This window comes from Gigantopelta aegis, chromosome 5, assembly GCF_016097555.1.
Source record: "Gigantopelta aegis isolate Gae_Host chromosome 5, Gae_host_genome, whole genome shotgun sequence".
Taxonomy (NCBI): domain Eukaryota; kingdom Metazoa; phylum Mollusca; class Gastropoda; order Neomphalida; family Peltospiridae; genus Gigantopelta; species Gigantopelta aegis.
Genome location: NC_054703.1, coordinates 40,290,864 through 40,783,363, shown reverse-complemented (window position 1 = coordinate 40,783,363; position 492,500 = coordinate 40,290,864). Strand labels below are relative to the sequence as shown.

Sequence of the window (492,500 nt, the reverse complement as noted above, 5' to 3'; positions counted from 1 at the left end):
ATTAATAATATGACACATTTATGTCTATGTGTCCCACATTATTAAAACAAAACAAAGATTAAAATTCTAATATCTTTATAAAACACAACTGTCCATCATAGCCCGGCCAAATGCCAGCCAAGTGTGATGAATGCAGGGTCTTTGACAACTCTATAAAAAGTCAACATGTTGTCATGCCACGATCAGAAGAGATCAGGCCCTTTCTCAGGGCCCTACGGGCAACCTAGGGCGACACCCCGCAGCACCAAGAAGGTCATAATAAAGAGCTACTCTCGGATTACTAAAAGGCAAAACCTATTAGCTCTCTTCAATTTTTCAATTAGAACGACCATCAAAATTGCGCCAAATTTCCTTCCTGTAAACGTGCACCTCTTTCTCTTTGATATAATCCTACGGGACCTTCAGAATTCCATAGCACCAATTACACCCCTCCTGACACCAACGTTTGGACTGCTGGTGCTCCCTTGCACTTGCCAGTGCAGGCGTCCCTTCTCTTACCCCCCCCCCCCCCCCACACCTCCTTTCCTGTCCTGGACAGAGAGATCCCTTCAGTTCAGTTCAGTTCATCATGTGTGAATGGGTTTCAGCACGCTAATCCTGAGATCGACCATAGGAACGAGGAGTATAATGAGGAGGACCACGAGGAGTAGTATAATGAGCCACCACGAGGAGTATAATGAGGACCACGAGGTTACGAGGACCACGAGGAGGATATGAGGAGGACTCACCACTGAGGAGTAGTATAGCTGAGGAGGACCACGAGGAGGAGTATAATGAGGAGGACCATGAGGAGTATAATGAGGAGGACCACGAGGAGGAGTATAATGAGGAGGACCACGAGGAGGAGTATAATGAGGAGGACCACGAGGAGTATAATGAGGACCACGAGGAGTATAATGAGGAGGACCACGAGGAGTATAATGGAATGACCACGAGTCATGAGGAGACCACGAGGAGGAGTATAATGAGGACCACGAGGAGTATAATGAGGAGGACCACGAGGAGTATAATGAGGAGGACCACGAGGAGTATAATGAGGACCACGAGGAGTATAATGAGGAGGACCACGAGGAGTATAATGAGGAGGAATATAATGAGGACCAAGAGGGAGTATCATGATGAGGACCACGAGGAGGAGTATAATGAGGAGGACCACGAGGAGTATAATGAGGAGGACCACGAGGAGTATAATGAGACCGGTGGAAAATCATGAGATTTGAGGAGGACCATTGAGGAGTACCATGAGGAGTATAATGAGGAGGACCACGGAGGAGTATAATGAGGACCAAGAGGAGTATAATGATGACTGAGGATTATCTGAGGAGGACCATGAGGAGTATGGATTGAGGAGGAGTATAATGAGGAGGACCACGAGGAGTATAATGAGGAGGACCACGAGGAGTATAATGAGGAGGACATAATGAGGAGGACCACGAGGAGTATAATGAGGAGGAGGACCATGAGGAGTATAATGAGGAGGACCACTGGGAGGGGATAATGAGGACACCACGAGGAGTATAATGATGACCACGAGGAGGATTATAATGAGGAGGACCACGAGGAGTATAATGAGGATTTGTATAATCGTTGTTGAGGAGGAGTATAATGAGGAGGACCACGAGAGTATAATGAGGACCACGGAAGAGTATAATGAGGAGGACCACGAGGAGGAGGTGAGGACCACGAGGAATCATGGAGGAGGAGTATAATTTCGTTATAATGAGGAGGACCACGAGGAGGAGTATAATGAGGAGGACCACGGAGTATAATGAGGAGGACCACGAGGAGGAGTATAATGAGGAGGACCATCGAGGAGTTATAATGAGGAGGACCATGAGGAGGTATAATGGGACCACGAGGATAATGAGGAGACCACGAGGAGAGTATAATGGAAGGACCACGAGGAGTATAATGAGGAGGACCACGAGGAGTATAATGAGGAGGACCACGAGGAGGTATAATGAGGAAGGGGACGAGGAGGAGTATAATGAGAAGGACCATGAGGAGATATAATGAGGAGGACCACGAGGAGTATAATGAGGAGACCACGAGTTTTCGTATAATGAGGAGGACCACGAGGAGTATAATGAGGAGGACCATGAGGAGGAGTATAATGAGAAGGACCACGAGGAGAGTATAATGAGGAGGACCACGAGGAGTATAATGGAGGAGGACCACGAGGAGGTAGTATAATGAGGACGAGGACGATGACGAGGAGTATAATGAGAATGACCACGAGGAGGAGTATAGACCGGTGGAAATATGAGGACCACGAGGAGTATAATGAGGAGGACCACGAGGAGGGGAATGAGGAGGACCACGAGGAGAGTATAATGAGAAGGACCACGAGAGTATAATGAGGAGGACCACTATAATGAGGAGACACGAGGAGGACCATGGATTTGTATAAGGAGGAGGACCACGAGGAGGAGTATAATGAGGAGGACCACGAGGAGTATAATGAGAAGTCAAACTGTCACCATGAGGACCGGAGGAAAATAATGAGGAGGACCACGTTGTTGGAGTATAATGATGACCACGAGGAGTATAATGAGGAGACCACGAGGACTATAATGAGGAGACCACGAGGAGGAGTATAATGAGGAGGACCATGACGAGGAGTATAATGAGGAGGACCACGAGGAGTATAATGATAATGAGGAGGACCACATTTTCCAGACCGGTGGAAATATGATGAGGACCACGAGTTGTTGGTAGGAGTATAATGAGGAGAAGACCACAGGAGAGTATAATGAGGAGGACCACGAGGAGAGGAGGACCACGAGGATATAATGAGGAGGACCATTTTCCAGGAGGACCATGAGGAGGAATAATGAGGAGGACCACGAGGAGGAGTATAATGAGAGGACCACGAGGAGTATTTCCACGAGGACCACGAGGACCAGAGAAGGACCATGAGGAGTGTATAATGACCACGAGGAGTATAATGAGGAACACGTATAATGAGGAGGACCACGAGGAGTATAATGATGAGGACCACGAGGAGTATAATGAGGAGGACCACGAGGAGGAGTATAATGAGGAGGACCAGGAGGAGTATAATGAGGAGGAGAGGATAATGATGGAGGACAACGAGGAGTATATGAGGAGACCACGAGGAGTATAATGAGGACCACGAGGAGGAGGAGGACGAGGAGGAGTATAATGAGGAGGACCACGAGGAGTATAATGAGGAGGACCACGAGGAGTATAATGAGACACGAGGAGTAAATGATGGATTTGGACCATGAGGAGGTAATGAGGAGGACCATGAGGAGGAGTATAATGAGGAGGACCACGAGGAGTATAATGAGGAGGACCATGAGGAGTATATGAGGAGGACCACGAGGAGTATAATGAGGAGGACCACGAGGAGTATAATGAGGAGGACCACGAGGAGGATAATATAGGATGAGGAGGAGGACGAGGAGGAGTATAATGAGGAGGACCACGAGGAGGATAATGAGGACCACGAGGAGGAGTATAATGAGGAGGACCATGAGGAGGAGTATAATGAGGAGGACCACGAGGAGGAGTATAATGAGGACCATGAGGAGGAGTATAATGAGGAGGACCACGAGGAGTATAATGAGGAGGACCACGAGGAGTATAATGAGGAGGACCACGAGGAGTATAATGAGGAGGACCACGAGGAGGAGTATAATGAGGAGGACCACGAGGAGTATAATGAGGAGGACCACGAGAGGAGTATAATGAGGACCACGAAGGAGTATAATGAGGAGGACCAGAGGAGGATATATGAGGAAACGAGGAGTATAATGGGAGGACCACGAGGACCACTGTATAATGAGGAGGACCACGAGGAGTATAATGGAATGAGGAGGATTTTCCAGAGGAGTATAATGAGGAGGACCACGAGGAGTATAATGAGGAGGACGAGGGAGTATAATGAGGACCACGAGGAGTATAATGAATGACCACGAGGAGTATAATGAGGAGGACCACGAGGAGGATTTCGAAGGACCATAATGAGGAGGACCACGAGGAGTATGATGAGGAGGACCATGAGAGGACCACGAGGATAATGATGAGGACCACACAAGAGAAGTATAATGAGGACCATGACCACGAGGAGGAGTATAATGAGGAGGACCACGAGGAGTATAATGAGGAGGACCATGAGGAGTATAATGAGGAGGACCAAACTGTCATTTTCCACGGAGTATAATGAGGAGAAGGAATCACGAGGAGAGAGTATAATGAGGAGGACCACGAGGAGAGTATAATGAGGAGGACCACGAGGAGTATAATGATGAGGACCACGAGGAAAAGTATAATGAGGAGGACCACGAGGAGTATAATGAGGAGGACCACGAGGAGTATATAAATGAGGAGGACCATGAGGAGGAGTATAATGACCACGGAGGACCATGAGGAGGAGAGGAGTATAATGAGGAGGACCATGAGGAGGAGTATAATGAGGAGGACCACGAGGAGTATAATGAGGATGACCAACTGTATAATGAGGAGGACCATAATCATGGAGGAGGTTTTCACGAGGAGGAGTATAATGAGGAGGACCACGAGGAGTATAATGAGGAGGACCACGAGGAGTATAATGAGCAGACCACGAGAAAATATATGAGGAGGACCACGAGGAGGTAATGTATAACCACGAGGAGGACCACGAGAGAGTATAATGAGGAGGACCACGAGGAGTATAATGAGGACCACGGAGGAGTATAATGAGGAGGACCATGAGGAGGAGTATAATGAGGAGGACCACGAGGAGGAGTATAATGAGGAGGACCACGAGGAGGAGTATAATGAGGAGGACCACGAGGAGGAGTATAATGAGGAGGACCACTGTCAGAGACCGGTGGAAAATAATGAGGAGGAGGTTTATGAGGAGGACCACCATGAGGAATAATGAGGAGGACCACGAGAGAGTATAATGGAATGAGGAGGAACATGAGGAGGAGTATAAGGAGGACCACCATCATGGAGGAGTATAATGAGGAGGACCACGAGGAGGGGAATGAGGAGGACCACGAGGAGTATAATGAGGACCACGAAGTATAATGAGGAGGACCGAGGAGGAGTATAATGAGGAGGACCACGAGGAATATAATGAGGAGGACCACGAGGAGGAGTATAATGAGGAGGACCACGAGGAGTATAATGAGGAGGACCACGAGGAGTATAATGAGGAGGACCACGAGGAGTATAATGAGGACCACGACGAGGAGTATAATGAGGAGGACCACGAGGAGGGGACACGGAGAGTATAATGAGGAGGACCACGAGGAGTATAATGAGGAGGACCACGAGGAGTATAATGATGGACCACGAGGTTGTATAATGGGAGGACCACGAGGAGGATATAGGAGGACCATGAGGAGTATAATGAGGAGGACCACGAGGAGTATAATGAGGAGGACCACGAGGAGTATAATGGTTTTCCACGAGGAGTATAATGAGGAAGGGGACGACGAGGAGTATAATGAGGACCACGAGGAGTATAATGAGGAGGACCACGAGGAGTATAATGAGGAGGACCACGAGGAGTATAATGAGGAGGACCACGAGGAGTATAATGAGGAGGACCACGAGGAATATAATGAGGAGGACCACGAGGAGTATAATGAGGAGGACCACGAGGAGGTAGTGAGGAGGAGGACCACGAGTATAATGAGAGGATAATGAGGATTTTGAGACCACGAGGAAATAATGATGAGGATGAGGAGTATAATGAGTTGGACCATGAGGGGTATGAGGAGTATAATGAGGAGGACCACGAGGAGTATAATGAGGAGGACCACGAGGAGTATAATGAGGACCAAGAGGAGGAGTATCATGATGAGGACCACGAGGAGGAGCATTATGAGGAGGACCATGAGAAGGAGTATAATGAGAAGGACTACTAGGAGTATAATGAGGAGGACCATGAGGAGTATAATGATGACCACGAGGAATATAATGAGGAGGACCATGAGGAGTATGAGGAGGACCATGAGGAGGAGTATAATGAGGAGGACCACGAGGAGTATAATGAGGAGGACCACGAGGAGTATAATGAGGATATAATGAGGAGGACCACGAGGAGTATAATGAGACCACTGGAAGTATAATGAGATTTGAGGAGTATGAGGAGGACCACGAGGAGGAGTATAATGAGGAGGACCACGAGGAGTATAATGAGGAGGACCACGAGGAGTATAATGAGGACCAAGAGGAGGAGTATCATGATGAGGACCACGAGGAGGAGCATTATGAGGAGGACCATGAGGAGTATAATGAGGAGGACCACGAGGAGTATAATGAGGACCACCAACTGTCAGTATAATGAGGACCACCATGAGGAAGTATAATGAGGAGGACCACGAGGAGTTGTTGACCACGAGGAGTATAATGAGGAGGACCATGAGGAGAGAGTATAATGAGGAGGACCATGAGGAGTATAATGAGGAGGACCACGAGGAGTATAATCATGAGGAGGAGGAGTATAATGAGGACGAGGGATATAATGAGGGAGGAACACACGAGGAGTATAATGAGAAGGACCACGAAGAATATAATGAGGAGGACCACGAGGAGTATAATGAGGAGGACCACGAGGAATATAATGAGGAGGACCACGAGGAGGGGTATATGAGGAGGACCACGAGGAGAGTATAATGAGGAGGACCACGAGGAGTATAATGAGGAGGACCATGAGGAGGAGTATTCGTTGAGGAGTACCACGAGGAAGAAGTATACACGGAGGAGTATAATGATGACCACGAGGAGTATAATGAGGACCACGAGGAGTATAATGAGGAGGACCACGAGGAGGAGTATAATGAGGAGGACCACGAGGAGAGTATAATGAGGAGGACCACGAGGAGTATAATGAGGAGGACCACGAGGAATAATGATGAGAGGACCACGAGGAGTATAATAGAGGAAGGAGGACCACGAGGAGTATAATGAGGAGGACCACGAGGAGTATAATGAGAGGACCACGAGGACCACGAGGAGTATATGGATGAGGACCACGAGGAGGTATAATGAGGAGGACCACGAGGAGTATAATGAGAATAATGAGGACCAAGGAGTATAATGAGGAGGACCACGAGGAGTATATGGATGAGGACCACGAGGAATAATGAGGAGGACCACGAGGAGTATATGAGTATAATGAGGACCACGAGGAGTATAATGAGGACCACCACGAGGAGTATAATGAGGAGGACCACGAGGAGTATAATGAGGAGGACCACGAGGAGTATAATGATGAGGAGTATAATGAGGAGAATGTCAGGAAGGACCATGAGGAGGACCATGAGGAGGAATAATGAGGAGGACCACGAGGAGTATAATGAGGAGGACCACGAGGAGTATAATGAGGAGGACCATGAGGAGGAGTACCATGAGGAGTATCCACGACCACGAGGAGTATGGATGAGGAGGACCATGAGGAGTAGTATAATGAGGAGGACCACGAGGAGTATAATGAGGAGGACCAAATAGGAGTATAATGAGACCACGGAGGAGTATAATGAGGAGAACACGAGGAAGGTACTGGGACCACGAGGAGTATAATGAGGACCATGAGGAGAGTATAATGAGAGGACCACGAGGAGTATAATGAGGAGGACCACGAGGAGTATAATGAGACCACGTTTTCGAGTATAATGAGGAGGACCACGAGGAGGATAATGAGGACCACGAGGAGTATAATGAGGAGGACCACGAGGAGTATAAGGAGGAGGACCATGAGGAGGAGTATAATGAGGAGGACCACGAGGAGTATAATGAGGAGGACCACGAGGAGTATAATGAGGAGGACCAAAGGAGTATAATGAGGAGGACCACGAGGAAAATAATGAGGATGAGGAGGACCAATGAGGAGTACCACGAGGAGTATAATGAGGACCACGAGGAGTATAATGAGGAGGACCACGAGGAGTATAATGATGAGGACCACGAGGAGGTGGAAAATAATGAGGAGGACCATGAGGAGGTTAATGAGGAGGTACGAGGATAATGAGGAGGACCATGAGGAGTATAATGAGGAGGACTATAATGAGGAGGAGGAGTATAATGAGGAGGACCACGAGGAAGTATAATGAGGGACCACGAGGAGTAGGGGACACGAGGAGTATAATGAGAGAGTCCACGAGGAGTATAATGAGGAGGACCACGAGGAATATAATGAGGAGGACCACGAGGAGTATAATGAGGAGGACCACGAGGAGAAGGAGGACCACGAGGAGTATAATGAGGAGGACCACGAGGAGTATAATGAGGAGGACCACGAGGAAAATAATGGAGGAGGACCACGAGGAGTATAATGAGGAGGACCACGAGGAGAGTATAATGAGGACCACCAGGAGGAGTATAATGAGGAGGACCACGAGGAGTATAATGAGAGGACCACGAGGAGTATAATGAGGAGGACCACGAGGAGTATAATGAGGAGGACCACCATGAGGAGTATAATGAGAGGAGGACCACGAGGAGTATAATGAGGACCACGAGGAGGAGTATAATGAGGAAATGATGACCACGAGGAGTATAATGAGGAGGAGGACCACGAGGAGTATAATGAGGAGGACCACGAGGAGGAGGACCACGAGGAGTATAATGAGGAGGACCACGAGGAGGGGAAGGTGAGGACCACGAGGAGGAGTATAATGAGGAGGACCACCAGGAGGTGGATAATGAGGAGGACCATGAGGAGTATACTGAGGAGGACCACGAGGAGTATAATGAGGAGGACACGAACTGTATAATGAGGACCACGAGGAGTATAATGAGGAGGACCACGAGGAGGGTATAATGGGGAGGAGGACGAGGAGTATAATGAGGAGGACCACGAGGAGGATAATGAGGACCACGAGGAATAATGAGGAGGACCATTTAGGAGTATAATGAGGAGGAGGAGCATTATGAGGACCATTGGAGTATAATGTGAGGACGGCACGAGGAGTATAATAATGAGGAGGACCACGAGGAGATAATGTATGACCATGAGGAGTATACGACCACGAGGAGTATAATGAGGAGTATACTGATGTCTGAGGAGGACCACGAGGAGTATAATGAGGAGGACCACGAGGAGTATAATGAGCGATCCTCGTCTGTTTACGATTGATTCTCGTCTGTTTAAGATCGATTCTCGTCTGTGGGCCCATTGGGCTAGTTCTTGTTCTAGCTAACTGGTACATGTAACAGTAAAACAACAAAAAGGATCAACTACTAATTTGTCACCTGTGTTGGGGGGGGGGGGGGGTATCCTATAGAAGTTTTGTGACGGGGGGGGGGGGGCGGTTTCGTATATGTGATGCTATAAATGGTACTCTTGTTTGTGTATACAAAGTAGATTCTTCTGCGAAACAATATCTCTCTCCATCCCTACTCCCCCTTTCTCACTCCCTCTCTGTCTCCTCTCCCTCCCTCCCTCTCTGTCTCCTCTGCCCGTTCCTCTCCCTCCATCTCCCACTTTCTCACTCCCTCTCCGTCTCCTCTCCCTCTGTCTCCACCTTTCTTCCTCCCTCTTTGTCTCCTCTCCCTCCATTTCCACCTTTTTCCCTCCCTCTCTGTCTCCTCTCCCTCCATCTCCCCCTTTCTCCCTCACTCTCTGTCTCCACCTTTCTCCCTCCCTCTCTGTCTCCTCTCCCTCCATCTCCCCCTCTCTGTCTCCTCTCCCTCCATCTCCCTTCCTCTCTCTCTCCCTCCTCTCCCTCCATCTCCCCATTCTCCCTCCCTCTTTGTCTTCTTTCCATCTCCCCCTTTCTCCCTCCCTCTCTCCTCTCCCTCCATCTCCCCCTTTCTCCCTCCCTCTCTAACTGTCTCCTCTCCCTCCCTCTCTGTCTCCTCTCCCTCCCTCTCCCCCTCTCTGTCTCCTCTCCCTCCATCTCCCCTTTCTCCCTTCCTCTCTCTCTCTCTCCCTCCTCTCCCTCCATCTCCCCATTCTCCCTCCCTCTCTGTCGTCTTTCCATCTCCCCCTTTCTACCCCCCTCTCTCCTCTCCCTCCATCTCCCCCTTTCTCCCTCCCTCTCTAGCTGTCTCCTCTCCCTCCCTCTCTCGCTGTCTCCTATCCCTCCATCTCCCCCTTTCTCCCTCCCTCTCTGTCTCCCCTCCCCCTTTATCCCTACCTCTCTATCTGTCTCCTCTCCCTCCATCTTTCTGTCTCCTCTCCCTCCATCTCCCCCTTTCTCCCTCCCTATCTGTCTGTCCCTCCATATCCCCCTTTTTCCCTCTCTCTTTTGCCTCCCTCCATCTCCCCCTTTCTCCTTCCCTCTGTACTTTCTCTACTCTCTCTCCTCACCCCCCTCCATTTCTCCTTTCACTCTGTCTCTGTGTGTGTCTCTCTCTGTGTGTGTGTGTGTCTCTCTCTCTCTCTCTCTCTCTCTCTCTCTCTCTCTCTCTCTCTCTCTCTCTCTCTCTCTCTCTCTCTCTCTCTCTCTCTCTCTCTCTCTCTCTCTCTCTCATTTCTCTCTCTCTGTAATAACTAAACTCAAAATAACCATATAGGTATTAAATATGAAAAGGTCCTAGTTTACAATGCACTGATGTGTCATTAAACATTTTAATCTAATTTTCCTTTCCAGCTTGGAAAGAACTGAACAGAACCAAGAGATTGCAAACCGTTTGAAAAAACTCAAACAAGAGGAAGTTGGACTTTTCTTGGTCTTGCTACATTCAACGGTTGACCTTCTAAATGCGGGAAACTGGTTACCAAAAGGGGTTCTTTGGTCTGGTTGTTTTTCGCCCACCAAATCGGGGCTCTTTGGAATGGTTTCATCCGTAATCCTGCTGTATAAAATATGGCCTAGCAGAGAGAAAAAACTTCTGTAGATGTTTAATTCTACACCTATGACCGGGACAGAAAGCCCAGTGGTAAAGTGGTAAAGCACCTGTCTGATGTGAGGTCAGGCTGGGATCAATCCCTATCGGTGGGCCCATTGGGCTATTTTCTCATTCCAATTAGGACACCACAATGGGTATATCAAAGGTCGTGGTATGTGCTATCCTGTGTCTGTGGGATGGTGCATTTAACATATTCCTTGCTACTAATGGAAAAATGTAGCAGGTTTCTTTTTTAAGATTATATATATGGTATTAGCAAGTGTTCCACTTCCAGTAGTCGATTAATAAATCAATGTGCTCTAGTGGTGTCTTTAAACAAAACAAACTTTTTCCCACAGTAATGTTGTATAGAGCCGGGTGGTATTAAAATTTGAGGTTTGGTATCAGTATGTTTTGAGTGATTTACCTCGGTATTTGGTGTTGACACTGTATTTTCGGTATACTTGGTGATGTACCTCGGTATCTGTACGGTATTTGGTATTGACACTGTATTTTCGGTATACTTGGTGATGTACCTCGGTATCTGTACGGTATTTGGTATTGACACTGTATTTTCGGTATACTTGGCTTTAAATTCATGCTTGAGTCAACGTTCACCCACTAATTCCATCTAAATAAAATTAAATTACATACACAAGCCTCTTGTCTGATCTATACGCAAGCCATGTTGCGTTTGTCAGATATATTGTGAGTGCTAAATTCCATATACAAAGCTCTTGTCTGATTTATACGCAAGCCATGTTGCGTTTGTCAGATATATTGTGAGTGCTAAATTCCATATACAAAGCTCTTTAATGATTTTTTTAAAAGGACCATAAAAACATCCGGTTTTGAGGGAATTGCGGTTTTGAGGGAATTGTGGTTACAGAGGGTCTGGTTTTGAGAGGATTTACTGTAGTAGGAAATCAAATGAACTTTGACCTGTGCAAATACTAGAATAATCAGAAAGACCTTTAAATGGACATACCCTCACTTTTTAAACACTAAGGTATATTTTTGACTATTTTAGCCGTTGTTAATAACTGAAATCATACTTTACATAGATTTTATGTTTTAGATTATCAATTTCCGTACATTCGCAGTGTTTTTGGTCATTCTGGTATTTTTAATATCACAAAATGCATTTATTATATTTTTAAAACACACGTGTGTCTGAGAAGTAACAGTTATGGAGTAGAGTTTTAGTCTATTTTTAGAGGGTATTTTACTATTTCAAAGTCACCGACTCATGTTTCACTCAGTTGTAACTTTATCCAAATGTGTTACATGTTTGTAGATTAAATCAATCTAATTAAAATTAGCTCCACTATTACATGTGGATCTAACAGCAGCCGTTGGAGCTCAAGTCCAGTTGACCTTTCATTCGACCAATCAAAACCTTACTTGCAAAATCATGCCAGTGATTTGAAAACATGGAAGATCATGAATGGATTCAAGGCGACCTTTGACATCTTGTGCCCATTTGTCATTACGATCATTACAAACTTTCTCAAATGATGATGATAACTAGTTTAACGTGCCCATATACCACTAGGGTTTCCAACACGCCCATCCCGAGTCCGACCTCCGATAAGATCGGTGGCCTGACTCGGGATGGGGGGGGGGGGGGGGGGGGGTTGAAACTGGGCAGAAATTTGAAAATAGCAATTAGTAAAGAAGTTAATAGATAAAATAAAAAAAATAAAAAGGTTACAAGCCAAAAATAAAAAAGAATTGACTGCTCGGCCGAATATTTATATAATTTGGAGCATTTTAGAAGGACAGTCCAAAATTAAATAAGAGAAAGAAGAGAGGATCGGACTATTTAATAATATTAAAAAAAAAAAAAAAGTAATTTCGACATAAAATTTTGAACGCAGATCTAAAAGTTTAAAGTCCGATCGATATGTCCACGCGAGTGGCCTCGTTAAGGCCATTTGGGTGCACAGCATCTACGGGGAGGTGATGTTGTTCCTCTCCTCAAAGTGAGGCACCAGTTTCCTGTAGCTGTGGGTGCTAAGGCAGTGGACCATCTGTGGGTACTGGGCGCCGGTGACGATCTTCATGATTCTGTGGATGGTGTTGTTATCCATGTCATGGCTGAGGAATCCCTGTCGGTAAAGATCATCCCGGCGCGACGTCACTACTATAGCTTCCACTCCCCGTAGTTTGACTGTGTGGATGGCGACCTGGTGGCCATCGGGAAACGTCTTGAAGTTTTCCTCGTAGCCTGGCAGTCTGTCGGGGTCCGTGACGTCTTCCACCAAGTACTTAGAGTACTGGCCTTTGATCTTCCGCGCTGCCACTCTCCAGTCACCCGAAGAGGAAGTAGAAGGCCGCGTCTTGGCTGGTTGGTCCCCCGGGGGGGTCACGGCCTTCCTCTTAACAGCCCCAACATCCAGAGTCGCCGTCGCGGAGTCCCCCGTGGGTGGGGGTCTCGACGCAGACAAACGAGAACAGGTGACGCTGGTCGCGGTGCACTGGTTGGCTGCTCCACTTCCCGCATCTGAACAGTCGGTCCGGCTGGTTGGCGAGTCGCCTCCCGTCGATCCGTCCGGTTTGGTCGTGGTGGGGGCGGCGATGCAGACGGGACCGCCACTGGCGGTTGAGCCGCCAGCTTTGTCCCCGCCTGAGCCGCCCCTGGCGCACGTTTCCTCTTCCTAGTTCCCTTCCTCTTGGCTGTAGCCGCGTCGCCATACACCAAGGTCACGGTTGCCCGTGACCCGGTGTACGCGACGCGGTACTCTAACAGCGATCCATAACTAGCGATCAATCCCCCCAGGTGGGGGGGTAGGTCGAGAGCGCACGAAATAACGTCCAACTTCATCGCTGGTCAAGTTGAGAGTCCTTCTCAATTGATGTCTGAAATTCTGAAAAGAATTTGAAAACATTCGGGATTATGCCAAGGGTGTATGAAATGATTCGGGTGAATTACGAAGTATGCCGGAAACTAATTTCAATATAAAATTTTATATAAAATTTGTTTCAAGACATAAAAAACCCTGTGATGGTATAGCCATAAAATCTGTTTATACTAGTATACAATACAGAGTTTATTACTGCAGTTTTCCCCTATTGCATAAATATGTCGCCCGATATTTTTAGAATTTGTATGCACCCAAATAACACTATAAAAGGTGAAGTGTAATTGGTCGATATTTAAATTGTTATTTATAGATGAAATGTCACCTGGACATGGGAGTCCATGCAATGCTGTTAGATCTACTGGCAGACCCAGTAGAGCTAATTTTAATCAGATTGTAGATTAAATAAACTGGGTGTTAATTTTCACAGGTTGAAAATAGGGTCTGTCCTTTTAATACACAGTATTATTTTGTACATTGCTATGAAATACATGTATATAGATCTATAAAAACCATCAAGTGATATTCGATGAAAAGTTATATTTTCACTGTATTTTACAATGAAAATAGAAACTAGAAATCATATATATGTTGTTGTTTTTTTGTAAACACATTTATGATTCAATTACCTCCTGTACATTTAATTATTGAGGCCAGTGTCCAAACAAAAATTGCAAGCTTAATAAATAGCTGGTAACAACCTTTCGGCAAGGTAGTAACTACCGCGTTTCGAGCTAGTATGTGGAACCTTTTTACAACCTTGCTGCAAGCTTGCGACGAGCTTCCCACAAGCTTGCGACGAGCTTGCGGGAAGCTTGTTGCAACCTTGCCGTAAGCTTGCGACGAGCTTCCCGCAAGCTTGTTCAGTTTAAGCTAGTATTTGGAACCTTTTTACAATCTTGCTGCAAGCTTCCCGCATGCTTGCGACGATCTACCTACAAGCTTGCATCAGTGGCAGCCATCTTGCATCTTGTATAATTCTTTAAAAAAACAACAATGGTTTTAAAGTGAAAAACATGAACAGTTAAAACAAAAAGATAGGTGCTACATGTTGTCAGATACTTAGGCTACAAAATTAGTTTACCTGTCTGATAGACATGTTCCATTTATGTGGGATAGTCTTGACTAAACTAATATGCTAAAAAGCTCCTGGTCCTATATTCTTCTTCTTCTTCTTGTTTTAGGTTATATTCCTCCACTATCTGGAGATCCACACTGTGGTGTAAAGTCATTTGTTTGTTTCTTCTTGGGTTTTTTTCTCCTGTTCCACCAAGCAGGATTCAACCAAACTTGGTCCAAATGATCCTCTTATAGACCTGACCAAGTGTTGTTATTTTTCAGGCCAATAAAAATTCCAAGATGGCCGCCCTGGCCTCTGAATAACTGAGACATTTTTAACTTTTACTCAAGTTCCACCATGCAAATTTAAACCATATGTATTCCTAATGATCCTCTCATGGCCCTGACCAAGTTTGTAATTTTTTCGGGCAGATTTAAAATCAAGATCGCTGCCCTGGCCTCTGATTGACAGAGATATTTTTTTGCTTCTTTTCAAGGTCCACCAGGCAGGTTTTAATAAAACTTAGTCCAAATGATTCTCTCATGACTTACTAAGTGTTGTTATTTTTGTGGCTGATTCAGAATCCAAGATGGCCACCCTGCCCTCTGATTGGCTCAGACATTTTCAACATCTTCTCAAATTCCACCAGGCTAATTTCAACCAAACATGACCCATGTCATCCTCTCATGGCCATGCATATGTTATTATTTTGGGGGCCAATTGAAAATCTAATTATTACAAGATCATTCTGTTTTAACCATATTGTATTATCATTCGTATGTATTAATATTAATTTTGTTTTAATTATTATTGTAAATACTATCTAAATCTGTAACATGTATGTTTGGTTGTTTAGCCACTGTTCCCACTGAATTTGATAAATCATATGAGAAGTTATGAATTAAAAAAAAATAACCATGTAAATGATTTGGACTTAGCTTTTTCTCCACAAGTGTAGACATGCTTTCACAGTTGAAGATATACATGCAGCAAGCTTGCAAAATGAAAACATGCTTGCGGGAAGCTTGCACAGTTGAAGATATGCTTGCAGCAAGCTTGCAAAAATGAAAACATGCTTGCGGGAAGCTTGCACAGTTGAACATATGCATGCAGCAAGCTTGCGCATGCTTTCACAAATGAAAACATGCATGCAGCAAGCTTGCAGAAATACTGACTACCTTACGCGAGCTAAATGTTAGCTTGCAAATAGCTTGCATTGCTTGTACTACCTTGTAACAAGGTTGTAACTACCTTGCAACAACCTAGCCGCAAGCATGCATTTTTGTTTGGGATATTTAACAAAAAGTAATTTAATTATTGAGGCCAGTGTCGCTTCATTGTTTGTTTAGTTTGGTGATTACCAGTGCATCGGAACATATTGAACAAAAAGTAATTTAATTATTGAACCTATTAAAGGTACAGACCCTCGTTTCAGCCCGTGAAAATGGACACCAAGTCTAGTTAATCTATAAACACACATTTAGATACGGTTATAACAGAGAGAAGCCAAAGTGTGTGATGTTTAAACGGGGAAATGCCGTCTATAAACACACATTTAGATACGGTTATAACAGAGAGAAGCCAAAGTGTGTGATGTTTAAACGGGGAAATGCCGTCTATAAACACACATTTAGATACGGTTATAACAGAGAGAAGCCAAAGTGTGTGATGTTTAAACGGGGAAATGCCGTCTAAAAACACACATTTAGATACGGTTATAACAGAGAGAAGCCAAAGTGTGTGATGCTTAAACGGGGAAATGCCGTCTAAAAACACACATTTAGATACGGTTATAACAGAGAGAAGCCCAAGTGTGTGATGCTTAAACGGGGAAATGCCGTCTATAAACACACATTTAGATACGGTTATAACAGAGAGAAGCCAAAGTGTGTGATGCTTAAACGGGGAAATGCCGTCTAAAAACACACATTTAGATACAGTTATAACAGAGAGAAGCCAAAGTGTGTGATGCTTAAACGGGGAAATGCCGTCTAAAAACACACATTTAGATACGGTTATAACAGAGAGAAGCCAAAGTGTGTGATGCTTAAACGGGGAAATGCCGTCTAAAAACACACATTTAGATACGGTTATAACAGAGAGAAGCCAAAGTGTGTGATGCTTAAACGGGGAAATGCCGTCTATAAACACACATTTAGATACGGTTATAACAGAGAGAAGCCCAAGTGTGTGATGCTTAAACGGGGAAATGCCGTCTAAAAACACACATTTAGATACGGTTATAACAGAGAGAAGCCAAAGTGTGTGATGCTTAAACGGGGAAATGCCGTCTAAAAACACACATTTAGATACGGTTATAACAGAGAGAAGCCAAAGTGTGTGATGCTTAAACGGGGAAATGCCGTCTAAAAACACACATTTAGATACGGTTATAACAGAGAGAAGCCAAAGTGTGTGATGCTTAAACGGGGAAATGCCGTCTAAAAACACACATTTAGATACGGTTATAACAGAGAGAAGCCAAAGTGTGTGATGCTTAAACGGGGAAATGCCGTCTATAAACACACATTTAGATACGGTTATAACAGAGAGAAGCCAATGTGTGTGATGCTTAAACGGGGAAATACCGTCTAAAAACACACATTTAGATACGGTTATAACAGAGAGAAGCCCAAGTGTGTGATGCTTAAACGGGGAAATGCCGTCTAAAAACACACATTTAGATACGGGTTATAACAGAGAGAAGCCAAAGTGTGTGATGTTTAAACGGGGAAATGCCGTCTAAAAACGCACATTTAGATACGGTTATAACAGAGAGAAGCCAAAGTGTGTGATGTTTAAACGGGGAAATGCCGTCTAAAAACACACATTTAGATACGGTTATAACAGAGAGAAGCCAAAGTGTGTGATGTTTAAACGGGGAAATGCCGTCTAAAAACACACATTTAGAAACGGTTATAACAGAGAGAAGCCCAAGTGTGTGATGCTTAAACGGGGAAATACCGTCTAAAAACACACATTTAGATACGGTTATAACAGAGAGAAGCCAAAGTGTGTGATGCTTAAACGGGGAAATACTGTCTAAAAACACACATTTAGATACGGGTTATAACAGAGAAGCCAAAGTGTGATGTTTAAACGGGGAAATACCGTCTATAAAAACACATTTAGATACGGTTATAACTATAAACACACATTTAGATACGGTTATAACAGAGAGAAGCCCAAGTGTGTGATGTTTAAACGGGGAAATACCGTCTAAAAACACACATTTAGATACGGTTATAACAGAGAAAAGCCAAAGTGTGTGTTGTTTAAACGGGGAAATCCGTCTAAAAACACACATTTAGATACGGTTATAACAGAGAAGCCAAAGTGTGTGATGTTTAAACAGGGAAATACCGTCTAAAAATAACTCGAGCTTGTCTCGATAACCATTACTTCTCTGACGACTGTACGTTTTTAGAATTGTGAAAATTGCATTTTAGGGTATTATGTATATGCGGTGCAATTACGATAAAATATCAAAAACTGATGTATGTATGTATCTGGCGCGGATCCAAGATTTTAAAAATAGATAGGGCCCAAAAGCCGTTCTTATTTTTAAAAATAGAATTTAAAGGCCCCCATCCATTTAGAAAAATCCTGGATCCGCGCCTGATACGTATGTACGTACGCACGTACATACGTTATATCGGTATATAAACATGGCTCCTAATTTTGCTATTTGGCTCCTAGACAGAAAAGTTGACGTAGAGGGCTGGAGAGGGATGCATTTTCCATCGTACGATTGACAACACAAACTGTAAGATTTCATTGATTGCTACTCAATCGGCTGTTCTCGTATGAGGCACTCTGCTGTTCTCGTATGAAGTACTTGTATCGTGTGGTGTCGCCTTTAGATATTTATCACACGGTTCTGTGTGACGTCAGCGTCCATAAGAATTATGGATAATTTAAAAGATTGTTTTCTATGCTTGTGGGCTAAATTTGTTTAATGTGTTTGAGACTTACGTTTTAAAAAAAAAAAATCTTCATTTAATTCACGCATCTCCTTACCTTCTTTATATCCGTGTCCCTGACCGAGTTTGGTTTGAGTGCCTCCATCCCCCCCCCCTCTCTCTTCCTCCCCCCCCCGTCCCGTCTATGGGTCTCTATTTCTCTCCCCAGGCCCGTACGCAGGGGGAGGCGTACGCACCCCCACCCCACCCCCATAGTCTGCCGAGATCCGTCCCAGAATGCAGGAAAATGCATCTCCTGTATTCTAGATTTAAAACATTTTCGGGGGGGGGGGGGGCATGCCCCCGGACCCCCCTAGTAACTTCGGCCGTCGATTACGCACCCCCCCCCCCTTCTCCGTCTCTCTATCTCTCGCTCTCTCCAGTTTGTATCCTCTCTCTCTCGTTTTTTTCCCGTTATATTATCAGGAAGTTATGTTTTATTGGTGAACTAAGAATGATAATGGATAATTAATCCAATGAAATATAATTATTAGATTTTACTTAATAATCGTTGATAATTCGTTGATTACTGGAATCATGCTAGTATGTGAGTATTGTTCGTCACCTTGTTAAAGGACATTTCTGTCGTTAATAAAGTTGTATTTCATGCAGGGCCGGATTTGACCTTGGAGACGGGGGGGGGGGGGGGCACTTCAGGTTCGGGGGCCCCTCAACATAGAAATTAAATTACAAGACAAAAAAAAACCCAACTAATTTTATAATTATTAAATTATTAAAGTCCTTAGTCTGGGGACCCTCTGGCAAGGGGGCCCGTGGCAATCCGGCACTGATTTAATGTACACGTATATTTTGTATTGAAGATATTTTTGTAACATAAATACAACCTATTGTGTTTCTACTTCTGTTTATTCTTTTGATGGGTCGTATGGCGTTGTCCGAACGTCCGTCCGTCCGTCCGTCCGTAAACATTTCGTTTCCGGGGCTAATCTTCCTTATCAATCCATACTGGATCATCAGACCGTACGGGCTTCGATTTCTGTAGGGGGTCAGGCTGGCTTTTGCCCGAATAAAATGAAGATGCCCGAATCTGGATAACAGCATTTATTCATAATTAGCATTACTACCAAACGGCTATGAAGGGTTGCAAACGAATCACTACATGGTAAAAAGGTCTCAGGTTAGCACATTTGCCCGAATATCTGTATTATTTTTGCTCGAGGTCTGTCCGGGGTTTGCTGCATTGTAAGATGTTTCCGACTAATAAAATCTTTTTAACGTCTAAAAATACGCATTAAATATATTTTCTTGTTTAGAATATCAGTGTCTGTATATTTAATGTGTTTCTGATCGTCTTAATATCTGTAAGAAGCCCAAACTGGATTTTCTTTTCAAATAATAAAAATAAATTAGGAAATAAAATGAAATTTATCCTAGTACAAATACTAGAACGATCAGAAACACTTTTAACATACAGCCACTAATATTTTATGCAGAAAAATATACTTGATATGTAATTTTACAGTCGCTAACAAGTCTTTGTTAGTCGATAACATCTTAAAAACTGCAGCAAACTCGAGAATGTCCCTTTAACTATATTTGCTGTACTATAATAGTAATAAGAATTGTGGTTTAGTCGTAGAATTACGTTTACGTGCAAAACTAGGTTTGCGATGTTTTGTGAAATTGGGCTCTGATGCGCGGTCAGTCTGAGATCAGTTCCCATCGGTGGACGCATTAGGCTATTTCTCGTTCCAGCTAGTGCACCACGACTGTCCCTTTAAGGCTAGTAGATAATGGGATCGCCACCCGGTACCGGCTCCCACACAGGGTTCGTACGCGTTTTGGAAAGTCTTGGAAAGTTTTGGAAATTCGTCACAGTGTTTTCCAGGACCTTAAAAGTTTTGGAAAATCAGGTTTTGTTACCTTGGCTATGGAAAAGTTATGGAAAATTATGTCCTTGCCGTAAATAAAATTGTATGAAAGACTGGTTTGTTTCACCAATATTTAGCCCCGATCCAACGCCCCATTTTAGCCAATATAATGAGGTGCCGTTATAGCCTAGCCAACGAAAATGGTTCCGTTTTGGTAGTGGTTCAGTTTTAGCTAGCCCGAGTAATCTGACTGTAAGAGAGCTAGACGGACATTTGGACATAAATACGCTCTCATTACAGTCAGAGACCAAGCTATGTATTTTTTTTGGCAATTCCCGACAACCAAAAAGTTGGCAAAGATTTCCGCTCTAATACCACAACAATCCTATGTTTGACGTCAAATATCTTTACATCGATCATTTTCGAGTTGATTGATTAAAAGAAATTCAGATATTAATCACTAATACACACACTACAGAAAGAAACCCGACAGCACTCACATTCAGCTAAGCTTCGGCAAACTCCGGACAGCAGAATTCTAAGTTCGCCGACCTATATCGTGACGATGCGTCACATGATCGCCCGCTCAGCCATTCCGTCTTCCAGGGGCCGTCTCAAAACGACAAGTGCCCGACAGTCACCAAAAAAAGTTTGTTTTGTGTAATGACACCACTACAGCACATTGATTCATCAATCAACGGCTATTGGATGTCAAATATTTGGTAATTTTATCACTGTGTTAGAGAGGAAACCATTGGCCAACTCTTCCATGTTGTAACGTCGCTTGGTATGAGATGGCCCCTGTAACTGTTGCACAAGGCGGAATCGCCCAGTGGGCGATCACGTGATCTACGTCACGAAATAGGTCACCGAGCTTTGTAATTCTTGCGACGGAGTGTCACGAAGCGTAGCTGAATGTGGGTGTTGTCGGATTTCTTTCTGTAGTATGTGTATTAGTGATTAATATGTGGATCAGTTAACTCGAAAATGTTCGATGTAAAGGTATTTGACGTCAAACATAGGATTGTTGTGGTATTATAGCGGAAATCTTTGCCAACTTTTTGGTTGTCGGGAATTGCCAAAAAAATACATAGCTTGGTCTCTGACTGTAATGAGAGTGTATTTATGTCCAAATGTCCGTCTAGCTCTCTTACAGTCAGATTACTCGGGCTACGTTTTAGCCTGATCCCGAAAGATTAACTCAGGCTATCTGCGCTTGCGCTTGCGCAGATCGTCCCGAGTGAGGTGCCGTTATAGCCTAGCCAACGAAAATGGTTCCGTTTTGGTAGTGGTTCCGTTTTAGCCTGATCCCGAAAGATTAACTCAGGCTATCTGTGCTTGCGCTTGCGCAGATCATCACGAGTTTGCCGCGAGTTTGATGTATCTATGATTTAAATTACCATTGCACCTATTGACTCCATTTAAAATGCCCGGAAAGTGTCATGTCCACTCCAAGAATAAAACTGCATTTTAAAACGCCAAAATAAATTACATTAATTTTTTTATTACTAGTAATCCTACATGTATACCACGCAGCTTAGTCAAGGAAAAAGTTTTAACTCTGACAAACATGTCTAAAAACTGCAAAAAACACTTTGTTGTGATTGAGTTTGCTTGGAAATGGTTTTGGAAATTTGGATTTGTGGGCTATGGAAAGTTTTGGAAAAGTTATGGAAATTTTAACAGCCCAAAGTGTACGAACCCTGCCCACCATGAGCGAGTTTTATGACTGGGATACGAACCCACTACCTACCAGTGTTGAGTCGAAACCCTCCGTGCTTAAGCAATTTTTTTTCACAGTTTATTTTCCGGGGAGTGTGACTCGACCCCTTCACACACACACACACACACACACACACACACACACATCCACCCATAAAATGTCTAGACCTCACTCCTGCTAAAATTCCTGTAATCACTTCACCACCGGGTTGGGGTTAGGACGTAGACCAGTGGTAAAGCGGTCGGGTTGGGGTTAGGACGTAGACCAGTTCCGTTCTATTAGAGACTTAACAAACTTTCTTAGCTCTGTACCTTTGCTACCAGGACCCAGTGGGCGATGAACAACGGCTAAGGTTTGTCTTGTTTAACGATACCACTTCACTACATTGATTTATTAATCATCGGCTATTGGATGTTGACTATACCACTTCACCACATTGATTTATTAATCATCGGCTATTGGATGTTTAACGATACCACTTCACCACATTGATTTATTAATCATCGGCTATTGGATGTTGACTATACCACTTCACCACATTGATGTATTAATCATCGGCTATTGGATGTTTAACGATACCACTTCACCACATTGATGTATTAATCATCGGCTATTGGATGTTTAACGATACCACTTCACCACATTGATGTATTAATCATCGGCTATTGGATGTTTAACGATACCACTTCACCACATTGATGTATTAATCATCGGCTATTGGATGTTTAACGATACCACTTCACCACATTGATGTATTAATCATCGGCTATTGGATGTTTAACGATACCACTTCACCACATTGATGTATTAATCATCGGCTATTGGATGTTTAACGATACCACTTCACCACATTGATGTATTAATCATCGGCTATTGGATGTTTAACGATACCACTTCACCACATTGATTTATTAATCATCGGCTATTGGATGTTTAACGATACCACTTCACCACATTGATTTATTAATCATCGGCTATTGGATGTTTAACGATACCACTTCACCACATTGATGTATTAATCATCGGCTATTGGATGTCAAACATTTGGTCATTATGACTCGTAGATCTTTTTATATGCACTTTCCCATAGACAGGAAATCGCATACCTTTTTTTTTTTTTTTCGTTTCAGGTAACTCCCGAACATGTCGGGTACCCCATTTATTTTTCAAAAACCTACCTATTTACATTAAACCAGGTCTCCTTGAAGTGTTAATAAAAATATATACATGAAGGTATACGTGCTTGTATTACATATATATATACATTTTAATTAGTGCATGTGGTTATTCTTGTAATCTTTAATTTGTTTAGTGTATAGCCTAGTGATGTGTATCTACAAAAGTCATACCTGGTTATCGGACCTGGCCCCCAAAGCTACAAGCCGGGGGGGTCCAGATCTATTTTACTACATTTTTTGTGCATTTGCCAGTTATTCTCATAACTGATATGTAATGTCGAAGGCGTCATTGCACTTGGCAATGACCCCTCCGAGACACCAGTGTTTCAGGAATGTTTCTTTTCTGTTTGGCCGCTCTAAGGCGGCGAAATATTCAGCTTCAACCCTTGAATATACTAAGTGTTTAAACATTGCCATTTCATTACATGGCTTATCTCCCTCTAATAATTTACGTGTTGTCCAAATTACCCTTATGACTTTACTCCACAGAAAGATTCCTAGTTTCGATGCATTGTCTCCAGGCTTATGTTTTATGCCAAAAATCATGGCGTACGGGTTCAACCGGAAATTATTGGCCAAAATTTTCCTAAAGATCGGTTGTAATTGTTTAATAAATATTTTTGTTTTCTAAAGGCGTGCAAGACTGAGTCCACTTCGTTACACACAAGGCATTCCGGAGTGGGCTCAATCTTCCAATCGTATAGATGTTTTCTCACTGCAATTACGTTTCTTATCATTTTATAAATTAAATCATAATCTAGATTTTCGATGTAACCGGAATTTAGTGTTTTCCAAATGTTTTGCCAATTTATGGTTTCATTAAAAGTTGTTTCCCGCCTGGTCTTAAACGATGCATCTTTGTAAGTTCTAGATAACAAGGCTGTGTAAATGTCTTTTGTCTTCGCGTCTGTTACGTCCTTTTTCGTATCACCTACGTTGATGCGGAAGATGGCGTCTAAGTCACCATCATATGGGGCTTCGTTCCGTAAAGTCCATAGTAACGTCAACGGGAAATTGTCTTGTTGTATGTCTTTTAATTGGCGATAAAATGCCGCACTAGTTGAGCAACCAGTGAAGTCCAGAAAGTCGTTCGTACCCAAGTCCCAAATATCTTTGACTAAATTTAGTCCTTCGCTACGTAAATTATTGTGTAATTTCTTAGATATAGTTGGGTTGTCATGTAAAGGTTCATATATGATTTGCTGATAACTGTCGGTGTCCCTTGTCAGGTCAAGGTCATTCCATATTAATAAAATTTCCTTGTAGATACTCGGCATTGAGACGAAATTTACTTTATTATTTATGATTTTACATTTTAGTATATGTCTTTCAGTGTTTAAGTTTTTGTAAAGGCCTAAAAAGTGAACAGCTAAAGCTTTCCAATTTCCCTCCCCCTGTAAACTTAGAAGTCTACTTACAAATTTAATGCGTTGCACTTTAATTTTCAGCCGAATATTTACTACCCCCAACCCACCTAATTCCTTAGGTAGTTGAATTTGTTCCTTTGCTATAAAATGTTTTCTATAACTCCAAATAAAATCAAAAATCATTTTATCAATTTGTTTGGCATATTTTTCCGGAAGTTCCAAAACGTTAGATAAGTACCAAATGCCACTCGTTGCAAGGGAGTTTACTGCAACTACTTTACCATGTAAAGTTAAATTTCGATTACTCCAAATGTTTAAGATAGTTTTAATTTTTTGGATTTTAGGTTCCCAGTTATCAGCTGAGACGTCAACATTTCCAAAATGAAAGCCCAAAATTTTAATTTTTTCATTAGTCCATCTTATATCAAGCGGGGTGTCCTTCTCATACCTAACTTTACCCATTAGGAAACCATTAGTTTTCTGAAGATTGACTTTAGCTCCTGATGCACGTTCATAAATATTAAGGATTTTGAATAGTTGCTCTGCAGAGTCAAAGTCAGCTAAGGTTGCGTTACCGTCATCCGAATACCCTACCCACTTACTAACGAAGCCATCAGGTAAAGTGATCCCAATAATTTTTGAGTCCTCCCGAACAGCTTCGGCCAAAGTTTCCGCCACCATAATATATAAAACTGTGCTGATCGGGCATCCCTGTCTAATACCCCTGGAAAGATTAAAATAATTGGAAACGTGTCCATTTACTTTAACGGCGGATTGTATATCTGTATAGCAAGTTTTTATCATTTTAATGAAGTTAGGTCCGAAATTGAATCTTTTAAGTACTTTAAATAAGAAATCCCACTCCACCCTATCATAAGCTTTTGTTTGATCTAAGGATAAAATTAATCCCGGTAATTCATTACGATTAACATATTCTATTAAGTCTCTTATCAATGATGCTCCGTCATGTATTGATCTGCCTTTCACTGAACATTTCTGATTGGGGTGGATTATTTTTGGTAGAGTGTCTCTAATTCTACTAGCCAAAATTTTTGTAATAATTTTGTAATCACAGTTAAGTAAGGAAATAGGTCGCCAGTTTTTTAGAAGTTGTTTTTCGTTGCCTTTCCAAATTAAAACAATGACACCACGGCGCATGGTAAAAGTTAATTTTTCTTGTCTAAAGGCATCATTAATTACTTCTACCAGATCATTACCAATTAAGCCTAAAAAGTTTCGGTAGAATTCGGCAGTCAATCCATCACATCCAGGCGATTTATCATTGGCAAAGGAGCTAATAGCTGATGAAACGTCAAGAGTTATCTCCCCTTCACAGGCGTCTCGGTCTTCGTCATCTAGAGTCTTTGTCATTTTATTTAAAAGAAAATCTTGAGCCGAAACGTCAGTCTTTTCCGATGTATATAAAGTTTTATAAAAGTTTGCGGTTTCTTTTAGAATTTCATTTGGTGTTTCAATTACTTTGCCATCATCAGTTATTAAAGAATTCATAAATTTTTTGTTAGCTTTTAGTTTTTCTAAGTTTACAAAATAAGACGTGCATCTTTCGCCTTGTTCAATTTCGTCTACTTTGGCCCTAATTCTAGCACCCTGTAATTGTAATTGTTCATAACTTTTAAATTTATTCTGTACATTAATTAATTCTGAATAATCATCTAACTGTCCTCGTTCGTCAAGTTGCGTCAAGAAAATTTCATCTTGTTTTAAGTTATATATATAAGTTCTTTCCGTCCTACGTTTTTGTTTACAATAATCAGTTGTTAAATTCTTTATTTTAGTTTTACCCATATCCCACCATAATAATAGATCAGAGTAATTTCCCTTTTTTGTTTTCCAAGTTACCCAAAAATCATTTATTAAGTTTACGTAATTTCTATCTTTTAACACACTATTGTTAAGAGCCCACAATCCCGGTCCTTTATTCTTTTTGTCGAATGTAAAGTCAGCCCACACAAGCTTGTGATCAGTATAAAGACACTGCGTCACTCCAGCTTCTTTCAGGCCAGTAAGAAACTGCCCTGAGATTAGAATGCGATCAATGCGAGAGTATGTTTTGTATGCTTTACTATGATATGTGTACGAGGTCCTATCTGGGTATATGTATCTGTATGCATCATGTAGTGAGTGCTCAGTCATGATATTATTTAGTTGTGTAACCCCTACAGTGCTCCTGAGCTCCTGCTTCTTGGAGCCTGTCCGGTCTAGCGTAACGTCGTCTATACAATTAAAATCGCCGCAGAGAACACGGCTTGTCACGGTTCGTCGGTCATCTGTCAAAATAAAGTAATTAACACAGCTTGCAATGAACTCAGCCCTATGGCATGGATTCACCGGGACATACATATTAATTATGTTGAATGTTTGACAATTAATTTGGCACAGTAAACTTAAAACTCGCCCTTCTGTATCTTTATTTATTTTAGTTATTTTAATATCTAGATCCTTTCTGAATAAAATTGCAACCCCCCATTTACGCCCGACATTACACGAATTAATAAAATACGTCCCATCAGAATCTTTAAGTAATTCTTTTATATTATCTTTATCATTAAAATGAGTTTCTTGTAAGCAAATTATATCTATTTTCTCAGTATTTAGTAATTTAAAAATTAAACCCCGCTTTGTACTATTATTTACAAAGCCGTTTACGTTTAATGTGCCAATTTTCAAGTGTGTGCTGTTAACTGCCAGCAATTTAACATATAAGAACTAAAGAAAAATGAATAAAAATGAACTTGTGAATAATTAAATGAAAACAACAACACGAACAAAATTAAACAGTGTCTATGCGTGGCTAGACTTGTCTTGGACCCTGGACACACCAAGTCTCTAGCTCGCCCTGGCCCAACTGGCCTCAGGGTGGGGTGGTGGCCTGATTCTCTGTGTTGATGTTGTAGCCTGAAAAGATAGATCTTGCATAGCACTGTGAAAGTCAGACAAGAATTTTGAGTCAAAAATATGCACATAGCACGAAACACACATAGGGCTGCAAACGTCTGACATACGTTGTAAGTCACGATGCAATTACACACACAAAGGGAGTGAGCACTTCTCAAAACGAAACACACAAAGGTACAAACAAGCACAGACAAATGAGGTTTGTTAGCCGTTTCAGTCACAGGGGGGTGGGGGTGGTCAACCATGGTTAAACAGTTCCCACACATGTATAGAGTACATAAAGCACACACAAATAGGGTGCAAACACAAAACATGATTTTATATACACGGAACACGGTTTTAGAAAGCACAAATCCTTGGAAGAACACAGAACGACGCACATAGAAACACAGGAGCTCATCTCCACACAAAAACACTTGAGAACACAACGAGTGAGCAGTTTTCACCACAAGACACACGAAAGAATAAGCAAGCACAAACAAATAAGGCTTGTTAGCCGTTTTAGTCACAGGGGGTGGGGGTGGTCAAACTTAGTTAAACAGTTCCCACACCTGTATAACGTACATAAAACATACATAAATAGGGTACAAGCACAAAACATGGTTTTATATACACAGAAAACGATTTTAGAACGCACAGATTCTTGGGATAACACAGAAACACGCACATAGAAACACAGAAGGTCATCTCCACACGAAAAAGCTTGGGGACACTTGAACACAGTTGTTATCACACAGAAAACACAACACACAATTGAACACAACGAAAACAAAGAATAATTATTGCCTGGCCGCTGAGCGGATGGGTTAGGGTAGTCCGGGGGCGGGTCCGTTCCGTTATCCGGGGCAAGGTTTGAGGAGTGATCAGTCTCATTGTCGGGGGCCGTTCCGGGTTGTGATGGGTTGGGGTAGAGGAGAGTGTCGCATACCACGGCCTTTGACCAGCTGCACTGGTTGTAACGAGAAAAAACCCAGTCAGCTAAACGGATCCACAGACGTTTGTGTATTAACTGTACGTGACTCGGTGCACGAGGGACAGACGTGTGTGTGTTAACTGTACATGACTGAGTGCACGAGGAACAGACGTTTGTGTGTTAACTGTACATGACTGAGTGCGCGAGGGACAGACGTTTGTGTGTTAAGCAATAGAACTGTATATTTGTTCTTCCACAAATTAATTGGCGTAATTGTATTTTGTTCTTAAAACTTTATTATTAATTCATGTGCAAAAAACAATCAAATTGTACCAATATCCGCTATGATTGTAATTCTACAATGTGGAAGAATCCCCCGACAACGCGCGCGTGTGTGTGTGTGTGTGTGCGTTCGTTCGTTCGTTTGCGTACGGGCACACGCGAACGCGCGCGTGTGTGTGTTGATAGCCGTAACCAAACAAAACAAAAAAACCCACAAAAAATACCCACAAGAATTTTAGCTTGTCAACATTTACGGTCTATGGAGATCAAAGACACCTTCATAATTTGAGTTTTGAAATTGTACCATTTCGAAAGATAAACACGTCCTTGGTGTTTGCGAGAATGGCCGCATGGAGACTAAACATACTGGCAGAAGAGACTAACACTGAACACTGTGTAAGAATCGCTTGGTCCAGAAGCGCCATTTCGAACCCTTCGCAAGCCTGACTCCACTTCCGCTGTCTGTCAATGTGCAGGATAATTCCGCCGCTGTCGAGTTGCCTCCCTTTATAATACTCTTTCGACATTTTCCTCACTTCGAGCGAATCTGTGGCTATAAACACGCGACTCGAGTTTGTGACGTACTTGTCAAGAAACTTCCATAAATGTTTGACAGTCGCTTGGGAGTTGATGGATTTCGCGTCGTTTGGAATGGTCTTGCTCTGTCTGAGTCGCACATGCGCACAGAGCAGATCTCCACCGGAAGTCAGTGACATGAGATTGTCCACGTGCTCCTCGAAATGCGCGGAATACTTCATCAACATGTTCAACGCGGTCCTGAAAGCTTTATTTCTTCCAGCGGCCACCCATTTGGGGAGGTGTTTTGAAAACACGGGGTTTTTAACAATTGCCCAGAAATAGTCAATGTTTGTATGCAGGTAAACTACATCTTGAGGAAAGCGTTTATTGAAATCTAGTGTCGGCAGATTATAAAGGTGTTTATTGCGATCCATTCCATAAAGGTGGATTCTGTCCAGGCCTTTCAAGTCTCGTTTCTTTACGATCCAGTTGACCTGGTTTGGGATGTAAAACTGTTTGAGGTCACACGGGCTGGTCATATTGATTCCAAACGTTCTGTTTGTGACGATAGCAAGAAGGAAAACAGACATCATCCCCTTCTGTCGATCTCCCCATCCACCGCAGGTTGATGTCTCGTCACACTGGTATATCAAATAGCGCCTCTTGCCACCTTGGTGGACCGTACGTTTTACTCCTTCACCTCTATACACCTTTACTTCCTTGCCATTTGCTTCACCTTTCCCATCATTTTCATAAACATCATCCTTCCCATCATTTGCATGGACCTTATCTTTCTTATAATTTTTATAGTTGCTATCTTTCTTGTCACCATCATAAACCTTATTTCTCTTGCCATCTTCATAAACAGTATTTTTCCCATCGTTTTTGTAGACGGTAACTTTCGTGCTACGGCCACTTTCATTGGCCTTGTCTTTCTTTCCACTTACATCTTTTTTCTCATTGTTCAATACGCTATCTTTCCTGTGACTTTCATAGACATTATCTTTCTTTCCACCTTTGTAAATTGCATCTTTCTCAGAATTCCTCTTCGTGCTGTCTGCATCTTTCCCAGAATTCCTCTTCGTGCTGTCTGCATCTTTCCCAGAATTCCTCTTCGTGCTGTCTGCATCTTTCCCAGAATTCCTCTTCGTGCTGTCTGCATCTTTCTGAGATTTCGGTTTCCGATGGTTCATGGATTTTCTGTCAAGTGGCGGCAAGCTCGCTGCATTCCGATTCTTTTCGAGGTTGTCAAATAATATAACAGGTTGATGTGATATTCCTTTACTTTTGCGTTCGTTGCACTCGCGGTTAGAAAACAATAGGCAACTGGAGGTCAGATTGGTTAACCTTTCGCTCCACAAAATCAAGACCATTGTAACTAAGCAACAAGCTGCAGTGATGGCATAGAAATAACACGCTCTCATTCTGCACTGAAAACATAAAAATAAAAGATGAAACAAAACAGCTGTTAGTACAATCAGTGATTCAAGGGTGTGTAGGTGGGGGGGGGGGGGGGCGTAGCCCAGTGGTAAAGCGCTCGCTTGAAGCGCTGTCGGTTTGGGATCGATCCCCGTCGGTGGGCCCATGGTATGTGCTATCCTGTCTGACTGGAATGGTGCATATAAAAGACCCCTTGATACTAATGGAAATAATGTAGTGGGTTTTCTCTCTTAGACTATATGTCAGAATTACCAAATGTTTGACATCCAATAGCCGATGATTAATAATACCTAACATTTTAATTGTTTCTTGTTTGTCGTAATAATAGTAATAATAATAAATAGTAATAATGGTAATAATAATGGTAATAATAATAATAGTAATAGTAATAATAATAGTAATAATAATAAATAATAATAATAGTAATAATAGTAATAATAGTAATAGTAATACTATTGTTTATATATCTAGTCATGACAAATGTTCTGAGTGTAAAATCAGATACAAATTCTCCTGTCTATTAACAAGCCCACAATTTGAAACCTTACCATGATAACAGGGAACCACTGTCTGATTATTTAGGGTTCTCAATTGTAACATTCCATTAGGATTGTGTGTTTACAAAATATTAGTTTAAAACAAACAAAAAAAAGAAAGAAAGATGTAAATAACTTCCTTTAGAAACTTAACGTAATGAATGACCAGGTCATGTGACAAATGACACTGCTTCAACCTAAACTGTTTAAGGAAGTTATAAGGATATCAGAGGATATCAGACACACACTCGTACACACACACACACAGAGAGAGGGAGAGAGAGAGACGCACACAGAGAGAGACAGACACACACTTGTACACACACACACACAGAGAGAGAGAGAGAGAGAGAGAGAGAGAGAGAGAGAGAGAGAGAGAGAGAGAGAGAGAGAGAGAGACGCACACAGAGAGAGACAGACACACACTTGTACACACACACACAGAGAGAGAGAGAGAGACGCACACACACTCGTACACACGCACACAGAGAGAGAGAGACTCAGAGAGACGGACAGACACACACACATACACTCGCAGAGATGGACACACACAGAGAAAGACAGAGAGACAGACACACACACAGAGACATAGATAGAGACAGACAGACACGCACACAGAGAGAGAGAGAGAGAGAGAAAGAAATGTTTTATTTAACGACGCACTCGACACATTTTATTTACGGTTATATGGCGTCAGACATATGGTTAAGGACCACACAGATTTTGAGAGGAAACCCGCTGTCGCCACTACATGGGCTACTCTTCCGATTTGCAGCAAGGGATCTTTTATTTGCACTTCCCACAGGCAGGATAGCACAAACCATGGCCTTTGTTGAACCAGTTATGGATCACTGGTCGGTGCAAGTGGTTTACACCTACCCATTGAGCCTTGCGGAGCACTCACTCAGGGTTTGGAGTTGGTATCTGGATTAAAAATCCCATGCCTCGACTGGGATCCGAACCCAGTACCTACCAGCCTGTAGACCGATGGCCTGCCACGACGTCACCGAGGCCGGTACACAGAGAGAGAGAAAGAAGTGTTTTATTTAACGACGCACTCAACACATTTTATTTACGGTTATATGGCGTCAAACATATGGTTATGGACCACACAGATTTTGAGAGGAAACCCGCTGTCGCCACTACATGGGCTACTCTTCCGATTAGCAGCAAGGGATCTTTTACTTGCACTTCCCACAGGCAGGATAGCACAAACCATGGCCTTTGTTGAACCAGTTATAGATCACTGGTCGGTGCAAGTGGTTTACACCTACCCATTGAGCCTTGCGTAGCACTCACTCGGGGTTTGGAGTTGGTATCTGGATTAAAAATCCCATGCCTCGACTGGGATCCGAACCCAGTACCTGTCAGCCTGTAGACCGATGGCCTGCCACGTCGCCACCGAGGCCGGTACACAGAGAGAGAGACACACACACACAGGGAAAGACAGAGACAGACAGACACACACACATAGAGAGAGACAGACACACACAGAGAGGGATGGAGAGACAGACACACACAAACACTCACACACAGAGAGAGACAGACACACACACACACACACACAGAGACAGAGACTGAGAGACTCACCCACAGAGAGAAAGAGAGGGGGTAGATAGAGACAGACACACACACGCAGAGAGAGAGAAGAGATAAAGACAGACACACACACGGAGAGAGAGAGAGACACACACGCAAACAGAGAGGGGAGAGAGAGACAGACACACACACGCACACAGAGAGAGAGAGAGAAATCTTTCATTTATCGACGCACTCAACACATTTTATTTACGGTTATATGGCGTCAGACATATGGTTAAAGAGACAGACCCTAGTTTCAACCCATGAAAATTAACACTAAGTTTAGTTAATCTACAAACCTGTAACACATTTCGATAAAGTTACAATTGAGAGAAACATGTTAGAAACCGCGCTAATAGTAAAAATATGCCATAGTGTTTAAAAACTAGGGTATGTCCCTTTAAGGACCACACAGATATCGAGAGGAAACCCAGTCTTGGCACTTCATGGGCTACTCTTTTCGATTAGCAGCAAGGGATCTTTTATATGCATCATCCTACAGACATGGGAGTACATACCACGGCCTTTGATATACCAGTCGTGGTGCACTGGCTGGTACGAGAGAGACAGGGACAGACAGAGAAGGGGCAGTGTGGAGAGAGGGGAATATAGATAGGGAGAGAGATAGTTTTGTTTGTTTTGTTTAACGACACCACTAGAGCACATTGATTATTAATCATCGACTATCGGATGTCAACCATGTGGTAATTATAGTCATCAAAGGAAACCCGCTAACTTTGTCCATCAGCAGCAAGGGATCTTTTATATGCAACGGGTCCACCTACGGGGATCGATTCTAGACCGACCGCGCACCAAGCGAGCGCTTTACTGCTGGGCTACGTTCCGCTCGTGAGAGATAAAGACGGACAGAGGCATTCACACACAAACACATACACACAGAGACAGACAGACAGACGGTCTACGTTATAAGGATCATGTTAATTGGGTACCAGTATTTAGTAGTTATTAAAATTGTCCTTACATATTTTTCGCAAGCATCTCATGCGAGCAAACCGGCCTCGGTGGCGTCGTGGTAGGCCATCGGTCTACAGGCTGGTAGGTACTGGATTCGGATCCCAGTCGAGGCATGGGATTTTTAATCCAGATACCGACTCCAAACCCTGAGTGAGTGCTCCGCAAGGCTCAATGGGTAGGTGTAAACCACTTGCACCGACCAGTGATCCATAACTGGTTCAACAAAGGCCATGGTTTGTGCTATCCTGCCTGTGGGAAGCGCAAATAAAAGATCCCTTGCTGCTAATCGGAAGAGTAGCCCATGTGGTGGAATCAGTACAAATAGTTAAAAGTTTCTTTTATTTAATGACACCACCTTTGCTGCCAGGACCCAATGGGCGATGAACAACAGCTACAGTTTGTTTTGTTTAACGATACCACTGGAGCACATTGATTTATTAATCATCGGTTATTGGATGTCAAACATTTGGTAATTCTGACATTAGTCTTAGAGAGGAAACCCGCTACATTTTCCATTAGTAGCAAGGGATCTTTTCTATGCACCATGCGACAGACAGGATAGCACATGCCACGGCCTTTGATATACTAGTCATGGTGCACTTGATGGAACGAGAATTAGCCCAAATGGGTCCACCGACGGGGATCGATCCCAGATCGACCGCACATCGAGTGAGCACTCTACCACTGGGCAACTTCCCGAATGGTCCTTATAATTCAAATCCTTCTTATGTTCCTATAATTCAAATCCTTCTTATGTTCCTATAATTCAAATCCTTCTTATGTTCCCATAATTCAAATCCTTCTTATGTTCCTATAATTCTAATCCTTGTGTTCCTATAATTCTAATCCTTATGTTCCTATAATTCAAATCCTTCTTATGTTCCTATAATTCAAATCCTTCTTATGTTCCTATAATTCTAATCCTTATGTTCCTATAATTCTAATCCTTATGTTCCTATAATTCTAATCCTTCTTATGTTCCTATAATTCAAATCCTTCTTATGTTCCTATAATTCTAATCCTTATGTTCCTATAATTCTAATCCTTATGTTCCTATAATTCAAATCCTTCTTATGTTCCTATAATTCAAATCCTTCTTATGTTCCTATAATTCTAATCCTTATGTTCCTATAATTCTAATCCTTATGTTCCTATAATTCTAATCCTTCTTATGTTCCTATAATTCTAATCCTTGTGTTCCTATAATTCTAATCGATTGTGTAATCCGATTATTACCGATGATCGAAGATGAAATTCAAACAGATTCCCAAACTTTCTCTCTCTTTCTCTTTGTGTCTGTGTCTGTGTCTGTGTCTGTGTCTGTGTGTGTCTCTCTCTCTCTCTCTCTCTCTCTCTCTCTCTCTCTCTCTCTCTCTCTCTCTCTCTCTCTCTCTCTCTCTCTCTCTCTCTCTCTCTCTCTCTCTCTCTCTCTCTCTAATGAGTAATGGCCTAACTAGCCCACCGACGGGGATTGATCCTAGACTGACCGCGCATCGAGCGAGCGCTTTACCAGTGGTCTACTCCCCGACCCCGTCTAATTGTTATGCACCTAGCAACAATATCTATATCTGCGAGATTACCTATAGTCATGAAGATAACTATTCTACACGATCTGACAATCTCACACGCTGCATTATAGGGAAATATGTGACAAGTATGACAGTCAAAAATACAAAAAAATAAAACTGTCATACAATTTTTTTTTAAACGTTTGGTATTTTATAAGTAAGGGCGGGACGTAGCCCAGTGGTAAGGCGCTCCCATGCTTGATGCGCGATCGGTCTGGGATCGATCCCCGTCGGTGGATCCATTGGGCTATTTCTCGTCACAGTCAGTGCACCACGACTGGTATATCAAAGGTCGTGGTATTTGCTATCCTGTCTGTGAGATGGTGCATATAAAAGATCCCTTGCTACTAATGGAAAAATGTAGCGGGTTTCCTCTCTGTGACTCAAACTTACCATATGTTTGACATCAAATAGCCGATGATTAATAAATCAATGTCCTCTAGTGGTGTCGTTAAACACAACAAACTTCTTCTTCTATTAAAGATTAGATCAAAACTTTATTTAATAATTCTTTATCTAGGGTAATGGAAAATGGGTTTTTGTCTGAACCATTTTATTTAAAAAGGGGATGCAGACAAGGGGACCCACTGTCGCCATATATGTTTATTATATGCGCTGAAATTCTGGCAATTCTTATTAGAAATTGTACATCAATTAAAGGTATAACTATAGATGGAGAAGAATATTTAATATCCCAATATGTGGATGATATCAGTTTCAATTCTTGATGGATCACTCTTAATAGTACGGTAAGAGGTCTAGATGATTATGCTCATATGTCAGGCTTAAGAATAAATTATTCAAAATCAATGACCATCTGGATTTCTTACACATCCGTCGGTGAGGACACCATGCGTTATTTTTGGTACCACGTGGTTGTTTACACATGTACGTGTGTTAAACATTTCAACACATACGACTGGCTGCTCCTAGGTGATGATATGGTCACCACTGCCATACATCCAATGAAAATCAACACGATGGAAATCGATTACATTGTGACGTATAGTTAACCTGACAAACATGGGTCTGTGACGAGTAAGTTAGCTACAAGTGATACGGCTGTAAAGAAAGAAAGAAATGTTTTATTTAACGACGCACTCAACACATTTTATTTACGGTTATATGGCGTCAGACATATGGTTAAGGACCACACAGATTTTGAGAGAAAAACCCGTTGTCGCCACTACATGGGCTACTCTTTCCGATTAGCAGTAAGGGATCTTTTATTTGCGCTTCCCTCAGGCAGGGTAGCACAAACCATGGCCTTGTTGAACCAGTTATGGATCACTGGTCGGTGTAAGTGGTTTACACCTACTCATTGAGCCTTGTGGAGCACTCAATCAGGGTTTGGAGTCGGTATCTGGATTAAAAATCCCATGCCTCGACTGGGATCCGAACCCAGTACCTACCAGCCTGTTGACCGATGGCCTAACCACGACGCCGCCGAGGCCGGTGATACGGCTGTAAATAACTTTGTCGAAAAAGATGTTAAAATTTCCTTAAAACCTGGTTTTTGAGGATATGTAAGAAATATAATAATACGAGTACATCCGTGTCCGTTAGATTTAGATACCATTTACCTCACACTGTCAGATAAATATTATAATGAAATTCAAGATGGCCACCGTGTCCGTTAGATTTAGATACCATTTACCTCACACTGTGAGATAAATATTATAATGAAATTCAAGATGGCCACCGTGTCCGTTAGATTTAGATACCATTTACCTCACACTGTGAGATAAATATTACAATGAAATTCAAGATGGCCACCGTGTCCGTTAGATTTAGATACCATTTACCTCACACTGTGAGATAAATATTATAATGAAATTCAAGATGGCCACCGTGTCCGTTAGATTTAGATACCATTTACCTCACACTGTGAGATAAATATTACAATGAAATTCAAGATGGCCACCGTGTCCGTTAGATTTAGATACCATTTACCTCACAATATGAGATAAATATTATAATGAAATTCAAGATGGCCACCGTACCCGTTAGATTTAGATACCATTTACCTCATAATATGAGATAAATATTTATAATGAAATTCAAGATGGCCATCATGAACCAACTAAAATAGGAAATGTAATATCTTGGCTTCTAACTGGGATACATTCACGATATTAGTGACTATTGCAATGCTTTCTATATGACATGATTGATATATGATTAGTCTGCAATGTTTTAAGAAGTCAAATTTACATAAAATTAGCATAAACACAGAAATGACCAATGTATTAAAAACTCTAGATTGTTTAAATAATTGTGGGATGGGAATTCCATTTATGTTGGTTCCATATAATATTACAAAAAGTAACTGTTAGAACTATGTTTTCCTCGTTTCATTTGACAGTAATGGAACCAACTTGTCATAACGTTGTAATGCAATGGAAATATCTTGATATTTAAAGGACAAGTAATATCAGCCGGCAACATTTCTTCAGCACCCTCAAATTATTTAAGATCAAATGACTTGCCACTTGAGGCACAAAATGCGTCAAGTGTAGTACAATGAAACAGCCATTTTCAGAAAGTTCTTAGATATGTCCGTGTTTGTGTTGATTATGTTTAGTTAAAGTGCACTGATTACAGAACAGTTACCACTTCTTCTAGAGTGGTAGTTTTAGTCACAGAATCTCACTTTCACTATTCTTAAAAAATGTTTTACGAATTTATGAGATCCAATGCTCCAAAGACATAATACAGAACACTATATTGATGGATTTTAATGGCATTTATTAACAAATATTACATAGATATTCTGAACGTTCTACTATACAGGTATAAATCAACAACAAAGATTACAAATCACAAATAAACAGGGTTTTTTGTACTCTTCGTCGATGACATTACATCACGTACTACCCCCCGATAGTCACCTATCATGTTGCAGTCCCATTTCCATTGATATATTTTTCCATACTTGATATATCTTGGTGAAATCTTTCGCCGTGTTCTTCATTGATGTCACTCATATTTTCACTGAAGAAATTAAGGTGAGAATGGAGGAAATGCAATTTCAAAAACATCTGGCATCCAAGCTTTTCATAAGTCTTTATCAACTTTTCTATTAACTCTTCGTAATTCCTACTTTTGTTATTCCCAAGGAAATTTTCAACCACTTCTCTAAACGACCTCCAAGCGTTTCTTTCCTATGATGTCATTTTTTCCTTTAAATGCTTCTGACTGAAGCATCTTGCGAACATCTGGTCCGGTTAAAATACCACCTTCGATTTTTGCTTTTGACAGATGTGGAAATATGTTGGAAATATGTTGGAAATGTATTTGGAAGCTTCGCCTTGTTTGTTCAGTGCCTGTGTTCCTGGAATAAAGTGTTCTCTTTGAGGCTAGTGTTTTTTGCAGTAGTGTTGAGATGTAGCGCGACTGTCCCACAGGCAAAGAAAGCAAGAATGTTTTGTATAGTCTCCTAGAAGTCCTTTTAAGAAGCTAATCATTTTGAAATCGCCACAGACTTGCCATTTGTACCTGTTGTAGTCTATAGTTTGCAGAAGAAATTTTACATTTTCATAGTTTTCCTTTATATGTACAGAGTGCTCAATTGGTGTTGATGGATTCTGATTCCCAATATTCAGAAGAACACATTTGAGACTTCGTGAGGAACTGTCTATGAAGAAACGCCAATCGTTTGTTTCGTGACCAATACCCAGTTCTTGAAACAAGTTCTCAACGTCATTACAGAAAAATAAATCATCTTGTCTTTTCCTAGCAGCTGTAGTTCGACAACTGTTGTCCAAAAGGTTTCACTCCATCAGTCTTGATGTTAGAAGTTCTGCATTAGACTTCGTCATCCCGAGATCTCGAATCAAATCATCCAGTTCCTACTAGTTTGGAAAGTGTGGTTGCTTCTTTTCTTCGCCAGTATGACCAACGTAAGATTCTTCAGATTCAGATTCAAACTTTTCACCTTCACTCTCCAAATCTTAGCAGGTGGTCTCGGGACAGATAGTTATTCAGAGTGTGGAACTGGAGCAATAGATGATGGTATATATGAATATGTGATATCAAGTCGATTTTTCGTTTTCTTGAATCTTGTAATGTCCACCATACAGAAGTAGCAGTCATTCACATGGTTCTGTGGTTCTCTCCGTGTTCGGGGTATGGCAAAGGGCATCGAGGGGCGGTCACCTCGCATCCATCCCTCCAAATTCGATCGACATGTACCACAAACTACGTGTAGAGCCCATGATTTGTCTTGATCCCCAATCTTCATGCCAAAGTATAATTCATAAGCTTGTGCAAATTTCGTAGATACTTTGATTCCATGCTTTACCTGCCTTGGACCAATGTAGAATCCACAAACATAACAAAATGAATCGCCAGAATGTAAGCAGCTTCGCGATGAAGACATTGTGCACCTGAAAAATACTAAGTTGAGCTATGCACGTATAGGCCTACATATACACCATCTGGAACATTCTAGAAAGCATTGGAACATTCTAGACAGCACTGGAACATTTCAGAAAGTACTGAAACATTCTAGAAAGAACTAAAACATAGCAGCCATTGGAAGATTCTAGAAAGTACCAAAACATTCTAGAAAGCATCAGTTCCTAAAAGGTACTGGGATATTCGGTTCTTGGAATTTCAATGCTTAAAACTGAATGGAAAATGTAAAAATATCAACATAATAAAATCTTTTGTTAAATTGTGTAATACATCTTTAAAGACATTTTACGTAATCCTGTATAATATATAGGAGGAATTTAGGGTGGTTTTCTACAAGGTTTACGTTTACGTGCAAAACTAGGTTTACGATGTTTTCTGAAATTGGGCTCTCATGCGCGGTCAGTCTGAGATCAATTCCCATCGGTGGACGCATTAGGCTATTTCTCGTTCCATCCAGTGCACCACGACTGTTCCTTTAAGGCTAGTAGATAATGGGATCACCACCCGGTACCGGCTCCCATCATGAGCGAGTTTTGTGATTGTGATACGAACCCAGTATTAAGTCGAAACCCTCCATGCCGAAGCAAAGTTTCTATTTTTATTTGTATTTTCCAGGAAGTGTGACTCGACCCTTTCTCTCTCTCTCTCTCACACACACACACACACCACACACACACCACACACACACACCACACACACACACCACACACCACACACACACACATACACACACACACACCACACACACAGAGAGAGACCCCACTCTTGCTAAAATTCCTGTAATCACTTCACCACCGGGTTGGGGTTAACAAAAGTTAAAAGTTGGGGGGTTTTAACGACGCCACTAGAGCACATTGATTTTTTATCTTATCATCGGCTATTGGACGTCAAACATATGGCCATTCTGACACTGTTTTTTTTTTTAGAGGAAACTCGTTGTCGCCACGTGCTACTCTGTTACGACAGGCAGCAAGGGATCTCTTATTTGCGCTTCCCACAGGCAGGATAGCACAAACCATGGCCTTTGTTGAACCAGTTATGGATCACTGGTCGGTGCAAGTGATTTACACCTACTTATTGAGCCTTGCAGGGCACTCAATCAGGGTTTGGAGTCGGTATCTGGATTAAAAATCCTATGCCTCGATTGGGATCTGAGTGCACGAGGGACAGGCATTTGTGTGTTAACTGTACATGACTGAGTGCACGAGGGACAGACGTTTGTGTATTAACTGTACATGACTGAGTGCACGAGGGGCAGACGTGTGTGTGTTAACTGTACGTGACTGAGTGCACGAGGGACAGACGTTTGTGTATTAACTGTACATGACTGAGTGCACGAGGGACAGACGTTTGTGTATTAACTGTACATGACTGAGTGCACGAGGGACAGACGTTTGACGTTTGTGTGTTAACTGTACATGACTCAGTGCACGAGGGACAGACGTTTGTGTGGTAACTGTACATGACTCAGTGCACGAGGGACAGACGTTTGTGTATTAACTGTACATGACTGAGTGCACGAGGGGCAGACGTGTGTGTGTTAACTGTACGTGACTGAGTGCACGAGGGACAGACGTTTGTGTATTAACTGTACATGACTGAGTGCACGAGGGACAGACGTTTGTGTATTAACTGTACATGACTGAGTGCACGAGGGACAGACGTTTGACGTTTGTGTGTTAACTGTACATGACTCAGTGCACGAGGGACAGACGTTTGTGTGGTAACTGTACATGACTCAGTGCACGAGGGACAGACGTTTGTGTATTAACTGTACATGACTGAGTGCACGAGGGACAGACGTTTGTGTGTTAACTGTACATGACTGAGTGCACGAGGGACAGACGTTTGTGTGTTAACTGTACATGACTGAGTGCACGAGGGACAGACGTTTGTGTATTAACTGTACATTTGTTCTTCCACATATTAATTGGTGCAATTGTATTTTGTTCTTAAAAGTTTATTATTAATTCATGTGCAAAAAAACAATAATCAAATTGTACCAATATCAGATATTAATTTCACAATGTGTAAGAACCGCCCGACAACGCATGCGTCTGGTGTGTGTGTGTGTGTGTGTGTGTGTGTGTGCGTGCTCGCGCGAGCGTTCGTTTGCATAATGCGTATGTGTGTGTCTGTTGATAGCCTTAAAATTAAAGAAAAACCACAAGAATTTTAGCTTGTGAACATTTACGGTCTATGGAGATCAAACACACCTTCATACTTTGAGTTTTGAAACTGTACCATTTTGAAAGATAAACACGTCCTTGGTGTTTGACAGCATGGCCGCACGTTGACTAAACATACTGGCAGAAGAGACTAACACTGAACACTGTGTGAGAATCGCTTGGTCCAGAAGCGCCATTTCGAACCCTTCGCAAGCCTGACTCCACTTCCGCTGTCTGTCAATGTGCAGGATAATTCCGCCGCTGTCGAGTTGCCTCCCTTTATAATACTCTTTCGACATTTTCCTCACTTCAAGCGAATCTGTGGCTATAAACACGCGACTCGAGTTTGTGACGTACTTATCAAGAAACTTCCACAAATGTTTGACAGTCGCTGGAGAGTTGATGGATTTCGCGTCGTTTGGAATGGTTGGGTTCCGTCTCAGTCGCACATGCGCACAGAGCAGATCTCCACCGGAAGTCAGTGACATGAGGTTGTCCACGTGCTCCTCGAAATGCGCGGTGTACTTCATCATCATGTTCCACGCGGTCCTGAAAGCTTTATTTCTTCCGTAGGCCACCCATTTGGGGAGGTGTTTTGAAAACACGGGGTTTTTAACAATTGCCCAGAAATAGTCAATGTTTGTATGTAGGTAAACTACATCTTGAGGAAAGCGTTTATTGAAATCTAGTGTCGGCAGATTATAAAGGTTTTTATTCCGATCCATTCCATAAACGTGGATTTTGGACAGGGCTTTCAAGTCTCGTTTCTTTACGATCCAGTTGACCTGGTTTGGGATGTAGAACAGTTTGAGGTCACACGGGCTGGTCATATTGATTCCAAACATTCTGTTTGTGACGATAGCAAGAAGGAAAACAGACACCATTCCCCTCTGTCGATCTCCCCATCCGCCGCAGGTTGACGTCTCGTCACACTGGTATATCAAATAGCGCCTCTTGCCACCTTGGTGGACCGTACGTTTTACTCCATCACCTCTATACACCTTTACTTCCTTGCCCTTCTCTTCACCTTTCCCATCATTTGAACGGACCTTATCCTTTGTGCCATTTACATAGACCTTATCTTTCTTATCATTTTCATAAACATCATCCTTCCCATCATTTGCACGGACCTTATCCTTTGTGCCATTTACATAGACCTTATCTTTCTTATCATTTTCATAAACATCATCCTTCTGATCATTTGCACGGACCTTATCTTTTGTGCCATTTATATAGACCTTATCTTTCTTATCATTTTCATAAACATCATCCTTCCCATCATTTGCACGGACCTTATCCTTTGTGCCATTTACATAGACCTTATCTTTCTTATCATTTTCATAAGCATCATCCTTCCCATCATTTGCACGGACCTTATCTTTTGTGCCATTTATATAGACCTTATCTTTCTTATCATTTTCATAAACATCATCCTTCCCATCATTTGCATGGACTTTATCTTTCGTGCCATGGTTCTTATCATTTTCATAGTTGCTATCTTTCTTGTCACCATCATAAACCTTATTTTTCTTGCCATTTTCATCAACATTATTTTTTCCATCGTTTATATAGACGGTAACTTTCGTGCTACGTCCATAGGTGTTATCTTTCTTGCCACTTCCATTGGCCTTGTCTTTCTTTCCACTTACATCTTTTTTCTCATTGTTCAATACGCTATCTTTCCTGTGACTTTCATAGACATTATCTTCCTTTCCACCTTTGTAAATTGCATCTTTCTCAGAATTCCTCTTCGTGCTGTCTGCATCTTTCCCAGAATTCCTCTTCGTGCTGTCTGCATCTTTCTCAGAATTCCTATTCGTGCTGTCTGCATCTTTCCCAGAATTCCTCTTCGTGCTGTCTGCATCTTTCTCAGAATTCCTATTCGTGCTGTCTGCATCTTTCCCAGAATTCCTCTTCGTGCTGTCTGCATCTTTCTGAGATTTCGTTTTCTGATGGTTCATGGATTTTCTGTTAAGTGGCGGCAAGCTCGCTGCATTCCGATTCGTTTCGAGATTGTCAAATAATATAACAGGTTCATGTGATATTCCTTTACTTTTGCGTTCGTTGCATTCGCGGTTAGAAAAGAATAGGCAACTGGAGGTCAGATTGGTTAACTTTTCGCTCCACAAAATCAAGACCATTGTAACTAAGCAACAAGCTGCAGTGATGGCATAGAAATAACACGTTCTCATTCTGCACTGAAAACAAAAATAAATAAAAGATGAAACAAAACAGCCGTTAGTACAATCAGTGATTCAAGGTGTGTGTGGGGGGGGGGGGGGGGGCGTAGCCCAGTGGTAAAGCACTCGCTTGAAGCGCTGTTGGTTTGGGATCGATCCCCGTCGGTGGGCCCAGTGGGCTATTTCTTGTTCCAGCCAGTGCACCACTACTGGTATCAATGGCCACGGTAAGTGCTATCCTGTCTGACTGTGGGATGGTGCATATAAAAGACCCCATGCTACTAATGGAAATAATGTAGTGGGTTTCCTCTCTAAGACTATATGTCAGAATTACAAAATGTTTGACATCCAATAGCCGATGATTAATAAATCAATATGCTCTTGTGGTGTCGTTAAACAAAATAAACTTTGATTGAAGGGGGTTTAGAAACGTGGCCCCCATATTGAGTAGGATTGAAACGGAAACAAAACAACCTTTAATTGATTTAGAAACAGAAAATAAAAGGATCTGTAACACAGGATGCATTTAATTCACAAAAAATTATCGCACCATAAACTTAAAGGTTTGTTATGTTTAACGGCACCACTAGAGCACGTTTTGCTGTCCTCCAACAGAAAATTAACAACGTTACTCATACAGACAATCGTCAAATTGTGTAAGGAATATCTCGCAGATTTAGAAACGTGCATGATACATCAAAATGCAGCTGGTATCGGCACTCTCATAATTTGATGTTACAAATAAAAAAATGCATTTGAAGGTAATCAGTAACTGTTCAGTCTAAATGTATGTTCAGATTTATTATATATACAGGCCTCACGTGAGGTCAAAATCATAGAGCAAAGTCACTTCTCTTTCAAAGGTTTGAGAGGGCTAAGTTTTTAACAGGAGGGAGATTTGAATGTATAATCTAAAATAATAAAATAGGCAAAAAGAAGTTATATTAACCCAGTACCATCAAACATGCCAGAAACCTGAGTAGTCAAAAGCGACCGCGTAAGACAAGTGACCGCTGAATACAAGTGGCCGCGTAAGACAAGTGACCGCTGAATACAAGCGGCCGCGTAAGACAAGTGACCGCTGAATACAAGCGGCCGCGTAAGACAAGTGACTGCTGAATACAAGCGGCCGCGTAAGACAAGTGACCGCTGAATACAAGCGGCCGCGTAAGACAAGTGACCGCTGAATAGCGACCGCGTAAGACAAGTGACCGCTGAATACAAGCGGCCGCGTAAGACAAGTGACCGCTGAATACAAGCGGCCGCGTAAGACAAGTGACCGCTGAATACAAGTGACCGCGTAAGACAAGTGACCGCTGAATACAAGAGACCGCGTAAGACAAGTGACCGCTGAATACAAGCGGCCGCGTAAGACAAGTGACCGCTGAATACAAGCGACCGCGTAAGACAAGTGACCGCTGAATACAAGCGGCCACGTAAGACAAGTGACCGCTGAATACAAGCGGCCGCGTAAGACAAGTGACCGCTGAATACAAGCGACCGCGTAAGACAAGTGACCGCTGAATACATGCGGCCGCGTAAGACAAGTGACCGCTGAATAGCGACCGCGTAAGACAAGTGACCGCTGAATACAAGCGGCTGCGTAAGGCAAGTGACCGCTGAATACAAGCGGCCGCGTAAGACAAGTGACCGCTGAATACAAGCGGCCGCGTAAGACAAGTGACCGCTGAATACAAGCGGCCGCGTAAGACAAGTGACCGCTGAATACAAGCGGCCGCGTAAGACAAGTGACCGCTGAATACAAGCGACCGCGTAAGACAAGTGACCGCTGAATACAAGCGGCCGCGTAAGACAAGTGACCGCTGAATACAAGCGGCCGCGTAAGACAAGTGACCGCTGAATACAAGCGGCCGCGTAAGACAAGTGACCGCTGAATACAAGCGGCCGCGTAAGACAAGTGACCGCTGAATACAAGCGACCGCGTAAGACAAGTGACCGCTGAATACAAGCGGCCGCGTAAGACAAGTGACCGCTGAATACAAGCGGCCGCGTAAGACAAGTGACCGCTGAATACAAGTGACCGCGTAAGACAAGTGACCGCTGAATACAAGTGCAACTTGTATGGTCCATATTGCTCTACTATACTACATGCGATTTTAATTATAGCTTAACAATATCGGCGTACATGTTAAAGTCACTCTCCACCATTGCGATTTTAATTATAGCTTAACAATATCGGCGTACATGTTAAAGTCACTCTCCACCATTGCGATTTTAATTATAGCTTAACAATATCGGCGTACATGTTAAAGTCACTCTCCACCATTGCGCTGCACTGTTGTATATACGTATATATATTCATTTATAGGTTCAACCCTGTTTTTATGCCATTAAGCTGTAAAGCTAAACGCAATAAAGAACTAACTTGTTTGGGTTTTTCTCTTTTCTTTTACCGTCTGAAATGCTAATTGATGGATGTGTGCTCTTCAGTTTTCTAAAAGAAATTAACCTGTCTCACATGTCGCCTTCTTTAGAAATAATAAAATGTAATTACAACGTACTATTATCCTGTTCAATTATTTAGACCCAAAGTTTTTTGCAAATGTTACGTTTATTTCCTATTCGATATTTGTTTTCTTTGCATTTACATGAAAACAAACCCAAACCCCGACAGGTTTTATATACAAATCATCATATAAAATGCACGAAGTTGACTTAATTCCACTTTTTAAAAATCTCTGTGTCTTTTGAATGCACGTTATTTCTCCTATAAATAACTAAGGTCATTTGCATATCAAAACATTGGGATCTGAGGCTACGTGAAGGCCATTATAGCTTGTTTCACTAAATCAAGGTTATTATTGTTTTGCAGTGTGTAACAGCATTGTCTAATCTTTCCGTTAAACATAGATGTAAACAAACAGAACATGTAACCCTTTCTTGTAGGTGCATTACATTTAATAAATTTAGCTAATGTATTATGTATTTTTATTTTATTATATCAATTATATATTAGCATACCATACCTAACCTAACACAACTGAGGTGTAGCACAGTAATAAACACAAATCACCTCACACACCGCAGGAATGTACTTTCCAAATTTATAAATAAATTTAATGCAGGGCCGGACCCAGAAGACCGGGTGGGGGGGGGGGGGGTGTTAAAATGTCAAAGGCCACCAACATCAAATAATAATACAAATGTTATTTAATTTGCCTCTAAATTGGGAACTCATACGTATATATATATATATAGTATTTAGGGTGGTGCTAGGGGCTGGGGTTTGGGGGTTGGGTGTTACATTTGTAATGCGAAAAACCAAAGGGCTGTTGTTCGGACTCGTATGGGTTCAACCACTTTTTCATCCCGCAGACACAGCCCTGAATGTTCAAAATACGATATCATTATTTCGATCTATAACTGCACGTGCTATTGTAGCAATGTGTAAACCATGTAAAATACAAGTTAGGTAGGGTATATAAATTCACTGAAAATGTATTAGTCGACATTCTTGTTATTGTTATTTGAGGAAAAATATGGGTAAATCGAAAAACACTTCAGTTGATGTAAAATCGTGTATTAAGAACGTTTTCGATTATTTTGAAGATGAATATCAGCGCGGTAGACCTAGGTATGCTTCTTATCGAATTGTCGATCGAGTTGCCGCTGCACTTAAAGTTTCGGTTATAACAGCAAAAAGAACTGTGAAAAATCTAAGCTCTACGAATCCAAGCACAGAAATCACTGTTAAAAAACGCGACCGAAAACTCATCGATTTATTTGATAAAGATGTTATTAGACGAGTATACAGATTTTATAGAGAGGGCGAATTACCTACATTACATAAGATTAACGTGGCTTTAAGGGAGGAATGTGGAATCAACATATCCATATCTACTTTACGAAGAACACTTCATGACCTCGATTGTAAATACCAACATATGTCTACAACCGGAAAAGTGATTTTTTGGACGCCAATATATCAGACAGGAGACTGTCCTATCTCCATGAAATATCCAGTTTACGAGAACAGGGGTATTTAATAGTGTATCAAGATGAGACCTGGGTGAATGTCAACCACACAACATCCCACCACTGGACAGATATCACCCGGGCACAAGTACCGCCAATCACCTGCCGAAATCAGACGCTGCTGATCGAGTTCCTAAACTCTGTTCGGTGACTGGGAAGGGAAAAAGACTTATTATTTGTCATGCTGACTGTGATAGATGGCTGTGAATTGATCTTTGAGGCTACAAAAACAGACGGAGACTATCATGGTGAGATGAATCATGAAAATTTCATCAACTGGTTTGAAGAACAACTTATGCCTTCTCTACCAGAACCTTCTGTTATCGTCATGGATAACGCAAGCTACCACAACAAATTAACTGAGATTACACGATGTCCTGCACTAAACGCTAAAAAGGAAGAAATTCAGTCGTGGCTACGAAGCAAAAATATACCTTTTGAGAGTAACATGACAAAGCCAGTTCTTTATGAACTTGTGAAAAGTAACAAATGTGCAAAGCAATTTGTTACTGATGATATTGCTGAACGCCATGGGCACTTGTGTCTAAGATTGCCGCCAAGACATTCTTAACTCAATCCGATAGAACTGATCTGGAGTCAAGTCAAAGGGCACATAGCTCGTCATAATGATGGTAAAATGACCACGGTGCGAAGAGAACTTGCACATGCATTGAACTCTGTCACACCTACACACTTCTCTGACGCAGTTAAACATGTAATAAAGATCGAAGAAGATTTTAGAAAACAAAATAGTTTTATAAGAAATAAAATACCCCGTGTGATAGTCCCCCTTAACGAAGATAGTGATGAAGAAATTAGTTCGTCGACTGATTAAGTTATTTCTCCATACCCATCAGGAGTATTACTTCAATGTATGCATGAACTCTTTAACACCAAAAACTATTTATTTCCATATCATTCACTATCAAACAACCTAACAACCTATAAACTAATCGACTAGAAATGCATATAGACTACACATACATACGAGAGAAATGTTTATTTAACGACACACTCAACGCATTTGATATACGTTTATGTGGCGTCAGACAAAACCGTTAAGGAGCATTATGACAGTGAGAAAGAAACTCGCTACCGCCACATGGGCCACTGTTTCCGATAAGCAATTTTGATAAGCAATAAGGGACGTTTTATATGCACCATCCCATAGACAGGATAGCACATACCACAACCTTTATACATCAGTTGTGGTGCACAGGCTGGAACTAGACACAACCCAATGGGTCCACCATGTGGGATCGATCAGTCGACCTACCATGAGCGAACGCTTTACCTCTGAGCTACGAGCCGCTCCATATACAAAAGAAGCCTTAAGTGGGGTTGGGGTTGTGCAGAGGGTCACACCTCCACCAATCGCATGCATACCATATTCTTCTCTCTCTCTCTCTATAACCATATAACCATAGATTAAAATATGTTGAGTGCGTCGTTACATAAATGACGTCTCTCTCTCTCTCTCTCTCTCTCTCTCTCTCTCTCTCTCTCTCTCTCTCTCTCTCTCTCTCTCTCTCTCTCTCTCTCTTTTCAGCGCGCGCGCTTGTGTATCTGACAATATAATTATAATATTTGATACATATTTTTTTTTCAAACTGAGGTTTTGTCACTTGAACCTGAATCCGCGCCTGCTTTATGTTTACAGATATTTTTTTAAATATAGGTCATACTACGATTTGTGCGGATAGGACGATAGAACCGAACATTAGTTTGAAACGCACTATATAATGATGCTTTTGATATGCAAATGACCTTAGTTATTTATAGGAGAAATAACGTGCATTCAAAAGACACAGAGATTTTTAAAAAGTGGAATTAAGTCAACTTCGTGCATTTTATATGATGATTTGTATATACAACCTGTCGGGGTTTGGGTTTGTTTTCATGTAAATGCAAAGAAAACAAATATCGAATAGGAAATAAACGTAACATTTGCAAAAAACTTTGGGTCTAAATAATTGAACAGGATAATAATTGATGGATGTGTGCTCTTCAGTTTTCTAAAAGAAATTAACCTGTCTCACATGTCGCCTTCTCTAGAAATAATAAAATGTAATTACAACGTACTAATGTAGACGTTTGGAATTCATTCGCTCAAAAGTTTGTCTTCTTTTTTCATTTAATTACTGCACCATGCAGAGTATCGTCCTTGTGGGTTAATCTGCCAATGGTAAGTTTAATTACTGCACCATGCAGAGTATCGTCCTTGTGGGTTAATCTGCCAATGGTAAGTTTAGATCACCCAGAGGCAATTAGATGCATTCCAGTCGGATTTCTTAATTGATGCACAAAGGAGATGGCGGACTGAATGGGTGCTAGTACCCGTCAAGGTGTGAAGATCGTTTATTTGTTGGACTTTGTCAACAGCGACAATAATTTTTTATATAGAATTTACAGTGGCCGCTAGGACAGGTTTGCCTGTATCATTAGATTTTATAAATCCGACATCTTTGTTTGTATGTTGAATGTATTCGTTATGAGAAAGTCTGCGTGAAGCTAGTTAATCATGTCTTCAAGGTGTACTGCTCGCAACAAAGTTGTTTTCAGTGTAATTTCCAGTGGAGCATGACCCAACCTGCCAAAAAAAAAACATTCGCTCGTAGTAGTACACACCCGTGTACAATTTGCAGCACACATGCCTGACAAGAGAAGTAAGGTTATACGCTTCAACAGTCAGTACTTTTAGTGCCAGACACGGATGTTGTCCGAGATAGACCGCCTATCTGTGAGCCTGTCGCATGATTTTGTGGCGACAGTGTCACTTCGAACTCTTAATTATTAACACTTAACACTAAATATTATCTATGAATGGATGTTCTACAAGTTGGGCGGGACGTAGCCCAGTGGTAGAGCGCTCGCCTGATGCGCGATCGATCTGGTACAGCGCTCGGCTGATGCACGATCGATCTGGGCTCATAGGGTTATTACTCCTTCCAGCCAGTTCTCCATAACTAATATTTCAATTTTTTTTTTCAAAAAATCTCTTTTTAAAAATTATTTTGTTTGGTTTTATGATTGAATTCCAAATCATCATTTACAAGTCATACCTGCCTGCACATTGCAGAATCGAACAGAACATGTTTACACCCAGGCCGTTATGCAACGGCGTAAAAGGAACATACATATTCTGAGTTTGACAAGATGGTTAACAGGAGGGTACAAATAATAGGTATACATTGCTTGGTACATATATGGAGACAAATACAAAAACTACATAGTATTAACTTCTAAAGATATGTGTATTAACAATATAAATACATGATATTACATTACAGAGATATGTGTATTAACAATATAAATACATGATATTACATTATATAGAGATATGTGTAATAACAATATAAATACATGATATTACATTACAGAGATATGTGTAATAACAATATAAATACATGATATTACATTATAGAGATATGTGTATTAACAATATAGATACATTCCGTGATGTAACAGAGTAGAGATATATTGTAAAATATAATTATTCAGAATATTTCAGTTTCAACTGTGTACTTTACATTTCTTGATATTATAATATATAGATATCAATATTTAGTGCATTTAAATTTTTATAAACGTGTAAGATTAGATGTAAAAAAAAATAAAGTTTCATAAATTAACACTAAAGACGTAAAATAATGTAATATGATTTAAAATATATCAAGTATAGTTGTATGTTGACCTTTAGTTTCATTAACTGGTTAATGAATTGTAATTTTGGTTGTTGTTGGATACTGTTGTTGTTATAGGCGTTTAAATACTTGAAAACTTATTTTCACGAATTTAGCTAAATGTTTTAGGTGTGCTTATTCTTTTACTACTCATGAGTTCTCTCAATTTATATATATTTTGTCGGATATAATAATATGGACGTAAATAAGTAAATAAATAATGAAATTCGTCTCCTATATAGTTTTCATCGCAAATAGTACAAAGTCTATCTTCTAATTGAACTGTACTCTAACGTCCAGTCTCAACAGGTAAATAATGGTTAGAAGTCGTAAATTTTATCATAACGGTCCATAATTTTCAGGAATAATATTAAGACAATTTTCAAAAATTAGTTGCTCTTTGAAATATTCGTAGGTTTTACCTCTCGATGACTCTGAAATATTATTTTTCCATGTTTGTAAATACTGGTCGTTTTGTCTTATGCTAATTTGTTGTTAGCCATTTTACAGATGGAAAGGTTTGTGATAGCCATATATTACTCATTCCTAGGTGATCTAAAATAATTTTAACAGCAGCAATCCAGTTATAGTTAGTTCCATCATTGATTTGTATAATAATAGAGATAGTTTAGATTGTTTCCCTGAGATAACTCGTGCCGAATAACAAATTAATCGTTTGTGGATAGTCAACTCGACTGGAATTCTACGAAGTTCACTCTATAACATGAAAAATGAAGTCGGATTTTTTACAGGAAGAATATGTCTAATAAAACTGATTTGTACAGAGTTATAGATGTCGTTGTTTTCGAATACCCATATTTTACTACCATATAATAATATTGGTAGAACCATCGAGTCAAACATTTTGAGTTTACACTCTATTGATAGATGACGATCTTTTGCTTTTGCCAGAACGAAGTACATAGCCTTTGTCGGAATACGTAGCCTTTTGTCGGAATACGTAGCCTTTGTCGCCTGTTGTTTTGGTCTAATCTTAGTATTTTAAAAGTTATTTGCTTTGGTAAAAGTGGCACATACACAGCTGGGGAGCAGGAAGGTTGTGTTTTGTGGCCTCTGATAATCATGTTCCATCTAAGTTCATCATTGCGTCTACTAAACCTTTTTTTAATCACCGAGCCAGTAGAAAGTGTATTTATAAGTTGTGTTTATGTATTTTTGTTGTTTGAAGATTCCTATTCATATCAGTGGTGGGTTTTTTTTCAACAAGTCTTCCCGTCCGCCAGTTTGAACTTCGTTATTTTGTAATCCCCTGTTTTCTAAATTTAACTAGTGTTATTACTCTGTTGTACTAAAGCAGCCCATACACGATCAATTATAAAAATGTACAATATTATTGATCATTAGTGTGTGATATTGAAGCAAGTTTTTGACTGTCACAATATATTGACAGAATCAAACATCGGTAGATATTTATTGAAGGTTTCTCAATACTAGTGTGTCGTTGATGGCACTTTGTCAAATTATTGCACACTATTTCATTCTGAAGCCAGTCATCTAAGGATAAACATGTCCAGGCAGAAAAAAGAAAAGGAGAGAAAATTTCTTCTTCTTTATAAATATAACATCAATAAAATTATCAATCCACTGTCTGCTTTATTTCTTTTATTTTTATTAAAATATATATTAACTTTGAATTATGTTTTCTTGCTATATTTACTGGCCTTTTTTTTTTTCAAAAGCATTTTCTCATATTTACTTATTGATGTCATCATTAATGCAAAATTAGACAACTTAGTATTTTTATGAATATAATGTTAATTATTTAATAATGATTTATTATTACATCCATACGAAGAAAATATCGATAATACGCCTGCTAATTTGTTCTAAGTTCCTTAAGCAGTTGAACATGGCCAAACTTTTTTCTCTGCACTAACCATTGTTTGGACCATGGTTTTCTTTTTTATGTTTTAGCTTATCAAAAGCAAAGACAATAGCTTAGAGCAATGGCTAGAGGACAAATGACTTAAAATATTGTGTAAATAACTGCGTCGTTGGTGGCCAATAAATATTCATCAATAATATTGTATCAATATTATTGTTAATTAAATTGATCGTGTATGGGCTGCTTTAGGTTAGTATTATGCCGGTGACAGACTACCTCGTCAGTGGCGCGCAACTTCAACGTAGCAAGGCCTAGCTCGGCTGCAATTTAAGCTGGTTGGTGACAGACGATATCCAGGTTATAGCGTAGAGAAGCGCCCATCTGTCGCCTATGATTTAAAATTTCTAAGGGATGAGATGGAAATGATACCACCAACCCAACCACCCCACTTCTACCCCCTGAATCCGCCTATGGTACAATAATTGTTCAATGTTGCTTACTGCAAACCTCGATTATTTGCTGTCGTGCATGTGCAGAGCCAGCATAGTGTGGCGTAGAGCGTAAACATCGCTCGGAAAGTGATCAAAACGTGCATCCTAGCCACGTCACGCCTCGCTTAGTCTGTCACTGCCAATGTATATGCATAGAAACCGATTACTGACGACATACGCGCCGCTACTGCTACGCGTCGCTGACGTGGTGGCCTGTCACTGCCAATGTATATGCATAGAAACCGATTACTGGCGACATACGCGCCGCTACTGCTACGCGTCGCTGACGTGGTGGCCTGTCACTGCCAATGTATATGCATAGAAACCGATTACTGACGACATACGCGCCGCTACTGCTACGCGTCGCTGACGTGGTGGCCTGTCACTGCCAATGTATATGCATAGAAACCGATTACTGACGACATACGCGCCGCTACTGCTACGCGTCGCTGACGTGGTGGCCTGTCACTGCCAATGTATATGCATAGAAACCGATTACCGGCGACATACGCGCCGCTACTGCTACGCGTCGCTGACGTGGTGGCCTGTCACTGCCAATGTATATGCATAGAAACCGATTACCGGCGACATACGCGCCGCTACTGCTACGCGTCGCTGACGTGGTGGCCTGTCACTGCCAATGTATATGCATAGAAACCGATTACCGGCGACATACACGCCGCTACTGCTACGCGTCGCTGACGTGGTGGCCTGTCACTGCCAATGTATATTCATAGAAACCGATTACCGGCGACATACGCGCCGCTACTGCTACGCGTCGCTGACGTGGTGGCCTGTCACTGCCAATGTATATGCATAGAAACCGATTACCGGCGACATACACGCCGCTACTGGTACGCGTCGCTGACGTGGTGGCCTGTCACTGCCAATGTATATGCATAGAAACCGATTACTGATGACATACGCGCCGCTACTGCTACGCGTCGCTGACGTGGTGGCCTATCACCGGCATTCGTAGTGCCAGATACTGATTAACTAACTTTTGATACAGCCCTGTATTTCACTATAGTTTATTAAATTAGAACTAATATTTCCACGTATCCCACACGTAAACAATGTTTCAGGCTACCGATTTTAACAAGGCCATTATCAACTTGAGCATCACTGTTAATAGGCCCTACTTCTGCTCAGAGCCCGCTATCGCCACTTCATGGGCTACTCTTTTCGATTAGCAGCAAGGGATCTTTTATGTGCACCATCCCACAGACAGAGTAGTACATACCACAGCCTTTGATATGCCAGTCTCTATATTTGTGTGGTCCTTAACCATATGTCTGACGCCATATAACCGTAAAATAATGTGTTGAGTGCGTTGTTAAATAAAACATTTCTTTCTTTCTTTCTATTATGGAGGCTTCCGAGTTGGCCTGCGGGACACTGAACAATCATTTAGGTTTTAACATCATTAGTGACTCTACCAACAACAGAAACATCTTGAGAGGAAACCCGCTGTCGCCACTACATGGGTTACTCTTTCCGATTAGCAGCAAGGGATCTTTTATTTGCGCTTCCCACAGGCAGGATAGCACAAACCATGGCCTTTGTTGAACCAGTTATGGATCACTGGTCGGTGCAAGTGGTTTACACCTACCCATTGAGCCTTGCGGAGCACTCACTCAGGGTTTGGAGTCGGTATCTGGATTAAAAATCCCATGCCTCGACTGGGATTCGAACCCAGTACCTACCAGCCTGTATAGACTACAGATGCAGATTAGGGCTTCTACTGAGTTGACTGTGGAGTGTGGATTGTTTGTAATGCAAGGGAACCTTGTCGGGTATATCATCTAAACTGCGCACCCATTTCTCTTTAGCCTAATCCTACGGGATATTCCAAATTCCATAGCACCATACCACCTTCCGCCTGTTACCGGCTACGGTCGGACTGCTGGTGCTCCCTTGCACCTGCCAGTGCAGGCGGCCCCTCCTCCAACCCAATTCACCCCACCCCTTTCCTGTCCTGGACGAAGGAGCCGGTCGAGGCCGGTACCTGTGCCCAGGACAGGCGTGCGCTACAACAGCTTGCTCTGAATGTGAACGTTAAACAATTTGGTCTTGGTCTTGGTCTTGCCGGGTATCGCCTGCTTAGTTAGAACTTTAAAATGTTTAGCCATGAATTAATATACTTCTGCTCTCATAGACAGAACGTACTAGTATGCGATTTGTTTTAATCTATTGTTTACTATTATCTAGGATTTCTGTGATTTGGGAATTGGGAAATTGTTTAACGTGCATATTCAGAGTAAGCTGTTGTAGCGCACGCCTGTCCTGGGCACAAGTACCGGCATCAGCCGGTTCCTCCGTCCAGGGCAGGAAAGGGTTGGAGTGGGTGAAGGAGGGACCGCTTGCACTGACAGGTGCAAGGGAGCACCAGCAGTCCAACCGTAGTCGGTAACAGGCGGGGGGTGGTATAGTATGGTGCTATGTAATTTGGAATATCCCGTGGGATTAAGCCAAAGGGAAATGGGTGCGCATGAGCTCTAAAGAATAAAAGGTACGTATAGGTTTGGAATTTAGTAGGCCGAGAGTAGCTCGTTAGTTATTCTGTGCTTTGGGGCTGCTAGGAATATATATACTTCTACTTCAAATCTCGTACACCAGTGTCATCGCGTAAGTATGTGATTTGTGTTAACCTGTTGTTGACCGTGATCGGGTGATCACTATGCTTTGGAGCTGAAAGGACGGGCAAACACAGCACAACTAACAGAACTAACAAGCTACATATAGAGGCAGATGGGAAAATGTATCACAAAACAATCGAATATGTCCGCTGTGTAAAAATTACGACATCGGAGATGGGTTTCATTATATATTTACAATCCATGACGTTTTGCCCCAAGGCAATTCGCCCCCAGTTTGACTTGTTCGCCCCCAACCTTTAGTCAGTTCGCACCCAACTCCCAATTATTTGTTACTTTTAAACAATTATTTTATTGTTTCTTTAGAGGCATGTTAAAGTGTGTCTGTGTGTGTGTGTGTGTGTGTGTGTGTGTGTGTGTGTGTGTGTGTGTGTGTGTGTGTGTGTCTGTGTGTTTCTTTTCTTTGACTGGAGGGATTGTTGTTTTTCTACGATTTGGACGGATCCTGAGTCAGTCTTGACACCGATGATATAATCACAAGCCACAAAGATTTGGATCAAAATACACCAGGGGCGAAACAACCCGGATAAAGGGTGAAATGTCCCTACTGGGGGATGACACGACCCGGGGTAAAAATGGATACGGGTGAAATGACTCGGGTGCGAAATTGTTTTGGGGCGAAACGACCTGGATTCATTTTATTCAAACAATTAAACTGTACCCAAAACAACAAACTATTAGTAAGAATAAAATATACTTCAAGACTAACGTACCTGCTTTTGAGAAATATTCCTGTTACGGTACACACGTTTTGTATTGCGACAGCTTACTTCCCAAGTATTCGATTACGTTCTGCGCATGCCAAACGGGTAAATAGTGAGGTGTCGCCCCGACAGTCGGCGTAGTCTGCTCCGGTTAAGCGATTGCACTGTTTACAACAAAAATCATTTCGTTGAATAGGCCATGCGTGTCACCATTGTCAACAATGGGGGCACGGCGTAAGTAAGTGCCGCAACCACAAAAACATGAGCGAAGTTTATGCAACTCGCCCTGCACCAGGGCCCCGTTCCACGAAGCGATCGTAGCCCTAAGATCAACTTAAGTGCATACGGTAGCTATGCGTTTAAGGTAACCTTAGGGCTAAGATCGTTTCGTGGAACGAGGCCCAGGCCTATAGCTGTGCCTCCCAAAAGCTGCTAAAAAAACTAGATATAATTCAAAATCAAGCACTAAGAATAATAGCTACAGAGTACCAAATAACACTTATGGTAAAAGCTTAGAAGTAGAATTTAACATTATGCCATTAGAATATCGTCGTAAATTTCAACCACTTAAAGGTAGGGTCAACTCAAACAAGAGCCTTATGCGTTAGAAAGATGCATACACGAACCACCAACACATACTGACACTTTAAAGGTAGGGTCAACTCAAACAAAAGCCTTATGTGTTAGAAAGATGCATACACGAACCACCAACACATACTGACACTTTAAAGGTAGGGTCAACTCAAACAAGAGCCTTGTGTTGGAAAGATGCATACACGAACCACCAACACATACTGACACTTTAAAGGTAGGGTCAACTCAAACAAGAGCCTTATGTGTTGGAAAGATGCATACACGAACCACCAACACATACTGACACTTTAAAGGTAGGGTCAACTCAAACAAGAGCCTTATGTGTTGGAAAGATGCATACACGAACCACCAACACATACTGACACTTTAAAGGTAGGGTCAACTCAAACAAAAGCCTTATGTGTTAGATAGATGCATACACGAACCACCAACACATACTGACACTTTAAAGGTAGGGTCAACTCAAACAAGAGCCTTATGTGTTGGAAAGATGCATACACGAACCACCAACACATACTGACACTTTAAAGGTAGGGTCAACTCAAACAAGAGCCTTATGTGTTAGAAAGATGCATACACGAACCACCAACACATACTGACACTTTAAAGGTAGGGTCAACTCAAACAAGAGCCTTGTGTTGGAAAGATGCATACACGAACCACCAACACATACTGCCACTTTAAAGGTAGGGTCAACTCAAACAAGAGCTGTATGCGTTAGAAAGATGTATACACGAACCACCAACACATACTGACACTTTAAAGGTAGGGTCAACTCAAACATGAGCTTTGTGTTGGAAAGATGCATACACGAACCACCAACACATACTGACACTTTAAAGGTAGGGTCAACTCAAACAAGAGCCTTATGTGTTGGAAAGATGCATACCCGGACCACCAACACATACTGACATTTTAACAAATGAAAAACGCGTAATTTTAGAGAATAAAAAAAACATGATTATTCCTGCTAACTGGGGGCAGCCATTTTGTTTCGGTTTTTTGACGTCCGGTGGTATAGCTTGGGGCGAAGTGACGTCAGCTCCGTCCATCTTCTCTATGCACAGTGTAAACAAACGTTCTAATTTACGACAAGGCGCTTCGCTTTCATCAACCTGACTTGTAAAACAACATAAATGACTTGATAGTATAATAAACTATTTAACTAAATATATTTCAGGTTACATCAATAGAACGAAATGGAGTTATAGTATTTTTCTTTTTTAAAAAATCCAAAGAAAAAATGCATACTATTAGGCCTATTGGTAGGGCACGTTCAAGCAAAAACTACCACTCACGATACCCAAGTGATACTTTTGTTTTCTTTGGGACAACGTAATTGGTCAGTTTTGTGATTTTAGATGGGAAAGTCTACTTAATCAAGGGTTTTACAGAATTACTTACAGTAATAAAGCAGGATGGCTGATAATGTCCATTAGGATTTGAGGGGTGTCCGCGTGTTTATCACACAATAACCATTCAGTATATTGGTAGTTTTGTGATTTTAGATGGGAAAGTCTATTTAATCAAAAGGGGTTTACAGAATTACTTACAGTGATAAAGCAGGACGGCTGACAATGTCCATTACGAATTTATGAGTGGCCGCTTAGAGGCATGTTTATATTAATCATCTTTATTAATAGCTTGTTTTATTAATCACCGGCTATTGGATGTCAATCAGAGGAAACCTTCTATATTTTTCCTAATGCAGCAAGGGATCTTTAAATGTACTTTCTCACAGACAGGAAAACACATACCACGGCCTTTGACCAGTTGTGGTGCACTAGTTGGAACGGGAAAAAAACAATCAGTTGAATGGATCCACCGAGGTGGTTCGATCCTGCGACGCAAGCACCTCAAGCGAGCACTCATCCGACTGGGCTAAATCCCGCCCCTTTGTTGACATCCAATAGCCGATGATTAATAAATCAATGTGCTCTAGTGGTGTCGTTAATAACCATCTCTCGTTTTGTATAACGACACAGGGCCCTATAGGAACTGGGAGATGGAGTTCGAAAATGTACGTGTTTTTCCTCGCTACTCTATATAAATAAAGATACAAATGTGGACTGCGCCCGCCCCCTCCCACCCCCGCCACACGCACTAAAGATTACCCCCGCTCATCCCCCCACACAAACACGCAGATAATCTTTTTAAGGGCCTGCGACACCACTAGAACACATTGATTTATTAATTATCGGCGACTGGATTTCAAACGTTTGGCAATTCTGACATGCAGTTTTAGAGAGAAAACCCTGTACGCTGGTCCATTCGTAACAAGGGATATTTTATATACACCATCCCACAGACAAGATAACACATACCACGGCCTTTGATAAACCAGTCGTGGTGTACTAGTGCAGGGCGCACATTAAGTCATATTTTTTTTAATGTGCAGGGCGAGTTGCTTCCCTCTATTTAGCAAATTTAAAATGGCTGGAACATGTTTTATGTTGTTGTTGGAAGATTTATTTTGTTAATAACGATGCAAGTACTTCAACCAGGATTTAATGAGTACGGTAGATTATACCGTTGTGGTTTGTGTGTCCATTTGTTGCTCTACTTCGGTTGAGAAACGGTTGAAACATGGTGCCACAAGTTTTGAATACCAGCTATATATAAGGTATGTAACAATATTAGGACGTAGAAAGAACCACACTTTCTACGTCCATTCGGACTAGTGGTGTACTGGTTGGATCGAGATCGATCCCAATTACCGTAGCACAATTAAACTACACCCAAAACATTAAACTATTAGAAGAGATCAAATACATGTCTTGACTAACGTACCTGCTTTCGTGAACCACACTTTCTACGTCCATTCGGACTAGTGGTGTACTGGTTGGATCGAGATCGATCCCAATTACCGTAACACAATTAAACTACACCCAAAACATTAAACTATTAGAAGAGATCAAATACATGTCTTGACTAACGTACCTGCTTTCGTGAACCACACTTTCTACGTCCATTCGGACTAGTGGTGTACTGGTTGGATCGAGATCGATCCCAATTACCGTAGCACAATTAAACTACACCCAAACCATTAAACTATTAGAAGAGATCAAATACATGTCTTGACTAACGTACCTGCTTTCGTGAAATATGTCTGTTGCGATAACCCACAGGCACTTGACACAAATCAATAGGCCTTATTAGGAAATGTTTTATTTAACGACGCACTCAACACATTTTATTTACGGTTATATGGCGTCAAACATATGGTTAAGAAGCATACATATATTGAGAGGGGAAACCCGCTGTTGAAATACTCTTTTTCGATTAGCAGCAAGGGATCTTTTATATGTATCATCCCACAGACAGGATAGCACATACCACGGCCTTTGATATACCAGTCGTGGTGCACTGGCTGGAACGAGAAATAAGCCAGTGGGCCCACCGATGGGGATCGATCCCAAAACGACCGCGCATCAAGCGAGTGCTTTACTACTGGGCTAGTCTCGCCCCCTGATAGGCCCCATTAGGCATATACATGAATAACATTCAACTTGATATATTTTCACAATGTTTTGCTTATACTCTCTTTATGCACGACGATTTTATTGTTATTTAACGAGTATTTACATATATCAAAAATTGTCACAGAGACGTATCTAACATTTCCGACAGTTATAATTTTATTATATATTAATTTTTTATTTGTTTTACGATCCCTTCCATACTACCCCCAAAATTCTATTGGCATTCCGCCTCATGTCATTGCCCCCCCCCACCCCCCACCCCCCAATGGATTTTCTGGATCCGCCACTGGTCATGTATTAAAACAGTAAACTCAAATACTGTGGAAATGTATAATTCAACACTATACACAAAATTTACTTTTGTATACTCTATCTACAAATATACTCTTCAAAAGAAGAAACGCAAAACCACATTGTCGTAACATTTGGAGAATTGATTTAATTATTGAATGGTGAGTCCGATAATTACCAAATGTTGGAGGATTGTTCACAGTTCACTCTAGTCCATTGTGAGTAAGTGATAGGACACACCACCAAGGTCAAGGTCATCTGGAGTCAATACCGGGTGTGGCCTCCGCGTGTGTTGACAACTGCCTGGCACCGCCTGCCCATTGAAGCAACCAGAGTACGGATGACGTCCCGGGGGATGGTGGCCCACTCGGCCTGCAAGGCTGCTGCCAGCTCGGGCAGGGTCTGGGGCTGTGGTTGTCGCTGTCGGAGGCGTCGGTCCAACTCGTCCCATAGATGCTCAATTGGGTTCAAATCCGGTGATATCGATGGCCAAGGAAGGACATTAACGTTGTTGTTCTGTAGGAAAGCCGTTGTGAGACGTGCTGTGTGAGGCCTGGCGTTGTCATGTTGGAACACTGCGTTGGCGTTGGCCATAACTGGAACGATGTGTGGCCGGAGGATCTGGTCAATGTAGCCCTGTGCATTCAGGTTGCCCTGCACGTGGACCAGGTCAGTTCTGCCACTGTGTGAGATGGCTGCCCACACCATGACACTACCCCCGCCGAATCTGTCCACTTCCTGCACGCAGTTTGCCGCATAACGTTCACCACGACGCCTATACACGCGACATCTTCCATCATGACGTCGGAGCAGAAATCGGGACTCGTCACTGAACCACACCTGTCTCCATCGCAGTTGAGGCCATTGTCGATGAATCTGGCACCACTGCAGTCGGAGTCGACGGTGTTGTGGTGTTAAGATGACACCTCGAACTGGACGTCTGGCACGAATTCCTACCTCACGTAGGCGGTTCCGTACGGTCTGGTCGGATATCCTGCGCAAACCTGGTATTGCTGCGGCTGTGGAGGTGGCAGTAGTCAATCGTTCCCGAAGGTGGCGTACCCGGATGTAGCGGTCCTGCCCGGGGGGTAGTGACCCGTGGTCGACCGGATCTAGGGAGGTCACGTGTTGATCCATGTTGCTGGTAACGGTCCCACAGTCTGGAGATGGTGCTTGGGGACACATGGAATGCCCTGGCAACGGCCGTTCTGGATTCGCCTGCGTCTAGTCGGCCGATGGCATTGTTTCTCTGCGGTTCACTGAGACGTGGCATGTCCTGGATTGTCAACTGTCGGCCAGATACAGAGGCCAGGCAAGCGAACACCCTGCACTTTTATACTGTCGGTGTTCATGTTGCACGTGCAGACAACGCACGTGCAGTGGTGACATGGTTTGCACGTGGCTGCGTTTTTGCGAATATTCACATTTTGGAACTTTATTGTACAGTAGCTGCGTTTTATCGAATGTAACCGTGGGAATGTGTTTAGGACATGCAATGACCTTATATTCACAAAGCATGAACCGGTAGGAAACATAAAATCGGAGTTATAACCCATTTGTACCTTTTTGCGTTTCTTTTTTTGAAGAGTATATATCACACTGAGTTATCAATATACAACGACGTTGTGTCAAGTGCCTGTGCGATAAGCAATACAAATACGTTTCGTATTCCGACAGCTTAGTCAAATACTAGATTACGTTATGTACACGACGTGTCCAGGCACACCACACAGGTAGGATATTAACGACGCGAGACTATCAAGCCGGGGTGGGGGTGGGGGGGGGGGGGGGGAGTGGGGGAACAGAGAGTGTACGAGGGTATACCTCCTTGGAAACTGTTTAAAACGATGTCCAGAGGTCAGGGTTTCTGCCAGAGGGTAAAATGGATATGGCGCCTAACCCAAAAATGTTTGCTGATTTTTTTTTAAAAACTTAATCTTATGACAAAATTAATTAATCTTATCATCACTGTATGATTTTCTTAACCCTAACCCTAAACATAACCCATTTTCTTTCTGGGGGAGGACCCCCATACCCCCTGTTGACTGTGGTTGCATTCAATTCCATAGCGCCATACACCAAAAATGTCTTTCTGGCAGAAACACTGGAGGCGTAGCGTGGTTTGAAATTTGGGAGGGGGAGGGGGGGGGGGGGGGGTCTGAGCCTAGCGGACCCGTTTGTCTATATATTTCTTGAATGCCTATCATATTATATGAATGGCCTAATATTACACCGTAAAACAAATGTTTTAGCTTCAGCGGGGTGGTTGCCTGGTTCATTCCGACCCTACGACCCCCCCCCCCCACCCGGTCTACGCCCCTGATGTCCTAAAGTGTACTTTCCTGCATTCTAAAAGAATTAATTCATTATGACAAATTCTGGTGTTTGTTTTTCTTTAATGACACCAGTAGAGCACATTGATTAATTAATCATCGGCTATTGGAGGTCAAACATTTGGTAAACTAAAGTTTGTTTTATTTAACGACGCCACTAGAGCAGATTGATTTTTTATCTTATCATCGGCTATTAGACGTTAAACATATGGTCATTCTGACACTGTTTTTAGAGGAAACCCGCTGTCGTCACATAGGCTACTCTTTTACGACAGGCAGCAAGGGATCTTTTATTTGCGCTTCCCATAGATCCGCTTCTGTTCATGTAACCCGAGGTGGCTTTATACGTCACCGCCCACTCTTGTTGGCGAGTAGTTGACTCGCCCACTCCTGTTTCTGTTGAAACCTAATCCTCATTCAATATTTGCCAGTGAAGTCAGTGTGCTTTTAACACAGTTCATATTAAATTGTTGTGCGCGTTCGTTCAATATTTGCCAGTGAAGTCAGTGTGCTTTTAACACAGTTCATATTAAATTGTTGTGCGCGTTCGTTCAATATTTGCCAGTGAAGTCAGTCTGGTTTTAACACAGTTCATATTAAATTGTTGTGCGCGTTCGTTCAACGCTTTTTCGTTTACAATGCATCGACTTAATAAAAAATAAAATTCCGTTTCGCACGAGGTCGACAATCACGTAGTATGGATGAAATTTTAGTCTAGCTCTCTTACAGTCCGAGTTCTAGACGGACATTTGGGTAATTGATAGGGCTAACAACCGTACTTTATTGTTTACTCTTCAGTAACGTTCTAGTGGTCACTGAGCAAGGAATGTATACTGGTCTAAAATCAATATAGCGAGTCTCAGATAGAGTCGGTTTATCCCAGTAGCACATGTAGCACGTGTTGTCCTTACTACATTAGGCACCCACTTAAAACAGTTGATCATTCATAAACATTTGGGAGTTGATAGACAAACCTTTCCTTTATGTCATTTTTTTATCCCTTCCCCTCTTTTCCTTTGTTTTCTCGAATGTAAGCTCGTTTCATCTATCCTTCTTGACCCTCAGATCATTTTAAATACATACATACACACATGGATGCCTCAGTAGCTCAAAAGGTATCGTGGCAAGTCTGCAAAATTGCGGGCGATTCGGTGCCATAGGTTCGAGTCCCAGCAACGACACGGGACAATTTGTGACGCCACAAAGGATTTAGTTATCCCCTGCGCCAGTGCGTTAATATCTATGTATGTAACAGTCAACCTCGACATACATACAATATATAGATATTCATACATTAATACGTACGTACATACATACATACATACATACAGTATATGAATATGGTTGTGCAATGTATGACAACAAATGTAATTAATATAACTCATATATATCACATATTGCAATATATATATATATATATATATATATATATATATATATATATATATATATATATATAATATGAAATATCATAAACCCTTTACCTTACCGTTATACATGTACACACAATTATATTATAATTTTATTATTGTTGTATATTGTAAGACGATCATTCAAGGCACCCCATCCTTGATATTGTCAGTGATCTGGGGTAATAAAAGTTTATATATATATATATATATATATATATATATATATATATATATATATATATATATATATAAAAGAAGAAGAACAAAAAAAAAATTGTAGTACGTGCTACGGGCCCCGTGGTGATGTGCACATTTATTTTCCCCAGGTCATTTCCCCCTCTCCCCGAGCTCGGAGGGGGTTGCAAAATATATATCCTAGGAAGGGAGTCCCGCTGTTGTTTGTGCTACAGGCTCCGCGGATCCTTAAACCGTGCTCTGGTCTCAAACACAAATATAAAGTATAATATTAAAATTTGTTTACTTTAACAACGCCACTGGAACACATTGATTTTATTAACCATCGGTTATTCGGATGCCAAACATTAGGTAATTTTGACATAAACCGACCGCTCACCAAGCCCGCCCCAACGTATAATATTAGGCTTTGGACCACACGAAATGAACTCCAAGGTCGAAAACATCGTCAAAATGTGACAAAGAAAGAAAGAAATGTTTTATTTACCGACGCACTCAACACATTTTATTTACGGTTATATGGCGTCAGACATATGGTTAAGGACCAAACAGATTTTGAGAGGAAACCCGCTGTCGCCACTACATGGGCTACTCTTCCGATTAGCAGCAAGGGGTCTTTTATTTGTGCTTCCCACAGGCAGGATAGCACAAACCATGGCCTTTGTTGAACCAGTTATGGATCACTGGTCGGTGCAAGTGGTTTACACCTACCCATTGAGCCTTGCGGAGCACTCACTCAGGATTTGGAGTCGGTATCTGGATTAAAAATCCCATGCCTCGACTGGGATCCAAACCCAGTACCTACCAGCCTGTAGACCGATGGCCTGACCATGACGCCACCGAGGCCGGTAAAAACATTTGGTAATTCTGACACGTAGTCATCAGAAGAAAACCGCTACATTTTCCCTAATTCAGCAAGGGATCTTTTATATGCACTTTACCACAGACAGGAAAGCACATACCACAGCCTTTGACCTGTTGTGGTGCACTGGTTGGAACGAGAAAACCCCCAATCAGTTGAATGGATCCAACGAGGTGATTCGTGCCCCAATGCTGGTATGAGTGCAACGTTCTTTGATGTATTGTTTCACGATGTATATATAAAACAAATAATACAAGTCAATGTACTGAATGTATAAACACCAGAGTTATGTTACATATTCCAAAATAGTTGGTTACAATGAAGGAAATGTTTTATTTTACGACGTACTCAACACATTTTATTTACGGTTATATGGCGTCAGACATATGGTTAAGGAGCACACAGATATTGAGTGAGGAAACCCACTGTCGCTACTTCATGGGCTACTCTTTTCGATTAGCAGCAAGGGATCTTTTATATGCACCATCCCACAGACAGAATAGTACATACCACAGCCTTTGTTACACCAGTTGTGGGTCACTGGCTGGAACGATGGTTACAATGAACAACTATATGATGTAATTTTCCGGGGGGGGGGGGGGGGGGGGGGGTCCGTCCAAACACCTCTAGAATGAATATAGGAAACACTATGTAGGAGTCAATTCAGACTGGTATATCAAAGGCCGTGGTACGTGCTATACTGTCTGTAGCATGGTGCATATAAAAGATCCCTTGCTACTAATGGAAAAATGTAGCGAGGTTCCTCTTTAAGACTATACGTCAAAATTAGCAAATGTTTGATATTCAAGCATATAATAAATCGGTGTGCTCTAGTGGTGTGTGTAAACCAATGAAAATAAAATAAATAAATAAAAAACAGAAACAATAGGCACGTGAATATATTTGGGAGGGGGCGGTGGACTGGTCCCCACCTTAGATCCGTTTCTGTTCATGTAACCCGAGTACTGTGAGTGTACAGGTGGCTTTATACGTCACTCTTGTTGGCGAGTAGTTGACTCGCCCACTCCTGTTTTTGTTGAAACCTGTGACGGACCATGCTCTTATCTTTTTCGCTTGTGGCGATGTTAATTGTTTCAGAGGGCCGTGTGCGGCTTTGTTACGTAATACCTCCGCGCGACCGTACCCCCTATTACACACCCAGACTAGGTGTGGAGGCCATGTGGCCAGTAGTTATGTAATACCTCCGCAAGTTCTGTTTTACGACCTTGTATTCCTAGCGGAATGGCGACAGCTAGTCTGACCATTCTAAAAAAAAATCCCGTCTTGGTCGCTGTGGAAAAATCACATGATAGGGGGAGTACCGAGATGTGTCCCCCGGATATTTTGTAATAAATAGCTAGGATTTTAGATATATCGGGGAGAAAGATTTGGAAGGCTCTCGGGGAACGTGTCCTTCAGGACTGGTAAATATATTTTTCTGCTCTGTTGTATAACCTTGATGTGATTGATGTGACTTTAAATATTTTAATACTGTATTATACCAATATTATTTAGACAGTGTTTCCGGTAATCTGACGAAGTAAATTGTAGGCTTCACTGTTCTAAAATTATTCAAGCTTAACCAGTCATCCTAGAGGACCTAGGTAAACTGTAGGTTATTGACTTTATTGTGATAGGTACCAGTATTAATTCTGTATTACAAGGTTACTGAATGAGTAGTTAAGGGTTAATTAAAAATTAACCAGTTAGGAATAGAGTTGTAATTCCTTTATTAATTAAGTTCCCCTGGCAGCGTTTCTCAATTATCACACGTGTGTGTGTTGTATCACGGTGAAGTGATTAGAATATTGTGTAAACTAGACACCTAGTGATTAACTAATTAAGTGATTAGTTCCGGGTTGTTATTATTATTGTTGTTGTAAGTAATTAACTGCGGCAAATATATTTGTCAGCGTAAGGTTAATACAGATTCCAAAGTGTATTGTGTTTTGTTGTGTTTTCTAGTGAACTAAACCTGCTATATATATATATATATATATATATATATATATATATATATATATATATAAGATCGTATCTCTGATTATACCTAGAGCCGAGCCACTCGGGTATTGGACTGCCCGATACAGAGAGATCTAATAGATATACAGTTTGGAGAGATATTTGGATAATCGTGTTTTATTCAGTTACGTGTATTATAGGATCCCCGTGACAAAACCTAATCCTCATTCAATATTTGCCAGTGAAGTCAGTGTGCTTTTAACACAGATCATATTAAATTGTTGTGCGCGTTCGTTCAATATTTGCCAGTGAAGTCAGTGTGGTTTTAACACAGTTCATATTAAAATTGTTGTGCGCGTCCGTTCAATATTTTCCAGTGTAGTTAGTGTGGTTTTAACACAGTTCATATTAAATTGTTGTGCGCTTTCGTTCAATATTTTCCAGTGAAGTTAGTGTGGTTTTAACACAGTTCATATTTAGTTACGTGTATTATAGGATCCCCGTGACAAAACCTAATCCTCATTCAATATTTGCCAGTGAAGTCAGTGTGCTTTTAACACAGTTCATATTAAACTGTTGTCCGCGTTCTTTCAATAGTATAATAATCGCGATACTAGCCAAGCAATCGTTTATTTGCACTACCTGTCATGTTGTGTGTTCAGCCAGCAGCTATCGGTAAAAGTATTTCAAGTACAGCTAGTGTCACGGTGCCTTTTCGATGAAGCGTAACGTCTACCAGACCAGTTTCCAATGAAACCAGGGGCGAGGTACTCCGCTATCATTACTTCGGCAAGGTCTTCTGCATCACAGGAGTAATTTCTAATAAATCCTTTCACTCTAATATTTTGTTATATAACACATTGATGAAATGTTTAAGTTTGCAGTTAACAAAATAATATGGTAACAGGTCGTTTCGCTCTTATTACTAGTTCACCCGAGTCGTTTTGAACAGGGTTGATTCGTATCTCTAATCGAGTCGTTTCGCCCCATGTTTCGATTCGCAATAATTTTTATTTTGTTAATGAAGTACATTTATTCATTGATTTGTCCTATATCCATTGATTTTTAGATGTCACACATTGCGTGTTTATATTTACAGATAAAAATAATATAATTTTGTTTATTTCCAGTATCATTTACTCAAGCCATATACATGAAATACGTACAGGCCTTGGATAATATACAGACAATGTATTCACATTAATAATTAATTTATGAACAGTCCCACTGCATACTACTGATGGTAGTACTAAACCAAATAACTTCCGGCTGGGTCAAAGTGCGAGGTGCAGCGAACTTTTGATAGAGAAGTGAACACCACAAGTCCTGTGATTGGTTATAAATGTGAGTGTGTTGGTTGTAAAAAATAATAGTTTCATCTGGGTAAAATAAATGTGCAATTTTATTTCATCTAGTACCAATGTGTCAGGTAGCCTTGTGCTTGAAACATGTATGGGGTACCTGTAAAAAAATGTGAGTGTGTTGGTTGTAAAAAATAATAGTTTCATCTGGGTAAAATAAATGTGCAATTTTATTTCATCTAGTACCAATGTGTCAGGTAGCCTTGTGCTTGAAACATGTATGGGGTACCTGTAAAAAAAAGTACTCGAATTTTGTGCGAAACTAGGGTAGTCATAGACGCTACCCGTTATCTCAGAAACGAGCAGCTTGACCCCCATTTTTTTCTGATTCACTTTAAGTGTAAGGGGTGGTAGTATTTATATCCGTGGCGTTTATGTCGGTTGATACGTTGCAGGTAGGAGTTTTAGCCACATATGTTACTATTGTCGTCTATGGGATTTGATTTGGTAGTATACACCCTGATGTGCTGTGGTTTCTTATTAAATATACTACATACCCAGCTGAGGTTAAACGACTCGATCAACTGTATATATATATATATATATATATATATATATATATATATATATATATATATATATAATATAATATGAAATATCATAAACCCTTTACCGTACCGTTATACATGTACACACAATTATATTATAATTTTATTATTGTTGTATATTGTAAGACGATGATTCAAGGCACCCCAACCTTGATATTATCAGTGATCTGGGGTAATAAAAGTTTTTATATATATATATATATATATATATATATATATATATATATATATATATATATATATATATATATATAAATATATATAAAAGAAGCAGAAATTTAAAAAAACAAACATGTAGTACGTGCTACGGGCCCCGTGGTGATGTGCACATTTATTTTCCCCAGGTCATTTCCCCCTCTCCCCGAGCTCGGAGGGGGTTGCAAAATATATATCCTAGGAAGGGAGTCCCGCTGTTATTTGTGCTACAGGCTCCGCGGATCCTTAAACCGGCTCTGGTCTCAAACACAAATATAAAGTATAATATTAAAGTTTGTTTAGTTTAACAACGCCACTAGAGCACATTGATTTTATTAATCATCGGTTATTTGGATGCCAAACATTAGGTAATTTTGACATAAACCGACCGCTCACCAAGCCCGCCCCAAAATATAATATTAGGCTTTGGGCCACACGAAATGAACTCCAAGGTCGAAAACTTCGTCAAAATGTGACAATTGTTTTGACAATGTTACCTTTTTTATTTCGAGGCAACAGGAAACAAATCACCTTGTTCGTGGCCAGACAGAAGATCTTCACAGTTTGCTCATTGTGTTTATAGGGATGTTCGCCGTGACGTCACGAAAAATCACGTGACTGGACTGGTTGGCAAGATAGTACTTCCGCATGGCCGATTGATTCCTTTGTTATTATTTTATCTGGTAATCTCGTTGGAAGCAAAATGGTTGTATCTTGTTGTGTGATCGATTGCACAAGCAGATTCGACAAGGATAACCCAAGCAGCTTTTTTCGCATCCCAAATAAACCAGAACCCCGAAGAAAGCTTTGGATTACAGCCATAATGCGCATGTCTATCGTCGGACGTCAACAATGGGAACCTTCAGATTACGATCGCGTTTGTTATCGTCACTTCATAACAGGTAAATTAATTGCCTACTTTCAATTTATAACATGAACAATGAACACGTTAAGGAGATATAGGTGCAAGTTAATATCACCGCCAGTACCCTCCCAACCCTTCTTGAATTGTTTTATTTTTTTTATTAAAAAAAAAAATAAAAAACCCCCCACAACTTCGGGCACAACTTTTCCCAACTTAACACATTAATTAAAAATATGATCTGAGATTAGTTTTCAAGAAACATCTCATTAGTTTTCGTTTTATTATTATTTATGTCCCCAAGATGGTATTGCTATCTCCCACAACTAATATTTTTTTACTTCCCAAACTTCCAGTAAAAACAGATCATTTAAAAATAATTATCACTCCATGACAAGAATAAGCCCTGACTACTCTGTGAACATGGGCTACAAGGACACTAAACCAAGTGGGGATCTGCGCCATGCTAGGCACCTTCGATTGGAGGGCAGAGAATCCGGGAAAGGCAAGAAACAAGCAGCTTCTGCATTACTGGATTTGTCAAACACGGAAAATATATTTGAGACACAAGCTGAAGGTACACAATCATTTATTTGCATATGTACATGTTTTATATTTTGGACATAATCTTTGCGAAATATTAATGTATCGTACAAATACATACAAATCAGGTGTAATGTGAATCAAAAATCTTAATACATGTACATCGTGATAATATGTAAAAGTTGGAATAACTAACCCTTAGAGGCTTTTGTATTAGTCTGGTAAATTATTATGGACACTTCAAATTAACACTTAGTAAAATGATAATACATTTGTGAGTAAGTAACATGTATATAGTTCATTTATTAACAAAATGGTGAAAATGTAGAATAATATACAATGTATAATAGGTATTTTGAGGTGTATTTTAGGATTTGCATAATACTGAAGTATTACTTTTATCAATCCCTTAACATACATTTCTTTTTTCAGAATTGCAGCCACATGTCGACATACACAGTGGCTGTATTAAAAAAATTGCTGCCCTGCGAATAGAAAACCAGCAGCTATATGAAGAGTTAGGGAGACTTCAAACAGAGAATGCGATTTTAAAACAGAATGAAAGTCGACTGAGTTTTGAGGAGCAGATGACATCCAGTGATCAAAGAATTCAGTTTTATACAGGTCTACAGTCAAAAGCTCTATTTGTATGGCTGCTGTCATTTTGCTTCCTGGCACTTCCAGCGTGCAAAGTTCTAAGCCCAACATGTGTAATGATGTGTATAATAATGAAACTTAGGTTGAATCTCCAGCACCAGGACTTGGCGTATAGGTTCAGTGTGTCTGTGACCACAATATCCAACATTCTTAACCAGGGACTGCCAAAATTAGCAGAAAAACTTTCATTTCTGATTCAGTGGCCTGATAAAGACAGTCTGATAAGAAACATGCCTAATGTTATTAAAATAACCTGCCCAAAATGTGTGAGCATCATTGATTGTTTTGAAGTTTTTATTCAGAGACCCGGTCAACTTACAGGTAGGGCTCAAACATGGTCAAATTATAAACATAACACCATTAAATTTCTTGTGTCTATAACACCAACGGGGGCAATTTCTTATGTATCACGGGCTTTTGGTGGTAGAACATTGGATAAAGTTATTACTCAGAGAAGTGGTTATTTGGATAAATTGGAATATGGGGATCAAGTTTTAGCAGACAGAGGATTTCTGATAGCAGAAGATTTAGCAAACCGTAATGCAACACTAGTAATACCAGCCTTCACTAGGGGAAAGTCACAACTTAGTGCCAGAGAGGTTGAGCAGACCAGAAAAATAGCAAATGTGCGGATACATGTGGAACGAGCCATTGAAAGACTGAAAAACTGTAATATTTTGAGTAGCAGCACGAGTTTATACATGGTTCCACATGCAGACAGCATAGTCACAATCTGTTCAGCATTATGTAATTTACAACCAAAACTTCTTTCTTAGGTTTTTACCTGTATTATGCTTTCAAATGGTACATATTGTAATTCTCCTTTTTAGTTGCATGAAATGAGACTAAATAAATGTAACTTAAACAGAAAAAGAATATATTGCATTTTTTAAAATATAAATTAAATAAATAGTTTGGCATATTTCATTTGCTATTGTTATGATTTAGTCACAGCTGGCACAAAACCACTTTCGCCTAGGCTTTCTGTGAATGTTCACACACTTGTAGTGGAACCACTGGTAGGGACAGTCGTCATTGTCACATTTAATCATCCTACCATATTCCAGTTCGGAACAGATTGTGGTCTGACACCATGTCTGATCACCATTGTCAACTTGCTTAATGCTTGATGTAGATACAGTCCGGTTTTCAAGTTCGCAAGTAACCAATTCATTTATTATGAAATTCTTTACAAATTGCTCAAATTTTGTAATCATGCTTTGACAAATGTCTACATCAATGGATAATCTTACGATGACCATACTTGGAGCCGGTTTACACTTAAGGAAAACAACAAAGTCACAATACTGGCATTCAGCAATATACATCTGAAGCTGCACTTGACTGTAAAACCTATGATTTCTTTTAAGGTGCAGCGAGGTGTCTAGACAAAAGTCCTTATCGGTTGTTGCTGCATCCTGCACAGTCTTGTCCCTGTGTTTGAAAGGACATTTAATTTCCAACGTACCTTTACCGCAACACTGACAATTGATCATGCCGTCGGGACTAGCTCCAAGAAATGGGTGATCAGTGTTAATAATAAAGCCTGATGCATTACAATGGAAATTGACATGTGACCCAGTCTGGTGTTTAATATAGTCTATTCTACATTCTTCCTCGTGGCCAATTCCCCACTTCACTGCCTCTTTTTTGGATAAATCATAGGTTGAATAACCGACAATACGTTTTACGAGATTATCTGGGGATGTTCTCTCTTTCTACGGGTCAAAATATCATGCGCTTTAGATGCAGTAACCCTGCCTTTTCTATGCTGGAACCAAAGGGGACTGATAGCTTGATTTTTGGTTGCCATTTCCAGATTGATAGCTTGCTGCTTAGTAATCATGTAGGAATTAAAGGTATTGTTTTCTGAAGTTGGTTCACTGAAACTTGTTAGCAATTTAGGGTATTTTGCAGTTTGGGGATTCTGATCAATAGGGGGATTTTTATCTGTTAGACCGGGTATGGAGACTGATGTGAAAAAAGAAGCATTTGGGACTAGGGAAAACAACTTGTGTAGCTCTTCGGAAGGTGGTAAAGCTGCAGATCTACTTGCTTGAACTGTCTGGATCTCCTTTGTCCTCTTGCCTTTAATGTCGTGAAATATGTCAGTGATTGTTGTCGGAATTACCTGAAAATAAATGACCCACAAAGACATGAGGAATACATTGTAAATCCAATATCAAAGAAAACAAACAATACTATATTTTAACCAAATACTACAATATACCTTAACAACATAGTTTGTAAAATGCCTGGGGCCTACCAGATATATGACCCAGCAAACACTAATGTAAAGGTTGTAAGCCCAGTGGACTATCATATGCTATAGTTCATGGTAAAAGCATAACATGTTGCTAGGCTATAACATTTCAGATACATTGCAGCCCTCGGGCAATCAATCAAATATAAAATATCCAACCCTGAAAGTTTCTGCTCAAATTACCTCTTTTCGGAAAGTACTATTCCACTGACAGGCCTGACTAGTTGAGCTGGTTTGAGTCATGCCCATCTTGACACCCATCTCAATCTTAAACAAGAGTGCTCCAACATGGCTGCACACTTCACCTAAGCTAAAATACAATAAGAAAATATATGTAAAACCTTGTTTGTTCGCATACTAATAACACTTTTGATATATGTATATGCTACATAAAAATGTATACCTATTATTATATCAGTTTATATGGAACAAAATTTTCAGAGGAAAGATACAAATCATATTTATTTTTAAAAAAGCAAGACTCATTTTATCCATTTAGGAATGAAAGTTTAACAAAAGAATAAAATTTTTAATGAACTTTTACTATAATTTAAAAAAATACCATAAAACAATGTTGACAATAAATGTACTACATGTAATATTAAGTGATTTATGTATACATTATCATTGCTGTAAATATCTTATGTGGTCTATAGTGTTGTGTAACCCTGTTAATTTTGTTAATAAAATATTCAGAACACATATATGATTTCTATGGTATTTAGACAACAAAGATCATACCCGGCCATACAGGTACAATGTGTACAGTAAACTTTGCCACTGTTTTTCTCCAAGTAAACCCATGGGTCATGGGGCTTGTCTCTCGCTCTCTGTGAAGGAGTCACCTTTGCTTTCATTGCCATGAATGGGCATTTGTCGTCCACTGGATTCGACAGCACAACCTGCACATGCCCACTAACAACATACCTATAAAAAGAATTATATATATAACGATTAAATGGATATACGTTAAATGAAAACATAAAATTAAATACAATATTTGCAAACCAAGAACTTTTCAAGATCAGAGCCATTTTTGATACTTCAACTTATAGTTTATTGTTTAGAATATTCAGTTTCGCGCCCCCCCCCCCCCACCCCCCCCCCAAAAAAAAAACATGTTTTAATAATTCTCAAAACGCACATGCTGTTGGTATTTGAAGTTGGCTGCTAGATTTAGTCATAGGTTAGTACAATGTGTGTGTGTTGGGGGGGGGGGGGGGAGGGCGCATAGAAGATCACTAACTACTAATGGAATAATGGAGCGGGTTTCCTCTCTAAGACTATATGCCACAATTAACAAATGTTTGCCATCCAATAGCATTTGATTAATAAAGCTCTAGTGGATTTGTTATACAAACTTTTTGGGGGCGGGATGTAGTCCAGTGGTAAAGCACTCGCTTGATGCGCGGTCGGTCTCAGATCAATCCCCGTCGATGGGACCATTGGGCTCTTTCTCGTTCAAGCCAGTGCACCACGGCTGGTATATCACACGCCATGGAATGTGCTATCCTGTCTGTGAGATGGTGCATATAAAAGATCACAAGCTACTAATGGCAAACTGCAGCGGGGTTCCTCTCTAAGACTATAATATTGTTATTATTATTATATGCTACAATTATCAAATGTTTGACATCTAATAACCGATGATTAATAAATCAATGTGCTCTAGTGGTTTCGATAAACAAAACTTTTTTCTCTCTCTTTTTTTTTTTTTTTTTTTTTTTTTGATTCAGTATTAAGTAGCCACTTGCATACATCAAGTTAATCGTGCACGTGCTTTTTGTGTTAGAGAGAGAGTACCTTTTTAACGTGTTCATATACCACGGAGATTTCCAACACGCCCGTCTCGGGCTTAACCTCTGACGTCGCCAGTGACTAAGTCCGGACCAGGAGGTGGGTGGGCAGGTAAGTTTGAAGTGGGCGGAATTTGGAATAGCAATTTAGTAGTAGGTCAAAATGAATAGCTGATCCATTCTAACATGTCTGGCAAACAAAGTTAAAGTCCAAAAATAAAATTAGAGTGCTCGGCCGAAAAGATTTTAAGGTGATTTGAGCAATTTAGACGGGCATCCAAAAATAAAGTGCGTCAGACTGTTTACAAAAAAATAAACATAAAATTTTGAAGGGCGGACAAAACGTTTAAAGTCCGACTAAACCCTTACCTGGAGGTGAAGGTTCTTGAAAGGTTGGAGGTGAAGGTTCTTGAAAGGTTGGAGGCGAAGGTCCTTGAAAGGTTGGAGGTGAAGGTTCTTAAAAGGTTGGAGGTGAAGGTTCTTGAAAGGTTGGAGGTGAAGGTTCTTGAAAGGTTGGAGGCGAAGGTCCTTGAAAGGTTGGAGGTGAAGGTTCTTGAAAGGTTGGAGGCGAAGGTTCTTGAAAGGTTGGCGGCGGAACTCATGGCATGGTGGTGGAGTGATCGACTCGGTACTTCGGGAAGAAGTGGACGAGGAATTCCGGAATTCCGGATATGGGTTAAAAATTCCGGATTTTTTGGAAAATTCCGGAAAATTGGTCGCCCTGGGTCCAAGTAGCACTGACTGTATCTTTTGTTGGGTTATCATATTCAAAGGATATGACAACATGTGTAGCACTGACTGTATCTTTTGTTGGGTTATCATAGTTAAAGGATATGACAACATGTGTAGCACTGACTGTATCTTTTGTTGGGTTATCTTAGTCAAAGGATATGACAACATGTGTAGCACTGACTGTATCTTTTGTTGGGTTATCATATTCAAAGGATATGACAACATGTGTAGCACTGACTGTATCTTTTGTTGGGTTATCATATTCAAAGGATATGACAACATGTGTAGCACTGACTGTATCTTTTGTTGGGTTATCTTATTCAAAGGATATGAGAACATGTGTAGAAATTTAACAAACAAAAAAGTTTGTTTGTTTAAAGACTCTACTAGAGCACTTTAATTAATCATCGGCTGTTGGATGTCAAACATTTGGTAATTCTGACACGTAGTCATCAGAGAAAAGTCGCTTCATTTTTCCTAATGCAGCACGGGATGTTTTGTACGCACTTTCCCACAGACAGGAAAGCACATACCACGGTCTTTGACCAGTTGTGGTGCACTGGTTGGAAAATATAACCAAGTATTTTTGAAAATCTGACATTTAAAAAAGTGTATAATTTCTTTTGACATACAATATTCACATTCAGTGTACACACATGCACACAGAAATTATACATCGTGGAAAAAGTGCATTTAAAAACTGTCATAATTAATTTTACTTGCAGAAGTAAAGTAAAGTGTGTTTTGTTTAACGACACCACTAGCGCACATTGATTTATTAATCATCGGCTATTGGATCTGGTAATTCTGACATATAGTCTTAGAGAGGAAACCCGCTACATATTTCCATTAGTGGCAAATGATATTGTATGTGCGCCATCCCACAGACAGGATAACACATGAGATTGTATGTGCGCCATCCCACAGACAGGATAACACATGTCAGTCGTGGTGCACTGGTTACAACGAAATATAACCCAACGGGCTCACCGACGGGGATCGATCCTATAACCGACCGCGATTCAAGCCAGCGCTTTACCACTGAGCTACGCTCGCCCCCTTTACTTGTAGAATGCAGGAGTGGGACGTAGCCCAGTGGTGAAGCGTCCACCTGATGCGCGGTCGGTTTGGGATCGATCCCCGACAGTGGGTCCATTGCGCTATTTCTCTTTTCTACCAGTGCACCACGGCTAGTATATCAAAGGCCGTGGTGTGTGTTATCCAGTCTGTGGGATGGTGCATATAAAAGATCCCATGCTACTAATGGAAAAAGTAGCGGGTTTCTTCTCTATAAGACTGTAATGTCAGAGTTACCAAATGTTCGACATCCAATAGTGTAAGAAGCCTATCGTAACGCGTGTAAGACAAAACCATGCAGTCGATCATGTACCTTGTTTAAAAACAGACACGATTCATCTCCTTCTTTTACAAAGTCGTGTATGGAGAAGAAATCTGATCTTGACCAAACTGTGTCCAGTATGAAATTATCATGGTCACGAAGAAATCGTTCTTGCGTGAAGACATACATTAAAGATAAAGTTTGTTTTCTTTAAAGGGACATTCCTGAGTTTGCTGCATTGTAAAATGTTTCCGACTAATAAAACAGTTCTACGATTAAACTTATATATTAAATATATTTTCTTGTTTAGAATATCAGTGTCTGTATATTCAATGTGTTTCTGGTCGTCTTAATATTTGTAAGAAGCCCAAACTGGATTTGGTCTTCAAATAATTACAAACGTACGAAATAATTTTTTTTACAAATCTTTCAACGTCTAAAAATACGCATTAAATATGTTATCTTGTTTAGAATATCAGTGTCTGTATATTCAATGTGTTTCTAGTCGTCTTAATATTTGTAAGAAGCCCAAACTGGATTTGGTCTTCAAATAATTACAAACGTACGAAATAAATTTTTTTACAAATCTTTCAACGTCTAAAAATACGCATTAAATATGTTATCTTGTTTAGAATATCAGTGTCTGTATATTCAATGTGTTTCTAGTCGTCTTAATATTTGTAAGAAGCCCAAACTGGATTTTGTCTTCAAAAACGTTTGTACGTAGGACAAAAAGAGATATTTTAGGAAATAAAATAAAATTTAACTTAGTACAAATATTAGAACGATCAGAAACACGTTTAATATACATCCATTAATATTTTATGCAAAAAAAATATATTTGATATCTAATTACAATCGTTAAAAGGTTTCTTGTAGTCGATAACAAGCTAAAAAATGCAGCAAACTGAGGAATGTCCTTTTAACAACACCACTGCACTCGAGGAATGTCCCTTTAACAACACCACTGCACTCTATAGCACATTGATTTATTACTCATCAGCTACTGCATGTCAAACATTTGGGGGCCGAATTTACGAATCCAGTTTCAGACTCACACGCGTGTAATTACATACATTTACTATGCTTAATAGTTTGTTTTGTTTAACGACACCACTAGAGCACATCGATTAATTAATCATTGGCTATTGGTAATTCTGACTCGTAGTCATCAGAGGAAACCCGCTACATTTTTTTCTAATGTAGCAAGGGATCTTTTATATGCAATTTTCCACAGACAGTAAAACACATACCACAGCCTTTGTCTAGTTGTGGTGTACTGCTTGGAACCCAATCAGCCGAATGGATCCACTGAGAAGGTTCGATCCTGCGACCCAAGCGTCTCAAGCGAGCACACGACCGACTGAGCTAAATCCCGCCCCTTACTCTGCTTGAACACCCACGTTTAAGACAAACAGGCTTCTTAACTTCAAGCCCAGTGGTAATTCTAACATATCGGGCCGAAGTTACGATGCCTGTTTATGTCTTACACACGTCTAACTACATACATTCAAGCCCAGTGGTAATTCTGACATGTCGGGCCGAAGTTACGATGCCTGTTTATGTCTTACACACGTCTAACTACATACATTCAAGCCCAGTGGTAATTCTGACATATCGGGCCGAAGTTACGAAGACTGTTTATGTCTTACACACGTCTAACTACATACATTCAAGCCTGGGTAATTCTGACATATCGGGCCGAAGTTACGATGCCTGTTTATGTCTTACGCACGTCTAACTACAGACATTCAAGCCCAGTGGTAATTCTGACATATCGGGCCGAAGTTACGATGCCTGTTTATGTCTTACACACGTCTAACTACATACATTCAAGCCCAGTGGTAATTCTGACATACATTCAAGCCCAGTGGTAATTCTGACATATCGGGCCGAAGTTACGAAGACTGTTCATGTCTTACACACGTCTAACTACATACATTCAAGCCTGGGTAATTCTGACATATCGGGCCGAAGTTACGATGCCTGTTTATGTCTTACACACGTCTAACTACATACATTCAAGCCCAGTGGTAATTCTGACATACATTCAAGCCCAGTGGTAATTCTGACATATCGGGCCGAAGTTACGAAGACTGTTCATGTCTTACACACGTCTAACTACATACATTCAAGCCTGGGTAATTCTGACATCGGGCCGAAGTCGGGCCGAAGTTACGATGCCGAAGTTACGAAGACTGTTTATGTCTTACACACGTCAAACTACATACACTCAAGCCTGGGTAATTCTGACATATCGGGCCGAAGTTACGATGCCTGTTTATGTCTTACACACGTCTAACTACATACATTCAAGCCCAGTGGTAATTCTGACATATCGGGCCGAAGTTACGATGCCTGTTTATGTCTTACACACGTCTAACTACATACATTCAAGCCCAGTGGTAATTCTGACATATCGGGCCGAAGTTACGAAGACTCTTTATGTCTTACACACGTCTAACTACATACATTCAAGCCTGGGTAATTCTGACATATCGGGCCGAAGTTACGATGCCTGTTTATGTCTTACACACGTCTAACTACAGACATTCAAGCCCAGTGGTAATTCTGACATATCGGGCCGAAGTTACGAAGACTGTTTATGTCTTACACACGTCTAACTACATACATTCAAGCCCAGTGGTAATTCTGACATATCGGGCCGAAGTTACGATGCCTGTTTATGTCTTACACACGTCTAACTACAGACATTCAAGCCCAGTGGTAATTCTGACATATCGGGCCGAAGTTACGAAGCCTGTTTATGTCTTACACACGTCTAACTACATACATTCAAGCCCAGTGGTAATTCTGACATATCGGGCCGAAGTTACGATGCCTCTTTATGTCTTACACACGTCTAACTACAGACATTCAAGCCCAGTGGTAATTCTGACATATCGGGCCGAAGTTACGAAGACTGTTTATGTCTTACACACGTCTAACTACAGACATTCAAGCCCAGTGGTAATTCTGACATATCGGGCCGAAGTTACGAAGCCTGTTTATGTCTTACACACGTCTAACTACAGACATTCAAGCTCAGTGGTAATTCTGACATATCTGGCCGAAGCTACGATGCCTGTTTATGTCTTACACACGTCTAACTACAGACATTCAAGCCCAGTGGTAATTCTGACATATCGGGCCGAAGTTACGAAGACTGTTTATGTCTTACACACGTCTAACTACAGACATTCAAGCCCAGTGGTAATTCTGACATATCGGGCCGAAGTTACGAAGCCTCTTTATGTCTTACACACGTCTAACTACATACATTCAAGCCCAGTGGTAATTCTGACATATCGGGCCGAAGTTACGAAGACTGTTTATGTCTTACACACGTCTAACTACAGACATTCAAGCCCAGTGGTAATTCTGACATATCGGGCCGAAGTTACGAAGACTGTTTATGTCTTACACACGTCTAACTACAGACATTCAAGCCCAGTGGTAATTCTGACATATCGGGCCGAAGTTACGAAGCCTGTTTATGTCTTACACACGTCTAACTACATACATGCAAGCCCAGTGGTAATTCTGACATATCGGGCCGAAGTTACGATGCCTCTTTATGTCTTACACACGTCTAACTACAGACATTCAAGCCCAGTGGTAATTCTGACATATCGGGCCGAAGTTACGAAGACTGTTTATGTCTTACACACGTCTAACTACATACATTCAAGCCTGGGTAATTCTGACATATCGGGCCGAAGTTACGAAGACTGTTTATGTCTTACACACGTCTAACTACATACATTCAAGCCCAGTGGTAATTCTGACATATCGGGCCGAAGTTACGAAGACTGTTTATGTCTTACACACGTCTAACTACAGACATTCAAGCCCAGTGGTAATTCTGACATATCGGGCCGAAGTTACGAAGACTGTTTATGTCTTACACACGTCTAACTACAGACATTCAAGCCCAGTGGTAATTCTGACATATCGGGCCGAAGTTACGAAGCCTGTTTATGTCTTACACACGTCTAACTACATACATGCAAGCCCAGTGGTAATTCTGACATATCGGGCCGAAGTTACGATGCCTCTTTATGTCTTACACACGTCTAACTACAGACATTCAAGCCCAGTGGTAATTCTGACATATCGGGCCGAAGTTACGAAGACTGTTTATGTCTTACACACGTCTAACTACATACATTCAAGCCTGGGTAATTCTGACATATCGGGCCGAAGTTACGAAGACTGTTTATGTCTTACACACGTCTAACTACAGACATTCAAGCCCAGTGGTAATTCTGACATATCGGGCCGAAGTTACGAAGCCTGTTTATGTCTTACACACGTCCAACTACAGACATTCAAGCTCAGTGGTAATTCTGACATATCGGGCCGAAGCTACGATGCCTGTTTATGTCTTACACACGTCTAACTACAGACATTCAAGCCCAGTGGTAATTCTGACATATCGGGCCGAAGTTACGAAGACTGTTTATGTCTTACACACGTCTAACTACAGACATTCAAGCCCAGTGGTAATTCTGACATATCGGGCCGAAGTTACGAAGCCTCTTTATGTCTTACACACGTCTAACTACATACATTCAAACCCAGTGGTAATTCTGACATATCGGGCCGAAGTTACGAAGACTGTTTATGTCTTACACACGTCTAACTACAGACATTCAAGAGGAATGACGTGATGAGCGAGAATGTCATCGCGGTAACGTTGAGCATTTAAATTGCCATCAATGACGACTAGTGGTGAACGATAACCATGGGCAATGGCTGCCCAGACCATGACAGAACCCCCACCCCCGAAACGATCTCGTTCAAGAACACAACAGTCAGCATAGCGATCATTTCTCCTACGGTAGACGCGCACCCTGCCATCACCACGTTGTAAAGAAAATCTGGATTCATCCGAAAAAAGAACGGTATTTCAGCGTCGCCGTATCAAACGAGTGTGTACACGTGCCCAATTAAGACGATTTAGACGATGACGTTGCGTTAAAACGCATCCGACGTAAGGACGTCGTGCATGTAAACCGTTCTCCCGCAGACGATTACGAACAGTTTGCCCACTGATTCGGTTATTATGAAGCCCAGGTGTGTTAGCAGCAGTAGCAGTGGCAGTTTGGAATCGATTGCGCAAATGCGTGTTCATGATATAGCGGTCTTGACCACGCGTTGTAACACGCGGACGTCCACGACGTGGCAAGTCGTTGGTGCTTCCTGTCATTCGAAATCTTACGCGAAGATTTCGTATCGCTCGACTACAACTCCCAACATGCCTTGCAACGTCGTCTGTCGACATGCCAGCATCAAGCATGCCAATCGCTCGTTCGCGTAAATTATTGGGTATTCTTGGCATACTAAAAATGCTACAATGTAAAAAACGTTATTTTTTTTACAAATTTCGAAGCGTTTTCGTTCACTTGACAACAGTGTCAGTAAGACAAATAAAATAAATTGACCGAATACTACACGGGACATGTCGAACCATGCATGCACGTGCAAATTGAATTTCACGTTGTCGACGATTAACAGTGCAAAAATAATCGATAAAATTCATGAATCCTGATAATACAGCTCAAGGCTAATACTACCTATATAATTTCATTACACAATGAATTCTTTAACACAACAAATACTATATGTACAAATCGGAAGTTTCTTTTTTTGTTCAGTATATATTAATTTCCATCCCCCTTCAAACCTCCCACAAAGTTCCCTTGGCATACAGCCTCATGTCATTGCCCCCCCCCCCCCCCAACACACACACACACACACACACACACACACCATGGATTTCTGGATCTGAGAGAGAGAGAGAGAGAGAGAGAGAGAGAGAGAGAGAGAGAGAGAGAGAGAGAGAGAGAGAGGGTGGAGAAGAGGGGGAGGGGGATATAGGGAGAGATAAGGGGGTGGGAGAGAGACGGAAGAGGGAAGGACAGACATAGCTAAAACTTTGTTTTGTTTAACGACACCACTGGAGCACATTGATTTATTAATCATCGGCTATTGGATGTCAAATATTTGGTAATTGTGACGTAGTACAATGGGTCCACCAACTGGGATCGATCCTAGACCGACCGCGCTACGTCTCGCGCTGACAGACAGACAGACAGACAGAGCGACAGACCGTGAAGCAGTCAACGTAGCATGGACTCGTATATATAATGTAGTTTCAAACAACATGACATAACAGCCTTTGATGCACCAGAAAGGGGATTGGGGGTCGAACCCCTAGCTCAAGTCATCTCCAGCCCTCCCCTTATTGATATTGATATGTAGGGGAAGTACAGCGCAGACACGTTTCGCATAGAGACGTCGGGTTTATTCGTGTAGAGTGGTAAAGTGTTTGCTTGATGCGCGGTCGGTCTGGGATCGATCCCCGTCGGTGGGCTCATTGGGCTATTTCTCGCTCCAGTCAGTGCACCACGACTGGTATATCAAAGGCCGTGGTATGTGTCTGTGGGGTGATGCATACAAAAGATCCATTGCTGCTAATCGAAAAGAGTAGCCCATGAAGTGGCGACAGCGGGTTTCCTCTCTTACTATCTGTGTGGTCCTTAATCATATGTCCGACGCCATATAACCGTACATAAAAATGTGTTGAGTGCGTCGTTAAATAAAACATTTCCTTTCTTCTTGTAGCGTTTGTACTGGTTAACATGATGGAAGTTTAATGTCACGACTGGACTCGAAAATAATCAAACTAAAACTGTGACATCTCATTTAGGAAACAATGTGTATTTTAGACACAATAGCTTGCGATCATTTGGTTGTCGACGATTGCCAAAGCATTACATAGAGTTTCCTCTAGCCTTCCCCTACATATCAACATCAATAAACGGGGAGGGGGGGGGGAGAGGGGGGGGGGCTGGAGGTAACTCGAGCTATCGAACCCCTTGCTCCAAGCAATTTCATTTAGAGTGAACTAATCCAAGATCTCCACCGCGTGGGACTGATCCTAGGACCATATGCATGCCAGTATGTATACACTGCCGATAGGCCTTCCTCGGGGTCTACGAGAGCTACATGCCGACCCAAGGCAGCACATTCCCAGCATTAATGAACTGAGGGGACGGGATTTAGCTCAGTTGGTTGACTGCTCGCTTCAGGTTCTTGCGTCGCAGGATCGAACCACCTCGGTGGATCCATTCAGTTGATTTGGGTTTTTCTCGTTCCATCTAGTGCACCACATCTGGACAAAGGCCGTGGTATGTGCTTTCCTGTCTGTGGAGAAAGTGCATATAAAAGATCCCTTGCTGCATTTAGAAAAATGTAGCGGGTTTCCTCTGATGACTACGGGTGAGAATTACCAAATGTTTCACATCCAATAGCTGATGATTAATTAATCAATGTGCTCTAGTGATGTCGTTAAACAAACAAATTAACTTTTAATGAGATGAGACTAGCAGTGTGAAATAATTATTTTAGCAGGTTCACTGTTACATCTAATGTCTTTTTTCGTTCGATTAAAAACATATTTTATTGTATATACAAAAGAATCGGGCACAAGTTTAATTGGCTGTTCTGGCATTTGGGTAAAAATACATTGTATGCGAAATAAAACAACAATAAAGTAGAGTGCATTTGAGAACAAACAAGTGGTGTTATATCGTTCTTAGTAAAGAACACGAAAAATATTAGAATGTTTGTACCGGCCTCGGTGGTGTCGTGGTTAAGTCATCAGACATACGGCTGGTAGGTACAGGGTTTGCAGCCCGGTACCGGCTCCCAGACAGATTGAGTTTTAATGACTCAACGGGTAGGTGTAAGACCACTACATCCTCTTCTTACTAACAACTAACAAACTAACCCCTAACTTACTGTCCTGGACAGACAGCCCAGATAGCTGAGGTGTGTGTGCCCAGGACAGCGTGTTTGAACCGTATAGGATATAAGCACGAAAATCAGTTAAAAGGAAAGAATGTTTATGTAGAGCTAACTCATTGGTAGGAGGAATTTGCAAAGAGAGGAACCGCTGGGGTTTCCCCGCATGAGGGCGCTGTAATACGGGATGCCCCATTAACGTTTGAACGGTGCAAGAAAGTAGTCTTTTTGTATCAAATTTTGATTCAAATCTCTCTGTACGATGTAATAACAATTATTTTATTTTATTGTAGATTTATGATAGGGTGTCATAAGTCCAATAATAGGTTTATGACAGTTGACATTTAGTAGTTATGGTCAATTCTTTGAGAAGTTCATAATAATTTCGGTATGAGTTCGACCCGTACCCAGGGCCATAGTTAGGATTTGTGTGTGTGTGTGTGTGTGTGGGGGGGGGGGGGGGGGCAACTGAGTAGTTAATAGTCTAAAACTCCTTAAACGGTTAAGAAGAGAATTTTCTTTAAGTTTCTATATTTTCCGGATCCCCCCCCTCTCCCCCGCACTAGCAACGGCCCTGGTAACCCCCCCCCCCCCCCCCTTCAATGGTTAGGGTAGTTTTAGGGATAGGGTTAGACTTTAGAGCCATTGATATAGATGGGTACGGGTCAAACTTTCTATTCTACTAGCACAGACCAAAAATTAACTAGTAGGGACCGATGGCGAATGAATTTTTAAATGTAAACTTCCATGTTTAATAATTTGTAATGCACGTACGTTTCCATTGACAGGACAGCACATATCGCAGGCTTCATGGACTAGTCCGTTGTGACATTTACTTTTAACAACTGCTGATACTGACTAATGTAACATACACATTTACTACATGTACATGCATATAGGGCCAGACCTAACTATCAACAGCCATGGTATGTACTATCCTGTCTGTGGGACAGTGTATAGAGAATACTAAATGAATTCCCATGTGAGACCGTTTACATTACAACAAGTGTATTTTTAATCGTACATCACGAGTGAAAGCGAGTGATGTACGATTAAAAACACACGTTATATTATAAACTGTCTCACATGAGAACAGGTATAGTATTTTATATATTACACTGCACATCAATGAACAAAAATTGCACAGAATGACTTGAAAAATAACTAAGCAAGACATGAAAATGCACGGATTAAAGACTGAGAAAATGACGTTGCTTACCAAATGACGTCATTTAACAAAATGAAGTCATGTTGTGGCTGCTTGTTTTACCTATTTATCAATGAAACTTTCCATTCCCACACCACACATCTATCAATGATGTTTACATCAACAGTAGTTTAAACATTCAAGGCTAAACTAAATTATTAAAATATATATTTTGTTAAATTATGCTTCAAATAGTAATTATAAGAATTGACAGGAAGTATTTTTCCAATTTAAAAATATGAATCAAAAGAACCATGTGCACACTTTCTGCAAAACATCTGTGCAGAGTTGTACTGTGTGACACTGTGATCAGAGGTCATGACCTCTTAAAAGACTTATTCCACAGTGTGAAGAGACGATAAATATCACATGGGTATCTCTTCCACTGCGGTGTAATAAAGATAAATATCACATGGGTATCTCTTCCACTGCGGTGTAATAAAGATAAATATCACATGGGTATCTCTTCCACTGCGGTGTAATAAAGATAAATATCACATGGGTATCTCTTCCACTGCGGTGTAATAAAGATAAATATCACATGGGTATCTCTTCCACTGCGGTGTAATAAAGATAAATATCACTTGGGTATCTCTTCCACTGCGGTGTAATAAAGATAAATATCACTTGGGTATCTCTTCCACGGCGGTGTAATAAAGATAAATATCACTTGGGTATCTCTTCCACGGCGGTGTAATAAAGATAAATATCACATGGGTATCTCTTCCACGGCGGTGTAATAAAGATAAATATCACTTGGGTATCTCTTCCACTGCGGTGTAATAAAGATAAATATCACTTGGGTATCTCTTCCACTGTGGTGTAATAAAGATAAATATCACTTGGGTATCTCTTCCACTGCGGTGTAATAAAGATAAATATCACATGGGTATCTCTTCCACTGCGGTGTAATAAAGATAAATATCACATGGGTATCTCTTCCACTGCGGTGTAATAAAGATAAATATCACATGGGTATCTCTTCCACTGTGGTGTAATAAAGATAAATATCACATGGGTATCTCTTCCACTGTGGTGTAATAAATGTAAAAGATCCCTTGCTACTAATGGAAAAAATTGTAGATTTCCACTCTTAAGAGTATATGTGTACAATGTCAAAATTACCAAACGACTGACATCCAGTAACCGATAATTAATAAATCACTGTGCTCTAGTGGTGTCATTAAACAAAATAAACTTTTAACTTTTCAGCTGCATTATTATATTATTGGTGTAAATGTAGTAAGTCGTATGGACAGTAGAAAATACCAAAATGGGTTTATGGTGGTAAACATTCATTATATAAGAATACGAATTACTATAATTTTAAAGGGACAGACCCTAGTTTCAACCTGTGAAAATTAACAATAAGTTTATTTAATCTACAAACCTGTAACACATTTGGATAACGTTACAATTGATTGAAACATGAGTCTGTGACTTTAAAATGATGAAATACCCTCTAAAAATAGACTTAACACTCGACTCTATAACTGTTACTTCTCAGATGCACATGCTTTTTAAAAAATATGAGAAATGCATTTTGTGATATTAAAAACACCAGGACGACCAAAAGCACTTCGATTGTATGGAAATTGATAATCTAAACAATAAAATCTAAGTAAAGTATGAGTTCAGTTATGAAAAACAGCTACAATAGTAAAAAATATGCCTTAGTGTTTAAAAACTAGGGTTTGTCAGTTTAATAAAACGAAATAACAAAAGTGTTTTATCGTTATGCTTTTTTAACTTGTTTTATTATATTTTCAGATTGAATGTTGACGAAAATCGGCTCAAGTTTTGTGTGGCGACTGACAACCTTGCAGCATCGCCTGATACAAAGACAGACAAGAGGGATGGCCGTCGAGATGGGAAATCTGAAGTTTTTGGGGTAAGTGGCATTAAATTGTTAAAAGTCGTGTTTACTTAAGCACATTTTGGCCAGATGTCGGACCAGTATTTATGTCCATTATTCCCAATAACTCTGTTTTCCTGACCAGAATATTTTTTTGGAAATGAACTATGATTCATATCCAATATTTCATGATTTTCATTGTTGATAACACGATCAAATTTTATTATCAAATTAGCTGTCACAATCGGCTTTCGATCCCTGAAAATGACTGTGACGTGCCGCCATTATTGTCAAGCGAAAACACTTGCTGAAAACCACTTTTTCAACTCAAAATTCCCAGGTATTTTCCATTGAAAAAAACAAAACAAAATAAGGCTATATATTATAAAGTAATATATTTTCAGTTGATATATCATTTTATCATATAATATCTTACATTTTCAGTGCAGTCAAAGTATGTGATATTTTTCAGATCACATGCTTTGAGAATTTGATAACTTTGCAAATTAGATGTAAATTAGTCGATGTCTCGGCACTAGGTTTATTGACATTTAAGCAAACATACTTGGGTGACACTCCATGATTGACGTATGCATTCATAGTCATCAAATAAAAACATTTCAATGGCAATTTGACACTGAAAGCTGTCCAGCGTTCAGAAAACAAAAAACGTTAGGCATAACTTTATTTTGATGTAAGGACATCCAAAATAACGTCATTTGAGTTTGATGTCATTTCCATTCAAAAATACACCGCGCCACATATTCTTACGTCATTTGAATATCTAGTAATGGCGGACTGGAATTAAAGTTGCATGTACAGTTTACAAAAACACGTTGTATTAAGCTTGAGCTTATATGATAAAGAGATTATTACCCTCTTGAAAATTTCCGTATCGTCAATATCATATATTAGGAATAAAAATAATGTATTATGCTCGCCAAAGGCTCGCATAATACAATTTTTATTCCTAATATATGATATTGATGATACCGAAAAACACTGGTAATAACCTCTATATATTCAGTGAGTGCCATATGCAAAACGGTGAGAAATATGAATTGATGAATGCACTGTATACAGTGTACAGTATGTCGACTGGCGTGAAATATGAATTGATGAATGCACTGTATACAGTGTACAGTATGTCGACTGGCGTGAAATATGAATTGATGAATGCACTGTATACAGTGTACAGTATGTCGACTGGCGTGACTTTTTGCCTGCAGTAGTCAGAAGGTTAATTTGTAATTATAATCATTGAGAAATCTGTTGGCAATATTTTAATATAACTGCATCAAACTCAGGATAGTACCTTTAATTTATTTGTAATAAATAAGTACATGTACAAATTAATGGATTCCACATGCAGTCTTTGCATTACTAAAATTTTATGTTGCAACTCTGCATAAACAAATGTTTTCCTGAGAATCTGGTAAAACAAAATACAAACGCATATAGGAAATAGCAGACCTTCCTTTTTGAATATAGAGATACAATTCAATTTCTAACTGTGATGTTACAGGGCATGAATGTAAGAAATTGTCACCAACAGCAATTAAAATATATATATATATATATATATATATATATATATATATATATATATATATATTGCTGTGAGTGAAACGGCCCACCAGTGTCAATTCTGATCCTGCCAATTAATTGGCTCTTTTTTGACATTGACTTTTGCAGCAAATAAACATGATTGAGAACAGTGTTGAACAAGTGTTTGAGAAAGTTACTAGCCCTCACAGAAGCTTTGGTTAGTGTCCTATGTGTTGTAGTAATACAGTTTAATTTATTTGTAATACAGTTGATAATTTTCATTTAGCCCAGACCAAAACTTCACTAGCCGGGACTGTGGGCTAGTGGATTTGTCGAAATTTACAGAGAGAATAATACATGAGGGGCCGTTAAGAGAGGTTATTTTGCTGTATGCAGTACACGTCTTTTGTGTAGAGAATAATACATTAGTGGCCGCTAAGATACAATTTATTTCACAATGAGCTGTTTGAAAATGTATCTAACGAGCAAAAGTGAGTTTGATACGTTTTTAAACAAAGAGTTGTGAGAGAAATGGTATCTAACGGACACGAATGTATTATTCTATTTCTTACATATCCTCAAAAACCAGGTTGTAAGCAAATTTTAACATCTTTTTCAACTAAAACTATAGTAAAAGTGATTTACAGCTGTTGCACTTGTTCCTGATTTACACATCACAGACACATATTTGTCAGGTTAACCACATCACAGTCTAATCGATTTGCATCACGTTGGTTTTTTATTGGATATATGGCATTGGTGATCTGATCATCACCTAGGAGCAGCCAATCGTATGTCTTAATACATGTACATGTGTTAACAAGTATGTGTGATCATGAATAACACATGGTGTTCTCTCCAAGGGCTGTGTAAGAAGAACAAATATTATAATGATATATTGTTAACTACTGGCAGATATTGGTGATCTGGTCATCACCTAGGAACAGCCAATCGTATGTCTTAATACATGTACATGTGTTAACAAGTATGTGTGATCATGAATAACACATGGTGTTCTCTCCAAGGGCTGTGTAAGAAGAACAAATATTATAATGATATATTGTTAACTACTGGCAGATATTGGTGATCTGGTCATCACCTAGGAACAGCCAATCGTATGTCTTAATACATGTACATGTGTTAACAAGTATGTGTGATCATGAATAACACATGGTGTTCTCTCCAAGGGCTGTGTAAGAAGAACAAATATTATAATGATATATTGTTAACTACTGGCAGATATTGGTGATCTGGTCATCACCTAGGAACAGCCAATCGTATATCTTAATACATGTACATGTGTTAACAAGTATGTGTGATCATGAATAACACATGGTGTTCTCTCCAAGGGCTGTGTAAGAAGAACAAATATTATAATGATATATTGTTAACTACTGGCAGATATTGGTGATCTGGTCATCACCTAGGAACAGCCAATCGTATGTCTTAATACATGTACATGTGTTAACAAGTATGTGTGATCATGAATAACACATGGTGTTCTCTCCAAGGGCTGTGTAAGAAGAACAAATATTATAATGATATATTGTTAACTACTGGCAGATATTGGTGATCTGGTCATCACCTAGGAGCAGCCAATCGTATGTCTTAATACATGTACATGTGTTAACAAGTATGTGTAATCATGAATAACACATGGTGTTCTCTCCAAGGGCTGTGTAAGAAGAACAAATATTATAATGATATATTGTTAACTACTGGCAGATATTGGTGATCTGGTCATCACCTAGGAACAGCCAATCGTATGTCTTAATACATGTACATGTGTTAACAAGTATGTGTAATCATGAATAACACATGGTGTTCTCTCCAAGGGCTGTGTAAGAAGAACAAATATTATAATGATATATTGTTAACTACTGGCAGATATTGGTGATCTGGTCATCACCTAGGAACAGCCAATCGTATGTCTTAATACATGTACATGTGTTAACAAGTATGTGTAATCATGAATAACACATGGTGTTCTCTCCAAGGGCTGTGTAAGAAGAACAAATATTATAATGATATATTGTTAACTACTGGCAGATATTGGTGATCTGGTCATCACCTAGGAACAGCCAATCGTATGTCTTAATACATGTACATGTGTTAACAAGTATGTGTAATCATGAATAACACATGGTGTTCTCTCCAAGGGCTGTGTAAGAAGAACAAATATTATAATGATATATTGTTAACTACTGGCAGATATTGGTGATCTGGTCATCACCTAGGAACAGCCAATCGTATGTCTTAATACATGTACATGTGTTAACAAGTATGTGTGATCATGAATAACACATGGTGTTCTCTCCAAGGGCTGTGTAAGAAGAACAAATATTATAATGATATATTGTTAACTACTGGCAGATATTGAATATGAGTGGTGTCATCATTATGCAGTTATATGTAGTTGCAATGACTTGTCACATGCGATCGAATCATACTGCGAGAACACCAAAATCGGAATGTCTTTAGTCTTACAGGGTCTTTGTAAGGCTGTCTTTCTGTCTGTCAATCTTCCCCACATAGCCCCGTGGTACAGCGCTCGCTTGATGCATGGTCGGTCTAGGATCTATCCCCGTCGGTGGATTCATTGGGCTATTTCTCGTTCCTTCCAGTGTTCCACAACTGGTGTACCAAAGGCTGTGGTATGTACTATCCTGTCTGGGATGGTGCATATAAAAGATCCCTTGCTGCTAATCGAAAAGAGTAGTCCACGAAGTGGCAACAGCGGGTTTCCTAACGCAATATCTGTGTGGTCCTTAACCATATGTCTGACGCCATATAACCGTAAATAAAATGTGTTGAGTGTGTCGTTACATAAAACCCTTCCTTCCTTCATAGAGAAAAAAGTTTAAATTTATTAGTCATTTATTCAAGGTACATAACTGATAAAACAGACTTTATCCACGTTTGACAGAGTTATGGCCCTTTAACTTAGGAGATTTGTGTGGCCTAGTAAGGGACATGTATTACTTCATCAGTACTCTCAGAATGTTTGTTGGTTTTACATAGCACCACCACCACACCCCCCCCCCCCCCCCCACCCCCCTGCCTGCTACCGACTTGGTCGGGCTGCTGGTGCTCCCTTGCACCTGCCAGTGCAGGCGGTCCCTCCTCTCTCTCTCCCCCCCCCCCACCTTTCCTGTCAAGGCCGGCTCTTGTGCCCATGACAGGCGTGCGCTACAACAGCTAGTTCTGAATGTGCACGTAAAACCCTATGACCTGACCTGATTTTACAACCCTATAATACATTTAAACATACATGTCGTAGTAAAAGAAATTATTTGATATAAATTTTACTGGTCACATACGTGTACATTTATAAATACAGTCATGTAGATGTAAATATAATCAGGGTCTGAAAAAAACCGTGAAGTGGATTGTCTATGTTCGAAATACTTTGGGAAAATCTATATACTATTCAGTTTAAACGCATACGGTAATTAATTTAATATACTGGTCGAATACTGGGGTCACTGCCCTACCAGTTTATTATTATGTGTAGAAAAATACCCAGAATTAATTGGTTTGTTGGTGAGACTTCACAAAATAAATGTCTTTAATTCATAATTTATCCTCTTTTTTTTCTTTATTTAACATTGACATTTTGTTGTAAGTCCTGATTTGTGGATTGGAGTCGTTTCTTTCGTTCAGCTGTGTGTTAGATCCAAGAGTTATGCTTATATCTGGCATCACACGTGTGTGACAAATGTTTCTAGAATGAATTAATATAAATAAAATATTATTTCTTAATGTAAGTCGATATATCACAGTTTTTATGTCTACATCTGAGACACATTTCGCGTATTAAATAGAATGCATAGATGACACATGACATAGGTGACTATTGATGGATGGATGGATGGATGGGCAGATGGATGGGTGGATGGATGATACAGGATATGGGTCACTATTGATGGATGGGACGATGGATCATTGGATGGATGGATCAATAAATGGATGGCCAGATGGATAGATCAATAAATGGATGGGCAGATGGATGGATCAATAAATGGATGGTCAGATGGATGGATCAATAAATGAATGGGCAGATGGATGGATCAATAAATGGATGGGCAGATGGATGGATCTATAAATGAATGGACAGATGGATGGATCAATAAATGGATGGGCAGATGGATGGATGGATCTATAAATGAATGGACAGATGGATGGATCAATATATGGATGGGCAGATGGATGGATCAATAAATGGATGGGCAGATGGACAGATCTATAAATGGATGGGCAGATGGATGGATCAATATATGGATGGGCAGATGGATGGATCAATAAATGGATGGGCAGATGGATGGATCAATAAATAGATGGGCAGATGGGTAGATCAACAAATGGATGGGCAGATGGATAGATCAATAAATGGATGGACGGATGGATGGATCAATAAATGGATGGCCAGATGGATAGATCAATAAATGGATGGGCAGATGGATGGATCAATAAATGGATGGTCAGATGGATGGATCAATAAATGAATGGGCAGATGGATGGATCAATAAATGGATGGGCAGATGGATGGATCTATAAATGAATGGACAGATGGATGGATCAATAAATGGATGGGCAGATGGATGGATGGATCTATAAATGAATGGACAGATGGATGGATCAATATATGGATGGGCAGATGGATGGATCAATAAATGGATGGGCAGATGGACAGATCTATAAATGGATGGGCAGATGGATGGATCAATATATGGATGGGCAGATGGATGGATCAATAAATGGATGGGCAGATGGATGGATCAATAAATGGATGGGCAGATGGGTAGATCAACAAATGGATGGGCAGATGGATAGATCAATAAATGGATGGACGGATGGATGGATCAATAAATGGATGGGCAGATGGACAGATCTATAAATGGATGGGCAGATGGATGGATCAATATATGGATGGGCAGATGGATGGATCAATAAATGGATGGGCAGATGGATGGATCAATAAATGGATGGGCAGATGGGTAGATCAACAAATGGATGGGCAGATGGATAGATCAATAAATGGATGGACCGATGGATGGATCAATAAATGGATGGGCAGATGGATGGATCTGTTAAAGGGGAAATATATTGATGCCATGATGTGTGTTTGTTCTTTCACCTAGCAGTAGGGCATCCTTTATAGAAATATATTGATGCCATGATGTATGTTTGTTCTTGCAACTAGTAGTAGGGCATCCTTTATGGAAATATATTGATGCCATGATGTGTGTTTGTTCTTGCACCTAGCAGTAGGGCATCCTTTATGGAAATATATTGATGCCATGATATGTGTTTGTTCTTGCATACAGCAGTAGGGCATCCTTTATAGAAATATATTGATGCCATGATGTGTGTTTGTTCTTGCAACTAGCAGTAGGGCATCCTTTATAGAAATATATTGATGCCATGATGTGTGTTTGTTCTTGCACCTAGCAGTAGGGCATCCTTTATAGAAATATATTGATGCCATGATGTGTGTTTGTTCTTGCACCTAGCAGTAGGGCATCCTTTATAGAAATATATTGATGCCATGATGTGTGTTTGTTCTTGTATATAGCAGTAGGGCATCCTTTATAGAAATATATTGATGCCATGATGTGTGTTTGTTCTTGCATACAGCAGTAGGGCATCCTTTATGGAAATATATTGATGCCATGATGTGTGTTTGTTCTTGCACCTAGCAGTAGGGCATACTTTATGGAAATATATTGATGCCATGATGTGTGTTTGTTCTTGCACCTAGCAGTAGGGCATCCTTTATAGAAATATATTGATGCCATGATGTGTGTTTGTTCTTGCATACAGCAGTAGGGCATCCTTTATGGAAATATATTGATGCCATGATGTGTGTTTGTTCTTGCACCTAGCAGTAGGGCATCCTTTATGGAAATATATTGATGCCATGATGTGTGTTTGTTCTTGCACCTAGCAGTAGGGCATCCTTTATAGAAATATATTGATGCCATGATTTGTGTTTGTTCTTGTATATAGCAGTAGGGCATCCTTTATAGAAATATATTGATGCCATGATGTGTGTTTGTTCTTGCACCTAGCAGTAGGGCATCCTTTATAGAAATATATTGATGCCATGATGTGTGTTTGTTCTTGTATATAGCAGTAGGGCATCCTTTATAGAAATATATTGATGCCATGATGTGTTTGTTCTTGCATACAGCAGTAGGGCATCCTTTATAGAAATATATTGATGCCATGATGTGTGTTTGTTCTTGCACCTAGCAGTAGGGCATCATCCTTTATAGAAACATATTGATGCCATGATGTGTGTTTGTTCTTGCATACAGCAGTAGGGCATCCTTTATAGAAATATATTGATGCCATGATGTGTGTTTGTTCTTGCGCCTAGCAGTAGGGCGTCCTTTATAGAAATATATTGATGCCATGATGTGTGTTTGTTCTTGCACCTAGCAGTAGGGCATCCTTTATGGAAATATATTGATGCCATGATGTGTGTTTGTTCTTGCATACAGCAGAAGGGCGTCCTTTATAGAAATATATTGATGCCATGATGTTTGTTTGTTCTTGCACCTAGCAGAAGGGCGTCCTTTATAGAAATATATTGATGCCATGATGTGTGTTTGTTCTTGCACCTAGCAGAAGGGCGTCCTTTATAGAAATATATTGATGCCATGATGTGTGTTTGTTCTTGCACCTAGCAGAAGGGCGTCCTTTATAGAAATATATTGATGCCATGATGTGTGTTTGTTCTTGCACCTAGCAGTAGGGCATCATCCTTTATAGAAATATATTGATGCCATGATGTGTGTTTGTTCTTGCATACAGCAGTAGGGCATCCTTTATAGAAATATATTGATGCCATGATGTGTTTGTTCTTGCATACAGCAGTAGGGCATCCTTTATAGAAATATATTGATGCCATGATATGTGTTTGTTCTTGCAACTAGCAGTAGGGCATCCTTTATAGAAATATATTGATGCCATGATGTGTGTTTGTTCTTGCACCTAGCAGAAGGGCATCCTTTATAGAAATATATTGATGCCATGATATGTGTTTGTTCTTGCAACTAGCAGTAGGGCATCCTTTATAGAAATATATTGATGCCATGATGTGTGTTTGTTCTTGCACCTAGCAGTAGGGCATCCTTTATAGAAATATATTGATGCCATGATGTGTGTTTGTTCTTGCATACAGCAGTAGGGCATCCTTTATGGAAATATATTGATGCCATGATGTGTGTTTGTTCTTGCACCTAGCAGTAGGGCATCCTTTATGGAAATATATTGATGCCATGATGTGTGTTTGTTCTTGCACCTAGCAGTAGGGCATCCTTTATAGAAATATATTGATGCCATGATTTGTGTTTGTTCTTGTATATAGCAGTAGGGCATCCTTTATAGAAATATATTGATGCCATGATGTGTGTTTGTTCTTGCACCTAGCAGTAGGGCATCCTTTATAGAAATATATTGATGCCATGATGTGTGTTTGTTCTTGCATACAGCAGAAGGGCGTCCTTTATAGAAATATATTGATGCCATGATGTGTGTTTGTTCTTGTATATAGCAGTAGGGCATCCTTTATAGAAATATATTGATGCCATGATGTGTTTGTTCTTGCATACAGCAGTAGGGCATCCTTTATAGAAATATATTGATGCCATGATGTGTGTTTGTTCTTGCAACTAGCAGAAGGGCGTCCTTTATAGAAATATATTGATGCCATGATGTGTGTTTGTTCTTGCAACTAGCAGTAGGGCATCCTTTATAGAAATATATTGATGCCATGATGTGTGTTTGTTCTTGCATACAGCAGTAGGGCATCCTTTATAGAAATATATTGATGCCATGATGTGTGTTTGTTCTTGCAACTAGCAGTAGGGCATCCTTTATAGAAATATATTGATGCCATGATGTGTGTTTGTTCTTGTATATAGCAGTAGGGCATCCTTTATAGAAATATATTGATGCCATGATGTGTGTTTGTTCTTGCATACAGCAGTAGGGCATCCTTTATGGAAATATATTGATGCCATGATGTGTGTTTGTTCTTGCACCTAGCAGTAGGGCATCCTTTATGGAAATATATTGATGCCATGATGTGTGTTTGTTCTTGCGCCTAGCAGTAGGGCGTCCTTTATAGAAATATATTGATGCCATGATGTGTGTTTGTTCTTGCACCTAGCAGTAGGGCATCCTTTATGGAAATATATTGATGCCATGATGTGTGTTTGTTCTTGCATACAGCAGAAGGGCGTTCTTTATAGAAATATATTGATGCCATGATGTTTGTTTGTTCTTGCACCTAGCAGAAGGGCGTCCTTTATAGAAATATATTGATGCCATGATGTGTGTTTGTTCTTGCACCTAGCAGAAGGGCATCCTTTATAGAAATATATTGATGCCATGATGTGTGTTTGTTCTTGCACCTAGCAGAAGGGCGTCCTTTATAGAAATATATTGATGCCATGATGTGTGTTTGTTCTTGCACCTAGCAGAAGGGCGTCCTTTATAGAAATATATTGATGCCATGATGTGTGTTTGTTCTTGCACCTAGCAGAAGGGCGTCCTTTATAGAAATATATTGATGCCATGATGTGTGTTTGTTCTTGCACCTAGCAGAAGGGCATCCTTTATAGAAATATATTGATGCCATGATGTGTGTTTGTTCTTGCACCTAGCAGTAGGGCATCATCCTTTATAGAAATATATTGATGCCATGATGTGTGTTTGTTCTTGCATACAGCAGTAGGGCATCCTTTATAGAAATATATTGATGCCATGATGTGTTTGTTCTTGCATACAGCAGTAGGGCATCCTTTATAGAAATATATTGATGCCATGATGTGTGTTTGTTCTTGCACCTAGCAGTAGGGCATCCTTTATGGAAATATATTGATGCCATGATGTGTGTTTGTTCTTGCATACAGCAGAAGGGCGTCCTTTATAGAAATATATTGATGCCATGATGTTTGTTTGTTCTTGCACCTAGCAGAAGGGCGTCCTTTATAGAAATATATTGATGCCATGATGTGTGTTTGTTCTTGCACCTAGCAGAAGGGCGTCCTTTATAGAAATATATTGATGCCATGATGTGTGTTTGTTCTTGCACCTAGCAGAAGGGCGTCCTTTATAGAAATATATTGATGCCATGATGTGTGTTTGTTCTTGCACCTAGCAGAAGGGCGTCCTTTATAGAAATATATTGATGCCATGATGTGTGTTTGTTCTTGCACCTAGCAGAAGGGCGTCCTTTATAGAAATATATTGATGCCATGATGTGTGTTTGTTCTTGCACCTAGCAGAAGGGCATCCTTTATAGAAATATATTGATGCCATGATGTATGTTTGTTCTTGCACCTAGCAGTAGGGCATCCTTTATAGAAATATATTGATGCCATGATGTGTGTTTGTTCTTGCACCTAGCAGTAGGGCATCATCCTTTATAGAAATATATTGATGCCATGATGTGTGTTTGTTCTTGCATACAGCAGTAGGGCATCCTTTATAGAAATATATTGATGCCATGATGTGTTTGTTCTTGCATACAGCAGTAGGGCATCCTTTATAGAAATATATTGATGCCATGATGTGTGTTTGTTCTTGCACCTAGCAGAAGGGCATCCTTTATAGAAATATATTGATGCCATGATGTGTGTTTGTTCTTGCACCTAGCAGAAGGGCATCCTTTATAGAAATATATTGATGCCATGATGTGTGTTTGTTCTTGCACCTAGCAGAAGGGCATCCTTTATAGAAATATATTGATGCCATGATGTGTGTTTGTTCTTGCACCTAGCAGTAGGGCATCCTTTATAGAAATGGAGAATACTATATGAATGGCCATTTGACAACTTTTATCTTATGAGTTAGTTAAATGGGGGGGGGGGGGGTATTGGGACTTATAGTTAGTGGTAAAGGGCTCACCTGATGCGCGGTCGATCTAGGATCAATCCTCGTCAGTGGGCCCATTGGGCTATTTTCCATTCAAGCCAGTGAACTAAGACTTGTATATCAAAGTATCGGCCATATCCTGTCTAGTCTGGGGGATGGTGCATATAAAAGATCCCATGATGACTGGTATATCAAAGGATGTGGTATGTACTATCCTGTCTATGGGATGGTGCATATAAAAGATCCCTTGCTGCTAATCGAAAAGAATAGCCCATGAAGTGTGGTCCTTAACCATATGTCTGATACCATATATAACCGTAAATACAATGTGTTCCATATAACCGTAAATACAATGTGTTCCATATAACTGTAAATACAATGTGTTCCATATAACTGTAAATACAATGTATTCCATATAACCGTAAATACAATGTGTTCCATATAACCGTAAATATACTACTCAAAAGAATTTAAGGGTCAGACGATATTTTCGACATTATTTTCTGAATGTCAATTATATTAGCTAGACCATAATGTCACGAATTGTATTGTTCCATTTTGACGAAAGTGGGTCTAAGCAACCCATAAATGAATTAAAATCCACTGTCATTGACACTGTCGACTAGTTCTAATGGCGAAAACATGCTTACATTTGCACGTAAATTAGGGCGAAAGCGAAAGGTCTGCTAAGTGCCCATAACTTGCTTTTTCACAAAGCGCTTCTTTTGCACGCTTTGCACGTGTATTCCATGTTCCCAATGCTGAATTTCCGTATAATTGGAGCTTGCGTTCGTGTACGGTGCACACTCCAAATTCGACAATGGTACGACTTCAACTAACTATCGAAGATCGAGGAAGGGCTATTGCTTGGCTTCAGGATGGCAAAAGAAATGTTGCTCTGAGACTTGGTGTCAGTCAGAGTGTCCATTGGCCGACTGTGGCAACGGTACCAAGCAACGAATTCTGTTCGAAATCGTCCACGTTCGGGAAGACCCCGAAACACTACAAATAGAGAGGACCGCTACATCACCAATATGGCTCTACGTCAACGCACAACCACTGCACGCCGATTACGTGACAATCTGCGGACTGTGACTGGAACTCGAGTGTCTGATCAAACCATACGCAATCGTTTGAGAGCCAATAATCTACGCTGCCGTCGCCAGGCTGTTCGACCACCACTCCTACCACGTCACAGAACGGCCAGACGTCACTGGTGCACACTTCATCTGCGGTGGCAACGTGTTCAGTGGGGTCGAGTGATGTTCACTGATGAGTCCAGGTTTAGTCTCCAGTTCAACGACGGTCGGGTTCGTGTCTACAGACGTCCTGGGGAGCACTTCGCTGACGTTAATGTTAGACAACGTCACCGGTTCGGTGGTGGCAGCGTCATGGTGTGGGGCGGCATCTTTATCCACCACAGGACCCCCCTCTATGTGGTGGATGGCAATCTGAATGGAATCCGCTATCTGAATGAGATTATCCGGCCGTTGGTTCTCCCAGGCCTTCAGCAGATTGGCGGCGGGGCAGTTCTGCAGGATGACAATGCCAGACCCCACCGCGCCAGGGTGGTAAAGGACTTTCTCAGACAACAAGGTATCGCCAGGATGGATTGGCCAGCATATTCGCCTAACTTGGCCCCAATAGAGCACGCCTGGGACGAATTAGGCAGGAGAGTTCGGGATAACCATGCCCCTCCGGCCAACCTTCATGATCTGGGTCAACTTCTTATGGCAGAGTGGCAGGCCATTCCCCAAGAGTTGTTCAGACGTCTGCTCAACAGCACGAGGCAATGATGTGTCGAGTGTATTCACGCCAGGGGTGGATTCACACACTATTAAATGAATGTTCTAATGTGTAAAATCCATGTTTGACAACCTTCAACTTTGACAGCATGTCATGTGACTTTCTTGTATACAGTGACATTTATTTGTGTTTTTTTGTAAATATGGAACAATAAATTAAATTTTTGGTGTAGTTTACATCATCAATCTAATACACTCTGAAACTTATTTGGTTATAAATTTTTGACCCTTAAATTCTTTTGAGTAGTACAATGTGTTCCGTATAACCCGTAAATACAATGTGTTCCATATAACCGTAAATACAATGTGTTCCATATAACTGTAAATACAATGTGTTGAGTGCTTCGTTAAATAAACTATTTCCTTCCTTTATTGGTGCATATAAAACATCTCTACTACTAATGGAAAAATGTCCAAATTACCAAATGTTTGATCTCCAATAGCCGACGATTAATAAATCAATGTGCTCTAGTGGTGTCATTAAACAAAACAATTTGTTTAATATATACAGAATACTATATGAGTAGTCATTAGAGGCCATTAGTTTATACTTATTTTCTTGCTTATATCCACTTAAGGTTCAAGCACACTGTCCTGGGCACACACCTCAGTTCTCTAGACTGTCTGTCCAGAAGATAGGATTAATGATAGTTAATAACCTCACACCTACCCACTGAGTCATTAAAACGTTCTCTGGGTTGGAGCAGGAACCGGGATGTGAACCCTGTACCTACCAGCCTCACATGTCCGATGGTTTAACCACTGCGCCATCAAGGCTGGTTGACACTATTTATTTTAAGAGTTGTTTCAAATACAGAATACATACTATGTGAGTGGCTGGTGTACACATACAGGTAAATACAATTTTTCTCTCATCCTTCTAACAGTATTTATCCAGCAATCACTGTATTCATTGGCAAGATATGATGACTAGATAAATTTCTATATTTTCTGCCATTGACCAAAAATATAGGTCACACGACATAAGCCCGACTCGACTCAAGTATTTCAGAGTAGATTTTCAATAAACATACTCTTTAAATCATTTGTTGCAGTACAGTAAATACAAATAACTTTTAGTTTTGCGATAACAACACAAAACTTATATATTTATTTATGAATTAGAGTTTAGAAACACTTTTTTAATGTGTCAGAATGTAGCTAGCGTCTTACAAATAATGACGTCATGTATCTTGTATGATGTCATACGGCAAAAGCCTTGCTAGGTTGAAAATACTCTATTTGCATACCCAAAAATGGAATAAATAATGATTTTCCCAATATTCTGGTAGGATTGTAGGATAAAAGAAATAACTGGTTACTGTCTTAAGATATCGGCGTTATCCTGTGAAGGTGGAATGACGAATGCAGCTCGCAGGATAAAGTTATTCCCTATATAAATACAGAAAAGACAGGTGTTAAATTGCACTCATTTTCAGATTTTCTGTTGGCAAAACAAAATGATTAACAGTTTCAGTTTCTTGTCAGATAAACGGTTAAAGAATTTTTTTTTTTTTTTTTTATATATTCTCTGCCTTTTTGATTTGAGAAATAAGATATTGTTTTGTGTGCCACATTCAGTAAATTTTAATAATACATGATATATACTGATGGAAAGAAATAAGGGAACACATCGAATTGTAGAGCAAATTGAATTCACACCTAGCGTAGTAATGTCTGTATTTCATACCAAGTTGTAATTTGGGAGAAATAAGGGAACACATCGAATTGTAGACCAAGTTGAATTCACAACTAGCGTAGTAATGTCTGTATTTCATACCAAGTTGTAATTTGGGAGAAATAAGGGAACACATCGAATTGTGGACCAAGTTGAATTCACACCTAGCGTAGTAATGTCTGTATTTCATACCAAGTTGTAATTTGGGAGAAATAAGGGAACACATCGAATTGTAGAGCAAATTGAATTCACACCTAGCGTAGTAATGTCTGTATTTCATACCAAGTTGTAATTTGGGAGAAATAAGGGAACACATCGAATTGTAGACCAAGTTGAATTCACAACTAGCGTAGTAATGTCTGTATTTCATACAAAGTTGTAATTTGGGAGAAATAAGGGAACACATCGAATTGTAGACCACAATTGAATTCACACCTAGCGTAGTAATGTCTGTATTTCATACCAAGTTGTAATTTGGGAGAAATAAGGGAACACATCGAATTGTAGACCAAGTTGAATTCACAACTAGCGTAGTAATGTCTGTATTTCATACCAAGTTGTAATTTGGGAGAAATAAGGGAACACATCGAATTGTAGACCAAGTTGAATTCACACCTAGCGTAGTAATGTCTGTATTTCATACCAAGTTGTAATTTGGGAGAAATAAGGGAACACATCGAATTGTAGAGCAAATTGAATTCACACCTAGCGTAGTAATGTCTGTATTTCATACCAAGTTGTAATTTGGGAGAAATAAGGGAACACATCGAATTGTAGACCACAATTGAATTCACACCTAGCGTAGTAATGTCTGTATTTCATACCAAGTTGTAATTTGGGAGAAATAAGGGAACACATCGAATTGTAGACCAAGTTGAATTCACACCTAGCGTAGTAATGTCTGTATTTCATACCAAGTTGTAATTTGGGAGAAATAAGGGAACACATCGAATTGTGGACCAAGTTGAATTCACACCTAGCGTAGTAATGTCTGTATTTCATACCAAGTTGTAATTTGGGAGAAATAAGGGAACACATCGAATTGTAGAGCAAATTGAATTCACACCTAGCGTAGTAATGTCTGTATTTCATACCAAGTTGTAATTTGGGAGAAATAAGGGAACACATCGAATTGTAGAGCAAATTGAATTCACACCTAGCGTAGTAATGTCTGTATTTCATACAAAGTTGTAATTTGGGAGAAATAAGGGAACACATCGAATTGTAGACCAAGTTGAATTCACAACTAGCGTAGTAATGTCTGTATTTCATACCAAGTTGTAATTTGGGAGAAATAAGGGAACACATCGAATTGTGGACCAAGTTGAATTCACACCTAGCGTAGTAATGTCTGTATTTCATACCAAGTTGTAATTTGGGAGAAATAAGGGAACACATCGAATTGTAGAGCAAATTGAATTCACACCTAGCGTAGTAATGTCTGTATTTCATACCAAGTTGTAATTTGGGAGAAATAAGGGAACACATCGAATTGTAGACCAAGTTGAATTCACAACTAGCGTAGTAATGTCTGTATTTCATACAAAGTTGTAATTTGGGAGAAATAAGGGAACACATCGAATTGTAGACCACAATTGAATTCACACCTAGCGTAGTAATGTCTGTATTTCATACCAAGTTGTAATTTGGGAGAAATAAGGGAACACATCGAATTGTAGACCAAGTTGAATTCACAACTAGCGTAGTAATGTCTGTATTTCATACCAAGTTGTAATTTGGGAGAAATAAGGGAACACATCGAATTGTGGACCAAGTTGAATTCACACCTAGCGTAGTAATGTCTGTATTTCATACCAAGTTGTAATTTGGGAGAAATAAGGGAACACATCGAATTGTAGAGCAAATTGAATTCACACCTAGCGTAGTAATGTCTGTATTTCATACAAAGTTGTAATTTGGGAGAAATAAGGGAACACATCGAATTGTAGACCAAGTTGAATTCACACCTAGCGTAGTAATGTCTGTATTTCATACCAAGTTGTAATTTGGGAGAAATAAGGGAACACATCGAATTGTAGAGCAAATTGAATTCACACCTAGCGTAGTAATGTCTGTATTTCATACCAAGTTGTAATTTGGGAGAAATAAGGGAACACATCGAATTGTAGACCACAATGAATTCACACCTAGCGTAGTAATGTCTGTATTTCATACCAAGTTGTAATTTGGGAGAAATAAGGGAACACATCGAATTGTAGACCAAATTGAATTCACACCTAGCGTAGTAATGTCTGTATTTCATACCAAGTTGTAATTTGGGAGAAATAAGGGAACACATCGAATTGTAGAGCAAATTGAATTCACACCTAGCGTAGTAATGTCTGTATTTCATACCAAGTTGTAATTTGGGAGAAATAAGGGAACACATCGAATTGTAGACCAAATTGAATTCACACCTAGCGTAGTAATGTCTGTATTTCATACCAAGTTGTAATTTGGGAGAAATAAGGGAACACATCGAATTGTAGACCAAATTGAATTCACACCTAGCGTAGTAATGTCTGTATTTCATACCAAGTTGTAATTTGGGAGAAATAAGGGAACACATCGAATTGTAGACCAAATTGAATTCACACCTAGCGTAGTAATGTCTGTATTTCATACCAAGTTGTAATTTGGGAGAAATAAGGGAACACATCGAATTGTAGACCAAATTGAATTCACACCTAGCGTAGTAATGTCTGTATTTCATACCAAGTTGTAATTTGGGAGAAATAAGGGAACACATCGAATTGTAGACCACAATTGAATTCACACCTAGCGTAGTAATGTCTGTATTTCATACCAAGTTGTAATTTGGGAGAAATAAGGGAACACATCGAATTGTAGACCAAGTTGAATTCACACCTAGCGTAGTAATGTCTGTATTTCATACCAAGTTGTAATTTGGGAGAAATAAGGGAACACATCGAATTGTAGACCAAGTTGAATTCACACCTAGCGTAGTAATGTCTGTATTTCATACCAAGTTGTAATTTGGGAGAAATAAGGGAACACATCGAATTGTAGAGCAAATTGAATTCACACCTAGCGTAGTAATGTCTGTATTTCATACAAAGTTGTAATTTGGGAGAAATAAGGGAACACATCGAATTGTAGACCAAGTTGAATTCACACCTAGCGTAGTAATGTCTGTATTTCATACCAAGTTGTAATTTGGGAGAAATAAGGGAACACATCGAATTGTAGACCACAATTGAATTCACACCTAGCGTAGTAATGTCTGTATTTCATACCAAGTTGTAATTTGGGAGAAATAAGGGAACACATCGAATTGTAGACCACAATTGAATTCACACCTAGCGTAGTAATGTCTGTATTTCATACCAAGTTGTAATTTGGGAGAAATAAGGGAACACATCGAATTGTAGAGCAAATTGAATTCACACCTAGCGTAGTAATGTCTGTATTTCATACCAAGTTGTAATTTGGGAGAAATAAGGGAACACATCGAATTGTAGAGCAAATTGAATTCACACCTAGCGTAGTAATGTCTGTATTTCATACCAAGTTGTAATTTGGGAGAAATAAGGGAACACATCGAATTGTAGACCACAATTGAATTCACACCTAGCGTAGTAATGTCTGTATTTCATACCAAGTTGTAATTTGGGAGAAATAAGGGAACACATCGAATTGTGGACCAAGTTGAATTCACACCTAGCGTAGTAATGTCTGTATTTCATACCAAGTTGTAATTTGGGAGAAATAAGGGAACACATCGAATTGTAGAGCAAATTGAATTCACACCTAGCGTAGTAATGTCTGTATTTCATACAAAGTTGTAATTTGGGAGAAATAAGGGAACACATCGAATTGTAGACCAAGTTGAATTCACAACTAGCATAGTAATGTCTGTATTTCATACCAAGTTGTAATTTGGGAGAAATAAGGGAACACATCGAATTGTAGACCACAATTGAATTCACACCTAGCGTAGTAATGTCTGTATTTCATACCAAGTTGTAATTTGGGAGAAGTAAGGGAACACATCGAATTGTAGACCAAGTTGAATTCACAACTAGCGTAGTAATGTCTGTATTTCATACCAAGTTGTAATTTGGGAGAAATAAGGGAACACATCGAATTGTGGACCAAGTTGAATTCACACCTAGCGTAGTAATGTCTGTATTTCATACCAAGTTGTAATTTGGGAGAAATAAGGGAACACATCGAATTGTAGAGCAAATTGAATTCACACCTAGCGTAGTAATGTCTGTATTTCATACAAATTTGTAATTTGGGAGAAATAAGGGAACACATCGAATTGTAGACCAAGTTGAATTCACACCTAGCGTAGTAATGTCTGTATTTCATACCAAGTTGTAATTTGGGAGAAATAAGGGAACACATCGAATTGTAGACCACAATTGAATTCACACCTAGCGTAGTAATGTCTGTATTTCATACCAAGTTGTAATTTGGGAGAAATAAGGGAACACATCGAATTGTAGACCACAATTGAATTCACACCTAGCGTAGTAATGTCTGTATTTCATACCAAGTTGTAATTTGGGAGAAATAAGGGAACACATCGAATTGTAGAGCAAATTGAATTCACACCTAGCGTAGTAATGTCTGTATTTCATACCAAGTTGTAATTTGGGAGAAATAAGGGAACACATCGAATTGTAGACCACAATTGAATTCACACCTAGCGTAGTAATGTCTGTATTTCATAGCAAGTTGTAATTTGGGAGAAATAAGGGAACACATCGAATTGTAGAGCAAATTGAATTCACACCTAGTGTAGTAATGTCTGTATTTCATACCAAGTTGTAATTTGGGAGAAATAAGGGAACATATCGAATTGTAGACCACAATTGAATTCACACCTAGCGTAGTAATGTCTGTATTTCATACCAAGTTGTAATTTGGGAGAAATAAGGGAACACATCAAATTGTAGAGCAAATTGAATTCACACCTAGCGTAGTAATGTCTGTATTTCATACCAAGTTGTAATTTGGGAGAAATAAGGGAACACATCAAATTGTAGAGCAAATTGAATTCACACCTAGCGTAGTAATGTCTGTATTTCATACCAAGTTGTAATTTGGGAGAAATAAGGGAACACATCGAATTGTAGAGCAAATTGAATTCACACCTAGCCTAGTAATGTCTGTATTTCATACCAAGTTGTAATTTGGGAGAAATAAGGGAACACATCGAATTGTAGAGCAAATTGAATTCACAACTAGCGTAGTAATGTCTGTATTTCATACCAAGTTGTAATATGGGAGAAATAAAGGAACACATCGAATTGTAGACCAAATTGAATTCACAACTAGCGTAGTAATGTCTGTATTTCATACAAAGTTGTAATGTGGGATTGAATGTCTGTAGTGTTGAATGTGCTGCCTATATGTTCCCAGTCAACGTCTGACAATATGAATTGATTTTTGATGCAGTGCGGTGTTGTATACTTTAACATGCTCATATACCACGACTGTTTCGAGCATGTCCGCCCCAGGGTTCAGTCTCTGGGAGGTCAGGGACCCAATCTGGGGTAGATCACAATGTCAGTGTGCGTGCGTAATACTTTAACATGCTCATATACCACGATGGTTTCGAGCATGTCCGCCCCAGGGTTCGGTCTCTGGGAGGTCAGGGACCCAATCCGGGGCAGATCACAATGTCAGTGTGCGTGTGTAATACTTTAACATGCTCATATACCAGGATGGTTTCGAGCATGTCCGCCCCAGGGTTCGGTCTCTGGGAGTCAGGGACCCAATCCGGGGCAGATTTGATGCAGTCATTATTTCTTGTTGCTGTCTGTGTGATCCTTTATTTCTTTCCATCAGTACATTACAGAAACCCAACTTGAAAGCCTGTGATACGTCTTATAGATGCGTCATTACTTATTCAGTACACGTTTATCAAACAGTGCAGCTATAGTTAGTGGTATACGATACGATCATGTACTTGCCAATGCTTGTTTTTATAAACAGCGCAGCTGTAGTTAGTGGTACAAGATCATGTACTTGCCAATGCTGGTTTCTATAAACAAAAAAGAAAGAAAGAAGTGTTTTATTTAACGACGCACTCAACACATTTTATTTTGAGAGGAAAACCCGCTGTCGCCACTACATGGGCTACTCTTCCGATTTGCGCTTCCCACAGGCAGGATAGCACAAACCATGGCCTTTGTTGAACCAGTTATGGATCACTGGTTGGTGCAAGTGGTTTACACCTACCCATTGAGCCTTGCGGAGCACTCACTCAGGGTTTGGAGTCGGTATCTGGATTAAAAATCCCATGCCTCGACTGGGATCCGAACCCAGTACCTACCAGCCTGTAGACCGATGGCCTGCCACGACGCCACCGAGGCCGGTATTTCTATAAACAGTGCAGCTGTAGTTAGTGGTACAAGATCATGTACTTGCCAATGCTTGTTTGTATAAACATTGCAGCTATAGTTAGTGGTACAAGATCATGTACTTGCCAATGCTTGTTTTTATAAACATTGCAGCTTAAGTTAGTGGTATACGATCATGTACTTGCCAATGCTTGTTTGTATAAACAGTGCAGCTATAGTTAGTGGTACAAGATCATGTACTTGCCAATGCTTGTTTTTATAAACATTGCAGCTATAGTTAGTGGTACAAGATCATGTACTTGCCAATGCTTGTTTCTATAAACAGTGCAGCTATAGTTAGTGGTACAAGATCATGTACTTGCCAATGCTTGTTTCTATAAACAGTGCAACTATAGTTAGTGGTAAACGATCATGTACTTGCCAATGCTTATTTTTATAAACAGTGCAGCTATAGTTAATGGTATACGATCATGTACTTGCCAATGCTAGTTTTTATAAACAGTGATAGAGGGGGAGGTGGGGTGGAATTCCATCTCGAAGTTATAGTCAGTGGCGTAGCGTGGGCGGGGCCACCGGGGCGGTTGCCCTGGAATGCAAAATTCTGGACTGGTGGAAGGGACTCGGGGAGTGCTAACGGTCCACTGGTTAAGGGCTACAATACTTGCCTTGCCCCGGGCGCTGGCAACCCACGCTACACCACTGGTTATACTCAATCATCCTTTTACGAAAGATTTGTCTAGTTAGACCATGGTTATTGTGGCCGTTGAGTGACGGGTTTAATGATTGAGGGCAAGGGCGTCACCATGTTTGCGAAGAAGTTTTATAATTTAATTTCAGCACACATTTCGCCTTTCTTCGTAGTCTGAATTGGACCGTAGGAAATGTGTGGTTTTTTACAATTTATTGGGTCCGCCTTGGACTACTTGCTTCGATTAGCCTATATGGGGAAACATGTCGGGAATACTAATTCATTAAGATGACGAATTGCTGCGGTACCCCTCCTCGAAATTTTAAGTGCCCTGGAAAAAATTAAATGTTTAGCAGGTGAATACAATGCATTTATTGGTTTTTAGTGGGGAATGTAGGCCCTAATGTCTTGCTTAGCTTGATAATTAGCATGTAGATAATATATATACGTTGATGAAGTTTTGCTTGGCCATGATGTTATAGGTGAAAGAAAGAAATGTTTTATTTAACGACACACTCAACACATTTTAATTTACTGTTATATGGCGTCAGACAAATGGTTAAGAACCACACAGATATTGAGAGAGGAAACCTGCTGTCGCCACTTCATGGGCTACTCTTTTCGATTAGCAGCAAGGGATCTTTTATTGCACCATCCCACAGACAGGGTAGTACATACCACGGCCTTTGATGTACCAGTCATGGTGCACTGGCTGGAACGAGAAATAGCCCAATGGGCCCACTGACGGGGATCGATCCCAAACCGACCGCGCATCAAGCGAGCGCTGTACCACTGGGCTATGAATTTTATAGGTGACAGGTTGGTATTATGAAGCAACAAGTAGGCCTAGTTACGGGTTGGGGGGGGGGGGAGCGCTGTACCACTGGGTTATGGATTTTATAGGTGACGGGTTGGTATTATGAAGCAACAAGTTGGCCTAGTTGCGGGTTGGGGGGGGGGGGAGCGCTGTACCACTGGGCTATGGATTTTATAGGTGACGGGTTGGTGTTATGAAGCAACAAGTAGGCCTAGTTGGGGGGGGGGGGGGGGGGGGGAGAGCTGTACCACTGGGCTATGGATTTTATAGGTGACGGGTTGGTGTTATGAAGGAACAAGTAGGCCTGGGGGGGGGGGAGAGCTGTACCACTGGGCTATGGATTTTACAGGTGACGGGTTGGTGTTATGAAGCAACAAGTAGGCCTGGGGGGGGGGGGGGGGGAGCGCTGTACCACTGGGCTATGGATTTTATAGGTGACGGGTTGGTGTTATGAAGGAACAAGTAGGCCTGGGGGAGGGGGAGAGCTGTACCACTGGGCTATGGATTTTACAGGTGACGGGGTGTTATGAAGCAACAAGTAGGCCTGGGGGGGGGGGGGAGAGCTGTACCACTGGGCTATGGATTTTATAGGTGACGGGTTGGTGTTATGAAGGAACAAGTAGGCCTGGGGGAGGGGGAGAGCTGTACCACTGGGCTATGGATTTTACAGGTGACGGGTTGGTGTTATGAAGCAACAAGTAGGCCTGGGGGGGGGGGAGAGCTGTACCACTGGGCTATGGATTTTATAGGTGACGGGTTGGTGTTATGAAGGAACAAGTAGGCCTGGGGGAGGGGGAGAGCTGTACCACTGGGCTATGGATTTTACAGGTGACGGGTTGGTGTTATGAAGGAACAAGTAGGCCTGGGGGGGGGGGGAGAGCTGTACCACTGGGCTATGGATTTTATAGGTGACGGGTTGGTGTTATGAAGCAACAAGTAGGCCTGGGGGGGGGGGAGAGCTGTACCACTGGGCTATGGATTTTATAGGTGACGGGTTGGTGTTATGAAGGAACAAGTAGGCCTGGGGGGGGGGTGAGAGCTGTACCACTGGGCTATGGATTTTATAGGTGACGGGTTGGTGTTATGAAGGAACAAGTAGGCCTGGGGGAGGGGGAGAGCTGTACCACTGGGCTATGGATTTTATAGGTGACGGGTTGGTGTTATGAAGCAACAAGTAGGCCTAGTTGTGGGGGGGGGGGGGGGGGGGGGAGAGCTGTACCACTGGGCTATGGATTTTACAGGTGACGGGTTGGTGTTATGAAGCAACAAGTAGGCCTAGTTGTGGGGCGGTGGGGAGAGAAGTTTACTTTTCAAGACGGTTACACGGCCCACAAAGTATATTTGAAAATTGGTGCAGGGATGGGACGAATGTCTCAATGAAAATACATACATTTATGGGACCAAACCTTTGAGGGATGTGGGGGGAGGGAGGGGGGGGCATGCTTCCCCGAGAACATTTTGAATATCAGGTGTTAAATTACGTCCATCTGAACAGAGTAACGGGGAAAAGTGGGTGGTGTGCCGTGACCTCTGCACCGCCCTGCTACGCAGCCCTTGTTAAATAAGTGTCCCTTTTAACGCTGCTAACTCTCTCCCTCAATACTGCAGATCTGTGCCCCTTTTTAAATGTTGCAGCTGATTAGTAATGGAATGGAAAATAAAGCGAAACTATTTAATAATATTTAATTTTAGTTTGTTTGGGTTTTTGTTTTAAATAAAATAATAATTTTATTTTTACAGATTTATATTGTAACTTTATTACTAATGTTAGTGAAAGTGTTACTTTCTAAAGCAATGTTCTAATTTACTTCCTGCTGAACTCTATGTGACTTGTAGAGGTGTAACTTTATTACTAATGTTAGTGAAAGTGTTACTTTCTAAAGCAATGCTCTAATTTACTTCCTGCTGAACTCTATGTGACTTGTAGAGGTGTAACTTTATTACTAATGTTAGTGAAAGTGTTACTTTCTAAAGCAATGTTCTAATTTACTTCCTGCTGAACTCTATGTGACTTGTAGAGGTGTAACTTTATTACTAATGTTAGTGAAAGTGTTACTTTCTAAAGCAATGTTCTAATTTACTTCCTGCTGAACTCTATGTGACTTGTAGAGGTGTAACTTTATTACTAATGTTAGTGAAAGTGTTACTTTCTAAAGCAATGTTCTAATTTACTTCCTGCTACACTCTATGTGACTTGTAGAGGTGTAACTTTATTACTAATGTTAGTGAAAGTGTTACTTTCTAAAGCAATGTTCTAATTTACTTCCTGCTGCACTGTATGTGACTTGTAGAGGTGTAACTTTATTACTAATGTTAGTGAAAGTGTTACTTTCTAAAGCAATGTTCTAATTTACTTCCTGCTGAACTCTATGTGACTTGTAGAGGTGTAACTTTATTACTAATGTTAGTGAATGTGTTACTTTCTAAAGCAATGTTCTAATTTACTTCCTGTTGAACTCTATGTGACTTGTAGAGGTGTAACTTTATTACTAATGTTAGTGAAAGTGTTACTTTCTAAAGCAATGTTCTAATTTACTTCCTGCTGAACTCTATGTGACTTGTAGAGGTGTAACTTTATTACTAATGTTAGTGAAAGTGTTACTTTCTAAAGCAATGTTCTAATTTACTTCCTGCTACACTCTATGTGACTTGTAGAGGTGTAACTTTATTACTAATGTTAGTGAAAGTGTTACTTTCTAAAGCAATGTTCTAATTTACTTCCTGCTACACTCTATGTGACTTGTAGAGGTGTAACTTTATTACTAATGTTAGTGAAAGTGTTACTTTCTAAAGCAATGTTCTAATTTACTTCCTGCTGAACTCTATGTGACTTGTAGAGGTGTAACTTTATTACTAATGTTAGTGAAAGTGTTACTTTCTAAAGCAATGTTCTAATTTACTTCCTGCTGAACTCTATGTGACTTGTAGAGGTGTAACTTTCTTCGTATAGACGGGTTTATTGGCCAGTGACGTTTTCAATGCATTTTCAGTATTTATTACCTTTTAGTACATTTTCTGAAAGCAAAACCAATATGTTGGATAATTCCACCTCATTTAAAGATTGTAGATTCATATCAAAGTTGGTGGAAGTGTGTAAATCATTAAACACGTAAATAATAAAGCATGTATATACCGTATACGCAAATATTTTCGAGGCTGAAATAATTCGCGATCGGGCCTTCATTTTATATTTTCGCGAGGAATTATTTTCGCAACTCTGTCCCCGATAATAAAATCAAAATTACCCAAATATTGCATTTGCCAAACCTCTTTAAATGACGATTTCATGCATACACTTGGACATGTTCATCATACTGTCAGTGGGACGTCAGTGTTGTATACTAGTATGTATGTCTGATAGACATGTTATCGATGGGACATGCACATGCAATATAGAATGTTAAAAAATGCACATCAACTATCAGAAGAAATAACTTTTAATTATTAATGATTAATGCACAAATTTCCATTCAGCGTTACAAAAAAAACAAAAAACAAAACAAACAAACCTGAGAGTAGGTACCGACCGTAACAACACACTTACATCCAGTTGTCTGTCACTTCGATCAAATCCACGTGACCATGCGGGCTTACACAACTATGTGACCTTGCCCGTAATTTGGCGGTAAAAACAAAGTGCAATTGGTATTCATTTAACAGGCACCTCTGATTGCTTGGTTCTGATATGAGGCGGGCGTGAATTCGCATTACAAGTGTAGAGATAAGAATATATATATTATAATGTAAATAATGTAAATATTTTGAACGTAAACATATATACACATCCATAGCCGCCGTCGACAGAACGGTTTACTGTGTTTCAGCGGTACTAGTTGTATTCTTGACTACAGGCCAAAAACGCTCTGTAATCCCTGCTTTATGAAACCCAGTCACTACGTGATGAGGATTGTCAACGACATGCTGAAACGCTTTCATGAGCCATATTGTGCAGAGGGGTTTTACCACGCTGGTATTCATGTTGACCTGGACAGGTCTTTTACCTTGGCTCCATACCAATTAATGAACTCTTCTTTCATTACTCCCTTCATGGGTTTATTGACAGAAAGATCCATTGGCTGTACTTTATCAGTGCAGTTTACAGGAACTTGAACTGGTAAAATTCCATTTCTGTCCAAATGTTCCTTACAAGTGTCAGTCCACTGGGCCCTGAAAACATCAAACAAGCAGACCATTTTTTGGTCTTCCTGTAGGCCAAGTTCCTTGGTCACCTTTTTCCTGTACGGAATCAAGACATTATCAAAGTAGGAAATCATCGACGCCTCGTTGGACCAGTGTTTAGCGTTATGAGTGATATGCCAGTCCTCAGGCCACTTCACTCCCTCGGGCAGTTTTGGATGACATCTATCAGTTAATCCATCAAAGATTACCTGTGCAGGTAGAAATGGTCCACTTGCAGCACTAGCTAAGACTGCAGTTATTTCACGCTTGTCATCTAATCCAGTGATAGGGACATTATGAGCGCCTGTCACTTCCATGGTGTAGTTACCGATTGGGATGTAATGAATCCCTGTCTGGTCCCAATTAACAACAAGTTCTTTGGGGATGTTATGTTCATGGACCACCTTTTCCAGTTGACTTAGCATTCGTTCTTTAAGAGCTGGGAAGTCAGCTGGATCTTTCCCTTTACTTGTGGTACCCCTTCGTTTGCTCCACCCTAGTCGCTCAAGGAACTTGTTTGCCCAGTCCTTCTGCAGACTTAAATCTCCACCATTCTTTGCGAGTTTCTCGGGACACTTGTTCTCAACAATTCCAGTGGCAATAGCAATAACTATACTGGCATTGACGGTACCACCAGCCACTCTTAGAGATTTGAGACACTCTACCAAATCATCCTCTATGTCACCCAGAAGGGTCTTTCTCCCACTCTTGGGTGGTGGTGGAGCACTGCCCTCCTGTTCAGTGATTGATTGCTCGGGTGTAATGGTTCCATCAGCTAAACATTTCTCATAATGCTTCTTGAACTGTTGATTCGTTTATTGGAAACCCCATAGAAGCACTATACTTCCTCACTGCCGATGCCGTTACATTACAGCTTGCAAACCGACCGATCCTAATCTTATCACTGTCTGCATAGTGTTTATAACTGCCACGTTTTCTGGACAACATTACAGCTTGCAAACCGACCGATCCTAATCTTATCACTGTCTGCATAGTGTTTATAACTGCCACGTTTTCTGGACAACATTACAGCTTGCAAACCGACCGATCCTAATTTTATCACTGTCTGCATAGTGTTTATAACTGCCACGTTTTCTGGACAACATTACAGCTTGCAAACCGACCGATCCTAATGTTATCACTGTCTGCATAGTGTTTATAACTGCCACGTTTTCTGGACAACATTACAGCTTGCAAACCGACCGATCCTAATCTTATCACTGTCTGCATAGTGTTTATAACTGCCACGTTTTCTGGACAACATTACAGCTTGCAAACCAGCCAATCCTAATGTTATCACTTTCTGCATAGTGTTTATAACTGCCACGTTTTCTGGACAACATTACAGCTTGCAAACCAGCCAATCCTAATGTTATCACTGTCTGCATAGTGTTTATAACTGCCACGTTTTCTGGACAACATTACAGCTTGCAAACCGACCGATCCTAATCTTATCACTGTCTGCATATAGTGTTTATAACTGCCACGTTTTCTGGACAACATTACAGCTTGCAAACCAGCCAATCCTAATGTTATCACTGTTACTGCATAGTGTTTATAACTGCATAGTGTTTATAACCACGTTTTCTGGACAACATTACAGCTTGCAAACCAGCCAATCCTAATGTTATCACTGTCTGCATAGTGTTTATAACTGCCACGTTTTCTGGACAACATTACAGCTTGCAAACCGACCGATCCTAATCTTATCATTGTCTGCATAGTGTTTATAACTGCCACGTTTTCTGGACAACATTACAGCTTGCAAACCAGCCAATCCTAATGTTATCACTGTCTGCATAGTGTTTATAACTGCCACGTTTTCTGGACAACATTACAGCTTGCAAACCGACCGATCCTAATGTTATCACTGTCTGCATAGTGTTTATAACTGCCACGTTTTCTGGACAACATTACAGCTTGCAAACCAGCTAATCCTAATGTTATCACTGTCTGCATAGTGTTTATAACTGCCACGTTTTCTGGACAACATTACAGCTTGCAAACCGACCGATCCTAATGTTATCACTGTCTGCATAGTGTTTATAACTGCCACGTTTTCTGGACAACATTACAGCTTGCAAACCGACCGATCCTAATGTTATCACTGTCTGCATAGTGTTTATAACTGCCACGTTTTCTGGACAACATTTTATCCATTGTTTCATCAACATGCCAATTCACGGAAATAGACAGCGATGCAGAAAGTCTCTGGGTTTCTACAACTGGACGACCATCCTTTCTCTTGAAATAATTAAGAATGGACATTTTGGTAAACTCAAAATTCGTTCTGGAGTACACTTCAGCTGATCGTTCAATATTAAAATAACATTTGAGAAATCTGTCAAATTCTTTCATCATATAGATCGTCAATGGGACTAGCCACATAGCAATATACCAGTAGGGGTGGGAGGTCTTTAAATTATATATGGAAGGCACAGTATTTTGGTGAATTGCTACGTCGCAGAAAAAGTGGTGCGCAGGGGCGTGAAGGTGGAATTTACTCTTACATGCAGATGATTTTTAGTAAATGGTTTACGGTACTAAACAAAGAAAGAAAGAATAAATGTGTGTATTTTTAATAGAACTGGTTACAATTTACTTGAAACCTCTTTCAAAACACAAGTAACATCACCCATATACAGTTTATTTATAATGTGAATACTGTCATGCTACAGTGTACTAAAGTAAGTGTCAAAGATGCACTCTTGTTATTGTCTATGACGCAACACCATTGTTTTGCGAGACCTACTTTCTAAGTAGCCATGTCTTAACGTAACACAATGTTCTGTATTTATAAACTGATGTGTGATGTACCCTAATGTCTTTTGCATCCATGCAAATTATGCCAAATCGGAAATAAGTTAGTGCGTAATTAAATTCGCGGTACTAGCAACGTGTTCACGATTTTCGCGGTATATTTTATTCGCGAAAATATTTGCGTATACGGTAGTGTATATACACATGAATACAAAAGCATAACAAATAATTTAAACTTATGCAAGAAAATATATTTAACTTTAAAACAGTATTTTAGCCTCAACGGACGTGGGGCCTGGGTATCAGATGACCCCCTCCCCCAGCCTATGCTCCTGTTTTGTTTGTACTTTAAAACAGTATTTTAGCCTCAACGGACGTGGGGCCTGGGTATCAGATGACCCCCTCCCCCAGCCTATGCTCCTGTTTTGTTTGTACTTTAAAACAGTATTTTAGCCTCAACGGACGTGGGGCCTGGGTATCAGATGACCCCCTCCCCCAGCCTATGCTCCTGTTTTGTTTGTACTTTAAAACAGTATTTTAGCCTCAACGGACGTGGGGCCTGGGTATCAGATGACCCCCTCCCCCAGCCTATGCTCCTGTTTTGTTTGTACTTTAAAACAGTATTTTAGCCTCAACGGACGTGGGGCCTGGGTATCAGATGACCCCCTCCCCCAGCCTATGCTCCTGTTTTGTTTGTACTTTAAAACAGTATTTTAGCCTCAACGGACGTGGGGCCTGGGTATCAGATGACCCCCTCCCCCAGCCTATGCTCCTGTTTTGTTTGTACTTTAAAACAGTATTTTAGCCTCAACGGACGTGGGGCCTGGGTATCAGATGACCCCCTCCCCAGCCTATGCTCCTGTTTTGTTTGTACTTTAAAACAGTATTTTAGCCTCAACGGACGTGGGGCCTGGGTATCAGATGACCCCCTCCCCCAGCCTATGCTCCTGTTTTGTTTGTACTTTAAAACAGTATTTTAGCCTCAACGGACGTGGGGCCTGGGTATCAGATGACCTCCTCCCCCAATAACCGCACAACACCAACAGTCATTACACGTAAACAAAAGTTAATATCAACGTCACTTTGCGATAGAAAAACACAAGACAAATCTGCACATGAAATTGTTTCATTTTTTAAAAAGAAGTTATAATAAAGATATATACACAGTTTTTGTTGATTCAATACTTTTTTTTAGTTTTAGCGGACAATTTCCAATAGTATGTATACATGTATTCCTATGCTTATTTACAGAACATGGTTGACGGTAAGAACGAAATAAATTATTTTTTAGTGTTTTAAGGTACACTTCTTGTACTGTTTGTAATTATAAGAATTGTTTCTCATTTTTTAGGAATTTATCGATGTATAAAAGTCACAAATGTAGTATAAAATCGCTTCGCTACGCTACGTGATTTTATACCATTTGTGACTTTTATACATCGATAAATTACTAAAAAATGAGAAACAATTCTTATATAAAAAGTTTTAAAAATAAAATAACAAGACAGCAATATTTGGCAGTGTGAACTGCGCCCAACTTCAACCCCATGTGATCACATCGGCCTCTGGAATAGCCCAGAGCTAATAATAGTAACAGCTAAACGTTGATATCTAGATCTAAGGTCATTCTTTCTTCTTTTTTTAATTGTACACCACGTTTTCTACAAACGTACATAACTGAAATATTTTTCTATATTTTAAGATGCATTTAGTAAAGTTTCACTCAATAACCATCAAACTTATTTACACTTGTGTTTGTTTAATTTATTCGCTATGCTTTTGTTATCGGTGTGTATAGGTGCTTTATTATTTATGTTTTTAATCATTCACAGATTTTCACCGACATTGATATGAATATACAATCTTTAAATGAGGTTGAATTATCCGAGAGACTGGTTTTGCTTTTACAAATGCACACAGATGCAGTGCCGTCACATATTATTGTTGTGTGAATTTCACTCCCTTAATGGCGGCCGTACGGTTACACCATCTATCGACAACGTCATAAACTGCTGGGCGACAATCGGAAAAAAACGTCGATAGGTTAGAAAGCATTAAGACGTTTCTTCAGAAATAACAAGGGGTGGAGCAAAGCAGAGCCTGTTATTATTTCTGAAGAAACGCCTTAAACCTTCTAACCGATATAGGTTCATAACTGGATATGGGCGGGTCAAGTGTCATTGCGTGTTCGCACCAGTTGTTTTGACGTCATTCATACAGCTTGTTGATGATGTCTGGCCAATTTTGTTGAAGTATATTTGGTCATGTGACTTGTTATTAAGACAACTTTTTTGGTGTATGTTCACGATTAAGGCGATCGAAATGCTGATATCCGATTGTTGAATCGGAGAGAAACCGAGGAAATGCCATCTAAAACCATTCAGCAATCGCTAAAATTTAGGTCGGACAAACCCGTGGTCTAACTATGGGATACACCACGGGTGAAATCAAAGGGACCGACACCAGGGTTAGGTCAGACACGCCCGTGGTTTAACTATGGGATACACCATGGGTGATATCAAAGGGACCGACACCAGGGTTAGGTCAGACACGCCTGTGGTCTAACTATGGGATACACCACGGGTGAAATCAAAGGGACCGACACCAGGGTTAGGTCAGACACGCCCGTGGTCTAACTATGGGATACACCACGGGTGAAATCAAAGGGACCGACACCAGGGTTAGGTCAGACACGCCCGTGGTTTAACTATGGGATACACCATGGGTGATATCAAAGGGACCGACACCAGGGTCAGGTCAGACACGCCTGTGGTCTAACTATGGGATACACCACGGGTGAAATCAATGGGACCGACACCAGGGTTAGGTCATATACGCCCGTGGTCTAACTATGGGATACACCACGGGTGAAATCAAAGGGACCGACACCAGGGTTAGGTCATACACGCCTGTGGTCTAACTATGGGATACACCACAGGTGAAATCAAAGGGACCGACACCAGGGTTAGGTCAGACACGCCTGTGGTTTAACTATGGGATACACCACGGGTGAAATCAAAGGGACCGACACCAGGGTTAGGTCAGACACGCCTGTGGTCTAACTATGGGATACACCACGGGTGATATCAAAGGGACCGACACCAGGGTTAGGTCATATACGCCCGTGGTCTAACTATGGGATACACCACGGGTGAAATCAAAGGGACCGACACCAGGGTCAGGTCAGACACGCCTGTGGTCTAACTATGGGATACACCACGGGTGAAATCAAAGGGACCGACACCAGGGTTAGGTCAGACACGCCTGTGGTTTAACTATGGGATACACCACGGGTGATATCAAAGGGACCGACACCAGGGTTAGGTCAGACACGCCTGTGGTCTAACTATGGGATACACCACGGGTGAAATCAAAGGGACCGACACCAGGGTTAGGTCAGACACGCCTGTGGTCTAACTATGGGATACACCACGGGTGATATCAAAGGGACCGACACCAGGGTTAGGTCAGACACGCCTGTGGTCTAACTATGGGATACACCACGGGTGAAATCAAAGGGACCGACACCAGGGTTAGGTCAGACACGCCTGTGGTTTAACTATGGGATACACCACGGGTGATATCAAAGTGACCGACACCAGGGTTAGGTCAGACACGCCTGTGGTCTAACTATGGGATACACCACGGGTGAAATCAAAGGGACCAACACCAGGGTTAGGTCAGACACGCCCGTGGTCTAACTATGGGATACACCACGGGTGAAATCAAAGGGACCAACACCAGGGTTAGGTGAGACACGCCCGTGGTCTAACTATGGGATACACCACGGGTGAAATCAAAGGGACCGACACCAAAGCGTACGTGGTCTAACTATGGGATACACCACGGGTGATATCAAAGGGACCGACACCAAAGCGTACGTGGTCTAACTATGGGATACACTGCGGGTGACACCAAAGCGTGGTACAAATCTTGTTAAGTTCTGGCCTTGTTCTTTAAAAGGTCAGGATATAGCTCAGTTGGTTTAGTGCTCGCTTGAGGTGCTTGCATTGCAGGATCAAACCACCTCAGTGGATCCGTTGAACTGATTTGTTTTTTTCCATTGCAACCACAACTGGTCAACGGCCGTGGTAGGTACGATGTATGTGCTATCCTGTCTGTGGGAAAGTGCGTATAAAAGATCCCTTGCTGCATTAGGAAAAATGTAGCGGGTTTCCTCTGATGACTATGTATGCATGTCAGAATTACCAACATTTTGACATCCAGTAGCTGATGATTAATAAATCAATGTGCTCTTCTGGTGTTGGGAAACAAAACATTTTCTTTCTTTTTATACTAGGCCGTATTATTGTGGAGATAATAAATATATATTTATACCAGGCCGTGTTGTTGTGGAGATAATAAATATATATTTATACTCGGCCGTGTTGTTGTGGAGATAATAAATATATATTTATACTCGGCCGTATTGTTGTGGAGATAATAAATATATATTTATACCAGGCCGTGTTGTTGTGGAGATAATAAATATATGTTTATACCAGGCCGTGTTGTTGTGGAGATAATAAATATATGTTTATACCAGGCCGTGTTGTTGTGGAGATAATAAATATATGTTTATACCAGGCCGTGTTGTTGTGGAGATAATAAATATATGTTTATACCAGGCCGTGTTGTTGTGGAGATAATAAATATATGTTTATACCAGGCCGTGTTGTTGTGGAGATAATAAATATATGTTTATACCAGGCCGTGTTGTTGTGGAGATAATAAATATATGTTTATACCAGGCCGTGTTGTTGTGGAGATAATAAATATATGTTTATACCAGGCCGTGTTGTTGTGGAGATAATAAATATATATTTATACCAGGCCGTGTTGTTGTGGAGATAATAAATATATGTTTATACCAGGCCGTGTTGTTGTGGAGATAATAAATATATATTTATACCAGGCCGTGTTGTTGTGGAGATAATAAATATATGTTTATACCAGGCCGTGTTGTTGTGGAGATAATAAATATATATTTATACCAGGCCGTGTTGTTGTGGAGATAATAAATATATATTTATACCAGGCCGTGTTGTTGTGGAGATAATAAATATATATTTATACCAGGCCGTGTTGTTGTGGAGATAATAAATATATGTTTATACCAGGCCGTGTTGTTGTGGAGATAATAAATATATATTTATACCAGGCCGTGTTGTTGTGGAGATAATAAATATATATTTATACCAGGCCGTGTTGTTGTGGAGATAATAAATATATATTTATACCAGGCCGTGTTGTTGTGGAGATAATAAATATATGTTTATACCAGGCCGTGTTGTTGTGGAGATAATAAATATATATTTATACCAGGCCGTGTTGTTGTGGAGATAATAAATATATTTTTTTTTTTAATAAATAAAATAAAAATTAATTTTGGCTTTATTTGTATTTCATGTCCCTTTATAATATTTTTTTAATATAGTTGTTGGGGTTGGGGGGTGGGGGTGGGTGGGTGGGTAAGAATTGTTTTTTTCCAGTAGAAACAAATTCAGTTATGACATACAACTGTATATATAATCATCCAGTCATGTTTTGTCATTCAAATACCTCTCTACATATACACAGCTCTTGTCCTGTCTCATTTACTGCATAAATATTACATTAAGCCATGGAATCCCTGGGCCTCCGTAACATTAAACCATGCAAATCCCCAGGTTGAAAATCCTTTCTCTTTACACTCAGAGGCTCCATCTGGTGGTGAAGAGTAAAGTGACCAGTCTGCTATGTTTCTGCTCTGTGGGCACCGAATTAATTGCATTTCCTAAGATGTTGTCACTTAGTTCGCCTGTAGGGGAATCATGTTTTGTCAGTGGCTTTACGTCGTTTTTTTTTTAATGGTAAATTATTTTATAGAGAGAGAGAGTGAGAGAAGAGTGAGAGAGAGAGAGAGAGAGAGAGAGAGAGAGAGAGAGAGAGAGAGAGGGGAGGGAGGGAGACAGAAGACATACAGAGAGAAACAGACAGACACAGAGAGAGAGAGAGAGAGAGAGAGCGAGGAGGGAGGGAGGGAGGGAAAGAGAGGGAGGGAGGGAAAGAGAGGGAGGGAGGGAGGGAAAAAGAGAGAGAGGAGGTTATTACCAGTGTTTTTCGGTATTGTCAATATATATTAGGAATAAAAATTGTATTATGCAAGCCTCTGGCGATACTGAAACATACGAAGGTAATAATCTCTTTATCATATAATCTCAAGCTTAATACAACGTGTTTTTGTAAACTGTACACACAGCTTAATTCCAGTCCGCCATTACTAGATATTCAAATGATGTAAGAATATGTGACGTGGGTTGTTTTTTTAAAAATGTAAATGACGTCAAACTCGAATGAAGTCATTTTGGATGTTTTCTTAACGTCAAAATAAACTAATGCAGAACATTTTGTGTTTTCTTAACGCTGGACAGCTTTCAGTGAATGCATATGTCTGTTATGGCATGTCACCTTAGTACGTTTGCTTATATGTCAATAAACTTAGTTCTGTGATCTCGATTAATTTACAAAAAAAAGAGTTTTTATACAAATCTGTACTTGTTGCTTATTTGTTTTACTGTTTTGCCATACAAGAGAAATAAGTCTTCAGGTATGGAAATTTGATAAACCGGACACTTAGGAAAAACTATACTGTCCAGATTATTGAGGTCTCACTGTATGTAGAGGATACTCCCCTCGTGTCTTGTGATATCATAATTTATCAGCACTCGTTGATAAAAGTATGAAATCCGAGCCTTGCCGAGGATTTTATACTTTTATCAACGAGTGCTGATAAATTATGATATCACAAGACACGAGGGGGTGTATTCTTTTTATCCTCCATTATCATTCTTTTCATTTGCGACAGTTGTAAACAATGTCAGTAATGTGAGTTGAATGTCAGCGGTAGACTCGTTAACTAGCAGAACGGCAGTGGCGTGACATCACTGATGGTAGGTTTAGCGCTGAAACAAGCACAGTGACGTAACAAAACATTGTCTTGCGATTAAAATTTGACCAATCAAGATTATAAGAAGTGGAGATATCGCAGGAGATATCGCAAATTATAGTGCCAGCGATATCTCCCACAAAAGCCTTTAATGGATGATAAATACATTTATTTATATTGACTCCAAACCAGACCTGTCGGCCCTCCCGGATTCCACGGGAGTCTCCCGGTATTTGATCAAATCTCACGTCTGCTGCACAGGAGACAATTTCTCCTGTTAAATGACATTTTTGTAAGCATAAAAAAAAATCGATCCCGTTTTGCCAAAATAACATACAGGAAGTAACTAATTCTCATTAGGAAAATTTTGACTACTTTCGGTTTCCGAGAATGTAACAGACCGAATTGTCCCGACTGTTTAACCTTTGCCGAAGTAGGACTTGTGGGATATTTATATTGTTAAAAAAGTACATGAGTTTATATAAAATGACGTGTTATTATAATGTTTGGTGACCAAAAAAGTTTATGGTAAGCAAGACTTTTCATTTTGTAAAAGTCTTGTTTCATTTCTACAAATGTATAAATATATGACAAACATCTTTTTTGTTGTTGATTTAGATATGTGTCAAAATGGATAAGTTTAGGCCTCGATTTGCCAGTTCTGGTAATCATCTCTCGTTATAAAGACTTGGTACAATTTTACAAAGAGACTTTCCATAGATTTTTTTCCTGTGGCATTTTCGATTTTTGTACTGGCCTGATTTGTGCAGACAAAATAATAACTGTTATAAGAAATATTTACACATGTGAAACGTCACCTTACTGTAGGTTATCACAGGACAAAATAATCACTCAGAGACATACAGTGTCTAAGAGGTCCACATTTACATATGCAGTCAGTGTTTCTGCCAGAAAGTTTTTTGGGGTATGGCGCTGCCCAAACAAAAATTGCAAGCTTAATAAATAGCTGGTAACAACCTTGCGGCAAGGTAGTAACTACCGCGTTTCGAGCTAGTATTTGGAACCTTTTTACAACCTTGCCGCAAGCTTGCGACGAGCTTCTTGCAACCTTGCAACGAGCTTCTTGCAACCTTGCGACGAGCTTCTTGCAACCTTTCCACAAGCTAGTTGCATGCTTGCGATGAGCTTCCTGCAAGCTTATTCAGTTGAAGCTAGTATTTGGAACCTTTTTACAACCTTGCTGCAAGCTTGCGACGAGCTTCCTGCAAGCTTGCGACGAGCTTGCGGGAAGCTTGTTGCAACCTTGCCGCAAGCTTGCGACGAGCTTCCCGCAAGCTTGCGACAAGCTTCCCGCAAGCTTGTTCAGTTTAAGCTTGTATTTGGAACCTTTTTACAACCTTGCTGCAAGCTTGCTACGAGCTTCCCGCATGCTTGCGACGAGCTTCCCGCAAGCTTGCGACAAGCTTCCCGCAAGCTTGTTCAGTTTAAGCTTGTATTTGGAACCTTTTTACAACCTTGCTGCAAGCTTGCTACGAGCTTCCCGCATGCTTGCGACGAGCTTCCCGCAAGCTTGCGACGAGCTACCCGCACGCTTCCGACGAGCTTCCTGCAAGCTTGGAATTGAAAATCCAATTATTACAAGATGATTCTGTTTTAACCATATTGTATTATCATTCGTATGTATTAATATTAATTTTGTTTTAATTATTATTGTAAATACTATCTAAATCTGTAACATGTATGTTTGGTTGTTTAGCCACTGTTCCCACTGAATTTGATAAATCATATGAGAAGTTATGAATTAAAAAAAAACAAACAATGAAAATGATTTGGACTTAGCTTTTTCTCCACAAGTGTAGACATGCTAAAATTTCACAGTTGAAGATATACATGCAGCAAGCTTACAAAAATGAAAACATGCTTGCGGGAAGCTTGCACAGTTGAAGATATGCATGCAGCAAGCTTGCGCAATGAAAACATGCTTGCGGGAAGCTTGCACAGTTGAAGATATGCTTGCAGCAAGCTAGCAAAAATGAAAACATGCTTGCGGGAAGCTGCACAGTTGAAGATATGCATGCAGCAAGCTTGCGCATGCTTTCACAAATGAAAACATGCATGCGGCAAGCTTGCAGAAATACTGACTACCTTATGCGAGCTAAATGTTAGCTTGCAAATAGCTTGCATTGCTTGTACTACCTTGTAACAACCTTGTAACTACCTTGTAACTACCTTGTAACTACCTTGTAACAACCTTGTAACAACCTTGTAACAACCTTGCAACTACCTTGTAACAACCTTGTAACAACCTTGTAACAACCTTGCAACTACCTTGCAACTACCTTGCAACTACCTTGTAACAACCTTGTAACAACCTTGTAACTACCTTGTAACTACCTTGTAACAACCTTGCAACAACCTTGCAACAACCTTGCAACAACCTTGCAACAACCTTGTAACTACCTTGTAACAACCTTGTAACAACCTTGTAACTACCTTGCAACTACCTTGCAACTACCTTGCAACTACCTTGCAACAACCTTGCAACAACCTTGCAACAACCTTGCAACTACCTTGCAACAACCTTGCAACAACCTTGCAACAACCTTGCAACAACCTTGCAACAACCTTGCAACAACCTTGTAACTACCTTGTAACAACCTTGTAACTACCTTGTAACAACCTTGCAACAACCTTGCAACAACCTTGCAACAACCTTGCAACAACCTTGCAACAACCTTGCAACAACCTTGCAACTACCTTGCAACTACCTTGCAACAACCTTGCAACAACCTTGCAACAACCTTGCAACTACCTTGCAACTACCTTGCAACTACCTTGCAACTACCTTGCAACTACCTTGCAACTACCTTGCAACAACCTTGCAACTACCTTGCAACAACCTTGCAACAACCTTGCAACTACCTTGCAACTACCTTGCAACAACCTTGTAACTACCTTGTAACAACCTTGTAACTAACTACCTTGTAACTACCTTGTAACAACCTTGTAACTACCTTGTAACAACCTTGTAACAACCTTGCAACTACCTTGCAACTACCTTGTAACAACCTTGCAACAACCTTGCAACAACATTGCAACTACCTTGCAACAACCTTGCAACTACCTTGCAACAACCTTGCAACAACCTTGCAACTACCTTGCAACTACCTTGGAACAACCTTGTAACAACCTTGTAACAACCTTGTAACTACCTTGCGACTACCTTGCGACTACCTTGCGACTACCTTGCGACTACCTTGCGACAACCTTGCGACTACCTTGCGACTACCTTGCGACAACCTTGCGACAACCTTGCGACTACCTTGCGACTACCTTGCGACAACCTTGCGACTACCTTGCGACTACCTTGCGACAACCTTGCGACAACCTTGCGACTACCTTGCGACTACCTTGCAACTACCTTGCAACTACCTTGCAACTACCTTGGAACTACCTTGTAACTACCTTGCAACTACCTTGCAACTACCTTGCAACTACCTTGCAACAACCTTGCAACTACCTTGCAACTACCTTGCAACTACCTTGCAACTACCTTGCAACTACCTTGCAACAAGCTTGTAACTACCTTGTAACTACCTTGCAACTACCTTGCAACTACCTTGCAACTACCTTGCAACTACCTTGTAACAAGCTTGTAACTACCTTGTAACTACCTTGTAACAAGCTTGTAACTACCTTGCAACTACCTTGTAACTACCTTGTAACTACCTTGTAACTACCTTGTAACAACCTAGCCGCAAGCATGCATTTTTGTTTGGCTGTGGAAGTGGTTTAACAATATTTAGTTGCAGATCCGGTTCAAACATGCTTCACTGTCAAGGTTTCCGCCAGAGGGTAAAATGGGTGAGGTGCCATACCCAAATTATTATTTTTAAGTTGATCTTTTGACAAAATTAATGACTCTTTATCATTACTGTATGATTTTTCTTAACCCTAACCCTAAACCTAACCCATTTTTTAATGGGGGAGGCCCCCCCATACCCACTATTCATTCAGCATACACACTGTAAATATTCATTTTCATAGCGCCATACCCAAAAATGTCTTTCTGGCAGAAACACTGACTATATATATATATATATATATATATACTGTAAATTAACAGGGCCAAAATGCATGCATACAAATCGCTCAAAACGAAACTCAAGTCGGGGCATTTATCGGCCTGCATTATCCTCCAGATTACATTGAAATTGATTTTCTAAAAGAGTACATGCACTAAACCATGAAAGAAAACACAAACAAAACAGTTATAATAAGTATTGTCAATTTATCGATCCATCACTTTCACAATTTTATGGTTGGCTTATTCCATTGGCAGTGCATGATCTGTTGTTCCCTCTTTATTCTGATCTGGTAGCATATGGCCATCATCATGCATGTACGAGTAGTAGCATGTAGCCATCATCGTGCATGTACGAGTAGTAGCATGTAGCCATCATCATGCATGTACGAGTAGTAGCATGTAGCCATCATCGTGCATGTACGAGTAGTAGCATGTAGCCATCATCATGCATGTACGAGTAGTAGCATGTAGCCATCATCGTGCATGTACGAGTAGTAGCATGTAGCCATCATCATGCATGTACGAGTAGTAGCATGTAGCCATCATCGTGCATGTACGAGTAGTAGCATGTAGCCATCATCGTGCATGTACGAGTAGTAGCATGTAGCCATCATCGTGCATGTACGAGTAGTAGCATGTAGCCATCATCGTGCATGTACGAGTAGTAGCATGTAGCCATCATCGTGCATGTACGAGTAGTAGCATGAAGCCATCATCATGCATGTACGAGTAGTAGCATGTAGCCAGCTCGCATTTCTAGCATTACGGGATAGGACGTAGCTCAGTGGTAAATCACTCGCTTGATGTACGCTCAGTCTGGGATCGATCCCAGTCGGTGGGCCCATTGGGCTATTTCTCGTTCCATTCGGTGCTCCACAACTGGTATATCAATGGCTGTGGTATGTACTATTCTGTCTGTGGTATGTACTATCCTGTCTGTGGTATGTGCTATCCTGTCTATGGTCTGTGCTATCCTGTCTGTGGTATGTGCTATCCTGTCTGGTATGTGCTATCCTGTCTGTGGTATATGCTATCCTGTCTGTGGTATGTGCTATCCTGTCTGTGGTATGTACTATCCTGTCTGTGGTATGTACTATCCTGTCTATGGACTTACACTGGAACAAATTTTGGTTTAGCCAAAAATGTAGAGTACTTGTTTTAAAATAATTGAAATGTGGTTAATTCAAGGAATATTTTATTAGCCAAAGTCTAAATTTTGTAGCCATTTTGTATAAAAAAAATAGCAGTTAGCTAATTCGTCAATGTATATGGTGAACCCTGCTATCCTGTCTATGACTGGTATATCAAAGGTCGTGGTATGTACTATCCTGTCTGTGGAATGGTGCATATATATAAAAGATCTCTTGGTGCTAATCGAAAAGAGTAGCCTATGAAGTGGCAACAGTGGGTTTCCTCTCTCAATATCTGTGTGATCCTTAACCATATGTCCGACACCATATAACCGTAAATAAAACGTGTTGGGTGAGTCATTAAATAACCCTTTTCCTCAATATTTCTTTCCCGTATATCTTTCTATGAGTATATTTTCGTTAATTGTGCTAATTAAAAATCTTCCATGCTAGGTATTGTTCTCTCTAGCTTTGTCCGCGATCTCATTTCCTATTGTCATGAATAAAACTACTTTGACATTCCAGCCAGTGAGAATGTTAAAGTCATTAATGATGATTAAATTTATACTCGGTAGATTTTACTGCTGAATTAAACTTTCATTAGTGAATGTCAACAGGGACAAAGGATTGCAAATATTTCATTTCCATATGCACCTTGAGATTTGTGGTGTTCAGTAGTAATAATAATAATAATAATAATAATATATTAAGGAACATTAAAAACATATTATTAAACAATGAAATAACATCTGTTGTTAATAAATAAAAAATGTGACAAAATTCAATATGGCTGTCATATATTTATTAATTATGGTCTCTGATTGGAACAAAGGGTTAAAGTTAAAGTTTTTTTTGTTTAACGACACCACTAGAGCACACTGATATATTAATCATCCGCTATTGGAATTGAATTGAACTGTTTGTTTTGTTTAACGACACCACTAGAGCACATTGATATATTAATCATCCGCTATTGGAATTGAATTGAACTGTTTGTTTTGTTTAACGACACCACTAGAGCACACTGATATATTAATCATCCGCTATTGGAATTGAATTGAACTGTTTGTTTTGTTTAACGACACCACTAGAGCACATTGATATATTAATCATCCGCTATTGGAATTGAATTGAACTGTTTGTTTTGTTTAACGACACCACTAGAGCACACTGATATATTAATCATCCGCTATTGGAATTGAATTGAACTGTTTGTTTTGTTTAACGACACCACTGGAGCACATTGATTTATTAATCATTGGCAATTGAATGTCAAACATTTGGTAATTTTGACATAGTCTTAGAGAAGAAACCTGCTACATTTTTCCATTAATAACAAGGGATCTTTTATGTTCACCATATGCATCCCACAGACAGGATAGCACATACCACAGTCTTTGATATACCAGTTGTGGTGCACTGGCTGGAATGAGAAATAGCCCAATGGGCCCACCGACGGGGATCGATCTCAAACCAACCGTGCATCTAGAGAGCGCTGTTCTACTGGGCTATGTCCTTCCTTTGGAACTAAACGATTACAAATATGTGATATGTGTAATAGTAATAATGGTGTCGTTAAACAAACTAAACTTTTAACTTTCAAGCCCTGATGATAGCATTAGCTATATGTTAAGTGTTTCTATAAGTCCATCTCTCACAAGCTATTAGTCTTAAATCAGTGAAACTTGGTTTATAGTTATATATACAGTCAGTGCTCGAGAAAGTGTTCGACCCATCGGGTAGTTCGACCTAACCAAGGGGTGGGATGTAGCCCAGTGGTAAAGCGCTCGCTCGATGCAGGGTTGGTTTGGGATCGATCCCCGTCGGTAGGCCCATTGGGCTATTTCTTGTTCCAGCCAGTGCACCACAATTGGTATACCAAAGGCCATGGTATGTGCTATCCTGTCTATAGGACGGTGCATATAAAAGATCCCTTGCTGCTATTCGAAAAGAGTAGCCCATGAAGTGGCGACAGCGGGTTTCCTCTCTCAATATCTGCATATAACCGTAAATAAAATGTGTTGAGTGTGTCGTTAAATAAAACATTTCTTTCTTTCTCTCAATATCTGTGTGGTTCTTAAACCATATGTCCGACGCCATATAACCGTAAATAAAATGTGTTGAGTGCGTCGTTAAATAAAACATTTCTTTCTTTCCCTCAATATCTGTGTGGTTCTTAAACCATATGTCCGACGCCATATAACCGTAAATAAAATGTGTTGAGTGCGTCGTTAATTAAAACATTTCTTTCTTTCCCTCAATATCTGTGTGGTTCTTAAACCATATGTCCGACGCCATATAACCGTAAATAAATGTGTTGAGTGTGTCGTTAAATAAAACATTTCTTTCTTTCTCTCAATATCTGTGTGGTTCTTAAACCATATGTCCGACGCCATATAACCGTAAATAAAATGTGTTGAGTGTGTCGTTAAATAAAACATTTCTTTCTTTCCCTCAATATCTGTGTGGTTCTTAAACCATATGTCCGACGCCATATAACCGTAAATAAAATGTGTTGAGTGTGTCGTTAAATAAAACATTTCTTTCTTTCTCTCAATATCTGTGTGGTTCTTAAACCATATGTCCGACGCCATATAACCGTAAATAAAATGTGTTGAGTGCGTCGTTAAATAAAACATTTCTTTCTTTCCCTCAATATCTGTGTGGTTCTTAAACCATATGTCCGACGCCATATAACCGTAAATAAAATGTGTTGAGTGCGTCGTTAAATAAAACATTTCTTTCTTTCCCTCAATATCTGTGTGGTTCTTAAACCATATGTCCGACGCCATATAACCGTAAATAAATGTGTTGAGTGCGTCGTTAAATAAAACATTTCTTTCTTTCTCTCAATATCTGTGTGGTTCTTAAACCATATGTCCGACGCCATATAACCGTAAATAAAATGTGTTGAGTGTGTCGTTAAATAAAACATTTCTTTCTTTCCCTCAATATCTGTGTGGTTCTTAAACCATATGTCCGACGCCATATAACCGTAAATAAAATGTGTTGAGTGTGTCGTTAAATAAAACATTTCTTTCTTTCTCTCAATATCTGTGTGGTTCTTAAACCATATGTCCGACGCCATATAACCGTAAATAAAATGTGTTGAGTGCGTCGTTAAATAAAACATTTCTTTCTTTCCCTCAATATCTGTGTGGTTCTTAAACCATATGTCCGACGCCATATAACCGTAAATAAAATGTGTTGAGTGTGTCGTTAAATAAAACATTTCTTTCTTTCTCTCAATATCTGTGTGGTTCTTAAACCATATGTCCGACGCCATATAACCGTAAATAAAATGTGTTGAGTGTGTCGTTAAATAAAACATTTCTTTCTTTCCCTCAATATCTGTGTGGTTCTTAAACCATATGTCCGACGCCATATAACCGTAAATAAAATGTGTTGAGTGTGTCGTTAAATAAAACATTTCTTTCTTTCTCTCAATATCTGTGTGGTTCTTAAACCATATGTCCGACGCCATATAACCGTAAATAAAATGTGTTGAGTGTGTCGTTAAATAAAACATTTCTTTCTTTCTCTCAATATCTGTGTGGTTCTTAAACCATATGTCCGACGCCATATAACCGTAAATAAAATGTGTTGAGTGTGTCGTTAAATAAAACATTTCTTTCTTTCTCTCAATATCTGTGTGGTTCTTAAACCATATGTCCGACGCCATATAACCGTAAATAAAATGTGTTGAGTGTGTCGTTAAATAAAACATTTCTTTCTTTCTCTCAATATCTGTGTGGTTCTTAAACCATATGTCCGACGCCATATAACCGTAAATAAAATGTGTTGAGTGTGTCGTTAAATAAAACATTTCTTTCTTTCTCTCAATATCTGTGTGGTTCTTAAACCATATGTCCGACGCCATATAACCGTAAATAAAATGTGTTGAGTGTGTCGTTAAATAAAACATTTCTTTCTTTCTCTCAATATCTGTGTGGTTCTTAAACCATATGTCCGACGCCATATAACCGTAAATAAAATGTGTTGAGTGTGTCGTTAAATAAAACATTTCTTTCTTTCTCTCAATATCTGTGTGGTTCTTAAACCATATGTCCGACGCCATATAACCGTAAATAAAATGTGTTGAGTGTGTCGTTAAATAAAACATTTCTTTCTTTCTCTCAATATCTGTGTGGTTCTTAAACCATATGTCCGACGCCATATAACCGTAAATAAAATGTGTTGAGTGTGTCGTTAAATAAAACATGTCTTTCTTTCTCTCAATATCTGTGTGGTTCTTAAACCATATGTCCGACGCCATATAACCGTAAATAAAATGTGTTGAGTGTGTCGTTAAATAAAACATTTCTTTCTTTCCCTCAATATCTGTGTGGTTCTTAAACCATATGTCCGACGCCATATAACCGTAAATAAAATGTGTTGAGTGTGTCGTTAAATAAAACATTTCTTTCTTTCTCTCAATATCTGTGTGGTTCTTAAACCATATGTCCGACGCCATATAACCGTAAATAAAATGTGTTGAGTGTGTCGTTAAATAAAACATTTCTTTCTTTCTCTCAATATCTGTGTGGTTCTTAAACCATATGTCCGACGCCATATAACCGTAAATAAAATGTGTTGAGTGTGTCGTTAAATAAAACATTTCTTTCTTTCCCTCAATATCTGTGTGGTTCTTAAACCATATGTCCGACGCCATATAACCGTAAATAAAATGTGTTGAGTGTGTCGTTAAATAAAACATTTCTTTCTTTCTCTCAATATCTGTGTGGTTCTTAAACCATATGTCCGACGCCATATAACCGTAAATAAAATGTGTTGAGTGTGTCGTTAAATAAAACATTTCTTTCTTTCTCTCAATATCTGTGTGGTTCTTAAACCATATGTCCGACGCCATATAACCGTAAATAAAATGTGTTGAGTGTGTCGTTAAATAAAACATTTCTTTCTTTCCCTCAATATCTGTGTGGTTCTTAAACCATATGTCCGACGCCATATAACCGTAAATAAAATGTGTTGAGTGTGTCGTTAAATAAAACATTTCTTTCTTTCTCTCAATATCTGTGTGGTTCTTAAACCATATGTCCGACGCCATATAACCGTAAATAAAATGTGTTGAGTGTGTCGTTAAATAAAACATTTCTTTCTTTCCCTCAATATCTGTGTGGTTCTTAAACCATATGTCCGACGCCATATAACCGTAAATAAAATGTGTTGAGTGTGTCGTTAAATAAAACATTTCTTTCTTTCTCTCAATATCTGTGTGGTTCTTAAACCATATGTCCGACGCCATATAACCGTAAATAAAATGTGTTGAGTGTGTCGTTAAATAAAACATGTCTTTCTTTCTCTCAATATCTGTGTGGTTCTTAAACCATATGTCCGACGCCATATAACCGTAAATAAAATGTGTTGAGTGTGTCGTTAAATAAAACATTTCTTTCTTTCCTCAATATCTGTGTGGTTCTTAAACCATATGTCCGACGCCATATAACCGTAAATAAAATGTGTTGAGTGTGTCGTTAAATAAAACATTTCTTTCTTTCTCTCAATATCTGTGTGGTTCTTAAACCATATGTCCGACACCATATAACCGTAAATAAAATGTGTTGAGTGTGTCGTTAAATAAAACATTTCTTTCTTTCTCTCAATAACTGTGTGGTTCTTAAACCATATGTCCGACGCCATATAACCGTAAATAAAATGTGTTGAGTGTGTCGTTAAATAAAACATGTCTTTCTTTCCCTCAATATCTGTGTGGTTCTTAAACCATATGTCCGACGCCATATAACCGTAAATAAAATGTGTTGAGTGTGTCGTTAAATAAAACATGTCCTTCCTTCGACCTAACCATTCAGTTAACATCGTGTAAGTGGAAGTTGGGACTTTGTTTCTCGTTTGAGCGTTGCGGTGTATTCAACCCTCCCGAGTTTGAGCGTTGCGGTGTATTCGACCCTCCCGAGTTTGAGCGTTGCGGTGTATTCGACCCTCCCGAGTTTGAGCGTTGCGGTGTATTCGACCCTCCCGAGTTTGAGCGTTGCGGTGTATTCGACCCTCCCGAGTTTGAGCGTTGCGGTGTATTCGACCCTCCCGAGTTTGAGCGTTGCGGTGTATTCGACCCTCCCGAGTTTGAGCGTTGCGGTGTATTCGACCCTCCCGAGTTTGAGCGTTGCGGTGTATTCGACCCTCCCGAGTTTGAGCGTTGCGGTGTATTCGACCCTCCCGAGTTTGAGCGTTGCGGTGTATTCGACCCTCCCGAGTTTGAGCGTTGCGGTGTATTCGACCCTCCCGAGTTTGAGCGTTGCGGTGTATTCGACCCTCCCGAGTTTGAGCGTTGCGGTGTATTCAACCCTCCCGAGTTTGAGCGTTTAAAGGTTTTAATGCATGACACTTTAATACATTCATGACAGAGAAGACATTGAATTCTTTGAAATGACTGCCATTATGCACGACACTTGAAAACGTTCATGACAGAGAAGACATTGAATTCTTTGAAATGACTGCCATTATGCACGACACTGAATACATTCATGACAGAGAAGAATTGAATTCTTTGAAATTGCCATTAATGCATGACACTTTAATACATTCATGACAGAGAAGACATTGAATTCTTTGAAATGACTGCCATTATGCACGACACTTGAAAACGTTCATGACAGAGAAGACATTGAATTCTTTGAAATGACTGCCATTATGCACGACACTGAATACATTCATGACAGAGAAGACATTGAATTCTTTGAAATGACTGCCATTATGCACGACACTGAATACGTTCATGACAGAGAAGACATTGAATTCTTTGAAATGACTGCCATTATGCACGACACTGAATACGTTCATGACAGAGAAGACATTGAATTCTTTGAAATGACTGCCATTATGCACGACACTTGAATATGTTCAGATATTGAATTCTTTTAAATTCTTTTTTAATTCTGTCATACTGATTACGTTTGTATTTTGCATTTAGTAAATTACATTATAATTTAATGTGACGCAAGAAAAGGGTAAAATGTTTTTGTGTTTTATTCCATTTTCATCTTCAAAGAGAATATTTGCAATATTTTTAAACAATTATATCTTTGATAAAGATTAAAATATCCAGAATTTTCTTTTATATGGTGTAACGTCTTTGTGTTGTAAGCTGAATTATTGAACAGTTGACATTTCATACCAATTAGTAATTGTATCAAACCTTTCAAGAGGAAGGATGATTTTAGGCTGAACAGTAAAAAATAAGACAAAAAGAAAATGGTGGAAAATAGAAACAATAACAAAGGAATTAGAGAGACTAAAAGGCTAAAGGCTAAAAAGGACTTTACGTGCACATTCAGAGCAAGCTGTTGTAGCGCACGCCTATACTGGGCACAGGGACCGGTCTTGGCCGGATCTCTCTGTCCAGGACAGGAAAAAGGTGGGGTGGGGGGGGTTAAAGAAGGGACGTCTGCACTGGCAATTGCAAGGGAGCACCAGCAGTCCAAGTATTGGTGGCAGGCGGAGAGAGGTTTGGTGCTATGGAATTTTGAATGTCCTGTAGGATTAAGCCAAAGAGAAAGAGGTGCGCGTTTACATGAGGGAGATTTAGCGCAATTTTGATGGTCGTTCTAATTGGAAAGTGAGGAGAGCTAATAGGTTTTGCTTTTAGTAATCCGAGAGTAGCTCTTTATTATGACCTGTTTGGTGCTGCGGGGTGTCGCCCTAGGTTGCCAGTAGGGCCCTGAGAAAGGGCCTGATCTCTTCTGATCGTGGCATGACAACCCGGGGCTTTAGAGAGAAGAAGAAGAAGAAAGTTATACCTGTTAAGTGTGGGACGTGCTCGCTTGATGCACGGTCAGTCAGTGAGCCCATTGGGCTATTTCTCATTCCAGTCAGTGCTCCACAACTGGTATAACAAAGGCCGTGGTATGTACTATCCTGTCTGTGGGATGGTGCATATAAAAGATCCCTTGCTACTAATGGAAAAATGTAGTGGGTTTCCTCTCTGAAACTATATGTCATGATGACCAAATCCAACAGTCGATGATTAATAAATCAATGTGCTCTAGTGGTGTTACAAAAAAAAAAAAATTCAGCAGGAAGGATGATTTTAGGCTGAACAGCAAAAGACAAGATAAAAGAAAATGGTGGAAAATAGAAACAGTAACAAAGGAATTAGAGAGACAGAAGAAGAAATGTATTACTGTGGCATCACACGATTGTTCTAACTGTAGATGATTTACCCACCGCCGTGGTGTCTGGTTAAGCCATAGTACTACAGGCTGGTAGGTACAGGGTTTGCAGCCTGGTACTGGCTCCCACCCAGAGCAAGTTCTTACGGGCTCAATGTGTAGGTGTAAGGCCACTACACCCTCTTCTCTCTCACTAACCACTAACCAACTAACAACCTACCCACTATCCTGAACACACAGCTCAGATAGCTGAGGTGTGTGTCCAGGACAGCGTGCTTGAACCTTAATTGGATATAAGCACGAAAATAAGTTGAAAAGAAATGTAGATGATTGATCAAGAATCTACTCCACTGTGAATCACTGTCTGGCATTGAAATAAGCAATATGTTAGTTTAACACCACCACCACCACGACCTAGGATCGATCCCCGTCAGTGGACCCATTGGGCTATTTCTCATTCCAACCAGTGCTCCATAACTGGTGTAACAAAGGCTGTGGTATGTACTATCCTGTCTGGAGAATTGATCCCCATCAGTGGACCCATTGGGCTATTTCTCGTTCCAACCAGTGCTCCATATCTGGTGTAACAAAGGCTGTGGTATGTACTATCCTGTCTGTGGGGAATCGATCCCTGTTGATGCACCCATTGAGCTATTTCTCGTTTCAGCCAGTGCTCCACACCTGGTGTAACAAAGGCTGTGGTATGTACTATTCTGTCTGTGGGATGCTGCATATGAAAGATCCCTTGCTGCTAATCGAAAAGAGTTGCCCATGAAGTGGCAACAGCGGGTTTCTTCTCTCAATATCTGTTTGGTCCATAACCATACGTCTGACGCCATATAACTGTAAATAAAATGTGTTGAGTGTGTCATTAAATAAAACGTTTCCTTCCTTCCTTTCACTACCATAGTCCAAATGAACCTCGCATCAAACGAGCACTCTACCACTGAGCTATGCCCTGCCCCTTCAGTGGGTGTGTAAAAAATAAAACTGTTTATGACTGTAAAAGTATAAACCGAAAATGATAGTATAATTTCATTATGACAGCAGGTTTCCTTGTTTTTATGAAATGTAACAAAAAGCATTTCGCGCGTTATTTTGCCGTTTACATGACGTCGCCCAATGTTAATATCAACTCAAACAATAGAAGCCATGTGGTCATGCAAGACAAATTTATTCTGCATGGGCTGACGTCATGGAATATACCTGTCTTGCTTGGCTAGGGATGGGAAAATGTAATATACTGAATAGCCAGATAAATGAAAATGAGTGTTAGGATTAATTTGCAAGTAAAATAGGTTTACTTAATTACAAATGCTGAATCAACTGCACATCTGGCTTTACCATTGAGCTATGTCTCACCTACAAAAACAAATAGAAATGAAATTAAACCAAACATTAGATTTATATTCTGCCGCCCACGTTCATTCATGTGGGTAGTCGTTCATTCATGTGGGTAGTCGTCAGCGGTTTTAATCGTGAAATCTGACACACACATGTAAGCCTAATATTGATGAAATCAGTGATGTGTTCTTCTAACTGTAAATCACCTAAAAAAAGTAAAGTTTGTTTTATTTAACGACGCCACTAGAGCACATTGATTTTTTATCTTATCATCGGTTATTGAATGTCAAACATATGGTCATTCTGACACTGTTTTTTAGAGGAAACCCACTGTTGCCACATAGGCTACTCTTTTATGACAGGCAGCAAGGGATCTTTTATTTGCGCTTCCCACAGGCAGGATAGCACAAAACATGGCCTTTGTTGAACCAGTTATGGATCACTGGTCGGTGTAAGTGGTTTACACCTACCCAATGAGCCTTGCCGAACACTCATTCAGGGTTTGGAGTTGGTATCTGCATTAAAAATCCCATGCCTCGACTGGGATCTGAACCCAGTACCTACCAGCCTGTAGACTGATGGCCTAACCACGATGCCACTGAGGCCGGTTGTAAATCACCTGTGCAGTACAGTAATATTAGGTCTCAAATCTGTTTTTAGTTTTCACCACCTGATCCACAGCTATCTGGGCTGTCTGTCCAGGACAGTGGGTTAGTTGTTAGTTGGTTAGTGGTTAGTGGTTAGTGAGAGAGAAGAGGGTATAGCGACCTTACACCTACCCATTGAGCCCTTAAGAACTCGCTCTGGGTAGGAACCGGTACCTGGCTGCGAACCCTGTACCTACCAGCCTATATGACTTAACCAGGACACCACCAAGGCCGGTTCTAAAATTGTTTTTGTCCCTTATTGTTTTTTGTGGGGGGTTTTCCTTTAATAAACATGGGTTCCAATTATTTATTATTTTTCTGCGCTTCCCCACCCACCCCTATTTTTTTTTTTTAATTTGTTAAATGAAGTGCCATCTAACTACTAGACAGAAAAGTTGACATAGAGGGCTGGGTGTTGTTAAACATTAATTCACACATTTACCATCATGGTCTTTGATATGCCTGTTGTGGACCACTGGTTGGAATGGGAAAAACCTCAAGTCCCTTGACTGATCGTGCTGTGATCCATCAGACATTGAGAATCAGTGTCACACTTAGTGAGAACCAGTATATCACACCTAGTGAGAATCAGTATATCGCACATAGTGAGAATCAATGTCACATTTAGTGAGAATCAATGTCACATTTAGTGAGAATCAATGTCACACTTAGTGAGAATCATTATATCACACCTAGTGAGAATCAAACGAAAGTAAGAAAGAAATGTTTAATAAAACGACGCACTCAACACATTTTATTTGCAGTTATATGGCATCAGACATGTGGTTAAGGACCACACAGATATTGAGAGAGAAAACCTGCTGTCACCACTTCATGGGCTACTCTTCTATTAGCAGCAAGGGATCTTTTATATGCACCATCCCACAGACAGGATAACACATACCATGGCCTTTGATGTACCAGTCGTAGTGCACTGGCTGGAGCGAGAAATAGCCCAATGGGCCCACTGATGGGGATCGATCCCAAACTGACCGTGCATGAAGCAAGCACTTTGCGACTGGGTTACGTCCCCCCCCATGAAAGTGACTGATTGAAATGGATAAGTGAAGTTTAAAATGTACTACGTTTGCTCAAACATACTGCAACATTTTTATTTTGTTTTACATGCAGCACCTCTGTATAAATGAGGTGTCCTTAAAACCAGACATTTTACTTGGTTCAACGGGTGTCCAGTTTAAAGAGGGTTCACTGTATCTCCAGACTGCACATAGAAACATACAGCAAGGATTACATGGACATGATTGAAGGATATATTGTTATTGCGTGAAATTAATACCTGTTCTAATCTGTTTGATTATTCTTGATTTAATCTGACACGCTGCACAATTTGTGGCCATTGTGAATTAATCTACACACATTTCATGTATCTAGGTGATAAAACCTAGAAAAAGTCTCAAATATGAAACACTATAGCAATAAATGCATTTGGGATTTCCTTTATAACCAAATCATTTCTTTCTTAGTTTTTATTTTCTTTTTTTTCTTTCTTTCTTTTCTTTTCTTTTTTTTTAATCTTTTTTTTCTCTTTCTTTCTTTTTTGTTTGTTTTGAAGTTTGCAATACAAAATAAATTGTAACATATGAAGTCCTTGTAGACAAAGATCCATCCTGAATTAATACAATAAAACCCCTCTAATCTGGACACCCACAGAATCAAGTAAAACCATCAGTTTTAAAGAGGTGTCCAGTATAAAAAGGTTATGTTCCGTACTAATATTTAAATAATTATTTATAAAAAATGAACTATGACAAATGTCTGGTTTTAAGGGAATTTCAGTTTACAGGGAAAATATTACAAAGTGGATATACAATACCAATGTTTCTGCCTGAAATAATTTTTGGGTATGCATGGCACTATGGAATTGAAAGCATCCAGAGTCAGCAGGGGATATATGGGGTGGGGGGGGGGGGAGTGTACTAAGATTAAGTTAAGATTAAGAAAATCATACCATAATGATAAGAATAATTAATTTTATCAAAAGGTTAACTTTAAAAAATGCAGAAAGCCTGAATACTACTGGTTCAGGAGAATGTATCAATACACTCCAGACATCACACTAAACAAAATGGCTGCATCCAGTTAGCAGGAATAATTATGTTTTTATAATAATTATAAATTATGTGTTTTTGATTTATTAAACTGTCAGTATGTGTTGGTGGTCCAGTTACTTATCTTTTCAACACACAGGACTTTGACACATGTGTTTGAGCTGATTGTTATTTTTAAAAATCTAAAAGGTACATGTACACAATGTATGGCCTTCATGAAATCTTACAAGTCATGTAGTGTGTGCATGGCCTTTAGGAAATCTTACAAGTCGGGTAGTGCGTGCATGGCCTTCAAGAAATCTTACAAGTCATGTAGTGTGTGCATGGCCTTTAGGAAATCTTACAAGTCATGTAGTGTGTGCATGGCCTTCAAGAAATCTGACAAGTCATGTAGTGTGTGCATGGCATTTAGGAAATCTTACAAGTCGGGTAGTGCGTGCATGGCCTTCAAGAAATCTTACAAGTCATGTAGTGTGTGCATGGCCTTTAGGAAATCTTACAAGTCAGACAGTGTGTGCATGGCCTTTAGGAAATCTTACAAGTCGGGGAGTGTGTGCATGGCTTTTAAGAAATCTTCAAGAAACATTTGTTTTCAAAATATTGATTAGTGATTTTTCTAGTCAATTGAAAATTATAAGCAAGTACTATTTAATGTTTTGAAATTGTGTAGTGAAGCTTGAGTAGCGAATCATGGTACGATACTGAACAAAATGTTGCTTGATCTTACAAGTTGGTCATTGAGTGCATGGCCTTTAAAAAATCTTACAAGTCTGGCAGTGCGTGTATGGCCTTTAAGAAATCTTACAAGTTGGGCAGTGTGTGCATGGCCAATCTAATTAAAATTAGCTCCACTATTACATGTGGATCTAAAGACAGCCAGTTGGAGCTCATGTCCACCAATCAAAACCTTACTTGCAGAATCCTGCCAGTGATTTAAAATGGCCTTTAAGAACTCTTTCAAGTTGGGCAGTGTGTGCATGGCCTTTAAGAAATCTTACAAGTCGGGCAGTGTGTGCATGGCCTTTAAGAAATCTTACAAGTCGGGCAGTGTGTACATGGCCGTTAGGAAATCTTACAAATCAGTCAGTGCTTGTTTGGCTTCACTAATAAGCTAAAGTAGATATATATCTAATGGAAGGAGGTTATTAATTCTAATGTTTGATTGTTCCTTGTTCTGATATTTATATACAGTGAAACCCCTCTTAAGCGGACACCCACTGGACCAAGGAAGGAAATGTTTTATTTAATGATGCACTCAAAACGTTATATTTACGATTATATGGTGCATATAAGAGCTGCCTTGCTGCTAATCGAAAAGAGTAGCCCATGAAGTGGCAACAGCGGGTTTCCTCTCTCAGTATCTGTGTGGTCCTTAACCATATGTCTAATGCCATATAACATATAACCGTAAATAAAATGTGTTGAGTGCATCATTAAATAAAACATTACTTAATTTTTGCATTTACCGTATTTCGACACCCAATTATAGCTGATATATTTTTCATGCTGGAGTGTCATTAAACATTCATTCATTCATTCTTTCTTTCTTTCTTTCTTTCTTTCATTCTTTCATTCATTCATTCATTCATTCATTCATTCATTCATTCATTCATTCATTCATCCATTCATTCATTCTCTCATTCTCTCATTCTCTTCTTTAAAATTTGGGCACAACTGATGTGCACTTGGTCTGGGATCAATCCCCATTACGGGGCCCATTAGGCTATTTCTCATTCCAGCCAGTGCATTTTATATGCACCATCCCATAGACAGGGTAGTACATACCATGGCCTTTGATATACCAGTCATGATGCACCGTCTGGAACGAAAAATAGCCCAATGGGCCCACCGACGGGAATCAATCCCAGACCGACCGCGTATTTAGCGAACACTTTACCACTGGGTTACATGTCCCCCCCCCCCCCCACCCCACCCGTTTTCCTCTCTATATAAGACTAGATGTCAATGGTAAAAAAAAGCAAAGTTTAACTTAAATTTTCTTTTAAATATTTGTTTGATGTCACAAAGTCATAAAAATATTGAGGTGCTTGTGTCACAGGATCAAACCACCTCGGTGGATCCATTCAACTGATTGATTTTTTTTTTGTTCCAACCAGTGCACCACAACTTGTCAAAAGCTGTGGTATGTGCTTTCCTGTCTGTTGGATAGTGTATATAAAAGACCCCTTGCTGCTAATCAAAACGTGTATCAGGTTTACTATCTAAGACTAGATATAAAAATTACATCCAATAGCCAATGATTAATAAATCAATGTGCTCTAGTAGTGTCGTTAAACAAAACAAACTTTAGCTTTTTACTTTTCTTTTAAATATGTTTGGTTGACATCACTATAAGTCATACAAATATTGAGGTGCTTGCGTTGCCGGATCAAACCACCTTGGTGGATTTTTTCTTGTTCCAACCAGTGCACCACAGCTGGTCAAAGGCCATGGTATGTGCTTTCCTGTCTGTGGGAAATTGCATATAAAAGATCCCTTGCTACTGATACAAAAATGGAGCGGGTTTCCTCTGATGACTACGTTTTAGAATTACCAAATGTTTGACATCCATAAAAATTACATCCAATAGCCAGTGATTAATAAATCAATGTGCTCTAGTGGTGTCGTTAAACAAAACAATATTTAGCTTTTAACTTTTCTTTTAAATATCTGTTTGACATCACAAAGTCATAAAAATATTAGTATTTATTTGTCTGTAAATTAGTTTATGATCAGTCTGATTCACTGAAATAGGAAACTGCTAATACCAGACACAATAGCAATGACCTTGACATTTTCTGATTATTTGTGGATAAAGGAACATATATTTCTGGTCCAGCTCTTGTAGGGTTGATCTTAAAGTGAAATTATCCAGTAAATGGAACAGACTTATTAAAGGTTAACTTTACAATAAAGTAAATTTAAAACCAGACAAAAAATATAAATCTTTTGTCAAGTTGTATAGTCAGATGTTAGGAGATGACGTTATAGGTATATTTTCATTTCACTTAAAGGTTATTTCAATTTATAGAAATTTATAGAAAAGTTTGCTTTTTCGTTAAAATGAAAAAGGTACAGTATGTTTTGTTTAACGACACCACTAGAGCACATTGATTTATTAATCGTTAGCTATTGGCTGTCAAACATTATGGGGCTTGCGTCTCAGGATCAACCATGGACCCATTTAACTGATTAGGGTTTTTTCTCGTTCCAACCAGTGCACCACAACTGGACAAAAGGAAGGAAATGTTTTATTTAACGATGCACTCAACACATTTTATTTACGGTTATATGGCGTCAGACATGTTGTTAAAGACCACACAGATGTTCAGAGAGGAAACCCGCTGTCGCCACTTCATGACCTGTTCTTTTCGATTAGCAGCAAGGGATCTTTTATATTCACCATCACACAGGATAGTACATACCACGGCATTCTAAGTAAGAAACTAAAAGTTTCAACCAGACTTATACATGTATTCAACCAAAGTTATTGAACAACAACGGAGAACTGTGTAACTTTAATTAAGTTTTTCCCATTCCAAACAGTGCATCGTGACTGGTATATGAAAGGCTGTGGTATGTGTGTCAGAATTACCAAATGTCTGGCATTCAGTAGCCATGGGGGGGGGGGGAGGCGGGACATTACCAAATGTCTGGCATTCAGTAGCCAATGGGGGGAGAGGCGGGACATTACCAAATGTCTGGCATTCAGTAGCCAATGGGGGGGGGGGAGAGGTGGGACATTACCAAATGTCTGGCATTCAGTAGCCAATGGGGGGGGGGGAGGGCAGGACATTACCAAATGTCTGGCATTCAGTAGCCAATGGGGGGGGAGAGGCGGGACATTACCAAATGTCTGGCATTCAGTAGCCAATGGGGGGGGGGAGGCAGGACATTACCAAATGTCTGGCATTCAGTAGCCAATGGGGGGGAGAGGCTGGACATTACCAAATGTCTGGCATTCAGTAGCCAATGTAGGGGGAGAAGCGGGACATTACCAAATGTCTGGCATTCAGTAGCCAATGGGGGGGGGGGGGGGGAGAAGCGGGACATTACCAAATGTCTGGCATTCAGTAGCCGATGGGGGGGGGGGGGGGCGGGACATAGCCCAGTGGTTAACCACTCGCTTGATGCGCAGTCCGTCTGAGATCGATCCCCATCAGTGGTCCCATTGGGATATTTCTTGTCACAGCCATTGCACCACAACTGGTGTAACAAAGGCCGTGGTATGTACTATCCTGTCTGTGGGATGGTGCATACAAAAGATTCGTTGCTGTTAATCGAAAAAAGAGTAGCCCACGAAGTGGCGACAGCAGATTTCCTCTCTCTATATCTGTGTGGTCCTTAACCATATGTCTGACGCCATATAACCTGTAAATAAAATGTGTTGAGTGTGTCATTAAATAAAACATTTCCTTCCTTCCTTCAATAGCCAGTGATTAATAAATCAATCTGTTTTAGTCGAGTCAATAAACAAGACAAAGTTTAAAAAAGAAATTTTAACTTCAATTCAGTGCCATTACTGTTTCACCAGCATTCTTCCATCTGTTCCATTGTGAATGAAAAAAATAACAGGTGCTTTACAGTGACAACATCATCGGCACCGAGACGAGATTTACCAGGTGAATTATAGGATGTGATAAATGGATGGATTGCGACGGATTGGGATGATACGTAGTGGGTTTTTTTCCATTAGTCGGTTTTTAAGTTAATGGAGGTGGATGGATAGTTTAACAAGGTCCTATCAATACTGCTTTGTAACACTGAGTATCTGTGCAGTGATAATAAATAGGTGGTTAGCTTTACGGGTTTCGATAATGGGGATGTCTCAGTTCGGAAGACATATGGTACTATTATGTGGCCTTTAGTAGCTAAATGCCGTGGAAATTACGGGTGTTTAGGTGGCACGATCCAGCTCTGTCTGTGAACAGAACTTGCCTCAGGTGCTGTGATCATAGGAGGACCAAAAAAAAAAAAAAAAAAAATTGTTTTGTTTAATGACACCACTAGAGCACATTGATTTACAAATCATCAGCTATTGGATTTCAAACATATGGTAATTTTGACACATAGCCGTATGAAGGAAACCCGCTACATTTTTCCATTAGTAGTAAGGGATCTTTTATACGCACCATCCCACAGACAGGATAGCACATACCACAGCCTTTGATATACCAGTCATGGTGCACTGGCTAGAGCGAGAAATAGCCTAATGGTCCCACCAATGGGGATTGATCCCAAATGACCGCGCATCAAGCGAATGCTACATCGTGTCCCACAGGAGGCCCATTGCAGTCACGGCCAAGCTCACCTTAATTTTATCTGAGAGGCAGTTTTATCATCCACCTACAAATATGGTAATAGCGTGCCTCTCACTGATTGATGTGCGGTCGGTCTGGGATCGATCCCCATCGTTCCAGCCAGTGCACCCTGACTGGTATATCAAAGGCCGTGGTATGTGTTATCCTGTCTGTGGGATGGTCTATATAAAAGATCCTTTGCTGCTAATCGAAAAGAGTAGCCCATGAAGTGGCCACAGCTGGTTTCCTCTCACAATATCTGTATGGTCCCATACCATATGTCTGATGCCATATAACCTTAAATAAAATGTGTTGAGTGCGTCGTTAAATAAAACATTTCCTTCTTTCTCACTGATTTCATTTAAACCTATTTCCGTGCTTGTATCCAATTAATGGGCGAGATTTAGCTCAGTGGGTTGAGTGCTCGCTTGAGGTGCTAACATCACAGGATCAAACTACCTCAGTGGATCCATTCAGCTGATTTGTTTTTTTCTCATTCCAACCTGGTCAAAGGTCATGGTATGTGCTATCCTGTCTGTGGGAGAGTTTCCTCTGATGACTACGAGTCATAATTACCACATGTTTGACATCATATAGCCGATGATTAATTAATCAGTGTGCTCTAGTAGTGCCGTTAAACAAAACAAACTTTTAACTTTATATTGAATTAAGGTTCAAGCATGCTGTCCTGGACACACACCTCGGCTATCTACTTATGGACAGTGGGTTAGTTGTTAGTGAGAGAGAAGAGGGTGTAGTGATCTTACACCGACCCATTGAGTTGTTGAAACTCGTTCTGAGTGGGAGCCGGTACCAGGCTGCGAACCCAGTATCTATCAGTCTTACGTCAGATAGCCTAACCCCGACACCACCAAGACTGCTTGATTGTTTAACCCCAGCCAGCACTTTCATTTGAAAACCATTCATTGATTTATCCTCTCATCTGGAGGTTATGTGGTGAGGGATTTATCGCTCGCCTGGAGTTATGTGGTGATTGATTTATCGCTCACCTGGAGGTTATGTGGTGAGTGATTTACCACTCATCTGGAGGTTATGTGGTGAGAGATTTATTGCTCGCCTGGAGGTTATGTGGTGAGTGATTTACCACTCGCCTGGAGGTTATGTGGTGAGAAATTTACCACTCACCTGGAGGTTATGTGGTGAGTGATTTACCACTTGCCTGGAGGTTATGTGGTGAGTGATTTACCACTTGCCTGGAGGTTATGTGGTGAGTGATTTACCACTCGCCTGATATTTCCAAACCTGAAGGACTGCCACTGGGCTGCTTCTTGTTCCAGCCAGTGGTGTAACAAAGGAAGTGGTATGTACTATCCTGTCAATCTAGGATTAGTCCCTGTTGGTGGGCCCATTGGGCTATTTTTTTGTTGAGGCAGTGCTCCATAACTAGTGTAACAAAGGAAGTGGTATGTGATCCTGTCAGTCTAGGATCAGTCCCTGTCGGTGAACCCATTGAGAATTACCAAATGTTTGACATTCAATAGCCAATGATTAATAAATCAATAATAAATCAATGTGCTCTTCCCATGTCATGTCATGTCTTCCCATGTCGAGCTATCTCTTCCCATGTCATGCCATCTCTTCTCATGTCATGTCATGCCATCTCTTCCAATGTCGTGCTATCTCTTCCCATGTCGTGCCATCTCTTCCCATTTCGTGCTATCTCTTCCCATATCGTGCCATCTCTTCCCTTCCCTTGTTTGTCTTTCTCCTTCCCATCTTCCCCCCCCCCCCCCCCCCCATCATCTTTACCTTCCCTTCACCTTCTTCTGTTTCATTTCCTTCCTATCCCATGCCATTTTATTTCTTCTCTTTCTTTTCCCTTCCTATTCCACCCCATGCAATGTCATGTCTTCTTATGTCTCACCTTCCTATGTCATACCATACCATTTCTTTCTTTTCTGAACCCCCTCCCCCCCCCTCCATATTATGCCATGTCATTTTCCCCCTCTCCCCTTCTTTCCCATTTCATGTCATGTCATTATACCCCCCTCCCTCCCATTGTATGCCATGTAATTTTCCTCCTCTGTCCTCCCTTCCCATTTCATACAGTATTGCCATGCCATTTTCCCCTCCATTCCCTGTTTCATGCCATGTCACTTCCCCCCCCCCCCTCTCCCAACCCATTTCATACAGTATTGCCATGCCATTTTCCCCTCTCTCCTCTGTTTCATGCCATGTCACTTCCCCCCTCTCCCCTCCAAATCCATTTCATACAGTATTGTCATGCCATTTTCCCCCCCCCCCCCCCCCCGTTTCATGCCATGTCACTTCTCCCCCCCCTCCCAACCCATTTCATACAGTATTGCCATGCCATTTTCCCCTCCATTCCCTGTTTCATGCCATGTCACTTCCCCCCCCCCCCCCCCCCCCCCCCCCAACCCATTTCATACAGTATTGCCATGCCATTTTCCCCTCTCTCCTCTGTTTCATGCCATGTCACTTCCCCCCTCTCCCCTCCAAATCCATTTCATACAGTATTGTCATGCCATTTTCCCCTCCCCCCCCCCCCCCCCCCCCCCGTTTCATGCCATGTCACTTCTCCCCCCCCCCCTCCCAACCCATTTCATACAGTATTGCCATGCCATTTTCCCCTCCATTCCCTGTTTCATGCCATGTCACTTCCCCCCCCCCCCCTCCCAACCCATTTCATACAGTATTGCCATGCCATTTTCCCCTCTCCTCTGTTTCATGCCATGTCACCCCCCCCCCCCCCCCCCCCGCCAATCCATTTCATACAGTATTTCCATGCCATTTTACCTTCCCTTCCCTGTTTCATGCCATGTCACTTCCCCCCTCTCCCCTCCCAATCCATTTCATACAGTATTGCCATGTCATTTTCCCCTCCCTTCCCTGTTTCATGCCATGTCACAAATAACCCACCCCCCTCCCCTCCCAATCCATTTCATATAGTATTGCCATGCCATTTTCCCCTCTCTCTTCTGTTTCATGCCATGTCACTTCCCCCCTCTCCCCTCCCAATCCATTTCATGCCATGCCATTTTATCCCATCCCATACCATACCATGCCATTTCTGCCCTTCCCTTCCATTCCCATCTTGTTTTTAATCATTAATGTCTTTCTAACGTTGCACAACCTGTCAGCCACACTTTTCACGTTTCCTACACATTATATCGCATTATCAAACACATCATCGACCAGTGATCCATCCCTCATTCGGCCCTTAGCAAATGGATTTGTGAAGACTTGTAACTGCACACTGTTAATTGTTTCACATGCAACACTTGTTAACAACCCTAAATCAAGGAGCGACACCCTGCTCATTCCTGGCACCATTTTAACTGTTCCTTGTGGTCATTCCCAGAGTGCAAGACTCGGCCGAACACTGTTGATGACCGAGTCATGAGTTTTTATTTGAAGAGGAAGCAATAATCACCACCCGAGTCATGTGTCGAGTCTTTGAACTGTGTGTTTTTATTCGTTGCCCAACCAGCTCCAAATAATGGTATTGTCTATGTAATAAAAAGGCACACAAAAGGGCAGGAGATAAAGAGGTTGGTGGTGTCGGTATCCAGTCGGTTTAGTGTGCTTTTATTTGTTGCTGGAGTGAGTCTGTGTAAAGCTAATATTGCTGTAATTAAAACACACACAGAGGGTTGGATTTTACAGTTAAGTGGAGTGAAGACCGTAAAATAGCCATGTATATATAAGTCATATCATCGTGTTTCTGTTTGTTGCCAAACTCTTTAAGTCTCCCCAGTCTTCTACTTCTCTCTTCATTTTACTGTCTTCGTATCAGCCTTTGTCTTTGTCTTTCTTCTTTCTCTCTGTTTTTCCCTGTCAGTCTCTCTGGGTTTCGTCTCTCAATATCTGTGTGGACCGTAATCATATGTCTGACACCGTATAACCATAAATAAAATGTGTTGAGTTAAATAAAACATTTCTTCGTGTGCAATTGGTTTTGAATCGATCATCATTGGCAATCCCGTTGAGATATTTCTCACTACAACTAATGCTCCATACAGGTACTAGAGACGGCCGTCACATGTTCTATCCTGTGTGATGCATATAAACAATCCGCAAAATACACTACTCTGCTTGCTCTACATGGAGATTTGCAAAACAAACATCTGGCAACTTCATCTGTTGTATAACTATTCATGTATAATTACTACATGATCATGTTGCACAAATTTAACATGTGCACAAATTGTTTACCATGACATATAACTGGTATGTCCCTAGAGAAACTTGAGTAGTATGATATCCCAGTGGCGTGACAGTTGACTTCTCAATATGGCTGATCATTAACCATATAGCCATTTCCATATAACTATATAAAAATTAAAATGTGTTGAGTGTCCTTTTTCTGTTTAGGGGCGGGATATAGCACAGTGGTGAAGTGTTCGCTTGATGTGTGGTCAGTTTGAGATCGATCCCTGTTGTTTCCACCAGTGCACCACGACTGGTATATCAAAGGTTGTGGTGTGTGTTACCCAGTCTGTGGAATGGTGCATGTAAAATATCCCTAGCTACTAATCGAAAAATGTAGCGGGTTTCCTCTCTATGACGATGTCATAATGACCAGATGTTTGACATCCAATAGCCGATGATTAACAAATCAATGTAGCGGGTTTCCTCTCTATGACGATGTCATAATGACCAGATATTTGACATCCAATAGCCGATGATTAACAAATCAATGTAGCGGGTTTCCTCTCTATGACGATGTCATAATGACCAGATGTTTGACATCCAATAGCCGATGATTAACAAATCAATGTAGCGGGTTTCCTCTCTATGACGATGTCATAATGACCAGATGTTTGACATCCAATAGCCGATGATTAACAAATCAATGTAGCGGGTTTCCTCTCTATGACGATGTCATAATGACCAGATGTTTGACATCCAATAGCCATGATTAACAAATCAAAGTGCCGTAGTGGTGATGTCAAACAAACACAAACAAACTTTCATTCTTAAGTCACGAGATAGTGGGGGGGGGGGGGGGTTTGTTGTTGTGGGTTTTGGGGTTTTTATTGGTTTTTTACAAGCACTATTCCTTTACAGTAATGGTCAGAAAGTTAAATTTCAACCCCTTTGATATACTACGTAGACAAATGGCTTAACCATCATATACTGCCAACACTAAACGACATCCATTGTCCTAATCAATCAGTCTGTTTTATACCTAATATTTTTCTGGGTTTTTTAATTATTATTTTTTCAAATCAAAGAACTGCGAAAAGAAAGAAAATAATTACAACGAGTGCATGACCCTGTTTGCTCCCAACAAAACCTTGTTTGGCAATGCATCGAAAAAAATAATTAAAATGTGTTGAATGCGTCGTTAAATAAAACATTTTTCTTTTCTTTTTTTAAAAAAGAATTAATAGTCTTGACATGATTTTTTTCTGAAGAGCTATGAGTAAAAAGCGCTAGTTTTCATGACAATGGTGCCGCCACGGCTACCAGACCGGTCCGTCCATTGATAGCGAGAAAATATTGATCCTTCTGTTACTTCAGTAGATACGACAATGTCGTACAGGGGGATTTCAGAGGCAAATATACACAGGCTTTTCATTGGCTGCTGCGTGTTGTTTCTCTGCTGCTATCAACTTTGTGTCGTGCATTCACTTTTGTTCCTTCTTGTGAAGAGTTCTGCAACAAAGCCTGACTGGTTCTAAGTATGGTCACTGGGTTGAACATAACCCATTAACTTTTTGGCTGTGTGGTTTTTCTGTTTTTGCGGTTTTGTGAGGTTTGATGTAAAAAAAAAAAAAAAAATTGAATGGATTGATTTGAGAACTTAGTTTTTTCACTGAAAGTAAGTATATTTTTTTCTTTTTTTGTATATTTTTCATTAGATAACTAATTGTTTTTTATACAGTTTAAGCTTGATGTCATCTTTTAAAAGTACAATGTTGTCATATAAATATATAGATTTGTGTTGTTGTAATTGTTGTTGTTAATGGTTTGTTTATTTCTTCTTCTTTTTTCTTCTTTCTTTTTGTAATTGTGTTGTTTTTGTAAATATTTTAATGAAAGAATTCATTTTTCTGCACCATTCATGTATGTAAACTTTATTTTGTTATACTTAAAAACATTTTTAGGGTACATTTTTGCTCATTAAACATGCATTTCTGATTAATAGTGACTTTAAAAAATTAAAAGAAGGGGAAAAATATCACAATATGTCCACTGTACACATGGGTTTTTTAATTGCTTGACCCTATTACAGTTAAAAAACCAGTTTCTTTTGTTTAACGACGCCACTAGAGCACATTGATTTATTAATCATCAGCTATTGGATGTCAAACATTTGGTAATTTTGACATATAGTCTTAGAAAGGAAACCCGCTACATTTTTTCCATTAGTAGCAAGGGATCTTTTATATGCACCATCCCACAGACAGGATAGCACATACCACGACCCTATTAAAGAAGCTTTATTCGAGCTGTTTCCCACCAAATATATTTATTAATTTTTGTTTTATATCTTGAATTACATATGGGGCAGAACGTAACCCAGTGGTAAAGAGTTCGCTTGATGCATGGTTTGTTTGGGATCGATTCCCAGTGGTAAAGAGTTCGCTTGATGCATGGTTTGTTTGGGATCGATTCCCAGTGGTAAAGAGTTCGCTTGATGCGCAGTTTGTTTGGGATCGATTCCCATTGGTGAGCCCATTGGGCTATTTCTCGTTCCAGCCCAACTGGTATATCAAAGGCTGTGGTATGTGTTGTCTTGTCTGTGGGATGGTGCATATAAAAGATCCCTTGCTACTAATGGAAAAATGTATCAGGTTTCTTGTCTTTAACTATGTCAAAATTACCTAATGTTTGACATCCAATAGCGAATGATTAATAAATCAATGTGCTCTAGTGGTGTCCTTGAACAAAGCAAACTTTGAATTTCATAAGATTATAAATATGTATATCCTGGTAAAATGTTACAACCAAGTAGTACATTATCAACAGGTTACATTTGTGAGGTTTCAGTTAACACATAATTTTTCCATAATTATTTCACACCACATTATGACTGCCTGTTACCATGGTGACTATATTATATCTACATTATAAATGGTAAAGTATTTTTTAATCATACCACTGCATGTAGTCTTCAGAGGAAACATGGGAAATTTTATTCATTAGCAGCGGGGGATCTTTAATAGGCACTTTCCAACAGACAGGACAGCACATACCACAATATTTGATATAAAGTCAAGGGGCACTGATTGGGACATGACGAAAAACGAAAAAGAGAATATTGGGTGCACTGAGATGGTTCAGAACTTTATATTTGTGACATCATGGTCATATCGCATACAGAAGTTTATATTTGTGACATCATGGTCATATCGCATACAGAAGTTTATATTTGTGACATCATGGTCATATCGCATACAGAAGTTTATATTTGTGACAGCATGGTCATATCGCATACAGAAGTTTATATTTGTGACAGCATGGTCATATCGCATGAAGTTTATATTTGTGACATCATGGTCATATCGCATACAGAAGTTTATATTTGTGACATCATGGTCATATTGCATACAGAAGTTTATATTTGTGACATCATGGTCATATTGCACGAAGTTTATATTTGTGACATCATGGTCATATCGCATACAGAAGTTTATATTTGTGACATCATGGTCATATCGCATACAGAAGTTTATATTTGTGACATCATGGTCATATCGCATACAGATTTATTTTTGTTTAATGACACCACTAGAGCATGTTGATTTTTTTTTTCTTTAAGAGTACATTGATTTATTAATCATCAACTACTGGATATGGCAAACATTTGGTAATTCTAACATAGAACGAACCCCATTGGTCGACCATTTTGGTGCCATCAACTTCAGGCAGCAGTAAGGCGTTATTGTACTCACTTGGCTAGCTAAATCTCCTGATCTGTACCCCATTAACCTTGCATGATACTAACACTCATCAGCGTAAGACACATACTGCAGTCAACTTAAGCATCAGTAAGGCATTACCGTATACCCATGGCCAACCAAATCTCCTAATCTCACCCCCATTAACCTTGCATGATACTAATGCTCATCACCGTAAGACATACTGCAGTCAACTTCAAGCATCTGTAAGACATTACTTCCTTGTCCAGCCAAATCTCCTAATCACGCCCCTATTAAAAATGCAAGATGACAAGTTTAATTCCCAAAAGGAGCAATACTGCAGTCAATGTCATACATCAGCAAAGCATTTTACTGCTTTCTTTTGGCCAGTTAAATCACCTGATTTTGCCACCATTGAACTTGCAAGATGGCAATAGTTATACACATACAGCATTACTGTACTCTCTATGTCAGCTAAATCTCTGAACTCGACCCCATTAAACAAGTTGCAAGAGACAATGCTAATTCACAAAAATCACTTTTCCACAGTCAACTTCTAGCACCAGTAAGGCATTTCTGTACTCCTTGGCTAGCATAATCTCCTAATCTCACCCCCATTAAACAAGTTGTAAGAGAGGATGCTTATTCCCAAAAGAAACGATACTGCAGTCAACGTCATACATCAGTATCCCATTCTGTTTTCTGTTGGCCGGCTAATCTCCTGATCTCGCCCCCATTAAACATTAATGGGGTGTTTTCCGAAGGCAGGTTCACTCGCAGCAACAAACTTCAACATGTATCAAGAGTCTCAGTGTGTCTGTCCAAGAAATAATGAAAGAACTCCCCAAGAGCAGAGCACTCCAGGAGTGTTAATCCATCATTTAATTTCCAACATAGCGGTCTATGTTTTATGCATGTGGTGTAGTGGTTAAGCCATCAGACATAAGGCTGGTAGGTACTGAGTTCACATCCCGGTAATGGCTGTTATGTTTTATGCATGTGGTGTAGTGGTTAAGTCATCAGACATAAGGCTGGTAGGTACTGGGTTCACATCCTGGTAATGGCTGTCATATTTTATGTATGTGGTGTAGTGGTTAAGCCCTCAGACATAAGGCTGGTAGGTACTGGGTTCACATCCTGGTAATGGCTGTTATGTTTTATGCATGTGGTGTAGTGGTTAAGTCATCAGACATAAGGCTGGTAGGTACTGGGTTCGTATCCCGGTAATGGCTGTTATGTTTTATGCATGTGGTGTAGTGGTTAAGCCCTCAGACATAAGGCTGGTAGGTACTGGGTTCATATCCCGGTAATGGCTGTTATGTTTTATGCATGTAGTGTAGTGGTTAAGCCCTCAGACATAAAGCTGGTAGGTACTGGGTTCGCATCCTGGTAATGGCTGTCATATTTTATGCATGTGGTGTAGTGGTTAAGCCCTCAGACATAAGACTGGTAGATACTGGGTTTGTATCTCCATGCTGGCTCCCACCCAGAGCGAGTCTTAACGAGGTGTAAGCTCACTACACCAACTTCTCTTTCTCACTAACAACTAAACGCTAACCCACTGTCATTGACAGACAGTCGAGACAGCTGAAGTGTGAGCCCAGGACATTGTGCTTGAACCGTAACTAGATATAAGCACAAAAATAAGTATAAATGAATGAATAATACTAAAGTTTGTTTTGTTTGAAACATTATCCTCGTCCCTAATGCACATTGATTAATTAATCATGATCCGGCCATTGGATGTCAGACATTTGATAGTTTTGACATATCGTCTTAAGAGGAAACCTGCTACATTCTCCCATTAAAAGCTATCTATCTTTTATATGCATTTTACCACTAATAATATAGCACATACCAAGGCTGGGGATGTCTGATCCTGTGACCAAGCACCTTAGATGGAGAGTGAGAAAGAGACAGAAAGAGAGAGACGGAGAGAGAGAGAGAGAGAGAGAGAGAGAGAGAGAGACGGATGGAGAGGGAGAGAGAGAGACGGAGAGAGAGAGAGGGGGCAGAGGGAAGGAGGGAGGGAGAAAGAGAGAGAAACAGAGAGAGCGTTTTGTCTACTAATCGGATATATTTTACTCCAACGTAATACAACCACCATACTACATACATGTGTTTTGTGTCATATGGTCAGGTGTATCCAATCAATACCGCCGGTATGTGACGACGTGCAGTGAACACTTCAGTTAATCAGATCAAAGGATGGAGAGTAGGCTTGGTGCATTAACTTGTTAAACACAGATAAAACGCTGATAGAGTTTTCATAGTTAATGATCTTCTGCCATAATGAAGGAAAAGGATCAAGAGATTTTTTTTTTTAATCTTTCTCAAGGCAATGTGCTGAAGGTCGAGGTCAAGGTCAAGGAAAGTTCAATTTGTTTTTAATGCCCGTCTATTTGGAATCTGATTAACGATGCATGTGTGTGATGCTATATAACTGTAATTAAAATGTGTTGAGTGCGTCAGTAAATAAAACATTCCTTTCATTCTTTCTTTCTCTAGGGGCGAGACGTAACCCAGTGGTAAAGCGCTCGCTCGATGCACGGTCGGTCTGGGATCGATCCCCGTTGGTGGGCTCATTGGGCTATTTCTCGTTCCAGCCTGTGCACCACGACTGGTATATCAAAGGTCGTGGTACATACTACCCTGTCTGTGGGATGGTGCATATAAAAGATCCCTTGCTGCTAATCGAAAAGAGTAGTGCATGAAGTGGTGACAGCGGGTTTCCTCTCTCAATCCGTGTGGTCCTTAACCATATGTCTGATGCCATATAACCGTAAATAAAATGTGTTGAGTGCATCGTTAAATAAAACATTTCTTTCTTTCTTTCCTTTCTTTCTTTCTTTCTTGCAGAGAGGAAACCAGCTACATTTTCCCATTAGTAGCAAGGGATCTTTTATATGCACCATCCCACAGACAGGATGGCATATATCACAGCCTTTGTGGTGCACTGGCTGGAACAAGAAATAGGTCAATGGACCCACAGATGGGGATTGATCCCAGACTGACCGCACCTCAGGCTATGTCCTGCCTCTTCAGTGGCACAAAGCTCCCCCAAAGTGTTATGACATCGGACACAAGGCTGGTAGGTACAGGGTTCGCAGCCCGGTACCGGCTCCTACCCAGAGCAAGTTTTAACGACTCAGTGGGTAGGTGTAAGACCACTATACACCCTCTTCTCTCTCACTAACAACTAACCCACTGTCCTGGACAGACAGTCCATATAGCTGAGGTGTGTGCCCAGGACAGCATGCTTGAACCTTAATTGGATATAAGCACATAAATAATTTCAAATAATAAATGAATATTAATTTGCTTACTTATGGAAGGGGTGGGGTGATGGAAGGGGTGGGGTGATGGAATGGAAGGGGCGGGGTGATGGAAGGGGGCAGGGTGATGGAAGGGGAGGGGTGATGGAAGGGGCTGTGTGATCCAGTTCAATCAGTAGTGTGTTCGTCTGAGGTGCTAGAGTCACAGGATCAAACCCCCTCGGTGGACTCATCTGATTGGATTTTTTGTCATGTCCCAATCAGTGTTCCATATGTGGTACATGCAGATGCTGTCATCATCTGTGGCAAAGTGGGGTTTTTTTGGGGGGTGGGTTTAATTTGTCTGCTATTCAGTATGAGTAGCTGATGTGGCAGCTGGTTTCCTCTCTTTTTCTGTAAACCGAGAAAAGACGAGCGAGTGCCCACCGACAGGGATCGATCCCAAACCAACCGCGCATCAAGCTGGGCTACGTCTAAATTTTAATACAATTATCTTATGAGCATACATGTGTATTGTAATGGGCAAAATATCCTACACTTACTACTTGATAATAATATGGAAATTAAACTTACTGACAGTGTAAAATATATAATAGTCGACAGTAACATGTAGAACACTATAATTAGAGATGTACTTTCCTACAAAGAGGACAGCACATACCACAGCCTTTAATATACTACCGTAGTTGTGATACAATGGATTAGAACTGTAAAACCCCCAATAAGACAATTAGGGATGTACTTTCCTACAAAGAGGACAGCACATACCACAGCCTTTAATATACTACCGTAGTTATGGTACAATGGATTAGAACCGTATAACATGGACTGAGTCACTAACCTAGATTCCACCCTTTCATGAGAAAAATGACATCATGATGTATCACTTGACCTGCATGGACTGAGTCACTGACCTACATGGACTGAGTCACTGACCTACATGGACTAAGTCACTGACCTTAATTCCACCCTTACATGAGAGAAATGACATGATGTATCACTTGACCTACATGGACTGAGTCACTGACCTAGATTCCACCCTTACATGAGAGAAATGGCATCATGATATATATCACTTGACCTACATGGACTGAGTCAGTGACCTAGATTCCACCCTTACATGAGAGAAATGGCATCATGATGTATCACTGACCTACATGGACTGAGTCAATGACCTAGAGTCCACCCTTACATGAGAGAAATGACATCATGATATATATCACTTGACCTACATGGACTGAGTCAGTGACCTAGATTCCACCCTTACATGAGAGAAATGGCATCATGATGTATCACTTGACCTACATGGACTGAGTCACTGACCTACATGGACTAAAAAAAGTAAAGTTTGTTTTATTTAACGACACCACTAGAGCACATTGATTTTTAATCTTATCATCGGCTATTGGACGTCAAACATATGGTCATTCTGACACTGTTTTTAAAGGAAACCCGCTGTCGCCACATAGGCTACTCTTCTTTACGACAGGCAGCAAGGGATCTTTTATTTGCGCTTCCCACAGGCAGGATAGCACAAACCATGGCCTTTGTTGAACCAGTTATGGATCACTGGTCGGTGCAAGTGGTTTACACCTACCCATTGAGCCTTGCGGAGCACTCACTCAGGGTTTGGAGTCGGTATCTGGATTAAAAATCCCATGCCTCGACTGGGATCCGAACCCAGTACCTACCAGCCTGTAGACCGATGGCCTGCCACGACGCCACCGAGGCCGGTCTACATGGACTAAGTCACTGACCTAGATTCCACCCTTACATGAGAGAAATGACATCATGATGTATCACTTGACCTACATGGACTGAGTCACAGACCTACATGGACTGAGTCACTGACCTAGATTACACCTTTACATGAGAGAAATGGCATCATGATGTATCACTTGACCTACATGGACTGACCTCGGTGGTACAGTGGTTAAGCCATTGGACTACACAGCCAGGTACTGGCTCCAATCCAGAGCTACTTCTTAAGGGCTCAGTGGACAGGTGTATACAGCTACTACACCCTCTTCTCTCTCACTAATCCCAGGACTACTACTACACCCTCTTCTCTCTCACTAACCCCAGGACTACGTGTGGCTACTACACCCTCTTCTCTCTCACTAACCCAGGACTACTACTACACCCTCTTCTCTCTCACTAACCCAGGACTACGTGCGGCTACTACACCCTCTTCTCTCTCACTAACCCCAGGACTACTACTACACCCTCTTCTCTCTCACTAACCCCAGGACTACGTGCGGCTACTACACCCTCTTCTCTCTCACTAACCCCAGGACTACTACTACACCCTCTTCTCTCTCACTAACCCAGGACTACGTGCGGCTACTACACCCTCTTCTCTCTCACTAACCCCAGGACTACTACTACACCCTCTTCTCTCTAACCCAGGACTACGTGTGGCTACTATGCCCTCTTCTTTCTCTCTAACCCAGGACTACGTGCGGCTACTACACCCTCTTCTCTCTCTCTAACCCCAGGACTACTACTACACCCTCTTCTCTCTCACTAACCCCAGGACTATGTGCGGCTACTACACCCTCTTCTCTCTCACTAACCCCAGGACTATGTGCGGCTACTACACCCTCTTCTCTCTCACTAACCCCAGGACTACTACTACACCCTCTTCTCTCTCACTAACCCCAGGACTATGTGCGGCTACTACACCCTCTTCTCTCTCACTAACCCCAGGACTATGTGCGGCTACTACACCCTCTTCTCTCTCTCTAACCCAGGACTATGTGCGGCTACTACACCCTCTTCTCTCTCACTAACCCCAGGACTATGTGCGGCTACTACACCCTCTTCTCTCTCACTAACCCAGGACTACATGTGGCTACTACACCCTCTTCTCTCTCACTAACCCAGGACTATGTGCGGCTACTACACCCTCTTCTCTCTCACTAACCCCAGGACTACGTGCGGCTACTACACCCTCTTCTCTCTCACTAACCCCAGGACTACGTGTGGCTACTACACCCTCTTCTCTCTCACTAACCCCAGGACTACTACTACACCCTCTTCTCTCTCACTAACCCCAGGACTATGTGCGGCTACTACACCCTCTTCTCTCTCTCTAACCCAGGACTATGTGTGGCTACTACACCCTCTTCTCTCTCACTAACCCAGGACTACGTGCGGCTACTACACCCTCTTCTCTCTCACTAACCCAGGACTACGTGCGGCTACTACACCCTCTTCTCTCTCACTAACCCAGGACTACGTGCGGCTACTACACCCTCTTCTCTCTCACTAACCCCAGGACTATGTGCGGCTACTACACCCTCTTCTCTCTCACTAACCCAGGACTACGTGCGGCTACTACACCCTCTTCTCTCTCACTAACCCAGGACTACGTGTGGCTACTACACCCTCTTCTCTCTCTCTAACCCAGGACTACGTGTGGCTACTACACCCTCTTCTCTCTCTCTAACCCAGGACTACGTGTGGCTACTACACCCTCTTCTCTCTCACTAACCCCAGGACTACTACTACACCCTCTTCTCTCTCACTAACCCAGGACTATGTGCGGCTACTACACCCTCTTCTCTCTCACTAACCCCAGGACTACTTGTGGCTACTACACCCTCTTCTCTCTCAATAACCCCAGGACTACGTGCGGCTACTACACCCTCTTCTCTCTCACTAACCCAGGACTATGTGCGGCTACTACACCCTCTTCTCTCTCACTAACCCAGGACTACTACTACACCCTCTTCTCTCTCACTAACCCAGGACTACGTGTGGCTACTACACCCTCTTCTCTCTCACTAACCCCAGGACCACGTGTGGCTACTACACCCTCTTCTCTCTCACTAACCCAGGACTACGTGCGGCTACTACACCCTCTTCTCTCTCACTAACCCAGGACTACGTGCGACTACTACACCCTCTTCTCTCTCACTAACCCAGGACTACTACTACACCCTCTTCTCTCTCACTAACCCAGGACTACGTGCAGCTACTACACCCTCTTCTCTCTCACTAACCCCAGGACTACTACTACACCCTCTTCTCTCTCACTAACCCAGGACTATGTGCGGCTACTACACCCTCTTCTCTCTCACTAACCCCAGGACTACTTGTGGCTACTACACCCTCTTCTCTCTCACTAACCCCAGGACTACGTGCGGCTACTACACCCTTTTCTCTCTCACTAACCCACGACTATGTGCGGCTACTACACCCTCTTCTCTCTCACTAACCCAGGACTACTACTACACCCTCTTCTCTCTCACTAACCCAGGACTACGTGTGGCTACTACACCCTCTTCTCTCTCACTAACCCCAGGACCACGTGTGGCTACTACACCCTCTTCTCTCTCACTAACCCAGGACTACGTGCGGCTACTACACCCTCTTCTCTCTCACTAACCCAGGACTACGTGCGGCTACTACACCCTCTTCTCTCTCACTAACCCCAGGACTATGTGCGGCTACTACACCCTCTTCTCTCTCACTAACCCAGGACCACGTGTGGCTACTACACCCTCTTCTCTCTCACTAACCCAGGACTACGTGCGGCTACTACACCCTCTTCTCTCTCACTAACCCAGGACTACGTGCGGCTACTACACCCTCTTCTCTCTCACTAACCCCAGGACTACTACTACACCCTCTTCTCTCTCACTAACCCCAGGTCTACGTGTGGCTACTACACCCTCTTCTCTCTCACTAACCCAGGACTACGTGCGGCTACTACACCCTCTTCTCTCTCACTAACCCCAGGACTACTACTACACCCTCTTCTCTCTCACTAACCCCAGGACTACGTGCGGCTACTACACCCTCTTCTCTCTCACTAACCCAGGACTATGTGCGGCTACTACACCCTCTTCTCTCTCACTAACCCCAGGACTACTACTACACCCTCTTCTCTCTCTCTAACCCAGGACTACGTGTGGCTACTACACCCTCTTCTTTCTCTCTAACCCCAGGACTATGTGTGGCTACTACACCCTCTTCTCTCTCACTAACCCAGGACTACATGCGGCTACTACACCCTCTTCTCTCTCACTAACCCCAGGACTACTACTACACCCTCTTCTCTCTCACTAACCCAGGACTATGTGCAGCTACTACACTCTCTTCTCTCTCACTAACCCCAGGACTACTTGTGGCTACTACACCCTCTTCTCTCTCACTAACCCAGGACTACTACTACACCCTCTTCTCTCTCACTAACCCAGGACTATGTGCGGCTACTACACCCTCTTCTCTCTCACTAACCCCAGGACTACTACTACACCCTCTTCTCTCTCACTAACCCAGGACCACGTGCTGCTACTACACCCTCTTCTCTCTCACTAACCCAGGACTACGTGCGTCTACTACACCCTCTTCTCTCTCACTAACCCAGGACTACGTGCGGCTACTACACCCTCTTCTCTCTCACTAACCCCAGGACTACATGCGGCTACTACACCCTCTTCTCTCTCACTAACCCAGGACTACGTGCGGCTACTACACCCTCTTCTCTCTCACTAACCCAGGACTACGTGTGGCTACTACACCCTCTTCTCTCTCACTAACCCAGGACCACGTGCGGCTACTACACCCTCTTCTCTCTCACTAACCCAGGACCACATGTGGCTACTACACCCTCTTCTCTCTCACTAACCCAGGACTACGTGCAGCTACTACACCCTCTTCTCTCTCACTCACCCAGGACTACGTGCTTGAACATCAGTTGGATATAAGCAGGGAAATAAGTTGAAATGTACTGACCTATAGACCCCACCATTACATGAGACAAATGGCATCATGATGTATCATTTGTCTTCAGGGTACAGTTAGAACAGCTGTCTGTAATTTAAAACTGTTCTAACATCCATTTGTATTACATCATTATGTAGACAATGATGGCCTGAGGCCGTAGAGACACACTGGTTAATGATGTAGACAATGATGGCCTGAGGCCGTAGAGACACACTGGTTAATGATGTAGACAATGATGGCCTGAGCCCGTAGAGACACACTGGTTAATGATGTAGACAATGATGGCCTGAGCCCGTAGAGACACACTGGTTAATGATGTAGACAATGATGGCCTGAGCCCGTAGAGACACACTGGTTAATGATGTAGACAATGATGGCCTGAGGCCGTAGAGACACACTGGTTAATGATGTAGACAATGATGGCCTGAGCCCGTAGAGACACACTGGTTAATGATGTAGACAATGATGGCCTGAACCCGTAGAGACACACTGGTTAATGATGTAGACAATGATGGCCTGAGGCCGTAGAGACACACTGGTTAATGATGTAGACAATGATGGCCTGAGGCCGTAGAGACACACTGGTTAATGATGTAGACAATGATGGCCTGAGGCCGTAGAGACACACTGGTTAATGATGTAGACAATGATGGCCTGAGGCCGTAGAGACACACTGGTTAATGATGTAGGATATCACCTTTATCCTGTGACAGTAAGAATGGGAATTTCTCTTATTTCACTTACATTGTGTGATGACCTAGAGGTCAAATGAGAGATTTTGTAATGTATCTGTGTGTGTGAAGTCACATATGTGACGTCAAACGTCATAATCTGCTAATATACGTTTATCACTTTGCTTTAATTGTTCATCATAATCTGTCAATAGAAACAGTGGTTGCAGGATAAATATATATATTGAGATTTAGTTCAGTCGGTTGAACGCTCATCCGAGGTGCTTGAATCGCAGGATCAAACCACCTCAGTGGATCCATTCAACTGATTGGGTTTTTTCTCGTTCCAACCAGTGCTTTCCTATTTGTGGGAAAGTGCATATAAAAGATTCCTTACTGTATTAGGAAAAATGTAACAGGTTTTCTGTACTGACTACGAGCCAGAAATAACAAATATTTGATGATTAATACATAAATGTGCTCTAGAGGTGTCGCTAAACAAAACAAACTTTAACTTCAAAAGACTATGTAAAAAAAATACCAAATGTTTGACATCCAATAGTCGATGATTAATAAATCATATACGACTATATGTCAGAATTACCAAATGTTTGACATCCAATAGCCGATGATTAATAAATCATATACGGCTATATGTCACAATTACCAAATGTTTGACATCCAATAGCCGATGATTAATAAATCATATACGGCTATATGTCACAATTACCAAATGTTTGACATCCAATAGCCGATGATTAATAAATCATATACGACTATATGTCACAATTACCAAATGTTTGACATCCAATAGTCGATGATTAATAAATCATATACGGCTATATGTCACAATTACCAAATGTTTGACATCCAATAGCCGATGATTAATAAATCATATACGACTATATGTCACAATTACCAAATGTTTGACATCCAATAGCCGATGATTAATAAATCATATACGACTAAATGTCAGAATTACCAAATGTTTGACATCCAATAGCCGATGATTAAGTAATCAATGTGCCCTAGAGGTGTCGTTAGACAAAATGAACTTTAAGTTTTTCTCCTTGTTTCCTATTAACTCAGCTATATATTGAGGAAAGCGTAAGTAATTGCTCCACTGGTAGCCTAGTGTCTGGGTCATTACCTGATTGACTGGTTCCCATCATTAACACCAGTGAACATGTTAATTTGCAATCATAAATGGGACCACTCAAAGGCACCAGTCTACACAGTATAATCTCAAGCACATGATCAAAGTGTGTGGTGATTTTTAGGCCCCAGGCTTAAAGTATCTCACTGTGGGTTCATTTATACCAAATCAATTCCCATTGCCGGTAATGTTAACATTTTTTTCTAATAAAACTGATAAACTGTATTGATCAGCCACTCTTGGACGATACATGTAAAGAAAATGTCTACCATTTTATGTTTAGACGGAGGGTGGGGGGTGGGTGTGTGTGTAGCCCAGTGGTAAAGCACTTTCTTGAAGCACGGTCAATCTGGAATCTGGGATCAACCCCTGTCGGGCCCATTGGGTAATTTCTCATTCCACGACTACGTATATCAAAGGCTGTGGTATGTGCTATCCTGTCTGTGGAATGGTGTATATAATAGATCGGGGCAGGACATAGACCAGTGGTAAAGCACTTGCTTGATGCGCAGTCAGTATGGGATCAATCTACATCGGTGGACCCATTGGGCTATTTTTCATTCCAGCCAGTGCACCACGATTGGTATATCAAAGGCTGTGGTATGTGCTATCCTGTCTATGGAATGGTGTATATAAAAGATCGCTTGCTTTTAATGGAAAAATGTAGTGGGATTCCTCTCTATGACTGTCAAAATTCACAAATGTTTGACATCCGATAGCCGGTTTTTAATAAATCAATGTGCTCTAGTGGTGTCATTAATTAAAAGAATTTTTGTTTTTTTGTTTTTTTGTTTTTACACCACATCAATTGCCACTACTGACAATGTTAACATTTTTCAAATAAAACGGATATAGAGCAGTGTATTGATTAGCAGTGTTTCTGCCAGAAAGAATCTTTGGGTATGGTGCTATGAAATTGAATGCAACCACAGTCAACAGGAGCTATGCCCCTCCCCCCACCCCACGTCCACGAAAGAAAATGGTTAAGTTTAGTGTTAGGGTTAAGAAAATCATCCAGTAATTATAAGTTAAAGTTTAATGTTAGGGTTAAGAAAATCATCCAGTAATGATAAGTTAATGTTTAGTGTTAGGGTTAAGAAAATCATACAGTAATGATAAGTTAATGTTTAGTGTTAGGGTTAAGAAAATCATACAGTAATGATAAGTTAAGTTTAGTGTTAGTGTTAGGGTTAAGAAAATCATACAGTAATGATAAGTTAAGTTTAGTGTTAGGGTTAGGGTTAAGAAAATCATACAGTAATGATAAGTTAAGTTTAGTGTTAGGGTTAAGAAAATCATCCAGTAATGATAAGTTAAGTTTAGTGTTAGGGTTAAGGAAATCATCCATTAATGATAAGTTAAGTTTAGTGTTAGGGTTAAGGAAATCATCCAGTAATGATAAGTTAATGTTTAGTGTTAGGGTTAAGGAAATCATCCAGTAATGATAAGTTAAGTTTAGTGTTAGGGTTAAGGAAATCATCCAGTAATGATAAGTTAAGTTTAGTGTTAGGGTTAAGGAAATCATCCAGTAATGATAAGTTAAGTTTAGTGTTAGGGTTAAGGAAATCATCCAGTAATGATAAGTTAAGTTTAGTGTTAGGGTTAAGGAAATCATCCAGTAATGATAAGTTAAAGTTTAGTGTTAGGGTTAAGGAAATCATCCAGTAATGATAAGTTAAAGTTTAGTGTTAGGGTTAAGAAAATCATCCAGTAATGATAAGTTAAGTTTAGTGTTAGGGTTAAGGAAATCATCCAGTAATGATAAGTTAAGTTTAGTGTTAGGGTTAGGAAATCATCCAGTAATGATAAGTTAAGTTTAGTGTTAGGGTTAAGGAAATCATCCAGTAATGATAAGTTAAGTTTAGTGTTAGGGTTAAGAAAATCATACAGTAATGATAAGTTAAGTTTAGTGTTAGGGTTAAGGAAATCATCCAGTAATGATAAGTTAAGTTTAGTGTTAGGGTTAAAGAAATCATCCAGTAATGATAAGTTAAGTTTAGTGTTAGGGTTAAGATAATCATCCAGTAATGATAAGTTAAGTTTAGTGTTAGGGTTAAGAAAATCATACAGTAATGATAAGTTAAAGTTTAGTGTTAGGGTTAAGGAAATCATCCAGTAATGATAAGTTAAGTTTAGTGTTAGGGTTAAGGAAATCATCCAGTAATGATAAGTTAAAGTTTAGTTTTGTTTAATGACACCACTGTAGCACATTTATTTATTAATCACTAATGAGTAATTAATTTTGTCAAAAGGTTAACTTAAAACTACAAATGCTGATTGCTGTGGGTAATTGACAACTCCACGGTAATGTCCGGAGCATTGCTGATTGCTGTGGGTGATTGACAACTCCACGGTAATGTCCAGAGCATTACTGATTGCTGTGGGTAATTGAAAACTCCACAGTAATGTCCGGATCATTGCTGATTGCTGTGGGTGATTGAAAACTCCACGGTAATGTCCGGAGCATTGCTGATTGCTGTGGGTGATTGAAAACTCCACAGTAATGTCCGGATCATTGCTGATTGCTGTGGGTGATTGAAAACTCCACGGTAATGCCCAGGGCATTGCTGATTGCTGTGGGTAATTGACAACTCCATGGTAATGTCCAGAGCATTGCTGATTGCTGTGGGTAATTGAAAACTCCACGGTAATGTCCAGAGCATTGCTGATTGCTGTGGGTAATTGAAAACTCCACGGTAATGACTGGGGCATTGCTGGTTGCTGTGGGTAATTGCAGGGGTTGATTACATAGAGGATAATAAATTAGTTACCAGTTATTATCAAATTTATGTCCCGAGTGAAATAATTTTCACTTGTCATGAGCTTTAGTAATATGCAGTATATACCAGAGGTTGAAACTAATGCAGGGTACCCCCAAAAATGGAACTGTAATTTTCAGCAAAAATGACAGTTGCTAATAAAAACATTAATTAAATCTCTTGAATGGTATGTGACACCCCTGTCCACCCCCCCCCCCCCCCCCTTCCCATTTTCTTGATGTACTTCCTGGGTGTGTTGATACATTGCTTTAAGACATACTAACACATACTTTAAGAATTTGATAACTTTGCAAATTAGATGTAAATTAGTCGAGGTCTTGGCATTAGGTTTATTGACATTTAAGCAAACGTACTTGGGTGACTCTCCATGATTGACGTATGCATTCATAGTCATCAAATAAAAACATTTCAATGACAATTTGACACTGAAAGCTGTCCAGCATTCAGAAAACAAAAAACGTTAGGCATAACTTTAGTTTGATGTAAGGACATCCAAAATTACGTCATTCGAGTTTGACATCATTTCCATTCAAAAATACAGCGCGCCACATATTCTTACGTCATTTGAATATCTAGTAATGGCAGACTGGAATTACAAAAACATGTTGTATTAAGCTTGAGCTTATATCATAAAGAGATTATTACCCTCGTTTATTTCGGTATTGTCAATATCATATATTAGGAATAAAAATAATGTATTATGCTCGCCAGAGGCTCGCATAATACAATTTTTACTCCTAATATATGATATTGACGATACCGAAAAACACTGGTAATAACCTCTATATATCAGTTTTATGAGTAAATAATTCCAATCTCTAAAAATGCCTGTGTTATAAACCCTTGGATTGTTCAAATTCATATCACGTGATGATAAAAACTGACATTCATACTATAGCACCATGAATCTCAGTTTAGCACTATTTTTGGCTTATAGCCGGAACTACTTTATGAATTATGTCAACAAAGGAATCCCTGAGGAATTTCCTTGAGATTCTATTTTTAGACATCAAACAGTAATCGTCTGCTGTCAAATTTACCCTTGGATTGGTAAATTCTGTGAAACAATATCTGTCTCACTGTGATCCCACAGCTAAAAATCTATTTTGCTGATCCCAAAAAGTGTATAATTCCAATGGAATTTGGTCTTTTACAAAAGCGATTTCAAAAACAAAATTCAGTCAGTTCATGCCAACCATTAGCAGTAACGCGCATTGTAGTATGACGTACACAGCACATAGGTTGCGCGTCACTGCGATACTATCTTTAAACGACTCGGGTTTTGAAACTAGGCATATCATGTACATGTCGGGCCACAGGAACGAAGCTTCAATTCGAAGCTAAAACAGAGAATGTTCCACTTTCCAAAAACGAAACATGAGCATGGCACTGTCAAATTTCACGTATACTTGTGTCACACCACTTGAAGTCACACACACGCCAAAACCATCCTGTGTTGTCGCCACTTCCACAATTACAAGGCCTGTAAACACAGAAACTTGCGACACACCTGTTTCATCCATTTCCGGAAACATTGAAAGCACTTTCTCCATGTCAAATCTATCAACACATGGAATTTTCACACACTCAAAATTTGATAACTGTAATTTCAATGTCGTAATTGGTAAATCTGGACAGTAATAAAAAAATGGCGCCCATACACAGTTCGTAGTTAAATATTGATACACCAACCACTTCACATATAAATTATACCATACAAAATAGGTCGCTTCAGACATTTTTATTACAGGTTAAAAGTTATTAAAATTACTTACGTTATATGTTTCTAGTGAATTCAAAATGTTTCTAGTTGGTATTGACATTTAATGCAAAAAATTAATATGAATTGTATTAATGATTGTAACATTGTCATTCTCTCATTCGGCTATTGACGGAAAAAGCTGAACCACCATAGGGATTCATTCCACTAATGTTGAGTATGAATTTCGTGTTAATAAAATAGTAAATAGTTGGAAAATAGAGTTCACTTTTTATTTTAAAGAGCTTTACATTAATTGACATGGTTATGTGTTTGGAATTATAAGAATTGAATGTGCTACGCCATTCATACAGTGTGTAAAGCGGTTTTGCGTTTCATACTAGCATGAAATTCAAATATTTTCACGTTCAATTCTTAAATATTAACATTATTAGCAATAGGAATTGATTTCATCCAATTAGAACCTGCTGCAAGAAAACAGGATTATTATGTGTCATTTAACGGGCATTGCATTTGGAAAAAAACTATTATGATTCCATTGGAATGGTAAAAATGATGTTATAGAGATATTTTGAGATTCTGTCATCACTTCTGATTCAGAATTGGATTCCAAGAAGCATGAAAACCTACTAAATTGGCAGCCACGTTTAATAGAATTAAAGTATGTTGGTGGGGGTTTTTGTGTGGAGGTGGGGGTTTACAAAATTACAGTTGCCAAGTAATAATTAGATTGTCAGTGACAGGTTTAAGTTTAATTCTTTGAACTATTTATTCTTTTACCTGACAGGTCATGTCAGGCTTCAGCTTGTCGGATATCTAACACTTCAGTTGTAAATCACGGTCTGTGAATTGTTGAATTATTTTAAACTCTTTTTGTCCAGTAACCAAATTTCTTAACCACTGCAACTCTCTGACTGTCAATACCATGAAGATTTTCAAGCCCTGTTTTATGAAGTACAAAAATATTGTCAGTTGACATGAACAACATTTAGCAGTGTTTCTTCTTCTTCTTCTTCTTCTTCTTCTTTTCTTATAAGACCAATTGTTTTCTTAACTGCTGTATCTTTGTGGCTGACTATATGACAAAGAATTTCAAGCCCTGCTATATGCAGTACATTTGTCAGTTGACATGAACAACATTTAGCAGTGTTTATCTTTTCTTTTCTTATAAATCTAATTGTTTCCACTGCAAGTCTGTGGCTGTCACTACCACAAAGAATTTCAAGCCCTGTACTGTGAAGTACAAACATATTGTCAGTTGATATGAACAATATTTAACAGTGGGTTTTTTCTTTTCTGATAAGACCAATGGTTTCTTAACCACTTCAACTCTGTGTCTGACAATACCATGAACAATTTCAATCCCTGTATTTAGAAGTACAAAAATATTATCAGCTGACATGAACAACATTTAATAGTGTTTTTTTTATTTTTTCTCATGAGACCAATTATTTCTCAACCACTTCAGCTCTGTGGCTGTCACTGCCACAAAGAATTTCAAGCTCTGCATTATGCAGTACATTTGTCAGCTGACATGAACAACATTTAGAAGTGTTTTTTTTTTTCTTTTCTTGTAAGTCCAATTGTTTCCACTGAAATTGGCTGTCACTACCACTAAGAATTTCAAACCCTGCTATATGCATTACATTATCAGCTGACATGAACAACATTTAATAGTGTTTTTTTTTTCTTTTCTTATAAGACCAATTATTTCTCAACCACTTCAGCTCTGTGGCTGTCACTGCCACAAAGAATTTCAAGCCCTGCTATATATACGCAAGGCTCAATGGGTAGGTGTAAACCACTTGCACCGACCAGTGATCCATAACTGGTTCAACAAAGGCCATGGTTTGTGCTATCCTGCCTGTGGGAAGCGCAAATAAAAGATCCTTTGCTGCCTGTCATAAAAGAGTAGCCTATGTGGTGACAGCGGGTTTCCTCTAGAAACAGTGTCAGAATGACCATATGTTTGACGTCCAATAGCCAATGATCAGATAAAAAATCAATGTGCTATAGTGGCGTCGTTAAATAAAACAAACTTTACTTTTTTTGTACTATAATTATTTTAAGAAACCAACTATGGGTTAGTGGTTGATTTCATAATTGTGTCTTGTACTATAATTACTCAAAAACCAACTATAGGTGGGTGGTTGACTTTATTATTGTGCCTTGTACTATAATTACTAAATTTAGAAAACCATCTATGGGTGGGTGGTTGTTTTTACTGTTGTGCTGTATACATTAGCATGTGTGTACATACCTGTATATATGTCTGTGTTTGTATTAACATCTGCTAGTGATTTTGTTCTATTGTAGCACCTTTCTCGATCATTAGTACCTTTCTCGATCATTAGTACCTTTCTCGATCATTAGCACCTTTCTCATTCATTAGCACCTTTCTCGATCATTAGTACCTTTCTCGTTCATTAGCACCTTTCTCATTCATTAGCACCTTTCTCATTCATTAGCACCTTTCTCGATCATTAGCACCTTTCTCATTCATTAGCACCTTTCTCGATCATTAGCACCTTTCTCGTTCATTAGCACCTTTCTCGATCATTATAGCACCTTTCTCAATCATTAGCACCTTTCTCATTCATTAGCACCTTTCTCGATCATTAGCACCTTTCTCGATCATTATAGCACCTTTCTCGATCATTATAGCACCTTTCTCGATCATTATCATTAGCACCTTTCTCGATCATTAGCACCTTTCTCGATCATTAGCACCTTTCTCGTTCATTAGCACCTTTCTCGATCATTAGCACCTTTCTCGATCATTATCATTAGCACCTTTTTCAATCATTAGCACCTTTCTCGATCATTAGCACCTTTTTCAATCATTAGCACCTTTCTCGATCATTAGTACCTTTGTCGTTGTACCTGTAAACACTTTTCATATTATTGGCCTTCATATTAATTTCACTAGTTAATGCAGTCTTCATGTTATTAACATTGACATTCTGTTATTTGTGACGTATATTATTAAAGTCACATGTCAGTGATTACATGTTTCATCTATTTCTGTTTTTCTTTCATGCAGCAATGCATTCGATTGGAAATACCAAAAGATATTTGGAAATTTCAATATCACCTTAACTTGGTGGACCTTACTCTGTTTACGAAGTGTGTTTTTCGTCAACTCTTAATATAATTATTGGTGTGAACTCTCCAACTCCACTGATCTGTACTAACTAACATCTGAGGATTTGTAACGCTTATTCAAGGAGCTGTCCTGTTAAATCTTTAACATTCATATAGAAAATCTGCAAGGATCAGTGTTACTGAATTTTTCAGGATTCCAGGATTTACGTCTGTGCATTTTGAAGGTCTCCTGCCCAGCAGATGTTGAACTATTTCTATTATCTAACTTTCAGGGTTTCATATTAATGAGCTTTTAACAATCTTGTGTGCTAAGGAACTTTTGAAGAATTATTAATAGCAAGAAATATTGGTTGAACTTTCACAAATATTCTTAGAAAATTTCTCATAAATGTTTAAGGATTTGTGCTAGCATATTTGAAGGATATACAAAGTTTAAAGGATATATATATATATATTTAACTTTGAAGGATATATCCATTTCTAGGATACATAGCTAACCTTTAAGCATCTGTGCCAACATACATCCAGGGATACATAGATTTACAAGGATACATAACAAACATTTAAGGATACAACTTTTTTTTAATACATAACAAACCTTTAAGGATATTTAGCAAATACTGAAGCTAACATATTGATCCTTCAGATCTGTTGTTAAACTTGACAAAATAACCTTATTTCTGAATTACTTCAGTATAATCAAACCACACAGCTAAATCGATTCTATCTTTGACATACATAAACTATCGTCTACTGCTGTTAACTCGTTTGTAAGAGTTTTTCCTGTTCGTTGGATTCGGAAATAATCGTTCGACGTCGGCGCTTTGTGGGAATTACTGTACTTGCTATGGAGCGTATCTCGGTAAATCGGTTCTCTTTTCGGCGGAAAGGAAGTTACCGGAAGGACAAAGATCGCGAAGAAGTGAAGGAAGTTGAAGGATTTGATTATGCGAAGCTGTCCTATATAAGGTAAGAAAAAAACAATGTTTTGCTTAACGACACCACTAGAGCATATTGATTTATTAATCATCGGCTATTGGACTTTAAACAAATTTTAACATAGTCTTAGAGAGGAAACCAGGTACATTTTTCCATTAGTAGCAAAGGATCTTTTATATGCACCATCCCACAGACAGGATTGCACATACTATGGCCTTTGGTATACCAGTGCACTGGCTAGAGCAAGAAATAGCCCAACAGGCCCACCGTCGAGGATCGATCCTAAACCGACTGCGCATCAAGTGAGCATATTATCATTGGGCTACGTCCATCCCTTATATAAGGTAAGAGTGCTCTAAATGTTTAAAGATAGTAGCTAGGTACTGGGTTCATATCCAGATACCGGCTCCCACCCAGAGTGTATGTATGTTAGTTTTAAACTCAATGCAAGGAAGGACAGTTTTTATCTATTGTATTTTCCCATGTATTATGTGCACTTTTTTCCCCAAAAAATACAGGTTAAAAATGGGGGTGCACATTATACATAACAAGAGGGAAAAACATCTTATAAAAATGTCGAGCGATCACCTATAAAAAATTGTCAATCGGTAGTTTACGGTACTTTACACGTTATTGACAGTGTTCATTACAACGAAACACCAAAACACTTAATTGCTTTTAGCTTGTGATGGTTGTAATAAATGTAAAATAAATGTACAAAAGCATCCATACCTCGCCAAAAAGTGCACAAAAATAGACTGTAAATATTCTTAATTTCCATGAGATTTAATTCGGCCATTTTCGTCAAACCGGAAATATACGACACTACTATAAAACTAGAAATTACCAAATGTGTGACATCCAATGGCCAATGATTAATAAATCAGCATACTCTAGTGGTATCGTTAAACAAAAACACACTTTTAGTTTAACACATCTCATCTACATATCTGTGTCTATAGTTGGTTTTATTGTTGATTTGTGCACTGTATAAAACACCAAATTAAACCAACAAATGGTTTATTTTAACAGCAGACCGCAACTCACAAACTTTTGGCAATCAAAAATGTTTTACTTTGACAGCCCAACTTATTACTGAACACATCTCTACTTGCAATTAAAATTATTTCAATGGAGGACTATAATTCACCAGATTTTCTTGTCACTGCTGAAAGAGAAATTATTCGCCTTGCCAGGCCAGGCAGCTTATTCCTATTAAAGATGGGACCACTGCCTGCAAGTAGCTATTACAAAGTCAATACGGTTCTGCAGACAGCCACAATCAGAGATGGAGCTCTGAACTGGAGGGAGGAAGTCACAGCAGAATTGCTATGAATTGCAATGCAATTGGGAGCACACAGATATGCATTTTGAAATCATTACTTACTGTTATCCACTACAAAGTCAATACCATTCTGACAGTCACAATCAGAGCTGATGCTTTGAACACAAGGGAGGAATTCGCAGCAGAATTGCTATGAATTTCAATGGAATTGGGAGCACACAGATATGCATTTTGAAATCATTACTTACAATCACCTGCTACAGTGTCAATAACATTTTGACAGCCACATGTAATCAGAGCAGGCTCTTTGAATATGTTGGAGGAATTCACAGCAGAATTGCTATGAATTGCAATGAATTTGTGAGCACACAGATATGCATCTTGAAATCATTACTTACAATAACCTGCTACAGTGTCAATAACATTTTGACAGCCACATGTAATCAGAGCAGGTTCTTTGAATATGTTGGAGGAATTCACAGCAGATAAAAATGCACGCTTGTGGCAAGGTTGTCGCAAGGTAGTTACAACCTTGTTACAAGGTTGTACAAGCAATGCAAGCTATTTGCAAGCTAACATTTAGCTCGCATAAGGTAGTCAGTAATTCTGCAAGCTTCCCGCATGCATATTTTCATTTTGCAAGCTAAAATAATTTCTGCATGCTTCCTGCATGCATATCTTCAACTCGCTAGCTCTATGCAAGCATGTTTTCATTTTGCAAGTTTGCTGCATACTTGCGCAAGCTTCCTGCAAGGTATTCACAAGCGTGTGGCAAGCTTGCTACAACCTAGTTGCAAGCAAGCAAGAAAAGCTTGCAACAAGCTAGTCGCATGGTTGTAAAAAGGTTCCAAATACTAGCTCAAAACACGGTAGTTACGCGGTTGTCGCAAGGTTGTTACAAGGTTGTTACCAGCTATTTAATAAGATTGCAAATGCATCTTGAAATCATTACTTACAATCACCTACTATACAGAGTCAATAACATTTTGACAGCCACATGTAATCAGAGCAGGTTCTTTGAATATGTTGGAGGAATTCACAGCAGAATTGCTATGAATTGCAATGAAATTGGGAGCACACAGATATGCATCTTGAAATCATTACTTACAATCACCTGCTACAGTGTCAATAACATTTTGACAGCCACATGTAATCAGAGCAGGTTCTTTGAATATGTTGGAGGAATTCACAGCAGAATTGCTATGAATTGCAATGAAATTGTGAGCACACAGATATGCATCTTGAAATCATTACTTACAATCACCTGCTACAGTGTCAATAACATTTTGACAGCCACATGTAATCAGAGCAGGTTCTTTGAATATGTTGGAGGAATTCACAGCAGAATTGCTATGAATTGCAATGAAATTGTGAGCACACAGATATGCATCTTGAAATCATTACTTACAATCACCTGCTACAGTGTCAATAACATTTTGACAGCCACATGTAATCAGAGCAGGTTCTTTGAATATGTTGGAGGAATTCACAGCAGAATTGCTATGAATTGCAATGAAATTGTGAGCACACAGATATGCATCTTGAAATCATTACTTACAATCACCTGCTACAGTGTCAATAACATTTTGACAGCCACATGTAATCAGAGCAGGTTCTTTGAATAGGTTGGAGGAAGTTGCAGCAGAATAGTTGTATATATAATATTATAGAATTAAGACCACAGCCGTTTGGGGAATCATTTCTTACTGCAAGTCATCATTAAGTCAATAAGTCTAAGCCGGTTCTTTGAACTGGATGGAGGAAGTCACAGCAGAATAAATGTTTATGCAGTGGAATTGGCATTTGACATGCATTGTGGGATCATTACTTACAAGTAGTCATTACATAGTCAATTCCTTTCCGTCAGCTAGGTTCGGAAACGGGGCTCTCAACTAGTTGGAGGAAATCACAACAGAATAGCTCTTAATGCAATGGAAATGGAAACACACTTGCATTGTGGGATCATATGGGATCATCATACTTACATGTAGCCATTACGAAGTCAATAAGGTTTTCACAGCCGTTTTCGAATCTGGTACTTTTAACTGGTGGGAGGAAATCACAGCAGAATTGCTATATGCATTAATGCAGTGGGGAATGGGCATGCATTTTCATTGTGTAATTTAATCGCTGAGTTTACACTAGGGAGGCATTAGAGGAACAAGATTTGCAGGTCCATTTGAGTGAACTATACCTACATGCTTGTGCATGAGCTTTTAAACAACTAGTGTGAGTTTTTTGTGTTTTTTTCTTTTTGCATATAATCTCCATAACTACGACATTCAATTTGCATTGCAATTTGTACAACATATTAGATGAAGATGCATTACAAGACATTTTCTGTTTTTGGTTAATTTATTAGCATTTTGGGATCCCTGTCTGTTAGAGAGTTAAAACGTTTGTTTTGTTTAATGACCGGTGCACATTGTCTATCAATTACTGGCTGTTAGAGAGTTTAAAACGTTTGTTTTGTTTAATGACCGGTGCGCATTGTCGATCAATTACTGGCTGTTAGAGAGTTAAAACGTTTGTTTTGTTTAATGACCGGTGCACATTGTCTATCAATTACTGGCTGTTAGAGAGTTAAAACGTTAATGACTGGTGCACATTGTCTATCAATGACTGGCTGTTAGAGAGTTAAAACGTTAATGACTGGTGCACATTGTCTATCAATTACTGGCTGTTAGAGAGTTAAAACGTTGTTTTGTTTAATGACCAGTGCGCATTGTCTATCAATTACTGGCTGTTAGAGAGTTTAAAACGTTTGTTTTGTTTAATGACCGGTGCGCATTGTCGATCAATTACTGGCTGTTAGAGAGTTAAAACGTTTGTTTTGTTTAATGACCGGTGCGCATTGTCGATCAATTACTGGCTGTTAGAGAGTTAAAACGTTGTTTTGTTTAATGACCGGTGCGCATTGTCTATCAATTACTGGCTGTTAGAGAGTTAAAACGTTGTTTTGTTTAATGACCGGTGCGCATTGTCTATCAATTACTGGCTGTTAGAGAGTTAAAACGTTTGTTTTGTTTAATGACCGGTGCGCATTGTCTATCAATTACTGGCTGTTAGAGAGTTAAAACGTTTGTTTTGTTTAATGACCGGTGCGCATTGTCTATCAATTACTGGCTGTTAGAGAGTTAAAACGTTTGTTTTGTTTAATGACCGGTGCGCATTGTCTATCAATTACTGGCTGTTAGAGAGTTAAAACGTTTGTTTTGTTTAATGAGTGCGCATTGTCTATCAATTACTGGCTGTTAGAGAGTTAAAACGTTTGTTTTGTTTAATGACTGGTGCAAATTGTCGATCAATTACTGGCTGTTAGAGAGTTAAAATGTTTGTTTTGTTTAATGACCGGTGCGCATTGTCGATCAATTACTGGCTGTTAGAGAGTTAAAATGTTTGTTTTGTTTAATGACCGGTGCGCATTGTCTATCAATTACTGGCTGTTTAGAGAGTTAAAACGTTTGTTTTGTTTAATGACTGGTGCGCATTGTCGATCAATTACTGGCTGTTAGAGAGTTAAAACGTTAATGACTGGTGCACATTGTCTATCAATTACTGGCTGTTAGAGAGTTAAAATGTTAATGACCGGTGCGCATTGTCTATCAATTACTGGCTGTTAGAGAGTTAAAACGTTTGTTTTGTTTAATGACTGGTGCGCATTGTCTATCAATTACTGGCTGTTAGAGAGTTAAAACGTTTGTTTTGTTTAATGACCGGTGCGCATTGTCGATCAATTACTGGCTGTTTAGAGAGTTAAAACGTTTGTTTTGTTTAATGACCGGTGCACATTGTCTATCAATTACTGGCTGTTAGAGAGTTAAAACGTTTGTTTTGTTTAATGACCGGTGCACATTGTCTATCAATTACTGGCTGTTAGATGTCAGACATGTGGTCATTGTGACACAGAAGAAACCTGCTACCGTACATTTGAAACAGAAGAAACCTGCTACCGTACATTTGAAACAGAAGAAACCTGCTACCGTACATTTGAAACAGAAGAAACCTGCTACCGTACATTTGAAACAGAAGAAACCTGCTACCGTACATTTGAAACAGAAGAAACCTGCTACCGTACATTTGAAACAGAAGAAACCTGCTACCGTACATTTGAAACAGAAGAAACCTGCTACCGTACATTTGAAACAGAAGAAACCTGCTACCGTACATTTGAAACAGAAGAAACCTGCTACCGTACATTTGAAACAGAAGAAACCTGCTACCGTACATTTTCCCATTAGCAGCTTGGTATTTTTAACATTTTTAATTTTTGGTTTACTGTATAGCCTTTAATATATCAATTGAGAAGCTAGCTTGTTTGTTTATATTTATTTTGATGCCTATTTCAAGTAAAGTTCAAGCACGCTGTCTTGGACACCTCATCTAACTTGAGCTGTCTATATAGAGAGTTTAAAAAGTTAGTTTTGTTTAATGACACCACTAGAGCACATTTCCATAGACAAAATAGCACATACATGTACCATGGCCTTTGATATACCAGGTGAACTGGCTGGAACGAGAAAAACCCCAATTGGCCTACCAACGGGGATCGATCCCAAACTGACTGTGCATCAAGCTAGCGCTTTACCATATGTCCCACCCAATATAGTTTTTTTTTTAAAGTGCTGACATGTCATAACCAGTGTTTTCGTGTTGTCTTTGCTCGTATCCTAAATGATATTTTATTTATGCTGTGCTATCTTCATTCTAAAAAGGGGCCCAGTCAGTTGAGTGCTCGCTGTAGGTGCTTGTGTTGCAGGATCAAACTACCTCAGTGGATCCATTCAACTAATTGAGTTTTTTCTCAATTAAACCAGTGCACCACAACTGGTCAAAGGCCGTGGTATGTGCTGTCCTGTCTTTGGGAAAGTGCATATAAAAGATCCTTTGCTGCTAATAGAAAATGTAGCGGGTTTCTTCTGATGACTACGTGTCAGAATTACCAACAGTTTGACATCCAATAGCTGATGATTAATTATAGCGGGTTTCTTCTGATGACTACGTGTCAGAATTACCAACAGTTTGACATCCAATAGCTGATGATTAATTATAGCGGGTTTCTTCTGATGACTACGTGTCAGAATTACCAACAGTTTGACATCCAATAGCTGATGATTAATTATAGCGGGTTTCTTCTGATGACTACGAGTCAGAATTACCAACAGTTTGACATCCAATAGCTGATGATTAATTATAGCGGGTTTCTTCTGATGACTACGAGTCAGAATTACCAACAGTTTGACATCCAATAGCTGATGATTAATTATAGCGGGTTTCTTCTGATGACTACGTGTCAGAATTACCAACAGTTTGACATCCAATAGCTGATGATTAATTATAGCGGGTTTCTTCTGATGACTACGTGTCAGAATTACCAACAGTTTGACATCCACTAGCTGATGATTAATTATAGCGGGTTTCTTCTGATGACTACGTGTCAGAATTACCAACAGTTTGACATCCACTAGCTGATGATTAATTATAGCGGGTTTCTTCTGATGACTACGTGTCAGAATTACCAACAGTTTGACATCCACTAGCTGATGATTAATTATAGCGGGTTTCTTCTGATGACTACGTGTCAGAATTACCAACAGTTTGATATCCACTAGCTGATGATTAATTATAGCGGGTTTCTTCTGATGACTACGTGTCAGAATTACCAACAGTTTGACATCCAATAGCTGATGATTAATTATAGCGGGTTTCTTCTGATGACTACGTGTCAGAATTACCAACAGTTTGACATCCACTAGCTGATGATTAATTATAGCGGGTTTCTTCTGATGACTACGTGTCAGAATTACCAACAGTTTGACATCCAATAGCTGATGATTAATTATAGCGGGTTTCTTCTGATGACTACGTGTCAGAATTACCAACAGTTTGACATCCACTAGCTGATGATTAATTATAGCGGGTTTCTTCTGATGACTACGTGTCAGAATTACCAACAGTTTGACATCCAATAGCTGATGATTAATTATAGCGGGTTTCTTCTGATGACTACGTGTCAGAATTACCAACAGTTTGACATCCAATAGCTGATGATTAATTATAGCGGGTTTCTTCTGATGACTACGTGTCAGAATTACCAACAGTTTGACATCCAATAGCTGATGATTAATTATAGCGGGTTTCTTCTGATGACTACGTGTCAGAATTACCAACAGTTTGACATCCAATAGCTGATGATTAATTATAGCGGGTTTCTTCTGATGACTACAAGTCAGAATTACCAACAGTTTGACATCCAATAGCTGATGATTAATTATAGCGGGTTTCTTCTGATGACTACAAGTCAGAATTACCAACAGTTTGACATCCAATAGCTGATGATTAATTATAGCGGGTTTCTTCTGATGACTACGTGTCAGAATTACCAACAGTTTGACATCCAATAGCTGATGATTAATTATAGCGGGTTTCTTCTGATGACTACAAGTCAGAATTACCAACAGTTTGACATCCAATAGCTGATGATTAATTATAGCGGGTTTCCTCTGATGACTACGTGTCAGAATTACCAACAGTTTGACATCCAATAGCTGATGATTAATTATAGCGGGTTTCTTCTGATGACTACGTGTCAGAATTACCAACAGTTTGACATCCAATAGCTGATGATTAATTAGTAGCGGGTTCTTCTGATGACTAAGTGCTGTTGTCTTTTCCTAGATTACAAACATTCTATTCCTGCTATGCAGTTTTTTCCTACATCTTGACATTCATTCCTGCTATAGCTGATGATTAATTATAGCTTGACATTCTATTCCTGCTATGCGGTGCTTTGCTTTGTCTGATGACTAATCCTACAGAATTACCAACAGTTTGACATCCAATGCTGATGATTTTCCTAATTAATCAGTTTGCTCTAGTGGTTTCTTTTCCTGAATCCTAAACAATACTTGACATTCTATTATGTGGTGCTAAAAATGCTTTTAACTTAAACTTTCATTCTAAGAAATGCTGTTGTCTTTTCCTAGAATCCTACAAGTACTTGACATTTTATTCCTGCTACATGTGATGTTCATGCTAAGAAATGCTGCTGTTGTGTTGAGATCAATAGCTCGAACCTGAGTTATTGGATATGTAATGTTAATTCTCTACACTGGCTCCTTGGCCATTCCTGTCACACTCAGTTTGTCTCAACAGATCGCTGCTGGATCTTAACCATTCTCATCACACAGCATATACATGTACAGCATACACCTCGGATGACGGGCAATAAAGGGTTGACGCCAGTGAAGAGAATATGTGGACATCTTTCTCTGTCACTGTAGCCAATGTTGCACATATTAACCTGAAGCTGTTTGCCACTTATTATCACACTTATTGTGTCTTGTGGAACAACATATGATTCTAACCATTTTCCAGGGAACTTTTTGTTTTAAATATGTAAATCAGAAACTACTATTTAACATTTTAGGATTGTATAGCAATCTCAGAAATGTGTGTAGCAAACCACCTCTCCCCCCCCCCCCCCCCATCTCTCTCTCTCTCTCTCTCTCTCTCTCTCTCTCTCTCTCTCTCTCTCTCTCTCTCTCTCTCTCTCTCTCTCTCTCTCTCTCTCTCTCTCTCTCTCTCTCTCTCTAAAATTACTATCCTAAAACTAGTCTCAAGGGAAGTGACGAGGGGTGAGAGAGATGGAGTCAGCCTTATAGAAGGAAAGACCGAGGGTGCAAAGAGATTGGGATTGAAAATGAGAAAAAGAAAGGGAAAGTGTGTGACTAATTCAGACATACATGTACACATATGAAGGAAATGTTTTATTTAATGATGCACTCAACACATTTTATTTATGGCTATATGGCATCGGACATATGGTTAAGGACCACACAGGTATTGAGAGAGGAAACCCGCTGTCGCCACTTCATGAGCTACTCTTTCCCATTAGCAGCAAGGGATCTTTTATATACACCATCCCACAGACAGGATAGCACATACCACAGTCTTTGTTACACCAGTTGTGGAACACTGGCTGGAACGAGAAGTAGCCAAATGGGTCCACCGACGGGGACCGATCCCAGAACGACCGCACATCAAGCGAATTCTTTACCACTAGCCTACGTGCCGCTCCTTGACTTGCAATAGCTGATGATTAATAAATCAATGTGCTCTAGTGGTGTCATTAAACAAACCAAATGTTTTGTACAGACAGGAATGATGATTAATAAATCAATGTGCTCTAGTGGTGTCGTGAAACAAACCAAATGTTTTGTACAGACAGGAATGATGATTAATAAATCAATGTGCTCTAGTGGTGTCGTTAAACAAACCAAATGTTTTGTACAGACAGGAATGCATATATAAATATATTATGAATCAAAAACATTTTTATTTAAACATGATGCAGTTAACATGGGAATAATTGGATTAAGAATGAGAAAGGCTTCTTATATGGACTGGGGGGGGGGGGGGGGGGGGGGGCGTGAATCTGCAGGAAATGCGAAAGATGATGTTATATGACATTTCATGCCTGCCTCTTGATATGTTCATTCGAGGCTGACGTGATGATGTTGCCTGATAAAGACTATTATAAAAGTACAACACGGCCATTGCCCTGTCACGCACGACCATTAGAGTTGGAAATTATCGCCACAAATGCAATTGGTCTTAAATTACCCCCAATTTTATAGCGGGCATGTTTCCAATCGGTAAATAATGTCTTGTGTGAATGTGTAGGATTGGTATCAGTTTGGTAAATAATGTCTTGTGTGAATGTGTAGGATTGGTATCAGTTTGGTAAATAATGTCTTGTGTGAATGTGTAGGATTGGTATCAGTTTGGTAAATAATGTCTTGTGTGAATGTGTAGGATTGGTATCAGTTTGGTAAATAATGTCTTGTGTGAATGTGTAGGATTGGTAGTAGTTTGGTAAATAATGTCTTGTGTGAATGTGTAGGATTGGTAGTAGTTTGGTAAATAATGTCTTGTGTGAATGTGTAGGATTGGTAGTAGTGTGGTAAATAATGTCTTGTGTGAATGTGTAGGATTGGTATCAGTGTGGTAAATAATGTCTTCTGTGAATGTGTAGGATTGGTATCAGTTTGGTAAATAATGTCTTGTGTGAATGTGTAGGGTTGGTAGTAGTGTGGTAAATAATGTCTTGGGTGAATGTGTAGGATTGGTATCAGTTTGGTAAATAATGTCTTCTGTGAATGTGTAGGATTGGTATCAGTTTGGCAAATAATGTCTTGGTGAATGTGTAGGATTGGTATCAGTTTGGTAAATAATGTCTTGGGTGAATGTGTAGGATTGGTATCAGTTTGGTAAATAATGTCTTCTGTGAATGTGTAGGATTGGTATCAGTTTGGTAAATAATGTCTTGGTGAATGTGTAGGATTGGTATCAGTTTGGTAAATTATGTCTTGTGTGAATGTGTAGGATTGGTATCAGTTTGGTAAATAATGTCTTGTGTGAATGTGTAGGATTGGTAGTAGTTTGGTAAATAATGTCTTGTGTGAATGTGTAGGACTGGTAGTAGTTTGGTAAATAATGTCTTGTGTGAATGTGTAGGATTGGTATCAGTTTGGTAAATAATGTCTTGTGTGAATGTGTAGGATTGGTATCAGTTTGGTAAATAATGTCTTGTGTGAATGTGTAGGACTGGTAGTAGTTTGGTCAATAATGTCTTGTGTGAATGTGTAGGATTGGTATCAGTTTGGTAAATAATGTCTTGTGTGAATGTGTAGGATTGGTATCAGTTTGGTAAATAATGTCTTGTGTGAATGTGTAGGATTGGTAGGAGTTTGGTAATTAATGTCTTGTAGGATTGGTATCAGTTTGGTAAATAATGTCTTGTGTGAATGTGTAGGATTGGTATCAGTGTGGTAAATAATGTCTTGTGTGAATGTGTAGGATTGGTATCAGTTTGGTAAATATTGTCTTGGTGAATGTGCAGGATTGGTAGCAGTTTGGTAAATAATGTCTTGTGTGAATGTGTAGGATTGGTATCAGTTTGGTAAAGTATGTCTTGTGTGAATGTGTAGGATTGGTAGTAGTTTGGTAAATAATGTCTTGTGTGAATGTGTGGGATTGGTAGCAGTTTGGTAAATAATGTCTTGGTGAATGTGTAGGATTGGTATCAGTTTGGCAAATAATGTCTTGGTGAATGTGTAGGATTGGTATCAGTTTGGCAAATAATGTCTTGGTGAATGTGTAGGATTGGTATCAGTTTGGTAAATAATGTCTTGTGTGAATGTGTAGGATTGGTATCAGTTTGGTAAATAATGTCTTGTGTGAATGTGTGGGATTGGTATCAGTTTGGTAAATAATGTCTTGTGTGAATGTGTAGGATTGGTATCAGTGTGGTAAATAATGTCTTGTGTGAATGTGTAGGATTGGTATCAGTTTGGTAAATATTGTCTTGGTGAATGTGTAGGATTGGTAGCAGTTTGGTAAATAATGTCTTGTGTGAATGTGTAGGATTGGTATCAGTTTGGTAAATTATGTCTTGTGTGAATGTGTAGGATTGGTATCAGTTTGGTAAATAATGTCTTGTGTGAATGTGTAGGATTGGTAGTAGTTTGGTAAATAATGTCTTGTGTGAATGTGTAGGATTGGTATCAGTTTGGTAAATAATGACTTGTGTGAATGTGTAGGATTGGTATCAGTTTGGTAAATAATGTCTTGTGTGAATGTGTAGGACTGGTAGTAGTTTGGTAAATAATGTCTTGTGTGAATGTGTGGGATTGGTAGTAGTTTGGTCAATAATGTCTTGTGTGAATGTGTAGGATTGGTATCAGTTTGGTAAATAATGTCTTGTGTGAATGTGTAGGATTGGTATCAGTTTGGTAAATAATGTCTTGTGTGAATGTGTAGGATTGGTATCAGTTTGGTAAATAATGTCTTGTGTGAATGTGTAGGATTGGTATCAGTTTGGTAAATAATGTCTTGTGTGAATGTGTGGGATTGGTATCAGTTTGGTAAATAATGTCTTGTGTGAATGTGTAGGATTGGTATCAGTGTGGTAAATAATGTCTTGTGTGAATGTGTAGGATTGGTATCAGTTTGGTAAATATTGTCTTGGTGAATGTGTAGGATTGGTAGCAGTTTGGTAAATAATGTCTTGTGTGAATGTGTAGGATTGGTATCAGTTTGGTAAAGTATGTCTTGTGTGAATGTGTAGGATTGGTAGTAGTTTGGTAAATAATGTCTTGTGTGAATGTGTGGGATTGGTAGCAGTTTGGTAAATAATGTCTTGGTGAATGTGTAGGATTGGTATCAGTTTGGTAAATAATGACTTGTGTGAATGTGTAGGATTGGTATCAGTTTGGTAAATAATGTCTTGTGTGAATGTGTAGGACTGGTAGTAGTTTGGTAAATAATGTCTTGTGTGAATGTGTGGGATTGGTAGCAGTTTGGTAAATAATGTCTTGGTTAATGTGTAGGATTGGTATCAGTTTGGTAAATAATGACTTGGGTGAATGTGTAGGGTTGGTAGTAGTGTGGTAAATAATGTCTTGTGTGAATGTGTAGGATTGGTATCAGTTTGGTAAATAATGTCTTGTGTGAATGTGTAGGATTGGTATCAGTTTGGTAAATAATGTCTTGTGTGAATGTGTAGGATTGGTAGTAGTTTGGTAAATAATGTCTTGTGTGAATGTGTAGGATTGCTATCAGTTTGGTAAATAATGACTTGTGTGAATGTGTAGGGTTGGTAGTAGTGTGGTAAATAATGTCTTGTGTGAATGTGTAGGATTGGTATCAGTTTGGTAAATAATGTCTTGTGTGAATGTGTAGGATTGGTATCAGTTTGGTAAATAATGTCTTGTGTGAATGTGTAGGATTGGTAGTAGTTTGGTAAATATTGTCTTGGTGAATGTGTAGGATTGGTATCAGTTTGGTAAATAATGTCTTGTGTGAATGTGTAGGATTGGTATCAGTTTGGTAAATAATGTCTTGTGTGAATGTGTAGGATTGGTAGTAGTTTGGTAAATATTGTCTTGGTGAATGTATAGGATTGGTAGTAGTTTGGTAAATATTGTCTTGGTGAATGTGTAGGATTGGTATCAGTTTGGTAAATAATGTCTTGTGTGAATGTGTAGGATTGGTATCAGTTTGGTAAATAATGTCTTGTGTGAATGTGTAGGATTGGTAGTAGTTTGGTAAATAATGTCTTGTGTGAATGTGTAGGATTGGTAGTAGTTTGGTAAATATTGTCTTGGTGAATGTGTAGGATTGGTATCAGTTTGGTAAATAATGTCTTGTGTGAATGTGTAGGATTGGTATCAGTTTGGTAAATAATGTCTTGTGTGAATGTGTAGGATTGGTGTTAGTTTGGTAAATAATGTCTTGTGTGAATGTGTAGGATTGGTATCAGTTTGGTAAATAATGTCTTGTGTGAATGTGTGGGATTGGTATCAGTTTGGTAAATAATGTCTTGTGTGAATGTGTAGGATTGGTATCAGTGTGGTAAATAATGTCTTGTGTGAATGTGTAGGATTGGTATCAGTTTGGTAAATATTGTCTTGGTGAATGTGTAGGATTGGTAGCAGTTTGGTAAATAATGTCTTGTGTGAATGTGTAGGATTGGTATCAGTTTGGTAAAGTATGTCTTGTGTGAATGTGTAGGATTGGTAGTAGTTTGGTAAATAATGTCTTGTGTGAATGTGTGGGATTGGTAGCAGTTTGGTAAATAATGTCTTGGTGAATGTGTAGGATTGGTATCAGTTTGGTAAATAATGACTTGTGTGAATGTGTAGGATTGGTATCAGTTTGGTAAATAATGTCTTGTGTGAATGTGTAGGACTGGTAGTAGTTTGGTAAATAATGTCTTGTGTGAATGTGTGGGATTGGTAGCAGTTTGGTAAATAATGTCTTGGTTAATGTGTAGGATTGGTATCAGTTTGGTAAATAATGACTTGGGTGAATGTGTAGGGTTGGTAGTAGTGTGGTAAATAATGTCTTGTGTGAATGTGTAGGATTGGTATCAGTTTGGTAAATAATGTCTTGTGTGAATGTGTAGGATTGGTATCAGTTTGGTAAATAATGTCTTGTGTGAATGTGTAGGATTGGTAGTAGTTTGGTAAATAATGTCTTGTGTGAATGTGTAGGATTGCTATCAGTTTGGTAAATAATGACTTGTGTGAATGTGTAGGGTTGGTAGTAGTGTGGTAAATAATGTCTTGTGTGAATGTGTAGGATTGGTATCAGTTTGGTAAATAATGTCTTGTGTGAATGTGTAGGATTGGTATCAGTTTGGTAAATAATGTCTTGTGTGAATGTGTAGGATTGGTAGTAGTTTGGTAAATATTGTCTTGGTGAATGTGTAGGATTGGTATCAGTTTGGTAAATAATGTCTTGTGTGAATGTGTAGGATTGGTATCAGTTTGGTAAATAATGTCTTGTGTGAATGTGTAGGATTGGTAGTAGTTTGGTAAATATTGTCTTGGTGAATGTATAGGATTGGTAGTAGTTTGGTAAATATTGTCTTGGTGAATGTGTAGGATTGGTATCAGTTTGGTAAATAATGTCTTGTGTGAATGTGTAGGATTGGTATCAGTTTGGTAAATAATGTCTTGTGTGAATGTGTAGGATTGGTAGTAGTTTGGTAAATAATGTCTTGTGTGAATGTGTAGGATTGGTAGTAGTTTGGTAAATATTGTCTTGGTGAATGTGTAGGATTGGTATCAGTTTGGTAAATAATGTCTTGTGTGAATGTGTAGGATTGGTATCAGTTTGGTAAATAATGTCTTGTGTGAATGTGTAGGATTGGTGTTAGTTTGGTAAATAATGTCTTGTGTGAATGTGTAGGATTGGTATCAGTTTGGTAAATAATGTCTTGTGTGAATGTGTAGGATTGGTAGTAGTTTGGTAAATATTGTCTTGGTAAATGTGTAGGATTGGTATCAGTTTGGTAAATAATGTCTTGGGTGAATGTGTAGGATTGGTAGTAGTTTGGTAAATATTGTCTTGGTGAATGTATAGGATTGGTAGTAGTTTGGTAAATATTGTCTTGGTGAATGTGTAGGATTGGTATCAGTTTGGTAAATAATGTCTTGTGTGAATGTGTAGGATTGGTATCAGTTTGGTAAATAATGTCTTGTGTGAATGTGTAGGATTGGTAGTAGTTTGGTAAATAATGTCTTGTGTGAATGTGTAGGATTGGTAGTAGTTTGGTAAATATTGTCTTGGTGAATGTGTAGGATTGGTAGTAGTTTGGTAAATAATGTCTTGTGTGAATGTGTAGGATTGGTATCAGTTTGGTAAATAATGTCTTGTGTGAATGTGTAGGATTGGTATCAGTTTGGTAAATAATGTCTTGTGTGAATGTGTAGGATTGGTATCAGTTTGGTAAATAATGTCTTGTGTGAATGTGTAGGATTGGTATCAGTTTGGTAAATAATGTCTTGTGTGAATGTGTAGGATTGGTATCAGTTTGGTAAATAATGTCTTGTGTGAATGTGTGGGATTGGTAGCAGTTTGGTAAATAATGTCTTGGTTAATGTGTAGGATTGGTATCAGTTTGGTAAATAATGACTTGGGTGAATGTGTAGGATTGGTATCAGTTTGGTAAATAATGTCTTCTGTGAATGTGTAGGATTGGTATCAGTTTGGTAAATAATGTCTTGTGTGAATGTGTAGGATTGGTATCAGTTTGGTAAATAATGTCTTGGGTGAATGTGTAGGATTGGTATCAGTTTGGTAAATAATGTCTTGGGTGAATGTGTAGGATTGGTATCAGTTTGGTAAATAATGTCTTGGGTGAATGTGTAGGATTGGTATCAGTTTGGTAAATAATGTCTTGTGTGAATGTGTAGGATTGGTATCAGTTTGGTAAATAATGTCTTGTGTGAATGTGTAGGATTGGTAGTAGTTTGGTAAATAATGTCTTGTGTGAATGTGTGGGATTGGTAGCAGTTTGGTAAATAATGTCTTGGTTAATGTGTAGGATTGGTATCAGTTTGGTAAATAATGACTTGGGTGAATGTGTAGGATTGGTATCAGTTTGGTAAATATTGTCTTGTGTGAATGTGTAGGATTGGTATCAGTTTGGTAAATAATGTCTTGGGTGAATGTGTAGGATTGGTAGCAGTTTGGTAAATAATGTCTTCTGTGAATGTGTAGGATTGGTATCAGTTTGGTAAATATTGTCTTGTGTGAATGTGTAGGATTGGTATCAGTTTGGTAAATAATGTCTTGTGTGAATGTGTAGGATTGGTAGCAGTTTGGTAAATAATGTCTTGGGTGAATGTGTAGGATTGGTATCAGTTTGGTAAATAATGTCTTGTGTGAATGTGTAGGATTGGTATCAGTTTGGTAAATAATGTCTTGTGTGAATGTGTAGGATTGGTAGTAGTTTGGTAAATAATGTCTTGGGTGAATGTGTAGGATTGGTATCAGTTTGGTAAATAATGTCTTGGGTGAATGTGTAGGATTGGTATCAGTTTGGTAAATAATGTCTTCTGTGAATGTGTAGGATTGGTATCAGTTTGGTAAATATTGTCTTGGTAAATGTGTAGGATTGGTATCAGTTTGGTAAATAATGTCTTGTGTGAATGTGTAGGATTGGTAGCAGTTTGGTAAATAATGTCTTGTGTGAATGTGTAGGATTGGTAGCAGTTTGGTAAATAATGTCTTCTGTGAATGTGTAGGATTGGTAGTAGTTTGGTAAATAATGTCTTGTGTGAATGTGTAGGATTGGTATCAGTGTGGTAAATAATGTCTTGTGTGAATGTGTAGGATTGGTAGTAGTTTGGTAAATAATGTCTTGGGTGAATGTGTAGGATTGGTAGCAGTTTGGTAAATAATGTCTTGGGTGAATGTGTAGGATTGGTAGTAGTTTAGCGCTAAAAAAGGGTGTAAATTAGATAATATAGAAATGACTGTTTGTTAAAGTTAATTTGTGTAAGACTCCTAAATCTCGATGTATATTAAAAAAAACTTCCTATAAATTATATGTGTTTTTTGTTTGGTGTTCAATACAGTGAGCGATTATGAGGAGTCCGAAGCTCGCAAAAATCATATATGACTCTCTAGCTTGGAGAGGCGAGGCATAGCCCAGTGGTACAGCGCTCGCTTGATGTGCAGTCAGTTTGGGTTGGATCCCCATCAATGGGCTCATTGCGCTATTTCTCACTCCAGCCAGTGCACCACGACTGGTACATCAAAGGCTGTGGTATATGCTATCCTGTCTATGCGATAGTGCATATGAAAGACCCCTTGCTGCTAATCGAAAAGAGTAGCTCGTGAAGTGGCGACAGCGGGTTTCCTCTCTCAATATCTGTGTGGTCCGTAACCATATGTCTGACGCCGTATAACCTGTAAATAAAACATGTTCTTACTGTAACTTGGCTAGAATAGAAGCCTGCATGGCTCGTAACAATTATTTGTACAAATTACATTGATTCTTTGAAATGACACAGTTAACATATATCTCAAAATCCTGGGAAATTACAGTCTTGAATAGTGATCTGTTCCATGGTTTCATGAAAACATATAGTGTATCTTCTGTTCTACTGGAGACGCACGGTAGGGTTCGCTGGGTTGATGTCGGGCTCTCAAGATTTGCAAACAGGGAGTCCTTATGTCACTTAAATGCTTTAAACCCGAATTGCACACTGCAGTATATATATATATATATATATTAGGAGTAGGAGTACCATATTATTGTCATGGAACCAGGAACATGTTTTGGAATTGTTTTGTTGAGCGAGATGGAAAGGTATAAAACAATTTCCAAACAAGTTTCATAAATTCTAGTTCACACTAATTACTTGAGTGTGATGGTTTATTTATTATCTGCGACGGTGCAAGCTGGAATTTATTGCACACATTAAGTATGATTGTAATCGCTACACAATCAATATTACTTTCATTTGATACACGCTCGGTGGTCTTGTGTGGGTGGGTGCAGCTAGGGGGGTGTTTTTTTTATTTTATTACAAATCATAAGCTTGTAGGCCTTTAAACACTGGTAATGTTATAACAGTATTGTTGTGATACCTGTCATAAAAGATAACATTTAATAATAAAACATTTATGTAACCATTTATTGTAAACCAGATTGATAGGACTTTTTCTATCAATTTGGTAACATGCTGGTACAGAATTAGTGATAAAAGGACTCTGCTCAATTTGCAGTGTTAGGGTTAGGGTCAGGGTCAGGGTCAGGGTCAGGGTCAGGGTCAGGGTTATAAGAGTAACAAAGAATTTTTAAAGACTAAAATTACATACAGTTGAATTCCATTGGCTCGAACCCGTCGGTGCCTGAGAAAGTGTTCAACCCGTCGGTGCCTGAGAAAGTGTTCAACCCATCGGTGCCTGAGAAAGTGTTCGACCCGTCGGTGCCTGAGAAAGTGTTCGACCTGTCGAACAGTTCGACCTAAACATTTGATTAACAATGTGTAAGTGTAACTCGGGACTTTGTTTTTGGTTCGAGCGTTGCAGTGTATTCGACCCTCTCGACTTCTACCCAACGAGATTCTTCTGTATTAGTGTTTTCCCTAGCTTGTTTTAACAGTGTGGAACCAGACTTCAGTAATCTGCCCTGACTTCAACCCAACGAGATTCTTCTGTATTAGTGTTTTCCCTAGCTTGTTTTAACAGTGTGGAACCAGGCTTCAATAATCTGCCCTGACTTCAACCCAACGAGATTCTTCTGTATTAGTATTTTCCCTAGCTTGTTTTAACAGTGTGAAACCAGGCTTCAATAATCTGCCCTGACTTCTACCCAATGAGATTCTTCTGTATTAGTGTTTTCCCTAGCTTGTTTTAACAGTGTGGAACCAGACTTCAGTAATCTGCCCTGACTTCTACCCAATGAGATTCTTCTGTATTAGTGTTTTCCCTAGCTTGTTTTAACACAGTGTGGAACCAGACTTCAATAATCTGCCCTGACTTCAACCCAACGAGATTCTTCTGTATTAGTGTTTTCCCTAGCTTGTTTTAACAGTGTGGAACCAGGCTTCAATAATCTGCCCTGACTTCAACCCAACGAGATTCTTCTGTATTAGTGTTTTCCCTAGCTTGTTTTAACAGTGTGGAACCAGACTTCAGTAATCTGCCCTGACTTCTACCCAATGAGATTCTTCTGTATTAGTGTTTTCCCTAGCTTGTTTTAACACAGTGTGGAACCAGACTTCAATAATCTGCCCTGACTTCAACCCAACGAGATTCTTCTGTATTAGTGTTTTCCCTAGCTTGTTTTAACAGTGTGGAACCAGGCTTCAATAATCTGCCCTGACTTCAACCCAACGAGATTCTTCTGTATTAGTGTTTTCCCTAGCTTGTTTTAACAGTGTGGAACCAGACTTCAGTAATCTGCCCTGACTTCAACCCAACGAGATTCTTCTGTATTAGTGTTTTCCCTAGCTTGTTTTAACACAGTGTGGAACCAGACTTCAATAATCTGCCATGACTTCAACCCAACGAGATTCTTCTGTATTAGTGTTTTCCCTAGCTTGTTTTAACAGTGTCGAACCAGACTTCAGTAATCTGCCCTGACTTCAACCCAACGAGATTCTTCTGTATTAGTGTTTTCCCTAGCTTGTTTTAACAGTGTGGAACCAGGCTTCAATAATCTGCCCTGACTTCAACCCAACGAGATTCTTCTGTATTAGTGTTTTCCCTAGCTTGTTTTAACACAGTGTGGAACCAGACTTGAATAATCTGCCCTGACTTCAACCAAACGAGATTCTTCTGTATTAGTGTTTTCCCTAGCTTGTTTTAACAGTGTGGAACCAGACTTCAATAATCTGCCCTGACTTCAACCCAACGAGATTCTTCTGTATTAGTATTTTCCCTAGCTTGTTTTAACAGTGTGAAACCAGGCTTCAATAATCTGCCCTGACTTCTACCCAATGAGATTCTTCTGTATTAGTGTTTTCCCTAGCTTGTTTTAACACAGTGTGGAACCAGACTTCAATAATCTGCCCTGACTTCAACCCAACGAGATTCTTCTGTATTAGTATTTTCCCTAGCTTGTTTTAACAGCGTGGAACCAGACTTCAATAATCTGCCCTGACTTCAACCCAACGAGATTCTTCTGTATTAGTATTTTCCCTAGCTTGTTTTAACAGTGTGAAACCAGGCTTCAATAATCTGCCCTGACTTCTACCCAATGAGATTCTTCTGTATTAGTGTTTTCCCTAGCTTGTTTTAACACAGTGTGGAACCAGACTTCAATAATCTGCCCTGACTTCAACCCAACGAGATTCTTCTGTATTAGTATTTTCCCTAGCTTGTTTTAACAGTGTGAAACCAGGCTTCAATAATCTGCCCTGACTTCTACCCAATGAGATTCTTCTGTATTAGTGTTTTCCCTAGCTTGTTTTAACAGTGTGGAACCAGACTTCAGTAATCTGCCCTGACTTCTACCCAATGAGATTCTTCTGTATTAGTGTTTTCCCTAGCTTGTTTTAACACAGTGTGGAACCAGACTTCAATAATCTGCCCTGACTTCAACCCAACGAGATTCTTCTGTATTAGTGTTTTCCCTAGCTTGTTTTAACAGTGTGGAACCAGGCTTCAATAATCTGCCCTGACTTCAACCCAACGAGATTCTTCTGTATTAGTGTTTTCCCTAGCTTGTTTTAACAGTGTGGAACCAGACTTCAGTAATCTGCCCTGACTTCTACCCAATGAGATTCTTCTGTATTAGTGTTTTCCCTAGCTTGTTTTAACACAGTGTGGAACCAGACTTCAATAATCTGCCCTGACTTCAACCCAACGAGATTCTTCTGTATTAGTGTTTTCCCTAGCTTGTTTTAACAGTGTGGAACCAGGCTTCAATAATCTGCCCTGACTTCAACCCAACGAGATTCTTCTGTATTAGTGTTTTCCCTAGCTTGTTTTAACAGTGTGGAACCAGACTTCAGTAATCTGCCCTGACTTCAACCCAACGAGATTCTTCTGTATTAGTGTTTTCCCTAGCTTGTTTTAACACAGTGTGGAACCAGACTTCAATAATCTGCCATGACTTCAACCCAACGAGATTCTTCTGTATTAGTGTTTTCCCTAGCTTGTTTTAACAGTGTCGAACCAGACTTCAGTAATCTGCCCTGACTTCAACCCAACGAGATTCTTCTGTATTAGTGTTTTCCCTAGCTTGTTTTAACAGTGTGGAACCAGGCTTCAATAATCTGCCCTGACTTCAACCCAACGAGATTCTTCTGTATTAGTGTTTTCCCTAGCTTGTTTTAACACAGTGTGGAACCAGACTTGAATAATCTGCCCTGACTTCAACCAAACGAGATTCTTCTGTATTAGTGTTTTCCCTAGCTTGTTTTAACAGTGTGGAACCAGACTTCAATAATCTGCCCTGACTTCAACCCAACGAGATTCTTCTGTATTAGTGTTTTCCCTAGCTTGTTTTAACAGTGTGGAACCAGGCTTCAGTAATCTGCCCTGACTTCAACCCAACGAGATTCTTCTGTATTAGTGTTTTCCCTAGCTTGTTTTAACACAGTGTGGAACCAGACTTCAATAATCTGCCCTGACTTCAACCCAACGAGATTCTTCTGTATTAGTGTTTTCCCTAGCTTGTTTTAACAGTGTCGAACCAGACTTCAGTAATCTGCCCTGACTTCAACCCAACGAGATTCTTCTGTATTAGTGTTTTCCCTAGCTTGTTTTAACAGTGTGGAACCAGGCTTCAATAATCTGCCCTGACTTCAACCCAACGAGATTCTTCTGTATTAGTGTTTTCCCTAGCTTGTTTTAACAGTGTGGAACCAGGCTTTAATAATCTGCCCTGACTTCTACCCAACGAGATTCTTCTGTATTAGTGTTTTCCCTAGCTTGTTTTAACAGTGTGGAACCAGACTTCAATAATCTGCCCTGACTTCAACCCAACGAGATTCTTCTGTATTAGTGTTTTCCCTAGCTTGTTTTAACAGTGTGGAACCAGGCTTCAATAATCTGCCCTGACTTCAACCCAACGAGATTCTTCTGTATTAGTGTTTTCCCTAGCTTGTTTTAACAGCGTGGAACCAGACTTCAATAATCTGCCCTGACTTCAACCCAACGAGATTCTTCTGTATTAGTGTTTTCCCTAGCTTGTTTTAACACAGTGTGGAACCAGACTTCAATAATCTGCCCTGACTTCAACCCAACGAGATTCTTCTGTATTAGTGTTTTCCCTAGCTTGTTTTAACACAGTGTGGAACCAGACTTCAATAATCTGCCCTGACTTCAACCCAACGAGATTCTTCTGTATTAGTGTTTTCCCTAGCTTGTTTTAACACAGTGTGGAACCAGACTTCAATAATCTGCCCTGACTTCAACCCAACGAGATTCTTCTGTATTAGTGTTTTCCCTAGCTTGTTTTAACACAGTGTGGAACCAGACTTCAATAATCTGCCCTGACTTCAACCCAACGAGATTCTTCTGTATTAGTGTTTTCCCTAGCTTGTTTTAACACAGTGTGGAACCAGACTTCAATAATCTGCCCTGACTTCTACCCAACGAGATTCTTCTGTATTAGTGTTTTCCCTAGCTTGTTTTAACAGTGTGGAACCAGGCTTTAATAATCTGCCCTGACTTCTACCCAACGAGATTCTTCTGTATTAGTGTTTTCCCTAGCTTGTTTTAACAGTGTGGAACCAATAATCTGCCATGACATTTAAAAACAAGCAAAACGTTTGTTTGTTTGACGATACCACTAGAGCACATTGATTTATTAATCATCGGCTATTGGATGTCAAACATTTAGTAATTTAGATATATATACTAGTGGAAAAAAGTAACTGTGTAACCTAAAAAATCTGATGAAAATAAAACCGCTCAATATTTTAGCCTGATGTTTTGTACATGTTACCAGTGAACGCACCGCCACACAACAGCTGGGTCAATGCCGTATTTGCACGTGCAGTTTTGCTTCTGGGACATGAACATGTTTTTCCCATTTTTTTCTCCCAACATGTTACTTTTCAAGTTTTTGTCGACTTTTCAACTGTCGGGTCATTGCATGCCAACCGGGGGTACAGAAAAGCAGGTTATTTCTGTTGAAAATTGTAGCAGAGCAATGCCCAGGCTAAACGAAAATGACCGCCTTCGCGCAATTGGCATGATCCAGGCTGGTATGCGCCATCACGCTGTCGCTACGCAATTTGGTGTACACATAAACAGTATTCAGGCTTTGTGGAGACGTTATCAACATGTTGGTAATGTCAGAGACCAACAACGTGCAGGCCGTCCACGCGTGACGTCACGACAGCAGGACAACCACATCAGACTCGTGCACCTCAGGAATCGATTCCAAACGGCAAGTCTGACAGCGCGGACCATTCCTGGATTGCGTGCCATTAATCCCAGAATTGTACGGAATCGATTACGTGAACATGGTATCCGTCCGCGACGCCCGGCTGTCCGTTCAGTTTTGCTAAGACGTCATCGTGTAGCACGTTTGGCTTGGTGTAGAAGACACTTGCACTTTAATCGCCGTGACTGGGCGGGTATACTGTTTACGGACGAGTCCAGGTTTCACTTGGACAGCAGTGACGGCCGTTCAAGAGTGTATCGTCGTGTTGGAGAACGTTTTAGTGACGCCTGTGTTGTGGAGCGACGTGCATTTGGCGGAGGCAGTGTCATGGTTTGGGGTGGCATCACGTCAACTGGACGAACACCTCTTGTGGTCATCGATGGCAATTTGAATGCTGTACGCTACCGTGACGACATATTTCAGGCTCACGTCATCCCATTTGTGCAAGGACAGCAACGTCACATCACGCTTCAGCATGACAATGCTAGACCTCACGTCGCCCGGGTGGTAATGGATTTTCTAGCACAGCAGAACATCGATGTGTTGCAGTGGCCTGCGGTCTCACCCGATCTTGCACCAATCGAGCACGTCTGGGATGAGATTCAACGTCGTGTACGTGCACTGCCTAACCAGCCGCTGACGTTGAGAGCGCTTGGTCAGACGTTAGTACAGATCTGGAACGGCATTCCCCAGGCATTCTTCAACAATTTGGTAGGCTCTATGAGGCGACGGTGCCAGGCCTGCATCGACGCAAACGGTGGTCATACGCGCTATTAACTTTGTGAACTGTTTTTTTACCCCCCATGTCTTTCATCCCCAATACCGATGAAATGACGGATGCTGTGACATTTTAAATGAATTGACGTTTTGCTTAATTGCCTAATAAATAATGCTATATGATCATTTTATCGTTTCATGTCTTGAAATTATGTTTTTATCAACATGATAACCATACACAGTTACTTTTTTCCACTAGTATAGTTTTAGAGATGAAACCTGCTACATTTTTCCATTAGTAGCAAGGGATCTTTTATATGCAGAATCCCACAGACAGGCTAGCACTTACCATGGCCATTGATATACCAGTCGTGGTGCACTGGCAGAAACGAGAAATAGTCCAATGGGTCCACTGATTGGGATCGATCCTGGACTGACCGTGCATCAAGTGAGCACTTTACCACTTGGCTACATCCTGTCCCTTGAGATTAAAAAAGCCTTGTTCAATAATTCTAAAATTGCTCTTATAAATCCTCACACAATGTATTATTAATTTCTTTTAGATATGCCTGTTATATATTTTACCATTCATCTATTAAACAAGCACATTAATTACATAATAATATATTTTTGTTTCAATTAAATGTTGTCTTTAATGAGAAAAAAAATGCCCTGAAAATGGTGAAAATGCCCCAAAAGTGTTTAGTCTACCCTGCCTGGCCAGATTTTTAAGGAAAACATTACATATTAAATATATTTTCTTGCAAGCAAGATTTGCCAACAACTCTTAATGGCCTTCCATAAATTATATGTTTTTATTTCATTGTGTCATTCACATACCTTGACATTCACAGCCATTATAATATTGACTATCTGTTTGGACATCATACATGTAGGTTATTTCCTCGTTCCAGCCAGTGCACCACGATTGGTATATCAAAGTCCGTGGTATGTGCTATCCTGTCTGTGGGATGGTGCATACAAATGATTTTCTGCTACTAATGAAAAAATGTATGGGGTTTCCTCTCTAAGACTATATGTCAGAATTGCCAGATGCTTGACATCCAACAGCCGATGATTAACAAGCAATGTGCTGCAGCGTTTGTTTAATAGGTTATTCTCTTGCACCCTTGGGCGGGATTTAGCTCAGTCGGTTGAGTGCTCACTTGAGGTGCTTGCATCTCAGGATCAAACTACCTCGGTGGATCCATTGATCTGATTGGGGGTTTTCTCGTTCCAATCAGTGCACCACAACTGGTCAAAGGCCGTGGTGTGTGCTTTCCTGTCTGGGGGAAAGTGCTAATAAAAGATCCCTTGCTGCATTAGAAAAAATGTAGCGGGTTTCCTCTGATGACTGCGAGTCAGAATTACCAAATGTTTGACATCCAATAGCCGATGATTAATAAATCAATGTGCTCTAGTGGTGTCGTTAAACAAAACAAACTTCTTTCCCTTGGACCTTTCATATATATTGGCATACATACAAAATTATTGAGACATAAAATCCAACTACATTCATTCATTTCAACTTATTTCCATGCTTATATCCAGTTACGGTTGAAGCACGCTGTCCTGGGCACACACATCAGCTATCTGGACTGTCTGTCCAGGACAGTTGGTTAGTTGTTAGTGGTTATAGTGAGAGAGAAGAGGGTGTAGTGGTCTTACACCTACCCATTGAGTTGTTAAAACTCACCCTGGGTTGGAGCCGGTACCGGGCTGTGAACCCTGCACCTACCAGCCTTATGTCTGATGACTTAACCACAACATGACCGAGGCCGGTACCGGGCTGTGAACCCTGTACCTACCAGCCTTATGTCCAATGTCTTAACCACAACATGACCAAGGCCGGTACCGGGCTGTGAACCCTGTACCTACCAGCCATAAGTCTGATGACTTAACCATGACACGGCCGAGGCCGGTACCGGGCTGTGAACCCTGTACCTACCAGCCATAAGTCTGATGTCTTAACCACAACACGACCGAGGCCGGTACCGGGCTGTGAACCCTGTACCTACCAGCCATAAGTCTGATGTTGTAACCACAACATGACCGAGGCCGGTACCGGGCTGTGAACCCTGCACCTACAACACGACCGAGGCACAGTCTCAGGACAGTCCCTTCAATAAGCATTGCCAAGAAATATATCTTTAGCAATTATATGTGACTGGAGGCTCCACATTCATTTTGTAGAGTGGGGAACAGACTCTGTGTCTGACATTTTAATCTGAATGGAAATGCAGGAAATTGAGAGGCAGTTCAAGACCACACTTGTACCAACATAAACTCTACTCTGGTTTTACAGGTTTCTTTTCTGTTTTATCGCAGTTTATGATTTTAGTATTGGCTGTTCTCAAGTCTCATGTCAGCTTTATAACTGATACTGTTTTTATTTAAGATGGAAACACAGGGTTAGGGTTAGGGTTAGGATGGATGCTTGTGAAAATTATTATCACAAAGCATATTATGGATTTTGCAGTTTTCTTCCATCTCTCTTTGTCTCTGTATTTGTCCATTTCTCTCTGTGTGTCTGTCTCTGTCTCTGTCTGTCTGTCTGTCTGTCTGTCTCTCTCTCTCTCTCTCTCTCTCTCTCCCTCCCTCCCCCCCTCCCCTCCCTCCCTCCCTCCCTCTCCCTCTCCCTCTCCCTCTCTTGCTCTTGCTCGCTCGCTCTCTCGCTCTCTATCCCTGTCCCCCCTTTTCTCTCTCTCCCTCCTACTCTCTCTCTCTCTCTCTCTCTCTCTCTCTCTCTCTCTCTCTCTCTCTCTCTCCCCCTCTCTTTCTCTATAACTCATTCTTTCTTTCTCTCTCTCATTATCTTTCCTTGCCCACCCCCCTTCCCTAATATCATCATCATACATTCAACACCAAATAGTTGTGATTTAAAATGTGCTGAGGTCTCGTTTTCTTTCTCTTCCTTTCTGTGATGTGTATTCGTGTATTTGTGTGTGTATTCACCCAGCACTGAGCTGGTTTGAAGAAAGGCCCAACCAGATGAAAGGATCAGTCCTGGCCTTGCTAATTGCGAATTATACCCTGGTTATCAAGACTTCCTCCTATTCACATCACATCAAACAGCACCAGAAATTAAAGCAGGATGTGGTTAGATCTAACGCCTCCATGAATCCTTGCCATCACTCAGTTGCTTATTCCGGGTTCAGTTACGGCTGTTGATCAACAAGGAAAGGATAAATTGAAGATAAATTTCGTGGAATTGGATCCGTTACCCTGGTGATGCATGGTTGGTTTTGGGGTTGATCCCCATTGGTGGGCTCATTGGGCTATTTCTTGCTTCAGCCAGTGCATCACGACTGATACATCAAAGGCCTTGGTATGTGCTATCCTGTCTATGGGATGGTGCACATAAAAGATTTGTTGCTGCTAAACGACAAGAGGAGCACATGAAGTATGAAGTGGCGACAGCCGGTTTCCTCTCAATATATGTGTGGTTCTGAACCATATGTTTGACACCATATAACTGTAAATAAAATGTGTTGAGTGTGTCGTTAAATTTTAAATTTCCTTTCTTCCTTCCATCCTTCCTTCCGTTACTCTGGAGGGGGGGGGGGCTGAGTGGTTATTAGTCTCCTACTGGTCATCTCCGTCCATCTGTCTGTACATCTGTCCCACATATAGTTTTCCAGATGTTTTACTTTCATAGTGCCTTGAGATATTGAGCTAAAATTTTGTGTATACCTTTATCATGTACTGTTACAGTTCATGTTGGACTTTCGTGGCGATTTACAGACAGACTTTTGGCCCTTGATCTTGGGAGATAACAAACATTTGTTTTCTGGATTGAAGATATTGAGATGATATTTTGGATATAACCTTATCATGTACTGTTACAGGATGTTATTGAGTTGGTTATTAGTCCCTTATCGGTCAAAGTAGACTGGACTAAAAGAATCAATCACCGCTATATATAATTATAGATAAGGCAATTCCAACCCGAGACAAAATTGTTGGGGTCTATTAGGGCCAAGGTTTACCGAGGTCCTTACAAAATATTTTGTCCCGAGGGTTGGAATTGCCTTATCTATACCTCACAACAGTGATTGATTCTTTTTCTTGCCCATTTAATTTCAGTAACAAAACATTAATTTTGTAAGCGACGGTTTGTTTATTGTACAAAGATTCGTAAACATATTTCACCTACAAACTCCTTTAATCATACGCAGACAAATATAGACCACATTATGCAGTGACATAAAAATGTAACAACTTACCAATAAATATAAAGCTGAAAATATTTGTAAAACAATGATGCAAAATTAAATGGCATACAGAATTCTGAAAACCATGAGTTATGACGTCAGTTGTTGTAAAAAAAATGAGTTATGACGTCACGTGTATGTAGAAATCATCTAGCCCTCGGCTCGGACAGATTTATCTAGCACTCGGCTCGGACAGATTTATCTAGCCCTCGGCTCGGACAGATTTATCTAGCACCGTGCAAAATCTGGATAACCCTGTCCAGTGGGTAAGGATATAGGTTTCATCTCCGTCTGTCTATCTGTCTGTCCTACATGTAGTTTTCTCGATGTTTTGTTTTCACAATGCCTTGATACATTGAGCTAAGTGTTTGTGTATATATTTATCATGTCCTACTACATATCATGTTCAACCTTTGTGACAATTTACCCATTTTTTCATGGGAGATAAGAAAAATCAGTTTTCCAGACTTTTTTTTTTTTATTGCAATACTTGAAAATATTTAGATATTGTTTTGTATAGAACTCTATCATGTACTGTTACAGATCAAGTTTGACTTTAATAGTAATTTACCAATTTTTTTCAGAGTTATGACCCTTGATATTGGGAGATAAGAAAAATTAGTTTTCCAGACTTTTTTGTTGTTGTTGCAAAACCTGAAAATATTAAGATGAAATTTTGTGTATTGCTCTGTCGTGTACTTTTATAGATCAAGTTTGACTTTCATGGTGATTTATCCATTTTTGACAGCGTTGTGGTCCTTCATCTTGGGAGATAACAAAATTTGTTTTCCAGATTTTTTTGTGTGCAGAACCTGTCCTTAATCAAAGGCTGTGGTATGTGCTGTCCTGTCTCAATCAGTTCTCCATGACTAGTGTATCACAGGCTGTGGTATGTGCTGTCCTGTCTCAACCAGTTCTCCATGACTAGTGTATTACAGGCTGTGGTATGTGCTGTCCTGTCTCGATCAGTTCTCCATGACTAGTGTATCAAAGGCTGTGGTATGTGCTGTCCTGTCTCAATTCTCCATGACTGGTGTATCACAGGCTGTGGTATGTGCTGTCCTGTCTCAACCAGTTCTCCATGACTAGTGTATCAAAGGCTGTGGTATGTGCTGTCCTGTCTCAATCAATTCTCCATGACTGGTGTATCACAGACTGTGGTATGTGCTATCCTGTCTCAATCAGTTCTCCATTACTGGTGTATCACAGGCTGTGGTATGTGCTGTCCTGTCTCAACCAGTTCTCCATGACTGGTGTATCAAAGGCTGTGGTATGTGCTGTCCTGTCTCAACTAGTTCTCCATGACTAATGTATCACAGGCTGTGGTATGTGCTGTCCTGTCTGAAACTAGCAGCTTATAACCTCCCATTTTTTGTGGGATATATTAAAATTAGCAGCATCCATCCATCCATTCATCCATCCATGCATCCATCCATCCTGATGTGCGGTCGGTCTATGATCAACTTGCATCGGTGGGCTCACTGGGCTATTTCTCATTCCAGACAGTGCACCATGACTGGTATATCAAAAGCCACATATGCTCTCATGTTTGTAGGATGGTGCGTATAAAAGATCCCTTGCTACTAATGGAAAAATGCAGCATGTGAGAGAGAGAAGAGAGAAAGAGATTTATGTGCACATTCAGAGCAAGCTGTTGTAGCACACGCCTATCCTGGTCACAGGACCGGCCTTGGCCAGTTCCCTCTGTCCAGGACAGGAAGGAGTTGTTGGAGGGTTGTAGAGAGGGAACGCCTGCACTGACAAGTGCAAGGGAGCACCAGCAGTCCAATGTTGGTGACAGGCAGGGTCCTGTTGGTGACAGGCATGTTTCCTCTCTAAGACTATATATACCGGCCTCAGTGGTGTAGTGGTTAGGTCATCGGTCTACAGGCTGGTAGGTACTGGGTTTGGATCCCAGTCGAGGCATGGGATTTTTAATCCAGATACCGACTCCAAACCCTTGAGTAAGTGCTCCGCAAGGCTCAATGGGTAGGTGTAAACCACTTGCACCAACCAGTGATCCATAACTGGTTCAACAAAGGCCATGGTTTGTGCTATCCTGCCTGTGGGAAGCACAAATAAAAGATCCCTTGCTGCTAATCGGAAAGAGTAGCCCATGTAGTGGCGACAGTGGGTTTCCTCTCAAAATCTGTGTGGTCCTTAACCATATGTCTGACGCCATATAACCGTAAATAAAATGTGTTGAGTACGTCGTTAAATAAAACATTTCTTTCTTCTTTCTCTAAGACTATATGTCAGTATTACCAATAGCTGATGATTAATAAATGAATGTGCTCTAGTGGTGTCGTTAAGCAAAACAAACTTTAACCATCCATGTGGACATGTTTCCAAAACTGTTGAAAATAATTTGATGAATCTTTGAATCCAGCACTCTACCAACTGAACTACTAGGGTAATTCCCACTAGCTACTGCCAGTAGGAGCACTTTATATCAACACTACTACATACGCCCCCCTCAAGTGAAGCTGTGGGCCACGGGCAGTTGAACTGTTATGGATCCTGACTGGGTTGTAATTGTATTCTTGTGTTAAGAACACACCTAGTTCCTATGTCAGTTCCAAATGCAATAGATATACATGTATGTGTAAATCAACCTCCACTAATGGGATTTGAACCACAGACTCTCAGTACGGAAGTCCAGAGCTCTACCAACTGAGCTAATAGGAAAATTCATACCAGCTACTGTGATCGAGTGTGGGTAATTTTTTGGCATGCCTCCATCAGAGATCTGTTGAAGCACGCCTGTCGTGGACCAAACCTCTGACTTCACCAGAGAGTTTTGTCCCTGGCAGGCACTAGCTACTACATATCCATGGTACATATACATATTATGTTTATTGAAAAGTTATTTGCAGCCATTTTAGCCATATATGTTAGTATTGTTGTCTGTGGGATTTCATTTGGTGGCATATTCACGTTGTACTACAAATCATGCACAACGCCTACTAGAAAATAATTAGTTTCTTTCAAAAGAAAAACATTTACATCGATCGATACTTATGTATTATATTCTTCAGTTTAGCTCAATATTTCTGCTACATGAATTTTCCATTATAGTAAATGCCACATTGCACAGGAAGTTGATTCTGTTGTAAATTCCTCCACAAAAGCTGAATTTGCAAAATAATAAATATTTAAGTCCGCGCTCAGAGTTTGGTAAACAACATATAATACTTCTTCAAAACATGCATTCAATTTTGTTGACATAAAGTTGTAAATGGCAAAAAGATTATTAATTTTGTTTTATTAATTATATCTGCTATGCAGACACCTTTCAATAACTACCATATTTCCTCTGATAAGTGGCACTGGCCTCCAATAAGCACCAGGTATGTAACACTTTGCTACAAAGTAAACGTGGGGCCTCCAATAAGCACCAGGTCTGTAACACTTTGCAACAAAGTAAACGCGGGGCCTCCAGTAAGCACCAGGTCTGTAACACTTTGCAACAAAGTAAACGCGGGGCCTCCAGTAAGCACCAGGTCTGTAACACTTTGCAACAAAGTAAACGCGGGGCCTCCAATAAGCACCAGGTCTGTAACACTTTGCAACAAAGTAAACGCGGGGCCTCCAATAAGCACCAGGTCTGTAACACCACTTTGCAACAAATTAAACGTGGGGCCTCCAATAAGCACCAGGTCTGTAACACCACTTTGCAACAAAGTAAACGCGGGGCCTCCAGTAAGCACCAGGTCTGTAACACCACTTTGCAACAAATTAAACGTGGGGCCTCCAATAAGCACCAGGTCTGTAACACCACTTTGCAACAAAGTAAACGCGGGGCCTCCAGTAAGCACCAGGTCTGTAACACTTTGCTACAAAGTAAACGCGGGACCTCCAGTAAGCACCAGGTCTGTAACACTTTGCAACAAAGTAAACGCGGGGCCTCCAGTAAGCACCAGGTCTGTAACACTTTGCAACAAAGTAAACGCGGGGCCTCCAGTAAGCACCAGGTCTGTAACACTTTGCAACAAAGTAAACGCGGGGCCTCCAGTAAGCACCAGGTCTGTAACACTTTGCTACAAAGTAAACGCGGGGCCTCCAGTAAGCACCAGGTCTGTAACACTTTGCAACAAAGTAAACGCGGGGCCTCCAGTAAGCACCAGGTCTGTAACACTTTGCAACAAAGTAAACGCGGGGCCTCCAATAAGCACCAGGTCTGTAACACTTTGCAACAAAGTAAACGCGGGGCCTCCAATAAGCACCAGGTCTGTAACACCACTTTGCAACAAATTAAACGTGGGGCCTCCAATAAGCACCAGGTCTGTAACACCACTTTGCAACAAAGTAAACGCGGGGCCTCCAGTAAGCACCAGGTCTGTAACACTTTGCTACAAAGTAAACGCGGGACCTCCAGTAAGCACCAGGTCTGTAACACCACTTTGCAACAAATTAAACGTGGGGCCTCCAATAAGCACCAGGTCTGTAACACCACTTTGCAACAAAGTAAACGCGGGGCCTCCAGTAAGCACCAGGTCTGTAACACTTTGCTACAAAGTAAACGCGGGACCTCCAGTAAGCACCAGGTCTGTAACACTTTGCAACAAAGTAAACGCGGGGCCTCCAGTAAGCACCAGGTCTGTAACACTTTGCAACAAAGTAAACGCGGGACCTCCAGTAAGCACCAGGTCTGTAACACTTTGCAACAAAGTAAACGTGGGGCCTCCAGTAAGCACCAGGTCTGTAACACTTTGCAACAAAGTAAACGCGGGGCCTCCAATAAGCACCAGGTCTGTAACACCACTTTGCAACAAAGTAAACGCGGGGCCTCCAGTAAGCACCAGGTCTGTAACACTTTGCAACAAAGTAAACGCGGGGCCTCCAGTAAGCACCAGGTCTGTAACACTTTGCAACAAAGTAAACGCGGGGCCTCCAGTAAGCACCAGGTCTGTAACACTTTGCTACAAAGTAAACGCGGGGCCTCCAGTAAGCACCAGGTCTGTAACACTTTGCAACAAAGTAAACGCGGGGCCTCCAGTAAGCACCAGGTCTGTAACACTTTGCAACAAAGTAAACGCGGGGCCTCCAATAAGCACCAGGTCTGTAACACTTTGCAACAAAGTAAACGCGGGGCCTCCAAAAGCACCAGGTCTGTAACACCACTTTGCAACAAATTAAACGTGGGGCCTCCAATAAGCACCAGGTCTGTAACACCACTTTGCAACAAAGTAAACGCGGGGCCTCCAGTAAGCACCAGGTCTGTAACACTTTGCTACAAAGTAAACGCGGGACCTCCAGTAAGCACCAGGTCTGTAACACTTTGCAACAAAGTAAACGCGGGACCTCTAGTAAGCACCAGGTCTGTAACACTTTGCAACAAATTAAACACGGGGCCTCCAGTAAGCACCAGGTCTGTAACACTTTGCAACAAATTAAACGCGGGGCCTCCAGTAAGCACCAGGTCTGTAACACTTTGCAACAAATTAAACGCGGGGCCTCCAGTAAGCACCAGGTCTGTAACACTTTGCTACAAAGTAAACGCGGGGCCTCCAGTAAGCACCAGGTCTGTAACACTTTGCTACAAAGTAAACGCGGGGCCTCCAGTAAGCACCAGGTCTGTAACACTTTGCAACAAAGTAAACGCGGGGCCTCCAGTAAGCACCAGGTCTGTAACACTTTGCAACAAAGTAAACGCGGGGCCTCCAGTAAGCACCAGGTCTGTAACACTTTGCAACAAAGTAAACGCGGGGCCTCCAGTAAGCACCAGGTCTGTAACACTTTGCAACAAAGTAAACACGGGGCCTCCAGTAAGCACCAGGTTTTATGACTAAAACTTAAACTGTTTTAAAACTCAAAAAAAGCAGACATTTTATATTTAATTTCGGTGTAGATATTTATTTTTTCATTTATGTTAAAACATTGAAAATAATAACCCCGTGAAATATTATAGATACATGCCTTATATATATAAACAGAACAAACAACAATAAACAAACAACAACAAAAAAGAGAAGAAAAACAATAACAAACAACAATTTGAAAATTTATGAAAACTAAACATGTCTATTGTTAACTGTATACATGTTTTCATTCATCACGTTGAAGCAATGATTTAATTGTGAAACAGACTATACTCAGTCTACAGTTGAAAATATGTCATGTGATCAGCTGTAGTTTGGCAGCCATGATGATTGTTGTGTTCGGTGTCACTTGGAGGGAAATTCGAAATACGCTTCGGTGTTTACGTTAATAGTAAAATAAAGCATTGATTTCAATTATGGATTCATAAATTACAATAAGGTATGTATTGCAGCTCTTATATGAAAATGTGTATGCTCTTTGTTGATACGACAGCTAGTCTACGAGCTCGTTCATAAACTTATCATAAAGCCGTGACATGCAAAATTGTGTTAACCGGTGAAAAAACCCCAACATGTTGGCTTGCAAAAGTGTGCCTTTACTACATTAATTAAATAGTTTATTCAGTTAAAGTGTTACCTATCAACTTTATACATGTCTTTATAAGCAAGATGTGTTGTTTTAATACTTTTTTTTTTTACATTAATTAAATTAACATTAGGCTATTCATTTTACCTTGAAAAATATTGCTGTTATTACAAGAAAAAATATAATTAATGAAAACATTTGTAAATTTAATAAAAGTAAATAAATAAAATGTGTTGGTAAATAATAAACATTAGTTTTTATGCACATTACCTTATCTTATTTTTATTTATTTAATTAATCCCCACCCCCACCCCACCCCCCAATATAATGTATTTCTACCTCTTTTAAAAAAAAGAGTTCCACCGGATGTTTATAAACAGGAAATACTTCCTTAACGACCACTGACTTAAGTTTTTCTCTCTGACTTACTTAAGTTTTTCTTAAGTTGTTTGATGAATACCAACTTAAGTTTTTGACTTAGATAAGTCAATTTCAAAAACTTAAGTTCAAACTTAAGTCAAAACTTAAGTTCCTTGATAAATACGGGCCCAGGTCTGTAACACTTTGCAACAAAGTAAACGCGGGGCGCCAGGTCTGTAACAGGTCTGCGACCGTGAGGCTATAACATCACTATGGCATGTGATATGACATCACAGCCTACGATGATTTCGTAGTGCTAAGATTGCTTCAAAAATACTTAGCCAGTACCCCACCATTACTGATATATCAATGGTCATGGTATGTGCTGTTCTGTCTGTGGGAACATGCATACAAAACATCTCTTGCTATATATACTAATGTAAAAATAGACCCATCTTTTCGTCTGAAAACTGTGTGAGAATTATCAACTGTTTGACATTCAGTAGCTGTGCATGATGATTAAAATTAATCAATGAACTCTCAGCCAAGAAAAAACATCTCAAATAACCTTTTAGACAGCTGATTACTTTGTTAGCAAGCTAACACCCTAACAGTACAATATAATTACAACAAGAAAAACACTTTTAAAAGAGAAATCCTGCAACGTAAAATTGCACTAATTTGCAATGACCAGGAAGAATATGTCGGACAGGTTGATGCATCATTTGCTGTCAGCGCACCATCACAGCAGCTGAGTGTCGTTTAGAATTGATCAACATATCCTAACTGCACCAACAAGGACACTCTGTTCCGAGGACAGCGAGGATGTGCCAATTTACATGTATCAACATGACAAATCTGTTAATCTATTAACACAACGGATGTGTTAATCTACATGTATCAACACAGCAAATGTGTTAATCTATTAACACAACAGATGTGTTAATCTACATGTATCAACACAGCAAATGTGTTAATCTATTAACACAATGGATGTGTTAATCTATTAACACAGTGGATGTGTTAGTCTACATGTATCGACACGACAGATGTGTTAATCTATTAACACAATGGTTAATCTATTAACACAATGGATGTGTTAGTCTACATGTATCAACACGACTAATGTGTTAATCTATTAATACAACGGATGTGTTAATAGATTAATATGACAGATGTGCCAATCTACATGTATCGACACAGCAAATGTGTTAATCTATTAACACAACGTATGTCTTAATCTATTAACACAACGGATGTGTTAATCTATTAACACGATGGATGTGCCAATCTACATGTATCAACACAGCAAATGTGTTAATCTATTAACACAATGGATGTGTTAATCTACATGTATCGACACAGCAAATGTGTTTATTAAGACAACGGATGTGTTAATCTGTTAACATAGTAAGTGTGTTAATCTATCATCATGTACTAATGATGCACTCAACACATTTTATTTATGGTTTTATGACGTCAGACATATGGTTATGGACCACACAGATATTGAGAGACAAAATCCACTGTCGCCACTTCATGGGCTACTCTTTTAGATTAGCAGCAAGGGTTCTTTTATATACACCATCCTACAGACAGGATAGTACATTCCACAGCCTTTGATATACCAGTTGTGGTGCACTGGCTGGAGTGAGAAATATGGCTAAAAAATGCAAACCTTTTCATTACAATATTAGAAGAAAAAAAATCACATACATGTACACATGATTGCCAGGAATAATTTATATTTTTATAGACAAAGAAAGGAAGGACGAAATGTTTTATTTAACGATGCACTCAACACATTTTATTTACGGTTATATGGTGTTGGACATATGGTTAAGGACCACACAGATATTGAGAGAGGAAACCCGCTGTCGCCACTTCATGGAATATTCTTTTAGCAGCAAGGGATCTTTTATATACACCATCCCACAGACAAGGTAGTACATACCATGGCCTTTGTTACACCAGTTGTGGGGCACTGGCTGGAATGTAAAATAGCCCAATGGGCCCACTGACGGGGATGATTCACCCAGACAGACCGCTCATCAAGCGAGCACTGTACCACTGAGCTATGTCCTGCCCCCTTGTTTAATCATGTAAAGTTATAATAATGTAAAGCGATGATTCATGGCCTCCAACCTTGACCTTGTTTAAGAAATGCAAAGTTATAATCATGTAAAGCAACGATTCGTGGCCTCCAACCTTGACCTTGTTTAAAAAATGCAAAGTTATAATAATGTAAAGCGACGATTCGTGGCCTCCAACCTTGACCTTGTTTAAGAAATGCAAAGTTATAATAATGTAAAGCGACGATTCGTGGCCTCCAACCTTGACCTTGTTTAAGAAATGCAAAGTTATAATAATGTAAAGCGACGATTCGTGGCCTCCAACCTTGACCTTGTTTAAGAAATGCAAAGTTATAATAATGTAAAGCGACGATTCCTGGCCTCCAACCTTGACCAACCTTGACCTTGTTCCTGGCCTCCAACCTTGACCTTGTTTAAGAAGTGTAATATAATAATGTAAAGCAACGATTCGTGGCCTCCAACCTTGACCTTGTTTAAGAAATGCAAAGTTATAATAATGTAAAGCGACGATTCGTGGCCTCCAACCTTGACCTTGTTTAAGAAATGCAAAGTTATATAATGTAAAGCGATGATTCATGGCCTCCAACCTTGACCTTGTTTAAGAAATGTAATATAATAATGTAAAGCAACGATTCATGGCCTCCAACCTTGACCTTCTTTAAGAAATGTAATATAATAATGTAAAGCAATGATTCATGGCCTCCAACCTTGATCTTGCTGTTTTTTCTGGGGACAATTAAAAAAAAAATTATAATAAAAAATTCAAACTGGGTTAACTCATGCTATCTTTTTCATTAACACATAAAACGTCCATCACATGCACTTGACTGCCATTAATAAACAAATTGTAGATGAAATTTGTTGAAAATGGCCAGCACATGGGTTAATTTGGTTAAAAAATACTAACTTTTTTATTACAGTTTTTTTTAAAAACATCACATGCACCTGATTGCATCAATTACTTTTTATTTTAATAGATGATGCATGATGTAATTGAACGGTACTTTTTTTTAAAAATACAAACTTTTTATATTACGATATAAAAAGACCATCAAATGTAGGTGACTGCCATGAATGAACGAACGAACGAATGAACAAACGAATGAACAAACGAATGAATGAATGTTTAAGAACACCCCAGCATGACAACAAGAATAAGAAATTATATGCAATGCATGTTGGAAGTGACCAGTATTTTTGTTTAAAAAATGCTAACATTTTTCATTTCAATATAAAAAAACACATCACTTACTCATGACAGATTATAGATGTTACATGTTGGAAATTGCCAATGCTTTTGTTAAAAAATGCTAACATTTTAATTACAATATAAAATAATCCCATGACAGGCATGCAATCACCATGGATTTTTTTTTTATAGATCATGACTGTTACAACTGACCACTGCTTTTGTTTAAAAATACAAACGTTTTTTATTACGATATCAAAAGACCATCATCTGACGGTGATTGCCATCAATAAACAAATTATGAATGAAGGACGGCAATTAATATTCACTGCAAACGCCCCATGAACGTGTTGCATTTAATTTCTCTGACCAACCATGGTCTCACTTCACGCTTGACTGATCAGCATTGTTATTGAGTGAAGCTGACAGCCGTTCCGAGATAGTTTCGTATCTTTATTGTAAGTGCTAATCTGTGTTCATAGTAGGGCGTTTACCGAAGGGTTTTTCACAATCACTGTTAACAATGTTTTTATGTTGATTGTCTCGTCAGTAATCTCACTCGAATGGAAGATGAAGAATGTTTTTGTTTAACGACACCACTAGAGCACATTGATTTATTCATCATCGGCAATTGGATGTCAAACATTTGGTAGTTTCAATATTAAGTCTTAGAGAGGAAACCTGGTACACATTTTTCCATATCTTTTATATACACCATCCCATAGACTGGATTGCACATACCACAATCTTTGATACACCAGTCGTGGTGCACTGGCTGGAGCGAGAAATAAGAAAAGAAAGAAAGAAATGTTTTATTTATGGGGTTATATGGCGTCAAACATATGGTTAAGGACCACACAGATATTGAGAGAGGAAGCCTGCTGTCGCCACTTCATGGGCTACTCTTTTCAGTTAGCAGCAAGGGATCTTTTATATGCACTATCCCACAGACAGGATAGTACATACCATTGCCTTTGATACACCAATCGTGGTGCACTGGCTGAAACGAGATATAACCCAATGGGTTACTTAAATAGAGTAATTTAGTAAAACGAGATCAATAGAGTTGCTTCCCTTGTAGGTCCTATTTCCATGCTTATATCCAATTAAGGTTCACACACTTCAACTATCTGGGCTGTCTATCCAGGACAGTGAGTTAGTTGTTAGTTGGTTAGTTGTTAGGAAGAGAGAAGAGGGTGTAGTGGCCGTACACCTACCCATTGAACCCTTAACAACTCGCTCTGGTTTGGAGCCAGTGTAATAGCCCAAAATATGCCCCGGCCAAACTAGCCAGTTTTATACCCCGGGGTATAAACTAAACTAGACTAGCTCAGAATATACCCCAGGGTATAAACTAGACTAGCTCAAAATATACCCCGGGGTATAAACTAAACTAGACTAGCTCAGAATATACCACGGGGTATAAACTAGACTAGCTCAGAATATACCCCGGGGTATAAACTATACTAGACTAGCTCAGAATATACCCCGGGGTATAAACTAGACTAGCTCAGAATATACCCCAGGGTATAAACTAGACTAGCTCAGAATATACCCGGGGTATAAACTAAACTAGACTAGCTCAGAATATACCACGGGGTATAAACTAGACTAGCTCAGAATATACCCCAGGGTATAAACTAGACTAGCTCAGAATATACCCCGGGGTATAAACTAAACTAGACTAGCTCAGAATATACCACGGGGTATAAACTAGACTAGCTCAGAATATACCCCAGGGTATAAACTAAACTAGACTAGCTCAGAATATACCACGGGGTATAAACTAGACTAGCTCAGAATATACCCCAGGGTATAAACTAGACTAGCTCAGAATATACCACGGGGTATAAACTAGACTAGACTAGCTCAGAATATACCCCAGGGTATAAACTAGACTAGCTCAGAATATACCCCAGGGTATAAACTAGACTAGCTCAGAATATACCCCAGGGTATAAACTAGACTAGCTCAGAATATACCCGGGGTATAAACTAGACTAGCTCAGAATATACCCCAGGGTATAAACTAGACTAGCTCAGAATATACCACGGGGTATAAACTAGACTAGCTCAGAATATACCCCAGGGTATAAACTAGACTAGACTAGCTCAGAATATACCCCAGGGTATTTTATATAAACTAGACTAGCTCTGTGAAATGTCCGGTTTTGAGGGAATTCCGGTTTACAGAGGGTCCAGTCTTGAGGGAATTCCGGTTTTGAGGGAATTCCAGTTTACAGAGGGTCCGGTCTTGAGAGGTGTCACTATATAGTGGTTTTAGTAGAAATGTGGCAAGTCATGGTAGACTAAGATACTTGAGAGGTTTCACTATATAGTGGTTTGAGTAGAAATGTGGCAAGTCATGGTAGACTAAGATACTTGAGAGGTGTCACTATATAGTGGTTTGAGTAGAAATGTGCCAAGTCATGGTAGACTAAGATACTTGAGAGGTGTCACTATATAGTGGTTTGAGTAGAAATGTGCCAAGTGGTTTCAGTAGATGGTAGACTAAGATGCTTGAGAGGTGTCACTATATAGTGGTTTGAGTAGAAATGTGGCAAGCCATGGTAGACTAAGATGCTTGAGTGGTGTCACTATATAGTGGTTTCAGTAGAAATGTGGCAAGGCATGGTAGACTAAGATACTTGAGAGGTGTCACTATATAGTGGTTTGAGTAGAAATGTGGCAAGGCATGGTAGACTAAGATACTTGAGAGGTGTCACTATATAGTAGTTTGAGTAGAAATGTGGCAAGGCATGGTAGACTAAGATACTTGAGAGGTGTCACTATATAGCGGTTTGAGTAGAAATGTGGCAAGGCATGGTAGACTAAGATACTTGAGAGATGTCACTATATAGTGGTTTTAGTAGAAATGTGGCAAGGCATGGTAGACTAAGATACTTGAGAGGTGTCACTATATAGTGGTTTGAGTAGAAATGTGGCAAGCCATGGTAGACTAAGATACTTGAGAGGTGTCACTATATAGAAAAGAAAGAAAGAAATGTTTTATTTAATGACGCACTCAACACATTTTATTTACGGTTATATGGCATCAGACATATGGTTAAGGACCACACAGATTTTGAGACGAAACCCGCTGTCGCCATTACATGGGCTACTCTTCCGATTAGCAGCAAGGGATCTTTTATTTGCACTTCCCACAGGCAGCATAGCACAAACCATGGCCTTTGTTGAACCAGTTATGGATCACTGGTCGGTGCAAGTGGTTTACACCTACCCATTGAGCCTTGCGGAGCACTCACTCAGGGTTTGGAGTTGGTATCTGGATTAAAAATCCCATGCCTCGACTGGGATCCAACCCAGTACCTACCAGCCTGTAGACCGATAGCCTACCACGACGCCACCGAGGCCGGTGTGTCAATATATAGTGGTTTCAGTAGAAATGTGCCAAGGCATGGTAGACTAAGATACTTGAGAGGTGTCACTATATAGTGGTTTTAGTAGAAATGTGCCAAGGCATGGTAGACTAAGATACTTGAGAGGTGTCACTATATAGTGGTTTGAGTAGAAATGTGGCAATGCATGGTAGACTAAGATACTTGAGGGGTGTCACTATATAGTGGTTTTAGTAGAAATGTGCCAAGGCATGGTAGACTAAGATACTTGAGAGGTGTCACTATATAGTGGTTTTAGTAGAAATGTGCCAAGGCATGGTAGACTAAGATACTTGAGAGGTGTCACTATATAGTGGTTTGAGTAGAAATGTGCCAAGGCATGGTAGACTAAGATACTTGAGAGGTGTCACTATATAGTGGTTTTAGTAGAAATGTGCCAAGGCATGGTAGACTAAGATACTTGAGAGGTGTCACTTCATAGTGGTTTGAGTAGAAATGTGGCAAGTCATGGTAGACTAAGATACTTGAGAGGTGTCACTATATAGTGGTTTGAGTAGAAATGTGGCAATGCATGGTAGACTAAGATACTTGAGGGGTGTCACTATATAGTGGTTTTAGTAGAAATGTGCCAAGGCATGGTAGACTAAGATACTTGAGAGGTGTCACTATATAGTGGTTTGAGTAGAAATGTGCCAAGGCATGGTAGACTAAGATACTTGAGAGGTGTCACTATATAGTGGTTTGAGTAGAAATGTGCCAAGGCATGGTAGACTAAGATACTTGAGAGGTGTCACTTCATAGTGGTTTGAGTAGAAATGTGGCAAGGCATGGTAGACTAAGATACTTGAGAGGTGTCACTATATAGTGGTTAGAGTAGAAATGTGCCAAGGCATGGTAGACTAAGATACTTGACAGGTTTCACTTTATAGTGGTTTGAGTAGAAATGTGGCAAGCCATGGTAGACTAAGATACTTGAGAGGTGTCACTATATAGTGGTTTGAGTAGAAATGTGGCAAGGCATGGTAGACTAAGATACTTGAGAGGTGTCACTATATAGTGGTTTTAGTAGAAATGTGGCAAGGCATGGTAGACTAAGATACTTGACAGGTTTCACTATATAGTGGTTTTAGTAGAAATGTGCCAAGGCATGGTAGACTAAGATACTTGAGAGGTGTCACTATATAGTGGTTTTAGTAGAAATGTGGCAAGGCATGGTAGACTAAGATACTTGACAGGTTTCACTATATAGTGGTTTTAGTAGAAATGTGCCAAGGCATGGTAGACTAAGATACTTGACAGGTTTCACTTTATAGTGGTTTGAGTAGAAATGTGGCAAGCCATGGTAGACTAAGATACTTGAGAGGTGTCACTATATAGTGGTTTGAGTAGAAATGTGGCAAGGCATGGTAGACTAAGATACTTGAGAGGTGTCACTATATAGTGGTTTTAGTAGAAATGTGGCAAGGCATGGTAGACTAAGATACTTGACAGGTTTCACTATATAGTGGTGTAGAAATGTGCCAAGGCATGGTAGACTATTGAGAGGTGTCACTATATAGTGGTTTAGTAGAAATGTGGCAAGGCATGGTAGACTAAGATACTTGACAGGTTTCACTATATAGTGGTTTTAGTAGAAATGTGCCAAGGCATGGTAGACTAAGATACTTGAGAGGTGTCACTATATAGTGGTTTGAGTAGAAATGTGCCAAGGCATGGTAGACTAAGATACTTGAGAGGTGTCACTTCATAGTGGTTTGAGTAGAAATGTGGCAAGGCATGGTAGACTAAGATACTTGAGAGGTGTCACTATATAGTGGTTAGAGTAGAAATGTGCCAAGGCATGGTAGACTAAGATACTTGAGAGGTGTCACTATATAGTGGTTTGAGTAGAAATGTGGCAAGCCATGGTAGACTAAGATACTTGAGAGGTGTCACTATATAGTGGTTTTAGTAGAAATGTGGCAAGGCATGGTAGACTAAGATACTTGACAGGTTTCACTATATAGTGGTTTTAGTAGAAATGTGCCAAGGCATGGTAGACTAAGATACTTGAGAGGTGTCACTATATAGTGGTTTTAGTAGAAATGTGGCAAAGCATGGTAGACTAAAATACTTTGGGAGCATTTTTATAATTTTCAGGGCTTTTTGTTTTTAATTTATTAAAGACAAAAAGTAATGTGCTTCCATTAATAATTAAATAACAAAATATATAAAAGTAATATTTTATTAATTAATAATTCATTTTCTGGTTGTTTTATAAAGGCAATTTTATAATTAGTTGTTTAATCTCAGGGCAGCGTGGTGCTGATTAAGGCAAGATGGTGCTAGACTATTGAGGCATGGAGGAAACACTATATTCTGTTGGAAGGTTGGGGGTGGGGGGGGGGGGGTAAATAAAAAATCCTGTGAGTTGGGGCCATCCTTAAGTACATGTATGTCTGATATTCTGATTAAGAAATATTTACACATAGACGTGTATGCCTTTTGTATGTTTTAGCACTCCCCCTTCAGCCCCAGCAATAAAGAAAACATACATGTACTGTGGAAATTCTTAATTAAGTCCACAGCATGAAAAAAAGGATCGGGAAGAATTAGTCTGAATGCATGTAGCAATCTCCATGGCATTGCCAACTGCTGTGAGCATTTGCAGGAGTTCCCTCCCACCAAGTGTACTTGTGTACTGAAAAGTATGCAGGTTACACAATTGGGTGTTAGAATTGTGGCCGGTTTACATTTTAGCCCGTAAAAATGGACACTAACTTTAGTTAATCTACAAACCTGCAACACACATTTGGATATGGTTGTAAAAGAGAGTAGATAAAGTCTGTGACATTTAAACAGGGAAATCAGTCAAAAATACTTCTTGGACAAATGTGAATTTTTTAAAAACTAGGATATTTCGCTTTAATTCAAGACATTCAAGAATTAACAGAAAGTAAATATATTAATAAAAGAGAAAACAAAGAATAAGAACTTAAAGAAGTGCTGTAATAGGACTGGAGGAAAACAAAAATTGATCATCTATTCTGAATACTACCCGGTACATATAATAATCTGAATATGTCCTACAGATTGCACTTTTAAATTTTAAATATAAATTAGATAATATTAAAGTAATATTGCAATTTTAAATTTTAAATATAAATTAGATAATATAAAAGTAATATTGCACTTTTAAATTTTAAATATAAATTAGATAATATAAAAGTAATATTGCACTTTTAAGACTACAGGTCAGGTCATAGGTTTTAACATGCACATTCAGAACTAGTTGTTGTAGTGCACGCCTGCCGTGGGCACAGCTAGGTGTTGACTTTCGCCAGATCCTTTGTCCGGGACAGGTTGTTTTTTTTTTAGGGGGGGGGGGGGGGAGAGAGGGGGTTACCTGCATTGGTATGTGGAAGAAAGCACAAGCATCACTATCAGGGGCAGACAAGGGTTGGGGGGGGGGGGGTGAGAGAGGGGGTTACCTGCATTGGCATGTGGAAGAAAGCACAAGCATCACTATCAGGGGCAGACAAGGGTTTGGGGGTGGGGGGTGAGAGGGGGGTTACCTGCATTGGCATGTGGAAGAAAGCACAAGCATCACTATCAGGGGCAGACAAGGGTTTGGGGGTGGGGGGGTGAGAGGGGGGTTACCTGCATTGGCATGTGGAAGAAAGCACAAGCATCACTATCAGGGGCAGACAAGGGTTTGGGGGGGGTGAGAGAGGAGGGTTACCTGCATTGGCATGTGGAAGAAAGCACAAGCATCACTATCAGGGGCAGACAAGGGTTTGGGGGTGGGGGGGTGAGAGGGGGGTTACCTGCATTGGCATGTGGAAGAAAGCACAAGCATCACTATCAGGGGCAGACAAGGGTTTGGGGGGGGTGAGAGAGGGGGGTTACCTGCATTGGCATGTGGAAGAAAGCACAAGCATCACTATCAGGGGCAGACAAGGGTTTGGGGGGGTGAAAGGGGGGTTACCTGCATTGGCATGTGGAAGAAAGCACAAGCATCACTATCAAGGGCAGACAAGGGTTTGGGGGGGTGAGAGGGGGGTTACCTGCATTGGCATGTGGAAGAAAGCACAAGCATCACTATCAGGGGCAGACAAGGGTTTGGGGGGGGTGAGAGGGGGGTTACCTGCATTGGCATGTGGAAGAAAGCACAAGCATCACTATCAGGGTCAGTAGCAGGGTCAGGGTTGGTTTTAATGCTGTTGAATTTGCAAATGTCCCATAGGATTAGATCAAAATAGAAAAGGTTGCATAATTTTGACTCATCATTTTGGAACTGTTCGTCAGAATTGAAGCTTTAAGACTGGATACAGCCAAAGTCTTTTATTTGTCTAATAAAATGCCTTAAATTCAGGTAATTTCTTTTTCAATTGATTTGTTCACATAGCTTTGAGCCAAGGCAAACTTTATTCAGAATCAGTCGTGTAGAAAATACTTCCAAGCAGTAGCCAATCAAGTTGCCTGAATGGCATTAATTGTATTTATAGCTCTGAGCTATCGGAAAGTATTGCATGGATTAAATTATTGGTGGTTCTGGCTTCAAGCTATCGAATGGTTTATCCAATTGCAGTCCAGCAGAAAATGAATTTCACTGCTAACCAATCAAATTAAATGAATTTATGTTGCCCTTTCCTGCACAAAAAGTTGTTCTAATAAGCATTTAATTACAACAAATGTGCTCAGTAATTGCTACAGATTTTAAGAAAAGGGGACATTTGATACCTTTTGTGGCTAGAAATAAATTACAGAAAAATATTTATGATTTTTTTTTTTTTTTGGAAGGATAGAAATGTTTGTTTAAGGGGTGTTCTCATTAATGATTGGTTGCACCAACTTGTCACATGCGATTGAATTGTACTGTGAGCTGACAAATCGCATGCGACAAGTCAGTGCGACTAATTGCATGATGACAATGCCGCTTTAATGAAACCTTATATATATATATATACTCTTAAAAAAGTAGGAGAACCTGAAATATTAATGTTAATATCAACTATTAGACCGAACATATGTTTTTACCACAGACATTCTAGTAAAGAACGTTCAGGTCTGTTTAGCAACACAACAATACACATTCCATAGTTTGCACGTGCATCACACAGTTGCCCCATACATGTGCATGGGGTGTCATTCTCGATTTTGACAATTTCCAGGAAGGTCCATTAATCACTGTGGAACATTATTTCTGTCAATCGTTTTCATTCTGTTGATCATACAGTTGTTACTGTTTTGTTTTTAGTCATTTTTATTGTTTGAATTTGCAATTTACTGATAAAAAAAATGTCAACTTTCAAATTTCACTTCTGACCCCAATCGTCCTTCAAGATCTTTGGTGGTCATAAAACCTACTGTAATACTGAACTACTGGTTGTAATGTTTGCCCAATTAATATACCTTATAATTTTGGCAATTGTAAATTCTTATTAGAGTTCTCCTACTTTTTTTGAAGAGTATATATTAAAAAAACCTCACTGCATGTTCCCATTTAGGTTGCTAATACCGAATATATGTCATGAAATACATAAACTAAACTGAGTTTCAGTCACCGATGTGTATAAATGGAGGATACTCCCCTAGTGTTTGTGATATCATAATGTATCACCCATGTGTATAAATAGAGGATACTCCTCTAGTGTCTTGTGATATCATAATGTATCACCCATGTGTATAGAGGATACTCCCCTAGTGTCTTGTGATATCATAATGTATCACCCATGTGTATAAATAGAGGATACTTCCCTAGTGTCTTGTGATATCACAATGTATTACCCATGTGTATAAATAGAGGATACTCCCCTAGTGTCTTGTGATATCACAATGTATCACCCATGTGTATAAATAGAGGATACTCCCCTAGTGTCTTGTGATATCACAATGTATTACACATGTGTATAAATGGAGGATACTCCCCTAGTGTCTTGTGATATCACAATGTATCACCCATGTGTATAAATAGAGGATACTCCCCTAGTGTCTTGTGATATCAGAATGTATCACCCATGTGTATAAATAGACGATACTCCCCTAGTGTCTTGTGATATCATAATGTATCACCCATGTGTATAAATGGAGGATACTCCCCTAGTGTCTTGTGATATCATAATGTATCACCCATGTGTATAAATGGAGGATACTCCCCTAGTGTCTTGTGATATCATAATGTATCACCCATGTGTATAAATGGAGGATACTCCCCTAGTGTCTTGTGATATCATAATGTATCACCCATGTGTATAAATAGACGATACTCCCCTAGTGTCTTGTGATATCATAATGTATTACACCCCTAGTGATGTGTATAGAGGATACTCCCCTAGTGTCTTGTGATATCACAATGTATGACCCATGTGTATAAATAGAGGATACTCCTCTAGTGTCTTGTGATATCATAATGTATCACCCATGTGTATAGAGGATACTCCCCTAGTGTCTTGTGATATCACAATGTATCACCCATGTGTATAAATAGAGGATACTCCCCTAGTGTCTTATGATATCACAATGTATCACCCATGTGTATAGAGGATACTCCCCTAGTGTCTTGTGATATCATAATGTATCACCCATGTGTATAAATGGAGGATACTCCTCTAGTGTCTTGTGATATCATAATGTATCACCCATGTGTATAGAGGATACTCCCCTAGTGTCTTGTGATATCATAATGTATCACCCATGTGTATAGAGGATACTCCCCTAGTGTCTTGTGATATCATAATTTATCACCAATGTGTATAAATAGAGGATACTCCCCTAGTGTCTTGTGATATCATAATGTATCACCCATGTGTATAAATAGAGGATACTCCCCTAGTGCCTTGTGATATCATAATGTATCACCCATGTGTATAAATAGAGGATACTCCCCTAGTGTCTTGTGATATCACAATGTATCACCCATGTGTATAAATAGAGGATACTCCCCTAGTGTCTTGTGATATCACAATGTATCACCCATGTGTATAAATGGAGGATACTCCCCTAGTGTCTTGTGATATCACAATGTATCACCCATGTGTATAAATGGAGGATACTCCCCTAGTGTCTTGTGATATCACAATGTATCACCCATGTGTATAAATAGAGCATACTCCCCTAGTGTCTTGTGTCTTGTGATATCACAATGTATCACCCATGTCACTCCCCTAGTGTCTTGTGATATCACCACCCATGTGTATAAATAGAGGATACTCCCCTAGTGTCTTGTGATATCACAATGTATCACCCATGTGTATAAATAGAGGATACTCCCCTAGTGTCTTGTGATATCACAATGTATCACCCATGTGTATAAATAGAGGATACTGCCCTAGTGTCTTGTGATATCACAATGTATCACCCATGTGTATAAATAGAGGATACTCCCCTAGTGTCTTGTGATATCACAATGTATCACCCAAGTGTATAGAGGATACTCCCCTAGTGTCTTGTGATATAATAATGTATCACCAATGTGTATAAATTGAGGATACTCCCCTAGTGTCTTGTGATATCATAATGTATCACCCATGTGTATAAATGGAGGATACTCCCCTAGTGTCTTGTGATATCATAATGTATCACCCATGTGTATAAATAGAGGATACTCCCCTAGTGTCTTGTGATATCATAATGTATCACCCATGTGTATAGAGGATACTCCCCTAGTGTCTTGTGATATCATAATGTATCACCCATGTGTATAGAGGATACTCCCCTAGTGTCTTGTGATATCATAATGTATCACCCATGTGTATAGAGGATACTCCCCTAGTGTCTTGTGATATCATAAGAGGATACTCCCCTATCACCACCATGTGTATAAATAGAGGATACTCCCCTAGTGTCTTGTGATATCATAATGTATCACCCATGTGTATAAATAGAGGATACTCCCCTAGTGTCTTGTGATATCATAATGTATCACCCATGTGTATAAATGGAGGATACTCCCCTAGTGTCTTGTGATATCACAATGTATCACCCATGTGTATAAATGGAGGATACTCCCCTAGTGTCTTGTGATATCACAATGTATCACCCATGTGTATAAATAGAGGATACTCCCCTAGTGTCTTGTGATATCACAATGTATCACCCATGTGTATAAATAGAGGATACTGCCCTAGTGTCTTGTGATATCACAATGTATCACCCATGTGTATAAATGGAGGATATTCCCCTAGTGTCTTGTGATATCACAATGTATCACCCATGTGTATAAATGGAGGATACTCCCCTAGTGTCTTGTGATATCATAATGTATCACCCATGTGTATAAATGGAGGATACTCCCCTAGTGTCTTGTGATATCATAATGTATCACCCATGTGTATAAATAGAGGATACTCCCCTAGTGTCTTGTGATATCATGATGTATCATGTGGTAGTTAAATAACTCGTTGATTTGAAGTTACTGATAACAACCATGCAAGTGGTATAATGCTGACCTCAAATATTTCACCTCAAAACCACTGAAATATTAAAGGACATGCCCTAGTTTTTAAACATTAAGGTTATTTTTCACTATTAGAGCCGTTTATGATCACTGAAATCAAACATTACTGATATTTTATTGTTTAGATTTTCCATTTCCGTACAAACGAAGTGTTCCTGGTCATCCTGGTGTTTCTAATACCACAGTATGCATTTTTCATATTTTTAAAAACGCACATGCGTCTGAGAAGTAACTGTTATGGAGTCGTGTTTTAGTCTATTTTCAAGGGTATTTCAATGTCACAGACTCTTGTTTCACTCTGTTGTATCCAAATTTGTTACATGTTTGTAAATTAACCCAACTTAGTGTCCAGTTTTACGGGTTGAGACTAGGGTGTAGGTGAAAAATATGCCTTAGTGTTTAAACACTAGGGTCTGTCCCTTTAAATTGAATGACATTAAAATAAGTTGAAATGTATTTGTGAATACTGACGACTCTACAGCAGCTGTTAATAACAGTACAGAACTAAAACAACCTTCCTGCACTCATGACATTAAAATAAGTTGAAATGTATTTGTGAATACTGACGACTCTACAGCAGCTGTTAATAACAGTACAGAACTAAAACAACCTTGAAATGTATTTGTGAATACTGACGACTCTACAGCAGCTGTTAATAACAGTACAGAACTAAAACAACCTTCCTGCACTCATGACATTAAAATAAGTTGAAATGTATTTGTGAATACTGACGACTCTACAGCAGCTGTTAATAACAGTACAGAACTAAAACAACCTTCCTGCACTCATGACATTAAAATAAGTTGAAATGTATTTGTGAATACTGACGACTCTACAGCAGCTGTTAATAACAGTACAGAACTAAAACAACCTTCCTGCACTCATGACATTAAAATAAGTTGAAATGTATTTGTGAATACTGACGACTCTACAGCAGCTGTTAATAACAGTACAGAACTAAAACAACCTTCCTGCACTCATGACATTAAAATAAGTTGAAATGTATTTGTGAATACTGACGACTCTACAGCAGCTGTTAATAACAGTACAGAACTAAAACAACCTTGAAATGTATTTGTGAATACTGACGACTCTACAGCAGCTGTTAATAACAGTACAGAACTAAAACAACCTTCCTGCACTCATGACATTAAAATAAGTTGAAATGTATTTGTGAATACTGACGACTCTACAGCAGCTGTTAATAACAGTACAGAACTAAAACAACCTTCCTGCACTCATGACATTAAAATAAGTTGAAATGTATTTGTGAATACTGACGACTCTACAGCAGCTGTTAATAACAGTACAGAACTAAAACAACCTTCCTGCACTCATGACATTAAAATAAGTTGAAATGTATTTGTGAATACTGACGACTCTACAGCAGCTGTTAATAACAGTACAGAACTAAAACAACCTTCCTGCACTCATGACATTAAAATAAGTTGAAATGTATTTGTGAATACTGACGACTCTACAGCAGCTGTTAATAACAGTACAGAACTAAAACAACCTTCCTGCACTCATGACATTAAAATAAGTTGAAATGTATTTGTGAATACTGACGACTCTACAGCAGCTGTTAATAACAGTACAGAACTAAAACAACCTTCCTGCACTCATGACATTAAAATAAGTTGAAATGTATTTGTGAATACTGACGACTCTACAGCAGCTGTTAATAACAGTACAGAACTAAAACAACCTTCCTGCACTCATGACATTAAAATAAGTTGAAATGTATTTGTGAATACTGACGACTCTACAGCAGCTGTTAATAACAGTACAGAACTAAAACAACCTTCCTGCACTCATGACATTAAAATAAGTTGAAATGTATTTGTGAATACTGACGACTCTACAGCAGCTGTTAATAACAGTACAGAACTAAAACAACCTTCCTGCACTCATGACATTAAAATAACTTGAAATGTATTTGTGAATACTGACGACTCTACAGCAGCTGTTAATAACAGTACAGAACTAAAACAACCTTCCTGCACTCATGACATTAAAATAAGTTGAAATGTATTTGTGAATACTGACGACTCTACAGCAGCTGTTAATAACAGTACAGAACTAAAACAACCTTCCTGCACTCATGACATTAAAATAAGTTGAAATGTATTTGTGAATACTGACGACTCTACAGCAGCTGTTAATAACAGTACAGAACTAAAACAACCTTCCTGCACTCATGACATTAAAATAACTTGAAATGTATTTGTGAATACTGACGACTCTACAGCAGCTGTTAATAACAGTACAGAACTAAAACAACCTTCCTGCACTCATGACATTAAAATAAGTTGAAATGTATTTGTGAATACTGACGACTCTACAGCAGCTGTTGATGACAGTACTCAACTAAAACGACCTTGAAATGTATTTGTGAATACTGACGACTCTACAGCAGCTGTTGATGACAGTACTCAACTAAAACGACCTTGAAATGTATTTGTGAATACTGACGACTCTACAGCAGCTGTTGATGACAGTACTCAGCTAAAACGACCTTGAAATGTATTTGTGAATACTGACGACTCTACAGCAGCTGTTGATGACAGTACTCAACTAAAACGACCTTGAAATGTATTTGTGAATACTGACGACTACAGCAGCTGTTGATGACAGTACTCAGCTAAACCGACCTTGAAATGTATTTCTGAATACTGACGACTCTACAGCAGCTGTTGATGACAGTTGTCAGCTAAACCGACCTTCCTGCACTCAGAAAAGACAAAAGTCTCCATTGTGCCCAAATTAGTCAGATTTAAATCACTGATTGTACTCATGACCTCTAGCTATTAAAAACAAAAATGCCAAGATTGTTTTGTTTTTTAATTTTATCTTATCTAGACCCTTTTTTCACCGAGTTACACTTGATTTGGCATTGTGTCATTTGACAAATGACAATTCTATCTAACCTGATTGAAAAATTATTTTCACAGCTTGACAAACCGCTGCCAACATTTGTTTATGAGATATTGATACAGAACTAAAAAAGAAATCAGACCATTAGGTTAAGTGTTTGGCATTTTTAAGGCTTTTTTTTTTTTTTTTTTTTTTTTTTTTTCAATTTGAATCTCATTAGTTTTGTATCTACAGTGAAACCTCTCCAGACCAGACCCTCTGTAAACACCTCTCCAAACCAGACCCTCTGTAAACACCTCTCCAAACCAGACTCTGTAAACACCTCTCCAAACCAGACTCTCTGTAAACACCTCTCCAAACCGGACCCTCTGTAAACACCTCTATAAACACCTCTCCAAACCAGACCCTCTGTAAACACCTCTCCAAACCAGACCCTCTGTAAACACCTCTCCAGACCAGACCCTCTGTAAACACCTCTCCAAACCAGACCCTCTGTAAACACCTCTCCAAACCAGACCCTCTGTAAACTGGAATTTGTTAAAAAACCAGACGTTTTTTCATGGTCCTTTTTAAATATCTGTGCAGAAGGGAACCTCTGTAAACCGGACACCTCCAAATACTGTACATTTCAGGCTGATTTTGATCAGGAGAGGGCAGTTCAGCTAAAATATGGGGGGGGGGGGGGGAGGTCATTTCAACATTAGACTATTCTTTTAAGTATCCAGGTTAACATGATGATTTAAAACCCCTGTCGGTGGACCAATTGCACTATTTCTCGTTCCAGCCAGTGCACCACAACTGGTATATCAAAGGCCGTGGTATGCGTTATCCTCTCTGTGGGACGGTGCATATAAAAGAACTCTTGCTACTAATGGAACAATATAGAGTTTGCTCTTGAAGACTATATGTGAAAAAAAAAGTTTGACATCCAATAGCTGTTGATTAATAAATCATTGTGCTCTAGTGGTGCTGTTAAACAAAGCAATTTTTGTAAATATTTAAAACCTCCCATCACCGACCACCCCCCATCCCCCCAGGTTCAGACCATGCTATATACCTCTCTTGACAGTCTATTTATCAAGTTATCATGACAAAAACATATAATATTGAAATAGTTGTGTTTCTTTTGATACTCAGTACACACCTGCCACAGTATCACCATGTCCCATATTGCCACTGTGACAGGCATTTCACCATGTCCAACATTGCCACTGTGTCAGGCATTTTACCATGTCCCACATTGCCACTGTGACAGGCATTTCACCATGTCCCACATTGCCACTGTGACAGGCATTTCACCATGTCCCACATTGCCACTGTGACAGGCATTTCACCATGTCCCACATTGCCACTGTGACAGGCATTTCACCATGTCCCACATTGCCACTGTGTTAGGCATTTCACCATGTCCCACATTGCCACTGTGACAGGCATTTCACCATGTCCCACATTGCCACTGTGACAGGCATTTCACCATGTCCCACATTGCCACTGTGTCAGGCATTTCACCATGTCCCACATTGCCACTGTGACAGGCATTTCACCATGTCCCACATTGCCACTGTGACAGGCATTTCACCATGTCCCACATTGCCACTGTGACAGGCATTTCACCATGTCCCACATTGCCACTGTGTCAGGCATTTCACCATGTCCCACATTGCCACTGTGACAGGCATTTCACCATGTCCCACATTGCCACTGTGTCAGGCATTTCACCATGTCCCACATTGCCACTGTGACAGGCATTTCACCATGTCCCACATTGCCACTGTGACAGGCATTTCACCATGTCCCACATTGCCACTGTGACAGGCATTTCACCATGTCCCACATTGCCACTGTGACAGGCATTTCACCAGGGACTGCAGTTAATGGATAATGCATGTTAGTTCACATTCAACTGGACACACACACAAAAAACCACATTCATTAAAGGGAGAGTAAACTACACAATGTAAACATGAGCCGTACGTGTTGAAATATGCTTACCCGGACCACTAACACATACTGACACTTTAACAAATGAAAATTGTGTAATTTTAGAGTTAATACAAAAACGTGATTATTCCTGCTAACTGGGGGCAGCCATTTTTTTCTTTTTTTCAAGACATCCAGTACAGCTAGCTTGGGGTGAAGTGACCAACACCTGTATGCACAGTGTAAACAAAAGCAATAATTTTTGACAAGGCGCTTCTCTTTGATCAAACATTGACTTGTAAAACAACATAAATGACGTGATAATATAATAAACTATTTAACTAAATATATTTCAAGTTGCATTAACGGAACGAAATGAGGTTATAGTATTTTTCTCTGTTAAATAATCCAAAGGAAAAATGTACACTATTAAGCCTGTTGGTATGCTATGTTGGAGCAAAAACGACAACCCACGATTCCCAAGTGATAATTTTCTTTTCTTTGGGACTACGTAATTGGTCAGTTCTGTGGTTTTACAGACCTATTTACAATAATAAACCATGTCCATTTTTATTTTAGTGGTGACAGGTACTCAGTACCGGTATGTATTTTTGTGTCTAGACAGCGTCAGTTAATTGACTCGTCTAGTTATCAATCAAATACACACCTGCCAATTAGGAATCAGTTAGAAAATAGACCAGTTAACTAAGAAAACACACTGTGTATCATTTCAGTATGTAGTCTAATGCATGGACAAAACATGGTATAATTATTTAGACTTTTTGTGAAGCCACTTTGACAATGGTAGTTTATTTTGTATTGAAATATAATATATATTTATTGCTGGCTTACTGGGATGTATATTATTACAGAACATTACAATGCATGACTATTTTATCATCCCACAAAAACCAGGTAGATTTGTTTCTCTAGTTCTAAGACTTATTCCTGACATTACGCATTAAGTATTATGTAACCAGCAGCTTGTCAAAGGGCGTATTCACTGGAATGGAACAAAATGGCTGTGCCCGTTATATCTAATAGCCGTCACATTTAACCGTTTTATTAATTAAATATAATAATATACTTGTTGATATTAAGCAATAATGTGCATTATGTATCATTGAATATGCATACCAGTCCAAAAGCCTTGCTTAAGCATACCTTTAAGAATTCATAAAGGCTGGTAGGTACCGAGTTCGCAGCCCGGTACTGGCTCCCACCCAGAGCGAGTTTTAACGTAAGGCCACTATACCAGCTTCTCTCTCACTAACAACTAACAACTAACCAAGTGTCCTTTTTGATTAGTAATAAGGCTGATGTGTGTACCCAGGACTGCATGCTTGAACCTTAATTGGATATAAGCATGAAAATAAGTTAAAATGAAAAAAAAAAAAATTCTTAAAGTCATGGTTGCATGACAGTTGACCAACTAAGACTGAAATTTGTTTTGTTTTACAACCCGTCGGTGGTCCATTGGGCTATTTCTCGTTCCAGTTAGTGCTCCACAAAAGACTATGGTATATACTATCCTGTCTGTGGGATAGTGCATATAAAAGATCCCTTGCTGCTAATCGAAAAGAGTAGCCCATGAAGTGGCGACAGCTGGTTTCCTCTCTCAATATCTGTGTGGTCCTTAACCATATGTCTGATGTCATATTGACCGTAAATAAAATGTGTTGAGTGTGTCATTAAATAAAACATTTCCTTCCTTCCAATTGCTGATGATTAATTAATCAAGGCCCTCAATCTAGTGGTTTCCTTAAACAAAACAAATATTTGGCAGTGTTAGGGTTAAAAGGACACAATCAGATTATTTACCAACACATGCACTGCTGAGTTTCAAACAAGTGTCACTTCCAACAGTAATAGATATCAAATCTATTGGGGCTTTGGAGCAAATACAGCTTGTGTTGATGATAAAGCTGTATGCTCAAAGTTGAAATCAGTGGCATGGAAAGCACCGCCAATCCATCAGGCTTCACAGCAATTCCAACTCATGTTGATAAAGCGGTGCTACAAACACTGTGTTCGGTGGTATGGAAAGCATGATGATTGACATCAAAGATGACACGTGGCGTCTGATTGGTTGGATGAAGAAACAAGTGGCCAGTGGCAGACTGACACACAATGATGAAAACTAGAGTGATATGCAAATGATGCATTTGGCAAAAAATTCAAGTTTGTTTTGTTTAACACCACCACTAGAGCACTTTGATTTATTAATCATCGGCTATTGGGTATCAAACATATGGTCATTTCTGACACAGTCATAAAGAGGAAACCCGCTACAGTTTTCCATTAGTAGTAAGGGATCTTTTATATACACCATCCCACAGATGGGATAGCACATACCATAGCCTTTGATATGTCAGTCGTGGTGCATTGGCTGTGGCGAGAAATAGCCTAATGGCCTCACCGACGGGGATCGATCCAAAACTGATCGCGCATTAAGTGAGTGCTTCATTACTGGGCTACATCCTGCCCTCTTGTTTTGTTTAACGACATCACTAGAGCACATTGTATTTGGCAACGAAAAAATTTGCAGATGAATGTAGAGACAGAAAAAACAATATTATCAAGAGAAATAAAACAAAATGACTTTAGATGAAATTATTATTTGTTTGCGAGAAATGTTCGTGCAGTTTTGAGATGAGAAATGGTGGAGAGAGAGACAAAGGAGAGAGGGAGAGACAAAGGAGAGAGAGATTGAAGAAAATAATTTATTTAAAGACGTCTTATCACACTGTTTTTTTTAGGCCTCTAAGAATTGAAAATTGTCATAAACTATTGACGGGCTGCACAAAAACAAATTCAGGTAATTAACCTACATGTATTTGCATTTTGAAAAAAATAATTCCACTTTTGCTGTCCTAAACTGCACCTCCCCTACAAGCCCATCACCCTTAGTATAGATATACCACCTCCTCTACAAGCCCATCACCCTTAGTAGAGATATACCACCTCCCCATCATGCCCATCACCCTTAGTATAGATATACCACCTCCCCTACAAGCCCATCACCCTTAGTATAGATATACCACCTCCCCTACAAGCCCGTCACCCTTAGTATAGATATACCACCTCCCCTACACGCCTGTCACCCTTAGTATAGATATACCACCTCCCCTACAAGCCCATCACCCTTAGTATAGATATACCACCTCCTCTACAAGCCCATCACCCTTAGTATAGATATACCACCTCCCCTACAAGCCCGTCACCCTTAGTATAGATATACCACCTCCCCTACACGCCTGTCACCCTTAGTATAGATATACCACCTCCCCTACAAGCCCATCACCCTTAGTATAGATATACCACCTCCCCTACAAGCCCATCACCCTTAGTATAGATATACCACCTCCCCTACAAGCCCGTCACCCTTAGTATAGATATACCACCTCCCCTACAAGCCCGTCACCCTTAGTAGAGATATACCACCTCCCCATCATGCCCATCACCCTTAGTATAGATATACCACCTCCCCATCAAGCCCATCACCCTTAGTATAGATATACCACCTCCCCATCATGCCCATCACCCTTAGTATAGATATACCACCTCCCCTACAAGCCCGTCACCCTTAGTATAGATATACCACCTCCCCTACAAGCCCGTCACCCTTAGTATAGATATACCACCTCCCCTACAAGCCCGTCACCCTTAGTATAGATATACCACCTCCCCTACAAGCCCATCACCCTTAGTATAGATATACCACCTCCCCTACAAGCCCGTCACCCTTAGTATAGATATACCACCTCCCCTACAAGCCCATCACCCTTAGTATAGATATACCACCTCCCCATCATGCCCATCACCCTTAGTATAGATATACCACCTCCCCTACATGCCCATAACCCTTAGTATAGATATACCACCTCCCCTACAAGCCCATCACCCTTAGTATAGATATACCACCTCCCCTACATGCCCATAACCCTTAGTATAGATATACCACCTCCCCTACAAGCCCATCACCCTTCGTATAGATATACCACCTCCCCTACAAGCCCATCACCCTTAGTATAGATATACCACCTCCTAAAAGTGACCTAACTGACTCCATTTTGTACCGATTATGCTACAAACCTAGAAAGAAAAAAAGTAAAGCTTGTTTTATTTAATGACGCCACTAGAGCACATTGATTTTTTATCTTATCATCAGCTATTGGATGTCAAACATATGGTCATTCTGACACTGTTTTAGAGGAAACCCACTGTCGCCACATAGGCTACTCTTTTATGACAGGTAGCAAGGGATATTTTATTTGCGCTTCCCACAGGCAGGATAACACAAACCATGGCCTTTGTTGAACCAGTTATGGATCACTGGTCAGTGCAAGTGGTTTACACCTACCCATTGAGCCTTAAGGAGCACTCACTCAGGGTTTGGAGTCAGTATCTGGATTAAAAATCCCATGCCTCGACTGAGATCCGAACCCAGTGCCTACCAGCCTGTAGACCGATGGCCTAACCACGACGCCACCGAGGCTGGTTACCTAGAAACGTGTTTTCAATATTAAACCTATTTGCATTGACTCCTTTTTAAATGTCCCTTACGTTGTCCAAAACTGTACCTCCCTTACAACCCCATCACCACAGATCACCACCTCCCAGAACATCCCTAACTGACTCCATTTTGTACTGATTATGCTACAAATCTATAAACATTAATTCTTCCATGATTAAACCTATTTGTATTTTTATTCTTTTTAAATTGTCCTTATATTGTCCTAACCTGTACCTCCCTTACAACCCCATCACCGTAGATATACCAGTGTTTGAAATAAGCACTTGTCCGTTTTTCCTGACAAGTGAAAATCTGTTTGGACAAGCAACATATGTCACAATGGTTGTCCAGTGGACAAGTGAAAATCTGTTTGGACAAGCAACATATGTCACAATGGTTGTCCAGTGGACAAGTGAAAATCTGTTTGGACAAGCAACATATGTCACAATGGTTGTCCAGTGGACAAGTGAAAGTCTTCAATGCAGTTTCAGTGTGAACAATCAAAAGCATCATCCTTGTACTTAAATAAAACAAACCACTCATTTGGACAAGTGAAAATATTAGCAGACAAGTAGATTTCTAAATGTTCTTGTCCCATTGACTAGTGAAAATATTAGCAGACAAGTAGATTTCTAAATGTTCTTGTCCCGTTGACTAGTGAAAATATTAGCAGACAAGTAGATTTCTAAATGTTCTTGTCCCATTGACTAGTGAAAATATTAGCAGACAAGTAGATTTCTAAATGTTCTTGTCCCGTTGACTAGTGAAAATATTAGCAGACAAGTAGATTTCTAAATGTTCTTGTCCCGTTGACAAGTGAAAATATTAGCAGACAAGTAGATTTCTAAATGTTCTTGTCCCATTGACTAGTGAAAATATTAGCAGAGAAGTAGATTTCTAAATGTTCTTGTCCCGTTGACTAGTGAAACTTTCTGCTTATTTCTATCACTGTGTATACCACGTCCCAGAACTACCTTAACTGATTCCTTCTTGTACCGATTATATGCTACAAACCAAGACCGCTTCCTTCCGCGATCCAACCAATATTCTGCATTTGACCGATTCATCCCGTGCACACTCTCACAGCAGTAACACCATTATTGATGGTCTGAACGTTTACACTAGCACAACTCATCAATAACCCATATAAACCATCCTTCTGTAGTACTGGCTTTTTTTGTGGGGGTTTTCTACTCAGTGGCTTTATTGCGGCTATTTAAATATTATCTTACACGCAGATCCCAAGTTCAATAGACTTTAAAACATACATTGAAGAAAATCTAGATCATTCACTGGTTTCCAGTATGTTTTAAAATTAAATAGACTGGTTGTTTTTAAGGGAGATCAGATCATTGACTGGTTTCCAGTTGCTGTAAAGTGTTCGCTTGATGCACGATCAGTCTGGGATTGATCCCCATTGGTTGGGCTAATGGGCTGTTTCTCGTCCCAGCCATTTGACATCCAACAGCCGATAATAAGTAAATCAATGTGCTCTAGTGGTGTCGTTAAACAAAGCAAACGTTTTAATGTTCCAGCCAGTGCACCACAACTGGTGTATCAAAGGCAGTGGTATGTGTTATCTTGTCTGTGGGATGATGTACATAAAAGATGCCTTAATTGCTACTAATGAAAAAATGTAGCAGGTTGCACAACTCATAAGTAAATCTTACAACCAGTTCTCTATTGCTGGGATGTTTTCTTGTTTGTTTTTCTAGACAGTCACTTTATTGCGGCTATTTAAATATTTTCTTTCATCCTTGGGTATATAGGACAGAGCTACCCCATGAAAGAAAGCCATGTAAGAAATCTCTATCTCTCATCCTTGGGTATATAGGACAGAGCTACCCCATGAAAGAAAGCCATGTAAGAAATCTCTATCTCTCATCCTTGGGTATATAGGACAGAGCTACCCCATGAAAGAAAGCCATGTAAGAAATCTCTATCTCTCATCCTTGGGTATATAGGACAGAGCTACCCCATGAAAGAAAGCCATGTAAGAAATCTCTATCTTGCATGGGATATCTCACTCGGATTGCATTTAACATGACGGACGTCGTTGGTGATATATGAGGACATTAATGTGAGATGGTGACGTGAGGTCATTAGACACCGTTTTAAATTAATGTTTTGTTATTAAAACCTTCATTTTAAAACATATCTAGTTAATTTTTAGTGTTAAATTTTATTTAACACATGAAACAAACACTGTAAATATGATAGTGTATAGCTAGTTTATTTATGATAAAATGGTCATATCAAAAAGTTACTTGTTCAGCCATCTTTTTCAGTTCGTGTAAAATAATGGTTTATTTACCGAATGAATGAGAGAAAAAGATTCCTTCATATGCGTTCATGTGGGATAGAAAAAGTAGACCCTCGGTGGTGAAAATTTCGACCTTGGACGAGGCTAGGTTGAAATTTTCACCACCTCAGGTGTGCTTTTTCTATCCCACATGAACACATATGATGGAGTTTTACAATCGTACACACTCGTCCCACAGGTATGTTTTCAAAGTTCAGTAGACTGGTTGCTCTTGAGGGAAATCTGGATTATTGACTGGTTTCCAGTTGCTGTAAAGCGGTCACTTGATTCACAGTCAGTCTGGGTTGTAAAATAAATTAGTTTTATCTCAGTCAAAATTGTACACATTTTTTTCCCCAGCTAGTACCACTGTGTCAAGTAGCCTTAATTTGTACTTGAAACATATGGGGTACCTGTGAAAAAAAAGTACTAAAATTTTGTGCAGAACTAGCATAGTCATAGACGCTACCCATTATCTCTGAAATGAGCAGCTTGACCCCAATTTTTTCTGATTGACTTTAAGTGAAGTGGGATTTAGCTCAGTCGGTTTAGTGCTCACTTGAGGTGCTTGTGTCATAGGATCGAACCACCTCGGTGGATCCATTCAGCTGACTGGAGGCTTTTTTTGTTCCAAACAGTACAATACAACTGGACAAAGGCCGTGATGTGTGCTTTCCTGTCTGTGAGAAAATGCATATAAAAGATCCCTTGCTGCATTAAGAAAAATGTAGCGGGTTTCCTCTGATGACTATGAGTCATAATTATACCAAAGGTTTGACATCCAATAGCCGATGATTAATTAATCAGTGTGCTCTAGTGGTGTTGTTAAACAAACTAAACTTTAACTTTAAGAGTGAGGGGTGGTAGTATTTATATCTGTGGTGTTTTATGTCGATTGATATGCTGCAGGTAGGAGTTTTAGCCACACATATGTTATTATTGTCATCTATGGGATTTGATTTGGTGGTATACACCCTAAAGTTTCTCGTTTAGATCAGTTTCTCAGGGCTTTAGATCTCATTAATTGGGGCAGTAATGTTATTACCAACTGCTACAGGGCGTACAGATTCTCAGGGCTTTAGATCTCATTAATTGGGGCAGTAATGTTATTACCAACTGCTACAGGGCGTACAGTTTCTCAGGGCTTTAGATCTCATTAATTGGGGCAGTAATGTTATTACCAACTGCTACAGGGCGTACAGATTCTCAGGGCTTTAGATCTCATTAATTGGGGCAGTAATGTTATTACCAACTGCTACAGAGCGTACAGTTTCTCAGGGCTTTAGATCTCATTAATTGGGGCAGTAATGTTATTACCAGCCGCTACAGAGCGTACAGTTTCTCAGGGCTTTAGATCTCATTAATTGGGGCAGTAATGTTATTACCAACCGCTACAGAGCGTACAGTTTCTCAGGGTTTTAGATCTCATTAATTGGGGCAGTAATGTTATTACCAACTGCTACAGAGCGTACAGTTTCTCAGGGCTTTAGATCTCATTAATTTGGAGCAGTAATGTTATTACCAACTGCTACAGAGCGTACAGTTTCTCAGGGCTTTAGATCTCATTAATTGGGGCAGTAATGTTATTACCAACTGCTACAGAGCGTACAGTTTCTCAGGGTTTTAGATCTCATTAATTGGGGCAGTAATGTTATTACCAACTGCTACAGAGCGTACAGTTTCTCAGGGTTTTAGATCTCATTAATTGGGGCAGTAATGTTATTACCAACTGCTACAGAGCGTACAGTTTCTCAGGGCTTTAGATCTCATTAATTTGGAGCAGTAATGTTATTACCAACTGCTACAGAGCGTACAGATTCTCAGGGCTTTAGATCTCATTAATTGGGGCAGTAATGTTATTACCAACTGCTACAGGGCGTACAGTTTCTCAGGGCTTTAGATCTCATTAATTGGGGCAGTAATGTTATTACCAACTGCTACAGAGCGTACAGATTCTCAGGACTTTAGATCTCATTAATTGGGGCAGTAATGTTATTACCAACTGCTACAGAGCGTACATTTTCTCAGGACTTTAGATCTCATTAATTGGGGCAGTAATGTTATTACCAACTGCTACAGGGCGTACAGATTCTCAGGACTTTAGATCTCATTAATTGGGGCAGTAATGTTATTACCAACTGCTACAGAGCGTACAGTTTCTCAGGGCTTTAGATCTCATTAATTGGGGCAGTAATGTTATTACCAACTGCTACAGAGCGTACAGTTTCTCAGGACTTTAGATCTCATTAATTGGGGCAGTAATGTTATTACCAACTGCTACAGAGCGTACAGTTTCTCAGGGCTTTAGATCTCATTAATTGGGGCAGTAATGTTATTACCAACTGCTACAGAGCGTACAGATTCTCAGGACTTTAGATCTCATTAATTTGGGCAGTAATGTTATTACCAACTGCTACAGAGCGTACAGATTCTCAGGTCTTTAGACCTCATTAATTGGGGTAGTAATGTTATTACTAACGGCTACAGAGTGTACAGATTCTCAGAAAATGCATTTCAAGTTGCTTACATAATCTTAACTATAGCATGTATACCAAATTCAGTGGTTTCCAAGTGAAAATTAGCAACTTGGCATGTTTATACTTTAAAAACACTACGACATATTTCACTATTAAAGCTGTTTTTAGATCATTTAAATTAGAAAAACTTCCATTATTATTTAAAATATTGATTTTCGTACACCTGAAGTGATTCTGCTGATTTAGATTTTTGCAATATCCCAAAATACATTTTTCATAATTCTGAAAATGCACATTCCATCTGAGAAATAATGGTTATCTGAGAAATACTGGTTATTGAGACGAGCTGTAGTCTATATTTAGACGATATTTCCCTGTTTCAACATCACAGACTTTAGCTTCTCTTCTCTTATAACCGTATTCAAATGTGTCCCAGGGACGTATCCCAGTGGTAAAGTGTTCACTTGATGCGCGGTCGGTCTGAGAAATACTGGTTATTGAGACGAGCTGTAGTCTATATTTAGACGATATTTCCCTGTTTAAACATCACAGACTTTAGCTTCTCTTCTCTTATAACCGTATTCAAATGTGTCCCAGGAACGTATCCCAGTGGTAAAGTGTTCACTTGATGCGCGGTCGGTCTGAGAAATACTGGTTATTGAGATGAGCTGTAGTCTATATTTAGACACTATTTCCCTGTTTCAACATCACAGACTTTAGCTTCTCTTCTCTTATAACCGTATTCAAATGTGTCCCAGGAACGTATCCCAGTGGTAAAGTGTTCACTTGATGCGCGGTCGGTCTGAGAAATACTGGTTATTGAGATGAGCTGTAGTCTATATTTAGACACTATTTCCCTGTTTCAACATCACAGACTTTAGCTTCTCTTCTCTTATAACCGTATTCAAATGTGTCCCAGGGACGTATCCCAGTGGTAAAGTGTTCACTTGATGCGCGGTCGGTCTGAGAAATACTGGTTATTGAGACGAGCTGTAGTCTATATTTAGACACTATTTCCCTGTTTCAACATCACAGACTTTAGCTTCTCTTCTCTTATAACCGTATTCAAATGTGTCCCAGGGACGTATCCCAGTGGTAAAGTGTTCACTTGATGCGCGGTCGGTCTGAGAAATACTGGTTATTGAGACGAGCTGTAGTCTATATTTAGACACTATATCCCTGTTTCAACATCACAGACTTTAGCTTCTCTTCTCTTATAACCGTATTCAAATGTGTCCCAGGAACGTATCCCAGTGGTAAAGTGTTCACTTGATGCGCGGTCGGTCTGAGAAATACTGGTTATTGAGACGAGCTGTAGTCTATATTTAGACACTATTTCCCTGTTTAAACATCACAGACTTTAGCTTCTCTTCTCTTATAACCGTATTCAAATGTGTCCCAGGGACGTATCCCAGTGGTAAAGTGTTCACTTGATGCGCGGTCGGTCTGAGAAATACTGGTTATTGAGACGAGCTGTAGTCTATATTTAGACGATATTTCCCTGTTTCAACATCACAGACTTTAGCTTCTCTTCTCTTATAACCGTATTCAAATGTGTCCCAGGGACGTATCCCAGTGGTAAAGTGTTCACTTGATGCGCGGTCGGTCTGAGAAATACTGGTTATTGAGATGAGCTGTAGTCTATATTTAGACGATATTTCCCTGTTTCAACATCACAGACTTTAGCTTCTCTTCTCTTATAACCGTATTCAAATGTGTCCCAGGGACGTATCCCAGTGGTAAAGTGTTCACTTGATGCGCGGTTGGTCTGAGATCGATCCCTGCCGGTGGGTCCATTAGACTGGTTTTTTATTCCAGTCAGTGCACCATGACTGGTATATCAAAGGCCGTGGTATGTGCTATCCTGTCTATAGGATGGTGCATATAAATGATCCCTTGCTACTAATGGAAAAATGTAGCAGGTTTCCTCCCGAAGACTATGTCAGAATTACCCAAAATTATATTTGAAATCCATGGCAGAGATGAATTTTACTTTTAGAATGCAGGAAATTGCATTTCAGGACATCTAGTTTTAAACATTGTACAGGGAGCACACACCTGAAGTTATGAACCCCCTAGAAACTTTGTTTTGTGCCCTCGATCTCAGTCATCCCTCCCCCCTCCCCAGTGTCTACTTGCTTCCACCATGTCTACAACAGCCAATGATTAATAAATCAATGTGCTCTAGTGGTGTCGTTCAACCAGTCTCTATACTGTTAATGTGGGGGTTTTCCGCACAATTTTACAAAGATTAAAATGGCATCTTGCACGCGAAGTCCCTTAAAAAATATCAAAGTTAAATGTATGACTTCCTCATGAGGGAATTTCTCATTCCAGTCAGTGCACCACGACTGCTATATCAAATGCTGTGGTATGTGCTATCATGAGATGGTGCATATAAAAGGTCCCATGCTACTAACGGAAAAAATGTAGCGGGTTTCCTCTCTAAGACTATATGTCAAAATTACCAAATGTTTGACATCCAGTAGACGATGATTAATAAATCAATGTGCTCTAGTGGTGTCATTTAACATACCATTACCAGTCTATATATACCATTACCAGTCCATATATACCATTACCAGTCCATATATACCATTACCAGTCCATATATACCATTACCAGTCCATATATACCATTACCGGTCCATATATACCATTACCAGTCCATATATACCATTACCAGTCCATATATACCATTACCAGTCCATATATACCATTACCAGTCTATATATACCATTAATATTTTTTTTGCTGACAGATTTGTATTACTGAGATTAAAATGTTGTCTTGCACGCAAAGCTCCTCATTATTTCTAGAGTTAAATGGATCACTCCTTCATGAGGGAATCCGTAGTCATCGACTGGTTCCTGGTCACTCGTACACTTGAGGTTGACGTGTCTCTATTTACTGCCTGGGTCTCAAATATCTTTTGAATTCCAGTTATTGTGCCGGGGGAGGTGCATTATGGGGGGAGTGTAGCTCAGTATTGGAGTTTTCGCTTTAGTTAAGTATAACAAATTAAGGCCTCAGTCATCAACTGGTTCCTGGTCACTCGTACACTTGAACGTAACGTAATGTTTTTAACATGCTCATATACCACTAAGGTTTTGCGCATGTCTATCTCGGGTCCGACCTCTGGAAGCCAGGCGTCCAATCCGGTTTAAATGTCTGTATTTGCTGGCTGGGTCTCAAATATCTTTGAATTCCAGTTACCATGGTGGCAATCATGGCGGAATGTATAGCTCAGTGGTAGTGTCTGCCGTGCATGGTGTCATCAAACATTCATTCATTCATTCATTCATTCATTCATTCATTCAGATAAGTCTGATTGTTCAGTGTTTTAAAATTGCGAAGATAACTTGCAGGGATGGGACGTAGCCCAGTGGTATCAACCTCGGCAGAACCTCGGCAGAACCTCGACAGAACCTCGGCAGAACCTCGGCAGAACCTCGACAAATACCGATTAACGTAGACTCGGTTGATATTTTCCATATTAAAAAATACTTGTGACGAATCATCTATACATGTATGTGACACATCAGACATGCAGTCTAACACTTGACTACATGCATCCCGCACCTCATTATGCAAATGAGGTTCTGGGTTAATGGAAAGCTTACAAGGCGAGACACTCATTTTCCAGCAGTGTCGGTTGATTTGGGCGGTCGCACAATTTTACAGCAGGAGATAAAGAGGTGTGCATGAAGCAGAAGTAATTTTCAGACATTAACATGCAATGGGATCACTAGCGAGACAACACACTCCATACCATTATCACCAGATAAAAATAATGTTTTCAGTCGGTACTCTGTGAAGTGGAGGAATGCACATGCATAGTAACATTAGTAATGGCAGACAACCAGACATGCATGGAAATTGTGCCTGCCAAAATGAGAAGTCTGATACTCCACTATATATTGCCTTTTTTTTTCCTTTTTTTTTTTTTTTTTTTTTTTTTTTTTTTTTTTTCACTTGACTCAATGTAGTTTCTTTGTAATAGGATTTTTGACAAGATATATAAATTAATTTGAATAACTACACAAAACAACTCTTCTGTTTTTTAAGTCCCCTAAAGGTCGAATCGGAGAGAAGACTATAGGTTTTAGTTCCGTCTATCCATCCATCCATCTGTCTCATATTTAGTTTTTCTGATGTTTTTTTCACAATGCCTCGAGATATTGAGGTGAAATTTTGTATATATACATTTATCATGTACTCTCACAGATCATGTTTGACTTTCATGGCAATTTCACCTATTTTTGACAGAGTTATGGCCCTTGAACTTAGAAGAAATGAAAATTTGATTTCAGGACTTTTTGTCTCTTTTTTTTGTTTTGCAATCCCTCAGGATAATGAGCTAAAAGATAAATATATTAATTTGTATTTAGTTTTCCTCTCATTATCTGTGAGCTCTTTAACCATCTGGTCGTCACAAATAAAAACTAGTTCAATATATTAATTTGTATTTAGTTTTCCTCTCATTATCTGTGAGATCTTTAACCATCTGTTTGTCACAAATAAAAACTAGATCAATATATTAATTTGTATTTAGTTTTCCTCTCATTATCTGTGAGCTCTTTAACCATCTGGTCGTCACAAATAAAAACTAGTTGAATATATTAATTTGTATTTAGTTTTCCTCTCATTATCTGTGAGATCTTTAACCATCTGGTCGTCACAAATAAAAACTAGATCAATATATTAATTTGTATTTAGTTTTCTTCTCATTATCTGTGAGATCTTTAACCATCTGGTCGTCACAAATAAAAACTAGTTCAGTATATTAATTTGTATTTAGTTTTTCTCTCATTATCTGTGAGCTCTTTAACCATCTGGTCGTCACAAATAAAAACTAGTTCAATATATTAATTTGTATTTAGTTTTCCTCACATTATCTGTGAGATCTTTAACCATCTGGTCATCACAAATAAAAACTAGTTCAGTATATTAATTTGTATTTAGTTTTCCTCTCATTATCTGTGAGATCTTTAACCATCTGGTCGTCACAAATAAAAACTAGTTGAATATATTAATTTGTATTTAGTTTTCCTCTCATTATCTGTGAGATCTTTAACCATCTGGTCGTCACAAATAAAAACTAGTTGAATATATTAATTTGTATTTAGTTTTCCTCTCATTATCTGTGAGCTCTTTAACCATCTGTTCGTGACAAATAAAAACTAGATCAATGCGTCCTCAAATAGAAATATTGCTTCATTCCTATATAGGGCGGGACATAGCCCAGTAGTAAAGGCTGTGGTATGTACATTGTAATTCCCTGTCTGTGGGCCCATTGGACTATTTCTCATTCCAGCCAGTGCACCACAACTGGTATATCAAAGGCTGTGGTATGTACATTGTAATTCCCTGTCTGTGGGATGGTGCATATAAAAGATCCCTAGCTGCTAATCAAAAAGAATCGCCCATGAAGTATCTGTGTGGTCCTTAGCCATATGTCTGACACCATGTAACTGTAACTAAAATGTGTTTAGTGCGTTGTTATATAAAATATTTTATTTCACTCATTACAAACAATGAACTTCAGCTTTATTCATTTAACTGCCTTATAATATACACGTACCATCAACAGTCATTTCTTTATTCATTTAACAGCCTTATAATATACAAGTACCATCAACAGTCATTTCTTTATTCATTTAACTGCCTTATAATATACACGTACCATCAACAGTCTTTTCTTTATTCATTTAACTGCCTTATAATATACACGTACCATCAACAGTCATTTCTTTATTCATTTAACTGCCTTCTAATATACATGTACCATCAACAGTCATTTCTTTATTCATTTAACAGTCTTCTAATATACACGTACTATCAATAGTCATTTCTTTATTCATTAAACTGCCTTATAATATACACGTACCATCAACAGTCATTTCTTTATTCATTAAACTGCCTTATAATATACACGTACCATCAACAGTCATTTCTTTATTCATTAAACTGCCTTATAATATACACGTACCATCAACAGTCATTTCTTTATTCATTAAACTGCCTTATAATATACATGTACCATCAACAGTCATTTCTTTATTCATTTAACAGCCTTATAATATACACGTACCATCAACAGTCATTTCTTTATTCATTTAACAGCCTTATAATATACACGTACCATCAACAGTCATTTCTTTATTCATTTAACAGCCTTATAATATACACGTACCATCAACAGTCATTTCATTTAACAGCCTTATAATATACATGTACCATCAACAGTCATTTCTTTATTCATTTAACTGCCTCATAATATACACGTACCATCAACAGTCATTTCATTTAACAGCCTTATAATATACATGTACCATCAACAGTCATTTCTTTATTCATTTAACTGCCTTATAATATACACGTACCAGCAGCACTCATTTCTTTATTCATTTAACTGCCTTATAATATACACGTACCATCAACAGTCATTTCTTTATTCATTTAACAGCCTTATAATATACACGTACCATCAACAGTCATTTCTTTATTCATTTAACTGCCTTATAATATACACGTACCAGCAACACTCATTTCTTTATTCATTTAACTGCCTTATAATATACACGTACCATCAACAGTCGTTTCATTTAACAGCCTTATAATATACATGTACCATCAACAGCCATTTCTTTATTCATTTAACAGCCTTATAATATACACGTACCATCAACAGTCATTTCTTTATTCATTTAACAGCCTTATAATATACACGTACCATCAACAGTCATTTCTTTATTCATTTAACAGCCTTATAATATACACGTACCATCAACAGTCATTTCTTTATTCATTTCACTGCCTTATAATATACACGTACCATCAACAGTCATTTCATTATTCATTTCACTGCCTTATAATATACACGTACCATCAACAGTCATTTCTTTATTCATTTAACAGCCTTATAATATACATGTACCATCAACAGTCATTTCTTTATTCATTTAACAGCCTTATAATATACACGTACCATCAACAGTCATTTCTTTATTCATTTAACAACCTTATAATATACACGTACCATCAACAGTCATTTCATTTAACAGCCTTATAATATACATGTACCATCAACAGTCATTTCTTTATTCATTTAACTGCCTTATAATATACACGTACCATCAACAGTCATTTCATTTAACAGCCTTATAATATACATGTACCATCAACAGTCATTTCTTTATTCATTTAACTGCCTTATAATATACACGTACCAGCAACACTCATTTCTTTATTCATTTAACTGCCTTATAATATACACGTACCATCAACAGTCATTTCTTTATTCATTTAACAGCCTTATAATATACACGTACCATCAACAGTCATTTCTTTATTCATTTAACTGCCTTATAATATACACGTACCAGCAACACTCATTTCTTTATTCATTTAACTGCCTTATAATATACACGTACCATCAACAGTCATTTCATTTAACAGCCTTATAATATACATGTACCATCAACAGTCATTTCTTTATTCATTTAACTGCCTTATAATATACACGTACCAGCAACACTCATTTCTTTATTCATTTAACAGCCTTATAATATACACGTACCATCAACAGTCATTTCATTTAACAGCCTTATAATATACATGTACCATCAACAGTCATTTCTTTATTCATTTAACTGCCTTATAATATACACGTACCAGCAACACTCATTTCTTTATTCATTTAACAGCCTTATAATATACACGTACCATCAACAGTCATTTCATTTAACAGCCTTATAATATACATGTACCATCAACAGTCATTTCTTTGTTCATTTAACAGCCTTATAATATACACTTACCAGCAACACTCATTTCTTTATTCATTTAACAGCCTTATAAAATACACGTACCATCAACAGTCATTTCTTTATTCATTTAACAGCCTTATAATATACACGTACCAGCAACAGTCATTTCTTTATTCATTAAACTGCCTTATAATATACACGTACCATCAACAGTCATTTCTTTATTCATTAAACTGCCTTATAATATACATGTACCATCAACAGTCATTTCTTTATTCATTTAACAGCCTTATAATATACACGTACCATCAACAGTCATTTCTTTATTCATTTAACAGCCTTATAATATACACGTATCATCAACAGTCATTTCTTTATTCATTTAACAGCCTTATAATATACACGTACCATCAACAGTCATTTCATTTAACAGCCTTATAATATACATGTACCATCAACAGTCATTTCTTTATTCATTTAACTGCCTCATAATATACACGTACCATCAACAGTCATTTCATTTAACAGCCTTATAATATACATGTACCATCAACAGTCATTTCTTTATTCATTTAACTGCCTTATAATATACACGTACCAGCAACACTCATTTCTTTATTCATTTAACTGCCTTATAATATACACGTACCATCAACAGTCATTTCTTTATTCATTTAACAGCCTTATAATATACACGTACCATCAACAGTCATTTCTTTATTCATTTAACTGCCTTATAATATACACGTACCAGCAACACTCATTTCTTTATTCATTTAACTGCCTTATAATATACACGTACCATCAACAGTCGTTTCATTTAACAGCCTTATAATATACATGTACCATCAACAGCCATTTCTTTATTCATTTAACAGCCTTATAATATACACGTACCATCAACAGTCATTTCTTTATTCATTTAACAGCCTTATAATATACACGTACCATCAACAGTCATTTCATTTAACAGCCTTATAATATACACGTACCATCAACAGTCATTTCTTTATTCATTTAACAGCCTTATAATATACACGTACCATCAACAGTCATTTCTTTATTCATTTAACAGCCTTATAATATACACGTACCATCAACAGTCATTTCTTTATTCATTTCACTGCCTTATAATATACACGTACCATCAACAGTCATTTCATTATTCATTTCACTGCCTTATAATATACACGTACCATCAACAGTCATTTCTTTATTCATTTAACAGCCTTATAATATACACGTACCATCAACAGTCATTTCTTTATTCATTTAACAGCCTTATAATATACACGTACCATCAACAGTCATTTCTTTATTCATTTAACAACCTTATAATATACACGTACCATCAACAGTCATTTCATTTAACAGCCTTATAATATACATGTACCATCAACAGTCATTTCTTTATTCATTTAACTGCCTTATAATATACACGTACCATCAACAGTCATTTCATTTAACAGCCTTATAATATACATGTACCATCAACAGTCATTTCTTTATTCATTTAACTGCCTTATAATATACACGTACCAGCAACACTCATTTCTTTATTCATTTAACTGCCTTATAATATACACGTACCATCAACAGTCATTTCTTTATTCATTTAACAGCCTTATAATATACACGTACCATCAACAGTCATTTCTTTATTCATTTAACTGCCTTATAATATACACGTACCAGCAACACTCATTTCTTTATTCATTTAACTGCCTTATAATATACACGTACCATCAACAGTCATTTCATTTAACAGCCTTATAATATACATGTACCATCAACAGTCATTTCTTTATTCATTTAACTGCCTTATAATATACACGTACCAGCAACACTCATTTCTTTATTCATTTAACAGCCTTATAATATACACGTACCATCAACAGTCATTTCATTTAACAGCCTTATAATATACATGTACCATCAACAGTCATTTCTTTATTCATTTAACTGCCTTATAATATACACGTACCAGCAACACTCATTTCTTTATTCATTTAACAGCCTTATAATATACACGTACCATCAACAGTCATTTCATTTAACAGCCTTATAATATACATGTACCATCAACAGTCATTTCTTTGTTCATTTAACAGCCTTATAATATACACTTACCAGCAACACTCATTTCTTTATTCATTTAACAGCCTTATAAAATACACGTACCATCAACAGTCATTTCTTTATTCATTTAACAGCCTTATAATATACACGTACCAGCAACAGTCATTTCTTTATTCATTTAACAGCCTTATAATATACACGTACCATCAACAGTCATTTCTTTATTCATTTCACAGCCTTATAATATACACGTACCATCAGCAGTCATTTCTTTATTCATTTAACTGCCTTATAATATACACGTACCATCAACAGTCTTTTCATTATTCATTTGACTGCCTTATAATATACACGTACCATCAACAGTCATTTCTTTATTCATTTAACAGCCTTATAATATACACGTACCATCAACAGTCATTTCATTATTCATTTAACTGCCTTATAATATACACATACCATCAACAGTCATTTCTTTATTCATTTAACAGCCTTATAATATACACGTACCATCAACAGTCTTTTCATTATTCATTTGACTGCCTTATAATATACACGTACCATCAACAGTCATTTCTTTATTCATTTAACTGCCTTATAATATACACGTACCATCAACAGTCATTTCATTATTCATTTCACAGCCTTATAATATACACGTACCATCAACAGTCATTTCTTTATTCATTTAACAGCCTTATAATATACACGTACCATCAACAGTCATTTCTTTATTCATTTAACTGCCTTATAATATACACGTACCATCAACAGTCTTTTCTTTATTCATTTAACAGCCTTATAATATACACGTACCATCAACAGTCTTTTCTTTATTCATTTAACAGCCTTATAATATACACGTACCATCAACAGTCATTTCTTTATTCATTTAACTGCCTTATAATATACACGTACCATCAACAGTCTTTTCTTTATTCATTTAACAGCCTTATAATATACACGTACCATCAACAGTCATTTCTTTATTCATTTAACAGCCTTATAATATACACGTACCATCAACAGTCATTTCTTTATTCATTTAACAGCCTTATAATATACACGTACCATCAACAGTCATTTCTTGAAAACTTTGACTCTCTCATTGATCTGTTGAAAAATAAATGTTCGTTGCTTATCGATGTTTAGCTAAAAGATTAAATATATTTTTATCTAAAAGATATAGAGATAATTAATTTTTTAAAGTTTTCTATTATATAATGTGTGGCATAAATAACGCAATGGGTATTTCACTGAATAATATCTTATAGAAATGTCAAATCACATATATTAAGTGTGCGTGAAAATAATATATTGGTAAGTGAAAGAGGATTTTGTTCAAATCAGATTTTTTAAAAAACAAAATGAGTTTTCAGCAAAAAGCATAACTGGTGTGTGTATTGCAATAACACAGCATTGCCTGCTCTCGTCTCCCTATAAAAGTAACCATGTTTTATGTTTTCTGTTTGTTTTTTAATATGCCATGGTATGTAATGTTAAAAAATTGCTGTTTTATTGTCAAAAAAACCCAGTTGTGTTTTTTGTTTAAACCCACATTTTATTAAAACAAAATCACGATTTGAACAATATCTTCTTTCATTTACAGTTGTTACCAGTATGTCATTTGTCTGCATGCCTAATACTGATGACATAATATTTCTATCTCAAATAAAAACAAGCTGAATTTGTCCATAAATAAAACCAGTTTTCCTTCTCTAACTACAGAGCTGCATGTACCGAGTTATAAGCCCATTCCTCTGTAATTAAATATTAAAAACTCACGAATTCATTAAAAAGAATAAACTTCAGATTAGTTAACTCAATTGGCTAATATATATATATATATGTATGTACCACAGTTGTTTCTTTAAAAGTTCATCTCATTTATTAATTGATCTGTTGAAAATTAATTTAGTTGCCTTGAAGATTAAATACATTTTTAGCTAAAATATTAAATATACACATTTATTTAATGTTTTAAAATTTTTACTCATTATCTGTGTGCACCTTAACCATAAAGGGTGGGACGTAGCCCAGTGGTAGTGCATTCGCTCAATGCGCGGTTGGTGTGGGATCAATCCCCTGTCGGTGGGCCCATTGGGCTATTTCTCACTTCACCTAGTGGTAGTGCGTTCGCTCAATGCACGGTTGGTGTGGGATCGATCCCCGTCGGTGGGCCCATTGGGCTATTTCTCGCTTCACCCAGTGGTAGTGCGTTCGCTCAATGCACGGTTGGTGTGGGATCGATCCCCTGTCGGTGGGCCCATTAGGCTATTTCTCACTTCACCCAGTGGTAGTGCGTTCGCTCAATGCGCGGTTGGTGTGGGATCGATCCCCTGTCGGTTCGATCCCCTGTCGGTGGGCCCATTGGGCTGTTTCTCGCTTCACCCAGTGGTAGTGCGTTCGCTCAATGCGCGGTTGGTGTGGGATCGATCCCCTGTCGGTTCGATCCCCTGTCGGTGGGCCCATTGGGCTATTTCTCGCTTCACCCAGTGGTAGTGCATTTGCTCAATGCGTGGTTGGTGTGGGATCAATCCCCTGTCGGTAGACCCATTTGGCTATTTCTCGCTTCACCCAGTGGTAGTGCGTTCGCTCAATGCACGGTTGGTGTGGGATCGATCCCCTGTCGGTGGGCCCATTGGGCTATTTCTCGCTTCACCCAGTGGTAGTGCGTTTGCTCAATGCACGGTTGGTGTGGGATCGATCCCCTGTCGGTGGGCCAATTGGGCTATTTCTCGCTTCACCCAGTGGTAGTGCGTTCGCTCAATGCACGGTTGGTGTGGGATCGATCCCCGTCGGTGGGCCCATTGGGCTATTTCTCGCTTCACCCAGTGGTAGTGCGTTCGCTCAATGCACAGTTGGTGTGGGATTGATCCCCGTCGGTGGGCCCATTGGGCTATTTCTTGCTTCACCCAGTGGTAGTGCGTTCGCTCAATGCACGGTTGGTGTGGGATCGATCCCCGTCGGTGGGCCCATTGGGCTATTTCTCGCTTCACCCAGTGCCCCACGGCTGGTACATCAAAGGCTGTGATATGTACTAACCTGTCTGTGAGATGGTGCATATAAAAGATCCCTTGCTGCTAACTGAAGTGGCAACAGCCGGTTTCTTCTCTCAATATCTGTGTGGTCCTTAACCACCATATGTCTGACACCATATATCCGTAAGTAAAATGTGTTGAGTGAGTCATTAAATAAAACATGGGTATTTTTTCCGTAACTATATGTCCATCACAAGTAAAAACAAGGTGAATTTGTCCTTAAATAATAACATGTTGAGTGAGTCATTAAATAATAACATGTTGAGTGTGTCATTAAATAATAACATGTTGAGTGAGTCATTAAATAATAAAATGTTGAGTGAGTCATTAAATAATAACATGTTGAGTGAGTCCTTAAATAATAACATGTTGAGTGAGTCCTTAAATAATAACATGTTGAGTGTGTCATTAAATAATAACATGTTGAGTGAGTCATTAAATAATAACATGTTGAGTGAGTCATTAAATAATAACATGTTGAGTGTGTCCTTAAATAATAACATGTTGAGTGAGTCATTAAATAATAACATGTTGAGTGAGTCATTAAATAATAACATGTTGAGTGAGTCATTAAATAATAACATGTTGAGTGTGTCCTTAAATAATAACATGTTGAGTATGTCCTTAAATAATAACATGTTGAGTGAGTCATTAAATAATAACATGTTGAGTGAGTCCTTAAATAATAACATGTTGAGTGTGTCATTAAATAATAACATGTTGAGTGAGTCCTTAAATAATAACATGTTGAGTGTGTCATTAAATACTAACATGTTGAGTGAGTCCTTAAATAATAACATGTTGAGTGTGTCCTTAAATAATAACATGTTGAGTGTGTCCTTAAATAATAACATGTTGAGTGAATCATTAAATAAAAACATGTTGAGTGTGTCATTAAATAATATGTTGAGTGTTTCATTAAATAATAACATATTGAGTGAGTCATTAAATAATAACATGTTGAGTGTGTCATTAAAATGTTAGAGTGAGTCATTAAATAATAACATGTTGAGTGTGTCATTAAATAATAACATGTTGAGTGTGTCATTAAATAATAACATGTTGAGTGTGTCATTAAATAATAACATGTTGAGTGTGTCATTAAATAACATGTTGAGTGTGTCATTAAATAATATGTTGAGTGTGTCCTTAAATAATAACATGTTGAGTGTGTCATTAAATAATAACATGTTGAGTGAGTCATTAAATAATAACATGTTGAGTGTGTCATTAAATAAAACATGTTGAGTGTGTCATTAAATAATAACATGTTGAGTGTGTCATTAAATAAAACATTTCTTCCTTCTTATATTAGTTACATTAATTCCATTTCTACATAACTGAATAAAAACCTCACAGATTCATTAAAAAGAATAAACTTCAGATTAATTAACTTAACCACCTACTATACCTATGTATGTATATACACCACAGTCGTTTCTTCAAAACTTTGACTCTCTCATTGATCTGTTGAAAACTAAACGTTTGTCGCCTATCGATGTTCAACTGGTGCGCAAGTGAATTAAAAGATGACATGAGACATTTTGCGCCAATAATCTTTTATGCTTATTGACAAGTTGTTTCCGCCCGGCTGTCACATCTCTTCCTGTGCAAGAAAATAAGCTGAGATTGTATCTGACGTTCTTCCTGTTTGCTCTAATCTCGGCATAATTGGCAGGGCTGGAAATTTTCTTACCATGCAGTCCATTTGTTAGTTGGAAATGGATGGATATATATATATATACATATGAGAAATGACATGGGTTGTCTGGTTTTAGTTTTGTCGCATTTGTCAAGATTGCTGTGAAGCAAAAAGAATTTAAGTAAATTTTCAGCCTTTTGTTTTTCTAGATTTGGAAGGTTACCAATTATGTTGCTTGTTATATTGTAGTTCCTAATAGGAAAAGGTTATAGGAATATTTTACTAGCGGTATTACATTTTTTAAACAGACTGTACATGCAGGAAAGAAGGAAACTACGAACAAAAAAGAAAAAAAAAGTTTTATTTAACAATGCACTCAACACATTTTATTTGCAGTTATATGGCATCGGACATATGGTTAAGGACCACACAGGTATTGAGAGAGGAAACCAGCTGTCACCACTTCAAGGGCTATTCTTTTCGATTAGCAGCAAGGGATCTTTTATATGCATCATCCCACAGACAGGATAGTACATACCACAGCCATTGCTACACCAGTTGTGGAGCACTGGCTGGAATGAGAAATATCCCAATAGGGACACCAATGGGGATTGATCCTAAACCAGCCGTGCATCAAGCGAGTGCTTTACCACTGGGCTATGTCCTGCTCCGGACTGTACAGAGTTTATTTCCATCATAAGATTATTCTGACTGACATACTGTAGTCTATGTTTCTGCCAGAAAGAAATTTTTTGGTTTAGGTGCTATGGAATTGAATGCACCCACAGTCATGAGATGGGGCCATACACGTTTTACCCTCTGGCAGAAACCCCGATAAGCCTTTTTGGTGAAGAAACTTACATATTAAATACATTTTCTTATTTAGAAGGAGAAGCTAGATCAGAAACATTTACTATAATTAAATGTTTCTATTTATTTTAAAGGAACTGCACGGAGTTTTGTTTCATTATAAGATGGTTGCGACTAATGTAGCCTTTTTGATGATGAAACGTAACACATTAAATTTTCTTATTTAGAATATTAATATCTGTATTAGCAAGGTGGTGCTGTCCAAATGTCTGTATATAGTAAAAAGTTAAAGTTTGTTTAATGACACTACTAGAGCACCTTGATTAAATTAATCATCGGCTATGTCAAACATTTGGTAATTCTGACACGTAGTCATCAGAGGAAACCCGAGGGTGAGACGTAGTCATCAGACAAAACCCGAGGGCGAGACGTAGTCATCAGAGGAAACCCAAGGGTGAGACGTAGTCATCAGAGGAAACCCAAGGGTGAGACGTAGTCATCAGAGGAAACCCGAGGGCGAGACGTAGTCATCAGACGAAACCCGAGGGCGAGACGTAGTCATCAGAGGAAACCCGAGGGTGAGACGTAGTCATCAGACAAAACCCGAGGGCGAGACGTAGTCATCAGAGGAAACCCGAGGGTGAGACGTAGGCCACTGGTAAAGCACTCGCCCATTGCGCTATTTCTCACTCCAGCCAGTGGTACATCAAAGGCCATGGTATGTGCTATCCTGTATATGGGGTACATGGTGCATATAAAAGATCCTTTGTTGCTAATAGAAAAAGTAGCCTATGAAGTGGCGACAGCAGGTTTCCTCCCTTGATATCTGTGTGGGTCCTTAACCATATGTCCAACGCCATATAACCATAAATAAAATGTGTTGAGTGCATTGTTAAATAAAATATTTCTTTTTTATTCATAGTTTCGTTTTGCTTCATTTTATCTGCTTGGGTTGACAAGGTGGTCTAGGATCGATCCTGTCCATTTCTCTATTGATTACGGTAATAAATTAACTTGCTTTAGTGGTATCGTTAAACAAAATAAATTTTTAACTTCAATTAATCTTTCATGTCTGTCTGTTATTTATTGTATTGTTGTGCCACATACTGTGTCTCAACTGACTATATATCCAAATGCAATTCCTCAAAGGCCGTGGTATGTGTTATCCTGTCTCAACTGACTATATATCCAAATGCAATTCCTCAAAGGCCGTGGTATGTGTTATCCTGTCTCAACTGACTTGACTATATATCCAAATGCAATTCCTCAAAGGCCGTGGTATGTGTTATCCTGTCTCAACTGACTATATATCCAAATGCAATTCCTCAAAGGCCGTGGTATGTGTTATCCTGTCTCAACTGACTATATATCCAAATGCAATTCCTCAAAGGCCGTGGTATGTGTTATCCTGTCTGTGGGATGGTGCATATAAAAGACCCCTTGCTATAATAATGGAAAAATGTAGCAGGTTTCCTTTCTAAGATTATATGTAAAAAATGACCAAATGTTTGACATCCAACAGCCGGTGATTTGTAAACCAATGTACTCTAGTGGTGTTGTTAAACAAAACAAACAAACTTTTATATGTCAAAATAACCAAATATTTGACTTCGAATAGCTGGTGATTAGTAAATCAATGTGCTCTAGTGGTGTCATTAAATCAATGTGCTCTAGTGGTTTCGTTAAATCAGTGAGCTCTAGTGGTGTCATTAAATCAGTGAGCTCTAGTGGTGTCGTTAAATCAGTGAGCTCTAGTGGTGTCGTTAAATCAGTGAGCTCTAGTGGTGTCGTTAAATCAGTGAGCTCTAGTGGTGTCGTTAAATCAGTGAGCTCTAGTGGTGTCGTTAAATCAGTGAGCTCTAGTGGTGTCGTTAAATCAGTGAGCTCTAGTGGTGTCGTTAAATCAGTGAGCTCCAGTGGTGTCGTTAAATCAGTGAGCTCTAGTGGTGTCGTTAAATCAGTGAGCTCTAGTGGTGTCGTTAAATCAGTGAGCTCTAGTGGTGTCGTTAAATCAGTGAGCTCCAGTGGTGTCGTTAAATCAGTGAGCTCTAGTGGTGTCATTAAATCAATGTGCTCTAGTGGTGTCGTTAAATCAATGAGCTTTAGTGGTGTCGTTAAATCAATGTGCTCAAAAAAGCTAACTTTTTATTTGCTTGGTTATATCTGTAATGAACTGTCATGGCAGAAGGGATTTTTTGTAAATCACATTTGTCAAGCTTGAAGTGAATTAAAGTGTTAAAGAGAAATTTTCTTCTTCTTGTCGTGTTTTTTGGTATGCTTGATAATTCCGGCTGCAGCATGGCTCGTCAGGTTTATAGTTATCAGGTTCGTCAGACTTGAAACAAATGATGCCATGAAACTAAAATGGCTGATTTAAAGTCACGCTACATCTCTTGTTTTCCTTGATTCGTTATGTATCTGTACATGTTTAATCACTCCTAAAATGGCTGATTTAAAGTCACGCTACATCTCTTGTTTTCCTTGATTCGTTATATATCTGTTTGTTCATGTTTAATCACTCCTAAAATGGCTGATTTAAAGTCACGCTACATCTCTTGTTTTCCTTGATTCGTTATGTATCTGTTTGTACATGTTTAATCACTCCTAAAATGGCTGATTTAAAGTCACGCTACATCTCTTGTTTTCCTTGATTCGTTATGTATCTGTTTGTACATGTTTAATCACTCCTAAAATGGCTGATTTAAAGTCACGCTACATCTCTTGTTTTCCTTGATTCGTTATGTATCTGTTTGTACATGTTTAATCACTCCTAAAATGGCTGATTTAAAGTCACGCTACATCTCTTGTTTTCCTTGATTCGTTATGTATCTGTTTGTACATGTTTAATCACTCCTAAAATGGCTGATTTAAAGTCACGCTACATCTCTTGTTTTCCTTGATTCGTTATGTATCTGTTTGTACATGTTTAATCACTCCTAAAATGGCTGATTTAAAGTCACGCTACATCTCTTGTTTTCCTTGATTCGTTATGTATCTGTTTGTACATGTTTAATCACTCCTAAAATGGCTGATTTAAAGTCACGCTACATCTCTTGTTTTCCTTGATTCGTTATGTATCTGTTTGTACATGTTTAATCACTCCTAAAATGGCTGATTTAAAGTCACGCTACATCTCTTGTTTTCCTTGATTCGTTATGTATCTGTTTGTACATGTTTAATCACTCCTAAAATGGCTGATTTAAAGTCACGCTACATCTCTTGTTTTCCTTGATTCGTTATGTATCTGTTTGTACATGTTTAATCACTCCTAAAATGGCTGATTTAAAGTCACGCTACATCTCTTGTTTTCCTTGATTCGTTATGTATCTGTTTGTACATGTTTAATCACTCCTAAAATGGCTGATTTAAAGTCACGCTACATCTCTTGTTTTCCTTGATTCGTTATGTATCTGTTTGTACATGTTTAATCACTCCTAAAATGGCTGATTTAAAGTCACGCTACATCTCTTGTTTTCCTTGATTCGTTATGTATCTGTTTGTACATGTTTAATCACTCCTAAAATGGCTGATTTAAAGTCACGCTACATCTCTTGTTTTCCTTGATTCGTTATGTATCTGTTTGTACATGTTTAATCACTCCTAAAATGGCTGATTTAAAGTCACGCTACATCTCTTGTTTTCCTTGATTCGTTATGTATCTGTTTGTACATGTTTAATCACTCCTAAAATGGCTGATTTAAAGTCACGCTACATCTCTTGTTTTCCTTGATTCGTTATGTATCTGTTTGTACATGTTTAATCACTCCTAAAATGGCTGATTTAAAGTCACGCTACATCTCTTGTTTTCCTTGATTCGTTATGTATCTGTTTGTACATGTTTAATCACTCCTAAAATGGCTGATTTAAAGTCACGCTACATCTCTTGTTTTCCTTGATTCGTTATGTATCTGTTTGTACATGTTTAATCACTCCTAAAATGGCTGATTTAAAGTCACGCTACATCTCTTGTTTTCCTTGATTCGTTATGTATCTGTTTGTACATGTTTAATCACTCCTAAAATGGCTGATTTAAAGTCACGCTACATCTCTTGTTTTCCTTGATTCGTTATGTATCTGTTTGTACATGTTTAATCACTCCTAAAATGGCTGATTTAAAGTCACGCTACATCTCTTGTTTTCCTTGATTCGTTATGTATCTGTTTGTACATGTTTAATCACTCCTAAAATGGCTGATTTAAAGTCACGCTACATCTCTTGTTTTCCTTGATTCGTTATGTATCTGTTTGTACATGTTTAATCACTCCTAAAATGGCTGATTTAAAGTCACGCTACATCTCTTGTTTTCCTTGATTCGTTATGTATCTGTTTGTACATGTTTAATCACTCCTAAAATGGCTGATTTAAAGTCACGCTACATCTCTTGTTTTCCTTGATTCGTTATGTATCTGTTTGTACATGTTTAATCACTCCTAAAATGGCTGATTTAAAGTCACGCTACATCTCTTGTTTTCCTTGATTCGTTATGTATCTGTTTGTACATGTTTAATCACTCCTAAAATGGCTGATTTAAAGTCACGCTACATCTCTTGTTTTCCTTGATTCGTTATGTATCTGTTTGTACATGTTTAATCACTCCTAAAATGTCAGGGGCGGGGAATAGCCCATTGGTAAAGCGCTAGCTTGATGCGCGGTCAGTTTAGGATTGATCCCCGTCGGTGGACCCATTGGGCTATTTCTCGTTCCAGTCAGTGCACTAGGACTGGTATAACAAAGTCTGTGGTATGTACTAACCCTAGGTCTCTAGATAATAGTATTTTACTGTCAATGGGTTGTTTGTTTACATTTTAAGACAACAAGACCTGTATATACCTGAGTGTAACGTTTTCATAAGATTTACTTAAAATGTGTGACATCAAACTAATCATGATGGCATCATATTACTGATGGAGGCGACAGTAGTACTGTGGTTTACTAAATATCTAATGAAAATGTTATTTTAGAAATGTTGTGGTATAAATAGAATTCGCTACTCGTGTTTGTAATATGTAAAATATCAACCTCGTCTAGTTAATTGGTATTTGTCTTGGCAGAGCCTCGACAAATACTGATTAACGTAGACACAGTCGATATTTTCAATATTAAAAAGCACTTGTGTAGAATTTAGTGGGATAAACCAATCGAGAAAACAATCTCAAATGCCATGACATGTTCTCTGTGAGTATTGCTGTTTTATCGTTATCAATATTTTGACAAATTGTTTACAAAAATAGAAGATTTTTTTTGTCACTCCTAAAACACTTTTCATTTTCATTTTATGTGAAGCCAAACTTAAATGACAGACAACGTAACAAGTTAAGTGAAATCTGCTTTGGAATATAGCAACTTGTATATTGGTTTGTTTCAACACTGAAGTGAAATCCGCTTTGGAATATAGCAACTTGTATATTGATTTGTTTCAACATTTAAATAAGAGACAACATAACAAGTTACGTGAAATCTGCTTTGGAATATAGCAACTTGTGTATTGATTTGTTTCAACACTTTAATAAGAGACAACATAACAAGTTAAGTGAAATCTGCTTTGGAATATAGCAACTTGTACATTGATTTGTTTCAACACTTAAATAAGAGACAACATAACAAGTTAAGTGAAATCTGCTTTGGAATATAGCAACTTGTATATTGATTTGTTTCAACACTTTAATAAGAGACAACATAACAAGTTAAGTGAAATCTGCTTTGGAATATAGCAACTTGTACATTGATTTGTTTCGATACTTAAATAAGAGACAACATAACAAGTTAAGTGAAATCTGCTTTGGAATATAGCAACTTGTATATTGATTTGTTTCAACACTGAAGTGAAATCTGCTTTGGAATATAGCAACTTGTATATTGATTTGTTTCAACACTTAAATAAGAGACAACATAACAAGTTAAGTGAAATCTGCTTTGGAATATAGCAACTTGTGTATTGATTTGTTTCAACATTTAAATAAGAGACAACATAACAAGTTACGTAAAATCTGCTTTGGAATATAGCAACTTGTGTATTGATTTGTTTCAACACTTTAATAAGAGACAACATAACAAGTTAAGTGAAATCTGCTTTGGAATATAGCAACTTGTACATTGATTTGTTTCAACACTTTAATAAGAGACAACATAACAAGTTAAGTGAAATCTGCTTTGGAATATAGCAACTTGTACATTGATTTGTTTCAACACTTAAATAAGAGACAACATAACAAGTTAAGTGAAATCTGCTTTGGAATATAGCAACTTGTATATTGATTTGTTTCAACACTTTATGGGATGATGTCATATATGCTATTGACTCAGATACAAAGAGTTACGTGTCATTAATACATTGATTTGTTTCAACACTTTATGGGATGATGACATGTGCTATTGACTTAGATATGAAGAGTTGCGTGTCATTAACACATTGATTTATTAATTATCGGCTAGTAGATGTACAAACATTTGTTAATTCAGACATTTAGTCATCAGAGGAAACCTGCTACATGTTTCCTAATACAGCAAGGGATCTTTTAATTATATGCACTTTCCCACAGACAGGAAAGCACATACCACTGCCTTTGACTAGTTGTGGTGCACTGGTTGGAATGAGAGAAAAAAACCAATCAGCTAAATGAATCAACGCGAGCACTCAACCGACTGAGCTAAATCTCACCCCCCCACCCCCCCCCCCCCCCCCATTTAAAATAAAGCAAGAAAGCTTAAATGTACCAGTATATCAGTCCCTCCTGAATTCCGCAATTCTGCAGACGCGGAAAAAATTGCAGAATTTGCACCATCGTGCAGAATAGTTGTTCGTCTGCGGAAAATCACTTTTCATGCAGAAAACGTGCAGAATTCATAATTTTAGGCTATGGAATTTGTCTTAATTAAACACCGCAAAATGTTCGATGTTTCTGAATTGTAACATTAAACATGGAATTTTAATAGTGTTTACTTTCCATGCAGTAATAAATAGAAACATAAATCATTTGTTTCTTTTGTTTTAAGTTATTACAGGCTGGACTAGTAACCGCCTCACAGTTACTAGTCTGTGTAACCTGCGTTTGGAACTAGTCATTGAATCGGAAATTCTCGCAAGATAGAGTGCAATGGATTGTTGCGAGATGTTTCGATCATTGCTCGGTGCATAGGTTACGGAAACCGACGAAGAGGGTTGTAATTACATTTTGACAGATTCCACAAATACGAAATAGGATTCAGCAATTCCATTCTATTTAATATAAAATAATTATATTAACATATAAGTATTGATTGTTGGAATCATGATGTTAAGCAACAATATTTAAGTATTTATTAATCACAAATCACATTTAACAAAGAATCCATAAGCGTAAAGACAGGAGGTTTTTTTCCATATCGTTTCCATTTCAAGTTTTAATAATTCAATCTTCCGGAAGCACCCGTCTGCTTAAAACATAAATCGTCTGCTTTTTCGCGATTTTTAAATAAATCTGTAACATTTTGAACATCTAGTTTTAATTTTAAGTGTTATTTTTCAATTTTATATGTTGCAGAATTTGCTGCAGAATTCATAAAATTTTACCGCAGAATATGTCAAATTTTACCACGGAATTTTTAAATGTTTGCTGCGGAATTCAGGGGGGAGTGGTATATTCATTTATTTCAACACTTAAGTAAAATCTGCTTTGGAATATAGCAACTTGTTTTTTCAGTGACTTTGAAGGGCCTTGGTCAAATAGATATTGGTCTTTATTACCCCAGCTGGGTGGAATATAGCAACTTGTTTTTCAGTGACTTTGAAGGGCCTTGGTCAAATAGATATTGGTCTTTATTACCCCAGCTGGGTGGAACGTAGCAACTTGTTTTTCAGTGACTTTGAAGGGCCTTGGTCAAATAGATATTGGTCTTTATTACCCCAGCTGGGTGGAACGTACCAACTTGTTTTTCAGTGACTTTGAAGGGCCTTGGTCAAATAGATATTGGTCTTTATTACCCCAGCTGGGTGGAATATAGCAACTTGTTTTTCAGTGACTTTGAAGGGCCTTGGTCAAATAGATATTGGTCTTTATTACCCCAGCTGGGTGGAACGTAGCGACTTGTTTTTCAGTGACTTTGAAGGGCCTTGGTCAAATAGATATTGGTCTTTATTACCCCAGCTGGGTGGAACGTACCAACTTGTTTTTCAGTGACTTTGAAGGGCCTTGGTCAAATAGATATTGGTCTTTATTACCCCAGCTGGGTGGAACGTAGCGACTTGTTTTTCAGTGACTTTGAAGGGCCTTGGTCAAATAGATATTGGTCTTTATTACCCCAGCTGGGTGGAACGTAGCAACTTGTTTTTCAGTGACTTTGAAGGGCCTTGGTCAAATAGATATTGGTCTTTATTACCCCAGCTGGGTGGAACGTAGCGACTTGTTTTTCAGTGACTTTGAAGGGCCTTGGTCAAATAGATATTGGTCTTTATTACCCCAGCTGGGTGGAACGTAGCAACTTGTTTTTCAGTGACTTTGAAGGGCCTTGGTCAAATAGATATTGGTCTTTATTACCCCAGCTGGGTGGAACGTAGCGACTTGTTTTTCAGTGACTTTGAAGGGCCTTGGTCAAATAGATATTGGTCTTTATTACCCCAGCTGGGTGGAACGTAGCGACTTGTTTTTCAGTGACTTTGAAGGGCCTTGGTCAAATAGATATTGGTCTTTATTACCCCAGCTGGGTGGAACGTAGCGACTTGTTTTTCAGTGACTTTGAAGGGCCTTGGTCAAATAGATATTGGTCTTTATTACCCCAGCTGGGTGGAACGTAGCGACTTGTTTTTCAGTGACTTTGAAGGGCCTTGGTCAAATAGATATTGGTCTTTATTACCCCAGCTGGGTGGAACGTAGCAACTTGTTTTTCAGTGACTTTGAAGGGCCTTGGTCAAATAGATATTGGTCTTTATTACCCCAGCTGGGCAGGACGTAGCCCAGTGGTAAAGCCTTCGTTTGATGCACGGTCAGTTTAGGATCGATCTCTATCGGTGGCCCTATTGCACTATTTCTTGTTCTATCCAGTGCTCCACAACTGGTGTAACAAAGGCCGTGGTATGTACTATCCTGACTAGGATGGTGCATATAAAAGATCCCTTGCTGCTAATCGAAAAGAGTAGCCCATGAAGTGGTGACAGCGGGTTTCCTCTCTCAATATCTGTGTGATCCTTAACCATATGTCTGACGCCATATAACTGTAAATAAAATGTGTTGAGTGCGTCTTTAAATTAAACATTTCCTTCTTATTACCCCAGCAGGCACTCATAACGGGGAAAATAAAAATCATCATGCATTGGTTTAACGTACACTACTATTGGATGATTTGACACCAACAAACCAATCACCTTGTCGGTATTAAATATAACGTCATCCTGATTTGGCAAAGCACACAGAATGACGTCACATAGTTTAAAGTGTTTGCGTTTACGTCTTTCTGGTTTACTTTCTGGACAAGTCAACAATGTACAAAATTAGGCCTATTGATATGCTACGTTGGAGCAAAAATGACAACCCACAATACCCAAGTGATAATTTTCTTTTCTTTGGGACTACGTAATTGGTCAGTTCTGTGCTTTTAGATGGAAAAGTCTACTTAATCAATAGTGTTACAGATTTATAGTAATAAACCATGTCCATTACAATTTTAGGGGCAACAGGTAATATTCCACAATACCGGTATGTATTTTTGTGTCTAGACAGCGTCAATTAATTGGCTCGTCTGGTTACCAATCAAATACACACCTGCCAATCAGGAATCACAGGTAGAAGCAACTAACAGCATAGACCAATTAACTAAGAAAACACTCCGTGTATCATTTCAGTACGCAGGTTAATGCATGGGCAAAACATTGTTAATTGTTTCGACTTGTTGTGTAGCCACTTTGACAATGGTATTTTATTTTGTATTGAAAACTAATATATATAGTGTTGGATATACTTATTGCTGGCTTACAGGGATGTGTATTATTACAGAACATTGCAATGTATGACTATTTATCATCCCGCAAAAACCAGGTAGATTGTGTTTCTCTAGTTCTATAGGCTCATTCCTGACGTTACGCGTTAAAGGGACATTCCTGAGTTTGCTGCAACTTTTAAGATGTTATTGACTAACATATACTTTTTAACGATTGTAATTACATATCAAATATATTTTTCTGCATAAAATATTAATGGCTTCATATTAAACGTGTTTCTGATTGTTCTAATATTTGTACTAGGTTAAATTTCATTTTATTTCCTAAAATATTATTATTTCGTACGTATGAAATTATTTGAAGATAGAATCCAGTTTGGGCTTCTTACAAATATTAAGACGACCAGAAACACATTGAATATACAGACACTGATATTCTAAACAATAATATATATTTAATATGTAAGTTTAACCATAGAAATATTTTATTAATCGGAAACATCTTACAATGCAGCAAACTCAGGAATGTCCCTTTAAGTATTACGTAACCACCAGCTCGCCAGAGGGTGTACTCACTGAGATGGTACAAAATGGCTGCGCCCGTTATATATAATAGCCGTCACATTTAACCATTTTATTAATTAACTATACGATTATACGTGTTGATATAAAGCAATAATGTACATTATATATCGTTGAATATGCATACCAGGCCAAATGCCTTAATTGTCCTCTCCTTTAAACACCATCACTTAAAAAAAATAAAAATAATAATAAAATCTGAAAACCAAGAAAACCAAGGAAACCCTAAAAACTGTAGCATTATACAGTTTAATCACATATTTGTTTCAAATATGTTACACCAAATAGCCCCATTTTAAAATGTACCGATCAGGTATTATTAAACAAGCACTGCTTTCCTGTTGCTATCTCTGTCCGTCTGATTGTCTGTCCGTCTGATTGTCTGTCTGTCTGACTGTCCGTCTGATTGTCTGTCTGTCTGACTGTCTGTCTGTCTGACTGTCCGTCTGATTGTCTGTCTGTCTCTCTGATGAAGGGCGGGACGTAGCCCAGTGGTAAAGCACATCCCATAAGTGTGTTTTCAAACTTCAGTAGACTTTAAAACATATGCTGAAAGGGAAATCTAGATCATTGACTGGTTTCCAATATGTTTTAAAGTTCAGTAGAATTGTTGTTCTTGAGAGAAATCTAGATCATTGACTGGTTTCCAGTATGTTTTAAAGTTCAGTAGACTGGTTGCTCTTGAGGGAGATCAGATCATTGACTGGTTTCCAGTATGTTTTAAAGTTCAGTAGACTGGTTGCTCTTGAGGGAGATCAGATCATTGACTGGTTTCCAGTTGTGGTAAAGTGCTGGCTTGATGCGTGGTCAGTCTAGGATTGATCTCTGTCGGTGGGGCTATTTCTCGCTCTAGCCAGTTGACTACAACTGGTACTAGTATATCAAAGGCTGTGGTATGTGCTATGCTGTCTGTGGGATGGTGCATATAACAGATCCCTTGCTACTAATGAAAAAAATGTAGAGGGTTTCCTCTCTAAGACTTAATGTCAAAATTAACAAATGTTTTGACATCCAGTAGCAGATGATTAATAAATCAATGTGATCTAGTGGTGTCGTTAAACAAAACAAACTTTCTTTTCTCCGAGGTTGATAGGAATGAGATGTAGGGGGGGGGGGGGGGGGCACCTAATAATATGAGGCTATCACAGGCATATATTTATTTTTTGTTGGGGGGGGGTAATTTTGTGTGTTTCAGGGGTGGGAATTCTCCTCGGATCAGCTGTTTTCCACTCATGGAACATTGCGTTTCCTTGCATTTTAATTGTCCTTTCCTCGAAAGATGTCAGATGGTACAGATTTTAACCTAGGATTTCAAGAATTTTTACAGTTCACCAATTCCCACCCCCTGTTGTTTATATAATTATATAAGATGTATATAGTACCACAAATATGTTTTTAAGTACACCCCCCACCCCCCACCCCACCCTCCAATTTTCAAGAACGTGCCTGTTAAATTTTTATCTTTCTCACGTGACCATACTTCGAAACAACCAAAGATGTGTGTTAGACACCATATGACCTTAGTTTCATTCATTCAACTTATTTTCATGTTCATATCCAATTAAGGTTCAAGCACGCTGTCCTGGGCACACACCTCAGCTATCTGGGCTCTCTGTTCAGGACACCGGCCTCGGTGGCGTCGTGGCAGGCCATCGGTCTACAGGCTGGTAGGTACTGGGTTCGGATCCCAGTCGAGCCAGTTAGTTGTTAGTTGGTTAGTGGTTAGTGAGAGAGAATAGAGTGTAGTGGCCTTACACCTATCCACTGAGTTGTTAAAACTCACTCTGGGTTGGAGCTGGTACCGGGCTGCAAACTCTGTACCTACCAGCCTGTAATCCAATGACTTAACCACTGTGCCACTGAGGCTGGTTTGACCTTAGTTTAAAATGTTCCGAGGTGTGATTACCGTAAACAAACATTCCTTTCCTTTCCTATCCTATCTGTCTGTCATACTTGCCTTGTGTAGAGCTGTCACTTGACTGACGTTACAATTCCTTCATTTCCAGCATCTTGCTGTGATGGATTCCACTAGACTGCAGTCCGCATCATTCTTATCTTTGCGGCACTTCCACTTGATCCACACATGCACAATAACCCATTGACAGTTGTAGTGCCTGGTGATGAGCAATTCCCATGCAGGGATGCAGTCCACCCTTGTCTACTGTTGTCATAGTGTACAGAGCTCCTACTTCTATCACACTTACAGAGATTTAGTCCTTTTATATCTCAGTAACGAGGAAGGGGCTATATGATTTAAAACCAGTTACAGTTCAAGCACACTGTTCTGGGTACATGTTTAGCTATCCAGAAAGAGGCAGTCGATCCTCCATTTCATTTCATAAACTAATTTCCTTGCTTTATATCCAATGAAGGTTCAGACACGCTCAGCTATCTGGGCTGTCGGGCCAGGACAGTGGGTTAGTTGTTAGTGGTTATTGAGAGAGAAGAGGGTGCAATGGTCGTACACCTACCCATTGAGTCATTAAAACTTTGGAACAAGATCATGTTATAATATATAAATCTTGATTCCGTTACATTTCTTTCTGGAAAAACAAATTACTCAACACATGAGAATGAAGTTATGGTTAAGGCTACTCAGAAGTTTATTATTGAAAGTAAACAGTTTGATGTATAATGTAAACACCTTTTCCTCTCTCCCTGTCTGTCTATCTCTCTCTCTCTCTCTCTCTCTCTCTCTCTCTCTCTCTCTCTCTCTCTCTCTCTCTCTCTCTCTCTCTCTCTCTCTCTCTCTCTCTCTCTCTCTCTCTCTCTCTCTCTCTCTCTCTCTCTCTCATATCATATATCATTTGATTGTTGCATCTTTATATTCTTTGTGATGATGTCTTAATATAGGCATGGCCTGTTGACCGATCCACAACCAATACAATTTGGTAATAAATATGTTTAAACAGATTAAAACTTGCTCTGGGTGGGAGTCAGTACCAGGTTGTGAACCATGTACCTACCAGCCGTATGTCCGACGGCATAACCATGACACCACCGAGGCCAGTCATATATCCATATTAAAACTTGCTCTGGGTGGGAGTCAGTACCAGGTTGTGAACCATGTACCTACCAGCCGTATGTCCGATGGCATAACCATGACACCACCGAGGCCAGTCATATATCCATATTAAAACTTGCTCTGGGTGGGAGTCAGTACCAGGTTGTGAACCATGTACCTACCAGCCGTATGTCCGATGGCATAACCATGACACCACCGAGGCCAGTCATATATCCATATTAATACTTGCTCTGGGTGGGAGTCAGTACCAGGTTGTGAACCATGTACCTACCAGCCTTATGTCCGATGGCATAACCATGACACCACCGAGGCCAGTCATATATCCATATTAATACTTGCTCTGGGTGGGAGTCAGTACCAGGTTGTGAACCATGTACCTACCAGCCTTATGTCCGATGGCATAACCATGACACCACCGAGGCCAGTCATATATCCATATTAAAACTTGCTCTGGGTGGGAGTCAGTACCAGGTTGTGAACCATGTACCTACCAGCCTTATGTCCGATGGCATAATCACGACACCACCGAGGCCAGTCATATATCCATATTAAAACTTGCTCTGGGTGGGAGTCAGTACCAGGTTGTGAACCATGTACCTACCAGCCGTATGTCCGATGGCATAACCATGACACCACCGAGGCCAGTCATATATCCATATTAAAACTTGCTCTGGGTGGGAGTCAGTACCAGGTTGTGAACCATGTACCTACCAGCCTTATGTCCGATGGCATAACCATGACACCACCGAGGCCAGTCATATATCCATATTAAAACTTGCTCTGGGTGGGAGTCAGTACCAGGTTGTGAACCATGTACCTACCAGCCGTATGTCCGATGGCATAACCATGACACCACCGAGGCCAGTCATATATCCATATTAAAACTTGCTCTGGGTGGGAGTCAGTACCAGGTTGTGAACCATGTACCTACCAGCCTTATGTCCGATGGCATAACCATGACACCACCGAGGCCAGTCATATATCCATATTAAAACTTGCTCTGGGTGGGAGTCAGTACCAGGTTGTGAACCATGTACCTACCAGCCTTATGTCCGATGGCATAACCATGACACCACCGAGGCCAGTCATATATCCATATTAATACTTGCTCTGGGTGGGAGTCAGTACCAGGTTGTGAACCATGTACCTACCAGCCTTATGTCCGATGGCATAACCATGACACCACCGAGGCCAGTCATATATCCATATTAAAACTTGCTCTGGGTGGGAGTCAGTACCAGGTTGTGAACCATGTACCTACCAGCCGTATGTCCGATGGCATAACCATGACACCACCGAGGCCAGTCATATATCCATATTAATACTTGATATGTTGCCTGGTGATTTTTTGTTTTCATAGCCAGTTGGTGAGTAAATATAAAGTCCTGCTTTGTTCCCTGTTACATATTCTTAATTGTGTTTACCAATTAAAATGGATTCCACAAATCTTTTCAATCTCCATTGATTTTCACACAATTGTTACAGGTCTTTTTTCCGTCAGTCTTATTAAGTTGGTAATCTTTCCAACGGTCGATGTAATCAGCTTACGACGAAAGTCAAACATTACGTGTGTTAGCTTAGGACATGTTGAATGATTAATGTAGATATCTTTTCTGTCTAGGTTTTACAAAATAATATTTTTTTATTACAGAACGATAGTTTTACCATCAATGTTTCTAGACTCCGATAATCCAGCATCATTCTCCACCGAGGGGGTGGGAGTTAGCTCAGTTGGTTGAGCACTCGTTTGAGGTGCTTGCGTCACAGGATTGAACCACCTCAGTTGATCTATTCAGTTGATTGGGGTTTTTGTCATTCCAACCAGGGTACCACAACTGGTCAAAGGCTGTGGTATGTCATAATGTGCTTTCCTGTCTGTGGGAAAGTGCATATAAAACATCTCTTGCTGCATTAGGAACAGTGTAGCGGGTTTCCTGTCTGTGGGAAAGTACATATAAAACATCCCGTGCTGCATTAGGAACAGTGTAGCGGGTTTCCTGTCTGTGGGAAAGTGCATATAAAACATCTCTTGCTACATTAGGAACAGTGTTGTGGGTTTCCTGTCTGTGGGAAAGTACATATAAAACATCTCTTGCTACATTAGGAACAGTGTTGTGGGTTTCCTGTCTGTGGGAAAGTGCATATAAAACATCTCTTGCTACATTAGGAACAGTGTTGTGGGTTTCCTGTCTGTGGGAAAGTGCATATAAAACATCTCTTGCTACATTAGGAACAGTGTTGTGGGTTTCCTGTCTGTGGGAAAGTGCATATAAAACATCTCTTGCTACATTAGGAACAGTGTTGTGGGTTTCCTGTCTGTGGGAAAGTGCATATAAAACATCTCTTGCTACATTAGGAACAGTGTTGTGGGTTTCCTGTCTGTGGGAAAGTACATATAAAACATCCCGTGCTGCATTAGGAACAATGTTGTGGGTTTCCTGTGTGTGGGAAAGTACATATAAAACATCCCGTGCTGCATTAGGAACAGTGTTGTGGGTTTCCTGTGTGTGGGAAAGTACATATAAAACATCCCGTGCTGCATTAGGAACAGTGTAGTGGGTTTCCTGTCTGTGGGAAAGTACATATAAAACATCCCGTGCTGCATTAGGAACAGTGTTGTGGGTTTCCTGTCTGTGGGAAAGTACATATAAAACATCCCGTGCTGCATTAGGAACAGTGTTGTGGGTTTCCTGTCTGTGGGAAAGTGCATATAAAACATCTCTTGCTACATTAGGAACAGTGTTGTGGGTTTCCTGTCTGTGGGAAAGTACATATAAAACATCTCTTGCTGCATTAGGAACAGTGTAGTGGGTTTCCTGTCTGTGGGAAAGTGCATATAAAACATCTCTTGCTACATTAGGAACAGTGTTGTGGGTTTCCTGTCTGTGGGAAAGTACATATAAAACATCTCTTGCTGCATTAGGAACAATGTTGTGGGTTTCCTGTCTGTGGGAAAGTACATATAAAACATCTCTTGCTGCATTAGGAACAGTGTAGTGGGTTTCCTGTCTGTGGGAAAGTGCATATAAAACATCTCTTGCTACATTAGGAACAGTGTTGTGGGTTTCCTGTCTGTGGGAAAGTACATATAAAACATCCCGTGCTGCATTAGGAACAGTGTAGTGGGTTTCCTGTCTGTGGGAAAGTGCATATAAAACATCTCTTGCTACATTAGGAACAGTGTTGTGGGTTTCCTGTCTGTGGGAAAGTACATATAAAACATCCCGTACTACATTAGGAACAATGTTGTGGGTTTCCTGTCTGTGGGAAAGTACATATAAAACATCTCTTGCTACATTAGGAACAGTGTTGTGGGTTTCCTGTCTGTGGGAAAGTACATATAAAACATCCCGTGCTGCATTAGGAACAGTGTAGTGGGTTTCCTGTGTGTGGGAAAGTACATATAAAACATCTCTTGCTACATTAGGAACAGTGTTGTGGGTTTCCTGTGTGTGGGAAAGTACATATAAAACATCTCTTGCTACATTAGGAACAGTGTAGTGGGTTTCCTGTGTGTGGGAAAGTACATATAAAACATCTCTTGCTACATTAGGAACAGTGTTGTGGGTTTCCTGTGTGTGGGAAAGTACATATAAAACATCTCTTGCTACATTAGGAACAGTGTAGTGGGTTTCCTGTGTGTGGGAAAGTACATATAAAACATCTCTTGCTACATTAGGAACAGTGTTGTGGGTTTCCTGTGTGTGGGAAAGTACATATAAAACATCCCGTGCTACATTAGGAACAGTGTAGTGGGTTTCCTGTGTGTGGGAAAGTGCATATAAAACATCTCTTGCTACATTAGGAACAGTGTTGTGGGTTTCCTGTCTGTGGGAAAGTACATATAAAACATCTCTTGCTACATTAGGAACAGTGTAGTGGGTTTCCTGTGTGTGGGAAAGTACATATAAAACATCTCTTGCTACATTAGGAACAGTGTTGTGGGTTTCCTGTCTGTGGGAAAGTACATATAAAACATCCCGTGCTGCATTAGGAACAGTGTAGCGGGTTTCCTGTCTGTGGGAAAGTGCATATAAAACATCTCTTGCTACATTAGGAACAGTGTTGTGGGTTTCCTGTCTGTGGGAAAGTACATATAAAACATCTCTTGCTACATTAGGAACAGTGTTGTGGGTTTCCTGTCTGTGGGAAAGTGCATATAAAACATCTCTTGCTACATTAGGAACAGTGTTGTGGGTTTCCTGTCTGTGGGAAAGTGCATATAAAACATCTCTTGCTACATTAGGAACAGTGTTGTGGGTTTCCTGTCTGTGGGAAAGTGCATATAAAACATCTCTTGCTACATTAGGAACAGTGTTGTGGGTTTCCTGTCTGTGGGAAAGTGCATATAAAACATCTCTTGCTACATTAGGAACAGTGTTGTGGGTTTCCTGTCTGTGGGAAAGTACATATAAAACATCCCGTGCTGCATTAGGAACAATGTTGTGGGTTTCCTGTGTGTGGGAAAGTACATATAAAACATCCCGTGCTGCATTAGGAACAGTGTTGTGGGTTTCCTGTGTGTGGGAAAGTACATATAAAACATCCCGTGCTGCATTAGGAACAGTGTAGTGGGTTTCCTGTCTGTGGGAAAGTACATATAAAACATCCCGTGCTGCATTAGGAACAGTGTTGTGGGTTTCCTGTCTGTGGGAAAGTACATATAAAACATCCCGTGCTGCATTAGGAACAGTGTTGTGGGTTTCCTGTCTGTGGGAAAGTGCATATAAAACATCTCTTGCTACATTAGGAACAGTGTTGTGGGTTTCCTGTCTGTGGGAAAGTACATATAAAACATCTCTTGCTGCATTAGGAACAGTGTAGTGGGTTTCCTGTCTGTGGGAAAGTGCATATAAAACATCTCTTGCTACATTAGGAACAGTGTTGTGGGTTTCCTGTCTGTGGGAAAGTACATATAAAACATCTCTTGCTGCATTAGGAACAATGTTGTGGGTTTCCTGTCTGTGGGAAAGTACATATAAAACATCTCTTGCTGCATTAGGAACAGTGTAGTGGGTTTCCTGTCTGTGGGAAAGTGCATATAAAACATCTCTTGCTACATTAGGAACAGTGTTGTGGGTTTCCTGTCTGTGGGAAAGTACATATAAAACATCCCGTGCTGCATTAGGAACAGTGTAGTGGGTTTCCTGTCTGTGGGAAAGTGCATATAAAACATCTCTTGCTACATTAGGAACAGTGTTGTGGGTTTCCTGTCTGTGGGAAAGTACATATAAAACATCCCGTACTACATTAGGAACAATGTTGTGGGTTTCCTGTCTGTGGGAAAGTACATATAAAACATCTCTTGCTACATTAGGAACAGTGTTGTGGGTTTCCTGTCTGTGGGAAAGTACATATAAAACATCCCGTGCTGCATTAGGAACAGTGTAGTGGGTTTCCTGTGTGTGGGAAAGTACATATAAAACATCTCTTGCTACATTAGGAACAGTGTTGTGGGTTTCCTGTGTGTGGGAAAGTACATATAAAACATCTCTTGCTACATTAGGAACAGTGTAGTGGGTTTCCTGTGTGTGGGAAAGTACATATAAAACATCTCTTGCTACATTAGGAACAGTGTTGTGGGTTTCCTGTGTGTGGGAAAGTACATATAAAACATCTCTTGCTACATTAGGAACAGTGTAGTGGGTTTCCTGTGTGTGGGAAAGTACATATAAAACATCTCTTGCTACATTAGGAACAGTGTTGTGGGTTTCCTGTGTGTGGGAAAGTACATATAAAACATCCCGTGCTACATTAGGAACAGTGTAGTGGGTTTCCTGTGTGTGGGAAAGTGCATATAAAACATCTCTTGCTACATTAGGAACAGTGTTGTGGGTTTCCTGTCTGTGGGAAAGTACATATAAAACATCTCTTGCTACATTAGGAACAGTGTAGTGGGTTTCCTGTGTGTGGGAAAGTACATATAAAACATCTCTTGCTACATTAGGAACAGTGTTGTGGGTTTCCTGTCTGTGGGAAAGTACATATAAAACATCTCTTGCTACATTAGGAACAGTGTAGTGGGTTTCCTGTGTGTGGGAAAGTACATATAAAACATCTCTTGCTACATTAGGAACAGTGTTGTGGGTTTCCTGTCTGTGGGAAAGTACATATAAAACATCTCTTGCTACATTAGGAACAGTGTAGTGGGTTTCCTGTCTGTGGGAAAGTGCATATAAAACATCCCGTGCTACATTAGGAACAGTGTTGTGGGTTTCCTGTGTGTGGGAAAGTGCATATAAAACATCCCGTGCTGCATTAGGAACAGTGTAGTGGGTTTCCTGTCTGTGGGAAAGTGCATATAAAACATCCCGTGCTACATTAGGAACAGTGTAGTGGGTTTCCTGTCTGTGGGAAAGTACATATAAAACATCTCTTGCTACATTAGGAACAGTGTTGTGGGTTTCCTGTCTGTGGGAAAGTACATATAAAACATCTCTTGCTACATTAGGAACAGTGTTGTGGGTTTCCTGTGTGTGGGAAAGTGTATATAAAACATCTCTTGCTACATTAGGAACAGTGTTGTGGGTTTCCTGTGTGTGGGAAAGTACATATAAAACATCCCGTGCTACATTAGGAACAGTGTAGTGGGTTTCCTGTCTGTGGGAAAGTACATATAAAACATCCCGTGCTGCATTAGGAACAGTGTAGTGGGTTTCCTGTCTGTGGGAAAGTACATATAAAACATCCCGTGCTGCATTAGGAACAGTGTAGTGGGTTTCCTGTCTGTGGGAAAGTGCATATAAAACATCTCTTGCTGCATTAGGAACAGTGTAGTGGGTTTCCTGTCTGTGGGAAAGTACATATAAAACATCTCTTGCTACATTAGGAACAGTGTAGTGGGTTTCCTGTCTGTGGGAAAGTGCATATAAAACATCCCGTGCTACATTAGGAACAGTGTTGTGGGTTTCCTGTCTGTGGGAAAGTACATATAAAACATCCCGTGCTACATTAGGAACAGTGTTGTGGGTTTCCTGTCTGTGGGAAAGTACATATAAAACATCTCTTGCTACATTAGGAACAATGTTGTGGGTTTCCTGTGTGTGGGAAAGTGCATATAAAACATCCCGTGCTGCATTAGGAACAGTGTTGTGGGTCTCCTGTCTGTGGGAAAGTACATATAAAACATCTCTTGCTACATTAGGAACAGTGTAGTGGGTTTCCTGTTTGTGGGAAAGTACATATAAAACATCTCTTGCTACATTAGGAACAGTGTAGTGGGTTTCCTGTCTGTGGGAAAGTACATATAAAACATCTCTTGCTACATTAGGAACAGTGTTGTGGGTTTCCTGTCTGTGGGAAAGTACATATAAAACATCTCTTGCTACATTAGGAACAGTGTAGTGGGTTTCCTGTCTGTGGGAAAGTGCATATAAAACATCTCTTGCTACATTAGGAACAATGTTGTGGGTTTCCTGTCTGTGGGAAAGTACATATAAAACATCTCTTGCTACATTAGGAACAGTGTTGTGGGTTTCCTGTCTGTGGGAAAGTACATATAAAACATCTCTTGCTACATTAGGAACAGTGTAGTGGGTTTCCTGTTTGTGGGAAAGTGCATATAAAACATCTCTTGCTACATTAGGAACAGTGTTGTGGGTTTCCTGTGTTTGGGAAAGTACATATAAAACATCTCTTGCTGCATTAGGAACAGTGTAGTGGGTTTCCTGTCTGTGGGAAAGTACATATAAAACATCTCTTGCTGCATTAGGAACAGTGTAGTGGGTTTCCTGTCTGTGGGAAAGTACATATAAAACATCTCTTGCTACATTAGGAACAGTGTTGTGGGTTTCCTGTCTGTGGGAAAGTACATATAAAACATCTCTTGCTACATTAGGAACAGTGTAGCGGGTTTCCTGTCTGTGGGAAAGTACATATAAAACATCCCGTGCTACATTAGGAACAGTGTAGTGGGTTTCCTGTCTGTGGGAAAGTACATATAAAACATCTCTTGCTGCATTAGGAACAGTGTTGTGGGTTTCCTGTCTGTGGGAAAGTACATATAAAACATCTCTTGCTACATTAGGAACAGTGTTGTGGGTTTCCTGTCTGTGGGAAAGTGCATATAAAACATCCCTTGCTGCATTAGGAACAGTGTTGTGGGTTTCCTGTCTGTGGGAAAGTACATATAAAACATCCCGTGCTACATTAGGAACAGTGTTGTGGGTTTCCTTTGATGACTACGAGTCAGAATTACTATATGTTTGGCATCCAGTAGCTGATGATTAATTAATCAATGTGCTCTAGTGGTGTTGTTAAACAAAACAAACAAACTTTTTTATGTCAAAATTACCAAATATTTGTATATTAGTTTTTAAAAAGAATGGGCCACATTTACCAAAGTTAAAAGTTAAAGTTTAACAACACCACTAGAGCACATTGATTTATTAATCATCGGCTATTGAATGTCAAACATTTGGTAATTTGACACATTATAGTCTTAGAGAAGGAGGAAATGGTTTATTTAATGATGCACTCAACACATTTTATTTACGGTTATATGGCGTCAGACATATGGTTAAGAACCACACAGATATTGAGAGAGGAAACCCGCTGTCACCACTTCATGGGTTACTCTTTTCGATTAGCAGCAAGGGATCTTTTATATGCACAATCCCACAGACAGGATAGCTCATACCACGGCCTTTGATATACCAGTTGTTGTGCACTGGCTGGAACGAGAAATAGCCCAATGGGCCCACAGACAGGATAGCTCATACCACGGCCTTTGATATACCAGTGGTTGTGCACTGGCTGGAACGAGAAATAGCCCACTGGGCATCAACCAAGCGTTTTACCACTGGCCTACATCCTGTTCTATATATCACCTAAACGCAGAACTCATTCACAATAATGTCTTTGACTAATTTCTATTCTAGTGTATTTGTCTACAGTTATCTAGTTTAATGGCCTCAAGGGCTGTCTCTTGAGGAACTCTGATAGTGATTTAGAACTTCTGTCTGTCCGCAGTGACACAGGGCCAAGTACTCATTATTGCTTTCTTATACAAAATGAATTGGACGAAGATCTTGGTCAATAGAGCAATAGATGTACATTGTGTATACCGTATATCTTCGCCTGTAAGTCGATCTCGGCTATAAGTCGAGTCCCTAATTTCAAGCCCTGAAAACATATTTTTTTATTGACCCGTTTATAAGTCGACCCATGAAAAACAACTTATAAATATTGAAGTATTTCTTATTTTCAGCACATGAGAACAATAATGTACAATATTTGAACAAAAAAAATTTATTTTACAAACTTCGGTTTTCACGTTTTGTACATCGCAAACAAGTAACATAGCATCAAAACGAAATATTCCCTTAGTAGATAGTGATAGCTGTTTGGCTGTTACCGTATGGCACTGTACAGCATGGTTTTGTGCATAGACAACAACTTTATTTATAAAGACTGACAACAGATCACTACAATAAAACTGAAAGTATCAGTTAATCACATGTTTTGCCGCCATATTAATACATGTAAGGAGGATAACTCTGGAAAGTACACTGGTTTTTATTTAAGTCCCTATTGCTCTAGTGAACTGCAGATATCAGTCTAAGCTGTTTTAAGGGAAAGCTCAGTAATATTCATGAAGTTAATCACCGACAAAACATTGTTTGAACAACCATTAATGCCAGTGACCAGATTTCAAAATAAACTCAGGCAACAGGTAGTTAGTATTGTTTACATTTTTGCTATTAGTGATGACTGTTGTTTTAACTAAGTGGACTGTTCTCTTGGCATGTGAGTGAGATCGCACGCCTTTTTGCATAACCAAAACCATTCTAATGACAAAAAAAAAAAGGTTATAAAAAATAAATGTGTCAAATTAACATATTTGAGTATATAAATACAGGGCATACTTCAACAATAAAACTTGTAAAATAATCCCCAAAAAGGTAATATTTTTGGGTGAAATTTGTTTACCCTCTTATAAGTCGACCCCCCAAATTATAAAATAATTTTTGGGTGAAAAAAATTTGACTTATAGGCGAAGATATACGGTAATCCATAGTGGACACTGACCAAGTTTCATTATAATAGAGCAATAGATGTACATTGTGTATAATTATTCATAGTGGATACTGACCAAGTATTATTGTAATAGGGTAATAGATGTACATTGTCTATGATTATTCATAGTGGATACAGGCCAAGTTTGATTGTAATAGAGCAATAGATGTACATTTTGTATAATTATTCATAGTGGATACAGGCAAAGTTTGATTGTAATAGAGCAATAGATGTACATTGTGTTTGATTGTAATAGAGCAATAGATGTGCATTGTGTTTGATTGTAATAGAGTGATAGATGTACATTGTGTTTGATTGTAATAGAGTGATAGATGTACATTGTGTTTGATTGTAATAGAGTGATAGATGTACATTGTGTTTGATTGTAATAGAGTGATAGATGTACATTGTGTTTGATTGTAATAGAGCGATAGATGTACATTGTGTTTGATTGTAATAGAGTGATAGATGTACATTGTGTTTGATTGTAATAGAGCAATAGATGTACATTGTGTTTGATTGTAATAGAGTGATAGATGTACATTGTGTTTGATTGTAATAGAGTGATAGATGTACATTGTGTTTGATTGTAATAGAGTGATAGATGTACATTGTGTTTGATTGTAATAGAGTGATAGATGTACATTGTGTTTGATTGTAATAGAGTGATAGATGTACATTGTGTTTGATTGTAATAGAGTGATAGATGTACATTGTGTTTGATTGTAATAGAGTGATAGATGTACATTGTGTTTGATTGTAATAGAGCAATAGATGTACATTGTGTTTGATTGTAATAGAGTGATAGATGTACATTGTGTTTGATTGTAATAGAGTGATAGATGTACATTGTGTTTGATTGTAATAGAGTGATAGATGTACATTGTGTTTGATTGTAATAGAGTGATAGATGTACATTGTGTTTGATTGTAATAGAGTGATAGATGTACATTGTGTTTGATTGTAATAGAGTGATAGATGTACATTGTGTTTGATTGTAATAGAGTGATAGATGTACATTGTGTTTGATTGTAATAGAGTGATAGATGTACATTGTGTTTGATTGTAATAGAGTGATAGATGTACATTGTGTTTGATTGTAATAGAGTGATAGATGTACATTGTGTTTGATTGTAATAGAGCAATAGATGTACATTGTGTTTGATTGTAATAGAGTGATAGATGTACATTGTGTTTGATTGTATTATCTGGCTGTTAATTGTGTCCCAAATTCCTTCTTGTACCATTAGATCACACATTTTAAAGATTCTGCAAGTGGTGTACATAAAAAGATTATAATGTGGTTGGTGTTTTATTCAAATTGATCTGAATTGAATTTGAAATACTGTATAATTCAATACCCTATTGGGCCCCAAATTGCTTCATCTTAAAGTTGCTACAATTAAGTAGCATATATATGTAAAGAGATCCTAATTCCCTTCATGTACCACTAAACCACATCTTAAAGTTGCTACAGTTAAGTAGCATATATATGTAAACGGATCCTAATTCCCTTCATGTACCACTAAACCACATTTTAAAGTTGCTACAATTAAGTAGCACATATATGTAAACGGATCCTAATTCCCTTCATGTACCACTAAACCACATCTTAACGTTGCTACAGTTAAGTAGCATATATATGTAAACGGATCCTAATTCCCTTCATGTACCACTAAACCACATCTTAAAGTTGCCACAGTTAAGTAGCATATATATGTAAACGGATCCTAATTCCCTTCATGTACCACTAAACCACATCTTAAAGTTGCTACAATTATTGCGACTTATTTTCATGCTTATGTCCAATTAAGGTTTAAGCACGCTGTCCTGGGTATACACCTCAGCTATCTGGGCTGTCTATCCAGGACAGTGGGTTAGTTGTTAGTTGTTATAACTTTTACCAAGTACGGTTGACCAAATACGGTTCTCCCCAGTGCATATCAATCCGGATCAATGCGTGTTGATCTGTATTGCGTTTCGCCGTTGACACACTGCCAACCACTGCGGGTCAATACGGATCAACCCAGTTTGCACCGAGACACACCAAATACTCTTCCTAGAGCTAGGAATGTGTGGAATTCCAACAAATGACGTCACATTCTACAGGATTGTGGGATATTGGGAAGTTCCTTCTCGCATCAAAATACAAAAACATTTCCTCTGCCCAATTCTTTATAGTAATCATGGCCGACCTTTTCCAATACGAGTGACGTGGCAGCGTCCAAACTGAACGTGTCGTAAGAAGTTTCATAATTAGCAGTAATATTATCCTACCTCATGGAGCACTAACCTGCTGTCTGTATTGTTTGACACGCTGCACATGACGTTTCCTTGCAGAAGAATGAGACAAAGAAACACATTCATTAACCTGCTGTCTGTATTGTTTGACACTGTGCACATGACGTTTCCTTGCAGAATAATGAGACAAAGAAACACATTCATTAACCTGCTGTCTGTATTGTTTGACACGGTGCACATGACGTTTCCTTGCAGAATAATGAGGCAAAGAAACACATTCATTAACCTGCTGTCTGTATTGTTTGACACGGTGCACATGACGTTTCCTTGCAGAATAATGAGGCAAAGAAACACATTCATTAACCTGCTGTCTGTATTGTTTGACACTGTGCACATGACGTTTCCTTGCAGAATAATGAGGCAAAGAAACACATTCATTAACCTGCTGTCTGTATTGTTTGACACGCTGCACATGACGTTTCCTTGCAGAAGAATGAGGCAAAGAAACACATTCACTAACCTGCTGTCTGTATTGTTTGACACGCTGCACATGACGTTTCCTTGCAGAAGAAGGAGACAGAGAAACACATTCATTAACCTGCTGTCTATGTTGTTTGACACGCTGCACATGACATTTCCTTGCAGAAGAATGAGACAAAGATACACATTCATTTCCAAACGGAATGTCACATGACTTGCACCATGTGATCTAAACTGACCCATGCTGGTGCGTATTCGCCAATGTACCGTTGACACACCAGAATCCAATACCGTACTGACCCATAAGCGTGTTGCTCAATCCACATACATATGTGAATTGAGACCAAAGCGGATTGATCCGGTTTGGCACCCGTATTTGGTGTGTTAATTATGACCTGTATCTGATCCGGATCAATCTGGGTTGATACGGTTTAGAGTTTGGTGTGTCAGCGGTATTAGTTGGTGTGTCAGCGGTATTAGTTGGTGTGTCAGCGGTATTAGTTGGTTAGTGAGAGAGAAGATGGTGTAGTGACTTAATTATCCCTGAACCTTTAAGAATTCGCTGTGGGTGGGAGCCGGTAGCAGGCTGCGAACCCTGTACCTACCAGCCTGCAGTCTGATGGCTTAAGCACTGCGTCACCGAGGCCAGTAGTTACTACAAGTAGCATATATGTAAGGATAACAAGAGTTTCTACATACAAAGATCATAATGTTATCATTATCATTATGTGTCTTATTCAAGTTGAACTGAATTGAATTTGAAATACTGTGTACCTATTGGGCCCCAAATTGAACTGAATTGAATTTGAAATACTGTGTACCTATTGGGCCCCAAATTGAACTGAATTGAATTTGAAATACTGTGTACCTATTGGGCCCCAAATTGAACTGAATTGAATTTGAAATACTGTGTACCTATTGGGCCCCAAATTGAACTGAATTGAATTTGAAATACTGTGTACCTATTGGGCCCCAAATTGAACTGAATTGAATTTGAAATACTGTGTACCTATTGGGCCCCAAATTGAACTGAAATTTGAATTGTGTACCTATTGGGCCCCAAATTGAACTGAATTGAATTTGAAATACTGTGTACCTATTGGGCCCCAAATTGAACTGAATTGAATTTGAAATACTGTGTACCTATTGAGCCCAAAATTGCTTCAGCTGCCATAATAGACGACACATTTTAAAGTTGCTACAAGTAGAATGTATGTAAAGATAGCAAAATTCCCTCCATGGACTGTTTGACGACATATTTTAAAGTTGCTACAAGTAGAATGTATGTAAAGATAGCAACATTCCCTCCATGTACTGTTTGACGACACATTTTAAAGTTGCTACAAGTAGAATATATGTAAAGATAGCAACATTCCCTCCATGTACTGTTTGACGACATATTTTAAAGTTGCTACAAGTAGAATGTATGTAAAGATAGCAAAATTCCCTCCATGGACTGTTAGACGACATTTTAAAGTTGCTACACGACACATTTTAAAGTTGCTACAAGTAGAATGTATGTAAAGATAGCAAAATTCCCTCCATGGACTGTTTGACGACACATTTTAAAGTTGCTACAAGTAGAATGTATGTAAAGATAGCAACATTCCCTCCATGGACTGTTTGACGACACATTTTAAAGTTGCTACAAGTAGAATATAAGTAAAGATAGCAACATTCCCTCCATGGACAGTTGTTTGACGACACATTTTAAAGTTGCTACAAGTAGAATATAAGTAAACATAGCAACATTCCCTCCATGGACTGTTTGACGACATATTTTAAAGTTGCTACAAGTAGAATATAAGTAAACATAGCAACATTCCCTCCATGGACTGTTTGACGACATATTTTAAGGCAACACACCACAATGTGTCATGTCGTTACTTGCCGTAGCAGCTTAATATACTCCAGTTTAGGAAGTAGTTCTTCATAAAAAAAATACTACAAAATTCTGATGTGATTTTTGAAAAAGTTTTTTGAATGATTACACATATAGGTTGACCTCTGTAGTATATAAATAACCCATTGGTTTGAAGTAACTTGCTATATATGAAGAGTTCAGGTGCAAAACGCGATATAAACCATTTTCTTTCTAGTTTTTAGTTAAAGCCATTATTGTATGTCAGTAAGGGCTAATCGTAGGCCCGCTGATTTTCCGCAAAACGCGATTGATCCTTATGAAATTGTATTGGGTAAATCCCGTTTTTTCTTATCAAAACGCAATATACGCCAATTAAAACAATCACTTTTACTGAAAATGAAAAATGGATATATCGCGTTTTGCGCCTAAACTCTTCATATGTAGTACTAACTGATGGTATGGTGCCACTTGTATAACAGCAATGCGAGGCGGTGGTCAGGCTTAGGGGCTGTTAATTGAACCATTTTGTGGTGAAACTATACTGATTTTTTATACAGTGCATATCAGTTGATAGCTCTCCCTACAATTAGTAGTCACTTGACCCTCTCGACAGTGTTGTATTTTCACAGAATATATTCTGACATAGAAATTGTATTGAAGTTCATGGAGTATTTAATGGTGGTGTGTAACCTTAAAGTCTCTATAAGTACATTGTATGTAAAGTGGTGAAGATTTCCTTCATGTACCATTAGACGATATATTTTAAAATTCCTGCAAGTGGCATATATAAAAACGTAGATTATAATGTTACCAGTTTCTTGTTCAAATTGAACTGAATTGAATTTGAATACCATATAATCAAATAAGCTATTGCGACCCCCCACCCACCCCCACCCCCACCCCCAACTTGTTTCTTGTACTTGTAAATTAAAGGGACAGACCCTAGTTTTTAAACACTACAACATGTTTTAAAACACTACAACATGTTTTTAAACACTGCAACATGTTTCTAAACACTGCAACATGTTTCTAAACACTATTTTTTAGAGCAACGTTTTTAAACACTACAACATGATCAACATGTTTTTAAAATCATTAGACCATTTACACTGAAATCAATCAAACATTACTTATATTTTATTGTTTAGATTATCCATTTCCGTACAACCGAAGTGTTCCTGGTCATCCTGTTGTTTCTAATAATACAAAATACATTTTTCATGTTTTAAAAAATGCACGTGCATGTGAAAAATAGCGGTTATTCATTAGAGTTCTGGTCCATTTTTAAGGATATTTCTGGTTTTAGCATCACAGACTCTTCTTTCACTCTGTTGTAACTTTATCCAAGTGTGTTACAGTTTTGTACATTAACTAAACTTAGTGTCCATTTTTAAGGATATTTCTGGTTTTAGCATCACAGACTCTTCTTTCACTCTGTTGTAACTTTATCCAAGTGTGTTACAGTTTTGTACATTAACTAAACTTAGTGTCCATTTTTATGAGTTCAAACTATAGGGTTTGCACCTTTAATTACAGATGTTAAAATTTCCCAGTGCATATAAAAGATCCTTTGCTGTTAATGGAACAATTGTAGCAGGTTTCCTCTCTAAAACTAAATGTCAGAATTACGTAATGTTTGACATCAAACAGCCGATGATTAATAAATCAGTGTGCTCTAGTGGTGTCATTAAACAAAACAAACTTTATATGTTGCAATGACAAAATGTTTGACATCCAATAGCCGATGATTAATAAATCAATGTGCTCTAGTGGTGTCGTAAAACAAAACAAACTTTATACGTTGCAATGACAAAATGTTTGACATCCAATAGCCGATGATTAATAAATCAGTGTGCTCTAGTGGTGTCGTTAAACAAAACTTACTATAACTTTCTGACTCTTAATGGACTCTGTAACTAAATGTAATATTCTGTCTGGGTTCTGTGTCATCTGAACTGCAGCTTGAGTTGATCTATCATCCCATTTGATGCCATATCATGGTGTGACATAGCCCATGCAGTGACAAAGTGCTCACTTGATGCGTGGTTGGTTTCGGATCAATCCCCGTCGGTGGGCCTATTGGGCTACTTCTCGTTCTAGCCAGTGCATTACGACTGGTATATCAAAGGCTGTGGTATGTGCTAACCTATCTGTGCAGTAGTGCATATAGAAGATCCCTTGCTACTAAAAGAAAAATGTAGCGAGTTTCCTTTCTTAGACTAAACACGACTGGTACATCAAAGGCCGTGGTATGAGCTATCCTGTCTATGGGATGGTGCATATAAAAGATCCCTTGCTGCTAATCGAAAAGAGTAGCCCATGAAGTGGCGACAACGGGTTTCCTCTCTCAATATCTGCGTGGTTCTTAACCATATGTCTGACGCCATATAACCGTAAATAAAATGTGTTGAGTGCGTCATTAAATAAACCATTTCCTCCTTCTCTAAGACTATAATATGTCAAATTACCAAATGTTTGACATTCAATAGCCGATGATTAAAGGGACATTCCTGAGTTTGCTGCATTGTAAGATGTTTCCGACTAACAAAATATTTCTACGATTAAACTTACATATTAAATATATTTTCTTGTTTAGAATATCAGTGTCTGTATATTCAATGTGTTTCTGGGCGTCTTAATATTTCTAAGAAGCCCAAACTGGATTTCGTTTTGAAATAATTTCGTACGTACGAAAAAAATAATATTTTAGGACATAAAATGAAATTTAATCTAATTAATACAAATATTAGAATGATCAGAAACACGTTTAATATACAACCACTAATATTTTATGCAGAAAAAGATATTTGATATGTAATTAAAATCGTTAAAAGGTCTCTTTAAGTCGACAACATCTTAAACATTGCAGCAAACTCAGGAATGTCCCTTTAATAAATCAATGTGCTGTAGTGATGAACATTGTTAAATGCAACAAACTTTAACTTTTAACTTTGGTAAATGTGGCCCATTCTTTTTAAGACCTTGAAGTGACAGATATACTAATCAATCAACATGTCCTAAGCTGACACATGTAATGTTTGACTTTCGTCGTAAGCTGATTACATCGACTGTTTGAAAGATTTCCAACTTAATAAGACTGACAGAAAAAAGACCTGTAATAATTGTGTGAAAATCAATGGAGATTGAAAAGATTTGTGGAATCCATTTTAATTGGTAAACACAAATAAGAATACGTAACAGGGAACAAAGCAGCACTTTATATTTACTCACCAACTGGCTATGAAAACAAAAAATCACCAGGCAACATATCAAGTATTAATATGGATGTATGACTGGCCTCGGTGGTGTCGTGATTAAGCCATCGAACATAATGCTGGCAGGTACATGGTTCGCAGCCTGGTACCGATTCCCACCCTAGACTATACGTCAAATTACCCAATGTTTGACATCCAATAGCCGGTGTATTCCGGTGTATTCCGGTGTATTCTGTATATGTGGTGTCGTTAAACAAACCTTTAACTTTAGTTAAACAAAGAAATGTTTTATTTAACAACGCACTCAACACATTTTATTTACGGTTATATGGCGTCAGACATATGGTTAAGGACCACACAGATTTTTTTAGAGGAAACCCGCTGTCGCGACATAGGCTACTCTTTTATGACAGGCAGCAAGGGATCTTTTATTTGCGCTTCCCACAGACAGGATAGCACAAACCATGGCCTTTGTTGAACCAGTTATGGATCACTGGTCGGTGCAAGTGGTTTACACCTACCCATTGAGCCTTGCGGAGCACTCACTCAGGGTTTGGAGTCGATATCTGGATTAAAAATCCCATGCCTCGACTGGGATCCGAACCCAGTACCTACCAGCCTGTAGACCGATGGCCTGCCACGACGCCACCGAGGCCGGTCTAACTTTAGTTAATCTATAATGTTTGTCTCTTATTTACTACACTGTTTACTCTTTTGTGCAGTGTGCTCTAGTGGTGTCGTTAAACAAAACCTACTTTAACTTTCCAGCTCTGAATTGCCTGTATAACTAAATGTAATATTGTGTCTGGGTTCCAAGTCGTCTGAACGGCAGCCAGAGTTGATCTATCATCCCATTTGATGTCATTCGTTCTTCTTTATCTTCCCATGTGCCACTGAACTCATTTGCATTTATATTGGAAGCACTATACACTTTTAGAGGTTTTTATTGGCTGCAACAGTGTCAGGCTTTTAACCAAAGTGTTTTCATGCTTGCAGGTGCACTAAGTTAAAGGTCCATTAGCATAACCGCAAGTGCCTTATTTGGTTATTTTTATCTCGTCTTTAGAGAGTTAATGTTTGTTTTGTTTAACGACACCACTAGAGCACATTGGATGTCAGACATTTGGTAATTCTGATGTATAGTCTAAGAGAGGAAACCCGCTAAATTTTCGCATTAGTATAGCAAGGGATCTTTTATATACACCATCCCATAGACAGGATATCACATACCACATCCTTTGATATACATGTATACCAGTCGTGGTGCACTGGCTGGAGCGAGAAACAGTCCAATGGGCTATTATCATAACCACAAGTGCCTTATTTGGTTATTTTTATCTCGTCTTTACAAAGTTAATGTTTGTTTTGTTTAATGACACTACTAGAGCACATTGGGTGTCAGACATTTGGTAAACCCGCTACCTTTTTCCATTAGTAGCAAAGGATCTTTTATATGCACCATCCCACAGACAGGATAGCACATACCATAGACAGGATAGCACATTGATTTATTAATCGTCGGCCAATAACCCAATGGGCCTTTGTCATAATTGCAAAAAAAAATATTTCATTTTCTAATTTTTTCTAATGTTTAATTAATTTTCTTCTTCTTTTTTCAGGTGAGTAAGATGTTAGAAGTTTTACAGAATGAATATGTGGTGTACGGTAAGATTATAAATGTTTGGTGTGACTAAACACAAAGATGGTAACTTTAGTAAATTAAATATAGTTCTCATAGCTAGTACATGTTTGAGATTGAAGCAAGAAAGAAATAAAAAGTCAGTCCTCCTAGTGGTATAACACTCACTTGATGCGCGGCCGGTCTCGGATCGATCCCCGTCGGTGGACCCATTGGGCAACTTCTTGCTCCAGCCAGTGCACCACGACTGGTATATCAAAGGATGTGATATGTGTTATCCTGTCTGTGGGATTGTACATATAAAAGATCCCTTGCTGCTAATAAAAAAGAGTAACCCACGAAGTGGCGACAGCGGGTTTCCTCTCTCAATATCTGTGTGGTCCTTAACCACATGTCCGATGCCATATAACTGTAAATAAAATGTGTTGAGTGCGTCGTTAAATAAAACATTTCCTTCCTTCCTACAGACAAAGAAGGAAGGAAGTCTTGTCCTAAGAAATGGCAGTCAGTTTTTTACACCATTTATTTTGCTGAGGAAGTTTCAAATTTCTATTTCACTTGTCTTAGTTAATTGTTTATTTTTTGTAAAACTGACAAATTAAACATCTCTCTTACACATAAAACACAAACCTGTGGATATAGAATATGCTGTAGAGCTTATTTTTCTATTGTATATTTTGTGGTGTGGCCATTTTGTTAATTACTGTACGTTTCCCCCAATGTATTATTAATTTGTGTTTCTTTGTTCATTCATTTGTTTGATTTGTTGGGTGGGTGGTTGCTTTGTTTAGTGGGTTAGTTAATTGGATGGATGGTTGACTGGTTGATTTGGTTGGTTGGTTGGTTGATTTAATTGTTTTATTTTTGTATCATTATTTACCTGCGTCAATGATGTCGTGATTAAGCCATCGGACATAAGGCTGGTAGGTACAGGGTTCACAGCCTGGTACCGGCTCCCACCCAGAGCGAGTTTTAACAACTCAATAGATAGGTGTAACACCACAACACCCTCTTCTCTCTCACTAACCACCAACAAACTAACAAGTAACACACTGTCCTGGACAAACAGCCCAGATAGCTGAGGTGTGTGGGTAGGTGTAACACCACTACACCCTCTTCTCTCTCACTAACCAGAAACACACTAAGTAGCTGAGGTGTGTGGGTAGGTGTAAGTCACTAAACCCTCTCCTGGTAACACTGTCCTGGACAAACAGCCCAGATAGCTGAGGTGTGTGGGTAGGTGTAAGTCCACTAAACCCTCTTCTCTCTCACTAACCACTAACAAACTAACAAGTAACACACTGTCCTGGACAAACAGCCCAGATAGCTGAGGTGTGTGGGTAGGTGTAAGTCCACTAAACCCTCTTCTCTCTCACTAACCACTAACAAACTAACAAGTAACACACTGTCCTGGACAAACAGCCCAGATAGCTGAGGTGTGTGGGTAGGTGTAAGTCCACTAAACCCTCTTCTCTCTCACTAACCACCAACAAACTAACAAGTAACACACTGTCCTGGACAAACAGCCCAGATAGCTGAGGTGTGTGGGTAGGTGTAAGTCCACTAAACCCTCTTCTCTCTCACTAACCACTAACAAACTAACAAGTAACACACTGTCCTGGACAAACAGCCCAGATAGCTGAGGTGTGTGGGTAGGTGTAAGTCCACTAAACCCTCTTCTCTCTCACTAACCACCAACAAACTAACAAGTAACACACTGTCCTGGACAAACAGCCCAGATAGCTGAGGTGTGTGGGTAGGTGTAAGTCCACTAAACCCTCTTCTCTCTCATTAACCACTAACAAACTAACAAGTAACACACTGTCCTGGACAAACAGCCCAGATAGCTGAGGTGTGTGGGTAGGTGTAAGTCCACTAAACCCTCTTCTCTCTCACTAACCACCAAACAAACACACTAACAAGTAAGGTGTGTGGGTAGGTGTAAGTCCACAAACTGTCCTGGACAAACAGCCCAGATAGCTAAGGTGTGTGCCCAGGACAGCATGCTGGAACCTTAATTGGATGTATAAGTACAAAAATAAAATGAAATGAAATATCATTTGTTCTTACAGTGTGTGTTTTACAGTATTGGACTCAGTTTGAGGTTACACTTCTGCCAGGTACCTCAGTGGATCCATTCATTTAGTGATAACGATGTATGTCTCTGTGTCTGCCAGGTACCTCAGTGGATCCATTCATTTAGTGATAACGATGTATGTCTCTGTGTCTGCCGGGTACCTCAGTGGATCCATTCATTTAGTGTGATAACGATGTATGTCTCTGTGTCTGCCGGGTACCTCAGTGGATCCATTCATTTAGTGATAACGATGTATGTCTCTGTGTCTGCCGGGTACCTCAGTGGATCCATTCATTTAGTGATAACGATGTATGTCTCTGTGTCTGCCGGGTACCTCAGTGGATCCATTCATTTAGTGATAACGATGTATGTCTCTGTGTCTGCCGGGTACCTCAGTGGATCCATTCATTTAGTGATAACGATGTATGTCTCTGTGTCTGCCAGGTACCTCAGTGGATCCATTCATTTAGTGATAACGATGTATGTCTCTGTGTCTGCCGGGTACCTCAGTGGATCCATTCATTTAGTGATAACGATGTATGTCTCTGTGTCTGCCGGGTACCTCAGTGGATCCATTCATTTAGTGATAACGATGTATGTATGTCTCTGTGTCTGCCGGGTACCTCAGTGGATCCATTCATTTAGTGATAACGATGTATGTCTCTGTGTCTGCCGGGTACCTCAGTGGATCCATTCATTTAGTGATAACGATGTATGTCTCTGTGTCTGCCGGGTACCTCAGTGGATCCATTCATTTAGTGATAACGATGTATGTCTCTGTGTCTGCCAGGTACCTCAGTGGATCCATTCATTTAGTGATAACGATGTATGTCTCTGTGTCTGCCGGGTACCTCAGTGGATCCATTCATTTAGTGATAACGATGTATGTCTCTGTGTCTGCCAGGTACCTCAGTGGATCCATTCATTTAGTGATAACGATGTATGTCTCTGTGTCTGCCAGGTACCTCAGTGGATCCATTCATTTAGTGATAACGATGTATGTCTCTGTGTCTGCCGGGTACCTCAGTGGATCCATTCATTTAGTGATAACGATGTATGTCTCTGTGTCTGCCGGGTACCTCAGTGGATCCATTCATTTAGTGATAACGATGTATGTATGATAACGAGTGTCTGCCGGGTACCTCAGTGGATCCATTCATTTAGTGATAACGATGTATGTCTCTGTGTCTGCCGGGTACCTCAGTGGATCCATTCATTTATAACGATAACTCTGTGTCTGATGTATGGATCCATTCATTTAGTGATAACGATGTATGTCTCTGTGTCTGCCGGGTTATCAGTGGATCCATTCATTTAGTGATAACCATGTATGATATGTCTCTGTGTCTGCCATCAGACCTCAGTGGATCCATTCATTTAGTGATAACGATGTATGTCTCTGTGTCTGCCGGGTACCTCAGTAGATCCATTCATTTAGTGATAACGATGTATGTCTCTGTGTCTGCCAGGTACCTCAGTGGATCCATTCATTTAGTGATAACGATGTATATATGTCTCTGTGTCTGCCGGGTACCTCAGTGGATCCATTCATTTAGTGATAACGATGTATGTCTCTGTGTCTGCCGGGTACCTCAGTAGATCCATTCATTTAGTGATAACGATGTATGTCTCTGTGTCTGCCGGGTACCTCAGTGGGTCCATTCATTTAGTGATAACGATGTATGTCTCTGTGTCTGCCAGGTACCTCAGTGGATCCATTCAAGTGATTGGGTTTTTTTCCATTCCAACCAGTGCACCACAACTGATCCCAGGCTGTGGTATGTGCTTTCCTGTGGGAAAGTACATATAAAATATCTCTTAAGTTTAATTGCTGTATTAAGAAAAATGTAGCAGGTTTTCTCTGATGACTACATGTCACAATTACCAAATGTTTGACATCCAATAGCCGATGATTAATTAATCAGTGTGTAAACAAATTTTGTGTCTACGGGGGAAAATTGTACAGATAAGAATTTTTTTTTTTTTCAACATATTCCTCCCCCCCCAAGCATATTCAGCATTCAATGGCCATAAGAGTACCGTGTCGATATACATGTACATCTATAAGGTTTCTGCCAGAATAGTAAAATTATGTACCCTAAATTCTTGGGGAATAAAGACATAAAATGTTTTATTTAATGACGCACTCAACACATTTTATATACAGTTATATGGCATCAGATATATGGTTAAGAACCACACAGATATTACGGTTATATGGCATCAGACATATGGTTAAGAACCACACAGATATTACGGTTATATGGCATCAGACATATGGTTAAGAACCACACAGATATTACGGTTATATGGCATCAGACATATGGTTAAGAACCACACAGATATTAAGTTATATGGCATCAGACATATGGTTAAGAACCACACAGATATTGAGAGAGAAAACCCGCTGTCGCCACTTCATGGGCTACTCTTTTTGATTAGCAGCAAGGGTTTGTTTATATGCACTATCCCACAGACAGGGTAGTACATACCACAGCCTTTGATATATCAGTCATGGTGCACTGGCTGGAACAAGAAATAGCCCAATGGGCCCACCAACGGGGATCGATCCCAGACCGACCGTGCATTGAGCAAGCACTTTACCACTGGGCTACCTCCCGCACAAAATTCTTGGGAATTAATGGATTAATTTTTATCATTTTAAAAAAATATTTTAGTAGAAGAACTGCTGTTCAATATTTGTCAGAGTGCATGGAATGCAGTGTCCCGAATTCAAGAGATTTCAAACTCAGAACCACCTAGTAGGGGCACTTGTGTTCTAGAATGAGAAATAGCCCAGTTATAAATGGGCCCACCAGGATCGATCCTACACCGACCGATTCTCATTCCAACCAGTGCACCACAACTGGTCAAAGTTCCTGGTATGTGCTGTCCTGTCTGTGGGAAAGTGCATATAAAAGATCCCTTGCTGCATTAGGTAAAAATGTAGCGGGTTTCCTCTGATGACTACGAGTCAGAGTTACCAAATGTTTGACATCCAATAGCAGATGATTAATTAATCAATGTGCTCTAGAGGTGTCATTAAACAAAACAACCTTTTTAATATGTAACACTAGTCATTACCAAGTCAAGTTTATTGGTTGAAACCATCTTACAATCAATGCAACAAACCAATGTGCTCTAGAGGTGTCGTTAAACAAAACAAACTTTTTAATATGAAATACTAGTCGTTACAAAAGTTTATTGGTCGAAAACATTTTAGAATTAATGCAACAAAGCCAGGATAGTCGCTATAATGAGATACCATTATTGGTGAGATGTGAATTCCCATGTGATTTTCATTTCAACTTATTTTCGTGCTTATATCCAATTAAGGTTCAAGCATGCTGTCCTGGGCACACACCTCAGCTATTTGGGCTGTCTGTCCAGGACAGGTGGTTAGTGAGAGAGAAGAGGGTGTAGTGGTCTTACACTTACCCACTGAGTCGTTAAAACTCGCTCTGGGTAGGAGCCGGTGCCAGGGTGTGAACCCAGTACCTACCAGCCTTATGTCCGATGGCTTAACCACGACACCACCGAGGCCGGTACCGGGCTGCGAACCCTGTACCTACCAACCTTATGTCCGATGGCTTAACCACAACACCACCGAGGCCGGTACTGGGCTGCGAACCCTGTACCTACCAGCCTTATGTCCGATGGCTTAACCACAACACCACCGAGGCCGGTACCGGGCTGTGAACCCAGTACCTACCAACCTTATGTCCGATGGCTTAACCACAACACCACCGAGGCCGTTACCGGGCTGTGAACCCAGTACCTACCAGCCTTATGTCCGATGGCTTAACCACGACACCACCGAGGCCGGTACTGGGCTGCGAACCCTGTACCTACCAGCCTTATGTCCGATGGCTTAACCACGACACCACCGAGGCCGGTACCGGGCTGCGAACCCTGTACCTACCAACCTTATGTCCGATGGCTTAACCACAACACCACCGAGGCCGGTACTGGGCTGCGAACCCTGTACCTACCAACCTTATGTCCGATGGCTTAACCACAACACCACCGAGGCCGGTACCGGGCTGCGAACCCTGTACCTACCAACCTTATGTCCGATGGCTTAACCACAACACCACCGAGGCCGGTACTGGGCTGCGAACCCACTACCTACCAGCCTTATGTCCGATGGCTTAACCACGACACCACCGAGGCCGGATTCCGGTGTGAAATAAGATTACCATTATATCTGTTTATTTCAGTCGTAATATACACCCTCAGGCTGACTGTCACATGTAATATACACCCTCAGGCTGACTGTCACACATAATATACACCCACAGGCTGACTGTCACATGTAATATACACCCTCAGGCTGACTGTCACACGTAATATACACCCTAAGGCTGATTGTCACACATAATATACACCCTCAGGCTGACTGACACACGTAATATACACCCACAGGCTGACTGTCACACGTAATATACACCCACAGGCTGACTGTCACACGTAATATACACCCTCAGGCTGACTGACACACGTAATATACACCCTCAGGCTGACTGTCACACGTATCGGAAAGGTATAAATCCCAATATAATGAAGAGATTAAACTATTTATGTTTATTTCCATCTCTTTGAAGTGTGCCCGTGTCAATGTCATAATAAGGCTTGTTATCACAATCTCTGATTGTTATCACGATCTCTGATTGTTAATGCATGCGTGATAATGGATTATTTTCCCATATAGTTGAGTCTGTTACGTTGTGACTTTTTGCCTTCATTGATTACCAGTAATTTACATTATGTCTTTTTGTCTTGTACGTTCCACCTTTTAGTTCAGTGATCCCAGGCAAAAGAAATGAAACCTATTTTGGTCAGTTGTTAATCATGGTGCAAATTATATCTCGCTACATTTGATGTTAATAGAAATGACTCCTTTTTTTTTCTTCTTCGTTTTTTTTTCAGTACGTAATTTTTTTTATTAATTATATTTGGTGAATTATTCCATTATGTTCCATTGTGTTAGTTGTAAAACTGTATAACATTTGGTAATTTTGACATATAGTCTTAGAGAGGAAACCTGCTACATTTTTCCATTAGTAGCAAGGGATTTTTATATGCACCATCCGACAGACAAAACTGCAGACGCATGAAAACTTTGAGAAATTTGCATAAATCATTTATGGATTACGCAAAAACAAATTCAGTAACTTAAAGGCAACACCACGTCTGTCTGTTCATCTGTCCATCTGTCCATTCATTTGTCCTACATATAGTTTTCTGGATGTTTTTTCACAATGCTTTCTTATATTGAGCTGAAGTTTGGTGTGTAGCTATATCAAATTCTGTTACAGATCAAGTGTGACTTTCATGGCAGTTTACCCAATTTTCACAGAGTTATGGACCTTGAACTTGGGAGATAATGAATATTTGTTTTCCGGGCCTTTTGTTTTTGCACGGTCTCAAGATAATAAAGTGAAATATAGTGTGTTGCTTTTTCAAATTCTGTTACAGATCAAGTTTGACTTTCATGACAATCTACCCATTTTTGATAGAATTATGACCTTTGAACTTGGGAAATATGAATATTTGTTTTCTGGAGTTTTTTGTTTTTGCAATGCCTGAAGATATTGATATGAAATTTTGTATATAGCTTTTCACAGACTGTTTTAAGTTTCACGACAATTTACCCATTGTTCACAGAGTTATGTCCCTTGAATTTAGGAGATATGAAAACAGTTTCAGCCTGGTAGGGAACATGTTTTCTTTAGCAGTACTCTCAGAATTGTTGTTCTTGTGGCTATTCTCGTATGAGGCAATTGTATTGTGTGGAAGGGTGGGACATAGTCCAGTGGTAAAGTGCTCGCTTGATGCGCGGTCAGTCTGGGATCGATCCCCATCGGTGGGCCTATTGAGTTATTTATTATTCCAGCCAGTGCACCACGACTGGTATATCAAAGGCCGTGGTATGTGCTATTCTGTCTGTGGGATGGTGCATATAAAAATCCCTTGCTACTAATGGAAAAATGTGGCGGGTTTCCTCTCTACGACTATGTCAAAATTACCAAATGTTTGACATCCAATAGCTGATTAATAAATCAGTGTGCTCTAGTGTTGTATTGTGTAGCCGTACCTTTACCTTATACCAAAGTTAAGGCAGCAACCATTGTGTTCGAAATACATATGCCCAAAATAATGACACCCAAATTATGTACAGACATCCTGACCACTGGGCTATTTCTCGTTCCAACCAGTGCTCCACAACTGGTGTAACAAAGGTCGTGGTCTGTGGGATGGTGCATATAAAAGATCCGTTGCTGCTAATCGAAAAGAGTAGCCCATGAAGTGGCAACAGCGAGTTTCCTCTCTTAATATCTGTGTGGTCCTTAACCATATGTCTGATGCCATATAACTGTAAATAAAATGTGTTGAGTGCGTCGTTAAATAAAACATTTCCTTTCTTCCTGACCTCAAAACCACTGGATGGTTAAGCTTTCATTATAGATATAAAAAATATAAAATAAAAAAAGCAGCATTTGTGAATATCTGACAGCTGTTAAAAACATCACTGTCCTAAAAAGACCTTGATGTGCTCAGAAACAGATGGATAAAAACCCTGTTTGCACTTGGATTACTGAGATTTAACGCCCCAAGTAACTCTTCTTTTTTTTTCTTAATTAACCTGACATGACCATGTAATATAGTTAATTTAAAGTTCAAGCACGCTGTCCTGGACACACACCTCAAATATCTGACCTGTCTGTCCAAGGCCCCATTCCACGAATCAATCTTAATGCCCAGATCTTCTTAAGTGCAGAATTTAAGATAGTTACGCACTTAAGGTTGTCTTAGTGCTAACAATCCATCGCTGCTAATGGGAAAATATAGCCTAATGTAGTCCTCTACGTGAATGCACCAGAAATAATTTAGTGGCTAATTGGGGCCGCTTAGTGCTATGCAAATCAAGGGCAGATAAGTATGTTTCTAATAGAGGCTATATATCGTGCATACGTTTACATATGTCTGGAATCTATTTCACAAAGAAAATTACATCATTAAGGAAAACGGAGCATTTTAAGGACAAAAAAAATGAAATATGTGTATTTCTAACATTACTTCTTGTACTCTCAATGTATTAGACTTAACTAGTTTACAGCACTGTGTGTTTTAATGGGTTCACTCTAACTAGTTTATAGCACTGTGTGTTTTAATGGGTTCACTCTAAGTAGTTTACAGCACTGTGTGTTTTAATGGGTTCACTGTGTGTTTTAATGGTTCACTGTGTGTTTTAATGGGTTCATTGTAAGTAGTTTACAGCACTGTATGTTTTAATGGGTTCATTGTAAGTAGTTTACAGCACTGTGTGTTTTAATGGGTTCATTGTAACTAGTTTACAGCACTGTGTTTTAATGGGTTCACTGTGTGTTTTAATGGGTTCCCTGTAAGTAGTTTACAGCACTGTGTGTTTTAATGGGTTCACTGTAAGTAGTTTACAGCACTGTGTGTTTTAATGGGTTCACTGTGTGTTTTAATGGGTTCCCTGTAAGTAGTTTACAGCACTGTGTGTTTTAATGGGTTCATTGTAACTAGTTTACAGCACTGTGTTTTAATGGGTTCACTGTGTGTTTTAATGGGTTCCCTGTAAGTAGTTTACAGCACTGTGTGTTTTAATGGGTTTACTGTAACTAGTTTACAGCACTGTTTTAATGGGTTCACTGTGTGTTTTAATGGGTTCCATGTAAGTAGTTTACAGCACTGTGTTTTAATGGGTTCACTGTGTTTTAATGGGTTCACTGTGTTTTAATGGGTTCCCTGTAAGTAGTTTACAGCACTGTGTGTTTTAATGGGTTCACTGTGTGTTTTAATGGGTTCCCTGTAAGTAGTTTACAGCACTGTGTGTTTTAATGGGTTCCCTGTAAGTAGTTTACAGCACTGTGTGTTTTAATGGGTTCACTGTAAGTAGTTTACAGCACTGTGTGTTTTAATGGGTTCACTGTGTGTTTTAATGGGTTCACTGTAAGTAGTTTACAGCACTGTGTGTTTTAATGGGTTCACTGTGTGTTTTAATGGGTTCCCTGTAAGTAGTTTACAGCACTGTGTGTTTTAATGGGTTCCCTGTAAGTAGTTTACAGCACTGTGTGTTTTAATGGGTTCACTGTAAGTAGTTTACAGCACTGTGTTTTAATGGGTTCCCTGTAAGTAGTTTACAGCACTGTGTGTTTTAATGGGTTCCCTGTAAGTAGTTTACAGCACTGTGTGTTTTAATGGGTTCACTGTAAGTAGTTTACAGCACTGTGTGTTTTAATGGGTTCACTGTGTGTTTTAATGTGTTCCCTGTAAGTAGTTTACAGCACTGTGTGTTTTAATGGGTTCCCTGTAAGTAGTTTACAGCACTGTGTGTTTTAATGGGTTCACTGTAAGTAGTTTACAGCACTGTGTGTTTTAATGGGTTCACTGTGTGTTTTAATGGGTTCACTGTAAGTAGTTTACAGCACTGTGTTTTAATGGGTTCACTGTAAGTAGTTTACAGCACTGTGTGTTTTAATGGGTTCACTGTGTGTTTTAATGGGTTCACTGTAAGTAGTTTACAGCACTGTGTGTTTTAATGGGTTCACTGTAAGTAGTTTACAGCACTGTGTTTTAATGGGTTCACTGTGCGTTTTAATGGGTTCACTGTGTGTTTTAATGGGTTCACTGTAAGTAGTTTACAGCACTGTGTGTTTTAATGGGTTCACTGTGTGTTTTAATGGGTTCACTGTGTGTTTTAATGGGTTCACTGTAAGTAGTTTACAGCACTGTGTGTTTTAATGGGTTCACTGTAAGTAGTTTACAGCACTGTGTTTTAATGGGTTCACTGTAAGTAGTTTACAGCACTGTGTGTTTTAATGGGTTCACTGTGTGTTTTAATGGGTTCACTGTAAGTAGTTTACAGCACTGTGTTTTAATGGGTTCACTGTAAGTAGTTTACAGCACTGTGTGTTTTAATGGGTTCACTGTAAGTAGTTTACAGCACTGTGTGTTTTAATGGGTTCACTGTGTGTTTTAATGGGTTCACTGTGTGTTTTAATGGCTACAAACTCAGGATTTCACACCTTTAATCCTCTCATTGTTAGTCGTTTGGCAAATTATCTCCAGACATTATTTAATCTTTTATTGATGTACTAACTTCTGCTGTCTGGCTAGGACTGTGAGGTTAATGGGTGGCATGTACAACACATGATAGAGATACTTGAGTGCAGTACATGGCGGGAATCCATTTTATTGGTGGTAAAATTAATGGCAGCGGGAGTTAGTGTAGTTGGTAGAGTGTTTGGCTGAGGTGTTTTGTTCGTAGTATCAAACCACCTTACTGGGGGGGGGGGGGGGGGCAGGACGTAGCTCAGTGGTGCAGTGCTCGCCTGTTGCGCGATTGATCTAGGATCAATTCCCATCGGTGGATCCATTGGGCTATTTCTCATTCCAGCCAGAAACCCGACACCTCTATGCAAAACGAACCTGCCCTGTATTTTCTTGTGGTGATGTAGAGCAAAGTGTGTGCCCACGTGATGTGTTGGACGATATATGAAGTATTACACACAGTCCTCTCTAGCCCTCCCCTACAACATATCAATATGTCCTGCCCTATTTTTATTAAAGAAACTTTCCTGAGTCTGGACAGCTGTATAGCCAAAGTTTAAAATGTGCTGATTATTCATTAGATAAGTATTTCTTTTATTTGATTTTTAATGGGTTGTTACCACCACTGTACGAGAAATTACAAGAGCTTGTTTTGCTGTCAGACATTTTTTTACTTGGGTTTGCAAATTGTTTTTATTCCCCACGAGAGATGCCTGTGAGAACACAGAAAGTAATGTGTGTGCGTGTTTAACTTGTTTTGTTTTCTTTACCTCTCATGCTCCCAATCATTCCTTGGACGTAGCCCAGTGGTACAGTGCTCGCTCAATGCGCGGCCGGTCTGAGATCGATCCCCGTCGGTGGGCCCATTGGGCTCTTTCTCATTCCAGCCAGTGCACCATTACAGGGATCGATCCCAGACTGACCACGCATCAAGCCACCACTGGGCTACAACCCGCCTCAGTTACTATGGAGATGAGCGAGGGTGGAGTTTCCGAATGGTCGACTCATTTATTCTGCATGTGTGAGGAGTGAATTAAACATCAACTGAAGGCAGGGAAGATGCTAGGCTGCCAGACTAATTGTTACTAATGGAAATGTCATTTTAATGAAGCCAAGTCCTGGGAACCTTGTTGACAGGATGATTCCAAATGAGGTTAATTACCTCCCTTGGACAAGGTGACAATGTATTGATTAGGGATGAGTGTGAATTATCTGCATTCTCTCTCTCTGTTTGTCTGTCTGTTTCTGTCTCTCTCTCTCTCTCTCTCTCTCTCTCTCTCTCTCTCTCTCTCTCTCTCTCTCTCTCTCTCTCTCTCTCTCTCTCTCTCTCTCTCTCTCTCTCTCTCTCTCTGTATGTGTGTGTCTCTCTCTCAAACACACAGACACATACACACACAAACACAGGCACACATACACATACACACACATACACAAACACACTCATACACAGGCATGCACAACACACACACACTAACACACATACAGTGAGAGACACAGACACACACACACTCACACACACACCCTAACACATGCACACACACACACACACACACACACACACACACACACACACACACACTCACACACATACACATACACACACTAAAACACACACGTGTGTACACACACGCACACGCGCACGCACACACACACACACACACACACACATTCACACACACACACACACACATATTCACACACACACACACACACACACACACATGTACACACACTCACACACACACATTCACACACATTCAAATTAATTTTATAGTGTTGTGATTAAAGAGACAAACCGTTTACACTTCTCATTTTGTGCATCACTATATAATTTTCTTACAATATCTCACAATTAAGAAAATTGTTGGGGCACCTTTCTCCCCTCCTGTTCATACTTTATACCCCCATCCACCTTTGTTCTGTCTCGATCAGATTTGGAATTGCTTTTCATAGTGTTTTGATTAGAGACAGTTTGGATTTCTCATTTGGTGCAGCACTATCTCCGCTATCTCCGCTATCTCCGCTATCTGCACTGTCTACACTATCTCTGCCATCTCCGCCAGTCATTCTATTCTCTTACAATATCTCACAATTAAGAAAATGGTTTCTGCCCCCTGCGGCTTATCTGCTGCTGCCGGTTATACAGTCAATAACCATTTATTGCTCATTTTGCTCGAGGTTGTTTGGATCAATTTCCCGTTGGTGGGTCCATTGGGCTATTTCTCGTTCCAACCAGTGCTCCATAACTGGTACATCAAAGGCTGTGGTATGTGCTATTCTGTCTGTGGGATAGTGCATATAAAAGATTCCTTGCTGCTAATCGAAAAGAGTAGCCCATGAAGTGACGACAGCAGGTTTCCTCTCTCAATATCTATGTGGTCCGTAACCATATGTTTGATGCCTTATAACCGTAAATGAAATGTGTTGAGTGCATCATTAAATAAAACATTTCCTTCTTCCTGTTTTACACACTTTTCATCCACTTCAAACACACGCCCAGCCTCTCTATTTCTATCCACTTCAAACACACGCCCAGCCTCTTTATTTCTATGCACTTCAAACACACGCCCAGCCTCTTTATTTCTATGCACTTCAAACACACGCCCAGCCTCTTTATTTCTATGCACTTCAAACACACGCCCAGCCTCTTTATTTCTATGCACTTCAAACACACGCCCAGCCTCTTTATTTCTATGCACTTCAAACACACGCCCAGCCTCTTTATTTCTATGCACTTCAAACACACGCCCAGCCTCTTTATTTCTATGCACTTCAAACACACGCCCAGCCTCTTTATTTCTATGCACTTCAAACACACGCCCAGCCTCTTTATTTCGATGCACTTCAAACACACGCCCAGCCTCTTTATTTCTATGCACTTCAAACACACGCCCAGCCTCTTTATTTCTATGCACTTCAAACACACGCCCAGCCTCTTTATTTCTATGCACTTCAAACACACGCCCAGCCTCTCTATTTCTATGCACTTCAAACACACGCCCAGCCTCTCTATTTCTATGCACTTCAAACACACGCCCAGCCTCTTTATTTCTATGCACTTCAAACACACGCCCAGCCTCTTTATTTCTATGCACTTCAAACACGCGCCCAGCCTCTTTATTTCTATGCACTTCAAACACACGCCCAGCCTCTTTATTTCTATCCACTTCAAACACACGCCCAGCCTCTTTATTTCTATGCACTTCAAACACACGCCCAGCCTCTTTATTTCTATCCACTTCAAACACACGCCCAGCCTCTTTATTTCTATGCACTTCAAACACACGCCCAGCCTCTTTATTTCCATGCACTTCAAACACACGCCCAGCCTCTTTATTTCTATGCACTTCAAACACACGCCCAGCCTCTTTATTTCTATGCACTTCAAACACACGCCCAGCCTCTTTATTTCTATGCACTTCAAACACACGCCCAGCCTCTTTATTTCTATGCACTTCAAACACACGCCCAGCCTCTTTATTTCTATGCACTTCAAACACACGCCCAGCCTCTTTATTTCTATGCACTTCAAACACACGCCCAGGCTCTTTATTTCTATGCACTTCAAACACACGCCCCAGCCTCTTTATTTCTATGCACTTCAAACACACGCCCAGGCTCTTTATTTCTATGCACTTCAAACACACGCCCAGCCTCTTTATTTCTATGCACTTCAAACACACGCCCAGCCTCTTTATTTCTATGCACTTCAAACACACGCCCAGCCTCTTTATTTCTATGCACTTCAAACACACGCCCAGCCTCTTTATTTCTATGCACTTCAAACACACGCCCAGCCTCTCTATTTCTATGCACTTCAAACACACGCCCAGCCTCTCTATTTCTATGCACTTCAAACACATGCCCAGCCTCTCTATTTCTATGCTCTTCAGCATAAAATACAACTTTATTAACAGGGCTCTCGCCAAATTCGCCAATTGCGAATATTGAAAGCAGTTGGCAAATTTTATTTTGATTTGGCGAAATAATTTTATTTATTACCCCAGCGGTCACTCATAACAGGGAAAATATTTTCCATATTTTGTCAGTGAGAAATATTCTGCATTGATCTAACAAACAATACTATTGGACAATTTGACGCTTACAAACCAATGATGTTGTCAGTACTAAATATGATGTCATCATGATTTGGCAAACACACAAAATGACATCATGTTTTTAAAAGAGTATGCGTTTATGGCTCTCTGTTTTTGGTGTTAATTTATAATAAAATGTCATTTTTATGCAATTCATTATAGATTTTGTAGCAGAATAAAAAGAATTTTTTGTTTTTGAAAATTATCTATGAACGTGATTAAATTACAAAGCTATAACAATTGTCAAAACAGTGTGTAAAGTGGTTCATATCGTTTCTATACAGGTTGGCCTTCGTGCATGTGCGTCAAAAATAAAGGCTTTTAGAGAAAAATAGCTTTAGTAATAAATAGAATAACAAACTCATGGGCTACTCATTTCGATTAGCAGCAAGGGATCTTTTATATGTACCATTCCATAGCCAGGATAGCACATACCATGGCCTTTGATGTATCTGTCATGGTGCATGAAGTTTAATAAACAATTTGGCAAAATGTGTTGCTCACCACAGCTATAGCCCTGTTTAAGTTTAATAAACATTGTGTTGCTCACCCACAGCTATAGCCCTGTTTAAGTTTAATAAACATTGTGTTGCTCACCACAGCTATAGCCCTGTTTAAGTTTAATAAACATTGTGTTGCTCACCCACAGCTATAGCCCTGTTTAAGTTTAATAAACATTGTGTTGCTCACCACAGCTATAGCCCTGTTTAAGTTTAATAAACATTGTGTTGCTCACCACAGCTATAGCCCTGTTTAAGTTTAATAAACATTGTGTTGCTCACCTACAGCTATAGGCCTGTTTAAGTTTAATAAACATTGTGTTGCTCACCACAGCTATAGCCCTGTTTAAGTTTAATAAACATTGTGTTGCTCACCACAGCTATAGCCCTGTTTAAGTTTAATAAACATTGTGTTGCTCACCCACAGCTATAGCCCTGTTTAAGTTTAATAAACATTGTGTTGCTCACCACAGCTATAGCCCTGTTTAAGTTTAATAAACATTGTGTTGCTCACCACAGCTATAGCCCTGTTTAAGTTTAATAAACATTGTGTTGCTCACCCACAGCTATAGCCCTGTTTAAGTTTAATTTCTACTGTATAACCTTTTCGTTTTTGTTTCTTTCCACTCAGGGGACAAATGATTCTAATTCAGTTATAGCATTTCAAAGGTGAAAACAACTTCCTAATGGTGTTCACTAATTTGCCAATGTAAACTAACACTCGGAGCAAAATACCAATGTAAGCTACACGCGTATATCCGTAATTAAGCTGATGTTGGCTGGCGTGTTTTCCTCATCAGACGTTAACCACTCAAGCTACACGTGTATATCCGTAATTAAGCTGATGTTGGCTGGCGTTTTCCTCATCAGACGTTAACCACTCAAGCTACACGCGTATATCAGTAATTAAGCTGATGTTGGCTGGCGTTTTCCTCATCAGACGTTAACCACTCAAGCTAATGCAGGTTATGTGTCGGAGTGGGCTATCTGATCACCTTTTTTACACAATAACCATGTATTACCTAATGTGGCTTATCCGGTGCAGCGGGCATACAGCGTGAAATTACGGTACGTATTTCATGACTGACCTCTTTAATAACCATGTATTACCTAATGTGGCTTATCCGGTGCAGCGGGCATACAGCGTGAAATTACGGTACGTATTTCATGACTGGCCTCTTTAATAACCATGTATTACCTAATGTGGCTTATCCGGTGCAGCGGGCATACAGCGTGAAATTACGGTACGTATTTCATGACTGGCCTCTTTAATAACCATGTATTACCTAATGCGGCTTATCCGGTGCAGCGGGCATACAGCGTGAAATTACGGTACGTATTTCATGACTGGCCTCTTTAATAACCATGTATTACCTAATGCGGCTTATCCGGTGCAGCGGGCATACAGCGTGAAATTACGGTACGTATTTCATGACTGGCCTCTTTAATAACCATGTATTACCTAATGCGGCTTATCCGGTGCAGCGGGCATACAGCATGAAATTACGGTACGTATTTCATGACTGGCCTCTTTAATAACCATGTATTACCTAATGCGGCTTATCCGGTGCAGCGGGCATACAGCATGAAATTACGGTACGTATTTCATGACTGGCCTCTTTAATAACCATGTATTACCTAATGCGGCTTATCCGGTGCAGCGGGCATACAGCATGAAATTACGGTACGTATTTCATGACTGGCCTCTTTAATAACCATGTATTACCTAATGCGGCTTATCCGGTGCAGCGGGCATACAGCGTGAAATTACGGTACGTATTTCATGACTGGCCTCTTTAATAACAATGGGGCAGGATGTAGCCCAGTGGTAATGCACTCGCTTGATGCACTGTCAGTTCATAATCAATCCCCATTGGGCTGTTTCTCATTCCAGTCAGTACACCACAACTGGCATATATCAAAGGTTATGGTATGTGCTATCCTGTCTGTGGGATGGTGCATATAAAAGATCCCTTGCTACTAATGAAAAAATGTAGCAGGTTTCACTCTCTAAGAATAAATGTCAAAATTACTAATTAACATGTTTGGCATCCAATAATGATTAATAAATCATTGTACTCTAGTGGAGTCATTAAACAAAACAAACTTTTAACTTTCATATGAGAAAAGAGGTGGGGGTCAGGGGATCTCTATGAACCCCCTTCCAGGGTTTCTGCCAGAATTTTTTTTTTGGGTATGGCGCTATGGAATTGAATGAATGCAACCACAGTTCACAGGGGATATGTGGGGTCTCCCCTAAAAAGAAAATGGGTTAAGTTTAGGGTTAAGAAAATCATACAGTAATGATAATAGTCATTACTATTGTTCCAATCTGCACACAAAACAATTGGGTATGGCGCCATATCCGTTTTACCTTCTGTCAGAAGCCCTGCACTCCAGATTCACGGGTGTCTAGTTTTAGCAATGTTTTGACTGCCTTTGTACGTTACCATATCGCCTCAGGCTGTACAGGATTTGATTTGTGTGTACACAAAACAATTGGGTATGGCGCCATATCCGTTTTACCTTCTGTCAGAAGCCCTGCACTCCAGATTCATGGGTGTCTAGTTTTAGCAATGTTTTGACTGCCTTTGTACGTTACCATATCGCCTCAGGCTGTACAGGATTTGATTTGTGTGTACAATTATGTTATCAGGATAACGTCAGGACTTATTGATGTCAAACAGACAGTTATGATCAAGCCAGACCTATAATAATCTGATATTTTAAATCAATTTTGTGATTACTGTCAGTTCTTGTTATCCTGTTACTGACAGACTCCTATACCAGACCTGTCAACCTTTAGTCAAGAGAAAGCAGGAGGTGTGTGTTGAAAAAGCAGGAGATTTGGTCAAAAAGCAGGAGATTTGTTAAATTCACACAATTTAACCCAAAATCGCAAGATTTAAAAAAAACATTATTACAATAAGTTATATGAATACTTTATAATGTCATATATACTTCTTAACTTTAGATCTTGGCATTAAAAAAAAAAAAAAAAATTATTATTATTTTTTTTTTTTTTTTTAAGTTTAAATATTATTATGATTTAATACATATTTAAAAAAAAAAAAATATTTTATCCAAAAATGTTAAGAACATGAACAAGAAATAAAAATTTTAATTAGTACATTTACGGTATTACACTTACAGCCTTACAGGTTGCGTTACATTATCATTTGTGGTTAGTGTACCTAAGTACCAAAGACAAATTTATATAAATCTTATAAATTAATATTCAGTTTTTACTATAATGAGGAACGGTGGCGTGGTACTGATTTAAAATCATTATAATGATGCAATAAACATTGTATTTTCATTAATCATAAGTAAAACCTCATTACGGACATCGTGTGAAATATACCGGAATTATACCCATTTCCGTGAGTAACTTTATGTCAATGTCAAACAACATTTTTTAATTGTACAAAAATAATTTCTTGAAGTGTACCCTTATAACCAACATTTTACCGCACAAACATACAAAATTAACTGACACAAGTATGTTTATACAGCTAATTGGTCTTTTCGTTGTCTTGCTGTGACATGTGATTTTAACATGCATCGTGTGTATCGCTGTCAACTCAGATTTGTCATAGTTGCATTATGTAATCCAGTGGGAAGACATTTTACAATTCAGAGGTGTTATTAAAAGTAAAGTTTGTTTTATTTAACGACGCCACTAGAGCACATTGATTTTTAATCTTATCATCGGCTATTGGAACTAAATTGGATAGTTTTTTTTTTTATATGGCAACACTGAATGTCAATACACAGCCTGTTTAATTAGCGGCAACACGCTTCGTAGCCATTACGATGACAACAAACATTATAATAACACATCATTTTATAAACTCCATGTGCTTTTTTAACAATATAAATAGGCTATCCCACAATTCTCACTTCGGCAAAGGTTAAACAGTCGGGACAATTCGGCCTGTTGCATTCTCGGAAACCGAAAGTAGTCGACATTTTCCGAATGAGAAAAAAAGGCAGAGTTACTTCCCTTCTGTTATTTTGACAAAAGAGGATCGATTTTTTTTTTATGCTTACAAAAATGTCATTTAACAGGAGAAACTGTCTCCCGCACAGGAGAAAGGAGATTTGATCAAATACCGGGAGACTCCCGCAGAATCCGGGAGGGTTGACAGGTCTGTATATATGACTTTGACATCATTCTACCAGATAAACTGGGTTTTGTCAGTTCTTGTTATCCTGTTACTGACAGACTCCTATATATGGCTTTGACATCATTCTACCAGATAAACTGGATTTTGTCAGTTCTTGTTATCCTGTTACTGACAGACTCCTATATCTGGGTTTTGTCAGTTCTTGTTATCCTGTTACTGACACAGACTCCTATATATGGCTTTGACATCATTCTACCAGATAAACTGGATTTTGTCAGTTCTTGTTATCCTGTTACTGACACAGACTCCTATATATGGCTTTGACATCATTCTACCAGATAAACTGGGTTTTGTCAGTTCTTGTTATCCTGTTACTGACACAGACTCCTATATATGGCTTTGACATCATTCTACCAGATAAACTGGATTTTGTCAGTTCTTGTTATCCTGTTACTGACACAGACTCCTATATATGGCTTTGACATCATTCTACCAGATAAACTGGGTTTTGTCAGTTCTTGTTATCCTGTTACTGACACAGACTCCTATATATGGCTTTGACATCATTCTACCAGATAAACTGGGTTTTGTCAGTTCTTGTTATCCTGTTACTGACAGACTCCTATATATGGCTTTGACATCATTCTACCAGATAAACTGGGTTTTGTCAGTTCTTGTTATCCTGTTACTGACACAGACTCCTATATATGGCTTTGACATCATTCTACCAGATAAACTGGGTTTTGTCAGTTCTTGTTATCCTGTTACTGACACAGACTCCTATATATGGCTTTGACATCATTCTACCAGATAAACTGGGTTTTGTCAGTTCTTGTTATCCTGTTACTGACAGACTCCTATATCTGGGTTTTGTCAGTTCTTGTTATCCTGTTACTGACAGACTCCTATAACTGGGTTTTGTCAGTTCTTGTTATCCTGTTACTGACAGACTCCTATAACTGGGTTTTGTCAGTTCTTGTTATCCTGTTACTGACAGACTCCTATAACTGGGTTTCAGTTTAGTGGTACACAACATATCTGAGATGAAGTTTACATGTACATGTAGGTCATAGGTCGGAAGGAAGGAAGGAAGGAAAAATGTTTTATTTAACGACGCACTCAACACATTTTATTTATGGTTATATGGCGTTAAGGACCACACAGATATTGAAAGAGTAAACCCCCTGTCGCCACTTCATGGGCTTCTCTTTTCGATTAGCAGCAAGGGATCTTTTATATGTACCGTCCCACAGACAGGATAGTACATACCACGGCCTTTGTTACACCAGTTGTGGAGCACTGGCTGGAATGAGAAATAGTCCAGTGTGTCCACCGACGGGGATTGATCCCACATTGACCGCGCATCGAGCCAACACTTTACCACTGGGGTACGTCCCGCTGTAGGTCGGATGACTAATGTATGCTAATAAAGCCTGTGTAAAGCTTGTTCTGTGTAACTACACCACTAGAGCACACTGATTAATTAAATCATTGGTACTCAATGTCAGACATTTGGTCATTATGACATGTATCTTCAGAGAAAACCCGCTACATTTTTCCATTAGTAGCAAGGGATCTTTTATATGCACCATCCCACAGACAGGATAGCACATACCATGGCCTGGGATATACCAGTTGTGGTGCACTGCTGGAACGAGAAATAGCCTAATATAGGTCCACCAATGGGGATGGATCCTAGACCTGACCACACATCAAGTGAACACTTTACCACTGGGCTACGTCCCACCATGTATCTGAGATGCAGTTTACATGTAGGTCGTAGGTCAGACGACTGGTGTATGGAGGGTGTATGGTGTATGGCTGGTGTATGGTGTGTGGATGGTGTATGGCTGGTGTATGGCTGGTGTATGGTGTGTGTATGGCTGGTGTGTGGCTGATGTATGGCTGGTGTATGGTGTATGGCTGGTGTGTGTATGGTGTATGGCTGGTGTGTGGTGTATGGTTGGTGTATGACTGGTGTATGGTTGGTGTATGGTGTATGGCTGGTGTATGGTGTATGGCTGGTGTATGACTGGTGTATGACTGGTGCATGGCTGGTGTATGACTGGTGCATGGCTGGTGCATGACTGGTGCATGGCTGGTGCATGACTGGTGCATGGCTGGTGCATGGCTGGTGCTGGTGCATGACTGGTGCATGGCTGGTGCATGGCTGGTGCATGGCTGGTGCATGACTGGTGCATGATACTAAAGTCTTTATAAAACTTTTTTGTTAATGACACCATAAGAGCACATTGATTAGTTTATCATTGGATGCCCAACATTTGGTGGCATGTATCTTCAGAGGAATGCTGCAATATTTTCCCATTAGTAGCAAAGGATCTTCTATATGTACCATTCAATAGACAGGACAGCATATACCACAACATTTGACCTATATTAAAAACTAGGGTACGTTCCTTTAATGACACTGCAAGAGTACATTATTTTATTAATCATCGGCTATTGGATGTCAAACATTTAGTAATTTTGACATACAGTATTAGAGAGGAAACCCGCTATATTGATTTATTTTATTAATCATCGGCTGTTGGATGTCAAACATTTAGTAATTTTGACATACAGTATTAGAGAGGAAACCCGCTACATTGATTTATTTTATTAATCATCGGCTGTTGGATGTCAAACATTTAGTAATTTTGACATACAGTATTAGAGAGGAAACCCGCTACATTGATTTATTTTATTAATCATCGGCTGTTGGATGTCAAACATTTAGTAATTTTGACATACAGTATTAGAGAGGAAACCCGCTACATTGATTTATTTTATTAATCATCAGCTATTGGATGTCAAACATTTAGTAATTTTGACATACAGTATTAGAGAGGAAACCCGCTACATTTTTCCACAACTACAGTAGAATCTCGTTGGGTTGAACTTGGTAGGGTTGAATACACCGCAACGCTCGAACCGAAAACAAAGTCCCAAGTTACACTTACACAATGTTAACTGAATGAATAGCTCGAACTACCTGATGGGTCGAACACTTTCTCAAGCACCAACAAGATTCAAGCCAACAGGATTCAACTGTATCAAGGGATATTTTATATGCACCATTCCATAGACAGGATAGCACATACCACGGCCTTTGATGTACCTGTCATGGTGCAATGGCTGGATCGAGAAATAGCCCAATGGGTTCACCGACAGGGATCAATCCCAGACCGACCGTGCTTCAAGCGAGTGCTATACCACTGGACTACGTCCCACCTGCTACAACAAGTAATGATATGACAATAGTCATGTGGTGTCAATAGTCATGTGGTGTCAATAGTCATGTGGTGACAATAGTCATGTGGTGTCAATAGTCATGTGGTGACAATAGTCATGTGGTGTCAATAGTCATGTGGTGACAATAGTCATGTGGTGACAATAGTCATGTGGTGTCAATAGACATGTGGTGACAATAGTCATGTGGTGTCAATAGTCATGTGGTGTCAATAGTCAAATAGTCATGTGGTGACAATAGTCATGTGGTGACAATAGTCATGTGGTGTCAATGGTCATGTGGTGGTCATGTGGTGTCAATGGTCATGTGGTGTCAATAGTCATGTGGTGACAATAGTCATGTGGTGTCAATAGTCATGTGGTGTCAATAGTCATGTGGTGTCAATAGTCAAATAGTCATGTGGTGACAATAGTCATGTGGTGTCAATAGTCATGTGGTGACAATAGTCATATGGTGTCAATGGTCATGTGGTGGTCATGTGGTGTCAATGGTCATGTGGTGTCAATAGTCATGTGGTGACAATAGTAAAATAGTCATGTGGTGACAATAGTCATGTGGTGACAATAGCCAAATAGTCATGTGGTGACAATAGTCATGTGGTGTCAATAGTCATGTGGTGTCAATGGTCATGTGGTGTCAGTGGTCATGTGGTGACAATAGTCAAATAGTCATGTGGTGACAATAGTCATGTGGTGACAATAGCCAAATAGTCATGTGGTGACAATAGTCATGTGGTGTCAATAGTCATGTGGTGTCAATGGTCATGTGGTGTCAATGGTCATGTGGTGACAATAGTCAAATAGTCATGTGGTGACAATAGTCATGTGGTGTCAATGGTCATGTGGTGTCAATGGTCATGTGGTGACAATAGTCAAATAGTCATGTGGTGTCAATAGTCATGTGGTGTCAATGGTCATGTGGTGTCAATGGTCATGTGGTGACAATGGTCACGTGGTGTCAATGGTCATGTGGTGTCAATAGTCATGTGGTGTCAATGGTCATGTGGTGTCAATGGTCATGTGGTGACAATAGTCATGTGGTGGTCATGTGGTGACAATAGTCATGTGGTGTCAATGGTCATGTGGTGACAATAGTCATGTGGTGACAATAGTCATGTGGTGATCATGTGGTGACAATAGTCATGTGGTGTCAATGGTCATGTGGTGTCAATGGTCATGTGGTGTCAATGGTCATGTGGTGTTAATAGTCATGTGGTGACACTAGTCATGTGGTGGTCATGTGGTGACAATAGTCATGTGGTGTCAATGGTCATGTGGTGACAATAGTCATGTGGTGACAATAGTCATGTGGTGGTCATGTGGTGACAATAGTCATGTGGTGTCAATGGTCATGTGGTGTCAATGGTCATGTGGTGTCAATAGTCATGTGGTGACAATAGTCATGTGGTGGTCATGTGGTGACAATAGTCATGTGGTGTCAATGGTCATGTGGTGTCAATAGTCATGTGGTGACAATAGTCATGTGGTGGTCATGTGGTGACAATAGTCATGTGGTGTCAATGGTCATGTGGTGACAATATCATGTGGTGTCTTACATTTACAGAATTTCACTTCGGATGTTGCTTTTTTATCTCACTGCCCACTTTCCTTTCTCTCCTTTGAATTCCATCTCATTTCTTCCCGATCTAGCAGCTCCTCCTATCTTTCAACTTCTATCACTGTCCACCTCCACATCCCAGTCCTTGTCTCTCTAACTGTGATACATGCTTGTCTCTTGTGGCTATCTGTGCCACACACCTGCCATTCCCCATCAGCTTTTGGCTGTGGACTTAGTCTGACCACTTTGGGGAGTGTTCACTAGTTACCTCTGGCATTGTTAACTACCACTATTCACCCCTACTACCGGCAGTCATTAGTTAGTGCCGTGGGTCAGACCAGCTTTATTAGTGGCAGAGGACGAGGATGCAGGTGGGTGCAGGGAAGTACACAGAGACTGCACTCATGGAGGAAGTTGAGACAGGTAGGCGATGGTGTGGACAGCTCAGAAGAGAGAGTCGGAGGAAACTTACAGAAAATGTGGAAACAGATTGAAAAATCATGGAAGAAATTGGAAAGTTTTTTATATTAAGATAATAGGAATGATAGGCAGAGGGTGATATATGAGAAAGATGAATGAAAGTGTGAGCCAGCTTTGACGGAATCTGAACCACTGTCATCAGCTTGATTGTCCAGCAGGTTATCCACTAGACCATGGAGCTCACTTCGAATGTTGCCGCCTGTGGCAAGAAGCCATTAATTACTTCAATTACCACGTCCAAATGGACGTGCTCAGAACTGAATAAAACCTCCGTGGTTTGAAGGTCAGAAACGCCTGGGGTAATTCCAAGGTGGAATACAATATGTAGTAATTGTGATATTTTTGTGTTCCATAGAAATTTCCCTTACTTATTTAATTCTGGCCATAATTACAGACATTTTGAACCAAATAATGAATGATTTGAAAACAAAATGGAAGTGGTTTTTGTAATTTAGCCTACATTGACATGTTGATGTGAGGTTATGTTTTTCACTGGTAAATTAGACTATAGAAATGCAGAAAAAGATTTATACATATAAGACTTGATGTGATAATGTTGGTGAGGGTTTACGTGTGTGACTAGAAAACTAGACCAGAAGTTAGAGAAAAAGATTTATAGATATAAGAATTCATGTTTTAATGTTGATGGGGGTTATATTTATATATGTGTATGTGATTGGAAAGCTAGACAGAAAATATAGAAATGTATCCATAGATAGGATTTAATGTTTATAGCAGTTTATGTATGTGACTGGAACATGAACACTAGAAATACATAAAATAGCAGTTTATGTATGTGACTGGAACATGAACACTAGAAATACATAAAAGGATACATAGATAGGATTTAATGTTTATAGCAGTTTATGTATGTGACTGGAACATGAACACTAGAAATACATAAAAGGATACATAGATAGGATTTAATGTTTATAGCAGTTTATGTATGTGACTGGAACATGAACACTAGAAATACATAAAAGGATACATAGATAGGATTTAATGTTTATAGCAGTTTATGTATGTGACTGGAACATGAACACTAGAAATACATAAAAGGATACATAGATAGGATTTGGTGTTTAATCTTGATGGGGGGAGGTTATATGTCTATGCTGGCAAATAAAACTTGAAATATAGAAAGGTAATTAATGAACTGATTACAAAGAACAAAATGTTTAAAGTTAAAGCTGTCAAGTAATTAGGAACAATTCACATAATAATTGTAAGGATTCTCTTTAATACCATTATAATAAAAAAAGAGTAAAGTTTGTTTTATTTAACGATGCCACTAGAGCACATTGATTTTTTATCTTATCATCAGCTATTGGACGTCAAACATATGGTCATTCTGACACTGTTTTTTAGAGGAAACCCGCTGTTGCCACATAGGCTACTCTTTTACAACAGGCAGCAAGGGATCTTTTATTTGCGCTTCCTACAGACAGGATAGCACAAACCATGGCCTTTGTTGAACCAGTTATGGATCACTGGTCGGTGCAACTGGTTTACACCTACCCATTGAGCCTTGTGGAGCATACCATTATAGGGGGCAGAGCTTTATTTCTTTCCTCCAAAAAAGGAAATGACCCCTTTAAGTGTTTTGTGGTATTTCCTTCCATTTGTCTGAGTAGTAAAAAAATATTCTTTAAATGAGACATATAACACCTTTAAGGCTAGAATGACATTTCTATTTTTCATTAATTTAGTAAATAAAATGATGTTGAAAAATATTTACTTTTTTACGTGACACTCTCTTTTAATACACCAGAAATAGATGGCCACCATAGAAAGTATGCGTGTCAACAGATAAAGCTTCTCTTTGCTTCTGAAATTTCAAAATGTCACCAGCATCAACCCCTCTGGGCATGAAGGCTTTTTCTTTCAGCTGATACAAATCTTAAGTTTTTAATCAGGTGCTGATATTTACCAAACACAAGCATTTAAAAGGTAAAAGCTACGGCCATGACGTAACAGATTGTTTTTCTTTCCTGCATAATGCTAATCTGTTACATACAAATCACAATATTGATTGTAAACTGATGGCGAGTATGTTCTGTATTGTGATTGGTTAATTACATTCTTTCTCCAGGATCAAATAGACAATAACACCCGGAAAGTTAATGACATCATTAGAAAGTGACACCACAAATACATTTGCAGGATCAAATAGACAATAACACCTGCAAATCTAAAAACTCCTATGGCTATCTCCTAATTAGATATCTTCAGAGTTATTTCCCTTGTTGCTAAGGAAGCCATTCAAAATGGTGCCTAGTTGTAGGTAAATGTAAATAGAGAAGACGCTACTGTGTAGAGTTATTTCCCTTGTTGCTAAGGAAGCCATTCAAGATGGTGCCTAGTTGTAGGTAAATGTAAATAGAGAAGAGGCTACTGTGTAGAGTTATTTCCCTTGTTGCTAAGGAAGCCATTCAAGATGGTGCCTAGTTGTAGGTGAGGTCTCACTACACAGATGTCATCTGCCATTGAAACCCATGTTAAACTGCCCAACTTCAAGCGAAGATTGCCCATAGAACGGGTTCTCGTTGGCACCAACAACATACACCATTGCGAACATACATTATATAAGCATTTATTTTCACTGCAAAATTGAGAATATTTCCGTCTCAGTTTTTTGCTATATGACCGCATCTGGCTGTAGTACCAGTCCGAACAGGTGGTTCATTAACCGATTCACTCCGGCTGTCACTTGTGCTATATACCTATGTCCCAAAAGTCGATGCACAATATACAAAATAACATGGGCAAAATACAGCCAGAAGGCTTACCATTAAACATACATATTGTTTTAATTCTTCACCATTTCCTAGAAGTGAATATGTGAACCATAACATGTGTCACAATTAGGAACTATAGTGGACCGTGATGAATGAACTGTCACCCGGAAGTGATCTGTGTAGTGAGACCTAAATGTAAATAGAGAAGAGGCTACTGTGTAGAGTTATTTCCCTTGTTGCTAAGGAAGCCATTCAAGATGGTGCCTAGTTGTAGGTAAATGTAAATAGAGAAGAGGCTACTGTGTAGAGTTATTCCCCTTGTTGCTAAGGAAACCATTCAAGATGGTGCCTAGTTGTAGGTAAATGTAAATAGAGAAGAGGCTACTGTGTAGAGTTATTTCCCTTGTTGCTAAGGAAACCATTCAAGATGGTGCCTAGTTGTAGGTAAGGTCTCACTACACAGATCACTTCCGGGTGACAGTTCATTCATCACGGTCCACTATAGTTCCTAATTGGGACACATGTTATGGGTCACATATTCACTTCTAGCAAATGGTGAAGAATTAAAACAATATGTATGCTTAATGGTAAGCCTTCTGGCTGTATTTTGCCCATGTTATTTTGTAATATTGTGCATCGACCTTTTGGGACATGGGTATATAGCGCAAGTGACAGCCGGAGTGAATCGGTTAATGAACCACCTATTCGGACCGGTACTACAGCCAGATGCGGTCGTATAGCAAAAAACTGAGACGGAAATGTTCTCAATTTTGGAGTGAAAATAAATGCTTATATAATGTATGTTTGCAATGGTGTATGTTGTTAGTGCCAACGAGAACCCGTTCTATGGGCAATCTTCGCTTGAAGTTGGGCAGTTTAACATGGGTTTCAATGGCAGATGACATCTGTGTAGTGAGACCATAATGTAAAACATGAAATTACTGTTTATCCCAAAATATATAAGTTTAGCAAGCCAAAATGAAAATGTACTAGTGTAGCATCCTTATAAAAGGTAATTACATCGATGTGGATTTCAGCCAAGTGTATGGGGGCCCTATTTGGGTAAATATTGCAACATGTCAATTTTATTTATTTTTATTATTTTTCTTTTTATTTTCTTTTTATTTTTTAGGGGTGTGTGTGTCAAAATGTATATTCTAGTATACTTAATGTAATAAATAAATTGATCTGAGTGTCTAACACTGAGTTTCTCATTGTAAAAGGTCAAAATTCAAGGTCACAAGGTCAATATCCAAATTCACCCTAATTTCTGTGATTTTGTGCATAATGAATTTTTTCGAATGTACAGTCATAATGACACACAGTTTTGATGGTATTGTGAATATATAACATAGTATTCTACTATGAAAGTGGAATTTGTATCTGCCATTAATAATATGTGGATCTTCATGCTGAAATATACAGAAAAAAACAGGATTTCAACACTTCATTATGAAACAATTGTTGCCCCTAGCAACAATTGATGGAAACTAATATTTTTAATGAACTCACTAGATAATTAGCTTCTTTGTATGTTCCCCATATCAGAACTACCAACAAGGTCATACATTACCATATAGTGGCTGTTTGTTTGATGACCATCTATTGTGTGGATGACCGAGGAGTAACAATGTGATATGAAGTTTTATTGGATGGTATGGTGCATCTATCTTTTGGTGTATTGGTTAGAGTTCATAAGTTACATGGCTCTAGTATAGCTTTTCATGGTGTAAATGACCCAAATTATCAAACTGACTTCATACCAAGTTTGACAAAATCGGTCACTAGACTTTAAGGTCTCACTACACAGATCACTTCCGGGTGACAGTTCATTCATCACGGTCCACTATAGTTCCTAATTGGGACACATGTTATGGGTCACATATTCACTTCTAGCAAATGGTGAAGAATTAAAACAATATGTATGCTTAATGGTAAGCCTTCTGGCTGTATTTTGCCCATGTTATTTTGTAATATTGTGCATCGACCTTTTGGGACATGGGTATATAGCGCAAGTGACAGCCGGAGTGAATCGGTTAATGAACCACCTATTCGGACCGGTACTACAGCCAGATGCGGTCGTATAGCAAAAAACTGAGACGGAAATGTTCTCAATTTTGGAGTGAAAATAAATGCTTATATAATGTATGTTTGCAATGGTGTATGTTGTTAGTGCCAACGAGAACCCGTTCTATGGGCAATCTTCGCTTGAAGTTGGGCAGTTTAACATGGGTTTCAATGGCAGATGACATCTGTGTAGTGAGACCATAATGTAAAACATGAAATTACTGTTTATCCCAAAATATATAAGTTTAGCAAGCCAAAATGAAAATGTACTAGTGTAGCATCCTTATAAAAGGTAATTACATCGATGTGGATTTCAGCCAAGTGTATGGGGGCCCTATTTGGGTAAATATTGCAAACATGTCAATTTTATTTATTTTTATTATTTTTCTTTTTATTTTCTTTTTATTTTTAGGGGTGTGTGTGTCAAAATGTATATTCTAGTATACTTAATGTAATAAATAAATTGATCTGAGTGTCTAACACTGAGTTTCTCATTGTAAAAGGTCAAAATTCAAGGTCACAAGGTCAATATCCAAATTCACCCTAATTTCTGTGATTTTGTGCATAATGAATTTTTTCGAATGTACAGTCATAATGACACACAGTTTTGATGGTATTGTGAATATATAACATAGTATTCTACTATGAAAGTGGAATTTGTATCTGCCATTAATAATATGTGGATCTTCATGCTGAAATATACAGAAAAAAAACAGGATTTCAACACTTCATTATGAAACAATTGTTGCCCCTAGCAACAATTGATGGAAACTAATATTTTTAATGAACTCACTAGATAATTAGCTTCTTTGTATGTTCCCCATATCAGAACTACCAACAAGGTCATACATTACCATATAGTGGCTGTTTGTTTGATGACCATCTATTGTGTGGATGACCGAGGAGTAACAATGTGATATGAAGTTTTATTGGATGGTATGGTGCATCTATCTTTTGGTGTATTGGTTAGAGTTCATAAGTTACATGGCTCTAGTATAGCTTTTCATGGTGTAAATGACCCAAATTATCAAACTGACTTCATACCAAGTTTGACAAAATCGGTCACTAGACTTTAAGGTCTCACTACACAGATCACTTCCGGGTGACAGTTCATTCATCACGGTCCACTATAGTTCCTAATTGGGACACATGTTATGGGTCACATATTCACTTCTAGCAAATGGTGAAGAATTAAAACAATATGTATGCTTAATGGTAAGCCTTCTGGCTGTATTTTGCCCATGTTATTTTGTAATATTGTGCATCGACCTTTTGGGACATGGGTATATAGCGCAAGTGACAGCCGGAGTGAATCGGTTAATGAACCACCTATTCGGACCGGTACTACAGCCAGATGCGGTCGTATAGCAAAAAACTGAGACGGAAATGTTCTCAATTTTGGAGTGAAAATAAATGCTTATATAATGTATGTTTGCAATGGTGTATGTTGTTAGTGCCAACGAGAACCCGTTCTATGGGCAATCTTCGCTTGAAGTTGGGCAGTTTAACATGGGTTTCAATGGCAGATGACATCTGTGTAGTGAGACCATAATGTAAAACATGAAATTACTGTTTATCCCAAAATATATAAGTTTAGCAAGCCAAAATGAAAATGTACTAGTGTAGCATCCTTATAAAAGGTAATTACATCGATGTGGATTTCAGCCAAGTGTATGGGGGCCCTATTTGGGTAAATATTGCAAACATGTCAATTTTATTTATTTTTATTATTTTTCTTTTTATTTTCTTTTTATTTTTTAGGGGTGTGTGTGTCAAAATGTATATTCTAGTATACTTAATGTAATAAATAAATTGATCTGAGTGTCTAACACTGAGTTTCTCATTGTAAAAGGTCAAAATTCAAGGTCACAAGGTCAATATCCAAATTCACCCTAATTTCTGTGATTTTGTGCATAATGAATTTTTTCGAATGTACAGTCATAATGACACACAGTTTTGATGGTATTGTGAATATATAACATAGTATTCTACTATGAAAGTGGAATTTGTATCTGCCATTAATAATATGTGGATCTTCATGCTGAAATATACAGAAAAAAACAGGATTTCAACACTTCATTATGAAACAATTGTTGCCCCTAGCAACAATTGATGGAAACTAATATTTTTAATGAACTCACTAGATAATTAGCTTCTTTGTATGTTCCCCATATCAGAACTACCAACAAGGTCATACATTACCATATAGTGGCTGTTTGTTTGATGACCATCTATTGTGTGGATGACCGAGGAGTAACAATGTGATATGAAGTTTTATTGGATGGTATGGTGCATCTATCTTTTGGTGTATTGGTTAGAGTTCATAAGTTACATGGCTCTAGTATAGCTTTTCATGGTGTAAATGACCCAAATTATCAAACTGACTTCATACCAAGTTTGACAAAATCGGTCACTAGACTTTAAGGTCTCACTACACAGATCACTTCCGGGTGACAGTTCATTCATCACGTCCACTATAGTTCCTAATTGGGACACATGTTATGGGTCACATATTCACTTCTAGCAAATGGTGAAGAATTAAAACAATATGTATGCTTAATGGTAAGCCTTCTGGCTGTATTTTGCCCATGTTATTTTGTAATATTGTGCATCGACCTTTTGGGACATGGGTATATAGCGCAAGTGACAGCCGGAGTGAATCGGTTAATGAACCACCTATTCGGACCGGTACTACAGCCAGATGCGGTCGTATAGCAAAAAACTGAGACGGAAATGTTCTCAATTTTGGAGTGAAAATAAATGCTTATATAATGTATGTTTGCAATGGTGTATGTTGTTAGTGCCAACGAGAACCCGTTCTATGGGCAATCTTCGCTTGAAGTTGGGCAGTTTAACATGGGTTTCAATGGCAGATGACATCTGTGTAGTGAGACCTAAATGTAAATAGAGAAGAGGCTACTGTGTAGAGTTATTTCCCTTGTTGCTAAGGAAACCATTCAAGATGGTGCCTAGTTGTAGGTAAATGTAAATAGAGAAGAGACTACTGTGTAGAGTTATTCCCCTTGTTGCTAAGGAAACCATTCAAGATGGTGCCTAGTTGTAGGTAAATGTAAATAGAGAAGAGGCTACTGTGTAGAGTTATTTCCCTTGTTGCTAAGGAAACCATTCAAGATGGTGCCTAGTTGTAGGTAAATGAGGCTTTATTCTGTGCTCAGGGGGCGGAACGTAGCCCAATGGTAAAGCGCTTACTTGATGTGAGGTCAGTTTAGGATCGATCCCCATTGGTGGCCCCATTGGGCTATTTCTCGTTCAAGTCATGGTATGTACTATCCTTTCTTTGGGATGGTGCATATAAAAGATCCCTTGCTGCTAATCGAAAAGAGTAGCCCATGAAGTGGTGACAGCGAGTTTTCTCCCTCAAAATCTGTGTGGTCCTTAACCATATGTCCGACGCCATATAACCATAAATAAAATGTGTTGAGTGCGTCGTTAAATAAACCATTTCCTTCCTTCCTTACTCTGCGCCCAGTGTTTGTATTGCCAGATTATGTGATTTCGGATTAAAGCAAAGTGAGTTCAGTACCCGAGGGTCAAACTCATCCCAGACCCGAGTACCAGCACCGAACATGGATGCCAAATCATGCCACTGGTATTGCATTCCACACAATCGACTTTTGTATTACCTCCATGTCATATAGCCCTGTGATATAACCGGAGGCTCTACTTTTCACATGATATTGGCAGGGTACTTGAGTCCTGTGTACAGACTTGAGTCTTGCTAGACTCGGCCCGTGTCCGAGTACTCGTGGAGACTCTACTTTTCACATGATATTGGCAGGGTACTTGAGTCCTGTGTACAGACTCGAGTCTTGCTAGACTCGGCCCGTGTCCGAGTACTCGTGGAGACTACTTTTCACATGATATTGGCAGGGTACTTGAGTCCTGTGTACAGACTCGAGTCTTGCTACATTCGGCCCGTGTCCGAGTACTCGTGGAGACTCTACTTTTCACATGATATTGGCAGGGTACTTGAGTCCTGTGTACAGACTCGAGTCTTGCTACATTCGGCCCGTGTCCGAGTACTCGTGGAGACTCTACTTTTCACATGATATTGGCAGGGTACTTGAGTCCTGTGTACAGACTCGAGTCTTGCTAGACTCGGCCCGTGTCCGAGTACTCGTGGAGACTCTACTTTTCACATGATATTGGCTGGATCTAGCTCAGTCTGTAGCCAGTGCACCACACCTAGTATATCAAAGGATGTGGTATGTGCTGTCCTGTGTACAGACTCGAGTCTTGCTAGACTCGGCCCGTGTCCGAGTACTCGTGGAGACTCTACTTTTCATATGATATTGGCTGGATCTAGCTCAGTCTGTAGCCAGTGCACCACACCTAGTATATCAAAGGCTGTGGTATGTGCTGTCCTGTGTTGCTAATGGATAAATGTAGGGGTTTCCTCTCTAAGACTATATATAAAAATTACAATATATGATGATTAATAAATCAGTGTGTTCTAGTGGTGTTGTGAAACAAAAGATATTTTAACTTTGTCATGTGATACTGTCAACTCTCTTTTTAACGGCCATGTTGGTGCTATACAGGTGCTAGCCAGTGCACCACGACTGGTATAGCAAAGACCGTGGTATGTGCTGTCCTGACTGTGGGAAAGTATATTCAATATTTTAGTTTAACTTTGTCATGTGATACTGTCAACTCTCTTTTTAACGGCCATGTTGGTGCTATACAGGTGCTAGCCAGTGCACCACGACTGGTATATCAAAGACCGTGGTATGTGCTGTCCTGACTGTGGGAAAGTATATTCAATATTTTAGTTTAACTTTGTCATGTGATACTGTCAACTCTCTTTTTAACGGCCATGTTGGTGCTATACAGGTGCTAGTCAGTGCACCACGACTGGTATATCAAAGACCATGGTATGTGCTGTCCTGACTGTGGGAAAGTATATTCAATATTTTAGTTTAACTTTGTCATGTGATACTGTCAACTCTCTTTTTAACGGCCATGTTGGTGCTATACAGGTGCTAGCCAGTGCACCACGACTGGTATATCAAAGACAGTGGTATGTGCTGTCCTGTCTGTGGGAAAGTACATATAAAAGATCCCTTGCTGCTAATGGAAAAATAGTGCAGTTTCCTATGGCTCTAAGACATTGTGTCGAACATTACCAAATGTTTGACATCCGATAGCCGGTGATTAATAAATCAGGGTGCTCTAGTGGTTGTGTTAAACAAAACAAACTTTAACTTAGTCATGTGATACACTGTGTACTTGGGACAAGATTTTCAATATTGTAGTTTTTAAAGGGACAGACCCTAGTTTCAACCCGTGAAAATTAACACTAAGTTTAGTTAAAGGGACAGACCCTAGTTTCAACACGTAAAAATTACCCTAGTTTCAACCCGTGAAAATTAACACTAAGTTTAGTTAAAGGGACAGACCCTAGTTTCAACACGTAAAAATTACCCTAGTTTCAACCCGTGAAAATTAACACTAAGTTTAGTTAAAGGGACAGACCCTAGTTTCAACCTGTGAAAATTAACACTAAGTTTAGTTAAAGGGACAGACCCTAGTTTCAACCCGTGAAAATTAACACTAAGTTTAGTTAAAGGGATAGACCCTAGTTTCAACCCGTGAAAATTAACACTAAGTTTAGTTAAAGGGACAGACCCTAGTTTCAACCCGTGAAAATTAACACTAACTTTAGTTAAAGGGACAGACCCTAGTTTCAACCCGTGAAAATTAACACTAAGTTTAGTTAAAGGGACAGACCCTAGTTTCAACCCGTGAAAATTAACACTAAGTTTAGTTAAAGGGACAGACCCTAGTTTCAACCCGTGAAAATTAACACTAAGTTTAGTTAATCTATACACAAAGAAAAAAGTTAAGCATCCCTAGATGTAATTAGTACTGAAATAGCCCCATTCGTAAAAACTGCAAATTACGTGACGATTATGTAAAGAATGGTGTTCCATCGAAATAATAGGAGAGTACAATGACAACTACGACATTCCACAACAGAACGACATGCATGTCCATCATGCCACCCATGCTTTGCTCAAAATGCAGTATCAATACACTGCAATTGTTGCCATTTAATGTCACTGTCTTGCATTGTTGAAGTTTAATCATTGAATATGGCATGTCAACGGTTATCAGAGGCCCAAAGATGGCGTATTATTGGTATGCATGCGACCGGCATGACCTTCAAAAGTATAGGACGTCAACTGGGGTATCATTACACCATAATCAGCAGACCGATATGAAAACACGGGCGTACCAATGCTGTAAAGGATCTCCCACGGTCAGGGAGACCGCGCCTGACGTCACAGCGCGAGGGCAGGGCCCTGCTTCGGCTCGTACGTCATCAACCCTTTGCTACGTCTCCTGTTCTGAAGAGCCAATGGTTACCCAATAGACGGATGTCAGCCAGAACAGTGAGGATTGAAGGCCAGAAGGGTCATCAAGCGTCCCTTTCTTGCTAATCATCATGAGAGACGCTGTTTAGCATGGTGTTTGGCCCAGAGAGGTTGGAATCAGAGGTCCTGGCAAAGAGTCCATTGGTCCGACGAAAGCCGGTTCCTGCACCATGTCACAGATGGCCGATTGAGAGTTTGGAGACATAAAAATGCTGTCTACACACCCAGGAACATACGACCTATGACTTTGTATGGTGGAGGTTCAGTAATGGTTTGGGGTTGCCTATCACATGATTGTAAACTGGATCTTGTCACCACCCAAGGCAACCTCAGTGGTGATCGGTACATTCGTAACGTCCTGCAACCAATTGTTGTGCCACATTTTGACAACCATCCACTCACCACCAGACCTCTGTACATGGATGACAAAGCTAGGCCACATCGTTCCCGAGCAGCAACAGCTTTACTCCAAACTGAAGTTGTGACGATCCTGCCCTGGTCGGCCATGAGTCCTGACCTAAACCTGCTAGAGCATGTTTGGGACATCTTGGGGTGTCTAGTACAGGCACTGACCCCACCTGTACAGACTCTGGCACAATTAGAGGCAGCTCTTCATCGAGAATGGCAGCAGTTTCCCATGCAGCAGATCAGACGACTTACTGGAGGGATGAGACGAAGGGTGGAAGCTGTCATCCGGGCACGTGGCGGGTTTACCCGCTATTGATGATTTGTGTCATGAATGTCAGCTGTGAACTTCAAATGACATTTTTCATCATCAATCATGATGTTGACTTGTGTTTCTGACTCTGCGCCTCCATACTTATTGTGCCTCAGTTTTTGGCTCAAATACAGCATATTGGAATTCTTCTCAGAATCATGATTAAAATTTCAAAATTGGATACACTTGTTATGTTTTCTTACTGTCAAAGATGTATTCTTGCAAAACACATGTGGTTTTCCGAGGTTATGTTATCAGGCTTTCAACGCCAAACCTCGTAAGACAAGTCATTGTGAAAAATACAGGGGGTGCTTAACTTGTTTCTTTGTGTATACAAACCTGTATCACATTTGGATAAAGTTACAACTGAGTGAAACATGAGTCTGTGACTTTGAAATGGTGAAATACCCTCTAAAAATAGACTAAAACTCAACTCCATAATTGTTACCTCTCAAACGCATGTGTGTTTTTAAAAATATTAGAAATGCATTTTGTGATATTAAAAACACCATGATGACCAAAAACACTTGGAATGTGTGGAAATGGATAATCTAAATAATACAATCTACGTAAAGTTTTATTTCAGTTATCAAAAACGTCTCTAAAAGTTTAAAAAATATGCCTTAGTGTTTAAAAACTAGGGTATGTCCCTTTAATGGTGTTTAATGATTTTCGTGCTCATATGCAATTACGGTTCAAGCATGCTATCCTGGGCACACACACCTCAGCTATCTGGGCTGTCTGTCCAGGACAGTGGGTTAGTTATCAATGGTTAGTGAGAGAGAAAAGGGTGTAGTGGTCTTACACCTACCCACTGAAAAGATGAAACTCACTCTGGGGTGGAGCCAATATAACAGCCCATAATATACCCCCCCACAAACTATACCCAGGGTTAAAGTGGGCTAGCCTGTTTTATACCCCTAATCCTAACCCTAACCCTCATTTTTTATTATTAACCTGTATACAAAATAAATAAATAAATAATAATAATAAACGTTTTAAACGAAAAGCTACTATTGCTTTCATAAAACTAAAACTATCATAGATTAGTCATTTTAGAAGATATTTCGATATTCTCTAGCCCAAAATATATAAATTATGATGGAAAAAACCCTCTCGACATTGAAATACAGACTAGAGAGGTATATTCTGGGCTAGTCTGTTTTATACCCCGGGGTATATTCTGGGCTAGCCTGTTTTATACCCCAGGGTATATTCTGGGCTAGTCTGTTTTATACCCCGGGGTATATTCTGGGCTAGTCTGTTTTATACCCCGGGGTATATTCTGGGCTAGTCTGTTTTATACCCCGGGGTATATTCTGGGCTAGTCCAGTTTATACCCCGGGGTATATTCTGGGCTAGTCCAGTTTGTACCCCGGGGTATATTCTAGTCCAGTTTATACCCCGGGGTATATTCTGGGCTAGTCCAGTTTATACCCCGGGGTATATTCTGGGCTAGTCCAGTTTATACCCCGGGGTATATTCTGGGCTAGTCCAGTTTATACCCCGGGGTATATTCTGGGCTAGTCCAGTTTATACCCCGGGGTATATTCTGGGCTAGTCCAGTTTATACCCCGGGTATAGTTTGGCGGGCTGCGAACACTGTACCTACCAGCCTCTATTCCGATGGCTTAACCACTGCAGTATATGTAAATTAGGGGAAATTACTGCTGACTTTTACCATTTGCAGACATCAGTACTGGTTTTACTGTCACAAATTGAGTTTTACCAGTGACATGAGGAATATGCATTTTGCTTTAAAAAAACTGGCAATTTAGGTGACATTTTAAAGTTAAATACATCGAACTGAACAGCATGTGGTGGTGTATGAATACGTAAGTAGGCTCTTAAGGAATGCGACTGGTTTTATTGGCACAAATTGATTTGATTAGCCAATCATGTTTCACGTTATATGCAGGTTGAATTAGAATGAAGCTTTAGTAAATATAACAAAACTGACATATTTATTTGTGAATTAAGAGTTTAAAAATAAGTTTTAGATGCAAGAAATTGAGGACTGTACACATACTTTTTAATTGGGGGGGTGTGGTGGGGAGTGTGAATTCCTCATGATGCAACCAACAATGGCTAAAAAAATGTTTACGTAACATTATCTAAATTTAATCGAAAAAATATGAACCTTTGGTAATTTGGGGGGATTATACACACACCCTCCCCCATTCATACGAGCCTGAAATTTAACATTTTACAAGGAATATGATAACATGAATTTTGTTTGACAACTAACCATTAAAAGGCTTGCTTGCATACAAAATTCTAATTATAAATGGATTTTAAAAAATTAGGAATAAATACGATTTCTAATAGATGACATGTTAAAGATAATAACAGGTTTATGAAAGATTGAAATGTTTTATTAAAGATACACTCAACATATTTTATTTATGGTTATATGACGTCAGACATATGGTTAAGAACCACACAGATATTGAGAGAGGAAACCCGCTGTCTCTACTCATGGGCAACTCTTTTTCAATTTGCAGCAAGGGATTTCTTATATGCATTATTTCACAGACAGAATAGCACATACCACAATTTTTTTTACACTAGTTGTAGAGCACTGGAATAAGAAGTAGCCCATTGGGTCCGCAGACGAGGATCGATCCTAGGCCGAACTTGCATGCATACAAGTGCTTTACAGCGATGTGAGAGCTACAGGGAAATGTGCTTTTCCATTTTGTCTTTAAAAAAAAAATAATAAAAAAAAAACATGCGCAAAAACGAAAGTAGTATTGCGCATAGTACATTTCCTTGCCTAGATTTCATCAGCTTCGCTGCGATTGGCCAGTTTTGTCCAATCCAGGATGTGCTATTTGAAAGCCTTTGTTCGACTTGGGAAGAAAGAAGGTGAGCAGTAAGCTGTTTTTGTTCCAGCCACTCACACATCCCTGGCTTTACCAACAGGTTTATGATGTAGGTTATTGGCTTTTTACTTTTACATAAGCACTGGCTGGAACGAGAAATAGCCCAATGGAGCCCACTGACGGGGATCGATCTTAGACTGACCATGCATCAGGCGAACACTTTACCACTGGGCTACGTCCTGCCCTGGCTGGAACAAGAAATAACCCAGTGGAGCCCACTGACGGGGATCGATCCTAGTGGCTCAAATGAAAGCTTAAGCTAAAATCCTGATAACAAAGTACTTCACTCAGTGGAATTCATGGAGATGATCAATTCATTAACTTTGTTATTTCTGGTACAAATGCTCGGCAGTCAAACGAAATTAGGTGACGATGTAAATTGAGACAGCCACTGAATGTTGATTTTGTTTGCGCCAGACGGACATCCAAGGTTAACGAACCTCTGAGGTTAACGAAGCGCTTTGTGTGTCAGTCGAAAGAGAGCCAGGTATAGGTATTCAGCGAAGTTGATTAGATGATGAGTTGTGATTTTCCAGAGTTATTTATATTGAATAATCTCTGCGATTCATTGAGGTAATGACATTACTGGCGTACCATAAATAGATTTGTGGCAAGCTTGATGGTCATTGACATATTAACATATGATAGAGACAGTTGTAAATTGGGCTAACCTAGATATTAATTAATTAATTGTATCATTCATTCATTCATTCATCCATCCATCCATTAATTCATCCATTCATTCATCCATCCATCCATCCATCCATTCATTCATTCATCCATTCATTCATTCATTCATTCATCCATTCATCCATCCATCCATCCATCCATCCATGAATTCATTCATTCATCCATCCATTCATCTATCTATTAATTCATCCATCCATTCATCCATCCATCCATCCACGATCCATCCATCCATCCATCCATCCATCCATCCATCCATGCATGCATGCATGCATGCATGCATTCATTCATTCATTCATCCATCCATCCATCCATCCATCCATCCATCCATCCATCCATCCATCCATCCATCCATCCATCCATTCATTCATTCATTCATTCATTCATTCATCCATTCATTAATTATTCATTCATCTATCCATCCATTAATTCATTCATTCATCATTCATCCATCCATTCATTAATTCATTCATTCATTCATCCATCCATTCATTCATCCATCCATTAATTCAGTCGTTCATTCAGGGCTGGATGCATATAATGGGATTTTGTTGTACAAAGAATAAAACAATTGAGCAGTTGGTCTAAAATTGATCCTCATTGGCTGGTCCATTGGGATTTTCTCGTTCTAGCCAGTGCTCTACAACTGATGTAACACAGGCCTTGGTATATACTGGCCTGTCTGTGCAATAATGCATATAAAATATCCCTTGCCGATAAAAGATAAAAGCCGACCCTGGTCAGGCTGCTGGTGCTCTCTTTCACCTGCCAGTGCAGGTGGTCCCTTCTCCCACCCACACCAGCTCTTTTCCTGTCATTAAGAACAACAAGAACAAAGTTTCCCAAATTCTGCATGAAAGAGTCAGTTGCCGAGACTCGGGGTTCCACAAATCCACTAGCTGTTAGTGCTGGCGAGTGAATTGTTTGTTTGGGCTAGTGGAAATTATCAACTGTATTCCTATAATGATCATAGAGTTTGGTGCACATACAGACATTTCCTTTTGGTTTCCACGCTAACGCTGATGCATAGCTTCTGTACTCGGACTTCAGTGGACTTGATTTGAGTTAGGAGTTTTCCTTCTCCTAGGAGAGTTTCCTTACTAGGATTCTGAGCCTCTCCAGCCCAGTTTTGATTTTTGAGTTTGCTTCTCCTAGACAATTCCATCCAGAACTTTTATTACAATTTCTTCAAGACACTGACTTTTATTCTAAATTTTAATTTTATTTATCTGTGATATTTATATTTTTGCACAGTCCTTTACACTGTGTTTATATTTAAATCTTGAATTTTTATATTGATGTGGTTCATCATTTAATGTTTTGCATTTACCATAGTTTGACACCCAATAGCCGATGTATTTTTCGTGCTGGGGTGTCGTTATACATTCATTCATTCATTCATTCTTGACTGCCTGTCCAGTCCATATTAGTCTAGTCTCTACCCTTTGACCAGTCCAGCTTGGGTGACCCTACCAGGAGCTGATGCTCCAGTTGGCATAGCTCTCCAAGTCATTGAGACACGCAAGCTACCTCGACCATGAGATAGGTATTACTGTAATACATAGGACACTATATAGCCAAAGCTTGTGTTAGGACAAGTGGTACACAAGCTACCTCGACCATGAGATAGGTATTACTGTAATACATAGGGCACTATATAGCCAAAGCTTCTGTTAGGACAAGTGGTACGCAAGCTACCTCGACCATGAGATAGGTATTACTGTAATACATAGGACACTATATAGCCAAAGCTTGTGTTAGGACAAGTGGTACGCAAGCTACCTCGACCATGAGATAGGTATTACTGTAATACATAGGACACTATATAGCCAAAGCTTGTGTTAGGACAAGTGGTACGCAAGCTACCTCGACCATGAGATAGGTATTACTGTAATACATAGGGCACTATATAGCCAAAGCTTGTGTTAGGACAAGTGGTACGCAAGCTACCTCGACCATGAGATAGGTATTACTGTAATACATAGGACACTATATAGCCAAAGCTTGTGTTAGGACAAGTGGTACACAAGCTACCTCGACCATGAGATAGGTATTACTGTAATACATAGGGCACTATATAGCCAAAGCTTGTGTTAGGACAAGTGACACGCAAGCTACCTCGACCATGAGATAGGTATTACTGTAATACATAGGGCACTATATAGCCAAAGCTTGTGTTAGGACAAGTGACACGCAAGCTACCTCGACCATGAGATAGGTATTACTGTAATACATAGGGCACTATATAGCCAAAGCTTGTGTTAGGACAAGTGACACACAAGCTACCTCGACCATGAGATAGGTATTACTGTAATACATAGGGCACTATATAGCCAAAGCTTGTGTTAGGACAAGTGACACGCAAGCTACCTCGACCATGAGATAGGTATTACTGTAATACATAGGACACTATATAGCCAAAGCTTCTGTTAGGACAAGTGACACGCAAGCTACCTCGACCATGAGATAGGTATTACTGTAATACATAGGACACTATATAGCCAAAGCTTCTGTTAGGACAAGTGACACGCAAGCTACCTCACCACGTCAAGGAATCAACCATGAGATAGGTATTACTGTAATACATAGGACACTATATAGCCAAAGTTTCTGTTAGGTCAAGTGAGTTTCTCAAACATTTGTCGAACACTGTAAATCCTTAGAGAATTGGCGTTTCAGTTGCACACGGCTGTGATCATTCTGTGTGCAGTAAATTCCATTAATCTTTCAAAGGCTTATTCATCGTGTATAAATATGTGAACATTCAGTCAAATGTGAAATGATAATGCTACTTTAAACATCACTGTTTGCCTACACTCTATTCGCTTGGTTACAATTTCATTATGTTCGACTCTTTATTTGTTTAATCAGTTACTACGGATACGTAAATCCCATGATGTTATGAGAACAAGATTTGTTGAGTTCTGGGTATAAGAGAATCCAAGACCTCGGCAAATCTTTATTTCAGTAATAAATCTAAAACGGAGGGTGGTGGTGCTACCCTAGATCTACTCAACTGGTAAACGATGTCATTATGTTTGATTCTTTATTTGTTTAATAAGTTACTACAAATACGTAATCCCCATGATGTTACAAAAACAAGATTTGTTGAGAGTTCTGGGTATAATAGAATCCAAGACCTCGGGGAAAATCTTTATTTCAGTAATAAGGCATTCTCTGCAAATTCCATTAAGAACATTTGAAGTAATGAAAGAAGTAACTTGTTTAATATATACCACTGGGGTTTCAAACACACTTTCTTCTTCTTCTTGTTGTTTTAAAGCTTTTTCAACCTATATAAATATATAAACACTCAATAAAATGTGAACTGATAATATAAGTTGTAGAAGCATCACGAGGGGTATATGGCTTTTTATGTACCCTCTGTGTGTTCTTTTACCCCGAGCCGAAGGCGAAGGGGTAAAAGAGCACACAGAGGGTACATAAAAATCCATATACCCCGAGAGATGCTTCTACAACGAATTTATCTTGCCGACATGTTAAACCATATAGCCAAATAATCAAAATAACGCCAGACAATAATTGTTAACAATTTCTTAAACAGAGCCATACCACACGGATGCGAACGAAACCACTTGCCAGTGACGAAAAATAGTTCCATCAATAAACGAGTTTTTAACTTCAAATGTTTGTAATACGAAATTGTCTGAAACAGATATTAATAAAAAAAAATAATGCTTTAGCATTAACTGGGGTGGCTGGAAACTGTTGGAAATTACAGATGGGGTACAAGAGAATTTGGCTCCGCCCACAGGGGTATAAGGGATTTGTCCAACGGCAAACAACCAATGAGATTAAAGAAATTTACATGAAGGCGAGATAATGCTATTTTAAACATTGTTGTATGGCTGCCCTCTACGGTACTCAGTTGGTTAAAAATTTCATTATGTTTGACTCTTTATTTGTTTAATCAGTTACTACCGGTATGTAATTCCCACGATGTTAAGTTAAAGTTTGTTTTGTTTAACAACACCACTAGAGCACATTGATTTATTAATCATCGGCTATTGGATGTCAAACATATCGTCATTTTGACACAGTCATAGAGAAGAAACCCGCTACATTTTTCCATTAGTGGCAAGGGATCTTTTATATGCACTATCCTACAGACAGGATAGCACATACCACAGCCTTTGATATGCCAGTCGTGGTGCACTGGCTGGAACCCATGATGTTAAGAGAACAAGATTTGTTGAGTTTTGTGTGGAACAGACTTCAAGACGTAAGGCAAATTTTTATTTAAGAATTGTCTGTTACTATAGTCCCATACTGGAGGGGACTATGGATTTCATCTCCATCCTTCTGTCTGCCCATCCATCTGTCTGTCCACCCATCTGTCCATTCGTCTGTCCATCCATCTGTCCCACACACACTTTTCTGAATGTTAGGTCAAACAAAATACATTTCTGGTCTCAGGTCAATGAGTACGTTGATTTTGATTTCACTTCAACAATTTTTTCTTTTAATTTCCCTTGGTATGATGTCAATTTTTGCCTGACTTTTCTTGTTATGACATAAAACCACATTTGGAGCCAAAATGCCATCGCACATGAACTAGAACGTGCATTCTGATTTCAATTTAAATATGTCTTTTATTTTGATATCAAGCATACCCACCTTTTGTGAAATGTTATGTATAGCTTAATCATGTTCTGTTGCAGATCAAGTTTGACTTTCATAGCAATTTACCTATTTTTCACAGAGTTATGGGTCCTGAACTTAGGAGATTCAAAAATTAGTTTTACAGACATTTTTTTTTTTTTTAAATGCCTGAAGATATTGAGCTGGAATTTTGTGTGTAACTTTATCATATACTGTTACATATCAAGTGTATCATATACTGTTACATATCAAGTGTATCATATACTGTTACATATCAAGTGTATCATATACTGTTACATATCAAGTGTATCATATACTGTTACATATCAAGTGTAACTTTATCATATACTGTTACATATCAAGTGTATCGTATACTGTTACATATCAAGTGTATCATATACTGTTACATATCAAGTGTAACTTTATCATATACTGTTACATATCAAGTGTGTATCTGTTACATATAAGTGTATCTGTTACATATCAAGTGTATCATATACTGTTACATATCAAGTGTAACTTTATCATATACTTTTACATATCAAGTGTATCGTATACTGTTACATATCAAGTGTATCATATACTGTTACATATCAAGTGTATCATATACTGTTACATATCAAGTGTATCATATACTGTTACATATCAAGTGTATCATATACTGTTACATATCAAGTGTATCATATACTGTTACATATCAAGTGTATCGTATACTGTTACATATCAAGTGTATCGTATACTGTTACATATCAAGTGTATCGTATACTGTTACATATCAAGTGTATCGTATACTGTTACATATCAAGTGTATCGTATACTGTTACATATCAAGTATAACATATACTGTTACATATCAAGTGTATCATATACTGTTACATATCAAGTGTAACTTTATCATATACTGTTACATATCAAGTGTATCATATACTGTTACATATCAAGTGTATCATATACTGTTACATATCAAGTGTAACATATACTGTTACATATCAAGTGTATCATATACTGTTACATATCAAGTGTATCATATACTGTTACATATCAAGTGTATCATATACTGTTACATATCAAGTGTATCATATACTGTTACATATCAAGTGTATCATATACTGTTACATATCAAGTGTAACTTTATCATATACTGTTACATATCAAGTATATCATATACTGTTACATATCAAGTGTATCATATATTGTTACATATCAAGTGTATCATATACTGTTACATATCAAGTGTATCATATACTGTTACATATCAAGTGTATCATATACTGTTACATATCAAGTGTAACTTTATCATATACTGTTACATATCAAGTGTAACTTTATCATATACTGTTACATATCAAGTGTAACTTTATCATATACTGTTACATATCAAGTGTAACTTTATCATATACTGTTACATATCAAGTGTAACTTTTATGGTGATTTACTTTCTTTTCACAGAGTTATGGCCCTTGAACTTAGGATATTCGAAAAGTTGTTGGGGCACTGTAATGGGACATGTATTAAATTGTTTTAGCAGTACTAACTCTCAGAATTCTCTTACTTTCATCAGGGTATGACAGAAACAAACTGAATCAGAGAAACCCTTCATACATAAGTTTGATTTTACTTTCATCAGGGTATGACAGAAAGAAACTGAATCAGTGAAACCCTTCATACATAAGTTTGATTTTACTTTCATCAGGGTATGACAGAAACAAACTGAATCAGTGCAACCCTTCATACATAAGTTTGATTTTACTTTCATCAGGGTATGACAGAAACAAACTGAATCAGTGAAACCCTTCATACATAAGTTTGATTTTACTTTCATCAGGGTATGACAGAAACAAACTGAATCAGTGAAGACCTTCATACATAAGTTTGATTTTACTTTCATCAGGGTATGACAGAAACAAAGTGAATCAGTGAAGCCCTTCATACATAAGTTTGATTTTACTTTCATCAGGGTATGACAGAAACAAACTGAATCAGTGAAACCCTTCATACATAACTTTGATTTTACTTTCATCAGGGTATGACAGAAACAAACTGAATCAGTGAAGCCCTTCATACATAAGTTTGATTTTACTTTCATCAGGGTATGACAGAAACAAACTGAATCAGTGAAGACTTTCATACATAACTTTGATTTTACTTTCATACATAAGTTTGATTTTACTTTCATCAGGGTATGACAGAAACAAACTGAATCAGTGAAGACCTTCATAAATAAGTTTGATTTTACTTTCATCAGGGTATGACAGAAACAAAGTGAATCAGTGAAACCCTTCATACATAAGTTTGCAGATGAATGACAGAAACAAAGTGAATCAATGAAACCCTTCATACATAAGTTTGATTTTACGTTCATCAGGGTATGACAGAAACAAACTGAATCAGTGAAGCCCTTCATACATAAGTTTGATTTTACTTTCGTCACTTTCATCAGGGTATATGACAGAAACAAACTGAATCAGTGAAGCCCTTCATACATAAGTTTGATTTTACTTTCATCAGGGTATGACAGAAACAAAAGGAATCAGTGAAACCCTTCATACATTTTGATTTTACTTTCATCAGGGTATGACAGAAACAAACTGAATCAGTGAAGCCCTTCATACATACATAAGTTTGCAGATGAGTTTACTTTCATCAGGGTATGACAGAAACAAACTGAATCAGTGAAGACCTTCATACATAAGTTTGATTTTACTTTCATCAGGGTATGACAGAAACAAACTGAATCAGTGAAGGGTATGACAGAAACCTTCATACATAAGTTTGATTTTACTTTCATCAGGGTATGATAGAAACAAACTGAATCAGTGAAGCCCTTCATACATAAGTTTGATTTTACTTTCATCAGGGTATGACAGAAACAAAGTGAATCAGTGAAGCCCTTCATACATAAGTTTGCTTTCATCAGGGTATGACAGAAACAAACTTTGAAACTTTCATCAGGGGTATGACAGAAACAAACTGAATCAGTGAAGCCCTTCATACATAAGTTTGATTTTACTTTCATCAGGGTATGACAGAAACAAACTGAATCAGTGAAGCCCTTCATACATAAGTTTGCAGATGATTTTACTTTCATCAGGGTATGACAGAAACAAACTGAATCAGTGAAGACCTTCATACATAAGTTTGATTTTACTTTCATCAGGGTATGACAGAAACAAACTGAATCAGTGAAGCCCTTCATACATAAGTTTGATTTTACTTTCACTTTCATCAGGGTATGACAGAAACAAACTGAATCAGTGAAACCCTTCATACATAAGTTTGATTTTACTTTCATCAGGGTATGACAGAAACAAACTGAATCAGTGAAGCCCTTCATACATAAGTTTGCAGATGAGTTTACTTTCATCAGGGTATGACAGAAACAAACTGAATCAGTGAAGCCCTTCATACATAAGTTTGATTTTACTTTCATCAGGGTATGACAGAAACAAACTGAATCAGTGAAGACCTTCATACATAAGTTTGATTTTACTTTCATCAGGGTATGACAGAAACAAACTGAATCAGTGAAGACCTTCATACATAAGTTTGATTTTACTTTCATCAGGGTATGACAGAAACAAAGTGAATCAGTGAAGACCTTCATACATAAGTTTGATTTTACTTTCATCAGGGTATGACAGAAACAAACTGAATCCGTGAAGCCCTTCATACATAAGTTTGATTTTACTTTCATCAGGGTATGACAGAAACAAAGTGAATCAGTGAAACCCTTCATACATAAGTTTGCAGATGAGTTTACTTTCATCAGGGTATGACAGAAATAAACCTTCATACATAAGTTTGATTTTACTTTCATCAGGGTATGACAGAAACAAACTGAATCAGTGAAACCCTTCATACATAAGTTTGCAGATGATTTTACTTTCATCAGGGTATGACAGAAATAAACTGAATCAGTGAAGCCCTTCATACATAAGTTTGATTTTACTTTCATCAGGGTATGACAGAAACAAACTGAATCAGTGAAACCCTTCATACATAAGTTTGATTTTACTTTCATCAGGGTATGACAGAAACAAAGTGAATCCGTGAAGCCCTTCATACATAAGTTTGATTTTACTTTCATCAGGGTATGACAGAAATAAACTGAATCAGTGAAACCCATCATACATAAGTTTGATTTTACTTTCATCAGGGTATGACAGAAACAAACTGAATCAGTGAAACACTTCATACATAAGTTTGCAGATGAGTTTACTTTCATCAGGGTATGACAGAAACAAACTGAATCAGTGAAACCCTTCATACATAAGTTTGATTTTACTTTCATCAGGGTATGACAGAAACAAACTGAATCCGTGAAGCCCTTCATACATAAGTTTGAACTTTCATCAGGGTATGACAGAAACAAACTGAATCAGTGACCCTTCATAAGTTTGATTTTACTTTCATCAGGGTATGACAGAAACAAACTGAATCAGTGAAGACCTTCATACATAAGTTTGATTTTACTTTCATCAGGGTATGACAGAAACAAACTGAATCAGTGAAGACCTTCATACATAAGTTTGATTTTACTTTCATCAGGGTATGACAGAAATAAACTGAATCAGTGAAGCCCTTCATACATAAGTTTGATTTTACTTTCATCAGGGTATGACAGAAATAAACTGAATCAGTGAAACCCATCATACATAAGTTTGATTTTACTTTCATCAGGGTATGACAGAAATAAACTGAATCAGTGAAACCCTTCATACATAAGTTTGATTTTACTTTCATCAGGGTATGACAGAAATAAACTGAATCAGTGAAACCCTTCATACATAAGTTTGATTTTACGTTCATCAGGGTATGACAGAAATAAACTGAAAGTGAAACCCTGAATCATCAGGGTATGACAGAAATAAACCAGTGAAGACCTTCATACATAAGTTTGATTTTACTTTCATCAGGGTATGACAGAAACAAAGTGAATCAGTGAATTCATACATAAGTTTGATTTTACTTTCATCAGGGTATGAAGACCATTCATACATAAAACCCTTCATACATAAGTTTGATTTTACTTTCATCAGGGTATGACAGAAACAAAGTGAATCAGTGAAACCCTTCATACATTACTTCGGGGAGTGTTCAGTAGTTACTTCGGGGAGTGTTCAGTAGTTACTTCGGGGAGTGTTCAGTAATTACTTCTTGCATTGTTAAGACGTACTTGTAATCACCTTGTAGCCCAGTAGTAATGTGCTCGCTCGATACACATTCAGCGTGGGATCGATCCCCGTCAATGGGCCCATTGGGCTATTTCTCATTCCAGCCAGTGCACCACAAGTGGTATATCAAAGGCTGTAGTATGTACTATCCTGTCTGTGGGATGGTGCATATAAAAGATCCCTAGCTGCTAATCAGAAAAGAGTAGCTCATGAAGTGGCGACAGCGGGTTTCCTCTCTTAATATCTGTGTGGTCCTTAACCATATGTCTGATACCATATAACCGTACTTAAAATGTATTGAGTGTGTCGTTATATAAAACATTTCCTTTGTTTACAATACAATCTTAACTGATAATGCTTCAATGTGTGTTGCCATTGATCCAGTTGATGTGTTGAAATTTCATTATTAACGACATTTGTTTGAACTAACATACGTGTACGCTTATTGCATATTCTCATCATAAAATGATAACATTTGCCAACTTCTACACACAACAATAAAATATTAATCAATAATGCTACTTAAACAACACTATTTGGGATCCATGCAGCCAGGTAGTTGAAATTTGATTATTTCCTACACTTGTTTGAACTAACATATTACATATTCTCATCATGTTACAAGAAAAGGATTTGCCAAGTTCTGCATACAACAATAAAATTTCAAATGATAATGCTACTTTAAACATTACTGTTAGACTACAGTTCAGTCTGTTGGTGAAAATTCCTTGATGAAACGAAGAAAAGATTTGGCAACTTGTGCATACAGCAATAAAATCCTAATTGATAATGCTACTTTGAACTTCACAATCTGAATACCCTTCAATCACTTGGTTGTAATTCGGTTATTAACGACTCTTGTTCATGCTAACATATTACATTTTCTCATGATGTTTCAAAACCAAGATTTGCCAAGCTTTCGTACAACAATAAAATCGTAACTCGTAATACTACTTTAAACTTCACTATTTGGCTACCTTCCATTCGATTGGCTGTCATTTGATTGTTTTCAGCTCTTTATTTGTACTCACGTGCTATGTTTTCACACTGTACATTGCAACAAGATTTGTCAGGTTTTGCATCAGAAATTCTCAGAGAGGTGAAAGTAAAATTGCTTTTAGTATTCTATGGCTTGCTTCAGAGTTAATGAAATATTTTAGTATTCTATGGCTTGCTTCAGAGTTAATGAAATATTTCAGTATCCTATGGCTTGCTTCAGAGTTAATGAAATATTTTAGTATCCTATGGCTTGCTTCAGAGTTAATGAAATATTTCAGTATCCTATGGCTTGCTTCAGAGATAATGAAATATTTCAGTATCCTATGGCTTGCTTCAGAGTTAATGAAATATTTCAGTATCCTATGGCTTGCTTCAGAGTTAATGAAATATTTTAGTATCCTATGGCTTGCTTCAGAGTTAATGAAATATTTTAGTATCCTATGGCTTGCTTCAGAGTTAATGAAATATTTTAGTATCCTATGGCTTGCTTCAGAGTTAATGAAATATTTTAGTATCCTATGGCTTGCTTCAGAGTTAATGAAATATTTTAGTATCCTATGGCTTGCTTCAGAGTTAATGAAATATTTTCTCTCTCTTTTTTTTTTAAATAAAAGGGTCACGTTCACATCTACTTGTTACACTCTAAGAACTTTTCAAGATTGAAATTTTCCAAAGTGCCCTGTTTAATTTAGTTACGTGTTCTGTATTGGTCTTAGCAATTTGCACGATGGTTACTCGAAAAGATTTAGGGTTATGAATTCTGACAAAAAGAAAATTGCCTGATATTTGTACGCAGTATTTGGGGGGCATTCTGCTATTGCAGTCTCGCAACAGTTTTATTTTTCTCTTTGCAGTTCTATGTTAAACTGAGCTTGAAATGCATTCTTGAAATAGTTTATTTAAGAAAATCTGCCATTATTGATTTCTTCTTCTTTTCTTCTTTTTTCTGTTGTTTTTCTTTTCATTTTTTTTCATTTTTTATTTGCCACTGGGCTACGTACCGCCCCTTAACATGAACAAGCTAGCCCTACTCCTATGGCTAGTGATATTCATTGTCGGGCTAGTAAATAACTACTATCATCATGCCCGACGGCTAGCAGAGCTTCTAGATTATGCTAGCCCTACTCCTATGGCTAGTGATATTCATTGTCGGGCTAGTAAATAACTACTATCATCATGCCCAACGGCTAGCAGAGCTTCTAGATTATGCTAGCCCTACTCCTATGGCTAGTGATATTCATTGTCGGGCTAGTAAATAACTACTATCATCATGCCTGGACGGCTAGCAGGGCTTCTAGATTATGCTAGCCCTACTCCCATGGCTAGTGATATTCATTGTCGGGCTAGTAAATAACTACTATCATCATGCCTGATGGCTAGAAGAGCTTCTAGATTATGCTAGCCCTACTCCTATGGCTAGTGATATTCATTGTCGGGCTAGTAAATAACTACTATCATCATGCCCGACGGCTAGCAGGGCTTCTAGATTATGCTAGCCCTACTCCCATGGCTAGTGATATTCATTGTCGGGCTAGTAAATAACTACTATCATCATGCCCGACGGCTAGCAGAGCTTCTAGATTATGCTAGCCGTACTCCTATGGCTAGTGATGTTCATTGTCGGGCTAGTAAATAACTACTATCATCATGCCTGGACGGCTAGCAGGGCTTCTAGATTATGCTAGCCGTACTCCTATGGCTAGTGATGTTCATTGTCGGGCTAGTAAATAACTACTATCATCATGCCCGACGGCTAGCAGAGCTTCTAGATTATGCTAGCCGTACTCCTATGGCTAGTGATATTCATTATCGGGCTAGTAAATAACTACTATCATCATGCCCGACGGGTAGCAGGGCTTCTAGATTATGCTAGCCCTACTCCTATGGCTAGTGATATTCATTGTCGGGCTAGTAAATAACTACTATCATCATGCCCGACGGCTAGCAGAGCTTCTAGATTATGCTAGCCGTACTCCTATGGCTAGTGATATTTATTGTCGGGCTAGTAAATAACTACTATCATCATGCCCGACGGCTAGCAGAGCTTCTAGATTATGCTAGCCGTACTCCTATGGCTAGTGATATTCATTATCGGGCTAGTAAATAACTACTATCATCATGCCCGACGGCTAGCAGAGCTTCTAGATTATGCTAGCCCTACTCCTATGGCTAGTGATATTCATTGTTGGGCTAGTAAATAACTACTATCATCATGCCTGACGGCTAGCAGGGCTTCTAGATTATGCTAGCCCTACTCCTATGGCTAGTGATATTCATTGTCGGACTAGTAAATAACTACTATCATCATGCCTGACGGCTAGCAGAGCTTCTAGATTATGCTAGCCGTACTCCTATGGCTAGTGATGTTCATTGTCGGGCTAGTAAATAACTATGTTGCCATGCCTGACGGCTAGCAGAGCTTCTAGATTATGCTAGCCGTACTCCAATGGCTAGTGATATTCATTGTTGGGCTAGTAAATAACTACTATCATCATGCCCGACGGCTAGCAGAGCTTCTAGATTATGCTAGCCCAACTCCCATGGCTAGTGATATTCAGTGTTGGGCTAGTAAATAACTATGTTGCCATGCCTGACGGCTAGCAGGGATTCTAGATTATGCTAGCCGTACTCCCATGGCTAGTGATATTCAATGTTGGGCTAGTAAATAACTACTATCATCATGCCCGACGGCTAGCAGAGCTTCTAGATTATGCTAGCCGTACATGGCTAGTGATGTTCATTGTTAGTAAATGCTACTATCATCATGCATTTTCTAGTCTAGTACTTATGTAGTGATATTCATTGTCGGGCTAGTAAATATACCCATGCCTACTAGCAAGATCAAAGGGTACTTATGGCTAAGTTCTTGTCGGGCCTAACTTTATCATCATGCCCCACATTGGGAGGGCTTTAGATTAAGCTCTATCTCCCTCTAGTGATGGTCGGGCTAGTAAATAACCCCATGCCATTGGGTGGGTTTTGTTCAGCTCGGGCTCTCCCTCTCAGCAGAGCTTCTAGGGCCGTACCCCACGTTGGGTGGGTTTTTAAGCTCTGTCATCTCCCCGACTGGGGGCAGCCCCATGTTGGGCTAGGGGTTTTAAGCTCTGTCTCTCCTGTGGCTAGTGATATTCATTGTATAACCTCTCATGGGGTGCCCCTACATTGGGAGGGTGATTTTTGTCGGGCTAGTAAATAGCTCTGTCTCCCTCTCAGGGGGTGCCCCTCCTATGTTAGGGTGGGCTTTTTAAGCTCTGTCTCCCTCTCTGGGGGTGCACCACATTGGGTGGGTTTTTAAGCTCTGTCTCCCTCTCAGGGGTGTCCCACGTGCCTGGGCTGGGTTTTTAAGCTCTGTCTCCCTCTCAGGGGGTGCCCCACGTTGGGTGGGTTTTTAAGCTCTGTCTCCCTCTCTGGGGGTGCCCCACGTTCGGAGGGGTTTTAAGCTCTGTCTCCCTGTCAGGGGGTGCCCCACGTTGGGTGGGTTTTTAAGCTCTGTCTCCCTCTCAGGGGGTGCCCCACATTGGGTGGGTTTTTAAGCTCTGTCTCCCTCTCTGGGGGTGCCCCACGTTCGGAGGGGTTTTAAGCTCTGTCTCCCTCTCACGGGGTGCCCCACGTTGGGTGGGTTTTTAAGCTCTGTCTCCCTCTTGGGGGGTGCCCCACGTTGGGAGGGGTTTTAAGCTCTGTCTCCCTCTCAGGGGGTGCCCCACGTTGGGTGGGTTTTTAAGCTCTGTCTCCCTCTCAGGGGGTGCCCCATGTTGAATGGGTTTTTAAGCTCTGTCTCCCTCTCGGGGTGCCCCACGTTGGGAGGGGTTTTAAGCTCTGTCTCCCTCTCTGAGGCTGCCCCACGTTGGGAGGGGTTTTGAGCTCTGTCTCCCTCTCTGGGGCTGCCCCACGTTGGGAGGGGTTTTAAGCTCTGTCTCCCTCTCTGGGGCTGCCCCACGTTGGGAGGGGTTTTGAGCTCTGTCTCCCTCTCTGGGGCTGCCCCCCCCCACGTTGGGAGGGGTTTTGAGCTCTGTCTCCCTCTTTGGGGCTGCCCCACGTTGGGAGGGGTTTTGAGCTCTGTCTCCCTCTCTGGGGCTGCCCCACGTTGGGAGGGGTTTTGAGCTCTGTCTCCCTCTCTGGGGCTGCCCCCCCCCCCCACGTTGGGAGGGGTTTTGAGCTCTGTCTCCCTCTCTGGGGCTGCCCCCCCCCCCCCGCCATGTTGGGAGGGGTTTTGAGCTCTGTCTCCCTCTCTGGGTCTGCCCCCACCCCATGTTGGGAGGGGTTTTGAGCTCTGTCTCCCTCTCTGGGGCTGCCCCACGTTGGGAGGGGTTTTAAGCTCTGTCTCCCTCTCTGGGGCTGCCCCACGTTGGGAGGTGTTTTAAGCTCTGTCTCCCTCTCTGGGGCTGCCCCACGTTGGGAGGGGTTTTGAGCTCTGTCTCCCTCTCTGGGGCTGCCCCACGTTGGGAGGGGTTTTGAGCTCTGTCTCCCTCTCTGGGGCTGCCCAATGTTGGGAGGGGTTTTGAGCTCTGTCTCCCTCTCTGGGGCTGCCTGCCCCCCCCCCCCACGTTGGGAGGGGTTTTGAGCTCTGTCTCCCTCTCTGGGTCTGCCCCCACCCCATGTTGGGAGGGGTTTTGAGCTCTGTCTCCCTCTCTGGGGCTGCCCCACGTTGGGAGGGGTTTTAAGCTCTGTCTCCCTCTCTGGGGCTGCCCCACGTTGGGAGGTGTTTTAAGCTCTGTCTCCCTCTCTGGGGCTGCCCCACGTTGGGAGGGGTTTTGAGCTCTGTCTCCCTCTCTGGGGCTGCCCCACGTTGGGAGGGGTTTTGAGCTCTGTCTCCCTCTCTGGGGCTGCCCAATGTTGGGAGGGGTTTTGAGCTCTGTCTCCCTCTCTGGGGCTGCCTGCCCCCCCCCCCCCACGTTGGGAGGGGTTTTGAGCTCTGTCTCCCTCTCTGGGGCTGCCCCCCCCCCCACGTTGGGAGGTGTTTTGAGCTCTGTCTCCCTCTCTGGGGCTGCCCCCCCCCCCCCCACGTTGGGAGGTGTTTTAAGCTCTGTGTCCCTCTCTGGGGCTGCCCCACGTTGGGTGGGTTTTTTGGGGTGGGACATAGCCCAGTGATAGAGCACTCGCTTGATGCGTGGTCGGTTTGGGATCGATTCCATTTGGTGGGCCCGTTGGCCTATTTCTCTCTCCAGCCAGTGCACCATTACTGGTACATCAAAGTCCATGGTATGTGCTATCCTGTCTGGGATGATGCATATAAAAGATCCCTTGCTGCTAATCGAAAAGAGTAGCCCATGAAGTGACGACAGCGGGTTTCCCCCCTCAATATCTGTGTGGTCCTTAACCATATGTCCGACACCATATAACCATAAATAAAATGTGTTGAGTGCGTCGTTAAATAAAACATTTCCTTTCTTCCATCCTTTTCTGGCTGACATACCTGTGTTTGATTGTATTTATAGTCATGGCTAGTAAAATTTTTAAATCACTGATCCCATGGTTAGTGGATTTTTAAATCACTGATCCCATGGTTAGTGGATTTTTAAATCACTGATCCCATGGTTAGTGGATTTTTAAATCACTGATCCCATGGTTAGTGGATTTTTAAATCACTGATCCCATGGTTAGTGGATTTTTAAATCACTGATCCCATGGTTAGTGGATTTTTATACAATTCTAGAAGCTCTGCATAACTGTTTGATTTATCCTCCAATCCACTGGTTGAAAATCCATTATTTTCGACTTTAGTTAGTTTCTACTAACTTACTGTGTGATCTCAGAAACTAAGAGATTTTTCTGAAAGACTTAAATTGAATTCAGTGAAATTGATTTGAGGTTGTTGTTTTTTTTGTGTTTTTTTAAATTAAATTGTTTTGGGGGTTTTCATGGATTGGATTTTCTATGATCACAGGAAATGGACAGAATTGCAAAAAATAGTAACTTTTTTTTTTTTTTTTTTTTTTTTTAAACATTCAAAAAATCAATTTCTCTTAAATCGCACAGTTCGCCATGCAGAATGTATTGTGTAGATTCATTTTCTTGCAAATATATGATCAGTAGTGCATTTACGAGCGGCATTACGAATGGCATTTTCAAACTAACGGTCATTGAACTATTCCTAGTTATAAACAGATAGCATTAGATTACCAATTAACACTAGAGCCAAAACAAAAAACAAAATGTAGAATTTTCAACAATATCAAATACAATTTGCCGACATAGGAAACTTATTTATGCCATCGGACTTCTGGCTGGTAGGTACTGGGTTCGTATCCCACCCGAGGCAATAGGGGCATTTTTCATGCCAGTACTGACTCCAACCCAGAGGGAGTGCACCGCTAGACTCAATGAGTAGATAGGTGTAAGGCCACATACGAGTTTCACCCACTTGACGGGTGCGATTATGGGTGTGTGTCTCCCAAGTGTATTACCCCACAGGGGGGATGATTATCAGGCATTCACTGCAGGTTCCATGTATCCCGGGCTCGGGTGATACCGAGATAGTTCAACTGACAGCAAGTGTGGAGCACGGCCCTGTCAAGTAGTCCCACACCGAAATGGAAATACTGTGGCTTCACCATTCATCTCATCATCATCCATGTTTGTAATGTTTAAAAAGCAAAACAGTTCTTTGTTTCTGTTAAATGTGTGTGGCGGGGGGTTTTAAATAACAAAAAAAGCAACAAAAACATAGGAAAGATATTGTTTTTTATATCAGTGGTATTCGAGGTCACTATATAGAGCTATATATATATATAGCTATATATATATATATATATATATATATATATATATATATATATATATATATATATATATATATATATATATATATATATATATATATATAGCTTATTTTTATGTATCAGATAAAATTCAACCTCCACTGAGGGGATTCGAACCACTGACTGTCAGTACGAGAGTCCAGCAATCTACCAACTGAGCTAATAGGGAAATTCCCACCAGTTACTGCCAGTAGGAGCACTTTATACCAACACTACTACATACTCACCCCCTCAATTGAAGCTACGTCCCGGAGCTGTGGGCCATGGGCAGTTGAACTGTTACCGGTCCTGACTGGGTTACAGTTCTATTCTTGTATTAAGAACACACCCGGTCCCTACGTCGGCTCCAAATTAACAGAAAAATCAACCTCCACTGAGTGAATTTGAACCACGGACTCTCAGTACGAGAGTCCAGCGATCTACCAACTGAGCTAATAGGGAAATTCCCACCAGCTACTCCAGTATTTATTTTTTTGTAGTTCTATTTATTTTTTCTTCTAATATGCAAGATAGAAATGAACGGTTTATTTGGTTTAATTGTATTTGACTCGATAGTTTTCTCTGTGGTTCTCTGTTGGAAGATTCTAGGTTAAAAATTCTGATGTAAAAAAAAATGAGTGGTATTCGAGGTCACTATATAGAGCTAAATTAATGTGGTCTCATGCTACGGGAGGGGGGGGGGGGGGGAGAAGAAAAAACAAAAAGATGAAAATTGTTTCGCAATCCTGTAGTTAATTGGGCTGGAAATGCACAATGGAAATGTATTTGGCTAAAAATAATATAGTTTAGATAAATTTCCTCTCTAAATATGACAACTTTTATTTTTATTTTTTAAAGCAATTATTAGTTTGGTTTTTATATACGCCTGTCTTAGTTTGGTTTTTATATAAGCCTGTCTTTGTTTGGTTTTTATATAAGGCTGTCTTTGTTTGGTTTTTATATACGCCTGTCTTTGTTTGGTTTTCATATACGCCTGTCTTTGTTTGGTTTTCATATACGCCTGTCTTTGTTTGGTTTTCATATACGCCTGTCTTTGTTTGGTTTTCATATACGCCTGTCTTTGTTTGGTTTTCATATACGCCTGTCTTTGTTTGGTTTTCATATACGCCTGTCTTTGTTTGGTTTTTATATACGCCTGTCTTTGTTTGGTTTTTAGATACACCTGTCTTTGTTTGGTTTTCATATACGCCTGTCTTTGTTTGGTTTTCATATACGCCTGTCTTTGTTTGGTTTTCATATACACCTGTCTTTGTTTGATTTTCATATACGCCTGTCTTTGTTTGGTTTTCATATACGCCTGTCTTTGTTTGGTTTTCATATACGCCTGTCTTTGTTTGGTTTTCATATATGCCTGTCTTTGTTTGGTTTTTATATACGCCTGTCTTTGTTTGGTTTTTAGATACACCTGTCTTTGTTTGGTTTTCATATACGCCTGTCTTTGTTAGGTCATGTGGCATTTAGCTCAGTTGGTTGAGTGCTCGCCTGAGGTGCTTGTGTTGCAAGTTCAAACCACTTCGGTGGATCCATTCAACTGATTGGGTTTCTTCTTGTTCAACCAGCATGTGCACCACAACTGGACAAAGGCCGTGGTATGTGCTTTCCTGTCTGTGGGAAAGTGCTATAAAAGATCCCTTGCAGCATTAGGAAAAATGTAGCGGGTTTCCTCTGATGACTGCATGTCAGAAATACCAAATGTTTGACATCCAATAGGCGGTAATTAATAAATCAGTGTGCTCTAGTGGTGTCATTAAAAGCAAACTTATACTTCTATGGCCATGGTCGTACTGTACTGTGTGTGTAAAAGATCCCTTGATGCTTTGTTAACAGGAGTAGCCTATGTGGTATTAGCAAGGCTCTCTCTCTCTCTCTCTCTCTCTCTCTCTCTCTCTCTCTCTCTCTCTCTCTCTCTCTCTCTCTCTCTCTCTCTGCCTCTGTCTGTCTGTCTCTCTCTCTCTCTCTCTCTCTCTCTCTCTCTCTCTCTCTCTCTCTCTCTCTCTCTCTCTGTCTCCTCTCTCTCTGTCTCTCTCTCTCTCTCTCTCTGTCTCTGTCTGTCTGTCTGTCTCTCTCTCTCTCTCTCTCTCTCTCTCTCTCTCTCTCTCTCTCTCTCTCTCTCTCTCTCTCTCTCTCTCTCTCTCTCTCTCTCTGTCTCTGTCTCTGTCTCTGTCATAGCCCACTACATTTTTCAATTATGAGCAAGATATATTTTTCCATAGACCAGAGAGCTCATATGGCCTTTGATATACCAAGTATGAAAAACAAAATAGTTTAAAATGTTTCAACGTCATTGAAAAAAAAATCCTTTTCTTTTCCCTGCATATGGGATTGAAACATGTTCTAATATTCTAATATGTCGCATTAAGATAAAAAAAACCCATTCTATTGTCCCATGAGGCAAAAATACTTTACATGTTAAAAAAGAAAAAACAGGAAAAAATTAAAAGAGTATGATCCTTATGTTCCTTTAATAGACATCCATTTTATGTGAAGAAGAATAAAAACTTTTGTTGATGGCTTTAGAGTATGTTATTAACCTTTACTGGTTTTCCCTACAGAAAGTGAAGAATACCACTGGCTCCAGGCATTACCAGGCTGTAATTACCTCCCCTTGTTCTAATCACCTGGCATCTTGTTAAAATATGTCCACAGCAATGGTCCAGATAGTGACTTCTTGCAGAAAAGGGTCCACATGTAAAAATGGTGATATTTAGTATGGAGACGTTTTGGGTGGAGGGTTCATGAAATGGTGATATTCAGTATCAGAGAATTCATGAAATAGCTTATTAAAAGATATACATGCAGTTGGACCTTTCTATTTTATGGGGAGGGGTTTTGACTTCTCACAGAAAAGAATTCAAGTTGAAATAGAAGAATTCTTCTTGAAATAACTTATAAAAAGATATACAGTCGAACTGTTCTGTTTTATGAGGACAGTTTTTAACTTCTCACAGAAAAGAACTCCAATGTAGAAATGCTGATGTTTAGTGTGGAAGAATTCTTCTTGAAATAAGGTGGGACATAGCCATGTGGTAAAGTGCCCGCTTGATGTGTGGTCAGTCTAGGATCGATCCCTGTCACTGGACCCATTGGGTTATTTCCCTACTCCAACCAGTACACCACGACTGACACATCAAAGGCCATACTATGTGCTATCTTGTCTATGGGATGATACATATAAAACCGGTCTCGGTGGTGTTGTGGTTAGGCCATCAGTCTACAGGCTGGTAGGTACTGGGTTCGGATCCCAGTCGAGGCATGAGATTTTTAATCCAGATACCGACTCCAAACCCTGAGTGAGTGCTCCACAAGGCTCAATGGGTAGGTGTAAACCACTTGCACCGACCAGTGATCCATAACTGGTTCAACAAAGGCCATGGTTTGTGCTATCCTGCCTGTGGGAAACACAAATAAAAGATCCCTTGCTGCTAATCAGAAAGAATAGCCCATGAAGTGGCAACAGTGGGTTTCCTCTCAAAATCTGTGTGGTCCTTAAGCATATGTCTCACGCCATATGACCATAAAGAAAAATGTGTTGAGTGCGTCATTAAATAAAACATTTCTTTCTTTCTTTAGTACATATAAAAGATCCCTTGTTACTAGTGGAAAAATGTAGTGGGTTTCCTCTCTAAGACTATATGTAAAACTATCAAACAAAATGTAGTGGGTTTCCTCTCTAAGACTATATGTAAAACTATCAAACAAAAGCAACTCTAAGTCTGCTTGAAATAGCACTTAAAAATGTATAGTCAGACCTACATGTACACAGAGAATAACACGTGAGTGGCCGGTATATACCATTTATCTCACGAGTTGTTTTAAAAATGTATAGTCAGACCTACATGTACACAGAGAATAACACGTGAGTGGCCGGTATATACCATTTATCTCACGAGTTGTTTTAAAAATGTATAGTCAGACCTACATGTACACAGAGAATAACACATGAGTGGCCGGTATATACCATTTATCTCACGAGTTGTTTTAAAAATGTATAGTCAGACTTACATGTACACAGAGAATAACACGTGAGTGGCCGGTATATACCATTTATCTCACGAGTTGTTTTAAAAATGTATAGTCAGACTTACATGTACACAGAGAATAACACATGAGTGGCCGGTATATACCATTTATCTCACGAGTTGTTTTAAAAATGTATAGTCAGACTTACATGTACACAGAGAATAACACATGAGTGGCCGTTACATACCATTTATCTCACGAGTTGTTTTAAAAATGTATAGTCAGACTTACATGTACACAGAGAATAACACATGAGTGGCCGTTATATACCATTTATCTCACGAGTTGTTTTAAAAATGTATAGTCAGACTTACATGTACACAGAGAATAACACATGAGTGGCCGTTATATACCATTTATCTCACGAGTTGTTTTAAAACGTATCTAACGAGCGAAAGCCAGTTTGATACATTTTTAAACAACAAGTTGTGAGACAAGTGGTATCTAACAGACATGAATGTATTATTCTGTTTCTTACATATATCCTCAAAAACCAGGTTTGAAGCAAATTTTAATATCTTTTTTTACCAAAAGTTATTTACTGCCTTTGTACTTGTAGCTAACTTACGCGTCACAGACAAATAGTACATCACTGACTAATCGATTTTGAATATGCTTTTTTTTCATTGGATGGTATGGCATTGGTGACCTGGCCATCACCTAGGAGCAGCCAGTCGGATGTGTTTAAAATGTTCACACATGTGTGTGTGTTAAGAAGTGGGCGGAGCGGGGGGGGGGGGGGGGGGGGGGGGGATATCGGTTGTAGGCTTAATGTGTTCACTTGAGGCATGATGGGTCACAGAATCAATCACCCTCAGTGGATTCTGGGGGGTTTTCCCATCCCAACCAGTTCTTTATGACTGCATGGCCATCAAATGCCATGGTATGTACTGTAGCTGTCCTGCTAATGGGAAGTTCCATTATGCAGTAGTTAAAGATCTCGGGGTTTTGGTAGGAAAAGCTAACCTGTTTGTTTCCTTTCTTCCACTCTTAACCAAGTATTAAATTAAGTTTTTTTCCCATTCCAACCAGTGTTCTATGTCTGGTTTATCAAATGCTGTGGTATGTACTGTCCTGACTATCAGAAACTCCATTATGCAATAGTTAAAAGATATTGGTATTTTGGTTGTTAAAGCTGACCTGTTTTGTTTCCTTTTTCCCTCTTGACCAACTATTACAATAAGGTTTTTGTTTCCCTGTGCCAACCAGTGCTCTGTGTCTGATATATCAAACATTGTGGAAATGCATTATACCATATAAAAGATCTGTTGTTGCATTTTGGGGGTTAGGGAAAGCTATAACCTGTTTGTTTTACTTTCTCCCACCCTTGATTGATCAAGTATCAAAATAGCAGGCCCTAAAATGAATCCCAGATAAGCTTATGAGATGGAATACCAAAATATCTATATTATAGTTTGTTTTACTTTCTTCCACCCTTGATTGATCAAGTATCAAAATAGCAGGCCCTAACACGAATCCCAGATAAGCTTATGAGATGGAATACCAAAATATCTATATTATAGTTTGTTTTACTTTCTCCCACCCTTGATTGATCAAGTATCAAAATAGCAGGCCCTAACACGAATCCCAGATAAGCTTATGAGATGGAATACCAAAATATCTATATTATAGTTTGTTTTACTTAATGACACCACTAGAGCACATTGATGTATTAATCATCGGTGTTTGGATGACAGACATTTGGTCATTAATTCTGACATAGTCTTAGAGAGAAAACCTGCTACATTTTCCCATTAGTAGCATGGGATCTTTTATACGCACCATCCCACAGACAGGATAGCACATACCATGGCCTTTGATATACCAGTCATGTTGCACTGGCTGGAACAAGAAATAGCCTTAATGGGTCCACTGACGGGGATCGATCCCAGACCAACTGCACATCAAGCAAACACTTTACTACTGGGCTACATCTCGCCGTCCATCTATATTAAGTAATGTTTAGGGTTCTGGCAAAATCCGTGGTATGTGCTATCCTGTCTGTGGGATGGTGTATTCCAAAGATCCCTTGCTGCTAATCGAAAAGAGTAGCCCATGAAGTGGCTACAGTAGGTTTCCTCTCTCAATATCTGTGTGGTCCTTAACCATATGTCTGACGCCATATAACCATAAATAAATTGTGTTGAGTGTGTCGGTAAATAAAACATTTCCTTCCTTCCTTCCTATCTTCCTGGCAGAATCCTAAAAAAAGAAAATCTCCATATTCATGCAATGCCTGCCTATAATCTGGCCAGCGATATGGCACTTTTTTCTCTCTTTTTTTGCCAAAACATCTGCTCAAGTCCCCAAGTTATTAGCAGTAGTGAGAAATTGGAAGTCAGCAAAATATTCAGGAACTAATCCGATTTCAAAAACAAAATCACAAAACAGACATGTAGCTGGTGAAATGACTTCTTTTTTCTCAGTGAAAATCTGCTCATAATCTGATTTCAAAAACAAAATCACAAAACAGACATCAGCTTGTTTAGTATCTTAGCTCACTTAACACTTAGCTGGCAAAATGGCCGTTTTTATACTTTGAAAATCTGCTCAATTTAAGTCACCAAGTTATTTGCAGTACATTATGCAGTAGTTAAAAATATGCTCTTTTTTTGGTAGGAAAAGCTAACCTGTTTGTTTCCTTTCTTCCTCTTGACCAAGCATCAAAATAAGTTTTTTCCCATCCCAACCAGTGCTCTATGTCTGGTTTATCAAATGCTGTGGTATGTACTGTCCTGCCTATCAGAAAATCAACCTATTGGCCCTTTTTTACATTAAAAATCTGCTCAATTTAAGTCACCAAGTTATATGTAGTAGTGAAAAGTTGAAGTCCTCGCAATATTTTGCATCTATAATCCGATTTTAAAAATTTATCACTCCAGCCAGTGCACTGGTATATCAAAGGCTGTGGTATGTGCTGTACTGTCTATGGAATTTTGGATCTATAATCCGATTTTAAACATTTCTTGCTCCAGCCAGTGCACCACGACTGGTATATGAAAGGCTGTGGTATGTGCTGTCCTGTCTGTGGGATGGTGCATACAAAAGATCCCTTGCTGCTAATCAAAAAGAATAGCCCATGAAATGGCGACAGCAGGTTTCCTCCCTCAATATCTGTGTGGTCCTTAACCATATGTCTGACACGATATAACCGTAAATAAAATGTGTTGAGTTTGTCGTTAAATAAAACATTTCCTTCATTCCCGTAACTGACTTGTGTAGTTTCATGGGCAGGACCTACCCCGTGGTAAAGCCTTCCCCTGATGTGCAGTCGGTTTAAACTTGTGTAGTTTCATGGGCAGGACCTACCCCGTGGTAAAGCCTTCCCCTGATGTGCAGTCGGTTTAAACTTGTGTAGTTTCATGGGCAGGACCTACTCCGTGGTAAAGCCTTCACCTGATGTGCAGTCGGTTTAAACTTGTGTAGTTTCATGGGCAGGACCTACTCCATGGTAAAGCCTTCACCTGATGTTCAGTCGGTTTAAACTTGTGTAGTTCATGGGCAGGACCTACCCCGTGGTAAAGCCTTCACCTGATGTGCAGTCAGTTTAAACTTGTGTAGTTCATGGGGAGGACCTACTCCGTGGTAAAGCCTTCACCTGATGTGCAGTCGGTTTAAACTTGTGTAGTTCATGGGGAGGACCTACCCCGTGGTAAAGCCTTCACCTGATGTGCAGTCGGTTTAAACTTGTGTAGTTCATGGGGAGGACCTACTCCGTGGTAAAGCCTTCACCTGATGTGCAGTCGGTTTAAACTTGTGTAGTTTCATGGGCAGGACCTACCCTGTGGTAAAGCCTTCACTTGATGTGCAGTCGGTTTAAACTTGTGTAGTTCATGGGCAGGACCTATCCCGTGGTAAAGCCTTCCCCTGATGTGCAGTCGGTTTAAACTTGTGTAGTTTCATGGGGAGGACCTACTCCATGGTAAAGCCTTCCCCTGATGTGCAGTCGGTTTAAACTTGTGTAGTTCATGGGCAGGACCTACCCCGTGGTAAAGCCTTCACCTGATGTGCAGTCGGTTTAAACTTGTGTAGTTCATGGGCAGGTCCTACCCCGTGGTAAAGCCTTCACCTGATGTGCAGTCTGTTTAAACTTGTGTAGTTCATGGGGAGGACCTACCCCGTGGTAAAGCCTTCACCTGATGTGCAGTCGGTTTAAACTTGTGTAGTTCATGGGCAGGTCCTACCCCGTGGTAAAGCCTTCACCTGATGTGCAGTCGGTTTAAACTTGTGTAGTTCATGGGGAGGACCTACCCCGTGGTAAAGCCTTCACCTGATGTGCAGTCGGTTTAAACTTGTGTAGTTCATGGGCAGGTCCTACCCCGTGGTAAAGCCTTCACCTGATGTGCAGTCTGTTTAAACTTGTGTAGTTCATGGGGAGGACCTACCCCGTGGTAAAGCCTTCACCTGATGTGCAGTCGGTTTAAACTTGTGTAGTTCATGGGCAGGTCCTACCCCGTGGTAAAGCCTTCCCTTGATGTGCAGTCGGTTTAAACTTGTGTAGTTTCATGGGCAGGACCTACCCCGTGGTAAAGCCTTCACCTGATGTGCAGTCGGTTTAAACTTGTGTAGTTCATGGGCAGGTCCTACCCCGTGGTAAAGCCTTCACCTGATGTGCAGTCGGTTTAAACTTGTGTAGTTCATGGGCAGGTCCTACCCCGTGGTAAAGCCTTCCCTTGATGTGCAGTCGGTTTAAACTTGTGTAGTTTCATGGGCAGGACCTACCCCGTGGTAAAGCCTTCACCTGATGTTCAGTCGGTTTAAACTTGTGTAGTTCATGGGCAGGACCTACCCCGTGGTAAAGCCTTCACCTGATGTGCAGTCGGTTTAAACTTGTGTAGTTCATGGGGAGGACCTACTCCGTGGTAAAGCCTTCACCTGATGTGCAGTCGGTTTAAACTTGTGTAGTTCATGGGGAGGACCTACTCCGTGGTAAAGCCTTCACCTGATGTGCAGTCGGTTTAAGATTGATTCCCATCTGTGGACCTATTGAGCTATTTCTCATTCCAGCCAGTGCACCACGATTGTTACACCACCAAAGGCCGTGCTATGTGCTGTCCTGTCTGTGGGATGGTGCATATTAAAGATCCCTTGCTACTAATGGAAAAATGTAGCAGGTGACCAAATTTGAAATGTTTGACATCCAGTAGTCAATGATAAATAAATCGGTGTGCTCTAGTGGTGTTGTTCAACAAAATAAACTTTAAATTTGTTAATGTCAAATAGTGTATACAGTATTTAACTGCAATACACAAACCTTTAGGGTGTATACTACCAAATCAAATCCCATAGACAACAATAGTAACATATGGCTAAAACTCCTACCTGCAGCATATCAATCGGCATGTACACCATGAATATAAATACTACCACCCCTCACCCTTAAAGTGAATCAGAAAAAATTGGGGGTCAAGCTGCTCATTTCTGAACTAACGGATAGCATCTATGACTACCCTAGCTTCACACAAAAGTCAAGTACTTTTTTTTATCAAGTACCCCATACTCAGATGAAACTATTTTTATCAAGTACCCCATACTCAGATGAAACTATTTTTTTTTGCAACCAATACACTTGCATTTATCACCAATCACAGGACTTGTGGTGTTCACTTCTCTATCAGGACTTGTGGTGTTCACTTCTCTATCAGGACTTGTGGTGTTCACTTCTCTATCAGGACTTGTGGTGTTCACTTCTCTATCAGGACTTGTGGTGTTCACTTCTCTATCAAAGGTTGGGTGCACCTCAAACTTTGACCCAGCCGGAAGTTATTTGGTTTAGTGCTACCTTTATGTGCAGGGCCCGACCTTAGTGGTAGCCCAGTGTGTTTTGGCTCGGGCTACCAAATATTTAAACCCAGTAGTCCGCCAGGCTACTAGATTTTTTTTTTGCACATCCAGTTACACCGCAATCAACAAGACACTGAAGCACCTAATAAAACCCACCTAAAGCAACATGTTTAAATAAAAGTAAACGATTTTGCTTTTTCAATCTTTTGTTTAAATTTATTAACATTAAGGGGCTACCAGATTTTATAACCTGGTAACCCAGTGGGCTGCTACTGAATAAAGTTAAGGTCAAGACTTGCAGGTGTCCGATTAATTCCGGTTTGACTGTTTTTTTAATGTCACACCATCCTTTCTGAAGATGCTGACTAAATTGTTGCATCAGAAGATGACATGTTAATTACTTGGGCATTCTCTTCCTTTTGTCATGTGTTTGTGTAATCTACATGTAGTTGTTACATCAGAAGATGACAACATGTTAATTACTTGGACATTCTCTTCCTTTTGTCATGTGTTTGTGTAATCTACATGTAGTTGTTACATTAGAAGATGACAACATGTTAATTACTTGGGTGCATTCTCTTCCTTTTGTCATGTGTTTGTGTAATCTACATGTAGTTGTTACATCAGAAGATGACAACATGTTAATTACTTGGGTGCATTCTCTTCCTTTTGTCATGTGTTTGTGTAATCTACATGTAGTTGTTACATCAGAAGATGACAACATGTTAATTACTTGGGTGCATTCTCTTCCTTTTGTCATGTGTTTGTGTAATCTACATGTAGTTGTTACATCAGAAGATGACAACATGTTAATTACTTGGGCATTCTCTTCCTTTTGTCATGTGTTTGTGTAATCTACATGTAGTTGTTACATCAGAAGATGACAAAATGTTAATTACTTGGGCGCATTCTCTTCCTTTTGTCATGTGTAATCTACATGTGCAATGAATAGAGCTTATATTTCGATTTTTTTCAAAAAAAAACAATTGTTACTCCATGGTGAAAGTGAACCATTTTTAGATTCTTGAATGTCATTCAAGAGGCGCCCATGTTTTGAGATCTGCCACCTTGACAATGCTGTCCAAACAACTAATTCCTGTTTCGTTTGAAGTGCTTCGAATGAGAATCAACCAGTTTGGACCAGTTTATTCTAAACCAAGATTGAAGTATAAGTTGTTGAAGAGTATTTAAGAGGTGACACAACACCAACGAAAAAAGAAAAAAGGAGAGAGCTGCAGTAAAAGTTAAAATTAAAGTTTGTTTCGTTTAACGACACCACTAGTTCACATTGACATTTGGTAATTTTGACATACAGTCTTACAGAGAAAAAACCTGCTACATTTTTCCATTATAGCCAGGGATCTTTTATATTTGCACCATCCCACAGACAAGATGGCACATACCACGGCCTTTGATATACTATTCGTGGTGCATGCACTGGCTGGACGAAGAAATAGCCCAAAGCATGGGCCCACCGACAGGGATGGATCCTAGGGACCACTTTACCACAGGGCTATATGCCTCTCCCAACTGTAGTACACTTCAAGTGAAAAGGAACTGCATGGTGATTGAATCACATTTGTTTTAATAAACACTAAACACTTCGGATCAAATTTACAAAGCCTGTTTATGATCTACACGCGTGTAACTATATATACGTACATTTACAATGCCTGTTTGTGACCTACACGCGTGTAACTATATATACGTACATTTACAATGCCTGTTTATGACCTACACGCGTGTAACTATATATACGTACATTTACAATGCCTGTTTATGACCTACACGCGTGTAACTATATATACGTACATTTACAATGCCTGTTTATGACCTACACGCGTGTAACTATATATACGTACATTTACAATGCCTGTTTATGACCTACACGCGTGTAACTATATATACGTACATTTACAATGCCTGTTTATGACCTACACGCGTGTAACTATATATACGTACATTTACAAATGCCTGTTTATGACCTACACGCGTGTAACTATATATACGTACATTTACAATGCCTGTTTATGACCTACACGCGTGTAACTATATATACGTACATTTACAAATGCTTACTCACCTGTGTTTAAGAAAAATCCCGCCACTTGGGGATAAGAGTTTTGCCTGCATCACTATTTATAGGATATAAATCCCGCCACTTGGGGATAAGAGTTTTGGCTGCATCAATATTTATAGGATATAAATCCCGCCACTTGGGGATAAGAGTTTTGCCTGCATCACTATTTATAGGATATAAATCCCACCACTTGGGGATAAGAGTTTTAGCTGCATCACTATTTATAGGATATAAATCCCACCACTTGGGGATAAGAGTTTTGCCTGCATCACTATTTATAGGATATAAATCCCGCCACTTGGGGATAAGAGTTTTGGCTGCATCACTATTTATAGGATATAAATCCCGCCACTTGGGGATAAGAGTTTTGGCTGCATCACTATTTATAGGATATAAATCCCGCCACTTGGGGATAAGAGTTTTGGCTGCATCACTATTTATAGGATATAAATCCCGCCCCTTGGGGATAAGAGTTTTGGCTGCATCAATATTTATAAGATATAAATCCCGCCACTTGGGGATAAGAGTTTTGGCTGCATCACTATTTATAGGATATAAATCCCGCCACTTGGGGATAAGAGTTTTGCCTGCATCACTATTTATAGGATATAAATCCCGCCACTTGGGGATAAGAGTTTTGGCTGCATCATTATTTATAGGATATAAATCCCGCCACTTGGGGATAAGAGTTTTGGCTGCATCACTATTTATAAGATATAAATCCCGCCACTTGGGGATAAGAGTTTTGCCTGCATCACTATTTATAGGATATAAATCCCGCCACTTGTGGATAAGAGTTTTGCCTGCATCACTATTTATAGGATATAAATCCCGCCACTTGGGGATAAGAGTTTTGGCTGCATCACTATTTATAGGATATAAATCCCGCCACTTGGGGATAAGAGTTTTGGCTGCATCACTATTTATAGGATATAAATCCCGCCACTTGGGGATAAGAGTTTTGGCTGCATCACTATTTATAGGATATAAATCCCGCCACTTGGGGATAAGAGTTTTGGCTGCATCACTATTTATAGGATATAAATCCCGCCACTTGGGGATAAGAGTTTTGGCTGCATCAATATTTATAGGATATTAAACAAGCTTCCATTTCGTATCATGTTTATCTCCTGAGTGAAATAATTTTCAATTACCACGAGTGACAATGAAAATTATTTCATGAGGGACATAAACATGATATGAAATGGTAGCGAGTTTAGTATCCTATTTATTACCCATAATCGATCTTAATTTATATCATTCGGCTCATTTGGTTGATGTTCCTGTAAGGTTGTAGTGCGCCAGTCGATGACATCATGAAGTGTTACATCCCACTGGGCGTTCTAGTAGAACATATCACTTTGATATATATCAAGATATTTTTAACCATATGGGTAATAATTGCTGTTTCTATTTACGTGGTCCCTATCTTCTTTCCATCAGTATAGCTATCAAGACTTTCACAAACTTTCAATGTTGAGATTTTGCTGATTCATCGTTCTGAAGCATTGCTTTTGATACAGACTACATGTACCGTACATACCAAATAATGGAAAGAAAAAACAAATAAAGAAAAATGTAAATCTGAAATGAGAGGCCCATTACGTCTAATTTCTGCTATAATGTTCATTAATTATAGTTGTTTATGAGCAGTGTAACTTTCAATCTCAAGTATTTATACAAAAACTAAAATATTACAAAAACAATTAAAACAAAAGGTCAAAATATATCTTCATCTTTAAGTCTATAAGAAAACATTTTGAAATCTTCACCATTTTAAGATAAACAATTTCTGCACATACAACATCAAGTTGATTGATTAAGAAGTTGGTGTTTTTTAGTAAATATATCTTCATCTTCAAGTGTATAAGAAAACATTTTGAAATCTTCACCATTTTAAGATAAACAATTTCTGCACATACAACATCAAGTTGATTGATTAAGAAGTTGGTGTTTTTTAGTAAATATATACAAAAGGATTTAAAAAGAGGACGAGAAATCAAACATTGAAGAAAACAATTGTTTTTCTTACTGTTATTAATAAAGAAAAATGTAACAAAAATGTAACAATGGAAAGAAAAGAGATACAAAACCAATAATAAAAAATTGTTTTCTTGTTATTATTTTAAGTTTTTATTTTAAGTTTTAATTTTTTTTTATTGTTGTTTTTATATTGAAACCGACTTGCCTACAGCACAATAATTGATTGTTTATAGATTGCCTTGTAAAAGAAAACAAAACAGGACAAAGAAAACACAAAGTACCACTACAGTTTCTTGTCAACCATGACGAACATGGGGAAAACAGAGAAAAGAAAATATTTTCTTTTGAAGTACTTCAAAAGGACCATGTATTACAGGTAGTTGTTTGGATAATCAGAGAGATCATTTAGTTTTGTTAATTCATTTCATTTTAAAGTATTTTCATGCTTATATCCAATTAAGGTTCAAGCACACTGTCCTGGGCACACACCTCAGCTATCAGGCCTGTCTGTCCAAGACAGTGGGTTAGTTGTTAATTGTTGGACGTTTTTCAGTGATGACATTCAATTAGTTGTTTAGACAGCATTGTCCTGACAAACAGATCATCATCATCATCACTTAAACTACAAGACTAGCTCCATGCTGGTATGAAAATACTTATTAGTTGTTTACACAGCATTGACCTGACAAACAGATCATCATCATCATCACTTAAACTACAAGACTAGCTCCATGCTGGTATGAAAATACTTATTAGTTGTTTAGACAGCATTGACCTGACAAACAGATCATCATCATCATCACTTAAACTACAAGACTAGCTCCATGCTGGTATGAAAATACTTATTAGTTGTTTAGACAGCATTGACCTGACAAAAAGATCATCATCATCATCACTTAAACTACAAGACTAGCTCCATGCTGGTATGAAAATACTTATTAGTTGTTTAGACAGCATTGACCTGACAAACAGATCATCATCATCATCACTTAAACTACAAGACTAGCTCCATGCTGGTATGAAAATACTTATTAACATCCAAACTACAAGACTAGCTCCATGCTGGTATGAAAATACTTATTAACATCCAAACTACAAGACTAGCTCCATGCTGGTATGAAAATACTTATTAACATCCAAACTACAAGACTAGCTCCATGCTGGTATGAAAATACTTATTAACATCCAAACTACAAGACTAGCTCCATGCTGGTATGAAAATACTTATTAGTTGTTTAGACAGCATTGACCTGACAAAAAGATCATCATCATCATCACTTAAACTACAAGACTAGCTCCATGCTGGTATGAAAATACTTATTAGTTGTTTAGACAGCATTGTCCTGACAAAAAGATCATCATCATCATCACTTAAACTACAAGACTAGCTCCATGCTGGTATGAAAATACTTATTAACATCCAAACTACAAGACTAGCTCCATGCTGGTATGAAAATACTTATTAACATCCAAACTACAAGACTAGCTCCATGCTGGTATGAAAATACTTATTAGTTGTTTAGACAGCATTGTCCTGAAAAAAGTTCATCTACAAGACTAGCTCCATGCTGGTATGAAAATACTTATTAACATCCAAACTACAAGACTAGCTCCATGCTGGTATGAAAATACTTATTAACATCCAAACTACAAGACTAGCTCCATGCTGGTATGAAAATACTTATTAGTTGTTTAGACAGCATTGTCCTGACAAAAAGATCATCATCATCATCACTTAAACTACAAGACTAGCTCCATGCTGGTATGAAAATACTTATTAGTTGTTTAGACAGCATTGTCCTGACAAAAAGATCATCATCATCACTTAAACTACAAGACTAGCTCCATGCTGGTATGAAAATACTTATTAACATCCAAACTACAAGACTAGCTCCATGCTGGTATGAAAATACTTATTAGTTGTTTAGACAGCATTGTCCTGACAAAAAGATCATCATCATCACAAGACTAGCTCCATGCTTGTACTTAAACATCCACACAAGACTAGCTCCATGCTGGTATGAAAATACTTATTAACATCCAAACTACAAGACTAGCTCCATGCTGGTATGAAAATACTTATTAGTTGTTTAGACAGCATTGACCTGACAAAAAGATCATCATCATCATCACTTAAACTACAAGACTAGCTCCATGCTGGTATGAAAATACTTATTAACATCCAAACTACAAGACTAGCTCCATGCTGGTATGAAAATACTTATTAGTTGTTTAGACAGCATTGTCCTGACAAAAAGATCATCATCATCATCACTTAAACACTTAAACTACAAGACTAGCTCCATGCTGGTATGAAAATACTTATTAACATCCAAACTACAAGACTAGCTCCATGCTGGTATGAAAATACTTATTAGTTGTTTAGACAGCATTGTCCTGACAAAAGATCATCATCATCATCACTTAAACTACAAGACTAGCTCCATGCTGGTATGAAAATACTTATTAACATCCAAACTACAAGACTAGCTCCATGCTGGTATGAAAATACTTAGCATCCAAACTACAAGTCCCATGCTGGTATGAAAAGACTTATCATCATCACAGCATTGACCTGAAAAAGTTCTCACAAGAAACTAGCTAGATCCATGCTGGTATGAAAATACTTATTAGTTGTTTAGACAGCATTGACCTGACAAAAAGATCATCATCATCATCACTTAAACTACAAGACTAGCTCCATGCTGGTATGAAAATACTTATTAACATCCAAACTACAAGACTAGCTCCATGCTGGTATGAAAATACTTATTAACATCCAAACTACAAGACTAGCTCCATGCTGGTATGAAAATACTTATTAACATCCAAACTACAAGACTAGCTCCATGCTGGTATGAAAATACTTATTAACATCCAAACTACAAGACTAGCTCCATGCTGGTATGAAAATACTTATTAACATTACAAGACTAGCTCCAACATTAACATCCAAACTATTTCCATGCCTTTTCGAACCTTTTCGAATTACATGCTTGATCATAAGTGAGCAAAACCGGAAGATAAAAAAAGTTTTAAACCATCAGTTAAACACTTTTCAGCAAAAGTGATAGTTTTGACCAGAAAAAACAGGAAAAGTTCCACCCCCCCCCCCCCCCCCCCCCCCCCCCCCCCCCCCCCCCCCCCCCCCCCCCCCCCCCCCCATGAATTATCTCTTAAAGAACTTTGATGAAGAATGGCTCAACAACAGAAACTGATCAAAATAATTTTCATTGGACATTTTTCACAGGCCTCAGTGGCGTCGTGGTTATAAGTCATCGAACTACAGGCTGGTAGGTACAGGGTTCACAGCCCTGTACCAGCTCCAACTCAGAGCGAGTTCTTAAGGGCTTAATGCGGCGTTCACACAGTGCCGATTATGGCTCCCGTTTGAGATCAGACAGCGCTACGACATGAAAAGTGAAAAAGTTGGATTACTATCCTCAATGATCTGGAATGTCCTATTATTGTCTGAACGCAGTCATATACATTTGTAACAGAGTCCTACAGATCGGGAATGGTTCGGAGAGGTCGGCCAAGCACTCCCGACAGTAAGATGCGTCCCGTAACATTTGGGAAACTCAGCCGATTTTGTCTAGTCGGATTACAATTGTGACTATGTCGTGACAGATTCTGCTGTATCGGATCAAAATCGTAACAATGTCCTGTGTTGTCTGGACGGTGTCCTGTGGATCGGGATACTGTCGTGATGAACGGGCATGATCTTGAGAAATTTTTTATTGCCGTTTCTTGCCGATTGAGTCCAAATCTAACGTTTTTATAACAGATGGCTTCCGTCAGTGTCGGTTCACTGTCGGGTCACTGTCTGATCTCTGTCGGATCGGATTCGGGAAAATTTATGTTTCCATATAACCCACAAATGGCTTCATAGGCGTACGGGCTCCCATTTTTGTAAGGGGGGTGGGGGGGCAGGCTGATTTTTGCCTGAATTCAATGAAAATGCATAAATCTGTAATAACAACATTTATTTGTATTAGCAATACTGCCACACAGCTAAATAGGGTTGCAAGCGAATCACTACACATTTTTACATGGATTACAACCAATATTATGGGTAAAATTATGGAAATGTATGGCAAAAACGGTTCAGGCGAGCTACTTTTGCCCAAATATCTCTATCGTTTTTGCCCCAGTTTGATGATTCTTCTCTATCAAGGGGCAGGATGTAACTCAGTGGTATAGCTTGATGCGCAGTCAGTTGGGGATCAATCCCCATCGGTGGGCCCATTGGGCTATTTCTCATACCAGCCTGTGTACCACAACTGGTATATCAAAGGCTGTGGTATGTGTTGTATCGGTCTGTGGGACAGAGAATTAGTTGTTGGTTGGTTAGTGAGAGAGAAGAGAGAGTAGTGGTCTTACACCTACCCACTTAGTCGTTAAAACTCGCTCTGTTGGGGAGCTGCAAACCCTGTACCTACAAGCCTTATGTCCAATAGCTTATAACCACGAAACCATCTCGCCGATTACCCAAACAACTACCTGTAATTCATGGACCTTTTGAAGTACTTCAAACGAAAATATTTTCTTTTCTGTTTTCCCCATGTTCGTCATGGTTGACAAGAAATTGTAGTGGTACTTTGTGTTTTCTTTGTCCTGTTTTGTTTATTTTTACAAGGCAATCTATAAACAATCAATTATTGTGCTATAGGCAAGTCGGTTTCAATATAAAAACAACAATAAAAAAAAATAAAAACTTAAAATAAAAACTTAAAATAATAACAAGAAAACAATTTTTTATTATTGGTTTTGTATCTCTTTTCTTTCCATTGTTACATTTTTGTTACATTTTTGTTTATTAATAACAGTAAGAAAAACTATTGTTTTCTTCAATGTTTGATTTCTCGTCCTCTTTTTAAATCCTTTTGTATATATTTACTAAAAAACACCAACTTCTTAATCAATCAACTTGATGTTGTATGCACAGAAATTGTTTATCTTAAAATGGTGAAGATTTCAAAATGTTTTCTTATAGACTTGAAGATATATTTTGACCTTTTGTTTCAATTTTTTTTGTAATATTTTAGTTTTTGTATAAATACTTGAGATTGAAAGTTACACTGCTCATAAACAACTATAATTAATGAACATTATAGCAGAAAATAGACGTAATGGGCCTCTCATTTCAGATTTACTTTTTTCTTTATTTGTTTTTTCTTTCCATTATTTGGTATGTAAGGTACATGTAGTCTGTATCAAAAGCAATGCTTCAGAACGATGAATCAGCAAAATCTCAACATTGAAAGTTTGTGAAAGTCTTGATAGCTATACTGATGGAAAGAAGATAGGGACCACGTAAATAGTAACAGCAATTATTACCCATATGGTTAAAAATATCTTGATATATATCAAAGTGATATGTTCTACTAAAACGCCCAGTGGGATGTAACACTTCATGATGTCATCGACTGGCGCACTACAACCTTACAGGAACATCAACCAAATGAGCCGAATGATATAAATTAAGATCGATTATGGGTAATAAATAGGATATTAAACTCCCTACCATTTCATATCATGTTTATGTCCCGCATGAAATAATTTTCATTGTCACTTTCTAAAGCTCGTGGTAATTGAAAATTATTTCACTTAGGAGATAAACATGATACGAAATGGATGCTTGTTTAATATCCTATAAATAGTGATGCAGCCAAAACTCTTATCCCCAAGTGGCGGGATTTATATCCTATAAATAGTGATGCAGCCAAAACTCTTATCCCCAAGTGGCAGGATTTATATCCTATAAATAGTGATGCAGCCAAAACTCTTATCCCCAAGTGGCAGGATTTATATCCTATAAATAGTGATGCAGCCAAAACTCTTATCCCCAAGTGGCAGGATTTATATCCTATAAATAGTGATGCAGGCTTGTGTTTTGCGGGATCAAACCATCTCGGTGGATCCATTCAGCTGACTGGGTTTTTTCCTGTCATTCCAAACAGTGTATTACAACTGGTCAAAAAAGCCATGGTATGTGATATCCTGTCTGTGGGATAGTGCATATAAAACGATCTATTGCTGCGAATGGAAAAATGTAGCAGATATTCTCTCTAAGACTTTATGTCAAAATTACCAAATGTTTGACATCCCAATAGCCGATGATTAATAAATCAATGTGCTCTAGTGGTGTTATTAAACAACACAAACAAACTACAGGGCTTTAGCTAGTATTTTTTGTTTGGTGGGGGGTGGGGGGGGTTAAACTGAGTAGTTAATAGTCTAAAACTCCTTAAAAGGTTAAGAAGAATTTTTTTTTAAAGTATCTATCATTTTTTCCTGATTTTTAACTGTGGCCCTGAACTATGTTAGAATGTGTTGGAATATACTAAGACAAACATTCCTTTCCTTTAGTGAAATCTGATTTCAGTCTGATTAATCTGTTTGTTCTCTGAGACTGGCTCACTAATGAAGTTGAGAAAAAAGCCAGCACCAGTGCATTCCAGCTATGGACAGATCTCCAGATCTAATATCTAGCAGACTGTTGTGTTTGTAAGAACCTGCTAACAGGGTTAGGAAAAATGCTGGACCTAAAAGTTTGAGCAATCCAGTGTAGAAAATTAAATTCAGTAACCGTAACTCTTTTCACAAATAGATTGGTAAATGTTTTTTTTTTTTGTAACACTGTCGGCAGGCAATGTGTGCCATGTCAGTGCATTTATAGTGTTTTGTGTTTTGTGTTTTTCAAGACAAGTATAGACAAACAGGGCATGTACGGAGGTGATTCTAAGGGGAGTGGGGGTGGGATATGGAGGTTTGGTCCCACTTGAAGATGATAGGTGGGTTTTTTTTAATAATACATTTCCTTCCTAAAAATTGTGAGAGGACGATAGTTCATGCATTACTCGTGTAAGTATAGTTTGCATAAGCAATTTTTCATTCGCTTTGAATTTACCTGGTCATGGCGGGTCACGGAAAAACAAAATGGCTTACCTGAATTTACCTGGTCATGGCGGGTCACGGAAAAACAAAATGGCTTACCTGAATTTACCTGGTCATGGCGGGTCACGAAAAAACAAAATGGCTTACCTGAATTTACCTGGTCATGGCGGGTCACGGAAAAACAAAATGGCTTACCTGAATTTACCTGGTCATGGCGGGTCACGGAAAAACAAAATGGCTTACCTGAATTTACCTGGTCATGGCGGGTCACGGAAAAACAAAATGGCTTACCTGAATTTGTTTCCATATAACCCACAAATGGCATACGGGCTCCCATTTTTGTAAGGGAGGGGGGGCAGGCTGATTTTTGCCTGAATTCAATGAAAATGCACAAATCTGTAATAACAACATTTATTTGTATTAGCAATATTGCCACACAGCTAAATAGGGTTGCAAGCGAATCACTACACATTTTTACATGGATTACAACCAATATTATGGGTAAAATTATGGAAATGTATGGCAAAAACGGTTCAGGCGAGCTACTTTTGCCCAAATATCTCTATCGTTTTTGCCCCAGTTTGATGATTCTTCCCCCCCCCCCCCCCCGTCTCATATGCTTATGAATGGCTTACGCAAATGTTCAGTTCTCAGAGATCTGCCTCACCCCCCTCCCCCATATTTTAGACTAGGTATGGCCCTGAATGTGAGATGGCAGGATTCTACTCTGTCAACCTAACATCATGTGACACAGTACTACCGTACCATTATTTGTTAGACACAGACAAGCAACTAATGAAAACAAAATGATTACGGTAGGTATTTGTTTGTGGATCTCAGAGAAACGATGGGCAAATAAACTGTGTATTTAACCAGAGGTCATGTTCACACAGGTGATTAATGAATGTCCACCAGTTATAACAATTAAAGGGACATTCCTGAGTTTGCTGCAATTTTAAAGATGTTATCAACTAACAGAGACATTTAACGACTGTAATTAGATATCAAATATATTTTTCTGCATAAAATATTAGAGGCTGTATATTAAACATATTTCTGATCGTTCTAATATTTGTACTAGGTTCAATTTTATTTTATTTCCTAAAATATTACTTTTTCATACGTACAAAATTATTTGAAGACAAATCTTACAAATATTAAGACAACCAGAAACACATTGAATATACAGACTCTGATATTCTAAACAAGAAAATATATTTAATATGTAAGTTTAATCGTAGAAATATCTTATTAGTCGGAAAGATCTTACAATGCAGCAAATGCAGCAATGTCCCTTTAATGATGAAATGGCAGCCATTTTGTAAATTTAATAATATCTTGTAGCTTGAGGGAGTAAAAATGTTTCTTTTGTTTAACGATACCACTAGAATCAATCCCTCATCGGTGGGCCCATTGGGTTATTTCTCCTTCCAGACAGTGCACCACAACTGGTATATCAATGGCCATGGTATGTGCTATCCTGTCTGTGGGATGGTGCATATAAAAGTTTGAGTCTTACAGATAAATCTCATAGTTTCTGCAGTAAGCGAGATCACACAGTAAGTTAGTAGAAGTATGTTTTGTTTAACGATACCACTAGAGCATGTTGATTTATTAATCATCGACTATTGGATGTCAAACATTTGGTAATTCTGAAATAAAGTCTTGGAGAGGAAACCTGCTATATTAATTTTTCTATTATAGTAGCAAGGGAACCTTTTTTATGCACCATTCCACAGACAGGATAGCACATACCACAGCCTTTGATATATATATATATACAGTATATATATACCAGTCGTGCTGCACTGGCTGGAGCGAGAAATAGCCCAATGGGCCCATATAACATGGATCGATCACAGACTGACCGCGCATCGAGCGAGTGCTTTACCACCAGGCTACAGACCGACCACTAAAACAAAATGATTACGGTTTCTCGATCTCTCGGAGAAACGATGGGTAAATAAACTGTGTGTATAACCAGAGGCCATGTTCACACAGGTGATTAATGAATGTCCACCAGTTATAAGAATTAATCAAGAAATGGAGGCCATTTTGTAAATTTAATAATCTCTTGTAGCTTGCGGAAGACTGCCTTTTTTCCTCTCTTTTTTTTTCTTCTTTTCTTTCTTTTAAAAAAACCCACAAATAAAACAGGTTGATTTGAAATTCCAAATGACCAAAAGCTGATAATACAAAATGTGAATTAAAAATTAATCGGGTCGTTTGATAGCCTCCAAGCCAACTTATTACAGAAATGTTAATTTATAGCCTCGAACACAAGTGTTAACAGATCTCTTCATTTCCTAGCCTCCAAATAACATTATTGCACAAATGGCTTTTCGGAGCTGGAGCAAACAAATTGGCAATACTAAATATTGTTTCACTGGATTTGGGAAATAATTAGTTTTTGTTTTTTTCATTATTGGCCTAAGGTTATTTTTTTAAATGTACATGTGCATTTATTAAGGGCAAACAAATTGGCCATTTAAAAAACAAATTCAGTAAAGGGTAAAAATACTGTTTTGGAAATAATTAGACTGAATTCTTTTTCTTTCTTTCTTTCATTCTTTATTTAGTTTTTTTTTTTTTTAAAGAGTTGATATGTACATGTATTCTTAATGAAAACTTTTCATTTAAGGGCAAATAACTTGGCTACAAAAAAAATGTTTTAATTAATTAAATTAAATTTTTTTTTTTAAATCGGTGAACTTTTTTTTTTTTTGCAGATGGCTAATATTAGTGGGGTTTTTTTGTTTTTTAATAATAAGATTAATTTCCTATTATGTTAATTTGTAATTCACACAAATATGTTTTCGATAGCTGGGGAGGAATTAACAGCAAAAACAAAAGAAAACAAAACAAAAAAATCTGGCCACAAAAAAGATTTGTTATTATTTTCCCCAAAACCAAAGTTAAAACACTTGATAGTGTCTATATATCTGTGTGGTCCTTAACTATATAAATAACCAAAGTTAAAACACTTGATAGTGTCTATATATCTGTGTGGACCTTAACTATATAAATAACCAAAGTTAAAACACTTGATAGTGTCTCTATATCTGTGTGGTCCTTAACTATATAAATAACCAAAGTTAAAACACTTGATAGTGTCTCTATATCTGTGTGGTCCTTAACTATATAAATAACCAAAGTTAAAACACTTGATAGTGTCTCTATATCTGTGTGGTCCTTAACTATATAAATAACCGTAAATAAAATGTTAAAGGAAGGAAATGTTTTATTTAACAACACACTCAACACATTTTATTTACAGTTATATGGCGTCAGACATATGGTTAAGGACCACACAGATATTGAAGGAGGAAACCCACTGTCACCACTTCGTTGGGCTACTCTTTTCAATTAGCACCATCCCACAGACAGGGTAGTACATACCACGGCCTTTGATATACCAGTCGTGGTGCACTGGCTGGAACGAGAAATAGCCCAATGGGCCCACCGACGGGGATCGATCCCAGACCGACCGCACATCGAGCAAGCGCTTTACTACTGGGCCACATCCCACCCTAGTGTTTTGGAAGTAACATGAATATTTATGACTTGACATGAATATTTATGACTTGACATGTGTTATTGTCATTCGATCTGCCACTGTAAGCAATATTCCGGCCACTGAAAATAAATTAAATAGAATACTGGACGTAATATTATATATTGAGCGTTTTTTAATTCTGATCACAGAACCAAGCATGTAATTGAATTCCCGTCTATTTCATCTGCTCTTTGACCTGAATATTGATCTGGGTCGGCTGGTGTATTTGAGCTGATATTTCCCAGGGAGTAATTAATCACAAGTGTTTTGTCAAATCACCTGTTTTAAAGGCGCAGACCCTAGTTTTAACCTGTGAAAATGGACACCAAGTTTAGTTAATTATTTACAAACCTCTAACTCATTTGGATAAAGTAACAATAGAGTGAAAGAAGAGTCTGCAACGTTAAAACAGGAAAGATTCTTAAACATAGACTAATAGACTAGTACTCGACTCAATAGACTAATAGACTAGTACTCGACTCAATAGACTAATAGACTAGTACTCGACTCAATAAACCGCTACGTCTCAGACATGCGTTTGTTTTTAAAAATATGAAAAATGCAATTTTTGGTATTAGATGACCAGAAACACTTTTGTTCTATGGAAATGGATAATCTAATCAATAAAATATAAGTAAAGTTTGATTTCAATTATCATAAACGGCTGTAATAGTGACAGATATGTTGTAGTGTTTAAAAACTACGGTCTGTCCCTTTAACCATATAGCTAATTTTACAACTGAATTCCTTCCAACACGTTCATAGTCTTGTCACGTGATTCATACAGTCTGTCTTGTGTTACAACTGAATTCCTTCCAACACGTTCATAGTCTTGTCACGTGATTCATACAGTCTGTCTTGTGTTACAACTGAATTCCTTCCAACACGTTCATAGTCTTGTCACGTGATTCATACAGTCTGTCTTGTGTTACAACTGAAGTCCTTCCAACACGTTCATAGTCTTGTCACGTGATTCATACAGTCTGTCTTGTGTTACAACTGAATTCCTTCCAACACGTTCATAGTCTTGTCACGTGATTCATACAGTCTGTCTTGTGTTACAACTGAATTCCTTCCAACACGTTCATAGTCTTGTCACGTGATTCATACAGTCTGTCTTGTGTTACAACTGAATTCCTTCCAACACGTTCATAGTCTTGTCACGTGATTCATACAGTCTGTCTTGTGTTAATTGGACATCTTAAAGGTAGGGTAAACTCCAACAAGAGCCTTATGTGTTGGAAAGATGCATACCCGGACCACCAACACATACTGACACTTTAGCAAATGAAAAACACGTAATTTTAGAGTTAATAAAAAACCATGATTATTCCTGCTAACTGGGGGCAGCCATTTTGTTTAGTTTTTGTGACGTCCGGTGGGATAGCTTGGGGTGAAGTGACGTCAGCTCCTGACCATCTCCTGTATGTACAGTGTAAACAAAAGCTGTAATTTTCGACAAGGTGCTTCTCTTTGATCAACCTGACTTGTAAAACAGCATAAATGACGTAATAATATAATAAACTATTTAACTAAATATATTTCAAGTTGCATTAACGGAAAAAAATGGGGTTATAGTGTTTTTTGTTTGTTTAATAATCCAAAGGAAAAATTTACACTATTACGCCTATTGATATGCTACGTTGGAGCAAAAACGACAACCCACGATACCCAAGTGATACTTTTCTTTTCTTTGGGACTACGTAATTGGTCAGTTCTCTGTTTTTAGATGGAAAAAATCTACTTAATCAATAGTTTTACAGAACTATTTACAGTAATAAACCATGTCCATTACAATTTTAGGGGCGACAGGTAATATTCCACAATACCGGTATGTATTTTTGTGTCTAGACAGCGTCAATTAATCGGCTCGTCTGGTTACCAATCAAATACACACCTGCCAATCAGGAATCAAAGGTAGAAGCAACTAACAGCATAGACCAATTAACTAAGAAAACATTCCGTGTATCATTTCAGTACGTAGGTTAATGCATGGGCAAAACATTGTTAATTGTTTCGACTTGTTGTGTAGCCACTTTGACAATGGTATTTTATTTTGTATTGAAAAATAATATATATAGTGCTGGATATACTTACTGTTGGCTTACTGGGATGTGTATTATTACAGAACATTGCAATGTATGACTATTTATCATCCCGCAAAAAACAGGTAGATTGTGTTTCTCTAGTTCTAAGGCTCATTCCTGATGTGACGCGTTAAATCCCAGTCCCAGTCTCCACTAAACATTTTTTGTCAATCATTTTATTTTGGTTTCATGTGAAAAGGGGGCGAGACGTAGCCCAGTGGTAAAGCGATCACTTGATACGCGGTCGGTTTGGGATCGATCCCCGTCAGTGGGCCCATTGGGCTATTTGTCGCTCCAGCCAGTGCACCACAACTGGTATGTCAAAGGCTGTGGTATGTGCTATCCTGTCTATGGGATGGTGCATATAAAAGATCCCTTGCTGCTATTCGAAAAGAGTAGCCCATGAAGTGGCGACAGTGGGTTTCCTCTCTCAATATCTGTGTGGTCCTTAACCATATGTCTTATGCCATATAACCGTAAATAAAATGTGTTGAGTGTGTCGTTAAACAAAACATTTCCTTCTTTCTTTCCTGGGACAGGGTGTATAACCCAGTCATACAGCACTCACTTGATGCTTGGTCGGTTTGGGATCGAACACTGGCAGTGGATCCATTGGGCTATCTCTCGTTGAAACAAAACAAACTATAACTTTAATGCATCCATCCCTCCCTCCCCCCCCCCCCCCCCCCCCCCCCTCTACCATGCAGCATTGTAGAAAAAAGCATGAGACCTGAGGTCAGATAATGAGATGAAGTACACTTGAAGCAGAAAAAGCTTTTAGAGTCATGCTGGCACCTTTCTGTTACAGCCGCGGTTTTAAAAGGTTGTGTGGTTAATTATAGCTCAGTCGCTGTCATCCATTAGCGAGTCTTGTCGAGTCCAATTTGTACATATGTGGAGAACAGGACAGGAACGTTTGTTTAATGACACAACAGCACATTGTTTAATCAAGGGCTATTGGGCGAGGAAAGGAATGTTTGTTTAAATTAAATTAATGATGACTCAATCAGCGTCTACTTCAAGGCTTCTAACAGGAAGTAAAATATAATGGTCTGCTGTTATTGTTTTGTTAATAGCAGGTTATAAAATATGTATTCTCTTCCTATAGCTCTTCTCCTCCCCCCCCCCTCTCTTTCTCTCTCCCTCCCCCTCTCTCCTTCCTTCCCTTCCTAACAAAAAGTTAAAAGTTTGTTTTGGTTAACACCACCACTAGAACACTGATTTATTTGATAGGGGAGACACATATTGATAGGGGAGACACATATTGATAGGGGAGACACACATATTGATAGGGGAGACACATATTGCTGTGGCAGTACTCTCAGAATGTGTTTTACTTACCTGTAAGCAGAAAAGATACCAAGTGGACTGAAACCTACAAACTGAAACCACCGAACTGAAACCTACAAACTGAAACCACCGAACTGAAACCTACATGCTGCTCAATCCATCTGTATAGAAAACTGTCCATCACCTTGCATATAGTGGTTTCATGCTGTTAATGCTTTCATGCTGGTAATGGTTTCATATGGTGCTGTAGAAGATACTTTTAGCATCCCAGACCATGTCACCTTTGATCTTAGGATGGATTTAGAAGTGTGACAACACTGACACTGTTGTTTTCCATTAAGATGTCTCAGTGGATCAAATCCTACTAAGACATGGTTAGTTAACTCCTTCACCTCTAGGCTTTGGTTGAGTTAACCCCTTCGCTTTTAGGCTTTGGTTAACCCCTTCACTTCTAGGCTTTGGTTAAGTTAACCCCTTCACTTCTAGGCTTTGGTTAAGTTAACCCCTTCACTTCTAAGCTTTGGTTAAGTTAACCCCTTCACTTCTAGGCTTTGGTTAACTCCTTCACTTCTAGGCTTTGGTTAAGTTAACCCCTTCACTTCTAAGCTTTGGTTAAGTTAACCCCTTCACTTCTAGGCTTTGGTTAAGTTAACCCCTTCACTTCTAGGCTTTGGTTAAGTTAACCCCTTCACTTCTAGGCTTTGGTTAAGTTAACCCCTTCACTTCAAGGTTTCTATGGTATGTATTGTGTTCTCTTGAGGTGTGGGGCAGGAGGTTTACCCATTGGTAAAGTGCTCAACTGATGTACAGTCGTGTAGCATCGATCCTCATTGGTTGGACCATTGGACTATTTATAGTCCCAGCCAGTGCTCCACGACTGGTATATCAAAGGCCGTGGTATGTGCAGTCGTGTAGCATCGATCCTCATTGGTTGGACCATTGGACTATTTATAGTCCCAGCCAGTGCTCCACGACTGGTATATGAAAGGCTGTGGTATGTGCAGTCGTGTAGCATCGATCCTCATTGGTTGGACCACTGGACTATTTATAGTCCCAGCCAGTGCTCCACGACTGGTATATCAAAGGCCGTGGTATGTGCAGTCGTGTAGCATCGATCCTCATCGGTTGGACCATTGGACTATTTATAGTCCCAGCCAGTGCTCCACGACTGGTATATCAAAGGCCGTGGTATGTGCAGTCGTGTAGCATCGATCCTCATCGGTTGGACCACTGGACTATTTATAGTCCCAGCCAGTGCTCCACGACTGGTATATCAAAGGCCGTGGTATGTGCAGTCGTGTAGCATCGATCCTCATCGGTTGGACCATTGGACTATTTATAGTCCCAGCCAGTGCTCCACGACTGGTATATCAAAGGCCGTGGTATGTGCAGTCGTGTAGCATCGATCCTCATCGGTTGGACCATTGGGCTATTTATAGTCCCAGCCAGTGCTCCACGACTGGTATATCAAAGGCCGTGGTATGTGCAGTCGTGTAGCATCGATCCTCATCGGTTGGACCATTGGGCTATTTATAGTCCCAGCCATTGCTCCACGACTGGTATATCAAAGGTTGTGGTATGTGCTGTTCTGTCTGTGGGATAGTGCTCACCTGATGTGCAGTCATGTAGCTTCAATCCTCATCGGTTGGACCATTGGGCTATTTATAGTCCCAGCCATTGCTCCACGACTGGTATATCAAAGGCCGTGGTATGTGCAGTCGTGTAGCATCGATCCTCATCGGTTGGACCATTGGACTATTTATAGTCCCAGCCAGTGCTCCACGACTGGTATATCAAAGGCTGTGGTATGTGCTGTTCTGTCTGTGGGATAGTGCTCACCTGATGCGCAGTCATGTAGCATCGATCCTCATCGGTTGGACCATTGGACTATTTATAGTCCCAGCCAGTGCTCCACACCTGGTATATGAAAGGCCATGGTATGTGCTGTTCTGTCTGTGGGATAGTGCAAGTGAAATATCCCTTGCTACTAATGGAAACGTAGCGGGTTTCCTCTCCAAGACTACGGCAGAATTATGAAATGTTTGACATCCAATAACCGATGATGATTAAATCAATCTGCTCTAGTGGTTTCATTAAACAAAACAAAATTTAAATAGCCTTGGATAGTATAAAATGTGCTTACATGTCTTTAGATCAACATTCCTTTCCTTTCCCAAACAATGACACACACATTGGATTTGGTACACGATAACTCAAAAAACAGAAGTACTGAATCGGTAAGCAGAAAACTTCGCCCAGTTATCTGTTAAACTTTTTTTCTTTTTTTTAAACACAGTTATTACATAAAATTATCTTGCCAAATTAAAATCAAATTCGCCAGTGGTTTTTTAAATTCACAATTGGCAACTTTGGTGGGTGCCAGAGCTAGCCCAGACGATTGACATCTTTAATTAAGAAACAAATATCAGAATCTCAGATCTTAATCAAATGTCCATGTTTATACTCGTCTTCTCTCAGTGGGATGTTTTCATCACATCAGGAAGATAACTCTGTTACAAATTATATTGTCCTTTTCTTTAAACAAAAAGTACTCATTGAGACTGACATCTTTAATTAAAAAAAAAATCTAAAAAAAAATCTCAGATCTTAATCAAATGTCCATGTTTGTGCTCATCGTCTGTCAATGAAACTGTCAATTGGAATATGTTATATTGCCTTTGGTAAGGGAGGTAACTCTTACAAATTAAATTGCCATTTTCTTTCCTTGTTTTTTCAAAGTTCAACTGACTGATATTTTTAATTAAAAAGCAAATACCAAAATCTAAGATTTTAATCAAATGTCCATGTTTGTGTCAGCTTCTCCAGAAAGAAAGACCTTGACCAGTCAATGGAAGAGTTATGGTAGGGGAGATAAATAACTCTTTTTAAAAATCTTTTGTGTTTGTCAACTGATCTTTAATTAAAAAGAAATACCAACATTGCAGACTTTAATCATAGTTATACATTTTTAAAGAACATTATTACTGGACGAACAAAAAAAAAGTTTGTTTTGTTTAATGACACCACTAGAGCACATGGATTTATTAATCATCAGCTATTGGATGTCAAACATATATGGTCATTTTGACACAGTCATAGAGAGGAAAAACACTACATTTTTCTGTTGGTAGCAAGAGATCTTTTATATGCACCATCCCACAGACAGGATAGCACATACCACAGCCTTTGATATACCAGTCATGAGAAATAGCCGAATGGGCCTACCGACAGGGGTCGATCCTAGACTGACCACGCATCAGCCGTGCGCTTTACCATTGGGCTCCTGTACCATGTGTATGGTCTCAGTGAAAAAAGAATTGAAAACCAACGAATTGAAGCTACATCCTGCCCCTTCATCCTGCCCCTTCATCCTGCCCCTACATCCTGCCCCTACATCCTGCCCCTTCATCCTGCCCCTTCATCCTGCCCCTTCATCCTGCCCCTTCATCCTGCCCCTACATCCTGCCCCTTCATCCTGCCCCTTCATCCTGCCCCTACATCCTGCCCCTTGGAGCAACAAAGGCATGTTCGCAAGAAATAATGCACTGAGAAGAATGGTCTAGACTGTAGTACACAAATTTGCAGGGGGAACAACTCTAATTAATTTTTATTTTGTGTAGATCATTTTAGTAGAGTTTCGTTAATCTCAACAGTAATTGGAAAACTGACAGAAAACTTTATGACTGGCAGCTTTAATTGAAAGACAAATCCTCCAGTACATGTTTCATGTCTGGGAAATTAATTACAAATGGCTGGGAAAGCTGCATGAAGGTTACTATATGACATCAAGTCTTTGCATTCTCATAGATTGGGGTCATTTTTGTTAATTAACAATCTGCATGAAACATCACGTTGATCATTTTCATTGCGACTTATTTTCTTGCTTATATCCAATTAAGGTTTAAGCATGCTGTCCTGGGCACACACCTCAGCTATCTTGGCTGTCTGTCCAGGATTAGTTGGTTAGTGGGTTAGTTGGTTAGTGGTTAGTGAGAGAGAAAAGGGTGTAGTGGCCTTACACCTACCCACTGAGCTCTTAAGAAGTCACTTTGGGTTGGAGCCGGTACCAGGCTGCGAACCCTGTACCTACCAGCCTGTAGTCTGATGGCTTAACCACTGCACCACTGAGGCCAGTGCACATGGATAATTAATCATCAGCTATTTGATGTCAAACATTTGGTAACTATGACACATAGTCATGTTCGGAAACCCACTACATTTTTGCTAATGCAGCAAGGGATCTTTTATATGTATTTTCTCAGACAGGAAAGCACCTACCACAGCTTACAAAGTGTCGTTACACAGTGGTGTACTGGTTGGAATGAGAAAAAAAAACAATCAGTTCAATGGATCTACAAAGGTTGTTCGATCCTGTGACGCAAGCACCTCAAGCGAGCACTCAACCGACTGGGCTAAATCCTGCCCCAACACTTTGATTAAAGTGAAGAAAAAAGTGAGGGAAACGATCCGAGAATAGGTTCGCTAAGTGGGTTCAATCCTACGACCTTGTGTGTGTGCACATGCAGACTCCTACTGTTTCAATTTTTAGAATTAAAGACTACAAGACTGTAAGTTATGTGCTATCAGAAAGTATATGCTCATATAAAAGACACTTTGCTGACATTACAAACAGACATTTTACTATTTCTTTTCTACTTGACCTGACCTCAAACAATGGCATATTCCCCTAAGGATATTAGTCTGGTCCGAACATCCTAGCAGCCAATGGGATGACTGAAATTTTACAATGAGTCTTCTCCATTTTCTTCTATATTTGTGTTTTCCAGTCGGGAAAAGAAAAAAAGAACGAAATGCTTTATTTAACGAAATGCTCAACACATTTTATTTACAGGTTATATGGTATTGGACATAGGTTAAGGACCACACAGATATTGAGAGGAAACCTGCTGTCGCCAATTCATGGACTACTCTTTTTGATTAGCAGCAAGGGATCTTTTATATGCACCATCCCACAGACAGGGTAGTACATACCACAGCCTTTGAAATACCGGTCGTGGTGCACTGGCTGGAACGAGAAATTGCCCAATGGGCCCACCAACAGTGATCGATCCTAGACCAACGGTGCATCGAGCAAGTGTTTTACCACTGGTCTACATCAGAAGATAGATGAAGAACTCTTCACGGAATATGTATTCACTGTAGAATAGTTCATGGTCTAACTCTTGTTTCTATATTTATGTGTTCCAGCCAGGAGGATGCTCAGAAGATAGATGAAGAACTCTTCACGGAATATGCATTCACTGTAGAATAGTTCATGGTCTAACTCTTGTTTCTATATTTATGTGTTCCAGCCAGGAGGATGCTCAGAAGATAGATGAAGAACTCTTCACAGAATATGCATTCACTGTAGAATAGTTCATGGTCTAACTCTTGTTTTTATATTTATGTGTTCCAGTCAGGAGGATGCTCAGAAGATAGATGAAGATCTCTTCACGGAATATGTATTCACTGTAGAATAGTTCATGGTCTAACTCTTGTTTTTATATTTATGTGTTCCAGTCAGGAGGATGCTCAGAAGATAGATGAAGAACTCTTCACGGAATATGCATTCACTGTCGAGCAGCTTATGGAACTAGCTGGATACAGCTGTGCTGTTGCCATAGCGAAGGTGAGATTTGTACTTTGGGTCAGAGTTCACTCTGGAGATGAACTGTACATGAACCAATAATAAAATCTTCTCCAGAGTTTTTTTTTTTTAAAGGTACTTCACCTTCCTATGCAATTTGGTGGGGGGGGGGGGGTTGGGGTGGGGGGTTTGGGGGGGGGGGGGTTTGGGGTGGGGGGGGGGTGGGCGGGGTTTGTCCGAAAACATTTATCATAATATTTGTTAATCTACTCATCCTTGATGCACCAAAGCTATTAATATCTAATTTTTAAGTGTGTTACAAAAGCAGCTTAGGTAAACCCTTTTTAAAGTTTATTTTTGTTGTTGGTTTTCAGTGTTTTCCCCTGGAGAAGATGACAAAGGACAATGGTGCGGTCCTGGTGTGCTGCGGACCAGGAAACAATGGAGGCGACGGGTTGGTCTGTGCCAGACATCTAAAACTGTTTGTGAGTTATGGGACTTTGATCACTCTTCACAATGATGTGCACAAAAATTAGCAAGATGGATGATTTTTGTTTTAAGGTCTCACCACGCAGATGCTGTCTGTTATTGAAACCCATTATTAAATTGACATGTACATGTATATGCATACACATGTAGTTACGGTACTTTGATCACTCTTCACAGGGAGGTGCACAAAAATTTGCAAGATGGATGATTTTTGTTTTAAGGTCTCACCACGCAGATGCTGTCTGTTATTGAAACCAATATGTTAAATTGCTCAACTTTATATGTATATGCTTTAATAACATACGCATGTAGTTATGTGACTTTGATCACTCTTCACAATGAGGTGCACAAAAATTTGAAAGATGGATGATTTTTGTTTTAAGGTCTCACTACATAGATACTTTCAGTCATTTATACCCATGATTAATTGCTCTGTGTTACATGTAAATATTTTAATGATGTATACATATAGTTATGGGACTTTGATCATTCTTCACAGGGATTACCTTAAACTTGTTTTTCTAATCTGTCATTGAAACCAATATGTTAACTTGCTCAACTTTAAATCAAAATGCTTTAATGACACACATGTTAAAGTAAAAAGTTTGCTTTGTTTAACGATACAACTAGAGCATAACGATATAAGATTAACTAGATTTGGGCGTCTGACATATGGTTAAGGACCACACAAATATTGAGCGAAGAAACCCGCTGTCACCACTTCATGGGCTACTCTTTTCAATTAGCAGCAAAGGATGTTTTATATACACCATCCCACAGACAGGGTAGTACATACCACGGCCTTTGGTATACCAGTCATGGAGCACTAGCTGGAACTATAGTAGCAAGGGATTCTAAGCGCTAAGACAACCTTAAGTGCATAACTACCTTATGCACTTAAGATGATCTTAGCGTTAAGATCGCTTCATGGAATGGGGCCCTGGACAGACAGCTCAGATAGTTGAGGTGTGTGTCCAGGACAGCATGCTTGCACCAGTTGTGGAGCACTGGCTGGAACGAGAAATAGCCCAATGGGCCCACTGAAAGGGATCAATCCTAGATCGATCGCGCATCAGGCGAGCACTGTACCACTGAGCTACGCCCCGCCCCCCCCCCCCCCCCAACCCCACCCCCCCCCCATGGTTGGAACGGACACATATGTAGACAGGGCCTTATGGGCTGCAGGTCCAGCAGCTGAATGATATGATAACAAATATCAAATATCAGTCAGTGTTTGACCCCAAACAGCCTAACAAGCCTCTGTTTGAGAGTGTGTCAATATACATATATCAGTCAGGGTTTGACGCCTAACAAGCCTAACAAGCCTCTGTATGAGAGTCTGTGTCAGTATACAAATATCAGTCAGGGTTTGACCCCAAACAGCCTAACAAGCCTCTGTTTGAGAGTCTGTAGGATATTATCAGAGTGTTTTTCGGTATTATTATGCTTGACATTTGTAGAGTCACTTACTATGACAATACACAGCATGAAGTAGAAATTAACTAATTAAATGGAAAGAGAAAACAAACTTGTTGAGAATGGTTAATTTAATACATTCCAGTTGCAGGTTTTCTTGAAGGAGGCAACATGTCAAAAGTTTATTTATAGACAACTGTGAAGCACACATCCGTTGATTAGCAGTAAAGACGCTAAAACAAGAAACAACAACATATGTTTTAAAGACTATATATGTGGCAACCTGTAATCAGTGGCCACCTGTCTTAAGCGCCCATTTTTATCTACTCCCTTGTGTGGCCGCTAAGACAGGTTTCCCTGTATATGATATTGACGATATCGAAACACACAAGGGTAATAATCTCTTACCATATAATCTCAAGCTTAATACGTGTTTTTGTAAACTGTACACGCAACTTTAATTCCAGTCAGCCATTACTAGATATTCAAATGACATAAGAATATGTGACACGGTGTATTTTTTAATGGAAATGACATCAAATTCGAATGACGTCATTTTGGATGTCCTTACATCAAAATAAAGTTCTGCTTAACTTTTTGTTCTAAACACTGGACAGCTTTCTGTATTAAATTGCTATTGAAATGTTTTTATTTGATGACTATGAATGCATACGTCTGTTATGGAGTGTTACTCAAGTATGTTTGCTTAAATGTCAATAAACCTAGTGTCATGACCTTGATTAATTTACATCTAATTTGCAAAGTTATCAGATTCTTAAAGTATGTGATCTGAAAAATGACATTCATGTATTCTTGGTCATTATAAAGACTTAAGAACATTTTATAAATCTCCAGGGCTACCGTCCGTCTGTGTTTTACCCGAAGCAGCCGAACAAGCCTCTGTTTGAGAGTCTGCGGCGACAGTGTGAGGGGATGGACATGCCGTTCCTCTCGTTCTTCCCATCGGTGCCACAGCTCATCGTCGACGCGTACAACCTCGTCGTAGACGGCCTCTTCGGTTTCAGCTTCAAACCCCCGGTGCGGCCAGAGTTCGCCATCGTCCTCGACCACTTGAGGTCTATACAGTCGGATATCCCCATCTGTAGTATAGACGTCCCTTCAGGTATAGTTGTCATGGTTACAGTAACCTCTAGATAATTTAATCAGAGTTCGCCAGCATCCTCGACCACTTGAGGTCCATACAGTCGGATATCCCCATCTGTAGCATAGACGTCCCTTCAGGTATAGTTGTCATGGTTACAGTAACCTAAATCATTTAATCAGAGTTCGCCAGTGTCCTCGACCACTTGAGGTCCATACAGTCGGATATCCCCATCTGTAGTATAGAGGTCCCTTCAGGTATAGTTGTCATGGTTACAGTAACCTAGATCATTTAATCAGAGTTTGCCAGCATCCTAGACCACTTGAGGTCTATATAGTCGGATATCCCCATCTGTAGTATAGACGTCCTTTCAGGTATAGTTGTCATGGTTACAGTGACATTGTGGGTAGCTTAGACTGTTTAATCAGAATTTGCCAGTGTTCTTGACCACTTGAGGTCTATACAAAAATTTGTTATAGTTTGTTTTGTTTAACAACACCTCTAGAGCACATTGATTTAATTATCATCGGCTATTGGATGTCAAACATTTTGTAATTTTGACATATAGTCTTAGAAAGAAAACCACCTACATTTTTCCATTAGTAGCAAGGGATCTTTTATATGCACCATCCGAACAGATGGGATATTGCATACCACGGTCTTTTATATACCAGTCCACATGCACTGGCTGGAGCGAGATATAAACAAGTGGGCCCACCGGTGGGGGATTAATCCTAGACTGACCGCTTTACCACCGGTGGGGGATTAATCCTAGACTGACCGCGCATCAATCGAGCGCTTTACCACCGGTGGGGGATTAATCCTAGACTGACCGCGCATCAATCGAGCGCTTTACCACCGGTGGGGGATTAATCCTAGACTGACCGCGCATCAATCGAGCGCTTTACCACCAGTGGGGGGATTAATCCTAGACTGACCGCGCATCAATCGAGCACTTTACCACCGGTGGGGGATTAATCCTAGACTGACCGCGCATCAATCGAGCACTTTACCACCGGTGGGGGATTAATCCTAGACTGACCGCGCATCAATCGAGCGCTTTACCACCGATGGGGGATTAATCCTAGACTGACCGCGCATCAATCAAGCGCTTTACCACCGGTGGGGGATTAATCCTAGACTGACCGCTTTACCACCGGTGGGGGATTAATCCTAGACTGACCGCGCATCAATCGAGCGCTTTACCACCGGTGGGGGATTAATCCTAGACTGACCGCGCATCAATCGAGCGCTTTACCACCGGTGGGGGATTAATCCTAGACTGACCGTGCATCAATCGAGCGCTTTACCACCGGTGGGGGATTAATCCTAGACTGACCGCGCATCAATCGAGCACTTTACCACCGGTGGGGGATTAATCCTAGACTGACCGCGCATCAATCAAGCGCTTTACCACCGGTGGGGGGATTAATCCTAGACTGACCGCGCATCAATCGAGCGCTTTACCACCCGTGGGGGATTAATCCTAGACTGACCGCGCATCAATCGAGCACTTTACCACCGGTGGGGGGGATTAATCCTAGACTGACCGCGCATCAATCGAGCGCTTTACCACCGGTGGGGGGGATTAATCCTAGACTGACCGTTTTACCACCGGTGGGGGGGATTAATTCTAGACTGACCGCTTTACCACCGGTGGGGGGGATTAATCCTAGACTGACCGCGCATCAATCGAGCGCTTTACCACCGGTGGGGGATTAATCCTAGACTGACCGCGCATCAATCGAGCGCTTTACCACCGGTGGGGGATTAATTCTAGACTGACCGCGCATCAATCGAGCGCTTTACCACCGGTGGGGGGATTAATTCTAGACTGACCGCGCATCAATCGAGCACTTTACCACCGGTGGGGGGGATTAATCCTAGACTGACCGCGCATCAATCGAGCGCTTTACCACCGGTGGGGGGGATTAATCCTAGACTGACCGTTTTACCACCGGTGGGGGGGATTAATTCTAGACTGACCGCTTTACCACCGGTGGGGGGATTAATCCTAGACTGACCGCGCATCAATCGAGCGCTTTACCACCCGTGGGGGATTAATCCTAGACTGACCGCGCATCAATCAAACGCTTTACCACCGGTGGGGGGATTAATCCTAGACTGACCGCGCATCAATCAAGCGCTTTACCACCCGTGGGGGATTAATCCTAGACTGACCGCGCATCAATCGAGCGCTTTACCACCCGTGGGGGATTAATCCTAGACTGACCGCTTTACCACCGGTGGGGGGATTAATCCTAGACTGACCACGCATCAATCAAGCGCTTTACCACCCGTGGGGGATTAATCCTAGACTGACCGCTTTACCACCGGTGGGGGGATTAATCCTAGACTGACCGCGCATCAATCAAGCGCTTTACCACCGGTGGGGGGATTAATCCTAGACTGACCGCGCATCAATCGAGCGCTTTACCACCCGTGGGGGGATTAATCCTAGACTGACCGCGCATCAATCGAGCGCTTTACCACCCGTGGGGGGATTAATCCTAGACTGACCGCGCATCAATCAAGCGCTTTACCACCAGTGGGGGGATTAATCCTAGACTGACCGCGCATCAATCAAGCGCTTTACCACCCGTGGGGGGATTAATCCTAGACTGACCGCGCATCAATCGAGCGCTTTACCACCGGTGGGGGGATTAATCCTAGACTGACCGCGCATCAATCGAGCGCTTTACCACCCGTGGGGGATTAATCCTAGACTGACCGCGCATCAATCGAGCGCTTTACCACCCGTGGGGGGATTAATCCTAGACTGACCACGCATCAATTGAGCACCTTACCACCGGTGGGGGGGATTAATCCTAGACTGACCGCGCATCAATCGAACGCTTTACCACCGGTGGGGGATTAATCCTAGACTGACCGCGCATCAATCGAGCGCTTTACCACCCGTGGGGGATTAATCCTAGACTGACCGCGCATCAATCAAGCGCTTTACCACCGGTGGGGGGATTAATCCTAGACTGACCGCGCATCAATCGAGCGCTTTACCACCGGTGGGGGGATTAATCCTAGACTGACCGCGCATCAATCAAGCGCTTTACCACCGGTGGGGGGATTAATCCTAGACTGACCGCGCATCAATCAAGCGCTTTACCACCGGTGGGGGGATTAATCCTAGACTGACCGCGCATCAATCGAGCGCTTTACCACCCGTGGGGGATTAATCCTAGACTGACCGCGCATCAATCAAGCGCTTTACCACCAGTGGGGGGATTAATCCTAGACTGACCGCGCATCAATCAAGCGCTTTACCACCGGTGGGGGGATTAATCCTAGACTGACCGCGCATCAATCGAGCGCTTTACCACCCGTGGGGGATTAATCCTAGACTGACCGCGCATCAATCGAGCGCTTTACCACCCGTGGGGGGATTAATCCTAGACTGACCAAAAATCAATTGAGCACCTTACCACCGGTGGGGGGGATTAATCCTAGACTGACCGTTTTACCACCGGTGGGGGGGATTAATCCTAGACTGACCGCGCATCAATCAAGCGCTTTACCACTGGTGGGGGGATTAATCCTAGACTGACCACGCATCAATTGAGCACCTTACCACTGGGCTGCGTCCCGCCCCTTTGAGGTACGTACAGTCGGATATCCCTATCTGTAGCATAGACGTCTGTCTCATCAGGTATAGTCGTCATGATTACAGTGATGTTGTGGGTAGCCCAGATCATTTAATCAGTAGTACATAGGCCTACTCCATTTAGGTATAGTTGTCATAGTCAGGGTTTATGCCAGAGTGTATTGAGGGTAAAATTATATAGGATTAATAGGATATTAAACAAGCTTCCATTTCGCATCATGTTTATGTCCCGAGTGAAATCATTTTCTTTGTTGCGAGCATTAGCAAAGTGACAGTGAAAATTATTTCACGAGGGACATAAACATGATACGAAATGGTGGAGCATAACTCTTTCTACATTCTTATGTACCACTAAGGTTTAGAGCATGTCTGTTCCAGCTCCCGTCCCTGGATGCCAGGGGACCTGATCCGCGACAGAACTACGACATGGTAGACAGTTTAATATCCTATTTATTACCCATAGTTTTCATCTTAATTACCATCTCTCAACTCACTTGGTTGACATTCATGCAAGGTTGTAGTGTGCCAGTCGATGATATCATCGTGTACATGTCGAAGTGTTACGTCCCATTTGGCATTCTAGTGGGATGTATCACTTTGATATGTACCGAGATATTCTTAATCATATGGGTAATAACAGGGTCATATTTGACATGTTTACCGATTTACTTCCAGGTTGGGATGTGGAGCACGGGAATCCTGAAGGTCTCCAGCCCGACCTGCTCATCTCGTTGACGGCTCCCAAGAAGTGTGCCGAGTTTTTCAAAGGCAAATATCACTACCTGGGCGGACGGTTCGTCCCAAAGACTCTCGAACAGAAATACTCGCTCCAGCTACCCCCGTACCCAGGCACAGACTGCGTGATGGAGCTCAAAACACAGTTCCCTGCCCCTAACGAGGAGAATCACCATAAATAGAAAAGGAGATAACTGGACTTTTTAAAGGAAATATGGAGGGGTAGTGGAGATAACTGCTTGTGGATTTTTCTTGAAAATATTAGTGGATATCTGGGGTTTTATTTTTAATGCATTATGATGGAGAAAGGGGAGATAATTGCAGATGGATTTTTGGAAAAATTGGGGCACAGCTTTTTATATTTTTAAATGCAACATGATGGGGAAAGGTGAGATAACTGCTTGCAGATTTTTTTATAGAAAAAATAGGGGGATAACCATTTAAATATTTTTAAATGCAATATGATGGGGAAAGGGAAGATAACTGCTTTTAGTATTTTCAAAGAAAAATTGTAGAGAAAAAGTAAATTTTACAGGATATATGATGGGGAATGGGAAGATAACAAAATTTGCATTTAAAAGTAAATATTATGGAAGTGAAGATAACTGTTTTTGGACTTGTTAAGGACAGATTGGAGAGAGAACTTTTTGTAATTTTTAAAAGAGATATGGGGAAAGGGGAGATAATTGTTTTCTTTTATAAGGAAATATTGGGGGATGGTGGAGGCAAGGAGATTAAAATTGTATTACAATGGCAGTTTTAAGTACAGATAATAAAATAAAATATGAATAATGATACAAATTGCTGTCGCAAATCAATTTTATTGCTGCGCTGGTGATTGGCGCCGTGGATTTCAAGGGTTAAATCATAATTATAATCATAAAAGTGGATTTCAAATTTATTTGGTGGCTGTCCATTTTGTCTCAATGTTTAGTGGCCGTAGCATATTTTTTAAAATAACATTAAAATGATAATGGCCTTATGAACTATGAATGACCATGGTATTATATTAAGGTATTAATTTCATTTTAAAGGGACTATTGCGAGTTTGCTGCCATTGTAAACATGTTTACGACTAACGGATCCTTTATGATGACTGAAACTGCATATTAAAGACATTTTCTTGTTTAGAATATCAGTGTGTGTATAAACACGGTGTTTGTTGTCATTCTAATGTTTGTAGTAGCCCAAACCAGATTTTTTTTAAATTTTTAATTCTGCTTAAAATATCAGTTGCTGCTGTATATTAAATGTTTTGATTGTCTTAGTGTTTGTATTATAGGTCAAATTTCTTTTTATTTCTTAACATACAATTTTTCCTACGTACAAATTTATTGGGAGACTTAAATTCAGTTTGGGCTACATACAAACATAAGCAAAACAGACATGCAGTAAAAGAAGCTAAAAATCACCCATACCACCTAGATGGTTTTATCGTTGGTTTAAGCTGGAAACCACACATACCACCTAGTTGGTTTTATTGTTGGGTTAAGTCGGAATCCACCCGTACCACCTAGTTGGTTTTATCGTTGGTTCATGTACTGTATTGTTGTTGTTTAGGACTTCTTTTTTTCATTGTTGATGGGACATGACTACACAAGAATATTCGACTGTATATCATGTTTGTTATTGTTTGAATTAAATTTGTATATTGTATAATCTTTTCTGAATATACCCTCTTCAGTGAATGTATAAAACAAATAGTTATGAAGCTGTCCATTTTTTCTAAATGTTTTCAGTCTTTTTTTTTAATTTCCTTTATTGACAATGTATAAAATAAATATGTGATAATACTATGTTTTTTCTTATCGTAGATGTTTTTGTTTCCAAGTGTTTCCCAGTTATACTGTAGTGTTTTCAGAATATCTTATCGACTTTTGAGTGTTTGACGAAACTAGGTAACGCTTAAATCACTTTTATGAAAATAAAAACCTCTAAAATGAATATACGATGGTTTGGTTTGATTTCAGCTCTTTAAAAGGAAAGAAATAATTAAAATTAAAGACTTTTAGCAACCGCACTATTACAGGTTTGTTTTGTTTAACACCACCACTAGAGTTATTGGATGTCAAACATTTGGTTTCTCCGACATGTAGTCTTAGAAAGAAATCCCACTACATTATAACATTAGGTCACAGGATTTAACGTGCACATTCAGAGCAAGCTGTTGTAGCACACGCCTGTCATGGGCACAGATGCCGGCCTCTGTCCACGACAGGTTTGTAACATTAGTAGTAAGGGATCTTTGATGTACACAATCCCACAGACAGGATAGCACATACCACAGCCTTTCATATACCAGTCGTGGTTAACTGGTTGGAATGAGAAACAGCCCATATCTATTCTGTCTGGGTGATGGAAAAAATTACCAAATGTTTGACACCCATAACATACATGTATGATTAATAAATCAATGTGCTCTAGAGGTGTCGCTAAACAAAACAAACTAACTTTTCCTTGGACAGGACAGCACATACCATGACTGGATATTGCCAGATGAACTGAATGGAATGGGAAACAGCCATTCTGCTTAACTAATTTTTTTATTGTATGAAAAAAATATCTAAATACATTGTATAACAAAACATAAAAATGTGTACATACCTTAACAACTCTACAAACGTTCTACTGTAAATTGGAATGAACAATTCAGATCTGTGTGGTGTACAAATATACTACACAGAGTGAGTAACCACAGGGCTCACCCTGGGCGAGGAAACATTGCACAAAATTATCTATGAAACTTCAGAAATTGTACGTGAAATTTTCCACTAAAAATTAAATTATTTAATTTTCATTTCATCTTATTTTCGTGCTTATATCCAATTAAGGTTCAAACACACTGTCCTGGACACATACCTCAGCTATCTGGATTGTCTGTCCGGGACAGTGAGTTAGTTGTTAGTGAGAGAGAAGGGGGTGTAGTGGTCTTACACCTACCCACTCAGTCTCTAAAACTCACTCTGGGTGGGAGCCGGTACCAAGCTGCGAACCCAGTACCTACCAGGCTTATGTCTGATGGCTTAACCACAACACCACCGAGGCCAGTGAAATTAAAATAAAATTTTGGGAAGCCCAAAATATCCAAATAAGAATGAGCAGTAGAAATATTCTAATCAACATGAGTCTGTCTAGTTTAAATAATGTGAATAAGGAGTGGACTAATGCATAAACATATTCTAATCAGAGTAAGTAGTACAAATATACTAATCAGACTAAGTAGTACAAATATACTAATCAGACTAAGTAGTACAAATATACTAATCTGTGAAGGAAGGAAATGTTTTATTTAACAACGCACTCAACACATTTTATTTACGGTTATATGGCGTCAGACATATGGTTAAGGACCACACAGATATTGACTGAGGAAACCCGCTGTCGCCACTTCATGGGCTATTCTTTTTAATTAGCAGCAAGGGATCTTTCATATGCACCATCCCATAGACAGGATAGCACATACCACGGCCTTTGATGTACCAGTTGTGGTGCACTGGCTGGAACGAGAAATAGCCCAGTGGGCAGTTACAGTGAGTAACAGTCACTAATATAGGTAGTACTAAACCAAATAACATCTGGCTGGGTCAAAGGTCGAGCAATTAATACTACAAGTCCTGTAATTTGTGATAAATGTGACAGTGTTTGCTATCGTAAAATTTAGTTTCATCAGGGCAAAAAATGTATGCAATTTTATTTCATCTAGTACCACTGTGTCATATATGGCCTTGTACTTGAAACGTATGGGGTACCTGTAAAACAAAGTACTCATATTTTGTGCGAAACTAGGTGTGTTATAAAAACATCTGGTTATACTGAAAATGAGCCATGAATGGTACCATTTTCTTCAGTTAATACTTTGTAGTATTGATATTTATGGGTCATAGTTTGGTTGATATTCCATATAGTGTTAACATTGTCGCCTCTGTGATTTTATATGGTATAGTGCTACCTGTACAAGTTGAGTGTGTTGTTAAATAAACCATTTCCTTCTACAACCTGTACCAATCCTAATAAGGAATGCACTCCAGTGATGCATACAAATATTCTAGTCAGAATAAGTGATGCATACAAATATCCTAATCAGAATGAGTAGTGCATACAAATTGTCCTAATCGGCTGAGTGAGGCAAACAAATATTCTAATCAGCTTGAGCCATGCATGCTAATAATACTAATCACAATTAAAGCCAGACTTATTTTCGCTCTATACATATTTGTGAAAATTTGTGGAATGAAAAACTATATTAGCATTATAATGACCTGTTTAAAATAGGGCTTCTAGATTATGGTAGCCCACTCCCATGGCTAGTGATATTCAATGTTGGGCTAGTCAATAACTATTATTGCCATGCCCGACGCTCACCCCCCCCCCCCCCACCCCCAATGTTAGTCTTTTTAAGCTCCATCTCCATCTTTAGGTGACATATCTGATTTTTACTATTATTTAGTAAAATTGTATTAAAGGTAGGGTCAACTCAAACAAGAGCCTTATGTGTTGCAAAGATGCATACCCGGACCACCAACACATACTGACACTTTAAGAAATGAAAACTGCGTAATTTTAGAGTTAATAAAAAAACATGATTATTCCTGCTAACTGGGGGCAGCCATTTTGTTTCGTTTTTGTGACGACCAGTGGTATAGCTTGGGGCGAAGTGACGTCAGCTCCATCCATCACAGTGTAAACAAACGCTCTAATTTACGACAAGGCGCTTCGCTTTCATCAACCTGACTTGTAAAACAACATAAATGACTTGATAGTATAATAAATTATTTAACTAAATTTATTTCAATTTGCATCAATATAACAAAATGGAGTTATAGTATTTTTCTTTCTTAAAAAATCCAAAGAAAAAATGCATATTATTAGGCCTATTGGTAGGGTACATTCAAGCAAAAACGACCACTCACGATACCCAAGTGATACTTTTCTTTTCTTTGGGACGACATAATTGGTCAGTTTTGTGATTTTAGATGGGAAAGTCTACTTAATCAAGGGTTTTACAGAATTACTTACAGTAATAAAGCAGGAAGGCTGATAAGTCCATTACGATTTGAGGGATATCCGTGCGGTTATCACACAATACCCTGTGATCTTAATAAAAGAGGCACGTCTTTTTAGTGTCTGGGGACCGTCTAAATATACACCTGCCAATTAAGAACCACAGGTACAGGCCACAGAAAGAAAAGACCAATTAACCAAGAAAACACTCCGATTATTTTTTCAGTACATGGATTAATTTATGTACAAAACATAATGCAGTTATTTCAACACTTTGACAATGGAATATTGAAATATAATATATAATTGTTGCTGGCTTACTGGGATGGCTATTATTACAGAACATTGCGATGCATTTGCAATAATCAGGTATGTTTTGTTTCTTCATTTCGAAGACAATTCCTGACGTGACACGTTAGGTATTATGTAACCACCAGCTCGCCAGAGGGCGTATTCACTGGGATGGTACAAAATGGTTGCGCCCGTTATATATAATAGCTGTCACATTTAACCGCTTTATTGATTAACTATACGATTATACTTGTTGATAGTAAGCAATAATGTGCATTACATATCGTTGAATATGCATACCAGGCCAAATGCCTTAATTGTCCCCTCCTTTAAAGTAAAGTTCGGCTAGTGAATTTTTAAACATGGCTAATAAATGTTTGAAAGCAGTGATACTATGGCTAGTGGATGTTATAACAATTCTAATAGCCCTGTTGTGTTTAGAGAATAACTAACGAGCTACGAGGAATAGCGGATTATCTGTCCCGAGTGAATTAATGTTTTACAGCATTAATTCATGAGGGACAGATAATCCGTAATTCCTCGTAGTGAGTTGGTTATTCTCTTTATTACCCATTGTCAATCTTTAACGATTTTAAAAGTATATTTACATTCTCGCTGCTGTAACAACTAACAAGCTCTACCAGCCATAACAATATATTCATACGCACCATTACCGGTGCACACCCAACAGTATCTACCAAAGAATAGTTCCAAAAAACCCCAGTCAAAATAATAAAATAAAAACATTTTTAAACATTTGTACATATATTTTGAATTTTAATTCCGTAAATGTTCGTATCATAAAAAAATATTTGAAGTTCGTAGTAATAGTTTGACCGATGAATGGAATCATGAATGAACAAAAAGTAGTCCCGGCAGTATGTAATTGCCAATCAAATCTTGTCTTTTTAAAGCCAGCCAATCAGTGGTTGTAGAAGCAATCTGCACACTGTGCAGAGATCGAAAAAATATTACCCAGTATATTTGATCCCATATGGGTAATAATTCTATATAAATATGGGTAATAATTCTATATAAACAGAGATGCCAACCATTCCGGATTTTGCGGAATTATCCCGAATTTTAGGTTGAAATTACGCATTACGAATCGAGACAAAAAAATTCCGGAAAAAAACCCCGAAATTGGTATTGAAACTTTTGTGGGAACATTTTACACATACACCGGCAGAAAATGGATCTTTACACGGGGGGTTTAGTAAACAGTTACACCGGTGGAAAAATGGCGTCTTGTTCAAAAAAGCCTCGTGTTTTACAGAAGTATAAACACGAGTACACTGAACTGTTTCCTGTTTTGAAACAGTCCAAAGTGAATGAATATCATATTTTCTGCGAGATTTGTAACACAGACTTTAATGTGTCCCATGGTGGTCGAGATGATTGCCGACGTCACGTAAATTCAAAAAAACATGTCGAATTTGCAAAAATCAAATCGTCAAACAAAACGGTGATACCATTTTTTAAGCAGTCATCCGACTTTCCGGTGATTCGAGCAGAATGTTATTTTGCTAGTTTTCTTATTGAACACAATGTTCCACTGACCTGTACCGATCACGTTGGACCGTTATTCAGAAAAATGTTTCCAGATTCAGCCATTGCTAGTAAATACGGTTGTGCCAGAACGAAAACTGCAAACATTATTCAAACCCTGGCTAGTGATTCGACATCAAGAATTGTTACACAAATGATAAGTGGACCATACTCCCTAGCTACTGATGGAAGCAATGATGCAGATTCTCAGTTGTATCCTATTGTTATTAGATACTTTGACGATAGTCTTGGCCATGTTGTGACGGTTTTGTTATCAGTACCATCTTGCACTGATGGGTGTACAGGTGAAAACATTTTTCATTTGGTTGACAATGAACTTTCTAAAAGAAGTATTCCGTGGGCAAACTGTGTAGCTTTTGGGTCAGATAATGCAAGTGTCATGACCGGCAGACACAAAGGTGTTATTGCTTTCATTCGTGAAAAGCAACCACATGTATTTTTACAAGGATGTCCCTGTCACCTGGTACATTTGGCTGCTGAAAAGGCATCTAAAGAATTGCCTGTGTCTGTTGACGACTTTCTTATTGATATATTCTACTATTTGGACAAGAGTGCCAAACGTTTGCAAGATCTGAAAGAATGTCAGTCCTTGTGTGACACTCCAGCCCACAAAATCTTGAAGCATGCTACTACTAGGTGGCTTTCCTTGGGAAAGTGTGTTGGACGTTTACTTGAGCAGTGGAGTGCACTTGAAAAATTTGTGAAAAGGCAATTTGAGAAACACCTGAAAAGGAGTTCTAAAATGAGTGGCAGTGCCACACGCAGTAATGTTCCATGTTCTAGGAGTTCTGTTGCAAAGCAGAAGTGTGGAATTAGTCAGTCTAATGACAGTTCAAAATGCAAGCAAAGCAGTGTGTCATCTGGCAAAAACAATAGTGTGTCAGTCCAGTCTAAAGATAGTTCTAGTAGTGGCAAGCAAAGCAGTGTCTCAGTACAGTCTAAAGGTAGTTCTAGCAGTGCCAAGCAAAGCAGTGTGTCAGTACAGTCTGAAGATAGTTCTAGTAGTGGCAAGCAAAGCAGTGGGTCGGTCCAGTCTAAAGGTAGTTCTAGTAGTGGCAAGCAAAGCAGTGTGTCAGTACAGTCTAAAGATAGTTCTAGTAGTAGCAAGCTCAGCAGTCTGTCTGGCAAATCCAAAAGTGAATCACAATTTAGATTGAGTAATATATCAAGGCTGGAAAGGTTACACATCTTTTTCAGTGACCCTCTGACAAAACTCTACTGTTTTTTTATGAATGATGCCATCCCCATTTTTGACAAGATTAATATCTTGCTTCAAAGGAATGAACCATGTATCCACATTTTAAGAAGAGAACTGTTGTCATTACTGACTGACATTTATGTTAGGTTTGTGACACCAAATGCTGTTGCTTCCTGCAAGGATGTACTTCATTTAGAGCATAATGACAAGAGAAACCAAAGAGACAATTCAGAAGTGTTTATTGGACGAGAGGCTAGACAATATTTGCGCACGTTGGAAGAAGCAGATGCAGTTAGCAAAGGAGAGATTGATATATTCTTCGAGTCTGTCAGAAGATTTTATTCGGCAGCATGTACTTACATAGTCAGCAAATGTCCACTTGACAGTGAGCTTCTGCTGTGTGCTGAAGTTGCTGATGTTAGTCTCAGGAAAACTGAGCAGTTTTCCTCAGTTGAGTATTTTGTCAACAAGTTCCCCAGTTTACTTGGTGGCAGAAAAATGGATGATTTAGAAATGGAGTTTTTACACTACCAAGTGGACACATTCTCCACTGAGGTTACTCACAATAATGTCACTGACAGTTTAGAGAGAATTGATACCATTTGGAATAACATAGGACATCTGACAAGTGCTGATGGTAATCCTAAATACGGTTTACTGACAAATGTTATGAAACAAATTTTGGTTATTCCACATAGTAATGCTGACAGTGAGAGAATTTTTAGCACAGTTAGAAAAAACAGAACTGAGTTCCGACCAAACTTGTCTGATGAGCAGTTGTCAGCTTTGCTAGTACAGAAGTTCAGCATGCTTGCTGCAGATGTTCTTTGCCACGAATTAAGTTTTACTGATGATTTGCTGAAGAAGGCCAAGTCAGCAACATATCAGTCATTGAAGAAGTAAAGCCGCCATAACCAGCAGTCATGCCAGAAACATGTTTATTTCACTGTAAATAAAGGTACTATACTTTAAAAAAATGTTCAGTTGTCATCTCAGGATTTAGTTCACATGTAGTGATAAAGAATGTAAAGATTCCTGAAAATACTATCATATTCCTGAAAATGGCTTTTAAGATTCCTGAAAACCGTTTCGACATGTTGGCATCTCTGTATAAATATGGGCCAATTGTTCAGTGCATAGTTAATTTTAACCCTGAGCTAGCTCAATACAGTCAAACTTCGATAACTCGATCTTAAAGGGGATGAGGAAATAGTTCGCAGGCATGTGATTTGGTATTTTTTTTAAAAGCTGAAAATGTTCTATCATACAAAAGTGCAGTGATTTCTCTGACTGGTAATATCTACATCTCTTTTTTTATATACATCGAAAAAAAAAAAAAACTGAAATGCTACAGCTAAAAGTTATATTCATATTTTGGGGGGTTCAGTATATTATAAACACATATTGCTATATCACATTTTTCTTGTTTAGAAATTTATCAAGAGCATTCGTCATATTAATTTATGTCTTTTAAAATTCACTTAGTTGGATGAAAAACAAAACAGTTGTAAACATTACTGGAAATATAAATATTCTCATCAGATTTTTCTCTTTAAGCAGTTGATCAAGAGCTGCCTCCATATTAATTTAGGTCTTTTAAACATTCACTCTGATGGCCTGGCACTGAGCTGCTTGAATGAGAAATATCCCAGTGAGCCAATCAATGGGGATCGATTCTAGACTGATAGCGCATCAAGTGAATATTTTACCACTGGTCTACGTCCCTCCCTGGATATATCCTAATGAGCCAATCGATGGGGATCAATTCTAGACTGATAGCGCATCAAGTGAATATTTTACCACTGTCGTCCCTCCCTGGATATATCCTAATGAGCCAATCGATGGGGATCAATTCTAGACTGATAGCGCATCAAGTGAATATTTTACCACTGTCGTCCCTCCCTGGATATATCCTAATGAGCCAATCGATGGGGATCAATTCTAGACTGATAGCGCATCAAGTGAATATTTTACCACTGGTCTACGTCCCTCCCTGGATATATCCTAATGAGCCAATCGATGGGGATCAATTCTAGACTGATAGCGCATCAAGTGAATATTTTACCACTGTCGTCCCTCCCTGGATATATCCTAATGAGCCAATCGATGGGGATCAATTCTAGACTGATAGCGCATCAAGTGAATATTTTACCACTGTCGTCCCTCCCTGGATATATCCTAATGAGCCAATCGATGGGGATCGATTCTAGACTGATAGCGCATCAAGTGAATATTTTACCACTGTCGTCCCTCCCTGGATATATCCTAATGAGCCAATCGATGGGGATCGATTCTAGACTGATAGCGCATCAAGTGAATATTTTACCACTGTCGTCCCTCCCTGGATATATCCTAATGAGCCAATCGATGGGGATCAATTCTAGACTGATAGCGCATCAAGTGAATATTTTACCACTGTCGTCCCTCCCTGGATATATCCTAATGAGCCAATCGATGGGGATCAATTCTAGACTGATAGCGCATCAAGTGAATATTTTACCACTGGTCTACGTCCTGGAAATATCCTAATGAGCCAATCGATGGGGATCAATTCTAGACTGATAGCGCATCAAGTGAATATTTTACCACTGGTTTACGTCCTGGAAATATCCTAATGAGCCAATCGATGGGGATCAATTCTAGACTGATAGCGCATCAAGTGAATATTTTACCACTGGTTTACGTCCTGGAAATATCCTAATGAGCCAATCGATGGGGATCAATTCTAGACTGATAGCGCATCAAGTGAATATTTTACCACTGGTTTACGTCCTGGAAATATCCTAATGAGCCAATCGATGGGGATCAATTCTAGACTGATAGCGCATCAAGTGAATATTTTACCACTGGTTTACGTCCTGGAAATATCCTAATGAGCCAATCGATGGGGATCAATTCTAGACTGATAGCGCATCAAGTGAATATTTTACCACTGGTTTACGTCCTGGAAATATCCTAATGAGCCAATCGATGGGGATCAATTCTAGACTGATAGCGCATCAAGTGAATATTTTACCACTGTCGTCCCTCCCTGGATATATCCTAATGAGCCAATCGATGGGGATCAATTCTAGACTGATAGCGCATCAAGTGAATATTTTACCACTGTCGTCCCTCCCTGGATATATCCTAATGAGCCAATCGATGGGGATCAATTCTAGACTGATAGCGCATCAAGTGAATATTTTACCACTGTCGTCCCTCCCTGGATATATCCTAATGAGCCAATCGATGGGGATCAATTCTAGACTGATAGCGCATCAAGTGAATATTTTACCACTGGTCTACGTCCCTCCCTGGATATATCCTAATGAGCCAATCGATGGGGATCAATTCTAGACTGATAGCGCATCAAGTGAATATTTTACCACTGGTTTACGTCCTGGAAATATCCTAATGAGCCAATCGATGGGGATCAATTCTAGACTGATAGCGCATCAAGTGAATATTTTACCACTGTCGTCCCTCCCTGGATATATCCTAATGAGCCAATCGATGGGGATCAATTCTAGACTGATAGCGCATCAAGTGAATATTTTACCACTGTCGTCCCTCCCTGGATATATCCTAATGAGCCAATCGATGGGGATCAATTCTAGACTGATAGCGCATCAAGTGAATATTTTACCACTGTGTTACGTCCCTCCCTGGATATATCCTAATGAGCCAATCGATGGGGATCGATTCTAGACTGATAGCGCATCAAGTGAATATTTTACCACTGTCGTCCCTCCCTGGATATATCCTAATGAGCCAATCGATGGGGATCAATTCTAGACTGATAGCGCATCAAGTGAATATTTTACCACTGTCGTCCCTCCCTGGATATATCCTAATGAGCCAATCGATGGGGATCAATTCTAGACTGATAGCGCATCAAGTGAATATTTTACCACTGTCGTCCCTCCCTGGATATATCCTAATGAGCCAATCGATGGGGATCAATTCTAGACTGATAGCGCATCAAGTGAATATTTTACCACTGGTCTACGTCCCTCCCTGGATATATCCTAATGAGCCAATCGATGGGGATCAATTCTAGACTGATAGCGCATCAAGTGAATATTTTACCACTGGTTTACGTCCTGGAAATATCCTAATGAGCCAATCGATGGGGATCAATTCTAGACTGATAGCGCATCAAGTGAATATTTTACCACTGTCGTCCCTCCCTGGATATATCCTAATGAGCCAATCGATGGGGATCAATTCTAGACTGATAGCGCATCAAGTGAATATTTTACCACTGTCGTCCCTCCCTGGATATATCCTAATGAGCCAATCGATGGGGATCAATTCTAGACTGATAGCGCATCAAGTGAATATTTTACCACTGTGTTACGTCCCTCCCTGGATATATCCTAATGAGCCAATCGATGGGGATCGATTCTAGACTGATAGCGCATCAAGTGAATATTTTACCACTGTCGTCCCTCCCTGGATATATCCTAATGAGCCAATCGATGGGGATCGATTCTAGACTGATAGCGCATCAAGTGAATATTTTACCACTGTGTTACGTCCCTCCCTGGATATATCCTAATGAGCCAATCGATGGGGATCGATTCTAGACTGATAGCGCATCAAGTGAATATTTTACCACTGTCGTCCCTCCCTGGATATATCCTAATGAGCCAATCGATGGGGATCAATTCTAGACTGATAGCGCATCAAGTGAATATTTTACCACTGTCGTCCCTCCCTGGATATATCCTAATGAGCCAATCGATGGGGATCGATTCTAGACTGATAGCGCATCAAGTGAATATTTTACCACTGTCGTCCCTCCCTGGATATATCCTAATGAGCCAATCGATGGGGATCGATTCTAGACTGATAGCGCATCAAGTGAATATTTTACCACTGTGTTACGTCCCTCCCTGGATATATCCTAATGAGCCAATCGATGGGGATCGATTCTAGACTGATAGCGCATCAAGTGAATATTTTACCACTGTCGTCCCTCCCTGGATATATCCTAATGAGCCAATCGATGGGGATCAATTCTAGACTGATAGCGCATCAAGTGAATATTTTACCACTGTCGTCCCTCCCTGGATATATCCTAATGAGCCAATCGATGGGGATCGATTCTAGACTGATAGCGCATCAAGTGAATATTTTACCACTGTCGTCCCTCCCTGGATATATCCTAATGAGCCAATCGATGGGGATCAATTCTAGACTGATAGCGCATCAAGTGAATATTTTACCACTGGTCTACGTCCCTCCCTGGATATATCCTAATGAGCCAATCGATGGGGATCAATTCTAGACTGATAGCGCATCAAGTGAATATTTTACCACTGTGTTACGTCCCTCCCTGGATATATCCTAATGAGCCAATCGATGGGGATCGATTCTAGACTGATAGCGCATCAAGTGAATATTTTACCACTGTCGTCCCTCCCTGGATATATCCTAATGAGCCAATCGATGGGGATCAATTCTAGACTGATAGCGCATCAAGTGAATATTTTACCACTGTCGTCCCTCCCTGGATATATCCTAATGAGCCAATCGATGGGGATCGATTCTAGACTGATAGCGCATCAAGTGAATATTTTACCACTGTCGTCCCTCCCTGGATATATCCTAATGAGCCAATCGATGGGGATCAATTCTAGACTGATAGCGCATCAAGTGAATATTTTACCACTGGTCTACGTCCCTCCCTGGATATATCCTAATGAGCCAATCGATGGGGATCAATTCTAGACTGATAGCGCATCAAGTGAATATTTTACCACTGTGTTACGTCCCTCCCTGGATATATCCTAATGAGCCAATCGATGGGGATCAATTCTAGACTGATAGCGCATCAAGTGAATATTTTACCACTGTCGTCCCTCCCTGGATATATCCTAATGAGCCAATCGATGGGGATCAATTCTAGACTGATAGCGCATCAAGTGAATATTTTACCACTGTCGTCCCTCCCTGGATATATCCTAATGAGCCAATCGATGGGGATCGATTCTAGACTGATAGCGCATCAAGTGAATATTTTACCACTGTCGTCCCTCCCTGGATATATCCTAATGAGCCAATCGATGGGGATCGATTCTAGACTGATAGCGCATCAAGTGAATATTTTACCACTGTGTTACGTCCCTCCCTGGATATATCCTAATGAGCCAATCGATGGGGATCAATTCTAGACTGATAGCGCATCAAGTGAATATTTTACCACTGTGTTACGTCCCTCCCTGGATATATCCTAATGAGCCAATCGATGGGGATCAATTCTAGACTGATAGCGCATCAAGTGAATATTTTACCACTGTGTTACGTCCCTCCCTGGATATATCCTAATGAGCCAATCGATGGGGATCAATTCTAGACTGATAGCGCATCAAGTGAATATTTTACCACTGTCGTCCCTCCCTGGATATATCCTAATGAGCCAATCGATGGGGATCAATTCTAGACTGATAGCGCATCAAGTGAATATTTTACCACTGTCGTCCCTCCCTGGATATATCCTAATGAGCCAATCGATGGGGATCGATTCTAGACTGATAGCGCATCAAGTGAATATTTTACCACTGTGTTACGTCCCTCCCTGGATATATCCTAATGAGCCAATCGATGGGGATCAATTCTAGACTGATAGCGCATCAAGTGAATATTTTACCACTGTGTTACGTCCCTCCCTGGATATATCCTAATGAGCCAATCGATGGGGATCAATTCTAGACTGATAGCGCATCAAGTGAATATTTTACCACTGTCGTCCCTCCCTGGATATATCCTAATGAGCCAATCGATGGGGATCAATTCTAGACTGATAGCGCATCAAGTGAATATTTTACCACTGTCGTCCCTCCCTGGATATATCCTAATGAGCCAATCGATGGGGATCGATTCTAGACTGATAGCGCATCAAGTGAATATTTTACCACTGTCGTCCCTCCCTGGATATATCCTAATGAGCCAATCGATGGGGATCAATTCTAGACTGATAGCGCATCAAGTGAATATTTTACCACTGTCGTCCCTCCCTGGATATATCCTAATGAGCCAATCGATGGGGATCAATTCTAGACTGATAGCGCATCAAGTGAATATTTTACCACTGGGTTACGTCCCTCCCTGGATATATCCTAATGAGCCAATCGATGGGGATCAATTCTAGACTGATAGCGCATCAAGTGAATATTTTACCACTGTCGTCCCTCCCTGGATATATCCTAATGAGCCAATCGATGGGGATCAATTCTAGACTGATAGCGCATCAAGTGAATATTTTACCACTGTCGTCCCTCCCTGGATATATCCTAATGAGCCAATCGATGGGGATCGATTCTAGACTGATAGCGCATCAAGTGAATATTTTACCACTGTCGTCCCTCCCTGGATATATCCTAATGAGCCAATCGATGGGGATCGATTCTAGACTGATAGCGCATCAAGTGAATATTTTACCACTGTGTTACGTCCCTCCCTGGATATATCCTAATGAGCCAATCGATGGGGATCAATTCTAGACTGATAGCGCATCAAGTGAATATTTTACCACTGGTCTACGTCCCTCCCTGGATATATCCTAATGAGCCAATCGATGGGGATCGATTCTAGACTGATAGCGCATCAAGTGAATATTTTACCACTGTCGTCCCTCCCTGGATATATCCTAATGAGCCAATCGATGGGGATCAATTCTAGACTGATAGCGCATCAAGTGAATATTTTACCACTGGTCTACGTCCCTCCCTGGATATATCCTAATGAGCCAATCGATGGGGATCGATTCTAGACTGATAGCGCATCAAGTGAATATTTTACCACTGTGTTACGTCCCTCCCTGGATATATCCTAATGAGCCAATCGATGGGGATCAATTCTAGACTGATAGCGCATCAAGTGAATATTTTACCACTGTCGTCCCTCCCTGGATATATCCTAATGAGCCAATCGATGGGGATCGATTCTAGACTGATAGCGCATCAAGTGAATATTTTACCACTGTCGTCCCTCCCTGGATATATCCTAATGAGCCAATCGATGGGGATCGATTCTAGACTGATAGCGCATCAAGTGAATATTTTACCACTGTGTTACGTCCCTCCCTGGATATATCCTAATGAGCCAATCGATGGGGATCAATTCTAGACTGATAGCGCATCAAGTGAATATTTTACCACTGGTCTACGTCCCTCCCTGGATATATCCTAATGAGCCAATCGATGGGGATCGATTCTAGACTGATAGCGCATCAAGTGAATATTTTACCACTGTCGTCCCTCCCTGGATATATCCTAATGAGCCAATCGATGGGGATCAATTCTAGACTGATAGCGCATCAAGTGAATATTTTACCACTGGTCTACGTCCCTCCCTGGATATATCCTAATGAGCCAATCGATGGGGATCGATTCTAGACTGATAGCGCATCAAGTGAATATTTTACCACTGTGTTACGTCCGTCCCTGGATATATCCTAATGAGCCAATCGATGGGGATCAATTCTAGACTGATAGCGCATCAAGTGAATATTTTACCACTGGGATACGTCCGTCCCTGGAAATATAAAGTTTAACACAGATTCTCATATCACATTTTTTTCTTTCAGCAGTTCATCAAGATTATTTTATATATTAATTCATGTCTCTTAAAATTCATTCAGTCTGAAGGAAAACAAAACAATTGTAAATATTACTAGAAATATGGAGAAAACTTGGTGCACTACATTACAGGAATGCCAACTAAACGAGGTGAGTGATATAAATTAAGATCGATTATGGGTAATAAATAGGATATTAAACTCGCTACTATTTCGAATCATGTTTATGTCCCTCGTGAAATAATTTTCATTGTCACTCGCTAAAACCCATGACAACTGAAAATTATTTCACTCGGGACATAAACATTATACAAAATGGAAGCTTGTTTAATATCCTATAAGTATTACTGGAAATATTGCAAAAACAGATTGTCATACGACATTTTTCTCTTTAAGCAATCCATCAAGGGCGTCTTCCATGTGTTTGTTTGTTCCTCGGAGTCCATCTATAACTTTAGCCGACCACTCGAAGTACTCGTGAACTCGTGATTCCGACCACCCTACAGGTGCCCCACGCTTGAGGTCTCTTAGGTTGTACAACTTGTCTGCGAGTTTCACGAGTTTGGCCTTGTGACTGGCATGTGGAGCGTGCAGGATTTGCTGTTGTTTACGCTCCAGTTTCGGAAGACTTTTGTCATCGGTTACTTCAGATACAAGACCTGAAGAGAGCAGGAAAGGAAATGATTGTTTGTTTAATAAGACCTCAGCACATTTTAGACAGAAGAGGGAAAGAGAGAGAGAGAGAGAGAGAGAGAGAGAGAGAGAGGGAGGGGGGAGCGAGAGGGGGAGAGAGAGAGAGGGGAAAGAGATAGAGAGATGGAGAAAGAGAGAGAGAGGGAGGGTGGAAGGGAGGGAGGGTGGAATTAAAATTACAGTAATACCTTTAACTTCGTCACCAAATTCTCGACCAATTTCTTCAATGGTCGTGTGGGTATCCTCAACTGTATCATGAAGTAAAGCGGCCTGCAACCAAACAGCATTGTAGGTTTACTCGATTGTCAAAAACAAATTCATTGGTCGGCTGTTGACAAATACAGCCAATAGACAAATGACTTAGTAATAGTACAAAATTGAAGATAACACCGAGTTCAGGTTAAAATGAAGAATGCAGAATAATAAACTCGGTTTAATAAACTTGGGATTCAAAAATATAGATAATTTAAAATATATTCAGAAATGGTTACTTCCCAAAAATAAAATAATAGCGAATTTGGAAAAAATTCCAGATATTTGGCATTAATTCCTGAATTTCAGGTAGGGGTTAAAAATTCTGGATTTTTCGGAAAATTCCAGAAAGTTGGGTTGCCCTGCTTTGATATACCGTATATCTTCACCTATAAGTCGAATTTTTTTCACCCAAAAATTATTTTATAACTTGGGGGGTCGACTTATAAGAGGGTAAAAAATATTCACCAAAAAATATTACTGTTTTGGGGATTATTTTACAAGTTTTATTGTTGAAGTATGCCATGTATTTATATACTCAAATATGTTAATTTGACACATTTATTTTTTATAACCTTTTTGGGGGGGCATTAGAACTGTTTTGGTAAATGCGAAAAGGCGTGCGATCTCACTCACATGCCAAGACAAGTCCACTTAGTTAAATTAACAGTCATCACTAATAGCAAAAATGTAAACAATACTAACTACCTGTTGCTTGAGTTTATTTTGAAATCTGGTCACTGGCATTAATGGTTATTCAAACAATGTTTTGTCGGTGATTAATTTCATGAATACTAGTATTACTGAGCTTTCCCTTAAAATAGACTGATCTCTGCAGTTCACTAGAGCAATAGGGACACACATCATTTGGTACAAATACCAGTGTACTTTCCAGAGTTATCCTCCTTACGTGTATTAATATGGCGGCAAAACGTGATACTTTCAGTTTTATCGTAGTGATCTGTTGTCAGTGTTTATAAATAAAGTTGTTGTCTGTGCAAAAAACCATCAGTACAGTACGATACAGTAACAGTCAAACAGCTTTCACTCTCTACTAAGGGAATATTTCGTTTTGATGCTATGTAATAATGATAGTTTGATTGGAATAGTCTGATTATATTGCGATGTAGCCTACAAAACGTGAAAACCGAAGTTTGTAAAATAATTTTTTTTTGTTCAAATATTGTACATTATTGTTCTCATGTGCTGAAAATAAGAAATACTTCAATATTTATAAGTTGTTTTTCATGGGTCGACTTATAAACGGGTCAATAAAAAAAATACGTTTTCAGGGCTTGAAATTAGGGACTCGACTTATAGCCGAGATCGACTTACAGGCGAAGATATACGGTACCAGTCGTGGTGCACTGGTTGGTGAGTCATGGCACACTGATTGGGGAGTCGTGGCGCACTGGTGAGTCGTGGCACACTGGTTGGTGATGATGATAAACCCAATCAGGTAATAGGAGAGCGCTCTACCACTGGGCTAAATCCGATTTACATCAACCATTCAATTTTGGATTATGACTGGTTAGAATTCTGGGAATAAGTCAGGAGTATAGAAATGAAAAATATTTCATTAGTCCGCCAAACCAGAACCAAATAATGACAAAAATATTAAGGACGCTTGGTAAGTGATCAATATCACGTAGCAAAAGAAAACAAGACCCAAACCTTGACTGACAAATCTTGAAATACTCTGGTAAATACTACGTTTTTCACATTTCTTTTATATAGATTTACAAAATTCAACTGACATCCCGAAAGTGTTTAACAGAACAATCTATTCAGAACACACCACGGATTCAATGTACAAACAAAATATGTATGTAACAAATTAAATTAGTCAGTCAGAAAAAGACAGATCACCTGTCGGAATGGTAGTTGCATTTTTTAACTTATCCGTCAAAATTTTTACTCACATTTGCTGACCAGGCGAGCACTTTCTGCACCCCTGAAGACAACAAGAGTTAGGAGAATAGCGAAAAATGGAGCAAGAGAAAGTGAAATCAAATGAGGAAAAAAAATGAGACAGGACTTAGCATGCTGAGAATGAAAAAACCAGATGTTAAAGAAAGATTATGTAACTTCAACATAAAACAAATTGAGGGGAGGGATTATATTACTCTCCTAACATATACCGGGGGTATATAAATTTTGGAGATACTGATATCATATAAATTCACACAACGGGAGAAGATCTGTCAAACTTGCAGATTCTGTCGAAGACTCCCAGTATTTGATAAGTCTCCTGAACTCCTGCCCGGGAGGACGTTTCTCACGGAATTTCTTTCTTATTTCATTTTTCTTCTTTTTTCCCCCCATAGCATCAAAAATATTCAAGCTACCACTGAGTTTAGGCAAAATAGCACATCTAACTTGTAAAACGTCTCCACACTAGACTACACAATGCATTTAACACATGACATTGTATTCTTTTCATCTCCACACTAGACTACACAATGCATTTAACACATGACATTGTACTCTTTTCATCTCCACACTAGACTACACAATGCATTTAACACATGACATTGTATTCTTTTCATCTCCACACTAGACTACACAATGCATTTAACACATGACATTGTATTCTTTTCATCTCCACACTAGACTACACAATGCATTTAACACACGACATTGTACTCTTTTCATCTCCACACTAGACTACACAATGCATTTAACACGACATTGTACTCTTTTCATCTCCACACTAGACTACACAATGCATTTAACACACGACATTGTACTCTTTTCATCTCCACACTAGACTACACAATGCATTTAACACACAACATTGTACTCTTTTCATCTCCACACTAGACTACACAATGCATTTAACACACGACATTGTACTCTTTTCATCTCCACACTAGACTACACAATGCATTTAACACGACATTGTACTCTTTTCATCTCCACACTAGACTACACAATGCATTTAACACACGACATTGTACTCTTTTCATCTCCACACTAGACTACACAATGCATTTAACACGACATTGTACTCTTTTCATCTCCACACTAGACTACACAATGCATTTAACACGACATTGTACTCTTTTCATCTCCACACTAGACTACACAATGCATTTAACACACGACATTGTACTCTTTTTCATCTCCACACTAGACTACACAATGCATTTAACACATGACATTGTATTCTTTTCATCTCCACACTAGACTACACAATGCATTTAATACGACATTATACTCTTTTCATCTACACACTAGACTACACAATGCATTTAACACACGACATTGTACTCTTTTCATCTCCACACTAGACTACACAATGCATTTAACACATGACATTGTACTCTTTTCATCTACACACTAGACTACACAATGCATTTAACACAACATTGTACTCTTTTCATCTCCACACTAGACTACACAATGCATTTAACACGACATTGTACTCTTTTCATCTCCACACTAGACTACACAATGCATTTAACACACGACATTGTACTCTTTTTCATCTCCACACTAGACTACACAATGCATTTAACACATGACATTGTATTCTTTTCATCTTCACACTAGACTACACAATGCATTTAACACACGACATTGTACTCTTTTCATCTCCACACTAGACTACACAATGCATTTAACATGACATTGTATTCTTTTCATCTCCACACTAGACTACACAATGCATTTAATACATTATACTCTTTTCATCTACACACTAGACTACACAATGCATTTAACACAACATTGTACTCTTTTCATCTCCACACTAGACTACACAATGCATTTAACACACGACATTGTACTCTTTTCATCTCCACACTAGACTACACAATGCATTTAACACACGACATTGTACTCTTTTCATCTCCACACTAGACTACACAATGCATTTAACACACGACATTGTACTCTTTTCATCTCCACACTAGACTACACAATGCATTTAACACGACATTGTACTCTTTTCATCTCCACACTAGACTACACAATGCATTTAACACATGACATTGTACTCTTTTCATCTCCACACTAGACTACACAATGCATTTAACACACGACATTGTACTCTTTTCATCTCCACACTAGACTACACAATGCATTTAACACACGACATTGTACTCTTTTCATCTCCACACTAGACTACACAATGCATTTAACACATGACATTGTATTCTTTTCATCTCCACACTAGACTACACAATGCATTTAACACATGACATTGTATTCTTTTCATCTCCACACTAGACTACACAATGCATTTAACACGACATTGATTCTTTTCATCTCCACACTACACAATGCATTTAATACGACATTATACTCTTTTCATCTACACACTAGACTACACAATGCATTTAACACAACATTGTACTCTTTTCATCTCCACACTAGACTACACAATGCATTTAACACACGACATTGTACTCTTTTCATCTCCACACTAGACTACACAATGCATTTAACACACGACATTGTACTCTTTTCATCTCCACACTAGACTACACAATGCATTTAACACACGACATTGTACTCTTTTCATCTCCACACTAGACTACACAATGCATTTAACACACACATTTTACTCTTTTCATCTCCACACTAGACTACACAATGCATTTAACACGACATTGTACTCTTTTCATCTCCACACTAGACTACACATTGTACTTGTACTCTTTCATCTCCACACTAGACTACAACACAATGCATTTAACATGACATTGTACTCTTTTCATCTCCACACTAGACTACACAATGCATTTAACACACGTACTCATTGTACTCTTTTCATCTCCACACTAGACTACACAATGCATTTAACACACGACATTGTACTCTTTTCATCTCCACACTAGACTACACAATGCATTTAACACACGACATTGTACTCTTTTCATCTCCACACTAGACTACACAATGCATTTAACACACGACATTGTACTCTTTTCATCTCCACACTAGACTACACAATGCATTTAACACACGACATTGTACTCTTTTCATCTCCACACTAGACTACACAATGCATTTAACACGACATTGTACTCTTTTCATCTCCACACTAGACTACACAATGCATTTAACACACGACATTGTACTCTTTTTCATCTCCACACTAGACTACACAATGTATTTAACACATGACATTGTATTCTTTTCATCTCCACACTAGACTACACAATGCATTTAATACGACATTATACTCTTTTCATCTCCACACTAGACTACACAATGCATTTAACACACGACATTGTACTCTTTTCATCTCCACACTAGACTACACAATGCATTTAACACACGACATTGTACTCTTTTCATCTCCACACTAGACTACACAATGCATTTAACACACGACATTGTACTCTTTTCATCTCCACACTAGACTACACAATGCATTTAACACGACATTGTACTCATTTCATCTCCACACTAGACTACACAATGCATTTAACACACAACATTGTACTCTTTTCATCTCCACACTAGACTACACAATGCATTTAACACGACATTGTACTCTTTTCATCTCCACACTAGACTACACAATGCATTTAACACACGACATTGTACTCTTTTCATCTCCACACTAGACTACACAATGCATTTAACACACGACATTGTACTCTTTTCATCTCCACACTAGACTACACAATGCATTTAACACACGACATTGTACTCTTTTCATCTCCACACTAGACTACACAATGCATTTAACACACGACATTGTATTCTTTTCATCTCCACTGACTGAAGACTTTGAGTCTCGCACAGTGAACACACAAGTGATACATGTCAAAACTGTAATCACATGTCAAGGCAAGTGACAAATAGTCTAAAGAGAGAAAACTGTAATCACATGTCAAGGCAAGTGACAAATAGTCTAAAGAGAGGAAACTGTAATCACATGTCAAGGCAAGTGACAAATAGTCTAAAGAGAGGAAACCCGCTATAATTTCCCATTAGTAGCAAGGGATCTTTTATATGCACCATCCCACAGACAGGATAGCACATACCATGGTCTTTATGGTGCATTGGCTGGAAAGAGAAATAGCCCAATGGGTCCACTGATAGGGATTGATCCTAGATCGACCGCGCATCAAGCGATGCTTTACCACTGGGCTACCTCCCACCCTGACATAAGGTTAACAAAAGAAAGAGAAATAGGCTAGTGGGTCCACTGATAGGGATTGATCCTAGATCGACCACGCATCAAGCCATGCTTTACCACTGGGCTACCTCCCACCCTGACATAAGGTTAACAAAAGAAAGAAATGTTTTATTTAACGACGCACTCAACACATTTTAGTTACAGTTATATGGCATCAGACATATCGTTAAGGACCACACAGATATTGAGATAGGAAACACGCTGTCACCACTTAATGGGCTACTCTTTTCGATTAGCAGCAAGGGATCTTTTATATGCACCATCCCACAGACAGGATAGGACATACCACGGCCTTTGATGTACCAGTCGTGGTGCACTGGCTGGAGCAAGAAATAGCTCAATAGGCCCACCGATGGGGATTGATCCCACACCGACCACGCATCAAGTGAACGCTTCACCACCGATGGGGATTGATCCCACACCGACCACGCATCAAGTGAACGATTCACCACCGATGGGGATCAATCCCACACCGACCACACATCAAGTGAATGCTTCACCACCGATGGGGATTGATCCCACACTGACCACGCATCAAGTGAACACTTCACCACTGGGCTACCTCCCACTCCAGTATGAGGTTAACAAGACAAAAATGTCGAATCTCTCACTTGAATCACTGCAACGTCGGAAATCCCGGCTTCCTCTGTTAAAATGAAAGCAACACCTGAAAATAAATAACCAATTATATCGATGATGAAATTCCAACCAATTCCCAACATAAACAGTACTGAAAGCAGAATACAGACCTTGGTTTTTTTAAATTATAGGCGGGTGGAAAATCGCACACCTCAATATGCTAAGGCGAGTGGAAAATCGCACACCTCAATATGCACAAGGCGAGTGGAAAATCGCACACCTCAATATGCTAAGGCGAGTGAAAAATCACTCTCTAAAATAAATAAAATAGGCAGTCTAGCTCCTATTGGATTTTGACTGGTATGTCTACAAAATTGTTTATTAAACCAGTATTTCCCGATTTGTTCAACAAAGAGAAATACCAGTTTAACGACTGCATGGAAGCACTGCCATGTTTATAGTTAGTATTGTTTTAATAAAAGGATCTTCCTATCAGCTAAATGAGCAATGAAAACTTTTGATTTTTGTAACCAGTGGAAGTAAATATACAAATAAATATACCCATCTGTTTTACATGCGCTGCTTTTCACTCATCAGATTGAAATTACGTGCGCTGTTCGAGCGCAATCACACCCGTGCACCTTAAAAAGCAAGGTCTGAGAATATGTATAACCTATACCTCAGTTGGAGAGACGAGGACTGGGATGTGGAGGTGGACTGTAGCCATTGGGCTGTACGTCCCACCACTGTAGAATGACGAGATGACATTGGAAGTGTTTTTAAAACTCTAGCAATGTTTGTCTTTCATAGGAAATTATCAAACAGGGTGAGGCGGCAAAATTGGGAGATGTGTGCCGACAGTTACAAACTAATAGGGTGGTTTATGTAGTGTTACAAACTAATAGGGTAGTTTATGTAGAGCATTACAAACTAATAGGGTGGTTTATGTAGTGTTACAAACTAATAGGGTAGTTTATGTAGAGCATTACAAACTAATAGGGTGGTTTATGTAGCATTACAAACTAATAGGATAGTTTATGTAGAGCATTACAAACCAATAGGGTAGTTTATGTAGCACTACAAACCAATAGAGTGGTTTATGTAGGGTGTTACAAACCAATAGGGTGGTTTATGTAGGGTGTTACAAACCAATAGGGTGGTTTATGTAGAGTGTTACAAATCAATAGAGTGATATAGACAAGATGTATTACAAACCAATAGGGTGGTTTATGTAGGGTGTTACAAATCAATAGGGTGGTTTATGTAGGGTGTTACAAACCAATAGGGTGGTTTATGTAGGGTGTTACAAACCAATAGGGTGGTTTATGTAGGGTGTTACAAACCAATAGGGTGGTTTATGTAGTGTTACAAATCAATAGGGTGGTTTATATAGGGTGTTACAAATCAATAGAGTGATATAGACAAGATGTGTTACAAACCAATAGGGTGGTTTATGTAGGGTGTTACAAATTAATAGCTACAGTGATATAGATAAGATGTATTACAAACCAATAGGGTGGTTTATGTAGGGTGTTACAAATCAATAGAGTGATATAGACAAGATGTATTACAAATCAATAGGATGGTTTATGTAGGGTGTTACAAATCAATAGAGTGATATAGATAAGATGTATTACAAATCAATAGGGTGGTTTATGTAGGGTGTTACAAATCAATAGAGTGATATAGACAAGATGTATTACAAATCAATAGGAGTTTTTATGTAGGGTGTTACAAACCAATAGGGTGGTTTATGTAGGGTGTTACAAACCAATAGGGTGGTTTATGTAGGGTGTTACAAACCAATAGGGTGGTTTATGTAGGGTGTTACAAACCAATAGGGTGGTTATATAGGGTGTTACAAACCAATAGGGTGGTTTATGTAGGGTGTTACAAATCAACAGGGTGGTTTATGTAGTGTTACAAATCAAAAGGGTGGTTTATGTAGGGTGTTACAAATCAATAGAGTCATATAGACAAGATGTATTACAAATCAATAGGGTGGTTTATGTAGGGTGTTTCAAATCAATAGGGTGGTTTATGTAGGGTGTTACAAACCAATAGGGTGGTTTATGTAGGGCATTACAAATCAATAGGGTGGTTTATGTAGGGTGTTACAAACCAATAGGGTGGTTTATGTAGGGTGTTACAAACCAATAGGGTGGTTTATGTAGGGTGTTACAAACCAATAGGGTGGTTTATGTAGGGTGTTACAAATCAATAGGGTGGTTTATGTAGTGTTACAAATCAATAGGGTGGTTTATGTAGGGTGTTACAAATCAATAGGGTGGTATAGACAAGATGTATTACAAACCAATAGGGTGGTTTATGTACGGTGTTACAAATCAATAGGGTGGTTTATGTAGGGTGTTACAAACCAATAGGGTGGTTTATGTAGGGTGTTATAAATCAATAGTGATATAGACAAGATGTATTACAAACAAATAGGGTGGTTTATGTAGGGTGTTACAAATCAATAGAGTGATATAGACAAGATGTATTACAAACAAATAGGGTGGTTTATGTAGCATTACAAAGTAATAGGATAGTTTATGTAGAGCACTACAAACCAATAGGGTAGTTTATGTAGCGTTACAAACCAATAGAGGGTGTTACAAATCAATAGAGTGATATAGACAAGATGTGTTACAAATCAATAGGGTGGTTTATGTAGGGTGTTACAAATCAATAGGGTGGTTTATGTAGGGTGTTACAAACCAATAGGGTGGTTTATGTAGGGTGTTACAAACCAATAGGGTGGTTTATGTAGGGTGTTACAAATCAATAGGGTGATATAGATAAGATGTATTACAAACCAATAGGGTGGTTTATGTAGGGTGTTACAAATCAATAGGGTGGTTTATGTAGGGTGTTACAAATCAATAGGGTGGTTTATGTAGGGTGTTAAAAATCAATAGGGTGGTTTATGTAGGGTGTTACAAATCAATCAATAGAGTGATATAGATAAGATGTATTACAAACCAATAGGGTGGTTTATGTAGGGTGTTACAAATCAATAGAGTGGTTTATGTAGGGTGTTACAAATCAATAGGGTGGTTTATGTAGGGTGTTACAAACCAATAGGGTGGTTTATGTAGGGTGTTACAAATCAATAGTGATATAGATAAGATGTATTATAAACCAATAGGGTGGTTTATGTAGGGTGTTACAAACCAATAGGGTGGTTTATGTACGGTGTTACAAATCAATAGGGTGGTTTATGTAGGGTGTTACAAATCAATAGGGTGGTTTATGTAGGGTGTTACAAACCAATAGGGTGGTTTATGTAGGGTGTTACAAATCAATAGAGTGATATAGACAAGATGTATTACAAACCAATAGGGTGGTTTATGTACGGTGTTACAAACCAATAGGGTGGTTTATGTAGGGTGTTACAAATCAATAGGGTGGTTTATGTAGGGTGTTACAAACCAATAGGGTGGTTTATGTAGGGTGTTACAAACCAATAGCTAGAGTGATATAGACAAGATGTATTACAAACCAATAGGGTGGTTTATGTAGGGTGTTACAAACCAATAGGGTGGTTTATGTAGGGTGTTACAAATCAATAGGGTGGTTTATGTAGGGTGTTACAAACCAATAGGGTGGTTTATGTAGAGTGTTACAAATCAATAGAGTGATATAGACAGGATGTGTTACAAACCAATAGGGTGGTTATGTAGGGTGTTACAAACCAATAGCTAGAGTGATATAGATAAGATGTATTACAAACCAATAGGGTGGTTTATGTAGGGTGTAGACTCGGAATCTTTTCTCCTTTGACCTTTGTGTTTCCTAGCTGCAAAATCAGTACATCGGATAATATCCTGGATGACACGGCTACCTTCAGAAGCCATGTTTGAAACTGAAAGTGAAAGTAGAAAATAAATATGTTTGTGGCACTTGAAGGGGTCATTCAACAATAATCTAAAGTTCTAGGAGGAAGGTAAAGTTAGATGATGAATTTAACAGTGCTCTAATCAGATGTCTTACCAGTATTTATCATAGATGATGAATTTAACAGTGCTTTAATCAGATGTCTTACCAGTATTTATCATAAATTAGCCAAGATTGGTGAGGAATTCTTTTAATATATCTCCTAGTAAAATGTTGTTGTTTTAATTGGTGGAGGAAGGAGCGAGTGGATGCAACACCATCCAAGTTAAACTTTGTTTCATTTAATGACACCATTAGAGCACCCTGATTAATCAGGGAATCTAGATTATGGTAGAGCCTCATTTCAATGAATTTTATTTTAATCTGGCAAAAAAGGTTTAGAGGACAGTCAAGCTAACGAGGCACCAGTATAGAGGTGGATTTGGGTGGGGTCGAAGACCCACCTGCAAAAAATATTTCCCTTTTTTAATGTATATATATTCCAGTGGAGCATGAACAGACCTCTGAAAGGTTCACTCATCCAATCTAGACACACCCTGCATTATTTCAAGCACACCAACTCATTGGAAGGTAGTGCAGGGCGCACATTCAATTCAGTACTTTTCTTAATGTACACGATGAGTTGCTTCAGTCTATTTAGCAAATTTAAAATGGCAATGAAAGTTTGAAGGTTGTTGTTGGAAGATTTATTTTGTTAATTATGACACAAGTACTTCAATCGGGATTTAGTATGGTAGGTTATACATTTTTGGTTTGTGTGTCCATTTGTTGCACTATTTCGGTTGAGAAATGGTTGACAAATGAAGAGTTAAGGCGCAAAACGCGATATAAACCATTTTCTTTCTAGTTTTTAGTTACTAGTAAAGCCATTATTATATGTCAGTAAAGGCTAATCGTAGGCCTGCTGATTTTCTGCAAAACATGATTGGTCCTTATGAAATTGTATTCGGTAAATCCCGTTTTTTTAAATCAAAACGCGATATACGCCAGTTAAAAAAATCACTTTTACTGAAAATGAAAAATTGATATATCGCGTTTTGCACCTAAACTCTTCACATGGTGCCACAAGTTTTGAACACCAGCTATATATACATATTATGTCATATATAAATATACATCGGGTAATGTAACAATTTTCGGACATAAAAAGAAAAACACTTTCTTTTTACGTCCGTTCAGACTAATTGGAAGGCATATTGATGAAAAAATTACATGATTGGATTAGGCTCAAGAAACATGGTGTCAATTTACATTTTACTTGGGACTTAATACAACATTCTAAAACTGTAATTTACACATCTTCAGTTAATGATGAATGTCTCTTACATCATTTACAATGTGACTGTTATAAACTTGTTCACATTTATTAGCACTTGGTTAAGCTTTCGATACAAAGACGAGTCTATTTTTATAACCTCCACAACACCCACCAACCCCCATTCCCCCCCATCATTTTCAACTGCGGGGGAAATGAAAAGCATACGACATTCTTTATTGGTGTCTGTCGTTTGGCATACATCGATAACTAATTTGTTTGAAACACTAATTTCTTAACATCAATCTGAAACATTAAAAACTGAAATAACGTAACAAAATTTCCCGCCAACGTGTTTTCTATATAAACCAGACAAAATTGCAAAAGAAAAATGATTACACTGGTTTCCAAATAATTTGCTACGCAGCGATACATGATGCACGCTTTTGCAGTTGCAGGCGTTGAGTATCAGTTGTCGAATATGGCGGCACAAGAAGAGAAGAGCGAGTGACAAAATTGTGTTCAAAATCTACGAACTGGCGTCCAGTGAACTAATATTTTGTTAAAAGATGGACATCGGTTTAAAGATAGAGTGACAATATTAATCTGAGCCAAAGAGCAGACTTATGAACATGTTTGTTAAGTGGAGAAAATGATTATGACAATTTATTGTCTTGCATCTCATCAGCATGTGAAATGTGCATTTTCAAGTACCAGTCTAAAAAGACTTAAAGCGACATAGTATTTTGGTAAAATTGTATTTTTTTGACAATGACTGCTCCAGTTTACAAACCAGGTGACAAAATATTTGCGAAAATGAAAGGCTATCCACATTGGCCTGCCAGGGTAAGCAGCCTGATGTATTTTAAATACATGATCATGATCATGATGATCAGATCATGTGGTCTACTCATTTTATAGCCCAATATCGGATATGTCTGATGTCAAGCTTAATTTGAGGCATGAGTTCGACCCGTACCACCTTTCAGTGGTTAGGGTAGTTTTATGGATAGGGTTACGGTTAGGCTTTAGAGCCTTTGCTATAGAGGGGTACGGGTCGAACTATTTCCGAATTTGACAGATTCTCATCTGTGAAGAATTTGTAGTTGTTGAGACCATATTGGTCGTATCGCATTTTGAGGTGTAAAGATGCAGGTAGGTTGAGCTACGGTATATGATGCTACTACATGTATACCCCATTGCTAATATGTGGGTCACAATACAATGTAACAATATGTGTCATAATACAATTACTTTTCCTGGACTGGCCTGACTACGAAAACTTAAAACTTCTCTGTGTCAGTTCAGAATATCATCAGTTCTGAAATTAGACTGTAATCACAATTTATTGTAAAATAAAGCACAGAAATTACAATGGTTTGTTAATGGTATTAATGTCTGGCTATTTTGACAAGCCTGATTACAAGTTTAGAATGAATCAATGATAATAATATGCCTAAAATTATTGCTTACATGTGTTATACAAATATATACTGGGCCCTGTTTTATGCACTCATCTTTAGATGCTGCTATTTTACAGATTTATCTTTGTATCTGACTTTATTATTTTTATTTATTTAGATTGATGAGCCCCCTGATCCAACAGTGAAGACGCCCAAAGGAAAATATCCTATTTTTTTTTACGGAACCCATGAGACGTGAGTTCTTTATAACCTTGGAGTTCGATAATTCAACCTACAATCCCATCTCCCCATACTACAAAATTCTCTACTATGGGTTCACTGAATAAAAATAATATATATAGAGAGGATTCGTCACGAGTATTTTTTAATATGGAAAATATCAACCGAGTCTATGTTGATTCATTAACTAGACGAGGTTGATATTTTACATATTAAAAAACACGAGTAGCGAATTCTATTTATCCTATAATACTTCTAAAATAATATTCTAGATAATTAATTTCTTTTAGTAAATCACAGTACTAAAGTCGCCGCTATCAATAATATGACATCACGATTAGCACAGATTAGTTTGACGTCGCACATTTTAAACAAATCTTTGAAAACGTTGCGCTCAGGTACACAGGTCTTGTTGGCTTGTAAGCAAATGACCCATCACCAGCAACACATTACCTAGAGACCATGCAAATTTGCATACCATTATTAACCAGGTAAATAAAGTAAATTATGACATGGATATCATGGGTAAGTTAAAGGATAAATCTTAATACGATGCTCTTCTCTTGAGGCGATAATCAAAATAAGTATTCTCAAATTAGGTACATACATGTTGAGTGTAACACATTTCACCTCATTACAACTGATATGTTAAGCTTTAATTAAATTAAAATAACTTGAAATGCATTTTATGAATATTTACATCCCTTCGGCAGCTGGGGTGAGAAGTAGCCCAGTGGTAAAGCACTCGATCGATGCACAGTCAGTCTGGGATCGATCCCCGTCGGTGGGGTGAAAAGTAGCCCAGTGGTAAAGCACTTGATCGATGCGCAGTCAGTCTGGTATCAATCTCCGTCGGTGGGGTGAGAAGTAGCCCAGTGGTAAAGCACTCGATCGATGCGCAGTCAGTCTCGTATCAATCTCCGTCGGTGGGGTGAGAAGTAGCCCAGTGGTAAAGCACTCGATCGATGCGCAGTCAGTCTCGTATCAATCTCCGTCGGTGGGGTGAGAAGTAGCCCAGTGGTAAAGCACTCGATCGATGTGCAGTCAGTCTGGTATCAATCTCCATCGGTGGGGTGAGAAGTAGCCCAGTGGTAAAGCACTCGATCGATGCGCAGTCAGTCTCGTATCAATCTCCATCGGTGGGGTGAGAAGTAGCCCAGTGGTAAAGCACTTGATCGATGTGCAGTCAGTCTGGTATCAATCTCCATCGGTGGGGTGAGAAGTAGCCCAGTGGTAAAGCACTCGATCGATGTGCAGTCAGTCTGGTATCAATCTCCGTCGGTGGGCCCATTGGGTTATTTCTCGCTCCAGCCAGTGCACCACGACTGGCATATCAAAGACTGTGGTATGTACTACCCTGTCTGTGGGATGGTGCATATAAAATATCCCTTGCTGCTATCGAAAAGAGTAGCCCGCTCATGAAGTGGCGATAGCAGGTTTCATCTCTCAATATCTACTAGTATGTGGCCCATAACCATATGTCTGATGCCATATAACCGTAAATAAAATGTGTTGAGTGTGTCGTTAAATAAAAAAATTTCTTCCTTCCTTCCCTTCAGCAGCTGTTAATTTGGTGCCTTAGTATAAAGTACCTTATTAGTCCCCTACCGATCTAACCGGAGAGTACTATTGGTTTTATCGCCATTCTTGTGTCTTTCTGTCTCTCAGTCAAAACATCTGTCCAACGCATAGTTTCCCACAAGTTTTCTTCACAATGCCTCGAGATATTTAGTTGAAATTTTGTGTATAGCTTTTTCAAGTTCTGTTACAGATGAAGTTTGTATTTCATGGCAATTTACCAATTTTTGCGAGAGTTATGGCCCATGATATATGAAAATTTATTTTCTGGACTTTGCAACAATGCCTGAAGATATTGGGCTGAAATGTATATAGCTTTACCATGTACTGTTATAACATTTATGGCGATTTACCCATTTATCACAGAGTTATGGCCCTTGAACTTGAAATTAGTTGGGCCCGGTATGGGACATACATGTATTACAGTACTGTCAGAATCCTTGGTACTTAGCCCATTGGTAAAGCGCTTGCTCGATGCGCAGTCGGTTTATGATCGATCCCCATCGGTGGCCCTATTGGGCTATTTCTCATTCCAGCCAGTGCTCCACAATTGGTGTAACAAAGGCCGTGGTATGTACTGTCCTGTCTATGGGATGGTGCATATAAAAGATCCCTTGCTGCTAATTGAAATGAGTAACCCATGAAGTGGCAACAGCGGGTTTCCTCTCTCAATATCTGTTTGGTCCTTAACCATATGTCTGACGCCGTATAACCGTAAATATAATGTGTTGAATACGTCTTTAAATAAAACATTTCCTTCCTTCCTTCCTGTCTCAATATCTGTTTGGTCCTTAATCATATATCCGATGCCGTATATCCATAAATAAAATGTGTTGAGTACGTCATTAAATAAAATATTTCCTTCCTTCCTTCTCTCAGAATGTTTGTTGGGTTTTTTTAATTTTCAGTGCTTTCCTCGCACCAAAAGACATTTATCCGTATGAGAAGTTCAAGGATAAATACCACAAACCACAGAAGAGATTGGGATTCAACGAAGGGCTGGACGAAATCATCAACAATCCGGACGTGAAGTATAAACCCCCAGTGAGTAGCAAAACGGAACTCATTTCAAAGGTATTCATTCATTCATTCATTTTTCTCTTGTTCTGACGAAGTATAAAGGCGAGATCTATGTGGGTATCACTTATCCAATGGCTACAGTGGCATACAGTTTTGCGTTTAGCATAGTAGCTCCGTGTACAGTATAACCTCGATTTAACACCCACTAATGTAGCTATGCAGTTTTGGCGTTTCTATCAAGTATGGTGACTTTGCCTTGGGTTTACTACTTGTCGATAGAAAGCCTACGTGTTACGCCATAATGAAATCCCGTAATATTGTCGTTTCACTGGCTGGTGCTTCAAGCAACTCAGCATGAGGCTCCCTAGGAACAACCCCTGTATGTTTCCAACAATTTTTGACAATGTCCCACGTTTGTTTCACTAGATGGACCCCATCACTTAGTGGTAACAAGATCACTACCAGGCTGAGTAATTAATCCATGAACAGTGTGCCATTTTGAGTAATTAATCCATGAACAGTGTGCCATTTTGAGTAATTAATCCATGGACAGTGTGCCATTTTGAGTAGAGTCTGGGTTGGTGTATTTTCTACTCTACTGGAGGTGCACGGCAGGGCTCGCTGGGTTGGTGTATTTTCTACTCTACTGGAGGTGCACGGCAGGGCTCGCTGGGTTGGTGTATTTTCTACTCTACTGGAGGTGCACGGCAGGGCTCGCTGGGTTGGTGTATTTTCTACTCTACTGGAGGTGCACGGCAGGGCTCGCTGGGTTGGTGTATTTTCTACTCTACTGGAGGTGCACGGCAGGGCTCGCTGGGTTGGTGTATCTTGTTCTACTGGAGGTGCACGGCAGGGCTCGCTGGGTTGGTGTATTTTCTACTCTACTGGAGGTGCACGGCAGGGCTCGCTGGGTTGGTGTATTTTCTACTCTACTGGAGGTGCACGGCAGGGCTCGCTGGGTTGGTGTATTTTCTACTCTACTGGAGGTGCACGGCAGGGCTCGCTGGGTTGGTGTATTTTCTACTCTACTGGAGGTGCACGGCAGGGCTCGCTGGGTTGGTGTATCTTGTTCTACTGGAGGTGCACGGCAGGGCTCGCTGGGTTGGTGGTGGGCTCTAAAGATTTTCAGACAGGGAGTCCTTTAAACCAAAATCGCACACTGCTGAATGAAATGCACTTATCTGTCATGTGATCATCGGACTGTTGTGTGTTCCTGTACCGTGAGCACTAATTGGGCATGAATACTGCGGCTGCCCAAAGCTATTGTTGCTAATTTCAACTCAATAACACAAAGCACATTTACTGTAGACCACCAGTGGTGTTTGGTGTTAGATTTTCACCAATCAACAGGTTAAGTAAAGCACTATGATTAACTTCTGACCACACTGTTGGAGGCGTTATTGAGGGGATTATAATGACTAAATGGAGTTCGGTTCAAACTTTAAGACTTCGGTGGATGACGAGGGTGGCAGTAAGTCGAGGGAATTCAACAGATACAAATGGTACTTGAAAAGAACTTGGTGGTAGGTGGGTTTGGCAATAAATCGAGGATACACTGTATGTGAAAAAATAAACATTTCAAAATATTTTTAAATTTTATATCAAAATACTTAATTGCGTTTAGCTCGATGTTAAAACGTTCGCTCCATTTCTGATCAACATCCATGGATGTGTGTCAACAACGACACCAAATAAATGTATGGTTGGTGAGGCATTTCATTCTGAGGAATTCATGTTTCATTCATTCATTCATTTTGTTTTTTATTGTTCTGACATGCCGATTTCATTCATTCATTCATTTTGGTTTTTTATTGTTCTGACATGCCGATTTCATTCATTCATTCATTCATTTATTCATTCATTCATTCATTTATTCATTTTTTTTTTTTTTTCTTTCTTTCTTTCTTCCTTGCCAAAGACTGATCAATGCATGGCTAGCTCTGGGTGACCGAAACATTTCGCCAAATTATCTTTAAAACAAAGAAAGAAGCAAAAGCCAGCGTTATTTTGTAACAAAACACCAATTAGTACATGATTTTTTTTCACTAAATGAAAATATAATTTGCCAATTGTTCCTAAAATTGGCAATTGGCGAATTTGGCGAGTGACAGAGCTAGCCCTGTGATGGTTCACTAATAGGAAATTGTAAACAACTGGCAACTTGTATTTTATTTCATGTAGTGATGGCTATTTTGTTGGAAAGTAATGGTGGGTTCAGAACTGCAAATTTCGAAGTTTTAACAAATAATGTGACCAAATATTTGGTACACCTAGAGTCAGCCTTGCCTATGTGGTGATGTACTGTTTTTGTTCTTGCCAGGAAATATACAGCATGTGGTGGGGGGTGTCTTGGTTATGTGTGTTTTATGTTGTTGGTGGGAGAAAGACTAGGGTGGGGTGGGGTAGGATAGATCTTGTACAACATTGTGTGATTTACAGTAGAGCCCGAGGCTTGCAAAAATCATATAGGACTCTAGCTTGGCTAGCATACAAGCCCACATGGCTCATACAAATTATTGTACAAATTACATTGATGTTTTGAAATGACACCGTCAACAAATATCTCAAAATCCTGCCTAGCTACCATATGTACTTGGATCTTAGCCATTGTGCAATTTTGGTTTAAAAGATTATAGTGTCATAAGGTTTCCCTGTTTGCATATCTGTAGAGCCCGCCACCAACCCAGTGAGCCCTGCCATGCGTCTCCAGTAGAACAGAAGATACGCTAAATGTTTTGCATTAAACCATGGAAAAGATCGCTGTTCAAGACCGTGGTTTCCCAGGATTTCGAGATATTTGTTGACTGTGTCATTTCGAAGAATCAATGTAATTTGTACAAATAGTTTTTACGAGCCATGCAGGCTTGTATGCTAGCCAAGCTAGAGATCGAGTCCTGTATGATTTTTACGAGCCATGCAGGCTTGTATGCTAGCCAAGCTAGAGAGTCCTGTATGATTTTTACGAGCCATGCAGGCTTGTATGCTAGCCAAGCTAGAGAGTCCTGTATGATTTTTACGAGCCATGCAGGCTTGTATGCTAGCCAAGCTAGAGAGTCCTGTATGATTTTTACGAGCCATGCAGGCTTGTATGCTAGCCAAGCTAGAGAGTCCTGTATGATTTTTGCGAGCCATGCAGGCTTGTATGCTAGCCAAGCTAGAGAGTCCTGTATGATTTTTGCGAGCCATGCAGGCTTGTATGCTAGCCAAGCTAGAGAGTCCTGTATGATTTTTACGAGCCATGCAGGCTTGTATGCTAGCCAAGCTAGAGAGTCCTGTATGATTTTTACGAGCCATGCAGGCTTGTATGCTAGCCAAGCTAGAGAGTCCTGTATGATTTTTGCGAGCCATGCAGGCTTGTATGCTAGCCAAGCTAGAGAGTCCTGTATGATTTTTACGAGCCATGCAGGCTTGTATGCTAGCCAAGCTAGAGAGTCCTGTATGATTTTTACGAGCCATGCAGGCTTGTATGCTAGCCAAGCTAGAGAGTCCTGTATGATTTTTGCGAGCCATGCAGGCTTGTATGCTAGCCAAGCTAGAGAGTCCTGTATGATTTTTACGAGCCATGCAGGCTTGTATGCTAGCCAAGCTAGAGAGTCCTGTATGATTTTTACGAGCCATGCAGGCTTGTATGCTAGCCAAGCTAGAGAGTCCTGTATGATTTTTACGAGCCACGCAGGCTTGTATGCTAGCCAAGCTAGAGAGTCCTGTATGATTTTTACGAGCCACGCAGGCTTGTATGCTAGCCAAGCTAGAGAGTCCTGTATGATTTTTGCGAGACTCGGGCTCCCGGACTCTCCTCAAAATCGCACACTATTAGCGCTAAGATCACTTTGTAAAATGTGTCCCTGGTAGTTGTACATTAACCAGTTATAAATGTCTCTACGGATACTCTTGTGTTTTTATTCAGACAAGTTCCGAAGACGATGTAGAAGGAGGAGAAGAGGAGGAGGTGGAAGATGAAGAGGAAGTGGAAGAAAAGAAGAAACCTGCAAAGGTTCAGTCAATGTTTTTTTTATGTGTTCTTTGGTGTGTTTTCGTTTTCCTCGGACAATTTTTAACGACACAACACATTTTATTTACGGTTATATGGTGTTGGAGCTCACTACCAATGAAAAAAATATGTAGATGGTTCCTCTATGACTGTCAAAATTACCATATGTTTGACATCCAATAGCCGATGATTAATAAATCAGTGCGCTCTAGTGGTGTCATTAAACAAAACAAATATTTTTCCATTAGTAGCAAGGGATATTTTATGTGCACCATCCCACAGACAGGATAGCACATACCACAGCCATTGATATACCATTTGTGGTGCACCGGCTGGAACGAGAAATAGCCCAATGGGCCCACCGACGGGGATCGATCCTAGAACAACTGTGCAGGGCTAGCTCTGGGTGACCAGAAAATTTCGCCAAATTACCTCAAAAATGCAAAACCTATAGCTATTGTCCAACAAATTATTAATGATTACACAATTTGTTTTTGCCAAATTAAAATAAAATTTGCCAACTGTTCTCAAAATTCGCAATTGGCAAATTTGGCGATTGGCAGAGCTAGTCTTGACTGTACATCAGGCGAGCGCTTTACCACTGGGCTACGTCCCGCCCCCTTTCCTGTCAAAGACTAAGCTTTTAAAATATTGCCCCCTGAATTAATTGCTGTGTTTTGTGCTGAATTTGTACGAGCTCACTGCACAACGTTTTTTTCTGTTTTCAGAAGGGTAGAACGCCTAAACAGCAGAAACCTGGCAGGAAACGAAAAATCAGCGGAGATGAGGTTTGTAGTTGTTGAAAAGTCACGTAGTGTGTCTTACTGTTTGAAACACCACCAGAAAAACTAACAGAACAATTTCCTCGTTTGTCACACCACAAAGGCAGGGCTGGGAATTCTCCTCGGAACTGTGGTTTTCCTCTCGTGGAACATTGCGTTTCCTCACATTTTAATTCTCCTTGCCCCCGGACCCCACTAGATTTCCTTTTTTTTTTTTTTTTTTTTTTTTTTTTTACAGTTCACCACCCCGGACCCCTCTAGATTTTCTCCTTTTTTACAGTTTGCCACCCCAGACCCTTCTAGATTTCCTCTTTTTTTACAGTTCACTAATTCCCACCCCTGACAAAGGTGAGATGCACCTGTATTACTTTTCCAATGTCGACATCAATGTTTGTATTTAGCGTAACATTACATTTTAAAATTAATCTCCATTTCTTGCAAACTATAATTTCCTGATTAATGAAACATTGTTTATGGTTGTTTCTATAGATGTTCTTAAAGCATATTTAAAAAAGACAAAAATTAATTAAAATTGTTTTCTTTTTTTTTATTCATGAATTCTACATCATAAATTTTAATTCACAATTTTTTCTATGAGCAACCCTAAATGAGTTTATGGTGGGTGATGCATATTTGAACACATTAAACAACATACAATAATAAAAAACAGTGCTGCCAACAGGTTATCGGTAACAATGTAACATTGGTATCATGTAACAAGAATTGTAAGAAATACAGATTTTTTTTATTTTATATAAGTTACATGAGTATTCCCAAGACTTATTAAAAAAAGGTCAGTTGTTTTTAATCCCCAATGAGACTAAAAGTATCTCTAATGTGGGCATCACTGTAAAGGAAGAAAAAACCTTTCTTCTTGCACAAACTAAACTATTTTGATCTAACATTGAAATGATTTGTATCCTTTTATTTACTTCTTGGCACTTTAATAATTTATCGACAACAAAATCAACTACGCCCAGCACCACATGATTTATTGAAATCAGTAATCCCCACCCTCCCCGTATAAGAATTCTCTCCCACCACCCCCATCCTGAATACAAAACATTACAGCAGAAATTATTACTTAGCAAACCCTAGTACTCTGATTTATTGGTTTATCCAGCTGCCTAACACACTGGCCAGTCTCTGAAATTTGCACATAAGTATTTGATTGGACAGGTTGAAAACCACCTGGCCAACCACCAATGTCTGGATGATTTTATTGTTGGTGTGTTTACAGGCATCGAAGTTCACAATTTATTACCTACGGCAAATTTGAACATCTAAATGCCGAGTCTGTATACATCAATTTTAAACCGGTAATTTTTGCAGCAAAATTAAAAACCAAAAAAATTTCCCTTCAACTGACAACAACAGTTTTTATCCAGCAGTTACCAGTTGCCATGGGTAAAGCCCAGGCATTATCGTTTGATGTGAGCAATTTCTCTGGCTCACCAGTGCTCACGCAAAACTATATCTGCATGGGCAATATACCACTCACCTCACCACAAGTTGATATTGCTAATTTATTGTAATAAAAAATTACTGTTAATTTGACACTGATTTCAGGTGAGCGGTTTATTGCTCACTGTCGATTTTGAAACCATAAGTACTGAGAACCCTGACCTATGATAACTCATATCGCAGCTACGTCAATTACCGTTGATGCCCCTGTTAAGTTCGAGCTCTCTTTGTTTATGCTTTGTGAAAACCACCTAGGCATTGTCGATTTTATTGTTGTTTGTGCACTGTAAATTTAAAGTTTGAATGTGTTACTTGTATACAAAGTCTTGAGATAATAATAATAATTTTTATTTAAAGAAGGTGACACATTCAGAACAAATATAGACTGGTCTTCTCTGAGCATAGTGATGTGGTAGAAAGTAATATATTAGCTAGAATTAAATTGTGAATGTAGGAATTTTGTAATTTAATTTTAGCCCAAGTCTTCGAAAAAGTCGAAGAAGAAAAATGATTCTGAGGAATCATCGTCTGGTGCTGACGAAGATTTCGATGAGGAATCTGACGTCCCATCCGACAACTCAGCAGATGAGGTTTGATTTCTTCCTGGTCTCCATTAGTAGAATGCGGCTCTAGTGGTGCCGTTGGTGCGAGATGTAGTCCAGTGGTAAAGTGCTTATTTGATGTGCTGGGCTGGACAGAGCTCGGGGGGTGGGACGTAGTCCAGTGGTAAAGTGCTTATTTGATGTGCTGGGCTGGACAGAGCTCGGGGGGTGGGACGTAGTCCAGTGGTAAAGTGCTTATTTGATGTGCTGGGCTGGACAGAGCTCGGGGGGTGGGACGTAGTCCAGTGGTAAAGTGCTTATTTGATGTGCTGGGCTGGACAGAGCTCAGGGGGTGGGACGTAGTCCAGTGGTTAAGTGCTTATTTGATGTGCTGGGCTGGACAGAGCTCAGGGGGTGGGACGTAGTCCAGTGGTTAAGTGCTCATTTGATGTGCTGGGCTGGACAGAGCTCGGGGTGGGACGTAGTCCAGTGGTAAAGTGCTTATTTGATGTGCTGGGCTGGACAGAGCTCGGGGGGTGGGACGTAGTCCAGTGGTAAAGTGCTTATTTGATGTGCTGGGCTGGACAGAGCTCAGGGGGTGGGACGTAGTCCAGTGGTTAAGTGCTTATTTGATGTGCTGGGCTGGACAGAGCTCAGGGGGTGGGACGTAGTCCAGTGGTTAAGTGCTCATTTGATGTGCTGGGCTGGACAGAGCTCAGGGTGGGACGTAGTCCAGTGGTAAGGCAGTCGGTTTGGGATCGATCCCGGTCGGTGGACACATTGGGCTATTTTTCACTCCATCCAGTGCACCACAACTGGTACATCAAAGGCAGTGGCATGTGCTAACCTTTCTGCGGGATGGTGCATATAAAAGATCCCTTGCTGCTAATCGAAAAGAGTAGCCCATGAAGTGGCGACAGCGGGTTTCCTCTCTAAATATATGTGTGGTCCTTAACCATATGTCTGATGCCATATAACCATGCATCGTTAAATAAAACATTTCCTTCCTTCGCTTGATGTGCGGTCGGTCTAGGATCGATCCCCGTCAGTGGGCCATTCGGGCTATTTCTTGTTTCAGACAGTGCACCACAACGGGTATATCAAAGGTTGTGGTATGTGCTATACTCTTTGTTACCAATAAAAAATGTAGCAGGTTTCTCTAAATCTGTTTTCCTTATTGTAATTAGTGCTTCATGACTGGTTTATCAAAGCCAGTCTTTTATATGCACTTTCTAATCTAAGCCTCACGCCTTTTAGTAAAAGGGGCATGGAGGTAGCTTGATGGCAGAACGTTAGCCAAAGGTGAGATGGGTTGTTAGATTTATAGGCAATATTTGGGTTTTCGTTTTTTTCATCACCTGCTGGGGTGTCGTTGAACAGTAATTGTTTTTCCCCGCCCAACCAGTGCCCTGTGTATCAAATGCCATGGTATGTGATGTCCTGTCTGTGAAAGTGGATATAAACAGTACCTTGCTGTTGATGGAAATATGTAACGGCTTTCCTTTGAAGACTTGCTGCTAATCGAAAAGAGTAGCTCATATAGTGGCGACAGCGGGTTTCCTCCCTCAATATCTGTGTGGTCCTTAACCATATGTCTGATGCCATATAACCGTAAATAAAATGTGTTGAGTGCATCGTTAAATAAAACATTTTCTTTGTTAAAAAACCCTGATGATGATTACTGAATGAGCTCCAGTGTTGGTGGTGAAAAACAACAACGTTTAATTCAACCACTGTTTTTATATCTAACCTTGACACAGAAGGGCACATAGTGTACTAATTGTGTGCCTGTTTGGAATGGTAGAAAACAGACAGTGGGTTAGAAGCCATTCAGACATTATGTAAAACACTGGGTTGTAGGTTTAAATATTATGTGGCACTACATGGTGTGGGTGTATTGAACAGCATGGGTTAACATAACTTTTTAACACATGCATGAGCACTCTACTACTGAACTAACCCCACTCCTACTTAGAAATACTAAGAAGTATAACGAATGGGGTTCTTTTATGTACCGTTCCCAACACTACTAGACAGATGTGTCTAGATTGAGGGTTTGACAGGCATTTAAGTAATAATAGTGTGGTAACCCATGCACAGTCAGAGGTTCCATGAAGTCATCTTAACGCTAAGATCACCTCAAGTGTATAAGGTAGTTATGCACTTAACCTTTAGACTACTGGAATAATTTTTGATAAAAACCACGTTTAGTGGGTACAAGTTTATAATTTTTACTAATATATATTCACTTAAATGTTTTATAAATACATGAAATAAAGTTCATTTATCCTATAACTTAACCATGATATCCATGTCATAAACCCATGTGATAATTTACTTTATTTACCCGGTTAATAATGGTATGCAAATTTGCACGGTCTCTAGGTAATGTGTTACTGTAGATGGGTCATTTGCTTACAAGCCAACAAGACCCGTGTACCTGAGCGTAACGTTTTTAAAGATTTGTTTAAAATGCATGACGTCAAACTAATCTCTGCTAATCGTGATGATGTCATATTATCGATGGCGGCAACTTTAGTACTGTGATTTACTAAAACAATTAATTAAAATGTTATTTTAGAAGTTTTATAGGATAAATAGAATTCGCTACTCGTATTTTTTAATATGTAAAATATCAACCTCGTCTAATTAATCGGTATTTGTCTCGGCAGAACCTCGACAAATACCGAATAACATTGACTCGGTTGATATTTTCCATATTAAAAAATACTCGTGACGAATCCTCTATATATGAATTGGTATTATTTTTGTGGGTTTTTGTAATTTTTATATTTTAGATCGGTTGATGTTGATTAAAATTAGGCAAAAAATCGAAAAAGTTGTGTTTACTTAGGGCATTTGTGGCCAGCTGTCCAGTATTTATGTCCATTATTCCCAATAACAGTGGTTTTCTGACCAGAATTAAAAAAAAAAAAACGACCTGCGATTCATATTGCAATATTTGGTGATTTTTGTTGTTTATTAATCATCGGCTATTGGATTTCAAACATATGGTCATTTTGACACAATCATAGAGAGAAAACCAGCTACATTTTTCCATTAGTAGCAAGGGATATTTTATATGCACCATCTCACAGACAGGAAACCACATACCTCGACCTTTGATATACCAGTCATTGTGCACTGGCTGGGATGAGCAATAGCCCAATGGGCCCACCGATGGGGATTGATCCTAGACTGACTGTACATGAGGCGAATGCTTTACCATTGGGCTGTGTCCCACCCTATTCAGTTTAAGTAAAGGAACATTAATATCTTGTACCTGTGGTAGACTTGGGAGGGGTGCAACGACACCCTCTGGAACTGACACTGAGCAACTAGTTAATTTGGCTAATGGCAGATGTGTTGCTGGATCGAACCACCTCGGTGGACCCGTTCTCTGGGCCCGTGCTTATAAAACGTAGTCCAGACTCTGCTTCTAATGACGTCACACGCAGACAATTTGTATAGCGTTGTCATGACATTAGTGTCTCAGACTCTAACGACGTCACACGCATACAATTTGTATAGCGTTGTCATGACATTAGTGTCTCAGACTCTATTAGAGACTCGAGTGTCTCAGACTCTAACGACGTCACACGCATACAATTTGTATAGCGTTGTCATGACATTAGTGTCTCAGACTCTAACGACGTCACACGCATACAAATTTGTATAGCGTTGTCATGACATTAGTGTCTCAGACTCTAATGACGTCACACGCAGACAATCTGTATAGCGTTGTCATGACATTAGTGTCTCAGACTCTAATGACGTCACATGCATACAATTTGTATAGCGTTGTCATGACATTAGTGTCTCAGACTCTAATGACGACACACGCATACAATTTGTATAGCGTTGTCATGACATTAGTGTCTCAGACTCTATTAGAGACTCGAGTCTAGACTCTAAAAGATTAATAAGCACCAGGCCTGATTGTTCTTCTGGGGGGTTTCCAGTCCCAAATAGTGCATACCACGACTGGTATATCAAAGGTTGTGGCATGTGCTGTCCTGTCTGTGGGAAAGTATATATAAAAGATATCTTGTTGCAAATGGAAAAATGTTGTGGGTTTCCTATAAGACGAATAAAAAATTAACAAAATAATTGATATCCTATAGTCAGTGGTTAATAAATCAGTGTGTTCTAGTGGTGTGTTAAACAAAACAAACTTACAAAATAATTGATATCCTATAGTCACTGGTTAATAAATCAGTGTGTTCTAGTGGTGTGTTAAACAAAACAAACTTTCAAAATAATTGATATCCTATAGTCAGTGGTTAATAAATCAGTGTGTTCTAGTGGTGTGTTAAACAAAACAAACTTTCAAAATAATTGATATCCTATAGTCAGTGGTTAATAAATCAGTGTGTTCTAGTGGTGTGTTAAACAAAACAAACTTTCAAAATAATTGATATCCTATAGTCAGTGGTTAATAAATCAGTGTGTTCTAGTGGTGTGTTAAACAAAACAAACTTTCAAAATAATTGATATCCTATAGTCAGTGGTTAATAAATCAGTGTGTTCTAGTGGTGTGTTAAACAAAACAAACTTACAAAATAATTGATATGATACCTATAGTCAGTGGTTAATAAATCAGTGTGTTCTAGTGGTGTGTTAAACAAAACAAACTTTCAAAATAATTGATATCCTATAGTCACTGGTTAATAAATCAGTGTGTTCTAGTGGTGTGTTAAACAAAACAAACTTTCAAAATAATTGATATCCTATAGTCAGTGGTTAATAAATCAGTGTGTTCTAGTGGTGTGTTAAACAAAACAAACTTTCAAAATAATTGATATCCTATAGTCAGTGGTTAATAAATCAGTGTGTTCTAGTGGTGTGTTAAACAAAACAAACTTTCAAAATAATTGATATCCTATAGTCAGTGGTTAATAAATCAGTGTGTTCTAGTGGTGTGTTAAACAAAACAAACTTTCAAAATAATTGATATCCTATAGTCAGTGGTTAATAAATCAGTGTGTTCTAGTGGTGTGTTAAACAAAACAAACTTACAAAATAATTGATATCCTATAGTCAGTGGTTAATAAATCAGTGTGTTCTAGTGGTGTGTTAAACAAAACAAACTTTCAAATTGTTTTAAACTGCCCAAACTTTCAAATTGTTTTAAACTGCCCAAACTTTCAAATTGTTTTAAGCTGCCCAAACTTTCAAATTGTTTTAAACTGCCCAAACTTTCAAATTGTTTTAACCTGCCCAAACTTTCAAACTGTTTTAAACTGCCCAAACTTTCAAACTGTTTTAAACTGCCCAAACTTTCAAATTGTTTTAAACTGCCCAAACTTTCAAATTGTTTTAAACTGCCCAAACTTTCAAATTTTCTCATTCCCTCAAGTGCATGAACAGTGGGGAGTTTTGGGTGTGTATTTTCCAGCAGAGCATGATCAGAACCCCTCCCCCTAGAAACTTTGCTCTCCACTGTCTAGACAACCCCACCCACCACTGTATAATTTCTTGCCTGTGCCTACCCTCACAGAACACAGTTTGCTACTCCTAGTAGAGTTTCAACAAAAAATAAATAAAAAATTGGTCCTTATTTATAAATAAACATACTCAGGAATTCCAGGGCCAAACCTGGCCTAAAATTACTGGGGTTGAAAGTTGGGGGATGGGGGTGAAGGAAAGAAAAAAAATCAGTTAGTAATATAGACTTCTCAAGATAGATAGATAGATTTTTAAAACCCCAAACAACAAGAAGAAAAAACAAACAAGAACACTTTTTTTCTTTTGTATGTAATTTTGAGAGAAGTTTGGGTGCTTACCTCAACTGCTGTGCCTACACTAGATACAGCCCTCAATTCATGTTTACTCCCAGAATATTAAAAAAAAAAAAAACCCAAAAAACTAACCCTTTGGAAAGCAACCTTATGAATGAAAAGGAAGCTGTTACCATGTGGCAAATGAAAGTAAAACATTGTTCTACTATGTTATAATTTTTTTTTTTTTTTTTTTTTTTTGGTAGTAAATTTATGAATGTATCAAAGTATGTTATTGTTAGGCATTATATCTGCACAGAGACAGTTTATGTAAGTATGAAATATAACTGTTTACTTCATTAAATTGTATTAGTGAATGTTTTTCTGTTGGGGCAGTGTGTTCATATTTATGTTTTTGTTTTCTTGTTTAAATATTTCTGAGCCTGGATTGTCAAGACAAGATATTTTTCAAAAAAGAAATTTGTGTTTTGGTGAAGTATAAATATTCCTGCAGCTGTTAGGTTCAGTGCAAATTTATGTGTGATACTAATTTAAAAAAAGATTACCATGATTATCTGTATGTAGATCAGGCAATATTTATTTTTAAAATGGGAGTGGACCAAATAAGATATTTAAAAAGTGTTCCATATGCACCCACCCCACCCTGAGGTCAGTGATGCCAATTTTTAAAATTTTTTTTAAATGATGTTCCATTGTCCAACCTAGGGGGGTATATAATTTTATTACAAACTTGAATAAGGGAGGGGTGTTGGGGGTGGTGGTATTTTATTTTTATTTATATATATATATATATATATATATATATATATATATATATATATATATATATATATATACATATACATATATACCAGTACCCCAAAACAAAAATAATAATTTATGCATAATTAAAAAAAAAAGAGGCAGATTCTCTCTCCTCCCCCCCCCCCCAAAGACATACACTATTAATGTTATTCCTGCCAAATAATAATATAACGAGCAAGATCTTTGTAACAGTTTTTGATCAATTTGATCACTTCTCTTTTCATTTGCACTGCCTTCTTTGTACTTTGGGCAGGTAGGGCGCTCGCTCGATGCACAGCCGATGTAGGATCGATCCCCACCAGTGATAAAGCGCTCGCTCGATGTGCAGTTGGTGTAGGATTGATCCTGTTTGTGGGTCCATTGGGCTATTTCTCATTCCAGCCAGTGTACCACAACTACCCTATCTGTGGGATGGTGTATATAAAAGATCCCTTGTTGCTTATTTTAAAAAGAGTAATCCATGAAGTGGCGATAGCAGGTTTCCTCTCAATGTCTGTGTGGTCCTTAACCATGTCCGATGCCATATAACCGTAAATAAAATGTGCTGAGTGCATCGTTAAATAAAACATTTCTTTCTTTTTTTGTACTTACCCGATGCTGTGTTTCACACAGATCTTTTTGCACTCAGGTCCAGTCGACTGCCGTACACACATCATGCTAAATATTGGGTACAGAAATTAATTCCATAAATACAACTGTAATGGAGGCCGCCATCTTCGTTACTTAACACAGAAATGGCTATCGACACAGCAGACATATTTTTTGGTGGGAAAGCCCAGTGTATAGCCACAACACCCCCATCTAAACTTTCTGTGTACATGGCATGGGTTAAATCTAGTAATAATAATTTATAGTACAATGTTTGACACCCAATAGCCAATGTATTTATTTTTTCATGCTGGGTTGTTGTTAAACATTCATTCATTCAAGTGGTCCAATCAGTACAAGGGGGCGGGGTCTACATATTGTAGCTCAATCAGTTGAGCGTTCACCTGCGGTGCTTTGACTGTAGGATTGAGCCACCAGACAGGATAGTACATACCATGGCCTTTGTTACACCATTCCCCCCCCCCCATCCCAATTAAGGCCCATTGACTGATATAATAAAGGTCATCACATGGTATGTGTAATCCTGTCTGGGAAAGTGCATAGTAAAAATCCCTTGTTACTAATGAAAAAATACTCAACACATTTTATTTATATTAAATATGGCGTCGGACATATAGTTAAGGACCACACATATATTGAGGGAAGAAACCTGCTGTCGCCACTTCATGGGCTACTCTTTTCGATTAGCAGCAAGGGATCTTTCATATGCACCATCCCACAGACAGGATAGTACATACCACAGCCTTTGTTACAACCAGTCGTGGAGCACTGGCTAAAACGATATAGGGGGTGTTCTAGTAGTGTTATAACCATAATTAAATTTGTTCAACTGCGTCATTAAATAAAACATTCCTTCCTTCCTAATGGTGTTGTTAAACAGAATGCAGAGGAAACCAAATTTGCATAGAGGTTTAAAAATATGGCAGACATGCTACCAACATTGTACTAAGCATACACGCTACCAACATTGTCACTTCCTAATATTTAGTACCAGTAGTCTATTAAGCATATTACCCCACCCCACTCCACCCCCTCCATTAAAGCCGCACACCCTAGTTCCATCCAGCGAAAATAAATTATAATTTAGTTAATCTACAAACCTGTAACACACTTAGATCACGTTTTTATCAAATGGAGTGAAAAAGCAGGTTTTATATCGATAAATACCATGGGAATTCCCATGTCCCAATTGCTTGAAATAATTTTGAAAGTTAGTATTCTGATGTCACCGGTAGAAGCACAACAAATTTCACAGACTTGGGGTGCGTTCGTTTCACCTCTCCTGGACATGTTCCAACTGTTCTGTCCTGGTTGTATCCCCTCTCCAGATATCGTAAGACTTAGCAAAATTATTGGTTTTAAGGGTTTGTAACGTTTTGTATTGAGACACTTACTTGTCTGAACTTTATTGTTACTGAAAATGTTCACGAACTGTGAAGAAAAATCTCACAAATGAACAACAACAAATCGGATGTTGATTGTGCGAACCGTGCACGAGAAAACAAACCGAACCAAAATGATAACGGTCACGTGATATACCAACGTCTGTGACATTAAAAATAGATTGGACCTCGCTTGCTTAACGTTTTTTTCTCGACAACACGTTTTGTGAAAAAATCAAAAAATGCATTTCGTGGTTTTACAAACATCAGTATTACCAAAAAGCACTGCAGGTGAATGGAAATGTGTATTCTAAATAATAAAATGTAAGTAAAGTGCAATTTTATTTGTGAAAAATGGGGTTTAATAGCGAAAAACAACGCCGTAATGGTTAACAAATAAACGTAACTAGGGTGTGTCCCTTTAAATTCTGTACCAAGTAATGGTCAGTTTGAAATAAGTCAACAGTAACATCATAGATTGACGGTTGTGGGTGGGGCAGAAGGCATGAGCATCATACTTTTAGTTAACTTCTATAGGTTGGTTTGTCATGGAGAAATTTGATTGATGGAAACAGTGTTTACTAAGCTGGTCATTGGGTTCTCACTCTATGGGGGAAATGAAGTGTCATGAAATGTGTTAGAAACATTACATTTGAGAGTAGAGGATGTTTTCGGCATGAGTGAAAAAAATCAAGCTTATTAGTGCCGAAAATATGAAAATTTAATGAAAAATGTATAATTCTGATACAATAATGTATTCCAATATTTTTATACCAGAATATGATTATTTCTGGGGTTTTTGTTAACATATGGGGGAGTAATAATAGTCATAATATCAGGGGCTGGATATAGCCCAGTGGTAAAGCGCTCGCTTGATGCACTGTCAGTCTAGAATCAATCGCCGTTGGTGGGCCCATTGGGATATTTCCTGTCACAGCCAGTGCACCATGACTGGTATATCAAAGGCTGTGGTACATGCTATCCTGTCTGGGATGGTGCATATAAAAGATCCCTTGCTACTAATGGAAAAATGTAACAGGTTTCCTCTCTATGACTGTCTAAATGACCATATGTTTGACATCCAATAGCCGATGATTAATAAATCAATGTAGCGGGTTTCCTATCTATGACTGTCTAAATGACCATATGTTTGACATCCAATAGCCGATGATTAATAAATCAATGTAGCGGGTTTCCTCTCTATGACTGTCTAAATGACCAGATGTTTGACATGCAATAGCCGATGATTAATAAATTAATGTGCTTTAGTGATGTCATTAAAAAAAAAAAAACTTTTGAGTATATGTCCAACACCATACGTAATTCTAATTTTACTATAACAATGATGGCATGATGTGGTTGCCCCGCCTATATATATATATATCAATGTATTCAATGATGACGTGCTGTGGTTGCCCCGCCTATATATATATATCAATGTAAACAATGATGACGTGCTGTGGTTGCCCCGCCTATATATATATATATCAATGTAAACAATGATGACGTGCTGTGGTTGCCCCGCCTATATATATATATCAATGTAAACAATGATGACGTGCTGTGGTTGCCCCGCCTATATATATATATCAATGTAAACAATGATGACGTGATGTGTTTGCCCTGCCTATATATATATATCAATGTATTCAATGATGACGTGCTGTGTTTGCCCCGCCTATATATATATATATATCAATGTATTCAATGATGACGTGCTGTGGTTGCCCCGCCTATATATATATATCAATGTATTCAATGATGACGTGCTGTGGTTGCCCCGCCTATATATATATATATCAATGTAAACAATGATGACGTGCTGTGGTTGCCCCGCCTATATATATATATCAATGTAAACAATGATGACGTGCTGTGGTTGCCCCGCCTATATATATATATATCAATGTAAACAATGATGGCATGATGTGGTTGCCCCGCCTATATATATATATCAATGTAAACAATGATGACGTGCTGTGGTTGCCCCGCCTATATATATATATCAATGTAAACAATGATGACGTGATGTGGTTGCCCCGCCTATATATATATATATATATATATCAATGTAAACAATGATGACGTGCTGTGGTTGCCCCGCCTATATATATATATATCAATGTAAACAATGATGACGTGCTGTGGTTGCCCCGCCTATATATATATATATATATCAATGTAAACAATGATGACGTGCTGTGGTTGCCCCGCCTATATATATATATATATATATCAATGTATTCAATGATGGCATGATGTGGTTGCCCCGCCTATATATATATATATATCAATGTATTCAATGATGACGTGCTGTGGTTGCCCCGCCTACTTGCCATTGTGCCCTATAACTCAGACATTGTCAACGGCAAGAAAATTGCTGGTTGTATATGTTCCCTATTTGGTTTACTCTAGTGGTGTTGTTAAAAAAAAAAACCCACCTTTATCTTTAACCTGTGCAATAATTCTTTATTATCCACATGGTTCAACATAACCAAGTTAATAATAATCATATGAAGCACACATGTAATAACCAGTGTAATGATGTAATTTTGGGAAGCAACGTCTTTGCTTCTTCAGTCCTAGCTCAGACGGTGCATTTGAAATATCACGTCGTTTCTTCGTCTCCTAGTTGTGGCTGAAACATGTTGAGTTGGGTTGGCTGAAACATGTTGAGTTGGGTCTTATTATTCATAAAGAAAACAACAATAATAATAATAATATGTATAATAAAGAAATTGTTACACTTGTGTGTGAGTCGTACTGATTTTACGAAACTCATATCATGATTCACATATTACACTCGCTCTTGCTCGGGCAATACAAAAATCCTGACACTCGTTTTGTAAAATCAGTACAACACACAAGCTCGTATAATAATCTCTATGTATTTTTAGGACTTTGAATTGGGGGAAAAGAAAGCTAAAGGAAGAAAACGACAGTCGAAAAAGAAGTCGAAAGGGAGTGACGATGAATCTGAGAATGAGACGGTGAAGCCAAAAAGACAGAAGAAGAAGAAAGGTTCGGGCAGTGAAGAAAGTAGCAACGAGGAGGAAAGTGGGGACGAGAAAAAGAGACGGAAATCGAAGCCGAAGAATTCCGCCCCAAAACAGCCACGGAAAAGAGGTAAATTAATTTAACAACTAAAACCGGGCCGGGAGTATTTCCACCACTGAATTGGTGCCAAATTTTATTAACAGATTTCGAATATATTGTCTTACGAGAAAAAAAAGTTTGTTTTGTTTAATGACACCACTAGAGCATATTGATGTATTAATCATCGGCTATTGGATGTCTTAACATTTGGTAATTTTGACAAATAGTTTTAGAGAAGAAACCCACTACATTTTTCCATTAATGCCAAGGTATCTTTTATATGCATCATCCCACAGACAGGATAGCACATACCTCAGCCTTTGATGTACGAGTCGTGGTGCACTGGCTGGAATGAGAAGTAGCCTAATGGGTCCACCGACAGGATAGCACATACCTCAGCCTTTGATGTACGAGTCGTGGTGCACTGGCTGGAATGAGAAGTAGTCCAATGGGCCCGCCGACAGGATAGCACATACCTCAGCCTTTGATGTACGAGTCGTGGTGCACTGGCTGGAATGAGAAGTAGTCCAATGGGCCCGCCGACAGGATAGCACATACCTCAGCCTTTGATGTACAAGTCGTGGTGCACTGGCTGGAATGAGAAGTAGCCCAATGGGCCCACCGACAGGATAGCACATACCTCAGCCTTTGATGTACGAGTCGTGGTGCACTGGCTGGAATGAGAAGTAGCCTAATGGGTTCACCGACAGGATAGCACATGCCTCAGCTTTTGATGTACCAGTCGTGGTGCACTGGCTGGAATGAGAAGTAGCCTAATGGGTCCACCGACAGGATAGCACATACCTCAGCCTTTGATGTACAAGTCGTGGTGCACTGGCTGGAATGAGAAGTAGCCTAATGGGTCCACCGACAGGATAGCACATACCTCAGCCTTTGATGTACGAGTCGTGGTGCACTGGCTGGAATGAGAAGTAGCCTAATGGGCCCAGGTCCACCGACAGGATAGCACATACCTCAGCCTTTGATGTACCAGTCGTGGTGCACTGGCTGGAATGAGAAGTAGCCCAATCGGTCCACCGACAGGATAGCACATACCTCAGCCTTTGATGTACCAGTCGTGGTGCACTGGCTGGAATGAGAAGTAGTCCAATGGGCCCGCCGACAGGATAGCACATACCTCAGCCTTTGATGTACCAGTCGTGGTGCACTGGCTGGAATGAGAAGTAGTCCAATGGGCCCGCCGACAGGATAGCACATACCTCAGCCTTTGATGTACGAGTCGTGGTGCACTGGCTGGAATGAGAAGTAGCCCAATGGGCCCACAGACAGGATAGCACATACCTCAGCCTTTGATGTACGAGTCGTGGTGCACTGGCTGGAATGAGAAGTAGCCCAATGGGCCCACAGACAGGATAGCACATACCTCAGCCTTTGATGTACCAGTCGTGGTGCACTGGCTGGAATGAGAAGTAGTCCAATGGGCCCGCCGACAGGATAGCACATACCTCAGCCTTTGATGTACGAGTCGTGGTGCACTGGCTGGAATGAGAAGTAGCCCAATGGGCCCACAGACAGGATAGCACATACCTCAGCCTTTGATGTACCAGTCGTGGTGCACTGGCTGGAATGAGAAGTAGCCTAATGGGCCCACAGACAGGATAGCACATACCTCAGCCTTTGATGTACGAGTCGTGGTGCACTGGCTGGAATGAGAAGTAGCCCAATGGGCCCACAGACAGGATAGCACATACCTCAGCCTTTGATGTACCAGTCGTGGTGCACTGGCTGGAATGAGAAGTAGTCCAATGGGCCCGCCGACAGGATAGCACATACCTCAGCCTTTGATGTACGAGTCGTGGTGCACTGGCTGGAATGAGAAGTAGCCCAATGGGCCCACCGACAGGATAGCACATACCTCAGCCTTTGATGTACGAGTCGTGGTGCACTGGCTGGAATGAGAAGTAGCCCAATGGGCCCACAGACAGGATAGCACATACCTCAGCCTTTGATGTACCAGTCGTGGTGCACTGGCTGGAATGAGAAGTAGTCCAATGGGCCCGCCGACAGGATAGCACATACCTCAGCCTTTGATGTACGAGTCGTGGTGCACTGGCTGGAATGAGAAGTAGCCTAATGGGTCCACCGACAGGATAGCACATACCTCAGCCTTTGATGTACGAGTCGTGGTGCACTGGCTGGAATGAGAAGTAGCCTAATGGGTCCACCGACAGGATAGCACATACCTCAGCCTTTGATGTACGAGTCGTGGTGCACTGGCTGGAATGAGAAGTAGCCTAATGGGTCCACCGACAGGATAGCACATACCTCAGCCTTTGATGTACGAGTCGTGGTGCACTGGCTGGAATGAGAAGTAGCCTAATGGGTCCACCGACAGGGCTGATGAGACTAATGACTGTTCTTAAAATCTTAGAATGGCATTCTAATAGTGTTGATAAATGTTTATATTTTAATTTTATTTTAGGAAGACCATCAACTGGCGGTAAGAAAGCCCCGCCAAAGAGAGCCGTAAGCATGGACAGTATGAGTTCCGACAGCGACAGGTTCGTTCATTTCTTCCATCTTTGTCCTTTCACACAGAAAACGGTGAAATATCGTTAAAAATAGACTAAAACACGACTCCAGAACTTTTACTTCTCAGACACACGAGTGCGTTTTTAAAAATATGAGAAATGCATTTTGTTGTATTAGCAACACCAGGATGACCAGAAACACTTTGGTTGTACGGAAATGGATAAAATAAACAATAAAATATAAGTAGAGTTTGATTTCATTGATCATAAATGGCTCTAATAGTGAAAAATATGCCTTAGTGTTTAAAAACTAGGGTTTTGTCCCTTTATTACAAATTGTACATGCAGTGTAAAGAATGCACAGGAACTTGTCCCCAGTGAGTATGAGTATTATGAGGTGAATTTTACTTGATTGCAGTGACTCCGATGGGGATGGTGTTAGTGCGTGGAAGAGAAAAGATGCGCAAAAGAAGATAGAGATTGAACAAAAGTTGAAGGAAGCACAAGAAAGGTTGGTTGATACATTTTTATAACTTTATTAAAATGTCGAGTTTTTTCACACATGTTTGTGTGATTAAGTTTTTAAAAAGAACAAAGATATAACATTTGATTGCTATAAACCTGATTAATATTGCACCATAGTGTTGTGTATAAATTGCAAACAACTGTTGGTATCTGAAATACACATCTGATTGCTATAAACCTGATTAATATTACACCATAGTGTTGTGTACAAATTGCAAACAACTGTTGGTATCTGCAATACACATCTGATTGCTATAAACCTGATTAATATTGCACCATAGTGTTGTGTACAAATTGCAAACAACTGTTGGTATCTGCAATACACATCTGATTGCTATAAACCTGATTAATATTGCACCATAGTGTTGTGTACAAATTGCAAACAACTGTTGGTATCTGCAATACACATCTGCAAATCAAATTAATGGATACATATAAGTTTCATGACTACGATGGGCATTCTACCAATTCCAGAGAAAATATCGTTCAGTATCGTGTTGCAATTCACTACGCAAGTTTAAGAAATTGCCACACGATTTTAAAACATTTCAGTAGTAGTTGCTAATAATTTTTCAATTGACTAGAAATATCGAAATTAAAATTTGGAAAACAAAATATTCTCTGGACTCTTTCAGTCTGTAGGGGCAGGACGTAACCCAGTGGTAAAGCGCTCGCTCGATGCACAGTTGGTCTGGGATCGATCCCCGTCGTTGGACCCATTGGGCTATTTCTCGTTCCAGCCAGCGCACCACGACTAGTATATCAAAAGCTGTGGTGTGTACTACCCTGTATGTGGGATGGTGCATATGAAAGATCCCTTTCTGTTAATTGAAAAGAATAGCCCATGAAGTGGCAATAGCGGGTTTCCTCTTTCAATATCTGTGTGGTCCTTCAGGGTTCGCACGGGCCTGGAAAAGTTCTTGAATTTTGACGTAGTACTTGAAAAGTACTGGAATTTTGCAAATTCAGAAAAGGTCCTGGAAAAGTACTGGAATTTAATTAAAAACTACTTGAAAATTGCCAAAATGTACTTGACTTTTTTTTACAAGCAGAATGCCTCTCTTACTGATTAAAATCTGGAAAAATAATAAGTATTTGCTGACGTATTTCTCGGGTATTTGTCGTAATCAAAACCCGGAAGTGATACGTGTTGCTGCCGATATAGATAGACTGGCATACAAGTCCTTGTTGTGCTTGCTATATGCACCACAGTGTGAAGATTAAAGTAGGCTGGACTGCTGTTACTGGAAACAGTGCATTACTAATAGTCGAACCGGTTTATGAGCGAGACCGGTAACCAGTCGTGTGCTGAAAAACGGTCAGCTGTAGTTAACTAGTGATGTGTGTGTGTGTGTGTGTTAAACTGCTTGTAACATTGTGCCAAAGACTACTTGAAAAATATACTTGAAAAGTACTGGAATTTCTGTTCACCAGGTCTGTATGAACCATGTCCTTAACCATATGTCTGACGCCATATAACTGTTAATAAAATGTGTTGAGTGCGTTGTTAAATAAAACATTTCCTTCCTTTCTTTGCTCTGTAGAAGAGGATGTTAAAAGCTTGGCTAGAGATTCTCAAAGCTATCTTAGCACTACGAAATCGTAAAGCCATCGTATGCTATAACGTCACTACAGAACACACCATAGTGACATCATAACTTACAATCATTTCACATAGTGACATCATAGCTTACAATCATTTCACATAGTGACATCATAGCTTACAATCATTTCACATAGTGACATCATAGCTTACAATCATTTCACATAGTGACATCATAGCTTACAATCATTTCACATAGTGACATCATAGCTTACAATCATTTCACATAGTGACATCATAACTTACAATCATTTCACATAGTGACACCATAGCTTACAATCATTTCACATAGTGACACCATAGCTTACAATCATTTCACATAGTGACACCATAGCTTACAATCATTTCACATAGTGACACCATAGCTTACAATCATTTCACATAGTGACACCATAGCTTACAATCATTTCACATAGTGACATCATAACTTACAATCATTTCACATAGTGACATCATAACTTACAATCATTTCACATTTTCGTAGGCTTAGACAGCCTCGAAAATATGGGCCGTGGTGTAAAGGAAAAATTGGTGGGTCAGGTGTGCCACTTGCATATCATTAAAGGAACAGTCCTGAGTTTAGTCATTGTAAAATGTTTCTGACCAGTAGAGCCTTTTCGATGACGTAACATACAAATTAAATACATTTTTGTATTTAAAATATCAGTGTCTGTATTTACAAGGTGTTGTTGTCATCGTAATACTTGTAGTAGCCCAAACCGGATTTTACCTCCCAATAATTTTGGACATATGAAAAAATATATATCCCAAATTAAAGTAAAATCTGAGTGCTACGTACTTTAGTATACGACTGCAAACACATTCGATATACAGATACTGGTATTCTAAACAAGAAAATGTATTTAGTATGAAATAGTATTGGCCAACAAGGCTCTGTTATCGCAAACACCTTACAATGGCTGCAAACTCAGGACAGTCCCTTTAATATCACAAAAACAGAATAACCATTTTACATTATATAACATACAGGAGTCAAAGAAAAGTTTGTTTTATTTAACGACGCCACTAGGGCATATTGATTTTTTATCTTATCATTGGCTATTGACGTCAAACATGGTCATTCTGAGGAAACCCGCTGTTGCCACATAGGCTACTCTTTTACGACAGGCAGCAAAGGATCTTTTATTTGCGCTTCCCATAGGCAGGATAGCACAAACCATGGCCTTTGTTGATCTACTTATGGATCACTGATCGATGCAAGTGGTTTACACCTACTCATTGAGCCTTGCGGAGCACTCACTCAGGGTTTGGAGTCGGTATCTGGATTAAAAATCCCATGCCTCGAACCCAGTACCTATCAGCCTGTAGACCAATGGCTTAACCACGACGCCACCAAGGCCGGTATACAGGAGTACTTTGTAAACGTTTGACTTGTGTGTTTGTAGAAAGCATAAGGAAGAGGAGGAGAGGATAGAGAAGGCGATGGAGGAATTAAGGAAAGAGAAGGAGGAGCAAGAGGAGGATGACGACAAGAGAGACGAAGGAAAGAGACATCGGAAGAAAAAGAAGTTCGAAGATTTTGTCGTGAGTGAAGTCTAACACAATCAGAAAAGGATGATCCTAAAAATAATCTCTTGGGTTGGCATAGATGGGGTTCTAAGGAGGTGGGGGGGGGGGGGGGGGGACTACAAGTCTGTAACACAATCAGAAAGGGATGATCCTAAAAATAATCTCTTGGGTTGGCATAGATCTCTTGGGTTGGCATAGAAATAATCTATTGGGTTGGCATAGATGGGGGGTGGGGGGTACAAGTATTTAACACGATTAGAAAGGGATGATCTATTGTCCGAACCAAATTGTTAACAAAAAATTACTCTCCTACCTTTAATTGCCGTTAGATTTCCTCCAAAGTTTGTCCAGGCACAAATCGCAAAAAAAAAAACTACAAATATACAGATTCCACACACGAGACTGCAACGATATTGTCTTTGCTGAGATTGCATAGGGAAAAATACATGCAGTGGGGTGAAAGCCTCCAAAGTATGTGGCACAATTAATATGAAATCAATGATTTCTAGTGGTACCATTAAAATAATAATAATAATTTAAAAAAAAAATTTAAAAAAAATGACGTCATCACGTTTGCTTTTATATCATAACATGTTATGACGTTAGATTAAGTCCTATCCTTTCACCCCTCTTGAAGAATATTCCATAAAAAGTCAAAATGGCAGGTGATACAAAATTGCATGCTTTTTTCCCTATGCACTCTCAGCGAAGTCGATATACCGTATATTGCCGTGTATTAGCCGACTTTTGAAGTCTAGAAATACTTTCCAAAAGAAGAGAGTCGGCTGATACACGGAGGCAACAAATTGGTTCATAAGATTCCGATCGAAAACACTTACAAATTTTGATCAGACCCTTAGAGCCTTTCACAGCTTATGTAACAATAATTTGTGCACAATATAAATAATACACCCCATCATGCAATATTATGTAGTTTTTTGTTCTTGAATGCATTAATAGTTTGATGAATAATAATATAAATTACTTGTTTTATTGTCATTTCAATGGTAAAAACGTGTTCTGCCATCTTTGTTTGACACCTCTGTCTATATCATTTTGTAAGCTCTTATTTGATTGGATTACACAATTTTGTGTAAACAACAGCCATGGACCACAGAATTGTTTTTCTGTGTGGAGGGGAAAACAGGGATTAAACATGCCTTAATGAGTTTATTATTTGCTGTCTAGTGAATAATTTAATTACTTATGTGCAATGATATGTTGTTACAGCTTGAATTGTTTATTTTCCTGTTATGATTTATTGGTGCTAAATTATTTTTGCACGGCATGGAAGACGTTAGCATTGCGATGACGATTACCGTGTCTGTAATAATTAAAGCGGGAAAAAAATACAGTGAAAAAGAAAAGCACAAGTCTATTTCTTGACAGTATTATTGAAACCAATACAATATACAACTGAACAAAAGATGACTTCGGCTTATACACGAGGCCGATGATTTTGTACTTGATATTTAGGGTCAAACTAAGAGGTCGGCTTATACAAGGAGTCGGCTAATACACGGCAATATACGGTAGGTAACATGGTTATCATCTGGTATGTGGAATTTATGTCATTGTAATGGTTTTTTCAAGATTTGTGTCTGGACAAACTTTGGAGGAAATCTAACGGCAATTAAAGGTAGGAGAGTAATTTTTCGTAGTTGTTAACAATTTGGTTCGGACAATAGAAATAATCTCTTGGGTTGGCATAGATGGGGTTCTTTAACCTGACCTGTTCAAAAGGATGTTTTTGGCTCATCAGAAGCTTGAATCGTTTAATAGGCTGGTGGAAATATCTGGACCAGAAATCTGAAATCTCTACTCTTTAACCAGTACGTTATACACAGACGAGGCAGAAATACACATCAAATTGTCAAATTTGGATCCCATGTTTAACACGTAGCCCAGTGGTAAGGCACTCGCTTGATGCGTGGTCTGTCTGGGCTCAATCCCCGTCAGTGGGCCCATTGGGCTATTTCTCATCACAGCCAGTGCACCACAACTGGTATATCAAAGGCTGTGGTATGTGCTATCCTGTCTGTGGGATGGTGCATATAAAAGATCCCTTTCTACTAATGAAAGAATTTAGTAGGTTAACTCTCTATGACTGTCAAAATGACCATATGTTTGACATCCAATAGCCGACGATTAATAATCAATGTGCTCTAGTGGTGTTGTTACAACAAAACAAACTTCTTCATGTTTAACAGCTCACACTTATTTGATCTAAAAATTATCTTGGTTATTTTAACAGGATGTTGAAGAAGAAAAGGCCAAAAAAAAAAAACGACGTGAAAGTATAGACAAAACAAAACCAAAACCGAAATCGCCTGAAAAAGATTCTGATAAAGACAAAAAAGAAACGAAAACGAAAACCGACAAAGACTCATCAAAACATAAACAAGATGGTGAAAAACCTAGCAAAGATGAGAGCAAATCTGGTGACAAAAGTGAAAAGAAAGAAAAATCTAAACACAACACAGACGAATCGAAAGCAAAGACGGAAAGAAAGAAGAGAAAAGTTTTAAGTAGTGATGAATCAGAGGGTGAAAAGACAGGAGGAAATGAAAACAAGGACGAAAGTGATGATAAAACTGTGAATGAGAACGACAAGATTGTGGCTGGTGAAGTGGAAGACGGTAAGATTGTTGCCAACAGAAAGAAAGTGTCCGTCTTACACGACAGTGATTTCGATGATGAGGCTTCCGATGGGGAAAACAGTCCAAGTCAGGAGGAAAAACACACCGGCGAAGAAAATATGGAAATATCTTCTCCAAAATGTACAGATTTAACCAAACAGGTATAGATATATCTTGTAGGAATGCTTTTTTATTTTGTTTTTAAGATATTTTATCATCCATTAAAGGCTTTTGTAGCAGATATCGCTGGCACTATAATCTTGATTGGTCAAATTTTAATCACAAGACAATGTTTTGTTTACGTCACTGTGTTTTTTTTCAGCACTAAACCTACCATTAGTGATGTCACGCCACTGCCGTTCTACTAGTTAACGAGTCTACCGCTGACATTCAACTCACGTTACTGACATTGTTTACAACTGTCGCAAATAAAAAGAATAATGGATGATAAAAAGAATACCCCCCTCGTGTCTTGTGATAACATAATTTATCAACACTTGATGAAAGTATAAAACTCCTCGGCAAGCCTCAGATTTCATACTTTTATCAACTCATGCTGATAAATTATGATATCACAAGACACTCGGGGAGTATCCTCTGTATATCATCTATTAAAGGCTTTTGTGGGAGATATCGCTGGCACTGTAATTTGCGATATCTCCTGCCATATTCTCCTAGGAGATGTCGCTTCTAATAATCTAGATTGGTCAAATTTTAATCACCAGACAGATCAAGTTTGACTTTCATGGCGATTTACCCATTTTTCACGCAGTTATGTCTCTTGAACTTAGAAGATGTGAAAATTTGTTTTCCAAACTTTTTTTTACAGAAGTCCCTTAGATATTGAGCTGAAATTTTGTGTTTAGGTTTATCACATACTGTTACAGATCAAGTTTGACTTTCATGGCGATTTACCCTCTCTTTTTTACACAGTTATGGCCCTTGAACTTAGGAGATGTGAAAATTTGTTTTCCAGACCGTTTTTTTTCCAGAAGACCTTTAGATATTGAGGTGAAATTTTGTGTACAGGTTTACTACGTTCTGTTATGTTATGTATCAAGTTTGCCCATTTTTAATCAAATTAAATATTAGGATATTAGGATATGTGAAATTTTGTGTACAGGTTTATTACGTTCTGTTATGTTATGTATCAAGTTTGCCCATTTTTAATCAAATTAAATATTAGGATATTAGGATATGTGAAATTTTGTGTACAGGTTTATTACGTTCTGTTATGTTATGTATCAAGTTTGCCCATTTTTAATCAAATTAAATATTAGGATATTAGGATATGTGAAATTTTGTGTACATGTTTATTACGTTCTGTTATGTTATGTATCAAGTTTGCCCATTTTTAATCAAATTAAATATTAGGATATTAGGATATGTGAAATTTTGTGTACAGGTTTATTACGTTCTGTTATGTTATGTATCAAGCTTGCCCATTTTTAATCAAATTAAATATTAGGATATTAGGATATGTGAAATTTTGTGTACAGGTTTATTACGTTCTGTTATGTTATGTATCAAGCTTGCCCATTTTTAATCAAATTAAATATTAGGATATTAGGATATGTGAAATTTTGTGTACAGGTTTATTACGTTCTGTTATGTTATGTATCAAGTTTGCCCATTTTTAATCAAATTAAATATTAGGATATTAGGATATGTGAAAATTTGTTTTCCAGATTCTTGCAATGCCTGGAAATATCAAGATGAAATGATGTATATAGCTTTATCATTTGTATATAGTTTTACAGATCAAGTTGAAGTTTCGTGCTGATTTACCCACTTTTCAGAGTTATGGCCCTTGAATTTAGGAGGTGCGAAAAATTGTTGGGCCCGGTAGGGGACATGTATTGCTTTAGCAGTAGCCTACTCTCAAAATGCTTGTTTAATTTAGCAGTAGCCTACTCTCAAAATGCTTGTTTAAATTTCTTTTTGTAAATTTTTTTTTTCGTTTTCCTTTTTTTGTAAATAGTCAAACTGCAGAGATAAAAATATTGAGAATTACAATTTAATTGTGAGGCAAAACAAAGATGTAGAAATTGAAGACAATAAATAGATCTTTTAATTTTAGAATGAAGAAAAAGCTAAGCATGAGTCAAAAACGAAAGATGATGAATCTAAAAAGACTAAACAGGAGAAGAAACCAGGTGGTGATCATGAAGAGAATAAGAGAAAACTTGATAAAGACAGACGCCAGTAAGTGCTCTCTCTCTCTCTCTCTCTCTCTCTCTCTCTCTCTCTCTCTCTCTCTCTCTCTCTCTCTCTCTCTCTCTCTCTCTCTCTCTCTCTCAGTTGTGATTAATACGGATGATTAACCATGGTTCACAAAAATTGAAGTTTTAGGCCCATGGTTTGATGCACCGTTTTCCAATTTGCAGGGTTTCTGCCAGAGGGTAAAACTATGGCGCAAACACCCAAATTTTTTGCAGGTTTTATGTTTTTTAGCGTTAAAGCCGCACGCCCTAGTTCTATCCAGCGAAAATAAATGATAATTTGGTTAATCTACAAACCTGTAAACACTTGGATCACGTTTTTATCAAATGGAGTGAAAAAGCAGGTTTTATATCGATAAATACCATGGGAATCCCCATGTCCCAATTGCTTGAAATAATTTTGAAAGTTAGTATTCTGATATCGCTCGAAGCACAACAATGCCTACGTCACAACAAATTTCCAAGAGTGCGCACAGACTTGGGTTGTGTTCCTTTCACCTCTCCTGGACATGTTCCAACTGTTCTGTCCTGGTTGTATCCCCTCTCCAGATATCGTAAGACTTAGCAAAATTATTGGTTTTAAGGGTTTGTAACGTTTTGTATTGAGACACTTACTTGTCTGAACTTTATTGTTACTGAAAATGTTCACGAACTGTGAAGAAAAATCTCACAAATGAACAACAAGCAAACGACAAGAAATCGGATGTTGATTGCGCGAACCGTGCACGAGAAAACAAACCGAACCAAAATGATAACGGTTATGTGGTATACCAACGTCTGTGACGTTTACACAGGAAGATTCCCTCTAAAAATAGATTGGACCTCGCTTGCTTAACGTTTTTTTCTCGAGTGTGCGTGGCTTTTTAAGAAATACAAAAAATGCATTTCGTGGTTTTACAAACATCAGGATTACCAGGATTACCAAAAAGCACTTCAGGTGAATGGAAATGTGTATTCTAAATAATAAAATGTAAGTAAAGTGCAATTTTATTTGTGAAAAAAATGGGTTTAATAGCGAAAAACAATGCCGTAATGGTTAACAACTAGCTGTAACTAGGGCGTGTCCCTTTAATCTTTTGACATAATTAATTACTCTATCATTACTATATGATTTTCTAAACCCTAACCCTATACTTAACCCATATTACTTTCGGGGGGGGGGGGGGGGGGGGGGGGAGAGGCATCTGTTGACTTGTTGCATTCAATTCCATGACGCAATACCCAAACATTTCTTTCTGGCAGAAACACTGATGTATAACCATTTCCGCAGCTTACTGGTAATCCCAATGACTGGTAAAGTATTTTGGCCAATCACAGCACTCGATTCCCTTTACTCCTAATATGGTAACAATGCTAGTTTTGTTTTGTAGTCAAGATTTAGTTTTATATTTACAATTATTTTACAAATGACCATTAAACATAAAGTGTCTTGCTCTTAAAATAGTTTATTAAAATGTATGTACGATAGCTGGCATACTTGTTCTACTTCAAGTACTGGGGGAAAGTATTGTGAAGAAATCAAACTGGATCAAATATTGAAAATCGAATCGAAAATTAAAAAAAGAAAAAAAGAATCGTTTCATCCCTAGTGATTATGGACTGTCTTTCTGTCTGTCCGGCCATCTGTCCCACTTAAGTTTTCCCGATGTTTTATTTTAGAAGGCCGTGAGTTATTGAGCTGAAATTTTGACAGAGCTCTTTACACTTTTTTTGGTTTTTTACTTAATTATACAATGTTTATTTTGAATGGAAATAATCATATTGGTTTACTGGCCTGTGTTAGACACCCGACCGGCGTCGTGGTAGGCCATCGGTCTACAGGCTGGTAGGTACTGGGTTCGGATCCCAGTCGAAGCATGGGATTTTTAATCCAGATACCGACTCCAAACCCTGAGTGAGTGCTCCGCAAGGCTCAGTGGGTAGGTGTAAACCACTTGCACCGACCAGTGATCCATAACTGGTTCAACAAAGGCCATGGTTTGTGCTATCCTGCCTGTGGGAAGCGCAAATAAAAGATCCCTTGCTGCCAATCGAAAAGAGTAGCTCATGTAGTGGCGACAGCAGGTTTCCTCTCAAAATCTGTGTGGTCCTTAACCATATGTCTGACGCTATATAACCGTAAATAAAATGTGTTGAGTGCGTCGTTAAATAAAACATTTCTTTCTTTGTAGAGACACCCGATACCCGATCTCTACTTTTGTGTTGGGGTGTCGTTAAACATTTATTCATTCATTTTGACAGTTATGGCCTTTAAAATTAGTAGATATGAACATTTGTTGGGGTGTCGTTAAACATTTATTCATTCATTTTGACAGTTATGGCCTTTAAAATTAGTAGATATGAACATTTGTTGGGGTGTCGTTAAACATTTATTCATTCATTTTGACAGTTATGGCCTTTAAAATTAGTAGATATGAACATTTGTTGGGGTGTCTTAAACATTTATTCATTCATTTTAACAGTTATGGCCTTTAAAATTAGTAGATATGAACATTTGTTGGGGTGTCGTTAAACATTTATTCATTCATTTTGACAGTTATGGCCTTTAAAATTAGTAGATATGCATGTACTGTTAGAAATCAGTTTAACTTTGTCATGTACTGTTAGAAATCAGTTTAACTTTGTCAGGTACTGTTAGAAATCAGTTTAACTTTGTCAGGTACTGTTAGAAATCAGTTTAACTTTGTCAGGTACTGTTAGAAATCAGTTTAACTTTGTCACGTACTGTTAGAAATCAGTTTAACGTTGTCACGTACTGTTAGAAATCAGTTTAACTTTGTCACGTACTGTTAGAAATCAGTTTAACTTTGTCACGTACTGTTAGAAATCAGTTTAACTTTGTCACGTACTGTTAGAAATCAGTTTAACTTTGTCATGTCAGGTACTGTTAGAAATCAGTTTAGCTTTGTCATGTACTGTTAGAAATCAGTTTAGCTTTGTCATGTACTGTTAGAAATCAGTTTAACTTTGTCACGTACTGTTAGAAATCAGTTTAACTTTGTCACGTACTGTTAGAAATCAGTTTAACTTTCATGACAATGTACCAATTTTTCACAGTTATTGCCCTTGAATTTAGGAGATAGAAAAATGTATCTGGCCCGGTAGGAGACATGTATTGCTTTAGCAGTACTTTCAGAATGCTTGTTACAATAGTAAAACAAACAAATACTGTTTTTGTCATGTTGTCATCTATATGGTTACCACATTCCAAAATATAGGTTTAAAAAAATAAAAATAATAATCATCTTAAACAAATTATTTCTTTGGCTTTTTCTGTTTTGCCAAAACACCAAAATAACGGAAGATCATTCGTTTTTTTATGTTTTAAGTTTGCTTATATTGTTGTGTTTTGTTTGGCTAAAATGACTTTTTTTCCTTCTTCTTTGTTTTCAAGGCAGGAAAAAGAAGAAGCAAAAGAAAGGAAGAAGAAAGAAAAGTACGAACAGAAGAAGAAAGAAAAAATCCACTGTAAGGAAAAATACACATCAAATTAAAGTGGGAAATGATACGCGGTCGCACAGAACGTGAAATTTGATTGGCTCATAAAATCCATTTGCAACACTTAAAAGCAGCATTAATGTGTCGGAAATTCTGGGGATTCCCCAAGTGCCTATTTGTATATATATATACACAGTTTCAGATATCTGTTTTACAGTCTCCGCTTCACATTGCCAGTAAAACTCAATTTGTGACCGTAAAACTAGCATTAATGTCCACAAATGGTCAAATAGAACATAGTTATCCCCTAGCTAACAAGCTGAAAACCAGGGACCTAATTCAGTAAAACTCAATTTGTGACCGCAAAACTAGCATTAATGTCCACAAATGGTCAAATAGAACATAGTTATCCCCTAGCTAACAAGCTGAAAACCAGGGACCTAATTCAGTAAAACTCAATTTGTGACCGTAAAACTAGCATTAATGTCCACAAATGGTCAAATAGAACATAGTTATCCCCTAGCTAACAAGCTGAAAACCAGGGACCTAATTCAGTAAAACTCAATTTGTGACCGCAAAACTAGCATTAATGTCCACAAATGGTCAAATAGAACATAGTTATCCCCTAGCTAACAAGCTGAAAACCAGGGACCTAATTCAGTAAAACTCAATTTGTGACCGTAAAACTAGCATTAATGTCCACAAATGGTCAAATAGAACATAGTTATCCCCTAGCTAACAAGCTGAAAACCAGGGACCTAATTCAGTAAAACTCAATTTGTGACCGTAAAACTAGCATTAATGTCCACAAATGGTCAAATAGAACATAGTTATCCCCTAGCTAACAAGCTGAAAACCAGGGACCTAATTCAGTAAAACTCAATTTGTGACCGTAAAACTAGCATTAATGTCCACAAATGGTCAAATAGAACATAGTTATCCCCTAGCTAACAAGCTGAAAACCAGGGACCTAATTCAGTAAAACTCAATTTGTGACCGTAAAACTAGCATTAATGTCCACAAATGGTCAAATAGAACATAGTTATCCCCTAGCTAACAAGCTGAAAACCAGGGACCTAATTCAGTAAAACTCAATTTGTGACCGTAAAACTAGCATTAATGTCCACAAATGGTCAAATAGAACATAGTTATCCCCTAGCTAACAAGCTGAAAACCAGGGGCTTAATTCAGTAAAACTCAATTTGTGACCGTAAAACTAGCATTAATGTCCACAAATGGTCAAATAGAACATAGTTATCCCCTAGCTAACAAGCTGAAAACCAGGGACCTAATTCAGTAAAACTCAATTTGTGACCGTAAAACTAGCATTAATGTCCACAAATGGTCAAATAGAACATAGTTATCCCCTAGCTAACAAGCTGAAAACCAGGGACCTATTTCAGTAAAACTCAATTTGTGACCGTAAAACTAGCATTAATGTCCACAAATGGTCAAATAGAACATAGTTATCCCCTAGCTAACAAGCTGAAAACCAGGGACCTAATTCAGTAAAACTCAATTTGTGACCGTAAAACTAGCATTAATGTCCACAAATGGTCAAATAGAACATAGTTATCCCCTAGCTAACAAGCTGAAAACCAGGGACCTAATTCAGTAAAACTCAATTTGTGACCGTAAAACTAGCATTAATGTCCACAAATGGTCAAATAGAACATAGTTATCCCCTAGCTAACAAGCTGAAAACCAGGGACCTAATTCAGTAAAACTCAATTTGTGACCGTAAAACTAGCATTAATGTCCACAAATGGTCAAATAGAACATAGTTATTATCCCCTAGCTAACAAGCTGAAAACCAGGGACCTAATTCAGTAAAACTCAATTTGTGACCGTAAAACTAGCATTAATGTCCACAAATGGTCAAATAGAACATAGTTATCCCCTAGCTAACAAGCTGAAAACCAGGGACCTATTTCAGTAAAACTCAATTTGTGACCGTAAAACTAGCATTAATGTCCACAAATGGTCAAATAGAACATAGTTATCCCCTAGCTAACAAGCTGAAAACCAGGGACCTAATTCAGTAAAACTCAATTTGTGACCGTAAAACTAGCATTAATGTCCACAAATGGTCAAATAGAACATAGTTATCCCCTAGCTAACAAGCTGAAAACCAGGGACCTAATTCAGTAAAACTCAATTTGTGACCGTAAAACTAGCATTAATGTCCACAAATGGTCAAATAGAACATAGTTATCCCCTAGCTAACAAGCTGAAAACCAGGGACCTATTTCAGTAAAACTCAATTTGTGACCGTAAAACTAGCATTAATGTCCACAAATGGTCAAATAGAACATAGTTAGTTATCCCCTAGCTAACAAGCTGAAAACCAGGGACCTAATTCAGTAAAACTCAATTTGTGACCGTAAAACTAGCATTAATGTCCACAAATGGTCAAATAGAACATAGTTATCCCCTAGCTAACAAGCTGAAAACCAGGGACCTAATTCAGTAAAACCCAATTTGTGACCGTAAAACTAGCATTAATGTCCACAAATGGTCAAATAGAACATAGTTATCCCCTAGCTAACAAGCTGAAAACCAGGGACCTAATTCAGTAAAACTCAATTTGTGACCGTAAAACTAGCATTAATGTCCACAAATGGTCAAATAGAACATAGTTATCCCCTAGCTAACAAGCTGAAAACCAGGGACCTATTTCAGTAAAACTCAATTTGTGACCGTAAAACTAGCATTAATGTCCACAAATGGTCAAATAGAACATAGTTATCCCCTAGCTAACAAGCTGAAAACCAGGGACCTAATTCAGTAAAACTCAATTTGTGACCGTAAAACTAGCATTAATGTCCACAAATGGTCAAATAGAACATAGTTAGTTATCCCCTAGCTAACAAGCTGAAAACCAGGGACCTAATTCAGTAAAACTCAATTTGTGACCGTAAAACTAGCATTAATGTCCACAAATGGTCAAATAGAACATAGTTATCCCCTAGCTAACAAGCTGAAAACCAGGGACCTAATTCAGTAAAACTCAATTTGTGACCGTAAAACTAGCATTAATGTCCACAAATGGTCAAATAGAACATAGTTATCCCCTAGCTAACAAGCTGAAAACCAGGGACCTAATTCAGTAAAACTCAATTTGTGACCGTAAAACTAGCATTAATGTCCACAAATGGTCAAATAGAACATAGTTATCCCCTAGCTAACAAGCTGAAAACCAGGGGCCTATTTCAGTAAAACTCAATTTGTGACCGTAAAACTAGCATTAATGTCCACAAATGGTCAAATAGAACATAGTTATCCCCTAGCTAACAAGCTGAAAACCAGGGACCTAATTCAGTAAAACTCAATTTGTGACCGTAAAACTAGCATTAATGTCCACAAATGGACAAATAGAACATAGTTAGTTATCCCCTAGCTAACAAGCTGAAAACCAGGGACATAATTCAGTAAAACTCAATTTGTGACCGTAAAACTAGCATTAATGTCCACAAATGGTCAAATAGAACATAGTTAGTTATCCCCTAGCTAACAAGCTGAAAACCAGGGACCTAATTCAGTAAAACTCAATTTGTGACCGTAAAACTAGCATTAATGTCCACAAATGGTCAAATAGAACATAGTTATCCCCTAGCTAACAAGCTGAAAACCAGGGACCTAATTCAGTAAAACCCAATTTGTGACCGTAAAACTAGCATTAATGTCCACAAATGGTCAAATAGAACATAGTTATCCCCTAGCTAACAAGCTGAAAACCAGGGACCTAATTCAGTAAAACTCAATTTGTGACCGTAAAACTAGCATTAATGTCCACAAATGGTCAAATAGAACATAGTTATCCCCTAGCTAACAAGCTGAAAACCAGGGGCCTATTTCAGTAAAACTCAATTTGTGACCGTAAAACTAGCATTAATGTCCACAAATGGTCAAATAGAACATAGTTATCCCCTAGCTAACAAGCTGAAAACCAGGGACCTAATTCAGTAAAACTCAATTTGTGACCGTAAAACTAGCATTAATGTCCACAAATGGTCAAATAGAACATAGTTAGTTATCCCCTAGCTAACAAGCTGAAAACCAGGGGCCTATTTCACTAAAGTCTCGCAACTGTGCGATTTCGCAGAGCAATGCAAAGAGACTTGCAAAGATGATGCTTTGTTGTCTAAGAGAGCTCTCTGAATTAGGCCCCAGATTGCTATCAGTATTGAAAGGTTTATGGATGACTCTAGTTCCCATGATGGTCATATTAATATAAAAAAATCCACTTATATTGCCACATGAACGTTTTGATGGGGGTTTTTTAAAGGCATTTAACAATATCTATTAAAAATATATATTTATATATATCTACAGCATATTCAAGATATATCAGTATTTTTAGAGAGAAAAGAAAAAAAGCTTTGTTGTTTGACGTTGATCTTGTGTTTGTTTTCAGTTGTACAAACAGAAACCATCCTGTTACAAATGGACGTGGAAATAAAGAAGTCATTGATTATTGATAAAACTGTAAGTAGTGAAATGAATTGATTATTGATAAAACTGTAAGTAGTGAAATTAATTGTGGTTTGGGTTTCTTGTTTTAGGGTGGGGGGTGGGACTCGAAGTGTTGCAGATTTAATATTTTTTGTAGACAATTTTTTGCAGATTTACAAATAGTGTACATTTTTGTTTTCTTTTCAACATTACCTGTCCTCAACAAGTGTACCTCCTCCTCCCCCCCCCCCCCCCCCCCCCACACACACACACACACACACAGTGGTCTGGTCCCAACATCCCAACAGCTAATGGGATGGTCTAAAATTCTTCACTGTATGCTCCCTGTAGTTCCGGTCATGTGACTTCAACTTCCTTCTTTTTCTCTCCAAGTTTTCTCCATTTTTTTACTTTTTCTTTGTTTCTTTTTTATTTTTCTCAAAATTTTATCCCAAATGATCCATACCAATACCGCTGTACATTGATGGGATTGTTATACAGAGACAGAAATCTGATGATTTTTATTATTTTTCATTCTGGATTTTAGCACTAAAGGAAAACATACTCTCCGTATTTGAAAAGTTCACAGTAATCCCATAGTTTCAAAAACCTTGCAGAGTTCTCCAAGTAGTTTTGAGTGTCATTTTCATACCTAACTACATGACAGATTGTAGATGGGAGTCTTTAACTTTGTGTCAGATGTAGACGGATGTGTGGCCATTACGCTGGACTTGTAGCATTTAAAATGGTGACACCCCCCCCCCCCCCCACACACACACACACAAACACACACTTCCCAGTTATTCAATAAAACATACCGTCGGTGGCCCCATTGGCCTATTTCTCGTTCATGAGAGAGAGAGAGAGAGAGAGAGAGAGAGAGAGTCAGACAGACAGTCAGTCAGAGACAGACAGACAGACAGACACAGACAGACAGTCAGACAGTCAGAGACAGACAGACAGACAGACAGAGCGGATGGGGGCAGGATGTTTATATTTACAAAATAGACTTAGCTGCATTATTTGACCAAATAATAAACCGGCGTCGTGGTAGGCCATCGGTCTACAGGCTGGTAGGTACTGGGTTCGGATCCCAGTCGAGCATGGGATTTTTAATCCAGATACCGACTCCAAACCCTGAGTGAGTGCTCCGCACGGCTCAATGGGTCGGTGTAAACCACTTGCACCGACCAGTGATCCATAACTGGTTCAACAAAGGCCATGGTTTGTGCTATCCTGCCTGTGGGAAGCGCAAATAAAAGATCCCTTGCTGCTAATCGGAAGAGTAGCCCATATAGTGGTGACAGCGGGTTTTCTCTCAAAATCTGTGTGGTCCGTAACCATATGTCTGATGCCATATAACCGTAAATAAAATGTGTTGAGTGCGTCGTTAAATAAAACATTTCTTTCTTTCTTTCTTGACCAAATAAATTCACTAGCCGTTGGGCATGGCAGTAGTAGTTATTTACTAGCCCAATATTGAATATCACTAGCCATGGGAGTGGGGCTACCATAATCTAGAAGCCCTGCTAAGCTGAAAGATCTTTAATGTTGGGGGTTTTTTTTTTTTTTTTTTTAGGATGTTGATAAATGTGTGGCGATCATGCAGGATTTGGAAGCATTACCAGTCAACAAAGTGATGCTGCAGAAGAATCCGGACATCATGAACACCATGAAGAAAGTCAGTCATTTATCTTCTCAAAGATAAATCGTAAATTTGAAAACAGTTAACAAGCCTCGAATTTACAAATAACAGAATGGGGTTATTGTGGCTAGAAAGTCGAGCAACAAGGCAAACTTCAACATATAATACAACACCATAACACCCATTGAAAATAAATAGGTGTGAAAAGTTTCATGGTTTTCTTTTTTTAAAGTAAAACAACTTTCAGGAGTTGCATTACCATATGTTTGTTTGTCATCCAACTTTCAGGAGTTGCATTACCAAATGTTTGTCATCCAACTTTCAGGAGTTGCATTACCGTATGTTTGTTATCCAACTTTCAGGAGTTGCATTACCAAATGTTTGTCATCCAACTTGAGTTGCATTACCAAATGTTTGTCATCCAACTTTCAGGAGTTGCATTACCAAATGTTTGTCATCCAACTTTCAGGAGTTGCATTACCGTATGTTTGTCATCCAACTTTCAGGAGTTGCATTACCAAATGTTTGTCATCCAACTTTCAGGAGTTGCATTACCGTATGTTTGTCATTACCAAATGTTTGTCATCCAACTTTCAGGAGTTGCATTACCGTATGTTTGTCATCCAACTTTCAGGAGTTGCATTACCGTATGTTTGTCATCCAACTTTCAGGAGTTGCATTACCAAATGTTTGTCATCCAACTTTCAGGAGTTGCATTACCGTATGTTTGTCATCCAACTTTCAGGAGTTGCATTACCGTATGTTTGTCATCCAACTTTCAGGAGTTGCATTACCGTATGTTTGTCATCCAACTTTCAGGAGTTGCATTACCGTATGTTTGTCATCCAACTTTCAGGAGTTGCATTACCAAATGTTTGTCATCCAACTTTCAGGAGTTGCATTACCGTATGTTTGTCATCCAACTTTAAGGAGTTGCATTACCGTATGTTTGTCATCCAACTTTCAGGAGTTGCATTACCGTATGTTTGTCATCCAACTTTCAGGAGTTGCATTACCAAATGTTTGTCATCCAACTTTCAGGAGTTGCATTACCGTATGTTTGTCATCCAACTTTCAGGAGTTGCATTACCAAATGTTTGTCATCCAACTTTCAGGAGTTGCATTACCAAATGTTTGTCATCCAACTTTCAGGAGTTGCATTACCAAATGTTTGTCATCCAACTTTCAGGAGTTGCATTACCAAATGTTTGTCATCCAACAGCCGATGATTAATTAATCAGTGTGCTCTAATGGTATCGTTAAACAAAACAAACTTTTTCAGGAGTTGCTTTCTATTATAATAACTTGGTTTTAACTTTTCAGTGTCGGAAGTATAAAGCGAGTGACCGGATCCGACAGAAGGCGGAGGTGATCTACAACAAGTTTAAAGCTCTCTTCTTGATGGGCGATGCCGATACACTCCAACAGGTAAAGCTAACCCAACTAATATACTGTACGGAAATACCTCATTCTCAAAACTTAAACAACATGTTCATTATTTACAATTAATGCCCAACATTTCAGCAATAGATAAACTGTTTTTATCCGGGTAACAAAATTTTATTTTAATTTGTTATATATAAATTTTTCAATTACAGTCATTTCAAGAGACGACATAATGATATAATATACGTTGCACATTTAGTGAGATTCTGTGCTTCCACAAATACCAGATTTTGGGTCTAAAGTGTAAGAATTATTTAGACATAGCTAACTCCAACAGGTAAAGCTTTATTTTTTGTTTCAAATTATTGTCGTGCTTATATCCAATTTAAGGTTCAAGCACACTGTCCTAGTCACACACCTCAGCTATCTGGGCTGTCTGTCCAGGACAGTGGGTTAGTTCTTAGTTGGTTAGTGAGAGAGAAGAGGATGTAGTGGCCTTACACCTACCTGGTGCAGTCATTTCAAGAGATTATGGACATAATGATACATTACAGGTTGCAAATGTAGTGAGCTTTTGGGTCTAAAGTGTAAGAAGATTATTTACACCTAGCTCAATGGACAAATATAGTGACATTTTGGGTCTAAAGTGTAAGAAGATTATTTACACATAGCTAAATGGACAAATGCAGTTTGAAGTTGGATTTGGCAGATATGTTTCATTACCAAGTTGCCGAAAGTCTTAACTAGAAAACCGTGTGTTGTTTGTATGTGTATAGCTATTTTAAAAAATAATTCTGTTCAGTTAAATATTACTAAAATTTGAATACAGATTTTCTGGACATATTCGCCAAATTGTTACTGATTTTTGGTGTTCAGCTTAAACCATATTTACATTACATTATTTTTACAATTCAGGATGATTTAAACCATATTTACATTACATTATTTTTACAATTCAGGATGATTTAAACCATATTTACATTACATTATTTTTACAATTCAGGATGATTTAAACCATATTTACATTACATTATTTTGACAATTCAGGATGATTTAAACCATATTTACATTACATTATTTTGACAATTCAGGATGATTTAAACAGAAACCGAACTCCTCAAATCGGATGCCTGTTTTTGTAGCCATAGTTTAAAATGTGCTGAGGTATCATTGAACATTCCTTTCTTTTGTGTCTGTGTAGGTTGGAGAAATCAGGAAGAAAGAGAGAAAAGAAAACAAGGAGAATGTCGACAAACAGATCACTGAAGGTTTGTTGTTGGGTCTTTAGTTTTCTATTTCCCGTTTTTCCCCCACTACAGCCTTTCTCTCCTCTCTGTTTTGAATTCCATATTATACCACTTTCCAGTTGCCTGACATTTTGAAATACTGTACCCTGTGATTATCCTGGAAACTTGCATGATATCTCATTAACTTTTAACCTTCTGACTACTGCAGGCGAGATATCTCGCCCGACGTCACGTCAGTCGAGTGCATTCCCCAATTCATATTTCCCGCCGTTTTGCACACGACACTCACCGGAAACGGAAATATAATTAAAGAAAAAAGATTTTTTTTCAAAATGGTGGTTTTTGTTTTGATTTTTTCAATTGAAAATACCTTGAAATTTTGAGTTCAAAAAGTGGTTTTCGGCAAGTATTTTCGCTTGACAACAATGGCGGCACGTCGCGGTAATTTTCAGGGATCGATAGCTGATTGTAAAAGCTAATTTGATAATAAATTTGATCGTTTTACCAACAACGAAAATTACCAAATATTGCAATATGAATCGTAGTTCGGGTTTTAAAAAAAAATCTGGTCAGAAAACCACTGTTATCGGGAATAATGGACATAAATACTGGACAGCTGGCCACAAATGCCCGTAAGTAAACGCAAATTTTTCGATTTTTTGCCTAATTTTAATCACCATTAGCTGATCTAAAATAATAAAAATTACTAAAAAAGACACGAAAATAATACTTACCGATTCATATATGAACTTTATTTCATGTATTTATGAAACATTTAATGAATATATGTGAGTAAAAATTATAAACTTGTACCCACTCAACGTGGTTTTTGTTAAAAATTAATCCAGTAGTCTAAAGGTTAATGAGGACAAACACTTGTCAATCTACATTTCTGTACTATCCTGTCTGGGGAAAATATATTCAAAAAGTACATGTATAATCTTATTCAATAACAACAGCCTATATGGCAGCAGCAAACTTTTGTTCTTCCTCTTCCCTTTGTTCTCGCCTCTCTCTCTCTCTCTCTATATATATAGATATATATATATATCCCCCACCCCCCCTCCCTCTCTCTCTCTTTTGTGCTGGAGTGTTGTCAAACATCTATTGTATTCCCTCCCAACATCACCCCTCTCTCTTACATCTGCCATTTTTAACTTCTTCCACATTTCCTATTTTCAACATCAGCAAGTTTTTACTTCTGTAGTGTCCTGGCATCTCGTGCCCTCCTAATATGAATTTTTAAAGCAAACATTTTCTAAATACAGTGAAACCCCTGTATACCGGACACCAGTGGGACCAATGAAAATGTCCAGTATTAATAGGGATCTGGTTTAGATAGGTTCAGTTATGTACTGGGTTTTAAAAAGGGTCTGAAAAACGTCCGATTTACAGAGGGTCTGGTCTTGAGAGGTTTCACTGTAGTTGTTTTCTTCTCCCACCAGGTGGCTCCACACCAAACGACATGAAACAGAACGACATTGTTGACGGGAACAAGGATGTTAATTTGTCGTTGAACATTTCTGCGTTCGACTCACCGTTACCAAAAGACTCGTCAATTAAAGACGAAAAGGAAAGACCGTCTTGGTCAATGAGTAATACGAATAGTGTAATTCCAGGATTAAGTTTAATTAATCCAGAGGAACGGACGGAACAAACTAAACCCCCAGTCGAAAATGTCATATCGGAAAACAGCGTCGACAAATCTGTCAAAAACAATACGCCACTGCCAAGTGGTGTGCTAAATATATCGGAAAATTCCACGACTGTCAGTTCATTACATACAGACGCGACTGTGTCCGACAGTCCTGTGGTGCATTCTGGGAACGGTGCCGTGGAAAATTCTACAAAAGACGAGGTTGAGCATCCAGAAAAGACTATAGCAAAGCATTCTGGGATTGTTAAAACGGGACTGCTGGATCTTCCGCTACCGGACGTTGCATCGGATAACAGCAATTTAACGCCAGTCAATCTGAACTCCCCGATATCGAATCACGACGTCGATTCTAGTCCCAACGTGAACAATTCCCCTCTCTTAAAGACGAGTGTCGATTCGATGGAGGAGGGAAGGGGAGCTCACCCCCCGGGACCATTATCGACAAATCTGTTCAATAATCCAACACAGTCTCTTCTTAACAAGTCCGTGCCAATATCACAGGAACTGAAGCGGTTGGCACCGATGACGAGTTTCCAAGACGACGATGATGAGGAAGAAATGAGCGTAAGTATAGTTTTCTTTCTTTGAGGGCTCGGGACGTAGCCCAGTGGTAAAGCACTTGCTTCATGCGTGGGCGATCTGAGATCGATCCCCGTTGGTGGACACATTGGGCTATTTCTTGTTTCAGCCAGTGCACCACAACTGGTATATCAAAGGCCACGGTATGTGCTGTCCTGTCTGTGGAATGATGCATATAAAAGATCCTTTGCTGCTAATGGAAAATGTAGCGGGTTTCCTCTCTAAGACTATACATCAAAATTACCAAATCAGGGTTTCTGCCTGAGGTAAAACGGGTATAGCGCCATACCAAAATAATTTAAGTTAAACTTTAAAAAAAATTATTACTCTTATCATTACTGTATGATTTACTTAACCCCAACCCTAAACTTAACCCATTTTCTTTCTGGGGGAGGCCGCATACCCCCTGTTGCATTCAATTCCATAGCGCTATGTCTTTCTGGGGGAGGCCCCATACCCCCTGTTGCATTCAGTTCCATAGCGCTATGTCTTTCTGGGGGAGGCCCCATACCCCCTGTTGCATTCAGTTCCATAGCGCTATGTCTTTCTGGGGGAGGCCCCATACCCCCTGTTGCATTCAGTTCCATAGCGCTATGTCTTTCTGGGGGAGGCCCCATACCCCCTGTTGCATTCAGTTCCATAGCGCTATGTCTTTCTGGGGGAGGCCCCATACCCCCTGTTGCATTCAGTTCCATAGCGCTATGTCTTTCTGGGGGAGGCCCCATACCCCCTGTTGCATTCAGTTCCATAGCGCTATGTCTTTCTGGGGGAGGCCCCATACCCCCTGTTGCATTCAGTTCCATAGCGCTATGTCTTTCTGGGGGAGGCCCCATACCCCCTGTTGCATTCAATTCCATAGCGCTATGTCTTTCTGGGGGAGGCCCCATACCCCCTGTTCATTCAATTCCATAGCACTATGTCTTTCTGGCAGAAACACTGGAAATGTTTGACGTGCAATAGCTGATGATTAATAAATGTGTTTGCTTTCAGGAGAGACGCGACTTGAACGCCCGAATAGAGGAAATCATCAAGGGAACTGCCGAGTCGTTCGCCCACGAGGCAGCCAGGCGTGAAGCGGCTGTGAAAGAAATCGTAGGAGAACCAGCGACCCCACCCGCTGAACCAGAGACGATCGCGGACAGCGACGACAGTGACGCGGTCATGGATGATGACGAACTTCATAACTTACTGGGTGTTTAGAAACATGTGTCGAAATGATGACAACATCCTCTGTGGTTGTAATGTATAAATCCAAGTCTGCAGCTGGGCTCAAAATAGTGTTGGACATTTTGGCGAGTTTAAATTGTATGGCTGAATTGAGTGGGTTTTATTTGATAAAGCTAGGGATCGGCCTGTGCATTGCCAAGTGGGTCAATTCTGTGAAAGTTGTTTTGGCACAGTTTGAAAACAGAAGAAGAAAATCCCAGTATTTATGTTCCAAACATTTATATCAACAGACCTCGCCTTCAAATAAAATTGAGGAGAGTGATTAATTTCTCTCTTATGGGATGCCTTTTAAGATATTACCATATTAATCATTTACATTTAATCCTTTGGTAAACCTTTTTTTTCGATTCGCATTCCAAATAGAGCTAAAAAAAAAAAAAAAATCATACTGTGTCAACCAACTGCAATACGTTTTATTCAGCAGCAGAAAAGAGCCATCAATTTTACGGTAATTCATATCACGGCTACGTCAGTTACCATCGGTGTCATAATGGATGGTGTATCAAACGCTGTGGTATGTGCCGCGTGTGAGAAAGTGCATATATAAAATCCCTTGCTGCTAATGGAAACATGTAGCATGTTTGCTCTAGTGGTGTCGGAACAAAATAAAATCTAGTTTGCTGATTGCAAAAAAATCAGGGATTATGATTTTTTTTTTATTATTCTTATTTTATTCATTTATTTTTCATTTTTGCTTCAAAAAATTTCAGGGTCGCTACATAAAATTAGGGAAGGTTGGGAAACTGGAAACACAATTTTTTTTTTTTTTTTAGGCCAAATATCGAATTCCTGTTCCATTAAGACACACTGAACAACTTTATTCTAAATTGGCGCTGTTGTGGATATATGATTTTTGTTTCATTCACAGACCTGACCACTCGCCCTTGAGGTCATGAAAGATCATAACCATATCATTGACTGGATGTTTGCAGTGAAAGGAGGAAGGGGTGGGGGTAGGGGGGGGTTCATTTTGATGAGAGGTGAGGATAAGTATTAAAAAAAGAAGCAAATACTTTTGTTCAATAATGAATATTTACTAATACGATCTGCGTTAACAGAAAAATGGCTCTTCTGGAAAACAGTTACAAGATATTTTTGAACTTCCATAGTATGAAGAACGTAAGATATTTTTTAACTAGTATGAAGAACATAAGATATTTTTTAAACTTTAAAAGATTTTGAAGAACAGTTGACTTCAATGGCCAAACTCTTTGACTGAAGCTGAAAGTCACAATTGTAGTGTGCGTTAGAATGGAAGGTATCGTGGTTTTCAAGTGTACAGTAATTACAAATAAAATATTTAGACTGGAAATAATGATGCTATCTTTTTGTAAATATATGTGTGTATGGCATCGTAAGTCGATCTCATTTTAATTTTTTTTTTTTTTTTTTTAATTATTATTATTATTATTTTAATTTTCGGTAAGACACGAGTAATATTTCTACAACCTGTAAAGATTCCATTATTTCCTTGTGAAATATTTAGCAAAATGTTCATCAAGAGCTTTAAATTACATTACGATGTTCACATCTTTACCACACGTTCACAGATAAACCTACAAACTGTAAAGGTGATGATTTGTTGTGAAATATTTTGTAAAATCTCATAGATTTGATGCTTCCAGAGTGGTCGCTTATTAATGTACAGTTTGAATTCTGTTGTGAAATGGTGATAAACAGCCTGGTCTAAAGTGTGTGTTAAATCCATACAGTGCATAAACCACCAAAAACATCAACTAGGTATAGATGGTTGGTTAGTTCTTGTGTGTTCAAGCACTCTGCCCTGGGCACATACCTCAGCTGTCTGTCCAAAGTGTGTGTTAAATCCATACAGTGCATAAACCACCAAAAACATCAACTAGGCATAGATGGTTGGTTAGTTCTTGTGTGTTCAAGCACGCTGCCCTGGGCACATACCTCAGCTGTCTGTCTAAAGTGTGTGTTAAATCCATGCAGTGCACCTTCCCGTTGGATCTGCTCCTGAACTGGCCACTGTGAATCTTGGGAGTCGTTGGGTAATTACTAATGCTCTGGAGTTTTCATTTGAGATCATTATGAACTTTAAAAAAAAACACCAACTATTCCCAGTGAGAAAGAGCTCACTTAATGCACGGTCAGTCTGGGATCGATCCCCATCAGTGGACCCATTGAGCTATTTGTCGCTCCAGCACTACGACTGGTATATCGGTGGCCGTGGTATGTGCTATCCCTTGCTACTAATGGGAACATTAGTGGGTTTCCTTTCTTAAAGTATGTAAAAACTACTATTTTACATCCACTAGCCGATGATAAATAAATCAGTGTGCTCTAGTGGTGTTGTTAAACAAAACAAACATCTTTTTTGTGGCCTAGTTTAGTACTGTATGGTCTGAATTCTATTGGGAAAGGAATAAAGCGTTAAGCATCGCTGGAAGATGTTACGTATTCATATGTTTTAAATATGTGGTCTGTAAGCTATATCCTGTTACTGTACATGTGTGTAATTATGTTAGAAATATTTACAAACGGTCCAGGGAACAAAATAAACCTGCAGTTGTTCAGTTAAAAATATCTTTGGAAGATGTTCAGCAAAATTAAAATAAACCTTCAGTTGTTTTGTTGAGTTAACAATATCTTTGCAAGATGTCCAGCAAAATTAAAATAACATACATTTTTTCATTTTAATAATGATTAAAAGTTGCAGTCTCACCCACCCATGTAAAAAAGTAATTGACTAATGCAAAATACAAACACAACAATAGTTTTAATAAACTCGAAACCACACCTCACAATTGTATACAGTGGCGTAGGAAGGTGCCAAAATGTATGGGGTGGCACACGCACACATATATAAATATATATAAACCATTGCCACTACTACTGCCGTCCCACCCCCACCCCCACCCCCACCCGTTTCCTTCGCCTATGGTTGAATATTTACTAAAGCAAAATGCAAACACAATTATGATTTTAATAAACTAGGCCTTGGTATCCATAAGACCCATGGTGGCTCGTTGATTATTAACTTGGATGTTTGACCTGACGTAGTAGTTTTGAATAATGTACGGTAAATTATGATCTTTGCAATGGGTATAAATGTTTATGGTATAAACAAAATCTATAGAAACACCGATATTGACAGCTTTACATTTGCATTGATGTATATAGAGTGAAATAGCATTTGTATTGAACAATACACACCATGTCTTCAGCAGATTCATTTGAAAGTAATAAACAATATTTTAATATGAACTCGTCTTTGTCTTTTAATTGGTAAAGCGCTAAAGTGGTAAAGCGCTAGTTCGATGCACGTTCGCTCTGGGATCGATCCCCGTCGGTGGGCCCATTGGGCTATTTCTCGTTCCAGCCAGTGCACCATGACTGCCATATCAAAGGCTGTGGTATGTATTACCCTGTCTGTGGGATGGTGCATATAAAATATCCCTTGCTGCTAATCGAAAATAGTAGCCTATGAAGTGGCGACAGCGGATTTCCTCTTAATATCTGTGTGGTCCTTAACCACATGTTTGATGCCATAACCGTAAATAAAATGTGTTGAGAGTGTAGTCAAATAAAATTGCCTTCGTTTCTCTGACGCCATATAACCGTAAATAAAGAGTTAAGTGCGTTGTTAAATAAAACATTTCCTTGTCTTTTAATGTTGCCCCATTCTGGAGTTTTCCACATCAACCAGTGTGCCACGACTGGCAATGGTATGTGCTGTCCTGTGGTAAGTGGTTTTTGTTCAACAAATTTGTTTTTAGTTTGGGGGAGAGTAGGGGATGTATGTGGATGCGAGACCATAGAGGGGGAATCGATCCTGAAAGACATCGCACCCCGGGCGACGGGTCTACTCATCAACAGTGTATCCCACTGTATAGCCCCTGTAGTCTAGCCATTTCATCTGGTGTACTAGACTATAAGATGAGAAACCTGTTACTGCCCAGGGGTGGGATTCAGTTCAATCGGTTGAGTGCTCGCCTGAGGTGCTTGTGTCACAGGATCCAACCACCTCAGTGAATCATTCAACTGATTAGGGTTTTTTCTCATTCCAACTAGTGCACCGCAACTGGTCAAATGACGTGGTATGTGCTTTCCTGTCTGTGGGAAAGTGCATATGATAAAAGATCCCTTGCTACATTAGGAACAATGTAGCGGGTTTCCTCTGATGACTACGAGTCAGAATTACCAAATGTTTGACATCCAACAGCCAATAAATAATTAATGTGCTCCAGTGGTGTCGTTAAACAAAACAAACTTTTAAACTGTTGCTGCCAATAAAGCATTACGGTCCTTTTAAATGCACTTCCCCGTCTATAGATAAGCTTTATACACACATGGCGTACGGCCTCGGATACGTGCCTGGTGTGACTGGGTACTAACTGGCTGGGACGGGATGAATCCTGATGGGTGCACCTATGGCGATCAATCTTGTGAACCATTACGTTTATAGACAAGCTTATACACACATCACGTACGGCCTCGGATACGTGCCTGATGTGACGGGATGAATCGTGATGGGTGCACCTATGGCGATCAATCTTGTGAACCATTACGTCTATAGACAAGCTTATACACACATCACGTACGGCCTCGGATACGTGCCTGATGTGACTGGGTACTAACTGTCTGGGACGGGATGAATCCTGATGGGTGCACCTATGGCGATCAATCTTGTGAACCATTACGTTTATAGACAAGCTTATACACACATCACGTACGGCCTCGGATACGTGCCTGATGTGACGGGATGAATCGTGATGGGTGCACCTATGGCGATCAATCTTGTGAACCATTACGTCTATAGACAAGCTTATACACACATCACGTACGGCCTCGGATACGTGCCTGATGTGACTGGGTAGTAACTGTCTGGGACGGGATGAATCCTGATGGGTGCACCTATGGCGATCAATCTTGTGAACCATTACGTCTCAGCCAAGCACTATTACTACTGGGCTCTAGCTAGCCATATGGGTATGGGAACTCATTTTACGTGCCCATATCCAAGACGTTCAAGCACGCCCATCCCTAGCCCGAGTACTCTGTAAGAAAGCAAGAAAAATGTTTTATTTAACGACGCATTCATTTACATAAACGTCTGCACATATTATGTTAGGGCAATTAAGTTTCTAGGTTTCACTTTCCATTTTATAATTAAGTTTCTAGGTTTCACTTTCCATTTCAAAATTTAGTTTCTAGGTTTCATTTTCCATTCTAAAATTTAGTTTCTAGATTTCACTTTCCATTTTAAAATTTATTTTTGTTTACTGCAATGAAACTTCAAGAACAGCAAATCGAACTATCTTCAGTCTAAAAAACCTGTTCAGAAAGAAAAGAAACAGAAATATTTTATTTAACGACGCACTCAACATTTTATTTACGGTTATATGGCGTCAGACATATGGTTAAGGACTACACAGATTTTGAGAGGAAACCCGTTGTCGCCACTTCATGGGCTACTCTTTCCGATTACCAGCAAGGAATCTTTTATTTGCACTTCCCACAGGCAGGATAGCACAAACCATAGCCTTTGTTGAACCAGTTATGGATCACTGGTCGGTGCAAGTGGTTTACACCTACCCATTGAGCCTTGCGGAGCACTCGCTCAGGGTTTGGAGTCGGTATCTGGATTAAAAATCCCATGCCTCGACTGGGATCCGAACCCAGTACCTACCAGCCTGTAGGCCGATGGCTTAACCACAACGCTACCGAGGCCGGTCTACTCTGTAAGAGAGCTAGACGTTTAAATGGAATGGAATGTAAAATTGTTTAATGTGCACATTTGGAGCAAGCTGTTGTAGCGTACACCAAGCCTGGGAACAAGTGTCACGTGGTATTTTCACTCCCGTAGAATACTGACTCCCCGGTCACATTTCTACAGCAAAGGGAGTCACTTTTCTACAGGAGAAAACTGACTCCCAGCTGAAAAACCCGTAGTACTACGACCCCTCACACGTTGAAAACTGACCCCCATAGAATAATGACTCCCCTTGAAATCATAGAAAATCTTCTTAATGCGATTTCAACAAGTTTCTATGTAAGTTATTTTGCTATAATATAAGTTTACAGTCAATCCTCTATAAAACAACAACCCATAGAGACCTCATTCACCTCATGTTTTGCCAATACGGGAATCCCAACATGCGAGTTAGAAAAAGTTTTAAACAAGTTTGATTATCATTCCGTTGTTGCACATTGTTTACATAATTAGACCCCCTCGTGTAGAATGACCCATGTATGTATGTTCTATGTATGTAAGTATGTATGTATTTTATGTATGAATATATATATATATATATATATATATTATATGTATGTCTGGTTTGACTAGTATATACATAGATATAAACGCACGGGCGTAAGGAATAATTAAATCCTTTCTGGCCTCACAAATTGTTCATGCCATAGCTGGGACTCGAACCTATGGCACCGAATCGCCCGCAACGAACGGGACTGACCATTTTATCATAAAAATAACTTTGCTTATCGTTAAGACTCTCCCCTCCATTTATAAATGGACTAGGCCAGTACTTATGTTTACTTTACTCCATGAAAGGGGCGGGATCTAGCTCAGTCGGTTGAGCGCTCGCTTGAGGTGTCACGGTCACAGGATCGAACCTCCTCGGTGGATGTCTACAATTGTGCCTTTTTCCGTCCCAACCAGTGCACCACGACTGGTATAACAAAGGCCGTGGTATGTACTGTTCTGTCTACGGGAAGTGTATATAAAAGATCCCTTGCTGCTAATGGAAAAAAGTAGCGGGTTTCCTCCTACTACGTGTCACAAAAACCAAATGTTTGACATCCAATAGCCGATGATTAATTAATCAATTTGCTCTAGTGGTGTCGATAAACAAAACAAACTTCCAACTTTACTCCATGAAAAATCATAAAACTAGTGACTAGGTCATAGGCCTCAAGTATGGTAGGTACTGGGTTCACATTTCAGTACTAGATTCAACCCAACTCAACTCGCTTAACCCGATTAATAATTTCTGGCAAACCAATCAGCCAGATTTAATGAAACGGGTGTAATTATAAGGTATGGGAGCCCATTCAAATACACTAAAGATTTTGTAGATTCCTATTAGGTTTTAAACAGTTCCATGGAAAGCATACAAACTCAGCCTGCCAATCTAGACTCCCCCCCCCCCCCCCTTGCAAAATGTTCTGCGCCCACGCGAGGATTGATTAAAATGTCTGATTTGATGATGTGAGTTTCTTCTTTCATTACCAACAAATATGGCGTCCATAGCAACACAATACTATGATAAACAAATGTTTGTATAGATTTCCGTTATAACAGCATTGAGATTATTCATGATGCCACGTTGTTATTCGGCAAATAGGTGCCTATAACAACAGCAAAAAGGACATAACAATTCTTGCCGCTATATTTTGTTGTTTTCTGTTGTAGGGAAACGCAACATACAGAAACAAATACCAAACATGGTAAATAGACAATATTGAAATAAGTGTCACATGACTTGTTGCCTCATTCACTTACAACTGATTTTATTATGATGCAGACATAAAATATCAATTAAGAAATATGATAACAGTTGAGGGGGGGGGGGGGGGGGGGGGGGGGGGGGGGGTAATCAATTAATTGATCAAATTTCTTTACATAAACGTCTGCACATATGTTAGGGCAATTAAGTTTCTAGGTTTCACTTTCCATTTTATAATTTTCTAGGTTTCACTTTCCATTTTAAAATTTAGTTTCTAAGTTTCACTTTCCATTTTAAAATTTAGTTTCTAGATTTCACTTTCCATTTTAAAATTTATTTTTGTTTACTGCAATGAAACTTCAAGAACAGCAAATCGAACTATCTTCAGTCTGAAAAACCTGTTCAGAAAGAAAAGAAACAAAGAAATATTTTATTTAACGACGCACTCAACACATTTTATTTACGGTTATATGACGTCAGACATATGGTTAAGGACCCCACATATTTTGCGAGGAAACCCGTTGTCGCCATACATGGGCTATTCTTTCCGATTAGCAACAAGGGATCTTTTATTTGCGCTTCCCACAGGCAGGATAGCACAAACCATGGCCTTTGTTGAACCAGTTATGGATCACTGGTCGGTGCAAGTGGTTTACACCTACCCATTGAACCTTGCGGAGCACTCACTCAGGCTTTGGAGTCGGTATCTGGATTAAAAATCCCATGCCTCGACTGGGATCCGAACCCAGTACCTACCAGCCTGTAGACCGATGGCCTAACCACGACGCCACCGAGGCCGGTAAAACATGTTCAGAGTTCTGAAAAGAAAACATAGCCTGCCTATATATACTCTTCAAAAAAAGAAACGCAAAAGGGTACAAATGGGTTATAACTCCGATTTTATGTTTCCTACCGGTTCATGCTTTGTGAATATAAGGTCATTGCATGTCCCAAACACATTCCCACGGTTACATTCGATAAAACGCAGCTACTGTACAATAAAGTTCCAAAATGTGAATATTCGCAAAAACGCAGCCACGTGCAAACCATGTCACCACTGCACGTGCGTTGTCTGCACGTGCAACATGAACACCGACAGTATAAAAGTGCAGGGTGTTCGCTTGCCTGGCCTCTGTATCTGGCCGACAGTTGACAATCCAGGACATGCCACGTCTCAGTGAACCGCAGATAAACAATGCCATCGGCCGACTAGACGCAGGCGAATCCAGAACGGCCGTTGCCAGGGCATTCCATGTGTCCCCAAGCACCATCTCCAGACTGTGGGACCGTTACCAGCAACATGGATCAACACGTGACCTCCCTAGATCCGGTCGACCACGGGTTACTACCCCCGGGCATGACCGCTACATCCGGGTACGCCACCTTCGGTTACGATTGACTACTGCCACCTCCACAGCCGCAGCAATACCAGGTTTGCGCAGGATATCCGACCAGACCGTACGGAACCGCCTACGTGAGGTAGGAATTCGTGCCAGACGTCCAGTTCGAGGTGTCATCTTAACACCACAACACCGTCGACTCCGACTGCAGTGGTGCCAGATTCATCGACAATGGCCTCAACTGCGATGGAGACAGGTGTGGTTCAGTGACGAGTCCCGATTTCTGCTCCGACGTCATGATGGAAGATGTCGCGTGTATAGGCGTCGTGGTGAACGTTATGCGGCAAACAGCGTGCAGGAAGTGGACAGATTCGGCGGGGGTAGTGTCATGGTGTGGGCAGCCATCTCACACACTGGCAGAACTGACCTGGTCCACGTGCAGGGCAACCTGAATGCACAGGGCTACATTGACCAGATCCTCCGGCCACACATCGTTCCAGTTATGGCCAACGCCAACGCAGTGTTCCAACATGAGAACGCCAGGCCTCACACAGCACGTCTCACAACGGCTTTCCTACAGAACAACAACATTAATGTCCTTTCTTGGCCATCGATATCACCGGATTTGAACCCAATTGAGCATCTATGGGACGAGTTGGACCGACGCCTCCGACAGCGTCAACCACAGCCCCAGATCCTGCCCGAGCTGGCAGCAGCCTTGCAGGCCGAGTGGGCCACCATCCCCCGGGACGTCATCCGTACTCTGGTTGCTTCAATGGGCAGGCGGTGCCAGGCAGTTGTCAACACACGCGGAGGCCACACCCGGTATTGACTCCAGATGACCTTGACCTTGGTGGTGTGTCCTATCACTTACTCACAATGGACTAGAGTGAACTGTGAACAATCCTCCAACATTTGGTAATTATCGGACTCACCATTCAATAATTAAATCAATTCTCCAAATGTTACGACAATGTGGTTTTGCGTTTCTTCTTTTGAAGAGTATATTTTATAAGACATTTATTTTTTAATGGCAAGATACATTCCCTCTAAACTGGACACGGTTTAAACAAATACAATTAGGAAGTTAGTATGTACAGTGTGTTTGTACGTCTGTATGTGGTGTGCGCGCACCTATGTGTATAGTTTGCATGTATATATACTACTCAAAAGAATTTAAGGGTCAGACGATATTTTCGACATTATTTTCTGAATGTCAGTTATATTAGCTAGACCATAATGTCACGCATGGTATTGTTCCATTTTGACGAAAGTGGGTCTAAGCAACCCATAAATGAATTAAAATCCACTGTCATTAACACTGTCGACTAGTTCTAATGGCGAAAACATGCTTACATTGACACGTAAATTAGGGCGAAAGCGAAAGGTCTGCTAAGTGCCCATAACTTGCTTTTTCACAAAGCGCTTCATTTGCACGCTTTGCATGTGTAGTCCATGTTCCCAATGCTGAATTTCCGTATAACTGGAGCTTGCGTTCGTTTACGGTGCACACTCCAAATTCGACAATGGTACGACGTCAACTGACTATCGAAGATCGAGGAAGGGCTATTGCTTGGCTTCAGGATGGCAATACGCAAAGAATTGTTGCTCTGAGACTTGGTGTCAGTCACTGTGGCAACGGTACCAAGCAACGAATTCTGTTCGAAATCGTCCACGTTCGGGAAGACCCCGAAGCACTACAAATAGAGAGGACCGCTACATCACCAATATGGCTCTACGTCAACGCACACCCACTGCACGCCGATTACGTGACAATCTGCGGACTGCGACTGGAACTCGAGTGTCTGATCAAACCATACACAATCGTCTGAGAGCCAATAATCTACGATGCCGTCGCCAGGCTGTTCGACCACCACTCCTACCACGTCACAGAACGGCCAGACGTTACTGGTGCACACTTCATCTGCGGTGGCAACGTGTTCAGTGGGGTCGAGTGATGTTCACTGATGAGTCCAGGTTTAGTCTCCAGTTCAACGACGGTCGGGTTCGTGTCTACAGACGTCCTGGGGAGCGCTTCGCTGACGTTAACGTTAGACAACGTTACCGGTTCGGTGGTGGCAGCGTCATGGTGTGGGGCGGCATCTCTATCCACCACAGGACCCCCCTCTATGTGGTGGATGGCAATCTGAATGGAATCCGCTATCTGAATGAGATTATCCGGCCGTTGGTTCTCCCAGGCCTTCAGCAGATTGGCGGCGGTGCAGTTCTGCAGGATGACAATGCCAGACCCCACCGCGCCAGGGTGGTAACGGACTTTCTCAGACAACAAGGTATCGCCAGGATGGATTGGCCAGCATATTCGCCTGACTTGGCCCCAATAGAGTTGGCCTGGGACGAATTAGACAGGAGAGTTCGGGATAACCATGCCCCTCCGGCCAACCTTCATGATCTGGGTCAACTTCTTATGGCAGAGTGGCAGGCCATTCCCCAAGAGTTCTTCAGACGTCTGATCAACAGCATGAGGCAACGATGTGTCGAGTGTATTCGCGCCAGGGGTGGATTCACACACTATTAAACGAATGTTCTAATGTGTAAAATCCATGTTTGACAACCTTCAACTTTGACAGCATGTCATGTGACTTTCTTGTATACAGTGACGTTTATTTGTGGTTTTTTGTAAATATGGAACAATAAATTAAATTTTTGGTGTAGTTTACATCATCAATCTAATACACTCTGAAACTTCCTTGGTTATAAATTTTTGACCCTTAAATTCTTTTGAGTAGTATATATTATTTTTGTGAAACCAGTCTGTGTAGTTTACTTCAACTTCTCTTCCAGGTTCTCCCAGTGAAATAGCAAATTGAATATATTTGCATTCATTTCCTTAGCAAGATGCTATAAACCCGATATGGTGTAGGGGGCATCTCTAAACTTCTGGACAATACCATCTCTATTCCTTCTAGTTCTTTCAAAATATCAGAGTCAGTTTGGCTGTTCACCAGTGCAGAAGTTAAGGTCTGCTCAGATATGTACCTCCAATATTTTGATGGCACAAAATCTTTGACAGGTCTGTATGGTGGTCTAGAAAACAGCGTTTCTTCGACATCAAGAACTGGTTCGAAGTGATCGTTCAAGTTTTGGATGTAAGCAGCGCATTGGGATGGCAGTTCACCTGTATTTAATAAGAGTTTATATAGTAACCATGTGTGGAATGGTTCCCCATCTACCTTCCCGTGAACACAGTAAACATACACTGTTGTGTTTGTAATGCTTGCGAAAGCGAACATTTCTAACTCTGTGCCCCACGTTCCATCTTGTTGCATTTTCGTTACGTGTTGATGGAAGTGCTCTGACTGGATTTGTTGGAAAATATGTTTATTGGCGTTAATGAAGTTGACAACTTTCTCTCTAATTACCTTATAATTGGATTGTACTCCACTTAATATGTAGCTAAATGAACGAAATAGACAATTCCCATCACCTCATGGAAACCACCTTGACGGGTAATGCATCTGACCTGATTTCACGGCAAATTCCCATCTCCGCGTGTCCGTTTCTTACTTTTAAACCAAATAAGTGATTTTGTGGCTTGCCATTCCTTGTCAACTGGATGGAACCGAATACTGGTGTTTCCTGGTTCTTCAGTTTGGTCTCGAACCTCAACCTCCACCTCTGACCTCTGATGACTGAACTCATCATCATATATATACTTTTAATTTCCTCCTCTTAAATGGAAGTTCTTTACCATTTTCTTTTATAGCATGACTTTTGTCGGTGTTATTTACAGCTTCGTTTCCTTCGGTGTGCCTTGTCGTGAACAGTTTTAGATTATTACCAGTAATTGCCGTTTTGACACCTTGTAAATTATACGTTCCTTTGTTGTTCACCGACTTAATTATGTATGGACCAGTCCAGCGTGCGCCAAGTTTGCCGCCTTTCCTAGTGGTTTTTCTTGTGTTATGCATTAAAACTTTGTCATCAACTTTGAAATTTACACGTTTCACTTTTGCGTCATAATACCCTTTTTGCTTTCTCTGCGCAATTTTAATGTTGTCTTTGGCTTCTTCTCTATACAACGAAAGCTGAACGAATGCCTTGCATCTATTTCCCAGTGCTAAATCGGCCGATTCAGTGTCTGGCCCACTAGGTATATCTAGTTCAATAGGTATCCGAGCTGGTCTCCCATAAACAAGAAAAAATGGGGTCTTCTTCGTTGACTCGTGCTCCGCCGTTTTGTATGCAAACAGCATATATGGCAATTTTTCGTCCCAGTCATTTTGATGTTCATTGACGTAACACCCTAACATGCTACACAGTGTTCTGTTGTATCTTTCAGTTTGTCCTCCTGTCTGTGGGTGATAGGGCGAGGCAATGCGGTGGTCATTTCCCATCTTTTGACAAAACTCTCTTCCTTGATCTGTGATAAGAACTTCAGGACAACCGTGGCTCGATACAAATTTACTAACATACGGAGGACACTGTGTGCCGTCTTGTCAACAATTGCCTCGGCTTCAACCCATTTTGTCAAGTATTCCGTGAAAACCAAAATGTATCGGTTTCCTACCAAAACAAAAGAAAAATCCCATTAAGCATTCTATTGCATGCCATGTTACTATCCAGCAATCCAGATGTACTAATGGGAAAAAGAGAACCTATAGTAATTTGGACACATTGTTTTCCCATTACTAACAGTAAAGTATATACAATACATAAAAAGCTAAATGTGAAATGGCTATATTCCTTCAAAATTAAAACCGTATGGAATTTCTTTTATTGCATTGTTTCTAGGATGTATTTTCGGTATAATACAATAATTTTGCGAACTTAAAATGCATCGCTTACCATAAACATAGGGCATTTGGTGTCGCTTATGTTACATTCATTCATATTCATCTCAGTCATGTTAACAAAATACAATTTATTAAAATATTTAAACAATTGTAATATAAAATTCGTTGTTAATTTAGTTATTTAAAATTTCACTTTTAAAAACCTAAAGGAAATTTGTTGTAATATAACAAGTTTTTAAAAATGTTTTCACGTGCATTGGGATGAACATTCAGGTACAACTATCAATCAAGTTTATGACCTACACTGCTACAGTTCGCGATAAACTGACCAAAAGACGAAAACCTAATATTAAACTTAAAGCTCGACTATTTTAATTAAAAATTAAATTAAACAAAATTAAAACCTAAAAAAACAATCAAAAAACACAAAACAAAACAACCAACAACCCACCTCCATTGAGATGAACATTCATTCAAACTTTGGCATGTTTACAACCCCCCCCCCCCCCCCCAATGTCACGTTTGTGTAATACTAAGACCACTCTCCCCTCTAAAAGTATGTAACGCTCGTCAATAATCCTTTAGCTTTCCCGTCCTTATGACGAAATTTAACTAATTATTGCTCTCTCTCTCTCTCTCTCTCTCTCTCTCTCTCTCTCTCTCTCTCTCTCTCTCTCTCTCTCTCTCTCTCTCTCTCTCTCTCTCTCTCTCTCTCTCTCTCTCTCTCTCTCTCTCTCTGTGTGTGTGTGTGTGTGTGTGTTTGATTTGATTTGATAAATAGTAGAGAGGAAAGCATTTGTTTAAGAACAAAATAACAATAACTGGCTGAATTTTACTTTAAGTAACTCCGAGACAAATGAGACATTGTTTGTTACAAAACGTTACTGAACTGTTTATAAACACCCCCATAACGTTTCGTAATAATATATGGAATAATAATAATAATTAATAATTAATAATAATAATTAACAATTAGTAGTAGTAGTAGTAGTAGTAGTAGTTGTTGTTGTTGTTATTGTTGCTGTTGCTGTTGTTGGTGTTGTTGTTGTTGTTATTTCGTAATAATATAAGGAATCCCCGCGTAAAGCCCGACGTTATTGTTGAGCGGCCCCACACAGTTTGTTACGGCAGAAACTTAACGTTGGAGCTAAACAGAAATGATGACGCAGTCACCGCCGCTGGGTAAGAAGTAATACATGTACCAACAGTTTGCCTTTTCATAATAGTCTTACTCAAATCTAAAAAAAAAAATCCCTTTCGGGAAGACAATTCTGGATATTCACCTGATAAAATGGCAGTAATAGTATAGTCAATTCTGGATATTCACCGGATAAAATGGCAGTAATAGTATAGTCAATTCTGGATATTCACCTGATAAAATGGCAGTAATAGTATAGTCAATTCTGGATATTCACCGGATAAAATGGCAGTAATAGTATAGTCAATTCTGGATATTCACCGGATAAAATGGCAATAATAGTATAGACAATTCTGGATATTCACCGGATAAAATGGCAATAATAGTATAGTCTATTCTGGATATTCACCGGATAAAATGGCAATAATAGTATAGACAATTCTGGATATTCACCTGATAAAATGGCAATAACAGTATAGACAATTCTGGATATTCACCTGATAAAATGGCAATAACAGTATAGTCAATTCTGGATATTCACCGGATAAAATGGCAATAACAGTATAGTCAATTCTGGATATTCACCGGATAAAATGGCAATAACAGTATAGTCAATTCTGGATATTCACCTGATAAAATGGCAATAACAGTATAGTCAATTCTGGATATTCACCTGATAAAATGGCAATAACAGTATAGACAATTCTGGATATTCACCTGATAAAATGGCAATAACAGTATAGTCAATTCTGGATATTCACCGGATAAAATGGCAATAACAGTATAGTCAATTCTGGATATTCACCGGATAAAATGGCAATAACAGTATAGACAATTCTGGATATTCACCGGATAAAATGGCAATAACAGTATAGACAATTCTGGATATTCACCGGATAAAATGGCAATAACAGTATAGTCAATTCTGGATATTCACCGGATAAAATGGCAATAACAGTATAGACAATTCTGGATATTCACCTGATAAAATGGCAATAATTGTATAGTCATTGTATACATAGGTGCGTATTTATTTCAATTATTATTTCAAGAGTACCTTTAGAGATGCGGACTACTGGCTGAAACGAAAAAAATAAATGAAAGGAATATTTAGAGAGAGAGAGAGAGAGAGAGAGAGAGAGAGAGAGAGAGAGAGAGAGAGAGAGAGAGATGAGAGTGAGTGAGTGAGACAGGGGAGACAGAGTTTGTTTTGTTTAACGACACCACTAGAGCACATTAATTTTTAATTTTCGGCTATTGGATGTCAAACATTTGGTTTTCGTGACACGTAGTCAGAGGAAATCCGCTACTTTTTCCATTAGCAGCAAGGGATCTTTTATATGCACTTTCCCATAGACAGGACAGTACATACCACGGCCATTGATATACCAGTTCTGGTGCATTGGTTGGAACGGAAAAAAAGCCCAATGGTAGATTTACGCTGAGGCGGTTCGATCCTGCGACCGTGGCACCCCAAACGAGCGCTCAACCGACTGAATTAGATCCCGCCCCCTGAGAGAGAGAGAGAGAGAGAGAGAGAGAGAGAGAGAGAGAGAGAGAGAGAGAGAGAGAGAGAGAGAGAGGGACAGAGACAGAGAGACGGATAGAGAAATAGAGACTGTGCGTGTTTAACTTCATATTAAGTCTATGAAATCAAGGCTCTCTAACCTTTAGGCCTACATAGTCAGAATAGTTTATGAATAATACATGTATCTTTTAAAAATTGTATATATTAACTTCCATGCTAATTCTCTTGATTTACAACTACTATAAAGATTACAAAATAGCGTGGTATACTTAAAACATACCATTTTCAGTTTTTTCAAGAGGTCCCACCAAATCCATCCCAATCTGCTTAACTGCTGTTGACGTAACTGGTATTGGATTGAGTGGTTTTCTGGCTTTCTTTATCGTCCCTTTTCTTTGGCACGGTTCACATTCATTAATGAACTTCTCGACTTCATCATAGGATCCTTTCCAGTAATACCTCTGTCTTATCCTTTTCCATCTATAAATGAAATACATATATATTTTAGATTACAACATTTAGAAACTCATACAGTTCTTTTACACATAGATGTGAAGAGATAATAATAATATTAAATTCAGATAAATAATGACAACACCATCGCCTGACTGCCTATTCAAGGGCACAGTTTGTAAGCTACTACGGCTTCATATGGCCGATTACGGTTGTGGCGTGCATTCCGGTTACGGGTACCTAATACCGATAACACGGTGTCACACCATGTGCATTTTATTATTTACTTGTGATAAATAATCTTGATAATCTTACAAGAATCATACTCTCCACATCTGGTTAATATAAACTAACGCTAAGGCCAAATAAAAAAAGTTGGTGATCGTCCTTTTTGATCACACAAATCAGGGCAGGGGGGAGGTTTTTTTTTTTTTTTTTTTTTTTTTCTGTGAAAAAGTTTATAAAATCCTGGAGACCAGGTGCAGAGCTGGCAACTCCATAGCAAACTTGGTCCCCTGGGGTCTATCAGGGACATTTTAATATTGGACCACCCTAGACTGATGAAAGAACTGTTTAACCCGTTACGGTGCTTACGAAAGTTGAATTGCCACCCGATCCGCCTAATGTTAGCTGCTACTGCCAGTATAATGTTAGATATTATTAGCTGCTACTAGCACTAACAGAGGCGGAAAGGCGGCCTCTGTTAGTGCTAGTAGCAGCTTATAATATCTAACATTATACTGGTAGTAGCAGCTAACTGTCTGCCCCTAGAGGCGGAAAGGCGGCCTCTGTTAGTGCTAGTAGCAGCTTATAATATCTAACATTATACTGGTAGTAGCAGCTAACTGTCTGCCCCTAGAGGCGGAAAGGCGGCCTCTGTTAGTGCTAGTAGCAGCTTATAATATCTAACATTATACTGGTAGTAGCAGCTAACTGTCTGCCCCTAGAGGCGGAAAGGCGGCCTCTGTTAGTGCTAGTAGCAGCTTATAATATCTAACATTATACTGGTAGTAGCAGCTAACTGTCTGCCCCTAGAGGCGGAAAGGCGGCCTCTGTTAGTGCTAGTAGCAGCTTATAATATCTAACATTATACTGGTAGTAGCAGCTAACTGTCTGCCCCTAGAGGCGGAAAGGCGGCCTCTGTTAGTGCTAGTAGCAGCTTATAATATCTAACATTATACTGGTAGTAGCAGCTAACTGTCTGCCCCTAGAGGCGGAAAGGCGGCCTCTGTTAGTGCTAGTAGCAGCTTATAATATCTAACATTATACTGGTAGTAGCAGCTAACATTAGGCGGATCGGGTGCAATTGCTGCTATCCCGACGCATTTTAAACAGTTTTTAATAAAGTAAAAAATAAAAAAAATTCAGGGGCGCGCGCAGTTTTCAGGTACGTGCTTGGACGATCACCAACTCTTTTTTTTTATTTGGCCTAATCAGGATTGTCGAATATTTAATCAAAATAAGATGTTTTTCGCAACTTTGTCGACAGTTATAAATAAATAAAGAAAGAAATAAACACTCACGTTTTGTTAACTTCTAGGTGACCTGCATGCTCATCAATATGAACACTATTTAGGATTTTGTCAATTTCCGAACTCATGACAACCCGCTGGGATTTGGTTTTCTCCTGACAATAGAGAACTTCATTCTGCACGTAGAACCGGCTTCACTTTCTCCTAAAATTTCTTTTCTCAACCTTATTTACTTTCATTCTCTTTGGATATTTCTTTCCAATGATAAAATTCTTCACGTCCATGTACTCTTCGAAATCCATTTTGAAAAATGAGCTAATGGAGCACTCAGCCAGCTGTTATATATCAGGGCCGTACCCAGACCAAATTCAAGGGTGGGCACAGTGTGATGTCATGAATTCAAATGTCAAATACAGCATCAAATTCATTGTATTCATAAGCTACTTATAGGGTACATCAGGGAAATGTGCCTGTTTTATAGTATAGGGGAGGCAATCATGCAGATATTTAGTATTTTAGCAAGAGCCTAAATGGAGATTTATGAATAAATTTTATTTGAATCGTTTGCTAACCCCATGATTCGGCCCTGTATATAACTACCCTTTAATCTTATTGTTGATTCGGCTTTTTAATTGATGTCGGCATGTCAAAAGACCATCTACCGTTTTAAAAAGTAAGCAGATGCGGTATATCCGTTTCAGTTTCTTGTGATCTTTAAGTAATGTTTTGGTATTTGATCAGAGCCGTCTCTCCCTCTCTCTCTCTCTCTCTCTCTCTCTCTCTCTCTCTCTCTCTCTCTCTCTCTCTCTCTCTCTCTCTCTCTCTCTCTCTCTCTCTCTATATATATATATATATATATATATATATATATATATATATATATATATATATATATATATATATATATATCCCGAACTTTTGCCAGAAAGCATAAAATACATACTGGAAAACAATTTTTTTTCCTTCAATGAGAAACTCTACAAACAGATTAAAGTGACAGCAATGGGTACTAAAATGGCCCCAAGCTATGCCACACTCACTTTAGGTTATCTAGGACAAATATTAGAAACTAAAATTGCAAATATATTTGGATCAGACTTTCAGCTATACTGTATGATTGTGTCTAATATACAAACATGCGATCAACGTCTCCAGGAACTCAGCAAGTACCTTAAAGCGCGAGGTTATCAAAAACAACTAATTTCAGATAGTATAGAAAAAGCAGTAGTGACGTCATATTTAGCAGTTATTCCTCTCTGAAGATATTAAATGAAACATGTTACAGGATATTATTTCTTGTAATTATTTTTAATATATATATATATATATATATATATATATATATATATATATATATATATATCTTTTGTGTGTGGGTATGTGTGTTCTAGCATATTAAAAAGGGGATTCGATTATTAAAAGGAACCACAAACCAAGAACTTTGTTTAATCAGTGGTCTACTTATGAAACCCGCTCAACATTTTCAATAAGTCACTAATTTTAGTTTTATAAAATATTAATTTAATACCACCACCACCCTGCCCCCCCCCCCCCCCCCCCCCTCCCCAACACAAAACATTCCTCTTCCAAGCCTTTAACCGGAACATATAAAATAATTCCAAAGGAACTAATTTTTTAAAATTAAATATTGTAAATGCTTTTTCGAAGTGATTTTTAAAGTGTTGGTTTAAATGATTTTGGAATGCGGTGGTAGGTACAAATAACATAAAATAGCTGAAAATGAGTCCAAGTACAACATCATGTCTTTGAAATTTTTATTTTTAAAATCAGTGGACCGATAGTGTGGTTTGGGTGTGATAGGGTTATTGGAATGTGGAACGACCCATGTTTTGTATCTACCCTCTACTAAAATACAATGAACAATTCCGGCTTGCGCTGGAGGTGTCTCAAAACATAACTTATCTGGTTTTATTTATAAAATAATAATAATTTATACTAAATTTTAACAATTCAGTTAGAAATTAATTCGCAACATAAACATAAACGTTGATGTCGTCGTTGCCGCTGATGCCGTCGCCGTCGTCAACGCCGTCGTCAACGCCGTCGTAAAAGAAGAAGTGATTCGTTTAACGATGAACTCAACACATTTTATTTACGGTTATACTGACGTCAGACATGGTTAAGTACCTCAAAGATAATGAGAGAGGAAACCAGCTGTTGCTATTCCATGGGCTACTCCTACCTAAAAACCAGCAAGGGATCTTTTATATGCACTTTCCCATAGAAAGGACACCACACACCACGATATTTGTTATACCAGTGGGTTCATCGGGGAGATTCGATCCTACGACCCAAGCACCTCAGTCGAGCGCTCAAACCACTGAGCTAAATCGCTGCAGCAGTCCCAATTTTAAAATAACGGTATTTTTATTCTGCAAAAACGTCCGTAGTGACCGGAGGTCAGTATTCTACGAGGGTCAAAATACCACGTTACTGGGATGCCGTAGTATTCTGACACACACACACACACACACACACACACACACACACACACACACACACACACACACACACACACACACACACACACACACACACAAACACACACACGGTCACAATTCTACCGTAAAAGTCAGTTTTTTTACGGCAAAGAGTCATTATTCTACGTAGAAAAGTGACTGGGGAATCATTATTCTATGGAATCACCGGCACCTGTGCCAAGCATAGGCGTGCGCTACAAAAGCTTGTTCTGAAATGTGCACGTTAAACACTCTGACCTGACCTGACCTGACCTGACCTCACTTTGTAGACAATAAACGCTACACTGTAACGGAAAGAAAGAAAGAAATGTTTTATTTAAAGGGACATTCCTGAGTTTACGGCATTGTTTTAATAAGTAAAGTAAAAAGTAAAGTTTGTTTTATTTAACGACGCCACTAGAGCACATTGATTTTTAATCTTATCATCGGCTATTGGACGTCAAACATATGGTCATTCTGACACTGTTTTTAGAGGAAACCCGCTGTCGCCACATAGGCTACTCTTCTTTACGACAGGCAGCAAGGGATCTTTTATTTGCGCTTCCCACAGGCAGGATAGCACAAACCATGGCCTTTGTTGAACCAGTTATGGATCACTGGTCGGTGCAAGTGGTTTACACTTACCCATTGAGCCTTGTGGAGGACTTACTCAGGGTTTGGAGTCGGTATCTGGATTAAAAATCCCATGCCTCGACTGGGATCCGAACGCAGTACCTACCAGCCTGTAGACCGATGGCCTACCACGACGCCACCGAGGCCGGTATACACACTGTAACAGTTTTCCCAGTATTCTTTTAATTTTTAGCACGTTTTTGATTTGTCTTGTTAAAAGTATTTCTGTGAAAATTAGCAATGACTACGAGAGGTGTTATTTAGTGATTTACGGAATCCGTTGGTGCCAGGGATGAACTGGGTTTGTTTTTTTACAACCGTCACTTAGATCTAATTATTTGGTGGCCGCCACTCCACCCCCAATAATTTTAAATCCAAACAATATAATTGACATTTATCGTGTTTATCTGCATTTGTCATACAGAATTTTATTTGTAGAATGCAGTAAATTACATTTCAGGATATTTATTTTACATGGGTTTTTTTTTGCGGGTGGATGTCCCAGAACCCCTCTGACATTGACGTAAACGCTGATATTAAAAACCCCGTTCATATAGACCATAATATTATACACGTGTATATTTTTACATAGTATGTTATGTTACACGTACTATTATCATATGTAATTTGTTCATATGAACACAAATACGCATATGTTATTTTGCTTGGTATGTAAATTTACACCAAGTCAGAAGGACGTGTAAATTGGAAGGTCCAACGCCAGTTTCATATGTTGACTGACGAAACCCGTTTCTACTAAAGCACATTTAGTTTGTCTTAATATATTTTCTGATGGAGCATGACTTGACCCCCCCCCCCCCCCCCTATAAACCCCAGCACAAAATCTAGTACTTAAAATCATAAAAGATGTGATGTGCAATATCATATTAATATACAAATATACGGCTATATTCCGTCAAACATATAGTTAAGGACAACACAGATATTGAGATAGGAAACCCGATGTCGCCACTTCATGAGGTACTCTTTTCAATTAGCAGCAAGGGATCTTTCATAATGTGACGGAACATGCTCTTATCTTTTCGCCTGTGGCGATGTTAATTGTTTTAGAGGGCCGTGTGCAGCTTGGTTACGTAATAAACAGCGCGACCGTACCCGCTAATACACACCCAGACCAGGTGTGGAGGCCATGTGGCCAGTAGTTACGTAATAACTCCGGTAGTGCGGTTTATGACCGGGGTATTTTTGGCGAACTGACGACAGTAAGTCTGGCCATCTAAGAAGAAAATACCGTCCCTGGGAGTTGTGGAACTATCACATGATAGGTGATGTACCGCGTTGTGCCCCCAGGCGAGATTCGCTGTCTCTGAGATTTTTGAATAAATAGATAGGATTTTAGATATATCGGAGAGAGACATTGGAAGTATCCAGGGGAACGGACGTCGTCCACTGAACGATCTACATAAGTTCAGTCCGGACGTGGTAAATATATTTTCCTGCTCTGTTGTATAACCTTGATGTGATTGATGTGACTTTAAATATTTTAATACTGTATTATACCAATATCCTTTAGACAGTGTCTACGGTAATCTGACGAAGTAAATTGTAGGCTTCACTGTTCTAATATTTTTATACGAGTATTTGGTAATATAAAGCTTAGCCGGTCATCCTAGAGGACCTAGGTAAACTGTAGGTTATTGTCTTTATTGTGATAGGTACCAGTATTAATTCTGTATTACAAGGTTACTGAATGAGTAGTTAAGGGTTAATTAAAAAGTAACCAGTTAGGAATAGAGTTGTAATTCTTTTATTAAATAAGTTCCCCTGGCAGCGTTTCTCAATTATCACACGTGTGTGTGTTGTATTACGGTGAAGTGTTAGAATATTGTGTAAACTAGACACCTAGTGATTAACTAATTAAGTGATTAGCTCTGGGTTGTCATCATATTGTTGTTGTTAATTAATTACTGCGGCAAGTACATTTGTCAGCGTAGTGTTAATACAGATTCCAAAGTGTATTGTGTTTTGTTGTGTTTTCTAGTGAACTAAACGTGCTACATATATATATATTTATATAAGATCTTATCTCTGATATACCTAGAGCCGAGCCACTCGGGTATTAGACTGCCCGATACAGAGAGATCTAATAGATATACAGTTAGGAGAGATATTTGGATAATCGTGTTTTATTCAGTTACAGGTATTATAGGATCCCCGTGACACATATGCACCATCCCACAGATAGGGTTTTTCTCTAAGATTATTTGTTGAAATTACCAAATGTTTGACATCCAATAGCCGATAATTAATAAATCAATGTTCTCTAGTGGTGTCGTTAAACAAAGCAAAACTTTATATCCCACATCGTAGAACAACGCTGAGTTTGTAGGCGAAGTTGACGGCGATATTTAATTTACGATCAAGGGAAGATTATTTTTGAAAACTGCAGTGCAGTAACACAAAGTTATCCACCATGGTCGCCTAGTTAGAACTTAACAACTATTTTGAGACGTGTGCGAGTGCGAATAATTTTTATATGCTCATGTACCACTAGAGTTTCGAGCATGTCCGTCCCGGGGCCTGTCTCTGGATAGCCAGAGACGGAATGTTCAGCTATCAGTCAGTGGCAGAGCGCTCGACTGGAGGGTTGCGGGATCGATCGTTCTTATTAGATTCAGTTTTATGTGTACAACCAGCGCATCCACGACCGAGACATCAAAGCCCCTGGAATGTACTGTCCTATCGATGGGAAAATCCATAAAAAAAAATATCCGTTTCTGTTTTATTTATTTATTACTATTAGTTGATTTAACTTTCTTTCGTTTTTTAGAAATAGCCTGTGAAAGCCTTTCCTACCCTCACCCCCTCTCCCCCCCTCTCTCTCTCTAGCCAGTGCGTCACGATTGGTATATCAAAGGCCGTGGTATGTGCTATCCTGTCTGTGGTGTTACTAACGGAAAAATGTAACGGGTTTCTTTTCTAAGACTATTTGTCAAACTTAAAGGTTTGACATCCAATAGCCGATGATTAATATATCAATGTGCTCTAGTGGTGTCGTTAAACTAACACACTTTTAAAAGGCTGTTGGTATGTTTGCAGATATATTACACATCAAAGAACTCCGCTGGCTTTGTACGCGAAGTAGACTGATATTTAATTTACGATCAAGGGGAGACCATTTTTACAACTGTAAGTAAGTGACACATCAAAAGCCGTGTAATGAACTGTCGATTGAAAAGTGCATATAAAATATTCATTTCTGTTTGTTGTTGTTGTTGTGTTTTGTTTTGAATTATATATTGAAATCTATAGATGATGAGCGACACAATTTTTGTTGGACTAATAAGGTGGTGTTTTAGGGTTATTGTTGGGGTTTTGTTGTTGTTTGTTTGTTGTTGTTTTTAAAAATATATTTGTGTTCTTGTTTGTGATGGACACATATAATATTCTCAAGTGAACTGTGCAAACATTTTATGTGACATTGATTACGTTTTAGTAATCAAAATGATTTTTTTTTTTTTAATAAAAATAAGAGACAAAAATATGACACTTGAAACTATAACAATATGCACCTACATGTAATTTATTAATGTTAATAACTTGTCTTTATGCATGAGAACAAGGTAGAAAATATATATTTACTTAGTGTTACTTCAGATACACACTCTCTCTCTCTCTCTCTCTCTCTCTCTCTCTCTCTCTCTCTCTCTCTCTCTCTCTCTCTCTCTCTCTCTGTCTGTCTCTCTCTCTCTCTCTCTCTCTCTCTCTCTCTCTCTCTCTCTCTCTCTCTCTCTCTCTCTCTCTCTCTCTCTCTCTCTCTCTTTCTCTCTCTCTCTCTTGTTTAACAGTAATAGTGTTAGGCCAACCTTTAAGTTGTTTCCTGTAACCTTATATACACAATGTAACTGTAGAGTAAAATATTGATACATATAAAGATAATTAAAACATTTTTTATTGCTATTTATGTGTCTCAGCTGATCAAATTATAACTTTTATAACAACGAAACATTGTTTGAGTCATTATTAATTTACAGTTATTTTATAATTTTATTATAATTATTACTATATCTATTAATATGCTGATTATTACACTTATTGATATACATATATATCATACATAATAATAAAAATAATTATTATTATTTAAAAAAAAATCTTTGTACAGTTTTATTAGGACAGTATTCTGAGAATTGTTTATTTTAAAAAATCACAATATTGAATTACAGAATTTATAACATTAGTTTGTACTATTTAATGTACTAGTATATTTTTAATCTTCAATAAACACCACAATAATAGAAAGCAGATGTGAGTTGTTTTGAGGTGGGTTTTTTAAACAAAACATTGAGCAGAATGATGGGTTAACCAATTTGCATGTTGCTAATTATAACTATTTTACAGTGAACTCGCACAAATACATAAACACAGTATTAGGCTTAGACAAATTTTAAACAGCATATCTCTTGTAGTCTTTTTAAAACTATAAAAATTTACAAATTAATTT

The 492,500-nt window shown here is 39.4% G+C and overlaps 8 protein-coding genes across 18 annotated transcripts in view; 5 read left to right on the top strand and 3 right to left on the bottom strand.

Moving 5' to 3' along the window:
- LOC121373839 (peroxisomal membrane protein 11C-like) overlaps positions 1-11,450 on the top strand; it is a 28,906-nt gene extending 17,456 nt beyond the window's left edge. Inside the window, exon 4 of the mRNA XM_041500614.1 lies at positions 10,560-11,450. Within this exon, the coding sequence (XP_041356548.1) occupies positions 10,560-10,806 (247 nt within the window). The 3' untranslated portion in view covers positions 10,807-11,450. The remainder of the gene's footprint in view (positions 1-10,559) is intronic.
- Positions 11,451-38,244: 26,794 nt separating this feature from the next.
- Positions 38,245-57,780, bottom strand: LOC121373796 (S-antigen protein-like). Of its 3 annotated transcripts, none has more exons than XM_041500569.1 (3): positions 57,667-57,780; positions 50,359-50,866; positions 38,245-44,298 (listed from the first exon to the last, which is right to left on the bottom strand). In XM_041500569.1, exon 3 carries the CDS (start codon positions 44,290-44,292, stop codon positions 42,151-42,153), a length of 2,142 nt encoding a protein of 713 aa, XP_041356503.1. In that variant the 5' UTR covers positions 44,293-44,298; positions 50,359-50,866; positions 57,667-57,780; the 3' UTR covers positions 38,245-42,150. The 3 variants fall into 3 exon arrangements, with proteins under 3 accessions (XP_041356503.1, XP_041356504.1, XP_041356502.1); XM_041500570.1 differs by lacking the exon at positions 50,359-50,866 and having other exon boundaries at positions 38,245-43,149; positions 43,231-44,298; positions 57,667-57,773; XM_041500568.1 differs by lacking the exon at positions 50,359-50,866 and having other exon boundaries at positions 57,667-57,773.
- A 13,746-nt stretch (positions 57,781-71,526) lies between these two features.
- Positions 71,527-389,993, top strand: LOC121373794 (NAD(P)H-hydrate epimerase-like). Of its 7 annotated transcripts, none has more exons than XM_041500561.1 (7): positions 71,527-71,794; positions 89,874-89,994; positions 175,507-176,537; positions 380,622-380,730; positions 381,063-381,173; positions 383,449-383,716; positions 387,990-389,993. In XM_041500561.1, the coding sequence occupies exons 3-7, from the start codon at positions 176,416-176,418 to the stop codon at positions 388,229-388,231; spliced, it is 852 nt and encodes a 283-aa protein (XP_041356495.1). In that variant the 5' UTR covers positions 71,527-71,794; positions 89,874-89,994; positions 175,507-176,415; the 3' UTR covers positions 388,232-389,993. The 7 variants fall into 7 exon arrangements, with proteins under 7 accessions (XP_041356495.1, XP_041356499.1, XP_041356493.1 ...); XM_041500559.1 differs by lacking the exon at positions 71,527-71,794 and adding an exon at positions 87,041-87,160; XM_041500560.1 differs by lacking the exon at positions 71,527-71,794 and adding an exon at positions 87,050-87,153.
- On the top strand, positions 71,818-73,876 carry LOC121373793. The gene is made up of 2 exons (XM_041500558.1): positions 71,818-72,331; positions 72,730-73,876. The coding sequence occupies exons 1-2, from the start codon at positions 72,145-72,147 to the stop codon at positions 73,728-73,730; spliced, it is 1,188 nt and encodes a 395-aa protein (XP_041356492.1). The 5' UTR covers positions 71,818-72,144; the 3' UTR covers positions 73,731-73,876.
- Positions 74,038-75,958, bottom strand: LOC121373795. Its single transcript, XM_041500566.1, has 2 exons — positions 75,401-75,958; positions 74,038-75,085 (listed from the first exon to the last, which is right to left on the bottom strand). Exons 1-2 carry the CDS (start codon positions 75,476-75,478, stop codon positions 74,642-74,644), a joined length of 522 nt encoding a protein of 173 aa, XP_041356500.1. The 5' UTR covers positions 75,479-75,958; the 3' UTR covers positions 74,038-74,641.
- A 4,269-nt stretch (positions 389,994-394,262) lies between the features above and the next one.
- Positions 394,263-397,216, top strand: LOC121373791. Its single transcript, XM_041500554.1, has one exon. The coding sequence runs from the start codon at positions 394,534-394,536 to the stop codon at positions 397,009-397,011; it is 2,478 nt and encodes an 825-aa protein (XP_041356488.1). The 5' UTR covers positions 394,263-394,533; the 3' UTR covers positions 397,012-397,216.
- LOC121373792 (guanosine-3',5'-bis(diphosphate) 3'-pyrophosphohydrolase MESH1-like) lies at positions 397,030-417,892 on the bottom strand. 2 transcript variants are annotated; one of them, XM_041500556.1, is made up of 5 exons: positions 417,844-417,892; positions 416,089-416,220; positions 412,388-412,443; positions 405,556-405,637; positions 397,030-405,333 (listed from the first exon to the last, which is right to left on the bottom strand). In XM_041500556.1, the coding sequence occupies exons 2-5, from the start codon at positions 416,210-416,212 to the stop codon at positions 405,047-405,049; spliced, it is 549 nt and encodes a 182-aa protein (XP_041356490.1). In that variant the 5' UTR covers positions 416,213-416,220; positions 417,844-417,892; the 3' UTR covers positions 397,030-405,046. The 2 variants fall into 2 exon arrangements, with proteins under 2 accessions (XP_041356490.1, XP_041356489.1); XM_041500555.1 differs by lacking the exon at positions 417,844-417,892 and having other exon boundaries at positions 416,089-416,302.
- A 105-nt stretch (positions 417,893-417,997) lies between these two features.
- Positions 417,998-470,035, top strand: LOC121373790 (hepatoma-derived growth factor-related protein 2-like). Of its 2 annotated transcripts, none has more exons than XM_041500552.1 (19): positions 417,998-418,353; positions 419,089-419,165; positions 421,637-421,772; positions 425,656-425,742; positions 426,468-426,527; positions 428,462-428,575; positions 439,961-440,189; positions 442,603-442,681; positions 443,070-443,162; positions 446,186-446,324; positions 448,564-449,109; positions 451,029-451,153; positions 454,565-454,638; positions 459,026-459,096; positions 460,643-460,744; positions 462,032-462,136; positions 463,296-463,362; positions 464,787-465,562; positions 466,568-470,035. In XM_041500552.1, exons 1-19 carry the CDS (start codon positions 418,279-418,281, stop codon positions 466,775-466,777), a joined length of 3,165 nt encoding a protein of 1,054 aa, XP_041356486.1. In that variant the 5' UTR covers positions 417,998-418,278; the 3' UTR covers positions 466,778-470,035. The 2 variants fall into 2 exon arrangements, with proteins under 2 accessions (XP_041356486.1, XP_041356485.1); XM_041500551.1 differs by having other exon boundaries at positions 421,637-421,802.
- Positions 470,036-492,500: the final 22,465 nt, after the last annotated feature.

Bases quoted from the DNA above. Each gene is read 5' to 3' on its own strand.
- LOC121373794 (XM_041500561.1), top strand. From the start codon at position 176,416: ATGGAGCGTATCTCGGTAAATCGGTTCTCTTTTCGGCGGAAAGGAAGT. The intron at 380,731-381,062 runs GTGAGATTTGTA...GTTGGTTTTCAG, and splicing joins GTGCTGTTGCCATAGCGAAG to TGTTTTCCCCTGGAGAAGAT. The intron at 381,174-383,448 runs GTGAGTTATGGG...ATAAATCTCCAG, and splicing joins CCAGACATCTAAAACTGTTT to GGCTACCGTCCGTCTGTGTT.
- LOC121373790 (XM_041500551.1), top strand. From the start codon at position 418,279: ATGACTGCTCCAGTTTACAAACCAGGTGACAAAATATTTGCGAAAATG. The intron at 440,190-442,602 runs GTAAATTAATTT...ATTTTATTTTAG, and splicing joins AAAACAGCCACGGAAAAGAG to GAAGACCATCAACTGGCGGT. The intron at 442,682-443,069 runs GTTCGTTCATTT...ACTTGATTGCAG, and splicing joins ATGAGTTCCGACAGCGACAG to TGACTCCGATGGGGATGGTG.
- LOC121373795 (XM_041500566.1), bottom strand. From the start codon at position 75,478: ATGGGTGTCAAGATGGGCATGACTCAAACCAGCTCAACTAGTCAGGCC. The intron at 75,086-75,400 runs GTAATTTGAGCA...ATTTATTTTCAG, and splicing joins ATAGTACTTTCCGAAAAGAG to GTAATTCCGACAACAATCAC.
- LOC121373791 (XM_041500554.1), top strand. From the start codon at position 394,534: ATGGATCTTTACACGGGGGGTTTAGTAAACAGTTACACCGGTGGAAAA.
- LOC121373793 (XM_041500558.1), top strand. From the start codon at position 72,145: ATGACAAGAATAAGCCCTGACTACTCTGTGAACATGGGCTACAAGGAC. The intron at 72,332-72,729 runs GTACACAATCAT...TTCTTTTTTCAG, and splicing joins ATTTGAGACACAAGCTGAAG to AATTGCAGCCACATGTCGAC.
- LOC121373796 (XM_041500569.1), bottom strand. From the start codon at position 44,292: ATGAGAACGTGTTATTTCTATGCCATCACTGCAGCTTGTTGCTTAGTT.
- LOC121373792 (XM_041500556.1), bottom strand. From the start codon at position 416,212: ATGGCTTCTGAAGGTAGCCGTGTCATCCAGGATATTATCCGATGTACT. The intron at 412,444-416,088 runs GTTTGTAATACA...ATTTATTTTCAG, and splicing joins CTACATAAACCACCCTATTG to GTGTTGCTTTCATTTTAACA. The intron at 405,334-405,555 runs GTATTACTGTAA...TGCTCTCTTCAG, and splicing joins ATTTGGTGACGAAGTTAAAG to GTCTTGTATCTGAAGTAACC.